At 45.9% G+C, this 424,034-nt stretch overlaps 135 protein-coding genes and 2 non-coding genes across 137 annotated transcripts; 57 read left to right on the top strand and 80 right to left on the bottom strand.

The window, feature by feature from the left end:
* Nucleotides 1-20,871: 20,871 nt before the first annotated feature.
* HO173_004803 (uncharacterized protein) lies at nucleotides 20,872-22,833 on the top strand (the record flags this gene model as incomplete). The annotated part of the gene is made up of 5 exons (XM_037306723.1): nucleotides 20,872-21,832; nucleotides 21,955-22,035; nucleotides 22,182-22,448; nucleotides 22,504-22,688; nucleotides 22,738-22,833. 5 exons carry the CDS (start codon nucleotides 20,872-20,874, stop codon nucleotides 22,831-22,833), a joined length of 1,590 nt encoding a protein of 529 aa, XP_037166661.1.
* A 7,459-nt stretch (nucleotides 22,834-30,292) lies between these two features.
* HO173_004802 (uncharacterized protein) lies at nucleotides 30,293-31,241 on the bottom strand (the record flags this gene model as incomplete). Its single annotated transcript, XM_037306722.1, has 3 exons — nucleotides 30,293-30,459; nucleotides 30,514-30,825; nucleotides 30,884-31,241. 3 exons carry the CDS (start codon nucleotides 31,239-31,241, stop codon nucleotides 30,293-30,295), a joined length of 837 nt encoding a protein of 278 aa, XP_037166660.1.
* Nucleotides 31,242-32,335: 1,094 nt separating this feature from the next.
* Nucleotides 32,336-33,253, bottom strand: HO173_004801 (uncharacterized protein; the record flags this gene model as incomplete). The annotated part of the gene is made up of 2 exons (XM_037306721.1): nucleotides 32,336-33,116; nucleotides 33,171-33,253. The coding sequence occupies 2 exons, from the start codon at nucleotides 33,251-33,253 to the stop codon at nucleotides 32,336-32,338; spliced, it is 864 nt and encodes a 287-aa protein (XP_037166659.1).
* A 349-nt stretch (nucleotides 33,254-33,602) lies between these two features.
* HO173_004800 (uncharacterized protein) lies at nucleotides 33,603-33,863 on the bottom strand (the record flags this gene model as incomplete). Its single annotated transcript, XM_037306720.1, has 1 exon — nucleotides 33,603-33,863. One exon carries the CDS (start codon nucleotides 33,861-33,863, stop codon nucleotides 33,603-33,605), a length of 261 nt encoding a protein of 86 aa, XP_037166658.1.
* A 2,113-nt stretch (nucleotides 33,864-35,976) lies between these two features.
* On the bottom strand, nucleotides 35,977-36,067 carry HO173_004799. The gene has a single exon. It is a non-coding gene; the product is annotated as a tRNA-Pro (tRNA).
* Nucleotides 36,068-36,643: 576 nt separating this feature from the next.
* HO173_004798 (uncharacterized protein) lies at nucleotides 36,644-37,791 on the bottom strand (the record flags this gene model as incomplete). The annotated part of the gene is made up of 5 exons (XM_037306719.1): nucleotides 36,644-36,774; nucleotides 36,827-37,130; nucleotides 37,183-37,324; nucleotides 37,376-37,614; nucleotides 37,672-37,791. The coding sequence occupies 5 exons, from the start codon at nucleotides 37,789-37,791 to the stop codon at nucleotides 36,644-36,646; spliced, it is 936 nt and encodes a 311-aa protein (XP_037166657.1).
* Nucleotides 37,792-39,531: 1,740 nt separating this feature from the next.
* HO173_004797 (uncharacterized protein) lies at nucleotides 39,532-41,361 on the bottom strand (the record flags this gene model as incomplete). Its single annotated transcript, XM_037306718.1, has 3 exons — nucleotides 39,532-41,085; nucleotides 41,135-41,256; nucleotides 41,322-41,361. The coding sequence occupies 3 exons, from the start codon at nucleotides 41,359-41,361 to the stop codon at nucleotides 39,532-39,534; spliced, it is 1,716 nt and encodes a 571-aa protein (XP_037166656.1).
* A 563-nt stretch (nucleotides 41,362-41,924) lies between these two features.
* HO173_004796 (uncharacterized protein) lies at nucleotides 41,925-43,768 on the bottom strand (the record flags this gene model as incomplete). The annotated part of the gene is made up of 4 exons (XM_037306717.1): nucleotides 41,925-42,725; nucleotides 43,172-43,209; nucleotides 43,286-43,585; nucleotides 43,744-43,768. The coding sequence occupies 4 exons, from the start codon at nucleotides 43,766-43,768 to the stop codon at nucleotides 41,925-41,927; spliced, it is 1,164 nt and encodes a 387-aa protein (XP_037166655.1).
* Nucleotides 43,769-43,938: 170 nt separating this feature from the next.
* HO173_004795 (uncharacterized protein) lies at nucleotides 43,939-45,895 on the bottom strand (the record flags this gene model as incomplete). Its single annotated transcript, XM_037306716.1, has 5 exons — nucleotides 43,939-45,031; nucleotides 45,083-45,256; nucleotides 45,308-45,678; nucleotides 45,724-45,823; nucleotides 45,873-45,895. 5 exons carry the CDS (start codon nucleotides 45,893-45,895, stop codon nucleotides 43,939-43,941), a joined length of 1,761 nt encoding a protein of 586 aa, XP_037166654.1.
* Nucleotides 45,896-46,656: 761 nt separating this feature from the next.
* On the top strand, nucleotides 46,657-48,741 carry HO173_004794 (uncharacterized protein; the record flags this gene model as incomplete). The annotated part of the gene is made up of 3 exons (XM_037306715.1): nucleotides 46,657-46,697; nucleotides 46,749-47,388; nucleotides 47,440-48,741. 3 exons carry the CDS (start codon nucleotides 46,657-46,659, stop codon nucleotides 48,739-48,741), a joined length of 1,983 nt encoding a protein of 660 aa, XP_037166653.1.
* A 3,280-nt stretch (nucleotides 48,742-52,021) lies between these two features.
* HO173_004793 (uncharacterized protein) lies at nucleotides 52,022-52,582 on the top strand (the record flags this gene model as incomplete). The annotated part of the gene is made up of 2 exons (XM_037306714.1): nucleotides 52,022-52,287; nucleotides 52,357-52,582. The coding sequence occupies 2 exons, from the start codon at nucleotides 52,022-52,024 to the stop codon at nucleotides 52,580-52,582; spliced, it is 492 nt and encodes a 163-aa protein (XP_037166652.1).
* Nucleotides 52,583-55,815: 3,233 nt separating this feature from the next.
* On the top strand, nucleotides 55,816-57,897 carry HO173_004792 (uncharacterized protein; the record flags this gene model as incomplete). The annotated part of the gene is made up of 7 exons (XM_037306713.1): nucleotides 55,816-56,150; nucleotides 56,202-56,259; nucleotides 56,314-56,449; nucleotides 56,498-56,855; nucleotides 56,908-57,139; nucleotides 57,188-57,381; nucleotides 57,432-57,897. 7 exons carry the CDS (start codon nucleotides 55,816-55,818, stop codon nucleotides 57,895-57,897), a joined length of 1,779 nt encoding a protein of 592 aa, XP_037166651.1.
* A 450-nt stretch (nucleotides 57,898-58,347) lies between these two features.
* HO173_004791 (uncharacterized protein) lies at nucleotides 58,348-60,942 on the top strand (the record flags this gene model as incomplete). Its single annotated transcript, XM_037306712.1, has 6 exons — nucleotides 58,348-58,508; nucleotides 58,564-58,643; nucleotides 58,716-59,615; nucleotides 59,683-60,188; nucleotides 60,242-60,637; nucleotides 60,688-60,942. 6 exons carry the CDS (start codon nucleotides 58,348-58,350, stop codon nucleotides 60,940-60,942), a joined length of 2,298 nt encoding a protein of 765 aa, XP_037166650.1.
* Nucleotides 60,943-61,773: 831 nt separating this feature from the next.
* HO173_004790 (uncharacterized protein) lies at nucleotides 61,774-62,004 on the top strand (the record flags this gene model as incomplete). The annotated part of the gene is made up of 1 exon (XM_037306711.1): nucleotides 61,774-62,004. One exon carries the CDS (start codon nucleotides 61,774-61,776, stop codon nucleotides 62,002-62,004), a length of 231 nt encoding a protein of 76 aa, XP_037166649.1.
* Nucleotides 62,005-63,616: 1,612 nt separating this feature from the next.
* Nucleotides 63,617-65,317, top strand: HO173_004789 (uncharacterized protein; the record flags this gene model as incomplete). Its single annotated transcript, XM_037306710.1, has 1 exon — nucleotides 63,617-65,317. The coding sequence occupies one exon, from the start codon at nucleotides 63,617-63,619 to the stop codon at nucleotides 65,315-65,317; it is 1,701 nt and encodes a 566-aa protein (XP_037166648.1).
* A 199-nt stretch (nucleotides 65,318-65,516) lies between these two features.
* HO173_004788 (uncharacterized protein) lies at nucleotides 65,517-67,132 on the bottom strand (the record flags this gene model as incomplete). The annotated part of the gene is made up of 3 exons (XM_037306709.1): nucleotides 65,517-66,785; nucleotides 66,836-66,955; nucleotides 67,013-67,132. 3 exons carry the CDS (start codon nucleotides 67,130-67,132, stop codon nucleotides 65,517-65,519), a joined length of 1,509 nt encoding a protein of 502 aa, XP_037166647.1.
* A 483-nt stretch (nucleotides 67,133-67,615) lies between these two features.
* Nucleotides 67,616-69,530, bottom strand: HO173_004787 (uncharacterized protein; the record flags this gene model as incomplete). Its single annotated transcript, XM_037306708.1, has 2 exons — nucleotides 67,616-69,085; nucleotides 69,234-69,530. The coding sequence occupies 2 exons, from the start codon at nucleotides 69,528-69,530 to the stop codon at nucleotides 67,616-67,618; spliced, it is 1,767 nt and encodes a 588-aa protein (XP_037166646.1).
* A 1,903-nt stretch (nucleotides 69,531-71,433) lies between these two features.
* On the bottom strand, nucleotides 71,434-72,201 carry HO173_004786 (uncharacterized protein; the record flags this gene model as incomplete). Its single annotated transcript, XM_037306707.1, has 2 exons — nucleotides 71,434-72,128; nucleotides 72,195-72,201. 2 exons carry the CDS (start codon nucleotides 72,199-72,201, stop codon nucleotides 71,434-71,436), a joined length of 702 nt encoding a protein of 233 aa, XP_037166645.1.
* Nucleotides 72,202-75,688: 3,487 nt separating this feature from the next.
* Nucleotides 75,689-77,215, bottom strand: HO173_004785 (uncharacterized protein; the record flags this gene model as incomplete). The annotated part of the gene is made up of 1 exon (XM_037306706.1): nucleotides 75,689-77,215. The coding sequence occupies one exon, from the start codon at nucleotides 77,213-77,215 to the stop codon at nucleotides 75,689-75,691; it is 1,527 nt and encodes a 508-aa protein (XP_037166644.1).
* A 1,460-nt stretch (nucleotides 77,216-78,675) lies between these two features.
* Nucleotides 78,676-79,293, bottom strand: HO173_004784 (uncharacterized protein; the record flags this gene model as incomplete). Its single annotated transcript, XM_037306705.1, has 1 exon — nucleotides 78,676-79,293. One exon carries the CDS (start codon nucleotides 79,291-79,293, stop codon nucleotides 78,676-78,678), a length of 618 nt encoding a protein of 205 aa, XP_037166643.1.
* Nucleotides 79,294-79,894: 601 nt separating this feature from the next.
* Nucleotides 79,895-82,093, bottom strand: HO173_004783 (uncharacterized protein; the record flags this gene model as incomplete). Its single annotated transcript, XM_037306704.1, has 3 exons — nucleotides 79,895-80,397; nucleotides 80,436-80,615; nucleotides 80,767-82,093. 3 exons carry the CDS (start codon nucleotides 82,091-82,093, stop codon nucleotides 79,895-79,897), a joined length of 2,010 nt encoding a protein of 669 aa, XP_037166642.1.
* Nucleotides 82,094-82,211: 118 nt separating this feature from the next.
* On the bottom strand, nucleotides 82,212-83,027 carry HO173_004782 (uncharacterized protein; the record flags this gene model as incomplete). The annotated part of the gene is made up of 1 exon (XM_037306703.1): nucleotides 82,212-83,027. The coding sequence occupies one exon, from the start codon at nucleotides 83,025-83,027 to the stop codon at nucleotides 82,212-82,214; it is 816 nt and encodes a 271-aa protein (XP_037166641.1).
* A 388-nt stretch (nucleotides 83,028-83,415) lies between these two features.
* Nucleotides 83,416-84,814, top strand: HO173_004781 (uncharacterized protein; the record flags this gene model as incomplete). Its single annotated transcript, XM_037306702.1, has 5 exons — nucleotides 83,416-83,441; nucleotides 83,610-83,851; nucleotides 83,954-84,335; nucleotides 84,457-84,623; nucleotides 84,771-84,814. 5 exons carry the CDS (start codon nucleotides 83,416-83,418, stop codon nucleotides 84,812-84,814), a joined length of 861 nt encoding a protein of 286 aa, XP_037166640.1.
* An 86-nt stretch (nucleotides 84,815-84,900) lies between these two features.
* Nucleotides 84,901-85,857, bottom strand: HO173_004780 (uncharacterized protein; the record flags this gene model as incomplete). Its single annotated transcript, XM_037306701.1, has 1 exon — nucleotides 84,901-85,857. The coding sequence occupies one exon, from the start codon at nucleotides 85,855-85,857 to the stop codon at nucleotides 84,901-84,903; it is 957 nt and encodes a 318-aa protein (XP_037166639.1).
* A 30-nt stretch (nucleotides 85,858-85,887) lies between these two features.
* Nucleotides 85,888-86,265, bottom strand: HO173_004779 (uncharacterized protein; the record flags this gene model as incomplete). Its single annotated transcript, XM_037306700.1, has 2 exons — nucleotides 85,888-86,106; nucleotides 86,161-86,265. The coding sequence occupies 2 exons, from the start codon at nucleotides 86,263-86,265 to the stop codon at nucleotides 85,888-85,890; spliced, it is 324 nt and encodes a 107-aa protein (XP_037166638.1).
* A 2,366-nt stretch (nucleotides 86,266-88,631) lies between these two features.
* HO173_004778 (uncharacterized protein) lies at nucleotides 88,632-90,283 on the top strand (the record flags this gene model as incomplete). Its single annotated transcript, XM_037306699.1, has 2 exons — nucleotides 88,632-88,709; nucleotides 89,183-90,283. The coding sequence occupies 2 exons, from the start codon at nucleotides 88,632-88,634 to the stop codon at nucleotides 90,281-90,283; spliced, it is 1,179 nt and encodes a 392-aa protein (XP_037166637.1).
* Nucleotides 90,284-91,123: 840 nt separating this feature from the next.
* On the bottom strand, nucleotides 91,124-92,968 carry HO173_004777 (uncharacterized protein; the record flags this gene model as incomplete). Its single annotated transcript, XM_037306698.1, has 5 exons — nucleotides 91,124-91,837; nucleotides 91,888-92,274; nucleotides 92,325-92,677; nucleotides 92,726-92,786; nucleotides 92,837-92,968. The coding sequence occupies 5 exons, from the start codon at nucleotides 92,966-92,968 to the stop codon at nucleotides 91,124-91,126; spliced, it is 1,647 nt and encodes a 548-aa protein (XP_037166636.1).
* Nucleotides 92,969-93,249: 281 nt separating this feature from the next.
* On the bottom strand, nucleotides 93,250-93,879 carry HO173_004776 (uncharacterized protein; the record flags this gene model as incomplete). Its single annotated transcript, XM_037306697.1, has 2 exons — nucleotides 93,250-93,635; nucleotides 93,702-93,879. 2 exons carry the CDS (start codon nucleotides 93,877-93,879, stop codon nucleotides 93,250-93,252), a joined length of 564 nt encoding a protein of 187 aa, XP_037166635.1.
* A 577-nt stretch (nucleotides 93,880-94,456) lies between these two features.
* On the top strand, nucleotides 94,457-95,113 carry HO173_004775 (uncharacterized protein; the record flags this gene model as incomplete). Its single annotated transcript, XM_037306696.1, has 1 exon — nucleotides 94,457-95,113. One exon carries the CDS (start codon nucleotides 94,457-94,459, stop codon nucleotides 95,111-95,113), a length of 657 nt encoding a protein of 218 aa, XP_037166634.1.
* A 2,221-nt stretch (nucleotides 95,114-97,334) lies between these two features.
* Nucleotides 97,335-98,943, bottom strand: HO173_004774 (uncharacterized protein; the record flags this gene model as incomplete). The annotated part of the gene is made up of 2 exons (XM_037306695.1): nucleotides 97,335-97,917; nucleotides 98,675-98,943. The coding sequence occupies 2 exons, from the start codon at nucleotides 98,941-98,943 to the stop codon at nucleotides 97,335-97,337; spliced, it is 852 nt and encodes a 283-aa protein (XP_037166633.1).
* A 4,208-nt stretch (nucleotides 98,944-103,151) lies between these two features.
* HO173_004773 (uncharacterized protein) lies at nucleotides 103,152-104,362 on the top strand (the record flags this gene model as incomplete). Its single annotated transcript, XM_037306694.1, has 2 exons — nucleotides 103,152-103,493; nucleotides 103,649-104,362. The coding sequence occupies 2 exons, from the start codon at nucleotides 103,152-103,154 to the stop codon at nucleotides 104,360-104,362; spliced, it is 1,056 nt and encodes a 351-aa protein (XP_037166632.1).
* A 1,672-nt stretch (nucleotides 104,363-106,034) lies between these two features.
* On the top strand, nucleotides 106,035-107,255 carry HO173_004772 (uncharacterized protein; the record flags this gene model as incomplete). Its single annotated transcript, XM_037306693.1, has 4 exons — nucleotides 106,035-106,520; nucleotides 106,585-106,633; nucleotides 106,690-107,038; nucleotides 107,114-107,255. 4 exons carry the CDS (start codon nucleotides 106,035-106,037, stop codon nucleotides 107,253-107,255), a joined length of 1,026 nt encoding a protein of 341 aa, XP_037166631.1.
* A 511-nt stretch (nucleotides 107,256-107,766) lies between these two features.
* HO173_004771 (uncharacterized protein) lies at nucleotides 107,767-109,226 on the bottom strand (the record flags this gene model as incomplete). Its single annotated transcript, XM_037306692.1, has 3 exons — nucleotides 107,767-107,945; nucleotides 108,695-108,776; nucleotides 108,852-109,226. The coding sequence occupies 3 exons, from the start codon at nucleotides 109,224-109,226 to the stop codon at nucleotides 107,767-107,769; spliced, it is 636 nt and encodes a 211-aa protein (XP_037166630.1).
* Nucleotides 109,227-110,827: 1,601 nt separating this feature from the next.
* HO173_004770 (uncharacterized protein) lies at nucleotides 110,828-111,119 on the bottom strand (the record flags this gene model as incomplete). The annotated part of the gene is made up of 2 exons (XM_037306691.1): nucleotides 110,828-111,017; nucleotides 111,100-111,119. The coding sequence occupies 2 exons, from the start codon at nucleotides 111,117-111,119 to the stop codon at nucleotides 110,828-110,830; spliced, it is 210 nt and encodes a 69-aa protein (XP_037166629.1).
* Nucleotides 111,120-120,739: 9,620 nt separating this feature from the next.
* On the bottom strand, nucleotides 120,740-121,247 carry HO173_004769 (uncharacterized protein; the record flags this gene model as incomplete). Its single annotated transcript, XM_037306690.1, has 2 exons — nucleotides 120,740-121,011; nucleotides 121,070-121,247. 2 exons carry the CDS (start codon nucleotides 121,245-121,247, stop codon nucleotides 120,740-120,742), a joined length of 450 nt encoding a protein of 149 aa, XP_037166628.1.
* A 38-nt stretch (nucleotides 121,248-121,285) lies between these two features.
* HO173_004768 (uncharacterized protein) lies at nucleotides 121,286-121,620 on the bottom strand (the record flags this gene model as incomplete). Its single annotated transcript, XM_037306689.1, has 2 exons — nucleotides 121,286-121,330; nucleotides 121,390-121,620. The coding sequence occupies 2 exons, from the start codon at nucleotides 121,618-121,620 to the stop codon at nucleotides 121,286-121,288; spliced, it is 276 nt and encodes a 91-aa protein (XP_037166627.1).
* Nucleotides 121,621-122,125: 505 nt separating this feature from the next.
* On the top strand, nucleotides 122,126-123,043 carry HO173_004767 (uncharacterized protein; the record flags this gene model as incomplete). Its single annotated transcript, XM_037306688.1, has 3 exons — nucleotides 122,126-122,232; nucleotides 122,384-122,810; nucleotides 122,915-123,043. 3 exons carry the CDS (start codon nucleotides 122,126-122,128, stop codon nucleotides 123,041-123,043), a joined length of 663 nt encoding a protein of 220 aa, XP_037166626.1.
* A 542-nt stretch (nucleotides 123,044-123,585) lies between these two features.
* HO173_004766 (uncharacterized protein) lies at nucleotides 123,586-124,359 on the bottom strand (the record flags this gene model as incomplete). Its single annotated transcript, XM_037306687.1, has 1 exon — nucleotides 123,586-124,359. The coding sequence occupies one exon, from the start codon at nucleotides 124,357-124,359 to the stop codon at nucleotides 123,586-123,588; it is 774 nt and encodes a 257-aa protein (XP_037166625.1).
* A 612-nt stretch (nucleotides 124,360-124,971) lies between these two features.
* HO173_004765 (uncharacterized protein) lies at nucleotides 124,972-125,232 on the top strand (the record flags this gene model as incomplete). The annotated part of the gene is made up of 1 exon (XM_037306686.1): nucleotides 124,972-125,232. One exon carries the CDS (start codon nucleotides 124,972-124,974, stop codon nucleotides 125,230-125,232), a length of 261 nt encoding a protein of 86 aa, XP_037166624.1.
* Nucleotides 125,233-125,707: 475 nt separating this feature from the next.
* HO173_004764 (uncharacterized protein) lies at nucleotides 125,708-127,133 on the top strand (the record flags this gene model as incomplete). Its single annotated transcript, XM_037306685.1, has 2 exons — nucleotides 125,708-125,744; nucleotides 125,923-127,133. The coding sequence occupies 2 exons, from the start codon at nucleotides 125,708-125,710 to the stop codon at nucleotides 127,131-127,133; spliced, it is 1,248 nt and encodes a 415-aa protein (XP_037166623.1).
* Nucleotides 127,134-128,416: 1,283 nt separating this feature from the next.
* On the top strand, nucleotides 128,417-129,046 carry HO173_004763 (uncharacterized protein; the record flags this gene model as incomplete). The annotated part of the gene is made up of 2 exons (XM_037306684.1): nucleotides 128,417-128,466; nucleotides 128,527-129,046. The coding sequence occupies 2 exons, from the start codon at nucleotides 128,417-128,419 to the stop codon at nucleotides 129,044-129,046; spliced, it is 570 nt and encodes a 189-aa protein (XP_037166622.1).
* Nucleotides 129,047-130,569: 1,523 nt separating this feature from the next.
* HO173_004762 (uncharacterized protein) lies at nucleotides 130,570-133,112 on the top strand (the record flags this gene model as incomplete). Its single annotated transcript, XM_037306683.1, has 8 exons — nucleotides 130,570-130,702; nucleotides 130,751-130,801; nucleotides 130,852-130,918; nucleotides 130,965-131,032; nucleotides 131,082-131,250; nucleotides 131,299-131,359; nucleotides 131,410-131,961; nucleotides 132,015-133,112. The coding sequence occupies 8 exons, from the start codon at nucleotides 130,570-130,572 to the stop codon at nucleotides 133,110-133,112; spliced, it is 2,199 nt and encodes a 732-aa protein (XP_037166621.1).
* Nucleotides 133,113-133,345: 233 nt separating this feature from the next.
* HO173_004761 (uncharacterized protein) lies at nucleotides 133,346-134,318 on the bottom strand (the record flags this gene model as incomplete). Its single annotated transcript, XM_037306682.1, has 4 exons — nucleotides 133,346-133,482; nucleotides 133,601-133,771; nucleotides 133,877-134,007; nucleotides 134,224-134,318. The coding sequence occupies 4 exons, from the start codon at nucleotides 134,316-134,318 to the stop codon at nucleotides 133,346-133,348; spliced, it is 534 nt and encodes a 177-aa protein (XP_037166620.1).
* Nucleotides 134,319-134,852: 534 nt separating this feature from the next.
* HO173_004760 (uncharacterized protein) lies at nucleotides 134,853-137,129 on the bottom strand (the record flags this gene model as incomplete). Its single annotated transcript, XM_037306681.1, has 1 exon — nucleotides 134,853-137,129. The coding sequence occupies one exon, from the start codon at nucleotides 137,127-137,129 to the stop codon at nucleotides 134,853-134,855; it is 2,277 nt and encodes a 758-aa protein (XP_037166619.1).
* Nucleotides 137,130-137,938: 809 nt separating this feature from the next.
* Nucleotides 137,939-140,031, bottom strand: HO173_004759 (uncharacterized protein; the record flags this gene model as incomplete). The annotated part of the gene is made up of 2 exons (XM_037306680.1): nucleotides 137,939-139,215; nucleotides 139,269-140,031. 2 exons carry the CDS (start codon nucleotides 140,029-140,031, stop codon nucleotides 137,939-137,941), a joined length of 2,040 nt encoding a protein of 679 aa, XP_037166618.1.
* A 143-nt stretch (nucleotides 140,032-140,174) lies between these two features.
* HO173_004758 (uncharacterized protein) lies at nucleotides 140,175-140,844 on the bottom strand (the record flags this gene model as incomplete). Its single annotated transcript, XM_037306679.1, has 2 exons — nucleotides 140,175-140,406; nucleotides 140,474-140,844. 2 exons carry the CDS (start codon nucleotides 140,842-140,844, stop codon nucleotides 140,175-140,177), a joined length of 603 nt encoding a protein of 200 aa, XP_037166617.1.
* Nucleotides 140,845-144,874: 4,030 nt separating this feature from the next.
* On the top strand, nucleotides 144,875-147,287 carry HO173_004757 (uncharacterized protein; the record flags this gene model as incomplete). Its single annotated transcript, XM_037306678.1, has 3 exons — nucleotides 144,875-145,032; nucleotides 145,200-146,406; nucleotides 146,460-147,287. 3 exons carry the CDS (start codon nucleotides 144,875-144,877, stop codon nucleotides 147,285-147,287), a joined length of 2,193 nt encoding a protein of 730 aa, XP_037166616.1.
* Nucleotides 147,288-148,232: 945 nt separating this feature from the next.
* HO173_004756 (uncharacterized protein) lies at nucleotides 148,233-150,486 on the bottom strand (the record flags this gene model as incomplete). Its single annotated transcript, XM_037306677.1, has 4 exons — nucleotides 148,233-148,302; nucleotides 148,361-149,169; nucleotides 149,221-150,315; nucleotides 150,373-150,486. 4 exons carry the CDS (start codon nucleotides 150,484-150,486, stop codon nucleotides 148,233-148,235), a joined length of 2,088 nt encoding a protein of 695 aa, XP_037166615.1.
* Nucleotides 150,487-151,632: 1,146 nt separating this feature from the next.
* Nucleotides 151,633-153,240, bottom strand: HO173_004755 (uncharacterized protein; the record flags this gene model as incomplete). The annotated part of the gene is made up of 1 exon (XM_037306676.1): nucleotides 151,633-153,240. One exon carries the CDS (start codon nucleotides 153,238-153,240, stop codon nucleotides 151,633-151,635), a length of 1,608 nt encoding a protein of 535 aa, XP_037166614.1.
* A 1,012-nt stretch (nucleotides 153,241-154,252) lies between these two features.
* Nucleotides 154,253-154,879, top strand: HO173_004754 (uncharacterized protein; the record flags this gene model as incomplete). Its single annotated transcript, XM_037306675.1, has 1 exon — nucleotides 154,253-154,879. One exon carries the CDS (start codon nucleotides 154,253-154,255, stop codon nucleotides 154,877-154,879), a length of 627 nt encoding a protein of 208 aa, XP_037166613.1.
* A 674-nt stretch (nucleotides 154,880-155,553) lies between these two features.
* On the bottom strand, nucleotides 155,554-157,463 carry HO173_004753 (uncharacterized protein; the record flags this gene model as incomplete). Its single annotated transcript, XM_037306674.1, has 3 exons — nucleotides 155,554-156,836; nucleotides 156,909-157,221; nucleotides 157,278-157,463. 3 exons carry the CDS (start codon nucleotides 157,461-157,463, stop codon nucleotides 155,554-155,556), a joined length of 1,782 nt encoding a protein of 593 aa, XP_037166612.1.
* A 979-nt stretch (nucleotides 157,464-158,442) lies between these two features.
* Nucleotides 158,443-161,509, bottom strand: HO173_004752 (uncharacterized protein; the record flags this gene model as incomplete). The annotated part of the gene is made up of 5 exons (XM_037306673.1): nucleotides 158,443-159,225; nucleotides 159,291-159,672; nucleotides 159,725-160,339; nucleotides 160,392-161,169; nucleotides 161,245-161,509. 5 exons carry the CDS (start codon nucleotides 161,507-161,509, stop codon nucleotides 158,443-158,445), a joined length of 2,823 nt encoding a protein of 940 aa, XP_037166611.1.
* A 1,599-nt stretch (nucleotides 161,510-163,108) lies between these two features.
* Nucleotides 163,109-164,494, top strand: HO173_004751 (uncharacterized protein; the record flags this gene model as incomplete). Its single annotated transcript, XM_037306672.1, has 1 exon — nucleotides 163,109-164,494. The coding sequence occupies one exon, from the start codon at nucleotides 163,109-163,111 to the stop codon at nucleotides 164,492-164,494; it is 1,386 nt and encodes a 461-aa protein (XP_037166610.1).
* Nucleotides 164,495-164,978: 484 nt separating this feature from the next.
* On the bottom strand, nucleotides 164,979-166,220 carry HO173_004750 (uncharacterized protein; the record flags this gene model as incomplete). Its single annotated transcript, XM_037306671.1, has 3 exons — nucleotides 164,979-165,056; nucleotides 165,108-166,058; nucleotides 166,110-166,220. 3 exons carry the CDS (start codon nucleotides 166,218-166,220, stop codon nucleotides 164,979-164,981), a joined length of 1,140 nt encoding a protein of 379 aa, XP_037166609.1.
* Nucleotides 166,221-166,563: 343 nt separating this feature from the next.
* Nucleotides 166,564-168,407, bottom strand: HO173_004749 (uncharacterized protein; the record flags this gene model as incomplete). The annotated part of the gene is made up of 2 exons (XM_037306670.1): nucleotides 166,564-167,779; nucleotides 167,851-168,407. 2 exons carry the CDS (start codon nucleotides 168,405-168,407, stop codon nucleotides 166,564-166,566), a joined length of 1,773 nt encoding a protein of 590 aa, XP_037166608.1.
* A 1,159-nt stretch (nucleotides 168,408-169,566) lies between these two features.
* Nucleotides 169,567-172,044, top strand: HO173_004748 (uncharacterized protein; the record flags this gene model as incomplete). The annotated part of the gene is made up of 2 exons (XM_037306669.1): nucleotides 169,567-171,338; nucleotides 171,393-172,044. 2 exons carry the CDS (start codon nucleotides 169,567-169,569, stop codon nucleotides 172,042-172,044), a joined length of 2,424 nt encoding a protein of 807 aa, XP_037166607.1.
* A 526-nt stretch (nucleotides 172,045-172,570) lies between these two features.
* On the bottom strand, nucleotides 172,571-175,045 carry HO173_004747 (uncharacterized protein; the record flags this gene model as incomplete). Its single annotated transcript, XM_037306668.1, has 1 exon — nucleotides 172,571-175,045. One exon carries the CDS (start codon nucleotides 175,043-175,045, stop codon nucleotides 172,571-172,573), a length of 2,475 nt encoding a protein of 824 aa, XP_037166606.1.
* Nucleotides 175,046-175,686: 641 nt separating this feature from the next.
* HO173_004746 (uncharacterized protein) lies at nucleotides 175,687-177,420 on the bottom strand (the record flags this gene model as incomplete). The annotated part of the gene is made up of 1 exon (XM_037306667.1): nucleotides 175,687-177,420. The coding sequence occupies one exon, from the start codon at nucleotides 177,418-177,420 to the stop codon at nucleotides 175,687-175,689; it is 1,734 nt and encodes a 577-aa protein (XP_037166605.1).
* A 1,954-nt stretch (nucleotides 177,421-179,374) lies between these two features.
* Nucleotides 179,375-179,949, bottom strand: HO173_004745 (uncharacterized protein; the record flags this gene model as incomplete). Its single annotated transcript, XM_037306666.1, has 2 exons — nucleotides 179,375-179,849; nucleotides 179,906-179,949. 2 exons carry the CDS (start codon nucleotides 179,947-179,949, stop codon nucleotides 179,375-179,377), a joined length of 519 nt encoding a protein of 172 aa, XP_037166604.1.
* An 88-nt stretch (nucleotides 179,950-180,037) lies between these two features.
* Nucleotides 180,038-188,205, bottom strand: HO173_004744 (uncharacterized protein; the record flags this gene model as incomplete). The annotated part of the gene is made up of 5 exons (XM_037306665.1): nucleotides 180,038-180,265; nucleotides 180,406-181,017; nucleotides 181,070-181,422; nucleotides 186,169-186,726; nucleotides 186,885-188,205. The coding sequence occupies 5 exons, from the start codon at nucleotides 188,203-188,205 to the stop codon at nucleotides 180,038-180,040; spliced, it is 3,072 nt and encodes a 1,023-aa protein (XP_037166603.1).
* Nucleotides 188,206-189,545: 1,340 nt separating this feature from the next.
* On the bottom strand, nucleotides 189,546-190,095 carry HO173_004743 (uncharacterized protein; the record flags this gene model as incomplete). Its single annotated transcript, XM_037306664.1, has 2 exons — nucleotides 189,546-189,987; nucleotides 190,043-190,095. 2 exons carry the CDS (start codon nucleotides 190,093-190,095, stop codon nucleotides 189,546-189,548), a joined length of 495 nt encoding a protein of 164 aa, XP_037166602.1.
* Nucleotides 190,096-193,077: 2,982 nt separating this feature from the next.
* Nucleotides 193,078-194,410, top strand: HO173_004742 (uncharacterized protein; the record flags this gene model as incomplete). Its single annotated transcript, XM_037306663.1, has 6 exons — nucleotides 193,078-193,272; nucleotides 193,362-193,398; nucleotides 193,452-193,513; nucleotides 193,581-193,957; nucleotides 194,007-194,071; nucleotides 194,127-194,410. 6 exons carry the CDS (start codon nucleotides 193,078-193,080, stop codon nucleotides 194,408-194,410), a joined length of 1,020 nt encoding a protein of 339 aa, XP_037166601.1.
* Nucleotides 194,411-195,176: 766 nt separating this feature from the next.
* HO173_004741 (uncharacterized protein) lies at nucleotides 195,177-196,697 on the top strand (the record flags this gene model as incomplete). Its single annotated transcript, XM_037306662.1, has 5 exons — nucleotides 195,177-195,293; nucleotides 195,345-195,423; nucleotides 195,477-195,486; nucleotides 195,547-195,880; nucleotides 196,023-196,697. 5 exons carry the CDS (start codon nucleotides 195,177-195,179, stop codon nucleotides 196,695-196,697), a joined length of 1,215 nt encoding a protein of 404 aa, XP_037166600.1.
* A 363-nt stretch (nucleotides 196,698-197,060) lies between these two features.
* Nucleotides 197,061-198,244, bottom strand: HO173_004740 (uncharacterized protein; the record flags this gene model as incomplete). The annotated part of the gene is made up of 5 exons (XM_037306661.1): nucleotides 197,061-197,222; nucleotides 197,282-197,394; nucleotides 197,444-197,553; nucleotides 197,609-197,795; nucleotides 197,854-198,244. 5 exons carry the CDS (start codon nucleotides 198,242-198,244, stop codon nucleotides 197,061-197,063), a joined length of 963 nt encoding a protein of 320 aa, XP_037166599.1.
* Nucleotides 198,245-198,713: 469 nt separating this feature from the next.
* On the top strand, nucleotides 198,714-200,835 carry HO173_004739 (uncharacterized protein; the record flags this gene model as incomplete). Its single annotated transcript, XM_037306660.1, has 2 exons — nucleotides 198,714-200,431; nucleotides 200,493-200,835. 2 exons carry the CDS (start codon nucleotides 198,714-198,716, stop codon nucleotides 200,833-200,835), a joined length of 2,061 nt encoding a protein of 686 aa, XP_037166598.1.
* A 1,545-nt stretch (nucleotides 200,836-202,380) lies between these two features.
* HO173_004738 (uncharacterized protein) lies at nucleotides 202,381-204,819 on the top strand (the record flags this gene model as incomplete). Its single annotated transcript, XM_037306659.1, has 4 exons — nucleotides 202,381-202,532; nucleotides 202,590-203,049; nucleotides 203,101-203,400; nucleotides 203,452-204,819. The coding sequence occupies 4 exons, from the start codon at nucleotides 202,381-202,383 to the stop codon at nucleotides 204,817-204,819; spliced, it is 2,280 nt and encodes a 759-aa protein (XP_037166597.1).
* Nucleotides 204,820-205,394: 575 nt separating this feature from the next.
* On the top strand, nucleotides 205,395-206,425 carry HO173_004737 (uncharacterized protein; the record flags this gene model as incomplete). Its single annotated transcript, XM_037306658.1, has 4 exons — nucleotides 205,395-205,505; nucleotides 205,562-205,774; nucleotides 205,828-205,958; nucleotides 206,113-206,425. 4 exons carry the CDS (start codon nucleotides 205,395-205,397, stop codon nucleotides 206,423-206,425), a joined length of 768 nt encoding a protein of 255 aa, XP_037166596.1.
* Nucleotides 206,426-207,190: 765 nt separating this feature from the next.
* Nucleotides 207,191-208,410, top strand: HO173_004736 (uncharacterized protein; the record flags this gene model as incomplete). Its single annotated transcript, XM_037306657.1, has 3 exons — nucleotides 207,191-207,292; nucleotides 207,348-207,446; nucleotides 207,514-208,410. 3 exons carry the CDS (start codon nucleotides 207,191-207,193, stop codon nucleotides 208,408-208,410), a joined length of 1,098 nt encoding a protein of 365 aa, XP_037166595.1.
* A 3,840-nt stretch (nucleotides 208,411-212,250) lies between these two features.
* On the bottom strand, nucleotides 212,251-213,184 carry HO173_004735 (uncharacterized protein; the record flags this gene model as incomplete). The annotated part of the gene is made up of 2 exons (XM_037306656.1): nucleotides 212,251-212,854; nucleotides 212,919-213,184. 2 exons carry the CDS (start codon nucleotides 213,182-213,184, stop codon nucleotides 212,251-212,253), a joined length of 870 nt encoding a protein of 289 aa, XP_037166594.1.
* Nucleotides 213,185-213,347: 163 nt separating this feature from the next.
* On the top strand, nucleotides 213,348-213,901 carry HO173_004734 (uncharacterized protein; the record flags this gene model as incomplete). Its single annotated transcript, XM_037306655.1, has 2 exons — nucleotides 213,348-213,455; nucleotides 213,692-213,901. 2 exons carry the CDS (start codon nucleotides 213,348-213,350, stop codon nucleotides 213,899-213,901), a joined length of 318 nt encoding a protein of 105 aa, XP_037166593.1.
* Nucleotides 213,902-215,377: 1,476 nt separating this feature from the next.
* HO173_004733 (uncharacterized protein) lies at nucleotides 215,378-216,155 on the bottom strand (the record flags this gene model as incomplete). Its single annotated transcript, XM_037306654.1, has 2 exons — nucleotides 215,378-215,859; nucleotides 216,128-216,155. 2 exons carry the CDS (start codon nucleotides 216,153-216,155, stop codon nucleotides 215,378-215,380), a joined length of 510 nt encoding a protein of 169 aa, XP_037166592.1.
* A 1,484-nt stretch (nucleotides 216,156-217,639) lies between these two features.
* On the top strand, nucleotides 217,640-218,722 carry HO173_004732 (uncharacterized protein; the record flags this gene model as incomplete). The annotated part of the gene is made up of 1 exon (XM_037306653.1): nucleotides 217,640-218,722. One exon carries the CDS (start codon nucleotides 217,640-217,642, stop codon nucleotides 218,720-218,722), a length of 1,083 nt encoding a protein of 360 aa, XP_037166591.1.
* A 2,690-nt stretch (nucleotides 218,723-221,412) lies between these two features.
* On the bottom strand, nucleotides 221,413-223,116 carry HO173_004731 (uncharacterized protein; the record flags this gene model as incomplete). Its single annotated transcript, XM_037306652.1, has 4 exons — nucleotides 221,413-221,542; nucleotides 221,608-221,977; nucleotides 222,029-222,320; nucleotides 222,370-223,116. The coding sequence occupies 4 exons, from the start codon at nucleotides 223,114-223,116 to the stop codon at nucleotides 221,413-221,415; spliced, it is 1,539 nt and encodes a 512-aa protein (XP_037166590.1).
* A 3,117-nt stretch (nucleotides 223,117-226,233) lies between these two features.
* On the top strand, nucleotides 226,234-227,418 carry HO173_004730 (uncharacterized protein; the record flags this gene model as incomplete). Its single annotated transcript, XM_037306651.1, has 4 exons — nucleotides 226,234-226,304; nucleotides 226,355-226,556; nucleotides 226,611-226,675; nucleotides 226,731-227,418. 4 exons carry the CDS (start codon nucleotides 226,234-226,236, stop codon nucleotides 227,416-227,418), a joined length of 1,026 nt encoding a protein of 341 aa, XP_037166589.1.
* A 232-nt stretch (nucleotides 227,419-227,650) lies between these two features.
* HO173_004729 (uncharacterized protein) lies at nucleotides 227,651-228,518 on the bottom strand (the record flags this gene model as incomplete). Its single annotated transcript, XM_037306650.1, has 3 exons — nucleotides 227,651-227,782; nucleotides 227,935-228,150; nucleotides 228,348-228,518. 3 exons carry the CDS (start codon nucleotides 228,516-228,518, stop codon nucleotides 227,651-227,653), a joined length of 519 nt encoding a protein of 172 aa, XP_037166588.1.
* A 526-nt stretch (nucleotides 228,519-229,044) lies between these two features.
* HO173_004728 (uncharacterized protein) lies at nucleotides 229,045-229,934 on the bottom strand (the record flags this gene model as incomplete). Its single annotated transcript, XM_037306649.1, has 2 exons — nucleotides 229,045-229,469; nucleotides 229,628-229,934. 2 exons carry the CDS (start codon nucleotides 229,932-229,934, stop codon nucleotides 229,045-229,047), a joined length of 732 nt encoding a protein of 243 aa, XP_037166587.1.
* Nucleotides 229,935-232,328: 2,394 nt separating this feature from the next.
* HO173_004727 (uncharacterized protein) lies at nucleotides 232,329-236,057 on the top strand (the record flags this gene model as incomplete). Its single annotated transcript, XM_037306648.1, has 7 exons — nucleotides 232,329-232,375; nucleotides 232,433-232,818; nucleotides 232,877-233,038; nucleotides 233,260-234,630; nucleotides 234,879-235,019; nucleotides 235,070-235,305; nucleotides 235,359-236,057. The coding sequence occupies 7 exons, from the start codon at nucleotides 232,329-232,331 to the stop codon at nucleotides 236,055-236,057; spliced, it is 3,042 nt and encodes a 1,013-aa protein (XP_037166586.1).
* A 941-nt stretch (nucleotides 236,058-236,998) lies between these two features.
* HO173_004726 (uncharacterized protein) lies at nucleotides 236,999-239,293 on the top strand (the record flags this gene model as incomplete). Its single annotated transcript, XM_037306647.1, has 3 exons — nucleotides 236,999-237,262; nucleotides 237,318-238,109; nucleotides 238,172-239,293. The coding sequence occupies 3 exons, from the start codon at nucleotides 236,999-237,001 to the stop codon at nucleotides 239,291-239,293; spliced, it is 2,178 nt and encodes a 725-aa protein (XP_037166585.1).
* Nucleotides 239,294-240,910: 1,617 nt separating this feature from the next.
* Nucleotides 240,911-241,084, bottom strand: HO173_004725 (uncharacterized protein; the record flags this gene model as incomplete). Its single annotated transcript, XM_037306646.1, has 1 exon — nucleotides 240,911-241,084. One exon carries the CDS (start codon nucleotides 241,082-241,084, stop codon nucleotides 240,911-240,913), a length of 174 nt encoding a protein of 57 aa, XP_037166584.1.
* Nucleotides 241,085-241,096: 12 nt separating this feature from the next.
* Nucleotides 241,097-241,942, bottom strand: HO173_004724 (uncharacterized protein; the record flags this gene model as incomplete). The annotated part of the gene is made up of 2 exons (XM_037306645.1): nucleotides 241,097-241,411; nucleotides 241,805-241,942. 2 exons carry the CDS (start codon nucleotides 241,940-241,942, stop codon nucleotides 241,097-241,099), a joined length of 453 nt encoding a protein of 150 aa, XP_037166583.1.
* Nucleotides 241,943-242,369: 427 nt separating this feature from the next.
* On the bottom strand, nucleotides 242,370-242,600 carry HO173_004723 (uncharacterized protein; the record flags this gene model as incomplete). The annotated part of the gene is made up of 1 exon (XM_037306644.1): nucleotides 242,370-242,600. The coding sequence occupies one exon, from the start codon at nucleotides 242,598-242,600 to the stop codon at nucleotides 242,370-242,372; it is 231 nt and encodes a 76-aa protein (XP_037166582.1).
* Nucleotides 242,601-243,809: 1,209 nt separating this feature from the next.
* HO173_004722 lies at nucleotides 243,810-243,914 on the bottom strand. Its single transcript has one exon. It is a non-coding gene; the product is annotated as a tRNA-Ile (tRNA).
* A 1,159-nt stretch (nucleotides 243,915-245,073) lies between these two features.
* On the bottom strand, nucleotides 245,074-246,680 carry HO173_004721 (uncharacterized protein; the record flags this gene model as incomplete). Its single annotated transcript, XM_037306643.1, has 5 exons — nucleotides 245,074-245,345; nucleotides 245,405-245,931; nucleotides 245,983-246,159; nucleotides 246,224-246,357; nucleotides 246,462-246,680. 5 exons carry the CDS (start codon nucleotides 246,678-246,680, stop codon nucleotides 245,074-245,076), a joined length of 1,329 nt encoding a protein of 442 aa, XP_037166581.1.
* A 3,935-nt stretch (nucleotides 246,681-250,615) lies between these two features.
* HO173_004720 (uncharacterized protein) lies at nucleotides 250,616-251,504 on the bottom strand (the record flags this gene model as incomplete). Its single annotated transcript, XM_037306642.1, has 2 exons — nucleotides 250,616-251,133; nucleotides 251,339-251,504. The coding sequence occupies 2 exons, from the start codon at nucleotides 251,502-251,504 to the stop codon at nucleotides 250,616-250,618; spliced, it is 684 nt and encodes a 227-aa protein (XP_037166580.1).
* Nucleotides 251,505-252,810: 1,306 nt separating this feature from the next.
* HO173_004719 (uncharacterized protein) lies at nucleotides 252,811-253,478 on the top strand (the record flags this gene model as incomplete). Its single annotated transcript, XM_037306641.1, has 3 exons — nucleotides 252,811-252,988; nucleotides 253,123-253,382; nucleotides 253,455-253,478. 3 exons carry the CDS (start codon nucleotides 252,811-252,813, stop codon nucleotides 253,476-253,478), a joined length of 462 nt encoding a protein of 153 aa, XP_037166579.1.
* Nucleotides 253,479-254,550: 1,072 nt separating this feature from the next.
* On the bottom strand, nucleotides 254,551-255,331 carry HO173_004718 (uncharacterized protein; the record flags this gene model as incomplete). Its single annotated transcript, XM_037306640.1, has 2 exons — nucleotides 254,551-255,030; nucleotides 255,089-255,331. 2 exons carry the CDS (start codon nucleotides 255,329-255,331, stop codon nucleotides 254,551-254,553), a joined length of 723 nt encoding a protein of 240 aa, XP_037166578.1.
* A 433-nt stretch (nucleotides 255,332-255,764) lies between these two features.
* Nucleotides 255,765-256,314, top strand: HO173_004717 (uncharacterized protein; the record flags this gene model as incomplete). The annotated part of the gene is made up of 2 exons (XM_037306639.1): nucleotides 255,765-255,903; nucleotides 255,953-256,314. 2 exons carry the CDS (start codon nucleotides 255,765-255,767, stop codon nucleotides 256,312-256,314), a joined length of 501 nt encoding a protein of 166 aa, XP_037166577.1.
* A 1,802-nt stretch (nucleotides 256,315-258,116) lies between these two features.
* HO173_004716 (uncharacterized protein) lies at nucleotides 258,117-263,758 on the bottom strand (the record flags this gene model as incomplete). Its single annotated transcript, XM_037306638.1, has 4 exons — nucleotides 258,117-258,343; nucleotides 259,169-261,010; nucleotides 261,056-263,266; nucleotides 263,323-263,758. The coding sequence occupies 4 exons, from the start codon at nucleotides 263,756-263,758 to the stop codon at nucleotides 258,117-258,119; spliced, it is 4,716 nt and encodes a 1,571-aa protein (XP_037166576.1).
* A 2,368-nt stretch (nucleotides 263,759-266,126) lies between these two features.
* HO173_004715 (uncharacterized protein) lies at nucleotides 266,127-267,381 on the top strand (the record flags this gene model as incomplete). The annotated part of the gene is made up of 5 exons (XM_037306637.1): nucleotides 266,127-266,233; nucleotides 266,292-266,339; nucleotides 266,395-266,780; nucleotides 266,850-266,951; nucleotides 267,035-267,381. 5 exons carry the CDS (start codon nucleotides 266,127-266,129, stop codon nucleotides 267,379-267,381), a joined length of 990 nt encoding a protein of 329 aa, XP_037166575.1.
* Nucleotides 267,382-269,742: 2,361 nt separating this feature from the next.
* On the bottom strand, nucleotides 269,743-270,189 carry HO173_004714 (uncharacterized protein; the record flags this gene model as incomplete). Its single annotated transcript, XM_037306636.1, has 1 exon — nucleotides 269,743-270,189. One exon carries the CDS (start codon nucleotides 270,187-270,189, stop codon nucleotides 269,743-269,745), a length of 447 nt encoding a protein of 148 aa, XP_037166574.1.
* Nucleotides 270,190-270,939: 750 nt separating this feature from the next.
* HO173_004713 (uncharacterized protein) lies at nucleotides 270,940-271,929 on the bottom strand (the record flags this gene model as incomplete). The annotated part of the gene is made up of 4 exons (XM_037306635.1): nucleotides 270,940-271,057; nucleotides 271,115-271,295; nucleotides 271,350-271,703; nucleotides 271,776-271,929. The coding sequence occupies 4 exons, from the start codon at nucleotides 271,927-271,929 to the stop codon at nucleotides 270,940-270,942; spliced, it is 807 nt and encodes a 268-aa protein (XP_037166573.1).
* Nucleotides 271,930-273,907: 1,978 nt separating this feature from the next.
* On the top strand, nucleotides 273,908-274,934 carry HO173_004712 (uncharacterized protein; the record flags this gene model as incomplete). Its single annotated transcript, XM_037306634.1, has 2 exons — nucleotides 273,908-274,142; nucleotides 274,678-274,934. The coding sequence occupies 2 exons, from the start codon at nucleotides 273,908-273,910 to the stop codon at nucleotides 274,932-274,934; spliced, it is 492 nt and encodes a 163-aa protein (XP_037166572.1).
* Nucleotides 274,935-275,427: 493 nt separating this feature from the next.
* HO173_004711 (uncharacterized protein) lies at nucleotides 275,428-278,471 on the bottom strand (the record flags this gene model as incomplete). The annotated part of the gene is made up of 7 exons (XM_037306633.1): nucleotides 275,428-276,157; nucleotides 276,211-276,774; nucleotides 276,823-276,998; nucleotides 277,052-277,548; nucleotides 277,597-278,030; nucleotides 278,082-278,209; nucleotides 278,268-278,471. The coding sequence occupies 7 exons, from the start codon at nucleotides 278,469-278,471 to the stop codon at nucleotides 275,428-275,430; spliced, it is 2,733 nt and encodes a 910-aa protein (XP_037166571.1).
* Nucleotides 278,472-278,873: 402 nt separating this feature from the next.
* HO173_004710 (uncharacterized protein) lies at nucleotides 278,874-280,468 on the top strand (the record flags this gene model as incomplete). The annotated part of the gene is made up of 7 exons (XM_037306632.1): nucleotides 278,874-278,881; nucleotides 279,047-279,076; nucleotides 279,146-279,308; nucleotides 279,465-279,740; nucleotides 279,796-279,867; nucleotides 279,913-279,950; nucleotides 280,015-280,468. 7 exons carry the CDS (start codon nucleotides 278,874-278,876, stop codon nucleotides 280,466-280,468), a joined length of 1,041 nt encoding a protein of 346 aa, XP_037166570.1.
* Nucleotides 280,469-280,962: 494 nt separating this feature from the next.
* HO173_004709 (uncharacterized protein) lies at nucleotides 280,963-281,412 on the bottom strand (the record flags this gene model as incomplete). Its single annotated transcript, XM_037306631.1, has 3 exons — nucleotides 280,963-281,110; nucleotides 281,170-281,306; nucleotides 281,362-281,412. 3 exons carry the CDS (start codon nucleotides 281,410-281,412, stop codon nucleotides 280,963-280,965), a joined length of 336 nt encoding a protein of 111 aa, XP_037166569.1.
* Nucleotides 281,413-281,684: 272 nt separating this feature from the next.
* On the top strand, nucleotides 281,685-282,663 carry HO173_004708 (uncharacterized protein; the record flags this gene model as incomplete). Its single annotated transcript, XM_037306630.1, has 6 exons — nucleotides 281,685-281,700; nucleotides 281,772-281,786; nucleotides 281,923-282,024; nucleotides 282,094-282,110; nucleotides 282,162-282,212; nucleotides 282,271-282,663. The coding sequence occupies 6 exons, from the start codon at nucleotides 281,685-281,687 to the stop codon at nucleotides 282,661-282,663; spliced, it is 594 nt and encodes a 197-aa protein (XP_037166568.1).
* An 80-nt stretch (nucleotides 282,664-282,743) lies between these two features.
* On the bottom strand, nucleotides 282,744-283,239 carry HO173_004707 (uncharacterized protein; the record flags this gene model as incomplete). The annotated part of the gene is made up of 2 exons (XM_037306629.1): nucleotides 282,744-283,100; nucleotides 283,150-283,239. The coding sequence occupies 2 exons, from the start codon at nucleotides 283,237-283,239 to the stop codon at nucleotides 282,744-282,746; spliced, it is 447 nt and encodes a 148-aa protein (XP_037166567.1).
* A 508-nt stretch (nucleotides 283,240-283,747) lies between these two features.
* On the top strand, nucleotides 283,748-285,191 carry HO173_004706 (uncharacterized protein; the record flags this gene model as incomplete). The annotated part of the gene is made up of 2 exons (XM_037306628.1): nucleotides 283,748-283,816; nucleotides 283,929-285,191. The coding sequence occupies 2 exons, from the start codon at nucleotides 283,748-283,750 to the stop codon at nucleotides 285,189-285,191; spliced, it is 1,332 nt and encodes a 443-aa protein (XP_037166566.1).
* Nucleotides 285,192-286,846: 1,655 nt separating this feature from the next.
* On the top strand, nucleotides 286,847-288,441 carry HO173_004705 (uncharacterized protein; the record flags this gene model as incomplete). The annotated part of the gene is made up of 3 exons (XM_037306627.1): nucleotides 286,847-286,861; nucleotides 286,920-287,491; nucleotides 287,640-288,441. The coding sequence occupies 3 exons, from the start codon at nucleotides 286,847-286,849 to the stop codon at nucleotides 288,439-288,441; spliced, it is 1,389 nt and encodes a 462-aa protein (XP_037166565.1).
* Nucleotides 288,442-288,572: 131 nt separating this feature from the next.
* Nucleotides 288,573-290,320, top strand: HO173_004704 (uncharacterized protein; the record flags this gene model as incomplete). Its single annotated transcript, XM_037306626.1, has 3 exons — nucleotides 288,573-288,765; nucleotides 289,445-289,586; nucleotides 289,687-290,320. 3 exons carry the CDS (start codon nucleotides 288,573-288,575, stop codon nucleotides 290,318-290,320), a joined length of 969 nt encoding a protein of 322 aa, XP_037166564.1.
* An 85-nt stretch (nucleotides 290,321-290,405) lies between these two features.
* HO173_004703 (uncharacterized protein) lies at nucleotides 290,406-290,847 on the bottom strand (the record flags this gene model as incomplete). The annotated part of the gene is made up of 2 exons (XM_037306625.1): nucleotides 290,406-290,636; nucleotides 290,680-290,847. The coding sequence occupies 2 exons, from the start codon at nucleotides 290,845-290,847 to the stop codon at nucleotides 290,406-290,408; spliced, it is 399 nt and encodes a 132-aa protein (XP_037166563.1).
* Nucleotides 290,848-290,949: 102 nt separating this feature from the next.
* Nucleotides 290,950-291,229, top strand: HO173_004702 (uncharacterized protein; the record flags this gene model as incomplete). The annotated part of the gene is made up of 2 exons (XM_037306624.1): nucleotides 290,950-290,961; nucleotides 291,020-291,229. 2 exons carry the CDS (start codon nucleotides 290,950-290,952, stop codon nucleotides 291,227-291,229), a joined length of 222 nt encoding a protein of 73 aa, XP_037166562.1.
* A 1,406-nt stretch (nucleotides 291,230-292,635) lies between these two features.
* HO173_004701 (uncharacterized protein) lies at nucleotides 292,636-293,118 on the top strand (the record flags this gene model as incomplete). Its single annotated transcript, XM_037306623.1, has 1 exon — nucleotides 292,636-293,118. The coding sequence occupies one exon, from the start codon at nucleotides 292,636-292,638 to the stop codon at nucleotides 293,116-293,118; it is 483 nt and encodes a 160-aa protein (XP_037166561.1).
* Nucleotides 293,119-294,196: 1,078 nt separating this feature from the next.
* HO173_004700 (uncharacterized protein) lies at nucleotides 294,197-296,988 on the bottom strand (the record flags this gene model as incomplete). Its single annotated transcript, XM_037306622.1, has 2 exons — nucleotides 294,197-295,026; nucleotides 295,086-296,988. The coding sequence occupies 2 exons, from the start codon at nucleotides 296,986-296,988 to the stop codon at nucleotides 294,197-294,199; spliced, it is 2,733 nt and encodes a 910-aa protein (XP_037166560.1).
* Nucleotides 296,989-297,559: 571 nt separating this feature from the next.
* Nucleotides 297,560-298,758, bottom strand: HO173_004699 (uncharacterized protein; the record flags this gene model as incomplete). The annotated part of the gene is made up of 3 exons (XM_037306621.1): nucleotides 297,560-298,159; nucleotides 298,211-298,351; nucleotides 298,399-298,758. The coding sequence occupies 3 exons, from the start codon at nucleotides 298,756-298,758 to the stop codon at nucleotides 297,560-297,562; spliced, it is 1,101 nt and encodes a 366-aa protein (XP_037166559.1).
* Nucleotides 298,759-299,048: 290 nt separating this feature from the next.
* Nucleotides 299,049-301,294, top strand: HO173_004698 (uncharacterized protein; the record flags this gene model as incomplete). Its single annotated transcript, XM_037306620.1, has 6 exons — nucleotides 299,049-299,135; nucleotides 299,187-299,387; nucleotides 299,437-299,615; nucleotides 299,685-299,854; nucleotides 299,910-300,232; nucleotides 300,284-301,294. The coding sequence occupies 6 exons, from the start codon at nucleotides 299,049-299,051 to the stop codon at nucleotides 301,292-301,294; spliced, it is 1,971 nt and encodes a 656-aa protein (XP_037166558.1).
* Nucleotides 301,295-306,602: 5,308 nt separating this feature from the next.
* Nucleotides 306,603-307,151, bottom strand: HO173_004697 (uncharacterized protein; the record flags this gene model as incomplete). The annotated part of the gene is made up of 2 exons (XM_037306619.1): nucleotides 306,603-306,882; nucleotides 306,937-307,151. The coding sequence occupies 2 exons, from the start codon at nucleotides 307,149-307,151 to the stop codon at nucleotides 306,603-306,605; spliced, it is 495 nt and encodes a 164-aa protein (XP_037166557.1).
* Nucleotides 307,152-307,853: 702 nt separating this feature from the next.
* On the bottom strand, nucleotides 307,854-309,270 carry HO173_004696 (uncharacterized protein; the record flags this gene model as incomplete). Its single annotated transcript, XM_037306618.1, has 3 exons — nucleotides 307,854-308,126; nucleotides 308,916-309,148; nucleotides 309,210-309,270. 3 exons carry the CDS (start codon nucleotides 309,268-309,270, stop codon nucleotides 307,854-307,856), a joined length of 567 nt encoding a protein of 188 aa, XP_037166556.1.
* A 482-nt stretch (nucleotides 309,271-309,752) lies between these two features.
* HO173_004695 (uncharacterized protein) lies at nucleotides 309,753-311,745 on the bottom strand (the record flags this gene model as incomplete). The annotated part of the gene is made up of 3 exons (XM_037306617.1): nucleotides 309,753-310,946; nucleotides 311,106-311,264; nucleotides 311,422-311,745. The coding sequence occupies 3 exons, from the start codon at nucleotides 311,743-311,745 to the stop codon at nucleotides 309,753-309,755; spliced, it is 1,677 nt and encodes a 558-aa protein (XP_037166555.1).
* A 365-nt stretch (nucleotides 311,746-312,110) lies between these two features.
* Nucleotides 312,111-313,177, top strand: HO173_004694 (uncharacterized protein; the record flags this gene model as incomplete). The annotated part of the gene is made up of 2 exons (XM_037306616.1): nucleotides 312,111-312,399; nucleotides 312,453-313,177. The coding sequence occupies 2 exons, from the start codon at nucleotides 312,111-312,113 to the stop codon at nucleotides 313,175-313,177; spliced, it is 1,014 nt and encodes a 337-aa protein (XP_037166554.1).
* A 294-nt stretch (nucleotides 313,178-313,471) lies between these two features.
* Nucleotides 313,472-313,984, bottom strand: HO173_004693 (uncharacterized protein; the record flags this gene model as incomplete). Its single annotated transcript, XM_037306615.1, has 1 exon — nucleotides 313,472-313,984. One exon carries the CDS (start codon nucleotides 313,982-313,984, stop codon nucleotides 313,472-313,474), a length of 513 nt encoding a protein of 170 aa, XP_037166553.1.
* A 931-nt stretch (nucleotides 313,985-314,915) lies between these two features.
* Nucleotides 314,916-316,640, top strand: HO173_004692 (uncharacterized protein; the record flags this gene model as incomplete). Its single annotated transcript, XM_037306614.1, has 1 exon — nucleotides 314,916-316,640. One exon carries the CDS (start codon nucleotides 314,916-314,918, stop codon nucleotides 316,638-316,640), a length of 1,725 nt encoding a protein of 574 aa, XP_037166552.1.
* Nucleotides 316,641-317,568: 928 nt separating this feature from the next.
* HO173_004691 (uncharacterized protein) lies at nucleotides 317,569-318,939 on the bottom strand (the record flags this gene model as incomplete). The annotated part of the gene is made up of 1 exon (XM_037306613.1): nucleotides 317,569-318,939. The coding sequence occupies one exon, from the start codon at nucleotides 318,937-318,939 to the stop codon at nucleotides 317,569-317,571; it is 1,371 nt and encodes a 456-aa protein (XP_037166551.1).
* Nucleotides 318,940-350,588: 31,649 nt separating this feature from the next.
* HO173_004690 (uncharacterized protein) lies at nucleotides 350,589-353,010 on the top strand (the record flags this gene model as incomplete). The annotated part of the gene is made up of 5 exons (XM_037306612.1): nucleotides 350,589-350,611; nucleotides 350,662-350,779; nucleotides 350,836-350,991; nucleotides 351,075-351,735; nucleotides 351,788-353,010. The coding sequence occupies 5 exons, from the start codon at nucleotides 350,589-350,591 to the stop codon at nucleotides 353,008-353,010; spliced, it is 2,181 nt and encodes a 726-aa protein (XP_037166550.1).
* A 1,413-nt stretch (nucleotides 353,011-354,423) lies between these two features.
* HO173_004689 (uncharacterized protein) lies at nucleotides 354,424-355,662 on the top strand (the record flags this gene model as incomplete). The annotated part of the gene is made up of 1 exon (XM_037306611.1): nucleotides 354,424-355,662. The coding sequence occupies one exon, from the start codon at nucleotides 354,424-354,426 to the stop codon at nucleotides 355,660-355,662; it is 1,239 nt and encodes a 412-aa protein (XP_037166549.1).
* Nucleotides 355,663-356,686: 1,024 nt separating this feature from the next.
* HO173_004688 (uncharacterized protein) lies at nucleotides 356,687-358,522 on the bottom strand (the record flags this gene model as incomplete). Its single annotated transcript, XM_037306610.1, has 2 exons — nucleotides 356,687-357,772; nucleotides 357,836-358,522. The coding sequence occupies 2 exons, from the start codon at nucleotides 358,520-358,522 to the stop codon at nucleotides 356,687-356,689; spliced, it is 1,773 nt and encodes a 590-aa protein (XP_037166548.1).
* A 1,572-nt stretch (nucleotides 358,523-360,094) lies between these two features.
* Nucleotides 360,095-362,845, bottom strand: HO173_004687 (uncharacterized protein; the record flags this gene model as incomplete). Its single annotated transcript, XM_037306609.1, has 2 exons — nucleotides 360,095-362,784; nucleotides 362,836-362,845. 2 exons carry the CDS (start codon nucleotides 362,843-362,845, stop codon nucleotides 360,095-360,097), a joined length of 2,700 nt encoding a protein of 899 aa, XP_037166547.1.
* A 1,009-nt stretch (nucleotides 362,846-363,854) lies between these two features.
* On the top strand, nucleotides 363,855-365,686 carry HO173_004686 (uncharacterized protein; the record flags this gene model as incomplete). The annotated part of the gene is made up of 6 exons (XM_037306608.1): nucleotides 363,855-364,034; nucleotides 364,092-364,467; nucleotides 364,519-364,636; nucleotides 364,692-364,753; nucleotides 364,806-364,836; nucleotides 364,945-365,686. The coding sequence occupies 6 exons, from the start codon at nucleotides 363,855-363,857 to the stop codon at nucleotides 365,684-365,686; spliced, it is 1,509 nt and encodes a 502-aa protein (XP_037166546.1).
* A 1,058-nt stretch (nucleotides 365,687-366,744) lies between these two features.
* HO173_004685 (uncharacterized protein) lies at nucleotides 366,745-370,866 on the bottom strand (the record flags this gene model as incomplete). Its single annotated transcript, XM_037306607.1, has 3 exons — nucleotides 366,745-370,577; nucleotides 370,626-370,748; nucleotides 370,830-370,866. 3 exons carry the CDS (start codon nucleotides 370,864-370,866, stop codon nucleotides 366,745-366,747), a joined length of 3,993 nt encoding a protein of 1,330 aa, XP_037166545.1.
* Nucleotides 370,867-371,393: 527 nt separating this feature from the next.
* On the top strand, nucleotides 371,394-372,677 carry HO173_004684 (uncharacterized protein; the record flags this gene model as incomplete). Its single annotated transcript, XM_037306606.1, has 2 exons — nucleotides 371,394-371,623; nucleotides 371,678-372,677. The coding sequence occupies 2 exons, from the start codon at nucleotides 371,394-371,396 to the stop codon at nucleotides 372,675-372,677; spliced, it is 1,230 nt and encodes a 409-aa protein (XP_037166544.1).
* A 209-nt stretch (nucleotides 372,678-372,886) lies between these two features.
* HO173_004683 (uncharacterized protein) lies at nucleotides 372,887-373,441 on the top strand (the record flags this gene model as incomplete). The annotated part of the gene is made up of 2 exons (XM_037306605.1): nucleotides 372,887-372,984; nucleotides 373,027-373,441. 2 exons carry the CDS (start codon nucleotides 372,887-372,889, stop codon nucleotides 373,439-373,441), a joined length of 513 nt encoding a protein of 170 aa, XP_037166543.1.
* A 2-nt stretch (nucleotides 373,442-373,443) lies between these two features.
* HO173_004682 (uncharacterized protein) lies at nucleotides 373,444-373,927 on the top strand (the record flags this gene model as incomplete). The annotated part of the gene is made up of 2 exons (XM_037306604.1): nucleotides 373,444-373,542; nucleotides 373,694-373,927. The coding sequence occupies 2 exons, from the start codon at nucleotides 373,444-373,446 to the stop codon at nucleotides 373,925-373,927; spliced, it is 333 nt and encodes a 110-aa protein (XP_037166542.1).
* A 546-nt stretch (nucleotides 373,928-374,473) lies between these two features.
* Nucleotides 374,474-376,577, top strand: HO173_004681 (uncharacterized protein; the record flags this gene model as incomplete). Its single annotated transcript, XM_037306603.1, has 8 exons — nucleotides 374,474-374,592; nucleotides 374,649-374,667; nucleotides 374,718-375,315; nucleotides 375,376-375,467; nucleotides 375,522-375,529; nucleotides 375,590-375,703; nucleotides 375,761-375,840; nucleotides 376,564-376,577. The coding sequence occupies 8 exons, from the start codon at nucleotides 374,474-374,476 to the stop codon at nucleotides 376,575-376,577; spliced, it is 1,044 nt and encodes a 347-aa protein (XP_037166541.1).
* A 93-nt stretch (nucleotides 376,578-376,670) lies between these two features.
* Nucleotides 376,671-377,879, top strand: HO173_004680 (uncharacterized protein; the record flags this gene model as incomplete). Its single annotated transcript, XM_037306602.1, has 2 exons — nucleotides 376,671-377,076; nucleotides 377,173-377,879. The coding sequence occupies 2 exons, from the start codon at nucleotides 376,671-376,673 to the stop codon at nucleotides 377,877-377,879; spliced, it is 1,113 nt and encodes a 370-aa protein (XP_037166540.1).
* Nucleotides 377,880-378,976: 1,097 nt separating this feature from the next.
* On the top strand, nucleotides 378,977-382,689 carry HO173_004679 (uncharacterized protein; the record flags this gene model as incomplete). Its single annotated transcript, XM_037306601.1, has 3 exons — nucleotides 378,977-379,004; nucleotides 379,135-382,356; nucleotides 382,415-382,689. The coding sequence occupies 3 exons, from the start codon at nucleotides 378,977-378,979 to the stop codon at nucleotides 382,687-382,689; spliced, it is 3,525 nt and encodes a 1,174-aa protein (XP_037166539.1).
* A 948-nt stretch (nucleotides 382,690-383,637) lies between these two features.
* On the bottom strand, nucleotides 383,638-387,344 carry HO173_004678 (uncharacterized protein; the record flags this gene model as incomplete). Its single annotated transcript, XM_037306600.1, has 2 exons — nucleotides 383,638-386,573; nucleotides 387,299-387,344. 2 exons carry the CDS (start codon nucleotides 387,342-387,344, stop codon nucleotides 383,638-383,640), a joined length of 2,982 nt encoding a protein of 993 aa, XP_037166538.1.
* A 2,607-nt stretch (nucleotides 387,345-389,951) lies between these two features.
* HO173_004677 (uncharacterized protein) lies at nucleotides 389,952-393,146 on the bottom strand (the record flags this gene model as incomplete). The annotated part of the gene is made up of 3 exons (XM_037306599.1): nucleotides 389,952-391,315; nucleotides 391,366-391,458; nucleotides 391,505-393,146. 3 exons carry the CDS (start codon nucleotides 393,144-393,146, stop codon nucleotides 389,952-389,954), a joined length of 3,099 nt encoding a protein of 1,032 aa, XP_037166537.1.
* A 247-nt stretch (nucleotides 393,147-393,393) lies between these two features.
* On the top strand, nucleotides 393,394-394,325 carry HO173_004676 (uncharacterized protein; the record flags this gene model as incomplete). Its single annotated transcript, XM_037306598.1, has 2 exons — nucleotides 393,394-393,796; nucleotides 393,871-394,325. 2 exons carry the CDS (start codon nucleotides 393,394-393,396, stop codon nucleotides 394,323-394,325), a joined length of 858 nt encoding a protein of 285 aa, XP_037166536.1.
* A 464-nt stretch (nucleotides 394,326-394,789) lies between these two features.
* HO173_004675 (uncharacterized protein) lies at nucleotides 394,790-399,615 on the bottom strand (the record flags this gene model as incomplete). Its single annotated transcript, XM_037306597.1, has 2 exons — nucleotides 394,790-395,635; nucleotides 397,036-399,615. The coding sequence occupies 2 exons, from the start codon at nucleotides 399,613-399,615 to the stop codon at nucleotides 394,790-394,792; spliced, it is 3,426 nt and encodes a 1,141-aa protein (XP_037166535.1).
* A 423-nt stretch (nucleotides 399,616-400,038) lies between these two features.
* HO173_004674 (uncharacterized protein) lies at nucleotides 400,039-401,055 on the bottom strand (the record flags this gene model as incomplete). The annotated part of the gene is made up of 1 exon (XM_037306596.1): nucleotides 400,039-401,055. One exon carries the CDS (start codon nucleotides 401,053-401,055, stop codon nucleotides 400,039-400,041), a length of 1,017 nt encoding a protein of 338 aa, XP_037166534.1.
* Nucleotides 401,056-401,812: 757 nt separating this feature from the next.
* On the bottom strand, nucleotides 401,813-402,504 carry HO173_004673 (uncharacterized protein; the record flags this gene model as incomplete). Its single annotated transcript, XM_037306595.1, has 2 exons — nucleotides 401,813-401,995; nucleotides 402,247-402,504. The coding sequence occupies 2 exons, from the start codon at nucleotides 402,502-402,504 to the stop codon at nucleotides 401,813-401,815; spliced, it is 441 nt and encodes a 146-aa protein (XP_037166533.1).
* A 4,143-nt stretch (nucleotides 402,505-406,647) lies between these two features.
* HO173_004672 (uncharacterized protein) lies at nucleotides 406,648-407,145 on the bottom strand (the record flags this gene model as incomplete). Its single annotated transcript, XM_037306594.1, has 2 exons — nucleotides 406,648-406,987; nucleotides 407,039-407,145. 2 exons carry the CDS (start codon nucleotides 407,143-407,145, stop codon nucleotides 406,648-406,650), a joined length of 447 nt encoding a protein of 148 aa, XP_037166532.1.
* Nucleotides 407,146-411,096: 3,951 nt separating this feature from the next.
* On the bottom strand, nucleotides 411,097-411,629 carry HO173_004671 (uncharacterized protein; the record flags this gene model as incomplete). Its single annotated transcript, XM_037306593.1, has 2 exons — nucleotides 411,097-411,403; nucleotides 411,625-411,629. 2 exons carry the CDS (start codon nucleotides 411,627-411,629, stop codon nucleotides 411,097-411,099), a joined length of 312 nt encoding a protein of 103 aa, XP_037166531.1.
* A 31-nt stretch (nucleotides 411,630-411,660) lies between these two features.
* Nucleotides 411,661-412,616, bottom strand: HO173_004670 (uncharacterized protein; the record flags this gene model as incomplete). The annotated part of the gene is made up of 2 exons (XM_037306592.1): nucleotides 411,661-412,519; nucleotides 412,612-412,616. The coding sequence occupies 2 exons, from the start codon at nucleotides 412,614-412,616 to the stop codon at nucleotides 411,661-411,663; spliced, it is 864 nt and encodes a 287-aa protein (XP_037166530.1).
* A 22-nt stretch (nucleotides 412,617-412,638) lies between these two features.
* Nucleotides 412,639-414,159, bottom strand: HO173_004669 (uncharacterized protein; the record flags this gene model as incomplete). The annotated part of the gene is made up of 3 exons (XM_037306591.1): nucleotides 412,639-412,839; nucleotides 412,924-413,116; nucleotides 413,192-414,159. The coding sequence occupies 3 exons, from the start codon at nucleotides 414,157-414,159 to the stop codon at nucleotides 412,639-412,641; spliced, it is 1,362 nt and encodes a 453-aa protein (XP_037166529.1).
* A 43-nt stretch (nucleotides 414,160-414,202) lies between these two features.
* HO173_004668 (uncharacterized protein) lies at nucleotides 414,203-417,288 on the top strand (the record flags this gene model as incomplete). The annotated part of the gene is made up of 2 exons (XM_037306590.1): nucleotides 414,203-416,369; nucleotides 416,498-417,288. The coding sequence occupies 2 exons, from the start codon at nucleotides 414,203-414,205 to the stop codon at nucleotides 417,286-417,288; spliced, it is 2,958 nt and encodes a 985-aa protein (XP_037166528.1).
* Nucleotides 417,289-419,327: 2,039 nt separating this feature from the next.
* Nucleotides 419,328-420,047, bottom strand: HO173_004667 (uncharacterized protein; the record flags this gene model as incomplete). Its single annotated transcript, XM_037306589.1, has 1 exon — nucleotides 419,328-420,047. One exon carries the CDS (start codon nucleotides 420,045-420,047, stop codon nucleotides 419,328-419,330), a length of 720 nt encoding a protein of 239 aa, XP_037166527.1.
* Between the last annotated feature and the right edge of the window lie 3,987 nt (nucleotides 420,048-424,034).

Below are 424,034 nucleotides of genomic sequence, written 5' to 3'. Positions count from 1 at the left end.
AAAATGGCATTCAACACATTCAATTCTTTCCCTACCTACCTACCAAACCTACGAATCGACAAAGACAAAGGATGGAATGGAGGATGGACTTGATGGCAAGAGCATGGGAGACACAGGGCAAATCTACAGTGAAGCTCCCAGGCCAGGCTACCAACAGGTGTTGGAGAATAACACATGCATGCGTTGGATTTTCTTCAGTTCTACCGATGGACTTGATGGCAAGAGCATGGGAGACGCAGGGCAAATCTACAGTGAAGCTCCCAGGCCAGGCTGCCAGTAGGTGTTGAAGGCGAAAAAAGTGGAGGACTATGGCAAGCAGACTGGGCAAGGAGAAGAATTCGGGAATCTTGCTGGCACGCAGGCAAGATATGATCAATATCTCCAGGATCTCTGAAGGACATGGCAGGCATGGCAGGCATGGCAGGCATGGAACAGTCAAGACCAGCATGCGATCCGGCAAAACCTCGGACATGGTGTTTTTGAACGAATTGAAGCCATCCGATGTTTGACTGCTACACCTTAGCAAATCCTCTCCGGTCGAGGTCTGCAGGGACTATGGATGTTTGGAGATATAAGGCAAGCAATGGGCCTGCATCTCCGGTCTACCAGCCATGGGGGCCATGGCTATTTGAGAGGGGGGGTAGTGTTACGAGCGTACCCTTGACACACCACTCAGCCCTATGGCTAGCGGGCCTTGGCGGAGGCATCCCCTACTATATCATGCCTCCTTCCCACATACATAGTTCGGTAGCCTTATTATCCTAGTTCTACCTCACCCATACTGGTATCGCACCTATGCTGGTCCTGATAGTATATAACTTCTTTACGAGATAAGGGATTCTTTAAGCAGAGTAAGTGTACTCGAAAGACTACTATTTAAAGTACTTATAGTCTTCTTAACGCCTTAAATAATTAAGAAATAAGTATATTAAACCCCCGTAAAGAAATAACCTTACCTTAAGCTTTATAGTAAAATTTTTTATTCTCAATATCGAATAATTTCGATACGCCTTAAAGAGGCTTTACTATTCTCTAGTACATCTGGTGTTCCTAACACTTATTCTTTCGGAGTATTTAAACTCCTCTTTACTTTATTTTAAATCTTTCTTTCTTCTTTCTTATAGTAAAGTCTAATATTAAAAGAATAAATTAAATTAAGACTCTACTAGAGTAAATTAAGTTTTAATAAGTATTAGTTCTATTAGATGATGCCTCTAATAAGACGAACTCGATAAATACGTCTTAAGATATCGCTAATAGTCTATAATTACAATATTAAACTAAGTATTAACTCGACGAATTTATAATTATACTAAATGAAATTTATTAGAAGTAAGATAATTCTTGAAAGGTTATTACTCGATATTACGTCGCTATAATAAAAAAGAATTTAATTATAAATAATTTATATTAGACTTATAGAATAATTAAGAAAATAAATTAACTAGCTTAAGACTTCTAGAAGAATATAACTTCTCTATAGCGGAAAGTTAATAGCTTTAATATATAGTTAATAAAAGACTTATAGCTATTATTAATTAAGGAGGAACGTATATCTAGATATTTAAAAGAGAAATTAGTTAAGATTTTAGATTTATCTCTATTTATTAACGATAGTAACTCTATCTAAGATAACTAGTTCTTTAAAATAAAATAGAAATTTAAGATTAATAGCGATTATTATCTTATCGAGAACTTTAAGATAGTTTATATAGTCTTATAACTCGGCGATAAGACTATATAATATATAATATATAGAAGACTTCGAAACTTTATTAACTTATATTAATCTTTTATTAAGATTATAAACGAGTTAATTAATATCTATAAGAATTTAGATCGACGTAGTAATATATTACGTGATATATATATTTTATAATAAGAAATTCGACCTTTTATCGACTTCTATTTAGACTTTATTCGATATATTTTTTTTTTTTTTTTTTTATTTTTTTTTTTTTTAAGTTTTTTTTTTTTTAAAAAAATAAATAAATAAATAAAAGAGTTAAATTATATTTTGGGGAGTTTTTTTTTTTATATAATATTAAAAAAAATTTTTTTTAAAAAAATAATTTTTATTATAAAAAAAGGAAAAAAAAAAAGGGTTAAGAAGACTACTATTAAGCTAATTATCACACGAACTACGATTAATATATATCTTATATCTATTATTAAGACTACGATTGCTATATCTCTAAATAATAAGATTGATTTAAAATTAAGGGAATTAATATACTATAACTGCGATAAGAAAGATTATTATCGAAAGAACTATATAATAACTACTTAAATCGAGGTCGAGAAAAAGGTCGCTTCGAGGAAGTATAACTTTACGCGATAGATATAAATGAAGAATTCGAAATCGATAACGTCGATATCACAGATAGCGACGGTGCTTTATCGGATTCGAGAAATGAATAGCCTCTTTTAAAGTTATGATAAGAGATACTTACGAAGTATATCTAATAGATACTTACTAATAACGCCCTAATACGTTATTCTTTTCGTATATAAGTTACACTTTTTTTATAAGAGAGAATTTTATCTACTTAAGAACTCTTTTTTAAAAAATTAAATATTTTTATATTTATATATTTAAAAATTTTTTTTTTTTTTTTTTTATAAAAAATTTTTTTTTTTAAATTATTTTTTTTTTTATTATTTAAAATATTAAAAAAATTAAAAAAAAAATTTTTAAAAAATTTAAATTTATTTTTTTTTATTTTTAATTAAAAAAAAAAAATTTTAAAAAAAAAATATTTTTAAATTAATTTTTTTATTAAAAAATTTTAAAAAATTTTGGTAAAAAAAAAAAGTTAAAAAATTTAAAATAAAAATTTTTTTATATATTTTTTAAAAAGTAGTACTAAGTAGATAAATCTTCTTCCATATCGTATTCTATTATCTTTCTTATTATATTTAAAGCTTCTATATATCTCGCTTAGCTAATTTCTATTATTTCGAAATACCTCTTATAATAATCGATAGAAGGGGCTTACCTCCGTCTATTCGATTTAGAATTATTTATTTATTACTTCTATATTAAAGATCTAATACTATTATCTAAGACGTTTATTATTATATATAGACGATCTATAATATTTAAGAAAGTCTCTTTATATATAGCTTAGTCTATAAGCTATAGTTTCGCTTTAAAGATACTCCTTATAAGCTTTACTTAATCGCCGAAGACTCTCTTATTAAGTATCTCGAAGATCAACTATGGGCTATATAGAAAGAGATGGTCTAATTTCTTTAAGAGAAGTAAGGTTTATTTATATATCGATTTACGATATTAAGAACTCTTAAGAGAAGACGCTTAAATAAGAAGGCTGGTTAAAGAGTCGAATATCGATAGAATAAGAAGCTTCGCTTATATTAGATTACGAAGCTTCTTTATATAATCGTAGAGTAGCTAATCTTTATAGATAAGACTTTATTTAATAAATCTACGGGCTAACGATATAGAGTCTATACTTTTATTAATTAGGACGATTAATATTATATAGATTTAAGAAGAGAATATTCTTAAAGTATACTTTCGACGTATATAGTAAATAAATATCTATTTTATATTAAATTTAAGAAGAGATAGTTTAATATTAAGGCCTTCTTTCGATAGCTAATTAACGAGTTACTATCTTACTACGATATCTTCTTAGTCTATTATAATATTATTATTATAAATAATATTAATATATATTATAATTCTTATATCGAGAAGATAATCCGTTAGTATAATTACGAGGTTCGATATTTACCTCTCTACTTATTAGATTTTAATTCTATCGAGCTCTCTTTTAGCGTCTTAAAGATATGAATTTGAAGATACTTTTACGAGGTATGGCCTTAATTTTAAGAGAACTTTAATAATTTCTTATGATATATCGTAAGGAGAAGTTAATATAATCGCTTTTCGAGGGAGTATTTTAAGTATAGTACTATAGAAGGCTATATCTTTAAGACGAATATAAGAGAGTTAAATAGAGCTCTTAATAAGTGCGATATTTAGATAGATTTTAAAGACTAAACTATATTTACTACTACTACTATTACCCTAGAGTTATTAAGACCTTTACTTATCGCTATTAAGACTTAAATATCTTTAAGTCTATTTTAAAGCCTCTAGCTAAAGTATTAGAAATCTCTAATTATATAGTAATACGATATATAATAGATATAGAATCCTCTATTACTTTTAGATACTTAATTATTCATATATTTATATTAGCGATATATCTTATCTCTAAGATCTTATTCTTTTATATCGTCTTAGAGGTCTAAGATCTCTTTTATTTAAAGAACTATTCTATAACTAAATAATCTAGATTCGACTTATTTATAGAACTCGAGCTTTAAGTAAAAGTAGAAAGAGAAGTAGAAGTAGACTATTAAGTAGATATCGAGATATACGCTTAAGATAGCTATAATAGCTATAAAGTATACGCTTAAGGTAAATACGCTTAAGATAAATACGCTTAAGATAAATACGCTTAAGAAGAAGACGAAGTATATAATAACTATAACTAAGGCCTCGATGATTAATATTCTTATTAATATATAGACGAATATACTATAGACTGAGGAGGTCTTTACTACTATTAACGTAAGGCTATTTATTTTATAGAATTCATTATAGATTTAGCTAATCGCATTTCTAGCTACTACTTATTAAAAGCCATATATCTCGCTATAAAGTCGGTAGCTTCTTCTCTTTCGCCCTTAGTCTTCTCTCTTTCAGCCTTCTAAAGAGACTTTCGCGAGTCGATATCTATAGCGTCTTAATTACGAACCTAGAAATTATATAGCTTAATAAGAAATCGATAGATTAATATATTCGATTTATTATTTGCTATAACCTTACTTTAAAGAGATTACTAAGTATAATTTATATTATAATACTTATTAGAGTAATTAACGAAGTATTAACTATTCTTATTTCTATAGCGAGTATTATAATACTATTAATAATTAAGTAGCTCTTTATTAAAGTTATTAGTAGTCTAAAGTATATTTACTTTAATTCTTACTCTATTTAGTAGTCTATTTATTTAAATAAGTCTATTAATTAATATAGGTTCTTCTACTAACGTAGACGTAGATTTTTATAAAGACTTATCGACTTTAACTAAGATCTCGATCTTTATAATTAATTTAGGCTTTTAATTATCGACTTTCTAAGTAATAACTTTAATAATCTTATTTTATTTAGTCTTAAAAAGATCGTTAATTAATTATAGAATTTATATAACTCTATTATAAATAGAACGTATATTAATTATATAGCTAACGAGTTTTCAGCTCTTAGAGTAATTATCTCTTTTCTTAATTATCTTAATAAGCGTTTACTTAAATAATAATATACTAAATATATTAAGTCTCTAAACTTCGAGGTTTATAAATTATTCTAAACGCTTATTAACTCGTAGAGTAGCTAATAGATTTAAGAACGAGTTATTAATCTATTTCTTCGCCTTTAATTCCTTTACGTCTAAAGTAATCGACTTATTCTAAATAATTCTCGATTAACGCTCTTTAGTAAGACGACGTCTAGCCTTCTCTTTATCGTATTTAACTATCTTCGCCTTCTATTCTTTCTTCTATCGCCGTTACTAAACTCTAACTCTATCTACTATTATAGCTTATCGAGCTTATATATCTTTTAAAATTATATATTTATAAACGGCTTTAATATAAGAGTCTTTAAGTTTAAAAGCGAGGATAATTACGCTTCGCTAACTATTATTAAGGCTTAACTAGCTATTCTTAGTAATCGCTTAAATATAAAAGAACGTCTTCTTAGACCTCTTAAACTATCTAGTTAAAGAGGAGATTAATAGAGGAAAAAGGCTCTAACTACGTTAATTAGGAGGTATTTCGAAATATTAAGATAAAATATTAAGAATCGACTAAGCGAGATATATAGAAGCTTTTAAATATAATAAGAAAGATAATAGAATACAATATAAGAGAAGATTCATCTACTTAGTACTACTTTTAATAAGATATATATAAGAATCTCAGTGTCAAGTATTTTAACGTTTTCTATATACGCTAATAGTCGGGAAATCTTAAATAAATAAATATGAAATAGTCCTTAATATGTTATAAGATAAGATACTCTTTCTATTCGATCGATATAATTATAATAATAATTAGATATTAATAATAGACGAACTTCTCTTTCTATTAACTCCGGAGCTTCGGCTATCTATATTATCTACTCCCCTATCTATTATATTAAAACGATAAAGCCCTTTCTTATCTATCTACGATAATAAGACTAATTCGAATATCTTATTAAATAAGAATGAGAATAGTAAGAAGTCTAAGTTTATTAATATCGCTGAGATTAATATAGCGATCTACTATTAACTAACTTATAAAAAAGATAATAAACTATTTATATTAACGATAAATAAGATCTATAATAACTCGCTAATATTATATATACCTCCTATTAACTAGATATCTCGCGGTTCCCGTATATCGATTAATAAACTCTATCTCTATAACTTAGAAAAGAAATATAAAAAGTATTATAGTTTTTATTACTCTAATAGCATCGATAAGATTAGTTCTAAAAAGATAAAACGTAAGTTATCTTTAAAGTATTACGACTATCTAAATATTTTTAATAGAATTAAGATAAATATACTTCCCCTATATTATTCTTATAATTATAAGCTGAAATTTAATAATAGCTTCGATAAAACGAAATTTTCGAAAAGTAGAATCTATTTAATATTAGAATATAAATTAAAATAGATAAAGAAGTATCTAAATAAATATCTAAAGAAGGGATTTATAATATTAAGCTATATATTATTCGCCTTACTTATCTTATTCGCGAAAAAGTTAAATAAAGAATTACGTTTTTATATAAATTATCGAAAGCTAAACGCTATTATTAAAAGGAATTAATACTTAATTTCACTAATAGATAAGATTTTAATAAGGATTTAGAAATATAAATATCTTACTTAATTAGATATTATAGCCGCGTTTAATAAACTACGTATATATCTCGATAGCGAGGATTTTATTACTTTTATTATCTTTCTTAAAGTATATAAGTATTAAATCCTCTCCTTTAATCTAATTAACGGCTCGATTATATATTAATAATATATAAATAATATTCTATTTAAATATCTAAACGACTTCTACTAGATCTATCTCGATAATATACTTATTTATAATAAGATAAAAAAGAAATATATTTAATACGTTAGATAAATTCTCTAGAAATTAAGAGACGTCGACTTTTAGATAAATATTTTTAAGTGCGAATTCTACGTTTAGAAAATTAAATTTCTAGGTCTACTAATATCTATAGACGAGTTATAAATAAATCTTATTAAAATCTAAATTGTTATTAAGTAAATCATATCTATTAATCTTAAGAAGATATAAACCTTTATCGAATTTTATAATTTTTACCGATGATTTATTAGAGACTTCTCTAAAATAGTTAAATCTATAGTAAAACTTATAATAAAGAAGACTATATTTAATTAGTCCCTAGTATGTTAAAAGGCCTTCTACTTTCTTAAAGTCGTCGTTATTAAAGCTTTAGTTCTATATTATTTCGATAAAATAAAGAAGATTATTTTAAAGACTAACTCTTTCGACTACGTTAATAAAAATATTTTTTTCTAATATAATAATAAGAAAGTACTCTACCCGATAGTCTTCTATAATAAAAACCTAACCCCTATTAAGTGTAATTATTAGATCTACGATAAGGAACTACTAGCAATTATTCGCTATCTAGAATACTAGCGCCCCAAACTAAAATATATAGACGTTTCTATTAAGATCTTTATCGATTATAAAGAATTAATATATTTTACTAAGAGAAGAAACCTTAATCGACGCTAGGCCCGATATTTAAATATATTATTAGAATTTAATATAAAGATTATTTATCGATCTAAATCTTAGAATATTAAGGTCGATATATTTATATAAATAACTAGATATAAATTAATTAATTTTAGAAATAAACGATTATATTAATAGTATTAAATAATTCTTATCTCTAATCGATTAAAATTAAATAGCGAATATATCGATATATATATAATCGATGATCTTATTTATTATAAAATAGTAGGGGTTAATAAGAAAAACGAATATTATATAAAAATTCGTAAGGCTATCGTCGAAAATAAGAAAAAGTTTCGAGGGATTACTCTTAGTAAATGCTTTATATAAGAAACGGTGCTTTATTATTAAAATCGTTTATAAATATTCGATAATATATATATCGATATTATTCGAGAGGTATATAATTAACTATTCTACGAATATTTCGAGATAGTATATACTTATAAGCTACTTAAAAGAGAATATTATTAATAAGATATAAGAATTATCGTAATTATCTACGTTTAGAATTACTATATCTATTAAAGAACTAAAGCGCCTCGCGATTAAAAGTATAATTTATTATAATCTTTATTAATCTTATAGAAGCGATAATAAGATATATTAATCGACTTCGTTATAGACTTATCTATATTTAATAGCTATAATACTATTTAAATAGCGATTAATTAATTTATTAAGAAACGTTATTATATAATCTATTTCGATATTAATAAAGATATTACCGCTAAAAAGATAATTAACTTATTATTTAAGAAAGTATTTTATCTATATAGCTTATCGACCTTAATAATATTAAATTAAGATTCTTAATTTATAGCTATTATATAAAAGTCTTTTTACGAGAGATTAAGTATTATAGCTAAGCTATTAATAATCTTTTATTCTAAAATTAATAAATAAATCGAATAAGCGAATTAGAATATAAAGCGTTATCTTTAAATATATTATAATTATATATAGAACGACTAAGTAAGATAACTATCTATTATCGAGTTTATCGATAATAATACTATCTTATTAACTATCGATATTTCATCTTTTCTTATAAATAAGAGATTTTATTCTTAAATAACTTTTAGCTTAAATACTACTAACTATTAATATATATAAAAGAATAAGATAGAGCTAAGCTTAGAAATCTTAAATTTATATATATAGTTAATTATTAATTCGAGTTCGCTACGCTCTTTAATTAGATCGGCTAAATCAGCCCGATAATCCTCCCGCGCTTCTCTTATTAAAAATTTATATATAGAAGTTTTACACTTTAAAGTACTCAGCTTGCGATATATATAGTTACTTTATAATTCCTCAAATTATAAAGCTCGCTTTACGCTTTCTAACGCTATAAAAATTATAAAGTTTAATCTATTATTAATAAAGCGAAGTAGTATTTAAATATAGTTATACGAAACGCGTCCGAGATCGAATAATCCTTCCACCTATTTATATAATTATTATTCTTCTACCTCTCTATTAATTCTACTAATTTCATTAAGATAAATATATTTATCCTCGATATTCCTCATCTAAAGGTTACTAAACATCTAAGATATATATACCTCTTTTTCCCGCCTCTTAAAGCCCCTACTAACGCCTTTAGATCGCTTCTCGATAAATTTATTACTATTAATAATCGAGGCTATAAGTAAGTTTAATAGCTATCTACTACTAACTATAAACGCGCTAAAAGACCCTTTAAAAGAGCTCGAATAAATATATTCTCTTCTATAGATTCCTTTCAAGCTAGCGATAGTATCTTTTAATCTAGCGATATTAACTTAACTCTGGATAGTCTCTCTTCGATAGTCCCTCGTTTATACTAATACAGCCTTCCGCGCGCGATCTATATATTAAGCTTTAAGCCCTATCTAATTTAGATAAGAGGCCGCGCTAGCCCTATATATCACATTATAAAAAACTTTAAATTTAAATAAAATTATAAAGAAATTATTATAATTTAACTTATATATATATATAGTATAAAGTTATTAATTATTCTATATGTTTATAGAGTAGATATATACGATATTAAGTTTACGCTTATAATCTTATAAATAGCTCTAAGATATCTTATAATAATTATCTATAAAAAATAGAGAAAATATTATATTCTTATAGTAAGAAGTATATATATATGATTTTTCGAAATACTAGAAAGAAATAAAGATACTAGATTAATTTATAATGTCTCTATCGTAGTAAAATCTTTTAAATAATAAAATGACTGTCGAAATAAGATATTAGGCGGTTTTAATTCGTTTAAATATATATCGTCTAAACTTCGTTCTAAAGAGATCTAATTAGTTATAATAATTTAACTATAATCGTCGTAGTAGATTCTTCTCTTATATCGTTAACTTAATAATATATTATATTAATACGATATTGTCTAGATATATAGAGATAGTAGACTAAATTATAATAGTATTCTCTATTTGCTAATTAATAACTTGACGCGGGATCGTGAAGAGTAGGCCTGCGTTCTTGATGTTGAGAGTCTTACTACCACTTAATTTCTCCGTAGTATTCTCCGCATTCGCCTATTATAGTTACTCCTCCTCTTATTTAACTAAGTGCTCTAGCTGAGTAACTAACTAAGTGGATTGGTGAGCTAGCTAAGTGACGGTCTGCTTGACTTATAAGGCTTTAAGTCTAGCCTATTCTTGACGTATATAGGCCGCTCGGTCTTGAAGGGGGCCATGCAAGGCCCCTAATATGGCTATATGACCCCCGTGGGGGCTGCTGCTAACACGTGGATTTGAACTCACAGCCTTCCTAGAATTGTGGTAAAAGTCATCGCTAGATACCTACATCATAAGGCCTCTCTCACTCGTTAAGATGTAACGTCCTATTTGGATATTTATACCGTAAGGAATGAAAGAAATATCGACAATGCACTCACCAGTCAGATATCCAGGTTAAGGCCTATGCCAAGCCGGGTAACTGCGGGTATAGCCGATAGGCTGCATTAGTATGGACGGGGGACTGTCGGAGGGGGACTGTCCGGAGTCAAGTTGTAGCGATACTACCTTCTAAAACGCGTCTTCCTCCTCTACCCATTCTTTATTATCCTATTTTAAAGCCTCTTAACGCGTGTTAAATTCTGAATATCGTTAAGAAGAAGCTCCTAAACGAGAGGAAGACGCTGTCGAAGATTCTCTATTGCGAGACCTACTAGTAGACTTCTTTAACAACGACTTTTCGACAGCCCACGTCCTTCCAGCCCACCTTCCAGCTCTTATTTAGATCCTACTCAGCCTTTAGCAAGGCTTACCAGCTATATCCGCGCATCACCCATATACCATAAAGCCTACACGACATAATTTAAGTCTTATAAACTAGATTTACGACCGCTACGATACGGCGTTATAAAAAGATAAGATAATTAAGTAATGTTGCGATAGCGGAAAGACTAAAGTTAGTGCACCTAAAATAGACGAGGTAAACGATATAAAATAAGGCTATAAGAGCGTTAAAACGAGTATAAACGATTTAATTAACCTTAGCGAGTATATTATTAATTAAATCCTCCACTCTTTAACGCTAAGAACCTCGAATCTTATTAATAATAGTAAAGAATTTCGCCGCTATAGCGTTTAGTATAATAATATAACCTCTATAGTCTTATAGTAGATTACTATTAATTATTCGATCGTCTTATATATATATAAAATTTAGAGAGTAATTACTACTTATATATCTATCTTAACGTCTTTAGAGAGCGAAAAATCGATATTTAGTTAAATCTATATTATAAATAATACTTAAGATTAGTTTATAATACGATATAACTTTCTCTCGACCGCGTTTTCTATATTAACTTTACTAGATATAACTATTATAATTATATTAATTAAACGCTTTATCGTAAAATAGCTATAAATCTTAGAAGTATTAATCTCTATATTAACGCTCTTAAATCGATATCTAAAAGACTAAAGACTAATTCGAATATACGAGGCTATAAGCTACTTTATAAGAATTTACGATATTATAATCTACGCACCTACAATCGTTCTATTTTAGATAAAATCGCTATCGCCTAAGAGAGTAATATCGATAATCTACTAGGTATATCTAAGGCTAGAAATATATTAATAGAGGCTAAAAGTAATAAGAGGTTTAGTGTGCTATATTAACATCCAGCCTATATACCCCTACGCTATTCTCTTATCTTCTTATTCGATAAATAGTTATAATATAATAATATATTTAATATAGATATTATATTAAATAGGAGCCTTTTTATCTAGCGAAGTAGAAATAATAAAGCCGTTTTATAAGTTAGAGAAACTATTAAACGAGGTAATTCTAAACGAGTAACGCTTACCTTATATTATAGATCTATTTTATTTATTTCTTCTATTCTATCGATTGCTAACTTCTTATAAATATATAATATAGAGTTATTCTAGTAAGTTTAATCGTCTTCTTTACTACGATAGACTACTATAGTATTTCGTCTACGATATCTATATAGCTATTAAAAGTAATAAACTTTATTAACTAAAGGTAAATTAGAAGATTATTTAAATCGATATCTATTAAGTAATCGTCGATATTTATATTAATAAAGTTATTATAGATAATTAGGCTAGTAAATAACGTATTATTCTCTCTTTCTTCTATTAAGAAGATCTATAATTTATAAAATAACTCTATTAGAATATTATTACTCTATTTATTAAGTTCGGCCGATCGGATCTCTTTACGACTTTCATCTACAATTTAAAATAAATCGAGATTATTAAAAATCTTCTACTTAGCGAATACGCCATTAATCGATTTAATCTAATTACTAGAGTATTTAGACTAAAGCTGAAGGCTCTTATAAACGATATTCTAAAGGGGAAGATACTAGATATACTCTTATTCTTCTTACCCCCTATTATAGTATAGTAGCTCTCCTCTATTCTATTTAGTAGGGTAGTTTTTTAAGCGATATATTAGTTAGACGATTAGTGTAGATTATAGTTTCTAAGAGTACTTCTAATATGGTTTAGCTTACTATATACGCCGTAATTTCCTACCGATTAGCCCTACGATATCGTTTAATTTTTTTTCCTCCTCTCATAAGGGCGAAGTACGGTCGGTTAAAATATCGATTAGCTTTAACTCTAACTGACTTTGCGGGTAATAGATCGAGTTCCGGCCTATGTCTACACCATTAAATTTTAAAAACGAGGCCTACCGCATATCTATATCCTTATTATTTTATACTCTAAAGATCGATTCTTTAGCGCCGCTAAGGTTGACGTCGCTATTAATACTAAGATCTCTAATTAAAATCTATTTTCTAATCTCTATACGACCGTTACTAGATATATACTTTATGAAAATTATAGCTAATATACTATTAGTAGAATAGATATTATCTCATCTTATTAGAACTTAGATAAGAACGTATATAGTAAGCGGTTTCCGAAGGACTTTAGCGACTATATCGTCTTTAAATTAGACTTTAAGTATTTTATATACTATCGGCGTAGGCCTACTAAGATATTAGATAATAAATCTAAGTAGAATTACTAGATAATATTTTATAGTCTCTATTTATTAATTAAGTATAACGCTTATATTAATATAGAGATCTACGTTAACGTTAAAGTCTATAAATATATCTTTAAGTATATTTATAAGAGTAGCGATTGGGCTAGTCTTCGAATAGAGTGTAAGAGCGATATAGATTAGAACGATATAGGGCTAGATTAGATAAACGAGATTTAAGAGTATTAAGATATACGGTAAGTAGGCTCTACGAAAGCCTATTAAAGGATTTTTAGCTTTAAATTATATAATTATAATCCTTCTATTAAACGATTATTTATTTATCTTTCGAATTAATAGAGCGTAATATTTAATAATAATAATAATCTATCTTATATAGTCGATATAGAATATAAACGCTAGATTAAGCTAATAGCCTTCTTTTAGCTAAATTAACGGCGTCGATAAAGAAGACGAGTAGAAGATCTCTTCTATATCGATCTATCGATATAATATATCTAAAAAAAGAATAAGCGAGATATATTTAAATAAAGTTTACGTTAGAGGCGTAGGGGTATTATTAAAAGAATATACTATATTAATTCGAACGCTAAGAAGCTCTTCTATCTACGATATCTCCTTCTAAACGTATTAAACCTTATATTCTTCGAAGACTTACGTATAATAAACGATAATATTCTTTCTTTTTACTATAGTATCTATATAGTAAGAGGCTTACTTTACGATAACGTCGAATAAAATTAAGTATTAAATAAAGTAGCGGCCTAGTAAGGAGGACACGCCTTATGGGGTTTCTTCGTAATAATTCTACTATAATATAAGCTCGATAACTCTCTAAATCTATAAAATAATTATAAATTAAGATATATAAGTAATTTCTTCTTTATTAAATAGAAATACTTTAAGCGTAGTATAAATAGCTTATCGCGCTAACGGTGATATTAAAATATTACAACTTTTTTTTAATATAATATTTCTTTTTTTATACACCAAAACTTTTCGCGCTAGGTATATTTTTTCTTAGTAATTTCTTTAATAAGTTAAAGTGCTTTAAGCTATAGAATAAGAAGATTACCGCGCTAACGATAATTTTAAAATATCGCGACTTTTTTTAATATAGTATTCTTTTTTTAGCTACTAAAACTTTTCGCGCTAGACGTATTTTTCCTTTTTTTACCCGCAAATAATTTAATTCTCCTCCCGCACTTTACGTATATTTCTTAACTAACACTTATTATTCTTTATTTAGATTATCTAATAATCTTATTTATATCCTTTAGACTTAGTATTATACTCTCTCTCTATTAAACGATATATAATATAAGTAAATTATCGTCGAAGACTTCTATCTTTATTTAATTTAAATCCGCTTAAAGAAAAATAATATTAGCTCTATAAAGAATATTAGCCTTACTATCAACTTTAATCTATTCGCGATCTAGTAAGACTACGAATAGTATTATATTAATAATCGAAATCGACTTCTACGCGAAGTATATAGCTATCGAACTAATATCTAAGATTAGATATAGACGAGTTTTAATAATAATTAAATTACTATAGCTAACGCTATTTAAAACGCGATCTCTTATTTTAATAATTAACTCTTCTTTCTTAATAGCTATAAAGATATCGATAAGACTATACTTTAGAATATCGTATTACGAAGAGTACGAAATAACTCTAAGATAGCTATTACTATGGCTTTATCTAATATCGCCTTTATTCTTCTTTAAGATAGTATTATCGCTTATTCTCGCTTTAAGATCTCTCTTAATACTATTACTTAGTTTAATTGCGGTATATCGATAGGGTTTGATTTAGCTTAGTTATTAAAGGCGATCGAGCTTATTTTCTAAGACGAGGTCTCTATATAAAATCGCTACGATATCGAGGCCGTCGATTATATGCTTTAAGATATTCGAAAGAATTCTACTTCTTTTAATAGTATAGTTATATACTTCTACGATAACTTTTATTAAATTCTTTTAATTATTAAGAATACTAAGTTAGATTATATCGCTCGAGCTACGTTAAAGACGTTCTATCTTTAAAATTATATTTAAATTCTTAGACTAATAGAAAATATAAGGCTCCAAAATCCCAATCTCACTGATTAAGGCCGGACTAATATAAAGGAATTCGCTTAAAGGCTATTAGATGTGGGTAATAATATCTTAATAAGCTTCGGAGGATGAGAAGCGGTTGATTAGTCTATCGGGTAGCTATTAGACGACTTTATTACTTAGCTAATTAATACTATTTATAATAATCTTAACCTATATTAAATAGCTAATTTCTATATATCTAAGGCGATTCTTTATATTCTTAATAAGAATATCGCTCGATTTAATAGTTAAGTTCTTAATAAGTTTTCTAAGACTAAGATCGTTTATAATAGTAGAAATTAAGTCGTTAATAAGGAAGATAGCTTCCTTCTATTCACTAAAATAATAAATACCTTTAAATTAACCTCGCTTTTATCTTATTATTTAAAGTTAAAATAGAATTATATAATAATACTATTAAGGAATTTAAAGTAGCGTATAGATTTATATAATAAGACACGTCTATAAGTTAAGTATATTAAGTCTAAGATACTCGATTATTATATTCTTAAAGGCGAATATAACGATAAACGATACTATATATTACGTATTCCTCTAACTCCGCCTAATTCGAACGATCTATATACTCTCTTTCGACGTATTTAATTTCTAATTCGATTAGCCTTTAGTATAACGATTAATAAGATTTAAGGCTAATTATTATAGTAGATTGGCCTATATCTATATCTCGAGGTCTTTGTTTATGATTAATTATATATAGCCTTGAGTTGAGTTATTAGTAAGGTCGGCCTGTTAATTATAGTCTTAGGCGATCTATTAAGAAGATAATTTACTCGGCCGACGAGGTATATTAAGAATAAGGTTATTAAGTAGATACTTTTTTTTTAGATAAGAATATAATTAATTAGAGATTTATAGTAATAGAAGTAGACTATTTATCGTATAGAAAGTAAGTAGAGTTCGATTTAACTTAGAGTTAGAGCTTTTATCTTCTTTATTAATTTCGTAGTGGTGGAAGTAGATTAAAAACGTATAATAAGCGATTAGAGTTCGATTTGTACTTAGGGCTAGAGCTAAAATTCCATTTAACTTAGAAAAATCCAACTTCATTTAACTTAGAAAAATGAATTTTTTTTTTTTTTTTTTTTTTTTTTTTTTTTTTTTTTTTTTTTTTTATTTTTTTTTTATTTTTTTTTTTTTTTTTTTTTTTTTTTTTTTTTTTTTTTTTTTTTTAATTTATTTTAATTTATTTTTTTTTTATTTTAATTTTTTTTTTTAATTTTTTTTTTTTTTATTTTTTATTTTTTTTAAATTTTTTTTTTTTTTTTTTTTTTTTTTATTTTTTTTTTTTTTTTTTTTTTTTTTTTTTTTTTTTTTTTTAATTTTTTTTTTTTTTTTTTTTTTTTTTTTTTTTTTTTTTTTTTTTTTTATATTTTATATAATTTTTATATTTTATTTATTTTTTTTTTTTTTTTTTTTTTTTTTTTTTTTTTTTTTTTTTTTTTTTTATTTTTTTATAAAATTTTTAATTTTTTTTTTTTTTTTATTTATTTTTTTTTTTTTTTTTTAATTTATTATTTAATTATTTTTTTATTATTTAATTTTTTTTTTTTTTTTTTTTTAATTTAATAAAAAATTTTTTTTTTTTAATTTAATTAAAATTAATTTAAAGGGTATTTTTTTTAATTTTTAATTTTTTTTTTTTTATTATTTTTAATAAAAATTTAAATTTTTTTTTTTTTTAAATTATTTTTTTTTTAAAAAAAAAAAAAAAAATTTTTTTTTTTTTAATTAAAAAATTACTTTTTTTTTTTTATAATTTTCTTTTTTTTCAAACCCGAGAATCGATCCCTTAGATTTATATTAATCAAGAATTATCTTATATATAATCTTTCGCGTAAGCCCCCCTTACTAATATAATTCTAAAGATCTTTCGAAGTTATATTAATATATATATAGACTACGCTATCGCTATTATAAAATATAATCGATATTAGCTAAATAATATATTATAGAGAAGACTATATTAAAGTTACTTAATATTAAATTAGAGTTTTTAGCGTCTACGACTCGATTCGATTCGAGAGCTCTTAATTAATTACGTCGTATTATTTCACCGATATCTTATTCGCTTAAATACGAATTCGAAAATCGCTATTATTTACCCCTACGTCTATAAATACGATTTTCGCTATACTATATTAATTTCCTTTCGACTAGACTTTCTATATACGCTTATATCTCGACTAGCGACGTTACTATAGCGTAAGTATAAAGAGCTACTATCGTCTCTAATATCTCTTATAAAGAAAGATACGATACTAGAATTCTCGAATATAATTATTTCTTTATTACTTTTACTATTTTTTAGACGTTAAGCGTATATATATACTTATTTTTCTATCTTTTCACTTATTAATTATAAAATATAATTTAACGAAGAAAGGGGATAGTATTATAAGCGTATTCTTAATATACCTCTCAGCCCTATAGCTAGCGAGCCTTAACGAAGATATTCTCTATTATATTATATCTTCTTTTCATCTATATAGTTCGATATCTTAGTTATCTTATTTAATATACCTATATTAATATTACATCTATATCGATTCTAATAATATCTAAGTTTAAAATAGAGATATTTATTATATTAGACCTATAGACGATAACTATAATATCGTAGTATTAGCTATTATAATAGACTATAATAGTAAACTATTTAAAAGAGTAATAGTAGTAGCTATAATAGTAATAGCTATCTATATCGAATTTATCGAATTTAAGAGCGTATAAATAAAGGTAATATATAAATAGAGATAGAAACGAGTATAACTAGCCCTATACTCGTGTCTCGCTTCGGGGGCCAATTATATCGTAAGCTTATTACGATATATCCCTCTCTTAGAGTCTAAGTAGAAAACTCTAAAATCGCTATATTAATCGTTATTTTATATAAAGTACTCGCAATAATTAATTGAAATACGAAATTCGCGACTTTTAACGATTCTTCTACGATTATTATATAATTCTTTAAAGTTAATCGCGAAGGGAATAGATTTATCGAGATCGTTAATTAAGTATTTAAATCTTTTATTAAAATCGAATAGCTTATTATTATTATATAAGTTAATTCGAGATCGCGATCTTCGCTAACGCTTATAATATTTATCTTTAATTAATTAATCTTTATTAAAAAAACTTTAAATAATAGCGTATTATATTTAATATTATTAAAAGATTATATAATAAATCGAATTAAGAAATTATTAAGATAGATTTATTATATTACTCTTAATTAGAAAGTTAAATACTTAAGATATTATCTCTATAGAAATATATATTAACTTAAATACGCTTTACTTAGAAGTTAAAGAGATTATAATATATATATCTTAAATAATATTAACGCGATTAGCGCGCTTAGAACGAGCTCGTATAAGTATAGAATATATTAGAAATATTTAAATATCTAATTTTCTCTATAATAACGACGACGAGATATCTTCGAACTTTAGATATTAATCTCTCTATACTTTATAGTAATATTCTTTCTCTATATAATAGCGAAGTCTAAAAACTTTTAATAGTTTAAATTAAAAGAAATTTAAAAATTTAAATATTTAATTTTTAAATTATTAGATATAAAAGTATAAAGAAGATAATTAAGCGATATTTAATTAGATCGTTTATAACGATAACGTAGACCTTTCTATATTTAAAGACGTCTTTTTCTACGTTCTATATATTTATAAGAGACTTCGACGTTATACGAGATATTCTTATTTATCGATATCGTTATTATTAATATCTAACTTTATATTAAAAGAATAAATTATCTTCGCTTTACTCTCCGCTCTACTCTTCGTAAGTTTAATTACTTATTTATTTATATATATCGTTATAGCGATACTTTACTTACTTACTTACTTACTTACTTACTTACTTACTTACTTAATTACTTACTTACTTACTTACTTATTTACTTATAAGAGTTATCGCGACGATAAATCGTCGCGATAATACTCTACTTACTTACTTACTTACTTACTTATTTATTTATTTATATCTATTATCGCGACGATTTATCGCTATAATAACTCTTATAAGTCTAATTATTTAAAAAATAAGAGAAGACTATAAAAAATAAAGGGAGATTACGATATTTAATTAAAGTAATAAACTAACTAGTAAGGCTACGTATTTTCTCTAATACGCTATATTATCGATTCGACGAATATTATAATAATTATCTCGAGAATTAATATACTATAAAGAAATTCCTATATAGTACTACGCGTTTATTAAGATATATAATATTTTTAAATACTAGTATTACTATTATAACTAAGTTAACTAAGTTTTTTAATAAAATAAAATTAAAAGTTTACTTTTTAATTATTATATTATAGCTTCTAATTTAACGAGAATCTATTTAACTATTTATTCGACTTTTTTTAAGAATTCTAAAAAAGATTATATCACGTAGTTGCGTATTTTTGTTAAGGATCATATGTACGCAGGGTGTGAATATTACATATCGGGCAATACACCAAAAAAATAAGTCTTGGCAGGGTTTCCTGCTCAGACCCACTGCGTGGGGCCACTGAGACTAGTAGAGGGTCGATGTTGGAGCCCGTGACGATAAAGTAGGTTGCGAGGCGCGGAAAGGGGCCGGGGACCAGCCACGAGCGGAATGGCGGCAACTGAGCGCACCTGCCTCTAACAAGCAAGTCGATCGGACCCGAGTCTCGTGAGCCTCCTCTTACCTTCCAAGCGCAGGTCAAGTCATCGTGAAGACGGTCATGATCAGATTCAAAGATTTCTGCACTCCAACATCATCCTTGCCTTCCCCACATGATCGTCCCGCTTCTTACCTGGCGAAGAAGCATGGACATTTATGTTGTAGAGTACCGTTATGGAGAGGTGGTCAGCAGGCAGACGACCGAGCCACTGACCTGCTGAGAGGAAATTCTTTGGCTATTGGACTGCCCGCCATAGTCACGCGGAGACTGCAATGCGCAGCAGTATGAGCTGCAGATGATCCCCCACTTGTCATTTCCTACCACGCAAGAATTCGCGCGCCAATATACTATTGTGTGGGGAAGTATGGGGAAGAAAGCAATCCTCATACCCGCAGCTTAGCAGCTCTCCTTCTCCGCAATTCCAACTGGTAACGTCGGAGCTCCTTCTTCATTTGATCTCGGAGACGTGAGTATTGTTAAAAGCAGGAGTTTCTTTAATGAACCATTATCCACGGTCAGCCTGGCTGGCATTAATATTAAAGTATTCCTTAGGCCACTTCATTCGCTTTGTCGTTCCTCCTACTTCGTCGTACCCCAGATTCTATCTTTCCCTTCCAATTTCCCCTTGCAGTATAACAAGAACGCTTTCCACGATGCGTCTTTCCTCTCTCTTACAACTCTCCACAGCGGCGAGTGTTGTTTATGGACACAGGCTGCCTTTCCCTGGAAACCCGGAATACCAGTCTCTAGCATTGGGAGATCGAGCTCTTAGGGCCCGCCAAAACGGCGGCACTAATTCTACGATGGAGCAGCAGAGAGCGGCTGCCGTCAAGGATGCTTTCACGTTCGCCTGGAACGGCTACTTCACGACTTGCAAAGGCCAAGATGAGCTTGAGCCAGTGACGAATACATGTACCAACCCAAGGAACAATTGGGGGGCTAGCGCGGTCGACGCCTTGAGCACGGCTTTGGTGATGGAAAGCCAACCTATTGTCAACGATATTCTTGATTACATTGCCACTATCGACTATACCACTACTGCTACGGAAGTCAGCCTGTTCGAGACGACCATTAGGTATATGGCCGGTATGCTGTCAGGATATGACCTTCTCAAGGGGCCATTATCCAGTTTGGGTATGAATGCTTCTGCAGTCGACACTCTTCTTACCCAGTCGAAAAGCCTAGCGGATAGTCTGAGTTTCGCATTCAATACGTCTACAGGTATACCTTCGAACAGCTTGAATTTCACCAATCAAACCGATGACGGAAGCACAACAAATGGACTTGCTGACATTGGGACCCTGTGCCTCGAATGGCAACATCTGTCAGACCTCACAGGTGATCCTTCGTACGGAGATCTGGTGCAGAAAGCCGAGACTTACCTTCTGAACCCGCTGCCAGGATTCAATGAGCCCTTCCCCGGGCTCGTGGGTACCAACGTCAATATCTCCAACGGCGTCTTTCTGGACGCTACTGGAGGATGGAACGGCGGCGATGATAGCTTTTACGAGTATCTTATCAAGATGTACGTCTATGATTCGTCGCGCTATAGCAACTATTCGGACCGTTGGGTCATGGCTGCCGACAGTACTATCAAATACCTAACCTCGAATCGTAAGCCAAATTCCTGAATTACCAATTCCGCTTTCATACATTCTTCGAGTCTGAAGACACATTTGCCTTCAGACTTTCAAGTTCCGTCCTAGGAGAGAAGTGTTGACTCTAAAATGGTGTAGCGGCTTCTCGGCCAGATTTGACGTTCTTGGCAAGCTATGTCGATACCACTTTCGTTAACTCGTCCGAGCACTTGACCTGCTGTACGTATTTCGGAGCCCATATTTCCCCTTTTGGAGCAAACCTTGAGTCTTGAATAATGTCTCGGGAGTTTTTACTCTCGAAACGTGTTTCAAGGCTGGATATACCTCCTCAAATAGGCAATACTGACGGCGAAACTGTAATCTAGTCGATGGCGGAAATTTCCTTCTCGGAGGCTCAGTCCTTGGTCGACAGGACTATGTCGACTTTGGGCTTGCGCTTGTCAATGGTTGCCACGACCTGTACAACTCCACCCTCACAGGAATAGGGCCAGAGACTTTTAGCTGGAACACCACAGGGGTGGACTCTACCAACGAAGCCTTTTACAATGCGAATGGCTTCTACATCACTGAGCCCCTGTATGATCTGCGTCCAGAAGTCATCGAAAGTTTCTACTACGCTTACAGAATTACTGGTAAGGCATCCATCGCTATTCTTGGGGTGAGAGCGGCAGGCTGACCGGATTGAAGGCAACACGATGTACCAAGACTGGGCATGGGAAGCCTTCGTAGCTATAAATGCGACGACCAGAGTCGGCCAAGGATTTTCGGAGATCTCGGATGTTAATGCCGCGAATGGAGGATCGTTTGACAATGTGCAAGAGAGCTTCTTGTTTGCGGAGGTCATGAAGTACTCCTATTTGATACATGCGCCGGTGAGTATCCCGAGCGGATGCAAGAACACACTCGCTGATAGGACAGTAGGACAGCGTGTTCCAGGTAGCTGGCAACGGTAGCACGAATCAATTTGTCTTCAATACCGAGGCGCATCCGTTGAAGGTTGTGGGACCTCCAGTATGAGCGGAGAGTCCTGTTCATGCACTAGCTCTGTATCAGACATTTCGCGAATTGATGGGTTCTAGCCCAGCTGTCATACATAGGATCCGATCAAGATAGCAAGTATCCATTTGTTTTTGTTTCAGCAGGAGAAGGCACGGAAAGCCTCGGTCGAACAAATGAGACACGATTCACGAAGCATTGTATGTGTGGATCTGTTGAAAGGGTGAATTGGATTCGATTGAAACTGATGTGAAAAGTGTGGTGCGATCATTTCTGTCACCGAATCATCTAAATGCTGGCGGAAGGCTAAACCCACAGTCACAAATATCCCAACCTGAGCTGAATTACCGAACATTAGACTCATAAGGTACTTTAGGGAGTTTCCCTCGGTACTGGCGCCTGGGGCGTAAATTGTCTTGGCACGCAGGGCTGAAGCCTCCGGATACTCGTTTCCACCCCCATTTGCACGTTACCCCCATTTGCACGCTCTTAAATCCGATAAATCCGACATAGATAGCTACCACTACCATGGCTACCACTACCACTCTTTTAAATGGCCTACTACTATAGTCTATCATAATAGCTAATACTACGGTACTATAGTCACCGTCTATAGGCCTGGCATAATAGGTATCTTAGCCCTGAACTTAGATATGGCCTGTTTTTATTCTGGCGATATATGTATCTAAGTAGTATTCGATATTCCATCTAGGCTATATAGTGCAGTGGGATATCTATTAAAAATACCATAAATTTCCTAACTAGTAACTAGTTATAGGCTACGCTATATCTTATTATAAGTAAGTTTAAATCTATTAAAATTCTTAATAATTTCGAAAATAATAAAATAATAATAACTTAATATTTAATTTCTCGTAATTATAAGAGAGTTACATTATAAGTATATAGTTTATTCTAATTTATAATTAATATCTATATATATATATCTAAAATTTATTAGACCTCTATTAATCTACTTCTAAATAGATTTTTAAACTTCTTTTTTAATACTCTAAAACGCTATATAAGACGGGAATTACGATATATCTTATATAATAGTTTTAATATCTAATACTATAATATTATAGGACTTTAATTTTAAAGAGATTTAATAAAGAAACGAAGAAATAGTAATTATAAACGTATTTTGCTATAAGGTGATTATTTAATATTATATTTTTAAGCGAAGAAGAAATCGTAGAATAATACGCTCTTATTAGTTTAAATACTCTTAAGCCGAATTAAGTCGTAATCTTTAATTCTTAAATTAATATTAAATAAGTTTCTTCTTAAGATATTATATTTACGGAATTGTTATAAAGTATTAGACGATAATAGCGAGATCGAATAATAACGCGATATATCTTTAAAAGATCTTTATAAATAGAGTAATAAGAGTAGCGTACTCGATAAACCTTATATAAAGTAATCGTTAAATAATAAGGGTTTAAGTAATCGATTTTTAAATATAAAAAAATAAGGCCTTAAGGGGCTTTCTAAAGACTTCGAATAAATCTAAATCGTTTAAAAATACGATATTCGATGTTCGAGGATTTATTAATTATCTATTAATATTATAAGTAAGGTATCTTCTATTATTTAAAATAGATATATATAAGCCTTCTATAAGTCTTTCTATAAGCCTTTCTATAAGCCTTTCTATAAGCCTTTTTATAGACCTTTCTATAAACCTTTCTATAAGCCTTTCTATAAGCTTTTCTATAAGCCTTTCTATAAGTCTTTCTATAAGCCTTTCTATAAGTCTTTCTATAAGCTTTCTTAGTCTAAAATAGATATATATATATAAGTCTCGTTATATTAATCGATTATCGAGTAGTTAATTTAGAAGATTAAGAAAAGAACTTATTAATTTATAGTCTTACTATAATAAAAAGTTATATTTCTCTTTCTTTCCCTCTATTAATAGCTTTATTAATAACTTTACTAAAGACTTTAAAGTCTTTTAAAAAGATTTCTAAGAAGAAATATTTAGAGATTATACTTAATAAGTATAATTAAGCTCTTTTAATTTATAAGAATAGCTTAGATTCTTAATAAAAGAAGTCTACTATTAAATTAATTATATTATATTATAAAGTTACTTCTTTTACTCTTAATCGATATATCGCTAATAATCGTTTTTATTAAAAATTAGCTAAAGATTAATAGCGATTAAGTTTTATAGAGAAGAAAGCTTTAAAGATATAGATTTAATAAGTAATAAAGTAAGATTAATCTTTTGAAGTTTCTCTTATTTATTATATAGCTAGTAAAATGCTAGTAGTAAAGAGAAATAAAGAAGAATTAGATATAAATTAAATAGCTAGTTTTATAAATCGTTATTTAGATCTATAGAGTCGATTTAGTTAGCCTTTAGATAAAGAATATATTATAACTTATAATATAGAAAAGCTACTACGATAATTTTAGCTTATTAAATTAATAATTTAGAAATATAATATTTAGAAGAAAAATATATATAATATAAATAAGAAAGGGTTTACTCTTAATACTACTAATAAAGTATAAGTTATATACTTTAAGTATAATATATATATATATATAACTTAGAATAAGAGTAGAGAGTAAGCTACTTTTATCGAATATATATCCGCGGATGGAAGACTTCTTTCTTTATTTATTATCTTTAAAGATAAGATTTAAATAAAAGCTTAATTTAATATCTTAAAGAAAAAGAATTTAGTTATTACGTTAACTGAAAATAATTAAATAAATAATGTATTAGGCTTAAAGTAATTTATTAGATATATTCTATTTAATTCTTTTTATATAATTAGCTTTTAACTTATTCTTTATAGATACTTTAAATTATAGATTCGAAGAATATTAAAAGAAAAATATCGCCTTCTTATTTATAATAAGTATATATTTTATATTAATATTAAAGTTATATAGTTTTATATTAATAACGATATCGTTCTCTTATATCTATTTATCTATATTATATATATTCTTTAATTATTAAACGTCGATTTTTTTTAGTCTTTAGCGATTATATATTATAGATATTTAATAAAGAATATTATACTTAGAGATAATTACTTAATAAATAAATTAGACTTTATTTAATTTATTTAAATAGTAAAAATAAATATTATAAAGAAAATAATTATTAGATATATATAATAAAAGAGTAAACTATTTTTAATTTAACTATAAATTATTCTCGATAAATTAAAATTTAAGATATTAGACTTAAGATCTATTACGTCTTTATCTTTAAAAATAATAGTTATAATATTTAATAATAACTCTCTATCTATATTCTTTATCTTATTAAATATAAATTAAGTTAATTAGCTAGTTTAATAAATTAAGATTAATAATCTTAATTTAATATTATTAGAAAAGCTAAGAAAAGTATATAATTTAGCGCTAGTTATTAGAATTAGTATAGATGCGATACTAGTATAAGTAAGATAGAACTAGAATAATAAGGCTATCGAACTATATATATAAGAAGGAGATATAATATAATAGAGGATATCTTCGTTAAGGCTCGCTAGTTATAGGGCTAAGTAGTATATTAAGAATACGCTTATAATACTATTTTTTTCTCTTAAATAGCCATAGTCTTTATAGCTAATAGATCGAAGATATAAGTTTATTACTTATCTTATATCTCTAAATATCTATAGTCCGTATAGGCCTTAACTGAAGAGGATTGAGATTCTAGAGATATAGCTATATCTTATCTATATACTAGTAAGATTCTCTAAGTCCTTCTCCTATTTAGTCTACTTACTACTCGTCTTCGAAAGAATTAAATAATTTCATCGTATATATATATATTATACTCGCTGAAAATCTATAAAAATAAAGAACTTTTAATATTCGAGATTTTTAATATAATATTCGTTCTTAGCGGCGATAGTAGTAGTAATAGTCTTTATATAAATTCTCTTATTAATCTTATCGATAGCTAGAGATATAGCGAGTATAGAGAGTCTAATTTAAAGAAAATCGAGGGTTAAATAAATTAGTAATAATTATAATTATCTTAATAATTTATAATAACTCTCGAGTTAATATTTCGAATTAATATTTCAGCGTAAAGAATTTTAATAAAATAATACGACGTAATTAGTCGAGGGCTCTCGAACCGAATCGAGCCGTAGACGCTAAAACTCTAAATTAATATCAAATTATTTCGATATGAGTTTCTCTATAAGATATCACATAGTCGATATCGATTAAGAATATTAACGGCGATAGTAAGATTTATAGATAACGTATTATAACTTCGAAAGACTTTTATATATATAATAATAAGGGGAGCCCGCTTAATAAGTCTAATATAAGGTAGTTATTAAGCAATATAGGCCTAAGAAATCGATTTTACGAATATAAAAAATAAGGCTATTATCGAGTCGTATACTAGTCTTAAATTTATAGAAAGCCCTAATAACTAAGCTCGTATACTTCGTTAAAATCTATATCGAATTCGAAGTATTTATTATACTTTTATATATAAGTTTAATTCTTATTTATAAGATCCTCTATCTTAGTAAGACTTAAATTCTATATATTAAAAGTAAGGCGAGTTATAATTAAGTATCCCTTCTTTACGTTAGTCTCGACTTTTACTTTTATATATTACTCCGCGAATCTTTTAATCTTCTTCTCGACGAACTCCTTAATAGATTATTAATATTAAAGCTATATTCTTATAATATATTTCTTTAATTTAGATATAGTTTAATCTCTTATTAATAGATTAATTAAGTTATATAAACGAAGTTTTAATTTCTTTTATATATCGTTTATTAGAAGACTAAGACTATTATTCTTAAAATTATATTTAATATATTTAATAAGATTATTATAAAATTTAAGAAATAATTAACTTTCTTAACTTATTTTATTATAAGTATATTTAAAAATACTCTTAAGAATAAATAAGGATATCTTATATACGTTGCTTAAATAATCTAGAAGATTATCGACTATAGAGTATAAGCGATATCGTCGTCTAATAGATATATACTAACTAGCTTCCCCTTTAAGTCTCGCTATAACGTAGATAATTTTAAAAGTATTAATAGGGAAATAATTATTATTATAAATAAGCTTATCTCGAATTCTTATTTTCTAGTTATTAAATAATATTAAATTAGTATTCATGAAGATAGATAGATCTAATAGTCTTAGACTAAGTAGCTATCTAATTAACTATCTAACTAACTATAGTAATATTAGCCGATATCGATTTACTCTAAGTGCCTCGAAATCTCATAGAGTAGGTGATGGTGAGGATAGAGGTGGAATAGAGATCTCAGGCGAGTTTTAATCTTACGTCTTCTATTATTATTCTAATATCTCCTCTTAATTAATAAATTGCTAATAAAGATTCTTAGTAGATAGAGAGCGCTATATCTATAATATATAGAGTAATAGCGAATTTAGAGATAAGTATCTTCTATATAAATCGTCGTATATAAGATAAGAGTATTTAAGATATATAGGTGATCGGCGATATAAAGAAATATATTTTAGTATTAATATAGATGAATTTGATATAGACTAGAGTAAATTATATTCTCGATCGCGAGGTATCTTAGTTCTCTAATAGATATAGTAATTCTAAATATAGATAACTACTATTATCCTTATTCCTCGCTAGTAGTATTTCCTTTTAAGTAATTTATAGAAATATATTATTTCGAGATAGCCGTAGAATAATTAATCATACACCTCTCGGATAACATCGGTATATATGTTATCGAATATCTATAAACGGTTCTTACGGTAAAGTACCCCGTCTTATATAAAGCACTTATTAAGAATAATCCCTTAAAACTTATTCTTACCTTCGATGATAGTATTATAAATTTTTATATAATATTCGTCTTTCTTATTAGTCTCTACTACTTTATAATAGATAAAGTCGTTATATATAAGCTAATCGACGATATAGAATAAGATATATTAATGATGATATAGATGAATTTAAAGAATTTATAATATTTTAAATGTAGATAAGAATAGAGCGGAGAAGATAGGCGTAAAAATAGCGATTTTGGCTAAGCTTCCTCGTAAAGGTTTATTATAATATCGAATAGTATCTTTATCGAGTGAGATAAAGAGATCTCTGGAACTCTAGTACTATAAAGGCGTACGCGAGTCGAGAAAGATAATAGATCTCTATATTAAGAGTCGAAATTTAACTATAACGCTCGAAATAGTATTATTCCTTTTATTTCTTAACTGATTAAGTCGTCGTTAAGACTATAAGTACTTTAAATAATATCCTTTCGAATAATAGAAAGTTCGTCGAAGGTCTTTTAGCTAATAATAAACTTTATACGGAGAACGAAGTAGAGAAGAATTTCTTATATTCGATATAGGGAACTTATTTTTTAATAAATTAGGCTACTAGTTAATAATATAGGTTATTTAATATAGATTCTTTCGAATAATATAGATATCTAATAATTTAAATATATGATAGAGTTTCTATATAATAGAAATACCCAGCGTTTTCTTTATTAGACTCGATCGCTTACTTCGAGTAGAAAGTAAAAAACCTATTAGTTCTCTTCGCCGAGGGGTATATAAAGAAGTCTTATTATAATGTTAGAACTAGTATAGATACGATACTAGTATAAGTAAGATAGAACTAGAATAATAAGACTATCGAACTATATAGATGAAAAGAAGATATAATATAATAGAGGATATCTTCGTTAAGGTTCGCTAGTTATAGAGCTAAGTAATATATTAAGAATACGCTCGTAATACCGACGCTGACAGCATCCAAAACCTCAAATAGGCTTAGATCCATTATCTACGGCGGGAAATTACGTCAAGACGCTCACAGCGCTCATAGACCTCGATTAGGCTTAGTTTCATCATCTACGCCTGGAAAATACGCCAAGACCATTGTTTACACAGGTGACCGATGGTTTACGCTGGGGATCGATGGGGCCGAGATTCAACGCTGACGGCGTTCTGAACCTCTTCGACTGCCAAATGATCCATGACCAATGGCAGACCGATGATAGACCAGTAGCATCAATGGTAGACCGCTGGAAGACCACTGGGAAACGGATAGCATCGATGCCAGAACGATAGGAAACCAATGGCATCGACCGAGAACCATGCCATGACCGATGGCAAGACTGATGGACGCCCACAAGGTCACCAGAAGAACAATCGACTCGAGCTCGCATTGATAAATCCATGGAGCGAACGGAGCGACTATACACATGTTGATACCCTGACGCCAGCTCCAACCTCTTAGCCTTCGAATGGGACACTGATGCAGGTCTCTGGTCGAAATGCCAACCAAAGGACGCTCTCACGAATTCTACAAAAACAACTTGTTCTCTACACGAACGTGGCAGGTGGTGGGGTGGATAACGATCAACCTTTCCCGCCTGTATCAGAGCCTTGTGATTGGTCAGCGAGTGAGAAACCATCTCCAGCTTCCCAATTCTACAAAACCCAGCAAGGCCCATCAATCCTCCCATTCCATAGCGCATCGAAAGCTATCTTTCTCCTTTTCGGTACTAGCTTCCCTCCCTACGGCATCCACCGCTCCCTGGTCTGCTGGCTCGAAGTCCCGGATCAGCACTCGTCCCGCTTCTCCGGGAGGTTTGAGAGGAAGCAGATCGAAAGATTGATCTGCTCATATGTATTTTAGCATCTGCCAGTCCCCTCCACGTCTTGTCAACTCACCATTAAGTCCCTTCCGTCGTACTTTACTGATCACTCGCAAGATGTCTCCTGATCGGAAATATGGCTTACTCCCCCCCTTAGAGTCTTTGAGAGCGCGAACGAAGCGCGGTCCTGAGGTAAGGACACTAGGTGCAGGTTTCGGCCTGTCCGAGACCCATTCTTCGATGTAATCGAAAGGCTCAGGAACAGGAGCTTCCTCGTCGTCCGAAGTTTCATCAACATTATTTTCCTCAGCTGGTGCCTCCCAACGATCAGGATCGTAGACCTCGAATTTTTCATCGCTGGCCTGGAACCGAGTCTGGCCGGGTATCTCTGCTTCCCTGCTTTTCAGTTCTGAACCCGGTTTGGAATATCTCGAAGACATACTAACCTTGCGTGTTCAATTTTTCGGCTTTCAGTTTCTCCGCATCTATCACGACCTCTACCAGCTCAGAAAGGCCCACAGCACCTTCCGGTACCCCTAATAGTTGTTTGAGATCTTTGAAAGGAACATTATCGCAACAGAGTGCATGGACCAAAGCAATTTGATCTTCGTCCATCGTGCTAGATTCCGCTTTGGCGTTTTCTGAGCCGCCTTTATGCCCTTGGCTTTTCGCCTCACCTTCTTTCAATCTCAGTGCGAGGTCTTTGGTCCAGTGCTCGTTGTCATTAGAGACAGGTTCCGTCTCGCGCTTTCCAGCCCTAGCTTCATTGTCTCCTTCTTTTTCTTTCCCTTTGCCTTTTCTCATGTTGAGGCCGAAGTAACGTTTATGAGACGATGGAAATAGAGTGTCTGCTGAAATCGGGTGGTGAAAAACGAGATGATTTCTGGTTTGACATCAGGAAAATACTTGAAGAAGAGAGATATCGAAACAAGAAATTTGGTAGCGATCCATAATCTCGGGTCTTGGATTTTCGTGAACCTCCCGACGATAAAGAAGCCCCACTTTCGGCTGAATCAGGCTGCCAGTGACTTAGGGGAGCCATGATAGACATCAAGCTGGATGAGTCCGCCCGAATTCTGATCCATGATGAAACCCTGCGCTCACAAGCATCAGAAGGGCTTCTTCGGACAAGTAGAAATCAGAGCCAGAAACACAGAGACCCATATCCAATCCAGAAACGGTGCCGACACGGCCTGTCATGCTGCTCAGGAACACCAACCTCTCAAGCTTTTGGTTTTGACACACCATCTATCCTGGCACTGAAGAGGCAGAGCGTTGCTACTAACACGCAGTAAGCATAGGCCGTAGATTATAATTTTCCACGGCGTTGCCGGCTGCTTCGACATCTGTTTTGCAAAGGTGTCGGTGGGGTTTTCACTTCAGCTGATAGATTAAATTTCTTATGCGAGATGCTTTGGACCCTTGGACAGTATGTTCCTCAAAAGGAGTGTGAATAGCGTACATCATTCGAGCACTATATGGCGGTCTACATCTGGGTTGGACTGATGCTAGTGATAAGGTAGAGGAGGGTTATAGACCGCAATGGTGTGGTGTGACTTATGTCATCTTTTTTGTCCATTGAGGCCTGTAAGAGTAGTTGGGGGGGGGGGTCTCGGCAGTGCAAACGTTGGGTTGTGGACATTGCAAAATACAAGATTTCCATGCCAAGGGGAAAATCGGACTGAGATTCTTGTGATTCAGGTAATATTCATACTTCCCATGACCATTGTCATTTGCTAGCGTGTGCCAGGTATTCAGACGCATTGCCGCTCAAGTCAGATCAGTTCCTCTCAGATCATGTATCATATAATGTCAGATCTGGGCGCTCCAGCGTCTACGAATCCACGGCTGTCTCTCAACGTGTCCCCGGACCGATAATGTCAACCGCTGGCCCCGAATCATTCCTCAAGAATGATGCTGAGACGACGAGCTTCCTCTTCGACTTCCTCAATCGTGGCAAGACGACGGAGGTGCTCCGAGGTATGCGGCAACCTCTCATCTAGTCTCCTCAAGACAGATTGCACGTCATTTGGTCTCATCAAGACCGATTGCACAACATCTAGTCTCCTCAGGGTAGATTGCACATTGACTCTCTTCTTCTTCGGACCCCCCCCCACTCCTTCGACTATCCACTTCTCACGCGGCTCGGTTGGGTTCACAATGATGTTCTCGTGGGTGTCGTACTCGCACGCCTGCCACATTTCAAGCTGCCCTTGATAGACGTCGTTGTGGAGCAGGTCGATGATCCTTTGGCTGGGTATGAGTGTTGGTTTTGGCCTCATTAACCTTGCCCGCGTTATGGTCGTCATGGCTTCTGGCAAGCACAGTTCATGCTTTTTCATGACTGTTGCGGTAGTTCTGTCAATGATATGCCCCGTGGAGCTTGTCCGTGCACATGTGGTACTGTACTTACGATATGCAGCCAGCGCAGCCACACCTCCGCCTACATCCCACACCAATACATCTGCCCCTTCCCAGAGGGTCCTGTCAATGGCGTCGCATACTTTACCAAATGTTGACAGCAGATCTCCTTCGGTGTCGCTTTCTAGGGTGAAGATGATGGAATCGAGATCTGGCGCCTTCCTGAAACCTTCGCGCTGCAAGTCTGCCTGGGGGTCTTTGGAGATGCAGATGACCTCGGTGATATTTCTCCTTCGGGCGTGCTCGTTCTCAGTAATCCTGAGAGGATGTCAACATCGGCCCGTTCGAATTGACAGGAGGGGGATGATCTACGTTCCCAGCCAGACATGATGAACGATCTCGTCCGCCTCCTTCCACTCTGGAGGCGTAGGATTTTTCAGTATGCCTTTTGACATCTTACTCGCACCTGAGCTTCAAGGTTTTTGGCTTCAGCCTTTCTTGTTGAAGATAAGCAGTTGTGATGAGTGGGGAAAGAGCAAGAAGAAACCCATGAGCAATAATATGGGTCAGACGACCCGATGGATACGATAATGCAAACGCAACACTTCCGAACGCGAGAAAAGAGACATCATCCGATAGAGAGCGCAGAGAAAACTCGTCAGAGAGCTGGAAATCGTCAGCTGAGGGCATTTCCTGACAGGGTCTTCATCTGGGGCAAACGGAGCAAACATAGGTACCACTCGCCCACACAAAGGACAAAGCAAATTCAGATGTGCTAATCTTCTTCCTCTATCGCATTTTTGATCATTTGTTCGATTTCTTTCGTACAGATTCCTGGATCTGTTCTGTACGCTGTTCATGGGTTATGACACTGTCTCGGAGTTCCGTATCAATCTCTTGTCGTGTTCGGGACGCTGACCTCTGTCCGTTCATCATACCCAAGAGCCATTCCTCGGTCATGTCGAATACCTGTTGGAGTTGCTTTGCCCATGGCGCGGACTTCAAAGCATGGATCGGTAGTTTCGTTTTGCCGACTGACCAAGCTACGCAAGATGTCGCTGTCATGTTTGGTGGAATAGCCAGCAAGATACCGTCTCCGACACATTGATCTCAGAGTATTGGAAGGACCAAGGATTGGATGAGGTGGTAGATTCCGGTCTGCGTCCAGGAGGAGCTTGGAACACCGTGCTTGGGTTTGGGTATGACTTTGTCGAGGATGGAAATGAGGAAACGCGCGATGTCTTGCGTTGATGGGGCCATGTTCAAATCGGCACCTAGTGTTTCGCTTCTGGATGTCTGAAGTCGACGCATCCATAATGCGTTGGAGTACTGTGCCATAGGTCTCCCCATGGCGAAGGTAATTCCTTTGACCTCCTTATTGGAGGAGGAACCGGTCTTGAACAGCGTTCTCAATCATCTTGTCGATGCTCATCTGTCCTGCATTGGCAAAGCGTTAGGCCGGTCAAGGTGGCATTTCCACATCAGAAGAGTTGATGGTCCCATGGTAAGGCATCACGGAGACGGCGATAATGGGTCGCCGTAATGATAGGTAGCAGCACATGCAGATCTCGCCTGCATCGCAACGCGCATCTGCTGCATTTCAGCAAGTATTGCCGGATTTTGTTGCTGTAGCACTGTCATCTGCTGCTGCTACGCATTCGGCGTCGAAAAAACACTGCGTCTATGAACCCGTATGTTGCATCGTGAACACGGCTCTTAGAAACCCATTGAAGGGCGATGTTTACGCTGATATAGATTGCACATCGGTTGTCGACCATCATGGGTATTACTATTGTTATCGTTGTTCTCACTGCCGTTCCTATGGACGATATCATCGTCCTTGCCGTCGATAATCATAATCATATTCTTATCCTGAGAGATCTGAGATCAATCATTAACAAAAGAAGTGGTGTGGAGACGAAAAGAAAAACGAATGTGCTCCCGACGCGATCATCATCGAGCCTTCAGAAGTTGAGATGACGGTGATGTCTACCGCTTGCAGATTCAAGTCTGTGAGCTATGTGTGCAAACATGGGTGCTTGAATCGCGTGTGAAGCTGTGCCGCGGAGGGAAATGAAAATGACAAGACTTTGCTTTGATGATGATCCTAATCATTTGGCTCACGTTTAATATTTCCCTGGCCAGAGAACAGGTCGCTCATGCGCCTGTTGCTTGGCAATGTCTACTCAACCATGAAGAACAAATTAAAGGGCTCGGGATTGGGGCTGCCCGGTCGGTCCAAGGGATCCTCCTTCTATATGTCAGCTAACAGAAAGTTGAGCAGAACGGGTCTTCTAACTTCTCTTTCCCTGGAGGTCTCTCATCTGCCTTTTTCACCAAGGCCTCGAGATCCACTCTTCAAAGCCTTCCGGCTAGTCCGCTGAGTGCTCAAGGCGGGTTTGCCGAACTAGCTTGTATCTCTCAACTGCTTCAACATTGAAACTGTCCTCGATGCTTTCAGGGATGCTTGGAAGCTCCTCTCACTTCATTTCCATGACTGCGATCATGCGGTGTGGAAAGGAGCAGTGGTGACAGATTGATCCGTGGAGTGTGAGTCTCGGAGACCACAGCTACTTCACATGGGACTCGATACTTATGTATATATTGAGAACTGATTTGCAACCACCAAGCAAGGGGAGCGAGAAAAAAGATGTAATCGTTTGCAGTACGTTTGAGTACCAGTGACCATGAGCACATACTCCGTTCAGGATTCGCCTTGTTTCTCGAACACTTCACTTAGCATTGTAAATGAGAAAAGAAAATTAGACTTGCAGCACCTGCGTGGTTTACATGGGTACCAACCAACAAGAGACAGCTCTTCCCCCGTAGTTCACGCGGCTCCTAGAGGTGAATGAGTCGCCACGAAGTCAGGATAAACGCACCGACACGGAAAACCGATGGGATGAGACTTTTGACCCACGGAGGAGAAGCAATAGAGCAGCGACCAGAGGATAATGTATGTGCTCAGAAAGGGGGACTCAGAGCGTGAATGAAACATTGCCGAGGAACGACAACGCAAATCATCTGCGCATTGGCACCTTCTGCGGCCCCATCGCCATCTCTCTCCACCCCAAAAAAAAGCTCAGAAACACGACCACACCAACCAACCAGCACGTAATCAATCGACAGTGAGTGAGCATTAATTAATTGTACAGTTTCCGGAAGCAAAAACGAAATGGGCTCGGGCCGCGATTCGAACGCGGGGCCTCTCGCAATTTTGTACTCAGAGTAATCCCTAAGCGAGAATCATACCACTAGACCACTCGAGCTCGAAGATCTCAAAATTTCGCCTAAAATACTATATATTTGACATGTGCTGCAGGAGTTACGGACGTGCCCTAGGCTTCCACCTAGTTGGGCCTAATGTAGGCTTGGCGCAGCCTATATCTGTTCTGTAGCCTACGTAGTTGCAATGCAGGCAGTACAACTCCACCATATCCTCGATGTTCGTCGAAGATTCACTCGCGAGCGTTGAGCAATCGGAGTCGAGGTTCTCGAGGTGCTGGTGCAATGCCGGGCAGCTTTTGTGAACAGTGAGACGTCATTGAAGTAATTACGGGTAGGTTTCCGCACATGGTATACAATGATTCAAGCTGAACATGTCAAAAGTACGGTGCTGGAAATGAAGTCAAAGCACCAGTCCAGAGTTTTTAGAGGAGTGACATTGCAATTTGTGAGCTGAATCCACAGCATGTATTATGTAACATTTAGGCTCTGGACGATTGATCCAGGCGCCGTTGCTTGATCGCTAGAAGGGCACACATGAATATTGAGCAGCATCAATTCCCTTGATAAAGACAACAATGATACCAAATCCACCTTCAGTTCTGAGTCGATTCTAGAACTTAGACGTTGGCGCCGGAGCTGGTAGCACCATCGGTGACACCATTGTGACCATTGCGACCGTTGGCGACCTTCTCGAGGTTCTCGGTGCCTTGAGTGTATGATGGTCCCTCATCATAGTCGCGGATGTGGACTGCGGAAAGTCAGCGCAGCCCAAAGGCTGAATGAGAAGGAACAAGACTTACTGCCAAGACGTCCTGGGTCAATACCACGGTGACCCCAGATCAATAGAGCACCGAAGACTGGCTTAGCCATGATGTCCAAGATACCGTAGAACACAGCCTCAGAGTCGGGTGAGATGACATTACCACCCTCGGAAAGTCCCCAGGCAATCGGGTAGAGGAACCAGAGGAAGGTGGTCCAAGTACCGACGATGAGATAGGTTTTCGAGACATCGGAGCCAATGGCAGCTGCGTGCTTGCGACCGGTCCAGACGAGAGTCCACCCAACCCAAAAGAGAGCGAAGCATCCGAAGGTGTAGTACCCCCACTATTCTGACTGTTAGCAGCTTTTCTGTATAAGATTTCGCGGAGTATTGTACCTTGTAGCTAGAAGTGACCAAGGCGCCAACAAGACCGGTGATGATCATGATCTCATCGATCAAGACGGTGTAGAGGATCGTGGGCCATGGCAGACCAGCAGTCAAGAGGATGTCCATGAGCAACAAGGGCGTGGTGATGACCCTTGTATCGTATTAGCCTTATTCAACATTCCGATAATGTCACAGTGCTTACCAGTCAATGTAGCGAACGTAGAAGATCTCACGAAGGGTGCCGGAAACCTTGGGATTGGTACGGATGAACTCAGGGCGAATGCCAGTCTCTCCCAAGTCGGAGCCCATGGTGAAGTAGGCGATGCTGGCGACCATGGTGATAGCAGCGGTGATGTAGTGGAAGAGGCGGTGTGTGCGAGGTTTGGTGAATGACAGGCCTATGAAGACGATGGTAGAGGCGACCATGACAGCACAGACGGCCTATCAAACGTGAATTTGAGGTTCGCGGAAGCTGCAGATGGTGGGGTGCTTGCTTACCCAGTACCAATCAGATCCATGAGTGGTGATGGCAATGTCGGAGGTAGCGCCATTGACCATGTGGTCTCCGTTGGCGTGAATAGCATCGTTGCTACGCTTGAACAAGTGTTGGCTTGCCATGTTGAGAGTCTTTTGCAACTCGAGATACGATGTTGTGGTGGTTGGGGACGGTGATAGTTGTTGAACAGAAGAAGAAATGTGAGGTTGGGGGATGTTTGTATTGGAAAAGTGACATGACGCTAGTGGACGAAATTCATTTTTGCTAGCGATCCGATGACATAGCTCTTTCAATTTGCGTCATTCATCATTCATACACCGACCGCAAAGTGCTCGGGCAAGCTTTCCCATTATTATGCTCGGCTCAATCTCTAGCTTCTTCTACTCGTCAACATCCAATTGATTGCATGGAGTAGTACAGCGGAGGACCGGAGATGCTTCCTGAACCCCTTATGCACAGCATCACGCTTGTTGTCCTCTCTAGGAAAGCCGTTGGCTTCAAGAATGCTTCCATCCCCCACCATTTCTTCCTCTCTCTCGCTGTGAATCAAGTCCGGCTGTGGTGGAAAGCAAACCTTGTTATCTTCCGCACATTCCGACGGACCCCTGGGGACACTTGTCTCGTCGCAAGTGGCACGTTGAAAGCAGCAACATGGTTTTTCCCTCCATGAAATCACCATCAACACTTTCGAGACTAGCGCCTGATAGTGGAAATTGAAACCCTGCTACAGCTGCAGATTGCTAACGCCATGCCCATCCTATAAGGAGAGATCTCCGCCTCTACTCTACCATGACTAATGCAAAAAAAGGGCTTACCGGAGCGATGGCCGATCGAACGCCGCTTTTCTAACGTCTTGGCTCCTATCCTCCGCTAAGAGTATGCCAAATTCACAAATTGCATCGAGCTGAAACTTTCCCATCTGTTAGGTAATGTATTCTGGGGTACGAGATTCCGACGTCAAAGCATCTCAGCCACAACAAGCGACCGTACGGTTATACGGCAATAACTTTGGATCGACCTGGTGGCATGCCTTCTTTTTATCGCCATCACATGCAAATTTTACTCGCATCATGGGACACCTCCCCACTCGCACGTCATGCAGAAAAAAACGATAATGCACAATAGGGGCAGATAGCTTCCTTAGCTGCCGAATTTAGTCGTGATGCAGCATGCTGCTTTTGAAAGGAGCCTTTTCGAAGCTTCGCGACTGTCGAACCGAGCCAACCGGGATCGATACCCTTGCTGCCAGACGCCCTTGATCAAAAAAGTCAAGTTTTGGCGGTTTGACATCTTGGCAGGGAAATGAAGCTGCTTCCCAACGACTTGGACGGCTTTCAAGCCACAAGCCTGAACCGAAAGTCTCAGTGTTCTTTTTCTTTTGTTTCCTGCAAGCGAGCTTGCTGCTTTTCGTGGTTGGATTCCCGCAAGGCATCTGGTGCTGTTGTAGCAGCGCTGCTTCCCTTGCCATTTCCAGCATAGTTGGTTCAACAGGTCAATTTCAAACACACTTTCTCGCCATGCGACAGCCTTGGAAATACGAGTCCGCGACAGTAGGGTTGGAGCGGCGAGCATTTTCTACGCCAGCATGCACCTTGCTCAGCTTGGCTGGGTTTCCAGAGTGCGTTTGAGATCAGGATCGGTTAGGCACGCCTGATGTGTTCAAAGAACAGCAAACACGAAATAGATCACCAAGCAAGCTGGATGAAACTACCGTATGTTCAGTAGGCGAGCTTCTAAATTGCGTCCGGTTGCAGATGTGTGGAGGATACGTTACGTTCTGCCTAATTTCCTTCTACTGTTATGTATATCAATTATATTCAATGAATTGAAGCCACCACCAAGCCCCCATACATACGTAACAATTATCTCCAGACGCCCTCCCCCAACCCCTCCAAAACATCAAACCTAAGGGCCGCCATTACCATTACAAACACCAGCGTTAGCCACGCAATATGGAAGTTCGACAGCATCGGCAAAGCATGCACCTTATCGATCTTCTTAACCTTCGCCTTTTTCTTCACACTCCTACCCCAAGGCTTCTCCATCCCAAACACATCCAGCACCTGGTCACTCGTAATCTTGCTTCCAGCAAGCACGATTGGCACCCCGGTCCCAGGATGCGTTGACGCACCCACAAAATGTAGTCTATCGATCGAGGAATGCTTGGTCGATGGTCTAAAAGATAGCACATTGAAAAAGCTATGGCTCAGGCCTAGAATAGCGCCTTTGTCCAAATTGAAGACGTCTTTCCAGCTCTGCGGCGTATTGACGATTTCCTTGACCAATGCTCCTTGGAGATCTTGAGCACCAGTGCGGGCTTCGATGGTTGAAAAGACGGTCTCGCGCGCCTTGGTCACCATGGCTTCCCAGTCTTGCTTGCTTTCTACTTTGATACCTGAGCCTTCTTTTTCATCGAGCAGATGGCCCACAGGGACTAATACCACGATTCCGTCTTTTCCCTCTGGTGCAGCGGCAGGGTCGATTCTTGAAGGTACGTTGACGTAGAAGGAGGGCTGTGAGGGTATCAGCTGCTTCTTAAAGATGTCGTCGAAGGACTCGCGGTAGTCGTCTGCAAGAAAGATGTTGTGTGTTGTGAGCTCTGGTATAGTACGGTTCATGGCCCAATAGAATGAGATGGAACTGCAGCTTGCGGACCGTTTTTGCAGTGACGCTGCCTTTGAGGATTGGGGGAGCAGGTTGTTGTAGGCGTAGACGAGGTCGGCATTTACGATTACAATATCAGCGGAGATGACCTCACCACTGTCAAGAACAACGCCTGTTGCGCGGCGGGAATTTGGGGAGAGCTGGATGGAGGAAACGGAGGTCGAGAGACGGTATGTGACACCGTAGCGCTCACCGACGCGAACAAGAGCTGCAATGACGCTGTGGAAGCCGCCTTTCGGGTACCATATTCCTTCTGCGAGCTCAGTGTATTGAAGGAGACTGTACGTGCCTGGAGCATCGAATGGAGACATGCCCATGTACATGCTTCCGAATGTGAACACACGGCGGAGCCGTTCTGTCCAAAAGTATTTCGAGGCACGCGAGTATATGCTCTCGAAAGGATGTAGAGCGAGGAGGTGGCGAAGGAAAGACGGCCGGGCCATAGAGAAGAGTGAAGTGTAATTTTTCTTGAGCACATGAGTAACGCTGAGCTCGTAATGCCGATGGGCTTCCTGTAGGAAGCCTAGATACCGCTCGAAGCCATCTTTGCCTTCCCACTTCTCGACCTCATCTTTCATGCGGGAGACATCGGTTGAGAGCTCGAAGGACTCGCCATCACTGAACCAGAGATTGTAGTTGGGCTCACATTTCATGAACTCCACACCTTCGGCTTCGAGGGAGGTATCGAGGTCGTGAAAGGCTTCGTGAAAGAGATGGGGGAGTAGGAGGAGGGACGGGCCTTGGTCGAAGCGCTGACAGTGGTCAGCAGTTAAGAGATTTGAGGGGAACAAAGGGGCTCACATAGCCAGCATGATGTATCAAAGAGCATCGTCCTCCTGTAAACTCATTCTTCTCGAAGACTGTGACTTTAAAGCCAGCCTTTGCGAGGCGGGCTGCTGTTGCAACTCCGCCAACGCCGGCGCCTGATAGAATGATTGGTAAGTCTCCGAACCTTTCGTTAGGACGTCTGCATATCTGATGAGCATACCTACAATTATTGCAGTCTTCTGCCCGGACTTCTCCTTCATTGCCTTCGAATGATTATGGAAGGTTGAGCGCCCCAAAGGCACGAAACCCTAAGCTAGAAACCCTAGGCGTGATAATGATGACATTCGAGGCGGAGATATCTCCGCGCACAAGGTCGAATAAAATGCTGCTCTTTCTGACAAGGATTCGACATAACATCTTTCAACTGTCATTTTTCCTCTTGAAGCGCGCAGATCAATTATTTCACATCAATCGTGGGCACCAAATCCCGCTCCGAGAAAATCTATCTTCAAGGATTGATTTAAGTCAAGGAAGAGAATTGATCTGTCGAAAACCTCCCTCTTTGGTGCCGCTGTTGACGATTTTTCTGGCATTTCACCATCTACGACTACCACTTATTCTTGCACCTTGCCAAGACAACATACGACGATTAGATACTTGCCTCTGAGCTCCAATATCCATGACTGACCTGAGACATATGACATGGGCTCTATTCTCCCTTAGATAGGCTACACACTGTGCGTGAACCAAGTCAGGAGTAAAGTGCTGGTGGCTAGATCTTGTGTTGAATCATGGTACTCATTGGCTTTTCATTTGATTCTTGCTATCTAAGGGACCTTGTCGAAGGGCCGCTACAATTGCTCTCGCTTCTCCCACCATTTTCGGGTAGTTGAAAACTGTTGCAGCGAACTTTGCATTCAGCAAAGACAGTATGCTGTGCACTGTCTCCCAGACCTGTACTCGCCACGTCGTCTTCTAAGGTTCTGTTGATGGCAGCCTGGTTCCCCTGAGCCTTGGCACCTGTGGGAGGTGGTTGCCTGTGTGTGTTCCCTTGCAGCTTATACAATTTTCCGCACCCATTCGAGACCCTTGGCTGAACTTCGCCTTTCACCTTTGTACTTGTTATTCCGTCCTTGCTTGAGCCGATTCGCCACATCGCTTCAACATTGCTACCTTTGTGGGGGGAAATGTCGAACGGAAATGTAATATTGGCACGCCCTTCGGTGAATTCAATGTCGCAAGGGCGATCAATAGATCCATCCAGGGCACAAATCCCAAAAAGGTCAGTCATTTTGCGTTTCTCAAGTATGGCGCCCAATTCACCAAGAAAAGGTTGCAATTGGCTGTCGAGAGATACTCTGGGCGATCCGTGAGTAAACTCGTACGGCGCAACGCCGTCCTTGGTGAAGCCCCAGGAGCTGGGGTGAACATTTTCGAGCTCCTTCAAGCCGCTGTTAGTTTTCCAGGGTACTGCGACAGGTCCGACATTCACCAGCATCTCGTCTTGCGCCAGGAGAAAGTGGTGGTGGAGAAGGACAATTCCCAGCGTGTTCTCCATATGATGTTTCAAGAAAATTCGTCCAATTTCTGCGAAGAGGGTCTTGCTAGCGTCCACCGAGTCAAACTGGGTTTTCGCATCAGCGACATCTGGGAGAGAGTTGTGATACTCTACAGAGTAAGATAGGATCGGTAAAGCCATCGGATTTTATTGACTGGCGAAAGTAGTCAGGCAATGTTGATGTTTGCTTGCCCACTGTTCGGGTTTGTAGGTTGTGTTCTGGGTTGAGGGACTGACCCTGAGGTTTACTCTGGCTATATAGAATTTGCAACATGTGTTTGGGTGCTCAATGTGATGTTCCCTCATCTGATTGCCTAGTTCTCGTTGTCACATTCCGAAGAAATCAAGGGTGACAGTGATCAAAGCTGCATTGACGACCACGACAACCCAAGGAGCAACGTGTAAATGGCTACCAACAGCAGGACCAAATGGGTCACCTGAGAATGTGGGTCCACCGGTCCCAGCTGCTGCCTCGCCGGGTGACAACGATTTGTCAATCACGCAAAGCTCACGGGAACTGGGCTTCCACACTCCGCCCCAGATTCCGGGTCTGGGCATGGATTTCCGTCATCAAATTCATCAGTGCCACCATCGTGCGAGATGTGCGGTTTTCGCGGGAGCTATACATTCCGGCATCTTGATGGAGGGATGGTTGGAGCCGGCGTCCCGTACCGTGGTCATGGACGACGAGCTAGCCTCCCGCGCCGGTTCCAGGTCTGGGAATGTCTCCGCCATATCTTCGAATGGTAGATCATAGTCACAGGCGGCGATACGGCCCTTTACACTTTGGCGGAAGCATGGATGGGTCGAAAATCGGAAGAGGATACGCAATCTGTTATTGCAAGCTTCTGCAGAGACTTCAAATCCACGCTCGCTGTACCAAATAGAGCGCACCGGGATTCCGTTGCGGTCAGGCAAACCAGCGTCTGCGATTGTTGGAAAAAGGTATCTTGCTGAAGCGATGGGATAAAGTCCACCGCAGACTGCACAAGATGGTTGGAAAGTTGAAGCAAGATTGTGTAAGACTGATGGGTAATGGAGACGTAAAAGGCAGGACTGAGGTGACATAAAACCCCTGACTCACGTCTTGACAGGGTCACAACTTCCATTGTCAAGGTTGACAACCCTTTCATATGTAAATTTGTATGTACAGAAACTATTAGCGCTGGTATAGCCTGCATAGCTATGAACAAAGGTGGTATCTCGAAAAGTATATACAAACCCTTACCAGGAGGACATGGGCAGCATGCGAACCCCGTTTTGTACAAGATCAGGGGCTTCAGGTATGGCTCAAAGCATTCCAAGCGACCCTCAGTCTTCTTAGTTTGGGCACTGTCGCTCTTCCAGCCTTGACCTTGTAGCCGGGCTGTCGCAGCACTCTCCCAATCTCGACATAGCTTTCTACAGCTACCCGCATTGGGCCCCGTGCTTCTGCAGGTAATTGCTCAATGGCCCCTTTCGCTTCATCGTAAATCTCGAAAGCACTGTTCAGGAGCCGCTGTCTCAGAATCTCGGCTTTCGAACGGGCAGGGTCTTTGATGATGTCCTCTGGAGTAACCCCTTCCTCCTTGAGCCAGGTTGTTGGAAGGTAGACGCGGCCATTCGAAGCGTCAACTGAGATGTCTCGCGCAATATTGACGTATTGCAATGCGATGCCCATTCGACCACCAGCTTGGACTATCCGCCTTCGCAAACTTTCGGGCGTAGATCCCTTAGTGTGATGGAAGACTAGCTCTAAGCATAACTCGGCCACAGTACCCGCCACCTGGGCTCCGTAGACTTGTAGAGTGGGTTCGTCTTTGATGGGGAAAGGGTTGCTGGAGGAGAAGTGGAGATCGGTTTCAAAGCCTTTTAGGAGGTCGTAAAGTGGCGTGGGAGAAAGATGGGAGGTCGGAAGTAAGCGAAGGCTCGCCTGGGCAGATGGTGGGAACGTTGATATGAGGTCTTGTTTCCGCTCAACTTTGACATAGGATTTCCCATAGGTGATGTCGAGATACTCGTTGAGCTTGGCTATCCAATGCTTGGCCTCTTCGATCGAGCCAGCTTCGTCGACCAGATCATCTGCAACACGGCAAAATGAATACAGTAAGACCAAGTCAACACGAAGTCTCCCTTGGAAGACTCCACTTGCAAGGTAAAAGCTCCGACTTTTGGCTCTGAGGCGCCCGAGTGCTTCTTGAAGCCCTTCTATCCGCTCGTCCTCGTATGAAGTTGTCGGAAGGAGCAGCGCCCGAACTAGGAGGATTGGCGAAGGCAATGTAGGTATAGTAGGAAATAGTGAAGGGAATGTTTGCAGGATGGCGAAGGCGTTGTCGAAGGCGATCAGACCAAAGACGATGAGGACATTTGTGACGAGGAAGAAGACTGCTTCTCTGTAAGGTTGTTAGCCTCCCGCTAGACCATGCATCGAAAAAGTCTCATACTCGATCTCGAGCCCGTCCCATAGATGCCACCCCAGCTTCGTTCCAGACTCAATGACCCACGTCCCCCTTTTTAATGCCAGGGTATCCACAATCCAGAGGTATAGGGTAGGGAGGACGACGGGTATAAAAGTGCTAGAAAGGGGCAATCCGATTATGAATTGATATGCAAGGCTCCTGATGCTCGTTAGCATCTATTAGAAGGTGATGGGGATCTCCTAGTCATACCAAAGCAGCAAAACGAAGGGGCCTGCCCAGACAAGTATTAAGCCCATGTAAAGGCCCTCCCCGCTTTTCATGATCATGCCAATGCCCGCCAAAATACATGCAACAATCACTGATACTCCAGTCCATCTTCTCAGGCCCAGTCGCCTTCCGTCATTGAACAGCTTCTGTCCTCGAAGGTAGACCGGGTGAAACGTAGGCTTGCTGAGGAGGAGATAGAGTAGGGAGGTGTTGTAGGTCTGAATGATAAAGAAAAAGACCTCTTCCGCTGGTATTCTGAAGAGAGTAGGGCCAATGATGGCGTTGGGAGGATATGTCCATATTTGAGAGTGAATGAGGTATGAGTCCCACGGAGTGGTGGAGATGACAGCGATCTGGAGAATAAGCATAATTTAACACCAGGCATGCTGTAGACCTACTGCTATGAGAAATAGTATCTTGTAGACCCCGAGACTGGTCGAGAGTGGATAGTAACACAAAGTCAGGGCTACCGCCGGCGGTATCGTGTATTGCAAGTGACTGCGAGTCTGGTTAGGCTTCCCAGTAGAAAGCGGCATGGATGACTTACACCAAGGCATAGTCATACCCCATGTCTAACGTTGACATTCATCGGTGCGCCACTGTTGCAGAATTCATGACTGTTTGTCGTGGGCAGCGGTTCAAGGAACTTGGAAAAGCGGGGGGAAGGCTATGAGCTAACCAAGAGGCGCGATAGTTGGGATAATTGAGACGAGAAAAAGCATTCTCCTTGACATGAAGCAATTTTTCCAAAATGACGCTCAATTCAATCTCAAGCAAAGGGAGCTTCCCGATGACGGTACTTTAGTATATCCGAAGTTTACGATGTCGTCCTTTATTTCATTTTGCTATGGCGCACCACATCGACAACCGATGACCTATCACAGCGGCGACTAGCTGGCATAAAAGCAGCGAGATTTGATTCCACAGGGGTCCTTCTAGCGGCCGAGAATCCCGCCCTGCAACGAAAATGTGAAAAGGCTCCTGCACCTTGACATCACCGACTGGGGAAAGAATGAACAAGGCTTTACCGTAAAGAAAAAGGATGCAATCATGCAACGGTTTGCTGGATGCCGCATATCCATTACGAAAGTCGTAGCTTTTTACCCCACCGAATCATACCTGACTTGACGGCTTTTGCGGGTCACGCTCCTATTTGCGCCATGGCATTCATAGCGGAGGCTATCTCCGTCGATAAGACATCAGGTAGCTGTTTTTGCCACAGCGAGTCAACGGCCTCTTTTGTGTGAATGGCTTTACGTATCCATGCGGCCGATCACTCCGGCTTGTAGACACAATTGTTAGCTTTGCTGCTACTCTACAATCCTCTGAGAATGAAAAATTTGAACTTTGAGGAGAAACGTCGTGGTCATCCGTAAGCTGTCCATCTCACCAACGGCCGCCGCTTATTGACTCGGCCCTGCAGCTACCTATCTGGAAACTTCGCACCCATCCAGCAAGTGCTTCCTCTCACGCCTTGTTCATACACCGGTACCATACCAGAAGAACTTGCAGGAGGGGAATATGTTCGCAATGGAGGAAATCCGGTGACAAATGATGCTCTCGGGCGAGATGCCCACTGGTTCGATGGCGATGGCATGCTCAGTGGTGTTTCCTTTCGACGAACGGGCGAGGAAGGGGCTATCCAGCCCGAATTCGTCAATCAGTACATTCTGACCGACGTCTACAACTCTTCCAAGACTTCCTCGTCCCTCAGAACGCCAATTCTGCCGAGCATTGCAACCCTCGTCAATCCCATGAGCTCGTTGATCACCATCGTCCTACGAATCTTAAGAACCATTGCACTGGTCATACTGTCTCATTTACCAGGCTCGCAACAAGCGATCAAGAAAATAAGTGTCGCAAATACTTCCATACTATACCATGATGGACGAGCATTGGCAACGTGTGAAAGCGGACCACCTATGCGCATAGCATTACCGGGTCTTGAGACGGTTGGATGGTTCAACGGGAGAGCAAGCGAAGGAGAGGGTGTTCGTGATACACGTCCAGGGTTTGGTGGCAAAGGCCCTTTCAGCTTCATGAGAGAATGGACGACTGCCCACGTACGTTTAGCCATATCCTGTCTGCAATTCATTGATGCTAACTCGCTCCAGCCTCGTGTCGACCATAGGACTAAAGAATTGATTTTATACCACTCTACATTCGTGACACCCTATGTGAACTATTCGATCGTCAGCTCCACCTATGAACCTTCCAGCAAAACCAGCAACCAATCACCAAGCAATTTGATTAACCGACCAGTTCCCGGCATTAACTCTGCCAAGATGATGCATGATTTTGGAGTCTCCAGTACCCACACAATTATCATGGACCTCCCCTTGTCTCTCGATCCGCTCAACCTCGCGAAAAACAGGCCCGTCGTAGCTTATGATCCCACAAGCCGGTCTCGCTTTGGCGTGTTTCCTCGCCACCAGCCAGAAGACGTCCGCTGGTTCGAGACCAATCCTTGCTGTATCTTCCACACCGCTAATTCCTGGAACTCCGCTGATCCCAGCCCCGCGAACGGGTTTCCCGGCCGCCTGGACATGGTAAACATGCTAGCATGCCGCCTGACCTCCGCCTCGCTGGTCTTTAGCGCAGGCGACCTGGCGGCACCAACTCCAACATACGACATACCGGCCGATCAGCAAGAAGAGGAGCAGTGCCGCCTTTACTACTATCAATTTTGTCTGCCGCAGTCATGCGGCAGTTCGAATCATATCTCCGGCAATGACAATCTGATTGTGCACCAGTGGGCCCTCTCCGCGATCCCTTTCGAGTTCCCGTCTCTTCGCGACTCGGTCTCAATGTCTGCCGCAAAGTACATATACGGTTGCTCCGTTTCTGATGCCTCGTTTGGTGCAGCGCTTGGCCGGGCAGTGAAGATTAATTCGCTTGTCAAGGTGGACGTTGAGACTCTAATCGAAAGGGGCATACGTGATCCCCCGAGCCAAATTATTGGGTGCGTCGATACCAGAGACATGTCGGAAGTACTTGCAAGTGAGGATCCTTTGGATGCCATCAAGGTGTTCAAGATGCCCGAGGGATGGTACGCACAAGAATCTCGCTTCGTGCCACGTAGGGACGGGGTTTCTGAGGACGACGGCTGGATTCTCAGCTATGTCTTTGACGAGACCCAATTGTTGGAAGATGACGAGTGTAGGTCAGATGCCAAGAGCGAGCTGTGGATCATTGATGCGAAGAACATGACGGATGTCGTCGCTAGGGTGCATCTACCTCAGAGAGTCCCCTACGGTCTACATGGCAATTGGTTTTCAGAGGAAGATATCCGGGGCCAGAGGCCTGTGGAAAGGCTGAGGACTTTTTCAATAAAGGCAGCAAAGGAGATGGTCGCGTCGCCAGCATGGGAAGCGTGGATGGCAACCCGGAAAGCGATAGAAGGATGGCTGAAATGAATTGATCTGAAGCTCTATCTACCACATCTGCTACCATTTGCTCTGGATCTTGCCCTCAATTTTCAGCATTCCTGCTGGCATCGCCCCCATGGTCTGAGCGCCAGTGCAGACTTATGTTCATTCATCATAGCTCGAGAGAACCGGAAGCCACAGTTGTTGTCTTGTGAAGGGGCTATGCCCTGGAATTTGTGCCACTATAGGTCTTCAGGACTCGAATAGGTGAAGCTGTGGAAGGACTATGCCACATAATTACGCCACACAATCAAATGTCGGAGCCTGTCTATGTGATATCCTGAACGTCATCCCCCCTTAAGGTACACCAGAACCAGGGTCTGAGACCCAAATGAGTCACGAGTCGTGGTTTAGCAGTCCTCTAGATTATGCTCATCACCCCTTTCAAATAGCCAGCCTTGAGCCGAGGGCGTGATATTGAAAGGAGAGCATGCCTTTACATACCGTCACAACAAGGGGTTGGCGCCCAAACTGGCCACAAGTGTAAGCTCAATGGCCCCAAAACTGTTGTTCATCACTGGTCTCATGCTGCGGCTTTGATAGTATCTTGAGGTAGCTTGCCCCTCAAAGGGAGAAGCTTTGGGCTTTCGGATATTACATTGTTTTCAATCTGCAACAGGGTAAAGCCCAAATTTGCCGTCAAGACTATCCCTTCTTCTTGTTGCTTTGATGTGATTGCAGCTTTTGCTCAATTCAAAATGCCAAGCTTCACGGGTTATATCCCCGAATATCATCACACTCTAGGGCGTATGCTCCCTGTGAAATGGTGGGTTTCACTGGTTCCTAACCCAACAATGTTCTCCCTTTACGTAAGTGCAGCTCTTGCTTTGTTTGGTATGACAGATTCTTCCGGTTTCTGACCCATTCATACTGCCATTTTCAGTCGAGTGAAGCTCCTGTCTGGCCTGAATTGACAGGTTTTACGGGTTACTGGCCCCAATCCGTCTGCAAACTATTACCTTTTGGAGCTCTTATTTGATTTGAAATGGCATGTTTTGCGGGTTACTAGCCCGAATATTCTGGTTATTCTGCCAGTCCTGCTCTGTGAACAGGCCAATATTCACCAAAGCAAATCCCCTTATCCGTGGCGTGAAGTGGTGTCTTACAGCGTGATGACTTACACACACTAGTGCCTTCTCTGTTGATCGAAATAAAGCCTTACATAGTGAATCCACTACGATCAACCAAGCTAGTCTCGTATTCGTTTACCAAAGTGACTTGGTACGTGTAGATAAAGAACGAGCTCAGTGAAATGAGTATGCAGCCTCGTGAATGAGCGATGATCATCCAACGCCGATTCACCAAATTCTTAAGATGGATCCCTGGCCCTATACAATCTACCAGCGCTAACCCCTTTTCATCCATCGAAATTCATCTTCCGAATAAACCGCCGAGTGATCGCGATCACTTTCGGTAATGAGCTATACGCTCACTCGGCGATCCGCCGATAACACACCAATTTCACTCGAAAAACGCTTCACCTCACTTCGATTCACGGCGACTAGCGTGGGACTCACTTCGCCCCTAGAGGCACTTGCCGGTATATAAACCCCCTCCCCGACCACCGTCAACCATCCTTCCTGCATACTCGTCCAGCAGAGCTTGGGCTTCCAGCTTCAGCAGGGCTCCGCCTTTGGCGACCCCTATACACCATCATCAGCGAAGCTCTTGGATGTCTTCTTGGGCATTCATGACATACAGATTTCCTTCAGCCTCTGTGCTGCGGTATCTCCTACACGCTGCAGCCGGGTGCACACAGTCGACACTTAAACTAGCACCTTCCAAGCTGGCAGCTATGTCATACCAACTATCTTCTCCAGCTCCGGTATTTTCTTTCACGTACAGAAGCTATTCCAATGTCTGATGATCAACCTTTGCTGGGGCACTTCTGGCGGCAAAATTAGGGGCTTAGCACAGAATCCGACGTTTTGCGACACTGACTATGTGTTGAGACCGTGAGACCGTCGGGCAAAGATGAATCCTCTTTGATTTGCGCGCTTTTTCTTCTTCAGACACACACACTTCTGCAGATTATATTTTTGCCTTTCAGAACAATATAAAAAAATACACTTTTTCTTCGGCCTCCCTCCCCGGCTCCAGAGCGTCCAGTTCTCTTCAGCTAGATGCCCGCAGCCGGTGTCTTCGAAGGTAAAGTCCCTGCAAAGACTCAAGAAAGTACGACCTAAGGCTAACTCCCTCAGTGGACTCCATGTTGCAGCGATCTCCACAGGCTTCAGTGGCTGGCAACACGGGCAACGCCCAAGCCGCAAGCGCCCGGCTGGCTTATGAACACCCTGATGATCCCAAGCGGTGACGAGGGACATCAGACGGGGCCGATGCGCAGAGGACGTGGCCGCTTGAACACGCGACAAGGACCGTACGACCGTCGAAAGCAGCGAAGATATGCCAACGACGGCCGATGGACCCCCATGGGCAACGGCAACTCCAGGAACGGACGTGGCGGCTTTGCCGATGGAGCTGGCAAGTGGGGTGATGCCAAACGGCGACGAGATGCATCAAACCGGGTCAATGCGCAGAGGTGGTGGTCGCTTGAACACGCGACAAGGACCGTACGACCGTTGAAAGCAGCGACGATATGCCAACGACGGCCGATGGACCCCTATGGCCAGCAGCAACCCCATGAGCTGGCGTGGCGACTTTGCCGACGAAGCTCGCAAGTGGACCGAGATGCATCAAACCCGGCCTATGTGTAGAGGCGGTGGCGGATTCGACACCAGACAAGGACCTTACGATCGTCGACAACAGCCCCAACATGTCAATGACGCGAGACTTACACCAATCCTCAATGGCAAGCCAATTGAATCGGCAAAGCGTGTTCGCAGTTTGAATTATTCCCGGGGAGACTGGTGGTGCGCAGAAGGTGGGCCTGAAAGACAATCATGCCTTCATCTTGGCGGGACAGGAGACACATGACACTGATGACACTGATAACATCCTCACACACTGATGACGACAACGACACCATTGTAAGTTTTGCTGGTGATCCTACTTGCAGCTTTCGAGAAGAGAAGACAGCTGGAGAAGAGGAGTGGTAAGAAAATTGATTCCTAAGAACAATGATACGAGGAGCTTTTGCTGACACGCTTTCCAGTCCTTATCACCAAGCTTGGTTGGCATCTTGTGCCAATGATGGGATGCCGACGCCTATGAGTGACGGCAATCCTATATATATACGCGGCATGTTTGCAGGTGGTGATGGAAGATGGGATGACGGGTCATCTTGTCCTCGGAGGAGCCGTGATCCAGCATGTCCTTCAAGGAGGTGTTTCAATTCAGCATGTTCCGTAAGAGGAGCTGCGACGTTCTTCTAGGAGGCTCTGAACTTCGGCAAGAGATAGCTAGGCTGGCAATGCTGCACGCTGGGCTGGCGAACCACTCTGCGATGGAGACCCAGGTTCAACCAGAAGTTTCGGCTCTTGTCCAGATCGAGGCAGCGATCTTGAGCCGTTACACACCCAAAGCAATCGTTCGGCTGCTAGGCGTTCAATGGCTTTCCGGCATCGCTGCAGCGGAGTATGACTCCAAGAACACATAGGATTGGGATCCGAAGAAACGCCTGCAAGCTGACTCCTCATCTGAGAGCTCTGACGATGGTGAATACTACGATTCAGACTATGATGAACGCCCGCAAGTGTTCGGAAGTGTTTTCAGCACTGTGGCGGAGGATGGGTTTCAGCCTGTGGTCAACAAACGCTCCCAATCCAATGCACGTCCTCCTGGCTGGCCGCCAGCTCATCTCAAAGCCTACCCACACGGCATGCAGAAGCTTCGTGACGAACATAAGATGAAAAAATTCAAGAGGAGGTGATGAAAGCCCTGGAAGATGATCGTACCCTTACATTACAACAAATAATTATTGACTCTCAGGTCAGCGTCGAGCACTTTCACGGGTCAGTTCCATCTACAAGAGAGATAATTCAGCCATGGCCGCCTTCGGGAAACTCGGGGTCACCAACACTCCTTCGTTCCCATAGTCCTTCACGTTTCTCGATCATAACTGACCATACCAGCCTGGTGGCATGATTTCCTCGATGTGACGACAAAATCTCACAGCACGATTCGACGAGCTCGAACTCAGTAGCAGATCGCCGCATCCGCACGAAAGCATCCGTTTGTGTTACAGCCAGCTGTCTTGATGTGTAGCCGCGCTCTCACCTGCTCGTGTGAATTTGTGAGACACTTGAGAAAGCAACACGAAGAGCCTGTCCACTTCGAGTCCGCTACCACACAGCGTGGAATTACAACAAATACATAACGAGCCCTGAGCGCCAATGCAAGACAGGCGTCCTGGACAAGCTGTGGGGGCTGTGAACTCAGAATCCCTCAAGAATACAGCGGAGCTCAAATTGCAAACGGGACTCGTAGCCGCCCAACCAGCCATGGCATGGAACATCAAAGAATGGGAATCCCACACCCCAAAAGCATCTTTCTCTTTCATCACGTCAGACTTCAAAGCCCGGATCAATACCGTAGTCTATGCTCGTGCCCTCCCGAGAGCGCCAGATCGACAATGGAGCCGGAGTCCTTATCGCAGGTATGCCGTTTGGTATTTCCATGGGAAGCTGTACCACAGATCATCTCTCAAAGCATTCAGCCATACAACACAGGCAGTCATGATTACAGACTTTATGCTCCACTTTCTTCTCATACCCTCATACCAGACCTTCGACCTATCGATATGTGGGGTACAGATTCATCAGGAGCGTGACATCTCTCATACACTACCATCGACTACCGTGCTATGTTGCACTACTTACCTCATCACCTTACATATAAAAATAACCCACGTTGCTCGACATCGGTGTCTTCACCAGCCGCAAAAGAACTTCTGTTTCTCCTCGGTTCTGTCGCAAAGACGGTCCTATGGTTAGCCAGAAGGCTTGGGGTCTGGGTGGCGATGATCATGCACCAAGCATTTCCGTCCTCGACTGCGCTCTTACCATCGAAGACCAGGAATGCAAGATCGACGTGTAACCATGGCGGATTTGATCGCCCAGGTCTTTGAAAACCTCGGGAAGACAATCGTCGTATGGGAATGGGAATGCCTGTGACCGATAACGAAGGATCACTAATGAGTGAGAGTTTCCATGCCCCGAATACCTGACAACGTTGACAATTGCGAAGACCCTATTCTTGGCACCCACGTGCTCTCCTAGAAAGGCAGGCAATCATTGCCATGATGTCGATGGGTACCGGTTCAAGGGGAAGATTTGCTTGACAGGGATTGGCGAGTGTCCGAATGTATATAGGAAATTCTCCACAAGCCTTCACATTCCACGTACGTCCAATGTTGTCACTGCGTTTTCCGATTCCGTGATGATGAATATGAAAGCTTTTGAGGCAGGGTCTGCTAACAACATAAGCAACGAGCTGACCGGGTTTGCTGACGTTGGTCCTGGTATGACCTTACCAAACGCGTGCTCGGCCATCTCTGCAGTCTCGTACTCCAGTGTCACGTGCGTGTAGCACAACGCTTTTGTTTAATTCTTGACCATCTAACATCTGACATACATAGGGTCATTCGTTCCTACGCACAGCGTACCACCCTTCTCAGCGACATTCGAAGTCAGTCAGGGCTGCCAGTATCCCATCATTTCGAAGCTTCTCCACGAAGAAGCGTGATGGCGGATGATTGTTGACTTGAACTGCAAGGGTGCTGAAGATTGGCTTCCACGGTGGTCATCCGACGAGCAGTAGCATGGATCCGCATCCGGCTCTGTGTCATTGTGGCATACCAAGTCAACCTTCTCCACCCCATGCCTCCACCCGGCCTTTTCCAACATCTTATTCCTCAAACGAGATGGAACTACAGTACTCCATCCATCGCAGCAGCCACGGAGCAGGGCAATGCGAATCTCCTCATCGCTTTGCCAATAAAGCACCCAGGAATCGCTGCGAGGTGGTTGACCACTAGAGCGGCCAGCGGAGATTGTCGACGATACAGCTGACAAGCCTGGGCAAGGCCTAGATTTAGAGAGGCGAAAGCAAGTCTGTGAGCAGCACTGTACGTCGAAGTCTGCTCACTGCATGTTTTGATTTTGTGTCTTTTCTGTTCTCGTACTTTGGGCACCATCCTTATGCAATGCAGGAGATACTGATGCTTTGTTTTCAGAGCTATTTCGATTCTTTTGAATTCTTTTCTTCGTTGGGGGTATTTTCAGATTCCGAGGATAGGGTCTGAGTCTAGCTGGTGACCAGCATCTTGGCGGCAGCTGGAGGAGGCACCGCTTCTTCAAGCCTTGGTACATACTGAGTTTCGCCAATGAGGAAGTAGTATAGGATGGCCAATTTGGTCTATCAGCGTGGCTATTGGAGTGTGAAAACTAGAGTATCTCACAATTGGGTGGCTAATAAGCGGAAATCTGAGGCCGGGTCAAAAGTCCAACTTGTTAGAGTGAATATCACGGGATTCGGAATAGCCGAGTGCAGCGGGCATACTGCTTAAAACCTTTGCTGCTCGAAAACTTCTACTTCTTCTCTACACATCTTTATTCTTCTTTGACGATCAGCCAAACAGGACTTGCACCACGTCAGGACTCTTGTTACCCAGTCAAACAGGATACCAGAGCGTCCGTCACGCTCTTACAAGTAGACCAATAGTCTGCTTGCCACAGTGAAAACCACTAGTCAAGGTATGATACACTCACAGTCCTTTTGCCTCACACCTTCACCAAAAGCTCATCTACTTCATCTCTGCCGTCTCGCATCAATCACACCTCGATCTTCTCCATCAATCTCATCACCTGCAATTACTATTGCTCACCTCACTTCCGCGGTCGAGAAAGCCATTACAGCCAGAGGTCGACGCGTTGAGTTTGCCACCGAAACACCTTTGCCATTCGAGATCAGAGATCAGAATTAAGAGCCCAACACAGGACTGTCAAGTTCTTCCTCCACCTATCATATCCATCTTTCCAGTCTTCGTCCCGCTTCAAGTGCATTCCTTCCCGAATCATTGTTGACTGTTCACTTGTCAATACAACCATTCCAGAAGACTAGCTAACTTTCTGGTGCAGAACTCCATACTTGAATCTCGTCACCATGTCTGCCAACGGTGACGACCACGCTCTTTCCGACGTGACCAACAAGGTTGCCAAGGTCCAGGTCAGTGAGGTGGCACTCGAGCGTGTCAAACAAGCGGATTGGGTCCCCACCCAGGGATTCGACTACGGAAAGTATAATAAGGGACCTCATGATAAGACCGCTCCAGCTTCGGGGCCAGATCAGCCGCAAGGAGACGCTTCAGGTTGGGCTAGTGATGCAGTCAGATACGAATGGGACGAAGACTATGGGGATGTCGGCCCAGAACACAAAGGACTGGAGGACATACTGTTCGGCAATGAAAACAAGATGGTGCGAGGCGAAGAGTTCTCCACGTAAATCACCCTTTGCACGCCAACACTGGTAGGCATAGCTGACCGGGCCAGGCTTACCGAGATCGCTGTCACCTTCGAGAGTCAGACAAAGATCAAGCCAGTTGCCAAGGTACTTGGATAATTGATCTTATCTGCGAGCAATGCTGACTTGCTCTCCACATAGTTTGAAGATGCCGGCCTTCATCCCTTGATGCTCGCAAATGTTAAGCTCTGCGGCTACGAGGTTCCAACTCCAATTCAAGCTTACTGTCTCCCCTCGGTCCTGAAAGGCATCGATATCATTGGCGTTGCTCAGACTGGTATGTGCCTCGTGATATCTGAAGCGATCAATACTGATACTGTCGCAGGATCCGGAAAAACAGCTGCATTCCTGATCCCTACCCTGTCCAAGCTTATGGGTAAGGCCAAGAAGTTGGCTGCTCCACGTCCAAACCTCACGAAACCATGGACTCGTGAAGACGGGGTTCGTGCTGAACCTTTGATTCTTATTGTTGCTCCTACTCGTGAGCTAGCAACTCAGATCTTTGATGAAGCCCGTCGCCTTTGTTACCGATCTATGCTTCGTCCTTGCGTCATCTATGGTGGTGCTCCGACTGGAGAGCAGATGGATGAACTCAGAAAGGGCTGCGATGTGTTAGTTGCTACTCCCGGACGTCTCATGGACTTCATGAGCCGTGGACACCTTCTATCACTCAGCCGCGTCAAGTATATCCATCAGCTCCAAAAATTGTCTATGACGTAGCACTGATCTTGTCAGATATACTATTATCGATGAGGCTGACGAGATGGTGTCTCCTGACTGGGTCGATGAAATGCGGGCTGTGATGGGAGGCGCAGATTCTAATGCCGATGATGATCATGTCTATATGATGTTCTCTGCCACGTTCCCCAAGGAAGCTCGCGCTGTTGCCAAAGAGTACATGTCAAAGGATCACATCCGCATCCGCGTCGGTCGCGCCGGCTCTTCACACATGAACGTCGTCCAGAAGGTGAGAGCGTCCTCTCTGGTTTTGTGGGCATAAACTCACAAGTTTCAGGTCCTTTTCGTCGACGAGCCTAAGAAGCGCGAGTGTCTCTTTGATCTCTTGCTGTCAGTGCCTCCTGCTCGTACTATTGTCTTCGTGAACAACAAAAAGGCAGCGGATTTTCTAGATGACTTCCTCTACAACCGTGGGCTTCCAAGCACATCCATACACTCAGACCGCACCCAGCGTGAGCGCGAAGACGCAATGTAAGCCAATCATAGCACAAGCTGATGCAGCATCTACTTACGATGTACAGTCGTGCTTTCAGATCAGGCAAAGCTCCTCTGCTTGTTGCCACTGGTGTATCTGCTCGCGGACTCGACATCAAGAACGTGATGCATGTCATCAATTACGACTTACCCAATTCTGACTATGGCGGCATTCACGAATATGTCCACCGCATCGGGCGAACTGCTCGTATCGGCAATATCGGCATGGCGACATCTTTCTACAATGACAAGAACGAGGACATAGCCGACGCTTTGACCAAGCTGCTCATTGAAACCCATCAGGTCGTGCCTGACTTCCTTGAGAGCTACAAGCCTGAAAATGAGGAACAGCTGAAATTCGATGACGATACTGATGATGAGGGCGACGACGCGGCTGGTGGTGACGCTTGGGGTGGGGCAGCGCAGACAAATGGCGCGGCCAATGGCGATACCTCTGGTGATGCTTGGGGTAGCGAAGCTCCTGCTACTGACACTAACAGTGGCTGGAATTAGACTACCCATTCGCACGAGCAAGACTACTAGAAACTCCCATCTGTGTCTCTCTCCAACATTTCAAGCAGAGATGTGAGAGCGATCTTCGACCACGAGATAGACTTTGGCGTGCAGACAGCAACCTTCCTTTTCCTTCTCAGAATAGCTAGCTTGCAATCAGATGTGATACCCCATATAGCTATCTGCAACCGTATGCTTAGCAACGTGATGAAGATTCTTTGCAAACGTGACTATAATAGCTTGTGTTGACATCGGCCGGCTTTGCGCTCCAATTCCACCTTATCGATACGCATTAAGATTGCCAGTCCAATACTTCCAAAACATCAGCAATCTCCCTCTTGAACCATCGTGATGAATTGAACACGGCAGTAATTCATTGAGGGGACGCATTGCTTCACTTCTACAACACGAAGCTTAGCGTTCACCTAGTCGTAACAATTTTATTTCAGCATGGAGCCAAACAAAACCCACAACCCTCAGCCCACACGATTACGAACACCAAGCAAGCTATCAATCATGGAGAGCGCGAGTCCGAGCCATGGAATGACAGCGGCTAACAAAGACACTGTTAACAACATCGAGGGCAATGGCAACAAGTTGAACACTCCGCCGTAAGTCGGAGTCAATTCACCCCAACTATTAGAGAGTTCCTAACAGCTTTTCCAGCACGAGCAGCGCTGAAACCTTCAGCCCAGCAAGTTTGAATAAGCGAGGACGATTGAGAGTGGCCAGTCTTGTTGATAGCCGTGAGTGTTCTGAATCGAAGAGTGTTTTCGTAAACCGATTTCACAAACGTCGGTTGACTTGGAGCCGTATAGCGTCAGCTGGTCGAGGCATTGGTAGCCCACCCGCAGGGTTCGGAGCAGGTCTCCACAATGTCCCGTCACCTATCACTACCACCACCACGCAACGCCAGGCTCCGCCAATGGAATCAACCAACGCGGACGACATGCGCGAGCCACTACCAGTGACGCAGCTTCCTGGCATCGCTGAGACTTTGAAGGATCTCGCTCCTAGTCAAACCAACCAACCTCCAGTGGCGCTTCCCGGACGTCCAGCGCAGGTAACAGAGAGTGTATCGGTGTTCCCTCCTGCACAATCAGGCTTACTCAATGGAGACAGCCAAGAAACGAGCCCAAAAAAGAGAAAAGACCCAGCGCCACTTCTCAACATATACGATCGTCGCGCTGACCAGATTGGACCCAGTCATCGCATCCCAGGAGTGGGACATCTAGGGGACTTACTGACCCCTCCGGGCTGGAAGCTAGGCGATGAGCCCATCGATGAAGCCGAGGCGCAGAATCTCTTTGCAGCCTCTCGTCTCAAAGCTAAAAAGATGCTTGACGAGGGCATGCGCGAGACTGGCCATTCCTCCAGCACTGATCACGAGGAATTGTGCGCAGAGAAGAATGCGCAATACCAGACACAGCGCACTCTTGACGAATACTTGCTCGTCGAGCGCGTGAAGCTGTACAACTTCTGGCAAGAGCGCAAGCAGAAGCATTTCCACCAACTGCACTCGCAACCACAACAACATTGTCATTCCGAACCTAAGCCAGAAACCCGCCCTCAACCATTGCAGCCACCTGTCCAGACTTCGATGATAGCATATCAACGACATCAACAATCCCTAGTCCCAGCTTCGCCACATCTCTATGCCCCTAGTCCACCTTTGTCCGGAGGAACTCTGAACGCTCGTATCAATTTTATGCAGCAAGGTATGGTTGACATGTTCCCTAATCATGAGATGCTGGCAGCTGGGAGCTGACGAGGAGCTTCTATCAGGACTCCATATACCGCAAACTCCGATGAGCCCAACCTTCCTAGATCCAGGCCTCGTGCCACAAACGCTAGAAGCTGTGTACAACTGTTACGCTCGTAATCAAGTGATCATCATGAACATGAACAACGAGAATGAAAGATTCTTGACGCAGTGGTCTGCAAGATTTCATGTTCCGAGACCCCAAAATCCGGTAGCGCCTGGTCTCATCCCGTCCCTCACTGGCCAGAGAGCAGCGCCATTCGGCAGCATCCACTATGGTTATATGCCACAGGACCTACGTCCCTGGACGCCATCCCAGGCAAGATTTGAGGGGATGACCGAGCTAGCTGTGCCGACGCTGCAAGCGAGACCATTTCCATCTGTTTGGAACCCATCAAACCTCAGACAGGAATATGGTAGAGCATTGTCTCAAACGGCCAATCGAAATGGTACTTTCCGGCATCCAGATGGCGACACAAATTCTCCAGAGCGCAAAATCCAGACCATTAACACTCCTGAATCAAAAAAGGTGGGCTGTTCTAATCTGGTCAATGGAGTTTCTTTGGGCTGATAACAATCCAGCGTGGTCGTACACCGAAGGCCGATAAGAAAAAGACTTGGTATGCTGATGAGATCGCTGAAGCGAACCTTCCAACCTCGGTCATTAGTCAAGCTGCAATGAAGGCGGGTACGGATTTCATGACCAACGAAGACCGAAAGCAGTCCCCTCCCAAGCCGAAAGGTCGTCGTGGGATGCCTATCATCGATCCGAAGAAAGGGTTTGCAGTGTCTGCAGATGCCGCCAAAGCCCTCATTGCCCGGGGTGCGGCCGACGCAAGACCAAGACAGGGTTCATTAGCGCTCAAGACATCTGCCAATGGGTCCGTAGCCATCGCTGCCTCATCGACCGGCGTCGTGGCAGGCTATCAAGCCGGCTTCTACCCCGGTGCAGGGGCCGAAGTCACGTCTGTTCCAATGGTATGTTGACCTCTGCTCTGAACTAAAAGTACTATTAACACGGTCTCCAGCTTCAGCGGGACGAAGACACGATCAGTGCACCCAACAGCGCAGTCAGCGGACCCAGCAGCGATACACCGGATGATCCGAAAGATACTAACTACGGTCAAAAGGCCCAGCACAAGCCAGCTACACCACGTGCCACCGTTGCACCTCGCAAAGTTGCTTCCACCGCCGATAAAAAGCGCAAGTCCACTGATGCGGCACCGCCAGCCAAGAAGCGCACCCGGCACAATGTCCACGGTACAGCAGACATCGAATCATAAGCGACAGATTTCAGCCGCATGCAGCGCTCCTACTATGCTCTCCCAGTTCCAGAATCCCCCCAGTTCCAGAGTCTCTCAACATTCCAATGCTGCTAGCCCATCATGTTCGAAATCTTGTATCAGTCACTTCCACGAACCGCCGTTCTGCTCAACGTGCAGATTCAACATGTTCTAAAGGCCTCAGACGTGTTCGGGATCATTTCTCTTACATTCTTCACTCAGATGTTCTGAAGCCATTTTCTCCGGACGCTTTGACTTCCAAAAACATACAGACTTGTAATAGTTTAGCATCATCAGTCCCCTTTGTACGACCCTCGATCATTGCATGTTCCACCATAATACTTTTCCACCGGAAAGTCCTCATCATTCTGTACAAGATTAGGCCTGGAGCTTTGTCTTATGGACGGGAGGAGGAGAAAGAAACGGTGGTTGATGTCGTGCAGAATTGCCAGAAGCGCTCAAGTGCGGCGTGGTTTTCTCCGAGCCGCCTTGTATGGAAGGAGCCACAAATCTCGCGCAGCTGGTTGTTCTTCCTTTTTTTTTCCCATAATCACAGCTGTGTACTCTAGTCTAGCATTTTACTCAATTCCTTTCAAATGACTTACTTTTTCAACCTGGTACCAGTACCCCAATGAGCTGGCTCACTAGGTATGAGGTCCTGTGAAGGACTCATGCAGGCATCATCTGGCATGGGTCCTGGGCGAGCTTGTGTGACACGATGACGACGAAGAGTTGTTCCCTCGCCGACCTTCTGGGTCTCTCGGCCTAATAACGAGTATTTACATAGGAGGTGTCTACGACGACAGAGCTAGCAATCTGGGCTCACCCCTCATGAGCCAGCGACCTGGGAGCCACAAGCCACCCAAACTAGACGATGACTATGACCACAGAGCTAGAGACCTCGGCCGCACAGGCTTTCCGCCCCATACAATGACTTCAACCGCTGAATCAGAGGCATCGCCTCAGCATGTACCCTTAGATCTCCTTACCGTCGGTCAGTCAGGCTCCAGCACAGGCCAAACTTGGAAGTCATATCAATGCCCGGCCGTCAAACTAGCGTGAATCGGAATTGGATGACCAAGCACTACCTCCCATCAATGGAAGTGCCCAGGCGTGGAGAATCCTCTTCCAGGTCTTTATGATAGAGGCTTTCCAATGTTGTCAGTACTGTCGACACCCTCTCTATGTTTGTATCCACTAATCTCCCACATAGGCTTCGCCCTTCTCTTCGGTGTCTTCCAAGTGTACTACACCGCGCACGAGCCCTTTCGTGGCAATCAGAACATACCCGTTATCGGTACGCTGACCACCAGCGTCGTCTACCTTGGTGCCCCTCCACATGATCTGGGTAGGCTGGGCTGTATCTATATTGAGCCTCGGGGCGGTCAGCTTTGCAGAAACGAGTAGAGTTCTGATCGCTACGCAAGGTGCGCTCTACAGTGTCCGCTTTACGACCATGTACTTTATCAGTATAAGTATGCTCAATGAGTGATTCGTGGTGAAGAGGGGTTTGGCTTTGGGAATCATGCGGGCGTCTATGGGTGTCAGTGGAACTTCAATGCCTTTCATGTGGGCACCTCTGCTCAATACATATGGCTACGTTCCGACTCTAGGTGCCTTTGCGGTAGCTATGGTGGTACTAACTGGCATGGTGCTGCTGGTGCTTAAAGGCAGGCTACCAGCCTCTAAGTCAAGCGGAAGACGGAGGATTGACATGGCTTTCCCACGAAAGCCGCTCTTCTACTTCTTTGCAGCATCTGTTTTCCTGAAACCCCTTGGCCCCGTCTTTCGAACATCGTATCTGCCTTCCTACGTTGACTTCCTCGGTTACAGCCCTTCGACCAGCACTCTTCTCCTTGCCGTCTATCCCTTGATTCAAGTCTTCGGCCAGATCGCTACCAGCTACCTCAGACAACCGTTGGCCTATCGAAATCTTCGCGTTCATCTTGCACTTTGCCTCTTGTGTCTTCCACCTCCAATCACCCTCTCATTGCTCTTTAGCTTTCTTGGCGGAGTGTACATGGTACTATGAGCGAAAATGGGTCTAGAGCTGATCGATGATCCGACGGTGGCCTTGATGGCATCTGGGACATGCACGTTTTTGAAAGGCGTAGGAAAAGTGATTACTGGGCCGATAAGTGCTCAATTGACTGTGCAGTCTGCGTCTCTGCATGAGTTTGAAACATGGAGGTACAAGTGGATCATCTCGTATTGCGGGATCTGAATGTTCGCGTGCTCGCTCACAATGGTAGAGCTGTTTCTTGAGTAGGTAGTCATTGAAGCCGGAGCGATATAATACCGGTAAGGTAGGTAATATGTTGGAGTGAAATTATCCGCTAGCGCTCGGGTAACGGCCTTAAGGTACCTCGCTCTTGTTTGCCTGTTTGTACCAGCCTTTCAACTTCTACCACCCAACCCAAACGCAGCCTCGTACACTCTACCTTCACGCTTGAAGTCAAGCAATTGCATTGAAAGGCTTGTAAACTTGCCTTGAACTGGCATAAGCCTACGTAGATCGACCATCCAACCCCTCAGAAACTCAGCCATCGACAAATCTCACTTTCTGAACATTAAGTGTGCACCAGAGATTCTCCGCCAGCACTCTACAGTTGAAAAAAGATCTACTAGGGCCTCTACGTCCTAACATATACCAGATTTAAGCCTTCTGTCAGTCATGGACGTCAACGCACCTGCAGCACTAGGAGTGGGACAGGACCCGGCACTTGACACGACCAAACTGCCAGCAGACCACGCTCCAAAATTCTTGGCCGAGGCCAAACGAATCTACGAGAATAGCAAGCCTCCCTTCGTGACTACTCCGGGCAACAGCTCTAAAGGATCTAGGAGGGCCGTCTTCGTTGCCAAAGACGGTCAACGACCTCCTCTAGCAATCCGAACCGATCTGGTCGCCAAACATTGGGGTGCACTCGCCCTCGATGGGATCTATTGGACTCTAGATCTCAATGGTGAGAGATTCATTGTCCAGTCTTTTCCCAACAAGGGGTGCATTAGCGGTGCAAAATGGGTCTACTGTTCTTGGACAGGAGTAGAGGATGAGTTTGAAGATCTGCCGTTGGCGTTCTCATGCATCAATGGGGAATACACGAGTGTTCTAGGTCCAAGAACCGAGTCTCCTGCTGCAGCAAAGCTACCAATGACCCAGTACGATACCTTGACTAGTGCGACAGCCAACAGCCTTGGTCACGATCTCCCAGTGGAATATCTCGAGGAAGCGAAAGCGCTCTACGCGGATTCTAGACCTCCTTTCGTGATCCATAAGACTAAGAAGCCCCGCAGACACGTTCTTCTTGCTACGCAAGACGGTCAGTTCTCGGCCACTTCAACAGAAGCGGAGGTGGTGTACCGGATTTGGAATTCTGTGGATGACTACCCGACTCTGGACTTGGATGGGAAGAGGTTTATTCTAATGGGCAAGCACGTGGGTCATCCACGTCGATACCAATATCGTCTTTGGCTCGGCTCTGGTGAAGGGCGCGTCAAGAGGGTTGTCGCCTACTCTAGTCAGCCCGCCAGCGCGAGGAAGACAGCGTCAAGCTTGACCGAGCATCTGCCCGAAGTCGACGAAGATCCAAGCTTGTCGTCGTCATCGGACGATGAAGAGGATCAGGACCCTCACCCAAGTGCAACAGAAGATCAACAATATTTCTACGACAGGTTCAAAAAGGCCTTTGATCCTACCGCCATTCCTCCTCCAACGCCAATCAAGTTCAGTACGCGTCAACCGGTCGCTTCATCCGAGCCACCAGCGTTGAAAGAACGTCCCCGTAGGACACCTAAGCCTACAAAGAGAGCGAGGAGCCCCTCGCCGCCTGCACACTTGGGCTCCAGGCCAGACAAACCGCCAGCTTCCGTTCCAAAGCGAACCCCTCGCCGAACCCGCTCTCATTCCGACGACTCCTCCGCCCTCTCCTCCCCGCCCTACGGGACTCCGGCCCCTACGCCCGGCATCAACCACCGCCCGGGCCCGACCCCCGAAACCCAAAACCCCCATGCCCCAGCACCCACTTCTCTCCCGACCCTCACTCTCCACAAACAAACCCACACCACCCTTCGCATCACTCGCGATTCAAACATCATTGGTTTCGTCCCACTACGACTGCTCGCCTGCATGACCATGGCCACACTCTTCAGCGGCGTCATCGCTGCCAGCGGGCACAAAGAATACGAACAGCCGGTTAGATGTCTCATGGCTATCTTTGACTGGAAGGACGAAACTGATGTCTACAAGACGATTTATATCGACAGGGGGAGCGAAGGCAGCTTTGAAATATTCTTGGAGATTATCGATGAGGCGCCCTGTTGGAAGGATGAGGGGGGGAAGTGCGGAATTGTTGTTGAGGTCGTCAGGGCTTAGAGGTGGCGGGGGGCTGTGAGATGGAGGGGACGTCGAGAGATAGATAGGAAGGAGCCAGGCTGGCTCCGCAGCTAAAGTGCAACGGCTATGGTAGAGTTATCCGGCATTGATGTATCTACATCCTTATTTGTCTTAGAATAGTCGAGCATTTCAAGAGAACGGTAGCCTAACTTGATACATAAACCATGTACAGCCTCGATCAGACTTCCAACAGACTCCAAACATCGTAATCTTCGTCGCTCGTGATAATCAAACAATGCTCCAGCAACTCTTCCCCCGCAATAACAACGTCGACTGCATCCATACCCACCATAGTAGCTATCTCTTGAACATGCAATCCCACATCTGCCTGCTTGTCTGCCCTCATAGCCCAGTAAACTTTATTTGCGTTGACACTCATATTCGGAATCGAGCGACCGTCACGGGTTGCAGGCCCATCAAATTTATCCATCATTCGCGAGTTTGGAAAGATTGTCACATCAATAGAACAGTGGCCCCTTTGTTCAGCCCAACAGGGGGCAGTTTCCACCTCATCGCAGATACATATTAGGCCAGCCTTGATGGTTTGGCGTTCCAGAATCATAAGTCTGCCGTTATCCTCTTTGGATAGCCATGGGAATGTAATGTGAAGCCGCTTGACAGTGTCGTCTAGCAAGGACCATATTTCGAGGACTTTGGTGAAGAACAGGGAAGGTGCCATGCAGTCTTTCAACAGTAGGGGTTTGTAGCCCTTACTGCCGTGTAGATGTACCTTTAGCTTCGTGTTCTCGAGCTGATACTGTGGCGATTTCTTTGACGTTGCGGTTAGGGTTCCGGGTTGGCCATCACTGATAGCAGTAGCCGTTGTGGTGGTGGTCACTTGTGTCTGACGTTGGGGTAGAATATTGATCGACTGGGGTATTAAAAACTTGGGCACGTCTCTTTGAGTCGGGATCATCTTTGCAAGAGGGGCTGGAGACACTTGGATCTGTTGAGGCGTGGTGGGCTTTGATTTGTTTCGACTGGGGGGAGTAACCGGAGTAACTCTCTGTTTCTTGCCCAACGGTACATCATCAGACGTGCCAGATTCGTATCCAGACCGGGCACCAACGAAGGTAGCGGTACTAGTACGTTCGGCGAGCCGTTTTTCCATGGTCGCAGCTGCCTTCTGCCTTTCGGTGACGATCGTAGAATTGACATGCTTCGTTTGCTGGGGCTCGTGGCCAACTTTGCGAGTCAAAGGCCGGTCGGGGCTGGATTCAGGCTCGGATTGGGACTCGTGGAAAAGGGAGTCGAAGCTAGCTTCAGAATCACTGTCTGCGTCGGTCATCGATTGGTCAGAGCGGCGCCTTCCTGAACTGCGTCGGGCCTCTTGCTGCTCTTGGGTAGGCGGCGAGACGATACAGATGAGATTTTGCTCAGTGCAACGCTCACACTTGGCACCAGAAGTTGGAATGCACTTGCGTCTTCGTCTTCGGCAAATCTCACACTGCAAAGGTGTTAGATTTGAGGGGGTAAACCATCACAGTGCCTACTTACGGCTATCTTGACGGCATCACGGGGTGGCATAAAGCAGGTCAGACCCCGGTTGGTGCAGCGTCTGCATCGGCCGGTTGATGTCACTTCACACTTCGTGCCCCCATCGACGCACGATCTGCACTGTAGGTGGTTGGATAAGTTCAAGTGTTTGACATGAGGGACGGGGGGGAAGCCTACCGCGACTCTAGTCCTCTGGCTCATGGTCGATGCAAACTTGAGACTGAGGTGGAGAACGCCCGTAGAGTGTCGGAGATAAGGGGATCGTAGAGGTTGTTGTGGTTGCGGTAGGTTAGACATAGCGAGAAGCAACCGAATGTTTGGATATGATTCGCGGCAAGCGCGTATGGAGGTCAGGTCATTATTAAGGGAAGGAACCGCTACCAGAACAGATTTTTACTGCTTGTCATTCGAGATGTGTCCAGATTTCATGGGCCCAAGTCCTGCTTTTCAGTAGTACGCCACTCATATGATGTTCCTGTAGCTTGTTGTGATGGTCAATGTCCCCTCATCCCGTTCATCTAGCATGCGAAGTCCAGCCTTTAAGGATACTATCATGGCTTATTCCCAAGTTCAATGTCCCGATTTTCTTTCATCTGACAAGCAATCAAACTCCTTATTTCTTTCATTATACACGCAAACCACCCTGATCCTTCAAATTCGTTGCGAAAGTTTAGCTTTCCGCCGTCGCCAACATCCTGCATGGAAGAAAACCTCATATCCCGTCAATGCCACCTGCTCCCGCTATCTTACATCAAAAAGTTTTGCAACGCACGTGCAAGCTTACTCCTTCAGCACAATCTCAACATCCAAGACACACTTTCCCTTTCCCCCCTCTTCCCAGGCTGGAGCTTCGTCAACCTGCTCAATCATATGCGCAAAGCAGCCTTGAATTTTGCTGTTCATTAACATTGTCCTCATCTTATCCTTCGGGTCCATCCATGTGAAGGTCGCTGTAATCTTTGCCACGCTCTCCCCACGAATACCCCAGGCGCTAATAACTTTAGTGTAAAAGACTAATGGTGTCATGCATTCGCTCAATTTCAGGGGTAAGTATTCGAGGGAAGGCGCCACTCGAACGATCAATGTAGTGCGGTTCTGTTTGTGTTGAGGCAAGATTGTCGAGGGCGACATGTCCAAGTCCAGACCCTGATCAAGCTGGTGGCGGTTACCTTCCAACAGAATCGATGGCGGATCTGGTCCAGTACCTTTGTGGCTCACAGCCTCGGTTCTCTGCAAAGTCCTTTGATCAAGCTGCTGGCGGTCTTTTCTCGACGGAGATGAAGGCGTATCCGTCCTACCGCCGTTGACAGTCGCGGTTTTTGTGGCCTGCAAAGTCGCTTCCAATCCCTTGAAAGAGGGTCCTGTGGGTCGCAAGCCTCCAGCAGGTTGGCGCTTGCCGTCCCTCCCGTTCACGGCTTTGTTCAAGGACCGGGTAATCTTTTGAGGCGAATTGTCTTCCATGAGGGCGATGACCTTCAAGATCATTTGAAGAGTATTTCGACTCACACCTTGGTCTTCACCAGCCCAAGGTGTGAATATTTGATCGAATTTTCGCCCGAGATCCTTCTCGATCCGAGCTATGGCCCTTTGCTTTCTCTTGTCCTCACGATCATTTACCGGTTTCGTCGATGCCGATGTGGTAGGCTGCGCAGGTTCTGGATGACTTCCTCTGAATGGAACCTGGACGTCAGATCGTCGTCGTGCAGGAGGAGAACTCCGATTCAGTCGGTCGATCTCGCGGCTCGAGACCTCAGTTTTCCTCCTTTTTGGAGGGGCGCTCTGGAATGCAGCCGGCTGCTTCAGGGCGTTCGTCTCGCTGGTGCAATGATCGCTGTGATCGGAAGTGTTGTCATCGATCTGCTGCAAGGGGTTTCCGGGTCCTGCATCAACCGCGCGTTGAGCAAGGCCAGGTATACGCGTACTTTTCGCTTCAGATTCGGAGTCGGAAGTATCCGACGAATCTGACGACTCTGACGAATCGAAAGAGTCCGTGGGGATGCTTCGTTTGCGATTGATTGGAGCGAAACTTGAAATGGCGGGTAGGGTGCCATCACTCCTCGTAGAAATTGTAGTACCCGAGTGATAAGGCGATATGAAAGACAGTGCAAGCGGTTTTTGCTCAAAGTCTTTGCCTGGACCAGCCCAGTAGAGATACCGCATGCCCCCTTGTGCTTGTCCGTTGAACGGCTTTACAATGTACCTGGTATGGTTTAGATCAAGGGTCCAGAACATGAACTCTTTATCCCAGGGCTAAAGATGATTCCCGAGTCAGCATGCCCTTACCATGACTCAAAATCGAGTCGTGAGACAAGTTCATGGAGCACGGTGGGGGTAACAAGTCTTCCCCACTCTCAAGAGATATACCGAGTGGGAAGAACCCACACTTAAAAGCACATACCTTGGCTACAATCTTGACTTTGATCGCCTTTTCATCCTTGGGTCTCAATCCATTCTTGGTTGGGATCACGACGCTTTTGATCACCTCAGAACGCTTATTCAACACAAAAGGCGGCGTCCGGCCGCTGCGGTAGAACGCTCGCGCCTCGGGTAAGAGATGGATTGGATGATCGTCAGGCAGTGCGTCAGAATTCACTGCCGGATCACTGCGCTCGGGGTCATCAGACTCAACGAATGATTGATTCTGATCGTGAGATGTCACGGTCGGAGACAGGATAGAAGCCATTGACTTGAACATAACCGAGCGTTTCGCTGGGCAAAAGTTGAATGGAAGGTAGGAGGCGTGTCGCGTGTCGCGTGAGCGAATGGCCTGGGGACGCGACTTATCACGATTCGGGCTCGAGTCTCGGAAAGAAAGACTGTGCCTTCTGTGAATTCAAGCTGGTGTTCGGTGCATTTGTAGGCCAGATTCCAGGTGCTTTGTCGATGGTTAGGATGAACGGGTGCTGAGATACCAACGCTCAAAGTTGGTACGATTCAATGTTCGAAGCCTGCCTTCAGTAGTCCAGTCGGGCCGGACTGAGTCCAGCTTAGTCCTAATGCCTTGGCGCAAAGCCTAGCCTTACCAGTCTCCAGTGTATCCTTCGTCTGAATCCTTTGCGAGGTATGTATCTATTGGCTTGCCTAATAGCTATAGACTCAGTTCTCTACATAGTCACCTGTGACAAAGGTGATGTCGGAGGGGAGATTTGCAATCGCGGGTTTGCGTCAGCCTCAGCCACATGAAATTACGGCAAGCTGTGCATACCAACATGGTGAACGGGTCGAGCCGGTGCTACAAATTCTTCTGACATAGCAACCCTGTACCCTAAAGAATCGGCATGATATCTGTGGAGAGGCAATCTGGATACAAGCTTGCTGTGGCCCTGTACCTTTGATCCTGCAATAGGTTCCCAAAGTAAGGTACCGTAGCTGACGACCGGGGCCAACATAGCCTTGGAATACTCCCAATCGATGCGACAACCTCGTAGTGCAGTGCCGACACTCGGCTGGACCTTGCATTGGATTCTGAACGAGTGACAAAGTATCGAGGCTTCCTTACAGACAATGGTCGACCTTAAGTCGCGTTGTTAGTGTGCTAATGGTGGTTCAAGCTGGTCAAATACGGCCTCGATAGCCACGCAAAATCCCTTGTTGCGTGTCTCCAGACTCTACTCGGACTCACACCCTATATCTAATACAATCTACTGGGATATGCAATCCCCCAAATCTGACCTTTATACTTTATCGTTCTATAACAATATAGTTAAAACCCTGGGGAAAAAAGCCAGAGCGTAGAATACAAATTCTAAAACTTCAAGAATTGTCAATGTCAAAGTCGTGCTGAAAACGCTTTAAAATGATTTACTGTTCTGTTCATCAAATCTCAAGCCTACAGGCACTTGGCAAATCACCCAACACTACCACCATCTAAGACTCGAGCGTCCCTGCGAGGAACCCACCGTCGACACCACCCGTTTCCGTGGCGGCCTGGACCATTTATAGAACGTGCTCGCTTACGAAGGCGACGATGCTCTCGAAGACGTTCTCTATCCTCGATTCTCAAGACTAGGTCACACCATCAGCGAAAAGATACTCGGTCAAAGCACCTTCCACACATGCGAGCCTCGAAATTGCCAAGCGATCTTGGGCACCGCATGGGAGAGCTTTTGAGGTTGGCCCCGAGCGGAAAGGAGACTTTGGGCCTTTCTTCGGGCGCGGTATGCTCTGCACCGATGATGGCGCGGAATGGAAACATGCGAGAGGCTTGATCAAGCCATCGTTTGCAGGGAGCCAGCTGAGTGGTTTTGACATCAGGTCTTAGAGCATATCTTGATGGTGCGTTTCGATCCCGCCTCGTCTATCCTGAAAACCGCAGGATTTCCCATTTTGCTGACAAATCCCGTAGACAGATATCGGAATCGTTATTACAATTCTGTTGTAAGCTGGGAAAAGGAAAAGGAATGAGACCGAGGTAAGAGATGCAGTTTCTGTTCTGGGCTAAATGAAGAGGGCATGGCTACGAAGGTAAGTAGTATATGTATACCCCTCTCTCGTGGCTCATGGCGGTAAAAGCAAATGTTCTGATGCAGGGTGAAAAATACAAAAGAGTCTGATACACATCTTCGACCCACGCCTCGTCTCCGCAAATGACGATTCCACTAACAGCCACAGTAACTAGTCGTGAAATTAACCCCATAAGCCGCAGTGTCGCCTACGAAATTGTACAGCCCGCCCTCGGAGTCCTTATTCGTACTCGCGCATGCCGTTACCAAATCACCCAGAGCGCCTTCACATGCTGCCGGCGTTGCGTTGTCGGCCCCGTCGAATTGCGCCGACCAGTAGATCGACATTTGCTGGCCCTGTTCATTGACCAGGGGTCCCCCAGAGTTGGTAGTGGTCTGATTCCAACTCTGGCCCTGGCTGTAGGCGCTGCTGTTGTAGTTGAAGTGGGCGCAGGCAACGCTGATGTTACTTGCGGTGACGGTGTACCAAGTGCCCTGTCCGTTGCAAGTGATGCCGTTGCCTGTTGCTTGATCCTGGCCGTAACATTTACCATCATCGCCCATCTGGCAATTTCCGCGTAATGAGCCGTAATCACCCCCACTGAAAAGCAATACGTTGGTTGAGCTTGATCCGGTTTTGGAGCCTCCTGAACTTCCTCCTGAACTTCCTCCTGAACTTCCTCCTGAACTGCCACCACCGCTATCATCATCGCTGTGACCTCCACCACCGCCACCTCCGCGCCCAACTTTGCGTGGTTCGAGAGCGTTTGAGTGTAAGGCGGGGGAGGCGTTTATGAGAGAGAAGAGATTGACGAACAGGAAGGCGCAGGCCGAGATGGAGCGTAGAGATGCTGAAAAGACAGAGCAGCGTCAGTAATCTGTTGCCCAATATACAATCTGTCCGCAAGAGGACTTACAACGCATGGCGATTGTGATATAACGGAATGGGAGCTGGGTGATCAAAGTGGTAATGTAAATAATGTCTCTGAGACGTTGTTTCTTTTCTGGGTGTTTTTCTTCTGAGCATGGCGTACGCTCTTTTATCATTGATTTCGGTCATTGCCAAAGAATTCTGATGCGTCCCGTGCGATTGAGACAGTACTGCGGCTAATCGTTTAATATGGTGTTTCGGGTATACGCGACACATGAAACCCATGTTGATACGTTCTTTTTCCGACGGCCGCCATGCCGATGTATCGGATTTGTAGTTGTCCTTACTGTTTTATGAGAGGACTTAGGGAAGCCTGTCCCATTACATGAGAACATCAACGAGGCTATGTCCGTAGATCTGAAGTCCCCACCCATTAAACCCGCCCTTCGAGTGATCCATGCCGTACGCTTCTTTCACTGAGGAAACTACCCTCGAAAGTAGTCGAAGATACCCTCTCTTCGCTCCTGCTCCTGAATACTTTGATGTAAAAGAATCGAATGCGAATGTTACAACTGCGAAGGGGAAAGAGGGATAGATCCAGTTCGCTCGAAAATCTATTACTACCCAGCCAGATGATAATCTCAACTGAACATGAACAAGTTTAAGCTGTATGAAGTGGTAAGGATATCGATGATCCTGATTACCACCGCTCCTATAGAGGGAGATCCATGCTTATCTCCACAGCCAGTCGGACGGAATGAAGTGGGACGTCACTGACAGCAATTCGGGGTCGTTGACTTTGGCGTTGGCATTGGCTTTGACGATGCGAAATAAGACTTCAGTAATTCGACATCAGAGTCGATATGCTGGTGGATGGTCGAGGTGGATTAGATGGGACTGATGTTGGTTTCACTCCGTAGAGCTACTTATCCCCAGCACCATGAAAAGGTGTCAGTCCACGTTCGTGGACCGTACCCACCAGCGCATACCATTGGATAGCGTAGGCAACAAGACGGCTTGTACTTGCGTCCAAATTATTCTTTGGCTAAAAAGCTACTACGTGTTCCGAACGGGATCAGCAATCCTGTGGCGCCTACTCGTACGGCCCGCGTGAAACATCCCAATAATATCTGCGACGGTCTATAACCACCGTCGTCAAGGAATTGTATATTACAACCCTCGAAACCAAGGCATCATCCTCAATTCCGCACTTCAATTTATGCTGCGAGTACCGTACATGTTGGATGATCGCCATGTTTTTGGTAGAGTTGCCGATTGCGCAAACGACATACCGTGCCTACCATAAGTTTATCCGTCTCGCCTCCCTTTAAAATTCTATCTAGTTTCGCGCAAGTTGGATTTTTAGAAGCGTCTCACGATTGTATATAACAGTCTTGACACAATAGTAGATTCCGCGTACACTGTTTCGGAAAAACCTTGAAAACCCAGGGATTTATTGAAACGAACAGACTGCAGGACAACAACTTTCGCTGCGTATAACGAATAATCGCAACACTGAAATTTTTGTTGTGGAAGCAGTCGTTGTTGAACTACACTCACGACTGAAGCGCAGCGATGGTAATTTGATGTTCGGTCGAAACCCCTGAATATACAAGTACCCTCTGCCAGAGGATGCGATACTCTGGCGACAGGCTCGGGGTTTCGAGATAGGTCTATCTTTAAAAGTCAAAGTCGGTAGTTGACACAATAGTTGGATTCGGCTCTAAGATCTTCTCAATGTTGATACAGTCCTTACCCAGCAGTGACATGGTTAAAATGGGCTAATCAATAATTCACACCCCCAAACGTCCTGGACATGCCAAGACTCCTGCGCCAACATCTCGCCAACATCTCGGATAACGCCTCCGCCAGAAGGGTTGCCTAGACAATGCGCTTAGATCTGCCCACCGGATACTTCTGGTTCGCGTGGACGTCTTCTCCGCATACATATATCAAAGAACCCGTGGCAGCATGGCTTCAGATCATCGCGTGTGTTCCTCTCGGAAGCTGACCTGCAGATTATTCTTCTCGCAAGGTCGGGCCTACCGCATCGACGTCCACCTCCTGCACGCCAACTCCGCCATCCCGGCCAACACTATCATCGTCAGACCCTTTATTTGGCGCGGGCTTTCCCATGCTCGCTACTGCAATACATCACAACCCTTGGGGGAGTCTTGCATTCCCTCTTACAACTACGTTCGTCCTGCACTGCTGCTACCGTACTATGTCTACGATCGCATGACTGACAAACAATCATTGGGCAACTGATTTGCCTGGCTTTCCCGCCGTTGCTTTCTTCCCCGTCGCAACCCTCTTTTATAGCTACGGCGAGATGAGGAAATTCTGTCAATGGTCGCGTACAGCTTAAAATCTTAAGTAGACCTCCCTTGAAGGCAGGCAGGAACTAGCAACAACCAGGGTTGCTCACTTCGCTTGCCTTACTTGCTGAGAGGGTCTCGGATACCAAATACATAAACTTTTGTTGACGAATGGATTTCTGCTGAGCCTTGAGAGGCTAGGTCACACATCAGTATCAGATGCCTACCCACTATTCCCGCCACTCTTATGTTGTTGCGCAATACATGGACGACTGCTGCTCTTCGAGCTGTTGCTGGACCTCAGGAACTGGTAGGTTGACTCCACGACAATTGTGTCTTAGGGTGCAAATAAGAGCTCGCGAGCTCCCTACATTTGTGAGCCGTCGGTCACTTCGGTGAGACACGCAACCAACACAGTATATGCCTCAGGACTGCAGGATTGATGGGAAGCTTGGTTATTGCGAACTGCTCCCGCATCCCACATGTATTGTGTGAATATCCGTCAACACCGAGATAGGTTATAGAACTTCAACATTGCTCAACAACTTAACATTGAATGTTGAAGCCCGAGTCGGACCACACGCAGCCAGACCTCGAATAAGAAGAGCAGCGGTTTTCAATGCCGTCCTGCGGACACACAACGTGAACCGTATTCCGCACGTATCGGCCCAAGAGCGCCATTCGGAGACCGCGATCGAGGCGGAACGTGCCACGGGAGGACGAGAGAGGCTTTGGGGTGCTCCAATTCTGTTGCTCCGGGTTGGATTCGACGTTCGTGCTAAGCTCCGTGTTTAGGAGGGGTTCAAATCTGAGGATGAAAAAAGCATGCCACCGACGAAGTTGTTTTCTTTATCAGAGATCCCCCTTCGTTCGATTGGGCAAAAGGAAATGTAGGGTGCGGGTCAGGCCAGGTCAAAGTGCTCAGCCAGCTGCGAAAAGGATCGATGTTGGAGCGTAGCGGAAACGACGCTGCTCGCTGCATCCGCTACGCTGGTTTCAGCTGGAGATGAGGGTGTGGTGCCAGCCCAAAAGCGTGTCGCTGGGTGAGGCTGAGCAGGGAAAGGATGTTTCCATGATAGAAAGCTAACGACAAAATTGTAAATGTACACAGGTATTTGCGCCAAAAGATTCGTAGGATTTGAAACGCCACACCATGCTCGCTCCATGCTCGCTCACATGGTCCAGAACTTGATATAAAACAAAGAATCTATGCGGTTGAAGATCAGATCATATTCATAGCGTCGTACGTCGGATTGTCCTCTTTCCCCGGTACCTCCCTTGCTCTTTCTTTCTCTTTGCCCCTGCCATCCTCATCGCCGGACCAGAAGATAGGAGGCAAAGGCTCAAAGGTCTCGCCAGTTGCTTTCTCCAATTTCCGCCTCTCGATTGCCTCAGCCAGTGCCCATCGTCTGACAAGTCTTTTCTTGCGCTCGGCAAACTCTTGCTGCAGCTGCATTTCCTCCTCTCGAAACTTCGTATCCAATTCTTCATTCTGCTGCTCAAAGTTCGACTCGAGAGTTTCGAGCTCGGCCTCTTGCTTTGCCATTATACGCTCTTGTTGCTTCCCTTGCCTTTCTCGTAAGACGTTAATGCGGGAAGCGTGAAGGTTATCCATGCCGTTGCGTATGTGATATTGTTGTTCTAGCTGACGATAGTCGGATTTCGTAACCACTCGCGAGGGCATCCCTGCTACCGTTGAGCGTGGATTGCAGTACGCCTGCATGTGTTTCAAACGGGTATCGCAAGCTTGACGTTCCAATTGCAGGGTCCTTTGGAGGTCGACTTCCGCGGTCAAATGTCGAGTTTCGAGGGAGGAAAGAGCCTCGGTGTGGTGGGCGTGGGTATCCCTTTCCTGGTCTTGATACCGGGAGAGGGAATCCCGTTTGTGTTGTAGCTGCTTGGTGCGCATGAGGCGGTGTTGCGAGGCCTCGAAGCTGATGAAGCGGAGTTGTTCTTGTAGTTGAGTTGTCCGGAGCTTCTTGAGGGTGGGATTCGATATGCTACGGCGACGGGCATAGAGAGTCTCTATTGTTTCTTCCCCTGGAGAACGGAGAGGCGGCGACAAGGGTGCAGGCGGTGGTAGCGGAGGCGGTGCATTATATGTGGTAGACATGACCCGTTTGCGGGGTATTGAAAGGGTCCGTATTTGGTCTGTCGTTATCGCGTGAGGCTGGGGATTGTAGATTGTAGCGATTTGGTCCGCCGTTATTGCACGAGGCTCCAAGCCAGGTCTTAAGATGTGAAACATAGACGAGGTGCGAAGTGGTATTGCTGGGACGGGTACCGCCATTGTCTTCCGCCTGTGTAGTCTTGATATCCGACGAAAGCCGTTCCTGACCTTGACGTAGTTGGACTTGTTGGATGCTGCCGAGCTAATGGAAGCAGTGGTAACGGATGTGGCGGTAAGTGAGGGTGTCTTTGTATGCTCCATCTGTTCGATGGAACTTTCGGATGCTGTATGTGTGGATTCGGAGGCTCGGGAGGGGGACAGCTGGTGTGGTTCTGGGGAGTCAGAATTGATATTAAGAGTAGCGACATTGCTAGTGATGAGGTCGATGGTCGTCTTGGGTTCTTGTGGAATGTTGATGCCCAGATCAAGTGCCATTTGTAGGAAGTGCTGGTCCACCTCGTCCTCGGTCTTGTCGAATCGAAGGACGGTCATACGATACGTCTCGTCGTCATCTCGCTTGTGAGATGAAGTGTTGGGGTGCTGCATGTCAGAGACGGACCGGTTCTTGAAGTCAGACATTGCAAGTGGACAGGGCAGGCAGGATAGTGCGTTGGCAATATAGGCTAAATGACGAAGTGCATTGTATTCGTGGCAAGCCTGTGGTGGATGTCGGCGGCTAGGTGAGTGAAAATGGGGGTGAAGTCTGGTTGGCGCTGTTAGTTGTGGAAGGTTCAGAAGAGCGACGAATGAAGGAATTCTGTTGAGTGCTGCCAATTGGCAAAAATTCTTATTTAGTAGTAGCAGTATATCACCGTAATCACAAAACATAATCATACAGCAACAGAAAGTAAAGTACTTTAATAAGCTGGCTGACCGTGCCGTAGGGTTCGGTCAAATTGCAAGCCACTTAGAGTAAGGTATTACCTTACCAAGCTCGAATTGGCTAGGCGCGCTAAATTGGCGTTTCCGATACGATATGTAACCGAGAGGAAAACGTGGCAGCCACCAACCTTCTTTCTGGCCTTGTATCTTGTATCTTGTATCTTGTACATATCTTGTCTCCTGTCTCAAAATCCTTCCTTGCCTCCTTCTCTTTTACTATCTTATACTTTCCTTGATGTTTCATACAGTTAGTGGTATTGACTAAATACCTCCTGAGTGCATGTACCATGGCTAGAAAGATGCTGAACATAGCTACTCTCTCGTAATGCACCATCTTTCTAATCCTGCCTAGATGATGGCCGGTATGGATTCAAGGTATAAAGTAGTTAATACTACGTCTTACTTCATATAATCTCCGTCATGTAAACTTGGTCATACCGACTCAGCGTGCAATTCACGCGTGAGATTCGAGTCGTCTCATCGATTCAGCGGTTTTCGCATCCGGATCACGCTCATCACCTGATCTCGCCTCCCCCTCATCATCCAAACTACCATGCCGCTCTTGTTCAACTGGTGAAAAAAGGCTTGTGAAGTTGCTCAGAGGAAACTTCGTCGAACACCGATCCCGTTGTCTGTTAGGCCGCACGGTATCTCGGAAACGGTTCGGAATTAAAATTGTGGAGAAATGGATAGACCCTAGCCGATTACCTTCGATGTCACGTCCTTGATTAAAGTAGACTCGCCCTGTCAAGTCGGACTGTGCCATTATCGAAGCTGGTAATCGCAAGACGGTGTAAAGCTGAGTGACGAGTAGGTATTGGTAACTACAAACAAGTCTAGCAAAGGAATCTTCGAGAGGCTCTAGATCAGATTTCTCATTTGATCTCGCCGAGAAAAGAGAAGGAAAGAAGAGTAAAATCTTCTATTGTGGAACCTTGATGCCTCTTCGCTCGATACACCTGGATGCAAAATGGTCGTTTACTTGTGAAAATGAACAATTCCTTGGAGTGCTCTTCTTCGGTCCAATACCATCGCACGTATTCCATTAACTGATCTGCAAGACACAAAATTTTGCATCGACTAGTATGATTCAGCATTGCAAGTAGTCGCCCCCCCCCCCTCTTTCCCCTCTTAACAAAACCTCACAGTCCATCATCTCACCCATTCCCCGCATCCTCCACCACAGGCCAAAACTCATCACTACACACCTCACTCGCCGCCGGCTCCTGCCGATCCACCTGATGCATCAGCTGCCAACACGGCTGCTTCCCCACCCAGACACACATAGCCACAGCATTCACCCCCTGCCCATCCCGCCACGGTCCCCCGTTCAGCGCCGCCTTCTGCACCACGTCCCCCTCCGCCGGCCCCCCCGCCACGCTCAGCGTGAGATCCGCCAACTTCCCCGCCACGACATCCACCCCCTCATCCGTCGTCCGGACCGCCCACATGCTCCACTGACCGTTCGTGATCCGGAACGCGCGTTTCTCAACCTTGGTGGCCGTTTGTCCGTCCCAGGTGCGGAGGTCGATGGCCGTGGTGTGCATCAGCTCGACTTCGTACTGGCCGTCCGTGGCGGCGCGGAGGGTGACGTCGGCGGTCCCGCGGCTGGGGCAGACGAGGTCCCGGTAGGCGAGGTCGGTGCCGTGGACGATGTGGGTGTGGTGGGTGCGGCGGACGAGGCGGTATTTGCCGGGGAGTTTGTAAATGAGCTGCACGGCGGCGTGGTAGGCGGAGCCCGCGGTGAGGAAAAGGGTAGGATCCAGGGCCGCCATGCTGGATTGTTTTGACGGGGGGTTTTTCTTGAAAAAAAAAAGGATGTCGCTGTGCTGTGTGTGGGGTGTATTAAGTATGTGCGTGATGATGATGTTGAGCGTGTATGTTCATGTGCGGTGGAGGCGCAGCTGGCCGGCAGGTTCTGGAAATAGAAGGTGACGCAGACATTGTGCGGTGCACAAAGGTGTTGTCGTTTCTTCACTTTCCACCCACTCCGTCACTTGAAACTTTGCCGGAGCTACCGTGAATCACGAGACGCAGTACAGGTCCCCCATGTGCAGATCTGATATTCTGTGAGAATTCTAAATTCACACCCCGATCGAAGTGATAATAATAGCGTCATTCATACAACACCGTGACATGGACCGAAAAATCCCCTGTAACAACGAGGCGCAGCACGCAGTGAAGGGAACCCGCATGCTGGGGCCAAGATGGCGTGCACCGGACGGAGATGCAGTGTGGATTCAGACAAAACATCCAGAACAACACAAAGGTTGCAAAAACATGAGACACACATCACGATGAATGCTAGACCTTCTCAGAGGCCCAACTCCCCCAACCAATGCCCTATCCATTCGTCGCTCACGGGCCCTAATTCCCTCATCGTCTCACCCGCCTCCCTCCCATCCGCCGTAGCCTATTTACGTCCCTCCTCCCCCGCCGACAACCCGCCTCGACATCACCGAACCAATCCAGAATCTTCAACGCAGGCTTCCCCGCCACCTCTGCTTTGTCATCCGCATCGACCGCCCTCGATCGTACAATCCATTCCTTCAACGGCACCACTTCTCCTCCAATCATTCTCTGAACGAAAGGGACCAGGGTTTTCCAATCGCGGCTGTGTGGGTTGATGAGATTATACGTCTGAATTCCTTCATGATCCTGATGCGCCAGGTCTCGAATAATCCTCGCCAACACATCTGCAGGGATCCATTCGACTTCCATCAGCTTATCCGGCAGATACCCCAATGCCTTGCTTGTTTGAATCAACCTTGGAAACCATTCGTTCCTATTCCAACACCCCTCATGCGGTGCGATAGGGCCAGCGACCTGTCCGAGACGGAGTATGTCGACTTTGACGCCGGACCTTTCGGCGGCGAGGGCTAGCATACGTTTGGCGACGTGTTTCGATTCGCCGTACCCCATGGGGAGGGCGACGGCGTAGTCGGTTGAGGTGAGTGATTATTCAGGGATAAAAGTGGCGTTAGGGTAGCAGCCGGAATGGTTGGCGATGGAAGAGATGGAAGAGCGAAGGTGATACGAGGGCGCCTGGGGATTGAGTTGTTCAAGTCGATGAAGTTGCGGGCGCCGCGGATGTGATCTATACGGGGTTTTAAGTCGGCGTTGCTTCCTAGAAACAAAGGTGTGGGCCACGAATAGCTTCAGGGAGAGCCAAGAGTCACTTTCGGCCAAAGCATGTTTCGTGATTCAAGTTTTGGCAGCAGTGGGGAGTTTTTTCTCTGAGTACGTACCTTCAAAAGACTCGAGCGATTGATTGGAATTGATTGTCCAAGCATTATGAATAACAACGTCCCCCTCATCCCTCAGCGTGTCATAAGCCTCAGTAGATAGACCGAAACTCACATCCGCAAATTGCGCTTTGTGGAACTCGGCCTTGGAAAGGTCAACCTTCACGGTCCTTTGAGCGAATGCGTCCTGTGTCCGCTGCAGAGCATTGTCCGCACAATTCAGACAGACCACCTTTGAGACTTGAGGGTCAATTATAAGAGGTTGCAGCAGCTGGGTCCCTAGCGAGCCGGTGGAGCCCGTCAAGACGACGCAGAGCATAGGGCTTGTACCATTTATGTGAGCGACACCGTTGGCGCGCGAGATCCCATTCGTATGAGCAGCACCTTTCGTTTGCATAGCACTATTCTTCGCCTTTGGGAGACCTGTGCTATACTTGTCCAGCATGGCGCTCATGCGAGCTGCTCGCTTCATCGCCACGTCACCACCAGTACCAGTCGTCATCCCCAGTAGGCCCTTGATGTACTCTGCAAGACTATCAACAGTTGAAATTGTGTAAATCGCCTTCGCCGCTACCGTGCTCAGATCCGACGGGTTCAGATGCGGATGCAACATAGCGCGCAATCCACTAGCAAGCTCGATAGTCTGGACAGAATCAAGCCCGTGAGCAAAAAGGTCGTCTTTGTCGCCATCCGCGCCTTCTGGCAAATCCGGCAGGATCGAGCGAACGTAAGCACCCAGTGACGCCTTGAGAGCTGCCGTATCTTGCACCTGTTCCGGCGACAGAACTCCGAGCTCCTTATCCCCGACCGAGTCACTAAACAACGCCTCGATCTCATCAGCGTACAAAGCTGTGGACTTGGGCCGGGTGACGCTGCCCTTTCCAGCTCTGATAAATGGCTTATCAGGCGTTGTCAATATGATTTTGCCTCTGAAAATCTTACCGTGGGCTGCGGCTTCCTGGTTGGCTCTTTGCACGATCGGCCAGATCTCTTCAATGAACGCCTCTGCATCCGCTGGATGCACTTTTGGTTCGATAACGAGGGCAGGCTGAAACCGACCAGTCCCTACGACAAGTGCTCCTTCTATACTCGGATGACCTTGGATTATGCTCTCCGTGATGACGGGTTGGAACTTCTCCCTGTTGGACAGCACTAGCACGTCGTCACCTCGGCCTCGGAATGTAAAAAGATTTGAATGTGTCGGGTGGCGTCTGTAATGGTCATTGGTCCGCCATCCTTCGACTTCGGGGAAAGTGTGATAGCACGTATGAATCCACGCGAGCCTCGACGGGTTCGGTACCGTCAATTCATTAGATACCACATGTACCATATCAACTTCGTAGTCCGGATGCCGCTCAAAGTAACTCCAGTTCTCCTTGGTCGGAACCCACGCCGGGATAATACCAGCCTCGGTCGAGCCAATAGCAGAAGTGAGACTGGTTACCTCGCTAATACGGTCGCCCGCGAGAGGGGCTAGAGGTCTCCATGACAAAGTCCGTCTGGAGAATCTGCTTAAGGCCTTCAGGTGTGTCCAGTAGTTCTTCGAGCACTGTTGGGGTTTTGAAAACCCCACGAATCGGCATTTGAGACATGATCTGACCCATTATCTCTCCATTTGCGGGCCTATTCGAAGGCACCATTACGACAAGAGAATCGTACCAGATTGGAAGTGCGGTCATGGCAACAATTCCACCAACATGGAAGCCCGGAAACGTGTTTATGAACCCTTTTCCTTGTAGATCAAACAAGGAATAGTCCATGTTCTTCCGGCCCTCCAGCTTTGAGAGCCTGTGCTGGTTGTCGATAACGTTGAATGCTCCATTAGGAAGTATAATCGGCTTGGGCGCACCTGTGGAACCGGACGTATGGCAGATGAGGACTGGATCTTTAACACCTTCCGCATGTGTTTTGTCGTAGGGGTCGTGTGCTGATGTTCCGGTCAACAGGTCATCGAGCGACACAAGAAAGAAGTTCCGCAAGTCAGGTATGTTCTTCTCCAAGTCGGGAAATTTCTTGGCCATATCCGCCGTAACAAAAACTTTGGTGCAATAGCATGCCCTCAGGAGAGAAACGTTGCCAGATACCGAATTTCTTGCTGAAGGCACCAAGAACTTGTAATCGCACTTGATCGCAGCAAAGAAGAAAGTGCCAAAACGAATGTCCGTAGCACCCATATAAGCCAATGTCTCGAAATCCTCCGAGTGCCCAATCTCACGATCTATCCACCAAGCGAGGCGATTGACAGCGCTGGCTGGCTCCTTCATTGTGATCTTGCGGAACCCTTGGGTTACATCTGCGGAATGAGGTACCAATGCATAGATCCTTTCTGGGTCAATTCTGGCTTAGGCATCGATAACCTGTGGCAATAGCCTCTCGCCGTACGGCCCCCCAGCGGGCGTCTCATCATCGTGCATATTTTCAGCTCACCAGGAATAGGAAAATTGCAAGAGCTGTTACGCAATTGGACCCTCCACTAGGTGTGCCGCGTAAGATGAGAGACAATTTGAATATTTCAGGACGAGTTTCAACGAAGTCGTTTCTCTATAAGTCTTTCTACCTTACTCTCTGTATGTGTTTGCAGTCTTGGTCCGACTCACGCGGATAGTTCGATCGCTGATTACTGGCCTGCACAAAGTCTCTCCGTGATTCGGAATGTTGATGCGAGAATTCCTATTCAGGTAATGCAGATACAAGATGTTTTGAGGATACAAGCACAATGCATGGCATTTTGCATAATCTGCCACGACTGTCTTCATGCCTTTCATGCGTGTCAGACAGAGAGAGAGACATCTTGAGAGTGCGAAGTCACGTGCTTTCGCGTATAGTTCCCTAATTGTCCGAATTAGTCGAAGCAGTCCGGGTAAACTGAGTCAAAGCGATCCAGCCCACTCCACGTCCGCCAAAATTCACAAGCTTCAAGCACTGTTTATGATTCAGTCTTCAGGATCCCCAGAACCCATTGCAACGCACCTTCCCACGAATCCCACTAGCACAATGATTTCGCTCGCCGGCAAAGTCATCTCCGTTACTGGCTCTGCCTCGGGCATGGGCCTTGCAACAGCCAAAGCTCTTTTCGCCCGCGGCGCCAGTCTTTCCCTTGCCGACTACCGGGAAGACGCCTTGACCTAAACTCGAAAGGAAATCGAATCCTCATTCACATCCACCTCCTCCCCAAAGCCTAACATCCTAGCCACCGCCGTTGACATTCGCGAATCGTCGCAGGTGGACTCCTGGATCGAGAAGACGATCTCGCACTTTGGACGCTTAGACGGCGCAGCTAATATCGCTGGGGTGTTGGGCAAGAACTTCGGTGTTCATATTCTTGTACAATTGAGCAATGAGTGGGAGTTTGTCACGAGGACAAATTTCACGGGACTGTTTTATTGTATGAGGGCGCAGTTGAGGGTGCTGAATGACGGAGACGCCGTGGTAAACGCGCCGAGTACGACAGGGTTAGAGGGGCATCCGAAAAATAGCCCGTACTCGGCGACTAAGCATGCAGTCATTGGGTTGAGTCAGAGTGCGGCCGGTGAGGTGGGAGGGAGAGGAATCCGGGTCAACTGTGTTGCGCCGTAGGTCTACTCTCTTTCACGTGGTTGTCAATGCTTGGAATGGCACTTTTCGACCCTCTCGTGGCTCAGCCGAAGCCATTGTTCCGTTTGTTGGACTGTTTCACCAACGATTCCAGACCAGCTGCCACAAGTACAGAGGTATATTCAATACGCCGATGGTGGCAGGCTTGGGTGGAGTGGAATCTGCAAAGTTGGAAATGTTCAATCGGGTGCCGCTCTCCAGGATAGGCCAGCCAGAGGAGGCCGCCAGTGTTCGGGCATTCCTATTGAGTGACGGGGCTAAGTACAGTAGGTCTTCTCCAGACCCGAAATCCAGGCTTGAGCGTCTTCGGGAAATACGAAACATGTATCAGTGACTCTCATACCCCGGGCACATTTTTCAAGACTTCCGTTCCTGTTTAGAATGGATCCCTGCTGACTAGCGAACTTCATCAGTAACCGGCTCCGTATACACCATCGATGGAGGAATGCTGGCGTAAGCCATGAATCTTATACATCCTGCTCGTGAGATGTAAGAGCCAGAACTACAAGATGCGTGCTCATTAAAAACGTCGGTGATCATTCGTCAAGAGCTTCCAATCCCATCTATTCCCCGGGTCCAGTTCTCTCGCTGTTCTTGAATCTTTTTCGTTGGCCACTCAAGCCATTCGTGGTATTCCCGAGGTAAACACTCATGTATCTGTCCCATGGTATGATCCACCCACCCCTGAATCCACCAGTACTGTCGGATTTGCGCCAGTATGACGCACCAATGGGCAACCAGCACCAAGGGTATCGGATGCAACTTTCCCAGTCTTTGAAGAAATTCCGGAGCCAAACGGCAGGCCCAGTGCCAAATGGGTGGGGTCTTCAGCGCGCCGTCCGCAATTGATTCGGCTTTGAGGAAAGACGCTCGGAGGGTACTGGCCGCGGCGGCGTATTGTTCTATGTCTTCAAACTCGTGTGTCTTGTTCAAGTCGGAGTTTGTAGAGCATAGCACAAGGAATCTTTGGAAATAGCGATCGGTGTCGGGATCGTTGAAAGAGTGGTTGCTTTTCATATTGCCGGGATGGAAGGATAGCAGTTGTGCCAAGGGCCCCTCTTCTACCCACTGCTGAATAGGCGGTACGACATATCGAATCCCACGTATTATGCTGATGCATTGAACAGCGCCTGCAAGTGGCTCCTCCGACTCTTGGCTATCTGAGGTTTTGGGTGATGCGAAAGCAAAGTAGATGACTAGCAAAGAGAACGAAAACAACGCATCGGCATTATCTCGACTCGCATTTGCCATAGCCTCCTGTTGTAGCTCCAGTGCTCGATCCTGATGCATAGCCGCTCGTTCCCAGTATGGTCTTCGCTGCTCCGGCCGGAGATGGGCTATATGCAGGGCCGCGACTGCCAAAATGCTGTGCATGAGGAAATCATGGCCAAGGGCGATCTGAGGGATTGTCATCTTCCAAACTTGAAGTGAGATAGTCTCCACCCCAAGAGCCTCGGATGTGACTGCTATGAAATGATGCAGAAGCTCTAGATGGGCCATGTTGAGGGCCAAGGGTGAGGGGGATGGCACTTACAATGAGCCGTCCGCCTGGAGAAGATTGTTCCCATTGGATATGAAATCACCATGGTTGTATGGTACGGGTGCGAAGGTGGAGCTTGGCTCGGGCTTGTTGTATGGCGAAGATACCTGCGCCGCTCGCGCGAGATGATTTAAGCCAATGTTGTTGGTGTATGTACAGGGTGTAGCTCTCCGAGTGCAGCTTCGGCACTTGGGTTTTTCTTCGTCGCACTGTAACACCGAGGGTGAGCAGGCGCCATTTTCCGAAGGGTAAAGGACACCGACCTTGACCTTGCGTGCTTTGCATTGAAGACAGCCGTTTCTAGAATTGTGATGCTCGCGATTGCGTCTTTTGCGTACGGAAGTCTGGTGTGATTCCATACCTCGCATGTGGTTGAGATCCGAGCTCAGATCCGAGGCCGTGAGACGACCATCTATGTCGCAGCGCCAAGATTAAGTACCTGTTACGACACGCTAGAATCGGATCGGTCACAGCCATTTTACGCACCCTCAACCTCCATTTTTGAACTCTATGCCACAAGATTCTTTACTACTTTTAATATTCCGATCCTATCTAAATAAAGTTAGATATTTATACTCTTAGTTTTTAAAAAAACTATCTCTTTTAATATTAATTTTATTAGTTGACTTTTATATTTTATTAACTTTTCTATACAGAGGTCTGCACCGAAAGTCCTGCACCCCCCTGACCCGCCAAGACTCTTGCGCTCAGACTTCGGATAACGCCCCACCTAAAGGGCTACCTGGACAATGCGTCTGGAGTTCTTCGGAATCGCACCTAGCCCTAGCCAGGTTTCGGGGCTTAATGCCTCTATCAAGCCAAAAGAAGTACCTAAAGTCCCATCTATGCGCTGTGAGAAGATATTTCTAGGCTTTCCCTCTATAGGGCCGCTTTCCGAAAGTAGGGTTAGGGCTGCACTAGTGCGGGTACAGGACTTTCGGTGCAGACCTCTGTATAATTTCTATAATTATTCTAAATCTATAAATCTAGCTTTGTTAAATAGATATACTTAAATTACTTTTATCTAAAAGATATTTATCGTACTAAGAAGTTACTTATATTCTAAATTATATATAACGAAGTATAATATACTAGAGGGTCGCCATCTCGCTATCGAGATTTATGGAGGTCGTATAGGGGGGCCGTAGGGTACGTCTAGGGCTCGGGTACCCCGTACTAAGGCCTCTAGGCCCGATGGTCGCGGGGCTTCCGCGGCTTAGAAATCGAAGATATTTTGATATAATACTAACTTCTTTAATCCTAGCTCGATTTTTAGAATTTTAAAAAAAAATTCAAAAATTATTACTAATTTAAATTTTTTTTCTCTAGAATAAAATAATCTCGAATATAGAGTTTAGAAAATTAAAAGAAATCGAGTTAAAGAATTAATCTCATTAGAATTATACTAGACTAAGTCTATAATAATAAATAACGAGAATTTTAATAATAAGAAGATCTATACTATAGATAGTAATAAGAAATAAGAAAAGCTCTATTAAGAAGCGCTAGACTCGAATAGATATATATATTAATATTAGTATATATAATAGAATAAGATAGAGCTAAGCTTAAAAACCTTGAATTTATATATATAGCCAATTATAGATTTAGAGTTATTACGCGTTTTGGCTAGACTAACTAAGTTAGCCCGCTAGCCCTTTCGAGCTTTCTTATCAAAAATTTATATATAGAAGTCTTACACTCTAAAATAACCAGCTTCCTACGGATACTATTTCTTTATAATTTCGTAAATTATAGAGCTCAGTATACGCTTTCTAACGCTGTAAAAATAATGAAGTTTAGCCTACTATTGGTGGATTAAATAAATATTCAAATATGATAGTCATGGTAGTCACATCAGACGCGTCCGGGTTCGGATAACTTAATAATCCTTCCACCTGTTTATGTAACCATTCTTCTTCTACAATTCTACCAATCCACCAATTATGAATAAATTCGCCCTCGATACCCCTCGCCCAAATATTACTAAGTATCTAAGGCACGTATCCCTTCCGCCCGTCTTTTGAACCCCTTACTGACGCCTCTACTACTACCAATCAAGGCCGCAAGCGAGCTCAACAGCTACCTACTACTGCTCATAAACGCGTTGAAAGGCCCTCAAAAAGAGCCCGAACGGATTTACAGCCATCATCCTCCCCTATATACTACTCGACCAGCCGCTTAGTCAACACTACCTACCCTATCAGCTCAGTAATCCACTCAATTAGATCGTCAGTCAGTCACTCAGTCATCCACTCAGTCAGCCACTCAGCTAGCTACTCAGTCTGATACTCTATAAGAGAAGGAGTAAGAGGAGGAACTACAATAGGCAAATGCGGAGAACACTGCGGAGAAACCAAGCGGCAACAAGGCCACCATCATCAAGAACACGGCTCAGCTCTCCAAGATCCCACGTCATATCAGTCATCCACTCAGTCAGCCACTCAGCTAGCCACTCAGTCTGATACTCTACAAGAGAAGGAGTAAGAGGAGGAACTACAACAGGCAAATACGGAGAACACTGCGGAGAAACCAAGCGGCAACAAGGCCCCCAGCACCAAGAACACGGCTCAGCTCTCCAAGATCCCACGTCATATGCTCTCCACGATTCCACATCAAATCATCACTTAGCAAGCGGAGAACACCACTGCAACTTAGCCCGTCATCCCCACTGCATTAAGGAGTAAGAGGAGAAACTATAACAGGCAAATGCGGAGAACACTGCGGACACGTGATGGATGCTCTTGATAAAGCTAATCAGGGTGCCGGCCCTGCTCTGCTTCAATTTGCATTAGGCGTGCCGATGAGCAATGTTCGGCTGCTACTTTATTGCTATCGGAGCACTGATATTATTGAAGTTCAAGTGTTTGATGCGGCGAGGGTGAATGCTCGCTTTTCGTTGTCCCTTGTGGTTCCACATATTTGTATCTTACGTTTTGTCTGTGAGGTACATGCCCATATCATATGATGAATGCAGACGTATTTGTTACTATTAATTCATCATTATCCCGTTTCGCTTTTGTTTGCAATCATGCGTGCCAACAACCAATCTTTGACTGCTGTTTGAGCACGGATGTGGAGGTGCAGATGCTTCATTTGGCGAGGGTGCCTACTTACCACCTTATTTACTTTCTAATGTCCCTCGCGTGTTCAAACCACAACGCGTCTTCAAACTGCTTTCCACCTTCGTATCCACATCACTTCAATCTATGATCTCCTGATATGGGTCTTACGAACCATCGTTCTCAGTCACTTCCTCCGTCTAGGGTTCTTTCTATGGTCAAGGATTCTCGGATCACAAAGCCGGATAGTCCGAGCCAATCTCGCCCTGGCCGATGTAACACCGTTCCTCCCTTCGGCCCTCCAGCAGATCATCATAGCCAACATGGGGAACAGCGATCCTTGACGCAGTTTGAAACGACTTTCGAGGATCCAGCTGCAGCTAGAATTGGCTCCAAGACATCGGGGGACTCGAGTCTTGATCCGGAGAGCCTTTCTTCCCTTGTGCAAGGTGCCCAGTATTTAGAATCAATTATAGGGAATTCACCTACCGCGATAGAGATTGATCAGAATGTTCGGTCTGCGGTCAAGGCTGTGGAAAGTCTTGCTAAAGCTGGCATAGACAATGGCTGGTTTCCCTGTTTACGTTCGGAACGGCCCTGTTCCTGCAAGCATCACTCTCCTTCCGCGACACGTACCAAGCGTGAAGAACGGGCTGCACGCAAAGCTATCCTCGACCAGGCCGCAAGAGATAGCCCTGACAAGGATGGTAAACCGTTACCCGCGCACAGGGTGCTTGCGGGTTATGCTCGCAGAGAGTTTCCACTTAGCGGCCAAATGGCAGTCATCCATGAATTGGAAAGAAAATCTGGATGTAAAGAGTGTCAACGGGCTCGCTTGTGGTGCATCACTGTTGAGCAGGACAAGTTCTGGAACAGGAATCAATGTGTGGAGTGTGTGCAGCGAAAGAGCATGTGTAGTTTGGACACATCGAAAAGTGTTCGTCCTTTCTCTCCTTTTCCAAGTGATCCCCCCCTCTCAGTCGAACCCATAGCCTACCCCGATCGCTCCGTTTCCTATCTCCACATCCAATCCCTCGGTCCCAATGTCATCTCTCCCATACTCGCTCTTGTGGCCCCAGCTCTTTTCGCCGGCACCCATCTACACGATACTCGGCAGCACCATACGTCTCTTAAACGCAGCACGCCACTCCCTCATCAACGTCAACAACCTCACCAAGGTCTTCGTGAATCCAGACGGCATATCATCCGAGTCCCACGCGGCCGGCGCAGGACAGCAAGCCGGGGAGACGGAAAAAGTGACAGCACACGGGCCAGATCCTTCTCTTCCTACACGTCGCCATCTCCAACCTCTTCATCATCGTGACGACAGCGTTCCACACCAGAGTTCTACGCCAGCCGACGCAGCAACCTCGGTCATCTCTGCCGTAGCGGAAACATATGCGCGGTCTAGATGCCGCAAGCGCGCTGATTCTTGTGCGATATCTTGTGAGAGTCGTGCAATACTTCCAGAAATATGAAGGATATATCAACAGCCACGAAGTAATTTCCGTATGTCTTTGACACGGTGCGGATATTTGCAGTAATGCAGTTTTTGCTGCTGATTCACACGCCAACATCGTTCCAGCAGGGCAGGGGGGATGGAACTCCGTGAGAGAGAGAGAGAATGGTAAACGTGCAGACTGATGCATTTGACACTCGTGGCAGGACTGTTGAGCAGCTGCCTGGCACGCTTGGCATTGGGGAGGTGCCAGTGTTAGGATAGATTTTGCTTGTGGTCAGCGTTTTTCAAAAGCATCTTTCAATGCGCAATGGAATGGTTCTTTCTTGTCTTGGGTTTATATCTGTATCTTCGATGTGCTTAGGCGAAGTTGTCCATTTGATTTCTTCACTCATGGCGGCTCTTGGTCCATTCTTGGGTGATACTGTTTCCTTCTCCGGCGCATAAGTAGCCACACCGGGAGGAACCAGTCAGCAGGATACCGAAGCCTGTTGATCAACTATTAGGAGGCACGAATCTTTCGGGCCGTATTCGAGCACAACCGAAGCTTCAGCTCAGACCAGGATTAGCCATTCCTTGCGCTACCGATCATGATTCTGGGCACTTGAGAGAGTATCAACAAGGAATTATTGGTCCTCTATCTTCATTACCATCAGATTGTAGCAATAAAGCCGGATAAGCAAATCACTTTTCCCATGACCTACATCAAGCCATCCTCTCAAACCTCTCCTTCGCCTTATCCTTCGTCCTCTCCAAGAAGTCCCCGTAACCTCCTTTTGTATTCCTCTCTGCCTCCTCAGACGCATCGCCGATTTTCCCCCCTTGAGCCCCCAAACCAACTCCTTGCACATACATATCAGTAGCTATCGGTGCCGTCATCCCTGTCCCCTGAGCTCCAAGACCTTCACCCGCAGACCAACCCATCTTTCCTAGCAAGGAAGCGCCCCTCGATGGCGCTGGAGCCGGCTCGTCTTTTGTCTCTTCGTCTGGTTGAGTTGCTGATTTTTTAAGCGGAAGTGAGATTTTCTTGCCAGCGCCGAAAGCAGCACGTCTTTCCCTAGCTCGATCACGGTACTCTGAAGAGTCTTCAGAAACCGCTGTCAATGGAATGCCTGCTTTGACCATCTTGCTCTGAGCCTTTGCTACCAGGTCTGCGTTCTTGAGTTTACTTTGGTGAAGATCGCTGACACGCTCATGCTGGTTTACCTCAGCTTCGGTCTTAAATTGGCGGGAGCATAGGTAGCAGCATTTCTTGGCCAAGTTGGCGTAGGTTTGCGGAAAAGCGTTTGTTTCCTTCACCTCTTCCTTCACCTCTGACATTTCTTTACTTTCGTGCCCATTCTCCGTGGATATATCCGGTTTCACGCCATGAAGCTCTGCATGGCGGTTACTCCAGAATTGCAGATGCGCAGGTGCAGTCTTAAACATATTAGTCGACGCTGCTTATTAAATTCCGAATTTCGAAGTACCTTTTTCTGTTTGGCTGTAGCGTTGGCCTCTGCTTTCCTCTTCTTCATCCTAGTGTCGGCCTCATTTCCAGGCCTCAAAAGACCTTCGTTCTCAGCCGCTGCCGCTGCTTGGTCGGCAGCAGATCGAAATTGACCTTCACCCGCTGCTGAACCCAATTTAGGCGAGCCGGTGGATACAGCAAGTTCACTGGCCCAAGCGTCTTCATCCCAGTAAGCGAGCTTGGTAGCTGTGTTCCCCAGTGGACTGAATGTAAAGCGCTCTGTCTCTTTGGATGTATTGAAGATAGGAATGAATACACCAGCATGTACATAATCAGCAGTGACAGGCTTCGAGGAAATTGTGAACTTTTCGAACGATTTATAGCGAGTCAGGGCGGCTTGTGCATCCTATCGTAATCTTGTCAGTGGCGATAATTATCCAGAATCTGTACTATCACCTCAATCGTAGCAAACTCAGCAAACCCATAGCGCCAGCTTTCGTTGTTCCGCCTATCCCGGACGAGTAGTATCCTTCTAAGGCTTCCCTCCTTAGCACCGAGATTTGCGTCGCCAGTAGTCGATGCGACTTTGGCATTGTTCTTCTTCGATGCCGTAGCGGCAGGCGGTGATGAGCGTCTGCCTGGCTTGTATAGTTTGGTCACGCCTTTCGCGAGGAGATCTTCCGTCACTGTAGGTTCTAGGTTCCGGATGAGAAGGAATTGCGAGGGTGTGCCATTCGGTGAAGCATCGCTGTCTCCACTGTTCATGTATTGAGGTTTTGCTGCTGCTGCTTGGTTGAACGTAGCCATATCTATATTTATTAACAAAATCTCTAGCTCTCCGGTGTTTTTACACGCACCGATCTGCGGTGTCTGACACCTGTGACATTTCGTACGGCCCGGAAAATTGACAAATGTGCACTAGAGCTCTTAGTGGTGCCATAAGTTTGCCTGGCTTGAGGATGTCTCACAATCTTGCAGATCCATTCTCCTTCCGCCTTCTCGCCGCGGCTCCGATCATCCCGCTCACGGCTGTATGCTATTCGGACTTTGGCTGCTTGATCGTTATTATCTGATGAACCATTACCAAAAAGGTAGATCATTGGGTAGTTGCGCTCCACGAAAGCCTTTGAATCTTCAAGAGCCGGGAACCTTATGAAGCCAAAGCCTCGGGACGCCTCTGAGATCAATTCAGCATGCCTCCCGACACGTATCGTTGAGGGGAAGATCGTACTCGTCTGTCGGTCTCGAATAACTCGTACGTCTTCGAGTCTCTCAACATGGTGGTATTGCTTCAACTCTTTCGAGATCTGTGAGATTTGGAATATGCCACGTCTTAGCCAGAGTCCGAATGCAATTTTCAATCACACTTAGGCTTTGGTGTTCATATTGGTGTATTGAGCGTATGGTGGATGGGGTGGCCAACGTCTTCCTCTACCATATCCAGCAAAAGCCCTTCCAACATCACTTCCCTACTGGGTGGGCCTCCATAGTATGGTGATCGATCCCTGCTCTGGCTGCGGCTGCGGCTTTGATTACGGCTTCGCATCCGACTGCGGCTGCGGTTGTCATAGCTGGGCGATCTGTAGCTTTCGTGGTCCCTGTCTCGATATGGCGCTCTTTCTCTTCCTTGGGGTGATGGAGATCGGCCTCGCTGGTAGTCCTCGTATCCTCTGTTGTCTGGTCGTGGAATCGCTACGTCCCTCTCTCGGCGAGTGGAAGCACCCTTGATTGCGAATTCATCCCCACTATGTGAAGACTTGTTCCGATCTTCCCAAACGTAATATTAGCAGACGCGCAGGTTGAGCGATGTAAGTGTCCTTATTTATGGTTTACCATGCGGAGGAGATGAGTATCGTGCGCGAGGTGATCGACTCCTTCGGTATCGGTCTCTTGATCGTGACCTATAGTACTGGTCTTCATACATTCTGCCATTTCGATCCCCGTGATATTGAGTACCAGAGAGTCTGCGGTCGTTGTAGGCGGGCTCTCTGTCGTAGTGGTGGGCAGACATGGTGGAGATTAGAACAGCGCTGGTTCCGGCCTTAAGGACTCAGCCTCGCACCTCACTAACGAGCCTTGCAGATTAGGTAGCAGTGGATTCACAGAGAAAAGAAACGAGGGTGTAAAATGTGAGGTGTCGGCTCGAGACACATGGCCGCCGGTAAATGTTCGGATTTGCCAATTTAGCGCGCCTTGGCTCTTCTCTACTTGACCACCATTGAAGATCGATTGTACTAGTACTAGTACAAAACTCTGGACAACTTAAAGACTGCCTGCAAAATCACAGTGTCAATTCTTGTTGAGCTAAGTATTGAAGAAGTCTCACTATGTCTGTGAGTCATCTATCAGGCGTTCTTTCCATTTGTGTAAGCTTGGTACCGTCATAGCCACTGGATGACTCAATCCAACTGGGCTCAGCAGAGTCAGATTGCAGCTTATATATGTACCATGGTCTTTCGCTATCATAGACTAGAGTTCAAGTTACTATCAAAGATTATCCAGCAATAAGACTGGCTTTGCCGGATCCACCTGCTTTGTCAATACTTCTCCTTCTTACCAAGCAACACATCTCCACTTCGTGCAAAGCCATGGCTCCTACGAAGACTTCACATGCTTTGGAAGATCCAGATTTTTCCTTATTCAGCATGCACCCACCCTCATCCCTCGAAGCCAGCGAAGACATGATCCCTCTACATCCATCTGCGGCCGAACACGCCTCCGCCAACGACAGTGACTCTCCCTCCTCCGACTCTTCACCATCCCCATCCCGCAAACCCACAACTTCCCGATCACGAGCGAAGAAGGCTCGCAAAGCCGCACATCGCAACCAGAACTCCAAACCCTCGCTGCGACCCGCCAAAGACGTTCTCTCCCGCATCCGGCACGACCCCTCGCTCCACGAGTCCGATTTCGTCGTCGGCTATATTGACCGCCACGCGCCCGAGATGATGGAAATGGACGTCGCGGCGTGGAAAGGGGGAGTGGCCGATGTGACTGACGAGGAGTGGATCCCGCAGCATCGGATCATGTATTTTAGGAAGAAGGGGGACGGGGAGGGAAGGAGGGTTTGGGATCGCGCGACGAGGTTGGATAGGCTTTTTGGGAGTGGTGTGGCGCTTGTGCCCGCTTTGGAGGAGGTGCGGGAGGGTAAGAAGCCCAAAGAAGACGAAGTTGGTGTTGCGACGACGGACGAGTCGGAAGATGGGGGCAATGCTCACGTGATGAGCGAGAATGATTCATCGTGAAGTATGAAGATGATCTGCCAGAACTCCAGTCAATGCTCCCCATAGGTTAATCCAGTGCAAGGGTCCTCTTCTTTCATGTTTCCATAAGCATTGTCGAAACCTCATCATAGATTGAATACATGGGGAGCTTGAACGGCAGCAGTGACCCGCAGGAAATGTTTGCATTGAAACCCAGAAACCCTCCGCCATCATATCTGATCTGATCACAGATCAGACTAATTCGAGTTATTCAGCTCTGCGGCCCGATGAGTCCCGACCTTCTCATCGCCGTAACCGCCTGCATGCTCCACCCCAGTCGCGAACCCTGCTCCCTTGAACTCAGCCATGGCGTCAACTTCGACCAGACCGTGGCCGTCGGCGGTCACGTGAGTCACCACGTTATCGTCAAACAACGCTCCCATTTCCTCACGCGAAAGACCTGTTGTCCCTGGAAGGAAATTCCATGCTTGATCAAACGTTCCGAATTGCTGCTGGTGGAGTTGTACCGAACGGACTGTTGAAAGCACATGGTTTGGCGTCAGATATTGCTTAAAAAGGAATGATTGTCCACGGACTGATTATGGATGGAAACTAGACGTCCACTCTTTTTGCTAGATATGCACACCTCAAACTACTACCCACACAGCCCCAAAACATGCTATCACATAAATGCGGAGCAGCAAATAAAACTATATGCGTCAAATATTATCCTTCACCACCCCAACTATTTCGGCGATCCACTCCGGTTTCTGCATAATTGTTTCTGAACGCTGTTCAAGCAATCGAATCCGCTTTTCGCAGAATTATATGAGTTTCCACACTACGATGGGCCGCCCCAAAGGAATCCCAAGCTCCCTAGACTGTATTTGAGGCTAGCGAACTCATACTAGTAGCGCCACTGTGGACATGTCGTTGGAAAGATTGTGCATGATAAAGAGGGTAGACCCATGTGGTGACCCTGTTCAGATTGTATAGCTGTGGGATGATCCTCGATGCGTGGAGAGTAGGGTGCTTATGACGAGAACATGATGCAGCTGGCGCCTGAGCGGCGTTCTTGTCTGGCTCGTGTCCCCGAGTACTGTCACGAAACCTAAACTCAAAGGTCTAGCCCTAAATACGAGGTGGCAGGTACTTGGACAAGGGAAGGAGACATAGGTCTAGACTTCGTTCGGTTTTTCGCTGTCTGGGCAAACACGCATATTGCTGGACAGTCAATATAGTGTTGGACTGGATTGTCATTTAATTTAGATCATTTGCACTACTCGCACAAGCTCTGAACATCATCCGATAGCTGGAATCGCCACTGCCCCGGACTACTTCCGTTCCTTGCATACGTCGAGCCAACATGTGAAGGCCCAGATCCAGAGAGAGTACAGCGTCGACTGGCGACTGGTATTTCTGTGAATCTCAAACGTCACTTAACGTCACTTAAAGCCAATCATCAGACTCATGCCTAAGTTCAATGACAAAATGATGAATGTTAACATCAGGACGCAAGCCCAGCCTCAGAATGAACCCGGCCGGGAAACGCAGGTTCGCCAGTATATATTGACTCGAGCCCGGTATGATGTAGAAGATGTGCTGCCCATGGGTTACTAGGCCACTAACTCCGAGACTTGGCCCAGACTTTGCAAACAAATGTTGTTTCCTCGGAACTTCAACATGGTCATGTTTTTGGAGTCTCCGTCTCGCCATCTGGATCTTTCGTTGTACATACTTCCACTTGGATTTCACCTTGGCACGGACAATGGCCTTCTAGCTGTGCTACTATAAGGGCAGATACACCATAGGAAAGAGCACCATATGTCACGGTGAGTAGAAAGGAGACCTGATTCTCAGCCCCCTCGTTTTGCCAAATTGGTCGAACGTCGAACTGAGCGTAGCTGTGGTAGCTCTCGAGCTACGACGTAAAATCCAGGTCCAGAACAACCTCTATGATCAACACTGCATTCAAGCGCATTAATATAGGGTTACTGCAAAGTTGAAGACTGGGGCAGTCTAGAAACCAGGGTCTGTCCGATCATGGTAATCCATCGGAACATTTCCGGCACAATTCTAGCACTCCCCTGTTCATCCGCGAGTGTTGAGATTGTGATCCGCGATGCGGTTATTGACCTTTTCTTGAAGAACTAAAGGCCGCGAACGGGCTTGGGCCCGGAAAGCTCGTTCTCTGGTACTCTAGAGTCCAATCTTTCGGGAAAAACCGCGGATTTCGAGATTCCAAGACGCAAGATACCTAAGATCACTCAACTGAATGCCAGTTCAACACATTGGCCAACGAAAAGTCCAGGTTGTCCGCCAATCGACAGTCAAAATTGTCGAGTTGGCCACCTGATATGCCGACGAAAGCACCACTATCGATGGCGCTATCGTCGAACCTGTTCGGCCATTGCAGGGCCGTGTCACCAGCGAAAGACGCCGCTTGATCACGCTGTTGCTGTTGCAATAGCCCGATGAATGGCTGGACTGGTGTTGGCGAATCTTTCATTACCGACATTGAGTGACGAGCATGGCCGTCTCCTCTTGGGTCGTAAGGGTCTGAATCCCGCCGAATCACTAGGTCCTGAGGTATAGTGTATGCAGATTGCGTTCGACGAAGGGGACCTGGCCTCATCCATGGATGCGGTCCGTCTTGCGGCGGGCTACGGAGTCGCTCATCGAGAAGATACATACAGATGGGTAACCGTCTCCAGCGGAATTTGAAATGTATCACATATTTGGGAGTACATTGCCTTTTTGGCACTCTTGGAAAAGACCTCGTCCCCATACACTGGCGTAGTAACCTCTTTGCTATCATCCTCGTCTGCAAGGGTTTGCTGAGCTGACTGGAGAGTATTTTGCAGTCAGCTTAATCTTTCATAACACGAACAAAACAAGGAAAAGAAGCTCATTTCATAGTACAAATTCGAATCGTGAAAAAGGCCAAACGATGAAAACATGTCTCACGGGTCAGGCTGAAGTCAGGGATAGGAAGTAATATCTCTAAAACAACGCACCTCATGAGAACGTTGTATAAGGAAAGAAAGTGCCGGGAGGTTAAGCGGCGTCGAGTCACTGCGGGAAGCAGTGGTGGAGCATGTGCTTCCTGGAGATTGATGATTATTGTGGTCAGACGTGATGGCATGAGTTGCTTCATCCATCCTTTCATTTCGAGATCTGGTTGTGGTTGCCACTGCGCAGATGGTCCGGACAATAGCCCCTGGTCCCATGAACTGTTCCTCTGGTGTTCGGTGGCATTGTCTTGTTGAACATTGTGATAGGCATCATCGTCAATGAGCTGGTCGTTGGCCTCTTCCTTGAAGCGGCGAGGTCTCTTCAGTGGGCGTTGTGAGGAGCCAAGCTTGGGTCCAGGTTTCAATGGTGGGCAAATTACTAACTGATACTCCAAACTGTGGAATCCTTACCGAATCATACCCAAAATTTTGGTGAGGGGTATGATTCGGTAATCTGCCCTTTCAATGGTCCTGGAGAATAGGTACAGGTTTGTGATGACTTGATACATAGGGAACATGAGGGTAGTTCCTTATCGCATCGCACCTTCCTTCGGCGGCACAATTGACAGGACAGTAGCGCAGTCGGTACCTGCGTGTAGGTGCCGTCATCATTGGAGGGGCGCGTTTCTGAGCGCGACATGATGTTACGTGGTGAGGGTCATGCGCTTGCAGTCGTGGCGAACAGCACCAGTTGAGATGCCGAGATGGACGAGTTGAAGGTGAGTTTTGCTGCTTTGCATCCCCTGTAGGAGGACGGAGTATCTGATGATTGACATTCACGAGGCCATGGAGCTGACTGATGAAGTAAAAGGACCACTGGATCTGTGAGGAAAGAGGGCCCTTGCCCAGGAGGTTCATGGTACCCAAGGCGCCCGATAGTCCGGACTACTAGTCCTGACGGCCGGACTAGTCTAAATTGAAGCTATACAAATAGTCTATAATTCGTCTAAAGCCTGAACTAGTCTAGATAATTTAGACTAGTCCCGGACTATTAGTCTACTTATATAAAGACTCTTTTAAAGCTTTTATTATATTATCTTCTTTTAAAGCATCAATAATAGCATATAGATCTACCTTCGTAAAGATATCTAATCAAAATTATAACTTTAAATACTTTAATAGCTTAATAGTCTCTATCTTAAGATATTTCTTTAATCTAATATCGTATACTTAGCTTTAGAAAATATATATTCCAACTTCGAGAATATAGTAGAAATTAAGTAGATATTAATAGCTATCTTTAATAGTAGAGAATATCGAGTACATTACTAAGGTTCCAACTATTAGTCGAGTATTATTATTATATTATCGACGAGTATAAAGAGATCGCGAATATATAGATCGAGTTCGTTATCGACTATAATCCCCTATCTCTTATTTCTATTCTTTTACTATAAGTACTTATTCGTAGTCTCTTTATTAGACTTATTAGAAGAAGTCTTATTAGACTAATAAAGAATCGATATTTAATCTTCTAAAACTCCTTTATTATAGCCTTTATATTTGATTATTACTTAGAGTTCTAATTATTAAAATAGCTTTATTTAATTATAGAATTAAGAATAACGCGCGATATATATCGATAATCTTTTCATCTTATTCTAGTACTTTAATAGCTTAGTAAATCCGATCTAAAGAGATTTATACATAAACTTATAGTTAGCGAATTACTCTACGACGTTCTTAAATATATTAGCTAGAAAGTTTATAATAGAAAGAACTTCTTTTAGAGTAACTCAATAACCTTTCGTTACCTTAATAGCGTTATAAAAATTACATAGAAAATCACGAATATAAATAAGCGTTTTCCACTCTTTAGTAGTTAGTAGATTCTTTTTAAAGATTAGTCTTCTTATTAATAATAGCTATAATAGTAGCCTTAATTCTTTTAATAGCCTAATTAAGTATTAAGTATTAAGAGTTCTATTATATTTTATTATTACGTCGTAATATAAGACTCTTAATTCGATTTTTAAAGGATTATATTCGCTAAGAACTTTCTATAATTTAAATAATAATATTATATAGCTTATCGAGAGATTTTAATTTACGCTACTACTTTAACTAAGTATTAAAAGAAGATATAATCTTATTCTCCAAGTACTTATAATCATTAACTATCTTTCTTAAAGAGAAAGTTTTAAATTGCTAGATTAATTATATAACTATTATATCGAAGACGATATTACTTAGTATTATAGAAGACTTTCTTCTTACTTAACGAAGTAGTAATAGTAATAATAAGAGTATCGTTATTATAAGCGTTATCTATAATAAAGTATCTTAACTTATTACAAATCCTATAGTCGTTAAGTATACTAAGGATAATTATAAGCCTAATTTAAGTCTAAATATTCCCTTTATAGCTCTTAAAGGACGAGAGTAATAGTATATAGCTTCGACTTTTCGCTTATAAAATACGTTATTATAGCTAATAGTTTAAGACGATTTAATAATATTTATATATTATATATAATATAAATATCTAAAAGGGCTATAACTAATATATATCGTAATCGCTTCTTTCCCTCCTCGAAGAGACCTTTCGTATATATCTTAATAATGAAATTAAACTTCGAAAGTATTTGATTAATAACGAGATTAACGTATTTAAGAAACGTTTAAAACTTCGTATTTCTAACTTACTTAAAAGAAAGATCTTAAATTATAGTCTATTAAAGATATAGATACTTTAGAGTATTCTTATCTAGATTAATACCTATTAACTTCGCCCTTCTTTTCTCTTTTAATTATATATTAACTTTCGCCTCTATAAAAGTATAGCTATATTAATATCTACCTCGTCTTATATTCTCTTTTTAGCTATTATACTAGCCGTAGAATCGATAAAGTAATCCTTCTTTAAATATCGAGAGATAGCCTCTAAGCCGTTACTATAATTATAGATCTTTAAGTATCGATTATAGACGAATTTATTACCGCGCACGGTTATATACTTTATAAATTATAGAGATTTTAGCCCTTCGTCTCTTACTAGATACCTCTTAATATCTAAGAGACACTAGATCCGAGCCTAGTATTTATAGTAAATTCGATATAAGATTCTCGAATTCGAAGGATATAAAGGTATCTTCTCCATTATTAGGTCTTTTCGTAGATTTAATAGATACCTTAATAAGTACTAAATAATCGTCTCAAGGCCCGAGAAATAGATCGTTTCTTTAGCTTAATCTTAAGAACCACTAATCTTCAAGAGTCGATATTTATATACGCTTAACAATCTTACTACTAAAGGCTATAGACTCTACAACGATATTAAATAGGTTAATAAAAAGTAGAGGCCTTCGATAGCTCGGAATCGCTATTATTATATACATAATAAATATATATATTAAATAAAGAATGGGGGGTTTTTTTTTTTTTTTTTTTTTTTTTTTTTTTTTTTTTTTTTTTTTTTTTTTTTTTTTTTTTTTTTAATTTTAAGGGGGGGGGGTTGGTTAGGGGGTTTTTGGGGGGGGGGGGAAAAAAAAAACCCAAAAGGCCAAATTCCCCTTCAAAGCAATTCCCCCATTCAATTCTTTCCCTACCTACCAAACCACAATGAAAGCGCGGCGAGTGAGACAAAGTGGATGGAGGAGTTTTGATGGCAAGGCGGAAAGTCAGGAGCTAGGCAGGTAGGTGGGGGACGGTTGGATTTTTTATACCGATGGTGGGAGACAGGAGGGCAATAAGTAGCTAGGCAGGATGAGTAGGTGTGAAGGCAAAAGACTTAAAGGTCAAAACGAAATCTGCGGCACCGGCAAATAATATTAGGATCTGAAGGACATGCAGGCATGGCAATCAACAGATGTCCGAAACTGGACAGGTTTAAATATGATTTGTTTTGGTAGGCACTGGATTGGAGAAAGGGCAGGCAAGGGGTGCATCCGGTCTACAGCCATGGGGATGCTTTAGGGGAGTGTTACGAGCGTACCTTACACACACCAGCCATGGCTAGGGCCGGGGAGCATCTCCTACATATCATGCCTCCTTCCACATACATAGTTCGGTAGCCTTATTATCCAGTTCACACCCATACGGTATGACATGCTGTCCACACCTTGGAGAAAGATCTAATCTTCGATTACTACTAAAAATACGCCCACAGACTTAAAAATGCACGCTTATAAATGATTATTAAACTATCAGACTAATAGTCTAGATTAATCTATCAAATACCGACAATCTAGACTATTAATAAAATCATCGACAGCAACTATTGGTCAGTAGACAGTCAGACTAATAGTCCGATAAATAGTCCAGGACTATCGGGCGCCTATGGTACCCCGCATATCGAACTCTTAATGGCTTGAGATTCTCTTCCTAGCTGCTGTTGCAGTGCGGGTTAGCGAAGCCCGAAGTCCAATGATTGCCTGAAGCTGTCTGAGCGTCGTTGTGATTGGTCAGGTGACCCTGGGAGAACGGGAGATGTTCAAGGATGCTAGGGATAAATTCGTGAGCCTCAGGGTCGTGACTTGTGACTCGTGACTCCTGGGCGGTGGCTGCCCCCCAACTCTAAAGCAAGAGCACCTTTCTCTACACCATCTTCCCTTCTCTTTTTCAACAGCCCATGGAGAACAACATTACCTATCTCCCTTTGCTTTTCAACTGGTTTTCCAAACTGATGTCAAAGCAGCATACTGATCCTGACATTTTGTAAGACAGCGACTGCTAATGATTTCCGCTTGTTTTGGCCCTAGCACCCTCTTTCCAACTCCGGAATCAGTCCTCCCGAGAGAGAATCCTGCCGTTGAGCGTCTGACTAGGAGAATGTGTATAGTCACGGCTTTAATTGTGGCCGGACTCGAAGTATTATCATGTGAGGCTCGCGGTGAGTGTTGATGTCGGCGAGGATTCCGGAATAAGTCGCAGTGCAAGCATGAATCACATAAAGTCATCTCTTGTCTTCGCTCTCTATTGATAAAGAAACCTTGCATAATTGTGTTGAACTGTTTATTCTTGCGCCATTGATCAAGCGCTGTGCTTTCGCCGCAAATTTTCGCACTCATAAAGCCATTGCACGTGCATCTTCGACGTCTACAAGCCTGTGCCCAAAATAATTAAACATGACGGACAAGAAGTATCTGAAGACCCGTTTGGACCATCATCCGTTGGGGACCGCAGTCACTGGTACAGCTGGGTCGACACCTGATGTGCTTGCCATAGTCAGGGATGTGATTGACACAATAAGAAAGGATGGCGACATCGCTGTTCGAAAGTATTTCGAGAAATTTGACAAATGGTCGCCTCGTGCATTCAGGCTCTCGAAAAGTGAGATTGATAAGGCAATTGCTGCATGCCCGAAGCAGACCATCGACGATATCAAAAACGTCCAAAGAAACGTTCGAGCCTTTGCAGAAGCACAGCGGAAATCTATCACAGACTTCGAACTTGAAATTCGTCCCGGTGTCCATATTAGCCAAAAGAAAATTCCCATCAGTGCTGTCGGATGGTAAGTATCTCAAGATCCGCATCGAAGACAGAATTTTACCATAGTAGTCATATTCCTGGCGGAAAATAACCTCTTCTAGCTTCAGCTCACGTGACGATTCTCACTGCCAAGGTTGCCGATGTACAGACTGTAGTGGGATGCACTCCCCCAATCCTGGGCAAGATTCCCAATGCAACAGTGGCTGCTATGTACTATGCCGGAGCCGATGAGATCTGGGTCCTTGGAGGCGTCCAGGCTGTTGCTGCCATGGCGTGCGGTACGGAGACGATGCCAAAGGTTTACTTCATCGCCGGTCCCGGTAATGCCTTTGTAGCAGAAGTAAAGCGCCAGATGTTTGGTGAAGTTGGTATCGATATTTTTGCTGGACAAACCGAAGTTCTAGTCGGGGCCTTGCTCTCTCAGGCTGAGCGCGGACCCGACACTCCTGCAGTGCTTATTACGACGTCAGAAAAGGTTGGCACCGAGTCGATCAAGATGGTTGACAAGATGCTCGAAATGCTACCGACCGCCACTTTGGCCGGCACGTCATGGAAGACTTTTGGCGAGGCTATCGCTGTGCCTACATTGGAGGAGGCGTTCAAGCTTGCCAATGAGTACGCTAGCGAGCATGTCCAGGTTCTTACTCGGCATCCAAGAGAGGCGTTGGAGAAGATGCAGAATTCCGGCGCCCTATTCCTCGGTGAAAAGACTTGCGTCTCGTACGGTGACAAGGCAATCTTCTGCTTGCTTGTCGTGAATAGGCTTACATTGCTAGGTGATCGGCACAAATCACGTCCTGCCCACTCGAAAAGCAGCGAGATATACGGGTGGATTATGGGTCGGTAAGTATCTTCGAACCGTGACTTACCAAGAAGTCACTTCGGAGAGCGCCAGCGGTGAGTTAGGTAGGTTGTGCGGACGATCAGCTCGAGCCGAAAATTTCGAGGGTCATGCAGGGAGTGGAGATCTGAGAGCGCACAAGTATCTTCGAGATGACTTCGAATAGATCAACCAGGGGTCGCAGAGCGCGTTGATATTATAGTCAGATTCATCCATGACCTGGGCGATGCTATTCCTGTCACGGAGATGCTCCAGAAAATGATAGGTACAAAGTCCGTGGGAAAGAAAGACAGCATCGAAATTGGGGGTTAGCATTTTCACATGGGCGAGATAATGTCTAGATGTCAATTACGGCAGTCATCTACCTCTTATGGAGTCAGACTCGGCATTACCAAAAGAACAGCAAAAGAAAAAAAGCGCTCAGAAGTCTATCCATTCATAATTTTTTATCTACCTTGATGACCGTCTCATGGACGCAGAGAGTGAGGGTTCCCGCCATAATGTTTACTGCTCCTCCGCTAACAACCGATCCAATGAGGGCTAATTACTAATTCATACCCCGAAACTATGAATCCTTACCGAATCATACCCCTAATTACTGAATCATACCCCTAGGGGTATGATTCAGTAATTTGCCATTACTTGGGGTATGATTCGGTAATTTGCCATTCATGACAAAAATCGCAAAGGAGAAAATTCGCGACCTGGGCCATCCGACCATAGAAAAGAGGAAATATCTCCGACCGTATTTAATGGGTGACCTACCAGCTTAAATATCAGACGAAAGCCGAGTGGGTGTTAGCAGCAGCTCCCACGGGCGAGGTGGGGGGCCCTAACGGGGGCCCTATTCAGGTCTAAATAGGGGTGTCTGGCTGTCAAGCGCAAGTGGGGGCCCCTTTTGGCGGCCCTACGGGGGCCCTATTTAGGTTTAAATAGGGGTCTGGCTGTCAAGCGCAGACACCCCCGGGACCAGGCTTTTTTTGCGCTTGACAGCCAGACACCCCTATTTAGACCTAAATAGGGCCCCCGTAGGACCGTCGCAGGGCCCCCGTGAGGGCTGCTGCTAACAGTGGGCTAAATTTGGCCCCCCAGCCTGTCTACACCCAGTCTGTGACTCTCACACATAGTCTTCACTCCCAATAGTCTACACAGCAAGTTTGGTAAATTACCGAATCATACCCCAAGCAATTAATCCTTACCGAATCATACCCCAAATTTTGGTGTAGGGGTATGATTCAGTAATTAGGGGTATGATTCGGTAAGGATTCATAGTTTCGGGGTATGATTCGGTAATTAGCCCGATCCAATGATGGCGAACACATCATGCATGTTGGGGAGCAGCCGCGCTATATCCTTCCCGGCTTTCACCTAGAACCTGTCAGAAATACCCCACACCCCATTTCCGTCATCGCACCACCATTATACCGATAATTCCTCCGCTACGGTCCACAAAACTTTACGAACTTCTCCGGACATTGAACTCCGTAGCAGCGCTCGTGGGATCACATGACCACTAGAGCAGTCCGTAACTGCTTTGTAAGTCAGGTATTGCTTCCTCGGGCGAATGCCCGCGACATCGGCTTTCTGGACATGACTAAAAGCCGGTCGGAGAGTAGACGTCTTCCCGGGCTCATGACCCTTTTGCTATCTATTTAAAATTCTCTCGTAAACATTTCGCATGCCGCCTGCTAGTCGGCCTGACATGTCTCCATCCGCCATCACACCGGACGCCTCGCCCGGCGACTCCGAAAAAGTAGTCCTCGTCCGCATCGCCCACGTCTACTACACCCACGCCAACTTCGAGCGCGAGCACCAATTCCTGACCGACTTCGGCCTCACAGAGGTTTCGCGCCTCAACGTGTGGGAACCCAACGAGACCATCTACTACCGCGGATACGGATCCGAACCTTTCTTGTATTGCTCGACAAAGGGCGAGGAAGATGCCTTTGGGGGCACGGCGTTCGTGGTGGAAAGCAGGAAGGATTTGGAGTTGGCGACTAGGGCCATTCCGACCGCGAGTGAAATCTGGGAATTGAAGGATGCGCCGGGCGGGGGGGAGTGTGTGACGGTGAAGGATCCGGTGGATGGGTTTATGGTGCATCTGGTTTATGGGCAGGTGCAGAGGGAGATGAAGGAGCAGCATGAACAGAAGGAGTTCAACTTCGTGAGTGCTTTCTCAGACACCAAACGTTGACGGAGAGGGTGCCTGACCGTGGATCGTTCTGCAGCCCACAGAGAAGCATCGCTCGGCGAACAAATTCCAACGGATGCAAAAAGGTGAGCACCCGCACACCCCATCCCAGATGGAACCCCATCTAACATAACCCCAACAGGCCCGTCCCAGGTCTACAAACTCGGCCACTTTGGCATGGCCGTCACCAATTTCGCCAAATCCTTCAACTTCTGGACCGGCCACTTCAACCTCAAACCCACCGACCTGCTGCACAACGCAGAAGGCCGCGACATCACCACATTCATGCACCTGGACCGCGGCCAAGAGTTCGTCGACCACCACTCCTTCTTTTTCTTCGAGGGGCCCAAACCGCACGTGCACCATTCTTCATTCGAGGTGTTTGATTTCGACACCCAGGTGCTCGGGCACGATTGGTTGATCAAGAAGGGCTACGAGAATTGTTGGGGCGTGGGGAGACATGTATTGGGGAGTCAGATTTTTGATTATTGGTACGTGTGTTGCCGCCTCCAGTGACTGCGGGTGTCTGCCTGGGTCCCGTGGGTTAACAGCTGACCTTTGTGTAGGTTCGACACCTCGAAGTTCATCCTGGAACATTACGTCGATGGCGATCAGGTCAACGGCGAGACGCCTATCACGAGGGATTTGGCTTCGCCGGATAGCTTATATATTTGGGGTCCTGATGTACCCCCCAGATTCATGGACTGAGTGTGTCTGCATGAGGATTGACCAGCAAGCGTATGTAGACCTCTGTGCATTTTTGGTTGTGAATATCAGAAACTGAGTAGGCGTTGTGGGTGATGAAGCGTGGGTTAGGCAGCATCGGATAAGGTAGACAAGATCGTACAGCGAGTCGAGATGTGATGATTTGATGGTTGAACGCTGCTGTCTCTGAGGACAAAGTTTAAAGTAACGGTGAGAAGTGGTCGATGCTATCTATTTATGAGAAACGTTGGATACGCGATACGAGCTCCCGTCCCGATATCCATGCCCATGTTTTGGTGCAGCCCGATGCAGCATCTGCTCACTCATAGTAGATCTCGTTGATCAACATACCTGCCACCGCGTCAGCCTTACCCACCATCCGTGCACCCAAAACCTAACATACCTATCCCCTCGATCTCAACCCTCATATCATCACCATGGTTCAAAACCACCTTCGGGTCTCTCATCGCCCCGATCCCCGGCGGGGTCCCCGTCATAATCAGGGTTCCTCGCTTCAAGGTGGTTCCTCGCTCCAGGAATGCATCATTTCCGACACGCCGAATATCATCTCCTTCCTGCTCGAGTCCTGGACGACGTTTCGGTTGTGGATGGCTCTGATGCGGAGGCTGTGCGGGTCGGAGATTTGCTCCTGCGCGACGAGGACGGGACCGATGGGGGCGGAGGAGTCGAAGCCTGAGAGGCCGTCAAGTACTCCGGCGAAACGGTGCGGAGCTGGTGGATCTTACCTTTTGAGAAGGACCGCTGCGGATTCCGAAACCGCTCCGTCCTCGCGCTGACATCGTTCCCGCACTTATAACCCAACACGTACTCCAACGCCTTTTTTTGGGGGCAATGTCTCTCCCCGTTTTGCCAATGACAACCGTGAGTTCGGCCTCATAGTCGCTCGTTCCGTCCTGACAATGTTTAGGCACGCTGATTTTTCCGCGGATAGGGTCCGCACAAAGCTGCTCGTGGCTTGATGAACAGGACCGGATGGCTCGGGATTGGCATTTTGGCTTCTCTTGCGTGGTCACGGTAGTTGAGGCCGAGGCAGCGAATAATGGGGGTTTCATCCGCAAAGATGGGGGAAAGAGGCTGGGCGACTGTCATTGTCTTCTCGGTACGAGGCCGTCGAATACGGAACCGGTGATAACGTTTGCCTCAATCTTTTTCTTTTCGACGGATGCAACTCCAAGATCAGGGTAGGTCTTGGGATCTACTTGACCCAAGTGGATCGGGCATCTTCTTGGGCAACGAAGCGAATAAGATGGGTTCAATTCGAGGGCATGATGGCAAGTGATGAGTTCGATTTGGCAATATTATGTTTCTCTCTCTCTCTTTTGAAAAGCACAAAACTGGTATTTAAACAAATTTATTAGAAGTAAGAAATGAAGTGGGTCGAATGTCTATATTGTTTACTTTGAAACGTGCACAGAACTCACTGGGAGCCGCATGCTTAGTGGGGCAGTGTGCGTTTCGGCATAATTTCGCGGTGACTGAGGACCTCAAAGGCTCAATGGCTTGCTTTGTCAGCCAAAGACGTCAATTGAAGTCCCGTGGGAAGAAGGCAAAGAAGCAAATGCACGCTGAATAACATACATCATGCGGCAGAATTGGCATGTCGACCGTGATTAAGAAGAGTATGCCCGGGTTCTTCCGGATGCTCCAGTCTAGCAGCACGCGGTACTGGGGCATCAGGAGGGTCGTGTCGACGAAGCCGGGGCACACGGCGCTGACCCGGATGCCCCTTTTGCCGTAGTCGAGCGCGTCCGTCTTGACGAGGCCGAGGACGCCGTGCTTCGAGATGATGTACAGGCCGTCCGCGGGCATGGCCACGAGGCCGAGGATCGAGCACACCTCGAGGATGGACCCGCGGCTCCGTCCCCGGTGGTCACCGTTTCCTCCTCCTCCTCCCCCTCCGGGCCCATCGGACGAGGACGCGGACGCGGCGGGCAGCGGGTCCTGCGCCTCCATGACGCGCAGCACGGCGCACTGGCAGAACCACAGACCGCGCAGGTTGAACGCCCAGCAACGCGGTCGAAATCCTGCGTCAGGCTCGCGCCCGTGGGCCGGAAGGGCGCGGCGATGGCGGCGTTGTTGACGGCGTAGTCGATGCGCCCGAAGCGGGCGACGGTGTCCCGGTCGGCGCGGTCGACGTCGGCTTCGGAGGCTTGGTCGACGGTGAGGAAAAAATAAAAAAAAAAAAAAAAAATAATAAAAAAAAATTATTAATTAATTAATTTTTATTTATATTTTTTTATTTATTTTTTTATAAAAATTTATTTTTATTTTTTTTTTTTTTTTTTTTTTTTTTTTTTTTTTTTTTTTTTTTTTTTTTTTTTATTTTTTTTTTATTATAGTTTTTATTAATTTAAGGGTTTTTGAGAGTTTTATTTATTTGGTTTTTTTTTTAGTTGTTTTTTTTTTTTTTTTTGTTGTTATTTTTTTTTTTGTTTATTTTGTGTTTTTTTTTATAATTTTTTTATATTAATTATTAAAAAAAAATATTATAAATATAATTTATAAAAAAAGATTTATTATAAGATTCAACGTACCTACCCTAAAATCCTCTTGAAGAATCTTTTTATATCAATTATTTTTCAATCTCATGATATCGTGGTTTAAGATTCCTCCCGGGAGTCTTCTAAGAAAGCGAGTCTTCTATAATTATTTCCGTAAATACGAGTGCCAAGACTCGTTTTCGAGATCTGGCTACTGTAAATTACATTCACGCTTTTTAATTTCTGACTTTAGATTTAAGCGATTTAGTCAAAGTTCTCGTGGGGGTAATATTCTCGAGGTCTTACGGGGGTGATAGAGGGTAGTAAAATGTGATAGAATGGGGTGTGATGAGATGAGGTGTGATAGGATAAGGTGTAGGCTATAAAGTAGTATTACGTCAAAGCGTAAAATACGGCTTAGTTATTAGTGGTAGAACTGAGAAGATCCTAAGCGAAAATTCTTCTAATTTTTAAAAATACTCCTAGGATCTCTATAAAATACGATATTATTTTACACTATAGCTACTTATACCCTAAGCCTTGTTAATGCGGGTCGAAATATTCCCCGCCTACAATTTTACTAAGACTCTCCAGGTATGATTAATAAAACCCCTCTGCCGATCTTAAAGTAATTTATGCTGCGCAACGGGGCGGGGTTTGACCCCCGAAGCTTACCCCGCCTCGCCCCGTTGCGCAGCCTCAGCAGCGTAGTGGTATTGTTAGGAATTATTCCTTCGGGGGCTCTACGGGCCCCTACGGGGCCTACGGGACCCGAATAGGGGTGTCTACCGCGTGAAGTGCGGACACCCCCGGGCTCGAAATTTCGCCCACTCGGCTTTCGTCTGATGTTTTTAGACTGATAGAATTCTCATCAAATACGGTCGGAGAAACTCCCTTATTTCTATGATCGAATAAGCCAGATCGCGGATTATCTCCTTCGTACTTTGAGGCCGCTTTAATAACTTACCAAATCATACCCCAAGCAATAGCAAATTATCGAATCATACCCCATATTTGGGTATAATTTGGTCTAGGGGTATGATTCGGTAATTAGGGGTATGATTCGGTAAGGATTTATACTTTTGGGGTATGAATTAGTAATTCGCCCGTGAGGGGGAGGAATACGATGGCCGTGGCGGCGGGGAGGGAGGAGAGGGCGGAGGCGGTGGTGGCGAGGCCGGCGATGCGGGTGCGGCCGTGGTGGGCGAATTGGAGAACGCAGGCGCGGTCGATAGAGCCGCCGGCGCCAGTTATTAGGGCGACGCTGGATGGGGGAGAGACGGTTAGTTAGGTGGGAGGTTCCTAAAAGCGAGGTGGATGGGGAGAGCTAAAGGAGGGTGGTTTACCCTGATAGATCCAATCTCATAGTGACGAAGGAGAGGGGCGAATTACTAATTCATACCCTAAAAGTATAAATCCTTATCGAATCATATCCCTAATTACTAAATCATACCTCTATATTAAATTTCATTTAAATATAAGATATAATTCGATAATTTATTATTATTTAGAGTATAATTTAAAAAATAATAGCTTTCTAATATGAGAGGATTTAATAAAGTTAATAATAGCGATAGGCTTACTAAGCGTCTAGTAGTAGTCGTCGACTTTAATTATTAATAACGATAGTATTTACGCTGCGGGCGGGGTTCGGAGCGAGATTTAACCCCGAAGCTTACCTCACCCCGTTACGCAGCGTAGTAGAAATTATTTCTTCGAGGGCCCTATAGAGCCTATAGGAAAAGTACTTTTTATCTTTCGATTACTCTACTTATACGCTATCATTAATGATTTTAACAGCCTCTATAGCTATTATTTAAATAGTATTAGAGGCTATTAAAGTTACTTCTACTTATGAAATAAGTTACTTATTTACCTCTATAGTCCTATTTCAGTTCTATAATAAATAGAAAAAAAACGACTTCTAAGTTACTTCTCTGAAGGAGCAATAACACTTCATAAGCTACTTATTTCGTATTCTATTACACGCTCTAGAGTAGTCTTTTATATATATAACACGCTATTATAGCTAAGCTTAATTCTATAGACGTTATAATTAGAAAGAAGTCTAAACGCGCTCTAATAGACGCCTACATCAGCTATTATTATAACTTTCACCTCTACTTCTATAAGAGGTCTTCGCTAAAGTGAAGGTGGAAGTTATAATAACTACGCTGAGGTATTATCATAGCAATAGCTTTAGAAGATATTTTATATGATCATAGTGTTAGCAACTCAGCTAAAAAAGCTTAGTCCCGGAGGTGTCTGCGCTTAACGGTTAGACACCTCTATTTAAATCTAAATATCTTCGTAGAGCCCTCGTAGGCCCGTGCTATAGCCCTATAGGCCTTGAGGGCCCTCGTAAGAGCTGCTGCTAACATATAAATCACTGTTAGAAGGCGTTCTCCGGCCGTTTATATCCACTAAGGCCCTATATCGAATATAGTTAACACGGTATTATTACTACGAGACTATTTAAGAAGAAGAAGAAATAGTTATTATTTATAAGTCGAAATTAATGAGGTGCTATCAAAGAACTAGTAGCTTATTACGTTTCTACTTATTATAAGTAGAAGTAACTTTAATAGCTCCTATTTAAAATACTATTATAGTTACTTTCAATTATTTCTACGCGATATATTTATTATACTCATTTTCTTTTTATAGTATATTATATCGAAGAATAATAAGTCGAAATAGCTAAAGGCTCTCGAGAACTATAAGACTCTTCTTATTAATTAATAGCTTCTACTTATAAAGAATATATCTAAGATTATTCTTAAGTATCTTAAGAGTAGTCTTAACGATATTAAACGCGAGTATATATCCTATATAGTCGCCGAAGTCTTACTTTATATAGTATCTTTAGTAATTATAAAAATAATCGATTAATTAAATAATAAAGAATTTCTTAACGCTATACTACGTCTAGAATAGTTTATTAAGCGTATCGAAGGCGATGTAATAACTATAAAGAATTCTATAGAAATAGTTATTATTAAAATTTAAAAATTTATAAAAGCGTAGATGAAAGGCCTTCTAGTCGCCTTCTTATCGCTATTATAAAGTATAATAATATTATATTTTATATAGCTAGCACCACCCCTAGACTTAGAGAATAAGAAAAATTATTAGATTATTATTAAAGTAAAGAATAATAATATCGCTAAAAGATTTTATATTAATACTCTAAAGCAGCTATAGAACTATATCGAAATTTATCTTAAGAAATATTTAATATTTAAAGCTATAGAGATCGAAGTAGTTAAATAACTTAAATCTAGAGATCTTTAACTTCTAATAAAAACTCGGGAGAGCGTTAAAATTCTAAGAAATATTAAGAAAATTAAAAAATAAGTAGCGTATTTCGGGAAAGACGCGTTTATTTTAATTTTTATATTTAATATAATAATCTATAATATCTCTATTAAAATCTATTAATTCTCGAGAGATATCGAGAGTCTCGTTAAAATCATTATCGATATTAATATATATAGAATTCTTAGAGCGGAAATTTAATATCTAGACTGGCTAAATAAAAATAAAATTAGAAATTTATCGATTAAGACCTCGACGATAATCGTTAAATTTATTAATCTATATTACGCGAATATTACTTAAATAAACAACTTAAGCTAAATATTATTAAGAGGAAATAAATATTATAATTATATTAATTATATATAAGAGAGTAGAGTTATTAGATACTTTCGCTATTAGAAATCTAATTATATTATATCTTTATATAAAGTTAAAGAATCTATCTATATATACTATATATAAAATTATAATTCCCGCGTATATATAAAGCTTTAAAAATAGAGTTTTAAACTTAAATACGCTAATTATTAAGATTAATATATAATATTTAACTTTAAATATAAAAGAATAAAAAGTATTATTATAAAAGTGATTGAGAAAAGAATAAAGCTTTAAGTTTAAGCTTTCTATTTCGAGGGTAATATTAATTAATTATAAATTAAAGATATTTAATTATAGAATCTAGATATTAATATAATTATATCTTAGAATATAGAGTTAATTATATTTAAATCTAGAAAGACTAGAAAGTCTTATATTAAGAAATCCACGAAAGAATTAAATATGATAGAATTAATCGCGAAGAAACTCGGCGAGAAGGCTATAATTATAAGTGTCGAAGGTATCTTAATTAAGAAGCTTAAAGGGTCTTTTTAATTAATATTAATATTTTAAATTAACGCTTAAAATATAAGTATTATAGTAATAGCGAATATAGATATTCTTTTATCTACTTTCGCGGCCCTATAAAGCCTTAAAGAATATCTATAAAAGATAGTAGATACGGGGAAAAAGAGGAGAATAGACGCGAGAAACCCTCTCTTATTATTATATAAAAACCGCTATCGTAAGTAAAAGCTAAACGATAGAATATTATTTCGAATATCGTTAATAATCTAAACGAGAGCTCTTAATTAGACGAATATAAGGGGTATTACCCCTTTAAGATTAAGCTTTCTTTATTATAAGAGTTCTATAATCTCTTCGAGAACGTAGATAAAGAGAATTAATTGTTTATTATAATAATAAAGTCTATAAATAAAAAGATCGATAAATTATTAGACTCTCTATTTTATAATAAATAGAAGAATATAAAGAAAACCTCGATATAAAGAGAGACTAAAGAAAACTATATAGTATCTCTTAGAGAATTCGAATTAGAAATTATATAGGGAATATTAAGTAAGCGAACTTTTATCGAATCTAGCGATTATACTACTTAAAGCGTTATTAAATTTATAAATACGTTAGACTCTATAAGTATTATAATTAGCGAAAATTCTTAATAAGTATATACTTAAAGAAATAAATAATAAAGTTATTAAAGATATAATTTAAGATATTATAATATAATATTAATAAGTTACTAGACGTAATAATTCTATTATTTTAGAATATTTCGAAGTTTAAATACGATATCCTCGCTATTTAGAAGCTCTAGAAGTACTCTTAAAAAAATTAAATATATTATTTAGCTTTAGCGAACTTCTATTTATATTATCTAAATCGAAAGAATATAATTAAAGTCTATATCTATATTAGTATTAAGATCTTAATAAATTAATAATACTCTCGAGTTTATAGTAGTAATTTAATTATTATAATATTTAAATTATAAGAATTAAAATAAAGAATCTTATATATTTATAATATATATAACGTATCCCCCTTTTAAAGATAAAAAGCGTATTTTCGAAAATATAAAAATAAGATCGCTAGAGATTACTTAAAGATTATAACTCTTAATACTCTTTAAACCGCGATTATAAGAAATATAATCGATAAACATCTAATAATAAACGATTTTAATCTATATTATTCTCTATAGATAAACTTAGAAAAATATTAATATATAGAAATAAATTAATTAATAGATATAATTGATAAAACGAGACTTTAGCTTCTAACGTTTAAAGATTTATTAATCTTTAAATTGAGAAAGCGAAGTAATATTATTATTATAGATTTAATATTCGCTATAACGACTATAATTAATAATATAATTAAATGCGATATTATAAAGAAATAAAACTTCGATTTAAATTACGAAGTAATTCTTATAGAATTAAATCGAAATATTTACTTTAAGCCTCTAAAAGAAACTTAAAATTAGAAAAAGATTAATATAATAGATTTTTAAATTAAACTTTAAATTAGATTTTTAGTTATAAATAAATTAATTATAATAATTAAGAATCTCGATAAGTAGATATACTAATTTATTATAATTCTTATCGAAATAACGATAAAGACTATCTCGATTAATAGAATTATTATAAAATCTAAGCCCTTTATAAATAAAGAGAGTAAATAAATTATATCGAAGATTAGAAGCCTAAAATAAACGTAATAACTAATCTATAATTACTGGAATTAAAAAATATTAAATTAAGCCCGTAACGCTAAAAAGAGGCTTCTTAAAAATAAGAAAATCGAAAGCTAAAGATAATATATAAAAGAATACAATAGCGATGAGAAGCTATAAAGATTTAATAAATAAATTAAAAGTAAATAAATTAGAATCTCTTCTTTTACTCTCGAACTAGTAAAATTAAATAATACTATTATAATCGAAGTCGAGAAGAAGATAATACTTTTAAAGAATACTTTCTTTTCTCGAATAAGATAAATTAAGCTAAACGACCTCGAAAAATATTATTATTCTATATTAAAGAAATTTCTAATTATTATAATTCGAGAAATTCGATAGACGATACTTATAAGTTATTTAAATAAAACCGCGGGCGAGAATAAACTAATTTTTCGAATTTTATAACTCGCTCTAAAATATATAAAAATATAATTAAGATATATTTATAATATATATATCGATCTAGGATATTACTTAAAATACTTTTATTACTCGAAGATAGTAATATTATAAAAGCTCGATAAGAACGATTATATTTAATCTAAATTATATTAATTAATTACTCTTCTTAATATACTAGAAAAGAGACTTAAAAAGATTATTATTATAAGAATTAGTTATCTAGTAGAGGAATATTAATTTTTCTCTAAGAAATATATAAGCGAGCGAAAGTTATTATTAATTAAGAATATAATTTATATAATATTAGAAGAAATATATAAAGTCTAAAAGTTCGAGAATAATTAAATTATATTATTATTAATATTAAATATTAAAGGCGCTTTTAATAACGTCTTTCACTCTTAGTTAATTTATAACCTACGAAAATAAGATATTAGCGAAAAAGCTATTAAATAAATTAATAGCTTTCTAAGTAATAGATTTATAATTATCACTATACCCGAGAGCGAATTTCTTAGATATAAAATAAAAATAGAAATCTTCTAAGAATTCTCTATCTTCTCTATCCTCTATCTATTCTATAATGTCGATATTACTAATATATATAGAAAGAAAGACTATCTAATATCGACGTATATCGATAATATTAGCGTACTTATAAGGGGTTCTATAGCTTAAATTAACTGTGAAATATTAAAGAAGATTTATATAGATATTTAGTAATAGATATTAATATATATCTTAGAATTTAAGATAGATAAGTATAAATTTATTTACTTCTAGCTAATTATAATAAGAATAATAAAGAAATAATTAAATAATAATCTAAATATGAAATTAGACTTAGATATTTATAAAGTTAAGTTTAATAAAATAATAAAGCTTCTAGACTTTATACTTAATCTTAAACTAACTTAAAAAAATTATATCGAGTTATTAAAAGTAAAAGCTATTATAAAGTTAAACGAATTAGCGAACTACGCGAGATCGGCTTAAGAAATTCTATATAAAGATTTAAGAAAGCTCTATTAAAAAATAATCTTATTTACGCTATTATTTAAATATATTATATAATATATATTACTAGCTATGAAATATAAAGTTAAAGAGAAAAGAATCTTTAAAATACTAAGAGTTATATAAAAAAGGGCGATATATATTATTTTAGAAGAATTTAAAAACGTCGTAAACGATATCTTAAATATCGAATATTATTAGCTCTTAATATACTTAACTCTAAAGAAAGCTATTATAAAGATTATCTTTAAAATTTAGATTTATCTTAACTACGATATTATTAAATTAATTTAAATTATAAACGAACTATAGAAATTAACTAGTAAACGAGTAAAGCTTAAGAGCTCTTTAGAATAGTTAGAGTTTAGAGTTTACGAATAATAGATATAAGGTGATATAAAGAGACGCGTTTTCTATATTACGCCTTTATAATAAAAATTATTAAGTATTAAGATATATAAAAATAGAGAAAAGATTATTAAAGAATATAATAAGATTATAAGTATAGATTATAACTTTTTATATATATATATCGATGATAGCGATATCGATAATAAAATAGGTATATTAATCTACGCTTCTTAAATAAATAAGACTTAAACGCGATATCTCGATAATAGCGAATATTATATTATCTACTTCGAGAAACTTAAAGAAATTAATATAGTCTATGAGATCGCTATAGATATTATATCTTTAACGCTTATTATTTAGATCGATAACTAGGCGATAATATAGTTAATAGCGAATCTATAGAGATAATTAGAATAATATATCTTTAAGAGAATTATAAAAAAGCTAGTTAAGCTAAGAGAGAAAAATATATTAATTACTCTACGCTAAATTATCGCTTATAAAGATATTTTAGATAATAAAATAGTAGATAAACTTGCGAAATAAGTATCGTAATAAGATATTAATAGAAATTAATACTATTTACTCTCGATAATTAAATAATATATTAGAAAATTAATTAACGTAAATTGAGAGGTACTCTAAGAGGTATATATAAGAGATATCGAGCTTAGAAAATATACTTTTAAATTATATTATAATATTATAGACTTTTATATAGAAATAAAAAAGGTTATAAGCTTAGTAGTAATATAGCTACGAATAAAGATAGCTTTTAAGAATTTTCTTTATATATATCGAATAGTTAATACGCTCGAGTACGCTTATAAGAAGAGTAATTAGACTCGAAACTATATTCTTAAGATATATTTTTTATTTAAGAAAGATAGGTTAGCTACTTAAAGTAGCTAGCTAATTAATATTAAAGAGATTTTATCTAAATCGAATCTAATAATAAAAGCGATAAAATTTATAATAAAGATATAAACGCTGAAAGTTTTTAGTAAGATTAAGATCTAATATAAATATACGATATCGTATTAAGATTTTCTATATTAAGATAATTTATAGTTTATATATTAAAGAATATGAAGGTAATAGTATATTTCTAAGAAGTTATAGACTAGAGTTTAATTTATATATTTTAATATTTTTAAGTAGATAATATTTAATTATTTTACTTATAGGCTATTTTATTAGTATTATTAATATTATTTTCTTTTCTTTTTATACTTATCTTCTATTTTTTAATATAATATTAATTAAAAGTATTAAACGCGATATTTTAAGAATTCTAGAAATCTTATAAGAATTAGCCTTTACGAGAAATATCTTTATTCGTTATCGCCCTCTAATAATAATAGAATATTATTATTAGAAGTTATTATTCTTACTATTAGAGATTAAATATAATATTCCCCATAACCCGTTTAAAGATAATTATTATATCTCTTAGCAAGCTAGAGATATATTAATCGTATTAATTAATTTTCTTATATTTAAAAACCCGATACGCGCTATAGCGAAAAGTCTTCTTAATTCGATAGTTAAATACGATAACTTCGTAATCTATAAAATAATAAATATATAAGTTTAGTAGAATAAGTATAATACTAGAAGTAATAGGCGATATAAGAAATAAAACTCTCGAGAATCTTAGAAAGAAAAGTAGATATCTTATAATTTTATTATAGTCTCGAATAATAGAATAAAAGTAATATCTCGATTCTAATTCTATAAAATAAGATATATATTATATAGACTCGGGTATAGACTATAAAGCCTTTTTAATACTAATATTATTATCTCTCTAAGATATTTCTCTTCGCGGGAATAATAACGAGAGAGAGAGCTTCTAAACTCGAAAAGATTAACTAAGTCTTAAACTAATATAAAAGAGTATAATGAATTTAATATCCATCTATAGTAATATAATCTTACTCTCTTAGATAGATAGCTTATAATATACCTATCTATAGAATTAATAGACGAAATCGTATATATAGAATACTCTTATTATAGATAGTTACTAGAGAAATAATTACTCTATTAATAAAATAGTCGATAGTTATAATTTATAATAAGAGATTATATATAGTTTCGAAGCTTTTATCTTTCTTTTAATATAGATTATATTTAATTTCCAGCCTTTAAATCTTTATTTATATTAATAAATCTTAGATATAATCTCTAATCGATTAAGTTAAGTCTTATTATTCTCGGTCTCGCCTATAATATCTTATAATATCTTCTTATTTTTAATAATAATTATCGCGATTAAGATATTTAAAGAGATATAAAAACGCTATATTTTATATATAGTATAGAATATATTAGCGTTATTATATCTAAAGATAATTATCTATAGCTCTAAATATAGTCGAGAAGATAAAATTAAAATCGATTATAATATTATTAAAGATTTATAAAATACTCTTTTAAAGAAGTATAATAGTAATTATATCGCTCTATTAGAGAAGCTAGATAATTTATAGCGAATAACTAAATTTAAATATCTTCGCTTTAAAGCTATAGCCTTTATATAAGATAAGAATCTAAAGAGATAATATATTCTTATAATAGATATAAGCGTAAATTCTCTTACGAATAATTTTATAATAGAGCTAGTCGATCTATCTTCGAGTGAATATATAATTTACTATTTCGAGGCGATATTATAAATAATAATTATCGATATATAGAAAAGAATATATTTAATATTTACTATATAATATAATAGTAATATATTTAGAGAAGCCGACGTAGAAGATATTCTTAGAATAAATTTTTAGAAATCTATTCGTAAGATAGAAATTATTTAAGTATTAGATTAAATATTATAAATAGAGAAGTAGAATAACTCTATTTAGGCGTAGGATTTAAGAGTATAAAAGATATAAATAATTAATTTAGCGATTATAGTAGCTGACGGCCATACTGCGTTGCTGTGATATAGATGGAGCTAAGATTGTCAACTCAGGTACGGCTTCGGTCATGACGAGCGCGTGACTTGCGGGCGGATTTTGTGTGATGGTGGGCAAATGGGATGATGGTGGAGGAGGAGGGGTAAAGTCGCGAACTGCCCGCGAGCCCGCCGAGACACCGACTTTTTGTGGAGACACAGACGGATTATAAATAGTGGACGCTGAAGATCGTGTTGTCAATTTGTTTATTGAGCTTCGTTCTTTTTATGGATCTGATCGATATACAGAAAAGTCCGATCTATCGAAATGCCACCACTGACTGCATCAAATAACCCTCGGCAATCCAAGTGTTTGCCGTCCGTGCCCTCGATCACCGCATTATCCCCACGGTGAACCCTGCATCAACCGCAATATTTTGGCCTCTGATCCACGGCGCTTATTTGTGCACAGGAAGACAACCATGTTCGCGACATCTATCGGCTCGCCTAGTCGAGGCCATGGGGTTCCCTTACGCATCTCCGCAATAATTGCCGGGTCGCGGAAGTTCGTGCTCGCTTGAGCAGTCCTGACGACACCGGGGCGAACGGCGTTGATGTTGATACCAGCAATCATTAGTATTGAGAAACACCTCCAGGGAGGAGAAATCATGCCTGTCTTTTGCGTGACCCAGCGCCACGTTTTTGGTAAGCGTGGTCACGGCCGCCTTACTCGCAGCGTAGGTGGCCTCTCGACGGATAGCGTTGATACCTGCAGCGGATGAGATGTTGACTATCCGCCCTCGTGCTCCGGACTCGGCGATCGGTTGCTTGATCATCTGTCTAATGGCTTCACGCATCGCGGTCGCGCATCCTTTGCCATTGACCGCCATCATAATATCCCATTCCATTGCTCGTCGGTCTCTTCTATGAAGTCGCGAAGTGGCCACTAGACGCCGGCGTTGTTGATCAATATGTCGATCTTTGAAAATTTCTAGGGTGGGTCAGTACGAATGCAATCGATTCTCACAAATCAGGTCAGGGAGGATGTACCTTCACAGTCAACTCGATCAAGGTAAATTTCTCAGCGGTATTGCCCATATCACACTGTTGATATGCAGAAGTTTTCCCATTGTTTGCAATGACGGTGTGTGTTGGAATATGCTTGTCTTCCTCGAAGCCGTGCTGTGCGCATTCCTCTTTTATGTCGGAGCAGACGACGTGAACGCCCTCTCGTGCCAGCGCCAACGCAATTCCCCTGCCCATTCCTGACAACGCACCCATCACAATAGCAATTCACCCATAAAAACAACCTAATCCATCTACTTTCTATTTGAGATCTAACATGGTGTTGATTTTCGTGTTCTCTGTGAGCTTGTGGAGGATCGACTTTGGTGAAGAGAGGGAGTATGCTGTGGGAAAAGTATCCGTGAAGTCACTGGCAGCACAGACATCGAAGAAGTTGAGCAGACGCGCTTCATCGAATCCAGGATTTAGTAAAGTGTCGCGGTGCGCGGTGCGGAGTAAAATATGCGGGGCCGTCTACGGTAGGTATACGGCCTAATCGAGCCCTCGCACTTTTGGCGTTTTGGCGTGTAAAGCTGGAGTCAAAGAAAGTGTGCTGCGAAGTCACCTGACTGCCACCGGACTGCCACCGTAGTATGTGAGAGAAAGCACTTCTTGTAAAAGAAGAGTACAAATGGGTGCTCTGACAAAGACTGCGCCCCAAACGCAGTCCCAGCCTTAATATTGCAAATTGTTAGCACCGCAGAAACGCTGAGATACCGACATGTCTTCTCCACACGTCATACAATTCATCCACGTACCTCATCGACCAGTTCACTCTGACGACGAGATCAACAAGGACCCGGCCCCCGCCCTCAGTATATTGTTCCAGTACGTACCATTGCTGTTTCCCTCCTTGTTGCCTCCCCATTTGTAAAACCGACGAGGCGTGATGGGCTGCTGATTTTCTCGTTTGAGATTGTGCGAAGCGCAGAGTGTGAGCGTCGTCAAGAGGTAACGAGAGCTGATTTTAATCATGTAGAACGCACGGCTTAATCACAGCATGGCAGGGTAGGCGACACGAAGACCGATACACGCAAATCTGGATGCTCATCTGGCAAAACTTGGCATCAAGCCACGCATTCTTCGCCAGTCCAGCGTACAGGCAGTTTCACAATGAAGTCCAACCAGCACTCAATGGCCGTAGCATTCATTGGCAGCAACACGCTATCCTCGGGACTAGTGACCTAGATAGTTTAGATCGACTGGCGGCCGTGGTCAAAGCGCCCGCGATAGAGGTTGCCTTGACGAAGGTCATCGAAGGGAGGGTATCGGGCTATTATGTTGTTTTCCGCTCGACGATAGGTCCAGTTCTAGACGGAAAGGAGGGTTGCGGTGGATGGTGGATTGGTCCGCAGATGGAGAATCCACAACACCAGATACTGTTGGAGAGTTGGAGATCTGTTGACGTAAGCTCTCCAACCAATATTTGTACCCAGCTATCCACGATTCGAACTCCTTTTTTTCTGCTAGAAATCCGTCAGGTCCATGGGGCTAACTGAGAGCTTTCTAGGCACACCATGATGAATTCCAAAAGAGACCAACGTTTCAAAAGTGCATCGTGGCTCTCTCTGACATTTATAGGCAGTATGTGACTCCCACGCACATTGCTGAACTGAAGCCTGTATTTGGGAGTCTCTAAGACAGGGGAAAGACAAGTCTATTGAGATTAGCTCGTGATTAGAATTTATCCAAGATATACTCCACTCCCGAAGCTTCTGTAAGACTGAACCAAGAGTACGTATGAAGTTGAGTAAGCATGTCAAGCAAATGGAGCCTTGTGGCTTCAATGACCTCATACAAGATTAAAAGCATGAGGCAAAGATGGCAGCAGAGAACGGGACTCGTACATCAGAATAGTTTAGTAAAGCATGTAGCCCGATTGTCAGTCAAAGGCTATTGAGGCACGACGTCATCGAAAACACTTTGCACTGTGGCCCCAGCATCTTTGCAATCGCATGTTATATGGAAAAGTCGTGGTTGACTAGAGAGCATGTTCAGGAGGTCTATACGACAACGACAGCTGAAGCCGCTGGGGCTGAATGTCCGTTTTCAGTGAAGAGGACTTTGCTCTCGAAGGTAATCCCCGCTGAAATCAATGTATCTTTCGTGTTTTTTCTGCCCTTATATCAACTTCAGCCTCGAGATGGCCTTGGAAGCTCCTTCTCAAGCCCTAAACCTTGTTCAACTTAGCCTCTCTAACCACTTCTTTGTATTCTTCCATCCTCTCTTGGTCACATGCAGTTGGAGAATGGTCCCGAAGTGGTGAGACACTGCAGCAACGAACAACTCGAGGGATACCAATTCGTTCTCATCTGTCCCAAGCTGCGAATTCAGAACACAGCGACCGATAGAGCTTTGAAAAATCACCCTTTCGAGTCCCACGAAGCGGCGCAGGTTCTGGGGTGTGGAGCGGCTGAACAAGCACAGAATTATATTCCACATCCTCACTGCAAGCTCAAACATAGCCTCGGAGCTCCAAGCATTTGCATCGTAGTTACTGGGTCGTCCGCCCCCACCGCGCCTGGCGGAAACTTCGACAGCGTTCATATCGCCGTAGGTGAGGTCCGCAAGGTGGAAATCAATGCAAGATGTTTTGATCATCTTCTGGTGCTCGGGCTGTAAATTTACGTACCAACCTTCTGTGTTGACAGGACCCGGCGGCCAATGGAAGGTATTCATCGCGAAAAACATGTAGTGACCATCTTTGTATGCTTGTTTGCAAGTTGCCAGGAGCTGAATGCACGGTTGTTGAATAGTGGATTGCCCCTTCAGGTGGGCATCCGTGGTAATGGTGACGAGACGCTGAGATTGGCCTGATAAATGGCGAAAGAGAATTGCCATAGCATCCACAAAGCATTTGGGTCGCGAGGAGAGAGATTCCCAGAATTGTTGAGCATGGCGATTTCTCTTTGCAGGACGAATATAGATGTCACCAGCAATCAAGACGTACTCCATGATTTGATTTCGTATCTCTGCCGGCAATGCAAAGTACCGGAAATGGTTTCGAGAAGTCGCCATCATCGAGTAGTGACGGTTACTTTTCGTTTCACGAGATTTGGCGAGGTTCAATTAGATGATGAGAGAATGATCAAAGCTTGAAAGTCGCCGTAGAATGAATTTTGGTTTTGATGGGTTGACGTTTGTCTTGTGCTACCTCAACGTCTACACAGACGCCAGAATTTACCTGCGTGTGCTCACTTCTGAGTGTAGTGCTAAAGGGTTGAACCTTGTGTGGAAGATAGTTGCCTGACATTGACACACGGTAATTAGAACTCGAAAAGTGTAGGCAGAAGTGCCTAAGGACAGAGATTCAGACACAGGAGCTGGTGGTCTCAATAGAGGATACCCAGATTTGTAGGGCTGTGAGCCAAGGCGCTAGCAATCAGTTCTGGTCGGCTGTCGGGTACAACATTAAAAGGATCCCATCTTATCTGTAAGGCATTTTCACTGAATCAGAATCAAAGCACGGGCTTCATTTTCAGGAAATCTCATGCATATAAGCAGGAGTGTACCCTTGTGTAAGCTGTGTCTTCGGGATTATAGACAAGCTAGGTTTTGACGACAGCTATGGTGGTGGAGCACCTTCGTAGCATTGAACAAGACCCGGGCAACGAGGCACTAAATGGAGTCTGTGTCGCCAAGTCAGTGGTCAATCGTGGCCAGCCTGGGCCAGAACGCATATCTTGTGCTGGCGGTGCGAGAAAACCGGGTATCATCACAACGAGTGCCCAGACGGAAGTCCTGCAGAACAGAGCAGTCCCCGGGCTCGGAAGAGGCAGTCAAGAAGAAGTCCTACAGCGAGAAGGCAGAGCTTCAGGCAGTAGTTAGTGGGAGCAAGAGCTTCGTCTTAGCCTACCCACGGCACTGTCACTTGAGAACAGGAGCCACGACCGTTGCCGATATAATTTTCACATATCGCGAAGAGACATATTGGCTAGCAATTTATGGATGGAGATACAAAATCGTTTCCAATACGATGAAGACATCCCTCAAGATATTAGCGTGTGCACAAAACGTCGGAATTCTTGGCGCTGAGAAAATCGAATAGGACAAATTATATAATAATGGCTCTGTACTGAATGGTAGTACCCTGACAGGAGTGTGCGCTATTGTTACAGCCCTAATTTCAACGTTTCGTGTGCACCGTTGGCGGGCCTCAATACTATCATGATATCGTCACACTTGCTACTTAACCTTTTTCAATTCACAGGCAAATACAACCCTCAGGGGAAAGATACCCGAAACTTCAGGATCAACGAGATCCCGTAGGAGTAAAAGTGTCTCAAGTATAGGAGAGCTTACAATGTTAGTCACAAATACCAACAACCGTGCCCCTCCAGGTAAGCCAAGTTTGATGTCTCTCACTTCTCGCGGGCCCTTTCGTCCCTTGCCTTCCACCTTTTTCCTTGACCAAGTCCACCAACATGACGCACCCCGACTCTCGCTTTGACCGTATATATTGGATCTTCTTGCACGTTCTCGCCTTATCCGGCTTGCTAACAACACTCTTCCATACAGTCAAGTCGAACTCGAAATGGGCTCCCGGGGTCCCAAGCAAAGAGTCGAATACTGCCACTCTTCACCAAACAGCCAAAGCATCTCCTGCCGCTGACAAGCAAGAAACCACTACGACCGAGTGGACCTTCAATGCTACTCGCGACGGCGATAACCTGGCTCTGTCAGAAGAACAGTGCAACATCGCTTTCCCAAAGCAATACACTGATATCCATAACAATGTCGCTAACCTCACCTCTAACCCAATCACCCTGTCCGATCTCGATGAACAAGACCAGCACGATCAGCGCATCCGCGCCATCATCTATGACGGTGAATTGTATATCATCTCCAGACACGGTAATATGTGGGTGCAAAACGGCGTCGCCACCGCTCACGCCCTGCAACGCGCCCTTTCCGCCTTTCCCGATCGCAAATCTCTCCCCAACATCGAGTTTTTCGTATTCACCTTCGACATCGTCGGCGAGAACAAAGCCGTCTGGACCTATACCAAGCCCGCTCACGATACCGAGTTTAAGAATCAATGGCTTATGCCCGATTTCGGTTACTGGGCCTGGCCGCACGCCCACATCCGTAGCTACAATCACATCCGCAACGAGATACGCAGGGTCGAGGACCAAGTCGCCTTCGAGGATAAGACGCCGCAGCTGGTATGGCGCGGCAACAAGAACACAGCGCCCGAACGGCCTCGCTTCTTGGAAGCCACGGATGGCAAGGACTGGGCCAACGTTAGCGCGAGTGGATCCGCTTACCTCACCCTGTGGGATCACTGCCGCTTCAAAATGCTGATGGACATCTCGGGACGCAGTTGGAGTGGAAAGGGCAAATACATACAAAATTGCGAGAGTGTTTACGTGACACATACGCCTAAGTGGTTAAAGACTACCACTTACGCGCTGGAGGCTGAGGGAGCCGAGCAGAATTTCGTGCAGGTCAAGGACGATTGGAGCGATCTCGAGGACAAGGTCAAAGAAGTGTTGGAGACTCCGCGTACGGCGGAGAGGATTGCGAAAAAGGGTGTGGAGGATATGAGAGATCGCTATCTGACTCCAGCTGCTGAGGCTTGTTACTGGCGCGCATTAATCAGAGGGTATGGGAGAGTCAGTTTCGAGCCCCAATTGTATGAAAAAGATGGTTCAACATTAAGAGGGGTGCCGTTTGAGACTGTTGCTATATCTCCGTCGATTGATCTGGAGAAGTGGTGGGACTTCTGAGCGGCTGATTGTTCGACGGAGCTAGACCTGAAGCGGCATTCTATCTTCTTATACCCCAAGTCATAGCTATCTTTGAAGGTGGTTTAAGACTGTGCGAGAAGCCCTAGGGAGTACTCGCCGGTGGATTGCTTCCCCGGCAAACCCTCATCTTTTGGATCAACCGTGCGGAACACTCGCCTATGGAGCACTCGCTGGGGGAGCAGTCACCAGCGAACCTTCATCTTTTGGATGATCAATAGGAATGCTCTTATGGCGAGTGCTCCTCCTGGCACTTGCTGGGGGAGCACTCCCCACGGTAGACCCTCTGAGAATTACTCCCAGGTTGGGAGTACGTTGTAACTCCACGGCAAAAATTGGAGGGTCCCTGAGGGAAGCGGGTGCCTAGGGAGTAGTTATCTGAGTGGGGGTAATCGCTGAGGACAGTCAGGAGACGATGCTAGAAAGTTTGAGAGCTGTAGGCTGGGACAGGGACGAAGGTATTGAAGATAGAGTGCCCGGTGGTTGATGATGGAGGATTGAAAACGGAATGTTGATGCATGAGGGAGTACGAAGATTTATGTACATGAACAGGCGGCTGGTAACACGCGACATGCGACATTATGATACTTCACTTCGCTTCGCTCGTATTGTAAACGAGTAAAAGCCGCTTTTCCAGTAACACATACACCAATTCAAGAATGGTGTGCTCCAGGATCGTGCGAAGGTAATGCTCAAATTACCGGAAGCCCGTTGCGCATTGGCAGAGCCTTCAATAATGTTCAAGTAATCAACCAGGTCCAAAAGGGAAAAGGGGCGTAGTCACCCAGTATCAACCCGTTGAGGCAGCGCTCACCCGAGGCCCAGTCGAGGGTGAGGCCGGGACAGATTTATGTCTTCCTGGCAGCCGAAGAAGATATAAAATAAATACTCACGAGTTCAATTAAAAAAGATAAAGCTCTCCCGGAGTGCCCGGGCTCCCTCTTCGAATTTTTGAAACTTGAAAAGGTAAAGTAGTAGTACAGTAAGAATAAGTCTGAAACAGACGTCGATATGTTTAGCGTCCATTTCACAAAGTATATTTCAATCGCTCGCGCCACGCGTGTCAGATGAGCAATGGGCGTGGTCTACGTAAGTCAGTAAGGTATGCGCGCAGCGAAATGCTGATATCATGGCTTCTGGCGCTAGACCCAATCCAGCAGCCTGCCGCTGAGGCTCTCCGTACATTCTCCCACTGCACTACTCGCGCTCGCGAGAACAAATAGTCTCTACCACTGTCCGAACCTCTTCGTAACCCTCACGCCAAGATGTCAGACCTCTCAATCCTCTACAGCCCCGCCCCCTACCACATCATCAGGTCCGACCCGCCCTCTCCGTCTCCCAGCCCTGTCCCCAACTAACTCGACCACTCTACTAGCTATGGCACCCTCCTCGGCAGCTCCATCTACCAATCCTTCATCAACGGCATAGTCTCCTACCGCGCCCTCTCCCGCCCTCAATTTGCCACCCTGCAAGCCGCCCTCACTCCTGTCTACTTCGCCCTGCAAACCGCCCTCCCGGTCATCATGGCGCTTACATACCCTGGCGTCAAATCCCTCTCTTCCCTTAGTGGCAACACCACTGAATCCTCAAGTTTAAGCGGCGTACTACAAGAGCGAAACAGATGGACGGTCTTAGCGCCCATTGCGACCGTTTTCGCATTGAATGCGGCGAACTTGCTTTGGGCGGGACCGGTTACGACGCGGATTATGAAAGAGAGGAAGCATCAGGAGACGCGGGACGGGAAGAAGTATTATGAGCAGGGACCGCAGTCGAAGGAGATGCAGAGATTGAATAGGGCGTTTAGTCGTATGCATGGGGTTAGTGCATTGACGAATTTGGTGGGCTTGGGAATTACGGTTTGGTATGGGTTCTTGCTGGCGGAGAGGTTGCAGTAGGGGAACTAGGCCGGAAAGAAGTAGGGGGAGGTTTTGGGGGAGAGTGGCGTACTTCTGGAAAAAGAATTGGGTATGGAGCATGTGAGAAGGTCTGGTTCTTTGGCGAGGTTGCATGAATACACCGGGAATACGCTGTGGCTGTGATGACTGGTCATGATAGTATTACCAATGCTCACCGTTTTGAGCCTATCGCTTTGAGCTTTTCGAATCGTAAATAGGCCTAGATCCCCAAGGTGCAGGAGGTCCTTCTCCATATTCAACAACATCGTTCGTCCATTCGATTAAATCAATGTCATCGTACGAGTACAGCCTTCGCTTCTGGCCAGGAATTCTACGAACTCTTCTTGGTGGAGCATTCCCACCCGAAGCAAAGGGACTTCCGCCACCGCGTATTTGAGTGGAATACTTTATAGACTGTCTGGAATGATACTTAGAACTGAAATCCGAGGTAGAGGATAACAGGACGGTGACCGTCGTAGTTCGAGAACATCCGAACTACGTCTGACAAAGTTGGCGACATCTCAAGCGTTTGAGCTATGGAACGAAGAGATCAATGGCGAAAGTGAATTAGGATCTAATCGAGGATTTTGGAGGAGCGGCAGATGTTCAGGTTGATTGCTACTCGAGGGTAGACAGAGCAACGAGTATATTAGGAAGAGGCGCGCTGGTCAGCGTGCGAGATGATCTGTGCTAATCAAGAAGTCTTATCATGAACGGCGAATTGAAGGGAGTACAGCTTCTGGTAGCGATTGCATCGGCGAGATACGCTTTCCCACCAAATGGGTAAAGTTTGGACATGAAGGATCCCCTTAGATGGCTGACTTCCCAATTCTGAGAACGTCTGCGCGGGCTAACAGTGTTGGAAAAGGGCTACCAGCCTTCGTAAGCTTGCAGAAAAGACTGCATGAGTTCCGTCCATAAACATTGCGTCAAGCTCAGCCTATCCAGATGTCATACAACGCAATGTTATTTCACCCCCAATCTGAGGACAAGGACTTAAGTCACGCGTGCAATTTCTAGCTGATCCAGCGTTCCAGGCTGTATGGAAAGGGTGTGCAGTGGACCTGGCTGGGCCTTTGAGTGAGATGAACATCCTTCGATCAAGAGAAGGTCAGACCCTACCGATAAATTTGCCGTATGAAGGAGCAAAGTTCCCTTGACAAGTCATGAGTAGTGCAGTTGATGCTATGACACTACGTCGTCGCGAAGCAGAAATTGTGGTAGTCGTCCATGTTGTAGGTGCTCCAAACCGAAATCCTTTGGCATTGGCTCCATAAAAGCCCATGCGGAGCCTTGCCCCGAAGGAAAGATTCGTCTCTTGCATTAACATCGTCAAGATTCAAAGGCCTTGTACTGCCGAAAGACGTTGGTGCTAAAGACATAGTGGTCACGTGCCTTCGCGTTTAGGAGTTTCCGCGACGGTGTCTGCCTGCTATTCCTTACCCCACATTACCACATATCCACAAACAACCTTCCCTTCTCTCGCGATATACCGCGGGCGCGAGCAACACCGCAATATAATCATGGCAGACAAGGAGGCGACGGTCTACATTGTAGATATGGGGAGACCGATGGGTGAAAAGCGCAACGCAAGGAAGGAATCAGATCTTGACTGGGCGATGACCTACGTCTGGGAAAAGATCACCAGTACAGTAGGTAGGTGGAAACTCTCTCTGCGTAGTTCTGTCTGACAGATCTAGGTAGCGACCGACCGGAAGACTGCACAGCTTGGAGCCATTGGGCTGCGCACCGATCGTACGACCCTTAAAACACTTTGGCGATTGCGGACGTTCATACTCGAATAGGCACGGAGAATGAGCTAGACAGCGAAGACAGCTTCCAAAATATATCTGTGCTGCAAGAGATAAAACAGTGGGTATCTTGCGGCATTGGAAAGAGCTCGGCTCAAATCCTACAGGCTTCTGCTACCGGGCTTGAAGGATCTATGGCAAAAAGTCAAAGTGAGCGACACGGCCGATGGCGACGGTACGCTTGTCTCCCTCACTCTCGAAGGACTACCTACTAATGAAGCCAGCAATATCGGCTATTGTCATTGCCATCCAGATGATCACGAAGCATTGCAAGAAGCTGAAATACAAGCGGAAGATAGTCCTTGTCACAGATGGACGCGGCTCTATGGATGCGGATGACATGTCGCAAATCACGGAGAAGATCAAGTCAGACGATATCGAGCTTGTGGTCATGTATGCACTAAATCGAAGTTCAAAAGGATGAGAATTAACGACTGGCAGTGGAGTTGACTTTGACGATCCAGATTATGGATTCAAGGAAGAGGACAAAGATCCTGAAAAGGTCTTCAATCACAACCAAGATGTCAAACATCTGCTTATGAGATGCTACAGGCAGTCAATGAAGCAACGCTCAGAGCTCTGGTGGAAGACTGCGAAGGCATTTTCGGAACAATGCAACAAGCAATCGAGGAGCTGGGTACGCCAAGGCTCAAGACCACGAGACCTGTACACTCTTATAAAGGCCAGCTCACCCTTGGAGACCCCGAGCAATACGATTCAGCTCTCTGCATCGATGTCGAAAGATATCCTAGGGTTATGGTCCGAAAACCGCTTGCAGCAAGTCAATATGTTCAACGGTCTGATCTATCAAATGGCCACGTCAGCACACAGTCTTCGGCAACAATGATGCCTGATGCGGATGGAGCCGATTCCGGTCCAATTCAATCTGATGGGAACAGCTTGACGTCTGTGAGGAATGCTCGAACCTATCAAGTCCTTGATGAGGAAGCTCCAGGAGGAAAACGAGACGTTAGCAGAGACGATTTGGCTAAAGGCTATGAGTATGGGCGAACAGCTGTGCACATAAGTGAGTCTGACCTTAACGTCACGAAATTGGAGACCCAGCCGGGACTTGAGATCGTTGGGTTCATTCCCTGGTCGACAGTGAGTGCCTAATCTTTGCATGCTTCAGTAACTTTATCTCTGACAGAGTACAGTTCGAACGCTATATGACTTTGTCTGTCTCCTGCGTCGTCATCGCTCAGAAAACGAACAGCAAGGCCATAATGGCCTTGTCATCGCTGATACATGCCCTCTTCGAGCTGGAATCGTATGCAGTTGCCCGCTTGGTCACTAAAGCAGATAGAGAGCCCCTGATCACCTTGCTTGCGCCATCAATCGAGGTTGACTACGAATGTCTCCTTGATGTACAGCTGCCTTTCGCCGAAGATGTCCGTTCTTATAGATTTCCACCGCTGGACAGAGTCATCACAGTGTCTGGAAAGGAAATCCGGGAACACCGAAATCTACCAAATGACACGCTGAGCGCGGCGATGAGCGACTACGTTGACCGAATGGATCTCTCGGACTTGGGGAAAGATGATGAAGGAAACCCGGCAGAGTATATGAACATGACTGACACATTTTCCCCGGTCCTGCATCGCATGGACCAAGCAGTCCGATGGAGAGCGGTGCATCCCACAGAGCCGGTCCCCCCTCCATACGATATACTTACAAGATATTCCAACCCTCCTAAAGAGCTTGTGGCTGGATCCAAAAAGAAGCTCGAGAAGCTGATCGCCGCGGCGGATGTCAAGAAAGTGCCGCCCAAAGTCCAATCCAGAAAACGCAACCGCAACGAAATCAAGCCCCTCTCCGGCCTCGACGTCGGCGCTCTCCTCGGCAACAACAAATCCAAAAAGATCAAGATAACCCGCGAAAACCCCATCCCTGAATTCCGACAAGCTCTCGACACGACCGAGTCTGAAGATGAGGTCCGTGACGCCGTCAAGCAACTTTCCACAATCATCGAAGCGCAAATCAAAGACAGCTTCGGTGACATTGCTTATGGCAAGGCGGTGGAGGAGTTGGACCTGATGAGGAATGAGATGATTGACATGGAGGAGCCGGGGTTGTATAATGAGTTTATCAAGACTCTGAAGGGGAAGTTGTTGGGGGAGGAGCTGGGGGGTGATAGGAGGGAGATGTGGTATGAGATCCGTAAGAACAAGCTTGGATTGATTGAGAAGAAGAGCTCGGACAAGTCGAATGTGGATGAGGATGAAGCAAAGGCGTTTCTGTCGTCAAGATCATAATGCTGGTTTGTAGTCTATGTCTCGTGATATCCACCCCTTCTATTACACCAAGCCGACAATGCTTTGATGAAAATGCAAAGACAGCCCCGGCAAGGTCTTCGATCCACACACCACACGTCCATTCCGAAGCCGGAAGTTTCACAATCTCCCAACATGACACCCCCACCACCGCCTCCTTCTGGGACAATATGTCTGATCCCCTACACACTCTTCTCAGCATGCGCTCACCCTATCTAAGCCGTCGCCCACAGCCCCGACATCTGCAACCCCGACCCCACCACCGACCCCGTAAGCGTGCAGACACCCCGCCACCAGCCGTACACGAAGCCGAAAGGGAAGCTCCTGATGGCGGCGTCTACGGGTATGATATCTATGCCGCCGTCAGCAGTCTGCACCGAGCCGTCCGTCACGATGCCCGAGGCGTCATGAAGAAGGGGGAAAGGGGCCGGGAAGGGGAACGGGGGAACGGAAAAGGGATGGTGTAGTACCCCACTGTCTACTGATATAGTATCTATCGTCCCGTTGACTCCGCACGAGATCGAGCACCGTCATGAACTTGACCCCCCGGATCCGCGCGAAGCCGAAGGGGAGGAGGACGAAGTTCAAATCTTCCTCCAGTTCGATCACCGCGCGGGTGTTGTCGGCGTCGATGGTGACGTCTGGTTTGTCGTTCACGTGCGACCGTCAATGAAGGGTTCTCGGGGGAGAGGGAAAATGGGATACCTGTAGGGGAGGGAGAGAGAGGGGGGGTTTTTTTTACGTACGCGTGAAGTGGATCTCGATCTTTCGCGTCAGGACTTTGTAAACGGCGTAGACTTGCTTGAGGGTGTCGATGCTGTGGGGGGCGGGTTTGACGTCGACGATGGGGTGCGTGAAGGCGGCGTTTTGGGTGAAGCTGGTGGGTGGGGTCAGGATGGGAACGCTGGATCGAAGGAGCGAGAGAGAGAGAGGGAGAAAAGAGAGAAGAATCCATGCTGGGTTTTCTTTTGGGGGTTTTTTTGTTACTACGTTGTCTTGCAATAGTATGAAAGGGTCATCTATTATTCTGAGTACTTTCAAAAAAGAAAGGTGACATGATGTGAGAGCGCGGTCGTGGTTTCGAAGGACATACTATTTTTCTACGGTAGCTTTGTGTACGACTGGGTCATCGCTCTCGGTAAGATTGCGGACAATTTGCTTGATTTGTTCCACCGACGGCTTCTCCATTGTAGTTTTGTTGAAATGGGCGTTGTATATCCGGGCAGATGCTTCGCTGTCAGTATCTAGTATTCGACGAATGTGAAGGTGAGTTGTTTCAAGTTTAGAAAAACCGTTGAGGAAGAATGACATATCCATAGAATATCGGCTAGAGCGGCAAAGTATTAGGCTTACGATCCGATCATGCAGGTACCGTTTATAAGTTCAATAAAAAAGGCGCAAAGGTCGATTCTGTGCTAAACTAGGTACCTAAGTCGTACGGTGGGCAAACTACAACTCCTTAAAAATACTGGCCGACAAGAGTCGTACCAACGAGGAGCCGTTATTACGGTTATTGAACGCTCACCCCCAATGGACTGATGACTGATGAATGGCACGTATTTGAATGTCGATACCCAAAGACGACGTCAAAGATATAGCTGCTCATACGTCCAGCTCTCCGTTCACAGGCATATGTATGGGTATCGTCTAAAATAGTAAAAAACTGAACCAAAAGCCTTCCGTCTACGTTCTCCGTCTCAATCCTTCCATCCACCGCTTTCCTCAACCTCTCGCTCCCTCCTTGACCCACTCCTTAATCCTCTCCGCTACATCATTCACGAACCACTGGTACCTCTCCCCATCCACCAAGAAGAGCCCGCAATGAGCTCCCACCTCATCAACGCCTGGCATAAAGACCCTTACCCAGCAAGGATCAATCTGCCCATTCTCCTTCGACGGTAGCATGCAGAATTTCTTGTCTCGCTTTGCTTTCTGTTCTTTGGGCTCAGTATCAGCATCAGCACCGTCTGCATCGGAATCGGCCATCGATTTTGTCTCGCGCAAAGAAGCATTCCTGAGCTTATCGCTCTCCACCTTAGCTCTTTGCTTTTCGGCCTTCAATCGTTCCTTTTCGCTCTTCATTTGCTCTTCCCTTTCAACTTTTGCTCTCTCCCGCTCTCCTTTCTCCATCCCACGCTGCTCGGCTTTGATCCTGTCCTTTTCTTCTGCTTTCTCAACCTTCTCTCTCTCCTTAGCTGCATTCTTTTCCTTTTTCTCGACGAGCTTCCGTCTATCAGCGATCCCCTTGTCGCGATCTCTGACTGCTTGCTTATAAGCTTTGACTTGGCGAGAATGTTCCTTTTCCGCGAGTTTGCGTGTATCCTTGTCGGGGTAGAGAGTGGGGTCGAAGAGGGCAGGTTCTTCGGGGGCAATGGGAACCGGAGGGAGAGATGGTGCGGCTCTCAAGGGCGGCGGGTTTGTCGATGCGATGTACGGGGCCTTCGAAGGGCTGGGGTGTGAGTTGGCATCGGAATTGCTAGGCTTGAGCGCTGCAAGCTTATCATGGTCGTCGAGTTCTTCTTCCCGCTCATCACTTGTAACAGGAGCCGGGTGCAAGTGGTCCATTGCTTGGCTAACGTCAGACATTGCGCCTTCATCGTCGCTGATGCCTTCGCTAGCAGTGAGGAAGGCTTTGTCATGGTCTTGAGTGTCTTCTTCGGCTATTTCTTCGTCGTTCGGTTTCTCGATGGAAATCCTAGGACTCATGTCTGGCGAATGACCGTCGAGAGTGTCGAGGCTTGTCTCGTGTATCTGCAGTGCCATGCGTGATGATTCTCCATCCAGTTGACCAGTTTGAGTCTGAGATGCAAGAGGCGATGGCTCCTTTGGCTTCTTCGGCCGCCCCGTACTTGCAGTGTAGTAATTTACAAATCTTGTTCTCTGCGGTGGTTTAACATCCTCGAGGTCCCTGATCTTGCCATACCGATTCTTTAAACCATTATAATCCGCCATAGCTCCGCCGAATTCAAGATGAGACTTCACATACGACTGTGTGGCTTTACGCAAATCGTCAGAATGTTTGTTGAGGAAATGCCAGGCATTGCTCCAACCAGTACGCTGCGGTAACCGCACATCATTGACAAAAGGAGGGTCGAAGTTTGGATCTTTGGTCGGCAGATCAGAAGCAGCGGATAGTGGTATTGAGGTATTGGAACCTGACTCCGTTGGTATCAACGTAGATACAGTAGCCTCTGAACCAAAGTAAGAAGACGACGCAGAAGACTGTATGGCTTCATTGGTCGACGTTCGAGTGACGTCCTGGCTTCCAGCACTGGTCTCTGCAGATTTTGGGGCAGGAGAATCTGGCGCTGGTCTGAACAGACTTCCAAGCCCACTAGCTATGACACCCGGATGCATTCCCAGAAACGGAGTATCAAAATTGATCGTCCCTAAGACTCGATGTCCTTCCAGTAAAGCCACCTCCGCAGATAGCAATCCTCCCATACTATGCCCTAGCAGCACGACATCCGTATCCCGCCCCTCATGCGGGCTTAGCCATTCTCCAAACGCATCCCTCGCGTATTCAATCGCCTTCCTACTCTTATACTTTGGATAAATCTTTGTGTGCACCACATGGCTTCCCTCCAGCTTGACCGTAACCAGGTTATGCACGTGAGCCGGAAAACTCTGGAAACTGGTTTCGTTTCCCATGAAACCGTGTATGTACACCAGTAACAGCGTTCTTTTTCCATCTGTCCTATTTCCATCTCCATCGGTGTGAGAATCGTTGTGGGGTACGAGCGATTGGGTAGACGAAGAGCGAGGGTCTTGTGCGGTCCAGGAACTGGTCAACGGTTGGGAGTGATAGATTGGTGCAGTCTCAGTGTAGGGAGGAGGGGCGTCTGCGGGGTGGTCTGGAAGTGAGTCGGGGGTAACGCGGGGTGGTAGAGGAGGGGGTGGGCGGCGCTGGGAGGGAGGTGGTTGCTCCTCTAGATGCTCGTTTACAGATGGAGGCCGGTGAGTCTCTGAGAATAGAGTTTGATCATGTTTGTAACCCATGATCGCTTCGTGCTGTGACAGCACCTGGTTGGGACGAAGGTAAATATCAAGATTGGGGTTGTGCCGGGTAGCGGAGGGAAATTTACGAGGACGGAGTAGAGGGGAAGTCACCCGAAAGAAATTTCAGTATCTTGGAAGGCACATGAAGATGATTGACAGATTGAATTCCTTATAACACTCGCAGCATGGTATCTAGCACTGACAAAAGCTGGCCCTCATGGCCTGTTCCGTCCCACAACACTCCCCCGTTCGGGACAACGCGACATAGGATCTCCTCATTGTTACACATTTCTATCACAAGAACCCACTCCACGCAAATTATCCAGCCCCAATACTGGCAGCGTCCCCTTCTCATCGTAAAAAAGACTTAATTCGACAGTGATGCCCTGCGACTTGCAGGATGAGGCAGGCCTGCTGAAGCGCGGTGAGATCGCACAAGATGGATAGCTCTTGCTGTCCACGATGTATCTGTTCAAGATACTCTCTAGCTGAAGGGTACCGGGTGATGAGGTGACAAGAAGGCTGACGGACGGATCGACCGATTGGTACATTACCCACATTCACCCCCATTCATTATGATCAACCGTATAGGAAAAGACGTGGCGTAAGACTCTCCAGAGCCTCGATAATATTGTTACAGCGGCCGGTGATAGGTCGTTGGTGGTGGCGGAATCGTTGAAAGTTCCTCCGTTGCTAGTCGATTAATTACACAAGAAAGCGCGGTTAGAGGCGATGAACCAAAACCACGACTATCGTTAAATATTGACAGTAGAAGTGAAGTTGATGTTTGAGAAATTGGGGGTCATAACTCAAGGTGGTGTGGTGTCCTCTCTGAATCTAGACCCGCGAGAGCCATCTTGGCTAGGATGACTCCGGCCAAGACCATCTCGAACAGGAACGAGTCCAGCTGGTGGCGGTGTAGCGCGAACAGGCCTTGGAGGTGCACCGCCACGGATTGAGCCAAAGCCGGGCTGGTTTATGACAGGCGTACGAGCAGGACCGGGTCGCATCTGTGCTGCTTCATCCCGACGGCTCGGGCTTCCATGACCTAGTGGGACATTCGAACGACCGGCGGCAGCCCCTAGAGGTGCAAAATACGTTGGTGACGATGAAGATCCAGGAGAGCTGGATGCTTCGGTCTGTTCTTCTGGCACGACACCGCCGTAGAAACCGTGGGAGTCACGGTAAAAGGATGAACCTGATAGTGAATGGGATGGAGAAGGTCGCTGACCAGGCGGGGGATCATCGAAAGGGCTTCGGCCTTTAGCAACGCCTGCAGCCATACCTAGCCCAGCTGCGGCTCCAGTAGGTCCAGCACTAGGACCGGCAGCAGGAGGGTCACCCCAGCCATCACCACCAGACGCCAGTACAGATGGGAGCTTTCTTCCAGAGATCTTCTGGAAGCCTCGTTCGCTAGGAACGGTGTCGGCAGTGGTCGCTGTTTGAGATGAAGCAGGTCTTAGACTTCGAAAGAAGCCAGCGGCGGCTATAGGAGCGGTGCTGGATCGTTGGGTCATATTACCGGATTCCGGCACACCTCCGTGGCCTATGGTCTGAGGGACAGGCGGAGATATAGTTCTCCGATTGCCAAGCCTGCCTCGTCGCCAACGGAACAACAGGAGAAGTATAACGAAGATCATGGCCAGGCCTGCGACGCCACCGACGATACCACCGACGAGGTCCTGTGTAGGTGGTGCACCATTGCCGCCCGCGCCGCCATTTGAGCTTGATGAAGGTGAAGGAGTCGGGGCTGTGTTGCCCGAATTGCCACTTCCTCCAGCACCTGCGGCACTGGCGCTGGACATTACGGATGCTAATGATGCTTGGCTCGAGAGCTGTGACGATGCTGGTGCAGATCCTGATGTAGCGAGTGTAGCAGGTGTGAATGTTGTTTGTTCAGAGCTTGTGCCAGAGGCTTGGGTCTGGAGGGATGCACTAGGATTCGTTGCATCAGAGATGAAAGTCATCATAGTAGAGATGCTTGCTAATGAAGACTGCGATACCGTCGGCAGTGCGGAGAGAGAGGGAGACAAGGTCCCTGACTCTGAACTTAGCCTACTCGGATTTGAGGATGTTGTGGTAGAAGCTAGAAAATCGATCAGTATAAGAGAGAGTGGGATGGATCGAAAAGCGGCTTACCTGACATAGTACCATTATGATTAGTAGCGAATTCATGTTTGTTCGGAGTAAATGTAGGTGATGGAGCGGAAGGGCTTGATGTAAGTTGCGGACTCGGACTAGGTGATGATGCAGGTGAGGCGGAAAAATATGATGCAGAGGACTCTGGTGTTGGCGACGGATTGGATGGCGGAGGCGTTGAAGGTGCCTTGACTATTTGCTGTGACGAAGAGTTGGGGACGTTCATAGCATTTGAGCTGGCGCTGGCTGCTGCATGAGTTGCTGGGGCAGGAGCTGGCGCCTGCGGTATAGCATCCAATTGCTTCACGGCAACAGCCTGAGCTTGAGCCTGCTGTGATTCGAGTGCCTGGTTTCTTGCATCTGCAGCAGCGACACCTGCTGGAGGTACCACTTGACCTGGGTATGGATTTGAGGTTGGATTACCGCTCGGATAAGACATCGCCTCGCTGGTGTTTGGTACTGTGGGCTCGGAGGGTTGCACGATTTGTCGGGCATGAACCCTCGTGGGCTTCGTGTCTGCAGACTCCAGAGGGTAGTGAGGACGGTCAACACCTTGGCTAGAAGCACCCACGGCTTGATCCCCATGCGCAGGATGTCCTGGCGCTCCGTGCGGAGGGAGCACAAGCTTGGGCATTATTGGCTTCTCGTTCTTGCTTGAGCCACCCAAACTGACCGCTCGTTCTCTGCCATTGTTGAGATTGAGACCTTCGACCGGTCCTCCCAGATTCCGCTCGATTCTCCGTCTCTTGGACGGGTGCTCCATTGGACCTTTGGTCCGCGATAGATGTAAAATATAGATGTGCTTGATGAATGAGTGTAGTTATTAGCAACCGGTAGGCTGATTGTGTTGATTAAATGTTCGATTCCAATTCTGCCCCAAAGGCATAGGTGTTCGAGTGTAAAAGGCTATGCTGGAGGAAGAAGCTGGCAAGTGAATGTATGCGAATGGATGGCGTAGTGTTTCTGAATGACTTTGTGTTTAATTGTGTAAAGATGGGACAACGTCTTTGCGCGGACGTTTTTCGCTCGTTGTTGCGGTCGAAGATCAGCTTCGTCGGTGGTGTTATTGATGTAAAGAATTATGGGTCTTGTAATGAATGGCTGCCAGTCATAGACCGACGGATTAAGACTGTTTGAGCTGTTTGGAGTCAGTACTCCATTTGATCCTGCTAGCTGTCCATAGCCACAGTCCGTGAGGCACCCACCTGTCCTCTATATTTGCATTATTATGATATTCTGCTTCTGGTGACAAGAAAAAGTCGCCGAGAATGGAGTATCGAGTATCGAATGTGTAATGAGTGTGATGTTTGCTGTTGCTGTTTGTTGTGCAAGAGAGCTCCACCCCCTTGAACTGCGACCGTGGAATTTCGCGACTTTTGGTTCGAACTCCCCTGGTCCTCTGATTGATCCACACCTCACAGCACTTGCATCCACGACACCGCCGACAACAGCTCGGGCGTGTCTCGGGGGATTCACCTTGTTGCGCAGGCGTGGATAGAAGAGAGGAATCAGAGCAGAAGAAAAGGGTGGTTGTGGGTGGAGATTGGCCCCCCTCGGCCAACAAGGGTTTAATCATTTAGATTCCGACTGCCGCCGCTATAGTGCACGCGCCTTACGCAATACGGCATAACGCGATGTTATAGTCGGCACACGTTCCTGGCTTTAACAGAAACTAGGACAAGTCCAAACGACACTAGATTTCATTTCATTTCCGCTGACAATGATTTCTTTTTATCCTGCGAGTGCTTTTTCACCAATCGCAAGATCAAAATCAAAAGTGGAGGCTTGACTAAAGACCTGAAGATGGTCCAATCAATGATAGGGATTACATGGAAACAATCATCTCAGCTCTGAGTAGTCTCGTTGGAAGACGGAGATTCCATCTCTCGATTACCACAGATACTCTAGCATCTGAAACGTGTCAAGGTCCAGACTCACATCGATGATGACCCTGCATCCAATTGAATTGCGCAAAGGACCATGGTAGCTCTGCCGACCCGCACTCTAAAGTACCTTTGTCGAGTTAGAATTGAGCCTCATACTTCTATGGAAATACTCCGAGTCATGCACGTCAACATCATCTTCGACATATATCATAGTACACAAAGTAGCTTAGCAACCGGTGTGAGGCGCGTTATAATTTGGGATAAAAAGGGTAGTTTCATTAAGCTAGCTAGCTACCTTATCTTTTTGATACGCCGAGAGCCTTGCGTATCGCTAGAAAATATTATGACTGTTGAATTATTGATTCTCAGTCGACATCCTAGCTCTATCCTCATTATCGTACATAGTCCGAGCAGACAGCCCTCATGAGCGGTGTCCGCAAGAAGCGACTTCCCCCAGGGTATGAAGTCTTCTGTGGCCGTAGCCGTCGTAAATCATGCATACAAGAAGTGAAATGCCCTCCACTGAAGTACCTTGCCTTGTCGTGCCTGTAAAGTTCCTGTTGAGATCTACCACACTTGACCGGCTCGGGAGCTTCAGTGCCTCCATGTGATCATTTCTTGCCCAGTATTTTCTTGCAATCAGGGCAGAACCACTTGACCCTTCTTCCAGGAGGTTCCTTCAAACCTACACATTCGAAGTGGAACCACTCGCGTTCGCACTTACAGAAGGTAAGTAAATGCACAAAGAGGTTCGGAAGCCACAAGAGAGATGGACTTACGTTATCGTTCTCACAGGCAACCATTTCCCCATAGCTTACGTCTTCGCAGTAACAGTACCTAGCTTCATCTGCATCGATCTCCTCACCTGCCGCTTCATCCTCTAACTTTACCGCGTTCTCTTTCTCCTTTGCGCTCGCATTTTCGGCCGCTCTTTTTGCATTGGATACAGCCACTCCGCCCTTCTTCTTCGGCGCATGCTGCCTCTTGCCTACACTGACCGCAGCACCACCTTCTTGACTTTCAATCACCGGACCAGGCGCGGGACGCTTACTTCGTCTACCAGCAGCAGTAACAATCGCCGCTGGACTCTGTGGTGGAGCTGGCGTAGTGCTCTTGCGGCGAAGATGGTCGCGGGGGGTGGTAGCAGAAGGAGGGCCAGCAGAGCTGCGGCGGGAGTGTACACGGCTACTAGTGCATGAAGAAGCAAGGACGGGTTCTGGAGGAGGTTCCGCAGGCCCTTTCAGTGTTAAAGAGATGCGGCGAGGCCGTGTAGAGGTTGCAGTTGGTCTGGGAGTTGTAGCGGCTGTTGGCTTTTCAGGGGCTGCCATGACAGGCGTGGCGGGTGTCGCGGGCGTAGACCGTCGTGATGGTTTTGACGGAGAAGGAGCTGGAGCTGCAAGGGGTACTGTTGTTGTTACTGTATTGGTCGTGATCTTCAGAGGCTCCGGTTGGGCTTGTTCAGTCTTACGCTTCTTCGGAGATTTGATAGGTGAAGTCGCAGTCCCTGAAGACGGTTTGACAGGTGAAGTAACAATATCCAACTGCTTGGGAGGAGGCTCTGGTTTGGGGGACTCTTCTCGTTTTCGCTTCTTTGCAGGAGTCTTAGTAACTTCTTTCGGCTTTTCCTCTGAAGCCGTCTTCTTCTTCGGGGCTTCCTTAGCCTTGAGCGTTTTAGTGCTAGGGGTCGGGCCCTCGATCAGTTTCTCGGGAGGTGGAGCAAATATATTCTTGAGGGAATCCAGACGATGACCCAGCTTCTGAGCTTCTGAAGCCAGGATATCAGCTTGTTCGCGGGCCATCTTCTCCCTCTTCTCCTTCTTGGCAATGTTCAGCGCCATTCCCCTGTTACTCAAATTTGTGTCCGCCAGCCCAAGAGAATCGGCACTTATCTCGCCTGGTACTAGTGCCTTCCCTCGTGGAGCGTTCGCAATATTGTCATCATCAATAAAATCTTCGCCCGCAGCATCGCATTTCGATTTCGTACTTTTGTAATTGTCAGGACCTCGACCGGCAAGCGACAGTTCGCGCCTGATCATAGTCTCGCTTGGTGTCCAGATAGCGTTCTTCTTCATTCTCTTCCTCAGCTTCGCCATCTCCCACTCAGTAAGACGCATCCATGGTGCGTGTATGCTCCCAGGCTTGGCATCTGCTGGCGGAGGACTCAGTAATGATAGAGCATTGCTTGTCGAAATCCCAGCAACGGCGCTATGCACATTCGTCCCCATGGCGCCTGGCGGTCTCGGTGGTCGAGGCTGCTTGGGAAGTTTCAGCTTGGGCGCCTTGGGGGCCTTTGGTGGTCTGATTCGCCCTGGTTTACGAGACCCTCCAACACGCGACGTAGGCATTGGTATGGGCGACGGAGGTACGGATTCCCAGTCTGAGTCGGTAAAGTGGAGTGGAGAGTCTGGGTTTGGAGGTGGTAGCACCTCACCAGGTACTGTAACCTTTCGACTTCGAATCCGTTTCTGAGCTTTCTCCGGAGTTCTACCAGCAGCCTTTGCTGCTCTCGCGCCATCGAAACGCAGAGTGATACGAGGAGGGGGAGTCTTGCGGCTGGCTTGGGGAGATCTTGGCACGGGTGTAGGATCTCTTGATGGAGGTTTCGGCAATGCGTGTAATTTGGATATGATACTGGTCAACCGATTATAGTGACGATCCACCATTTCAGACAGACGTGATGCTTCGCCATAGGATGACTCGCGGCAGCTGATTGCGTGGTCCAGATTGTAGGATATGTCCTGTCGAAGATCATGAGAGCTCGGCCGCTTGTTAGGAGGCATGCTTGGTAGTGACCCATACTCTTTCGTAAGCTCATGTACTGTGTCGGCGGCTGTAACGTAGACATCGTCAAGCTTGCGAATGAGAGTCAGTGACCGAGCGAGGTCCGAGGGCAGGTATTCGGTGTAGTCGAGGAAGTCGGTGACTGTAGCTTGAGCGTCAGGATCCGCTGGGGTATCCTCTATCATGAACTCCATCTGGTCACTGTTTGAGATATGGAGTTCGAGCTCTGAAGTTGACTTGTCGCGTAAGTGAGGTTCTGGGCATGAGATCGTACTGCGGAAAGTGCCACAGGTGCCAAGCGATGGAAGGTCTAGCGCGGTATATTGGTAGGGCTGATGGCAATGGACCCTCGGGGGGAGGAGCATAAACCCTTCAATCTTTCTTTTGCCTGTTACTACGAGTATCTACATCAGCGGTTGGCTCAAGGAAAAGTAATAGGAGCCAAAGTGACTGATCTGAGGTGCAGAAACCTCTGTCACTTGCCAAACATGTCGTGCACGATCTCGTAGATGTAAATCAAACCCTTGGCAGAGCTTTCGATATTCACCGTTGAGTGTTGACTGTTACTCTCACTAAATTTCAATCCGTTTCGAGGGCATCTATTTACTTGCATTATCGAGGACGTCGGGCTGTTACTTCCGAAAGGCCTCATGTTATCCGGTCAGCTTCGCATTCTCCGTCATTCTCACTCAAATACACTGTTTCAGGAACTGTGACGACTTCCTTCAATACTCGCTGAAGGGACCTCAGCACGCTCATCTTCTCTATCATCTCGGCCATTGAGACTACAACTTCATCGCTTTAAACTCATCCTCTCTCTCGTCTTACCTTGCGACGTTGACAGCATCGTAGGTTCATTTGGGCATCTACGAAGCTAGAGCTTCTTGGATCCATCGCAGACATTTCATTTTATCTCCTTCCTTATTCGACACAGCTAAGATGCAAGTTGGTCAGCTGGCTGGTCCTCGGGACCGGTTCTGTCCCGTAGGGGCAGTCACAAAGTGGCCATATCGACACTTGTACAACACGGAAGATTCTGAAAAAGTGTCGGTTAGATATTTCGCAGCTGGGCAATTTCGATCCAGGGGATGGACAATGTAAGTCGACGGGATGCTCTTCCAATATTTCTTGTTGGACCTCGACTACCTCATCGTTCGTTGAGCCCATCACTCTTCCGTCAAATTCCACACTCTCTGTGCTTCAAGTGTCACTCTTCTCCAATTTATGTAATTGCTCAACACGATCCAGCTAACATATCACGTAGATACTATATTCAAACACTGCTGGAAAATACCAAACCTCTTCTGCTCATTCCACGAGAGGAAGTGCTGGACCTCTTCAAAGAGATCTACGTTCATTTCAGGATTCCTGCCGACTTCCCCGACGTGACCCGTCATCCAGGCTTCGACATCGGATTTGAAGAAGAAGGGAGTCCACGTCCGCGCTACCTTGGCCGACTGACAGATCAGATGAGTCTTCTAGATCTTGAAGAAATGATGCCTGAGCCAGGCACGGAGCTAGGAGGGCCACAGATTATGGAAGACCGCACCTTTCCAGCGTTCCGGCGCAAAATGGAGGCCGCGATTCTAGCGGGTAAGAATAGGCAGAAGAACGCAAAGTCCAAGAAGAAGCAAGATCGTGTGGTCCAGAAGCGGGGATGGTGCGCGCAACTGAAGCGTGCTCAATGCTATCTCGGTATCAGACCTCGTGGGACCGCTAGAAAGGAGGACTTCCATAACGACCCGAACCACACCTACGAGGAGAGTCAAGCCGCTCAAGCTGCGTATGAAGAGGCTGCTGGTCTAAAGCTACCAACGCTAGTTCCGACTTTGCCTGCCCCGTACCCTTTCGAAAGTAACGTGGTCTTTGTGTGCGTGGATGTTGAATCATACGAGAAAGACCACAAGAAGGTTACAGAGATAGGCATCTCGACGCTTGATACACTTGACCTTGTGAATACTTCACCTGGAGAAGGCGGCCTTGACTGGATGAAGAAGATTCGGGGACGCCATTTCAGGATCGCAGAATACGCTCATCTCAACAACACTGAGTTCATCGCCGGCTGTGCAGATAAATTTGAAGAGAAATTCGGGAAAAGCGAGTGGATCTCAATCAATGAAGCACCACAAGTCATTGCCTCCTGCTTCCGTCACCCCTTCTCTGCACCAGGCCAGTACCCTTCATATCCAGCTGATGCACGCGTGGTCGGAAGGTACGGATCTGGCAGCCAGTACTTACCTCCAGTTAATTACAACGCACCCAAACGCAATATGATTCTACTTGGCCATGAGATTAGTGCCGATATCCAATACCTTCGAAGTATTGGCTACGACGTCAGCAATCTATCAAATCTCCTCGAAGCGATTGATACAGTCGATCTTTTTCGTGCTATGAAGCATGGGCAGAACCCAAGCAGTCTCGGATCCGTCCTCATGGATCTTGGTTTGGTTGGTTGGAACCTCCACAATGCCGTAAGTCACCTAGGAGCAAAGCGTTGTCCACTAACAGCTGACAAACCATCCAGGGTAATGACGCAGGATACACCGTGGAAGCCCTCATTGGTATCTCCTTCAAAGCTCTAAACTATGAGCACCCCAAAGCACCCGACCCGGAAAGACTCTCTGCCGCGGCAGCTGAGGCTCAAGCTCGCGTCATCGAAGAGACGGAGGAATGGGAAATAGCAGACGAAGAAGGCGGCGATGGTGGCTCCGCCGTCAAGCTTCTTCCCGCGGCCGAGATGGCCGAAGCTCGCGCTTTCCAACAAGGACTCAACCGAGCCGTGAAAGCGGAAGAAAAGTTCAATGGAAACTACTCGAGGAGTGACGCGAGGGATATACAGAGAGGAGACCGTCGTAGTGGCAAGGGTACGAACGGATATGACGGGCATTACCCTGCGCTGAAACCTAGCATCGAGAGAAAGGGCGAGATTCAATACCATGCCGCCAACGAAAAGAAAACGAGAGAGAGGACTGCACAGTACTTCGACGAAGATGGGTGGGGCTGGATTGGAGAAGACGATGGCAAGGCTGTTTCACGGAATGACGGGGCCGATGAGGAGAATGGAAACACTCAAAATCCAAATAGCAACACCATGTCTCAGAATGGCAACACTTCACCCCAGAACAGCCATTCCAAGAGAGATCCAAACTATATTCCACCCCACAAGCGAGCTGTGCAGAACCGAACTCCAAAGGAGGCGAAAAAAAATGTCAGAGACGACACGGATGAGGATTTGATCGTTCTAGAAGACAAGCCGAAAGAGACACCTTTGCCGCCGCAGCGTCTAATGGCGAGGATGAAGCTGCTGGACGCGTACGGGGACGATGCTGACGGGGGCGTGCCGCTCACCTGAGGCTTGGCGTTGCATTCATGGAGTAGGCAAGATTAGCTGGACGATGCGTTTCAGCATGAAACAGCAGGTGTGATTATGATGGATCGTTCATATGAGGTTGGCGAACGCTCCCGATGTTTGCTATGTGGCGGTGGAGATTGGCATGCATTGGTCGAATGGCAAGCATGGAAAAGCTTGCATTGTCTGACGAGGATGGCGGATTCACCTCGTCTACTTTGTCCCGGTGGCGACCGAGGATCTGGCTTGGTTCTATCTGCAGACGGCGATGGGGTTCGAATGTCAGCAGATTGCCATGGGCTATGGATCTTGATCGGTCCTACATACTCCAGATAAACAGAGCATACAGATATCTTCTTGAAACTAACAGTGCACCCGCCAGCTTTGCACACGCGAGCTCATGCTGAATGGCTTTTGAGCAACGCAGTAGGCAGTTTAGTTGTACGAACCGCCACTACGAATCTCCGAGCAACGAGTGGACGGTTTTTGTTAAAGCGACTGTCATTGAATCTAGCAACAGCAGACATTGATGATGACCTCCCTCCCCCGGGTTTTAAATTCAGACCCCAACCCGAGTGTATCCTGTCTCATTGTTCGTAACCCTCTCTAATTGCACCTTTGAAGAATTCTAAAATAAAGAAAGTCCACGGCTTCTCGCAGAACAATAGCCGCCAATCTCAAGGAACCATGGCCACCACCGCCCTCAAAGAACGGTAAGCATTTTCGATAGAGAACGGTAACCACCAGCGGGACAGTGGTCGTGAGTGAAACGCAAACAATGAACTCGATCTTACAAGCCAGACGCAGTGAATATGTACAGTGAAATGAAGGTAGGAAAGATCAATTCGTGAGAATGGGCGTAGATGTAGCTGGGTAGACTGGCGTTTGTGTGTTGTCGTAGTAAGCTTTTTGGGTGCTGTTTTCATAGCGTCTTGAAGAACTCATGGTTTAAGATTGGATGCCGTTCGAGGCAACATTGCTGCGTTGCTGATGGTAAGAGCTGATTTTAGTAAAACCCCTGCTTGATCAGTCAGCGTTATGCTGCTACTTCTCTAGAAAATCAAAGGCTATCTCACCTCGTGATATCAATTTCCCCGTCCTCATCATCCTTCATTCCATTTCCTCCATACGCAGTTGGTCCGTAAGGTCCCACAGGCGGCTTCGCCCTCCTCGTCGGGCTCTCGGCCCCATTCGCAACTGGTGGTGGACTACTACTCTGTATCGCTACTGCACCACCAGTTCCGTTCCTCATCGGGCTAATCTCTGGCCATGGTTGAGCAGGCGTGCTACCAAAGTTTTCGAAACGCCAGAATGGTGCAGGACTGCTGTCCGCAAGATGGCTGGTGGGAAGCTTGACCGTATTGGGCTGCGGCATGTTGAGGTTGTGTGGTCTGGGTGCTGGTGTACGCATCATCGGTGCGTCGTGAGCCCAAGCGCCAGATGTGAGTGTTGGAGAAGAGTCAATGGCTGTGAGGTGTCCATTTGGGCGGCGTCTGGGCATTGGTGAAGTCTCGTCAGATAGCACCGGCAGTCCGCCTTGGGTAGGGGCGTAGATTGGCATTTGAGGGCCGCGGGTTGGTGTATATGACTCTTGCTGTGCTGGTGGATACGAGGACAGAGGCGGTGTACTACGATCTGTTGGAGATGTCTTCATGCCATTAGTAAGAGGTGGGAGGAAGCCGCCGGTTTTTGGAGCTCCGGCTGGAGTGCCAGGCGCAGATGAGACCCGACCTCCGCCTTTGCTGACGTTCTTACTTGCTAAGTTGAGTGTCGCCTGGCGGTGTTCGGGTACTAGGCGCCATTTCATGCCTTTTCCCGGCTCGTCAGGACGTCGAGGGACCTTGTCGAATGCAGGATTCAGGGAAAGGTTATGCCTGATCGAGTTCTAATAAATGTCAGCTTCGATGTCTTGCAATGGATTACACGCTTCACATACTTGCCACCCTGAATTGATAAGTCGATAGTATGCGTAATGCGCTTTGATCCAAGTGTAAATACCATTCAGGCTAAGGGCCTGCTCATCTGTGGAAATGATTGCCCAGGTAATCATCGACGCATAGCTGCAGCCAGGCTTCAGATCCTTCGAGGAGTCCAACGAATAGTCGATCTGCTCAGTCGACTCCATCATGATTCCACGTTTATATGAGTTAGGCGATCGCTTCTTCGCTGAGCCCGTCGCTGGCCGTTTTGATGGCGAAGGTTCTGGTGTAACGGGTCGTGCAAGTTCGGATGGCCCAGGAGCAATTGTAGTCTGTTGGCTGAGATTCGGTCTTGTGTATGCGTACTGCTGAGGGTAAGACGGTGGTGGGCCACTTGGAAGCGCCCGTATGGCACGGTCTGGAAGAGGCTGATGGTACCCAGTCCCGAGTTCGGCATCCAACCCTTCATTGTTCTGATGCTCAAGCACTCTATCAAGGAACGAAGGATGAACTTCAGTCTTGCCGCTTGCTGATTGGAAGAGCATCTCAGTCCCTGCGATGGTGATAATAGTGCCACTCTTGATTTTTGTGTTCTGCCCTTTTTTAAGATTGGCCTCATCCACCCTGACGCCATTGCGCCCGTACGCATGAACGTGCCATCCGTCATCCGACTGGCTATATCTCAGCTCGGCGTGCGTCCTCGATACCACTTTGCTTGGCCCCAGATCAATATCGATCGGTGGCTGGTCATCGCCGCTTTCCTGCGCAGCCGTTTCCTCTCGAGCTTGTCGAGCATGAAACCCATCCGGCGCTCGTCCAAAGAAGATATGAGAGGAAAGGACATAGTATGTCCACTCCCTGCCGCATATCTTTGCAAATGCGTTGATGTTTCCTTTGCCATACCTCTCTTCTGTTCTATGGTTTGGATACTCTTCAGTAACGGCGACAGAATCGGAGGCGGTCTTTAGATAAGGTATGATAAGATCGGCGGTATCTTCGGGCTCATCATCCACGGCGGTCTCATCATCCGAGGCCTCGTCTGAGACATCGGTGACTTCATCCTCCGGTGTTCGCTGGCGCCGTGGAGCTCGAGGGGCGGCTTGACCGCTTGCCTGCAGTCAAAGTTAGCAGACTGGACTGGACGGTGTGTATTCCGTATGTGAGCTCACCTTTCGTTTCTTCGAGGCAGGTGGCGCCCTCTGCGTGGGTGAAGAGTCGAGATCAGCAATCCGGGGATTGGGTGCCCGCTTGCGCTCGCTCCGCCGTGTGGCGGGGGTCGACATGATTACCTCAATTCAATTCTAGTAAGAATATCCAGTCAGCATGCTATTGAATGGTGGGTGCTGCAACGCCGAGGAACAGGAGGGCGCACGGAATGCGCAATGCGTTGATGTGTTGACAAAGCCGAATGCACCTCTCGGCGTCTCGCATACGTCAGAATCGATCGGAGGAACGTACCGTAAATAAAACAAATACTACTGCCCAGCGCCTGCGCAGGATGATGTTATTGTTCTAGTTGTTGCTGTCGGTGTAAGGATAGTGTACTTGGTGGAGGAGGGTAAGATGTGCAGATTGGTAATGATACTCGTTGGCGGTGGTTGGGAATTTGGTCCCTTCGTCAAGGGAGTGGAAAAAAGTAAAGAACGCGTGCCGTACGCGAGCTGAGTCACTTTCAATACTGCTGGCCTTGTTCGCTGTCGCAGTAGGTTCGCTGGATAGATGAAAGCCTGTATGCCGTTCGAAAAGATGCTCGCACTTGTTCGTAGACTTCGAAGAACTCTACAGTCATTATATGTTTGGGTCAAGCGTTTCGTGGGTTTGCCGTGAATTTCTGTACTGGCACTAGCCTGATTGGCTCCAATCTTCAATAAACAGTCGCCAAGACCCGAAAAATCAGTACCTATTTCGCATTATGACTCTAATTGAGCAAGTTAACCAAGGGCGTAATGCCTCGGGGACTACTGTTTTTGCCACTTCGGCCGCTCAAAATAAATATTGACCGTTGATGAGTGGGCAGCATCTGACTAGGTAGGGCGAGCCTGACTCTGCAAATGCCGGTGTCCTTTTGCGACTCGCTCGAACATGCTTGAGTAAGTGAATTGCCCGGGGCTTTACTGTCGTGGCACCATTGGAAAATTCTTCACTAGCACGACCCAGGGCCATAGTTTGGTCGAGGGGATTTGCCGTAGGGGCTGTCCATGTCTTCTTGCATCATTCCTAGATGAGGTTGAGTGAAAGCGTAGACCTCGAAAGTCCCAAGATGGAGGGACTCCTGTGTCACTTCGGGAGAGCTGGCTTGACGGAAAACGGCCTCGAAGAGCTTCCCCTGTAAGTACTGGAGCAAAGTATCCGTTCTTTGTTTAAATCGTCGTTGGACAAGAATTAACGTGTAAAGCGCCGTGGTCCTTTCCTATAGTGGATTCTCCCCATCACTCCAGCCTCCGAATCTTCCCCCTCGTCCTATTTCCCTTCACATCCCTTCCCTCCTCGATATCCAACAACGCCACCCTCTTCCTCTCCCCCACATCCTTCAACCCATCCCTCACAACTCTCGTCTCCACATTCACACCCTCCTCTTTCCACTCCTTCATCTTCGCCCCAACCCTGCCTTCAATCGCCAAAAATAGACTCACATCCCTCTGCCCAACCAGCGTAACCGCCTCCCCTTTCTTCCCAGCTCGTGCCGTACGCCCAACCCGGTGAATATAATCGTCCGGGTTGCGTGGGACGTCGTAGTTTATCACAAGGTCGACTTCTGGGATATCGAGACCGCGAGATGCGACGTCTGTCGCCACTAGAATTCGTGCGGCTGAGGCACGGAAGCGGGCGAGATTGTCTGTTCGATCTTTTTGAGGAAGCAGTGAGTGAAGGGATGTAACACGGTGATCTAGCAATCTGAGGAGTCGCTCAAGTAGGTTGGTGGTAGCGGTGCGGTTGCAAAATACCATGACTGACTTCTTCACAGCGTTACCAGCTGTGAGGAGCAAGATGTGCAGGTAGGCTTCGCGGTAGGTGAGGGGGACTTGGAGGTATGTTTGCTTCAGTGTTTCGGGAACTGCAAGATCAGCTGTGTCGGTCTCGCAGACAAAGATTGGTGGGCGGCCATTGGTTCTGGGGAGCGAATTCAGGGCTATGACTTCTGGTGTCAGGGTCGCTGTGAATAGACAGGTTTGTCGCTCGTGCGAGGGTGGAAGTGCGGTCAGGCAGGTCTCAACGTCTGAGAGCATACTACCAGGCCCAGAAGCTAGTAGTCTGTCTGCTTCATCGAGAACAACAACTTTTACACGCCGTAGTCCAATCGTTGTGTCTACGCCAGATGTGAGAATGTGGTCGGCCAATCGTCCTGGAGTAGCAATGACCACATGCGGTCGTCTCGAGAGCGCAAGAGCTTGTGGCCGCATCTCGGTACCGCCTGTAATCAATATCGGCTTGAGCGACTCAGGAGCAGAAATAGCCTTGATCTGCTCGAATATCTGTAACGCAAGTTCCCTCGTTGGCGTGAGTATAACGGCATATATTCCCACTGGATCCTCCGACCATCTTTGTAGTATAGGCACTGCAAAAGCCACAGTCTTCCCACTACCTGTCCTGCTTCCTCCTATAACGTCCCTTCCTTCCAAAATTTTCGGTATACAACCTTTCTGAATGCCCGTGGGCCTCTTGATCTCCATCGCCGCCAAGGATGCAATGAGCCATGGTGCAACATCCAGTGTTGCGAAGCTTGCTCTCGAATCAACGACTTTACCATTGCTGACAGTAGGGTGCTCGATGCCTGCAGGATTATTGAAGGGTGGGGTGGCCTGCTTAGGCTTGATGCGAGACGCTGTTGAAGGTACTGGCGCTGGCGCTTCTTCTGCTGCTGAGCTATCTGACCCCGTGTCTGGCCCTGAAGACAGCCGTCGCCTCTTTCTGGATATGTTATCCCCGATGGCTTCGTATGACGGAGGACTGCTGCCTGAAAAGACTTCTGAGGCTTCGCTGTCTGAGCTTGAAGAAGTGTGCGAGGAAGCGGCTTTCCGCCGGATCAGCGGTGGCATGGCTGCTCGCAGCGATGTTCGATCTCCACAAATCGAGCTGAAAATCAAAGATCTCAGCGAGCGACTCTTTAGAAGCCTTGACAGACGCCAAGGCTTGAAGCGCGGCCATCAAACTATCTAGACAAGACATGAGAAATGTACCCCCACTCAGGTCCCGCGCAAGCGTCGCCGCTTTAGCGAGTGAGCATCGTGAGACTGCTCGCGCACATTACGTGTCACACACCCTACCTACTTCGTAAGGACCGGTATCAATTCTCTTGAAAGCAAAGTTGCTAAATTCCCAATGCACCAGCCGTCGCGAGAGTGTAGCTCTGACTGTGGACAGCGAAAGACTCCAAAAGGTTTCTAGCTCTCTAGATTCTACTGTGATCTCTATCAATCCACGTCTGCTAATGACATGGCAAGACCATGTATGTACCTTTAAGGTTTAAACCCGCTTACACTGACAAAGTAGTGCAGATTCAATGAGGATAAAGTAGGTGAATTACAGAGACATGTGTGGAAATGTAGAGCGGATGCCGCGCACCTGGATACTTCGCCTCCGAGTGACGTTTGATCGCCTCAAAAACTACCGACCTACCACCACTACCATGAACAATTATCAGGAGCGACTACATATTTCCCATTGACAAAGCACACGTGGCGACCAATGATTACCAGTGACTTCCTTTGAGGAACTGTGCCAGATATCATAATCTATCGTGAAATCTACGACAAAACTACCTCACCATCATTAGCATAGCACTCCAATACACCATCTCAGATAACGATCTTCAACTTCTTTAACAATTCCTCGGGCTTAAGCCTCCAGAGTCTCGAGGTCTAGACCAAATCGTCTTCATTGCGATTGATTTGGAGTATCTATCGAATCTCAAACAGGATTCCAATTGAAATTTTAATAGTTAAGTAGGTATTGCCATTCTGGATAGCAAGGGATCTAATCTCGTCGCCACCTCAAACTGCCATACCAACGTATAAGCTTGTCACTGGGTCACCTTGTTGTGGCGCTACCATGACGAAATATCTTTTCGGTGAGACGATTACGATATATCAGCGAGATATCGTTTTCAATCTGGAATCTCTAGTTCCGCGAACTCGGAGTATCGTTCTTGTCGGTCATGAGTTTAGAAATGATCTGAAAGTCTTACAGCTTCTTCGTTTTGACCTACATACGTCGATCGTGGGTCTTCCAGACACAGGAAAGATTGTCTCCACAACATCACCAAACATTCCTATCACACTTAGCAGCATCCTGAGCGAGCTTCAATGTCCTTTTCAAAATCTCCACGTTGCTGGAAATGACGCCGACTTTACTTTACGGATATTACTGCTATTAGCAACAAGAAACTACACAGATGAAGTGGTTGATAGCAAACATCAAGAGATTCTGACCGCGCCAAAGGCAACCACAAATCTTTCTATACCCAAACGGTCGGATCCTCAGGCAAAGAATATCAAGAAGAAGCAGAGGGGATTCCAAAAGAATAAAAAACATCAATCTGAGTCGTGGGACATGGAAACACAGGGCCAAATCCGAGCAGAACGGGCAGCACGGAGAGCAGAGAAAGAGAGTAATGAGGGTAGACTCGAGGGCTTCGTGACGGCGAGAGGCAATTCGGTCCCACACCATACTTGTTGAGTCATATCATACTGTTCCGTGACAAATGGCAGCAACGTCTGGTCATCCATTTTCAGTTATCCAACCCCAATACAGATCTCAACCTTGCGGTGAACTCATCCCCCTACGGTACTCTTGTCCTCCACACGGTACTCCACTCTTTCCCCAGGGGCAGATTCTGGGAGAAGTTCAGCCGTACAATACAATCCAGCCCTGGTGGCCCGTGAGTTATCTACCTGGAAATGCAATCTACCCGGTAATGCAACCTCTTGTATCAAATGCGACATAGGCGCTAGAGGTTTCATACGTAATCGTTTCTGATACCAGGAGGTGTACGAGTAGGATACAGTAGCAGCTTATCTGCGCAGGGACAACCCCGCTCGTTCGGGTTGACAATCACCTAGATCGTGCGACGATAGAGCGGCGGTCACTCTAGACCTGATGAAGGGTGAACTCGGGGTACAGCAGAGTGCACTGGTTGTTCATAAGGAATTGTTTCATTGAATGTACCCTAGTAAAAGTAAAGGCTCTGGCCCTTCAGAGTCTGCTTGCATACACGAAACGAAATGAAAGCGAACCTCTGGTAGAAAATGCAAGCCAGTGGGGATCCGTAATATCTCGCAACGCCTCCTCAACATGGGAATAATGACTGTATCAAGCCGACCATCTTATCCGTCTTTCATGCAATCCATCGCCTATACCCCAGCAAGGACAGGGTATAAGCTGGGTGTTTCCTCCTTCACCGCGGTTTCTTCCTCTTCATTACTAGCATACTCATGATTCTCAAGTCTCATCTTGATCCACGTCCTCAAGGCCTCGATAGTACGAGCATTGCCAACCCACTCCTCGTTATCTTTGATTGCTCCCTCATCCAGTTCGCCGGATGATGGGGATGCCACACCTCCCAGAGCCGGATCAAGGTTAGAAGAGGAGAAGTCGATGTTGCGGCGAGTCACCGGCTTCGAAACCGGGCTCGCCGCGGAGGATGAGCTAGAGAAAGCTCTCTTAGGGCTGTCATCCGAAGTGTCCATCACATCTCCATGCCTGGGGGTACGAGAAGGAGCAGCTTTCTGGAGTCTTCCTCCACCATGTCGGTGTTGATGCTCTGGTTGAGATCGGAGTGTAGATGTTGGCGCCATGCTTGAAGGATGGGACACTGTATCTGAGGTCGATCCTGGCAACGTGGGGTACATGCCAGCACGTGGGGCCCTAGAAATTCCGCTGTTGCTATGAACTGAATGTGGTGAGTGGTCTGAGTCATGTGAACCAGCGCTTGAAGGCGGCGTCAAGGCAGGGGTGGCATCGTGGTTGGAATGCGTTGGTGAAGCACGCATGTTGGGTGCAAAGCTTGCATTGTGTGCAGTTGGTAGTTGCAATCCCGGGGGGGAGTGGCTTTGACGCTGGACGTAATGAGCACCAGGCTGACCGAGCCCAGCTGCAGCAACATTGTTGGCGTTGTCGTAGATAGTTGATTGCATGGCTTGGAAGACATGGTCGGCATTCAAGAGGTCATCCTTAGTCCTCAAATTTGGGACCATCGGCAGGGAATACTGCGCTGTCGGTGCATAGACACTTGCTTCCGGCCCATCCCCAGACTGGATAGATTGGTAATCGCCTATGGATTGGCCTGGAAGGAAAGGTAGCTGACTACCTTGAATAGCTGACAGACGCGCTCCGATCTGGGAGTAAGAGGTCGGATCGAATGAGCCACGTTGAGTATCTACTACCAGATTCTTGATGGACTCGAGACCTTGCTTATGAGTCTCAACAGGGTGGCTGTTTCCTTCATGGTCGACAGCGTAAGAGACGTTGCCATAGGAGTAAGACGCTTGCTGTGTGGGTGCATACGAATACTGTGAGCCATTTTGAACTGGTTGCTGAGGATATCCCATAGGCATATTCGAGTGAAGGGGTTGCTGGTGCTCAGGAAAGAATCCTGCCGCTGTAGAAGCGAGGGTTTGCAAGTCAGTGACCATGTCTAAAGTATGTCAGGTTGAGGGAGTGCTCATGAGAATTCAAGGAGACATGTGGTGTAGTTTGAGCTACATACTCTTGTTCTGAGCCTGTGCATTGTATCCTCCATTTTGCCCATTCTGATGGCCACGATTGGCTCCATTGGTCCCAGCGTTTTGTCCGAGGTTTGAGTCGTCGGCATGAGTCTTAACGTGCTTCTTCAAATCCTGAGGCCTCTTGAAGGCCTTGCCACAAAAGTCGCATCGGTGTGGCTTTAAAGGTACATGAACACGAATGTGTGATGTGATGTGATCGCGTTTTACAACAGTGACGCGACAGGTACCCCAGGCACAAGTCAGATTGAGGTTGTTGGTACTTTTGCGACCGATGTGGCTTTCGCAAACGTGTTCCTATTGAGTCAAGATCTATTCAAGCCTTTCAAGGATTCGGGGATCGTGTTACTCACATAGAGCGTCTCAGCGTTGGGCGCTCTATCAGCGCACCCTACCCACTGACATTGGAACTGGCTGTCAGAGCTCTGCAGGGGTGCTATCGGTGCTGGATGTTGATGTTGGACGGGCTGCTGTCCCTGCTGATGATTTTGATGGCTTTCAGTGTGGAGGCCGCCTTGGCCTTCTTCTTGGCTCGACATTCTTGGCAGTGGAGCGGAGATGAATATTCCCCAAGGATGAGATTTATATTGATGAAAACACCACGTCTTTTGCAACAACTTGGTGGTGGAAGCTTGTTATGAATAAGTGGCCTAGATTGTAAGTCTTGGTCAAGAGGTGGATGAGAGAAGGAGCAAGTGAGCGGGTTACTCGAGTGAGCAGGAAAGCGAAAAAGCCGCTAATTTGCCAAGACGCCAAGAGCGGGGCCTTGGCTTCCTCGGCTGGTGAAGAAGAAAAATTCGAAAGCTGAGCTCAACACTGCCCCAAGATCGTGGTACTAGTGAGCATGTTTCTCTATTGGGACGCACGAATTATGCACAATTCCGTTCTATTCTCGCATGTTGCCTCTATCCGAGTAATGACAAGCGATAGTATAAATACGCCAAGCCGCTAGATATCTTGGCAAAAATCCCGCCCTCTTGCCAAGTTAAAGTACCAAGCATTTCCGCCATGAAGAAAACGAAACCTCCTTGTTTCCTCAGGTCCCCTCGTCGTTATCTAGAAGCCAAGAGAGTTATCTAAAAATGGATCACACCGTGGTGATAGTACTTCTCGGCAATAGCATCCGTGTTACTTCATAGTATCAGGCAAGCGGTCCGCTAATTTGCTCAAATCGAGTTATTGGACAACACTGGTGACACTAGGATCAGCTCGGCATCATATTTGTCCGCACTTTTGTAGCAGATACACTTGGTCTATTAATAAAGAAATATAAGAAGCCATCTGCTCGTATGTTTCTGTATTTGTATTTTCGTTCACCTAAGTGCATCTTGTACAGCTAAGGGTCCTTCGAGCAAATGGTCCCAGCGCCTTGTGCTTCATAGGACGCGTCCCTCCTGGCTAAGCAGATACACCGCATGCCGTGCCAAGTGTCTATGTACAAAGAGGCGTCATTGAAACGTGACCTTATTAGCGATGTGCAAATGAAGATCGGATGCTGAATCTTCCGGACACGACCCATTATGGGTACTGCCTGTATCCTTGATTCATCCATCCGCCCCAGTCCTCGCCGAACAATTGGTCGATATTCACGCCAGGTGTGCCACCCGGTCTTTGCTGCTGCTGCTTTTGTGGCCATCCACCGCCTTCATTTCCTTGCATAGGCATCGTAGTCGGTGTGGAGTCTATGTTACTCATGTCCATTGAAGGGTTCATGCTCTGCATTCCGAAGCCAAGCTGCTGGCTTTGCATCATGTATGGCAGCGAACCGTAGTCTAGGTTGTCATAAGGGGCGCCTGAGGTAGTCGGTGGGCTGAACATGCCGCGGTCTACTGGGTTCTCTTGTTTAATTGACTGCCGATTTTCGAGCGTGGTCATAGGTTGATTGGGGTAAGCGAAAGGGTCGGATGAAGGAAACATCATGGAAGAGAGATCAGGCACATAGTTGTTCTGCATACCAGATGAAGCCGCGCTTGAGGGTATAGAGCTGCTTGGGCTGTTGTTTGAGGCGCTGTAAGGATCCTGCGAACCCCTTCGATAGATTGGATCAAGGTTGGTCATCTGATCGCGCAGTGGCGAAGAGTCCTGTGCGATTGATGAACGTTTCAACGATCCCTGTTGATTGGGGGATATGTTTGACCGACGCGCAGAGTTATTTACGTTCTGGCTTCTCGAATTGATTTCTGGCGCTCGTTGTGGCATTTGTGACACAGGTAGCTGCGAGGGTGCTGACCTCTTCTTCTGTGGTTGTGGGGCAGAATCGAGCGCTCCTTGGAGCTTTCCAGGAAGTTGTTCAAACATATCCTATGATAAACGTAAACGTCAGTATGCGGGAATGCTTTCCTAGTCCGAACGTGAGTTGCTCGTACCGCTAAGACCTTTGAGCACCTATCGGCGGCATGACTTTTTGCTGCCAGTCCAGCAAGAGTATCCTTTCCCTCATATGCATCTTTTAAAATGCTTTCACTCATTTGGCTTCGTGGGTTCTCGAGCACGAAGAATACCAAGGAGATGATGGAGAAGAACGTTGTGTACATGTAGAACCAATACGAGCCGACTAATAGTCCTTGCTTCTTCATCTCAGTCGTCAAGTGAACAATGTTTCGAGAGACACTGACACAGGCTGCAGCGCAGGCATAAGAACGCTTGTCGATGTTCTTGGCCTGGAGAGTTTGAGAAACGTAATGGAGAAAAGGACGATAAAGGAACATCTCGCAGTGTGCATAGGCCATTCGTAGCAGATGCCGTATCCTGACAGAAGAGTCAGTCTAAACATTGACTAATCTCGGAACAATAATCTTGCCTCATGAATTCTGGCGAAGCCCCGTCGCCAGGTTTGAATTCCTCCGGCAGATTGTTCATCCATTTTTGCAGATCTGCTTCAATTTCACGAATTTTTGCATGACTCACCACGTACGAATGACTGCCTTTCCCATGCACATGCGTCGTTCCCTTAATAGGATAAACGTATTTCACGGTTTTGGCTAGGATATTAACCAGTCTGGTATGAGCATTCAATGCCACGTTGACCGACAATCGCCCGGGCGGCATTGGTAGTATTCCTTCCTTAGTAATGTATTCATCGTCTATTTCCTCAGGCATTCCCTGGTCGATGTCATCGTTACTTAACATTTGCGGCAGACCCAGTAGTGCTCCGACATATGTGTCCAACTTCCGGACGATCCACCATATACGTTTCCGAAGCTCCGTTTCGATGGGATTGAAAGTGTTGGAAACAGAGCGATGCAGGCCCATGCGTATTGCCGATCTGAGAACTATGCCTATGTACGAATAGCATGTACTGAGGCGTACAGAAGACTGGAGGAACAAGACGATGAAGAGCATTGTTTGCAATGATGTCAAATCTCGACAGTCAGTCCCGTCGACCATCGACCGGGCTATCCTGAACCAGTTGAAGCTATGTACACGTTAGCATGTTTTGCATACTTGGATGAGTTCCCAGTAGTCACCCTTGCTCAAAAGCATTGTCATAGCCGGACTTTTGTAATTCGCTTTGCTCCGCTCTCGCAAACAAGGTACCCAGAGCGAGTACTGCGTACAATTGTGGCAGGAAATTCTTTTCTTCATCTCCAAATTTTTCCGGTGGTGTATCATATATTCGATGAAGCATAGCGTCAAATGTTGGCCGATGCACAAGTCGCAATATTGCACAGGCGTCATCCAGCGCGTTTGAGGTCAGCATCAAGGCACAGTTCTTGGCGCAAAGATCACGTGTATTTGGTAGATTTGGGTCTTGAGAACGGTCTGCTGAAGATTTTGGAGATTCGAATGGCTGTGAAGTACTTTTGAACCTCAGGAATGGCATTGCATGTTGCCCATCGGTCGTTTGCCCCATCAAGTCGCCGAACTGCTCGCGCATCTTTCTCAAGAAAACACGGCCTGAAGAGTGACCATAGAAGTCCCAATTACCTTGATCGTCCAAGTCCAGGGAGCCAGTATTGGTCACCATCGACTCAAGCACCGAATCTTTCTCTCCCTCATTCCCTTGCTGGGATACCCCCAGAGGTACCCAAGGTCTCGCTTGGCCAGGATGAGGCTGGAGCCCTTGGTTGGGGGCAAGGTGCATGCGTTGAGTGACACCAAGGTCAGCATTAGGGTCGTCGAGATCAACATTGGGAAGGACGTTTCTCAGGAGAGCTTCGGCGCGCTGGAGCCTATTTTCCAGTGCTTCGACATACTGAGGGGCTGGATTGCGTCTTCGATTCGATGGTTGGTCATAGGTGCAATCTGCGTCAAAAAATAGTCAGCCCCGTGCATTGAAAAGGTGCCGGTGCGCCTTTCGAGTAGCGCGATTTTACGGACCGTAACTATACACGGTGCAGTGTGTACATGGTTGCTTGCCATCGCACTTGATTTTCTTCCTTCTGCACTCATCGCAGGCCCTCGTCACGCGCCTACGCTTCTGCATTGGCAATGAGATTTGGGAGGGCTGAGTTGAAGAAGGCACGCTGCTTGTAGTTGCATTCGCGGAGCTTTGCTGTTGCGACTGCCACTGCGCTTCAGGCATGGCCGCGTCATCCTCGTAGTCATCTTCTGAGGAGGCCGAGCGGCTTTGGGAACGGGACATTATGGCTGGATGACAGAGAACATGGTATGAACTATGGGAAGCGCGCCGTTTTGAGGGTCCCTTTTACGCGGAGAATTCGTTGACTTGGGTGAGAAAGGGAACCGAAAATATTAAAGATGGTGAGGCGTATGAGGGCAGGTCGGTATGTGTGTCGGATTTAACGGATGCAGGAATCAAACAAACTGGGTAAATCTTTGCAGAGGATCAGCGTTTGGAGTACTCTTTACTGGCGCTCCGGATAGGATCCTCTCCCGCCCTTTCCTCGACCGTTTTCTTTCTCCTTGATATAGTATCACGTACAGATAGCATCGCAATTCTTACCCACAATTGTATCTTTTCCGCGTGGCACGCTGTTGTTGCTGTGAAGGAAAAATTGATAAATGCCAAGATAGTGATGTCATACCTCAAAACCCAACAGCCGCCGACGCCTTTTTCGCCTTCGGACTTCTTCAACATTCACAAATTTGCAAAAAAAGTTCCCAGTCTCCGCTCGAGTACGCTTCACCGAGGAGATATGCTAGAAGTCATGGCGTACCCAACATGACTCGAGTCATGGAAGTGTGATGGCGATTCGCTACCTCAGCTTGCAGGTTGATTTTCTACAGGGATTCGACGCCATATGGCGACGCCATCATGCAGGGCTTTTGCACCCCAGCGGCGATATCCCGTCCTAAATAACTTTATCTTCCTTACCCGGAGCAGCTTCCGGACGCTTTCGCTGCTTTCTGCTGTTCATCCACATACACAACAATTTTATGCAAAGTCATGTCTTGATGTGGTCCAAGAAAGTCGGATGCGTTCTCGATTCTCCCAGCTGCATCTGGGTCCGGTTGCTGTCGATCACCAGGCGCAAACTTGATGACTCACTTGCTCTATACTGAGAGGAGATATAACGCGGTCTAAGAAAGGCAGGTCGATAAGGATTTCTGCGGTCAGCACATGGCCTCTCTCATCCCAAGGCGCTAAAATCAGGTACCTTCCGACTTATGTACAACGTGCGGCAATACCGACCGACGAGGATGAGTAGTGTCGTACGCCATTCATGCACCCTATTTCAACGGCAGTCCATATGTATGCAACATCTCCATCCAAACCGTATTCTTGCATCGATCGAGGCTAGACCTCTCCTCTCCTCCCACAGTTGATGGAATGCTCCTGCTTCGATCGTCAGTCTTCGGCCAAGGAGAAACAAAGAAGGAGACAAGATGATCGAATTTGCCTTCTGTTATCGCAATGTTGTCCTGACCCGAAGAATATGGAAAGCCTACCTCTTCAAGCGCAGTCGTTGGATTTGATACTGTCGTACGTCGGAGATAGTCTTATGGAATATATTGTTGTGGGATTTGACGCATGCCAAGGGTACGAGTAATGATTGTACCGGGTTCATGGACCCACGATTATTAGACTGATCGAATCCGGACTAAGCCTAGGGTTTCTGTGTTGTGACGTACCAGTACATTTACCTATGTACTCCTCTAGCTCCGAGGCCCTTTCATTGCTCGAACTACTGCGAACTTTTGAAGTTGTAGATCTCACCCTTTCAGTGGCCAGCATTTACTTGTACTCGTATTGCTTACAGATACATCCGCCTCATCCCTAATGGCCATCCTGCCCAGTCTTTCCACCCTGCTTCCCCCACCCCGCTCCGACCTGAAGCCCCTGTCAGGAACAACACCCCTGACACCTCTGCCTGCCCTCGCACCACCGTTGACATACTACCTCGCCCTACTCCTCCTCCCACCATTTCCCAACACCTCCTCAGAGCCCACTGCACGCGTCATCCCATTCCTTCGCAACTCCCTCGCCCTCCTTTCCGGCATTCTCTTTTTCCGCCTACCTCTCAAATACCATGTCCCTTTTTCCGTAGGCTTAACATACCAGCTCGCGCTCGTCGGATTGTACGGTGGCTGCAGGGTATTGGACGCATTCTTCATATCACCCTACCTATTTCAACATATACCACGACGAGTGAAATATCATCATGCTCCTCGCACCCTTGCGCCTAGCACTCCGCTGGGCGCCGATGCAAAGAGCTATTTCAGCTTGCACTTTCTGACCCCGGGCGATGGAGAAGCAGTCACGGAAACGGCAACCACGGATGAAGGATGGCCCCACGGCTGGCGAGACAGAATAAGCTGGGCCTTGGAGCTCGAGCTCTCCATGCGCGGCGCTGGCTTCACGTGGTCGAGTGCTGACGTGAGGCATACAAAATCGACTTGGCGACCGTCCATCGGAGACAGGACCCATTCCATACTCGTTCACGTGTTGCCAATTTTGGTGGTCAGTTGGGCGGTGATTCGCGACATCTACAGTCTCTATCTAGCAAACGGGGCGCCGTTTGACGATCTACCAATTGGGTTGCAGTTGGTTCTGACCGCCGCATTGGGCGCCTTTCTAATGAGTGCATTTTCCTTGGGTCACAGTACATTCGCAATCATGTTGGCGCCGCTGGCACCGCATCCGCTCTCTTACTTCCCACCCCTCTACACCGCGCGTGTCTGGGAGCTCACGAGCGTCCGGGACTTCTGGAGCTACGGCTGGCATCGTCTTTTCTCCCGCCTTTTCCTCGTCTACGGGGTCTGGCCCGGCGAATGGCTCGAGCGGAAACTGACGGGGAAGCCCGACGAGGAGGCGGCGGACATGGGCAAGGTGCTCGGCGGTTTCGTGAGCAGCGCGTTTGTGCACAGCTTCGCGGCGCACACTGTCATGGGCGGATGGGAGGGCGCGTTTGGAGAAGCTTGGTTCTTTGCCGGTAATGGCGTTGCTGTCGTAGTTGAAGAGGGCGTGAGGGTGGCGGTGGTACGTTATAGGAGGTGGCAGAAGCGGCAGAGAGCAGGGGATGGGAAGGATGAGGTTGGTCTGGAGAGATGGTATGATGGGGTTATAGGCCGCGTCTGGTGGGTCTGTGTACTTTTGTATATGGGTAGGAACTTTGCAAGGGGTTGGGTAAGGGCCGGGTTGGTACGGGAGATGGCTGGGTTGTAAGTTAGATATAAATCGATTAGACAGGCACTGGGCCATCGCTAAAATCCTCTCGAGGGATGTCAGACTCCGTCGACGACGGAAATATTGGTATCCCCGCATACTACTCGACAAGCTCAAGGGACAATTTTCCCTCCATGTGATAGTGATTGGCTGCGAAAAGATACATCAACAGTCTCTGGGAATACGTCCGGAGGGGCGAGAGTGCCCTGAAGGTTGTCAAAGTTCACAGCCTGTGTGCCACTAAGATGGTACATGTTGTAGCAAATTTCCGGGGTCGTCAACGTAGATAAAATTGAGTCTTGATTCGCTACCGCTGTCTAAAAACCGCTTCTAGGGGTATCAAGTCATGAAAAGGACAACACGATGCCACGATACCACGTGACAGTATCAACAGAAGCCTGCAGATTGAACTTTAGCAGTTGCAGTGCCGCCAAACTCGACGGGTTCTAATCCACAAGGACTGATAGACCGAATAGGATCGAGCCTAATAGAAACGTTTGCTATCCAGCGCCTTCCCTCGCTGCAAGAACCAGGCAGTACCTAATGGCGCCGGCTTCGCTTGCTGTGTGAAGGATTAGCAGTCATCTAAACCCTTGGTGCAACGATAACAGACCTCCTTCTTCTTCTGCTGTTCAGCAGGCTTCTTTTCCCCTGTCTCCCCAGCAGCAGCACCAGTAACGGGCTTCTTGCCCTCCATTTCCACCGCAGCAGCATTAGAAACAGGCTCCATTCCCTCAATCTCCATCACAGCAGCATCAGTAACAAGCTCATTGCCATCCATCTCCACTGCCGCAGCATCAGTAACAGACTCATTGCCCTCTGTCTCCACCGCAGCAGCATCAGAAATAGGCTCCTTTCCCTCAATCTCCATCACAGCAGCATCAGCAACAAGCTCATTGCCATCCATCTCCATCACAGCAGCATCAGTAACAGGCTCATTGCCATCCATCTCCACTGCCGCAGCATCAGTAACAGACTCATTGCCCTCTGTCTCCACCGCAGCAGCATCAGAAATAGGCTCCTTTCCCTCAATCTCCATCACAGCAGCATCAGCAACAAGCTTTTCCCCCTCAATCTCCACCATAGCAGCACCAGTAACGGGCTCCTTCCCCTCAATCTCCATCACAGCAGCACCAACAGCGGGCCTCTTCCCCTCCTTCTCCAACCCAGCAGGCTCCGTTTCACCTTCATTCTCCTCAGCAGTAGTGGCGTCCTCCTCCTCCTCCTCCTCCAAAACCTTCTCCTCAATCAACTCCTCGAAAGAGGCCAGCTCCTCATCGGTCAACATTCCCGGGGTGTAAGGCACCGACTCGTAAGGCACATCCGCCTTATCCGATACATGACGCTTCACACGAGCCTTTGCGTCGCTCTCCTCCTTCCTCGCCTGCTTCATCACCTTGGACCCATACATTTTCCCCATCGCCTCCACTGCAGCCCCGCGAACGTACGCATTCGGGTTGTAAAGACCGGATTGGAGGGCCGGATTCATGATGTTGGGAGCCGGCAGATCTTGGATTGCAGGCACGACTTCGTTGACCGGGTGCCCGGTCACGGGGGTACGGTCCTAGGGTGGCAGTGAGATAGATGGAAGAATCGCGACAGAGACGTTACTTACCACGACAGAGCAGTGGGTTGGCATTGTGGCTGGGTTGGGGAAGTTCAAGTAGCTGTTCGGGAGGTTGCGAGCATGGATGATGTTATTGATGCGTGTTTTGAAATCGGTCATGTTGAGAAAAGTTGACGTTTGGTCGTGAGATGTAGCAGGCTCGAAGGTATGGTATAGAAGATATGCGATGCAGCAAGGATGTGTAGAAAGGATGCGATAGAAACCACAACAGTGGTGCGAGGTTTGCGGTATCAAATTCGTCGAGTGAAAAGCAGGAAAGGTAAGAGTCAAGGATGGTTGAATCGATCGGTGTTGACTTGAGGTGATAGTCGGTAACAGCAGGTCAGACCACGAAGCATAAAGAAACACATCGTAAAGCAGAAATATTGTGATCGTTTGTCCATCACGGAGCGAGAGTGGAGTGTCGTGTGAGCTATATGATAAGCATGCCTGCGACTGCAACTCACCCCTCAAAGACGCCGTGGTTCAACTCCACCCCGAAGTCCTTGGCAATCTTCTTCATCTGCAGTTCCATGTCATCCTCCATGCCTCCACCTGCGCCAAAGAATTGCTTGACCTTGGCAGCATAAAAATACACGTCGCTGCCGAAGAGAACGAACTTGAAGAGCAGATGATTTCCAAGATTCTTGAACCTCTGGCTCAGGCTAAGATCAGGGCTATCGACCAGACTACGCGATGCCCAATTGCCTGTTATTTTTATACGGTTGACCGGCGAGCCTAGGAACTGATTGTTTCCCTGGACGATGCGAAGGTTTCGACCGATGAAAATAAGTTCCTGTGGCCATTTCTTCTCGTCTGCTAGGATATCTTTGATGCCTTTCCGCATCTTCTGCTGCATTTCATACGCGCGTTCTTGCTGCTCCTTACCAGTCAAGCCTTTCCTGATCTCTGCTGACGTGCTGTTATCGCCGCCAGTATAAGGTCTCATCAATGTCGCGGAAGCAAAGATATCGGCATTGTTGATGCCCCAGCTCTGGACAATTTCGCCCAAAGTCTTATTGTCAAAAGTCATCAAACTTTTCCAGAAGAGACAATACTGATGCCGGAAATCTGGTTTCATGTGCACATACAGCCCATGGTCGATGAGCACGAGCTCTGGTTTCCCGGAAGGCAAGCGTCGGATGAAGATATTTCCGGGATGCGGATCGCAATGTACCCATCCCCAGAGGAACATCTGTGCGGAGAACAGGTCTATCATTGTGGTCATGACATCTTTCAAAGACAGACCGAGTCCACCTTGGCCATCTTTGCCCTTCCACCAATCCCGATCAGGCTTGAGTCTCTCGTCAATGAGGTTACTACGAACAAAATCTGCGACTTCCAGGTGTTTAGGAGGATCAAGAGCGGCTCCATGACACCCAGGACTACCTTGTCTCCATCTGCCTTCCCAGGGTTTTGTCAGGTGTTCTTTGTCCCACAGTCGTACTCCCTCAATCCATTCTGCAGTCATGACACGCGTCGAGCTTAGATCTCGATACACTTTGGGAACGTAGACTTTGTCTCGCAGACGAGGCTCCCCAGCCACGAGCTGCCCCATTCTCTCAGCGTTGTCGGCTTCGTTGACAAAGTCCGTCTCCAGCATCAGTCGCTCTGTTATGAAGGGTACAAGACTGTACAGAGGAAGATCGAACCAATAGGTATATATCTTTGTCACTACCCTAATAGAAAGTATCCCGTTAGCGTCTTACTGCACTCATATTATGTTGAATTGCCGACAAGGGTAGCCTACTTGAAAGACCAAAGATCCCAGCCGACTTGGTGAGCAATCTCCCTTTTCTGTATTTTCACAGCGACTTCTGTTCCATCTTGTAATCTTGCCCAGTGGACTTGAGCAACGCTCGCACTGGCTCTGGCAGTCCTCTCCATTACACCCTTATTTGGATCTCCACTAAAGCTGACGCCGAACACCTCTTCCGGAGACTTCCCAAAGTCCTCCCTTATTACTTGCTCAACGTCTTTCCAGTCGTTTTGCGGGGCGTCATCGAACATCTTGGCAAACATCTTCTGGAATTCTGGGGGTAAAACGGCAGACTGCATGGCAATGGCCTGACCGATTTTGAGGTACAAGCCTCCGTTTGACTGGAGAAGGTCGGCCAGGCGTTCTGCATTGCGAGCATGAAGCGCAGGTATCGAGGTTGCGAGGGGAGGGTTCGGTCGAAAATTGATCTTGTAATCTAGGGCTACGATGAGACCTAAACCGAAAGTGCGAGCACTGCGGGTTATGGATGAGGCATAGAATTGTCTGTCGACGCCGTACAGCACACCTGTGCCCAGAGCGAGATACATGAGACGTCGAACCCATCTTCTCGTTCGACGATAAGTCTTTGCTGGAGTTGGTCTGCCCAAAGAGCTGGGGGAAGGAGGAGCGAATGGTTGGAATTGCTGGGTTTGGAGGGACCTGACAGGCAAGTGAGGGAATAGTCTTTTTTGACTATTTATACTGGAGTGTTTAGAACTTTTTAAGGAATGCGCAGATAGCCCGAAGATAGAGCGAATCATCTCAGGGGGTCAAAAGTCAAGGCCTCAGTATGGTTATATTGGATATATTGATATATGTGCAAGCTATGTCTTCCTAGTGACACCGAGACTTGAATCTAACGCCGGATGAACTTCGGCACTTACGAAGACCCTGAATCTCTTCACGCGTGAATTGGGGTGAAAGCAATCGGACGCGAGAAAATCCAATCTTAGAAAAAAGTTAGTTCTATGGTTCCCTTCTAAAGCATCATTCCATTGTCGTGACATTTGGACGTCTAAATTGCTTCATCATTTCTATAGAGCGTGTCTGTGTTCACCACTCTTAACTCACTCACACGGCTCATTCTGATACTTAAATTATTCTTTTGAAACACTGTAAAGTAACCGTCCAAAGGTTTGGGCCAATTGACTAGGTACCCTTAGAGTACCCGATCGCCCGAGACTAGAGTAAAAACACCCCCAAGTGCTCCAACCTCCACATCAGAGCAGCCCGCCTCTGACAGCGACTTACGCTGGCACACTCGTTTACAAACAAAAGGCATTCCACAATGGAACTTCAATCATCTGTCTCGTACTGTTGAGCTTATATCTAGTGCGCAATCGCCAATGCGCTCGCAAGGGGCTCGTAGGAGCTCTCTAAGCCTCCTCCTACATCCAAACCCCATCTAGGCGCAAAGACACCACCACACTTCCACCGCATCAACTATAAACTCAAGTTAATCATCGCTGTGCTCAGAGAACATTTTTCACAATGCTCCGACCGGCGACACCGTTGACAATTCTTTTCTTCGTGGCCTTCGTTCTACTGCTTCTTTCCACCATATCGACACCTATCGTCAAAGGCATACCTCTTGCATCCTACAATGGAATCACATATGGAGTGTTTGGAACTTGCCAGGCGAGTGGATGCAGCAAAATACAGATCGGATATAGAAGTACGTGAACCCCTGAGTTGGAGTGAGCAGACATGGAAAGTTATGGGGAGACGGCTGTTTCTCCAAGCCATGACTTGTTCTACAACATTGTTCTTGTGAGGCGAGATACTAAGCCTGCCTCCACAGATCCGAGTAACGATAAAACCAATTTCTCCCTCTCCTCTAATACGCGACACGATCTCTCTGCGATCCTCATAGTTCACCCAATCGCTGCTCTCCTCACACTTATATGCTTCATACTAGCTGCTACCTCCCATCTACACTCGCCATCACATTCGCCTCGCTATCTCCTTGGTCTGATCATCCTATCCGTACCAACGCTTTTAATCACTCTACTGGCATTCTTGGTAGACATCTTGCTGTTTATCCCACATCTAGCGTGGGGAGGATGGATTGTGCTGGCAGCTACAATTCTCATCCTGGCAAGTGCTATTGTCACATGCGCAATGCGGAGAACCCTAGTGAGCAGGAAAGCTCGAAAGAAGAGGATAGCTGAGAATGCGGAAATGAATGGAGAGAACTTCTATGCTCGCCAAGCCGCGCCTCCAGTTATGGCCATGGATAGGGCAGAGTCGCCGCCTCCGTTGACAAACCAACCCGCTGTGAGCGGTGGTATGGATGATAACAAATTGCCAGCATTCGCTACTTTTGAGACGAAGAATGGCGGCGACGAGGATAGGATACCTTTGAACACAAGGACACCATCCAACAAAACATTACCAAGCATGCCCAGCAGTGGGGGACAAGCATATTCAGATGATGGATTCAACAGATATGGCGGGCCGCGGAGAGGAGGACCTGATAACATACGAGGGGGGCGTGGTGGACGTTACAATGGACCAAGGGACGAGTATGGGAATCTTTTACCACCGTCAAACGCTTTCGGTCCAATACCGCCCGCCGAACGGAGGAGGGACATGTCCGAGCCGCCGATGAGACGTCAGTACTCCGACGAGACAATGAATTCCCAAAGCTCACGTGGTAGGGGAAGAGGAGGATACGCACCTCGAGGATACGGCAGGGGCGGACCCTACGGCCCTGGGAGAGGTGGACCCTACGGACCCGGCAGAGGCGCCTACGGACCTGGCAACGGAAGGGGAGGAATACCGATGGGTGCGATGGCAGCCGGAGCAGGCGCCGGCATGATGGCAGACGAATACGGGCGAGGGCAACGGCCACCGCCTGGATATGCTAATGGCTATCCTCCAGAAGGTCGTCCTGGGCAATACGACGGCCTAGGTGGGCCTGCTGGATATGGAAGGAGTCCCTCCGCTCCAGGCTATGGAAGACGACCTTCACCAGGACCGCCATCTGCACCTGGAGGATATGGAAGACAATCTCCTGGGCCTCCATCTGCACCTGGAGGGTATAGAAGACAATCTCCCGGGCCTCCATCGGCACCAGGAGGCCACAGAGGACCCTCACCTGGAGGATATGGGAGAGGGCCATCACCACCTCAACAGACAATTCCCGGAGGCTATGGCAGAGGCCCTTCGCCAGGTGGAGATTACCCGTATGCGAGACAAGAAGCTCCGCCAGGCCAACAGCCAATAGATTCTTACAGAAATGAGCCTTCTCCGCCACTGCCGTTCCAGCATCCTGGTAACGGTGAGATAATAGGGCAAGCTATCGAGATGGACGCGAGGACCGGGAGTCCGGGACTCGCGTCTCCTCAGTTTCCCCGAACGCAGCTGCATGACCGCGATGGCGACGTGCAAGGCCTTGTGGGTCTCCAAAACCAAGGAGCGTATAAAGAGCACAGAGATTCGCCTATGAGCCTCACGAGCGTCTATAGCGGTGAACAGTAAGCCAAACCCCCTGTTAACCCGTTTCCTCTCACGTCCTAAATCATCTCCAGACCATACGTCCCACCCCGCTCTGTGTGGGCAGGTGTCACCCGCGGTGTAACCCCACCTCCCAACACTATTGCCCTCGACCCCGTCGAACTTCCCACTTCCAACCAAAACACAATGCGCAGACCCCGCACCTCCTCGTTACCTCAAGCCCACGCTCCGGGCCACGGCCGTAATCAGTCTTCCGCCGATGCCTATTACGAAGACGTCGATCCTCGCTTCGTCACCCCAGAAATCGACACCGCCCGCCAAACGCAAGCGACCCAGTCTTCCGCTGCCGTTCCCTCATCTCTAATGCCCGGCATCTTACAAGCACCGTCGGACCTACCGCAAGCCCAGCATCCGACTATTGAGACAATTGATCCTAGCTCATCATATGAGGAATTGCAGGATGGTCAAATGAGTCCGGCAAGTGATATGACATCGATCAGCCAAAGAGGGGTCAATCCTAATTGGAGGCCGGGAACGGAAGGAGCTGGTGGCCAGAGAAGCGGACAGGCTAACCTAGGCGTGCCCGGGAGAAGAGAACAGAGACATCAGCAGCAGCAAAGGGATATGCTGTTGAGTTCGAACCCCGATTTCGAGTTGCCCGGTGGTAGTGGGCCCCATGGTAGGATACCGGCCGGTGTCAGAGGACAGCAGGGACAGGCTTTCTAAAAGCAACGCTATATCGCCTCCATTGGCATCCATAATTCCACCGTCGCTCTTGGTGATACCACGAGGTGTCGCCTCTTGTTTTCTAGGGCGACCGAGTCCATGTATAGAGCGGTTGTCGCGCGCACTTCCCGGGTACGGATACTTTTACTGTTCGCATGATGTATTTTTCCTTTTCGGCATGGATAGTGTGTATAGTATGGGAAGCGAGGCTCGCATCATGCCTCCGGATTTTTGAGGATATCATTTTGATTGAATAGTGTAGGTAGTGGGCAAGAATTATCAATGAACTATTCACGCTCCATTTCCACACGATCTTTGAGGTGCTGTCACATCGGGATGGAGGCATATTCGTGGAAAAGCTATGAGGTAGAATTATGTGTTGTAGATTATAAGGTATCTATCTATCTGGTTGCATGATTAAATTAATCTCGGCCATCCAGCCAAATAAGTGTCGTGAAACGTAAGCCATCTATAATCGTCATGAATTCAGTCGTGAAAAAAGGCGTCAACCCAAGTTCACCCCTTATCAAGCCAAGTCACCATGTCTCGGGCTGCCGGTTCTTAAATGGTCTATCCTCCCCTTTGCCGTAAATCTCGTGAATCTCTCCAGCCTATCGATACCCAGGTGTTCTTTCGCATCTCTACCCACATACACTTTAAACGCATACCTCGGTGTCTCCTTCTCCCCAGCCGGCGTCCCTAACAGCTTGGTCACCAGATCGGTCTTGCTCGTCGGCTCTGCAAACGCCGTCTCCATGAGAAGCGGGCTCTGATAGACGAAGCTGACGAGCTGTCCGAGCGTGCTGATATCGTGCGGCAAACGGCGTTTCCGCGTGGGCCAGATGACGATGAATGAGACGGCGTAGATGACGACGAAGAGAACAAGAGCGTAGTAGCCTGGCATACTGGCTATGACTCGGATGTCTTGCCTTTCAACGACGAACTGGGCAGTAAATATGCCGCCTGCTAGGACGGGCAAGGTGAGGGAGAGGAGGCTGATGAATGATATGTAGGCAAGTTTGTAGTGGCGATTGAGAAGGGCTTTGATGGTGACTTCGATTGGTAGGCATGCCGTGTAGTCCAGGAGGAGGGATTGTTCAGCTGAAGCACCGTCGCGGTGGGCGAGGGAAGCGAATGGTTGGAGCGCTCGGAAGTAGAGGTCGACGGGCTGCCAGAGGAGAAAGAGAAGCATGCCAATTAAGGAGGGTATGAAGCTGTAGAGGAAGTCGGCCGGAGAGAAGCCCTCAGTCGTCGTTGGAGCCGGGAGGAGAGGAAGAAAGCCCCGTTGGACGGCGTGGTTGACGAAGCTGACCACAATGAAAGCGATCATTAAGACGATGGCGATGACGATCCAGGCGACCACCATGCCGTCTCTGAGAAACCAAGGTGCCCATCTATATCTTAAAGCCAGATCATGGACGTCCTTCAGAGTGTCGAATGTGGAGGCCTTCATGGGCTCCTGGGCTTCCAGATCATGGTCCGTGTTTGGTGCAATTTTGCCCTGTTCTAGTGAGAATCGTGGAACAGGTGCGTTCTCCTCTCCGATGCCGTAGAATGCTTCGTTTGCCTGTTTCGATGTATTCCAGTAGCCGAGCCTGAGATGCTTCGCTGTGTGTTGGCGGATAGAAGAAGTATGCATTTCGGAACGCGCAAAGTCTGAGAGGAAGTTCGATCGATGGAAGAGTGACAGGATGTCTGCTAGGGAGACCGGATCCCACTTGAGTCCGGTTTGGCGAGGTACGAATCGGATGAGTAGAAGTAGAAGTGCGACGAGCAGTAGCAGATAGAGAACAAACAATGTCCACGCTATCGGCTGGACCGCTGTCCACCTCCAAATGTTCTCTGAGTTGTAGTATCGCGTTTGAAATAAGCAGCTCTGCAGTGGTAATGTAAAAATCTCGAGCCAAAAGATTATAGAGCACAGGCCTAGCAGAGGCTCTTGGTAGCTGAAAAAAGACAAATTGGGTATCAGATAGGTAGCAGGAAAAAGCGTCATGTCGTGTAGAACTCCAGAATTGCCGATGCTCCGTCCAGATGATAATATCATAAATGGGGCAACTCGATGCATTGCAGATTGAATGATTTGAAGCCAGATGATAATGAAGCTCGCAAGAAGCGTAGGCAAGTATTCGAAGACGAAGTAACGGCTTGTACCGGTGCCGTCGTATTGCCATAAGCCGAGGTGACTGTAGGGATAGATGGCACAGAAGAGGAGGCCCGCGATCATGAAGAGGCAGCAGAAGATGAGGGCGCCGAGGGATACGAATTGTAGAGAGTGAGGGACAAAGTTGAGCTTGGGGTGTCTGAAAGTTTCAGTCGTAGGTTTTGTAGAGTGTAGTATATTCTCTGTTGCTGTGGTACCTTTAGAAAAGGCTCGTGTAGGTTGAGGATAAATCGACCACAACTTACGAGGTGATTCCGTTCGCGTGTCTTGTGGGCGAAGAGGTTGCCCTTGCTGTCTGGTACCATAGTATCCCAAACCTTCATCGGGTATGATCCTTTCGACAGGATAGGTTGACGAATTACCTGGATGTCGCAAGCCTGCCACTTCCTCATCCCGAGTCAATTGGTCGATTGCGAATTGAATATATGGTGTGTCGTCGACTCCAGGGGTTGGTGGGCTGATAACCTCGCTGACTGGTCTTAGGACGATTGTACCATCTGATGAAGAGGAAGATACAGGCTTTCTGGGAATCCGGTGTTGTTCACTTCTGATCGGTACCTCCGGTTTCTCATCGTCACCTGGGTCCTGGTGCTTTACCGGCCGAACGGTGGGAATGGTTGCTTCTGATTGTAGGGCGTCTCGACTTGGATCAGCGGATCGCATACGCAATGGCGGGGTCTGGTATCGCTGGACGATGTTTCGGTCATCATTGCTCGATCCCTCGGAGGTGAGCGAATAGTAGTCATCAGATGCCGTGATAGATTGTTTGGAGTTTGTATGTACTAGTCGAGGAGTGCTGGTATTGACATAGCGGAGCTTGGAATCACCAAAATTCATGTCTGCCGTAAAGACGTTGGAATGTAGAACACAGTTTGAATGACATCCTGCTGGAGCTGGTAGCGAGGAGTAGATACATATTTGCTGTCGGCGGAGGCTGGCGCGCTGGTGAGGTGGCAGGAAGAGACTGGACGAGGGAGGCTGGAAAACGAGATCATCGTAGGGCTGAGAAAAGCCTTGGCGTCACTTACTCCTCTCAGAAGATATAATCATGTAACTAATGCGATACACAGGTCTGGTGTGGTATTAAAGCTGGAAACACTTTGAGTGACTGAGTTCAACAAGGACATGTTTTCCAAATATATGTATTGGTGTATGTCTGCTCTCCCCCTATAAGTGTCCAAATCTCGAACGATTGGCTTCGGTCCATCAAACAATCTTGTATGTACATCAAACGCGCTTCGCCAAATATGTGGGGTATGAGAGATGCGTCCAAATGCCTACAATCGAATGCGAACTCCATCGCTCATGCTATGCTGATGCTGCGCTCCGCCTGGGCTCAAATTTTTCGAAAAGTAGGTGTTTACCCGTCAGAGATGACATGCAGAAAGAGATCTCCGTAAAAGTGAAGATGGTGTATCGTGGTAGAGTTTGCATTCCAAGCGACCCCTTGCTGTTTATTGGTCAACAACAGGTCCTCTTCATGCCCACCCCATGTTTTCCAAGATTGCCTTCGTCTCGTTGATGGCCATACCACTCACTCCTAATGCTCTGACTTGCGTCCCTCTCCGGAGTCGTTGCAGCCCAACTGCGACCTTCCAACCTTCTTCTTCTTGCAGGATGAATACATATTTTTTGCCTTCCTGATCTCTTATATTTGCTCTGAGGACGTGCAGCCCTTTGAACTCGCCGCTCTGTGATAGAACACTGCCGTCAGATTTCGTTCGTATCGATGAAGAAGAAGCACCTGAAGATCCAGACAGGTAGGGTTTGCAAGCACGCGAAGACGCTTCAACGAAAGACTCAGACTCTTCGGCAGAAGGAGTTTTGGAAGCCCACTTCTTGGAAAAAAATCCAGAAGAACCAGTTGGAGCATTGCGCGTTGCGGGAGTGGAGCCAGAAATTGCTCCCAACGCGTGTAGGTGGGGACACCATACCTCTACCAATTTCAAAGTCCATGCCTTGACATCCCATTCCCGCTGGGGAACGCCTCTCACGTCGTCGTCAATAAAGAGACCTTCGGTTGTAATTCGGAGAATGAGACCATCTGTTACGGCGCCCACTCCAGAGACCAATTTGGAAATTGGAACTTTGGTGAATGTGTTATTGAATGAATACACTGCCTTGAGAACAATCTTATCGGGATCTTTGCAACGATATGGGCCTCGATGAGAAGGTGGTGGTGTTGTCCGACTGGTCGATTGTGAGGGTGCGTATGAGGACTCGGAATATATCGACGAAGCGGTAGCCGTCTTTGTAGATCGTTTCGGCTCGTCGTAAGGCCTGTACGAATAGGCATCATCTTCTGTTGCGGTCTTTGCGGTTGGATGTCGGTGTTCTTTGGTGGGAGATGCTGGTCGTGCTCTCTCCTGTGCTCGCTCCTGTGCTCGTTCCTGTGCTCTTTCCTGTGCTCTTTCCTGTGCTCTTTCCTTTTCTCTCTTCTCTCGTGCCTCGCGGACCTCCCTTTCTCGTGCGTCTTTTTCCCTTTGTTTAATTCGCTCTTTCTCATCATCCTCCCTCTTTTTCCGCAACTCTTCGGCTTTCTTCCGCTCCTCCTCCTTTTTCCTTGTCTCCTCCCTGGCCTTCTCCCACACTGACTTCGCTGTTCCATTTGGTGCAGGATTAGCTCGTTGCCACGTAGGCTTGGGTGGCGGTCGCGGTTCTGGAGGGGGAGTGTATCCTGGAGTGAATCCAGGGCCCGGGGTGAAGCCAGGATTTGGACCGTGAGTGAACCCGGGAGTTGCACCTGGAGTGAATCCAGGAGTGGGACCAGGAGTGAATCCAGGAGTGGGACCAGGAGCAGGACCTCCAGCTGAGTGTCCAGGCATATGCGTCTTGGGCGCCCCACCAGTACCTCCTTGTCCTGGACCTCCAGCTTGTATCTGGGTCTTCCCCCAAGCCCAGCCCGCAACTCCCACTGCTAGTAAGAGTATCATGACGGACATCCCACCACCAGCCACTATGGTTGAGAACCACTCTTTGAACACTGGTAAGACAATGATCCAAAAGGTAACACCCAGCAAAGTGCAGGCAACGCCAGCCAGGAAGCTGTTCAGATGAGGCTGCAGAGATGGTAGGTATATGAAGCCACCGCCGGACGAGTGTGGTGGTATTATGAAGATGTCGTAGTTGCCCTCGGGAAGACCATTTCGATTGCCAGCACTGTGCCCATGAGGCGGTGGGGGTGGAGGGGGAGGAGGAGGGGGAGGGTTCATGGTAGACCTCTCTCGCCGTGGCTCCGATCACTGGGCTGAAACAATGAAGGAGCCCACAAAGGCTTTATCGAATTATTTGGGCTTGCAGTGGCTTCTCCACACGTCGGTACCGCAGGGATGATATTTCGGGTGAGTGCTTCATGTTACCGCAGGTTGTTTGCCGCGGTCCTGGTCGTCCTATTGTGGCCGATATTAGCGGAGGTGCATATAGTCGGAGAATCTTCGATGATGAGGCTATAGGTAAGTAGAGCAGTAATACTGGTCAACGTTCGCTGTGGTGGTTGGTACCGTTGAAGGGTTTTGCTTTGTTTACCGCGTGTTGGCGAGAAATTTCTTTGACAGGCCGGGCTCCGGGGTACGCTGCCGCCCGGCACGCTACCGCAGACCCTGCAAGATAAAGCAAGATGATGGAATCATAATTGTCCTTGAACCTTTTTCAATATAATAATTGCTGATACGGGAGTTAATGGAGGAGCAAAATCCACGTCCTCAGATTGATGCGACTTTTGGTCTGGGGGGAGCACGGACATCCTTACTAAGACTTTTGGTTGTTTTGACTACACCTTGGTACCGCTCGTCCTGCCACCACCCTACACCGGACTTACAGTAGTCATTAATGCTACGTGATCCATCGCAACTTGACCTCATACGTGCAGCTACCGACTATTCAACATAGTGGGGAAGAGACCAATAGCAGACAGCAGATCCTGTGATAACCTGCAGCATCTTGGCTTAGCTCAGCGAATAGGAACCTTTACACCAGTACTGGCGGCTCGGATGGTCACGTAGTTTGAATACTCCGGAACAGCCTAGCTTTGGGTGTGAGCTGGCAGTGCACCTTGCAATTCATCTCAAGTGCTAGAGGCGGTGATGGCTCGCCGGCGCTGCACGTCGCGAGAGTCTTGTAAATAAATACCTAGAGCGCGCAAGACGTCGGAGCTTCCCGAACCACCATACACAATTGGGCATCGCTTGGGGCCCAATGTTTACAAATTTTCGCAAGCAAGGACCGCGAGTGACATGATGCAAGACTGTTCTACTAGGTAGTGACTTATCAAAATCCATGTCGCATGAAAAGCCGTTGTGAAAATTGCAACTCGCCGGACGCGCCTTTATTAGAGTTCTGTCAAAACGGTAGATCCCGCTCGTCAGGGGCAACCGCGCCACCCCGTTGAGCTGGTCAGCTGGCGTGGGCTGGCTGCGATAGAGAAAAGGTGGCAATTGCAGTGGAAGAGTGGAAGGAAGAAATTCGTTGAATCATTAATGTTGAACATATCAGCGCCAAGTCCAAGCTTCATGGTCCGCATATCACTCTGTTCGGACGCTGTAGGCAATTCGATTGCCAAACCTGCTTTGCCAGTTTGTCTGGCAGATTACCTGGCTCCTTTCTTCTTCAACACTTTCGTCCTCAAGGAATTCGTTTGCTTAGGGAGAATCTGCAATCTCTTTCAGCTACCCAACAAGCAAAGGATACTATCACTCTATGTCACACTTTGAGTACTCGATCACTTTTCTACCTTACAAACCTCCTTGTTCCCCATTTGCTCTTCACATGCCTTTTTGAAGTGATACTTGTTCCCATGGTCCATGGTGTCATGGTGAACATAATGTCTCTGGTTTTCCTTGATAGTCTTTCCGGTTTTGCTTAGCCAGCACAGGTTACAGTTGACATCTGTGATGCTACCTCCTCTCTTGATCACCTCTTGCGCTTCATTCTCCGCCTATTCGCACATGACGTCCGCGCCCATGCCAAAGCGGTACTTCCCTCCGTTAGTACTATTATCCGAGTATTTGTCGCTGTGAACCGGGAAATGCCAGCCAAGGTGACAGCAGGCCAGATACGCTTGGACAGGCCAAGTCTTGTCGATCTGAAAGCTCGTCTGGCGTGCTTCGGCAAGCCCTTTTCCCTCGTTCACGGTGATCCAGGACTGGATATTGGCCTCACGGAAAAAGCTCACCGTCTCGTTGCCGATCTCATTGCCACAGATGCATGGAAGTGCTTTGTCTCGATCATGCGTCTGCTTGTAGCTTTGAATAGGCTGAGGAGAATAGCAAACAGGCACACGGCACCTGAAGTAGAGATGGAGGATGTCCCTTCTCGAAGTCGATCGATAGTTGGGAACAGGATATCTGGGTCAAATCGAGACCATTGCCAATGGTTGTAGGAATGGGTGAGAAATTCTTTGGCATTAGTGCCCCAGTGGTTATCATTCTTCATCAGCTTGTCTAAACCGAACATCTCCAGCTGCTTGGTTTGGTCCCAATTTTGCCAGCATTGAGCCTGGCAAATGGTGCCAGGTTCGGGTTCAATGGTGAATTTTCCTGAATCCCTATCTGATCCATCGATGTTGGTCGTACAATGCAAGTAGCACGTTGAGCTTTTCAGTGAGACTGAGATCGCCGCATTTAGGAAATGAGCTGTCATGGCCCTATTGTTACTCGCAGTCAGCCCTGACACAAAATAGCAGTGGGATTAGCTGCTTACATCTCAAGCTTCGATGTTTCTTCTACGAAGGAACTCGCGCTCATACTTCGTCAATCGCACGTAATCTCCTCTGAAAATTGTTTCCGCCATGATACTGGTGAAAGGTTGGACGAATGTGCCTAGAGGAAATGATCAGCATCTCTTTAGCTCTAGGAGCTTTGCACGCCTGCACGTCGTACCGTCATCCCCGAATCCGTCCCCTTTCTTTACTTCCTTCAAGTGACTATCGATGGTCGCCCGGTAGTCCTCTGCGGCAGAGAGGATTTGGTCCGATATTACGTTCGTCCACTTCTCGAGATCCTTCGGACTGGCATTTGGGAATCCTGAACAGAGGCCGTCCTGCATAGCCGGGCCAGCAATCTATAAAGGGTAGTAATGCAATGTTTTAGTCTGATTATCATGATATTGGCTTACCGTAACTGGCAATGCTACCAGCATATTAGCCACGACTCCAGTTTTCCCCCCCCCCCCTCTACTCTATGCCAGCCCCTTTCTTTAACATTGCCATTTTTGTCGTAAGAGCGTTGCCATTCCCACGGCGTCTTGACGCCAGCTACGTTCTTTCCGCCTGTTGCTGTGGGACCAGTGCCTTCATTTGTGCTATCTCCTGTGGACCCAGGCCCGCCATCGCCACTGTTGGTTGGAGACCCAGGTGTGCCTTCTCCGCCTTCATCTCCACTCCCTGGGCTATCACCACCATCCATCCCTGGGACATTTCCGCCCTCACCCGCTTCAGTATCATCCGTCCCTGGGACACTTCCACCCTCACCAGCTTCAGTCCCAACAAGTGAAGCAGCTGCCCCAACCTCTTCCCCAACTTCTACTCCGATCTCGCTAGCTTCAGTCTCAACAATTGAAGCAGCTTCCCTAATTCTGGCCTCCAAAGCAACTGCAACCTCCGCTTCCGCCGCCGCTACGGCTCCAAGGACTGCAGGCGCCGCCAGCGGCGCTGAGGCGAGGGCACCGAGCATGACTGCTGTGATTCCAGCTTTCACCAATTTAGTAAAGATGTCGCACTTCTTCTGAAGGCTCGGATCGAATTGCCAAAAGAACGTTGAGGCAAACTCTCCACACTTGGCATCACCGTCGGCTTGGGCTGCTTTGCTTTGTTCCTGCAGAAACTGTCAGCTTCACCAAAACAACGAAGAGGACGTGGACACCTACGTGTACTTGGGCACTGATCAAGCTCACGTGATGGAATGAATTAAAGACATAGCATATCTGCCGAGCTCTCGTCCTGTTCTCGATTCTCTCGCCGATATCGTCACGCAAGGGTCTCCCATCACAGCCGTTATATGCAGCACCACAGTTGACGTCTTCAGCCGACTCGAGAACACTCTTTGCAAAGAAGTCCAGTTCTGACAACCGCTCTTCCCAAGCGGTCGAGTTCTTGTCGACGCCTTTGATCCAGTCGGCGTATGCCGCGATAAAATTGGAGGCCTTGACGTTTTTGGGAGTCGCTTCAAAGAAGTGGTTGTCACGAGGCACGCCGTGGCCAATGTTGACTCGGTCCAAACCTAGCCCGCTTCCGGACGGATTGGGATCTTGTCATTCATTATATGTCCGTTGGTCGCCGATAGAACGGCAAGAGCAACCAAAAACGGTCTATCGCAAATACAAAAACGTTGGCAAGTTTCATAATAAAGATGGGGTAATCATAATTGGCTTGTCTTAAGAAGACACCTTATGGATATTTATCCACAAACGTCAAACGGCCAAGACCTTTCCCAATGATTGGAATCAAAGTCGAAAGGCATTCAAGCTATCAACACATTCAAGCATCAATCCGAGAGCCGGCCAGGTCATGGCCTAAGAAAATGGCTGATCGAGAAGCGAAAAGGCACACCCACCCCATCAGTATCCTCCAACTCGTCGAGCCCGTAATCAGCAGAGTCCAACTAAAATAGCCAGGAGATAAATAAACAATTTTCATAAGATAAAAAATGTTCAGGCCTATAATGTGAGGCGTTTATTAGATGGGTGGCGAAGTTGGAGCGTTCATTGTCTCGGAATAGGTTTACTATGGTAAAAAATAAAGGAGGCATAACGATAAAAAGCACATTATGCCGTAAAAATCGCAAGAGGTCGGAATAGAGTAATAACCAAACTCAAACCCACAGGCTGGCCATCTTCTCCTTCGAGCCATTGGCATGTCTCGTAGCTGCGGGTCGTTGAGAGGTAGGGCAGACATCGAAACTAGATCTCAGTGGTCTGTTTATTTATCCCATCTGCACACTTGAGATTCCTGTACGTACTTGCCACCAGCGCCGTCGTTCCACCACCACAAAAACCACCAAACCACCCAAGCGAATCCATCAACCCCTCCCGCTACAACCTCCAGCCCCGCGAAGAAAGCCGGCGTCGCGAAACCTCATCCCCCACGCCGGCATCACCAATCACTCACGTCGACACACTTGAGCATGCCAGCGGAGTACGTTATAGAAACGATGTCAAATAAAATACCCAAAACCAGAGAAGATCAAACAGGGATTGAGGAGAAGCTGAGGATTTAAACCTGCAATCGTGGGAGCAATGAGGGGCAGGGGTTTTATGTGATTTGGCTGGTTTCTTGGATTGTCCTGGTGCGGTTAATGGAGTAAGGAGTGCGTGTGGTGGGTGGGGTGGTCATTGCGTAGTAGCCGGCCGGAACTGGATTTGGGTTTAGCCGTTGGTGATTGGATGAACGGGTGGTCTTGTTTTAGGACACCGTGGATGTCGTGTTGTTCGTGAGAATGATAGTATAGAGTTCCATTCAAAGTGGCGGTAGTCACTGTGTGTGTGCAACGGGTATGGATTAAAGCGAGACCACGTTGAGACCATAAACCTTCCAGATCCCTCCATCTAAGCCTTTTTGCACTTTTACCATACACATTCTATGCGGAGGCCAGAGCTTTACTGATATCAATCCTTCGACCCCTGATTTTCAATCTCAGTCTCCGTTTCGATACTAAAGGCTTTACTTGCCGTGGTTAACGCAAAGTGGTATCATAGCTCAAAGAACTCTCACTCTTGAATGTTTGTGTGGACGCTTCAGAGATATGAACCCCTTTCATCGCACCGCAAACTCACCCACTCACTCCATCGGAAACACTACCTTGCCTTAACGCCAGGTTCTTCACAATTTCTCGAAACACAAACATCTCCCATTATCTCAGGAAATTACATTTGGGGGTACATACGTGTGTACCGGAAGCCAATGAATACTTCAACGATAAACATGAACGGTCCGAAAAGGCTTGCTTTTCGTGAACAAACATGGAGATTCCAACACCAAGTATAAAACACCCCCCTCATTCATTAATCAAGATTCTTGCTCTTCAAATCATTTCCTTCCCAGATATCAAGAAGGATAGGTGGAAGGCTCCAAGAGTTACCCTCCGTGAAAACACACCAGAATTTCCCTCCCAAAAGAAGAACCTGAACAAACGACAAGGAATTGACAAAAGAATCCAGGCCTCTACACATCCACCTGACTCCACAACCGAAGAATGTCTTCGCCTCCTTGTAAACATTGCAACTCCTGCGGCCGGGTGACGGAGCGGTGCAGTGCCTGTGATGGCGCAGGCGGCAGCCAGGGCGCCCCCGTCAATTGCAGTCCCTGTGGTGGGAGTGGCCGCGTGGTGTTCGACAACAGTCTGACGTGCCAAGCCTGTGACGGAACGGGTAAAATTCCAACGCGGCAGATCTGTTGGCACTGCCGTGGAGTAGGGACAGTAACTGCGTGGTGCAAGCGCTGCAGGGTGTAGTGATACAAAGGGCCTCTTTGTCGCCGATACCCTGGCCGGGAGAGCAATGACAGGCCTGACGGTCCGCAACCTGAAGCAATGTCGTTAGCCGGTTGTCTGTGCTTGGGAGAAATGGTAGACTGCTTTCTTGACCGCCACTTGAGGGTAGAACTGGTACGTTAGCAGCCGATCTAAATTCAAGCGTGGAAAACCGTTGTGAATTGAACTCGTCTTCAACTGAACAATTGCGGAGCCAACCACATTGCATTGTACGTAGCCCTTCAGACTTTCGTAATCCTAGCCGTGTGTTTAATATCTTATCCAAGTCTGAAACCTCTTCCTCCTCACGTCTTAACCGCGGCGTAGAGAGTGACGAGTTGACAATCTGGCATTTCGTAGAGACTGGTAACTGCAACGGCTATCATGGGAAGGGGGCGCAAATGCCCAGGCAACTTGAGATTCCTGTAGCGGGGATGGCGATCGAGCGAGCTGGGGCACAGTGACTCAGTGTCAAGGCTGCGGTAGTGCGGGTGTCTTCACTGTGCATTTGTAGTTCGTTCCTGGCAAGAAAATAACGTTTTCAGTAAGATCGATTCTAAGATGGATAATTGTAGCTTGCCGGAACTGTACATGACTCGACTGGACCGCAGGGACTGTACAATTGGCACTCAAAAGGGGGTCTGGATCTGATGGAAGAAGGCGCGAAAATCTTTGACCGAAAAATAGCAAACACATCAACGATAAACACGAATGGCTTGAGAAATGGCTTGCTTTGTGTGGACAAACATAGATTTTCCGAATTTAAATACAAAGTTCTCTTCTCTGTCTTGACCTGAGTTCCTGCTCTCCGTTTTAAGAAGAATCAGTGAAGAATTTTTGAGGTCACTTTTTATGAATTCACGATACTTTCCTCCTTCGGATAAAGAAATCTAAACAAACGAAACGATTTTGATAAAAGCAAGTGGGTCTCTATACATTGCTGATTCAGCTAAGTATACATCGGACTACACCAAGAGATGGCTCATTGTAATTACTACAATGACAGCGGCGTCATGCCAATTCCGTGCAGTATCTGTAGTGGCCGACGCGGTGACTATAACAGGGAGACTTGCAACAAACGACGGTGATATTGAGGTGCACGGTAACGGCGACGTAATTCCGTGCTCAGACTGCAGTGAATCGGGCGTCGATCCTGCAAGGTGGGTGATGTATCCGGGTTGCCAAGGAAGATCGTCTTACGGGGCTCATTTGCATGCATTCAGTGGCTGTAACCCTCCCAACAGCCTTTCCAGTTACTTAGTAGGACAACCAATCATCTCATACAACTCCACACAAGCAGCATTGAGCCCATTCAACCGGAGACGCTTGTCTTCAGAAGAAGAATTCGTTAGCTCTTCAACTGCGTCCTTGATCTCCTGATTTTTCTTGCAAGTGTCGCTAGCCGGTTCTTCACTATCCAATATCCCGTTTTTCGTGGGACATTGCAACTCATCGTCTACGGTCAGCGCTTGCGCTTGCACCATATAGATGTCGCCTTGGGTCGGGTAGGTGTTCAGGTCGTTGATGTAGAACTGAAGTCTCAATATCGGCGAGCAGATTGCTGGGTTGGGTCCCAAGTGCTGGTTTGAAGTAAGGTGAGGGGCGGCGAATGTAAAGGTGGTGGTGAGGAGGATGGTAGTGGAGATCTTCATTACGGAGAATGGTGGTTAAATTTGGAGTTGGTCTGGGTTTCTGGCTGTTCGAGGAGATAGTTGTCGATTGATGATGAAGGATAGGTTGAGGATTGTGTCTTTCGATGATGTGATCCGACAGTGAGAGATTTTCGCACCTCTCGATAATCTTTCTTTTGGGTCCAACGGTCTCAAATTGAGCAAGTATTGACTTTCTGGGGAGAACAGGGTCCGGACCAAATTCTTGGCGCACTTTGGCAGCGCAGCACAGATCTTTTGGGCCATAGATAAAGTTGGAGGCCTGTACAAATTGTCAAGAATGAGTAGTAGCTTCGGCCGGAAAGAGAGACTTCGCGTACAAAGATTTGATCTCAATCCCAAGCTCTAGGAGTACTAGTCTCCGATCATCATAGACCACGGATCAACGAGTTCAAAAATGACGTCTAAATGGTGAGCAGGGACCAGTGTAAGCCTGCAAACCTTGAGATCAGGATTCCTGGTTGCCGTAGAAGAACTCTTGGAGCAAGCGAAATCTGTCATCAAAATGGCGTGCAGAGCCCGGTGTCAGCTAGCAAACACTGAGATCAAGATTCCCGTGTGTTTTATGTCGCCCCTGTGACAGTCAAGTCCGAGGCCAGAAGAGCAGAGAGAACGCATGAAACCTGTTAATGCGTCGCGCGAGTTTCTTCGAACGACGTTTAAATGGATTTTCCTTGACGTACCATACGTAGGTTGGAGCCCGTTGAATCATAGAAAAATTAGATGAAAGGCAATATGATCTTCGACTTTACATATACAATGAATTGTTTTCAACTGGATGTCGGTAAGTATTCGCGGTTGCTAGGCCAACATGAAAAAGGGCACTCACCAGAGGCCCCACTCAAATTGTGGAGGGTGCTGATCTCAGAGCTCTTGATAGTCTCCGCAATTCGCTGCCTTCCCAGATCGACTTGTGCTTTGGTATGAATGTCATGTCCAGTAGGATTCTCAGGGATGAGGTGCTTCACCCGCTCGATGAACTTCTGGCGCAGATAGCATTGGCACCACCATGCTAAATACGTCACAACAGCCAAGAAAATGAGAGCTGTGTAGCCAGCTTTTTGCCAATGCAGACTAGCATGTCTATCGGCTTCGGTGTCCGCTGCGAGTTGAACGGTGGAGGTAGGACCCCAAGACCAGTATCCACTCGAAGCGCACAGGCAGTTTTGGTAGATGCCTGTAACTTGCATGAGGGTTCCAGCAAAGGTTGTAAACACTGCGGCTACCCAAGCGGGAAAGAGGAAGATGACCATAACAGAGACGCCGACCCATTTGCGCCTCAAGCGACCAAGCCAACGGTGGTTGTCCCAGTAAGTCTGGTTGTGGGACGCTTTGAAATGGCTCCAAGCTGAGAGGACGGTGAAAGTCAATTGAGTGGAGGCGTAGACTTTGGGGTTGTTTCAGAGTTAGCATTGATTTTTTGTGGCGAATTCCAGATGGTGAGACAGCCTCAGGGGATAAAGCAAAGACTTCCATTCCCACAACATGTCTCGCAAGTCGGAACGTTATGTAGAAAAGATAGGGTCTTCTTAGAGGTGTACGTACCCAAAATGGTTAATGACCGGCAGCCCACGCCTTTCGTTGGCGTCGAATACTCAACCCAAAAGGCGAGTGCACATGGGAATAAGACAAGCCCAAAGGCTACACAAACGAGGAAAATCCAGCCGGGGACGGTCATCTCGACGTGCTCGCGGAACCAAGGTTTTTTCCAGGCAGAAGTTCGTCGAAGCCAGCCAGCCTTGCTTTTGCCTCTCGTCCACATCCAGACAGGCTCATAGCGAGCCTTATAGCTCAGCGGAAGCCGCGACCATGCCTCTAACCGAGCTTGGATCTTGTCTTCCATCTCAGATCGCTGGTTGGCGTAATCTAGCCGTTCCTGTAGTCCGACTTTCTCTCGTCTCCGCTTGACGATCGCCCCTGCTGTATTTGGATTGTTGCTAGCCAACAAGCATCCACTGATGGCTGAGACATGCACAATGTTCATCCACCAAATACCGAAAGCCAGTGCCCTTGATGTTTCCCTGTCTCCATTGGAACTGCGGATCGTGGCAAGCGTATATACAAAAGACCCGATGTAGAGCAGAATGGGAGCTCCTACAGCGGCTCCAAACGGATATTGGCAATCTAGCATTGCCCCCAAACGCAATGCCACTTCTTCGGGGTGCTTATAGATATCCAAGACCGTCCCTAATTCTTTTTGAGGATCAGCTGGGACACCGTCTATCCCAAGGTTCCCGGCCAGAACGGCAGTCAAAAGCTGAACTCTTTGAGCCCTGTCCAGTCCCTCGGGCTGATCTTTGCCTTGACTTGTGTTGCTACTATTCAGATTCCGTATAATCCTATAGTCGAGCACAATTTCCACGAGTCCACTGAAGATGAACGGTGCCGGCGCTACCATGATTATGAAAACCCAGACTGCGGTGTCGAGAGTCACGATTATACCCGCAACGCACAAAGAGAAAAGAGCCTTGACGAGGCCACTCATGTGGTTGACATTGAAGTCGAAGAACCATCTGGGCGGTTCAAGCACCAATCTTCGAGGGATGGTCATACTGAAAATGACCGCTGGTAGAATGTATTGAATCAGGGGTGCCGCCCAAGCATTTGTGTCGCCAGGAGCCGATAATCCATACCCAGAGCATTTCTGGCGACACCACGAGGTGGGAACCAGAAGAGGTGGAGCAGGTGGAAGGGCGGCTTCGTAGACCTGACCACATTTGTAGTCGTCCTGGGGTATACTCTTGTTAAGATAAGCAAATGTCTGTAACGCTATGTTACAGCATTGTATCGAATACCCAGGCCCTGCAGTGGCTAGGCCAGCGACGAAAATGCTCCAGACAAAGGCGTACATTATCATTACAGGCATCTTTGTAAGAAACCGTAGATCCAGGTATTGTGAAGAAGAGTCAAGAACTTTGTCTTCTTGCCAAGAATTCAGCAAGTCAACGGTCAAAAAAAGCGAAATAATGATCATGTATGCCAGAGATACGTCCGTGCGGAGATGCCACAAGCAGATGTCCGATTTCAATCCGGTCCTACCATTCTGGATGAGATGCGACGGCCAACAAGAGCCAGTAATCGTGGTCCTATTTTAGGCAGTGACAACGATGGTGGGCAGAGAGAGCTTGCGGTCTCGCTTCTGCAAGGCTGTGTGCAGCTACATGAGGCTGTGCAATCTTCTTACCCAGTCATGCGATGATCGATTTGTCAGCCTTTTCGATTCTCCAGTTGCTCTCAGCTCGGCATGTAATGCAAGGCACAATGCCCCGTCTGTCTGACCTTGACCATTGCGTGGGGCATAGACATTTCTTGGTCTGTCCAAGATTGACAAGGTGACGCGCGGCCGAGCAAAGCCTGGTGTGTTTGGTAGCATTAGGCCAGACGCCCGTTTTGTAGCCTTCTGCTCTCTTCACGGAAGGCGGTGCTCACACTCCTTCCGGGTCAAAAGAGTGGTATTTGATGTCGAGAAAGAGGGAATTCGGGAGGCATCATCACTCAGCCTTGTTTCGCGCTCCACCCATCGTCCTTACCAGGCTGACCTTCATCTTTCCATGCTTTTCGTCACAAGGGCGCAGCTCGAGCTGCATCTTTATTATCGTCTGAAGCCTCACGGATTAATCGCAGCTAGAAAGCGACCGAAGAACGGTCCTTTGTGGCTTCATCGATCTGTGATATGGACGTTCTAGGCCAAGCGACCCTCCATGACAGAAGCGCTATATGGTCGATGACACATGGCTTGCAGTTCCGAAATCCTCGAACCAGAGGATGGAAATAATTTTCCGATACATTTCCCCTTATCAGTCCCGCCTATTCGTCCTGTGGAGTCCCTAGCGTGTACCAAACCGGTGACAAAAAGAGGGAGGGGTGTATGCGGAGCCGTGCCCAGTTTGAATGGGAATTCACTTTTGGAAAAGGTTGCGAACTTGAGAAAGTCGGCTACCATGCTGCATAAGGTAGCCTCATATGCATGCCTGCAGCCTTGCAGAATAATGACAGCCTTATCTTCTGGCCACCATCTCGATCATCAACTACCTTTGGTGGTCGCCTATAATTGAGTATGGTGTGGTCGATCAGCTATGAAAGAGTTGCCTGAATGTGTGACGCTGTCGGTTTTGCTTATGTTATTACTACGAAAGACTTCCCGTTCAAAGTGTAGAGAAACCTAGAAAAAGTTTCATAGCATTCGTGGCTTAGCTATTTGATCGCTTACTCAGACCGAACCTCCCACCCTTTTTGAACATTGATCCTAGAATACGGCTGTGTCTCACCCCTTGAGTCCGTGCTATATTCAATACCGAAAGAATTCGCTCTACCATCGGAGCTAGTGGCTTTGTTCTCAGTTGTTCTACCCGTCTCCAAGTCCGCAAGAGGGTACGAGTCATCAAGCCTGGGGAAACCCGGGGATGGATCCATGCCGTTCGAGCGAAGCCGGGTTGTACTGCTAGAGCGCACCTTTAGGGAGTCATGCTCGCTCTCACTGCCCAGCAACTTCTTGAGAGCCGGCGGGAACATGGGTAGGGAGGCCACTATTATGCCAAGTGTAGGCTCAATTACTGTGGTTATTGAGATTTTTATGTAATCATAGGTGAGGTCGTTGGCATCGAATTGAGCTGCGAACGCGATTCGAAGGATGGTAATCACACAGACACTGCAGGTGACACACGTTAGTTGATCATAAGGATAATACGAGTGCGAGCACATACATGGAGCCTAGACTGAAGATTATGGTAAGATTGATTTTCCTCTGTCGAGTCATCTGGAGGCCCCTTACGAATGCTTCCCTAGAATCGTCTTTCAGCAGCACAGCCTGATCACAAAAACTGCTTTGCTTGCCGCAACAGTCCGTCACGGGCTTCCTATCTTCCAGGAGCATTTAATTAAGCTTTCGACAAGGCCATGTTTTGGTCGATGCAATGCGTAAGCTCCTACTCATCTTCTTGTCAATATGTTGTCTCAGTTCGGTTAATTCTGCTCAACTACGACCCTGTTACTCCCTTCAGAGAAAAGGGTTATTGTTTCTATGGAGTTTGTGTGACTACTCTGGGACGAGTTACCCAGAACAATTGCCTCCTTTTTTTAACCCCCCTTAAACCCCTAAACCCCCCTCGTGTAGGGAAATCGGGAATAGTGCTCTGGACGTAAGAGGGTGTGCTACCGTAGTAGGGCTTCCGAGATAACTTGCTGTAGGGTATATCGAGTGACTGGTTCGACTTCGAAATGTACGGGCTTCGGCACTGGCTCGGGCACGGGCACCTTTGGCTCTGGCACTGGCACTGACACTGGCACTAACATCTTCTAAACTGTCGAGTCCTTCCCTAACGCCTTATCTGGTTCCTCCCCTGTATCCGACCCTTAAGCCCCTCAATCTCACCTTTAACAGTGTTGTGGTCGATATCGTATCGTAGGATATGCGTAGAGGTGTGGAAATGCGCTGAGAAGCCGTAGAGGTGTGAGTAGCAACTTGGTTAACGCAGCGGACGTCGACCGGGACCCTATGGCTGAATGTACGACGTAAGAATACCTTTAGTAATCCCTTACGAAGGAAGCCGTCGTGGTGACGATTTTCATCAAACCGGGCCATAACCTGTTGAAATTGATGACGGCTTATTGTTTTTCTATGGAGTTTGTGTGCTACTTATAGTTGTTGCCAAGTACAATAGGGCTGAGATGCTGAATTCCAACACCTTCAGACTGTGCAGATTCCCGACATTGTTCCTTGCGACCCCTCCGCCAACTTCAGTGTATGTGCAGCCCGGCATCTAGATGCAAGACAAAACCTTTACTGCTCAGGAGACAATGGTTTGAGTTGGATGGGAGTCTGTTCAGACAAAAGCTGGCGAAGTCCTGATTGTCCTTTCTTTATTTCCTTTTATCAAAACTAAAAAAAAACCTCATCAACTTCATCATTAATCTACTAGCCAATCCGTAATCTCTTTCTCGTGTTTCTTGTCGACAGCTAAGATCCGCATGATTAATGATGTGACACTGCAGTCCCTATCGTGGACAATGATTTCGAATATAGTTTGAATAGCACCACTTACGGCAATTGAACATTTTGCCCGTACCCAGATAATCAGACCTGCTGTTCTGATAGCAAAAGGGTCAAGGAGATCACTTTCCGTAATACGGCGCTCATGCCGACCGCGGAAACAGTTTTGAATGCGAATTACAACGAGGCGGATTACTCGATACCAACCTCAACAGTGGGCTTCTTGACAAGCACACCTATTCTAAAGACAGTTTTAATTTCTCTCTGTAGACTCGTAAGCTCTACCTCTGTCGCAGTCCAAGCTGAGGCACCTGCTTCGAGGATATCCAAGACTCTTAGTCCCGCCATCGAGTCTGGAATTGCAGTTACTGAAGACCTAACTTCTTTAGTGATGGTATCGAATTGGACGGTAGCAAGATGAACGACTAACAGGGGCCGAGCAGAAGGCGTTGAAGGCAATAGTGAATAAGGCACCGGAAATGATGGGTGATGATTTCCATATGGAGGTGGGTGCTACCGCTGGGTCAGAATGAACTGACTACCGCACATATTCACGACACTTCAAGTCTTCTTTGACCGTTGTTTCCGATACCTCTAACTAGGCTGACCTGTTTTCTCTTTTTTGTCCAGGAACACCTTTTTGAAAATACGTCGTGCAGTAACGCTTTGGATATCACGAACAATTATCAAGACTACGACGGGGTACTCGGATTCGGATCCGCCACGAAGCTCATACTTCTCCAGATCTGAAACTCATCTTCCGCGTCCTGCACCTACGGATATGCGGAGAATGGTAGTGCAGAGTCCGCGTTCAAGGCTAGCTACCTTATATGACTAGTGGGATTTCTTTATGCGCTTCTCGCGCTCCAATCAACGTCCAGATCAACCTGCTGCGTAATTATCTCATCTGAATTTTCCATGGCAGCAAGTGAGGCCAGAAAACGGTTCTGAAAGCTTCATCAGCTTGTGACAGTGAAGAGGGGGCCGAGTGTTTGTGAAGGATGGAGACAGGTGTTCGGAGAAGGAAAGCCGAGACTGCAATGCTCTCTCGGTACCTCGAAACTCATCCTATTCCTGACGGCTCCTTCCTTCAGACCGGCTCCCTCCACCAAGGGGCGATCTCGTCTCATATGCAGAGCGAGCTGCATGGCGCACGGATGTTGATGCGAGCCTCAAGGGTCTGTTTCCCCAGATCGGAGAATGTTCCTCGAGCTCCTATTCATCGGATCGGAACTTTTGATCCCGTCAAAACTCAAAGTTCATGAAAGAAGAAGGTTTCCACCCTGACAAATTGACACCATCTGTGTTTGTGGGGACTGACCTCGCGCTCCAATCAAACCTCGCAGATCAGCGCCCTTAGATATGCAACAGTGTGGTACGATGATGCTCGCGTGGCTGCTTTAGGGAACTCCCGCTCTGATTAAGGGGATCCGACCAATCGTAACCGAGGCTGTGCATCTTACTGTTTGTAAACACCCTGACCTGCGTTCCTGGAAACACCACTAGGATCATGGTGCAGATGTTCAACATCGCTTGGACCTTTCGATGCTTTCGTGCTTGCACCCGGGCAGAAACGAGGAGATTTAATCCAAGTTCCCGGACATGTTAGTAATGTTAAAGTCAAGGTCAGGCCTCTCATTCTAATGTTTGTCCCATGCGCTTGTTACGTGCCTAAAGTAATACACTGTACAAATTGCTTACCACAGCCCATTTCACTGTCGAGCGTTGACCACCCAGTCTCCCAAAAATATGGCTTCTATGCCCTCCCCAGCAGAGATCCTGTATCAGGAAAAACACATCTCTGATAACAAAGTCCCCAATATCATTGCAACGAATGCCATTTGCTTTCCCATTGCTTGTGCTGCTGTTCTCTTAAGATTCCTCTCTCGTCGGTCGAGCAAGATCAGATATGAAGCAGATGATTGGCTAATTGTTGCTGGGCTGGTAAGACCATACCCATTTCGTCGAGCTCTCGATCTTGCCTTAACGGCTACCTGTATCCAAAGCCGTTCACTGATGGTGTCAATCTGCAGCTCTTTACACTCGGCATTCTCATATGTGATTGCGTTGGTGGGCAATCCCCTGTACTACTTCTATAGACATGTGTTGAATCTCTGGATTAGGTTTACATTTCGGGTCTGGGAAACATCTGATCCTTCTCAAAAATCCCGCAGGCTTCGCTCAGGTATGCCATCAAAATCTCGTACTGAGTATCAGAATTGGGCAAATGTCGGATGTTGATATCTTCAAAGGTGCTTATTTCCGCCGAAGTCATCTATAACTTTGCTATGTTCACCATCAAAGCTTCAATCTTGTACTTATACAAGAGAGTTTTCTTCGTCAGCCGCAACTTCGTCATCATTCTATGGGTAGTCGGCATCTTCGTTGCTTGCTACAGTATCACGCAGGTCTTTGCAGCCATCTTCCAGTGTATGCCGATTGACTCCAACTGGAACCCTTTGGTCAAACACTATTGCATCAATACTGATATCGGAGCGACCATCATCGCGGCCTTCAACGTCCTGACTGACTTTGCAATCTTGATTTTGCCAATGCCCTTACTGTATGCGCTGCAAAAGCCCACGAAGCAGAAGATCCAAATCATGGGCATGTTCCTTCTTGGTGGTTTGTAAGTACCGATTTAATGCCTTTTACAAAAGCAGGCTAATGGCGCACAGCGTCTGTTTTGCCAGCATCTATAGGTGCATTGTCATCCACGAGCTCTCTCATGCAGACCCCAGCTGTAAGCTCTGCCTTTCTCGATCTCAATGTGCAATCTACTCTGACAAATTCCTAAGGGTCCGATGTCCCTGTCAATATCTGGACAATGGTCGAACTATGCATTGCCATTGTCAGCGCCTGCTTGCCTACGACGCGTCCCTTGTTTAGTCGCGCCACTGGCAAATTCGGCTCCGGGTCAGGAGAAAGCGGAATGAAGACCAGTCCGGGTTCTGATCCAAGCTTGAACCTACAGCAGACCCCCTCTGACCCAAGTCAGTCGAGGAAATTTGCGCACATTGGTGTACTTGGGGATCTTGAGCATGGTCAGACTCGGGAAGTCTCGCCCTCGGAGAAGATTTGATTGCTTTCATACGGCAGAGAAGCAAGAAGCTTTGGCGTTTACATGGTTTTGCGTGTTGCCTGATTTCTTTCCCCATACTCATAGGTTCCGGGCTGGTATCGCAGTGGCTCGATATCTTCCTCGTCGTTCTCATTCATGTCGTCCCTGTGATGTAACTGTAAACATTTGTATCAATGAAGCTTTCTTTAGGATACGTCAACTACACTTCCAGTCGTCGAAATCCGAGCTCAGACAACTCTAGATTGCCGATCTTGTAGAACACAAAGTACAACAATCGCGCTGTTAATGAGTCTCATTTGGCAAGAAGTCTCATCGGGCAGCCCAATGATAACCAGAACGGGCTCTCGAAATCATATGCTCGATTTCAAGACTTAGCGTTGCATGTTACAGATGCGTAGCCTTAAGCTTAGTGACTGTCACTTTAGTGCGAATTGGATCAGAAGTCTTCGTCTCGTGTTTTGAGCTCGAAGGTATGTAGCTGAGTGGATACAAGCAGATGCTCTTATGAAGTACTAGGCCCCCAACTTATTATAACTTTGATTGTTGCTAAAATGAGCACATATGCGTTTCATGTTCACTCGTACCTTAGTCGCCAACAGATAGCCACTAGCTAGGATACAATTTGAGTTTAGCTCCCGTGTGGAGCCGAAGGAAGCTGCTGCTGCAGGGATCTGGTCCCGAGCCCATGCATCCTTCGATGCTTCACTTCCATCCCTTCCATCCTTCATGTCGATCCAGGCACACATATGGTTCTTCCTCGCGACATATGGCTCAACACTTAGATCAAGACCTGCCACAATCACCAACCGAACCAGATTATGTCCACTACACAGTCTTCGTTCGCCTTCCATTCCCTCGAGGCGACTTTGTTGATCCACCAAGCGTGAGCTTCCCAGTCTCGCGATATGGCACAAACAGGGTTAATGCATAGCAGGTGGAGTGGAATGGGAAGAAAGATCGAGAGCTCTCTGATCTGCTATCGAAAGCTACAGCCAAGGGGCGAGACATAGACTGTGAGATTTGTGGATATGCAAATGCGTTGGGCGGGTGCTGACTGGTAATGAAGGGCACGCAACGTGTGTCAACCTAAGCCTCAAGACACCATCGAAAGGGCCAGTACTGATTTGTTGTTTTAGCGCCGAGCGATTCAATGTATCCCTTACCTTCCTATCGCAACAGGCAGCACTGCTCTACGAAAGACAGCTGTCCCAGGTCAGAGCTGGTTTGCAAAAAGCCAATAGGCTCTCGTCGGGTGCGTCACCAACACCCGGCTCTGTATCGGGTAGCGGTACGGTAGGAGGATACGCCATGACCAGAGGAGGCAGTGGAGGTATGGAACGTTCGACTTCCAGCTTCACTCTTGCTGATCCCGCACAGGATCGCGAGTACCGACTTCACTATCACATAGAGCGAAAGAGCGAACAACCTCTCATGGTGAAGCAAGTACAGTATTTCCACGAGCAGCACGACGTATGTTTCCTTGTTCTTCCCATCACTACCGTTGCTCATTAGGTTCCTAGTCCCAATGTCTCGAACAGCCTCAACCCATACTGTCACTCAAATCCCTGCTTCGCCACGAACGCCTACTGAAAGACATTCTTCTTTTGCCCAGCGAGCCCGGAGTCGCGAAAATTCTGGCAGATCTATTGAAGCATCTCCAAAACAACAGCAGCGTCCGATTGGCAGGGAAGCTAGCCCTTCGGCCATAGCCAGCGACTCGTCTTCCTCTTCTTCATCCGATGATGCTCCCCACCCGTTGTCTCGCAGCCGAGCCTTTGCCCGTCGACCACGGTACTCCTCCTCCAAAGCTCCCCTCAACCCTCTGTCCGATGCAGATGAGGAAGACGAGGACTCTCCACCCTTTCTTCCCTTCTCAGACGCTCGTCCCTTCACACCACCAATGCCTACAGACCCCAGCTCCACCCTCAAAATATCTCCAAAGCGACCAACCTCACGCAGGTCGCCGCCCGCAACCCTTACAAAACCCAAAGCCTCAAACCTACCACAGACTGCCCACTCATCCTCATCGTCTGTGCAATCACAGTCCCAATCGCAGAACCGACCGCCACAGCATAACGCTCTCTCAACGCTCTCGCCTAGGCAGAGACGTATGGCGAAGGAAGGGAGTGAAGGGACGCCAAGTATGGGAAGCAGTTTTAGCGAGTTAGATGAGGCGAGCGTGACACAGAGTGCGTTGGAGGAACATTTGGCGAATGAGATGACGCATGGAAGTGTGGCGAGTAGGATGAGTACGATTAGTCAGGCTCTGAGATCGAGGTATCTATAAATTTATTGGGGCGTCAGTGAGTAATGCCAGTCACGATGTTGTCTTGAACATCTTCAACATATTAAGGAATCACCATTTATTCACTAGTCGTGTGACATTTCCCTTCCACTGATGAACAGCTAAGCTCTGTCGCCTGTCTGACACGCAATTGACTGGTTATGCCACCGATATGCCGATCCATTTGTCAAACTCTGCTGCCCATCTAGATGCTATGGATTGGGTATCTCACGCTCGCCGCGATCGTTCGCTGAGCTCTGCTACCCATCTACACGCCTTGGATTGGGTATGCCATCGACGCCCAACGACGTAATGCGAAGTTCACGTTGTATCATATCATATGGATGCAACTCTCTCGAACGCGATCTAGTCGTCAGTAAGATCGACATGCTCAATCTTGACGGTAGTCCGACGTCTTTGACGGGACCCTTCGTTGCCTTCTTCCTCGCGTTCCCTTTTGACTCCCGTGGCAGCACTCGACGATTCGGACTTGACGTTGAGGCCACGTTCTAAGAGAGCAAGCCGAGCCTGTACGAGGGTAGCCGTATCAGTTCCCGTTCGATTCGAAGCTCAGACATTGGACTCACGCGGAGGTCTCGCACTTCTCGGAGTGCATGTTCGGGAGCGGTGGCATCATCATCGGGGGATTGGGATTCTGGGGAAGGGCTTCGTGGAATGCATCCCATCATCTGCAAGGCACCTTTGAAGATCAGGATTGGGCATCTTACAACCCAAGAGATGGTACCTACGTCTTGATCTGTAGTATATGTTGAATACCACAGGCTTTCCCGCTTCCCCACTGATGCTTTTAGAAATGTGAGAATGAATGGAAGCGGAAGTAGGACGGGTATTTGCCAATCTAAATTAGGTCTTCTCAGTGTCAACACCATAGAGGTTTCCCTGGCCCGCCTTACCTGACGGTAGTCTCAATGGACCGTCCTTTCAATGCTTTCTCCGGGACCTCGTTTATCGTTTCAATAGGTATCGTACTCGGGACGTACGCCACTTGGCGCTCTTCCACCTTGATGCGTTCGACAGTAATTTGTATTTTGCCGAGGTCCTCAGCTTGTTTGACGGAAAAACCAGGATCTGGGGTCTCTTCTAGGGGTCGCGTCAGACTAATTGTGATATTTAATTGAGACTGAAAGACATAGTATACTTAGGACGAGATTGCCAAAGGAATAGTCACTCTGCATCCATTGTCCAGTCTCTTTGCAGAAGTGCTTGGGACCCGTGAAAGTATGACTGCGGAGATACACCCGTGAGAAACTCTCCCGAAGAAGTTTCTTGGTATATTTAATTGCCCGCCCGCCGCGATTGTTACCATCAGGTACGACCGAGATTTTGACAGCATCCTCAGCCTTCATTCCGCAGGAGTTGAACCGGTGTGTCAGGTTCACTTTCACCTGAAAAGTGGACCCAGCTACCGCTTCAACGTAGTGGTGGCGCGCACGACTCTCTGGAATTTCAGGTGCGTCAGGATCATCGTAAAAGTCCAGGACCTGTCCGTTCGAAATGATCTGAGCAGTGATGCCTTGAAAGTGATCCATGGTTCATCCCTTGATAGCGTAAGAGAGTTGATATAGGTATAGCTGTGAGAGTGATTGACTTGGAGACCTGAAGTAGCGGGTAACTCCTAGCGTGAAGTTGGTTACGGGTAAAGATTGCAGTCACTATTCTGGAGTCACTTTGCGTTGGCAAGTAGCACTTGGATTGCAACTGGGCGTCGTAATCACAGTTTGGCAGGGTCTGTAGACCTCGAACATGTGTAGATCATTCAGGCTGATGTATATGTACAAGCTGGAGACCATATGAGATATGAGGTTCTTACTTACATGTAACCATTCTCGATAGGGTAAGCGCGTTCAGTTTCTTGGCATCGCGAAGTCATGTGATGAAGGAAAAAGAATCGTGTCCACAACGACTATCCGCCATTAACCTTGTCTGTGACGGCATGCTATGACTAAGACACGAGTCTTTTCGAGCTGGCTCGAAAAGGTTATCTCTCTGGCTACGTGAATGCCTACTCTATCAGGCGATACTCTTCTCTACAACATCCTACAACCGGAGGTGCAGGAACAGGAACTTACTACTTTACCATTTAACCAGTCGCACAATAGCATAGAACTAGAGCTGCTCAGACCATCTTTCCGAGAGCCAGATCTCACTGAACCAAGCCGCCAGATCTCACAGGTCAATAGTGAAGAGCAGGGAACAGACACACGCACAGGATCGAGCTCCCGAAGACTTCCGCAACCTATCTCAACAGCCAATCTTGACGGCGAAGAAGCTCGAGCATTGACTTCCCCATCGAACTTCGACTTAGACTCAGACGACTCTCAAATGGGACGCAAATCTCAGAAGCCTTCTCTCCAAGAGCCAGACCAGCCCTCGTCGACGTCGTCGGGTGGCCAGAACGGCCACACCAACGGGAATATGGATTCTCACCTCGAGATGCGGCGGAAGCACCCGTCCCTCGAGTCCCCAACCGCAGCCTCGCAAACCGCCCATCTTATGAGCAGGGAGAGCTTCACCCTCGACAACGAGCCACCACAGACACCCTTAACGCCGAATCCGAATTCGAGTTTCTTTGACCTGCCGCGACAAGATAGACGGAATTTCCTACTCTTAGTGCTTCTATACTTTCTACAAGGGATACCCATGGGATTGGCTTCTGGATCTGTGCCTTTTCTTCTAAAACAACATCTTTCGTACGGACAAATAGGGGTCTTCACATTGGCGTCGTACCCATATTCATTGAAGCTACTATGGAGTCCAATTGTGGATGCAGTATGGAGTCCGAGGCTGGGAAGGAGAAAAAGTTGGATCATGCCTATTCAGGTGTGCTCAGGTATAGGGATGATATATCTTGGGGGGAGGGTCAAAGAAATGATGGTTGCTGCCGGTGCAAGCGATGGCTCAGGCGTGTGGTCATTTACATGGTGGTGGTTCTTCCTGGTCTTCCTGTGCGCGACACAAGATATTGCCGTCGATGGGTGGGCTCTCACACTGCTATCCCCCCAAAACCTCTCCTACGCTTCCACCGCGCAAACTGTCGGTCTTACTGCTGGCCACTTCCTCTCCTACACCGTCTTCCTTGCCTTCAACTCCCCTCACTTCGCCAATCGCTGGTTCCGCTCTACGCCCAGCACTGAAGGCGTCATGACCTTAGGCGGCTACCTCACCTTCTGGGGCTGGGGCTACCTGCTCGTAACCCTCGGTCTCGCCATCCTGAAAAAAGAAGACAAAACCAAAGAAAGGGACGGCATCCTCGAAGTCTATAAAAGCATGCTCGGCGTCCTTAAACTCAGGAATATACAAAGCATCATCATAATCCATCTCATCGCCAAAATTGGCTTCCAAGCCAACGATGCCGTCACAAACCTCAAGCTCATCGACAAGGGGTTCAGTCAAGAAGACATGGCTCTCACAGTCCTTATTGACTTCCCTTTCGAAATCAGTCTAGGCTACTACGCTGGCCGCTGGTCCACCTCCAATCCCCCAATCCACGTCTGGTGCTGGGCCTTCATTGGCCGCCTTGTCGCAGCTTGCCTAGCCCAACTGGTCGTCATGATTTTCCCCGCCGACGGCGTACAGCCTTGGTATTTGCTCACGGTAATCGCCTCACACATCTTCTCCACTTTCACGAGCACAGTCATGTTCGTCGCCATCTCAGCTTTCCATGCAAAGATCGCCGATCCAGCCATTGGCGGCACCTATATGACCCTGCTCGCAACGTACGTTCCCACCCTCTCCTTATGCCATCTTTTCAGAACCACCTTCTAACATTCATGTCAGTGTCTCGAACCTGGGCGGTACATTCCCCCGCTTCTTCATCCTCAAATTCGTCGACTATTTCACCGTCGCAACTTGCCACCCACCCACCTCTCCTCCCCTAGAAAAAGATCTCAAGGGCGGCCTCATTACATCCTCCTTCAACTGCGTCGCCGAAGTCGAGAAGCACCGCTGTCTCGACGGTGGCGGCACATGCGATATCTCGCGAGATGGATACTACATCACCAATGTTGTTTGCGTGATCGTTGGTGCGATTACATTTGCGTTATATATCAGGCCTGCCGCGTTGAAATTGCAGGCGCTGCCTCTGAGAGCTTGGAGGCTTGGGAGTGGGGATAGAAACTAAATCATGGTGGGGTGTACATCCTTTTTTTTTCCCCCGGGGGGGTTTTTTCCAAAAAAAAAAAAGGGGGGTTTTTTTCCTCCGGGGGTTTAAGGGGGGGGGGGGGGGGGGGGGGGGGGGGGGGGGTTTTGGGGGGGGCCTTTTTTTTATGGGGAAAGGGGGTGTTCCCATACGAATAGACGGGATGTTTGAATTGGTCCGAAAGGATGGTACTTTTGCCACAGCAACAATTTTGAGCCGAATCAATGGCCAGCCTATTCGAGCATATGAGTAGATACGCAGTACCGTAGTGTAAATATAGGCCTGCGTAAGGGGGCATGAAAGCGACGATGCTATCAGCGTCTCAAGCGACCAGTTACAAGGCTCTGTGAGCTAAAAATAGGGATCGGCATATTCCAAGCGGTTGATTGGTTGATTACGGGAGGTCCTTCCCAGCATCACTTACTTTGATCTCTTCTCCTGCAACCTTGGGAGCCCAGGTACCTCAGCACGCTGATTCGTTCATGCACTGCTGCAGGACGTCATACGCTGTAGATCATTTGTGGAGAACCCTGCTCCGAATGATGGAGATGCATGCAGGGCATTCTCGTTCCTGAGGCACTCAAGCCTGATGTGAAGCGCACGATACAGCATGCGATGCCGTCCCCAAAACCAGCGCAAAAGGAGGCCGGCATGGAGCGTTGAATCATAACGGTCACTCTAACGTACGTAATTGAAACCTTTGGACAGACAGGCTGTTGACCTGAAGGAGCAATTCCCAAGTCTCGCTACGAAGCTAGGTATTTCAGTCGCGCGGCAGCAGATGCCGTTAGATGCGACATGCCTGTGCATTCGAGAGGAGCGCGAACACGCATCTATAGGCTAAACGATGATTCAAGTAAACGCCTATTGGACGTTGATATCTGCACCCCCTCGTATTTGCCACGGCGGGCTTTTCTCGAGTGCATGCAGCCGCGCCAAAAAACAGGGAAGCGGTGAGCACAAAATAGCCACTGAATCAATGTGTGGGAGCATGTGTTGCCCATGGCAATCTCTGTCCAGTCGAGCCAGTAATGAAGATGCACTTAATGATACTTTAGGAGGTTGAGCTATTCTTTTTACTTATGTAGGTATGATCCGTTCCTTTTCCTCACTTTTGACATCTTTGGTCACCATCCGCTCTTTGCAAGAAATTGAGACCTAGGCGGTACTATATCATCTGAGAAGCCGACACTCGTTTGATTGAGATTCTACCTGCTGCATCGAAAGGGGATCTTGATTTGCTCTTTGGAAGGGAACGAGGTAGTATCTAATTCACATCCGTTCCAAATCCGGATCTTACCCGGCCACGAGGGACTATAAAGTAATAATTACCTCGAGGACGAGCGACCAGATCTGATACCACATTGCCGATACTTGGCCAAAATCCGGAGTAAAGTAGACCGAGGTCTTTCGTTCCGACCTTATAATTCATGTTCACTTCCAATTGACAATCATTCTACATCTTCACCTTCACCTTGATAATCTGCCATCAAACCGCACATCCAAAAGAACAAAAGGTCATTCACTATGAAGACGTCACTTGCCCTCTCGATCGGCCTCTGCCTCCGGCGAGTCATGGCCAATATCCCCGTCAATTACAAAGTTGACTTATCCTGTGACGCTTCTCTTCCTGGCTCGGTTGCATGTTTGAGCGGCATGTCCTGCGCCGATGATATGACGTGAGCTATCTACCAACAGTCGCATGGCATGCCAGCCTTGGTACTGACTTGTTCCAGCTGCCTCAAAGCGCCTCTCCATTCGTCTCCAGATTTCTTCAGACACGATGCTCATAAGCTAATGCAGCACTACAAACCTCGTTCCCTTCAAGACCTCGTTCCTCGAGCTTACTCTACTGACGGCAGCTGTGGACCATCGCACGGTGGCCTCCTTTGCGATCCTGACGCCGCCAACTATCACGGAACTTGCTGCTCCCAGTACGGATGGTGTGGTAACACCACTGTTTATTGTGGGGATGGCTGCCAAAGTGGATGTGATGGCGCTGCCGGTGGTACTGGGGGCGACACTGGAACGTCCACTACGGCTGCAGCGGCGTCGGGTACCCAAGAGCCTGTGCTGGGCTCGCCTTCGAGTGCGCCTGCAAATGGCGGTGATACTACTGATGGTACTTGTGGCGCTGGAAATGGGAACACCGTTTGTGGTGACTGGCCAAACGGTCCTTGTTGTTCTCTTTACGGGGTAACTGCTCAAGTCTGCCGTTCTCATGGCTCTATCGCTAACATTTTCTAGTTCTGTGGGAACACAACTGCTCATTGCGGCAGTGGATGTCAAAGCGGGCCGTGCTCAGGTCCTCCCGAAGTCCCTGCACCAGGCCCATCTCCTGCTCCCGCGTCTCCGAATGCAGGTTTCTTCAATATTGTTGGTGAATCCGGCGTGCCAGCTATGCATGCAGGTCTGATGCCGAACGGGCGAGTGATTTTCCTTGACAAGGTGGAAAATTACACTCAGCTTAAGCTTCCTGACGGCCAATATGCCTACTCCGCAGAATATGACCCTGAAACGAATAAAGCTGTAGGACTTCAGTACTACGTGGGTACAATCACCCTTGATCAACATTATGGTGGCTAACCCAACATTCAGACCAATGCTTTCTGCTCCGGCGGCGCTTTCCTAGCCGATGGACGTTGGGTGTCCCTCGGTGGCAATGCACCTCTCAGTTTCATTGATCCCACCGTTGGAGATGGGTTCACAGCCATTCGATATCTCACGCGCTCTGCGACTGATGCAAGTTTGAATGGAGCAAATTGGGCCGAGCCTGGCAACAAGTTGTCGAGTGCGAGATGGTATGCCACAGCACAGACCATGCCCGATAGCAGTATATTCGTGGCTTCTGGAAGCCTCAATGGACTTGACCCTACAGTTCCTGCCAACAATAACCCGACTTACGAGATTTTGAATGCCGACGGCTTTTCGAGCGGTGAAAGCATTCCGTTGGCTATCTTAGAGAAGAATCAGCCTTACTACATGTATCCGTTCGTCCACCTCTTGAACAATGGCAACCTGTTCATCTTCGTCTCTAAGTCTGCTGAGATCTTTAACGTGGCCGGTAACCAGACTGTCACTACCCTCCCAGATCTGGAAGGAGAGTTCCGCACGTATCCAAACACAGGTGGCAGTGTGCTTCTCCCATTATCAAGCTCGAATGGATGGGCACCTGAGATCGTGGTCTGCGGTGGAGGAGCTTATCAAGATATTACAAGTCCAACAGACCCCAGCTGCGGTGTCATTCAGCCCCTGTCAACCAATCCTACGTGGGAGATGGAGTCAATGCCCGAAGGCCGAGGTATGGTAGAAGGCACTCTGCTTCCCGACGGAACTGTCGTCTGGGTCAATGGTTGCGGTCAAGGAGCCCAAGGATTCGGTCTGGCCACTGACCCAACCCTCGAAGCTCTAATCTATGATCCTTCCAAGCCCGTGGGTTCACGCTTTTCGACCGGTGCCAAGTCCACAATTGCACGTCTGTATCACTCCGTGGCTCTTCTCCTGCTCGACGGTACACTCATGGTTGCCGGCTCGAACCCAGTCCAACAGCCGGTTCTAACCCCAGTCCCCAACCAAACCCCGTCGGAAGACTACGTGACAGAGTTCCGTGTGGAGATCTACACGCCTCCCTACTTGCAAAACAATCCCACCCGCCCAACAGATATCGTCCTGTCCTCCACCACCCTTACAGCAGACGGCAGTGAATTCGCAGTCTCATTTACAGCGCCTGGCGGGAACACGGCTTGTGCGGTCGTGCTGTATCATGGGGGTTATGTGACGCATAGCTTGCACATGAATCACCGCATGCTGTTCCTTGACACCACTGGTTACGTGGCTGGTGCGACGGGCCAAAAACTGACCGCTACGATGCCACCAAATCGAAATCTTGCACAGCCAGGGCCGTATGTGATCTATGTGACTTGTGGGGGCGTGCCGGGTTATGGACAATTTGTCATGGTTTCCTGAGGAACGAAATCATGATGCAGGGAGAAAAGTTGGAGATGCGAATCTTGTTCAAATATTTGCTTCTTATCGCCACAGGGCTGCATATGGCGGACGGGGTGGAGGCTAGTTCAGACGTTGCATTTATATCTCTGCTAGATCTTTGCTTGTGGGGCTTGCATGTTGCTGATATCAAGGATGGTGGCATCTCGATTGGGTCAATACCTGGGTAACAGTAGGCCTACGGTAGGCTTCGATCTAGCATCATGGGCTTCGCGTTCTGCATCGTGGCTTGACCATAGCAGATTGGTAGTTAGTAAGGAAATATGGTCGTCGAATATTAATTATAACCACACAGATTCACGTGATAAATGTGCAAACAGCCAATCTTCTGGAGTTTTATGGAACCATGAGGATGTGAATGTTGGCCTCGACGCCACCAAAATGTTTGCTTCACTCTTCCCACGGGAGGGAGCACGTCACGTATCTCCTCGGCCGTGCAGCTTTGCTCCACCAAACATCCTTAACCTTTCTTCGCAATATAAACTGCCATCAATTGCAAACGGTTGAACGGCATGACGTCCTCGGCGCTACCGTCAATGTTTTCGCTCGAGGGACAGACCGCCCTGGTCACGGGCGGCACCCGAGGGATCGGACAAGCCATGGCGCTAGCTCTGGCTGAAGCGGGCGCAGATATTCTCCTGGTCCAAGTGCATAGTCACCGTAAGCCGAGTCCGCATCGAACTTCCTTCTTAACCTTTTACAGCGCAATACCACCCACACGGAGACCAAGACTGCTATTGAGAAGCTGGATCGGAAAGCCGGCATCTACGAGGCTGATCTCTCTTCAGAAGAAAGCGTCGCGGCCCTTGTTCCTGCTATTTTACATGACGGCCATAGGATTGACATCCTGTTGAACTGTGCTGGCGTCCAGAGAAGACATCCGAGTCATGAATTTCCCAGCCGGGAGTGGAACGAGGTGGATAAGTACGCTTTGACCTCATTTCCCTAAAGGCTGAACCACATCTACAGATCCTTCAAGTCAATCTGACTACAGTATTTACCCTCTGCCGCGATGTCGGTGCCCACATGCTTGGGCAGGAACTCAATGTTGCAGGCCGTCGAGGAAGCATAATCAACGTCGCCTCCCTCCTATCTTTTCAGTGGGTCTTTCTCCAGCCTATTATCTCCTGAATCGAACACAGATGAGAGCCCCGGGATTCCGTCCCCAACCTTGGGGTTCCCAACAATCCGTCTGACTTCTACGCCCTTGAACGAACTCCAAGAGGAAATGCTGACTACAAGGAAATATGGCAGAGGAGGGATGACAGTCCCAGCCTACGCAGCCTCCAAAGGAGGTGTATCACAGCTCACCAAAGCTCTATCAAACGAATGGGCAGGGAAAGGCATTTCAGTCAATGCAATTGCCCCTGGGTACGTGGCTACGGAGATGAATACGGCGTTGATATCGGACGAACAGCGGGCGGCGAGCATCCTGGGTAGGATCCCGGCGGGAAGATGGGGGACACCTGAGGATTTTAAGGGACCTGTCCTGTTCCTGGCAAGTGCAGCTTCTCAATACGTGTCGGGCGAGTGCTTAGTGGTGGATGGAGGGTGGATGGGACGGTGAGGTTCAGGAAGATAGTGGATGGGCTGCGGCTGAAGGCGTCAGAAAGTTTGGGGGGGTCCAGACCCAGGCATGGCCATCAACGCCATCAGCGCCCACTTGTTGGGTCCAGGGTCTGACAGACGTCAAGTTTTAGTTCATGCATTTCTGGGAATTTTTTTCTTTTCTTTACAGCGGAGGGGAAGCGGATGAGCCGTCGCAAAGTTGTATGATCCCATCATGATGGGTCAGTCAATAGTCATATTGGCACGAGTATTGCCGAATCTTACTTAGCACTCCTTAGGGCCGCCGTGCCGCCGATCTTCAAAGTCAGAGTTCCCCGGACAAGCGCCCCACTTTAGGGTCCGGATGGTCAGTCAGCTCCTCTTGCCCACCATCAACTCCCCCCAATCAGTCTACGAAGCCCCATCCACTACAGCCCACTTTGGACGCGGCATGAACACTTGGGCGTCCTTGGTTAACGGCTTCACCCCCACGGTTCGATGCGTTGCCAGCAATTGCCGGGAGAGCATCAGCGAATGACTGCCCTTTCAGGTCTCTCCGTTGTCGCTGGGCTTCGATCCTGATTGTTGGAAACCAGTCACAACACTAACCTCTCTATCGGGGCCAGACTGGGCTTCTGGGTTCGGGTATTTAACATGCACAGGCAGCGCAACATGAACAGGCGATTCATCACGCGCCCTTCTTCTCCTGCGCAATCGGAAGGGGCAAACCCAACACTCCTTTTCCTCTTATGTGGTCGACCACCTTTTCGCTGCTGCATTCAAGATGCTGCTGTGGGAGGGTAAGAAGCCCATTGTTCTGCTTCTGGGCGAGGTGATTCTCGCCCAGGCGGAGTGGAATGACTTGGGAGCGCTTGCGGAACTACGTGTAAGGCGAATTTGGGAGACACAATTGGCAGAGCGCTGACAAGGGGCTGGTGCAGCAAGTCAATGAGGGTACCAGGGATCGATTCCTCATCGATTGTAAAGCGGGTGTCTATGATGGGGTAGTAGCAATCTCCCGAACGTATGATTCAACTCAGGCGAGTCCCCAGTCATGAGGCCAGAGACCAATTCTCCTACCGAAGCTGACGACACATTGCTCCCCAGATGACTGGCCGCTTCGACCAAGAACTCATCGACGTCCTCCCCTCCAGCCTAAGATTCGTCTCCCACAATGGCGCCGGCTACGACTCAATTGACGCCTCCGCCTGCGCAACCCGTGGCATTTCCGTCTCAAACACCCCCGGTGCCGTCGACGCATCCACAGCTGACACGACCCTCTTCCTCATAATCGGTGCGCTTCGCAGAATCCACATACCCACCACCGCCCTACGAGCAGGCAAATGGCGCGGAGGCATGTGCTTGACGCACGAGCCCGAGGGGAAAACATTGGGTATACTGGGAATGGGTGGCATTGGGACAGCAGTCGCCCGGCGCGCGGTACCATTTGGCATGCGCATTCAATACCACAATCGGTCCCGTGTGCCTGGATCGCAGAATCCCGTGGGAGCAAAATACGTGAGCTTCGAAGAGTTGCTCAGAACAAGCGACATCATCAGCGTTCATCTTCCCCTCAACGCCAGCACACGTGGGATGATCTCACGAGATCAATTTGCCACGATGAAAGACGGCGTCGTTCTCATCAACACTGCCCGAGGTCCCATTGTCAACGAAGATGCGCTCGTTGAGGCTTTGGAAAGTGGGAAAGTGTGGGGTGCGGGTTTGGACGTGCACGAGCATGAGCCGAAGATCCATCCCGAGCTGATTGAAAATGAGAACTGCGTTCTCTTGCCGCATGTGGGCACGGGGACATTGGAGACGCAGCGGAAGATGGAGGTGCTGGTTTGCGAGAATATCAAGAGCGCATTGGAACAGGGACATTTGAAGACACCTGTTATGGAGACGAGGAAGATGCCGACGGCGAAGGGTGTGCGCTACAATGATAAGATGGGGCTACGCAATGGGGTGGGCCGCCACGACGGGCATTTACAGGGCGGGATGTGAGTTGGAGACACGGGTATCGGGCATCGATTGGCGTAAACAAGGCAATGAGGCCATGGTACCCTTGCCTGCAACATGCGTACGACGATGCCAGATGTTCGCTCCTAGGTGCCCGTGCTACAGTTCCCTACTGGTGTATACCGAGGTTGAGATATGGATGGAGTACATAAAGGAAAGTAGCAAATAATACGTGCTTCGCTGCTGACTTGCGTATGAACCCCGTCCAGTTTCTGATACTTTCCAAACATCTTTTTCGTCTTTCCTCGTCTATTCTAATTGCGCCTGCACTCTCTCTCTCGCTCTCTGTTTTCCCTGCCATCTTTACGATGTGCTATTACACCTACACCTACACCTCCACGCGATCTTTCATCCCCCTTCCCTTCCCTCTCCTCTCCAATCACGTTGACGGATCCTGACGAGATTGCCCCAATTCCTCCGCTGCACCCAGGGCTCGATGTTCAAGGTGGGTCTTCTTCCCATTCGCTTACTTTATCCTCAGTCGAACATCGTATCTCCTTCAGCCCTGCCAGCGTCATCGATAACAGCCCGGCAACACGATATCAAACCCACACGAGCCGCCCTCGAAGCCAGCATTCGATCGTCACCGAAGCCGCTCACGGAAATAGAAGGACTCACCTTCACAGCAGATGCGGTCAATGTATCCGCAGGCGCCACTATGGGCTAGCAATGTGATTTAGATGGTCTGTCACATAGCAGCAGGCAGCTAAGGTGGAGAAGCAGAGGCGGCCCGCCGTCGCGACGAACCTTCACCCCGCCTCCCCCCCCCCCTTCTTGGCCAACTTCTGGCACGAGATAGGTACATCACGACACCCTTTTGGCCTTTTGTGGAAGATTACGACAAAGTGAGATGCTCATGGTCGCAGCTCGGGCTCGTACCAAGCGACGAACGGAGGGCCGATTACCAACGACTCCAAAACGGAATCCCCCAGGGTTTCGAAAGAGCAGAACGGCTCAACCGGGGGGAATACAGGACAGTAGGCTTCTCAGGAGTAGTTCATGGCCACTTTGTCGCTTTGCGGTACACGTACCTACTCCAGAGGACCAGGCCGCTCTGCTAAGATGGATATGGGACGTTTGGGGTGGGGGGGGAAAGGACAAGGCAAGACGGACAGCCTCTGGTGGCCCCGAAAAACCTTACGGTCACTCCATCACCATCGCACCGATTGGACCTCCTAGGAGACCGGTGTTGCCAATCAAACCCACCATGGCAGAAGGTCCGAGTTTTCGGAGGGGATCGGGGGAATCGGTGGGGGGGCCAGGTAAAGGGCAGACCGGTGTCGGTCTCTTGACTCTCTTCTCTCTCGCCTCCTGACAAGTTTCGTGTTGTCTTTCGGAGCCGACGGTCAGACTGCAGCGGCTTGCTCAGGTGGGCTGGTTCGCCTCGGGCAAAAGTATAGAGGGGATTCGACGGGGGGGGTGGGCGCTACGATGGTGGTTTCGGGCCTGCAGAACTCAGATGGCGAGAGGAGGACTAAGGGAGCTACGGCGGGCGTGCAGCCACAGGGGACGCCAAAGCGGTGGTGATCATGGTGGGGATTGACTTCGTTCCTGACATGCGGGCGGACAAAGCTTAATTCTTGACAGACCCGGACCCCTGGTTTGATTTCTTTTCTTTTCCTTTCTTTTCTTTTCTTTTCTTTCCTTCTTTTTCTTTTCCTTTCTTTTCTTTTTCTTTTCATTTTCATTTTCTCTTCTTTTCTTTTCTTTTTCTGCTCGTCATTCAACTCGGAAGGCGCAGGAAGCAGTGTAAAGCGAAGGCAGGTTGAGACTCGGGATTTAAGCCTAACGAGGTTAGTCAGTCTCGGTAGCGGCTCCCTCTTCACTTGCGAGGCCGACATGACCCGAGTACTTTAGTAAGAGTACGAGTGTTTTTTAGCTTTTTCACGTTTTAACTTTTTCTCACACAGATATTCGAAATTGCCGGACGGAGTCAGGACACGAGTCGAAGAGTCTCCAAAGTCAAAGTGTCATCCACAAGTCAGTAAAGGTAATTCAAAAGTCAATTACCGACCCTGCACTTTGTCATAAGTACCTACGGTAAAGGTACTTTTTAGTCATATGTTAGATTCCATCAAAAGTACCTTAGGCTTAAGGTAGCTGCTAGCTTTACTCCATTTTTTACGTTACTTACCTTTAGCTACTTTAGTTTTCGACTCGACAACTGTAATCCAAGGCCGCCAGATCTACCGAAACGCTCAGGGCGCCATAGGCGACAACTTCCATCTGTGAAGAAAAAAATGCCTCATGAGAGAGACTAACCTTTCCTCTGTCCCGCCCTACCAATCAGCATGGAGATGGACCTTTGCTCCCTGAGAACCATCATCTCCGACAATCTACCTGTGCGTGCAACGAGATTGCGGGCAACCGGTGGGGGAAAATGGGACTTGCTGAAGCCGAGACGAGGCAAAGCATCGAGAATGGGCTAACATCAGATAAGTCCTCGAGACGGCGGGGAAGAAAGATGAGATCGACAATTTAGTCCAGAGCTTGAAGAGCTACCGGGAGGAGATGGACACTCACATCCTTGTCTCTCCAACTTTAGGCCATACACTCTTCTCCACACCCTCCATCACCCATGACACACTCCAAATCCGTCAGCTGAGCACTCATAGTCCGGAACAATATTCTATTTAGGGCACGCTCTACCCCTCAATCCAACAAGCTCCATCGCATCGCTGGGGCAAATCCTAGAGACACTGATGAACCATGCTATAATATTGGATGAACGCTTTGACCAACCAAGACTGCTGTTGCTAGAGCGCTTTCTAAAATAATGACGGCGCCAATTCAAAGACCCCATCACACTGCGCTGCCAGCATTAACCACGTTCCCATTATCTGGCTCCTGTTATCCCAAGGGGCCGACGGGTCAAACGACGAGGATGACGGTGGGCTTGCTGTGGGATGTACGACGGATCATTTATTGCCTGAATGCTAACACACGGTGTTGATGTGGAAAGGCTTGATCCGATATCCCAGGAGACAGTCTTGATCCGGCTTCTCCAGATTGGGATATGTAACTACGGTATGCCTTCGGTTGGACTACGGTGCGAAGATGGAGGCATTGAATATTCACAAATATACCGCTTCAATGCAGGCAAGTGCCAATGACAGTGCCAGAGTTGTCGATCAGTTTTCGTTGTATGGGGGCAATATCCCGAAGCTCATGACGAAAATGGTCACACCTCGTTAATTAAAACTGCATCTCAAGGCAAGCTGGCGATCGTTGAGATATTGATAAAGTACAAACCAAATACATCGGCAAAGGACATTACCAAAGTTCAAACTACTTTGTTGAAAGCATTATGCAATGATCATTTCGGTGTTGCAGACGTTACGTTGAGGCTGGTGCATCGGCCGATGCTATTGGCAAAGGTAGAAACGCGACTCTCAATCACGCTGCAGCGGATGGAAGAATCAACAAGGCTTCCCGGCCTCTCAACGCGAAAGTAAAGATATGCTCAGGCTCAGGATGGTGATGAGGGCCGGACTGCTCTTGAAGCTAGGCCAGTAGCGGAGTTCACGACGTGACTGTTCGCTTCCCCCTGGACCAAGGAGCCGTCACGGAGGTGCGGGACCGTGATGGGGACACAGCTCTACTTCCGGCAGTCAGAAACGGCCACCGTGAGACGGCTCGGGTTCTCTTAGAAGCCAAAGCGAACGCCCATACCCTCAACAGGGACGGAAGCCGGCCGTTGGCGGAAGTATGTGCTCGCGGTTGGACTTATATCGCAAACATGTTATCATGGCAAAAACTTAACCCCGTACTAGTACACATTGCGACGAGAGATCATCTTAACTACAGGCTTTTGTGCCGCGCGGCTCAGAACGGCAGTGTGGAGTCAATTTCGCAGCGCAGAGTATGACTGACTGGCATGACCATGGTTGGACGCCGCTCACAGACGCATGCCCTCACGCAAATCTGGGTGCGGTGAAGATGTTGCTGAACCGCGGCGCTGACACGGAAAGAGCCGGTTCTGGAACCCTTGGCGATTCGGGCCGGACGGCGATGATGCGAGCAGCGATCCGTGGCCATTACGATGTTGTTGGGATCATGGCTGAGGGCCGAGCGAACGTCACCGTCAAGGGTAATGACGGATGTTCCGTTTGGAGACGAGCGAAGAAGGATGGGCGCTTCGACGTGTGTGAAGCTTCCGCAACGGAACGGCGCAAACCAAGTCCCCCCGGCGTGGTGATGAATGCCATCGAACGGTTCCAATTTCGACGGCGGGATACCAAGGAGGAAAACTCGAAGCATCGATGATGGAATCGTAGATATCGTCCGGAAATCTCTAGAGGAAAGGGGTAAAGGAGCATTCTCCCGTCGGGTCACCTTGTCGTCCCGTTTGATGATATGAAATGCGACACCTTGATTAGCAGGGCTTGGTGCCAATCGGGTATCAGCATTCTTTGATGTGGCCACCGATCTGAAGCCGGACAGCGCATCAGTGGATCGATAGGTCTCCCTTCTCCAACTGTCGTCATCCTGACCTGGTTTCTGGCAGCTCCATGCCTAGAAAGTCCAGTTCGCAGGGAACAGCTGGATCTCTGACGGCTCGGGATGTGGATTTCGCTCCTCGAGGGAGAATGGGCCAACGCATTTGCACGTGGAGGGAGAGTTCCCGGATGGCTCTCGTATCCGCCTGATGAAAAACCGTGCCGAAGATGGGATCGAATCCCGATGTCGAGTTTTCAATGTTTGCTTCGAATCCATCCCTTGGCTCCGTCTCAATCCGCCACGTGTCTTCCCCCACCATCCATGAGAATGTTTCCCCCCGTGTTTCGAGGGATACAAAAAGGCCCCCCCGACGCCTTCTTTTTTCGCCTTTGCCGTCGTTGTCGTTTGTTCACATCTCACAGACCAACAACGTCTCTTCTTACATTTCCTCGGCGAAAAAAATCCCCCCCCCGTTGGCGACCATGTCTTTGAAAAAGTTGAACAAGGTCACCTTCCTCGAGCCGGAAAGGCAAACGACGGAGGCACACCAGGGCCCGTCCAAGAGCCTCCAAGAGACGCTCGAGGTCGTCGTAAGTCATCACCACCCGCCCCCGCCCCCGATTTTCTCTTTCCCTTTCTCTCTTTCCCTTTCTCTCTTTCCCTTTCCCTTTCCCTTTCCCCTTTCCCTTTCCCTTTCCCTTTCCCTTTCCTTTCTTTCTTTCTTTCCTTCTTCTTTCCCTTCTTTCCCTTCTTTCCCTTCTTTCCCTCCCTCCCCCCTCCTTCCCTCACCCACACACACACACACGTTGACCGGGACCGTCTCCAGAAAAGCATCAAAACCGCCCTCCGGGACGTGGAGCACCACGTCGACCAGACCGCGGCGTCGGAAGCCGGCGTCAAGCGCCAGCTCGAGGAGCAGGTCATGAAGACGAAGCAGGAAGTCGTCCGGTTGGAGCGCATGCTCGCGGAGGAACTCGAGGCCGCACCGGACGTCTTCGAGGCGGAGGAGGAGGAGGAGGAGGAGGAGGGGGGTTAGTGCAGGCGGATTGCGTTCGAGTGGGCGTGGTCGTGGCGGTGCTCTTCTTTTTTTGTTGCACCTCGAGTTGGCCGTGATGGAGATGGAGATGGAGGGATAGCCTGTGCGTGCGGTGAAGCATTCAGTATCATGTGTTGATGGGCCCGTTGTTGCTGCTGGGTCGACTCTCGTTATCAGGCAGGTGGCGCCGCTTCTCTACGAATGAATGAGATTCGGTGCGATTGTTATCATTTTCTTTTTCTCTAATCCTTCTGAACGGCTCGCCGATCTCTGTCCTCGCACGAGGAAAACACAACCCTCGTCACGGGATCCAATGAATCAATAAATCAATCAATAAATCATCAAACAACCTCGTGCGTGCGTGCGTGCGTGCGTATCGGCAGACTCGCTTGCGGCAAAGTGAATCCGCCGGAAAAGGGGGGGAATCGGGATCGGGAACGAGAACAGGAACAGGAACGAGCAAGGACAACGAACAACGACAACGATGACGGAAAAGTGGCAGTATACGTACTATGCGTATCAGGAAATTGCCCCTTGTCCCCACATCCCCCTTCCGGAACGGAGTCCTCGCCGCGACCATGCGCCGCGGACGTTGCAGGTCTGGATCCGTTCCCTTTGCCGGACGTGTCGTTCGTTCGTTGTCTGTGCTTTGCTGTCTGTCTGGAACACTGTCTGTCTGTCTGTCTGTCTGTCTGTCTGTCTGTCTGTCTGTCTGTCTGTCTGTCTGTCTGATTGACTGGGTTTTAGCTACCGAACGGCCTCGTGGTCGTGACGTGATGGTTGATGAGGCAGACGGACGGACAGACGGACCTTCCTTCCTTTCCTTCTTCCTTTGCACTTACGTCTACAGCTTTGGGGCATCCGACAGCCGCTACCGCAGTGCCACGTGCGTGCTTCGTTGACGCCGGGGGGGGAGGGTCTCGTTGCTTCTTGTTGATGTGTACTGAGGACAGTGGCGCGGCGTCAGGGCGGGAGCGGGGTGGGGCATTGTCTGGGTTTGGGGTCACTACGGTCGTCGGGGATTGGTGGAGGTCGCAGCAGAATGGATGGCGGGAATGCAATGCAATGCGATGCGATGCGTAGCAGAGGAGAAGAGGAAGATGTAAGAAAAGGCAACTTCGGAAATCACACGGTCGGACGTGCGGTGGGGTGGAGAGGAAAGCGCAAAGTTTCAGAGAACGGGTAGGTAGGCTCGTGTGTGGAAAGGGAAATACATGGGAGAGCGAGCTGGGAAGGTGGTGTGGCTTGATTCTCGAGCTCGGGGTGGATCGGAATCAGGGCGGCTTCCTTAGGATCTGCCAATTTGACAGCTAGCTAGTAATAAGTAGGCACGGTAGCGTCCCTCCCGCCCACTCGGGGTTTTCTCATAGCAAGGGAGAGATCCGTATTGGTAAGGTTCCGGACGGAGCAAGCGCTTGTTATATGCGCCGTCTAGTTGTGAGAAGATAAAGATGTGGGCTGGATTTGCCTTGCGGATCAGGTAGTATTAACGCTACCCTGCGACAACGACTCTGCAGGCAGCCTCGCAGTGCCGCGCGAAGTGGTGTCGACCGCCACCGTGGTCTCAAGCGGCTTTATCTCCCCGAAAGCCAGATTCAGCTCCATGCCCGTCGTCACGTTCTTCCTATACAGCACATAGTTACAATACCGATGATTCAACAGTATCCAGAGGTACTCGTACAGCCAGGAGGTCAATACTTCGAACTCTCCCCACTCGAGGCCCGGATGCCGGGGGTTCAAAACCCGGCCCGGTTCGATGAAGTATTCGAGCCCTGCGTGGGTTGTTTGCGTGAGCTCTGGGTTCGCTTTGCGATGGGGGACGCGAGTCGTGGGACCGAAGAGGACGGCGCGGTCGCGGACTTGCTCCTTGGCTAGGATGAGGAGTTCATAGAGGGATTGAGGGGGGCAAGGGTCTCCGAGGGAGATGTAGATGGTGAGATTGGAGCCGATGTCGTGGTCTGTTCCCCATGTAAGCCGACCAGTTTGGTTTTTTTGAGGTTGGATTAGATTGGCTGGTGGGAGGATTTGTGGTGTGCCTTGATTAATGGGGTTGGATCTTGGTATGTTGGTGTTGGCTAGTACGAGCGAGGCAGATTGCATTGCGTATAGGAGAAGCAAACACGCTGCATTGAATTGGTGCATATTGATGGATCAAGGTGTCAAAGTAAAAATGAGGGATGGGCCTAAAGGCTCTGCAGAAATTGTAGAGGGAAAAGAACTCATTACCTTCAGTTGAAGGTCGCGTCGCCTCCATGGCGGCTGCTTTTGGTGTTGGATGTATGCGACTCGCGACGCAAAGGCGACTCCAGTCGTAGCGGGGAGTCTCAGGAGCACGCTGCCAACCAAAGACGATTGAGAAAAGGGTACAGGAATCCCGTGCGAAAAAGGATACGGTATGGGAGAAAATTCACGATCGATCAGCAACAGCCATGGCACAGAGAAGACGAATTGAATTGTTTCAAAACAAAAGAGGAGCTGCTCTGGTGCCAACACTGTTTTCCCTTCTGTAATCTCAAGGCGACGAGCAATACGAAGTGTTTTCGGTGCGTTGTAGAAGGATGGAAGGAACGGATGAAAGGAAATGAGGCTGGCTAGCTGTGATGGAAGTGGCAGTGGGCCAATGGACAAACTCGCATCCCAACGGCATGATGACTTTGGGGGCATCCTGCGTGATAGAGGCTCAGCCTTCTCGAAGCACGTCCAGCAAATTACTTTGTTGTAGCACGTTATCTGCCATAAGGTAATGTAGACAGCGAACACAGCTGCTTACTTATGAAGTACGAGTAAGGTAAGGTTTACTTTTTACAGTGATTTGCTGATTGGTGGAGACCGCCCAGAAGCCCGCCCAGAAGGAGGCCGAGCATCCCGTCCCCCGTTCCCCACCCCACCCCCCCATCAGGCTCGCTTAGGCTTAGTCACCCAGGGATGCCGCCCCTAACGGACTTAGGCCTTAGAGACATGGTTTCACTGCCGGAACACCAACATCGAACCTCGAACACAGCCTTCATCATCTCACCTTCTTCTAATTATTGCACAGCCCCTCATGCCACGAGAATCCTATACACCAACAAATGATTATGATTGATCACATAGGTGAAGACTGCAGCTCGCAGCGGTTATCCCTGGTGAGAGTAAATTACATTGAAAGTGCGAGAAGTGTGCGTAAGTGATAGAGCAAGCACACAAACATAAAATCTAAGATGACATGAGCCGAGATCTATCCTTTGGTTGGAAGTGAGATATGCTGAGATTGATCAGCCGAAGGAAGGGAGTAATAATATAGAAGATCCATACCGTCATACATTATTACTACATTCATTATCAGTATGTTGATCATCTACAATCCTTATCACTGGACCACACCATTCAAATTGCCTTGGCCTTTACGTATCATTAAGTGTCCCTGTACCCTGACCAAGTCTGCATCTTCTCTGCGGCCGAGAGGCGCAATACATGCCAAAGCATGATGAAATAGCTTACTGATTATCTGCAAAAAGAACTCCGCCCCTTTGGGCGGGTACCTGGCGCCGAGCGCTCCACCAGATCCCACACCCACTTTATGAGGCCGGTAGATTGTATTACTCTAACTCAGGATTCGCATTCCCTCTTTTGGGGTTGCTTGCGCCCTTAATCCTTCCATCTATATTTGAGATATGTCTCCAACCTTGCCGTCGCTGCCGTTGCTGCCCTTACTTACATAACAATTGCCATTGGCCTTTACACTCGGCAAGTATCAACATGGCTGGCACCGAAGAATTGGTCGATCTGTCACTCTTCGCAACTTCACCAACCTTTGACCGCCATTTCGCGGTACCAGATGCACCCGGGCAACAGCATGATATTCAACCAGATGCACATGCTCTGAGGAATTTCAGTCGACCTCTGCCGAGAGACTACTCATCAAAACCCCTCCCACCTCTTCCTCGACGACGAATGTGCCCGACACCAAGATGTCCGACACCAAAGCGTTGCGACATCGAGTCTCATTGTATAATTAACAAGATCAAGAGGGCCAGAAGCAATGACCGGCCTCCTACCCAGAACACAGACTTACTTCGACGACGCAATCTGACCTCGCCAACTCCCCAGGTCGGCTTTTCAGCTTACCAAGAGAATACCATATCGCAACGGCGAAACCCAACTTCGCCAGCTCCCCAACTCACCCTGTCAGCTCCACAGTCGAACTCTCGAAGCCTCAATACGGCTTCTGCAATGGTCTGGATGCCAGAGGAACAGATGTGGCTTATCGCTGGTGAGATGCAGCGAGATGTCATCTCGAGTCATGAACCGCACCCAGCGCCGCCAGCTTACACACCAACTTACATACCGAGGAATTGCACCCGCTCTGAACCGTCTCCTACCATTCGGTCTCATCATGACCTCACACCGCCTATGACTCCCGTCCAGGTCCAGCTTGAACGTCTCCTCGAGCAACAACGACGAGAGCCACTTCCCCAGCCGCCATCAATCCTACGAGACGAGGAGAGATTTTCGCCATTGTTCCAGGAAGCCATGAACTCCGTCCCGATGCTGGATCCGGCGGAGCTCGCTCCTCCGTCTTTATTCTCGAATCCAGCAGGGAAAGATAGACCACGTACTGCGGGCACTCCAGCTTTGCGGTCGCAGAACTCGACCGCGATAGACCTGAGATCAAGATCTCTGTCTGTGGATAGCCAAGCTGCTCATTCGAGGAATATTTCATCGAGCACCAACAGCTTTCATAGCGCTGTGGAGGACTTATATGGAGACGCCAATTCTGCTCCACGGTCGTGGATTGGTTTAGCTAGGAAGATTGCGAGACCGGCGTCTGCGACACGTTGAATGCTCGCTTTGTCATCAAGACTCCATCATCATGAGCACCCAGGGACTCGATGAGATGATTATACATTGCATAAGGTGATAAGATGGAAGAAGAGCCTGCTCATCGGAGCAACCGCCAACCTCCGTCCTGTCTCTCTCAATCACACAGCCAGATACTAGGACTCGATCATCAAGATGTCTCCACTACCAGTCTGGTCTCTGCAAGTGAGCATCCGGGGATTACGAAGCGAATGCAACGTCTTGGCATTCAACGTGCCAGCGCTCCCAATTGCGTCATTGGTCTAACACCGGACGAAGCAACTCCCAGAACACGTGCGCACCTTTGTTGTGGCTTTTCGGCGCTTCGCTTCACACTGCTTGCTCCCATGGCTATCACCCAGAAGCAACAAGAAAAGACCACAAGTATGCTATGTCGTACGAGCATGGCCTTTCAAGAGCACATCGACAAAAACGAGACACCACCCTCGTTAATATATATACCATACAGGGAACATTGGTTGGTCCATTATGTTGCAAGAGGCAAACGCAGTGTAGCCATCAACATCGGCTGAGGCTTTGGAGGCAAAGGGCTCGCCAAATACACAGTGTGATCATGGAGATTGAGGGCGTGATGTCGGCCATCAACGATAGCATTGGATATCATAATCAGGGAGTACTGGGTGTTTGGATCCTCTTCTTAACATGATAATGCGAGGCTTTGGACTTGTGCACTGTCTACTAAGTTTACACGACTTTCTCATGACATTGTATTACATTTTTGCATGACACTGTATTAGTAGCTCTTTGAAACAATGTGTTACTACTTCTCAACCTATTTCCGACCTACCATCAATGTCCCTCAGAGGGCCAGCATGTACAACAAGCGCTGGGAAACAAAATCGCAGTGCGGAAAGCAAATCCTCGCTCAGACGTATCTTGCGTCCGTCTCACACACAATTGGGCGCTCATGACACGTGATCTGAAACTAAACCCCCGTGCAGGGGGCTGTGAAAGGGAAAAGTGCGTCAGAAGCGTCGAAGCGATACGCCCCGTTTCGCCGAGGTGTTACAAGGACCTTCTGCGACAGCATAATGGCTGATGGAGGGGACAACGGCGGGGAGCTAGGTAGCGGCGCAAAAGTGCGGCCCATTCGGTCTTGTCAAGTCATACTATATCTATCTTCGGTTCTGTGCCAGATTTGCAGATACCTTTGTATCTGATCTCTTTCTTATCTTGATACTGTATGAGGAATGCCGGGAACCGAGGAAAGAAAAGAGCCGAAGCCAGGTTTTGGGACGTTGATGGAGGAAGGGCATCATCGTCGATCTCGTTGTGTTCGGCCGGCTTCATGTTGTCGGAGGTGGACACTTGTTGCCCCGGGATATATACCTGCTTGGATACCGTCAATAGCACTGATAATACCACTGACCCACCGGAAGACATACGATAGTATCCTACTCCACACACCACTTGATCCCCTTCCCTCCCTCCATCCTTCCTTCCTTCCTTCCTTCCTCCACCCTCAATAACTCCAAAAACAACACTGCACGCATGCATGCATGCACGCACGCATCCAATCACGGAACCCCACCCGCTCGCTAACCGCCCCCTTTTCGACCAATCAACTCACTAATTAATTAATTAATCAATCAATCAATCAATTAATACAATCATCAAACCCGAGCAGGGCTGTGCGCAGCAGAACATCACTCACCTCGCTGCAGAGTCTCAGTCACAAACCCGGGGCGGGCACCCGCGAGTCCGGAATGCCCACGAATACAGCGACGAACTCGGCGGGACCGACAAGTTTGGATGGGTCATCGCGGAGGGCCCGTGACGACATGCAAAGTCGTCGACGAAAACACCAGCATCTCGCTTGTATCTTAAGATGTTTTGTTTATGTGGGTTTTCCTGGATACTTGGTAGCTGTTTTTGTGTTTGAAAAGGCGAGGTTGGCTGTGCTGCGTGTGCGAAACCTACCTACTCTACCTACTTATCCTACCTACGTACGTACGTACGTACGCTCCAAGACGGATCGAAGAGGTCGAGGACGATGGTTGATGGTGACGGTATGGTTTAGGTAGATCGTCTGATAGAGATGCCGTGGCTGTCTTTGGTAGGTGGGCGTTTTCTTACCTTGTATTTTAGTTCAGCATAGCGCAGCACAGCATGGTTGTGGTCGGGGCCGATGGATATTGGTTGTGCAGGAGGAGGCTGGGAGGTAGGGGAGGACTTTTTGGGACTGGGAAGTGTGGTTGACTTGAAGTGTGTCTAGCACCTCTGGTACCGGGTTGGTAATGGAGTATATACTATCGCTTAGATGCGGGGTGGTTTGGAAGGGGGGGGTGTTTTTTTTTCCAGGTGAGCAGTGGTTTCTTGACCAGGTCAGCAGAGGTTTTGATCGTCAGAAATCCAGCGGTGGAGAATATGGACGCTCGTTTCGTCGTGCAGAGAGCCAGGTGCCAGAATCATACTCTTCGGGACAACTGGTGAACTGTTATACCTACATAGTAATGCAAATAAACACTGACCGGATGCTTGGTAAAGATTCACGCTTATTCCACATCATCCAACGCCAGGCCCGCTCATCGCCCGCTTGTTGTTCACCTGCTTATTTATGCCTGCAACATTTCCATGACGCATTATTAAAGTCGTTTCAAACTGGAAACCTTTTGAGCCAAGATCAATTGAGAGACATTTAGCTCCTATCCTTAATCCTTCCAGTCCCAAACTTGTCGCAAGAAATGCTCCATATTGACTTTCTTGCCGCGCATCTCAACCATCCAGGGATGTTCGAGCATGCGCCATGGAGTTGCTCTTCGTGATGGTTCCTTTTCCAAACTGCGCCACCATTAATATCCGCTTCATATCAATTCATCTGAAAGCTGCGCAAGTTGGGTACGTACCAGCACTCAATGAAATATTTAAAGTTCTCGCTCCACTTGATCCCATTCTCCTCCTCATCCTTCAACTTCGGGATCGACTGCCTTACTATATAAGTAAGCAGATCAATCAACCCCGCCTTCGGTTGCATTTCCGTGCCATCGGCGGGGAATGGAAAGCGGTGTTGGGCCACTTCCAGAAGAGTGACACCGAGGGACCAGACGTCGGAGGTGATCGTGTAGGATTTACCAGTGATGCGCTCAGGGGCCATGTAGTAGGAGGTGCCAATGAAGGTATTGGCGTCTCCTTTGGTGCCGAATTCGCCACTAACGCCAAAGTCGCAAAGGCGGACTTGACCGGAACGAGTCAGGAGGATGTTGGAAGGTTTAATATCTAAGGATATGTCAGTAAGCGTTGAGAAGAACGCAACAGGATCGCAGGTACCTCTGTGAATAATCTTGCGGCCATGTAGATATGTTAAGCCGTTCAGGACGCCTTCGGCTACTTTCCCGAGTACCTTCTCGCCGGTCCTGCCTCCAAGTTTCTTGACCTCCCGGTAGACGCCGTAGAGACTTCCTCCTTCACAGTACTCCATAGCAATTGATATTGTACCGCTAGAATCGTCCATGAATGCTCCGTAGTACTGACAAATGTGTTCCGAGGAGCAATCCTTGTTGAAGGCTAGCTCTCGTACTATCTGTTTCTTGACATCTGGATTGGGATCTGTGGTTATTATCTGCAGATTTGTAAACAACTTATCATCGAAAATCCAATGATGACTTCACCTTCAGTGCGAACTCAGTCTTCCCACCGACGAGCTTGCACCGCGTAACGGCACCCCCAGCTCCTTCTCCCAAGCTTCCAATCTCGATGATCTTCTTCTGCTCACTCGCTGCCCTCCAACCATCATCGTCCAGATCCTCCACATCGAAGTTCCTCCCCTTCTCCAAGCTCAATTTCTCCAGATCCGGTAGTATATGGTTGCTTCCTTCTCTTTCCATAGCTGCACCTCCTGCTTCCGAGTAGGCTGAGCTGATTGCAGAAGCTGGATCTGGGGTCCCGCTTGGGTGTCGATGTGTGCTTGTGGGGTATGATAGAGCCGAGAAGCCGGATGACGAAGCCGATGTAGGATTGCTATTCTTGCCATCTACTATGGCAAAGCTATCCGATCTTGAGTGCCCACTACCATCGCTTACCCCACTGACTGGATGCGGTTGCGGCGGCGGCCGGGCATTCGCCATGGAGTGCCCTTCTTGTGGTGTGGTATTGCTTCCCATTGGTGTGGCTAGTCTCAGTTGAGGAGGCGCGGGTCGGGCGGAGGGTCGCTGGATGGAGGCGAGTGGAGGCAGATTAGGTACAGTGTCATTGTTGGACACAGGCTTCTGACTTGGAGAAGGGGGTATAGCAAGCCCGAGGCGGGGAGTCCGTGGCCCTCCATTGCTTCTGTTGCCTGGGATGGGTGGTCTCAGTAGAGGAGGTGCTGGTGAAGATGAGATATCCCCAGAGTTTCTCTTTCCATATTCCTCGTTCATTTCGCCCGAATTGACTTTGAAACTGCTAGGGAAAGTTGTAGGCTTGCCCGAGCGAGTCCGGGATCGTGGGCGTACCCTGTGACATAGGTGTGCCACTCAAATGGCCTGCTGCATGTGCTTCCGGGCTCGAGGGATGTGCTCCGCTGTAGACTTAGTCGTTGAAAGACGTCCAGCGAGGTCCCGCAAAGGCAACTTTTGAATGGAGTCGAGCGGGGTGCGATGTCATCAGCTTGTAGTGTCACTGTTCGAGCGGTTCGATCTGCAAAATCCGGCAGTCGAAGGAGGAACGAGCGTTAGGAAAATGGCAGTAAGTACGTAAAGGAGGTGTGGAATGGAAGGGGAACGAGCGTAGTGAAGATGGCATCAGCGTGAATGCTCCTCCAACTGTCCACGAATCTGGTACAAGCCGCTCGGCAAAACATTGATCCGTGCCAAGCTTGTTTCAAAAGTATCTATTTCACACATGTTTCGGTAGCCGCCTGAATCGGATCACAGCAATATTCAATCGTCCAATCAAATCATATTTACGGCAACAGATTGATTGCTTTGGGCACCATCAACCAGTGCCATACCTCTCTTTTATCCCAGAAGACTATAGCTCTGTTGGACATCAGACCGCTGATGTCAAGAACTGGGGAAACGTTCGAAAATTTCCCACAAAAGAATTACAGCGTTAGGATGGCCATTGGTCGACGAAAGCGTTGTGGCAGTGCTGAGAGCATTTTCAGAGTCGCGCCCCTCAAAGGGTAGATGTTCTGGTAAGCCATCGGTCAAGTGGGAGTTGTAGTTGTCGAGACTCTCAGAACGTTGAAATACAACAGCAACGCCGACTGCTTTGATGGTCCCTTTAACAGGGAAAATTTGCCAGCCGATCGGATACCTCCATGTGTGCACCAATAGATACCAGTGAACGAGATCGCCAGTTCGTTCGATAGTCCACATGCCGTGTGCTAACCCAAGCTTAGCCTTTTTCATACGAAGATTCTCCGATCAAAATGTTACCCCCGATGGAACAGGGTCGATTGCGACTCCTTTTCCTTCACCGCTGGCTGGGGCACACCGCACATACAAATTTCCCCGGCTTCATACCGAACGCTGCACTGTCGGCTTGTATTGCCTCTTTCTGATTAGTCAGGACTAGTATCATTACAAAGTCATCCAGTCCTTTTATCAACACGCTCTCATTCTGTTGAGTAGACCTTCACTCATATCGTCATGGACTGCTGTTCCCACTGTCGATCGTCCAATCGAGGTGAGTATATTCAGGTACATTGTCCTCCTGATAAAGGCTCTCGGGTGGGCCCAGAGCCCGCATGTTCCTGGCTATCCAAAATTGGCAGGTCGACACCGCCACTACGCAAACGATCCTCCAGCTGCTCGGCTACCGGCAGTGAGGTGCATGTTCTTGTTCTTAAAAGGGGTTCGTTCGTTCTGGTAAAAATTTCGAACGAAGAGGTATCATGTTCCAAGGACCGAATCCATACTAATGTGTGCAATGCACGGTAATCCTCTAGGATTAGAAATCCTTGCGGAGCTTCCGTCTTCCGAATTCGCAGACGCAAGCGGCCGTTATGGACGTGTGAACAGTCACATACGGCTGTGGCTCAGGCTAGCATACAATAGAGATGTGTGTGGCTGACTCACGCTTTAATTCTACTCATTCATACTTCTTTGGACGACATTTGAGGACAAAAGCAACTACCAACGTAAGCGAAACCCGTTCTTCTAGCGTGAGAGAGCCCTAATCACCGTCTCTGCACCCAAGCTTACAGGCCATATCAATATCATCAGGATCGCGAATACGCAATTCAGCCCTCTTTCGAGGCCTCCTGATTTGTCGCCATGCTTAGTTCTCTCGGGAAAGCCGTAACGAGATCCGTCCCGTATTAATTCAAGTATGAGGGAAGATATGCTCGGCAAGCTTCTTTTAATCTTCCGACTTGCATGAGGATCTAGAGCAATCAAATGCACATATGGTCACCGGAGCAGTGGTCTTCATTCGAACAGTGTGACCCAAAATTCTCCCGACTCAATGAATTGAAAAACAAGAATTATTAAGGGATCCTGCGTGATGGAACAAAGCGATGATGACGAGATGATCAACGATGCTTCATAGCAAGCAACAATACTCAAGATGTCTCTGTTGAGGTTCAAGATTGACTCTCGCGTCGACTTTCGGCGACTTCCAAGCCAGTATGCAGCTATCTACCTCGCCCACCTACCTGAGTGCCGTGCAATGAACGCTAGGCTCTGTCACTGCCTTAGTGTCAATCCCCGACGATCTCCCGTGCCCTCGGGTCCCCACACTTCCTGTTTACGCTGCATCATTGCATGTACCCTTAATATTCCCCCCAACTTCAATAATAGGGGGTTTCCAACTTTGTACAGCTTCGCAAGTCGGTCTCGCCCATTCGACCGCCTGTATTGTTGACGTGCTTATCCGAATGCTCCGCTGTTTCGAGCGCTGCCGTTGGTCAGACCATCAGGACGGCATGTTAGCCCGCAGACTGCCGGGCTTTGCGATGCTGCAACCCCCCACCGGCTCCGTATCATTCGCTGATGAACCAAGCAGCGCGGCCAGTATATGTAGATTTTATTTACTTATCATCATTATGCAGGTAAGTCACGGTAGGCACTGCTTATACATGATCTCGTGCATCACGATGACACATCAGTCATTTAATCGTGCTTCTTGATTGAGATTAGTATCCCATGTCTCCCGCATGTAGATCATTCTCTCCTCAAGGACTGGTTACCTCCAAGGTACCCTTTCGATTATCGAAAGAATTGGTACTGCGATACCTCTGCTGCTGTTACCCCTCCCTAGCCGTACCGCCAGGACTCTCATTGCGCTGCTATATATGCTGTGTCCTTTGTCAACAGGAACATTGAACGCTCTTCGAGACCCTCAGTGCACGCCGACCGAATATGGCAACGTTGACGGCAGACGAATCGCATGCGCTCGAGACCACAGAGCGAGTTGCTTCTTGCTTCTCGCTCATCGGTACAATCTTCATTTTCGTCACCTTTGTGTCCTCCCCCAACTTCCGAAAACCTATCAACCGGCTGGTTTTCTACGCTTCATGGGGGAACACTCTTTGCAACATCGGGACCCTGATGTCAGAGTCACCCATTCGCGCCGGTGCCGATTCACATCTGTGTCAATTCCAAGGCTTCCTCATTCAGATGTAAAGCTGTGTCCAGGCCGTAGTGCAACGCATCAGCTAACGTACTGCAGGTTTGTTCCCGCCGATGCCCTTTGGAATCTGGCCATGGCAATTAATGTTTACTTGACATTGTTCAAGAAGTACAATGCCCAGCAACTCAAAGCATTGGAGTGGAAATACCACTTGATGGCCTATGGAGCCCCATTTGTCATCGCCTTCATTTTCATCTTCGTTGAAAATGAGGAAAGAGGCAAGATCTATGGCCCAGCAGTGGTAAGAGAACCAGCTCAAGGCAAGGCACGATTGCAAGCTGACAGTGAACGTTAGCTATGGTGTTGGCTATCCCATGACTGGGATTTCTTGCGTATCGCTGTGTGCTATGGTCCAGCATGGTACGCAAATGAAAGAAACCTGTCGGATCCTGTACACTTACTGATATTATCATAGGGTCTGCATCATCGCTTCTTTTGCAATCTACATCATGGCCGGCCGCGAGATCTTCAAGAAACGTCACCAACTAAGAGCATTCGGCAATCCCTCAGATGACCACAATTATGCCTACAAAACCACAGATTATCAAGTGACTAGCGACTTTGAGAGCCTCCCCCTCAAAAACATCTCCGAAGCCTTCATTTCCCCTGCCGACCGCAAGAGCCGCAACCCTAGCGACCCGTCTCACATCAGCTACCCAAAATATAATGTCAAAATCTCGGCTGCGCCTCGACCCTCGATACTGCACCATACCAGTATCGAATACAAGCAACAAAAGAAGAACAGGGCAGCTCTGGAAGCCAACAGAGCGGCTTTCGGTTACACGAAAGTGGCTTCTCTATTCTTCGTCTCCCTGCTCGTCACCTGGGTGCCCTCCTCCATCAACCGCGTCTACTCTCTCATCTACCCCGAGTCCATCTCCGTTCCCTACGCGTACGCAGCTGGCATTGTACTTTCCCTTATGGGCTTCTGGAACTCAGTCATCTACGTCACAACCTCGCGCGCCGCTTGCAGGACACTCCTCTTAAATCTCTTCCGAAAATTCGGTGGAAGTCGCAGTGCTAGGTTGTCCATCGATGGCGACGGCCCATTAATGGGGACGGCGTATGAGAGTCCACCACGAGAAGGAGCAGCAGCAGGGTGAGGGATAAAAAGTCGCGGGGGAACAGCGTACCAGACGCAGTGAAGTCTAAGTCGTTGCCACCGAAATCGGCATGGGCAGTGCCGAATCAAATACACGTCATTAAAGGAGCGAGGAGCACTAGAGTATGATTGATGATATGCTGATGAACCTTCACGCGTGGGAAATTAGATATACCCCATTAGTTCTCGATCTCCTTCATCCACTATGTCCAAACCCTCCATCGCAGACCCCGCTACAACAGCTCCTTCAAATCCTCCCTCCTCCTCATCTCTTCCACCAGATCCCCAAATTCCCCATCCCCAGCCTCCGCCCTCTGCTCAAAATTCCCCACATTCTCCCTCAACCACTTCCTATCCTCGCCCGCCTACACCAAACACACATATCCCAATCAGCAAGCCTTCTCCGCCAACAAACATACTTGACGATGGAAAAATCATCTTCCTCTCTATCTACCACCACAACAACAACAACAACAACAACAACAACAAGAGGATCAGTACGAGCGGGCGGACTTACAGCCGGCAGCGCGAACCCAGCCTCGCTTCCCGCAACGATAGTCCCGAGGATGAAAACGGCGCGCAGCTCTCGATCTCGACCTCGGTCGCCCTTGGCGTCGCGGCCGAGGATGATAAGGTCCCACGATTCCGTGATCCGAGCGCAGAGGGTGTTGAAATCGTCGACGGAGCGGCCGCCGCCCGGGCGGACGTGCGCGAGGATGCGGTTGGCGGATTTCTGTCGAGGTGTGTAAGTGGCTCTGGGATCAGGGTGGGGGCTTTTCAACGCGTGGCTGGTTGAGTGAGTTGCTTGGTAGAGGATTCATCTTCCCATTTATCTCATGTCATTTCATTCCATGCCGATGGGAGACGGGATGGGCTTTTTCGGCGGGTAAAGAAATCGTTCCGTCCTGTGCGGCCGTCATTGTAGCTTACCTTCTTACCGCCAACGTACACATCATGGCTTGCCGTGTCTGTGAAGCGGACGTTGACGAACAGAGAGGGGGTGGTGAAGAGGTGGGAGTGGATTTGGGTGATGGAGCGGGCTAGGGCATCTTTTTGGGAGGAGGAGAGCGGGGTTATGTGCTCGATTTCGTAGAGGGGCATTGTGGAAGGAAGATGTTGAGCAGTGGCAGCGGCGGTCAGGGGTTGGAGTGGAGGTGATGGCTGATAGTGTTTGTATACCCAGGATTGACATGTCAGTTACGTCAGTGGCCGAAGATCTCCGCGGGGAAAGCATCGATGCTGTCAATGGGAGCCCAAATGCTTGAAAAGCTATGAGTGTGATGTTTTTGTTTGTAATGTGTATATCTCTAGAACACACTCGCACGCTAAAGAGCTATGGTGCTTCGCTGATCAGTCTCGCCAAAGGAGTTTTGTCCTCGCTGGTGCTTCGGAAAAGGCTGATAAGCATGGCCATAGTTCTTAGGGAGCAGTGAGTGCAAGAGCTTTGCAATGAGCAGATCCATTTAATCAGCTTTGACTGCAAGGTTGTGCTTCGCCCCGTTAGCAGAGCTAGGTGTGATACGGTCCTTAGCCGAAGAGAGGCTGCTTACATCAAGCTCGGAAACTCCAGCTTTTCAGCTCATGTCAAGCCTTGTGCAATCGTAGGATCCCCGGTTGAAGCCGGAACTCATCGATCCTCATCCCCGTGCAGGGCCTCCTCCCTATCATCTCCACCTCCTGGTTTTCCATTCTCCTTTCCCCCACTACTCTCCCTTAATCGCATCTCTTCCAACATCTCACTAACACTCTTCTTCTTGATCTCTTTCAACGGCTCCATAGGACTGATCCCCTGCTCTTCTTCCTCCACTTTGCTCAGATCTACAACCGCCCACTTCATGTTCAAGCTCTTGTTCCACGCTTCCTCGGACCTCTCGTTCTTGGGCCCCGTAAACTTGCTCTCCAGCATCTTGACCAGTAGAGGACTGCGAGGCATGAGGTATTGGATACGCGTAATGGTATGCGCGCCTGCGTAGAGGAATCTCTGCTCATGATGATATTGGTTCTCCGAGGTGCGGAGGTTGGAGATTTCGGTGAAGACCGTGATTGGAGTACCTACCCCGACGTCAGCATCTCTTGCCCGGCGAACAGACTCGAGTACTGAGCCGGATATTGGGGTGCCAAGAAACAGTTGGCTCCTAAAACACGGTCTTGCAGTCTCGTGGCCCGTGTTGGGGCATGTTTAAGGGTGATCATTCTTGAAATGTACGTACTTGGAAGGGTCTCCGTCTTCGGCAACAAGAACAGATACGTCTTGCAGAAGATCTTAGGCGGCCATTCTGGGTGCTGGTCCTTGAACACAATGACTAAGCCAAGATTAGGTGTCTCCTCTTCTTCGACAGATATTGAAGCGCGGTTCAGAGTCCCCAGCTTCTTTTTGTGATCGAAGGAGAATTGGTTGGCTATTTCCTCGAGGGTATAGCCATCTTCAGGCTTACGCTCGGCCTTCACCATGGGCTTTTCGGCTGAGGAAGAGCCGGTTGACCCACGCATGTGAGGGGGAATGTACCGTCCGGCCATGGTGGTTAGATGCTGTGGAGCCCAAGCAGTCAGTCTCTGGAGGGTAGCTGACTAAAAGGGCGCCTTACCTGGTGGATAGTGAGTTGCGAGCAGCTTGTGGTCGAAGGTTGGAAGGCGGGTAATCGTTGCGCGTGTTGGGCTGACTCTCTATTTAGATCATATGGGCGGAAGAGTGTTTCCCTGCTTCACTGACAAGCCTGCGACAAGCGTGTACACCGTCCTTGCGATGGCTGAGACACAGCTCCTCGGGCCCTTCAAAATCGCCAATGTTTGCACATTAGAAGATCCCAGTCGTTGAGGATCGGAAGCTGTTTAGTATGAGCTCAAGTCCAGCGCGTTTCAAGTCTGGGCACTACGCTCTCCCGAGGCTGCCGCTTTTAGGGACCGCCAAATCTTATATTATTTACTAAGACTATCTTATGGATACTCTAGAGGATCGCACCCCCACAAATAGGAATAGAAACTACACATACACACATTGAACCGACGTTGCTAACAGAGCTACACGACGTCCGATAAATTATTTTTTCCTTCCCACAACAACCTGGTTATTTTTTTGATTTTTTACTTTTTACGATATCCTGTGGGAGTGTATTATTAAAAAAACAAAAATAAAGGGGGGGGGTTGTTTTTTTTTTTTTTTTTTTTTTTTTTTTTTTCCTTTTTCCCCCAGGCATTCCTTGGCCAGCCTAATACAATCAACATATACCCAGATGAATAAATAAGTGATTGGAGATGTTGGGGAACTCATTAGACTGCTAGTCGCATGCCACCCCGTCTGATCCCAGGTATTGGCGAGACGTTTGATAAGGCTGCTATCGCGAAGCAGTTTGGGAGTAAACGCGGATTCATCTATGAGAGCGTGACACACCTGTAGATCGCTCATAGACCGAGGCCGTGGCTGCATGCTCGTTGTCAAGTAGGGGTGGGCTCTATTCTTACTGGTCATGTACAAGATATGGAGAAAACCAAGACAAGCTTTGCTACCACTCAAAAGCCCGTCTACCATCGCAGCCCTGACAATGTTACATTCGGAAATTGCGGTGCAGAAGAAAAGAAGGTCAGGTTTTCAAATCTCTATAACGTGCCCCTTCTGCTGCTTTCGTTTCTCACGGAGTATATCATCTCTTAGGCTGCTTTGGCTGGAACGGAGAATCCCGAGGCTGCCAGGATGGCTAGGAGATCCTATCTGTTAATGCCAACCCCGCATACTAATCAATCGACTGCCCTACGTCTCACAACGACAATCGTCGCCCTTCAAGTCTCTGGACCATTGCCTGGCAGCACTTCCTAAGTCCTTACTTGCGGTCTGTTTTAGCCCCCAAGGTCCTGCCAAGCGAAAGCAGACCTATGTTGGTGAGTGCATACGAATTGTCAAGGCTGAATTCCCACTAATATTTTCAGGACTGGCCGGGCCTCCCCGGACTATCTAGCAATTGCAGGGATCTCACGGATCAAATTTCTTTCGGTTCCATTCCGACTTCCTTTGCCTATAGTTCTCTACAGAATAGGGCGTTAAAGACCAAGGGCTTGCGTGACGACCCTGCACGATCCGCACAGATACCAGCGATGGACAACACATTGCTCGGCTACTTCACTAGCCGGTTGCCTTCTTTCCAGTCCTTGTTGGTCTCCTATGGATCGCGTCAGATCTGTTTGAAAAGATAAGGCAACAATGGGATCAGGAGATGACCATGGGCAGCATGAGGTTGCTTGTGCCTGGCCAAGCTGGGCCGCCGGTCCGGTGAGATACAGGAGAGACCGAGAATTGAGGACTGGTACTGGTGCCATAGGTCGGTCTGGAGAGGCCGACTGCACCTAACAACAATGACACACTCGAAGGTCGCTTTGAGCCATACACGGGGTCATGTTAATGCGGGCTCGCAGGCCCTTGTTCGGCCACCCGGTCGGAGGCTTGCATGATCATGGAACAATTCCCTCGTGGGACACTCTTTCCGGAAACGTCGATTCAACATACGCTCTTCACTGGCTCGGTACGTGAGTCTTTGCTTCATCGCGAGCTATTGCATCACGAGATCGGTCGTTTGTTACCTACTTTCTCCAGTCCTCAATCTACTTTCTACCCCTCCAAAGTTTTCAGCTAATATATTCAGCAAATGCAACACGGCAGGCGTTCCATGCGCGCAAGTCCTCGCAACAAATTTGATTCCCTTTCCTCTGCGCCAATGAATGGGCGTCCCAGATGATGGCACGCAGTCTTTAGTGTAATCGCAACATCCAGTGCTCCAAGTTCTAAATCATGTCACCTCATCCTCAATTTTCCCTAATGAGCTTGGGCCTAAAAACTCCCACTTTCCCCAACGAACCCTCGATCTATGCCCATCCGCCGCTTACTGCGAAAAGTACCAGACGGCATTGGATTCGCCAATCAGGATGTGTGGGACAACGAATCCAATCGATGTTCGCGGAGTGCCTTGCGCGTGAGTTTCCAGCAACCACTTTCCCCTGACATGCCCATGCTGACGCTTACCCGTCAGACTGAAACCTCATCTCAACGAAGGTGTCGGCAGGAAGGTCCTTGGTTCCCTCTCTCAACATGGATGCCAGCGGAGCTTTCTTGACTGGGTCAAAAATTTTCGACGTGACGATCCAGTCATAGAGAAAGAAGAGCTTTTGATGTGTCCAATGCTATGGTGTCGCAACAGTTTCAAAGATGTTGATGCGACTGTGTGTCACGTTTTTACGTGCCCTCGCCTTTCCAATGGATGGTACTGGTGCCCGTACTGCAAGCGTCCCGAACGATTTTTGGAGTGCGACAAGGGATGCGATATCATACTTAGACCCAGGCTGCAAAAGAGGGGAGCAAAGCTGGCCGTTACATTCTTCAGGTGGCTGGGTCGCAGACGCTCTCTAAAAAAGACAGGTGCGTGGTCTATATCCTACTGATGCCGAATCTCCACAGACTCACGCATTGTTCTCAGTAGATACTGCTAGAAAAGTCGAATTAGAGGATACTGCTCGAGATGAACGCATTCGACGGGGCAGCTACAAGGGAGAGCTTGGCAAAGGCCGTCAGACCTTAGCACTTGACACAGAGAAGCCTGGCCTCTGTCTATCAAATCTCAGCCAAGGTTCCTCGCATGGTATGTACCTTTCAGCGCCATAAGACCTTGATCTAAGTCTTGGTGTATGTTTTGTGAGCGACAGAAGGTCATTTCCCTACTTTGTTCTACCAGCACTCGTCTCACATTGTGGCTTCAAGTCTTCGAAAGCATTTCTTGCCCCTTTTGTGCTCTCTATGGCTGATTCATGAATTGGCATTTGTCTCTTGAGAATGGAGTGCTAATGTCGAATTCCTCGTTAGCGCACGATTTGAACACCAGAGCTGACGCTGTCTATGCTGGATGGGTGAATGAGAAAGCCAAATACCCTGGAGATCGGTCAGGCGCGGCTGAGATCACTGGTGGCGATGTGTCTAGATCAGAGCTCCCATCACGACAACGAGTCAATGTGCGGTCGCTGCACGAGATGTTCGGCTCAACTCCGTTTGATACGTTGGAAGCAGGCAGTGACAGCACCGACGATAGAAAGCTAGGTCTGCAAGCGTTGGTGTCACCGCCGTTGATTGATATGTTTGATGCTTCTGTTCCAACTGACCTAGAATTGCCAACCGTCGATCCGGTCTATTGGACGGCAGAGTTACGAGATCGCGCTAGCTTCAACATCGCTGATGCTCACACCGTGACCTCATTTTCGACTTCGCAGGATCTGCAAGCTGACAGCGTTTACGGCCAAAACCACCCAAGTGCTGACACTCTTGGAGAAAGCTTTACCAAATTTTCACATTTCTTGGACGCGGACGCGGATGGTGCCAGTAGTCCATTCCACAACCTCCATGAAGGAATTGCAAACATTTGTCCAAATATGCCCTCTCTAGGACTTGATTTTCCAGGGCCACAAACTGCCTCTCCAAGCACACCGAGTCCAAGTCTGATCTCCCAGCTGTCCAGCGCAGTGTCACTAAGTAGTCGAACCTCGACACTTATATCTCCCACGTCAAACCTTGGCTCTCAAGATTCACGGATCCGACAAGTCCCAGCCGTCAGTGCGGTAGCAAATTTGGAAGATGGCATCAACGCTTGGAGGTCACAAAGCTCAACGCTTCCACCGCCAAATTTTGAGGAAACGCAGTCACAAGCCCGTCTTGCTAAGCTAAGAGCCAACACCATACCAGCCAGCGACTCGACTGGGTACCATCGGTACTCAAGCAGTGAGCGCCAGCAAATCCCCATTCAGACACAAAGACTTGGCACAGAGGCCGACTACGACCATGGACCCCATCTAGGGGCCAACCCGGCACAAATTCGAACCCAAGTCGAAGAGCTTCTAGGACTGGTACGTATTGTCAACAATGAGTGGATGCAGAGGTTGCTCCCAAGCCCTGAGCTACACATACGATGCTCATCACTGTCCGCTCGTACATTGCTCGCAAAGGGCATTTACACTTTGAAGAATTGGCTTTGTGGAAAACTTGAAAGTAATTTCGAAGAAGTATTTTCGTTCATGCACGTAGCCTTTGCCGCTGCCTTTATCTTGCACCATAAGGATGAGTCGCACTGTTGGGATGCTTTCTTCCAAGATGCACTTCAGCTGCAGCACGCAATGGTTGACAGAGAGGGTAAGTTTATGTTTGTGACGGCTATGGATCGTTGGTGGTGGCTACCTGGTCAACAGAGTACGAGCATTTCAATCTTACTTTCTCTTGACTGCTAACAGACTTGAATTTCGAGCCATATTCTGGCAGCAAAGAGATCGTTCCAATGGCCATGGTTTGACAGTGCGGTGCTTTTAAAAGATTGGCAACGCTCTTTTGCTTCTAGTTCTACTGGTCATGGTTGGGCAACAGAAGACTGTAGCTGCTTTCCGGATTTATCATGTTACTCGGGTTCTTGCTTTGCAAAACTGACTCCAAATCCTCCATAGTACCAAATTCCAACGCCAATCCTCATTCGCCAGTTATCTGGAATCCGTCTCAGGAACTCTCGATTGGAGGCGATCAGGCAGCATTGCTTCAGGAACTGAGGAATAGCAAAGTTTTCAGGGTCTGCACCGGCTTTCTCGATGGCAAGTGTATCGCTGAAGCAGTCACAAGGCCTCTCTAACTGTAATCTTAGGGTTTGAGGAGGCCACTATCATGGAGAAAAACAGGTCATTCCCTGGCGCTGCAGTGGCTGCAAGAACCGACCTTCCTAGGATTGGCGAACTGGTTAAGAAGATCATCAGACCTCTTGAACAGAGAAAAGGTATTGAGGCTTTTCAAGCCAATCTAGCGAATGCTAGCTTCGGTATATGTGGCGGAACTCTACGTGAGATCCGTGAAGTAGAGGTCGTGTTGGTCTCCAGTGCCCGAGTGAGTTACAAACCACCGTCTGTACTCTCAAATCCTGTACTTACCGGTTTTAGTTTAGCTCCCAAGCTCTCGAAGTCTTTGAAAGATTTCAAAATGACGTGATGACTCAGTGCAACACAGCTATGGGCTCATCAAATCGAATGTGGCGTAATCAGTACTATATCGCGGATCTGAAGGACATCATGGATATATTGGGAGAACCGGAGAGGCACCAGGGCTTCGATTTTGCTTCAAGATATCCGCTGAATACTAGTGTCCTTGCAGTCAACTGCACTCATGAGATATCCGTCGGATCCCCTACCTCGCTGTCTTCGAGGAGTACTGGAGGTCTTACTGTCGGCTCCTCACCGAACAGTCTCGCAACTCGGACATCTATGGATTTGTCCAAAATGGACGATGTCAGCACTCAGACGACCTCGCCAAGCGCGGCGTCTCAGGCTTCCACTCCACCTACGTCGTCAAGTTGCAGTATCTCGACATCAAATGTGGAAATATGTCATCTCTGCGGAGAAAGGTTCACAGGTGCACCAGCAAACGCAAGATCGAACTTGACTCGCCACTTGCGGACATCGCCAAAACACAACAAAGATGCAGGTCTCAAGTGTCCCGAACTGGATTGCCACGCGAAGCCCAAGAGATCGGATAACCTGGGGGGCCATCTTAAGAGGAAACATGGACTCACTTCACCATCCGAATTAGAGCAGGCTATGAAGAAGAGCAGGGAGCTGAGTACTGTGCCAGAGAACGCTTGAGCTACTTTACCGCTGTACTCTACCATCGGGATCGGGGTTCGGTTCTCACTTGTTCTCCTTTTAACAGTAGCTGGCTGCTCTCAGCCGCCTAGCCGCGCTTCCTTGGCACGTAATTGGTCTCCCTTCTCCACGCTGGTATGGGATGAATACCTAGTTCGCAGTAACGATATTGATATGATCAGATGCCACCTCAGAACAGGAACAACAGCAATAAACAGAACATATTGCTCATGGTTATTTTGTTTAGACGCTTACTAGATTTTGCTTGAGGACTTCATGATCGTGATGACATGTATTCCGCAAATTCCCAATGGTAGGAAAAGCGGAAGCAAAAGGAGACTCATGAGGAGGTTGAATGTTGAAGAAGAATTGAGAGTAGTGGGGTCCAGGGGAAGTAGATCGACAAGGGGAAGAGAACGCTGTTGGGGAAGGCGTACAAGTGTCTGGGACATTGTCTGGGGTCCTAGACGCGGACCATATCCCACAATAGCTTTCTCGGCTTCATACCATCCCCGCTAAGCCTTAGCGCGTAATGAAGGTAGAAAACTAGCACTCCCGACAGGTAATCAGCAGTCCGTCCGTGTGAGGACAGTAACTTTCTTCCTTCCATTTACCTACCCTATAAACGAGTATATTACCTGGGTTACTTCTTCAGCGGGCCTAATCGGCACTTGGGTCCAGTTGCGATAAGGTGCATAATGCATGTAAGAATGAGGCTTGAGGGGCAGGCTAGAAGCACGAGGTCTCAGCCTCGGCCCCCACGCAACCATAAAAGCAGAGAGTGTTGCTTCTTTAGAAGTGAGCCCTCTATAATCATTACAGAATGTCTCAGGTACCCTCTCCTCCCGCTAGAGCAGGAGCAACTAGCAGCAATGCTTCGCGGTCTGCGCTGAGCAAACGGATCCGCACCAAGTTCGAATCTTGCGGCAAAGGCATTGGGAATGTCTCGCGAAGGCTACGTGATGCCACAGGGGAATTCTTTAAGCACTTGTGGCGTGGAGATGTGGACGAAGAGAAGAAGATTGTTCTTGAAAGAGGCCTCAAGCGTGCTCTGTTCCGATGCTCGGTTCATCTCTTGGCAGTGTCTGCGACCAGCATATTTCAACCTCGCCGGTTATTTTATTGGGTCAGAGTTGCAAGGCTTGACAGGTGGAGTATACCAGGCTCTTGATACACTATGCCTGCAGGTGACAGCAAAGCTCCTGGTAATTGTATCCTCCTTTTTGATTTCCTGCTAGCTCACGTATTTGTTTGTGAAAGGAACTGCTGATCGTCGCCTCTCTGGGAACGATTCTCATGGACGCTATGCGCCACCAACTGCTATTCTCACGCGAAGGCCTACCTTTGGGGATCTTGGCCTCCAAACAACAATTCACCGAGATGGAGTATCTCATATCTCCCGAGTTTCGATTTGGTCTTGCAGGCTTCGCCCGCCGCCGTAAGCGACTGCTGTTCGGCCTACTCATTCTCGCATCGAGCCTTATTTCACTCTTTGCTGGCCCTTCTGCCGCCTTGTTATTGATTCCGACTCAGCGGTCAAACTGGCCAGCAGGAGGTGCTTCTTTTTGGCTTGCAGGTGGTGACGAGATTCTCTGGCCCTCTAAGCTGACAGCCTCGTCTATAGGAGAATCTGATTGCGAATCCCCTACTATGCAAGAACTGAGCACTGAGACCTTGAACTCCTCAGGGTGTATCTGGGCTGGCTATTCCTCGCTTGCCGAAGCTTTCAAACAAAGACACTTTAGTAATGGGATTGACCTAGTCCTTGATGACGGCGTACTCAAACGTGATTTTGTTATACGACCAAGAGGTGAAGTGGCAGAGACATGGGTCCTTGCAATTCATATGGCCGTTGGGGTTCTTTCCAGAAATCTCGCTGGAGCTTGGTACCAGGCGCTAACAGAAATCTCTACGTCAAGCTGGCACCATACGCTTCGGTATCGAACTCACAACGCGACCCTAGGTTCCGTTCAGAGCTGGGTTCCAGCAGTACGAGCAGATTGTGGTATAACCAACTCGCTCTTCTATAATATCTCGGGCTTAGAGTTGGGGGTATGTTCTTCTTACCTTGGCCCACTGTTTATTTTAAGACAATGGCGCTGATTTCAATCAAGTACCCTGATCTCCCAGAATACGGTGTCCGCCTCGATCTCAATTACTGGATCGAAACCAGTTTCTCCATTTCGTCTAACATAAGTGCACAATGGATAGCAGTCCCGGAGACCGCTCAATTGAGCGACAACTCATACACGACCGATGTGCCCAGCGCGTTCTTGATTGTGCAGATACCTTATAGCGAATCCAACAACACGGGAACAACTTTTACCTGCTCCGTCGACGCCAGATGGGCCATGGGGACCTACTCTGGCGGGCCCGTGGGAGATCTGGACGCAGACTATGTCCAAACAGCTACAATCCAGAACACGAGACCCTTTGACCCTGATCTCCCAGGCTACCAATACAACTTCCTTCCTATCGATGACGGCTCCTGGCGACGAGTCCAGATAGACGTAGACTGGCTCAACACCCTGACTCCTTCCCCCGGGCGCAGCACGTCCGGCTGGACCAGCCTCGCCGCCCTTCTTACAGACATGGGCATGGACAACAGTACGGGCATCATCATCAACTGGGATGACGTGCCTCCAGTGCTAGAAACCATCATCGCAACCCTCGTCGCAGACGGCATGTCGCGTCAGGGGTACGCCGCCAACGGGGGCTCCTCGACGCACATCTCCGACGCGTCGAACATGCTGCCGTGGGATAATTCGGTATCGAGCCAGCAGAGCATTCTGGCGGGCACGTACGCGTTCCCACCTTCCGTAGGCACAGCTACCCCGCTGCATTGGTCCGTCGTTGTCAGCGGCTACGCCTACCGCGCTGACAGCCTCGCATACTACCTTGCGCTGACGGTGCTGTTCGTGCACGCAGCGCTCGCACTTGGCCACGTGGCATACGTGCTTTGGACCCGCGTCTGCTGCGACGCATGGGACTCGTTTGTTGACCTTGTAGTCCTGACCGCCAAGTCGGGTATGCCGGGGGCTTCCGGGGCCGTCGATGTGTTCAAGAATGCATCCGCGGGCATCGAGCGATACCGGACGATGAGCACGCAGGTGCGTGTGATGTCTCTGCCTACATCGGGTGCTACTGCGAGCCAGGAGGACGTCAAGATTCTCTTCGGTGACAAAACACCTACGGCTGGGTATCAGGCGTTGGAGATTGACAAGCCTTATGGGTAATGCTGCGGATAAATATCTCTGGTGATTTTTCCTTCAGGTGGGAGTTAGATAGTAGATGTAAATTCGAAAACAAAGATGTTCAATCGTTTAATCACCTTTTTCAAACCAACTTCGATTAAGGGTAAGGAAGAGAAGAAATGAGGACGTCTATAACGCGATCGAGCCCTAACGCTTTGCAGAAGACGTCCCTCCTCTGGATTTTGTCATCATGCAAGGATTTCCCTTTACCTTCACGGGCTGCCATCAGTCGAGGAAGCATTGAATCACCGTCGGTCCGATGAACACTTCTGCGCAGCTGTTGCTTTGCCGGAACTGCTCGAACCGTTGACAGCCTTGTTAGCGACCAGGAAGACGAGTGTGCTGTATACGTATCTTACGATGGAAGTGGGTTTTTCGAATTCCGTTAGGACATCGTCAGAGCTGAATCAAGAAACGTCAAAAGTGAACGAGGGATCATTTTGGCTGAAGAAGGCCTGGTTGTGAGATAAGATAAGAAAGGGAAGCAGGTCTTTGACGCGGCATGAGTGGGTATCCAAGGAGCGAGATACTCCAGCTGAAAAGGTTGAGATGACGCTGTTGCGGCTGTCTGTGCTTTCCGGTATACGCACCCTTTCGGTCGACCGTTGGAGCCGGCCACAGTTGAATGAGTGTTGGCTATGTTGATGTGATTGCTTGCGCATACTCTCTATGATCTCTGTCGATGCTCGCTTGGGCGATTCTTCCGATAGACATGGAGATGTGCTTGATACCCTCTCTGTACATTTCGTACAAGCCTTCTCCGAGAGCTTTACTATAGTAGATTTGCCGTGAAGCTTGCCCTTTCTCTTTCTTTCTTTCTTTCTTTCTTTCTTTCTTTCTTTCTTTCTTTCTTTCATTGGCTCTGTATCTTTCCGCCTCTCGATATATGTGACGTTTGAAGAGCCCCCGTCTTGTCTTCGCGACAGCAGAGAAATGGCCTTCGGTGCTCGGGCGCATAAATGAGCGTTTGGAATTCGTTGTTTGATGATCGACGGGCCGTCAGGGTTTCGTCGGTCTGGGTGCAAGAAGCTGCATGGTTTTTGAATCCCGGGCCGCTGGACTTGGGCCTGGGTGTAGATGGGAAAAGGAATAGTTCATTGGGGAACGGTTGGAAGGATGCTATTTTTGGAATCGGCTTGCTATCGCGGAAGTAGTTATGTAGTTGGTAAAGTAGGGTTAGGCTTACTAAAGCGAACTTGCATACTACCGCCGATCGGAGCACCATGAGAGAGATCGATTACCTCGTTCTAGTCCTCGTCCTTGTCCTGCTATTGGGCAAAGGATGAGAGGATGATAGGGGCCGGTGTCATACATAGCCTGCGGCAGAATTGAGAACAGGTCTTGGAGATGGGGACATTTCAAATGGAGTTTCCAGCATTGCGGATTATAGTACAGACTAATCCCAAAGTCTGCATCTGCTTTTACGATAGCGAAGTATCTGTCTTTTTCCCTCTGCAATCAGGATCCTCTCATCGCCGACGTTTAATATCGTCCGGGATCTTTTCCGCCAGCACATAAACCGTACTTTGCGGCAGACCCGGGGGCAGACAGGGAAAAGCACTCGCATCCACGACTCTCAATCCGCGGACGCCAAATTCGCTAGCCCGCGAATCCACCACCGCGTTCGCATCCCCCGCTTTGCCCATGGCACAGGTCGCTGACGCATGATACAGCTGGGAACTGCTCTCTCTGCTGGGTGAAAGCGAGAACATCCTCGTCCGTCTGCACGGCGGGCCCAGGGAGCTTCTCGGGGCCGATGGCGATGTCGCCCATACTTTGAAAAATTTAACGAGCGCGCTTGAAGCCTGCGACTGCGACTTCCGCGTCTGCGGGGTGCGAGAGCCAGTTGGGATTGATGATGGGCAGGTCGGATGTGTCGCTGGATTTGATGGTGACGTTGCCGCGGGATAAAGGGGCGACGAGGGCGGTGAATATGGTTCCGTAGTTGAAGCTGTCGTTGAGCATGGAGGTCGATGGCTTGGAGGGGTAGCCTGTGTAGGTTTCTACCGGGAGGTAGCCTAATTCGGGCCAGTCCGAGGGAAAAAAGGCAAGGGAAGCGTTGGTTGAGGCTCGGAAGGTGGATCGATAGGGGAGCTTTCCCTACGCTGCATAGCCGGCTGCATAAGTGAGCGGTCCGCTTTGGTTGTTGATATACTGGGCTGCTATTTGAGCGGCATACTGGGGAATTTGCGAAATTTGTGAGTCTGTGACTACATTGACTCGGTATGATGGCCCAAAGATGAGACTATCCCACATGTTTTGGCCGATACCTGGTAGATTTCCGATGAGAGAGATGTTGTATTGCTTCAAAGTATCCGAGGGCCCGATGCCAGACACCATCAGTAGCTGGGGAGACTGGAAGGCGCCTGCAGATAGGATAACCTCTTTCCGCGCACTGGGTGTATACGCAAAGCTGTTGCTTGTGACTACGACACCAGTTGTTGTTTCGTTTCTGTTGAACAAAATCCTTTTCGCCAACGTTCATGTATATACCTGTAATGAGGAACCCTGTATCTCCTGGCTTAAAAAGGCGCTTTGTGATGACGAACGAATTCCGCCTGCCGGATTGATAGTTGCTGTGTACCACATGGATCCGAAAAGACTACCATCAATGGAACCGTCATTGGGCATGACACCGATGGCTAACAGGCCTTTTTGACACCAAGAGGCAAATGGAGAAGCCCAATTAGAATACGAGACCTGCCTGGAGCGGCCCTTGCGAAGCATCATCAAAATATAAGGGGTTGTAATTGAGGGTGGTGTTGGTGTAGCGCTTTGAGTAGTTTGGAGATGTTAATGTCGCACTTTTCTTATAGTATGGCAAAACACTATCAAATGTGTAGGTATCATTCCCAACAGTATCAGCTCACTTCTGAAAAGATTCCCTGGTACCCCTGCACTTATTCCGGTCAGCTGCGTAAAGATAGGTATTGATGAGATATAGCATCCCTTTGATAACCAAGGTAGTTTCTTGATTTTCCCCCAAGGCCGGAGGGGTTGTCACAAAACCCCAAAAAAGCGGAGGCTGTGTTAATTCCCGCAAAGGCCTCGCCTGGAATCACACTTGCTTCACCACTATCAACCTCGTAGAAGCCGCCTGCTTCAATGATCGCAACCTTATCCGATGTGCCCTCAGCGAGACGCGCAGCGACCGTGGGCCTACTGTGCCACCACCGATTACAATGTAGTCAAAGGTTGCATTACGATTCGCAACACCAATTGAATAGCCTGGGACTTCGCCTGCGACAAGTGTAATGGCGGCTAAGACAACCACCAAGAAGACATCCATATCGGCAATGAGAGGGGTTTACTTTTCCGGCTCGTTTGGGGTGCGGAAAAGCTTTAGAAGCGAAGAGTGGAATGTAAATGGAAACCAAAACAGGAACCGTGTTCCACAATACTCCATTACAATGAGTAGACACACCAAAGTCGAACGTTCTGGGCCGAGACTAAACAACAGCTTAAACAAAACATGCTATTCGAGACGAATGTGAATGCAACTTTAATTTCCCAAAATCCAGCAATAGCACCTGCAAGACCCAACCATTTGCCAAATACTCAGGATTCCCCTGATGGCGCAAAAGATGTCATGGAGATAGATTGTATGCTGTATGCTATGGCTTCATGGCCACCAGTCTCTGAAAGAAGGGTTGAGAAAACCAAGTCAAGTCAAGGAGTTTCACTTCCTCCATCGCTTTGGTTCGGACATGAATTAAAGCATCGTCTTTCACCGCACTCGTCGTCTCAGATATGAGATCGCGAAGCAGTACGGTACACACTGGGTTTCAAAACGCGCAGCGAACTTCTGCGGGACCCGGATATGTAAATCCAGGGAGATGTCTGCAACGGGTTCAGGGTTCGTCCAGATCATGCTGAGAGATATTCATTGGTGGGTTTATTGTTACCAAAGCCAGTGTTGCTATATATAACACTGTATTTGCTCGGCCGACGAAACAGATGGCTGCGGGGTGCTGTGATAGGGCAGCTCTGACTGCTGACCTCTGAGCCAGTAACGCACCTGAAGAGATTGCGCGGAGCTCAATTTCGATCATTGGTGATGAATAATCGGGCCCGGCTAGAACCCTTAAGTGATTGGGAAAATCAGGATCGGCAGACCTTCAGGGTGCGCTGGTGTTGCAGATGCTCATGCATACAATGATGCATGCGTTGATGAGCCGGTTCTGTCTGTCCCTGCATAGAGGATTAGAGCAGCTTGTTGCTGTATGCAGTCTCTTTCGGCTTTGGGCCTGCACCAACGAATTTGAAAGGACGTGCGCGAAGATGCTGTATTGATTGACTATCATTGAGACTCATGATACCTACTTGTGCAGCCGAAAATTTGTCTTCTTGGCACGGAAGTACCCACCCCAAACGATACCTTTTCATGGTTCCACACCGCAAACCCAAAAAAAAAATCCAAACCCCCAAAAACCAAACAAACAAATAAATCAGTTAGTTAGTTAGTTAGTTAGTAGTTAGCAAAACCAAAAAAAACACATACTCCCGGTGGGGGTCGAACCCACGACATTCGCATTGCAAATGATGCCATATTGGTGCAACGACCACATATAAGAACGACGCGCTACCACTGCGCCACGGGAGTCGCAACTCAACCAAAATTTTACTATTTCGCTAAATATTCCACAGCCATCCATGGTGCAGGGATATCCTTGGAATTCTCGTAAGCAGCGCCCAGGGATTTAGAATATTGACTCTTGTTTTTTCTTGTTTTCTTTTTTGAAGCGTCGCAATCAACTTTTACTGACCAGGTTTATAATACTACGAATCCACAGACCTGTCTAAGAAAGAGACATTCTAATATTAGGAAATTTGTTTACTATAGATCGCTTCATTGTCGACTGGTCCATGTTGAAAGCAATGGGTTTCATATATTCGGTCGGCAGCCCCCTTGGATCCTACTACCTGCCAGGACATAGTATCCTCGCGCCCGACTTGCCAAGAAGATAGACTTCTCGGCCGCACGCGTAGTGCTTCTGGATGTGGCCGTTAAGGAAAAAGCAGCTGCGGTCTTGCTCGCTCGGAGAACGGGCCCGACTGGCCTATGTGCTTCTCTGGTACGAGGAAAATTCCGGTATACGGATGGCTTGACATGAGGCGGAGGCGTAAGGTGTAGATTCGACAAGGTAGGATTATCAGAAGAGCCGGATATCGATGTGTCCAGTGAAAGGGGGCGCAGACGTTATTGGAAGCTCTGGGTAGATGTCAAACACACGGAGCCGAATCATTGGCACCACTGTTCAGGACCAGCGGCCTGCTATTTCTTAATGGTGTTGCACAAATAAAGCTAGCTGAAAGTCACGACACGGGATACCTACATCTATAAGACAGTCGCTAATCTAGAAATCCAGGCGGACGCCTACGACCGGAAAGAGGGACCTCCTTCCAAGCCAGTGATTATAGGTAAGGCGGACTTAACGTTTGTACTTAGTGCCGGCAATGTATGCTGATACCTTCATCTCTAGCATTGATGATTCATGGCGATAGTTTTATGACCTTCTACAACCCAAAAAAAATCCATTTGAACATGGCAGATCCCGCTACTCGTACAAGTTCCCGTCAGCCTTAGACCATCATTCATGGCCCGAGATCACCCTTGCTAAAGACACCATGGCCAACATCCACGATAGTATCGCATGGGCCCGTATGTTTGCTTCGCCACCTGTCCTACTCAATCCAAAACTTGCCAAACCCTGTTTTGCTCGGGCATATCATGAGCCATCCTTACCTTGTCACTCTTCAACTCACATCCAAATATGGTGCTGACCTAGGGCAATGACGTCGTTATCGTGAAGCCCAAGGCTTGCTGGTGGAACATCCGTTTCGAGAATAGGTTGTGACTCAGTAGCCCCTGAGGTCTTGGATTGGAGAGCAGTCTTCATGTAATGATTTTCTTCCTTGGAGACCGTCTCGCCGTCTTCAATCATGACCACTTCTTCGTCGTCTGTCTCCTCTTCTTCAAAGATTCCAAGGCAACAAGACTCACTATCGCTATCGCTATCGATTATTGAGCAATCTGGCTTTGTGTCTTGTTAGTCCTGATCGTGTTCTAGGTTTTTATAGTCAAGGAGGTACTGAAGTGAGATAATGTCCGCCAATGCTTCTTTGGAGTCACATTGTCGGTCAAGAAGATATCATCGTCGAGAGAGTAATTGCGCAATGCCGAGGTACGAGTTTTCAACCCTGGCAGTCGTCCATTGTCGCCGTCGGAATTTTCGAGGCTTTGACGATTGCGAAATGCCAAAGCGTCATGGCCAAAAGCGACCCATCGTCCAAACTCGTCTAGCAAGAACTTCACTGCTTCTTCGGAACCTTTCGCAGGAACCGCTGAATGGAGCTGGGAAACCGCAGAACAAAGGCTTGACCTCATTAGCACCAACGAGAGCGTTAGCGAGTCAAGGCGGGGATGCTGTGCCAAGGCGGACTCCGAATGGTTAATATGGGGCTCCATCGGTAATGATGAAAGTTGTGACAGCGTCGATTCCAACTGATTGATGCCCTGATTAAATCTACGTTGGTGCTGACTGCTCTGCCGCTGAGCTCTGCGTGTGAGGAGACTGACGACCTGGACCTCGTTTCGTATTGTTCTCAGTCCGCCGGAGCTTCTGCTTTCAGTCTATTGAACTTCCCAACGGAGATGGTCATGACCCAACCGCGAGCTCGTTTGTATCTCATCTTGGCCCAGAGTCACCTTGGAAGCAAATTGCTCGATGCCATTTCGAACGATACTCAGCTCGGTAGAGACCAGGCCCCTGATCTCCGTGAGGGAGGCTTGGAGAACGTCCCGTGCGCCTGTTACTTGGGTTTGTAAGACCCTCTGTTCCTCCCTGCTATTATATGGTGTTGGCTGTAAGGAGTCAGTATAGACCGTATCATCCTCATGGATGTCCGTACCGTCCGACTACTGAGATTGCGACAACAATGCGCTGCCCCATTCCATCGACAGCCTGACAGTGTGTATCGATTTCTTGCAGTTCCATAACGCGCTTAATACGTTTTGCAGCATCTTTCAGTGTACTTGATTCTTTCTGGAATGGAGCGGTAATTTTCTCGACTTCAGCACTGTTGCGATAAACAGTCCATTCTCCCCAACGAGTAGGGAATTGTTTCAACGCTTCACAAGGCTATGAACTTCCTGGAGTAGACTGTGAAGCTGTTCGAGTTCCTCCGAAAGACTCTTGATGCTCCGGGGTGCCTCCTTGAACGCCTGAGAAGAGTTATAGACCAAGCCTGCGAGACGACAGCTGACGTCCGCAAGGCCAGCAATGGATGCAGCACTAGCATTGGCGGAGGGCGGGTCAGCCATACCGTGAAGATACTGAGATGTATTGTAGACCCTTGATAAAATCATCGCCGTGGCGCAATCATACTTCGAAGATTGTGATCTATGGCAACCTTTGATAGCTGGGCCAACGATGGTAGTGGGTGTCCACGACTTTGGCGGGACCACTTCAAAGTAAGGCTGAGGCACTGTGTGTGAAAGGCTGAGAGCCCGCTGAGACCCTGCATAAGTACCAGCTAATAGAGAGGTTCTCCACCCCACCTTTCCCCTTCCAGTCTCGCTGGAACGCAGTAAGCTCAGGCGTACTCTCCAACCATAGTGAGAATCTTAAGACGGTCAGAGGCTGTCAAATTACAATGAGGATAACAGACGCAAGCTGACCTCGGACAAACGTGTTCTTAGTCTCAGGTATTCCAACGAAACAAAGCGTCTTACTTTTGAGAGTATATAACGGTTAAATTGTGAAATAGAACAGTTTCACAGGTTGCCTTACACGGGTTCTGTACGATCTCGGTTGTGAGGCTCACAGCGTACGTATCTTACCTTCCTTTTCGAGGCAGTGCGGCAGCCGCTGTGTAGCCTTTGCACCGTTTCCTGTTGGGGCAGATTTCCGTCTTCTTGGCATTTCCAACGTCACTGCCAATCCTTCGGCTTCTCCCTCCGCGCTTCTCCTAATCAACTTCTGAGTGCAGACTTTGTGTCAACGTTAATGGAGCGAAGATTTTGGGGCGAGTTGTTGATTGTGCTTAGAAAGGGGCATCTCTTTCAACTTACTTTATCGGCCAGGAAAGAATTGCTAAAAAAAGGAGATGGAAGTGATATCGGGGTCTAAGTTTCTGACCGACGTTTTAAGCGGACGTTGATGGAATTTGCATGAGTGTTTGACTTGCGAACATGGTGTTGGTATTTGTTGTGAAGATTTTCTCCTGGTAGCCTATCTTCGATGGACGATTGCTAATTGAGGAAGCTTCACAGTAACGTCCCATCTACCCATTATCTTCGAGGTCTCTCTCACGTCGCTCGGTACTGGAGTGAATACTACGTTCAAGCTGTAGGAAGGGACCGATGGGTACTTACCTTTGATAAATTCGCGCGATTTAGTAGAAAAGTAGAAGGGAATTTGCTGAAAACTGATGTTAGCCAGACACGTTTAGATTGCGTGAGCTTCTTGTTCTCGTTAACGTTAGTGAGAACAAATTCTAAAGCCTCAAAGATGTCAATACAGTCTCGGGTACTATTCACGGCTTTGATATTTCCGCTACTTGCGACGAAAGCAGTTTTTGATCATGCACGGAAAAGGCGGTGGTCAATCACAACGTCTCTACGGACTCATTTCGCGCTGTTTTTTAATTTGATGGTTCCGGCATCGCTGGGGGTTCAGCTGTGGCGATGCAAAGGTAGTTCGAATATGTCTAATGGAGGGGTACATGTTCATAAAGATCTAGGACCCTTGTTAGCAATTTCCTTCGACATCGGATGTCTACTGCACGATTTGGGGTCTTGATCTGGCATGCTCGAAGCCAACACGCGTGCACGCAAAGCAAGCAAGATGCAAATTTAGAAAACTCTATTCGCTTGTAGAAAGTGAGTCTAAGCAAAAGCTTATGCCATGTTGAACGTATAAAGTTTCGATTCAGGAGGCTGACGAGTGACTTACCCAAGCGACGCAGAACAGCATAATCTTTTTTTACGGGATGTCCACGCAAGTACGCAAACAATGGTCAGGCTATCAATATCTCTAATCAAATCCTTTTCTTGATCGCTGAGGTACGGCTGCGCTAGAATTCTCTCGAGAGAGGCTATAGCGAAGGACTTGAACACCTCCTGGAAGACCATGACTTGATGAGCTTCTGTGCATCTCGTCGAGGATATGAGACTGATGACCGACAAAGAAGTTCAGTCCCAGCCCTAGAATCAATTCTGTAATGATTGTGTTGAAATTATGCTTCTGAGAATCGTGATATTGCCCTTCTGTTCAAAGATCCTGATCGTTACAAGGATGAAAGCGCAGGAAATCGCTGTCACGAGCCACCAAAACCCTTGCCGGGTGAGGGGCGTACGAATCTTCTCGGACTCGCTCTGTCCAGCTCCTGGAGATGCGCATTGCTGTGAGAAGGTTCTTGACCTTCGTGGATGTGATAACGATCAGCCATTTGCTTGTGATTCTGCTTGATCCCTAGATGTGAAGAATGAAATGGACGCTAGAAACGTCTGTGCTTTTTAACAAACAAGCTCAGCTGGGGCAAATGCAGCCAGCCCTTTTTCTTCCAGCCACGATAGGCGTTGCATTTAGGGTGTAGGGCAACAGAATTTGATAGGCTTCTGCTCTCAGAAACCATACTTGGCATACGTCTTCCATTGAGATATGCTACCAATCAATGGGAGCCGACTTCCACGGTCACCGATCCCTCGGATTCATTGTCCACGCTTCAGAAGCGTGCAGAAGAAGAACAACAGCCTGGCGCAACGTGCGCTCCCCTCAGAGCTACCTTGCCCCGCTCATACCTACCTCGGCAGCTGTAAGGATGCAGTCGACCGTCTAGCACTGCCTTGTCGCCGCGTGAGTTTCGACAACGACAATATAGCGTGGAAGAGGGCGATTCTGAATGGCGTACTAATCTCACCCGGGCGCTTCTCTTGCTCGTTGCCTAGAAGCCGGAAATCTGCCCCGAACTGACCGCCGATCGGGCCACATAATTAGCCCCGCGATCGCTAAGCGGAGCTCTCCCGGGGCGGCCACGCACTGTATTTAGCGTATTCAACCCGGTTGCATCAGAGATTCCTATGCGGATCCGATTATGAAATCTATTACCATAATTCGAATTTGGTATTTCTAGCGGAGTTGGAGTCGTAAGAGTATTAACTAGAATTCTCAATAGAAAACATTTAGGTTCAGATTACTGGTATAGTAGTATCTAGAGACTAAAAGAAAAAAGAATTCTCGATTGACCTCGCTCGCAATTCTAATATATTTATAATTCTACAGGTTAATTATTTTCTTGTAGATTTGATTTATTGTAACAGCGCTGAAGTCGCAGCGATAAGTGTTTTACTCTATACATAAAAATTTTACGATCCAAATTATAGTTGTGAAATTAATCATGTTCATCGTGCGCAGGAATTTTTGATGCCAATCTTTCAATCATGGTACTAAACCTGCAAATGCCGTATGGTAAAACTTCGATAGGATGCGTCAAGAGCAATCGAACCGGACTTCTCTGTCTTGGCGATCCAACGGCTTTTCCCACCTATGATACTTCGTCAACAGCTGCGCCAGGGAAGGTCTACAAGTAAGCGGGCGAGGTGAATGGCTGTCTCGGATTGCATACAGGTACATACAGGCAGGCAGTTTTGAAACACCCAGAGCTAGCATGAAGATGCAAAGAGATGGGCCTTGCCGAGTGTGATGCCATTGTGAAATATCAATCATTCGCGACCGAACGTTCGGTGTAATCTCAAACTGAAATGTTGACTTCTGCGGTCTTTCGAAAACCAGTGCCAAAGTGCTTGAGAATTTCGTTCTCGGGGCCTTGACGAGGAACAGTAGACTTGTGCTTGTGTGCTAGGTAGAGTTTCTGCATTACATAAGAGATTGTGCGATTTGCGCCTTACCACAATATCGAGGTCGAATAGCATGAACTGGAGGCTTGGACTCATTCAGAATAGAGTCAAAGTCTGCTTATCGAACCTTGCCACCACATCGGGCCAGCCAATGTCATCGTATCTGGTTTTCCTTTCCCCGGGAAATAAGCAGCCAACTCGCTTGTAGATGATGTTGACGGAATCCACAGTTTTGAGTACTAGACTTCGACTTCCCTCCCCATCAATTAATACTATCCAAATTGGCAAAACGAAAGTCCCTGCTCGGCATTTAATTATCTCAAAATGGAAAGCTGGGTACCAGTAGCCACCGTGCCTGAAAACCGGCAAATCGAGGATACAATCAAAATTTGGGGAAAGGCTAGATTGTTTTTCTCTGATACGGACTGCAATCAAAGTGCTGCTCAAGCGGGTGAAACCGACTTTGACTTGTCCAGTGACATCAGTGCAACAGATATAACACCCGAAGCCAAGATGGTGACAATTTTAATGGAGAGGTGTTCTTCATCGTCCCAGGGAATCATGAGGTCGTCATAGAATATGAACCCTTCTATACTTGCCCAGCTCCAGGTGGGCGCTTGAGAGGAAGCGTGTTCTTCTATGAGATCCTCCCACTGAGCTCTCCACAAAAGTCCATATAGCAGAGCCTTCTTCCATAGACCGGCTAAGTACTCATCGCCTGAGAACGATTGCACTCGCTTTGCAAGGCCCGATATCGCCACCAACTTGTCCTTGGCTCTGGTCAACTTGCAGCCACTGTAAGCATCCACAATCTTGTGCCAGTATCTCAGAGCGTACTTTTTATTACTTGAGACTTCCAACTTGTCCTCCTCGGCTCTGGTCAAATTGCGGCCACTACAAGCTGCCACAACATTGCGCCGGGATCCCAGAGCGCGCTTTTTATCACTTGAGACTTCTGTGTCTAAATCGAAGCTCTTCAGTCGTAGGATTGACGTGGGTCGCGGAAAGCAATCTGGGTAGGTTTCGCACGCATCGAGATGGAGACACTCCCAAAATAACTGCTCTTGATTGTAATGTATAATACGAGAAGCTAAAATACGCTCTTGGGACAACCCATGCTCTTCAATTCAACGGGGACTTTTCAAGATGAAGTTTCCAAAAAGTACTAGGGTGCACATGGTAGGATCCGTTATGTGCGAAGTTGTTCCACCGCGTTTCAACCGTTATTGGAGGTATGAGTGAAAGATCACGATAGAAGAAGCAACCTTGCTCGCTGTAAGAAGCATCCGCTGCTGCAATATTACAGTGCGTATTTTGATAAACGTCCATCATCGTAGCGGATTCGTAACGACAGTCCTCCGTCGAGTCGAAGAATGCATAGAGCATCCATCCATCAATAGCGAATGTTAAGCTCCCTTGTAACTTGGATAGCCTTCCGAAAACTTCTAGGAAGCTCTCTGAGTTTGAAGCCCGCCTTAAGGTATTCGATGTCGTACTAGTCAGCTTGAAGAACCTGGCAGTGCCCCAGCAATGACTAAGGGTCATGTAAGGTGTCTCTGGTGGATTTTGATGGGTTATGCACAGGCAAAGTTCGACGTCAGTATGTTGTGGCTGCAGGTCAAGTAGTCGTGTCGGATAAAAGTTGTATAGTGCTCGGTGATCAGATCGTCCACATTGTTGATGATATCTAAGACAATTTGACATCCAGCTTCTAACTTGAATGAAACAATCAGTAGATGCAGTATTGTCCGATACAGCTACCTCTCGTTCTTGCGGAATTGGATGTAAGCCTGACGACGAAGGACCTAGGAGAACTACACGTTTATCAGCCCAGTTTCAGTGTCATTCAAAAACGGAGCAGGACACTTTAATGAATAAAGAGGTACCACACACATATATGTAGCAATGGGTCTCCGTCGTCGACACGATTTTTCCGTGCCCAGAAAAAACTGCAAAATTGAACGATATCCCGAAATCTATATTGCGTGAAGCTCGAGCCTCTCTGCGGAGCTCTCGCCTCACTATCTAACAGTGCGCGCCAGATCAACGTGCAGATCTGACAATGCTCCCTAGCTGCTTGGCGCAAACCGTGCTCTGTTGTGTGACGGATTCTCTGACGTGGGTATTCGTTCTCTGGAAGATCTACATCTATCTGCAGCCAAAGATCTCCTTGGAACATCTTTAGGCAGGTCTCACAGATCATGGTCGCCAGGCGTTTGTCGGACATCTTCTCCTCCAAGCGCTGAATTGTAGCTTCGAGCTCTTGCTCTGTCCTGGAACAGCTACATAAGGGTCGGTACTTCCCGAGTCAGCAAATCCAAAACCCGCTCCCCCAGTTCGAGGCGGAAAATTATTGTACGCGAATCAAAAGTGGCGCGGATCCTACGCTCTATGGTATTGGTTTATACCATTGTACGCGAATCAAAAGCGCGCAGACCCTAAATCAGGTAAGGCCGGGTACATTTCCGATGGCTTGGCACCTCAAACGTCACTCCCGGACCTTCGGCTTCTCCCTCCGCGATTCTCCTCAAGTATCTCATTAGAATGGCTTCTGGTCTTAAATTTTCGACCCTCCTAACATTTATCCTCCCTTTATCACCCCCAGTCTTAAGCAGCTACCCAAGCAGAGCAAAGCACAATGGACCAATATAAATCCTCCTATCCCTCCACTCCCGAAGTCCCTTCTTCGCTCCACCAATTCTTTAAAACCTTTTACAAGATATCCGACACGCCTGAGGCACATGAGAAGTACGTAGATTGCTTTACGAAAGATGCCGTGTTAGTAATGGCAAGTACCAAGGTGGAAGGGTCTGATGGTAAGGAGGTCTCTTCGCTTATTCCGAATTGCTCTACTTGCATTCAATATAGAAAAAGGGCCTGCTCCAAGGGCTTGAAACCCGCTTTTGTATTGTGTTGTATACTCTGCTTGCTTTTGACGCGTGCAAAACAGCAGGAATCCTCTCCCTCCGCCAGAACATGTGGTCAGCAGTCTCGTCCCGTTCCCACCACCCGACAAAGATTTTTCCCTTTGCTCCGGTGTCAGAGTCTGAAGCGGAGGTCATGCTCTACGGTACTGTAGAGTACGGGTTTAAAGAAGGCGGTAGTGATGGCAAAGACTGGGCTGCTAGAGCGCTCCTGGTGAATAGTGGCTCAGAGGGCGGAGTGGGCGGCTTGGGAGGCTGGAGGATGAAGTTCTATCAGGTGTATTTGGTAAGTGGCATTTTTCTTGTCGAATGATAGATCGGTCAAGAGCGAGATGAGCTGATTTGGAGAGTGGGGTAGGATACAGCTGCAAAAAAAGCATAGGTTTTCGCGTTTCTGCGCCTTTCCACTTTTTTGAAAAAGAAAAAATAGCACTTCAATCTAAGTTGTCACGTGTGTAGTAGGCAATCATCTTGCTGCATTCGAGAACGCTGCGGGCCAAATCCGTGCCAAATGCGAACCAAATCACATATTGGGCAACACTTTGAGCCGCAATGTTCTGTTAATCTTTCGAGATTCAGATCTGACCCGAGGCTGTTCGGCACAGAATGCCGACTAGGATAGTGCACCCCGAGCATCATCTGTGTGCGGCTCAAACTATCTGCAGCTCTGATAACAGAGTACTAAGGGCGTTCAATACTTCGTGAACATCTCGTGTGCTGCGTTCACTCCGTCATTCCCCTGCCGATCTGTGTTTTACGTGTCGCGCTCAGACAGTCCCAATCATACTTTGACGGCTGTGAATAGCATTATTACATATTGGGTGGGCCTTTCGAACTCTGGTCTACTCATCCGCCATAGGGGGTTTCTGAGGTGTTTGACACCGGTGCTTGTAAGCAAATGGGAGAAGAGGGTTGGAGGGGCGCGAAGGGCAAATCACGTTTACCATAAGTGTTCTGATGAATGCAGAGTCTACGGACGTAGGTGAGAAAACAAAAATTGTATCTTTTCTAAGCGAGCTACCGTGATTGCCCTGCTTTTAGTTTCAACCCATTCTCACTTCCTGCTGAACCTATCTCTTCGAGTCGAGGATTACAACCTTGTTGACAAGCGGAACCATCCCCGTCTCAAATGTGCGAATCATCGAGCCTGCTTCTAAAGTTTCATCGGCTATAAGCGTAGAACGACTCACTATAGCCGCATATAAAAGGCAGCAAGTCTATCAACAGGGACTTTAGGAAGGGACTGAACTATGCACTGCTAAATCTAGAGGTTGTTCACAGGGTGTGCAAAGACTTAAGGGTACTTTCCGCCCATTTTTGTCCTCTACTGCTGTGTGTAAGGAGTTTCAGACAGAAGGTCCCTTATCTCACTCAGACCATTGCCTGTTGAGTCAGGTATGAATACGACTCCAACACTGCGATCCCCAGGTACCAAGCGCTGTGCTCTTGAGTTATCACCGACCGTCTTCCATCTTATGTTTCAGTTGAATGGCTTCCCATCCCTTTCTCACCACGTCCGCAGAGATGCCCCTCCCCAACTTCTCAATAGCTTCTTCTACAGGCATCAGGTAACTCTCGTACAACGCCTCCTCGGCATCCACCCCTGTGTTTTCGTGTCTGACTGGCTCATAGCCCTCTCGTTCCACTTCCATCCTTTCCCTGAGAGTCATTTCGGGATTGAATTTGGGCGGATACTGGTAAGCCATGCCTTGCTCCTTCTCCTGCGCTGACAGTGAGACTTCAAGATCTGGGGGCACCGTCTCGGCTATGTACCAGAAGAGGATATACTGCGCTGTCCTTGTGACGGGAACCAATTGAGTCCAGACAGGCTCAGTCACAAAGGGCGTAGTTGCTGCGCTGGATGGAGAGGGATTGTGGGCTTTGGGTTGGCGAGTGGGTATTGGAAGAGGGAGAAGACGGTTGCGGTAGCCTGACTTTTGCACAAGTCAACACACAGTCGTAGCGCAGGTCCCAGTTGAGCAAGGCACCCACTTCTTCAAATCCTTCTCTTTCGGCACCGGAACCCGTATCCTCGCTAGCATCTCGGCGGCCTTTGGGCAAAAAGTAGTAATTGTTCGTGCTGTGGTAGCAGAGAACCACACGAGAAGAGGCAAGGTGGAAGATAGCCACGCCCGCGCCAATGGTGGTGTTAGCACTATCCCAGTTGCCGACGATAGGTAGATCTGCTTTGGGGATATTAGTATGCTCTTGGTACAATCCAGCCTTTTGAGACATTGTTGTAGATACTGCTGTCGAGCTTGGTCGATGGGGCTTTGGACGGTGGAAGAGAGACTTCATTTGGGAAACTGACAATTCGTCTCACCAAGGAGGTGCTGCCTGCTTCGTAGCGTGGTGAATCCATCTTATCATGACTGCACTCACTTTGCACTCTCTAGTCTTGAGAGGAGTCTCAGGTCGAATGCCCTAATCTAATCTACACTAGCGCGCTTTCCAGCATCTTGCAGTGACGAATTTCACTTATCTCGGGTGACTTTTTGCTACAGGCTGCTCATATCACACCAACAATGCAGCCAGACACAAGTTGGAGCTGCGAGCTCCAGGCTACACCGATGGGCAGTTGGGATTGGTAGGCGAGGTGGGAAGTTGGTTTCGCAAGTGAGAGGCTCCGAAGACTGCGACCTTTCAGAACGCCAGCTTTGCTCCGAAGATGTCGGACAGTCCGAACGCAGGCCACCGTCAGGAAGAGGAATGCACATCTGTGGCCCTGACTCACGACATCCTCAATCCCCTCTCTATCATGGCTGAGGTCAAGAGCCCCAAAGCTGGCGCAATTGTGCTCTTCGCTGGTAGGCTTTCAAACCATCCTCAGCCCCACATCCATCTAAAAGCTACCAGGTACTACACGGGACAACTTCGACGGCAAGCCCGTCACGCACCTAGAGTATACTTCCTACCCGCCACGAGCTCTCCAAACTATGCTTTCGATTGCGCGCAGCGTGAAAGAAAAGCACTCCTTGACGGCCATCAGCATGATTCATCGGCTAGGAGTTGTTCCAATCGGTGAGGAAAGTATACTGATTGCTGTGTCTGCTCCTCATCGACAAGATGCGTGGAGGGGAGGTGAAGAGGCGTTGGAAGAATGTAAAGAGAAGGTTGAGGTGTGGAAGTTGGAAGAATTTGATGGAGATGAGGGCGGTGTGTGGAGAGCTAATAGGGATGGGGCTACAGGTGTGCGCGTTGCCGACCACAAGGAGTGATGGGGGAAAATAGGGATGAATGAGAAGTATGATCCCGACGTTGAGGGCATTGTGCCCTGAAGTGTTGGCACATTTGGATTAGAGGAACCAAGTTGTGGAGAAAACCAATCGGCTTGAACTCTTTGCTGTGACACTGGTGGTCGGGCTGTAACCCGGTGCTGTTGTAAGGCTGGCTGAGAAGAAGCCAAAGATTGCTGGGATCAACGACCGGATCCCGTGCTTTGGCTCACTGGAGGAGGAGCAGCCCGCTGTGTCTGAAATTTGACACAAAGAAGAAAGATCGAGTTCTCGGGAAGTTAAATGGGACGGTGTAAACATTTGCTTAGTTGGCAGGAGCGGAAACCATTTGAGGGGCAGATGTGTTCTGGGAAATCATTGGAGGCACTTTCAGGGGTAGAATCTCATGAAAGAAGGTGGTCTAAAGCTTCTCACTGCCAAGCTCTTTTCTGTCTGGTCTTAACCAAATTCCCGAGTCAGAACCATATTCGAGTCTTTGTTCCCCCACACTTTTGCATTTTTCAAGGCTCTTCCATTCGCCTATTTCGCATATCTTGAACTCACTGGACACAGTGCGGCAATCGATTTCATCACTCTAACCGACAAACAGGCTGTTAGACATTCAGAATTCAACTATCGCCAACATGAAAGACTCTTCAGCTTCAAGCCAAATGATCTAAGACAACAATCTCATGCCATCTTTCGAGAGTACCATGACATCAAATGTTCAAACCCAACTCACAGTCAATAAGCGCTAGACCACCGTGGTCAAGGACGACGCGATGAAATAATTCACAGAAAATATGGGACACCTCAACACGGTCGACTTTGCTCAGGATATTTGGTACACCACTTACATAATAGACCTACGTACTCCGGTCACTATAACTCATAAGAAAATAGAAGGAAGAGCAAACATGGCGTCATCGTCAAAAAGGGTGGAACTTGAGTAGCGCAGACCAAGATGTTGGAGACTGACCTGACTCACCGACCACGATCGCGAGCCGTACAGAAAATAGACTCCAGGAGATTTGCAACTATTGTCGGGCTGTGAGCGACTTGCCCTTCGTCTGATTTGTTACAGATCGCAAGGAACAGGTATCGGAATGTTGAAATGAAGGGATGAGCCGAATCACAAAAGCTCGGGGACCGGGAAAGGCTATAGGAATGGGTGACAGAGCGTGGCATTGCATCGATATTTGAAACATGGAACGAGAGGAAGACTGACAGCTTGATTCGCTCATGCTGTTCAAAATGATAGCGATCGGGGATTTGATAGAAATGGGGCTAGAGAGGCGTGGTGAGATATCCAAAGAACGCGGGCGGAGGATGAGGTTCATGACGGTGGACGACGTAACGGATTTGAAGGCATACGTACGCAGTTAGATATCAGCACCGAAGCACCATCACACCTCTTGAGGACGTTCTTCCCTTTCGAGATGCGGTCTCGAAGATTCTAAGGATCCCCCCGAAGAGCGCACCTTGGCCAACTCCTAGCCAAAAATCCAACACTCAACGCGCCGAGCTCCAAAGGATCCCCCCGAAGAGCTCACCTCGGCTAACCCCCAGCCAAAAACCCACCACCCACCGCACCAATCTCTCCATCCCAGACGCGATCGACCCCCCTAAACTTTCCCAACCCAACAGACCAAAACCTCCCTCTCCCCTTCCAACCCTCGTCAGCAGACCCCCAGAACCCCAACAAACACAACACAACCAATCCGCATCAAACCCGCCACCGTCTCCCAAAGCCCCAGACTGACACAATCAGCCGAATATACCCAACCACCCACCGTCCACAAACCCTAGCGCCTCGATCCGAAAACAGCACAGAGACCAAGACCACGGTCACAGCGAACAACAACCTCATCGCGAACGAACGGGTGCGACAGGAATAGACGATCCCATGCCACACGATCTAAACCCTCAGCGCAAGAGAACCCCCAATGAATAGTAGAGAGAGACACAACCTCCGTCGTCTTCCGCCCGCCAAACATGCCCGTCCGGTCGCGCTCTGATTGGATTCCGGCACCTGGACGTCGTCAGACGAACGACGGGATAGATCGGGATAGTATGCACCCACGTGCGCTCAGTTCATAAGCGATGACTTTCATGATTGCGACACCGGATTTTTTTCTACTTGCGGTGGGATGGGCGGGGGGGGGGGGGCTGGGTGGTATGTGTGCCAGGAGTGGAAAGGCGGGAGACGGTGGAGAGAGAGGTGGCTTTTTGGCGATTGATGATCGGGGGATGGGTTTGATGAGGGGTGGGTGTGATAAGGGGTGGGTGTGGGTGTGGGTGTGGGGGCGATGGTGAGGGAGGGGTGGTGGGGTTTTGGACGGGTGGGGGGGTGTGGGAGGAGGGTGCGGGAGTGGGGAGTTGGTGGTTGGGGGTGGAGGAGGGATGGGAGGAGGAGACGGACGGGGGTATTTGGGTGGGTGGGAGGGAGCAGTGGTAGGCTGGGTGAGGGGGTGTGGAGGAGGGTGGGCGGGAGTGGTGCGAAGAGTGGGGAGTTGGTGGTTGGGGGTGGAGGAGGGGTGATGGGATGGGATGGGATGGGAGGAGGAGACGGAGGGGCGTGTTTTGGGGGGGGGAGGGGGGAGCAGTCGTAGGCTGGGTGAGTGGTTGGTTTGATTGGTGTAGGCGGGCATGGGATACAAACATAGACTCTATTTAGTATGAAGGGAGATCTCAACGATGGACGGAATGTGATACTTTGCTCTGACGCCGTGAGCGCAGGAGCATCATATATGATAATCGAGGTGAAAATCAATGGCGCTACTCAAGGGTATTTCCAATCACACTATATACATCCACCACCCTCGCCCCCCCCTACCAAGTACCATCAACTACTAACAATCGTTAACCTTCGCAAATTCCCCACTACACCCGTCATACGCCTCCCACCCCCAAATCACACAATCAGCGTACATGATCCCCCCATGCTTATCCTCGCCCGACCCCGCATCGCAGCTGTTCGTAATCGCGTCGAAATACACCTGACACCAATAATCCGGGCCCGTGGGCACCGCATCGCGTATCTCCGGCGCCGGGATGTTCGCGCACTCGGGCCGGGGATCCCACTGCATTTCGAACTGATACAGCATGAGTCCCGGGGCGTCGAAACGCATGGTGTGGAAGGCTGGTTTTCCTTTGACGAGAGTGAGGGTGTCGCCGACGCCGTTGTCGGATGGGGTGCAGAAATCGCCGATGTTGGAGAGGATCTGGTTCGTTTGCGCGCGCGGGATCGAGGTGTAGATTGCGCCGGAGTCGGTGGAGAATTTGGCGCCGCAGGATAGGGTCGTGCTGGCCATGTCGAATGAGCTGGTTGTGGGGGTTGGGGTAGGCTTTGGGGCAACGGCGGCTTTTGATGCGGAGACTGAGGCGGAGAGTAGGGCGAGTGTGTTTATGGGGCAGTCATTTACGGTGGGTTGGAGCGTGTAATCGCAGTTTCGGGACACCGTGCCGGAGACAGTGGCGGACAGGAAACCGACGTAGACTTCATTGCAGTTGCAGTAGTCGACCCCGGGGCAACCTTGTTCGTCGCCTGCGTCGACGGCGTTACAGCCGTCGAGGCCATTGACGCCGGGGATGTTTGTGGGGCCAGGTTTGACGGAGATGGGGTTGATGGTTTTGGATGGGAGGGCAGTGAGGTCGCAGTTGGCGGAGGCGCCGCTTGAGGAGGGGAGGGCTGCGTAAGTGGCTTGGTCTTCGCCGCATTGGCACCATACGGTTGGTGAGAACCAGGAGACGGTTAGTGCACTGCAGTCGGGTTGGGGGGTACTGGTCGGAGCGGAGGTGATAGAGCGGGGTGTGGTAGTCGGGGTGGCAGTTTTGGTCGGGGTGGCGGTCAGGGTTGGGTTGGTTACTAGGGTCGGGGTGGCAACTAGGGTCGGGGTGGCAGTTAGGGTAGGGGCGTCGTCGGTATCGAGGGTTGCAATGTCGGTGAAGGGTGTCAGGGTGTATACGGTTAATAAACATGAGGATGCGTCAGTGGTGGTTTGGGTTATTGGTGCTGTCGCATTTGCAGAGGCTGTTGCGGTATCTGTTGAATCATCCGTCACAAGCGTCGCGAGATCCGTGAAGGATGTCAGGGAGTAAACAGTTAATACACATGAGGATGCATTTGTTGTTGTTCCGGAGGAGGTCATGCTGCCGAATGTGGTGATTCCGCCTGTGTCTAGAGTGGCGAGGTCCGTAAATGGAGTGAGTGAATAGATACTTAATACACATGAGGATGCGCTGGTGGCGTTTCCTGACGAAGTCATGCTCCCGAATGTGGTGATTCCGCCCGTGTCTAGAGTGGCGAGGTCCGTAAATGGAGTGAGTGAATAGATACTTAATACACATGAGGATGCGCTGGTGGCGTTTCCTGACGAAGTCATGCTCCCGAATGTGGTGATTCCGCCCGTGTCTAGAGTGGCGAGGTCCGTAAAGGGGGTAAGTGAATAGATACTTAATACACATGAGGATCCACTTGTAATAGAACTTGAAGGCGTAGTACTCGACGGCATAGTACTCAGAGGCGTTGTACTTAATGGAGTAGTACTCTTGCTTGGCTTTGTCTGGGTTTGCTTTTCCTCGCTTTGCTGCTCTTGCGTTTTCTTCTCCTCATCCGGCTCTTCCTCGTCGGGGTTTCCATCTGGATCATTGGGATTTGGCTTGTTCGGATCGCTGCCCGGAGTTGAGTCATCAATATCTAGTCCAGATTAGCATCGTACTGCAAAAGTAGGGCACTACCTACCAGTTTCCGGCGTGTTTCCTGGCGAACTGCAGCTCTTTATGAAGGGAATCGGAATACACGGGAGTGAGAACGATGGCAGGTTGAACTTTGGGAATGAGAAAGAAATATCCGGAATCGGGGGCAGATCCCATAATATGATACCTGCGCCTATGGGCCCACATACTTTGCATCCAACGAGGACGGGCACGATTGTTGTATGCCCACTTTTATCGGTAGTTGTGAGCCACGTATTGGAATGCCAATCAGCATTACTGCTGGCTTGCGCGTAGAAACCGGCGGGTATGGCGGTATTGGTGGCAGTGACCGCGAAAGTATACTGGTTAATGGCAGGCTGTGAGCTGGCTGAAGATCCTTGGCTCATCGTGGAGGGTACTGAGTCTCCCGCTGAAGATCTCGAACTTGCCATCAAGGCCCCTGAGCTCCTGGTCCCAGTCGCACCTAGGGAGGGTAGAGTAGTCAGAGTTCCGTCTACGCTGATCGCACCTCCCGTAGCCAAAGCAGGAATTTGGAAAGTATGGCTCGAGATTGTCATGGCAGAGCCTCCAACGGTCAGAGTCCAATTCGCAGTAGCAAGACTCGTTGGATTGCCTGTGAGTGTAACACCATCAATGGTGTAGATAGAAGACGGTCCGGTTGTCATGGGAGCAGAACTGGCACTCTTAGTAGATCCTGGAGAGGCTCTACTGGTTGCCGTTGGGGTCGAAAGATGAGTCACGGTTCCGTCAACGTTGATTGCATTGCCGGTGGCTGCAGCGGGGATTGAGAATGTATGACTTGAAACAATAGCTGGTGGGCCGCCTGGTGTGATTGTGCTGCCTGCAATGGTGAGAGCGGAGCTCGGATTTCCCGTAAGCGCAATCCCGTCGATAGTATAGACTGGGGAAGGGGGAGGCGTGAAAGTCGGTCCAAGACTGGCGCTAGACTTTGAGATGGAGCTGGTGGCAAAGGCCTGAGATGGCGTTAAAGGCGACAGTGTACCATCGACAGCGATTGTGCTTCCCGCTGGTCCTAGAGAGAAAGTATGGCTCGAAATAGTGACAGCTGGTCCACCAGGCTGTACGGTGGCAGTTCCAGCGACAAGGCCAGATGTACCACTGGTGAAGACTATCCCATCGAAGGTATAGACACTCAGTTTAGCACTGTGACTTGACATAGAGACAGAGCCTGCGGTACTAGGCACTTGAGGTGGTGTTAGAGCTGATAATGTTCCGTCAACAGCGATTGTGCTTCCCGCTGGACCTAGAGAGAAAGTATGGCTCGAAATAGTGACGGCTGGTCCACCAGGCTGTACGGTGGCAGTTCCAGCGATAAGGCCAGACGTACCACTGGTGAAGACTATCCCATCGAAGGTATAGACACTCAGTTTAGCACTGTGACTTGACATAGAGACAGAGCCTGCGGTACTAGGCACTTGAGGTGGTGTTAGAGCTGATAATGTTCCGTCAACAGCGATTGTGCTCCCTAAAGACCCGAGTGAGAAAGTGTGGCTAGATACCGTGACGGCGGGTCCACCTGGCTTCACAGTGGCAGTCCCAGCAATTAGTCCCGACGCCCCACTGGTAAAGACGACTCCATCGAAAGTATAGACACTGGGATCAGGTTGCGTTGCCGCTGATGACGTAGGAGACGATACTGATGTGCTTGCTAATGTACTTGGGTGACCATTTAGCATTGTCGTGATTCCCAGAGTCAGAGGGCTGATCGTTCCGTCGACCGCCATCGAGCTTCCTGAGGGGCCGAGGGAAAATGTATGACTAGATATTGTCACGGCATTTCCTCCAGGCTGGACCGTGGCTGTCCCAGCGACAAGGCCAGAGGGTCCACTTGTGAAAGTAACTCCATCGAAGACATAGACACTTGAGCCTGGCACAGAACTCAAACTACCTGCTGAAGGAGCGGAGCTGGCCGGATTTTCTGAAGAACCGAAATGGGCAGTAGTTGCAAGAGAAGCGGTGCTCGCTGTCACACCGGTACCCCAAGATGACTTTGAGGGGAAAAGCCCTAAGTTCGAGCTCGAGCTCGACAGTCCACTTGCCATACCAGAAGCACGAACACTACTCGCTGAGCCCGGGATACCTGCGCCATTTGTTGGGGAGGCAGAGCTGACTGAAGATGCTGAAGACGCAGAGTTCGGAGTGGCGCTTGAGCCCATGGTACTGCCTGATATACTGCTCGCTGCACTAGACATTGGGCTTGGCGGTGTATAGTTAACTTTTTAGGGCATATCAGTATTCATGAAACTTCGAGTATAATCCTCTCTCACGTACTTGAGTAATTCATTCCATTGGAAACGATCCATCCTCCCCAATAGTCTTGACTCACCACGCATGATGAGAGGATAGCATTGAAGTTAGTTGCACATTCTTGGGAAGGTGGACGGTTAGTGACACCCGCTGCAAGGGAGATATTGAAGAAATAGGCGCTGTCAAGGGCATAGTATGTTTGTGTGGTGCCGCTACCACTGACCCATTGTTGAATCGAAGGATCGCAGGCCTTGCTGATTGTAGCGTCGCTGGCAAGTGAGGACTGTATTGCCGCTGCAGACGAGGCTGTGGGAGCTCTTGACTGGATACAGGATGGCGGAATTGCTGACGAGGATGCAGCTGTCGTTGCAGCAGACGCTGTACTCTGAGCGCTGCTTTGGCTAGACTCCAGCAATAGTAGAAGTAGCAATGGGCAAGAGAGTGTCCTAAAGTAATACATACTGGATGCACAAAGGAAAGAAGCTGCGCCGGTCCAAAAGATGTACCCAGGAGAGGCTCAAATGCAGGTAGAGATAAGAAAAACTTCATTCTTACAGACAGGAGCATCATGGCAATGGATAAGCTCTACTTTACTCTTCCAACAAGAGATCAACTCTTGAAACAAGGATGGAAATGAGCACGCTTCATCTCACCAACGTGGGTCTATTTTCGAGGTTGCTATGTGCGGCGGCGTTACCTGAGCCGGGTTGGGGTCTAGACAACATGGACAAAGGAGAAGTTGAATTCCTTAGCAAATTTAGATTCCATCACGAGAAAATGACTCTGCTCGTGAGTGTTGTAGCTCAGATAGCATGAGGTTGATGTGGAGCACAGACGGGAGGCTTAGAAAATGCATGTGCCAACACGCAGCGGTCGGTTGTTGAGACAGAAGTGGATGTTGGGTAAGAAGAAGGATAAAGTAGTTTTAGTCTCGGGCAAAGCTCGCCGATTGGGTAAGATAAATTGACCAGTGGATCTGAATCGTGTCGCAGCTAATGTGCCTGAGGGATTACAGTATGACAATACTATTATTAAAGCAGCATAGCTAAGGTACTCTCATGCTTTCATCGGCCTATGGGAAATGAAGGTTAAGGGTGAAGGTTGGCAAGCGTGGGGGGACCTTAGAATATGCTTCGCCGCCCGGGCCGCCTGCTAGCTTGCTTTCTGCTGTAACCTCTAGGTAGACCTAGTCTCACCTCAGCCTCACCTCAGCACCTATCATTCCTCCTTTCACACCACCATCTCCGCCGACCGTCCCAGTCGCAGTGCCAGATGATGCAGCCACGGGAGTTGAATACGATGTCAAAACAATAAAGTAGACAACCGATTCCAAGTCCATCATAGGTACTTACTCTACCTGACTCTTCAGCGTCTGGCTAAGGCGTAAGGGCCGGATATTAATTGTCAAATCGAGGGTGTGGGTCCAAGTCGATGACGCGTCAGATACTGTAATATGTGTTTCTCATATGTAACTCATAATGTCAACCCTTCTTTTGTGGCTTTGTTGCAAATCATAAACGACTTTGGTTCAAGAGAGCACAAAGAAGTGAAGTCTTTGACTTTGCATCTTACTCACTGCTCAGCGACGGAATTCCGCGGACGATCGCAGGGTTTGCGAACCTGTAAGGCTAACATTCAGCTGCGACCTCCGCTGTTAGTCAGATCAGCACTGTGATACCAATACGCGCATTGAAATCAGGCGTCCAGTAATTCCACCAACGCTCAAGTTGAGACAATCATTCTGACACCCTCCATCGGCCCTTTTGCAACCGTGTGTGGCGTGCATGTCCGAGGTACGAATTAATCACTATGTATAGTAGAAACACGTATCAGCTCTTTAGCTCCACAATGCCATCAAAGGATCTGCTAGTGTGGCGTTCACCTGGAGCTAGTGCCATGAGGCTATGTCGACAGGACCTGTGCCATTGACGCAGCTTCATGCCCCCAATGCCTATCCACACCTGTATAATTGTTTGACCTAGGCAAATTCGCTAGCCAGCACAGGGTTTGATGAGTCTTTCGAGAGCCCAATACTATACTCCTTTAAATCTCACTATTTGGACAGAGTCAACCTCTGGACCTTTTGTTTCTCTTACGGGATGCAGCTACGCCGCCTTACTTGCTCCTCGATTGCGGATTTCAGAACCCCAACATCTTGTTGGTGCTCTCCTTCCTTAATTTGTGATTTTCTTCAGCCTGCGAGTACGTGCGTGAAGAGGCTCAGTATCGACGGCCTCTTCCATCACAACGGCCTCACTCCATGTTGGCCCCGTACCTGCTAGTCCCATTGTGTTGCTCTGAAGGTGGCTCATAACCAACACTTGATCAGAATGCCTCTAATCTCGCTGTCTTTTCGTGCCACATACGACATCGTGAGGCTTGCGAGGAAGTATGATCATCTCAAACCTGCGGCTGGGGTCGTCGTTTCATGCATTGATCTGCCGAACACACGCTTTAGACTTTGGTTTGCTCTATAACTGTTTCTCACTACTGGATAGCAGTCTGTTGGCCCGCACGCCTTGGCCTTGTCCGTTGTCCCAACAGCTTCAAACAGCCGTGTGCCAAGCTCTGGCCGCAGTCGTGTCATTGGATTTCTATCCAACAACGTACTCCGAGTCTCTTGTGTTGGTACAGCTTGTGGAAATGAAAGGACCAAGTACACTAGAGGCGAATCAAATATATCGAGAGGATGCGGCCTTTAGAGGCTCTTGGTGCCCTCCCTGACTTTCGTTCGGCTCAAAAACTAGTACCTGCCCTCATTGAGTGTCGCATATCCTTGGAAAAGAAGTTGTCAAGAGAAAGCCAGCATTGTCTGTCCTCAACACAATATGCGGTTCCACACTCATCAAGTCTTCGGAGCCCTGCTCGGGGTCTGTGTATGGGTTGCAGTTGCTCGTTCTGTCCTCGACTCCAAGAGATTTACACCTGAAGAGAGGTATCGATCTGAAGCCTCCTCGTTGATGTGAAAGGATCTAAGCTGAAAACAACGACAGGGAGCTATCAGCCAACTCTGACGACGAATATGCGGATATCGAGGCAAGGTATACCCCCTACACCAGCCTTTCGTCCAAAGTCTCATGACTAATGCAACAAAAGAAATGCGTCGCTACTCTTCGCCCGCGACACGGACGGTCCTATGGCTGATGACACACCTCCGGGCTTCGGTTGCCGCTCGATGTGTGGCATAGCTACGCCGAGCACTTCAAGCAAGCGACAACTGGAGGATCGTTCCTGGCTGCAAAAGCGGGTATTCGAGCCGTTTCCCCCTACACCAAACACCCAGAAGGCTCGTGACCAGTACATGATCACCCACGTTGACGCACTCCAAACGGGTCAAGAGATTGTTCCATACGTGGATAACGCGGACGACTACGCAACAGCTGTCACGGGTGCACTCGGCACCACAACTGTCACGTTTGGCATGCGGGGGATTTGCGGATGCACCTGGCTCGCTGTCATAAGTCAGAAACGGGTCTATCTCGGTAAGATCTGTATCACCGTGTCCGCGTCAGTTCCATCCACAGCGCTGACCTTTGCCGGGAACCTCTCAGGACACTACTGGGAAAGCTTATCATTTGGGAAACCGGAAGGAGCAACCTACCGACTGCAATTCGCAACCCAGGTGACCAACTTCCTCACCTCAGGCTACAAAGGTACATTCAACCCATCTTCCCCCACCCCTTCCCTCCAAACCACCCACCTCGAACAATCATCCTAAACCCCTTCCCCCCCCCAGGCCAACCATCCCTCGCCTCCGTCGCCGCCGACTTCAAAGGCGATCCGGGCCTGCAAGCCTACATCTACACGCCGGAATCCGAAGCGAAGCCCGGCACCCAAGAGTACCCGGACAAGATTGCGAAAATGGTCAGCGCGATCAACGGCCTCGTCGGCGTCGCACCCACGGTCCGGACGTACGACGCGCAGGACGCCAAGACGCCCAGCGGGCAGACCACCCTGGAGAACACGGGCGCGGGGCACATGCTGTTCGATTACGACCCGACGGGTGGGAGCCGGGCGAAGCCGAATGCGTGGCGGATGTTGTGGGAGAGTCAGGTCGTGGCGGTCGGGCAGTGGAAGGCGTGAGGGGCGTGCGAGGGTTAGAGGGAGCGCGTATGTATGTATGTATGTATATATATATATATATATACACCTAGCACTAATCCATCTCCAAAAACCACCCCGACAAACACAACCCGCCGCGCATCGAATCAATCGACGAACGAATCGAAGAAACAAATCCGCCGTCGTCGTGAAACCTCCGAATCAACCTCGCCCTAAGATTAACCCACCTATCCTCAAACGACCCGATCCGTCCCTTAGCGACCCTTTTCCAAAAAGCTTCGAGTGAGGCAGATTTCACGCTCGCGGGGCCTAGGGAAACCTACTCGTGGATTCCAGAAGTGAGTTACTTGATAGAGCGAGGACACCAATAGATAAGATTATTTCCACTCAGCGGCATGTCGCTTGATCTATTGGTGTCCTCGCTCTATCAAAGGTAACTCGTCTCTGGAATCCACGAGTAGAAGACCCCTCATCCGTAGACGGAGCATATGTACCTACATACATACTCACGAAACCACCCGTCTCGCCGGAATGGGAAAATTTTCCCCCTGTAGGAGCGAGGTAGGTAGGGAGGTTGGTAGGTAGGTAGGTAGGTAGGTTGGTAGGTGGTAGTCTCAGTGGCCCCACGCAGTGGTCCGAGCAGGAAACCCTGCCAAGACTTATTTTTTGGTGTATTGCCCGATATGTAATATTCACACCCTGCGTACATATGATCCTTAACAAAAATGCGCAACTACGATATGGCCTTTTTGGAATTCTTGAAAAAAGTCGAATAAATAGTCAAATAGGCCCTCGTCAAATTAGGAGCTGTGGTGCAGTGGTTAAAAAGTAGGCTTCCAATTCCATTCCACCAAAAAACTCAGTTAACTCAGCCATAGCAGCGGCACCAGTACTCAAGAACGCCGTACGTCTCAACAGACGCGCAGACACCATGCAGGAATTCCCTACAAATCCTCGGGGTAACCGCCATGGTACTCGCCGGACCGACGGCGCGGCGTGTTGGGGAAAATGCGTGGCCTCGCCAGTCAGTTCATTACTTCGGTCAGACGCCGCAGTCTCCCCCTATTTTTTGGACGGCCCAGCTTACGAGAGTCGCCGCGGCGATGCGTGTAAACAAGCAAGCATGCATGCAAGCAATTGTATAGCTACCGAACTTGCGGAGAGCAGAGCGGAGAGCGAAGCGGAGATAATTCATCCTTTTGGTGTGAAGTCAGATATTGGTGGCGGCGACATCGATGAATGAGAATATCTCGCACGACGTCGGAGTCTCTTATGGGTATATGGAACGTAGAAAAAGACGTCTTTGAATGTAGGAAGGTCTGCGTCGTCGTCATGAACGAGCTGATCGAATGTCGCTTGGTGGTGTTCTCCTCCCTACTGCCCGGGAACCAAATATATGACTTTTTGAATTTCTTTCGATCCGAACCATCAAAAGTTTTCAGACTTCGCCATCATGTAGAGGAAGGATGTTACTATAAGGCATAGAGAGGTTAGTATCTGAAGTTCGAAGATACCTCGCCGTCGCCGCCATGGAGAAAGTTGGGTACCTGAGTGTCCCCAATGTATTCCACACCCACACGAGCTCGTTCTGGGCGTGCCAACCGCGTCAATATCATTTAAGGTATGTGTGCTATGATCCCTCCAACTCCTAAGCGAAGCGTATTCGAGTTGATGTATATTTCTATAGGGGGCGTATCTCGAGTACTCGACTTTCTGATTAAGGGTAATATAATAAATCTGCCCTGGCAATTCCTTAACCCGGTTCGTTATATGATCTTTCAATGGTGCTGAATACGATGCGCTATCGTCTGAGGTTTTCCTGGTAAAGGTTGATCGGTTGAAGGTGGGTGCTGTGAGCGTCAGCGGAGATCGCGGTCCCGGATCAGCTTGTGCGACAACAATAAGCCATCCGATCCTAATAAAAGGCTTAAATACTTAATCAGCGACCTCGATAGGCCTATTCGCCCCGCGATTGACTTCAAAGGAGTATGTGGTAGTCGTGGAAAAATCGTTGAAAGTCGCGAATTTCGCATTTCGGTCAATTATTGCGGGTGTCTCATACAAAATAACGGTCAATGTAAGCGATTCCATGGTTTCCTACTCAGACTCTAAGGGGGTATGCCGTAATGAGCTTGCGATATGATTGGCCCCCGAAGCGAGGAACGAGTGTAGGGCTGGCCATAGGGTACCCCGCTAAGCGAGTCTGAATTACTGAGACTAGGTAGGTGGTAGATTAGATATCCGTCGCAGCCGACACGCCTTCTTCCGTTTGGTTTTCTGTCGCACTGGCGCAATATTCTGATGTTTCATTGCACACCTGCGCACCGCTACCTGCGTGGGGGGATGTAGAGTGTATATACCAAAGCCAATGCACCCATCCACTCACCCACCCACCCATCCATCCACCCGTCCATCGACCAAGAGCGAACCCCGTGCCGGCGATGCCAATGGATTATTCTTCTCGTTGTTCGTTCGTTCGTTCGTTCGTTCTTTCTCTTCCTCTCTCCCTCTCTTCCTCTCTTCCTCTCTTCCTCTCTTCCTCTCTTCCTCTCTTCCTCTCTTCCTCTCTTCCTCTCTTCCTCTCTTCCTCTCTTCCTCTCTTCCTCTCTTCCTCTCTTCCTCTCTTCCTCTCTTTCTCTTCCTCTCTTCCTCTCTTCCTCTCTTCCTCTCTTCCTCTCTTCCTCTTCCTCTCTCTCTTCCTCTCTTCCTCTCTCTCTCTTCCTCTCTTCCTCTCTTCCTCTCTTCCTCTCTTCCTCTCTTCCTCTCTTCCTTCCTTCCTTCCTCTTCCTCTCTTCCTCTCTTCCTCTCGTCCTCTTCCCGATCAAACATGACAACAAGATCTCCGAAGTCGGAGACAAACGTCGCAGCCGGGGCCAAAGCGATGAGCCGAGCACGTACCTGAGAACATCCTCATCATCATCGTCGTTCGCTTCCGTGCCTTCTTGACCGTGACCCTGACCGCCGAGGATTTAACCACCTATCTACCTATTGTTGAATGAACGAACAAGAGGCAGGCAGGCAGGTAGGTCGCGGCGAAGGTGCGAGGGAAATCGGGCGGGCATCGGAAGGAATCAAGCAAGACGTGGTGGGATTCTCGCGTCTTCTTCCGTTCCTGATTGGGTAACTGCCAGCGCGCGATTTGCGCCGGTATGTATGTACGTGCGATGTGGGTTCAGGAGCTGGGATTGGGGGAAGAGGAGGGGATGGGACGTATGTGATGAGACAAAGGACAGAAGGGGGATGCGCGGAATTCGGGCGGTCACGACTGAGTTCGTATGTATATACAGAGCTCGCACGCATCAGTCAGGGTGACACACGGTAGAATTTTCTGTTTCTTTCCCCAAGTCTCTCATTTTCCATTGTCAAAAGCACCACCATTAATGATTACACCACTAGCTAAATGCGACAAGCATGCTTTCGAGCCAGCCGGTGGTCTCTCCCGCACCCGAAACTAGACTCCTCCGTCTGTAGAAAGCAACGACCTCGTCATCTGCGATGCGCGCATGTCCACTTCTCTCTCCATCATGGGTATCGATAGGTCGAAAGGCATCACGAACATGCTTTTTATGTATGACGGATTTATGCGAGGAAGATGGCAGCGAAGGCGGCGAGACCGGCGACGGCGATTGAGCTGCCGACGGTGCTGGCGGCGCCCTTGAAGGCGATGGGGGAGCCGGTCGCGGATGGTGGCTTGACACTAGAGTGCTTGTTAGATGGAGAAGTCTTGTGGGTAGGGAGTTTGGAGATGACTTACGCTCCGGTCGAGGCAGCAGCGGTTCCAGAGGGGGCAGCGGCACCAGCAGCTCCACCAGCGGGAACGCTGACAGGGGAGCCTGGGCTCGGGGGAAGCTTGCCGGATGGCGAGGCGGATCCAGATGCACCAGACTCGCCGTTGGATGGGGAGCCAGAGCCGGAGCTTGCAGAGCCGGAGGAACCTGACTCGCCGCTGGATGGAGAGCCAGAGCCAGAGCTTGCAGAGCCGGAGGAACCTGACTCGCCGCTGGATGGAGAGCCGGAGCCAGAGCTTGAAGAGCCAGTTGAGCCAGTTGCTGCGGGGGTTGGGGTAGCGGTGACGGTGGAGTAGATGGTGACTGGGGTGCAAGATGGGCAGGTTGGGCATGCGGATGCGCCAACCTCGGCTGCGACAGCTGGAGAGCTTGAAACAGCTGGGACTGGGACGACTGGAGCAGGGGCCTTAGGAGAGCCGGTCGCGCCAGCCTGTCCTGGGACAGGGACAACTGGGCTGGATGGCGACGGGGTCGCAATAACGGGAGGGCTGACCAAGGAGGTAGAAGATGCACCAGCCTCGATGGGACTTGGGGTTGGGCTTGAGACGAAGGGCACTGGGACAACAGACGGGGTCTTGTGAGCCGGGCAGTTCTTGACGGTGGGTGCACAGCTGGTGAGGATCTCACCGATGGTGCTGAAGGCGGTGGCCTCAGCAGCCGGAGTCGGTGCTGATGATGCGGAGACCTGCTCTTGGACCTGGCCGTCCGAGAGTTCGTTGGCCATACCAGCCATGACGGCGGAGGCAGCGCTCAAGGCAGCGAGAGCGAATGAGTAACGCATTTTGAGTGATATTTAAATGTGTTGAGGTTTTTTGGGGGGAAAGAAGGGGTAATTGAGAGAGTGAGAAAGTGGTAAGTTATTAGAGAGCGTGTAGTATTTTAGTCTTTGGTTAAAGAGAGTGGATGACCGAAGTCTGAAAGCTGGCAAAGAGCAGATAATTTGTTTGAAGAGACAGAAGTTGGATAAAAGAAGAAAGAAAGAAAATTCAAGGCTGTGCGGCGGTAAGAGTGATCCTTATAGGAAGAGTGAAATTGCAGGTGATGATCGGTAATAGGGGATCCAGGAACAAAGTTAGGCACGGCGCAAATTGCATGCACGTCGGCTCCACCATTGCGAGATTTGATTAGCAGGGAACGAAGATCCATGCTTAGTACCGTCATTTCCTGCAGGTACGCGGTCATTGGCTGATTGGCTGATTGGCTGAATCGGACTCATTTGAGAGGGAAAAAGTTTCAACCATCTCGCGTCTGGTCGAGTAAGAAACATGTTGACTCTTGGCCTTGCAACAACAGCTTACGATATTTATTGTTACTGTCACAATCATACTGCTTCGCCGTGTAAGAGCGGTGAAACATGACGGATTGCAGCAGCTGCATGTCTGCATCTGCATATGTACAATAAGAAGCAGGGTCCCCTGGGTCCCCTGTCTTTGTTGGAACGGATGCCAAATTTGTCGGAGAAAAGTGCAGCGTGAAGTCGAAGTCCTAGCCTTGACTAGCCTGAATTAGCTAAGGCCAACATGACGATTACCCCTGAACTAATGCAAGCGCTCAAACAATAGCGCAGGAATCAAACAGCCTATCAGAACGCCATTCCAACTATTCTTTTCGACTACAAAGAGTATGGTACAACAGCTTTGCAATTTGAGCCTCGAAAGCCATTGATAATAAAAGGTATTGTCCGTCGACAACGTCGCGTCGCGTGCATTGTCCTCGCGGTGTTCAAGGCTCACGAGATGGTCTTGTCAGGTCTAGGCCCGGTAGGAGAAGACTGGTATTAAACGTACAATGATGAGCAAGGCACCATGGAAATGGCTCCGGTCATGTCAACGTGACATGGATTTCATTTCTACATTCCTCGAACAGCCTTTTATCACGCTTTGTAGAGTACCATGCTACGAAACTGCATCACAATAACCAGCTGTGTTAAAGAGAGTGCCAGCAGCTTTGTCAAGGTTACCTGCGGTCAGCATCTTGTAAAAAAAAACTGGTCCGTGACATCCAATCCCTACAACTGCCACGGGGCAAGCCTATTGAATGTGTCGACTTTCCGGCATAGATCATGCCAGGTGAGTCGCCGCCTTGTACAACGGAGCCATTCTTAACACTTCATCCATCTCCCACTGTCGAGCTGGTGGAGCAACACTCTCTCGCACCACTCTCCGAACCCATACTCCAAGCAAATGTTCTTGCTCTTATTGTTTCTCTCGCTGTGGCCTGTTCACCCATTAGCTTGAAAATTCCCCGCTAATCCTTCAGAAACCCTCATTACGATGAAGACTCTTGACAAACCTCCTCCCTCTTCTACTCACTCTACGCGGGATCCCTCTTCGCATCGCACCTCGTCAACAGATCCTCGAACACACTCTTTCATTGAAGCTTCTTGACAAAGCTTCCCTCTCTTCCCCATTCTATGCCCCAGAACTATCTCTACTTTCCTTTCCCCTTTCATAATTCCGCCAGAGATCCGGCTCCACCTCTATTGCCTACTCCTTGCTGGGCCCTCCTGGCTTCGCAAAGACTGGGAAGTCTCCTTTACTTGACATCATCCAGAGCTTGCGGTCGCAAGCTGCAGATATCTCCCTCCCCTGGATATTGCCACCCTGCATACGACAAAAGTCGTGAATACGGAGGTCAGGGAAGTTTTTTACTCTGCGAATACCTTCAATCTACAGGTCCCTCCGAGCTCATCACAGTCGATCAAACCAAGTATTCTCCTTTTCTCAGCTCCCTCCCACTTTATTAATTTCGACCAAAGAATGAAGGAATGGAAATTCACGCCGCTCTCCGGAAAGGCACTGGACCTCACCAGAGACAGGAACTTCGAAGAAACCAAAAATTCAACCCCACAGGAAGCTCTTAACCTGATCAAAGAAGTCAAAGATCCCAGGGAATGGACCATCACGCCAGAGACATTTGACCTCATCAAAGACATCAACATCTCCTCCTCTGTCGTCGGCTTCCCGGAAGCCGAAGGCTATGATTACAGTAAAGGTTCGCTCAGCAAAAAAAAAAAACCATCGTCAAGAAGCTACAGTCCACCAAAGCCAGAAACAGCCCTGTCGACCCCGACCATCCCTTGTCGAAACTCTCTCTCTTCCAAGATTCCAACCGCCTCGACAGAGTTCAACCCCACAACCATCAGGTTGCCCCCCCAACCCCCCCCCCTAAAAAAAAAAACATCGTCCGCCATCTCTTCCCCCCGCAATCGCAACGACAATCAACGATCGCCGCCCACACTACCACTGCGCCCTTGCAGCCCGCTGCCATCAACCAAGCAAGGACCTGCGACCCACACCTCGGTCCCGCGACCTCAACGCACGGAAAGGTACTCTACCCCGGTGCCCAAGTCGTTCAATCCCAGCCTCGAGAACAAGGTCCCCAGATGACGGGCGCCGAGAACGCATCCGGCTTTGGGATTCGAAGAGGACCGGTCGCACGGAACGATTCAGCATCGCCGACGTCGGCACGGGCTGAGTGCGAGCATTCATTCATTCATTCATCCATTGTAGTGACGGATCCCGGCCAGGTATTCATCCCATCATCTGCGTCGAGACCATACGTATCCCACTCAATAGCGGCGGCGTCACGCTCGAAGCCGTAGCTCCATCACCCAATCAACCAACCAAGCAACCAACCAAAATACAGCTAGCTTCCCCCCTCTCCTCTCTTCTTTCTCGGTCATACGACGCTGCAATGCCCGTCGTCTCCTCTCCCGGCTACGGGACGGGGATGCCGTACCTGGGACAGAAATCCAAACGGTGGATCCGTGCGCACGATACGTAAAAAGGCACGCACGATGACGCATCTCGAACCCGGCTCGAACCGGCTCGGTGAGGTGAGGTGCCTTGATAACATTCCGTCGGCTGGATGATCTGAGAGCCCGGGCGAGAATCTTGAGTCAGTGACCTATGTACATCAATGGGGAAATCATGTGGGGCGATGGAAGTGGCCCCGGGGCACGGGTTCTTGGAAGCCGAATTTGACGGAAGAGGGAGGGTTCTGGGTTGGATACGAGGGAAGAGGTGATCAAGGGAGTGAATGGCTTTCGGAGTATGAGAGGTAGGGGTGATCCGTCGCTGTATTAAAGTATGTTCAACGGTCGAATCATACATACAATGCAAGGCGCTCTATATCCTCAGACTTAGGTACAGTTGAGCCATATGAACACGAATTATGTAAGTCGGAGGAATGAAGCTTTGGCACCCTATAGTGCCTGAAGCTGGTGTCCTCCATTACTATTATGAGATGCATTAACCTCCGCAGTCCTTTACATGGGTCACTGGCCACTCATGCCATGCATTTCGTCCGGGTGCTGCCCCTGGTCAGGGTCAAAAGTCGCAAATCCGTTCATCTCGCCCAGCTGCGCCATGTCCCACTCGAGCGTCATCGGCATCTGCCACAAATCCTGCGGCACGAAGGGCTGCTGAAACGAGCCCATATTGAATGGATCACCAGTATACTGCTGCCCATCCATATTGATGTCTTGGTACCCATTCATGCCGTTCGAGGGCGACGTTATATTAGGGAAGTCAGCGCCTGAGAAATCGACGGGAAGATTCATGTCTGAGAAGCTAGGGGAGAAGCCCTGCGGATTAGGGTTCAAGGATTGGCTATTTAGATCGCCGTTGAAGCCAGGGGTGAAGACGCTCTGGGGTGTAGGCGCGTTATTTGATTGCGGTGTTTGTGGCGCGTTGCGTTTCTGTGGAATTTGTTGAGTGTTTTGTGCTGGGTCATCGTCATTGATCTTGCTGCTTCTTCGTTTTCGGCGAGAGTGAGATTCCTTGTCGCTTCTCTCAAGGACAACACGGGCAATACGCTCAAACTCGGCACATACGCCTAGCATACGTTTGACTCCGCCTTGTTCTTCGGTAACGGCAAGGAGGGAGAGAAAGTTCACGACTTGGTTCATTAATTTGACATCAGAGCGGGTGCGGGCGTCTTGAGGATTTTGGAGAATATTTGCGAAGAGAGTGACCAGTGCTGAGACGGGAAAGTAAAGTATTAACCTGGAAGAATATCAGCAAGCTGGACGAACTTTGACTTGGTGTTCGAGACTCACCAGACGCAAGAGTAGTCACCCTTGGGAATGTATCGTATGAGGTGGATGGAAGCCCTTGCAGCTTGTACGCACAAGGCTGCTGACGAAAATACTCTCGGATTTAGTGGCCTAGCATTCAAGCCTTGAATTGCGTAATTCGATAGCCGGCTCGTCCAATATCCGTGGTGGACGGACATGCGATGGATGGTCGTCAAGCAATTGTAGTAGGCGAAGTGGAGGACAACAACGTGGAGGATCAACGGAGTGTGAGATGCTTTGATCTCGTGCTCTGGTCGGAAATCAAGGGGTATGCTGTCTTTCCACTCTTCGAGTTCTTTGTCGAGTTCGCCAATAGTGTTCAGTAGAGCACCGTCAGACTGTTTTGAAGCTTTCGTAGAGTACAATTGCTTGTAAACCTTGCTCTCAATGACGGCAAAGGTGCACATGAACCTGAAAAGATTAGCTTTTCCCTTGCCGTCCGCCAAAGGTATGTTTCCAATATTGTCAGCGGGGTCGACTGTCGGCAAATCAACATTCATGTCATCGTCATCTTGCGCTGGCGGTCGACCCGATCTCAAGCAGATACTGGTTCACGTTAGTCATGAGAGATCAATTACACTCTGCTAAGCTTACTCCTTATCGAGGAGGTAGGCAATCCAGAATACCCGTTTCCGTTGCTCGATCTCGACTGAATTCAGATTGAAGCCTGAGCCGCGCTTGTGCAGGCCTATGCTATTCGCTAGCCGAATTGCGGCGGCGACCAGGAAAAAAGAAGGTTGAGGATTCGGAGTGCCCATTAGGAAGAGAGCCTGCGTACTTCGGGTCAGCGACGTAAATTTGTAATGTCTACGATGAATTGTACCATGCCAAGGAGAGCTTGCACACTGAGAAGATCTGTATTCCGCATTGTAAGCTCGGTGAGTTGTCCCATTGCGTTCTTCAGATAGCCCCACGCCTTCTGATCGTCCTCTTGTGGCACCATGTTGCTCATTATTCGTAGTCGATGCCCGATAGCCAGAGCAACGTTAAGACTAGCCCACCACCCTGATCCTTCGTAAGGATTTCGTGAATAGTGTTTTCTTACCAAGTGCATGAATGTTGGTTCGTGGAAAAGCGGAAACATGCAATTGAAGTTCCCGAAAAAATCTTTGAGCAAGGACAGTGCCTCGTGTTCTGGCGGCAGTGGAACGAACGCCCTTTTCTCGAATAAATCATTGAAGACCTCAGGCTTCCAAAAATTCCATTTGACCTCGTTCACATCCGCCGAGGCTATCATGTCTTGAAAGGAGCTATCCCCAGTCTTTTCGTTGACCCATTGTATGCCTTTAGGGGAGAAAATGGAGAAGCCAGAGGAAGATCCTGTGACATGTAAGTGGCAATCTATGGCTGGCGAAACCAAGGTCCTACCGATATATCTTGTTTCACCACAGTTATTTGTGACTAGCGAGCACATCATATCTGATAACTCCTCAACCGGCTCCCCATTTTCTTTTGGTGGTTCTGCAGAAGAGGCTACAGATTCTCGTGATGTTGGCAATCTGTCCGTTTGGGGGGTGTGGCGTGGGGAATCGAAGGTTCGCGGCTGACTCCCAGATTTGGAGGATACATCCGGGGTCCTTGTCGGTGTATCACCACTGCTTTGGCTGAAAGTCTTGTGTGCCAACCTTTTCTCTAGCGTACCTGGATCAGGCCCATCATCCATTGCCTTATTTGCTAAGAACCTTTCCTTCATTTTCTCTAGATCAGGCACATCTTCACTCTCTTCGTTGAGTATCCCGGAGAGCTTCAGTAGAGACTCCATCCGACCAAGACGGTTCTCTAATCCTTCGATGTACTTTGCGCTGCACTTTGATCAGCGTCCAGGAAGCCAGCAATTAAAGTGGACCACGTACCCTTTGGGGGGATTGCGCTTCTTCTCCACCTGAGTGAAGATACACTCTGTTTTGTAGTTGAGACAGTGTGAGCATGCCGGCATCTTCCCATCACACTTTATTTTCTTCTTTCGGCACATATCACACGCCTGACACCATTGTCAATGCCCTCGGTCGACAGATTGGTAGTAGGGGCCAAGTACACACTCGAGCTATCCTCCTTCTCTTCGCGTCGTTACTCTCGTCATGACCTCCATCGTGATCCTGCCCATCACCGTCTGCGAAGTCGAAACTGGGCACCGTTGGCGAGTCGTTGCTCTCGTTCCCACCGAAGTATTGAGGGGGGGGGTTTGTGAGAGGAGGGAGATCAAAGGAGTCGCGCTGATGGTGGGGCTGTTGGTACTGATCCATAATGGTATTGTGAGGCTATGAAGAGTCGAGATAGGATAGGAGTGGAGAATAGGAGTTGCGGTTAAGGCGAGGACATTTTCTCTCTGCTGACTGCCAAGCAGGTCAGTGCGGAGCTGTCGTGGGTGATAGATTACAAAGCGAGAACGGTGAGACTGAAGGGTTCGTCACTCTATCATGATTGGTTGGAGCGTTGTTGATATGGGACAGAAAATAAGTACAACATGCGAGGATGTCACTCATGTAAAGTAGGCTGCAATGATGCGTCGTGCACAATAGAGTATGATCAGTAAGCGCGCCCAAAGGATGATCGACAATCGCGGCTCGCTTTGAACCCTGAGCCTCGCTTAAATTCCTCTCTTCGCATTTAACTATCACCACGGAACCTGCGCTGAAGCTTCCATAATGAATAGGTATAGTTGAGTAGCTTAGAGTCTCTTCTTCTATCTTTCCATAAGCCATACTCTATCTGGGCGGCGATAAGTCGGTCACAAGAAGGTCGCATCTCGGGGTTCAAAATTCTGACGAGTGCTGCCGACATAGGAAACAGAATGAGTAGTACTAGTACACAGTGTCAGATCCTCTAGACCACCACCTGATAAGACAATGTAAGTCATAAATGCATTATGCAAAGGAGGACGCCGGTAATTGGACGGGGAGGAATTGACATTCGGAAGGCCACCTCTCAGCGCAGCCGAGCTCGTGAAGCATCCTGAATTCCAACATGTGACATGGGCTCTAGAGCCAGCGAAAAAGGGGAAAATTGCCGTTGCAGAGGGTCGCGGTGGGCCTATACAGATATCCTATCAGATTCATGGCAATGGTCCGACGAAGCTTGTGGTGGGTACTACGTCTTCTCATCACTTCTCCATCAAAGCAGAAAGAGCCCTGCGCTCTTCTGCGTCGAAGGGTGTTGGTACCAACGTAGAGATTGCATTGTCGAGTGGCAGACGATTTGAATAGAATTTTTTCCTCGGAGATTGATACAATTGCTAGTGGATTATGGGTCTAGCAAACTTCAAGACGACATGGCAACGGCAAACCAAAGACTTTGGCCATGGTCAAAACACGAATCGAGATCAGAGCACGAAGTATTCCTGTTTGATCTTTGACAACAGAGGCGTTGGAGAATCTGGCAAACCGCTAGTGCGTTACTCTACTTCTGAAATGGCAAAAGATACTTTGGAGCTCATCGATCATGTTGGATGGACATCTCAACGTCAATTGCATGTTATTGGAACTAGCTTGGGTGGTATGATTGGTCAGGAGCTTGTAATGTTTTCATTCCAGTTTAATAAGGAAAGCTCCTTGCTGAGCCCAGATGTAGGCTTTGATGGTGCCTGAGAGGATAGCATCGTTAATTCTGATATCGACTGCACCAAGACTATTTAGTACAGTGGTCAGTAACCCCTCTCCCAGGCCTCAACAACGCTGAAACTTCTAGGGCTGGTTACAAAACCTCAGAGATAGAGTAACTATGTTGTTCGCCACCCTTTCCTTTTAGTCCGTTGTAGCAGATGCCTAATCACTCAAACTTGCCATTTAGTTTACCAAAAGCCATAGACGTTCAACTCGACTCCATAAAAGCACGCACATTCAGTCAGCCCTGGCTCAACGAAACAGACGCAGAAGGCCATTTTCCCACGAACGGCGACCGCTGGGCTGCCCAAGAACTGGCAAAACGACAAAATGTCGAGGGTTTCACGAAAAGGGGCTTCATTCTTCAAGCAATAGCCGTCAATTGGCATCACAAGAGCGCAGCGCAGCTGAAACAATTAGGGGATCAAGTGGGGAGAAACAGAATTCTGGTAATCCATGGGACAGAAGATCGAATGATCACGCAGCCGCACGGCGATTTGTTGGTGAAGGAGCTTGGTGGAGAGGAGAACGGTGTGACGCGGTGTGTGGCGGAGGGAAGGGGCCATGGATTACCAATGGAATGGAGAAGGGAACTTACAAAAGTGATTGCGATATTTGTGGAGAAGACGGGGAAATTGTAATGACGTGTGAGTCTGCACAGGACAGAGAAGCCCCGATGCTCCAGTGATTTCGACTGATCACCAAAAGGGGTCAAGAGAAGTAGCCACAAAGGTCGATTGTGGACTGTTGACACCTCGCATCCTTGTTGAGCCGTCAAGGTCGGCTAGAGTCATCGTTTCCCGCGCCATTCCTTCACCAGCTCCACTGCCACTGCTATTGCGGTTTCAAGCAATTTGGTGGAACACAGGGAAATGGTGAGAAGGAAGCGAACGCGAAACGTGATTTTGGTTTTAGGAGGGGAGACATTTTGAACTCTAATCCCCGGGATATATCCATAGATGCTCTCCAAGTCGCCTCCCGTAAGCCCCAGCAACTCCATTAATGAGATCCCTGATCAGATATAATCGGTCGAAGCCGCCTTGTCGTCGTGCTCAAAGCCGCCAACAAAGTGTCACTGGCAAAATCAACTCCACGCTATGCAGCAACTCATATGTTACGACCCAAATCGCGTATCTCATAAATGTCCCGAACTCTTCTCCAGCAACTCTTTCGCCTCATTCACTTTCGTAGCCAAATACGGACTTCCCCCTCTATCTGGATGGTTCAGCAGCATAAGTTGTCGATGATTTTTCCGTATTTTCTCTTTTGTAAGCATGCGCTCACTGTTCACCAAAAAGTCAGCTATCCATCAGTGTATGTCTTGCTATGCAAAGCATCGTACTTGAGCTGTAATATCAACGACGCCTCCCTTCTATTCATCCTAGGCTCAAAGCCGCCTTTGTAGTAAGCCTTGCCCAAAGCGCGCGCGCCTGCTGCTCCACCGCGATATTTTCTGAACGCTACTAGGCCCGCTCGCCCCTGCGCATTCTTGTCACTAGATAGCTCGCTACCGCAAGAGGTGGATGAGGCTTACTAAGAACGCAGCAGCAGCAACTCCTACTCCCACTCCTATCACCGTCGCCATGCTTGAGCGGGGCTTTTCTTCGGAAGCCACTAGTTTTAATGTGGTTTTAAGATCGGAGAGGTCACTGCATCACCAAGCTCGACATCCAGAACAGTAGTGGAAAGGACCTGGTTCAAGAGAGCGGCGATGTCGGATTTGCCCGCAAATGATAGACTAGCTTCAAAGAAGCTAGCGTCGGGCTTCAATATCTTCCGCTCCCGGTCTTGAAGATATTCGCACGAACTTTCCAGTATCTGCCTCCATATTTCTCATAAATCCACAGCGACGCAAAGATGAGGGTCGAAATCTGTCAGTGCTCCTCCTATATGAGAGTTATAGAGATGGTACTAATACGTACGTTAGGTTACTTCTGTTCGCAGCCTATCTATCCCTCGGTACGCAAAGTTCTGACATGAACGTCCCTGTTTGGAGTCATAATATATGCTTCGAGGACCTTCTTACTCGCGAAATCTGTCTTGCAACTTCACTCCTAGCCTCAAGGAATCAATGCTAACTCCTGTATCTGCGTAGAAGGGTACATCTGCCGTCTTCTTCTCTGGATTCCTTCGGAGCTGACAGGGGCAGGTATAACCTTCGTGCGCAATGACGCCAAGCAATTCAAATTCTGCAGATGTACAGTCTCATTGATCCTCTCCTTGTGTGAAGCATGACGAAGTCGAGCCCAGCTGACACACTTGATAGCAAAATGCCACAAGAACGTATATTAGCCCATCAGCACGAATCTGCTTACCTGCTAAGTACCCCCACAGTTCAAGATGAAGCGCAACCCAAGGAAGCTGAAGTGGACCAAGGCGTTTCGTGTAACCTTGATTCCTGTCCCAATTCATTTACATGAAAAGCAGCTGACCTTACCGCCAGAAATCTGTTGGCAAGGAAATGACCGTCGACACCACCCTTCAATTTGCTGCTCGCCGCAACATCCCTGTTCGCTACGATCGCAACCTTGTGTCTGCAACGCTCAAGGCTATGCAACGAGTCTCGGAGATCCGGGCAAGGAGGGAGAGAGTCTTCTTCAAGAACCGCATGGCTGGTAATAAAGAGAGGGTGAGGGCTAGGAACAGGAAGTTGGTGGCTGAGAACGAACATCTATTGCCACGGCAAAGAGCAAGCGAGACAATGGCTGCAGAGATGGAAGAGCCGTTGGAAGTCGAGGCGATGGAGGTTCCGGTGCAAAAGGTGAAAGAGAAGAAGAAGGTGAAGCAGAGGATGAAGGTTGGGGGTGGCATGGAGGACAATATGGATGTAGACTGAAGTGCTGGTGCTTGATCCTCTACGATACTAATTTCAAAGCGTGGCGTTCGGAGAACGATAGAAATGTTCTGTCTAGGATGCTAATTGTGGGCATCACAATCGAACCCTCCTTTCCCTAGATGTGCTTTTTCAGGCTCCGTCAATCCAATCTCTACATCCTTCTCCCGAGCCTCCGATGTATCTTTTTCTCCTCTTCTTTTCTCAGGTTCTGGAGTTCTGTAATTACCAGCCCCTCCTCGACCATAGTGTCCTAGCTCTGGAGGCTTGTTTTCCTGCATCGATGGAGTGACATCAATATTCGCAGTAGTGCCTGCTGCTAGCATATCTCTCGTCGTAAAATTTCCAGCACCACCACGACCAGATGTTGAGAATCTGCGACCCTGACTCTCTAGATCTTCGATTCCTCCACTGGCAGCATTGCGCTGGGCTTCGACGTCCTGGAAAGTCGTCAACGCGGCGTGGTGAAACGGCGACGAGTTTTCTCACCTTACTAGTCTCTTTGGAAGCCTTCTCCACGTCTTGTGGAGTGTAAAAGTTGCCAGCTCCTCCTCTTCCGACCTTTTGATATTCCATCATGCATTGGAAGAATTTCTAGGGTCCGGATATGGTATAAACGTCACCTTGCGCTGCAGCGCGTGGGGAACGTTGCCAAGGCCGTTTACCGATAGGACAGTCGCGGCAGAAAATATCCGTCGTTGGTCGCCACTACATCCTCGCATCTCTCTTTCGCATTGGTAGAGTGTTTCCCGAGAATCTCCATATTTGTACATATTAACCCAGTCAACTGACCCAGATCTCTGGATTGCCAAAGGGCGGAAGACTCCGAGAACCAAAGAGAGCCGTTACCACTGTTCTCCGCTTGCTCGTTTTGCCAACCACCTTCTTCATTGGTATATTACTTTTCCGAGTTCATGCAAGATTCGATGACTCTAATATCTGATCTCATTCACTGGTCAAAGACGTAGCAGACTCAGGACCTTACTCCCTCACCTCCTGAAATCTCCCCATCCTTTTAGAATATCTGGTTTGACTACCTTTGTTATTCCCCATCAAGTCTCAGCGAAAGAGTTTCACATTCTCAAGCATGGTTTCACGAAAGAGCCATCCTAAAAGCCGCAATGGTTGTGCTAATTGCAAGAAGAGGCGAATTAAGGTAAAAGCAATCCCATTGCCCCAATCTTCCCGGCTCTCTTATGTTTGATCGTACCTTGCAAAAGTGTCTACGATTGTCGTTACTAACACTTTATAATCTTTGCTGCTGTCAGTGTGACGAAATAAGACCTCGATGCTCCAACTGCGAGAAACACTCGATAACCTGCGACTTCTCCTCACACGCGCCTAAGAGCTCTTCAACATCTTCGCCGCAAGAACTTCGACACCGTAATTCGGATGCCAAATCAGTACCGTCGGTGCAAGGCAGCTCGACCGACCAATCTCCTGCACTGCTTCAGGCTCAGCAGTCTCTATTCGATGGTCCAAGATCCCATTTGCCGCCCCTACAGATGGCGGAACTCGAGCTTTTACATCACTTTACCACCGAAACCTGCTACACCCTTTCGGACCGGCCTGAATCCCACGAACTATGGAGGGTCACTGTTCCCCAGGTAGCTTTTCAACACGACTTCCTGATGCGAGGTATACTGGCCATATCTGCACTTCACCTTGGCTGTCTGAGACCGGACAGACAGACTGATTGGGGTCATGTAGCCGCCAAGCAGCAAGACGCTGCGCTAAGTTCTTTCCGGAAGATCATGACAAACATGGACGAATCGAACTGCGATGCTTTCCTTGCACTCTCTTCACTGATAGTGGTTTACGGCTTCGAGTCTCCCAAGGCTTCTCACAGCCTCGGCATGTTCAGCTATAAGGGTCAAGATTCTGATGAATGGCTTCCACTTATCCGTGGCGTCAACTCGATTATCATGTCCGTTTGGCCCTGGATCAAGAACGGTCGGCTAAGTGGCCTTCTTCATGACCACATCCAGGAGCCGCCTCAGACCGAGCTACCGAGTGTTCTGAGTGAGCAACTCACACACCTTGCGGACATGTGCGATCGCGCTTCCGGTGGACCCGAGGCGGTCAACGCCTACAAAGCCGCTCTTGAAACGCTCAGAGTCTCGTTTGTAAGGATGAACAACAGGCCCCCTTACGAATGTGAAGTTTCTATAGCGTTCTTATGGCCGGTCATGATACCGCAGGAGTATATAATGATGTTAAACGAGAAGAGGCCAGAGGCACTCGTCATACTGGCTCACTACTGTGTCATTCTCCACCATCTTGATGACTACTGGTGGATGAGAGGATGGGCAATGCATATCATCGATAACATCCACCGCGAACTCGACGAGAATTGGCTCTACTTCGTCCAATGGCCCACCAATGTCATCTCCGTCGACCAGAAGGTCCTCACGAACGGGACTTTGCAGAATCCGATTTCCGGAAATCGTGTCAGCAACAACTTCAATACAGCGATAGATTCGTCACTGAATATTCCGAATGAAGAGGCCAAAGCCGGAAATGACCGATGAAGGCCGCGGACTCAATACGTCCTCCAATATACTATAAATCACGAAGCAACTCGGCCGAGATTGCGTCCGCTATCTATTTGAGCAACGTCTAATGGGTCTCTCGGGTCGTCGTTCATTTGCTTCGATCTTGCTGTCTAACGGATACTACTGCATATATGTTCGACTGCCACACTCACCACCACACAGCGCGCACCATAATTTCCACACAGCCTTGAGCTTTGCTGAAGGGTGGTATCATGATTCCCAGTGTGGAATCTACGGGAAGGAGGGAACGTGATCTAGGGCTAAAACGGCGAGACGCTTCGGAGGCTGCGATTGGATCTCCACTCGATAGCGCGATGGCTTGCGATGGCGTGCATCGTGACCGAGGAATCGCGGAGAGCACCCACCCTTAAAATCGATTTTGTTGGTCAACACGTTTTGACTTGTGGGCCGTGCTCCCTAGCATTCTTCGTGGAGAGCGTTGAATCGAGACATATATTGGGAGATTTTACGGAGAAAAATAATGCTGATGAAGCGAAACGTGCAACAAGCAGGAGGATGGCACGACTACGATGAGATGGATTTCATTGGAGTTCCCCGTTTGAGCTTCGGGTTGCCCGCATTAGACAGGACACTTGTGAGGACGGAGGAGTGATCAGCGTGGGGCGCTCTGGCTAAGTCGGGCTAGGCAGATCATGTTCTAGCCTCAGGTACCGTATTTAGGTATGGGGATTTGGCATCAGGACCCGAGGTGAAATGGTTTGTGCTTCGGACGAACATGACATGGTGGTGGAAGAGAAGTAACATGACACAAGGACTGGAACAACGTACGTACAAGTATAATGATAAATGATGATTATGATTAGGTATGATTCGAATCGTGAGCAAGTATCGTGACCATTCAAAGCGTTGGGAAGGAGGGATGTCCCGCATTGGAGGAATTGAAGATTGCCATGGTTCTTGCGCAATTGATAGGAGTAGCAGCGCGTGATTGGGCTCGGAGCATCTGCTGACCCTACCTAAGTAACCACCAGTTAGCGGCTCAGGTAGCGTAAGGATCGCCCCCAAAGTCTAGGCAGGTCCCCCCCCTCTTTAGCCTGCCCTCTCTTCCCAGTTCCTACCTTACCTTACGTGCACCACCCCCGCAGCTGGCTGCCACTAAGGTAGTGCACCTGTGAAAGCCTTTCATTATTATGATTATGATTATTTTATTTCTTTCCCAGAATAATCCTTCTTCTCTCTTTAATTGTCCCTGTGCTACCATCTCATTCATCAGCCTCTCATTCCTTCCCTTCATCACTCTGAGCAGAATTGCATTGCCGAGAGCAGATTCCCTGGTCTCAGGCTGCGCCTCGGTCTCCATCAGGAATCAACAGGGCTACCACCAGCGGGTTTTTGACAGCTACCCTTCTCTGATGAGAAACCGTGCTCACTCATTGCCACTAACAATACAATCTACTGCATCATAGAGCACAATACTCCACACCTGCTCCGACTCTGTTTGCTTCGAAACACGAGCAATCCTCAGACGTGTGTCACCTGCAATCTCGAAAACAGCCCCGAGATCACGAATGTTGCCTATTACCTAAATCCGGTCAACTTCTACATCTGTGGCTCTCTAGGTCTGGCTTGTTGATCAGAGCCATCGACCAAGAGAGCCAATATACTCCACAATGGCCAGCTACAAGGTATTCCCCCCTTCACCTCAAAGACAAACAGCCCTCCGACTAATGATTATTCGAGCAGGAACCGCAGGTCAACCGCCCTCAGAGCTCCCACAGACTCTCGGTGACCTCTACGCCCTCCTCCAATACGCCAATTCGTCATGCTACATCGAGATACCACTCTCACTCGGTCTCTCTCGGGGCTGTCAATCCGTCCCACCGAATTACCAGACGCAAGAGCATGAATGCAAGTACATTCAACAACGTCGCGGTCATTGCAGCTGCACTCAATGATATGGACGACAAGGGTTCCGCTCCCTCGAAACGCGGAAGCTTGAACTTGAAGACCGCTGCAAGTAGCCGAGGCGTCGAGTCTAGCAGATATGGTGGTTCTAGCGGTGACAGATATCCTCTGGGTGGGCTCGCAAGCAACAACGAGAATGCCAATGAAGAAGCAATGGACGACGAAGGATCCGTTATCGAGGATGACTTTCTACCAAGTGAGAATGTGAGCACCGGATCGAAAGCAAGAGCCAGGCGTGCAAGCGAAGGCTCATACCTCACAAAGGGCGAGGGTAAAAGATCAAGTGGTGAACTTAGATGCGAGAAATGTGGAAAGGGTTACAAGCATAGCAGCTGTTTGACGAAGCACCTGTCAGTATTTCCTGGTCTTCCCGTCATCCAGCTGTTTGCTTTTACCGTTCTTCCCTTTGTGTCCAGGTCTCTCCGAGTGTGAATACTCTTTGGTATCCGGTCCGCTCCGACGTCCAAGAGCTCTTTTGTTGACATTTGCTGTTTGCAGGTGGGAGCACACTCCTGAGTGGATATTAACATCAAAGCTTCTTATATCCAAGCATCAGCAAGTCCAATTGCTTCAAGCTGCCTCGGTACTGGTTGGAATGAACCAAGAGACAACAGCAGCCGAAGACACGACGAAGCCATCAGAGAGCGACCACTCATCTGCTTCTCCTGCCGCATCGGGATCCTCGGACGTAAGAGAAGAAGAATACTATATTAGCTCAGCTGAGACCACGCCTCCTCCCATGAACGAGCATTACGCCATGGTAGAGGATGCAGACAGCAGTCGAAGCAAACGACATAGCGGCAACAGCTCATCATTCTCGAGGTCTTACCAATCTGCTCCGTCATTCTCGCTGCCCGCTGGTAGCAATTTAAGCCAATACCACCAGCAACGAAGACCATCTTCATCTGGCGTTGCATCTGCAGAGGTAGATGAGGAAGAGGCGGGCTTGGTGGCTGCTGTTGAATCCTTGTGCAGCTTTGGTACCTCAAGGAATGGCTTTGTCCCATTTCCTGATGATGTCCCGCCGGTGCCCCCTGTGCCCGCTAAGTACCGCGAATATAACGTCAACAGGCTATCGGGCAATTTGGGACAACTCCCCGAATTAGCCTTGTCAGCCCCATCCTATCAATCGCTCTCCAATGAACAAGATATGAAGAAGGGGAACAGCCACATTGTCCACGTTCACGAGGACTACGATTACGATGACCACTCCATCTCTCACGGGCGAAGTGATGAAGAGGACGATGGGATTTTCGGGGCAATGGAGGGTGTAACTCACGAACGCCTTCCCCGTGCCTGACCCAAAACGGCCACGCAAACCAAGAAAGTCTTGACCTTCCCAGAAAATCCGTGACTACAAAATAACTCAAGACAAGAGTTTTCACGACACTCCCGTTTGTCCTCTTTGTCTTTGGATATTACCATGAAACAATGCATTATACGCCCCAAGCATGGTGCATCCTGTCTCCGCAGACCAACCTCCAGCACCGAAGAGTGGACCTTCTTGTAAAGTCCACGAGGTTAAAGTGGAGATTGGTTTTCAGCGTCGAGCAGACACCCCCTCGTATCTTCGTTTTCAGGGCTTGTGTTGGGTATACATTCTGTCCAAATGATAGCAATACATGTCAAATTTACATAAGTTCTTGCCTCACTCATGTGAAGACTTTCTGGTAGACTAGTTCTTACTCACAATTTGGTTACTTTCGAGTCTTGCACTTATTCTTTGCTTTTCCCCACTCGCTACTGAAGTCTACACCCCTCAGAAGTATTCACCACTCACGTTGATTTTTTCCATTCCTTCCGTTCTGCCTTTCACAAATTTATGATTCTCTATTTCTCACTCATTTCCACCAATTCACATCCTTCAGAAACATTCACCATACCGCATCCTCTACCATTTAAACCCCCCAAATCTCCAAAACTTCTTTCCCTTTCCGACTCATGTACAACCCAAAGCCACCAACACCATGTACCCTCTACTCTCCTTGTCTCCGATCAGTGGCATCGATTTCCTATACCCTAATTCAATATGTGTATTTCAGATACGATACCTTCGGCAGCAGACTTGTCTACCTGATACATCTTCGAGAACGCGTCGTTGAGAGAAGGGCCCGCAAGCCAGTAGTTTTTCCTCAGTGCAAGGCGGCGGTCGACGGCCGGAAGCAGGGATTCGGTCACCAGTACCAGCCCCTCCCCGCCCATGGTCCCTATATGAAAAAAGACAGCAAAGTCCACATCCCCCGGTCCCTTTCGCTTCAGCCTCCACAGCTCCATCCATCCCCGCCACCGATGGATCTTGCAAGGCGGCGCTCGACGGCCGGAAGCAGGGATTCGGTCCTGGTTACGGGCGACGGACACACCGCCCACCGTAGATACCCCCATCGAGCTCATTGATGTCTCAAGCGAGGGCAAGACGGACCTGCGAGGCGACGTTGGCTCGATGGCGTGAGGGTCGCTTCGGGGGGGTAATGGGAAGGAAAGAGGTTGCGATACCGGGAGTTGAATGTTGCGGGTCTGAACGAGGGGCGCGGGGTCCTCGCTGAAGATATCTCCCCATCGTTACCTCGAGTCGAGGCCCAACCGGAGGAGACGCCGAAAACCCAAAGCGAAAAAGGAAGCGGCGGACGCCTAAGGCCCCTCACACTGTCAAAAGTGGAAGGATGCCTGAGGCTAAACCATCCAAGGCCACCGACGCTCTGGACGAATTGGCTAGAGTGACAAGGTCGACTTCAAGAGAAAGGCTCGTGTTGATTGATCGTAGTGGGAGGACGCTGTTTCGTTTGGACTACGAGCCTGGGAACGTGGATGCGAAGAAGGCGGCGGACCTCCACCAGGAGTCCCTCGGCGAAGTGAAAGCCGACCTCCCCGAGGCTGTTGCCCATCAGGCCTTCGACCCTCCTTGGGCCGGAGAGGAGCCGCAGCGCCTTCCCTGGAGCCACCGCGCCGAAAATTTTCCGGTCCCCGTTCACGCTCACGGCCAGCTCGGGCAAAGACAAACGACCTTCCTGTCAACGGCGAGAGCTGCAGATGGGAAAAAGGGGGGGTGTCGAAGCTACCAGGAGGAATCGGAGAGCATCTTGACGAGGGAGAAACTCACCGGCGAGGCAATACCTTTTCGGGCCAGGGTGTGGCGTTCAACGAGCAGGCTGGCGCGTACGACACCGCTGCCCAGAACTTGACTATGGGGTCTGTGGCTGTGACGGTCGAGTGCAGCACCCCACTCCGTACAGTACAACCTCCCGTCAGAAATGAAAAGGCGTCTTTTCAGTATTTCACCCTCGGCTGCTGCATCTTGACAAGAGCAGATAGAAATCTTACGGTCCATTTGTCGGCTATGACATGAATCTGATCGCCATGCGAGGGTTCATGCTCCCCGCCATAGGGTTCCGCTTTTTGGGTTATGTGCCAGGTGGAAATGCTATGCTCGATCTCATCCATATCCGCATCGAGGCGTCGCTCCACAAGCTGGAGATTATGTACGCGGATATGTAGCTTCTGTGGGGTGAATCTGCCGGACGCAACTGTCCAAGGGATTTACCGGTTCTTCACCTGTGCTTGTGAGAGAGCCGATGAGGTCCTGACCCTTAACGCTCATACACCCGAGGTATCTAACATCGCATCGGACGCCAGCGGCGGCCGTCGAGACTGAGGTATTGAACGCTCGCACTATATATCCCCTCGACCTGAACGATGAGAGACTCTTCATACAGCCTGGGAAAGCGCAGACACTGCCTTCTCGTTCGTTCGTTGGTGCTGAGACGTTCGGCGCACCACAGATATACAGCAAGGAGTGGTTGACTCACCCACTATGACATGGGGCGTTGGTACAATCTCCACGGGGATGGTGTTTCTGGGAATCCTGACTGAGTACTGTGTAGCTTCCAAAGCTCGGCCCTCGTACCCATATGGGCGAAGACCGTCTGGAGCAGTACGATGGCTGCTGCAACATGCGCCGAGCTGTCAGTCATAAACTGTCGGGGAGCCGATGGCAGGACAAGTTCCAGCTAGCTGGCGGTATCGGGGCACAGGCCGAGGGCTCCGCTCACCCATATTTCAGACCGAATTGGACATCGGGCCCATGGAGCTAGACGCAGCCTATCTTGCTAAAGAGCGAGGAAATCTTTCCTGCTATCCATGTGGTTCTCCTGATAGTCGACTGACTCATTGATTGCAGCTGGGAATGGCCGGTATGGGCAGCAGGTACATGGACGAGGGGGTGTGCGTTTGTGGTGTCTACCTGCGTATTTCTGGTAGCGACTATGTGTGGATAATGCCTTGCTGCTTCCGACGCATCCACTCCCGCTGTCTTCAAAAATGGTCGACCGAGATGGAAAAAGTGCACGGGGGTATGCGCCCCGGGCGCGTCGATCTCACTCGCACGGAGGCGGAGTTTCAGGTTTATTACGAGTGTGAGTGTGGAAGCCGCTTGCCATTGTCATTCAAGGGTGACACTATAACGACGGTCTCTTTTGTAAGGAGGAAAATTGTTTTCGAGACGATCGAGCACATTCCTGTATTCGACAGAGCGGTGGAGGTTGGAGCTCAAGCTGATAATAGGTTTAGATTGAGAGGATCGGAAATGGACGATTAAGTTGGACATCGAGGTACCACGACCAGACCAGCAACGAACACGACATGGAGGTCACTTGAGGGAACAAATTCCGGCTTATGCAAGCGCTGAACCATACCCGCCGAGAGAACATTTGCTTGGCCGGTCGCCTTCCTTACTTACTCCACGGGCACTCGTACCCAGATCGGGGTCTCGTGGACAATGGCCGCTGTGGATCCTTTTGGCCTGACAACTTATCCGTGAGTCCTCCATGCCGCTGTGGATGGAAGTCGCCAAGGTACTGTCGGAGGATACATCGCTGAAGCCAACGGGCCCACCCCCATCTATCTGAGAAGGGCATCACGTTTGAATAGGATAGCTAGATTAAGATGAGATCGTCTACCGCTCTAGAGGATCATCTGAACGGATATGTTGCCGAGCAGGAAATGAGTCCTCCTACGATCAAGCAGCCATGTCACGAAGACCCGTGATCCTACTGGAGCGATGTGAGAGATATTTTGAGATGACAACTGCTGCGCGAAGATTTGAGGCTCGGATTCGTTATCATCCGTCTTAGACTTGCTGATTCAGATGGCCGTGAATGAAACGATGACCGTGTTCGCGTCGCTCGAAAAGGCAGCTGACGTGGGCGTGACTCCGATCGCAGCGATATTGAGAGCGCCATTGGCTCCGCCCGGAGCGCAGAGACGGCGCTGGCTCTCAGGGTAGCTCAGACGATGGCAAGATGTCTGGGAAGAAAGAAGTGCACGGGCCGAGAAAGCCGAGACATTCGCAGAATCGACATAATCCACATCAGTATGGGCGTGCATTATAAACATAGAGGGTGCGAATCAGGAACCTTACATCTTGGAGAAAGGCCACAATACCACACCTGACGAAGCCTTTCGGCTCTGCTTGAAAGAAGAGAGAGAAAACATTGGACGGATGGCTTGGCCGAATACAGCGGAAAAGCGGGAGATGAAAGATTCAGCGTTAGAAGAACGAGCGAATGAGCACGTTCCTTTCCCAGGCAAGAAAGCCGTCAGAAAGCGCAAAATGGCTGCAGGATCGCCTAATGCGGAGCCCGAAGCTGGCCACGCGGCGCGAAAAACACCCTACCTTGTTCCATGCGTCAAATTACTATGTGGCAATCACGGTGTGATGGTGGACGAATTCATAAGCTTGTATATCGGTGAAGAGGGTATCTCGGAGATCATTGAACCGGTCTTCGAGGTCACGGATCCGGTGTTCCGGGAATTGCTGGCACTTGGCCAATCCGAAAGAGCAGAGGCAGCCAAGAGGATATTACAGCCACTGGACGTCTTTTCAAGCGATATGATGGCGTCCATGCGAGTGTTGAATGTTCCCGCAGGAGCTGCATTCTGGGAAGAATTTCCGTCGTACGTTTCCCAAAGATACAGTCGATGAATCTACTGACCACCTCATGATATATAACGGGTCTGGCCGCGCGCGGGTGAAAAGGATGCTATCAAGAACCGAGCAGCAACGCAGCATAAAAGGCGAGGTCTATCGAAAAGGCCACTCGACCTGTTTCTGTGCAGCAGCGTGGGAGCCGGAAAGTACTCGGGAAATGGCGTCGCGTCGGCGTCGCGAAAGACGGAGAATGCAGGGAGTACTCATGCACATCGTTAAACCGGTCGGTATTGATACCATCCATATATATATATTCTTTGGGGATATATACCTCTTTGTCAAAAAGGGGTTCGGAACGGTCGGGGAAGACCCGGAGGCTGTTGGATGTGATCGAACCGGAGCGACGAAAGATTTCATTCACGACGGTCAATCTGTCTCATCGTCAGCGATTCAACGAGTGATGCACCGAAAGGTTTTAGAAAGGTAGGGAAGGCCCGCTTCAGACCTGGGTACGCTGTGCTCCCGACTGCCGTAAAGAAGTGGTTCTCTGAGGAAAGCTTTCGGCAAAAGGACCAAAACTCCCTTGCTCTTTCTGGTCGGTGAACGAGACGTCTCCCTTGCAACTGCGGTTGATACCGAAACGTCGGGAATCGGTGGCAACAATGCCTTCCTTCCATCAACTGGCTCAAAAATCCGGCAATCGGATCCAAACCGCAAGCAGCACCGAGCTCGGAACGATGGGATTGGAAGGACATCCTGTGGCCCGCTGGTGAAAGACCGGGGTTTCTGGACGCAATGAGTGCGGGAGCGTTGTGCTGGTGGTTGAGCATGTGAATGTGTACCCGATTGGACGTGGTGGTGCTTCGTTGGGTCAAGGATCTGGCCACGCTTGCGGAAGTCTTCTGGGCCGGGAGAGAATTCTGGCCTGTTCTTACCAGTGCTAATACTGGAATGTGAACTACATGATCAGGTTGGTGTATAGACGACAGAGCAAAGATCCAAGCCCTTAGAAAACAAGCACTGTAGAGTAGACGAGTGATGATTTTCCCAGATCTACCTATGTGCTCCCAGCTATGAACAAAACACACCATCAAACTCCTAGCTGTGATCAGGAAGTTAAAGCAGAAATGATTCAAGAAGACAAATCTCCCCTCCTGTCCCATATCCTCTGAATGGCCACCCCGGGGGTAGGTACATTCGGCCCGCCCCCCACAGGCGGAGGATCAATCAGCTCTTGCGGTGGCGGCGGCGGCGCGCTCTTGCCTCCAGTCCCATCAAAGTATTTGGAGAACTCCTTGTTCTCATCAAACGGTCTCTTCCCCAGTATTCTTACCAGATCATCCCGCCCAATCACCTCCTTGCTAAGCAACTCCTCTGCAACCAGACCAATTTCCTTCTTTTTCTCGGTGAGCAGATCTCGGCACTGCTTGTACGCATCGTCGATAATACGCCGGACTTCGCTGTCGATGTTTTGGGCAGTGGCTTCGGAGAAAGGCTTATGCAACTGCTGCTGCTGATCGTCCTCGTAGAAGAGGTAGCCAATCTTAGAGGACATACCCCATTTCGTCACCATAGCCGTTGCCATTCGTGTGACTTTGTTAAAATCGTCACTTGCTCCCGAGGTTACGGTGTCGAAATGCAACTCTTCACTGACACGGCCAGCGAGTGTCATAGCCATACGGTCCATGAGCTGGTTGACATTCATCAAGTAGGCGTCTCCCTGGGGGAGATACTGCGCGTAGCCGAGAGTACCTCGGCCGCGGGGAATGATGGAGACTTTGAGGAGAGGATCGGCGTATTTGAAGAACCAGCCGCAGATAGCGTGGCCGGCCTCGTGGTAGGCGACTGTGCGTTTCTCCTCAGGATTCAGAACTAGGGATTTCTTTTCAAGACCACCAATGACGCGCTCGATGGCTTGCTCGAAGTGGGTCATTGTTACCTTGTCGGCGCTTGTGCGGGCAGCTAAAGAAGCCAGGATTAGCCCGGAATCTCCTGTGAAAGGAAAAAGGCAAAAGGCTTACCGATGAGAGCGGCTTCGTTGACGCAATTGGCAATGTCGGCGCCAGAAAAGCCTGGAGTGAGTGCTGCTAGCCTGCCAGTCAAGTGATCCATGTCCTCGCTCGTCACTATCTTTCCAAGATGCACCAGGAATACTTGCTTTCGACCTTCCGTAGTTGGGCGGTCGATGGCGATATGTCTGTCAAAGCGACCAGGACGTAGAAGAGCCTGGTCCAAAACGTCTGGTCTGTTGGTACCTGCCAGCACGACGACCTGTTCGGTAGTGTTGAAGCCGTCCATTTCCGTCAGAATTTGGTTCAATGTCCCCTCTCTTTCGTCGTTGCCTCCTGAAAATCCACCCTTGCCTCTCGCTTTACCCACGGCGTCAATCTCGTCAATGAAGATAATGCAAGGCGCGTTTTTGCGAGCGTTCTGGAAGAGATCCCTGACACGCGAGGCTCCAACACCAACGAAGATCTCCACGAATTCGGAACCGCTTATGCTGAAGAAAGGTACTTGTGATTCTCCCGCCGTAGCCTTCGCCAATAGTGTCTTACCGGTACCTGGCGGACCAGACAGAAGCGCACCTCGAGGGATCTTAGCTCCTAACCTTTGGTATTGGTCCGGCGTTTTCAAGAAGCTGACAAATTCCATGATCTCTTGTTTGGCCTCGTCCATACCAGCTACGTCCTTGAAGCGGACCTGGACCTCCGTTTCATGGTTGAACTTCTTAGCTTTGCTTTTACCGATCCCAAATATCCCACTTGAACCACTAGCCCCGCCCCCACCAGCACGCCTCGAAAACCAGTAGATTGAGAGGACAAACAAGATCGTTGGGGCAAGAGGCATCAAGACGTTGATCCAACCTGTCTCATTCACATAGGATACTGGTATGCGCTCCGAGCTGGGGATGCCTAGCGAGTTCTGCACATCCTCCAATTGTCTCTCGAATGCCTCCACAGATCCAATGCTGAAGTAATAACGGAAATTGCCGTGCTGTGCTGGGCTTTCGGGGTACATTCTACCAGTAGCCTCCCGGTGGAGGTCAACGCGGACTCTGTGGCGATTGATCACTGTAAGCTTGTCCACCAGGCCCTTGTCGAAGAATGTGGTCTTGAATTCTTGGAACGTTATATCCTTCGAGTTCTCGCTTGGCATGACGGTACGGTATAGCAGGTAGGCTACGAAAGCAGTGGCCAAGAATGTTCCTGTGTCCAGTTTCGCTGTGAATTCTTTGAAATTCATCTCCCCAGGCTTCTTCTTATCATCTCCCTTGGACTTTTCCTTCTTTCCCTGCTTTTCCTCTCCTGACTTTGGGCCGACGAAGCCTTTACTCTCCTCTGCAATGCGTTTTGAAGCTTGTTCACGTGCCAATCTTCCAGTCCAAGAAACTAGCTTCGCAGCACTTGCAATGTCCAGAGGCCGATTTTTCAGATTTTCCATGACCTCTCGAACCTCAGAGGGTATGCCTTTGCGTTTGAACTCCTCAAAAGACTTTTCAACCGCGTTCGCGTCTGAAGCAGGCAGCCCCTTCCTGATTGTACTCAGCAGGCTGTCCAACGCCTCTTGTTCCTCCTTGGTGAGCATAGACATTTGAGGAGAGTCTGTCTGTTGTTTGGCATCTGAGGCGCCTCGATGAGACAAAGGACCTGCATCGCTGTAGAGGCTCTCGAAGCCCCGTGCGGGCTTTCCTGGCCTGCTCCCATCTCTCGTCACCTGCTTTCCACCTGTATTGGCGTTCAGATTTTTGCCGTCTTTCGGATCCCCAGGCTTGACAGTGGAGTATGTGCGTATCGTCGACGCCGGGTGGTACGCTGTTCGTGCGATGGATCTGCGGAGAGAGCGGGACAGTGGGCAGACATTCGTGTCGATATGCGTCGTCGCTAATCTGGCGAGGCTGCTCGATCGCCGGAAGAGCGTGGTCATGATAGGATGGAAGAGAGCAGGGAAGGAGCTGTATGCTTGTAGACCGTCAGAGTAGAGCCTACTACGGCAATTGAGGGTTGTTCCTGGTCCTTCTAGCAATGTGAATGAAGTAAAGACTGATTCGAAGATCAGGTGGCGGGTCCACAGTGATGGGGCTTTCCATACTCAGTGACGAGCCTTTTGCCTCAATCCTCGGACATGCCAAGATCGCTTAACCCCTTCGAGTTAGTTCGGGGTTCTGCTTATACAATCGCGTTAGTGCGTTCTGTGACCTCGGTTATTCGTTCACGCCAAGATACCTCTTTCATCTGCAACGGCAGGGAATGTGGGAGTAATGCTACATAATGAGTTTGTAGTATATAGACAGGCGCAACAACGAATCAATGCTGCCTTGCAGACTAATCTTTGGACCAAAATTTCAAGCCAAATTAGTCCCATTTTTGCCATAGAGTGGTATTCGTGATGCTTCGCTATCCTCGTTCAATGCTTTCAATGAATTGGTCATCCCTATGTCGCAAAATCTCCAGGTCAATTGGTCCATTGTTCGGATTCTCCATTCGTTTTCTCTTCATCATTTCACGACTTGCTTCGAGACCCGCTGATCGCTGAAATTTCCCGGCGGACCTCCGGGCAGCTTCGGTAGGAATTTCCCAACCCTCTTTTGATACTCCTTGTACTCTGGGTACTTCCTCGCCGATATGAGCTCCGTGAACCACGTCGATGCCTGAAACAGAATTAGGTATGCCACTGCTCCAATAATTGACCAGTTGTAGTATGTCTGCGTGACCCAGCAAGACCATCCGTAGAGCAGAACCCAGACAGACTGCTCTGCTGCGAAGTTGGGGTGACGGCTATATGCCCACAATCCGGTGGTATTGAAGCCGCGGTCAAGGGTTTCTTGGTCGAAGCATTTGGGGACTTTGGCTGTCTCTTGGTACTCCTTCTTCGCCGAATGGTAGGCTAAAATCCTTGCCGTTAGTGATGTGATGGTCCAGAAACCGACTGAGAGGTAGCATGACTCACTCCATTGCTGCCCATCGGCGTAGAATGCCAAAAATACGAGGAATCCCCATGCTCTCGAGAACACCACATCTGCAGTTGTCCAAGCAGGTGTGCTTTTCGTCGAGAGTAAAAGGACGTAGGTTGGTGTCGCCACAAGGAAAAGGAGGATCTGTGCTGTCGTTCAGCGAGGTTCCTGAAGAAATGTACAAATTTTCCTCACACTTTGAGCCAAGGAGATGAAGACGACGTTGAAGATGAAGAACAACGGCGGGCTGATATATTCCTTCAGGACATCCCATCGATAATCTTCGGAGCCAATGCTGTAGCCTCCTTTGCGCCAGTAATTGTATGTCAATCGCGCCTAATCCAGTCAGTAAAAGCCTGTTACGATTGCAGGTGGAGACTCACGCTCCAGAAGGTACTAAAAAGCAGCAGCATATCCAGCCGTCGAGTTGACAAGCCTGTAGCATGTGCATAGGCTGTGAAGTGGGCATTATATAGTGTAGGTAAGACGCTCCAACACCGATCAACTTGCGAGTAGTTCCTGTTGATTTCCGAGACGACCAGGAATATGGGAAAGAGGAATAATGAGAAGGCGAAGGCGGATATTAACGGGTTGGTGGAGACATAGAGGACTTTGAGAGCTTGAAGATTTGTGATGTTCTCGAATATTTGCTGCGGTAGGTCGTACAGCTGGGCAATATAAGGCAGGACCGTCTTGCTGTAGTCAGTACATTCAGCAATGGATCTGATCACCGGTAAAGCCATGGCGCTGCGTTGACGACAGAATGCGAAAGGTATATAGAGTAAACAACGACAGGAAGTCAAATGTTGCCGTCATCAAAAGTCACAAACTCTTTGTCGATCCTTGCTGCAGGGTCCATTTCTTTCGGCACGAGCCGAAGGCGTCATTCTGTGCGCTTCAAGGAAAGCTCAATCGTTCCTTCCACGTACTCGTATCCCCCAATCTGTATTGCTTCAAGAAGCGAGGAACAAAATTCGAAACATGGGAGTGACTCAGTCTATGTGTTATGCAAGAGTTCGAATGAGAAGACGGCATGGCACGCAAGATCCTCTGCGTTGCTGAGAAGCCAGCCATTGCCAAATCTGTAGCTCAGCATCTGAGCGGAGGACAAGTGACCACGGTAGGTGGATTTTTTATTGTTTGTAGTGGTTTGTAGCTCACAAATTTGAAGCGAAGCATTACCGGCAATCCATACGTAAAGAATTACGACTTCGATTTCAACTTTGGTCCACCATGGGGCAACTGCTCCGTGACAATGACAAGCGTCCTCGGGCATCTCACTGAGCTCAAATTCCCAGCTCAGTACAATCAATGGCATTCGCCGCCCCCGTGGTCTTTGTTCGACGCTCCTGTTGAGGATGTGGTAAACCAGGTATGGTTTCCGCTGGTCTGCCTGACATCACAATCTCAAACGAGTTTAGGACAAGAAAGCTATTGCAGATAATATCGCGCAACAAGCCCGATACTCTAGAGCTCTTTTCGTTTGGACTGACTGCGATCGAGAGGGCGAGCACATCGGTTCAGAGGTGCGACGAGCGGCTTTTCAGGGCAACAGGTCGCTTGAAGTAAAAAGAGCGCAGTTCAATAACACCGAGAGAGCGTATGTCAAAATATGCGTAATCACTATCGAGTCGGTCTCTTTTGGCTAATTTGATCCTCAACGTTGTAGACATGTGGTTAGAGCTGCTCAAAATGCGATCAACCTGGACGAGCGACAAGTCAATGCCGTCGCAGCACGAATAGAGTTGGATCTACGCATCGGGTACGCTTTTACGCGGTTTAACACGCTGACTTTGCAGGTGATGGGTGGAGATCTCAGTGAAAGAGTCATCAGCTATGGTGCGCCTTCAGGCCTGATCCTATTTCGTGGAAAATCATCTCTAACATCGGGTAGGATCCTGCCAATTTCCTACACTGGGCTTCGTCGTAGACAGGTATTTCAGAGTCAAAAATTTCGTGCCCGAAAAATTCTGGAGCATCAAAGTCATGCATCTTCGTGACGATATGGAAGTGACATTTTCATGGCGACGACATCGTTTATTCGACCGGGTATCTGTTGTGATCCTTTTCGAAAGGTGTCTCACAGCACGAATGGCAAAGGTCACTAAATTACAGAAGAAGCCAACCAGTAAATGGAGACCTTTGCCACTGACGACGGTGGAGCTGCAGAAACTTGGAAGCATGTACCTTCGTATGGACAGTCAGAGGGTGATGAAGGTACTCTTCTCCGTCCTCCGCGCTCTACGATTTCACTGATATCTTCGATAGATCGCCGAGGACCTGTATAACAAAGGCTGGATCAGTTACCCACGTACCGAAACCGATTCATTCGACAAAGGCATTGATCTAAGGATTCTTATTGAGAAGCAAGTCCAGGACAATGCATGGGGCCCCTACGCGCAAGGACTCCTGGCTGGAGGTTTCAAGTGGCCACGCAGCGGCCGTAACAATGACCAGGCCCATCCGCCTATCCATCCAGTTAACTATGTTTCCCTTGCTGCTCTCTCGGGTGACGATCGCCGAGTGTACGAATTTGTGGTCCGAAGGTTCCTCGCTTGCTGCTCGGAAGATGCGAAAGGGGAGTCGACAATTGTCGAGATCGAGTATGGTGATGAGACGTTCTTCACCAATGGGTTGATCGTGTTGGAGCGCAACTACTTGGACGTCTATCCATATGAGAAGTGGACAAGCAGCCAGCCTTTACCCAGGTTCAACATGCACGAGACCTTCGAGCCAACAGAAGCAAACATAACAGAAGGCGAGACCACTGCACCAGGGTATTTGACCGAGCCTGAGCTTATCAGCCTAATGGACGCCAATGGTATAGGCACTGATGCAACAATGGCCGAGCATATCGCGAAAATCAAGGATCGAGAGTATGTCATGACCCAAGCCCGAGCAGGCGGCACTGCCCAAGCCAACAGCACTAACGGCAGAGGAGGTCGCGGTGGCCGAGGTGGTAGAGGGGGCGCTCAAGGTGGTAGTAACGCAGGCAACGGAGGAGGTGGAGGCTCTGTGCAGCAGTTCATCCCAACTACTCTTGGTGTTGCTCTGATCGAAGGGTATGATGGTATAGGATTGGAGACGAGTCTGGGCAAGCCGTTCCTGCGTAAGGAGATGGAGATCAAGATGAAAGAAATTTGCGCTGGGACGAAGAGTCGGCATGACTTTGTTCAGGAGACATTGGAACAGTATAGGGAGGTGTTTGTGAGGACACAGCAGCAGGTTGGGGTGCTGAGAGCCGCTTGCAGGAAGTATGTCTTTGGTGACCAGCCGTGATATGCAGGCTTCTGAAGGCGTTGTATCCCGTCTCTTTGACCCATGCATGCATGCATGCATGTATGTATGTATGTATTGAGCAGCGGATTTATGAAACGAAGGGCCTCGTACCCGAGTTTGGACTGGCTCAGCAGCTTCAGCGTTCAGCAATGTCGCAATTTCGAACGCAATTTCAAACGGCCAGATACCCCTGGTGTCCCCTCTGTCACTGGCCCCAAGCCTCTCATCATACTATCGCATTCTGTACCCAGGGCCACCATCAGAGCCAACAGGGGGTCCTTCTCCGCTTAAACTGATATTTGCAGACTCGGCATCCGTCAACCGCGTCGAGCTTATGGGAGAAGGCCTCCGGGTATGTGTTACGCTCAAAATTGCCCAGCTTTTCGTCCATTGTTTTTGTACCTCTTGAGCGAAATTTTGGGCAGGAGACGGGAACATGCCCCTAAGCAGGCAGCCCTTATACATCTTTAGCGCTCAAGAAAGGCGTAGCGTACAGGTGACACATACCCTTCCTTCTTGGAACTCTCTTCTGGTGCCCCGTCGAGCCCGTGAAAACGAGAGGACCAGCCCTTGCATATGAGTCGCTGCGCGCTCAGGCGTTCTTGCTGGGAGCGTTGCTGATTGGTAGGTAGTCTTGGAGAGCACAGTCAGTGATCGAACTTCGAAAGGTCAAAGACATTGAGGAATCGTGAGCGAAGGATCTTGGTGGAGAGCCTGGCGGATTCCTTCACGCATCGCGCCTGCCGCATCGATGCAGATGGTGCCGTGTATTACGATCACTGATAGCTGTGTATCAACAATGCTTTAGACAAGAACTGCTCTTCGTGCTACCTACACATCTGGCAAACAGACCATATGTAGTAGACACCACTGCCCCTTTTTTCGCCACACCATCCTACAAGCTTTCTGTCAAAGCCGCTGAGCACATTGTCAACGGCGTCGCCGTATCTTGCCATTTACGTTGAGCCGATGGGAGCAGAAAGCTTGAGTAGACTACCTTCTATTGACTTTTGTGTAGCTATGTAGGGGAACAGTGCTCGCTCGTTCTTCTTCACCAACCCGTTGTAGCAGAGATACAGAATTCCACCAAATTGGTTGCATCCCCGTTCGTCCATGATTGTAGTGCTTCCATTTACCAGTATCCCATCTTTGTAAATGGAAGCAAGAGTCTGAGGAGCGCAGGGGAGGTCAGGGTTCGGTGTCACGGTCGCAGGTCCGCTGCCAGTATGCCTCGCCACTTCCTAAGCTCTTTCCACGAACACGTTCCTGCAACTTCAGCGTCTAGGGAGATTATTTCGAGATCATCATCGAGGCATCGGTATCACCCTCCGACTGTTTCCCTCCCCTGGAAACCTGCAGATACGTAGAAGCTGCCTTCGCTCCTGCGCGTCGTCCCTCTGCGTGCAGGCCTCAATATCCACACACATTGCCTACCTGATTCGGCTGCTCTCCAGTTCGTAGGTGAGATATCACTAGTGTGCCCCGCAGGAAAAGAATAAGTCACCTAACAAGCTCGCTAAGCCTTTAAATCATGGCCAAGAATAGGGAGAATATTGCAATATAATTTACAGCAAGAGCACCGCACCTTCTCTGATCGGATGCTTCGGCCAAAACTTGGGACTATTCTTGCTCTCTCTCCTCCCGTTTTCTGGAGTCCAAACAAAAATCTGGCGATGGTGCAATAAATTGAAGAAGAGAAAGGACGAAAAGCGTTCGCTTACCTGTTTTTTTCCTAGAGTTGCCACCTAGAACGTTTGAAGCATTTGTTTCAGCGAAAGCAATCCACCCTTTCAGCCTCTGAAACTTGGTCCAAAAATCAGACGATTTTTGCTCCATCTTTCCCCGTTCTGATGGAATTTTTCGATGCTGTGGTCGTGATGCAATAAATCGAGACAGCATTTCGGCAGGCTTTTGGGATTTTGGTCCTTGGCAATGCCCAGAGAGTTGATCTGGGTGATCTGGTGATTGCGCTAACGGAGGCCCCTCAGGTATAAGTATCTGGGTTTTCTCCCAATATTTCTTCTTCTTTCAACATCACCTTCCACAGGACTGGGGACTCACCGGTTGAGGCCCCCCAAGCACCCTCTCTTCACTTCGCTAAGTCTCCCTTCCTTTACCTCCTAACATTTCCTATTCCTTCCTCACACTCACTTGGGTCAGTGACCTCGCTGACGCTGTCGCAGACTACCTTCACCCCGACCCTACCCCCTTCCCTCTGGGCAAAGTCCCAGCGTGCCGGATGATGTTAGGAGCCATATAATTGCCACTTAGGGGGACTCCTGAGCTGGGCCTTCTCGTGGCGAGTCCTGTTAATTCCCTTCGGGGTAACTGACGCAGCTCTTCTCCTTTCTTTCCTTTATCTTACCTCTTCTTCCTTCTCACTCTCCTCTCTCTCTCTCTCTCTCTCTCTCTCTCTCTCTCTCTCTCTCTCTCTCTCTCTCTCTCCCTCTCTCTCTCTCTCACTCCCTTCTCATCCTTCCCTTGCCTTCCCTCCCTTCCCTTCCCTTCCCTCCCTTCCGTCCCATGTCTTCTTCTCTTCCTTCCCTCTCTTCCTTATCGGCCATATACCTGAATTTATCTTGCTATATTTTCCGATCTAGTACCTCAGCACGGTCTTGGGCTTTGTCGCAGCGCTGGGGCTCAACCTTGCGGGGTTGCTAACCAAGACCATCTTCTTACTCTCTTCTCCTGTCTTCTTCCTCTTCTCATCTTTCTTCTTCTCCTTCCCCTTCTACTCCTGCCACTGACCTCGCTGCCTCTGACCTCGCTGCCTCTGACCTCGCTGCCTCTGACCTCGCTGCCTCTGACCTCGCTGCCTCTGACTTCGTCGCCTCGAACTCACGGCTTTCAACTTTGTCGCCCATCCCCTCGCCGCCTCTTACCACGCTGCCCTTCGCTCTATCCTATACTATTCCAGCCTGATCTCACCTCACCTCACCTCACCTCACCTCACCTCACCTCACCCACCTCACCTCACCTCACCTCACCTCACCTCACCTCACCTCACCTACCTTCTTCTCCATACCATCCCAACCTATCCCATGCCGCCTTCTCCCACGCCACCCTCTCATACCAACCTCTCCTACGCTATCCTCTTCCATCCCAGCACCATCCCAACCTTCCCTCATCTTACTTACCCCTCCCTCCCTACCTATCTGCCTCCATCCATTCCATCCCTCCCATCCCATCCCATCCCATCCCATCCCATCCCATCCCATCCCATCCCATCCCATCCCATCCCATCCCATCCCATCCCATCCCATCCCATCCCATCCCATCCCATCCCATCCCATCCCATCCCATCCCATCCCCATCCCCATCCCATCCCATCCCATCCCATCCCATCCCATCCCATCCCATCCCATCCCATCCCATCCCATCCCATCCCATCCCATCCGCCCATCCCATCCCTCAAGCCCGTGTCTCTTCTCCATGCGAACATCTATCTGAATGTATGGTTATATCTTCCGATGTACTGCGGGAAGAATCTTGGCCTTGACGCGGCCCCGCAGCTCAACCTTCGGGTTGCTAACAAGATTCATCTCCTTTGTCTCTCTTTGGTGCTGGTCTCTCTTCTCTCTTCTCACTTCTCTCCATCTTCCTCCTTCATCTTCTGCCTACCCTTCCTCTCTTTTTCTCGCCTCTATCCTATGCCTTCCATCGAATCCCATGCCTTGCATCCCCATCCCTTCCATCCCCATCCCTTCAAGTCCCATTCCCACCATACCAGCCCAGCTCAGCCCACGTCTCTTCCATCGTCGATCATCTATCTGAATATATCATTGTATATGTCTCGATGTACCCTAGTATGGGTTTGGCCATGACGTGGCACTAGGGTTCAATGGATCTCCATTGCCAACAAGACCAATCTCCTACCCTTCTAATTCTCTTCGCGACCTTGTACATAGATAACTAGGAAGAACAACCAATCAAGATAACATCCATACAAAATACTATCAAGTACTTGCCACAAACTGTATGCACTCTGAACCATCTTGATCGTTATCGCTTAATGAAAAATTAATCTTTGCGCAATGAGCTGTACTCCATCGACCACAGATTGCGCAGTGATGAGGCAGATCTGCTCGTTCTTGCATATGAATTAAGTAGAAATAGATTGATTGCTACGGAGAGTTGACCGCAAGCGCTGCAGAGTATGACCCGAAATGCACAACAAAAAAACAAACAAAGTCCAAAATAGCACCGCGAAAAGAAGATGAAGAATTGCGTACAAGTTATACATCCTCAACTAGTACGCATGAATCTTTAGTAGGAAGGATGGTGGTCGCTGTCGAGATCTACACTCAACCTAATCTTGATGAAGCCTCAAGACCGAGCGACTCAAGAGATGCCGCAAATGCCTAACAGGAACACTTATCGCACGTGCCGAAGACGTAGCAGGCGTTTGAAAGCTCTCGGGATATGTCGTTGGGAGAAGTTTAGTGGCGAGAGACAGCCGTGTGGCAGGTGAATACTAAATATCGGTAGGGCATGGGATACGTGGCATTACTGGCACCCTAGAGCTCAGCGTGTTATTTGGGGCAGAGGACGGTAGTGTGATGTTGAAGTCCATCTTCATGACTTAGGGACGAGAGTTGATGTATTGTTTCGAGTTGTTGCAGATGATTGGAGGGAGGGGGAGGAGACGTGAAGAGTGGAAGGGTTGACTCGGCTTGCGTCTGTGCGTAGGGCTGACTGACTATGGGTACTTTAATGAGGTCCACATTTGGAAATTAGAGCAGTCTCGGCATACATGAATTTACGGCTGGAAATCCTTGGACTTGTGCACATCTTGGGGTCGTCAACGTCTACACGAGTCCTTAGAATTCTTCAGACACTCTAGTTACTACGGCGTGGATATCGACACTCTGCGAGAAATGGGTATGGGTAGCTAAGGTTAATGACCTTACCTTAAGCTCTTCGGTACGTCAACCTTCACCCTCTCTATTAGCCTCTACCAATGTGCTCCAGTACCGGCAGTCTCAGGCGTCAGATTCTTGTAAATGGTCGCCGTATACTCAATCCAATATGCTTGCACATTCTTCCGATGCTTATACCTCTGCCGTGCTACCTCCTCCAAACCTCCCCCAGTGACTTCCACCGCTTTCATTGACACTTGCCATGAAGGTTTCCCATCGAGGCGAGCTACCAGCTCTGTGACTCCCCGCATTGACAGTAAACGCAAGCGATTCACCCTCCTGCAATAGAGCAATGGCTCTATCGACGGCCTCGAGCGGCAAGTCACCATCTCCGGGACCCAAAGCGGCACAAACGACCACTACATCCCGATTCCCGTGGTTGAGTCAAATCAGCGGCCACAAAATCGTCGTAGACGTTTGGTCGATCCCTTAATGCAGCTGACGAGGCTCATTTCTAGAAGATTGGTATCGATGAGACTTCGGATTCCAGGCTTGCCTGTGAGCTGCTTCCGGAGCTCCGCGCCGACGATACCCTTGCCGGCTGCTACGTCCAGAATGCCTGAAGGACCGACGAGGTTCTCGGAAACAGCAGAAGATGCGAGGTGCTGGTTCAGAAATTGCACCAGGATTCGCGGAGACTCGCATGCTAGCAGTTCGTGGACGTTGTACCTGTGAAGGATTCTAGCCTGGCATAGTGAAAGTGCCTGGACAACCTTGACTTACTCATAGAGACCTGGCTGAGCATACATGGTATTGTAATCGTGAATGCGAATTTTCTGCTTCCGAGCCATTGCTTTGAGCGTGATATAACCCGCCACTACCGGAATCTCTTCACTTACACTGTTGTTTGCAACGTTCTCATTCTGCCATCTGCTGGTTTTCAGTTTGTACGCTATCGAGATAGTACTGTCGGAGGCGTCTTTCGGTACGATGAGCATTTTGTAGTGGTTGGGGTAGTTTAAGTTGAGATCCGGGCCAAGCTTCTAATCCGCCGGTCCTTTTCGCCGTGGTTGATCATGACTGGATGGGGAAGACGAGTTGATACAAGATGGTGATGACCGCTTGGGACCACTACTTCTGACGTCGACGGCTGGTACGTTGTAACCCGTTATCTTCCCAAGCATGACTTCATCAGTGCTGGTCACGGACGTAAGAGCGCTAGTGGGATGAGGCAACCGCAAAGGACGCAAAGCGTAAACATGGTCGGAACTGTCTGGTCGGAGAGTAACATCCTTTTTGAGTCCCTCCCTGGGTTGATCGCGCGAGGCCAGCTCGCGTCTGAGGCCGTCGACCTTCACTGCCATCTAAACTTCGCAGGACGGCATGTTGGTGATGGAATTGGACTTACAATGAGTCTTGAACAAATTCGGTATCCAAACAATGGTCTTTGAAAAGTAAGAGCAAGTGACAAGGGATTAGAATTCGATGAACAAATGAGGAGGCGCAATTTGAGCAGCGTACTTTCCTGGAGCTTTGTCGCTTTGTTCTTTTTTGTATATGGAAATTGAGAATATGGTAACTAGGCAAGGATAACGAATCAACCCACGCTGAGTATCACTCATGAAAAAGCGACCCGTCAGATAGTCTATTGGGTTGGCTGGTTCTTTCAAGGTGGGAGCAACAATCTTGCATTCTTTCGTTCAATGAATTCCCAACGTGACTTTATCCTCATCGTCGTGCCCAGTATTTACCCCACGCTCAAGATCTCTGGCAGTCGGTTGGTGCACATTAGAGGAGTACCCTGGTATCTCTTTCTCTGGGATGTGTAGGTTCGCCGGATGAGGCGATGCGTCTGACAACTCATTCGAATCATAGACTTCTTTCAATGCCCTAGTTAATGGACGCTGTGATTCAAGGAGTTGTGGTAGATAGATGGCAAGCAGGGGACGAGTGGCCGAAATCGAGACACACAACTGAGATCTGTTAGCGATCTCTTGCCCAAAGAATAACACATAATGGTACGCACAATCCCCAAATCCACCTCGATAGCACTTGTAATCCAAAGTGGCCACCCAACCCACGTCTCATCATAGCTCTTTACAAGCGCCTCATTCACATATACTGCCTGCACAATGCCCGCTATACACACGATGAAGCCTATCGCGAAAAGCGTAAGGACGGCTATGCGCTGTTTCAGAGATAGTTGAAGGGTCCAGACAATGGGGATAGGCATCAGAAGGAGTAAGAAATCTGAAAAGAGGGTAATGATGCTGAAGGACAGCATATAAACGCCTTCGTTGATGCAAGTGTGGGAGTACGTTGCTCAAGGAATCCAGAAGGCTGATAATGGCCTAAAACTTGTGTCAATAAACTCGACAAGTAGCTTTGCAGCTGGCCACATTTCCGAGATTGACTTACTTGCATGCACTGACAGCCACAATAAAGTAAGCGAGAAGCATTGCTGTATGGAAAGCCAAACCCAGTACTATACACCATCTATACCACAAAGGGGTGACAGGCCTGTGAGCCGCTTGTAAAAGGCCAGAAGAGACATTTTGTTCAACGTTGCCGCCCAGAAGAACAGTATCTGCGCTGCCAAACAGAGCTTATATCCAGGGGGGCCTTTTGATGAATGTAAATCCCAAAGTGTCGATTCCAGCCGAAATTGTTATCAGCGACTAGGACAACGCATGTTAAGGCGAACGTGGGCACCTAGTGGAGCACGTTAAAAGGGAAATGGCATCAAAATCTCGGCTGTTTACCAGAGAAATGCCAATTACCCAGTCTTCGAGACCAAAGCTTCTTGTGATCCGCAGGCGCGTGTAGTATCTCAATCCCACAACGACGAATACAAGTATTATGAAAATAATGTTCACGACTGTGAGCCCGGGGCCTCTTGTCACGGGATCGACGAAGTTGGGTGCTGGCCAGCTTTCCATGATCTCTTTGGTCGGATGCACCATGGCAGACAGCCATTCTGAGACACGGACAATGTCTGCTCACAAGAAAGAATCAATTGATCGGAATGCTCAGGTAGCGGATGGTGAGAAGCGCACAAATTGGAGGGCCTCCAGAAGACCTTAGCACACCCTTGAAAGACCCACAATCTTGTGTCATCTTGTGCGAGAGACCTCGGTTAGGAAATGAAGCATCTTAGTTTTCGAAAGTCGTAGGTAGATTTCTCCTGGAAACGACCAGGCGGGACGACCGGTTTGGCAACAGCCATGAAACGAATCCAGCCTTCGCGAAAATAAGATCTTTATTATGGATTGTCTAACTTGTCATTGTTGCTGAGTGGTGAGAAATGGTCGTCACCGTCAGAAGGCCTCGGCATTTTGGGTCGCTGGCATGAGTTACTTTGTATACGAGCAAAGAACCGCACCTGGACAATTGGCCACTTTTTTGGAACGGTGAGCCCTGTGAAGAGCTTCGATTGCAGATGTTCCTTCTCTTGCCGTTAACCTTCAGCAATTTCGGGGTCTGAATCGTTGCAAGTGTCATTTACGTTGAATAGCCTGCCTGGTGCCTTAGTCTCCGGCTATTTCTTTCGGGATTATTTGGGGTGTCATTTCCGGTAAGTGGGATCATTCCTTTGACTCTCATGCTGGCGGAATCTCCACAGTAATACCCTCTCCTCGATCTGATCTTCCACTGATCTTGTATTGCCCTGCGATCAAGTCCTTGGCTACAAGCTCTCGTGTCCTTCCTAAGCTCTCAATAGCAGAGATCCGGTCGAGCGTAGCTTGCAAATGTTCCCCAAATCCAGGCTCGCTGCAGATCTGACGAAAAGCCCTCTGCATAGGAACAGAGTCAGCTCGGACCATGGCTTGCGCATCGATGGTGAATATGTTGATATGGTCGTAGCTCCGGATGAAATCTGCTCTTGTCATGATCTCCCTGGCTTTGTGCAGCGGTAATTGCGGTAGCAGTTGGCCCTGACCTGGATGGTTGGTCCCTTTGCCGAGTATCTCTTTCTCCTGGTCGACAAGAGCTTTGGCCAACAACATAGCTGCTGCCGCGTATTTTTGTTGATCCATTACATCGTCATCCATGTCTTCGCCTAAGATCCAACACTTGTTCAGGAACCAGGTCTTCTCTGTTCCACAAATGTGATCACAAGTCTCGAGCATGTCCACCGATTTCGCAACACGGTTAAGGAAAGTCAGCCGCCCACCAACTCGGTTGAAGATCTCCTCAAGAACCTGCGTCGAGGGTTCTTCCTTGAAATTTCTCACACGATACTGTCTCAAGGCGGACACAGCTTGGTCTTTTGGCAAATCAAGCACAGGAAGGACATCCATTCGCGTGGAGTATTGCTTAAGGCGCTCGTAAACCCAGTAGTCATCGCTGTTGAAGACCACGGTGACCAGGTTGCTGGCGGCCCACTGCTCGGCACGTTGCTGGATAAGCTCCAGAAGATCACGACCATCCTCGTCATCCCGTAACAAGTGAGTACTGTTGATGATGAGCACTAAAGGTTTTCCAACAATTTCACGACGCCTCAAAGCAACTTTTTCCAGCTTATTGAAAGCTCGTTCGATGTCGAGCAAAGCTGTATTTCCCTCTCGGGGGCCTTTGATGCTAAAAAGGCTGCCAATGTAATCCTCGTGAAATTCGTAGTCAAGGGCTTTACCGAGTCGTATACGAAAGATTTCAAGGTCTGCATGCGCTTCAAACATAGAGATGCCCTCCCCACCCACTTTCTGCATGGCATCTAGTAGCATCGATGACTTCCCTGTGCCTTTCTCGCCAATGATGAGATGATAATGTCCGCGGTGTGTACCACTGACAATCTACAGTAAATTTTAGGAGTCAGTATTACACCTTCAAGGTAAAGGTCCGAGCCGTTGCACGAGCCTCAAGACCAAGAGGGAAACTTATGCTCCCGGAACATGGCTTACGAGCCAGACAATGGTACGCATTACGAAGATGTTACTCCCGAACATACATACCTGGTCTATTTTGAGTTGCTCGACCTTTCGTATCCACGGCTGGTCGTCTTCTTCCAGCACTGTACTAGGAACTCCCCTTCCTAGAGCGGCTAGTTCGAGAACTGGATCGCCCGGTTCAAATGCTTTCGTCATCTTTTTTAGAACCAGGTATTTATAGTACTGCGAACATTTCGGGGTCAGCATCCCCTCTCGAAGTCAAAGACCCAAATGATGGGACAGCTCGAATAGGCATCAACAGGCTTTTGCTCGAGAATCATGGTTTGCAGGTCGAAAAGTAGTCCGACATGGAAACGTTTAGCTTCAAGGATTTACATACCCGATGATAGCCATACCCTGCCAGCCCCAGTACGAGGATTGAGGCTAATGTTGTGGCTGCGCTTTCAAACATCTTGAAAAGCGTTGGGCTCCAGGTGAGTCGGGTCTTCCTTCGCTCAGTCTGCGTACTTTCGTTGGCATCTTCCCCCTGCAGCTGGATCTGCCCGGGCGTGGGTCCGCCAATCCCGCCAGCATAACGCTTTGAACGCAGACAGAAGGAGATCTTTGTGGGCGAACGTGTCCCATTGAGCCCAAGGAATGAATAGAATATTGTGTTTTGTTGGCTGTAGCGATTAAGAATGTCTGAACGAAAGCAAGAAGACATGGCATATGCCATCTCGCAGAGATCTAGATTCTGCCAAAGTGAAAGGAATGCAGCCAAGAAGTAAAGATCACATCGGCCAAGTCATACCTGGGGTCAAATCCTCCAACTACGTACAATGTCAATCGAGTGAGTCATTGAATGTATTTACCCATCGAAGCCATTAGTGAGCTTGGTCATGGTGGCTCGGGTGGTAGTGACTTTTAGAAAGTTGGCCGGAAACGTTCTCTTGGCACATTTGAGCCAATCAGCTTCTCGCTTCACGTCATAACAAAAGACGCGAAATCTCCTTTCGCATGATCGTTATTTCTGTTTCATTTCAATCTTCACCCCTTCACCTTCTCCCAAGTTCACCAGCATCTAGAAGCATGGCAAGGACAGTACAAAGCGATCGCCGGAGACGCCCTTCAAAACCACCAGCTACCATACCAGCTGCATCCCCTGCGGCAACTTCCAAGCTCCCTCCTCGAGTTCGCTTTCCTCTTCTCCTGGTCCTCAGCCTGACAATCTCCTCCCTACTCTATTCTCTCGTCTCGCCCTTCACCAGCGGCGATCTCGCCACTGTCAGCAGGAGCCGCGACAACTGGTGGGAAATAGCTGGATTACTCGGTTGGAAGGCTACTGAGCTGGCTGTTGGGTGGTACGGAGGCTTCGATAGTATGGATCCGGCATTCTATGATGGCGACCCAAATTTAATTGTGGCCCTATAGGTACTGACTTCGCTGCTCTGACTTTCCTCACGCACGTGCCATATCACTATTTCCTCTCGACCTTCTACCTGATCAGGCCGACGACCTCAGCTTACTGCATCGCCATTGATACCTTGGCAGCCTACGTCCCGTTTTACAGTCTCAAAGTCTCCTCCAGCATTCACAGCATCAAGACTCCCAAAGGTGTCGCCGCGAACCGTTCAGTGATTAACGACACCGGGGTTCAGGTATACACGAGCCTTCTCGCAGCAGGCATTTACACCGTGGTCGTCTTTGGCAGCTATGGCACCTGGCTGCCGGTGTATCTCGTGACCCATTTTGACGGCATGCGCGACATTTCTGCAGCGTACAGCCCGAACTTTCCATGGCTCATCCTATCGTTCCTGCCGACTGGCTTTGCAGCAAAGGTGTTCCTCTTCACGCCGGCTACAGCTGCGAAAGCTGACAAATACGACAAAGAAACAGCGGCGTTCAATCCAGAGACTGCTACACTTGGAGATACCATTGTGTACAATCTCTGGGGGTATTCACATAGGGCGAGAACGCTAATCAAGAGGACTGCCACACTGGTTACCGTCGGCGGAGTGCACACCATGCTCCAAACATACGGGTCTCTGGAAGGTGCAGAACTCTTGGGTGCTGCAGGGTGGTCGAGTGTCTGGGGTCTAGCAGCGACCCTGACCGGCGCAGCATTCCTATGGGTGGGAGACGTTGATGGTGTGTAAGGCTGCGAGACTCTCAGTGGAAAAGCGCCTGGTTTGGGGAGAGATTCGGTGGTGGAGGGTGGAAGAAGTCTGACTTGAAGCCGATTTGAGGAGCTGGCGTTCGGCAGGATATACCACAAGAGCAGTATCTTCTTTGAAGTGTGGCCTTCAGATCTAAACTTTCGGCGCCACCAGTACCATATCTTCCACAGTTTTAGCCTTCCGAAGCTTCTTCAAATCCCAACATGTCTTACATGCGGAGCAAAACCATGTACTGTCAGGAGCTTTCTTCATCTGTTCTTGCTTCATGAGGTATCAATTCTGTCTAGGTTTCACAATCCCATCATGCACGATATAGTACACAACAGTGCTGTCATCACCCAACGTAGCCAACAGTACTCTCTTCCCACCCCTCCTCTTTCCCTTCGCCTCTTCGGTTATCTGCCCTCCATGATCCTCAGACGGTTCCTCCCCAACCGCATCAACAACCTCCGCAAACCTCCTCAGTGACCACTTCTCCTGCAGGTGCGTCGGCAGCACCCACTCCCTCTCTACCTCGACCTCGTCATCCTTCACTCCAGCCTTCAGCTCTTCCAGCTGCTGATCGGGATGTACATATATCCTCTTCGGAGGCATTCCCGATATCAGCGGCCGTGGGAGCGACACATTGGTGAGATGCGAGTGCGTATGGATACGGAGGGACGTCCACGAATGCTGATATTGGAGGTTGTGGAGGATTTGGAGGGCGAGGTTGTAGTGGTGAGGGGAGTGAGGGGATGGAGGGGAGTGGGAGGAGATGAAGGAGGTGAGGGCGGAAGGTGGAGGCATGACCGCCGTCATGGAGATTCAATGTAGCCCCAGCATGTTTGTGTGGAGCAGAAATACTTTGTTAAGCTCGCAGCTGAATTATTAAACGGGACCAATTGATTTGTCGAGTCAAGCGGGAGAAGATAAAAAGCACCGCAACACCATTGTACCAGCGCCATTAGAAATCGAACCTAATACGAACTAAATACCTTACTCCCAACAACAGCGGGGTCATTGTTGAGATAGCACCCGTCCTCGTAAATAACCCGTATTTTGAAAAAATTCAAATAAAGGTAGTATATTTTAGAAATATTTAAAATAGAAAAATGAGCTTGGAAAAGCAAACCTAAATAAAATAAATATACATAAGGTATAGTACAGTAAAATTAAAGAACAAAGGAAGAAAAGGAATTAAACGGGATAAATAATATATAAAGTAAGAAGAGTATATATGAATATAATTATGTCGAAAATATAATAGTTATACAAAAGGTTCAAATATATATTTAATATAATAAAATTATTCATATTTAAAGTTTATTAAAAGATTTAATGGTACAACGGCTAAACCTTGGTGAAGACCTGTAGCCAATCAGGGCTGAGCCTCAATGCAGGGTCCAGGCTAATTTGCGAAATGTTATAGGGATCCACTTCTGTTGACTCTGAGAAGTTCTACAATTCACACGTCTTTGTCCATTGCTCTTCAATACTGCATTTATTCCATCAAAACCACTGTTTGGAGTTGAGACTCTGTGAGACAAAGTGACTGAGCGTCGCAAATTAAGCTTTTAATTCTGCTACCGCCGAGACCCGGATCCCATCTCAACAATGTCCCTCGTCTAACAACTCCAGATCTACAGAACACCACCAGCTGCAGTCAATACCAGAAGGGTATCCCTAGGGCCGCTGCGATCGCACTACAGTGATGGCGAGCTCTGATCTCACTTCAACGATGGCGAGAGATTATGGGGCAAATTCGCCTACGCCTCAAACTCCCTTGTCCGCCCTCGAAGGCATGGACGATTCAACGACAAGGAATAGATCCTCGACTGCTAGCTCAGGCAGAGTAAGAAGCGCTTCGCTCAGGTTCCTAGAGTCAAGCCCACCGGTTGGTATGTGGCAAGCCACCGGTAATGCTCTCGCACAAGCACCAACGCCAGGAGAGATTCGAAGTGGAAGTTTTTCCCATGATGGATGGGATCGAGAAATGCAACGGAGGAATAGTACAGTCAGTGAAGAAAGTATAAGGCGGTTGTCCAGATCGAATTCAGCGCAGACGCCTGGGAGTTTGCAAAAACAGCAGACAAATACAAACCCATTGGACGCACATACGGAGGCGGCAGACGAGGGTAGTCCGATCTCTCCCACTGTCCATGAAGGGACAGCATCTAGCCACGGTACCACTACACAAAAAATGAAGGGTCCTCAGAGACCCACCGCCACAGACGATGATGATGATGATGATCCATTTTCGAAGTTCATTGGGCGAGGCAAAATCGATAACCAATCCTACGTCCCGAAATCAAAGACGACCATTTCCGGAAAGGCTGCTCAATCGAAGAGTTCTGCTGATCCGTACGCTATTCCCGACGACGACGATGAAGATGTTGACCCACTTGATGAACGAGACAGTACCAAACGCCTGCCGAAGAAGTTTCAAGATCCCGCGGGTGAACCGGTGTCCGTGACCGGCGAGAAAGGCGAGAAGCTGACCACAATCACCACTGGCACTGCTTGTCCCTCATCCTCCTCATCAACTTCCAAAGAGCCAGGGCCCAACGCCGACGGCGTCTATCCTAATGGCTACAAATTCCCCCCCAAACACACCTGGGGTGAAGCCACAAAAATCGGCCTCAAAGCCTTCTGGAAATTCACTATCACACCACTCGGTTTCCTCATCGTCCTATACGGCCTAAATGTTGTAGCCTGGGGTGGTATGCTATTCTTACTGCTGATTGGCGGGGGTCAAGAATTCATGTGCTACCCACCTGGATCACATGGCAAGAAAGAGTGCAACAACATCAACAGCCCCCGCCGTATCTGGATCGAAATCGACTCTCAAATCCTCAATGCTCTTTTCTGCGTCACAGGCTTCGGTCTCATTCCCTGGCGCTTCCGCGACTTCTACTATCTAATGAAATTTCGTCTCCGCCACGACCAATCTGCGCTGCGTAGACTGGCCGGCATCAACAGAGGCTGGTTCCGTCTTGCAGGGAGCGAGAACCTCCCCATTGATCCTGACGCCCCCGTCGACGATCCAGCGAACAACCCCGCGGTCCCACTACCACCTTCCAAAATCCCCGACGTCCCTCTGACCGGCATCCGTGCACCTGCCACCCGCATGTGGAAACTCGACTATGTGATCTGGGCATTCGTGCTCAACACTTTCCTCCAAGGCGTGCTTTCCGGCTTTATGTGGGGGTTCAACAGGTACAAGCGACCGAGTTGGAGCACGGGAACGTTCGTGGCATTAGCGTGTATCGTTGCCGGACTGGGAGGATTGATGTCTTTTCAGGAGGGCAAGAGGGTGAAGAATTTCGAAGGTATACCCGTAAAGGAAAACGAGACTCTGGGGGATGTGGAGAGGGATGTTGTCGGCGGAGAGAAGAAGAGCAAGAGGAAGGGTAAGCCGGTGGCAGGGGAGAAGGATTCAGCACCCGAGGTCGGTGTCCAGTGAGGGTCTCCTTGTGTAAGGCATCGGATTGGGTATTCATTTGTTTCAAAGGTATATACAATCTACTATGACGAGAGTATACCTAGACTGCGGCAGAGCCTACCTACTCCTTGGTTGGGCGTTGTTTAATGATGATCGAGTTGAAGTGTGGATTCACGCACTGCACCAAGGCTTGTTGCCTGTTTATAGTTAGAATATCACATTCAATACCTTGCAGCTTTGCACAGATCCGGCGTGACGTCCCTTGGAACACCACAGGGATCGGAGGGATAGATCTGCCACATCGACGATGACTTCTTGAGGCAGACATGAGGACAGTGTGCACAGTTGCAGGGCTTCAGGTCTGGGAAAAGGATTGATTCGGAGAGTACAACATAACTTCTTCTCCGCAGGAGCCTCTTTTATGGAGCATTTATAGTCTTTCCGGAATTGAGAGTAGAAAGGCTAACCTGGCCTTGTGAGTAAGGTAGACTTGAGCTCATTCAGCACTAGCAATCCCCTTTCTCTCCTTTCCATCATCCACATCTCCTTGCATAGATCTAATATTCGAAATACCTTTCACTATACGTTCCCCTAAGTTCCTCGGCGAGGCCGGTCTCCGACTTTGGGCTTATGCAAGCTCATTTGCGATCAATTTCTCACATGCCTTGCTGGAAGACTGAGAGTCGAATTCTTTGATCCATCCGCAGGCCGGCACGTGAATCGAACTGATAGACAAGGTATACACCATTTGCCGTGTTTGATGGAATTTTTATTCGAGGGTCGCCCAAATGATGAAATCACTCACATTTGCAACCCGTCCATGTCTGAGCATGGAAATTCGTCCAATATTTCGCTTGTGGTGGTGATTACCGAGGATTAGATTGCTGTAGCAACTGGGAGGACTGATGCTCGCCCGCATGACAGTGGTGGTAGCGAAGATACGGTCAAGTCAACGCTGTTGTAGAAAAGCCTTGTGGTTCTCCCAAAAGGCGACACAGTCAAAATGGCCCCAATGCTCTACCCACCACTCTCCGAAACTATCCTCCACATCAAAATCTACCTTTACTACTCTCTCGTCTCTCTTGATGCCACACAGGAAGCAACATTTGGGCGCAGTCACTATCCCCTCGCTAGGTTTCCCTTGTCGGATAAGCATGTTGTCCGCGATCTCAGGGATCTTGAAGCGCTCAATCTCCGACATTTGGCCGTTCGCGGTGGCAATCATAGACCTCAACGGCCCAGCCTGCTGCTTCCAAACCTGCAGCGCTTCGGCAGCTTCTTGATCTTCGCGCCGGCTTTCAGCCTTGTCCACACCGGCGAGCTTCATGCCGCCTGCTTTGCCAGAGTGGGCCGGTCCAATCTTCATGCTTTGGGAAAGCAGATTATCACGTTTCCAGCGGAGCTTGCGACCGGCGAGGATGCGAGCTGCTGCTCGCATAGTGGATAACAAGGCGCGGAGCTGTGAGAGTGTGCTAGGCTGATCTAAAGGCTGATATGATGTGGATTTTTTCAGATCTGTGGCCAGAGACCCAAAAATTGTTGCGATGACGGAGAGAAGAATGGACGGTGGTGGGATGTTTGAGGGTGGAGGCCCAAGGTTCGAGGCTTCTGTTGCTCCGAAACTACGCGAAATTGGACCATTTGAGGGTTTCGGCCCAGACTTTGCTGCTTCCGCTGCTTCGAAGTCAACCCATGGTTCGTCATCAATGGTCGGATGTTCAAGATTTGTTGCTTTTGTTGTTTCGACTCGGCGCTTGGAATCATCTGTCGAGGACTGGTGTCGAGCTTTCCCAGACCCCTGTGACCGTTGGCTAACATTCGCCCCGGTTATAGCGGGGATCGGAGATGGAGGAGTAAATGCTTTTGTACTAGTCTTTGGATGAAGCTGGATATTCGTAGGCGCCTCAAGTCGTCTACGTTGATCGACAAACGTCCGGTCTGTCTCTTTCTTTTGCCTTGTAGCTTCCACATCGGCATCAAACATGACTGACTGCTGAGAAAAGTCTCCCCAGTCATCGTGGTTGCTCGGGACTTCTCGAACCTCCGTTGTGGATGAATGAATAAACGATTGCAAATATTCTTGGTCCATTGATAACCGTTGCGTTCCACTCCATTCTGAACCCACGGGATAGCTGACAGTATGGTACGGCGGTGAAGAATTTCGAGGTGTATGTGTGACATTCTCCTCATTCTCTGGGTCTTCAAAATCCCCAAAATCATCTTCATCCGCAGAGGCCTTATTTGCGGGGCTTTGACTTGCAGCTCCGCGCCATGGATTCACCTCAGGGTATCCAAATTCTTTCTGTAGATCCGACGACATGTCGCGGTGTCCATCACCGGGCACAGAAAGGTGCTGCCACACCTAGCAGTCCCTGGCTTCAAGCCAACATGGCTGGGGTATCATTGGTGATATTCCTCAAGCAGTATCTTAACCAATTATGATTTTGATGTTAGCATATCTAGTAATTAGACAATGAGCCTCATTCTCTGCGATCTGCTGGCGCCGTTTTCTTCACGGGAACATGATAGGAGGTTCTGCAGTGCCCGTCGGCGAACTTAGCGTATTCAAAATGGATGCAAATGCTTGGCATCAGGACGATTCTAATATATTTTACAAATCTGTAAGTTAATTATTTTTTCATAAATTTTTTGGTTTTAACAGAAAGGATTTTATGTATAGAGAACTTTTACAATGCAAATTGTAGTTGTTCAGTTGATAATTCACATCTTTGAATTCCTGGTGCCAAGCATTTGCCACGGTATTGAATACGCTAAACCTTCGGGCCGCCCTCTGTTTGGAAATGACAGTTGAAACGCTGGGGCTTACAGCTCGGCAGGGGTGCAGGGGTGAAAAAAGTTCGGCAGGGGTGAGTAGATGCTAAGTATATGCACCTGGTCCGGGGTGAAAGGGATACACTTAGCATATGCCAGCACCTTCATCGGAGGGTGAAGAAAATTAAATTTAGTCTAGCAATATTGGCTCGCGCGAGGTAATATAATGAAAGCATATACTTAGTATATGCTTCGCTTTTATCTTCTATCGTATAATGCTGATTTCTTAAATCCTTATTTACGACCTCCCGGCCTTAATAGTTTCGGAATCTATTACGCGCTTTACTTCCAGTACAGTTTTATTATATAATTAGTAGATCACGGAGGTCTTCGCGGCGGGGGACGTGCAGGATAGGCGGTTGAGGTATATATCTAGTATATGCCTTTACCCCCCTCTAAAGTACCGTTATTATTTTAAACTCGGCCCGAGTTTATCTCGGGTGAAACGCATACGTTTAGTATATGCTATGAGTTTATTTGAGGTGAAGTAAGTATATGCCGAAGCTTCACCCCTGCCGAACTTTTTTTCACCCCTGCCGAGCTGTAACCCGGAAACGCTGTTGCTCTCCTACAACAAGGATCGTAAAGGAGACTTTCGCACAACGCTTATGCTATATTATTGAGCTATAGAAAGTAGATATATATATTCAAAGCACTCAGTAAGGCTAGTATCTCTTTAATTGGCTTTAGGGAATATCTATATCTCTATAATTATGTCGAATAAGACTAGTTAATCTTAATGAAATTATAATAGCTATAATTTTAAGAAGTACGCATTTATATTAAAGTTGTTAATAAATATTATATTAAAAATAATAGACGAAGATTAGAAATTATTAATAGATAAAATAGTTATTATTCTTAGAGCGGCGGTAGTATTTATAGAAAAGATGAATAATAAACTTAAAATCTAAATAGTTTTAGACGAAGTATATAAACTAGTTATTAACTTAAGTAATCGAGATAGTAATATAAAGAAAAAGATTATATATATTAAGTATTAGATAATTAGTCTAGAAAGTAATATATTAATAATTAGCTACGCTAGCGTACTAGATCGATTCTTAATATTCTTCTCTATTATCGAAGAAATCTTTATTATATTATTAGTAATATCGAAATAAGATTAAGTATTATATAATAAGTTAAATAAGATTATTATAAAGCTATAAGATAAGATAGTAAGTAAAATATTAGAGAGAAAGATATTAAGCGAGATAATTACGATAGTTAATAAATATATAAAGAGTATAAATATTATAAGAAAATCTATTAGAATAGCTAGAAGGCTAGCGAGTAACGATATATATATTATAACTATAAATAAGAAGAAGGCGAATAAACTAAGAAAAAGTAAGAATTAAACTTTAAAGATAAGTAATAATATAAGAGTAATTATTAAAATATATAATCTTCTACTTTATAGAGTAAGAATTAATATATTTAATATTAAAGACATAGCTACGGCAATTAAAAGGGTTTAGAATAAAAATATTAATACGCTAAGTCTCGATATAGTATAACTAGACTAATTCGATATAAATAAAGAGAGTTATAATAAGAGTTTATTAATTATCGAATTAATATCTCTAGAGAAAGAAAATAAAGTACTAGAAGAAGATCTAGTTATCGATTTAAAACTATGTAATTATTACGTCTATAATAAGTAGTATAGATTGAAGTAATACTTCGTATACTAGAAATATAATTATCTATCGACTATATACTCTAAAAAGAATTACTTAATATATAGGAAATACTTAGAGAAGTATTATTATAAAGATTATACGGTCGATACTTATAAATATCTAATTTATAAGAGACTATATAAGGTTTAGAATAAGGTATATATAGTAAAGAAGAGAAAGATAGCGAGAATAAGAATAGCGAGATAATAAACTTTTTTACGATTTATAATAATAAAGAAGGTATTAACTAGCTATTAAATAAGCGATTAATTAAGTAATTACTTTTAGAATATATTTAATTATAGGTGAAATGAGGAATTTTTTTTAAGGCTAATATCTACGCGTGATAGACTAGTAGATAGAGATAGAATAATTAGTAGAGAAGGAATCAGAGTACCGAACCTTAAAAGAACTACTATATCGAATCTTTAGTCGAGTAAAAGAAGATATACTTTTATATTATTAATAAGAGCCTCGTCTAGAAATAAATCGCTCTTTAAAGTAATAGATAAAGTTAAATAATATAAGAATAATATAGCGATAAAGAAAATTAATAATCTCGAGAATAATAGATAACCTTTAAATTAAAAGAGTAATAATAAGAGAATTGCGGTTCTCGTTAATAGGAATAAAAAGAGATATATTCGATTTATCGATAATTAAGAAAAGAAGAATACTTAGAAAAAGAATATAAACTCTATAGATTAGGCGGAGCGAGTAAGCAATATTAATAATAATATCGAGAAATAATAGTATACTTTAATTAGCTATTAATACTATAATATAATATAAGAAAATCTAAAATAATTATAGTAGAACTCTTTAATAATAAAAAGATCTATAATATCGATATAGTAGTAATTTAGAAGCTCTAGAGAAATACTAATATAAATATATCATATTATTCTCTAAAGAATAGATTTAACTTAATCTACTTCTATTATAATAATATATAAATATACTTTTATATTAATAAGAGAATATTATTAAAGTAATAATATTTATTATATTATTTACTAAACCTCTATACTCTTAATATTAAATTCGAAAATAATAGAATTATATATATATATAATATCTATAATCTCGATAATTAATAAATAAACGAACTTAACGAATTATATAAGACGCTTACGAAGTCTAAAGATAACGAATAAATTATATTAGATAACTTTAATCTTCACTATACGATATAGAGAGGATTAAATACTCGTATCGATAAGAGAGTAGAAGAACTAATACTTATAGTAAAAGAATTCGCTATAAAATAAGCATTATTAATAGAAATGATAATATATAAAGAAAACTATTAAATAATAATAGATCTACTATTCGCTACTTTAGTACTAATAGCAAATATTATTAACTATAATATTAAAAATAATTTCGAAAGCGAATTTAATTATCTCTTAATTTTTATAAAGTTTAAGCTAGTCGTAATAAAGTTAGTATTAATAATACGTCGAAACTTTAATAAACTAGATATCGAGGTTCTAAGAGAGATACTCGTTTAAGTTATAATATCGAAAGAGTATCTAATTAATCTCTAAGAAAATAATGAAAATCTTATTAATAATAATATCGATTATTAAGTAGTAATTATTATTAACTCTATTTAAGCGGCTATAGAGAAATCTACTTCGATTATTAGATTATCGCTATAGTCTAGATCGAAATTTATATTAGAATATAAGAAAGTATAAAGATATTATAAATTGCTAAAAAGAAGCTAAAGAATAACGCTCTTAAAGAAAGTATAGAATAAGTATAAAGTCGTTAAAAACTTCAAAAATAATCTAATTAAGAGAATTATTAGAAAGACGTTTAGAGAGTTTATAGTAGAGGCGTATGAATCGTTATAAATAATATAGAAAAGATTAAGTAAGTTAGAAAATAACTTATAATATAGATATATCTTTCTCCGCTATTTAATAAAGATAAATAAAAATATAACGAATTAGACTCGAAGGCAGATCTTCTTATAAGAATATTCTTTTTACTATCGATATAGGCGGAGTTAGATAATATTAGCATTAATATAGCGTATTTATAAGTTTATCTAATAGATATAATTATTATAAATAAGATAAGAAAGATTATAATGTAGACATCGTTGAAGAGAGTACTAAGAGAAGACGCGATTCTTAATCTAATTCTTAAAGAAATTCTAAAGTCGTTACTCTCTTATCTATATAGAATATTTAATATATATATAACGAATAGCTATTATTTAGAGCACTTTAGAATATTAATAATAATTATTCTTTCGAAGTTAAGTAAGAATTACTCGATTTCTAAAGAATATCGATTAATAGCTTTACTTAATACTATAGAAAAGATAATAAAATTTATTCTTACTAGAAGAATAGCGTATCTTATAAAGATATATAGACTTCTATCGATTATATATATAGAAGACCATAGATTACGATTATATAAATACGATATTTATTATCTTCTAAAAAGAATATATTAGATTTGAAACTCTAATAAAGTAGCTATAATATTACTATTAGACGTTTTAGATATATATAATAAAGTCTCTTATTCTCGACTACTCTATAATCTCTAAAAGTAAAAAATTAATATAAGAGTAGTTAACTAGATAGAATCGTTCTTATCTAATAGAATAACGATACTAAAAATAAGCGAATATTTTATATTAAAGACTCTTATAGTAACCGAAATTCCTTAAGAATTACCGCTATCGTTTATACTTTATCTCTTCTATAACTTAGATCTTATTAATAAATATAATAGTTATATTAACTTAGAAATAATAGCTATCGACTTTATAAACGATATAGGCCTTCTAATAGTAGGAGACTTTATCGAGAAAAACTATAATATACTTTATAAAATTTACGACGAAGTTTATATAAAGTAGACGTTACGATATAAATTAAAGTTTAATTTTAATAAATATTAACTACTACACCTTAGTAGAAAATAGAGATTTAGCTTAGATTATTCTCTATAACTTAATAAGAGATAATATATTAAGGTGAGACGCTTTATCTACTATCTAGAAGTTAAAATCGACTTTAAACTTCTATAGAGTTGTGAGGGCGTAGTCCACTAACGGTCAGCTAGCGGGCATAGGCTATAAAAGACGTAGTATCGTTATGGGGTTTAATAGTATATTTGATAGTAGAACTAATCTCTAAAAAACACTAAAACTCCGAGGTATATGAAGTAGATCTATATTCGCTAAGCCTCTAAGTATATGAGGTATATTATTAAAACTGAATTCTAAAAGGAACTCTAATGTAGAATATATGATATCGGCGTCTTAACGTAAGTAGCGCTAAGGTTTATAATGTATTAAATCTAATAATTACCTCTTCTTCTAGGCTCTAGTTTCTAAGCGCCTAAGTAAAGATAGAACGCTTATTAAAAAACCTTTAAATTCTAATAGAGAAATAAGAGAAAAGAGTCGATTCGTTAAGATTATGATATCGTTTCGATAACGCGATAGAACTAATTCTTACGCGCCGTAGGCGCGTTATTAATATATTATATAATAATATTAATACTATCTTTAAGAATAATATCGCTTTTATAATATTAATTAATAGTAATCTATAGTAAGTCGATACGCTTAGTATCGACGTTTTTATAGCGCTAGTTAATAGCCTCTATAGCGAATAATATTAGATTTAAAAACTTATAATAAATTCTTAAAAATTTAGTAAGTAAAAGAAGGGGGAAGAGTTTCCCTATAGGCAACGTTATTTCTATAATATATTATGTTTATAGCGAAGTAATATAGTAATAATCTTTATTGTGGGGATTCGAAGGGAGTAATTGGTGGAGCGACGCGTCCGCGATAACGCTTTCGATTGTTAATTAATAATAATAGTAGAAATAATAATAGTAGCTAGGCGACGCGGCTCTATAGGTAATAACGAAATATTACCGCGTTGCTGCTGTCTACGTTACTGAGTACTACTCGCTAATAATAGCGCTGCGGTAGAGGATATAAAAATCTCTTTTAAATTATTTATTTTTATTCTTCGTAACTTCTAACGCCTCTCTTATAAGTGCTTACTCTAGCGCTATAACGTCGATATTAATATTAATATAAGTATAGTATATCTTATTATATTAGTAGTCTACTTCTCTTTATCGTAAGTATTTTATTATTATTGATCGCGTTGATACGTAGACTAATAATTTTATAGTATTCTTTTTTAATAATAATAATAACTTTAATAATAAGTGTATAATCGCTTTATAGGCGCGACTACTAACTCTTAACTATTTCTATTATTATCGCTTTATATATATAATTATTAATAAGTTCTAATATCTAGTTTATTATATAGAACTTACTTTTATTAAGACGACGATTTATATATTTAAGATAAGTCTTTTCTCTATAATAATTATAAGATTAGAAAGCGCGGTATTAACCGCTATATTAAAATCCCTCTATATCTTTAAACGTAAATAAGAAAATTAATATAGCGCTATCGCCGCGCTAAATAGTTTTAAAAGCTATCTCGCTAATAGACTAAACTCGATAAGGAGATTATCTAATAGTATAAGTTATAGAGATATATAATAACGACGACTTCGGCCGCTTTTATTATAATTATAGATTTCTAAAATTAGCTTATAGCGGTATATAAGTGTATAGAGGAATTAAAGAGAATAAATGAGTTATTAAAGAAGGAGCTTAAGAGCCTTTGTTAATATATGGCGAACGTCGATAAGTATTAATACGAAGACTATACTTTAATTATCTTCTTATTAGAGAATTAAGTTAATAAACTTAATTTGATCTTTAATATTAAAATAGTGGAGGATATTTAAATAGCGATATTTTTTTAATAGTAGCGCTGGCGTAAGGTCTCTAGATAGTTCTTTAATAGCTACTCTAGATAAAAATATATTTATATTAATAGTATATACTCTAATATAATAAACTCTCTTTATAGTAGAGTTTAGTAGATAGCTAAATAATATAATTATTTTATTAATTTATATCTTAATAGTAATAAGTATAGAGGAGTATACGCGTAGTATAAGTATTATCTAGAAATATATCTAATCTAGTTAATAATTATATCTTATTTTATCGCCTTCGCTTACTCGCTATTAATTTATATAATTAATTAAGCTCTTTAATAATAAGAGACTTATTATTTATTACTTAGTACTTTCGCTTATTATTCGCCTACTTATAGACTTAAATTAGCTCGCTAGTATTAATAAGTTTATTATCTAATAATTATTAGTTATACTCTTCGCCTTAATTAGTTTATTTAACTTTATATTAAACGCCTTTCTTATACTTAATCTTATTAATAATTTCTTCGATCTTCTAAAGCTTATCGTTATTAATAAGATCGAGGGTCTATATAAAGGCTTTCGCTATATTATTATAATCGCGAAGATAATAAGACTTAAATAACGATATATAAAAGATATTATAAATTTTATATATCGAGGGTAGAAGTAGGTAATATATCTACGCCTCTATCTTATCTATAATCTAAAATAATTCTATAAATTTATAAGATAACTTCTTACTTAGACGTTTTTACTTTAGATTCTTAGTCGCTAGTATTATTAAATTATCTATCTTATAGCTTTAAGACTAATACGTTTTATTATAATACTTAAACTAAATCGTAATAACGCTATAAAGGCGCTCTACTATCTTATCTCTTAATACTTATAACTTCTTTACCCTATTATTTATAACAAATACCTCTTTCTCGACAAAGTCGTTTTTAATCTCTTAATAGATTTTAGAATAATATTCATATATTAGAAAGAACGATATCGTTTTAATAAAGGAATATTAACTATTTATATAAGCGAACTCTATTATTAATAGTTATTTCGCCTAAACGTTTTACTTATCGTTAGCGAATACGCGTAAGAAGTATTTTAATATCTAATTTTACCGCTTAGTCTATTCGTTAGTTTATAGGTAAAAGACGATACTTAGACGCCGCTTAATTTTAAAATAAAAGTAAATAACGAACTAGAAGCTATTAGTAAATATAGAGCCTCTATTACTAATAATATCGTTTAGCATATTATAGCGATATACTATTTTAAAATAAAATACTTTCGCTAGCTAAGCGGCATCGATAGTAATAGATATAGAAATATATCTTATTATTTTTATAAATCGATTTACTATAACTAGGATAGTATCGTAGATAATATTCTTATACTTACTCGCTAATAAGCCGATAATAAAGTTTATAGAAATTTTCTTTTATAACTTAATAGCGATAGGAAATGAGCTTAATTCGCTATATAAGCGATATCGCGGAGCTTTAGTTCGCTAATAAACGTTATATATCTTAATATAGTCGATAACTTACTTTAGACTTTCATCTTAATAATATTTACGAATAAGTAGTTTATACGTCTTCGTAGTGTTAAAGTATTTTAATAACGAATTATTATAATATTTATTAATAAGCTCTTTTCTTAAGGCCTTATCTCTAGAGATATAAAGATAATTATTATATCTTAATAATCCCTCGAAGTCTAAGATCTATACTTAACTGCGTGTGCGACGCTTAATCGCTAGCTTATTAATATTAGTTCGAAAAAGCTTACTTAATTATTATAGGCTTATAGGTCTCGAATTAATATTTTTATTAATCTTTAAAGTACGTTATAAGTAGTCTCTTATACGATCTTAGGCTCTCTTTTAGGAATAATTATCTAAATGCTAATAATACGGAATATAGACGCTATCGCCGCTATAACCTTCTTATTTCTTTATAATTACTCGCCGCTAATTTAAAGTATAAGCTTATTCTATAGTATTAATAAAAGTTTAATATTTAATAGCGAAATTCTTTTATAATTAAAGCGCCGCGATAGCGAGTTAATAGAATTTAGTTTATTTATTTAATGAAAAATCTTAAAGTTATAAGTAGCTAACTTTAGCGTCTAACGGGCTTATCTAAAGTTTAATTTCTTCTACTTTATAAAGTTCTTAAGATTATTATAGTTTATTAAAATCTTAATATAAAATGTATTATCTTTTAAATAATAACGCTATTACTTTATAGACGCTATAATAGCGAGTAGCTCTTAATTATAAGTCTTATAGTTTTACTTTATAGAAATTATTTTCCTAGATTAGAATACTACTAGTCGCTAGTAATTATTCTTATTTAATTATAAAAGTATAATCTCTATATCGAAGTTAAAAGCGTTAATCTTAAGATATAACTTTAAATTTAGATCGTAGTAGCGTAGAAATAACGTAATTACGAAAGTACTTCGGAGCTATTGAAAACGCTAGCTTAGCGCTATCTATTCACTCTAACGATCTAGGTTTCTTATTATCCTTACTTCCTTTAAGCAAGTTAATAAGTAACGCTATTATGCTAGAATAGCCATAGATAAATTACTAATAGAAATTAGTAAAGTCTAAAAAAGACTTATATATTCCGATAACTTTTTAATTTTAGCTACTTCTTAATAATAGCGATATATTTCTAATTTATCGCGATATCTTCGATAAATATAATAAACTCTAGAAACTTAACTCGCTCGATATAGAATTAATACTTCTTTAGACTAGCGTATAGTTAAAATTAGCGTAAACGCTTAAGTACTTACTTAATATATCGCTAATACTTCGCTAAATTAGTACTATAAATTAGAATATTATTTAAATATATTATATACGTTATATTTACTAGACTCGTAAGAGCTTTATTAATATACGCTTAAAAAATTATCGGCGTATTAACGAGTTTAAAAGATATAATTAAATATTCGAAGTGGCCGTAGCGACTGCGGAACGCTGTTTTTCACTTATTATCTTCTTTAATTTAAATTTAATAATAGATATCCTTAAGATCTAGCTTTATAAAGACTTTAGCGTCGTATAAGCGATTTAGAGTCTTAATAATTAGAAATAGCGAGTGTCGATTTTTAATAGTTATCGCGTTTAGACTCTGATAATCAACGTAAAGATGAAGCCCCCTATTTTTTTTGGAAATAAAAAGAATTAATACTTCGATTAAGGAAGTCGAGTGGCGAATTTAATTTTTCTAAAGGGAATTCTCTAGATAGCGTTATAGCTTCGCTAACTTCGTTTAAGATAGATTATATAAGAGATTATATAGCGATTTCTTACCGCTCTCGATCTTAATAATATAATCTCTCTACTTAAGCGTAGGTAAGATTTCTACTTTTTTATTAAAAAAAATGTTATTAAACTCTAGTAACTTCTAAGAAAGCTCTAGATTACGTCTATTTTTCGATTTACTTTACATCATTATAGCGTATACGATTATAAATATATTTAGCTTTTATTCGATAGTTCGAGTAAATTTAATTAATTCTTTAATCTATAATTTATTAGCGTTAATCTTAAATCGTTATTACTCCGCCGCTGAATTTAGTAATACTTATAATTAACTTAGTTTAAATATATCTAATACGATATTAAGGCCTTTTTAGTTAACGATATAGAAGAGTATACTATACTTTTTATCTTAATCTCAGCTATTCACTAATTAATAATTTAGCTAATACGCGTTATAGTAATATATACTTTAGCCGCTTAGCGCTTTTAATTACGATAAGATAGCGTTATAAGATTTTAAATTCTATTAAATTACGAACTTTTATGAAATTAAATTAATATACGCTTTAGTATCGAGTAGAGTAACGAGTTATCTCTATTTACTTTAAAGCTTTATTTATCTCTTCGTAAAAATAGAAGAAATTACCTCTATTAATTATTATTCTTATCTCGCTTCTAAGGCGGTTATAAGACTGAATCTTTTTTTATTAATACTACGCCGATATATATTATAGGCGATTTATTAAGATCTAGATACTTAGATATCTAATAATCTTATTTTTTATAATAAAAATAATTATTCTTCTTATAGTTAGAATTAAAGAATTCGACTTTATACTTTACGTTATCGTCTTAAGTACGCGCTATATAAGCGCCACTATTTAAAGTCAATTTAGATTTCAAAATTCTTTTTTTTTTTTTTTTTTTTTTTTTTTTTTTTTTTTTTTTTTTTTTTTTTTTTTTTTTTTTTTTTTTTTTTTTTTTTTTTTTTTTTTTTTTTTTTTTTTTTTTTTTTTTTTTTTTTTTTTTTTTTTTTTTTTTTTTTTTTTTTATTTTTTTTTTTTTTATTTTTTTTTTTTTTTTTTTTTTTTTTTTTTTTTTTTTTTTTTTTTTTTTTTTTTTTTTTTTTATTTTTTTTTTTTTTTTTTTTTTTTTTTTTTTTTTTTTTTTTTTTTTTTTTTTTTTTTTTTTTTTTTTTTTTTTTTTTTTTTTTTTTTTTTAATTTTAATTTTTTTTTTTTTTTTTTTTTTTTTTTTTTTTTTTTTTTAAAAAAAATTTTTTTTTTTTTTTTTTTTTTTTTTTTTTTTTTTTTTTTTTTTTTTTATTAAATTTTTTTTTTTTTTTTTTTTTAATTTTTTTTTTTTTTTTTTTTTTTTTTTTTTTTTTTTAATAATTTTTAAATTTTTTTATAATAATTATTTTATAAATAATATTTTTTTTTTATTAAAATTTTTATAAAATTTTAAATTACCGTTAAAAATTATAAAATTCGTCAAATTAGTAAATCTAATTAAAATTCGATCTAAATTCCGCCTAATTAGTAACTATAATCTACTTTTTACACGCTATTCACCAGATTTAGCAATTACTATTTATTATTAAAATACTATTCGTCGATTTAGTAATTACTATATACTATTCGAATAATATTCGCTAATTTAGTAATTACTATATACTATTCGAATAATATTCGCTAGTTTAATAATTACTATATACTATTCGAATAATTTTTTTAGAAATAATAATCGTCTTATACTAATATTTTATTATTTCTATAGTTCGCGATATTAACTTAACTCTATAAGTCGAGTTTAATTTAACTTAGTTATATTATAAGTTTAATTTAACTCGACTTAATAATACTATCGCTAGATATTAGATTTATATATATAAATTTATATTACTATATTAAGTAATCTATCTTCTCTATTAAAGATAAGAATATTATTATTTATAATATATCTCGTAAGCGCTAATTATCTAAGAAGGAAAATCGTTATTAATACGCTTTCTTATTACTATAATCGCGTTAAAGTTAATATAATATATATAAAGATCGATAATATATATTTATATTCTTATTACTCGATCTTAACTCTATTAACCTCTTCTCTTAATATCTAAATTCCTTTAAAATTTATATATATTAATACTCGTTAAAGTATTAAGTATCTTTCTTATAAAATCGAAATCGACTTTCTTAAATTAAAAGTTTCAATTTTTAAATAATTATATATATAAAAATATAGCGAGTAGTAATATATATAAATCTCTCTCTATAGTATCTTACGTTAAGACTTTCTTCTAGTTTATTATATTTTTAAAATAATATATCTCGATTTTAATTTATCGTATAGACTATTAATAACTCTCGTCGTCTTATACCCTCTATAATAGCTTACGTTAAGACTTTCTTCTAATTTATTATATTTTTAAAATAATATATCTTAATTCTAATATTATTATATAGATTATTAATAATTCTCGTCGTCTTATACCCTCTATAATAGCTTATATTAAAGCTTTCTTTTAATTTATTATATTTTTAAAATAATATATCTCGATTCTAATATTATCGTATAGACTATTAACGATTTAAGAGAATTTTAAATAATAGCCTTCGTTATAGATAATAACGTTCTTTAAATTATAAGAAATTACGAATTAATTTAATAATAATCTTCGACGCCGAAATACTTAGCTAGATACTTTCTAAAGCGTATTAATATCTTTCTAATTAGAGAAGAGCTCGCTCTCTCTTCTCTTTCTAATTATAATATTTACGTATATATTCTATAATTATAAAATCTCTCTTCGCTTAACGAACTCTAAAGATAATTTAAAAGTTATTTAAGTTAAGAAGAATATTTAAATTAAAAAAAGTATTCGAGTTAAGAAAGATATTCGAGTCGAGAAGAGTAATTAAAATCGATTTTACTTGTTATATATTTAATTTTATTTCTAATATTCTAAGATTTAAATTTTTAATATCTCTATTATCTTATAGTATAGCGTATATTAATCTCCTTTACTACTCTATAGCTCTTATTTAAAAAGTTTAAATTATAGATATTATTATATTAATTAAAATCGATAAAGCTATTAATATAATAAAATTTCTTATCTTTTATCGACGCGGGTATAATATATATACTTCTCTCGATACTTACGAGGCTATAGAATCGTTATTTTTTAAGAATTTTTAAATTCCGCGCTATTAATAATTACGCTCTTTCTACTTTTATTATATTATAATATTTCTAAACTTATTTATTATATTAATACTTAAATATCTTTATAAAAATACTCTATAGATAAGTCGATCTTTATCTAAAATCTCTACGAGCTAGGTTTATTACTTTTACTACGACTAATACTTCTTTCTATTAATTTTCTCGAAAAGAATCTTATTAGTATCGAAGGTTTATTAGTTATATTCGTAGATCTAAGTGTAATTTCTATACTATCTTTTTCGAAAGAGTTAATCGATAGATTTATAGATAACGACGTCTTTAAATAGACGAGCTATATTTAGAGAATCTTCTTTAAGAGCCTTTTAATATCGAATATTAAAATAAATGCGAATCGAATATCGATATACTTATTTATAATTCGCTTTACGTATATTAATATTATTATCTCTCTTAAATAAATAATATTTTCTTAATTTTATTTAATTTATTCGAATAAAGGCGGCTAAAGCTTCGAGAAAAGTATCTAACTTTAATTATTTAATAACGACTTTTATTAATTATTAATAACGACTATTATAATAATAGATCTATCTTATAATATTACGCTTTTTATTATTCGCCTATTAATTCTAAATATAAAGATCTAAAGAAGTTCTTATCTTAATCTTCTTCTCTTTCTTCTATAATCTCTTAATTATAAATAATAATACTTCTATATCTTAGTACTTAACGAGATTATATATCGTAATTATCTTCTAATATACGATATCGTAATATATAATCTATTTAATATAGTTATTATACTTATTCGTTAATTTATAATACTTTTTAAAGAATTTAATATACGCCTTTTTTTCTATTTAAGTAATTAATTTATTAAATAAATTGAATAATTATATTATTTCGAGTAAGTAATTAATACTATAAAACTTTAAGAAGTTAAAGTAATCTTTACTTATCGTTTTATTTAAAGATCTATATACTTAAAAAATCTCTTTTAATAGATTAATTCGGGCTAGAGTCGCGAGTAGATATCGAATAATATTATTATTATAAGAATAATATCTCGCTAATATAATAAGATTAAGAATAGCGCGATCTATATATAGCGTATTCGAATTTAATTTAATTAAGATCGATATAAAGATAACTATTATCGTCCTCTATAGAGTTTAATTATTCTCTTCTATCTACTATATCTTCTTACTTAAAGACTTAATATATCTTAGATTAATATAATTAGAGATCGCTTAAAAGCGAGTATTAAGAAGCTTATTTATCTTATTCTCTATCTTTATAACTCTAATATATTTAATCTATTATTTAAATAAATAATCTATAAATTTCTTAATTATTAAGAAGTATAGAATATCGAAGTATTATAGTTAATATATATTAATAGCGAAGTAATTATCGATAAAAGAACGGCGATCGTAGAATATTATATCTTATAAGTATTTCGATATCTTTTTAATATACCTCTTTTATAATCTTAGCTACTCGATTATACGCTTAAGTATTCGCTTAGAATATAAAATTAAAAGATATAATCGCTCTCTTTCTATAAGATAAAATCGTATATATAGAATAGTATCTATCGCTTAAGATTAAAGTAATTATTATTTATTTCTTATAATCTAATATTATAATAATTAATATTAAATAATATCTTCGAGTTAAATTATTCGCGTATTATATATTAATATTATATTCGAAGTATTTTTTAATTATTAAATATACTTCGTTAGTAGATAGTATATCGCGAGAGTATAAGAAGTTATCTTTAATTATTAAATTTAAGATATAGTAATAGACCTAGACCTTAACTTCTTTTTTTAAATAATCGATATTATTTTTAGAATCGCTATACCCGATTTACTATACGCGCGTCGCGTATTTTATTAAAGATTTCTAATCGTAATATAGATCGACTAAGTATATTATTTTTCGTATATTTAAGAGAGATAAGTTTTATTTAATATTAAAATAATAAGAATAACGATAGAGTTATTAGATAGCTTATTCTACGTTTTCTACTATTAATTTACGATATATATCTCGCTATAGACTCTCGCTTTATTAGTATTTCTTTAGCGTATAAATCGATAATATAAACTTATATTAAAAGGTTTATATACTAGAAACGCTTTAATAATATTTATAATATCGAAGTAAATAATATAATATATCTTCGATCTTAATTCGAGTTTAAAAGTTATAAATTTTAAAAGACTAGCTAGTTTAACCGCCGTCGATACTATTACTATATATATTCTATATCTTATATCTTAATAATTTCACGCTATTAAAGCTATAGCTATCTCGAAATCGCTATAAATAAATATCGCGAAAGAACTTATTAATATTATCGTTAAAGAGTTTTAACTTAAGAAATTATAGCGTTAGCGTATAATCTTCTCGAGATTTAAATAGATTCTAAAAACTATTTATATCGAATATTAACTCGATATTCGACTTAGTTTAATAATTAAATATCGATTTTATTTAATTAAGAGGCTTCGATTTGAATTATAGTTTTATCGATCTCTTAATATCTTACTCTTTTAAATACGATTCTATAGAGTTAACTATTAAAGACGAAATTATAGTATTATAACTTAAGCTTATTATAGAGATAAGAGATACTATTATCTTATTATTTAGATTTATTATTTATATCGTATTTATCTCTTCTTTCTCTATCTTCTACTCATCTAATTACTACTATAATATCGAATTCGTAATTATATTATCTTCGAGTAAATATATATCTTCTTTTTTTACGATAATTAAAGTTATTAAATTATTAATATTATTAATTATATCGCGGTTTATAATATTAAAAAACGCGTATAAAAGAATCGATTTTCGCTTTTTATAACCTTATAGGTGTCTAATAAGTTTACTACTATTTTTATATTATTTTTTATAGAAGCGATATATTTAATATATATTCTCTTATCTATTATTAATTAATTATAAAATATATATTCTTTAATAATCGATAACGTATTAACGCCTTAGCGAATATATATTATTACTCTAGTCTTACTTATCGCGAAGCTTAATTTTAACTTTATATTCTTTATAATTATATAAAAGATATTTATAAATCTATATATAAAAAATATCTTATATTAATAGATATTTATAAAAAGAAAGAGTCTATAACGAGCTATCTAGAGAAGAAATACTTTTATTACTTTTAAACGTTTCTCTATATTTAATATATATATAATTAAAGCGCTTTTATATATATAAAATTATATTTATATATTTACTTTAAAATAGTAAAGCCGCCTATAAAGTATATAATTTAGAAATATATATTTTATATAAAAGAAATTAATTTTACTTTAATTTAAACCGTTTAATTTAAATAGTAATATCTCTAAAAATAGTTTTAAGTATTATAAAAGAAATATACTAGATTTATTTATCGTTATTTATAATATATAGTTATTTTATTATATTTAGCTAGCTAATATATCTTTATATTAAAATAAAAGTCTTTTAGATATAAATAATCGAAGCTAAACGAACTATTAAGAGTTATATATATCTAAAGAGAAAATAATTTAATTAATTAATTTTTATAGATATAAAGAAGAAAGAAGATTAATATATCTATTAAAAAAGAAATTTAACTATCTATTAATTAGTTAAAGAGTAAATAAAAATTATATAGATATAGTATTTATTAGCCGCTATATTTTATTATTATCTTTTATATTAAAAAGTTAAAATAAATATTAATTTTCGAAATATTAATTATCGAAGTAATTATTATCGCTTAAACTCTATCGAAGATTATTAATCTCGAAATTATTAATAGAGAATAGATCTTAGAAAATCTATATTATTATTAAATAAATTTATATCTCTAATAAATATAATAGCGAAATTTATATTTTTATTATTAATATACGCGTTATTAATTTTAACGCTAATTAAAGCTTTTATCGAAGTTTTTATTAATAATTAATTAAAGTTAATCGAAGATATAATATACTAATATTTAATTAAGACTATTAAGATAATTATTAATAAAGTTAATATTAATCGAAGTCTATTTATAATTAGTTAAAGTTAATTAAAGATATAATATATATTTCGAAAAATAATATCGAATATTTAACTCGAACTCTATAATCTTATTTAAATTTCTTTTATCTTATATCTTACTTAATCTAATACGCGTTTTCTTATTATCATATTATATATATTATTATATCGATATTTATATTTTCTTTAAACGATATATTTATAATAATAGCGCTTATCGAAATTAATTTTTATATTAAATTCGATATCGCGAAGTTAGACGTTCTCGCGAACCGAGATAATATTCGTAAAGAACTTCGCTTTTTAAAGCTTATATTTAAAGTAGTAAAAGAGAAGTTCTCGCGTTAATTAAGATATAAAGATCTTTAAAAAAAGTTTATAAAATTATATAAGAGAAAGATTAATATTATCGTAAGCGAGATTATCTAATTATTATCTATTTTTAATTATATAACCGCGTAAGACCTTAGCTTTCTTTTTAAATTCTTATATAAATTAATTTTATTAATTAATAAGACGTTTACGAAGTAAGAGAAATAATTACTTAAAAGGGAATTAATAAAAATATAAAAAGATAAATATACGAAGACTTAGAAGCTTTTAACGATTAAGAGATTAATAAATTTCTATTAATTTAATAAATTATTAATCGAAAATCTCTCTAGTATTAATTCTCTTTAACTTATTATTATCAATAATCTAAATAAATATAAGCTTATCTCTATTTAGAAGTTAATAAATAATTTAATAATAATCTCTTAATTCTAAAAGTAACTTAATCTTAAAACTTTTATTATTTATCTTTAATCGAAACGATTTTAAAGCGATATCGATAAAAATTTTATAATATTATCTTATTTAATCTATAGAGTAGATAATACGAGCTTAATTATAAATAATAATAATAATTTATAAAAGATATATAAGTATTAAAAGCGAGTATATATATTCGAATAACGAATATTCTTATAGCGCGTAATTAAAGATTTATTAATTTTACTTTCTTACGTTAATAATAAATACTAATATTAATTCTAGTTTTAATTAAGATATTAGATATTAAAACTAATATCTTTAAAACTTCGTAAAACTTATTAATATACTTATATTCTTAATCTTAATAACTCTCTAAAATACTTAAGCGTTTAGCTTTTTCTTCTATTAAATTAAAGTAAATCTTAAAATTTTTAATCTCTCTTAATCTTTATAATACTCTATCTTAATTTAATTCTATCGAAATTTCGCTTTCTCTTTATTCTATTATTACTTAATCTTTAATCTTATTATTTAATTTACTTAATATCTATAAAGAAAATAAGATAAATTCTTAACTTATTAATATTAGCTCGAATAAGAATAATCTTTAATTATAAATTTATCGCTATTTTTTATAAAAGAAGTTTATTAATAATTTAATAGATAACGTTATTATACTTAAAACTTATAAGAATAATAACGCGCTTTTATTATAAAAGAAAAAGTATTTAATAATAAAAGATATTATATTAATAGAGCTCTTAATTAAATAAGATTACGCTCTTTAATTAGTTAACTCTTATAATATTAAAATTAATAAGATTATAAATTAAAGAAAGATATAGAATAATATAAAGGTCGATGATAGAGATCTAATATTAGAGTATATATTCAAATATTATTAATTATCTATTCTTTATACTAATTAATATAGTAGAAAAATAAAGTTTAATAAAAAAAGAAGGTTTTAGTAATTTAATATAACTTAATATATTATAAAGTAAGTCTTATAGCTTAATCGTAATAATATAAGTATTAATAATATCTAAATATTTAGAGACTTAGATTATATCTTAAGTTCGCGAGAAATATTAATCTCTATTATTTTAAAGGTCTATTAACTCTACGATTTAATATAACGATATTTTTAAGTAAATATCTATAAAGAAGCTATTAATACGAATAAGCTTAACTTTAATAAAATAAATATATCTAATTCTTTTATTTAACTCGCTAATATAAATATTTTTTTAAACTTTAATACTATTAATAAGTTGAATATTTAAATAATAACTTACTCTACGATTTAATATTCTTAAAGAATACTAAGATATTATTATTATTAAAGTCTTTAAGAAGTCTCCCTTCGCGAATAAATATCTTATATTATAATTTATTTAAAAAGATCGATAATTCTAATATTCTTCGATTAAGATATTTAATATTATTTATCTATATAAAGATAAAGTAAACTATATAACTTAAATAATATTTAAAGCGAGATTCTTCTTTATTATTATTTTAGTAAAGACTTTAGCGAACTAGCTTATAGAAATTATTAAGTTTATAAATCTTAATAATTACGACGTTATATAACTTCGCGTATTTTATATATATAAATTAACTCGATATTATAAAGTTGGCGCTAAGCTCTTAATTTCTATAAATATTAAATTACTTAAATATATAATCGACGATTAAGCTTAATCTAAATAAGAGAGATTTTTAATTCTAATAACTTTCGAGTTATATAAGAATTATATAAAAGTTATAATTAAAGATAAAAGAAAATTTAAATATAACTTCGCTATCGATTAGATCTATATTAATAAATTTTATAATATAAAATTAAATACCGCCTCGATTTTTATATTAATTAACGTTTATAAGATAGAGTAATCTAGAATCATAATCGATAATCTTATAAGTACGCGAAAACTATATAAGAAGAAGTAAGTATATCGTAATAGACTAGCGAAGGAATATAAGTATTATCTATTATTTATATATAAATACTTAGCTATATTATAAATTAAATTCTTTATAAATATAATAGCGATAATTCTCTTAATAAAGTAATTATAATAGAAGATAAATCTCGTTATATTAATAATAATAGAAAAAGTATATCGTAAAATTAAAAAGCGAATAGAGAATATAAAAGCCTACTTATATAGTCTATTAAATAAGAAATTAAAGAGAAATATTAATAAAATATAGATAGTTTTAGATAAGCTAATAATTAAATAAATAGCGAAGATAAGAATTATTAATGACGGTGCTTTACTTATTAAACTTTTACTATATAAAATAAAAAAGATTATTTATATATTAAGCGAGAATTAGAGAAAGATATTATAAAATATTAATTAAATTATCTAAGATTAGATTAAAGCGAAGTATCTTATATAATATAAAAAAATTATAATCTAAAATTATATTATCTCTAACTCTATCTACGACTTATATTTTAATAGAGTTTATAAGCTTTAAATAATAATAATAATTTTAAATATTCTCGATTTCTTTAAATAATATCGACTAAAGCTAATTAATTCTAAATATCGAAATAATAAGAACTATTATAAAACGAGGTAATAATAATTAAACTTTATAAAGCTAGATAATAAAAAAGATAATTAACTTTAATACTTAGAATATAGTATTTATAACTATTATCTAGACGAGCTAATATAAGATACTCTTAAGCTTATTATCTTAAAATAGTTAATTAATACTCTTAAAGAGAATATATATAAATATACTAAAAAATTAGTTATTTTTATAAATTCCTTTATTATTAATCTTATTATTAATTTAATATATTTTTCTTTTTTATCTAATTAATCTCGAATAATATTAATAAACTCGTAATAACTTAAATAAGAGTATCTAAATTACGGAATTCTCTAATACTTCTTAATAATTTTCTTTAAGAATCGTAATAATATAGTAGTATGGCCTTTCGAGAATAATAATAAATCTCGCTTTCTAGTCTCTATTAAACGCTTTATAAATATAAATATAATCTTAATAAAATTCTTTCGCTCTATAAATCTAGATATTAATTAAAAGAAATAATAAAATATTTAAATAGATAATAGAATAGTACGATTATTATAAAAAAATAAAAAAATTTATAACTACTATTTAGTATTAAATAATTCGAATAGCCTCAATAATAAGATATTAAATCGAAATATATAAAGAGAGATAATTCGATTTTAAATATATAATAATATTAGAGATAAGAATAATAGTATTAAGAATATAAATAACGCGAATATATAGATAGCTTAGATATCGCTTATTCGATTTCGATACTACTACTATATTTAGTATTCGAATTAAATAAATAATATATTTAAGTTAATTAATAGTAATAATAGATTTAATATTTAACTTCTACTAAATATCTATAATTCTTTTAATTATAACTCTTAATTATTAATATAACTTCTAATTTAGCTTCTAGATAGTATAAATTATAATTAAATATTTAAATCGAATAAGCGATTCGAATAGTCGATAAATTATCGAATTAGAGTTAAATAATCGATTATCGCGCTAGTTATTAACGTCTATAATATTATATTCTACTATTTTCCCTTTATAATTTACTATTTAATATTTACTTTATAAACTCTATATTATAAATAATATTTAATAAAATCTTTATCGAAGTTACTTTTAATTTTAATATCGAGTTCTATCTAATATAAATCTTTTATCTTAGCTTTTAAGACTAGCTTTCGATTTAAATAAATTATTAATAATATATTATATTCTTCTTTTAAACTCTATTTACTACTAAAGTAAACTATTAAATAAATCTCTATCTACGAAGAAAGTTAAGTTATCTATTAAAGTACTCTAACTCTAATTCTAATTCTTAATATTCTTCTTTTTTATATCTTTCTTTCACTATACTTTATATAAGACAATTCTTAAAAAGTTTTAAAGTTTTTAATCTCTCTTAAATTTATTAATATCTCGCCTTAATCTAAATCTATTAAAACTTCGCTTTCTCTTTATTCTACTATTACTCCGCCTTTAATCTTATTATTTAATTTATTTAATACTTATAAAGGAAATAAAATAAATTTCCAACTTATTAGTATTAGCTTAGATAAGAATAACTCTTAATTATAAATTCGTCGCTATTCTTTATAAAAGAAGTTCGTTAATAATCTAATAGATAACGTTATTATACTTAAAACTTATAAGAATAATAACGCGCTTTCGCTATAAGAGGAGAGATATTTAATAATAAAAGATATTATATTAATAAAGCTCTTAATTAAATAAGATTACGCTCTTCGATTAGCTAACTCTTACGATATTAAGATTAATAAGATTATAAGTTAAAGAAAGATATAGAATAATATAAAGGCCGATAATAAAGATCTAGTATTAGAATATATATTCGAGTATTATTAATTATTTACTCTTTATATTAATTAATCTAATAGAAAGATTAAGTTTAATAAAAAAGAGAGATTATAGTAATTAAATTAGACTTAAAAAATTATAAAGTAAGTCTTATAACTTAATTATAATAATAGAAATATCGAAAATATTTATATCTTTAGAGATTTAAGATATATCTTAAGTTCGTAAGAAACTCTAATATCTATTATCTTAAAAATCTATTAGCTATATAATTTAATATAAAGATATCTTTAAATAAACTTTTATAGTAAAGTAATTAATATAAATAAGTCTAACTTCGATAAGATAAATATATTTAATTCTTTTATTCGACTCGCTAATATAAATATTTCTTTAGACTCTAATATTATTATTAAGTTAGATATTTATATAATAACTTATTTTATAATTTAATATCCTTAAAAAATACTAGAATATTATTATTATTAAAATCTTTAAAAAGTCTTTCTTCGCGGGTAAATATCTTATATTAAGATTTATTTAAAAGAATTAGTAGTCTTAATATTCTTCGATAAATATATTTAATATTATATATCTATATAAAGATAAAGTTAACTATATAACTCGAATAATATTTAAATTAAGATTCTTCTTAATAATCGTTTTAGTTAAAATTTTCGCGAATTAATTTATCGAAATTATTAAGCTAATAGATCTCGAAGATTATAATATAATATAACTTCGCGTCTTTTATATATATAAATTAATTCGATATTATAATATTAGCTTAAAGTCTTTAATCTCTATAAATATTAAATTATTTAAATATATAGTTAATAATAAAGCTTAATCTAGATAAGAGAGGTTCTTAATCTTAATAATATCTAAGTTTTATAAGAATTATATTTAAGCTAAGATAAAGGGCTTATTTATATATAACTTCGCTATTAAGTAAATTTATATTGACGAGTATTATAATATAAAATTAAATATCTTTTTAACGTCTATATTAATTATCGTCTATAAGATAGAGTAATCTAAAATTATTATTAAAGATCTCGCTTATATATAAAACTCGAGTAAGAAGAAATAAGTATATTGTAATAGAATAGCGAAGAAATTTAAATATTATCTATTATTTATTTATAAATATTTAATTATATTATAAATTATATTCTTTATTAATATAATAGCGATAATTCTATTAATTAAGTAATTATAGTAAAAAATAGATATCGTTTTATCTAAGATAATAGAAAAGAAATATTATAATATTAAGAAGTATATAGAGAATATAAAGTCTCGTCTACGCGCTTTATTAAATAAAGAATTAAAGAGAAATATTAATAAAATATAAATAATCTTAGATAAGTTAATAATTAAATAAATAGTAAAATCGAGAATTATTAATAATAACGCTTTACTTATAAAGCTTTTATCTTATAAAATAAGAAAGATTATCTACTTATTAAATGATAATTAAAGAAAAATTCTTTAAGATACTAATTAGATTATTTAAGATTAGATTAAAGTCGAGTATCTCGTATAATATAATAAGATCTAGAGTTAAGGGTATAATTTATCTAAATTTATATATGAATTATACTTTAATAAGATCTATAAACTACGCGTTATAACTGTTATTTCTAATATTCTTAAATTCTCTAAGGCGTATTAACTAAAGCTAATCGATATTAAGTATTATAATAATAAGAATTATTATAGATCTAAATAATAGCGATTAATTTTTTAAGCTAAATAATATAAAGAAGAATTAATTATAGTATTTATAAGATAGTATATATAATTACTATCTATACGACTTAATAAAAAATATTCTTAAGCTTATTATATTAAAATAGCTAATTAATACTCTTAATAAAGATATCTATAAACGTTCTAAAAAGCTAATAATATTTATAAGTTCTCTTATAATTAATCTAATTATCGCTCTAATATAATCTTCTCCTCTATTTTATTAATCTCGAATAATATTAATAAATTTATAATAGTTTAAATAAGAGTATTTAAATAATAAAACTCTCTAATACTCTTTAATTATTTAATTTAAAAATCGCGATAATCTAATAATATAACCTTTTAAGAATAACGATAAATCCCGCTTTCTTATCTTAATTAAGCGTTTTATAAATATAAATATAACGCTAATAAAAGCCTTTCGCTTTATTAATCTAGATACTAATTAAGAGAAGTAATAGAATATTTAAATAGATAAGAGAGTAGTATAATTATTGTAGGAAAATAAAAAAATATATAATTACTACTTAATATTAAATAATTTAAAAAGTCTTAATAATAAGATTTTAAATAGAAATATATAAAGAGAGATAATTTATTCTTAAATATATAATAATACTATATTATCTTTTTAGATACGCTATTTATAAATATACTCGATTATTTTAAAGCTTCTATATTATTTTAATATATAATTATAATTTAATATTAAATAACTTATAAAATTTAAATAAGAAGATTTTAAATAAGAAGATTAAATAGAAGATACTTAACTCGAGAGTTAATATCTATAATAGATATAAGAATAACGATATAAGTAAAGAAGTAAAAGATAAAGTAATTTAGATATATAATAGATAGAGGAGTTAAGAGAAATATATATTATTCTTAAATAGATATTTTAAATATCTAAATAATATATAGTATAATTCGACTCCGTATTATATTATTCAACTTCGACTATTTAATTTAACTATTAATTAATCTTCTAAATAGATAGAATAAATAATATAATAGAATTTATTAGATAAAGGTCGGCCTATAAGACTTATTTCTAAATTAAGATCTCTATTAATTCTATAATATTCTTTCTAATATATTCTCCTCTAGAATTATTCTACTTCTTTTAGAATTCTATAATTTAATTAATTTTAGATATAAAATATAAGTCTTTATAAGTTAGCGTCGCGTTATCTTTATCTATTCTATTTAAATTATTCTATATTAATATTAATTTAAGAATCTAAATAATATTAATTATTTTATATGGCTTAATAATAGAAAAGTCTAGCTATAAAAAGATTCGCTTCTTTTTAAAGTAAGAGATAAAAAAGAGATATCTAATTAAAAGCGCGCTTAACGTTTTTTATAATTAAATAAAGCTCGGCGAGGCCTTTAAATAATTAAAGAATATCTTTTTAAGAGTCTTTATATTTAATATTTTAAGAAAATAGTTAAGTAATTATAAATTAGATATAGTTATAAAAATTAATTATATATATATATAGACTTATAAATATAAGCGGTTAAATAAATAACCTATCTCTATTAATAACGTCGATCTTATATTATAATTATATATCTTTAATTAAGCTAGTTTCTATATATATTTAAAAAAAACTATAATCGATATATTAATATCGCTCTTTAATATTATTAAGATCTAGATATTAATTTATATTATAATAAATAATATTAATTTCGATATATTTATAAATATATTAAAAGAAGATAAAGTATATAATATTATAATAGATTAAATTATATATTATATCGATAATAAAGATATTAAGATTAATTATTCTCGAAAGTTTAAGATAACTATACTATTAATATACGAGCGAGATTAGAATTCTATATTTTTTATAATTAAAGAATATTAGATAGATAAATATTTATTTTTTATATATATCTACTATTATTAATACGCGAAGAGATTATTTATCTTAAGAAAGAAAAAGATAGCGAAGATATTAAGAGAAATATATAAAGCGATATAATAGTTTAAGTCGATTATTCTCGTTGCTAGCGAAAGGATTTAAAGCTGTAATATATATATATATAAGAAATAGTTAGATATTTATACTATAATTATTATATTCTTTAAAGCTTAATTAGTTTTAAGAAATTCTATAATATAAAAAGTTTATCTTATTAAAATAATTTATAATCTTTACTTTCTCTAAATATCTTTTTACGCTTTATATAATATAAAACCTTCGTCTCTAATATAGTTAGTATTTTATATTATTTAATAATATTAAATTTAAATAACTTCTAGAAAATTCGCTAATATAAGTTTTCTTTATAGATTATATTTTAATAAGCTTCGATTAAGAAAAATATACGATCTTTATTAAATAGAGAGAGATAATATAAAAAGCGCTAAAGCTAATATTTAACCTCTATATTTTATCGATAGAAATTGTAAAAAGACGATATTAATTATAGTAGAAATATACTATTACGTATAAAATAACTTTAAATTATTAAAAAGAATTATACGTTATTTTTAATAGTTATAAAGTTTATAATAATATCGTTATCGATAATTACGTAAATTATAACTTTATATATAATACTATTTAGAGAATAAAATATATTATCGATATATCGAAGTAATTATTATTAATAAGTATTTATACTAGAAGATTTATAATTATATATACTAAAATAGATATTATTTATAAAAAAATACTCGAGAATAAAGAAGTAAATAAAAAAATATAATTAGAGTAATAATATTTAATAATAAATAATAGTTAACTTAGCGTTAATTATTAATAGAAAATTTATTTAATTCGAATAGAAATTATTAGCGAAAATGTTATTTAATTTAAATAGAATATTTAAGTTAAATAGATAGTCGAATTTAAATAGAAATTCGACGCGCTTTAATTTAAATAAATTAAAAACGCGCTAATTAATAACCCCTCTTTTTAAATTAATAACTTCTCTTTACTCTTTTATTTTTCTATCTATTTAAATATATTTATTTTTATATTTTATCTATTATTATCTTTAACGTTTAATATTAATTTTATTCTAACTTTTAATAACGATAGAAGACTTATAATACTTTATATTCTATTAAATAAGCTTACTATATTCGAATTATAGAGATTATAGAAATTTTAAAATAGAACGCGAAAAAGAGAATAGCGATAAAGAGAGTTAAAAACGCTAGAAGAGAGAAGAAAGTTAAAAAGATAGAAAATATAAATCGTAGTTTATTTATTTATGAAGATATTATTAATTATATATTAGTAGAAAGCGAGTAAAATAAAGAAAACTAATAAGAGAAAAAGATATATTAAAGAATATAGATAGATAGATTTTAAATTGCCTAAACGTTATAGAATATATAAATCTAAAAAGAATATATATATAGTATCTAATTACGACGGTAATAAATTCTTAAATAACTTTATTAGTTTATAGAAGATGAAGAAATTATTAATAATTATAATTATTATATATAACGAAGCTTTCTTTAATATTAATAATACTCTCTTAGTTTTATATACTATTATAAATATTAGAAAAGATTTCTCTTTTAAAGTTAAAGGTGAAGGCGAAGGTCGTAAACTCGATATATTCTTATTTGATTTATATCTTCTATCGAGCTAATACCTTAATAGAAAATAATAGAAAAACTCTTATTTAAACCTCGATTAAATATTAAGATTATTAAATCTAGAATAAAGAATAGTAATATTAATTATTAGTTAGTTAGTTTTAAAATCGAGTAATATTAATATAAACTAGCTAATGTAAATTATAGAATTTAGAATAGTTCTTATTAGCGACGAAGAATTAGAATTAATAGGGCGAAGTAAGAATATATTATACGATTAAATATCTAAATTAATAAATATATATTAAATCGAGATAGAAAATAATTTATCGAGAAAAACCGCCTTTATAATAACGAAGTTAGAGTACTTCGTATAGGGCTTCGATATAAGAATAAGTATATATTCTAAATATAGTAGAATAATAACTAAATTGTTATAAATAATTTAATACTAAAAAGTATTACACTAAATAGAGTCGTTAGATATTATTATATTAAAGTTATATTACTAGTATATAGCTCGTTTAAGCCTCTTATTAATATATCTATTAAATAAGATAAGAGAATTTAAAGCTTCGTTAATATTTTTAATAATATTAAATTATATATTATTAATAGATTAGAATAAAGAAAGATATATAGATTATATTTTATAAGATAACTCGAATAAAGATAATTATTAAATTGCGCTTTAAGATAATTTAATACGGCGAGAAAGGCGCGATTATAATATTAAAAAAGAGTATCTTAATATATTTAAAATAATAAGAGTTATCTTACTTATAATAATTATAATTAGCGAAAGCTTTAAATATCTAGATCTTTAAGAGTTAAGTCTTTAGTCGAAATATTATATTAACGCGCTTAATTAAGTAATAATTAAAATATAAAAAGATTAGAGATAATAACTTTATAAGAATACTCGATTTATGCGAAGTATCGATAATTAATTTATAAATTTTAAGGCGAGAAAGATATTAATATCTTTAATTAATTATTATTATTAATACTTCGAGCTCTTTTTAATAAGAATATAGCTTTTCAACTATATAGACGATTTTTATTCAACTCTAATAAAGAAAATCTAAGATATTATTTAATCTTATCTTAAGATCTATATAACGTCGTCATCTAAAAATTTAAAAACGATAATTAGCGATTTATTAATTAATCTTTAATTTACGCGTCGAGATTTATAAAATAGATAAAATATAATATATTTTATAGAATTTAGATTAATTAATTTTTTTAGCTAATAGTCTCTAGAATAAAGAATACTTCTTATCTTAATTAATAATTATATTATTATATAAAATTTTCTTCTATAATAAGAGAGTATTTCTCGAATTTAGATAAAGAAGTAAGTATTTTTAATTACTCTTATTCGATAATACTATAATTCTTATAATAACCGCTCTTTATTATAATCTAAAGAATTATAATTCTAGATATTTTTATATTAAAAAATAAGATAGTAAGAAAGTCGAAGATAAGCTCTTTATTATTATTTTACTACTTATATAATTATAATACTTCTTAGAAATATATAAATATATTAAAAAGTTTTAAAGAGATATAGAATAATAGAAAAGATTTATTATATATTATATATTACGATAGCGTATTTTAGAAATATATTTTAGATTAGTAAGAAAGATATAGAAATCTTCTAAATTAAATAATCTATATAAGAATTCGCTAGATAATATTATCGAGAAATTAAACTTTATAAGCGCTTTAAGAGAAGTTATATTAAGGTTTATTAATACTAAATTACTCGAGAGGTTAGATTTAAGCTTACTCGAAGATAATAAGAAAATCTCGCGAGCTATTAAGAAATAATTAATACGTAAAATAATTAAATAGAAAGAAACCGGTTTAATAAATAATAACTAGAACTTAAATCTCTCTAAGCCTAAAGTATAAATACTTCGCGTCTCGATAAGTAGAGAGGATAGATAAAAAAGGCTAAACTTTAATATATCGTCTATAGCTCTATTATAGCGAATAAGAAAAGAGATAATCTATAAAGAGAATAAGTATTTATAAATTAATAAAGTTATATTAAATAAAAAGGAAAAATATAAAGAATATATAATGTAGTAAATAGAATAGAAAAGATTAATCTCTTTATCTACTAAGCGAATTAAATAAGAATTAATAAAGGATTAAGCATCGCTATAGCGCTTAGAATTCTAATTATTTAAAAATCTATATCTTAGAGATTATAAATATTATTAATATTACGATAAGATATCGCGGTAAATTTTAAATCGATGATTTTTATTAGATATCTAGAGGTGTTAAATTCGATCTAAATTGAATACTCTAGAGACGTCGTTATAATCGACGATATTATCTAATTTAAATACGCTATAAATACTAATATTACTAGCGAGATTAATTAACCTAGAATTTTTATAGATATTATTATAATTAATAATACTATTTAGCTCGAATAATCTCGAAAATCTTTCTAATATATATTTAATTAGTTAAACTAAATTTTTAATAAATATTATTATTACTAGCAATATTATTTATCTTAAATAATCTAGAAAACCTATTTTACGTATAGTCTCTTAAATTTTTAAATATATACTATTAAATTAATAGCTTATAATTGCTTTAAAATCTAGCTAACCTAGATAAATACTATCTTAACTTATTAAACGCGAAGTTTATTATATTTAATTATTAAACTAGTAGAAAGAATTAAATATAGATAAAGTCTACTTAATAGACTAAATCGTATTAAATCGTATTTATAATATAGACCCGGCGGAAATTATATAAAAAGAAACTTTTCAGATTTATAGATATACTACTTAGTATAATATTAGTTTAAAAATACTATCGACTATAATAAAATTTATCTCTTATCGCTATAAAGGATTTAATCTTAGATAGAGAGAAAGATAACTAAAGTATTTAAGGTTATATTTATTTCAGTACTCGATATAGAAGTATATCTTCTATTAGTTAAATAATAGCTAAATAAGATTATCTTAAAAGCTATCTTATAAATCGCTACTAGTTTAGTATATAGTAAGAGTATTAAACTATATTTCGAGTAATAAAAATTTAAAAGAAAATCTAAAAAGAATAGGAAATTAAGTTTACTAAAGCGATATATTAATAGATTTAAAGAACGATATAACGACATTAATAAGATTAAAAAATTACGCTCTTTTAGCGTCGCTCTTAACTAAGAGTCTTTCAAAACGATAATTTATAAGATTAAGAAAGCCGTTAAAGAACTAGTTAAAAGATCGATTAATAAGAATTATATAATAATATATATAGATAATAGCGAAATTAATAAAAAGATAAGAGCTTTAACTATATTATTAGATATTAATTCTACTTTTAATATCTATTTAAGCTTAAGTAACTAATATATAATATATTTAACGAAGCTATATAATATTCTTTAAGCTCTAACTATAGTAGTCGTATATTAAATAAAACTATAACTTAATAGAGTTATAGTAAATATAAATAATTAAATATCGATTTAAGCTATCGAAGACTCGTTAAAACACAACAAGTCCAACATGTGATCGCTGCTGCCTATGTGCCGGTCTCTTCGAGCAGTCCTCGCTGAAGACTTGGTAACATGTAGGAATGCGGCCCATCCCAGAGACAAAGTAGGTAGTTGAGCTCCAACAGTGGGAACAGACAGCTGAGATAGCACAAGGACTCGATGGGAAGCCACTCTCGCCAACAATGCCAGCTTATCAGACCTCAGGACTGCGATAAAAGATGGGGGCTCGAGTAGCCCTTGCGCCATTGGGCTACGTTCAATATGCTGGAAGGCAAGAGATTCTAGACCTTCAAGACAAGGGTATTATTAACAATACGATGAATACAGGCGTTCCTTCTGTTCAAGAGTCTCGAAAAGTCAGCATGGGCCAAACCTCTCTCCGACTCCAGAAGTGCATATATATCTCTGAGAGAACATTTCCTTACAAATATCGAGAACCCCGATGATCTATCAGCCGAAGACCCTTTGACAGATACCGAGACGGTAAGCCATACTGTCCTTCAGCTCTGCGGTTGATAGCAACGACACCAACCAAGTCGTCTGACCTCTCACTAAGACCTTGAAAGTCTCCTTGGAATACTCTACGCCTGGATGAGGAACTTCGAGCCGAGATTTTTCAAGATGTGGAGCGATGTATGCCGGAAAACCTGTACTTTCGGGAGCCGAACACTCAAAAAATGCTACTTGATATTCTATTCATATACTGCAAGCTCAATCGAGATATTGGCTACCGACAAGGCATGCATGAGGTCCTAGCGCCTATTCTCTGGGTCGTCTCACGTGATGCTATCGATTCCCAAAGCCTAGGGCCGGACCACGCCGACCTTGATGGTCTGACGTTGGCATCTCTAGACAACAGATACGTCGAACATGATGCTTTCACGCTTTTTGCGGCCATCATGCAGACCGTCAAGACGTTCTACGAGATGGGTAGCAACAACGAGCCGGCAACAGCAGGCTTACTCAACAATTCGCCCATAGTGGAGCGAAGTAAACGTATACACGAGAACTATTTACACCACGCGGACCCTGAGCTTGCGGAACATTTGACAGCCATTGAGATTCTCCCGCAGATATTTCTGATCAGATGGGTTCGACTCTTGTTTGGGAGAGAATTCCCCTTTGAAGACGTTCTTGCTCTTTGGGACATTTTGTTTGCCGAAGACCCAGCACTGGATTTGGTAGACATGATCTCCGTAAGCATGCTTCTGCGTATACGATGGCAGCGTAGGTTCTACCTGATGCAGACTATGAAGATCAATGTTGCTGACTATTCTAGTCCTTGAAGCAGACTATTCTGCAGCGTTGACACTGCTACTACGGTATCCTGTTCCCACAGCTCCCTGCGGACCATCTACTTTCGTTGGAGACGCTTTGTATCTGCGCGAGAACCTCCTGCTTGACGGAGGCGACTACATTATTTCTAAGTACTCTAGGAGGGCACCTGAGACTACAGTGACACGCAAGCTTCCGAAGAAAGTTAGACGCGCAAGGACTGCGGAGCAGACAGCGGCTCAAAAGACGCTGCCTTCCCAGAAGGCTTTAAGTCCGCGACTATCGCCTGCTAGAATTCTGCAACATCAGGGTGGAATCGAAGGCATGATTCACGAAGCGGCTAAAGGTGTTTATAATCAAGGTGAGAGATGGGGAGTGGCTAAAGCGTTACGTGGCGCTGTGCAAGGCCTCCAGTCCGGCAACAACTCGCCTAGGCGACTACCGGAGAAGTCTCGGTGGTCCCTCGACAGCGGCAAAATTATTTCTGACAGTCCAAAAGACTTGATTACAAAGATTCAATATCTTGAAGGTCGCAACAAATCATTAGCAAAGTTGCTGGAGAAGGCCATGGAGGAACTTTGGACTCAGCAGAGGGAAATGAACCAGGAGCCAAATGAGACGACGGCAGATGTCTTGAGCTTAGCCATAGCGAAAGTGCAGTTTGTGCAAGTCTACCTTGAGAATCCGACAATGCCACTGCCTTCCGAGAACCTTTCGCGCGAAGAGACAAAAGACGACGCCGCCGTTGAAACGGACGCGGGATTGACTTCATCAACTCCTGGATCGCCATCATGTCAGATCCAGAGCGACGGAGCGACTGATGAAAAGAGTGGCAGCGAAGGTATCCACACAGCTGAAACAGTGGATTCCTCTGTCCAGCGGTCGGCACCCGCTCCGGTTAAACCCCTTCCATCTACGCCCAATGTCGCCAGTCCGTCCAAAACCTCTGGTCTATCACCATTCTCGCAGCCTCGCCCAGCGCTTGCCCAGTCGTCTTTCTCCTGGATGCTAGGTGAAGATCAGCAAAAGTCCGGCTTCGTCTCTGCGTCGCCATTTTCATCGGAGAGATCAGACAGGCGACGGAAAGGGGTCCAGCTATTTGGAGATGAGAAGCGGGAAGGCAGCAGGAACCGGAGAGGCTCAAGACCGAATGGTCACGGCGATAATAGCGATGATGATGGGGATGTATTTACTATGGGAACCCTCAAGGGAGGAAAGCTGAGGTGAAACCACCTCGTTCCCTTTCTTCCTGGCCGGTTGTTTCGGCTACTTGCCTGTTCATAGTTGGTAGAATTGGGAGAAGGTCTGCTCTCATCATAATTAGACATTGTCTATAGATACCATGCCCAAATAGTCATGTGGAAAGATGTCTCCATGGCGGGAATGACTTTTTGGACACTGGTTTGCACCATATTTAATATCTCCCGCCAATCTCATAAGCCAGCGGAGCCCGTGTGGCTTACGCTTCTGACTGGACCCTTTCCCGTTGATTTTCATATGGCAACGGGAGGTTGTTGGAATGCTGGCGGTCCCGACATGATCAGCAAGCTGGTAAAAGACCTTAGCATGGCACCAGTTCATGCAGACAATCCAGTGATCCAGTGTCTTGCATAATCTCCGCTCGATCAGGGGCTAAAATTGCAGAATAGCCGTGTAGAACAGTTTGAGCAGAGCGAGATTGGAAAAAAATATGTTAGAGCAAGCGAGAAGCGCCGATAAGCACTAAGGTACTGAGGATCTAAGCCAAGCATTGGTCGATAAAGGTACCACCGAGATGTTCCTATCATGGGGGACCTTACCGACGGATGACAGCGGTCTTTTTACGCATGGGGAATAAGGGTGTTTTTTTGGCCGGGGGGGGGGGGGGTGTAGAGACAAAGAGATGAGACCTGAGATTGAAGCCTGCATACGGAGTACTCTACAGCAAATGAATGATTTTCGATGCGCAAGGATAGAAAGTTGATCACTTGCAGACATGAGAAACAAGACTTTAAAGAATGATTGATTATCATCATTATTATTATTATTGTTGTTATTTATTTTGTATCATTTGTTGCACAAGGGGTGTAAAACGCAGAGGAGTGAGAAGAGGGTAGGAGCTGATCCCGGACGGTTTAGGGCTTTTCTCGGCTCCACGTTGCAGCTGCCTCCCAAATCATTCGCGACCGACGGGACTTCGCCATCTTCTCAACTAACTACCTAATCACAGGTTCCACAACAAGCAGTCGAACCTGCAGCAGGTACGTCCACCAACACTTCCCCCCCATCCCCACCTTCAAAAAAGTGTCATCTTTCTCTTCTAACAACATCATCTTCAATACAGCTTCCAAACACATCCAGCTTCAACAAACAATCCATTCGCCTCCAGAGCTCCAATTCGCCTTCGCGGATCATCAGCCGAGCTACCCCAAACAATTACCACACCACACCACACCACACTACAATAAGCAAGTCTTATTGTCACCGGACCTTCTTTGTACCTCGTGAGTAATTCCACTCAATCCGATATCGCTCTCCACTCCAACGCGATTCATCATTCACCATTCTCAATCACATCATCCGCCCAGTTCCATCAACACCGAAGCTGACTCACACGCCGTCATCTAGCAGAGATAAAACCATCCCAAACCTATCAACGACATGGCTCCTACCAGTACCAACACCAACTCTAGCATCGCTTTGGCCTTGGCTGGAATGACGGAGTCCGTCGACATCCTCAAGCCGCGCGACAACTTCTGGGCCGGCAAAGACAGCTTCGCTACCGTGGCCGCAAGATCTCTGCCGGTCAAGAAGAACACCGCCGGTCTTCCCACTCCTCCCAACTCCATCTCTCCTTCCCTTCCTCCCCAGGCCTACAAGGGCCGCGCTTCTACTGGGCCTCTCACTCCTCCCGCTCCCACCCATGTGGACTCCGATATCGATCTTGAAGATGCTGTCGAGCACGCCAAGGCTCAAGACACCCCCCGGCGTGGTCTCACAGCTCGCGGTCTCAGTAAACTGGATGACTTGGATGCGGTTGGAGCCATCACTCCTGGCCTGCTTGCCAAGCACCACCTTCCCGCCATCCTCCTCGAAAACGGTCCCCTCGCCATCCGTCACGTCATGGGCTACTTGACCACCTCCGTCCCAGGCTTCTCTGGTATTCCTCCTGCGAAAGCAAGAAGACTGGTAGTGGGAGCTCTAGAAGGCCGCGGCAGCGACGGCCAGCAGGGTGGTATCGATGGGAACGTGATGTTTGAAAAAGTCGGCTGGGGCAGATGGGATGCTCGGAGACGAGGACAACCCTCCCGAGAAGCCCGAGAAGCCCGCCAACACCAAGCGCCATACCCCCAAGGCAGTCTCCGCATACCAATCACCAGCACGCGGCAAGACCGAACGCGAGAACAGACTTTTGCTGCCTCATATGATGCCGAGAAGGAGTATGACACCCCAATGGAAGACGTCAGCGTGCTTGAACACGAAGCGGACAAGATGTCCCTTGATGGCTTGGATGACTCCTGTTCTTCTTCTTCTCCTCCGAACACGAGGCAAATCCCAGACCACGACCTTGGCGACGTCACCGACGAAGAAGACTGGGCCTCGATCGGCGCCGCTGCATTACGGCAAGGCTCATACCCATTAAGCGGCGGCCTGATCCCTACGAATCACCAACGATACGCTCAACGCTTTAATCCGAAGAGCAGAGGCAGAGGAGCAGCGGGTCGGCCACCGGTTACAATGGCGAAGAGTATGCCGACTACAAACAGATTAATGTATAATAATAAACAGCAGCAGCAGCAAGCTGCTCATGCCTTGATGGGATTCTCGCCTATGCTGGAAAGCAGCGACGCCCAGGATAGGGAGGCCGTGGAGGCGTTACTGAAGCTCAGCAGTGTGTGATCAAATCGGGATCGGGCGTTCTGGACCTGGAATGGGACCTGGAGGGGGAATGACGGATGGGAGTGACGCGGACTTTGAGCACGCACGACTGTTGAAAACACATACGTCGGTTGTCGTTTCAGCTCGGTCGGTCATGGGGTTCTCTGGTTTCGGGCCTTTGATATATCTTATAATGCCCCTACATTCGGGGCTGGTTTATGCGTCTTTCAATTCTGTTATCACACGAAATACCCCACGACTACACAACTTTATATCTCTACTCCCACTGAATAGTTACTATTACATTCGATAAAGCCAGCGAGGTCGCGGCGATTGTATATAGTTCATGAAAGAAGCATTTGAGACGAGGGCAGAGATGCTTGGATCTATCACAATACTTTGTACAGTACCATCACTTGCTTTCCGTGTGAGTGGTTACTCTTACAGCGTGGGAGAAGTAGCAACAGCGCGGCGACTTTCCAACGCCGCCTACAACATACTCTCCGCAGCTCCACGCCCGGCTTCGGAGGGCGCGGAGACTGGAACGCACGAGAAGAAGAAGGGGACAATGCAAGGTGGCCGCTGCTAAGAATCAGGGTCTTCCGTGTTTCGCCGCTGCTAAGAATCAGGGTCTTCCGTGTTTCGCCGATAGGGTGCTTGCTACATACATAGGTTGGAAAGGCAAAGAAGCTTGCTACATAGGGTGGAAAGGGCAAAGAAGCTTGCTACATAGGTTGGAAAGGCAAAGAATTTAGGGCGGCGGATGGAGAAGATTAAGGTGTCGGGGTTGAGATGTCGCCGCGGTTGAAAGTGGGAGAATACTTGTAGAATACGGAAAGATGGGATTGGGATGAAATCGAACACCCCTCCGGCCGAGACGGAAGGAACCCCAAGTTTGTGCGCCTAAAGAGGGCTTGTTTTGAGTTGTAAATGGTGGGTAGATAGATGGGATGGGATAGGATGGGATGGGATGGGATGGGATGGGATAGGATAGACGGATTATATATTGAAAGAAAAAGAAAAAGAAAGAAAAAAAGCACCCCCATCACCACCCGAACCCTTCCTCCACAAAATCCACATTCCTACCCCCCTGCCTCCGCCTCACCGCGGCCCTGACGTCGTCCCCCAGCCCGCCGGGCCCGCACACGCAGACCGCCATGGCGCCGACCTGGGCCCTCGCCTCCATGCCCAGCAAGGCGTCCACGTCGGGCTTGCCGGGGAACATCTGGACCGTGGAGCTGGGGCTGTGGATCTCGGCGGTGCAGCGCGGGCGCGTGACGAAGAGCTGGATGCGCAGGACGTCGCGCCGGCCCGGCATGCCGAGCACGGCCGCCATCCAGGGCCGGATCCACTCGAGGTGGTCGGGCGCGCGGACGACCCAGACGAGGAGGACGCGCCGGGCGGCGACGGTGCCGGCGGCGTGGCCCGCGACGAGGTCCCGCGCCAGGGGCACCTGGTGCGTGATGCCGACGCCGGCGGCGAAGAGCACGACGGTGCCGTAGGAGTGGAGGGCGTGCGTGCCGCCGTAGGGGCCTTCGACGAGGGCGGGGAGGGAGACGCGCTGGTTGGGGCCGTCGAGGGCTTTGCGGTGGAGGCGGTCGGTGAAGCCGGCGCGGCGGCGGATGATGAGGGAGACGGAGGTTGGGGGTCGGGCGAGGGTGTCGGTGGTGTGGGCGGTGGGTTGGGAGGTGCGGATCCCTTTTTCGAGGTCGCCGGGGCGGAGGGGTTGGGGCGGGGCGTCGGACCAGGCGACGGAGAAGGGGTGGGAGGTCCAGAGGCCGACGGAGGGGATGGTGAGGAAGACGTGTTGGCCTGGTTTGAAGGTCCAGGGGCGGGCGAGTCGCAGGGTGATGCGCATGGCGTCGCCGGGGAGGATTTCGACGTCGGCGTTGGTGCCGCCGCGGCCGACGTTGCGGTAGATGAGGGAGGAGAGGCGGATGAGACGTTCGATGACCCAGATTGAGATGACGGCTTTCAGGTAGGTCATCTGCTGGAGACCATCCAGATGGATCCATAGAGCGGCCATGACTAGAGAGACGAGAGCAATGTGGATGTGCAAGAAGGTCTCGTAGAAAGCATGGCGGAAAGCCGTCCAGCTCGTCAGGATTATGGTGCAGATTGAAACAAGCGCCTAATCCACCTATCAGCAAACATGGGAAGATTAGGTGAAAAGTGAATGCTGGTCGTGACTCACAACCAATCCGAAGGTGATGAACCTAACCTCCTTCAGGGTCTCCGAGAACGACTCCCATCCAGGGGTATGGGTCTTCTGGCCTCTGATAACAATCGATGTTATTTCCACTACGCCGTGAGAAACTGCAAGGGAGGCGACGATGCGACCAAACCAGCGGTGCATCAGGTTGAACGTATTGTACGAGATATTAAGCCAGCCGATTAGAGGGTTATTCCGTCCGCTCATGATTACCAACGGAATCATGTTGACGACTGCAAGAGTTCCGGAGCGATTACGGAGGTGCTCCAGCTTGGTGATTATGGGGCCATTCCACTCAATACCGTAGGCCCAGAGGATGACGTTCATGGTGATGATTGACACAAGTAGCAAACTCTGGAATCGGGTCGGCAGGATACCAGTTTCCACGGGTCCGATTCGCATCTGCTTTTGATGACGACGGCGAAATAACGGCGCATAGAGGAGATGTTGTTTGATCCAGCCGAATTGCCTATTCGGCATCTTGAAATATCGTTGACTGTCGTTATTGAGGCATGTCAGAGTTCGAATATACTGCACAGAATGAATGGCGATTCGATATATGATCATGCTGATTACGATTCCTCCAAGGACGATTAAAATGTAATATGAAAACAGCATATTGTTGACCACGATGGCCGCAGCCACAGCTGGCGGATCAATTCCACCCATCCTCGCTTCCCGAGGAGAAATTGCGCGGAAAAGGACTTTGGATGATGATTTCTTTCGAGAGGCACGGGCCTGGGGTGTTACGAGGTTCAAGGGACAGTGACCTCTTGTGATGGATTTCAGGTCAAGACGAGACTACACAGTGTGAACGGCTAAGATCCCTTCCTGATTGTAGATTCTTGCATATGAGACTTTTCAATGGCAAACGCCCTTGCGCAGAGGTGATTTTCGACGAGGATAGACCAGTATTGGCTTTCCGTGAAGGACCTTGCGCCGTGGCAACTTCCTGATCTAATGTTGAGGTAGCTTTCTCGGGTAAAGACTATATGAATAACGGCTTCTGGCAAGAGACTCCTCCTTTCAATTAAAACTCTCTGAGGACGACCATGAGCGCATTGCTGGCTACGGGGGGGCGATCACCGTCTGTATAGGTCGTTTGTGAAACAGTGAGGCCTTGGATGTCTCCTCTGTCTGGGGGCCAACGTAGGTCAACGGCCGCAAGTACCAGCCGCAAGCGTGCGAAAGGATCAATTGTCGAACAGAATATTACGTAGGCGACGATGCTTCCTCCTCAGTGACGGCTTTAAAATTCCACTTCGACAAAGGACCAGCTCTATTTCTCGAAAACAAACACGCCGAGAAAAGAGGTCGACCCGCGGCCGCAGGTCGGTCTTATGAATATAAGGAGCGTTGCTTCAAGGAAGCTTCTAGTCCTGTTCATGTAATGTTAGTGGGCACGTATTAGGCGCTTAACAAGAGTGGAGGCAAGGGAGCTCGGAAGAAAGTACTCTTGAGGCAAGAAGTGCGATGGCTAGTCCAATTGGAACGAAAAAAACAGGTCTGTGGACTGGACTATTTACCCTTTATCAGAGGAGTAAAAGAACAGAAAGACGTGTAAGACACTATGTTGCTAAGGAGAGCGCCTCGCGTGTTAGGAATAGAGGCAGGAGGGCCGGCTCACGCACTGCTTGCGTCGTTGGACGCAAGGAGTTGGACGAGCGAGGAAGACGAAGGTGTAAGAGAAGTGTCTTGGAAAAGAGACCAAAAGATATCTGCAGGCTTGAGCCCACGGTGACTGGCAATCTGTCGTACTCGTCGGTCCATATTGCCCCACCGGACCACCATGGTCCACAATCAGGGATTTGATGTCCCAGGAGATGAAGATAGGGTAGATGATACTCCTAGACGCCCCCCGTACAGGCCCTAGCGCCCGGGCGGACCCTCCCTTCCTGCAGGTCAATACTGGCTGAAACCTTAGTGAAGCTTGAACCCAGATCTTGAATTGCGATTGGCCCAATTACACCGTAAACCGTCTCTTGAGCCCTGTAGAAATCCAAGCCTCTGACTTCTCACCGTCCATACATGGACAAGGTTGCGACATTAATCTTTCAAGAACGTCGACGCGTATCAAAAAGTCACGACTTTGATATCTATCCACAGCCTCTTCGAAGCATCGAAAGGACTCCTAATACATGGCCTGATTGTAGTCGCACCGGTCTCACCATTGATGAACATCATCACACATATCGCACAGACCCATAAACGCCACAGTGCCATAATCAGACATTGCGAGTTTCATGGGAAGCCCAATTCATCGTCCATACATTGGGAGAAAGTCTCCGTATCCAGTCGATGCCTTTTCGTCCGTAGCATATCTAAACTATAGCTTTCAATGACTTTGTTATTATGCTTTCGGTCTGGAATTTCCTTCTTACCACCAGATGGTAGATTTGGTATCTCTCGCAGCGCAATAGGCTTTTCTTGTGATGATTCTGGCGTGGAAAGCTCATCAAGGTCATTTGCGGCGTGCACTTTCGAGAGAATTTGCGTGCGAGGGACCTTCTGGGGACGTGGGGATTCCCTGATGAAAAATAGCTTCTCCGTTGAATTGGAATTGCCGTAGCTTCCTTCTACGTTCCCAATTTCACAGGAGTCACAGGAAGCCCCTCGCCCTAAATGTCTACGTTTTGGCCGAGGGAGCCGCCGGTCTGTGACGCAAGGTGATTGTGATAATCCGGAGAGAAGAGGCAATGCTTGCACTAGCGTCAACTTCGGTGCCTCCCCGTAGGTGCTGTCACGATCGACATCTTCCACGGCGATAGGCCGTTGCAGTGCTAAAGCTGGAGTCTTTGCAATCCATTCGCATATGCCCTCCTCCCATTTGTATTCACTTTTGTTCCGCATGACATCTCGAGTTGGGGTTTTGTCTACGACAATACTGGGTGAGGCGTCGACCGTGCGTGTGATTGTACCCTCCACGTCTAAAGCCCATTCAAGATGTTTGGGCTGACCCGTATCTTCCGAGAATGCGAATGCTGCAGCATGAGCGATACCGCAACAGAATCTTCGAGTTGGCTTATCGTAGATATTTGAAGTGGCGACAGAGATTAGATCTTGGACCATGACCTGTACGAAGCGGAAGCCATCGCCTGATCCTGGTTCATCGCAACATCGTGCAACTTCGCCGAGAAATGAGCCCGCATTGCTCAACGACTCTTTGCTGGACGGCAGGCTGGCCAGTGCAGCCAGGTCAAGCACGTCATTCGGAGCGATCCCTGTGCCAGGTTTTCTCGATGTAACCGAGACCAGTCCCGCTGAGAGTAGAGGCAGACGTAACAATTTTGCTGGCACAGACCAGCTGCGATTGGCACACGAGGTGGCGTTAGATAATTCAAGGACTTGACGTATCTCTAAAGCCACATCTCGCAGTATCCCCACGCTCAAAAGGTTGGGATGACGTGAGTCCATTCCCGACTTGGCCGATCGAAGAATGTTGATAGCTGAAAGCACTGTCAGAACATTGGAGAAAGTAGACTGTAAAGCGTTGTCTACGTCGTCCGGTCGCGCCCCGGCTTCTCCTGATTCAGTGGGCTGACTTTCCGCGACCGTCTCCACTGCTCGGCTTGACTTGTACGATCTGAGAGTGGGACGGACAGCAAAGGGTTCGCAGGCGCGGAGCCTCAGATCGTGAACTTGAGGGCTAGCTTTCGCATTCGAGACCCCTCGCCTGTATGATTTTGAGATGGCAATTTGAAGAAGCAAGGCGGCAGATCGAGCATGATCGTCTTGCTGTGTAATCGAACGGATCGCGCCATTCCAACATTTGATCATGGCCTTACTCGATATCCAGCCTACTGGGAGTATGCCATCTTCTAGCATCACTGCCGTTTGGCGATACATAAAGCCATGCCTGCCAGTTTTTGAGGCACAATACTTCAATGCACCCGCAACCCGAGAAGCCTCATCTGTCAGGAGAGTGGTTTGGAGTCGGTGCGATGTGGCCGACTTGTTAATAGGGTGAGAGAGTCCCGCGCAAAATACTGTACTCTTCTCCGGTGAAAGAGACCGATATTTTAGTAGAGTGATCATGCATTCAATTACGCATTCGGCTTCGTCGTAGGCGGCGAGCCCAAGACATAAAGAAACGATGTGGCAGGAGAGAGAAATCTCAATCAGACCCTCCTGGATTGCTTCTCCGACTAGGCTGACCCCGTGGGCTCTTACCACTTCTCGGAGAGACTCCCAACCACCGTCTGGCACTGAACCAAAAGCTTCGAGGTCGGTGTAGACTTCTGATGCGACGTCAATGTGATTTTCGAGATCCTCATCATTGGTCAGGCGTTGATCCTCGGCGATGTAACTAGGAACCTGCCTTAAGCAGATAGAGTAAAGTGAGCGACCTCCACGATGGTCACTGGTCTTTTCGCAAGTAGTAGCCCTTAGTAATGCTTCGAGTGCCTTGCATATCCCCTCTATGAGTCTTCGATTGCCCAGTCCAGTCGAACCATCAGAGCCCAGAACTTGAGAATTGTGGAAGACTTGCACGTTCTTCGATGTACCGCGAGGGTCTCTAGGCAGTGCTCTTTGACCTTGTATATCATGTTGACCGTCTTTGGCGGCCAAGTCCTCATCATTGCCTCTGACTTGGCCTGCCGTCAAACAAAGAGGCAATCGTATTGCAGCATCCGTTGCTTCTGCAAATGCCCGGTCTTTATCGATGTCCACGAATTCTCGAAACGACCGAACCTTCGTTTTTGATGAATATGTACGCCTAATCTTCTTCCAAGGTCTTGGACTATTCTCCCATTCAACGTCAACTTTCGTCGCAGTAGCTGAATTCTGGGAGGATGATGATGGGGCGATCCCAGAGTTCCGTTCATCATGCCTGAGTTCAGAAAGTGTAGCCTTGCGCAAGAGAGCAATCTTGGAGGAGAGAGGGCGAAGAAGCCGATTGCATCGAGCAGAAGTCCATGGAGCTTTTGCACCTGTAAGACATCAGTACACAGAAGGTCAGTAGGCTATCTATCCAAGCTCACTTTCGTTCATGCTCTGCTGTTCCCGAGTTTCAACCAAGATATAGTTTCTCTAGGATCGCAAAGGTATTCCAGCACCAAGCTGTCCGTAGCAACTGTAGCGAGGTCTGCAGCTAAAGTAATACAATTAGAACTGTGTAGTCACATCAAAGGAAAAAGCTAAAGCAATGCTGTTATGGAGCTGACAAGTATGTTGAAGGAGTCTACCGTTCTAACTTCTGTGTTTGGGTGTCGGGTAAACAATGCGGGGTAAAGTTCTTCCGCCCGGTGGTAATGCCAAGCCCGCTAGCCCGCCATTTTTGCAGCAGAACGAGATGGGCCTCCTCCCTTAGCGATACTTCTAAATCCTTTGGTCAGCGAGTGTTCATAAGTCTTACACCCGATCCTTTGATAGCTTCTTGCCTGATTACCCAGACCCAAATGTGATTCTGTGGAAGGAAACATTCCAGAGGTAAACAAATGTGGTGGCGATGTGGAGCATTGGAAGCTTGTATGAAGAGACAAGAACCGACTCTCCATCCTCCATCATCCAGACTTGGCCTGTGGCGCCTTCGCTTACCCTGAATTCAAGCAGATCCTGCTATGATGGTACATGTATATTTGTGTATCTCATGGCCCGTGCCTCTCCTGACGCCGTCTCGAGTTCGTCATTGAATGTCTCCCTTTCTGCTGCTCGTCCTTTTATCATCCTCTGATTTCCCATGTAGAAGCAAGATATTGAGTAATGCCTTCATCATCAAAGATAGTTGCTTAAGCATGTTGTGAAAAGCTTGAGGGTGGTTGGAACCATGGTTACAAAGATTAGCTTTCCTACAAGAGGCAAATATACCAGCTTGTGACGCCTTCAGCACATCATGCCTTCTGGAAAATGCCATGAAAGCTGCGCCTCTGTTTTCTATTCAAGTGCCGAAGGGGTTTTGTCTACATGGACCCATGACTATTCATTGCTATGACCCTCAGTGTTTCTCTTCCTCCTATATCACCGCTCTTCATTCTCTTCTAGACAAACATAACGCACCGCAATGTCTCCTACATCAACCCCAGGGCCGTTCCCGCCGGATATCAGTCGTGCATCTGAGCTTCTCGTTGTCAGATGGCTGACTCTGTCCATTGCGGTATTGCTCGTGTCTCTGCGTTTCTATATTCGAGGCATCATTCGCAAGAACCTAGGCTGGGATGACTTCACAATTTTGCTAGCCATTGTTAGCTACCTTCAGTTTGGAGTATACCAGTAACCTTTCACTGACAGCTGCGCTTAGGCATGTGCCATTGCTCACAGCATATTCTCTTGCCTCCAGGTTCAGAGCGGGTTCGGTCGAAACATCCACTATCTCACTCCAGTCCAGATACAACACTTCGGACTATACACCGACATATGTATCATGCTTCTCATTATCGGCACAGGGTTGGTCAGGATTTCAGTGTGTCTGTTCGTCCTCCGTCTCCTGCCTGCCACCAAGATGGCCTATCGGAGGTGGAATTGGGGACTGTTGGCATTCTGCGCCATCGTCACACTTGCGGATTTCCTTGCCCAATGTTTTCAATGCGTACCGCTTCCAGGATTGTGGAACAAAAGCGTGAAAGCACGATGCTTCGCGCCAGTTCATATGACCCAGATCACCAAGTTTCAGGGCGGTGTGTAACTTCGAGCCGGTTCCACGGTCTCATGGACTCACACAAACGTAGGTTCGGCTGTCATAACGGACATCCTGTGCGTACTGTTGCCCATGTTGGTCCTCCGAAATCTACAGGTCAGTCAACGGGAAAAAATAGCTATCTTCGTTGTCATAGGATTTGGATTCTTGTAAGCCGAAAAGAGTTGCTCGTGAGCCTCTTCCGTCAGACTGATCTTTGACTAGTACCGCCGTAACCGCCATTGCTAGAACTTCACTCGTTGATTTTACAAGCAAGAACCCTACTTGTAAGCAATCGATCCCGCAAATCTTTAACGCAGGTATCTAAGTACAGCTTAGGGGATCTCATTCCCGTTGCCATTTGGTCTTGGTAAATTCTCCCGTCCTCTATTGGACACCCACCCCTTCACCCTTTAATACTCTTTACCTCTTGCGTTTCTTTTCTCATTCCTTCCAACACCACTAATCACCCCAAAAGCCTCGAACAAAACATCGGCGTAAGCGTCGCCTCCTTGCCAGCCCTTCCCCAACTCCTCAACATCCGCAAACAGCCATATCCATCCCGTTCGTCCGGAGCCCTCTGCAACCGCCACAACAACAACACCCGCCCCCCTCTCAATTCCTTCGCCAAGATCTCAGACAGCGATCGTATCCGCCTCCCCAACGATGTTTCCTCCACTGAAACCAGCAGCCGCGAGGAATTGTCAACTCTAACGCCAAAGATGAGCGATATCGAAAGCTACCGCGACACAAGAGCGAGCCTGATCAGTCTCAGCATGGTCTCCCCGCCCCTCTGGACCGAACGCAAAATCTCCTCGGCCGAAACGGTAGAGATGAGCCGCATGTCTCCAACCCCGACCTTCGTGGAACGCAAACCCTCATCGACGGAAAGATTAAGACTGAGCATGGTGGCCCCGTCCTGGGGCCATAAGAAAACATCATCCGCGGACAAGGCATACAGCCCGAACAACAAAAGGCTGAGCATGGTCTCCCCCTTATCCCTGGATCGGCCGCCCTCTCCCTTTTCCGCCGCAAGGGTGCAGCAGCTCGGGAAGTTCGAGGAGACCGGCTTGCGGCACTCACGAGTCGCGACGCCGGAGGAAATGGTGTCGTTGGGGAATCCGGCGGCATGTGGGTACGCGTGCACGATTGAGGGGGGCACGCCGAAGGGGACGCCGAAGACGTCTCCGAAGCAGTCACCGAAACTTGCGCCTAAGTGAAGGAAGGTGGTCAAATGCAGTGGGGTCACACGGCGGTTCCTTTCAACTCAAAAACATGTAATCTCAGCCGCTAGCAAGAACGCGCTTTTGTTCAAATCGCGGGTCTTGTAGCGACGCACCATTTCAGAGTAACATTGTGACGTCGACTTGGAGATCTAAAGAGGCTCTAGAGTTTCACAGGTCATCATTCTCCACACATATACAAAGGCTCTCGTTGCAGAAAGATTTGAATATAGTAAAGCCGGATACGTGTCAGTATCAACTAGTACTAGTACCTCGTTGAACGTCAGAAGTACAGCCACTCGTATGCGACGTAGCTAGCTATAGCCAAACAGCACAGACGCATGAACCTTCCACAATAACTTGCATCAGCTTCTACATCGCCGAGTACATGAATCATTACCGTCGAAGCCCCTGCTGATTTCAACAACTTGAGGTAACGAGATTGTATAGATGGAACACTGCCACTAGCGTAAGTCTTAGCGAGCTGGAAACCATTAAATTTCTGGGCATTTGTTTACCCGATGTTCAAAGGAAACAAGGAGAGAAACCTCGAGTGGGTATAGCGCTTCGTTGCGTCGTGGTGACGCCGTCACGAAGGTCAATTGCCGGCGAGTTTCCCGGCAGGCAAGTGCGAACACCTTCCGTGGAACCCAGTGAGAATTCACTCAAACTGGTAGTCAGAGTCACACCTTCCCTAGTCCAATGAACCAATTGTGGGTGATATTATGAGTGGTATTTGCGCGGGAGAAAATGCTATGTATGTGCTCCCGGCTATGGTACATGCCTCCGAATCTTGATGCGAGAAAGCGTTTCTATGGAAATCCAACCCATAAAGCTCGATTGGGGAAGACCTTGTGCATATACAATATCCTTGAAAAGCGATAACGGCTCTGTACACAAAGGGGCTGATCCTGTACAGAAAGATGGGACGCTATTTCGTAGAGTACATAAAGAAAAGCAAAACTATCACGCTGTGCAAACTTTTCACATCCTCCAAGGACGACTGTTGTGCATGTGAAGCTCCTATGCCCGAGGGATACTGTCAACGTGAACTCTCAGGCCTGAGCTGCTCCGCCACGGCGCTTCGGATTGCTGCGAGTCGTCCGCTTCTTTCCTGTTGATGATTTGGAAATTTCACCACCACCCTCAACGATCTTCACCAGCTCGTCGATGCTTCGAGAATCAAAGCTGTTGCTACTCCTTGAACTGATATCACGACCGCTAGCCAAATCCGAATTAGACTGGCCGACTGGAGGCTGCGGGCGGGCTCCCATGGTGGTCACGCGCGGGTTGAAAACCACTCTTCGCATTCGTCGAGCTTGCACGTCCTTTGCATGCTTGGCCATAGACACGGCGTTTTGGGTGAGCTGTTCGAGCCATTTCTCCGATTCTTTGGTATTCGGATCATTGGGGCCGAGTTTGACAAGGAATATGCTGTAAGCTTCGCGCATACGGTGGACAGCGCCTTTGTGGTCTTGGTCTAGGACCAAGGCTTGCGCTAGTTGGAAGAGGAGCGTGGCAGTATTGACCGATTGTTTTCCTGACACTTCCTCGCTTATGGCAAGCGATGTTTCAAACCATTGGCGTGAATCTGGGTAGAATTGCAATTGCTGAAGCATGACAGCTGCATTATTGAGTGTGGTGATGGAGTCAGGGTGTTTGGAGCCGTAGATGATTTTCCAAAGCTCTAAAGCGTGTCTTACGCATGCTAATGCAACGGTTGTATTGCGGTTACCGTGTTCGAAAAGAGCGAGGTTGAGGTAGCTCAGGATCGTCTCATTTGAATCTATGCCAAGGGTACGTTCTGATATGATCACCGCTTTGTGGGCCAACTCGATAGCAGCGCTCTTTTCGTCAAGCTGGTAGTAGAGCATCGCCAATTGATGGTATACTCGAGCCACTTCCGGGTGCAAAATGCCATATATCTGTTCATGCAAAGTTAGCGACTCGAGAAGTAGCTCCTGACCAATTTCTTTTTGATTCTGCATCATTGAAATTTTGCCGGCTTCTAAAGCTTCTTCGGCAAGGATGCTCTTTGGGCAGGCATCTTTGATGATCGGTACCATGTTTGCTATGTCTCCCGGGCTGAACGTCGATTCTTGGCTTGGGGTGTCCGAGCCGTTTGTTACTGGAGAGGTGCGACCACCGGTTTTCTTCTTTTTCTTCCCGTTGGCGTTGCCATGAGCATGACCGTTCATTCCAGAATGATTCGCGGTCCCATCCACAACTCCATTGGCCTGTGGCTTCGACTGCTCGGTGTTCGTTTGGGTCTCTGGAGTGAAATGGTATTCCCGGGCGGTCAGCTGCAGTCCGAGCTTGAGCGCTATGCTTCGCAAAAGTTGAATGTGTCTTAATTCGTGTGTCCAGGCATCATCTAACACGTACTGATACCGAATCTGGACCTGAGTCTTCACTTCTCCTTTCAAGCTGTGAGGTGTGACTTTTGCAAATGAATAATCAGCGTCCCTGTAGAATTCTCGGAGATCGTCATCAATCTGTGCTTTCGGTATCTCGTTGAGACCTGTGCCCAAAAAGCAGTTGAGAAGGTGGCATAGGCAATTCGTAGCGAAGGCCATTGGTAGATGGGTCAGGTATCGATTGGCAACGTGCTTGAAAGCCCTTGCGAGCATCTCTTGTACAGTCAGTGCCTTAAGAGCTCGTAGTCGTGCATCCTCATTCTCAGTGAGAGTAGCGAGTTTACCCAGGTAGCGCAAGTTGATCCCCCGCCTATGCATCAATCGACTCAAAGATTGGCCGTCCATTGGAAATCCGACCTCTCCCTCCTTGAGGTCTTGTATCATTTCGGGGATGACTTTCTCGTGAAGGTGTGCGCAAACAGCCCTTACTTCGCGCTCATCCTTCGCCCACTCATCCTTCTCTGCGTCTGTCTGTGGAACCTGTCCGCAGAAGACGTCAGGATTGAGAGTTAGAGAGAAAGCCGAAATGTCTACACGATCTTCTTCAGGACTCTGTTCCGTGGTGTTGTCTTTCGGTTCGGACGACTTGTCCGTTTCAGTCTGGTGTTCGCCGTTCATGCCCTCCACACGGTTCACTTGGCTTTCCTTTGTACCGCTTGTTATTGCAGCTGGCCCATCCGCTTTAGCACTGGTCTTACGACTCTCCACTTGTTCTTGGACATATTCACTCATTTTAAGTCTCCAGTACGCCTCCACAAGCTCTGGTCGGAGAGTGGTCATACGGTGAGGATAATTCTGCGATTGAGACTCAGTAGTAGGTACCTTGCCATCTTTGCAATGTTCCTCGAGCCAAGTAACATCCAGCGGCGTAAGTCTATACAGGTCGAGGATGTACTTGCGGCCGTCTGTACCAAGCAATCCTTTCGTTTCAACGCTGCCCTCGAGCACGTGCTTTTTGCCTTCTTTGTCCCAAACAGCATGCTTCTTCACTTTCAAAGCTTTGGAAACTTGAGAGAATGTTGGTACAAATGCCTCGTTCTCAGCGACGACGTCTCGACCTTCCACTCCACCATAGTCAACTTGATGTTCCTCGGGTTCTCGCTGCTTGAAGATACCAGGAACAATGCTCTGCGCGACCAACCGCTTGCCCAGGTAGTCTACAATGATGGTGCCAGGGGTTGCCAAGCCTGCTATATCCAGCTGATTGACGGCTTTCACACCACAGACATCCTTTCCTACAGCTACTCGAGCAGCCTCATCACCGCCTTCTGAGGTAAAAGTACCAACGCCGTCGGCTCCGAATGAATAGAATACATTGTTGTATACAAAGATCTGTGCGTCTTTGCTTTCCGTAGGATTCAGGGGCGCAACTTCCCCACGTGCGACCATCATTGCACCACGAGCAGCCGCCTCATTGAATTCGGCGAATATCTTAAATATCAACCGCTCTCTGAAGACTCGATCCTGGACCGTCTCTCTGGGTAGCTCTCGAGTGGACTGTATTTCCTCATTCCAGTCTCGCAATGTCTCTGTATTCTCAACTCCAGACAGCAGAAAAGTTTCTTGAGTCCTCGTAAGATCTGGTTGATGAGACGAGAGGGATGTTGCTGTAGGAGCCACAAGCCAGGGACTGGAAGGTATGGCATTGGTAAGTTGAAAATTCGCCAATGGATCCCGCTTGTTGTTCGCATCCAATAATGTGTCAAAGGACTTGCTGAACGACTGTGACAAGACGGAGATCAGAGAGAAGAGTGAGTGTGCGGCTGCATTCTTTGGTGGTGGTCTTGGGAAGGGATCGAATCTGCTGTTGGAAGATTTGTTCACGAAGAACCCTGAGATATGGGAAGTGATCTGGTATTGCTCGCCTTCATTTGTGGTGAGCTGTAGATAGAGGAGATGGCCTTGTTGACGGAGAAACGGTGGTGGAGGATTCCAAGCCGAAACACCAAGAGATTTGATTGTTTTCGGGGATTGCTCCTGGTCTGTAGGAATGATTGTACGCATTGAGGGAGGACCGTCGAGGGTGTAGTCTGCAAGAGCATGTGAAGCTCCGGATGGGCTTGCATCCGCTGGTTTGTCCGTGGGAGCAGAGGGTGCGGCAGGATCTTTCCATGGTGATACTGTGTCGTGAAGTGACAGACCAGCTGAAATGCCGTGCAGCGTGTCGACCCGATTCCCGGCGGCCCCAATAAGATCCCGAATCCGTATCAAGTGCATCCGAGCCTCTTTCTCTGTATATGGGTCTTCCACCAGCTTCAATTCTGAGTCGGCAGTAAACCCTTTGACCTCTGAAAGCTCAAGATAGTCATTGATCCGTTCGCCTTTATGTTCCAGGTGAAAACATGAGTACTGAAAAGTGCCTGGGGTTTCAACTATGGATTGTCGAAGGTCTTGGACCTGCTCTTGTGTGGAGACCATGATCTGGATCTGGTAGGGTTGATGAGGTAGTTTGATGGTGACTTGGAAGACATCTTTTGCAGACGTTAGCTCTTTCCATCAAACGCCATTCTGGGACGTACTGTCAGCGGCCGGCTCCTCCTTCGCTTCGTCTTGCTTCGAAACAGTGGTTTCTCCATTTGCAAGTGGCGTGGAGGAATCTTCATGGCCGTTTGTTTCTTTACTATTAGTTAAATTGGGATTTTCTAGGTACATAATATCAGTGTAAGACCTGAGACCGGATGGAAGGAGGCGAAGACCCCGATAGCCCACTATCTTTCACGTACCAGATTTTGCATTTGCGTCAGTACCATTCTCGGACATACTAGGATTTTTTTTGGAGTTTGGTATATGTACAGGCGCGTATGAAGGTACTTTCGGTGTTGCTATTGAAAAGGAATGTTCAATGGATACAATTAAGGAGAGTTTAGAGGGCAAAGACTCTTAGTGTCATAGACAAAGATCAGATAACCTATTAGTAATGTAAGGAAAGAAAAAAAGCAAGAGGGAAATGAGAGACTTTTTCCACCGCTCGAAGGAGAGCTCCGTCACCAGCATAAACACCGGGAGCTACGGAGAGCTTTGAGCGTTTGCGCGCAGATCCGGTTCTACCCGGATCCCTGCAAGCATCTTTTTGGGCAGCTCCTGGCTGCCGATATGGACACATCGCAATCTCACTTGCTACTGCCGACGACGACATCGAACTTCGAGAGTCACTTTGCCTTTCCTTGCTTTCCTTTCTTTCCTGTCTTCTCTATTTCACAGCCTCTTATGCATTAAGACAAGGTGCCATTTTTATGCACATCTGATCTCTAAGTACATCTCTTACCTGCGTGGTTCCGCTCCTCAGCATGGCGCGAACCAAAGCATCTCCCTTACGACGAGAGCCTTCAGACTTCGAACAAGGACCTCCAGACACCCCAAATCACGGCTGGAAGCATATGAATACCAAGGCGAATGGCAATGCCTCCCCTGCCGCCGTGAGCAATGGCAAACCTAAGGGGCCCTCTCGTCCCGCGATCCAAGAGCAAGCCGGACTTGCTCAACTCGTCATATGCGTTGCTGGCATCTACGCTTCATTGTAAGAGAGAATGACTTATCTGCCACCATTTCAAACCCATCTGACTATTTTTAGTCTTTCTTGGGCGGTCCTTCAAGAACGCATAACAGCGACCAGCTATGGCCCTTTAACATCCCCCGAACGATTCACCTATTCAGTCTTTCTGAACACCATTCAGTCCACATTTGCAGCACTAGTTGGCTACTTTTACCTCCTTTACTCCGCTCCCAAGTCCGGTTCAATCCCTGCTGTCTTCCCTACTCGCTCAATCCTTTTCCCCCTCATCCTGGTGGCAGTAACTTCTTCACTGGCCTCCCCTTTCGGATACGCTTCGCTTGCTCACATCGATTATATAACTTTTATCCTTGCCAAATCTTGCAAGCTCCTTCCTGTCATGTTCCTCCACCTCACAATATTCCGGAAATCATACCCCCTCTACAAATATTTTGTCGTGGCCCTGGTGACCGCGGGCGTGGCCGTCTTCACAGTCTACCATCCCTCCTCATCGAGCAAGAAGTCATCTCCACAGAATAACAATTCAGCTTGGGGACTGATGCTGCTAAGCGTCAATCTTCTCTTAGACGGCCTTACAAACAGCACTCAAGACCATATCTTTACCTCGTACCGCCCTTATTCTGGCCCCCAGATGATGGTAGCTCAGAATGTCCTTTCCACCCTCCTCACGACACTTTACTTATGCATTTCGCCTCTAATTCCCCCAACACCCCTTTCACCTAAAACGGGCAGCTCTTCCGAATTCTCAGCTGCTCTAGCCTTCATACAACGCAACCCGGCAATCCTATCTGCTATACTCTCCTTCGCTGCTTGCGGCGCTATTGGCCAGATATTCATCTACTACACTCTTAGCCATTTCAGCAGCCTTTTGCTAGTCACGGTGACAGTAACGAGGAAGATGTTGACAATGATGCTGAGTGTGCTTTGGTTTGGACATCGGTTAAGTGGGATGCAGTGGGTGGGCGTGGGGTTAGTGTTTGGGGGTGTGGGGGCAGAAGGCGTGATGCAAAGGAGGGAGAAAGTGGCGAAGGAGAGAGAAAAGCGGGAGAAAGGGCTCTGATTCACGAGCTTTCACGCCATTGTGCCGGTTATGAGTGTGTCTTGCATGTACAGATAGGTACAAGTTGAAATATAGATCAAATAGACGCATTGGCAATATTCATACCCCTTATTTGTGAGAGGTCGAAAACAGGTGCGCCAGAAATTCTATCACTGCGACCTCTTCCTCGCGTCAAGCACCAAAGTAGAAAGAAAGGAGTTGCAGCTGATATGTTTCCTGTCTCAACGGAGATGCTTGAGCTGGAGACATCGAAACTTATGCAGGATTTAGTGCACCTGCGTAAATTGTTGCATAAAATCCCCTCCAGGTACCTATTTGCTCTTCTGCATCAACCAGCTGACACTCTCAGACCGACCTTACACGGGTCACTAAACATCATCGGCCCAGCAAACCACTCTGTCAACTATCTGAGCCAGCAAAACATCGAAGAAGCGCACCGTCCTACCAGTTTATACTCCAAAGAGCCTGATTGCCGAGCCAAACGCATCCTTGAATCACCGAACGTCTCTCAGGCACGTCTTGCCCCGAATCCCAAACACGATACAAAACAGCAAGTCGAGTGCTCAGTGCCAGACCCGTACGTTCAGGAGAGCACCAACGTTTCCGCCTTCCAACCCTGCCATCACTTCTCGGGCCTCAATCGATCACCACACCACCTTACAGCCTCAGCATCTTGCCCAAGCCTAACGAAAACCCTTGGATTACCTACGCCGGTCGAGTCGAGCAACCTTGCGCTCTCCGGCCACAGGCCACCAGGGCGGTGAGCATGGGCCTCGTCTACAACACCTACCTCAACTCCGACAAAATCTTTGGCTGCAAAAACTGCAAGACGCATCTCGCAAGCCACGATGCTATTATTTCACGCGTACGTTTTTCTGGCCCACATTACCTTCCATTTTCTACGCATACTCTCTTTCTCCGCTTCAACCATACCCGGGCCCTCCACCCTGTGCTCCATAACCGCAGTTCGCATCCTAGTAAGCTAGACATGCTGATATTTCTATCTTGATCAACAGAATTTCCGTGGCCAACACGGCAAAGCCTACCTCTTCAACGCCGTTGTAAATATCTCTCAATCAGAAGCCACGGAACGGAATATGACCACCGGCCGTCATATTGTACGGGATATAATGTGCCGACAGTGCAAGGAGACGGTGGGGTGGAAGTACGACAAGGCGTACGAGCCGAGTGAGAAGTATAAGGAAGGGAAGTTCATACTGGAGGCAGAGTTGCTGTGTACGGTGTACTAGGCTGTGGGGCATACACAAGAGAAGCGGAGAGTGGAGAGCGAGATTGGATTGCGAGAGCTGAGAAAGCATGCATTGGGGGCCAGCGAATCAGGCGTTCAATCACGAGCTTACGTTGAGCATGGTGTTTGGAAAGTTCGTGGGGATCATTTCGCATTCGGGTAATCCATCTCGAACAAAGTATCGAGACATGAACCCAAACATGCAGATTATCGAATGGCTACCAATGTGTTCAGCAACGGACGACAGAATATTCTTGAATGTTATAGCAGGACCTCATGAAGTAGCAGAGCTTCAGACTGTTTCCTTCTCTGCGGACATACACGCAAGCTCCTCGGCCCAGACCTAGATTGCGGGGTAGAAGAGCTCGGAAAGGCACCAGGTGTGGGGTAGAACGGCTGTCGAAGAAGCCATTACTTCATACTTTAGCAGTGAACTGCCACGCAAAGATGGCGAGCCTCAGATTCAAATATTGCAGTTTTACGTTTTCTGATCCTAGAAATCCCAAGAATCGAGGGAGGAACCGGAAAAGCAATGGCCAAAGACACAATGAAAGCCGTCATCTTCAAGGAACCCCGCGTCGTAGCCATAGAAGATCGACCTATTCCTAAGATCAAAGAATCGACAGATGTTATTGTGAGAGTGATATATACAGCTTTGTGCGGCAGGTAAGTAGAGGAAGTATTTTGACCTGTACAAGACGGATCTAACGTCAACGCTTCAGTGAGCTCCATGTCTTCAGAGTCTGTACCGCCCTGTTGTCCTGCTCCAACGAGGAAACTTATAGTAACAGGGCCATCAAACCAGCCCAACGGGCTTTATCATGGGCCATGAGTTCACTGGTACTGTTGAGGAGACCGGATCCGACGTGAAGAATTTTAAGAAGGGCGATCAGATAGTCTCGCCTTTCACCGTCTCCTGCGGGGAATGCTTTTATTGCAAGCAAGGACACTCTTCAAGATGTGCCAAGGGTGCCCTCTTCGGTACAGCCGGTCTTGATGGAGCTCAAGCCGAATATGTGAGAGTGCCGCTAGCGGACAGTACTGCTATGAAGGCTCCAGAAGGCATTGCAGATAATGCGTTGGTTCTAATGGCAGACATATTTCCCACCGGATTCTTTGCAGCCCACAATGCCTTCAAAGACTTGACGAAGGAGCAAATTTCTGAGGCAACTGTAGTGCTGGTTGGCTGCGGACCTGTCGGCCTCTGTGCTCTCATCAACGCCGAGAATTACAAGCCAAAGCACCTGCTTGCAGTGGACTCGATACAGTCGAGATTGGATTTGGCCGAGTCTTTGGGTGCGGAGCCGTGGAATTTCCAGACTGATCGAGAAGGACTCGACAAACGAGTAAAGGACTTGACAGACGGTCGAGGTGCCGATGTAGTCATGGGTATATCTCTTGCCTTGATTTGAGCGTGGAGCCGGGCTAGGAGCTGATTTGTTTGAACAGAGGTCGTTGGCATGAGTCCTGCTTTGAAGATGGGATTTGAGTTGCTAAGACCCTGGGGCATTATTTCCAGCGTTGGCGTGCATAATGCGGAGGTAAGCCCGAAGGATCATTTGCCTCCACCCATGCATTGTACTGACGCGTTGCAGATCCCCTGGTACTAAGACAACCTGCTTGCTTACCTCGATGATAGGAGTCAGCGCTGACGATTTGACAGGTCTGGCAACCAAGCATATGGCAAGAATCTGCGTATTCAAATGGGCCGATGCCCCGTGCGATCGATATTCCCTCAAGCTCTGGATATGCTAAAGCAGAAGCAACATCTTTTGGGGTCAGATACTATTATTGAAGCTCAACGACCGAGTAGCGCCCACTGACCATGATCCAGGTTTATGTCTGACAAGATCATGCCCATGTCCGAGGCTGTAGAAGGTTACGATCTTTTTGACAAGATGAAAGTACAGAAAGGTATGTCGCCCATAATCAAAGTCACGATCTCTGACTGGGCTTACAAGACCTAGTGGTTTTCGAAGCACAGAAGTAACACGAGCTCCATCGTTGCACGAGAGACGGAAGTTTTTGTAGAAGCATGACTTCGATGTATTTGTAACGAAGTGAACATCGAGTACTACCCAATAAGACTGACTCGAAATAGTCTCTCTTCATCGAGTGGCTCTTTTCATGTGCATGCAAGCCTCATATCATAAGATGGTTGAATAATTTCATGCCTGCCCAGTGAAGTGTGTCGAGCAAGTCCCATCCTATTTGCTTGAGGCATGTTAAAGGTCAAATCATCAACGTAGCGACGCATTGCAGAGCAAATGCCCTTGAAGAACGGTAAGACTCGAATGCAGCTGCCAAAAAATGTGACTGGCGACAGGGATTGTGCATGAAAAATAATGGTTGTTTGGCGGGGGAAAAATAGCGTCCTTGCCCAAAAAATTTCTGAACGTACGAACATCTTTCCCACGACAGCTTCATGTTTCCTCAGACTGTTGTCATATCCTCTTTCCTTAGCTGCCCGGTCTAATTATTCTCGAGTCCGCAGTCTGATACCCACCTCGTCCTACGGAACCCTCTTCCATCTCTCTCTGTAGGTATTTCATCATCAACGATTGTTTGCTTCCCTGCAACAGCTGGCGATAAAGACCCTAACAGCACAAGTACGGTTGCTGACCTATATGCACGCAGTCCACCCGTTGTGACTGCTCACTCAAGATCACTTCAATTTCAGTCACCCTCGAGCTCGAGCGAAAGCACCGAACTCAATACCCTTCCTCTGTCCATCCACCTTCAAAATGGCAACCGAAACCCGCACCGAGACAGATATCGCCGACTCCATGGGCCGTGTCGGCATCAGCCCTGAGAATGGGGACGAAAACCGTCTCGGATCGGATGGAGAGCCAGCACCAAGAACTGATGAAGAGTATGCCCAGTCTCAACTCACTCTCCGTGCCATTGTGTCCTCGAAAGAAGCCGGGGTCATCATAGGTAAAGCAGGAAAAAATGTGGCGGACCTTCGAGATGAGACTGGTGTCAAAGCCGGCGTTAGCAAGGTGGTGCAGGGTGTGCATGATCGTGTGCTCACGGTCACTGGCGGATTAGATTCCATCTCGAAGGCATACGCTATTGTTGCCAAGGGTTTGCTGGAAGGTGCTCCACAGATGGGGATGGGTGGAGTCATTTCTTCGAACGGAACACATCGTAAGGCTCCCCCATATCGATACTATACCGCCACTGTCACCTCGTACACTGGCTGTTCTATATCTCTACCATGATAGCTAATGATCGTTTCTACAGCCATTCGTCTGCTCATCTCTCACCATCAAATGGGTACAATCATTGGTCGACAAGGGCTCAAGATCAAGCAAATCCAAGATGCCTCCGGTGTCCGAATGGTTGCCCAGAAAGAGATGCTACCACAGTCAACCGAGCGAATTGTTGAGGTTCAAGGCACGCCAGATGGCATTCAAAAGGCTACTTGGGAGATTGGAAAATGCTTGGTCGATGACTGGCAACGCGGGACAGGGACTGTTCTCTACAACCCTGTCGTGAGAGCAGAGGCCGGTCGTGGAGGTCCTTTGGCCGGTGCTCCCGTCGGTGCACCGCCACCCTACAATGGCAATCGCTCGTTCAATCGCACTGGTAACGGTGCCGACTTTAGCGATAACAACGCTGGAGGCTCATACAACCGCCGTTCAAACTCTGATGCGGCAAATCGTGGACCTCCTACTACGACAGAAGACGGCGAAGAGATTCAGACGCAAAACATCAGCATTCCTTCCGACATGGTCGGTTGCATAATTGGACGCGCTGGAAGCAAGATTAGCGAAATCAGAAAGAGTTCTGGTGCCCGCATATCCATTGCCAAAGCCCCCCACGACGAGACCGGAGAGCGCATGTTCACGATCATGGGCAGCGCCGCAGCCAATGAAAAAGCTCTATATCTGCTTTATGAGAACCTTGAGGCCGAGAAGATGCGTAGAAGCCAACAGCCTCAGGACTAGATCCAGTACTGGAGCTGTCATCTCCACCGTGAACATCAAGGTTGCTCTGGTTTGCATATAGCCAGGTGCACGTCCGCCACGCTCCGACCCTCGCATCCCACGTCTCCGACTCGACAGTTCCTTTCCATTACACTTCTATCCATCCCTACCAAAAGTTGACTCGCTTCACTCTCTGCCATGGACACGTCCTTTCACGACACACTATTACGACCTCATGATCCTTTACTACCTTCACGAATCATCATGGCTTTCACGGCGTGCTTTGACGACTGATGAACTCGCTTGCTCAACACCAATCTTTCCGACTCTACGTCCTTTCAATGCGATGATACCAATCTCATCTATGCTCCTCCACTCCTTTCACACACCCAAGCTCCACAAGCAGCCTCTATGAGACCTCCTCGACAGCCATGCTTTGATACAGCCAGGGTTGTCTTCCTCACCTGCTTGACTAGCCTGTACCTTTTCCTCTATCGACCTCGTCCGGTGGCAAGGGAGCTGGCTAGAAAGCTGCAAAGCTGGCAATTAGATAGGCATTAAATCCTACTTTTCACGTGGCAATCGACCCAATTGCTACCAGAGGGAATGCTACCCAACATCATGACTGCACTTCTCTATGTAAAAGAAAATAACAAGGCGTAAAAGTGCTGCATAACCGGGGTTCTCAGTTCTCACAAGGACATTGCCTTTTGAATCGTCATGCTGTAGAGCAAACAACGCCAAGCCATGGAACCGCTGACGTATATCGGAGACCCTCCGCCCAACGATTTATGGTTTTCAATATTTTTGTCGATATACAATCGCCCAATACTCAAACATATAGATAATTTGCGAAATAAATAGATACCTTGTACGCTTGTTTCTATGCACCAGCTGGTGTATGCTTCAGCTGGTGTATGCTTAACGCCTCACAAGCCCCACTTTCCATTGACGCGAGCTTAAGAGCTGTCTCTTCCTGCATACACGCGCCTGCCCGTCTGGGATTCATGCAACCTTAAAAAATCTGCATCTCTCTGGCCAAGGTAGCGGACGCTGTATGCAAGCAGCGCTCGCGTACCATCTGAGCCAGAGGGGACGCACTTTTTATCTTTTGAAGCATGACCGAGCTGGACTTGCACCTTGATGGTACGTCTCTCAGCTTACATATGCTAGATGAGAAGGAGCAACAAATCGGCACATTCAACTACCTTCTCAGTTTGCTTACGAAGCTTACCACCTTCGTTCGTTCTGTTCACTAACGCTTTGTCTTTTCTAGCGGACTCGGGCATACGACACGTCGTCTTACAGGAGGAAAGAACAGAACAAGCACTGGATGTACTGAAGCTTCCAAAAAACAGAAGTACTGGGGACCTGCTCACAGGTGCAAGACGACCAACAGAAGATGGGAAACTACGGGTCTCCTTTGATGCCGGATCTGCCATTGGTGACCCAACGGCCAGATCCCCCATCATGTCAGATCACGAGCGTGGACTTGGGATATCAGGACTGCGGCGAATACGCCAGCAGCCTGCTTCTCGAGCACCATCGCACCCTTCATCACCATCCACTTCTTATACACTCCCTCCAAGGTCTTCCTCCATGACAGTGGATTCGTCCACCTCTCGAGGATTCACAGGGGGTGCACCTTCTTCACCCACGCTGAATTTCGGAGAAGACCTGTCACGGTTTCCTTCCGAATCTCTGCATTCATTCTCCTTCACCCACCAGTCCGAAGGTGCGCTCCACAATCGTCAGAGTGTGTTGAAAAGAGCTATAGATTTTATGCGTGATCGACTAGGCTTTGGTGTAAACCATCCGGGTGTCATGACCGCGCAGGCCAAAGTCAGTGGTGATGTGGAAATTCAGAGCATGGTGGATCTCTTGGTGCGGGCGAACATTCTCGGTTCTGACTCACAAAACAATCAGAATGCTCGGCAACTCCATGGCCCAATGACCGGACCAGCTGATGTTGAAAAGAATGTGTTCGAAAACGCCTTTCTCGCGCGGTCTACGAGTCCAGAAGCACTTAGAATACGGTCATCTGTAGATAAGAGCTCACAGCAAACGGGAGACAATGAAATCTTAAGACCTGGATCAAGCCAACCAGAGCCTTCACTAGCTAGTGCAGCCTCAGCTGCTGATCCAGTGGAACCTGAATCACCATCTAGTGCTTCACCCATTCTAGAAACATCTCAGGTTTCAACAACCGGCATGAAGCGTACATACACAGACCTGTCACTCTTGAACCTACAAACGAGGCTTGTGGAGACGCTTGCAAAGCCGTATAAGGCGAGCGACAGTGCTCATGAAAGCCTTGTATCTCCAACGCCATTGGCAGGCTTCGTCAACGCTCTTAACACTGGCATGAACACCCCTTCCTTGGTGCACGGGCATAACAACCGATGGGTACCCGCTGCGCAGGCTGTGTTCACTACAGAGACTTCCTCCCCCTGGACGATTCTCCTCGCAAACGACCTTGCATGCCTAGTCTTTGGAGTGACGAAAGTTGAGTTTAAAAAATTGAGCATGCTCGAGGTCGTGAGGGAAGATCGAAGGGCGTGGCTGGAAGAGAAACTCAAGTCTCCGGGCGCAGAGGCGACGGCAAAGGCGCGTCAAGCCGGTAGCAAAAGCGCAAGGACAAGTCCGAAATCAACAACCTCCGTCAAGATGGGTAGGGGTGTAACTGCACAACTTCTCAGCAAGCCTCCATGGCGGCAGCAAAGGGCTCAGACTGACGAATGGAAGACGAAGACGTCAAGAGGTGCACCATATCATCCTGCGAATAAATCCCGGGGTGTTCTATTGTGTGGGGATATTGTGCCGATACGAAAGCGCAACGGAGCCACGGGAGCTGCAAGCCTGTGGGTCAAAGAGAAGCGAGGCGGTCTCATATGGGTGCTGGAGGAAATTGCGGAAGATATTGCCACCCTGAAGCTTGATGCGGATTTGCGTGTGACGGGATCCAAAGGAGCTACAAACGTGATTTGGGGAAAGTCAGACGTTTCTGCTGGAACAGAACTACAGCATCTGATCCCACACATGCCTACAAAAAGCAGCTCAAGCGGCTCATCAATCACGAGTAGAACAGGCTTTGCGAGTAATACAACCGTTCAGTATTTTGCGGCTAGAAGTGATGACAGCATAAACATCCCTATTTCGGTCACCATGGAGCCTGACCACGAAACACTGCGGGTCTCGAGCTTCCCACACATCGCCGGTATCGTGGTCGTCTCTGCTTCGAACCTAACGGTCATGAGCTCCAACTCAGTCTTCGCAGCGGCCCTCTTCGGCGAAGCCGAACCCAGTGGTCAAAAGATCAGCGAGCTGATACCGCAATTTGAGAAAATCCTTGAAATATTGATCGAGGAGGACAACGTGAACTTGGTTGATGGTATTGTCGTACCAGAGCACAGCTTCCGAAGAGCGCGAGCCCTGGTGGCTCTACGTGAAGGCAACGAAGATGCTGCAGCCATATTTCTACGGCCACAAGGACTGATAGCTCGTCATCGAGATGGGTCAGAGATTAACGTTGACGTGCAAATGCGTGTTGTACGAAGCGAGAGATCCACGGTCAATGATGCTGTTATCGAGGAAAAGAGCGAAGACAGCGATTCGGCGAGCGAGGAATTTGATCCTTCGGAGATTGTATATGCTCTATGGATTACCTATTCGCGGCAGCTTCACTCCGCACTTCTTCCTGGTGGCTCAGCTACACCAAACCTCTCGCGACCTGGTACGCCACACCAACCCTCTCCTGGTCAAAATAGCCGGTCGATTACTCCAGAGCAGATTGACCGAGAAGACATCAAGCCAGAAACTTTCCCCACAACGTCACTCACACAACAAATCAAAGAAGCGGCATCCCAGCCTATCTCCGAGAGTCCGTCCAAGCATGTCGTGATAGAGCCAGTACCTCGTGTCTCCACTCCCAAGGCGAAGGATCTGCCCAAGAAGAAGAAGAAGATATCAGATTTTGTCGTTCTCGAAGATATGGGCCAAGGCGCGTATGGCCAGGTCAAACTGGCCCGCTACGCCAAAGCCAATGGCAAGAAAGTCGTCCTCAAATACGTGACCAAGCGCCGCATCCTCGTCGATACATGGACCCGAGACCGCCGCCTTGGAACAGTTCCACTGGAAATCCACGTCCTCGACTACCTGCGAAGAGACGAGTTACGACACCCCAACATTGTCGAAATGACAGACTTTTTCGAAGATGATGTCAACTACTATATCGAAATGGTACCGCACGGTTTGCCAGGCATGGATCTCTTTGATTACATTGAGATGCGATCAACAATGGATGAGGCTGAATGCCGAAATATTTTCTTGCAGGTGGTGGACGCATTGCATCATTTACACACCAAAGCACTCGTTGTACACCGCGATATTAAAGACGAGAACATTGTTCTGGATGGCGAAGGAAAAGTCAAGCTCATCGATTTCGGTAGCGCGGCATACATCAAGAACGGACCCTTTGATGTCTTTGTTGGGACAATTGGTAAGTTCTTTCTCCCTTTCGACCTGCTCCTATCCCACATGGCTAACGGTGGCTTTAGATTATGCCGCGCCCGAAGTCCTCCAAGGTAAATCCTACCGCGGCAAAGAACAAGACATCTGGGCCCTCGGCATCCTCCTCTATACACTCGTCTACAAAGAAAACCCCTTCTACAGCATTGACGAAATACTGGATCACGAATTACGCATACCGTGGATCATGTCGGCCGCGAATATTGAATTAATAAAACAGATGTTGGATAGAGATGTCGACAGGAGGCTGACTATTAGTCAAGTTAGGGATGCCGGATGGTGTAGGGAGGTTGGTGACCTGTAATGGTTCAGGAGAATGGTGACGGGACGTGTGGGTTTTTGGCATAGGCGATAGATGGATTGGGAAGAGGGCGAACGTGATTGCATGGCCGGTGATACGAACGTTCTGCTGCTTTGCACCCGGTGCAGAGAATCTTTGGCATTTTCATTTCCTCTGAAGCGACAGCGAATTTGGGCCTCTCGGGATATTATAGGGCTTCGGCATTGGCATATTAGACGTTTACATCGATACCCACGGCACAAGATAAAACAAAAGATGATTGGTCAATTCTCTGGTGGACGATTTAAACAAGATTGGAATGTTACATCAGTCACCATCATATGCGCTTGCTGCACCTTTTGATGCTGCTTTGAAAAACAAATGGCATTGAACTATGCAAACATATGTAGAACGCTGTATGCATTCGAGGGTCATGATGATGTCCCGACCATGGGCAGGTATCGTCAATGCGCTTCATGTTTGAATCGGGCCAACACACTGTCACCTTGTTGCGGGACATCCTCATCCCACCTCCATCCCCCCACGTCTGCTCGCCGGCCTCTCATCTCTCAGCGGAAATGTCCACGGAACAGCTAGGGGGATGATAGAGGGTGGGTTTAGCCGCTCGTATGCACTTCATCCCGGGGATTTCCGCAACATTGTGGTGCTAGGGCTGGCCATGCTGGCTAATTGATGCCGGTTGAATCTATATAGCGGAGACAAGATGCATCTGATCGCAGGGAAGACGGCCCTCGAGCTGGGCTGGAGTGTGCCGAATGATGACCCCTCTGGATCGTGAAAGCTGCGGTGACAGTCTTTGGAGCTGTCGATAGCTGGCTTCGTAGTCATGGTATCCCGGTAGTAGAGCATCATGTCTCATGCGTGATCTTTCATGGGCACATTGTGTAGCGTGCCCCCAGCCGCCTATGGTGGTGGTGGTGGAGAAAAATGTTGATGCAACCTGAGCGATCTTCATATCATATCGAAGATACTCCTCGTAATCGGGGCCTCGCCAATCTGATGCGGACTCCTAGGATCCTCCTCCTTTAGCCCCGGGCTCATGAGACCTTGTTCGAAAACCGACGAGCCCGCTAGATCGCCAGCAGAAGTGCGGTGAAAGGGACTAGCTGTGAACTCTGCAGCTCGGGGAGAGAGGAGTGAGGGAGTCTGGGGGACGTCGGGATCGATTGCTCGCGGTGATGGCTGGGCAGTGGTCAATTGTGGTGGAGATTGGCCCTGGCGAAGAGGTAACTGGCGCAGTCCGAGAGGGCCTTGGCGTCGGCTTAAGAGGCTGCTGAAGCCTGCTGGGAGGGTGGGGGAGGGTGCTGATACAGTGGCTGTTGGCAGGACGGGTGAGAGCGTCATTCCTGTCTCCTTGATTGCGAGACTAGTGGGTGATTGGAAGCGCAAATTTTCGGTAACCAATTCCAAGAACCTTGGCGGAGAAATTGGAGCAGATTCTTCTTTGTTGTCCGGAGTCTTGTCCGAATCGCTTGCTTCATGCTGTAGTTCCTGTTTCATCCCTGCCACAGGTACTGCCTCTTTCTCACCGAATGATTCATCGAATGACGGCAGTGACATTGTAATCTCAGGACCAAAGTTCATCTTCGGCAGGGACATGTCAGTGGGATTGCGTTCATTGTTGGCTAGATCCTTGGCAACTTCCTGCAGGTCATTGGCCACCCCTCCCACAGGCGCTGGTGCTTCTTTCTCTTCGATGCCTTCGCGTTCCATTGTTGAAGGCGAAAGTACCATTTCGGTATCTGAATCCGAGATGTTTGGGGGGGATGCCGAGGTAGGGAGAGGTTGAGCATAAGAGGAAACGGCGTCACTTTCAAGCGCAGGCGACCTCTGGCCTGGAGACCATTGCATATCTGGCGGCGCTGATGACGGACCTGGTGTGATGTCGCCTGAAGAGGTTGGCATAAGCTGAGCTGAGCTGGGTGGACTGAATGAGCTGGACCGTGTATCACGTCCTATCTGGGATGGTGCACTCAATGACTTTTGTGGCGGACTTCGAAGTCCAGAGGAGGACGGTAGGCCAGAGTCTGAGTTAGGATTCACAGTGGCGTTTGGGTTTGAGCGCCCAGATCCCAGAGCTCGCCATGAATGCCAAGCTGCTGTTCCCATGGGATGCGTCCTGATCAATTTGGACTTGAACTCCGATAATTGATATATTAGATTCATATTTGGCCCGATCCATCTACTTCGGAATTTGACTGCATCATAGGCCTCTTGCACAGTGAGCTGCGGATTCTTGTATAGTCCGTATGCAACAACAAGACTTGCTGATCGGCTAACTCCGCACTGGCAATGCACTAATACTCTCTTATTTTGCCGTACTCGATTGTCGATGAGCTCACATAACCTGAGCAAATCATCCACTACATTGGTGTTGTGGTCCCAAGGAACATGGATGTATTCAGGCTCCGGCCTGAATGCCTTTGGTGTGCCCGGCGCCGTCATTGAAGCATCTTCTATTTGCGCCTCAAGTGCAGAGGCGAAGGATTTCTCCGAGACCGCAGTCTGCGGTTCTGGAACGCTATCTCGGCCAGCGAGGTAGGCGTTGTCTGCATTCGGAGCTCCTTGTATCTCTGCTCCTTCCTTTCGAGGTTGTGCGTCCTTTTCTACCGCTGCCAAAAAAGGGTTCAATACTTCTCGCGCAACGTTCAGAATGACGTCGAATTCTCGCGCTTCGACATGGCTGGGTTCGAGATAAAGGTACACGTGCGGATCATAGATGCACACGGGCCCTTGTGGATATGCGGGCGACTTGACTTCTTGAGAGAGCGGAGGCTCATAGTCTGTCTCTTCTTGCACATGATCGAGTGTCTGCCTTGTGATTGGAGAAGATGTTGGGTTATCGAACGAAGACAGAGGCGAAACACTGAGCGGCGGTCGTACTTTGCCTATCCGGCCACCGGTAGTAGAGGGGCGGCTAGACGTCGCCGGAGCGGCGAACGGCGGTAATCGCATGCCGCCCTCAGGGGCGACGGTTGGAGAGAATAGCGCGCCATTTGACGAGGTTCGTAGCAACCGCAATGTCCGAATCTGTGGATCTGATGGGCTTTGAAGGGCTGCGCTCGGCCGATCCTGGCCAGAAGTGCTTGAATCGGGGGTAGTGATCATGAGTGGGAGAGTGCTTGGCTTTTTTCTAGGCAATTTGGGCGGAACAATGAATGCTGGTGTAGGTGGAGCGGAGAATGCATTGGTGGATGCTTGTGGCGGGTTCGAGAGTCCTAATTTTGGAAGCTGGAGCCCTGTGCGATTTGACGCAGATGTATTCACCGACAAGTTCTTCATGTTGCGCATTTTCTTGTTTGGTGAATCTGCGCGCTCCACTCCGGGTAAGGTTGGAAATGAGCTCGAGAAAGGGTCTCTGCACTCCATTTCTGCTTGATTATTCGGTACCGAGTTCGTTCTCAGGTTTTTGAATGATGTAAGAGGTGAGGAGGAGTCTGGTGTCTCGGGAGGCGAACGAGGCGAAGGCTCTGTGAGAGAAGACCCCACTGTCGATATCGTAGTTGTAGGAGAGGACTCTGTGGATTCAAAGGTCGAGGTGGAGTCTCGACGAATCGTAGGAGGAGCAGGTTGGGCGATGTTTAGGGGCCTTTTTGAAGTCCTGCCCTGTGAAGTGGTCGCCGCGGCGTCACCTTCATTTGTTTCTAACCTGTCCGGGCCGTTTCCAAACACAGACATAAACGAAGGTAAGGATGCCAGAAGCGACTGTGAGCTCGTTGCCACCGGCATACTTGAGCCTGGTGAGTTTGTTGGTGAGCACCTCTTTGCTGACGGATAGTGTTGGCGAGACCCATATGCTACCTCAAGACCAAGGGCTCCCTTGGAGGGAAAGACATTACTATTACGGCTCGTTTGAAAGTCGGGAAGCGAAGTATGAAGGCCGTCGACTACAGACATAACGTCAGTACAGATCACAGAGGCCATCATGGTGATGGGGCCATGCCAGACGAGCGAAATCGCAAGCAAGCCTGGGAAAGTGGATGAAGATGTGAATTTTAGAAATGGGAGGTTTGCCGCTGATCTAGAATGGTGTGTCTTGCATGAAGAACAGTCCAGTGTAGGCAAGCCAATCAGAGGTCCACAGGCATGAGATGAAAGACTAACCCTAGACTATCAGCGAAGCGCTGGCTTCCCCTCTCTCCCTGGATGTGTGATTGGCGACTTGAGTTGTGTCTGCCTTTGGGCTCCCACCCTTGATCTGCTCTTCACCCTCCTACGCTGGGAGTCTTGTGAGGTTCGTTCTGAGGCGGAGTGGTGATGATGCCTAAGCGCCTGGGATCGATGGCGATGAGTTCTTGGTGTACCAATCGTCAATGGGCGCACCAGCTAGTGGAGAGTGAATTTATGAGGATGGAGAGGCTCGGTGGAAGTGAGAGGGCGAGGGTGAGGTTCTTGTCGCCGTGTGGTTTCCAGCTGGCCAATGAGGATTGAAGGTCTGTTGGTGGGGAAGTCAGCGCTTTCGTCCTTTTCGGCTTTAACCAATCACTGCGCCTTGTCCCTTTAGCCGCCCAGACAAGATGCACCCTATCACTTTTCGACATTACATACCTTACTATGAAAGACAGTCGGGCGGAAAGGCTTTGGAGGGTGGGAGAAGCGATCTGTTACCTACTTGAGAAGGTGGTGGTCTGGAGAAGGGGGTGAGCAGTGACGTCCATGTCCAACGGTCGAGTCCGAGGGCAGGATTGAAAGAAATTTAAGAGGGGGAAGATGAGTGGCGAGCCTGGTCACGGCGCCGATATCTCAAACAATATTCACTTATTACCGTATAATTATATTATATTATTAGTAACTAATGGCAAATGGCAAATGGCAACCGAGTGGGATTATGGGATAATGGGATACAATAGGGGGTTTCGTAAAGTAGTGAATCATGTCCAAGGATGCTGATGTTTGAGATATTCGTCTCGAGTCTGATATTCGTCTCGAGTCTCCGACTATTCATGCCAGTCATTTCAATTCTCTCCCATCATGTCCCAAGCCATCATGCTTTCTGGCGACGGCAGAACAATATGATAATCCTCAAAAGTCGGTGGCATCATTGTCTGCTTTGGAGCTGCCGTGTTAAATGACTGTCCAAAGATGCAAAAGATGCAAAAGATGCAGGCGTCCAGCTGATTGTACCTGCCCTGCAGCGAACAGAACAAAGAATCCCCCAAAAGTGAAATGCCGGAGCTAGATCGCACGGGTACTAGGATCAGTTTCAGGTTTATTTATAGTTGAGCCGCCCTTTCTAGCGCCACTCGACATCCCGCTTTGTCTATTCTGATCCCTACTACCTTTAAAGTAAGCCACGGCCACGCATGCATATTACTTTAGTCCACAATCGAGTGCCTCTCGTTTTATTTCATTTCACAGTAAGCTAACTACCTATATTCTATAATGAAGATAAAACTCCTGGAACAAGACGTCGGCAGCATCGTCTATTCAGTGCCTTGCCAGTGGCCCAGTAATTGACATGCCTTGGGCTAAATCCGTTTGAATAGCAGACTGTCGCTTGCTATCAGGTACCGAGAAGAAAGATTCGTCACCCTCGGAGTTGCTCGGTTCAAGGGGATCGCACGGAAATCACTCTTTTCTCCTGATAATCCATTGGCTCTGCAGTAAATCGTTCCTGCCACCAGACTGCAATTTCCTGCACAGTCCCGCATACAATATGCCTGAATCTATCCTCGTTATCCTCTGCGGCAAGTCGCCGGTCGTTGCTACAGCCGTCAAAGCAAGTCTCCTACCCGAGTATCAAGGTGAACTACCTACTTCATCTCAATGTACTCTTCCCTCCCTGAACAATTACTGTAACCCATGTCATCATGTCTCCCGAAGCCGGAGCCTCTGAAGTCCCTTCCATCCCTCAAGGCAAGACCCCACCGGCTAGCGACACGGAAAATTCTGGATCAGAAATTATTCCAAATCGGCTGGAGCTGTGATTACGGGCAGTGCGTGTGACAATAAGGCGATATTGGAGTTACGCGATACTCACAAAAGCAATGCGCCTGTCTCATTTCGCAAGCGGTCTGACCTTCTCTTCCGAGAGTGGCCTGAAAGGTTTCTTGGAGGAAGCAAAATACCGGAGACCAGGATGAGAGCAGCGGCGATGCGAGTACTCCAAAAGCCCCATCGCCAAATCGTGTTTTAGGCAATGAAACCTCCAGCAATCGGTCCAACAGCGGGTCCAAGTAGTGGGGCGAGGCTATACATACCAACTGCTTTTCCTCGCCGATCTGGATGCCAGCAATCCCTGGTCAGTATTGGTTACAGGAGCAAGGCATTACCATCATAGATTTCCCACCCCAAGACACCACCGCCGATAGCCAAGGGCATGCTTCTGCCTATTCCGCTGAGAAATCGAAAGACGGTCTGGGCAAATCTGCATCCCAATTTTCATGCGAGCTATTCTACCACATATTACTCAGCTGTAGGGCATAAAACCGGCCAAAAATTCAAGTGAATCATAGCGTAGGCTAGGACGAAGATAGAGAAGGTTATTCGTGCCTCAACTTCGAAGGTTATGCCGAGGACTTTGTCCATCTTGCCAAGCGCTGGCGCTATCATTGAGAACAATACCCGCGAGATGAAGGTGAAGGAACATACGACAAGCATCGTATTCCTTAGGGTTCTCAGGGCGCCGCCCAACCAAATCATCTCAATATTGGCTAGTCAGCCTCATTACTTACGCTCTGTCAGCGCAGGACCATGCACACCAGGCTTGTCTCTCTCAGGGACTCTTCGTTTTCCTTCTTCTGCATCTTTTCTCTCTTCTCTAGGTTGTGGCTTCTGCTTTGCTAAATCCTTGTTCATGTCATTACGAGTGGCTTTGCAGCTCCTGATTTGGAAGGTCGCCAGTTAATATCTGCCGGTGATAGATAGTGCACATCAATTGCTGAACTATCGCTGTAATGCAGAGATGGTCGGCCGATGGGTTCAAGCTTCTCCAGAGCTTGGACTTTTGGTCGTTTTCTGTCACTAGCACAGAGGTAAGTGGATGGCATGAACCAATCTTCACACAGCTGCCAGAACTCATGGGTGGCATGGGCTCCATTTCATATAGGATGGATTCACGATCTCTTGCCATCACCATGATGATCGTTATGAATTTACCAAGCGCTCTTTCTTATGGCCGCTTTAACGCCAACTTGGCGCCCAGAGTATCATTGTTCAGGGAGGTCTCAGATTTCAGCCACGCTGTAGTAGTCATATGAAAGGCATTTGACAGACTGGGGAATAATGCGTAAAGGCGCCTAGAGACTCGTATTCGTTCGGTTCCCCTACGACCAATTCTCCGAGATGTTCAGGTCGATCATGTTCCTTTTTCTGCCTGGTGCGACTCCAACATCAATCGCCTTGCACGTACAATCGCAGCCTGGCACTGGACACTTATCATGGCCTCCAATCCATTCTTGCGTCCTCTCATTGAATCGCCCCTCAAACCACTCCCGAGAATGCGCACCGTGAGACATATGCCAGCACCGTCTGCAAACCGTCAAAAACTTTTCCAATGGATCTCTCTCTGCAATCCCATCTTTCTTTGATTCTGCATTCTTCTTGATCTCTTCGACAGCGCCGCGGGAGTGCGGGTCTGGCATGCCGAGCCATTGCATACATATTACGCAGCTAGGCATATGACGCCCACATTTCGGGCAGACGGTGCCAGATTTGGAGTCGCCGAAGATGGAGCCTTGGTGGGTACCGAAGCTGTCAAAGGAGCCTGGTGGGAGGACACGACTGGACTTGCGGTGCAGTGCTTGGTCGCAGTTGTTGCAACGAATGCTGACCTGGCGTGATGGTGGCCGTATCTCTGGTTTGCCACCTAGCGATATGGAGAGCCTGGTAGATTGAACATCAAGATGGACGCGCTGAATGAACATGCCCCAACTGTTGAGTTGGGAGCGATAAGTCTGCCGCCAGAGGTCGACGCGAGGATCTGTAAAGTAGCTCGGGCAGGTAAAGGACATGGCTAGGATTGCGGTTTGAAGGTCGGAGAATTTGCGGATGTAATTTTCAAAGAGGGGAACTGCTTGCTCCGTAAGACCTGTTAGGACGACGCCCTCGATGTCGCCTTCTTGGATGCACTCTGCTGCGTTATCAGTGATGTAGTGTGTAAGCTCATCGTCATCCAAGTACATTAAAGCAATTCCAACTCTGTCCCGGAGTGGAAGTGAAGTTTCTGCTAGGACGTCATGCCAGTCGCCATAGCTGACCAGTGCAAGGATGGCACGGGCGTAAGGATCATCAAGATCACTCTTGATGTCACGGACAGTCTCTTCCCATGTGTCATCGATTACTCCTTTATTGTATCCAGCCAGTGCAAGAGAGAGTTCTCTTTGCGCCGGAGAAGCGTTACCACTTCTCAATGCTTGAAAAGCTAGCTTGGCTTGGTCGTGGATGATTGCGACAGCAGCTGCTTTGGTATTTTGTCCTTGACGCACGAAGTCTTTAACTGTAGCTTCGAGCTTTTGGTATGGAAGCCCCAGGCCGCAAGTATACAGACACAACCGGCGGTGGTTAGGAGCGGCGGACTGTACCATGCGGAATTCGGGCAGATCGAGCTTATCGCACAGTGTTTCGACAGCATCAGCGACGTCTTTGGGGTATGTTGGCTTGCTAAGCTTATTAGGACCTCTTTGGGAATCTTGATCGAAAGTTAGAAAGGCCACTATCATTAGCCGTCAATTAGCTTACCCAGATCGTTGTTCCAGATGCTGGCAACACCAAAGAAGCTGAGGTCCAGCGCCTCTGTGCTCATGCCGTTGTCTTTAGCACTGCTCTTCGCTCCTACTTCAAATCAGCGACAACTCGGTTCTACGAATAGCTCACCTACGGTCAATCCAAACCCAGAGTCTCTGAAGCCAGCGGTCATCCCGCAAGATTTCGATGTTCTTTTTGCAATCGAACAGGTAGCCCTCGACGCCGCGGCGACGAGCAATAGTGAAGAGAGCCAAGGCTTCCTCTATCCTGAGCTTTGTGTCGGCTGTATGAGTTTCAAGAAGCTGCTCATGGGACTCGCGGCTTGACTGAGGTTTCCTAGCAACGGCGGCTCGACCGTTCGTGTCTGCAGTATCCGTCGCTTCTCCAGCCTTGGAACTGCCGTGTTTGCCTCGGGTTGAAAACAAGGAATTGGACATTGTATCCTCATTTAGAGGCTCTAGTCTGCGTATTGTATTTTTCAAGAAACGAGCCTCAGGAGTCGATTCGCTAGTGGAACTTGAGGAGTTGTCTTTACTGACAACAACGTTGCCAAACGGCGAGACCGCGAGAGCTGAGGCAGCGCCGTTGAGCTCAACAATACCAACACTATGATCGCCACGAAGGACAACTGCACAAGGCGTACCCTTGAAGCCAGCCAAATTGGTGAAGTCAAAGGCGACAATTCTCTCCTTCTCCGGACAGCCTTTTCGCTTATTATCCCATGCAAGCTCGACATGGTGAATGCGCTTGGTCAGGATGGATCGGTCATTCTTATTTGGTACGTCATAGTCTGGGTGCGGTCGTGACTCATAGTGGTTCATCGACAAAGAATATTCGTGTTTGGTTTCGAAGACTTTGAACTCTCCATTGCTTGCAAGAGCGCCGAGGCAGCCGGTCTTACCTTTGCAATATCGCAGACTCCAAATACTTGATAACATTACACCTGTGGGATCGACTGGCACTTTAGTTGATGCGTTCGCGGTACTGAACACCTCCTTGTATTCAAGCACTGGGCCTTCCGCTGGTGTACTGAGATCTGAACCTGATCCTAGAGATGCTGCAGTATACGGCGAGCCATGACGAAGGTCCCATATCTGAATGGTCGTGTCTTTCGGGACCCCAGCACAAGCGAAGTAATTTTCATCCAGAGGATCAATAGCAATATTGAAGACACATGAAGTCTGAAAAAGCAGCGAAGGGCTCCCGGTATTCTCCCGTAAGTCATAGATTCGAATGCCTCTTCCTTTGATCCCAGCAACTAAGACCTCAGGCTGTGAAGAGTAAAATTTGATGCTTGAAATTGCTTCCGAGCTCGCAAATTTACGATAAGGTTCGACAAATCCTTTTGAATTCCTGCTTCCTGGAGACATGACTGCTGGGAGACGTTGATTGACGTCCCATATGTTGAGACTGAAATCGTTCCTCACCCTTTCTAAGCCAGCAGCCAGAAGCCCCGTCCTACCAAAAGCGACAGCATTGCAAAGACGTTGATGCTTTGCAGGTAGAGGAATGTTGGCCACCGCATCATCAATCCGCAAGATTGTGACTTCTCCAGACCATTGTCCCACAGCCGCAAGTCTCTCATCGTGTGGCGCCCAATCAAAAGCACGAAAGGGAGGGACCTTGCTATACGTAGAGAGTACCTGATGCTGAAGTTTTGTGCGATCATAATTATCGATTTTACAACGTTTGAAAGAGCGACCGTTAACATCTGCAATGAGGAAACGCTGCTCTGACAAGGTCGAGCTTTCAGACCATCTTATCGCAGTCTCCATCTCGGCATACGCTGCTTGTCAACTCTGCATCTGTACCTAGACACTATTCGCCGGATCCTAGAAGGTGGTCGGTCTGGCAAAGCCGTGAGGCTAACATGATGCATTGGTTAGGCCATTATCTAGAAACATTAGTTCTGTAGACTCGTGTTATCATTGGTAGCATCAATCGGACGACGCAGCCGCATGATGTGTTAGGGCTTGTTGACCGTCAAAAAAAAGTGCTCGTATTTTTGTTTTAGCGTCAAGTATGTTACGGCAAGCCCCACCAAAAACTCCGATCTCCTGCAGCAAATTTCCATTCACCTGGACTCAGACTATCATAACAAGTACGGACATGGGAATCAAGCGCCCTCATCACGATGGCTCTATGCCATCAGAGTCAGCGTCTCCACGCACCCCCAATCACCCTTCCAAGCGTCGAAAATCCAACGACTTCGCAATCCCCGCCATCAAATCCGCCTCTGTCAACCAGCTCAAGTCGAAGATACGAAACCTGACCCGTGCACTCGAGCATTCCGACCACCTGCCCGCTGGCGTTCGAATAGAGAAGGAGCGGGCGTTGGCTGGTTACAAGCAAGATGTAGAGAAGATTCACGAAGACAAGCGGAAGAACGAGCTCATCAAGAAATACCACATGGTGCGGTTCTTTGGTGGGTCACTCCTAGCTCTGAGCAAGCCGCGTCCGCTTGGCGAAGTAGTTTGCTGATCACGCCGATGTTTCAAGAGCGCCAGAAAGCCACCAGGGCCCACAAAAGGCTCACGAAACGTCTTGATGCCTCCTCGCCCGATGCGGCCGAACACAAGCAGCTCGAAAGGGAGGTGCATGATGCGGAGATCGATGTCAATTATACAATCTACTACCCTCTGACCGAGAAATATCAGAGCCTGTTTCCACGCCGAGAGGATGCCGGTGGTGTGGAAACAGCAGCGAAAAAATTGGTGACAGAGAAACCAGCTATCTGGAAGGTGGTCGAACGATGTACGGCAGACGGAACACTAGAGGCGTTACGAGACGGGAAATTGGCGACCGGTGTACCCGTAGGCAATACCAAACTTGCCCTGGAGAAACCCAGGCCGGAACGCGAAGGCAAGAAAGGTCGCGCCGAATCTAAATCGTCCAAGAGCGCACCGCTGCAGGAGCAGGACGAGGAGAGTGACGGTGGATTCTTTGAAGAATGATCGTACTGAAAGCCTGGAACGAACCCAGTAGCCATATCATTCGAATCGTCATTCGAGAGCCGGAGACTGCCGAAGCGGAAAGAATGACCCCTATTCTCCAACCTCCGTGAAGGCCAAAGGATGATCTTATCTACCATCCGAATGATGTTGCTCTAATCACGCAGATCAAGAGAACCGTAGCCATGCCAGTGTGCCAATGCCTTGATCACAAGCCCTGAAAGGGGGACCTCTTTCCTGACTTCTTCCAGACTTGCGACAGCCAGGATTACATGGTACAATAAGGCGATCTTGATTTACGTATTCGCTGACTTCGCCGTTTTTAGCAGATTCATCCTTAGGTATACTATTCAACCGAAAAGAAAGATGTCCTGAAGAAACATGGTCCGTAGCTGTATCCATTCATAGAATGGGGGTAAAGGTACAAAAAGCCAGGAATGTAAACCAATATCACAATACCACTGATCTCAATCATCCCATTTATCCTTCAACGGGGCAGCCGGCTCAAGCTTCTCATTCCCATTGGCTTCCTTTTCTCGGAGCACCTCCCCATTCAATTCTCCTTGAGGCGCCTTCGCCCCATCCACCTTGTCTCGAGACGCCTCTCCCCCATCCCCCAACCCAACACCCAACCTATCCATTCTCTCCTCCACCTCCCCCACCTCCTCACTCTCCACCTTTTCCCCGTACAAAATCTTCCCCTCCCCTCTCACCTCCACCCACTTGACCCATTCAAACCCCAACATCTTCGGCTCCCCCACACCTTCAGTCAATACAACGCCATTCTCACTTCTCCACCACTTCACCCCGCCCTCCAAAGACTTCTTCACATCGGCCCAAATCACAATCGTACTCGTATTCCTAATACCAGAAACAACCCTATCCACCGGCTCCTTATTCGGTTTACTCCGGGACTGAAAATCCCGATTGAGCGGCGGCATCTTATCGGGCAACTTGGTTGCGAAGTGGATATGCTTCCTTCCCATCGGCTTTAACCCGCCGCTGCGTTCAATATCCTTCCAGGGCCGATTATCCGTTCCGTGCACGACGAATTCCGGACAGTCCGGATCGGTCAGCAGGATGGGCTTGAAAATATGCTCACTGGAGACGGTCGCTATGGAATGACCTTGGGTGGCGCGGATCCGCCAGTTTGACAAGTCGGAGATGGAAGTGGTGCTGGTTGTGGCGGAGGGTGCGCGGAGGGGACCGGCGGGGTCGGGTTCGATTTGGTAGCGCTTTTTGTCATTGGTGGCGACGACGGATTGCAGTTCGGCGAGGTCGACTTTTAAGGAGGCAATGCGGCGCCAGAGGAGCTGGACGGGTTGGTCAGTTGGGATGCATGGAGATAGATAGGGCTTCGGAAAATTGTAGGAACGAGTACTAGTATTTCTGAGGCATCTGTGAAGATGGTAGAGGTTCTCGAGTATGAGGGGAGACAGATAGCACACATGAGGAGAAATCCCAAGATGCTATTGACAGCCTTTCGTTTCTTTCGTAATAGACAAAAGGGAACAATCGTAACGGACAACATGATTCAGTGGTTCGAGCGAAAAAGATGCAGATACATAGATGAGATACGAGAAGGACCTTTCAACAGAAACCATATAATTTGCACGAAAAAAAAAAGAAGACCATCAAACACGCACCACATCAGCTACATTAGCCCACCCCGCCTCATCCAGCTGAATGCCCTCGGACTTCGCCCCATGCCTAAGCAGATAACTAAGACTCTTCGAAATATCAACCTCCCGTGAGGCGCCTTTGCCTTTTCGGCTGTTGGACATGTCGCGGAAAGTGCCCGCTTTGGTTGAATGGAAACGACCAGCAGACGATGAGGTTCTGGATTGAAGGAGCCTCTTTGGGTATGGGGAAGAAGAGGAACTGAATGGAGAGAAGGAATTGTAAAGAGAAAAGGCTGGTATGTTAAATATTTGCGTGGTGGTGTCAAGGTGGGGAAAGAGCGACACCTTGCAGCCTTGTGTTGTTTTTTGACAGGTTCTTGGAATGAAAGAAGAGAGGGTGAAGATTGGGTGTGGGTGTTGCATATGAAGTTCTGGTAACATTCTGGTAATGGAAAATGAGAATGTGACTGTAGGCGGTGAAGAGTAGAGTACGAGTCAAAATCTGATGTAGCCCTAGCCATATTTTCGGTAACCCAACGAGTCCTGTGACAGGACTCCTTTCCGATTCTTCACAAGTCACAACACATTTGCTGGCGCATGAGTAGTCTATGATGCCGGACTTTTATGCAGGCACTTGCGAAACATCGAAACTACTGCAGGGGCTACATGTCCTGGGTTCAGATAACCAAGCTTGCAGATACCGGGATAAGCGCATGAGCATTGAGTAGGACTGCATGATCATTGATCATCGAAAATCAAAGGCTGCGACTAGAAGGTGTTATTGTAGCTCTATATTGTATCAGATATCTCAATAATCTGTTCGGTGAGATCAAAAGCAAATCCGCCAAGGCTTCACGACCTGATACCGATATATCGCTTTCCTGCCTTCCAGGCAACCCCGTTCTTGCATTTGGCCCCGCCAGCCTTAGCTTCCTCTCTAGACGCCAATACCATAATGATTCGTATTCCCGACACCTGGACACCGCGCTCGCATTCCGTTTCCTCTGAACCCCCTACTCCAATTGCTACGAGCAAGAAGAGGAGGCTACCCGTCCAAACCGAGAGTCGTACCCTTAACATTACTGCTCTACCTTCGGCTGCCGCAACCTTCCGGAGGCAATGCCTATCCTCGATTGACTTGCAGACGTATGCTGGCCAAGCGAGGCGATCCTCCGTTGCCTCGCTTCTGCCAAACGGCTGCTATCTGCCGAGGACGGCGGTGTTGAACGATCAAGGTATGTTCTGTTTCCCGGCTGCACGTGAGGCGTGAGTGGAGACTGTGAGCTCGGAGGAAAGTAGCTTTTCCGTGTAGGTAGAGATGATTGGACGGAAGGAGATCGTTGCGCGTGGCTGGGCATTGGATGCTGGGATGTGTATTCCCGAGATGTTCTTGTCTGCGGCGAATGTCTTATCTGCCTGATTTCCGTCGTGGCTCGAGACAGCGGCCTCCTGCTGCTTAGAGTATCCCCTTGATCATCAGTAGCGAGACCGCTGTGGATCACCGAAGACATCCTATCCAATCTGGTTGATGCAGGCGGCACTGCTTGAGTGGGCGTAGGAGCTTCCTGTGGAGACTCCATGCGACCAAGGGGACTGGAGCCAAGCGCAAGGCTCGTACGTCGAGCTTCCAGTCGGCTCATGACCCTGGAGCTTGATCTGAATTCTGGTTCATCGCTGGTGGCACGAAAAGACCTCAGGTCCTGCACAGCGGGTTCATTACGTTGTGCTGCCGTGTTGGCGTCCTTACTTCCCGATCGAATTTTGCTGACGGCAATTTCAGCCTCTGGGGTCTCTTCTGCCAATGCAATGCATAGTTCGGTAAGACTTCGACACATGTTGTCTGCCTTTCTGCGCAATTGCCGGTCGATTCCACTGGAGATGCCAGCAATCGATGCTCCGCTAGGAGAGACACCTTGTGTGCTTGCACTTCCTGCCATGGCCGCCAATGCTAGCGCGTCTGATGCTGTAGCCTCCAGAGCTTGGTAGAGGTTCGCATTGATTGCGTGTTCAGTCTTTGCCAAAGCGGCATGCAGGAGTGGATGTACGTTCGCAACTTCGGGTACTTTGACCGTAGAGGCTTCTGGGGAGACATTTTTCCCGTGGCGACGTTTTGGTGACAAGGAATTGGTAGTCATGGTTGTTGTTGCAGTCGGCGGACGTTCGCGAAAAGCGTTGGATATCGCTGCATTTGATGAGGCAGGTAATTTCCCAGTGATCTCAAGCTTGCGTATTCTGGACTTCATGTCTTCCAGCTCATCCCAGACAGTTGAGGGTGCTGTTGTGGACACTGTAGACTCGGTGCCTTCTGCATGGGGCGTTTGAGGGTCTTCATCTGCTTCTCCGCTCAGGTCTTGAAGCCTTGAAAAGTATGAAGACTCGTAATCGCCATCGTCATTGGGTGTATAGGACAAATTAGATTTTTTGTAGTCCTGGCCCACCAGTCCAGAGGATGGTTCACGTATAGATTGTCGTCTTCCATATCCTAGTGGCAGCTCCGGCGATCGGTCTTGCGCCAGGCCGTCTCGTGTTAAACCTCCGAATGATGTCCTGGTATTACTGGTGCGGTGCGGTTGGTCGAGGGGGTGTGCAGATACCGCATAAGATCGGCTTTTGGCTGAGGAATCTCTGAAAGAGGAGGGCGAGTCCTTCTGGGGTGAACGGTGGAATGAGGAGTTGAAGGAGGACTCGTAGTGGTCATGTTGCATCCGTGAGACCTGTTGGCCAAGGCCCCCAACGCTGGTACTCGGCCTGTGTGAAGATGATGGTCGAGATTCGCGCGGCTGTTGCAAACTTGAAACTCGAATTCGAGAACGTCTTCTTTCGCTCCTGTTGGACGGCTCTGGCCCATCGTCAACTACCGAGTCTGCTCGTGCCAGGTTCAAAAAGAGGTCTTCTTGTGAAGATTGATATTGCTGTTGACCGCTTTCCTTCCTAGTATGCCTTCCGCTTTTTGCCTCATGACCATTGATACGCAGTGTTGAATCTCGATCTTCTTCACTTCCGGACTGGACTTCATAGCGTCCGTCCATTGCTATTGTTCCACCCTCCACTATCGAGGACTTCCCTGGTCGTGCTGAGCGCGCATTCTCCAAGGTATTAGGTTCGATACGTTCATTTGCAGTATGGTGTGTTTGTCTGACAATCGAATCAATGCTCGCGCTGTGTACCATAGGTGGGTGTATGGCTCGTGAGTCGCTTGGAGGACTCCGCCACGGAAATTCGGCGTTGTAGGATCGCCGAGTGATCAAAGCTGGCGGAGGACCTGAGGACGTCTCTATGCCATGGCTAGATCGTGAAGCAGGTGGCCTTCTATTTTGTGGGGATCGAGCTTCGGTGCCCGAAGCACCAGGCTGCTGGGCGAAGTAAGATCCAAGCGGTGGGGCAAATGGGGGAGGCGCTGTCGAGGAGGATGGCGAATGTGCTTGTAACCCAGCTAAAGAGTCGGAGATGTTGGTTGTAGCCTCAGGCGAAGTAAGTGATGTGAAGTTGGCGGGCGCGATTGCTGAGTGACGTGGTGGTGAAGGTAGCGCTACTGCGGCCGATTGGCCAATGGGAGAGTCTTTGTTAGAGCAACTCGACGTGTTTTCTGATGCTGCTGATACGAACGACCTCTCACTATCAGATGGCGGGGATTTTTCACGCGTGTGGTGCTGGACAACGCGTGAAGGCATTGGTGTCTTCAGGCCAGCGTGACGTTGTAGGGGTTGCTGTCACAGGTGCTGCGCCTGGCCGTTCCTGCCTTCTCTTGCCTCAGGATGAGGCTTGAACAGAGCGACACATGCGCTTTCTTCCCATGGGCCCAGGAAGAACCAATCGCTGTTCAAAGATTGTGAATAATGGAGGCGTGTACGTTCTTTAAGGTAGTCTACTAAAAAGCCACGACTCGGCGGCGGGGCCAAGCCTCATTGGTCCATTCCCTACAATACATGGAATAGTGAACATCCTCTACAATGTGGGTATCACAACAGATAGTCTTGACGACTTCGAGCATCAGGATTACCGTAAGCGGGACTTATTTTTATTAAGATGTAGAGTTTTGGCTAACCTCTATTGTCTGCGCATTCCGTCAAGGACATTGGCTGAGCAAATGAAGCTCAGGAGAGACTGAGACTCTCTATTGCTGTACTCACACCGCTGCCGTCTCCAACCTCACCATCCATAGAGCGATCATAACCCAAGCTAGCATCATCGTTGGTTCTCCTTTCTGGCAACTCCGGAAGTATGTCCACCTCGACACGGTACTTCTCATTCCCTACCCAGTACGCATAGTAAGTCTTGTTCCGGAGTGGATCTTTCACACTATTTTCAAGAAACGTATCAAACCACGACACCTCCCAAGTAGACGAAACCATCACGGACCAACGGGTTGGAGACGCAAATACAATTTCTCTGTTCTTGAAACCGGGTACCTGCGTACACAGCTTGATGTATTCCAGAGCTTGAGAAGGTCTCATATCCAGATACAGCTTCCGGAGGTTGCCGTGCTTGTTGAGCAGCTGCACTGCTTTCTCGGCGTCCGGGTGCATCTGAATCCTGCCTAAGGAGGCGCGCTGGGCGGGAGTGTGTTCGGGCAAACCGTGCTGAGATCGAAGATCATCCAGGCAAGTTTGAGACCATCGTAGCACCGGCACAAGCATGTCTCCGAGGTGCAAACATCTAAGTTTTCCGCAACGCTCTGTTCTGAGATGGCACAGGAATGAGAGCATGTCTTGAGGTTTGGCGAGATGGATCGTGTTGAGAGTGTAGAATAGGAGCGAAGTTTCGTGGTATATTTGCCTGCATGTCTGTAGGAGGGCAAGACATGATGCTGGCCCCGCTGGGCATCCTGGGAGCTGGGGTTGTGGGCTGTGTTGGGGCTTGATCATTGGAACCGATATGCGGTCCTTCAGCGGTGATAGAGACCCGACTGTAAGCACGTCTTTGAAGATGTTGGCACGAATTTCTGGCGGTAATTTGCCGAAAGCCGTCTCAAGGAACGGCCTTCGGACTGGATAGCACTTGAGGCATTGCTCGTTCGCTGGAAGGCGTACCCATATCTTGGATTCGTGATGTTGGTGACTTTTCTTTCGGTTGGTTGTGCGAGCCGTCGAAGGCGGTTGTTGGTGGAACATGGCCGACTGATTTGATACTAAGGTTGGTACTCGAAAGGGGGGAAGGGTGTAAGCACTCTTGAGTACGCTTCAAGTGAATTTTCTTGTGTGTCGATGCCACAGTCGAGAGCGTATGTGTTGACTTCTTGAGCGTGTTGTGAGGGGAAGAGTATTCGGTGTTTAGGCTTCGGTGTCAAGTCGAGACATTGAATTTCATCAACGCCAGGATTGAATGAATATGTTGACATTCCAGGCCGCTACGACTCAGATCTAGCTCTAAATTACCGTAAGCTTATTGTCCGTCACTCCGGATAATGGTTGAAAAGGCTTTGGTTCGGAAAGGAGAGCCGGCATAAACGAGAAAATTTTGATTCCACTCAACACCTGCTGCGAGTATATAAGGGCTTTCAGTTCAGCACAGCATCTCTCTATCGCCGGCGGGTATTGGGATGTGAGTAGTGCAGTACATCACCAAGAGGATACAATCATGTTTATCTCATCAACACGCTTGAACATTCTCCTACGGTTCTTCAACTTATTCATATGTCCAACAGCACATCAAATGCCTTTGATTCCCTCTTCTATACCACACTCTTCTCAGAAGTGGATTCTGTTTGTGCCTCTACAATACTCGCCTTCTACCCCCTTCCGTCTACCCCTTCTCGAGTCAACGCCTTACGCCATTTCTCCACTCTTCTTCCAGCCTTCTCACCTCTCATGCATCCTACCCCTCTCTCCTCACTCTTCCTCCACCATTACAAAACCTCAGATTCCAAATTCACTCAAGAAACTTGTTCAACACATCCTTGCATGTACTGTTGGTGAACGTAATCACCTGCGGATACTCGGCCGCCAGCTCCGGCGCCTCCTTGGCCAGAAAGTCTTCGACAAGGTCGTCCAGCGTATCGCATAGGAACTCGGCCAATCCCGTGCCGAGAACTTCGTAGGAGATTCCGAGCGTCTGTGGATAGATGGTGATGAGTGTTAGCCAATCTGCCTTCTTCATCTCCTTGTTTTTCTTTCGTTCCTCATGTTCTTGTTCTCTCCCTTGTTCTCTCTGTTTTCCTTTCTTTCCCCTTTCTCACTGTGTTATGTTTGGGGAGATATTGTATTCATGGGTGGCTGTTGAAGGGAGAGGGAAGGCGGGAGGCAGGAGACAGGAAGTAGGAAGTAGGACAAAAGGTGGGGATCAGGAGAGAGTCAGAAATTCACCAACCAATCCGGGACATTATCATCCTGCGCAACCTCAAGCTGCACATAACCAGGCATAGTACAATAAGTCATCGCGATTGGCTCGCACGGCGGTCCCCCCTGCCACACCGGCCTGCCGCCCGAACCCGATCCGCCGCCAGGCTCGATGCTCTTCATTTTCAGCGGCTGGCAGTCGTCAGTGATATGCAAGGCCGAGTGCGTCTGACAGAGATCCTCCGCCGCCAACCCTTTCTTGAATGTCGCCATAAAAGCGAACATGGGGTTATGAGCCTTGGTGCTCGTGAAGCCGATGCTGGCGATAGAGAAGGAGAGGAGAGCCTGCCGCTGGACGAAACTCCATACGCGCAAGTGGCGTCACGTTTTTGATTCTGACTCCCCGGGCTGACATAGCCGCAAACGGCTTGGTAAGGCGGCAACAGTAGGCAGCCTGTCAAATAAGCTGTACCCACCAAGTCGACATAAATCTTCAAGGAGAACCGTGAGAAGTGGAGAGAACGAAACGCAACGACGAAGCATCTACGTCTGGATTGAAGTTGACACGCATTCCCTCCGTCATTTTTACTTCAAGAAAATCGACATCGGACAGCCCGGAATCAACGCCCACGACAAAGATCTCGGACTCATCAAGGCCAATGCTTAAGAGTTGGCTGAAGGTTTCGTTATTACCATTGACGTCCTGTGGAATGACAGTCCAGATATCGTAAGTGGTGCGTTCCTATACTGCATATGCATCAGATTTCATGTTTGTGGAGTTTGCAACCATTGAGGAGTTGCCATGAAATATCAACAAGGACGACTCTTAAACGTTCACTTTCGTTTAATTTGCAAGCAAGGAGGATACGCCAGCGGCGAGAGAGGAAACCGCAGTAGCATTCGCTTGAGTCGATGTGCTCTGGCTGGCGGCGAGGTAAATGCTAACGAGGAAACCGTTTGCAGTATGGAATACTAAACAAAGGAGCCCAACAGCGGGACAAAAGAGCATTGCATTCTAAAGAAGTGAAAACCGCGAAACGAGGGGAGACAGACACTTAGAAAGCAAGGAGAATACTCTGAGGTGGATAACGTACGCTCTACCTTCCACCAAGAAATATAAATGCGTTATTGAAAATCGACAATCGTGACTGAGCGGTGGACTTGTTTGGAACATCGCATTGGGCCAAAGCAATTTCTTCGTGCCACTTCCGTTATTCTTCATACCCTTACAATTGCATTCTGAGATGAGGATGACTGGAGAACACGAGAAAAAACATGGTGCCGTCCACTGTTCATGAGGAGCAGGTTGATGATCCAGGGAAGTCTTGAGCAATGCTATTGCCGTTGGGACTGTGGAATAATCGAAACGACGCACAATCTTCGCGCGATGTGCTCTTTCAAACAATATTGAATATCTCTCGGCTGCGTAGGTACCCAGAGGCTACAAATAGTGTAATTGTCGTGTAATGATTGCCACCAGCTGCGAATTTTGCTCTACTGTCCAATCAGAAGGACCTTCTTTAAGCTTAATTCGTTTGTCGTTGCTGCTTATTTACGTCGCACGCGTCAGCTTAGTGCCGAGTGCTACTTCCCCCTAGAAACTCTCGTGCAAAACTGCAATGAGGCATAGCAGGGCCCGGGGGATCAAAGAGCAGTCTGCCTTTTCTTTGACGCCTTGGTGTTTGCCAGAGCTCTGCGTTGAATTTCACAGTCAATTGTTCCAAGTCGTGGAAGAGTGTGGCATGGTTTTCTATTGAACTGTACTTCGAATACATGGACGGAATATCCCCGATATCACTCGAGGTCCATTTATGATTCAATACGAGGAAAATCAGACGACATCACGTACCAGATCTGGATCTCTCGATGTCTGACTCAGTATTTGACATATCGTTCCATTTACCCGTACTCGCCACTCGTAAAGGTCTTCGACATGTTAAGAAAGTGGCTATTTTTCCATCTCTCCTATTTCTATACAATTCTATCTATACTCTCGTCGATAGCTGTGCTTTTAACCGCCATCATCCCTTCCAGTTAGGCAAACGCTGCCCCTTTCTTCAACCCGACTCGGCTCAGGTCACGCTTATCAGCGCAATTTATTCTAAAGATCGTACCGCCACCGTCCACGGGAGATACATGTCTACCAAGGATTAGCTTCCTTTGTCGGTAGCACACAGACATTCCTGGTGCGGGTGACATCTTGTGGGAATGAAAGCCGATCTTCTTCGTCGGTCGCGTTCTCCTGTAATGAACTGGAGCTGTAATGCACTGGAGGAGAGGCGCAAGCGAGCCTAGATTACAATTTCGCAGTCAGTGTTGCCCATTCGAGGAGGTATATCGAGCCTTGGGACATGTATCGAGAGCATAGACTCCCGGGATGTCTCAAGACTCAAGGTTTGCTCCCAAAGGAAAAAATCTGGGTTCCGAAAATACGTACTGGAGAGCCGAGGGGGCATACTAGATCGCTTTGCCGTCGGTATTGCGTATCTGAAAGGGAAGAGCCCATCGAGACTTCGAAAAATTATTCGAGAGTAGAAACCACAAATACTCTCGGTTGGTCGAAGGCGTCAATATTTTTTTTTTTAAAAAAAAAAGGAAAATTTTTTTTTTTTTTTTTTTTTTTTTTTTTTTTTTTTTTTTTTTTTAAATTTTTTTTTCAATTTTTTTAACATTTTTTCCTTTTGTGGGATAATATTTTCCCCGAAAAATTATTCGAGAGTAGAAACCACAAATACTCTCGGTTGGTCGAAGGCGTCCAAAGCGTACTTCATTCTGGAAGGAACAGTAGGAACGGTTGCATTCTGTCTTCAGCATGTCATAATTGAACTTCATACTAAAAATCAGTCTACATGATCTCAGGACCTATGCCTCGACTGTGGCATACGATTCGACCCAGTTTACTCGTTGACAGCTAAAAATTGATGGTCTTTGACACGAACACCAAACATTTTCTCTTCACAAGCCTTAGATCTAATGCTTCTCGTACTCTCGCACCCAATTCGCGTGCAGAGGTACCCCTGTAGGGCTCAAACACGGCCATGACAGTATCAAATTCGTCGCTGATAGTAGCGTTCAGTCTGACGGCGACATGATACCAATCATCAGACCCGGATGAGGGCTCTCTGTTATATCTCATTCTATAGCCCGCAATGGCCGCTTCCAATGACTTGGATTGACTCTCGACCATGTGGGTATACTTTCGCCTGGCATCCTCACCCAGAAACTCAATTGGGTATTTTCGGCCGCTCGTCGAGCCTGGAGAACCGAGAATGAGAGAGCCGACATCCCCGCCTGCCATTGGCCCCAGAGTTGTTGAGGGTAGGCCATGAAGATGGGAGAAAGATAGGAAAGCTATGACGCAGAAGAAAATGAACAGCTTCCCAGCGTGCGTGTGAAGCTGCTGGAATAGAGTCATCGCTGCTAGACGGTTTTGGAGTTTTCAGGGAAAGAAAAGGCAGGCTTGGTGCGCAAAGAGAAGAAATAGAAGGAATTGTCAAAGTTCATCAATTATCCAAGATATCATGGCCTGGACCTAGTCCCACTGGAAGAAAACCGAATCGAAGACAACGAGCCAAACCAACAGCGATATCGACCCACACATTCTCACGCCCCTGCATCTGACCCTCTCCAAGCCCCAATGCATACAGACATCCAAGAGTTACCACGGCGCCCCACGTGTATAGCATCCAGTGACAGAGGATCAGACATGGTTCGGAAAAGGGTTGTATCCTGTGTGCAAACTTGTCCTCCGGGATCTGTATATCTTCATCGCTTTTGCACAGTTCCGGAGTCAGCGCCTCCATTATTGAATCGTTTGTGGTATTGGAGATCTCAGAGTCGAGCATGGACTGGACAGGCGTTGGATCCCCGGATGAGGAGCTTTCGTATTGGGAATAGCTGCTGGAGGGATCCGAAAAAGGCATGATGGTTCGTTGGATGGTGAGAATTTGGAGTTGCGGTTTGTGCGTGAGAGTGTCTGGGGATGATTGTGTGGACGTGGAGGCGAGTGGTTCTGTGTGAAAATCTTCTCTAAATTGGATTATTAAAGCACACAACATAATATTGCAATTAAATTTCTGCAACCAATAAGTCAACTCTTGGCAATGTTCTGCACTCATGCCTCATTGTTAGGTTTATTCGAGTCAGGTGGTTCATGTATGCGCGTTGATGGGGGAAAAATCATTTCATTATTGTCTCTCCAAGTACATGAGCATTGCACGCCATCAAAATACTCTAAAATGGACGATTGTTGCCAATCAGCTTCAGAGCCGCGGCACTGCCATGTCTGAACCCCATCAATTCATATACTCCAACATACAAACAGCGACAGCAAGAATAAGCGGGTTGTCACGAATGCCTCGGGGTCTTCTGCCGTTGCTTCCCTCCTCGAGAGACTCCATGGTAAAGCTAGTGGCGAGAGAAGGTGTGTCAGTAGTACCGGAGAGGTCCGAGGATACCGAATTCGTGGTCGTTGTGGTGGTCGTCTCCGATACTGGACGCTCCTGGCGTTGCGGTGGATGGTAGTCCATGTCGAAAAAGCCGGGAAACTGTGCCTTGAGATCGACAGAAGCATCCTGGAGTTGCCTCTTTTTTTTTGTGGCCGAGAACGCCGGCTTTCGAGAGCAGATCTCCGTTGTTGACTCGCCTGTGATGGCTTCGAAAGCCGAAGTCGGCGAATTTGGCGATGAAGTCGCGGGTATTTGTTTCCGATTCATGTTTATCGTAGGCGAAATCCCGGATTTTGGGAGGGTAGTCTTGGGGTGGGGCTCTTGTGTCTGTCAGGAGAAGGAGTTCAATGGTGGTTAGTAACAGGACTTACCGCTGCGGTCTGTGTTCTTTGTCTTTGGGGAGGCTGGTGTACATCGCGGCAACGTTGGGATGCTCCTTGTACCTCTTGGAGGCTTGGTCGAGGTGTTTGTGGAACATACCTGTAGAGGTGGTTGTAATATTTTGGAAATTTGGTAGGAGATACGTGGAATTGACTGTGTGTGTCTGTGTAGATTCAGAGCGTGTGCGTTGTTAAAGGAATGGAATTTCTCGGAAGAGGGGAGGGCTTTTGTCCTCGACATTCCGAGATAATGGAATAAATTGGAAAACTAAGATCCGATTGTGATTCCAAGTATTGCATATAGAGCACAAGAGTCACAATGAAAAGTGAGCCTTGGCATACATCATTCTGCGCATATTTGCACCAATTTTTTCTGTCTCTTCAACACCCATGTTTTGCTCGAGACATCTTAATCGAAGCAAATCATGTGAGGTTGCCGGGCAATTATTCTTTATTGGGAGAGGTGAGTGACGAGGAAGATAGACCTTGGGTCGAAGCAGCACAGCCATTAAGAAAGCCTTACACTCTTTCCTCAAACCCTTTCTACCTCTTACAATTACAAGTCTGAAGAAATCATTTTTGTACGGTCTTGAATAGTGCTACATTGGTGTGGCGACGGTGCCGCTGGGGTCCATAAGTGATGGCTTATTCATGGGAAGATACATGCAACTGGTGGATAGACATCTAAGGCACCGGATCACCATTCCGCGTACACTACCGGAGTGTCAGTACCTAGATCGCATATCCCTGCAGTTGCTCTGGGGACACTGCATGACGCCCCCAAAAGAGGGCAGTTCAGCTTCCCGACTACTTGGTAATTGCCATTGTACGAGCAGCCTTGAAGACAGTGGGGGTTGAAGGGGCCGATGTTGATCGGATAGTTGCTCTTGACGCCACGATTCTACTGTGGGTACCGGTGCTGGTATCTTGGGGCTTGGTAACTGGCTTTGCCCTCGCATGTCTCTACGGACTGGCCGGGCATGATGTCGTATTCGAAGGCCGTGCTTGAGCGTTCGGACGCACCGTGATCTGAAACACAGACGTCGCGACGGTAGATGATCATCGCCTGTGACAGGGTCGCGGCGGGCACTGAGCTCGTAGCGATTGCTGATGTAGTGGTAGTGACAATGGCTTCACTGCTCGTTCTTGGGGTTGAAGATGACGTGTATTCTGTATATGTCTCTGGAAAAGCCTCGGTGACGAGTTTGCCATCATATCTCGTAAGAATATTTTTGGGCTTTATGCAGATTGTATATGATCTAACCGTCCAGCTACGCAGACTTCGAGGTCAGCATGGCTTCTTGGGGGCATTGACTTGAACTCCAAGACAATTTTAGAAGACTTAAGAGCTTATGGGCCTCGGAAAGTATGCACGCACTCCAAACCATTTCAATTGTGAATATATTATATCACTGAATTGTATGAGTTCACACACACAAGAGAGGGTGGCGAAACACAAGATTATCCAAACCCACTGCGGCAAGTGGGCACCGGAAGCTTTGCGTATGCAAGTATCGTGAATGACGCGTATGACTATGCCGAGACGGTAACGTTCATGGGACTCCTGAGCAAGCTAGTACAGTTGGGCTTCAGGGTTAATGGTGGCGGTAATCTGTACCAGATTTAGGTGCCAGGAGTGAGCAATGCCGCTATGCCAGGGAAGCGGTCTCATGTCGGCAGGTTTCACTTCGATAAAGACGGTTGACCAAGCTTGAACCTACCACCATCTCTTCAAGAAGACGGAGGATCATTGAATATACAAACTGAGACTTAAATTAGAGATGCAAGGATATGGAGGAAGCAAACTTGAACGGTACCTTCGTATATGTCTCACACCATTAGTGCACGTCGGAAAGGCCGGCAGAGGCGTGGAGGGGGGGGTACTTCAGAGAGAACCTGAGCGCTTCAAGAGCTAATAATTTCTCATCTCCAATGGATTCATACAGAGATGCATACTCTTTCCTAGGACATCGGCCTACCAGAAGCTAAAGTCCGGCTCTCTAAGGTAGAGGGGCATGGGAGTTGTATACATCTTACTTTCTTCCTATCGAGCTTAACTCAAACTAAGTGTTTATTTCTAATGTTTAGACGCAATGGCTACAATAACCTCCGGAGAGGTCTTGTCCATAAAGTCTTTTTGCGCACCGTTATACCTCCGTACGAGTACGTGTAGGACAATTTAGAGAAAAAAATTATGGACTAATCTCAACACAGCTAGATTGGATATCTCCTGCCACTTCCATCACAATACCCAACGCATCGCAATCTTTTTACCATGGTTCGCGTTCACACCTTTCTACCAATAGTGAAAGTATGTTAATTTGACCAGAAGATTCTTCACGCTGAGAAACTAAGAAGTCGTCAGCTGAGTCATTCGACCGGTTCTGGTCCCTTGATACACGCCACATCTTCCTAATTACGAGCTTTTGCCTTCTACTTCCAAGGGTTCTTGCGATTCCCGACGGGTCTCACAGGATGTCCGCACAGGGAAAATGGTATCAAGGAAAGTTTCAAAGGTTTCCGCGGTGTCGGACCTTCGCGCCCCGAAGCGTCCCCCCAACGAGATCGTTCTAGTGGTCACCATCTCAGTGACGCCCAGATTGTGGCGCTTATCGTTGCTCTGTCGTACTTGTTGATTTAGACGACGAAATTGCTGTGGATAGACAGGGGTATTCTAAAAACAACTGTAAGTGTTGTTCTCACTTCTTCGGAAAGCCTCGGTGAGAATCTCTGCATGACCTGCGTAAGGGACATGGAGTTAGGAGACGAAACTAATGCGCCTGTAAAACACTGCTTGTATCTGCGTCTCTCGTCTCCGCTGACAAAGACGAGGGGTTGAACGTCGGTGTCAAACATGTGTGTCTAAACATCGTCTCGAGCCTGTCCACTGTTTCCTTCCTAGTGTCCATCATATTGAGTGAGCTTCACAATAGACTTTTGGTGAGTTCTCAGCTTCTAGACTTCGGCCATTTGAGGCGGTTATAAAGTTTGATGTGGCTTCTTCCTTTTCGAGTGGCGTTCGTCTCTGGTAGACATTGATGTTTCTCTTCTCAGTGACACAGATCCTTGACAGGAAAGCTTCGAATCTATCCATGGTATCTCAGTGTCGGCGTTCTAACCGCACCGTTCTCTATCATTTATGATGATGTTGGGGTGTTTTGGCCACTTCCGTGATAGCCGTCCGCCTTTCTTAAGAGTAACGCGCTCTTCAAGCGTGGGTCATCTTCTCAGGCTACGACTGTACCGTAAGAGATTACTGAAGACCCTCGGTTTTGATATTGGGTGCGACTCGATATGAAGCTCAGCTTTCTTCTTGCCCTCGCCGCCGTGGCCCTGCCTGTACTTTCGGCAACAACAGCATCGAGCACAACCGTTTCAAGTATTACTACTTCGAGCACATCATCATCCGGCACGGCCTCCTCCAGCGGTCTTGTATGTCCAGCAGCGGCCGGTACAACCTATGACAGTTACTTGATCTATTGTGGTGATGCCAGTGTTGAAGATGATGGCAGTGCTTACCACATACAAATCAGCGAGGCAAGTGCAACGGCCTGCGCATCTCTTTGTGATGGTTATACTTTCACCGATGGAACTACGTGTACAGCATGGGCCTGGGCTACTGAAAATGATCTTTGCAACTTGAAGAACTCAACCGCGAAGATTTCCAGCAACAATTATAATGATCGTGTCTTGGGTGTCCGGCAAGGTTCTTTTACCAACACCTCCTGTTCGACAACGGGTTCTTCTACTGTTTGCTCTGTCACTACAACGGCTAGCAGCTCTTCTTCAACCACCTCGTCCATTAGTCCCTTATCAACAACCGCATCTTCCACCACCAGCACTCTTTCAAGCACGTTATCTAGCGGCTCTTCAACCACCTCGTCCATTAGTCCCTTATCAACAACCGCATCTTCCACCACCAGCACTCTTTCAAGCACGTTATCTAGCGGCTCGTCGTCTTCAACAAAATCATCTATTATCAGCTCATCATCAAGTGGACTTGCAAGTTCTTCTAGCACGTCGGCAATTCCTATCAAGTTGGCGGCAAATTATGCTACGTCGGTAAGTTCTAGCACGCCGACAAGTTCTGGCACGTCAAGTTCCACCATAGCGACGCCTTCGTCTACACTATCACTCAGCTCATCATCAAGTGGACTTGCAAGTTCTTCTAGCACGCCGACAAGTTCTGGCACGTCAAGTTCTGGCACGTCAAGTTCCACCATAGCGACGCCTTCGTCTTCGACTTCAACGCCTTCATCATCACTATCGACTCTATCGTCAGGTTCCTCAAGCTTGTCGTCATCACCGTCTAGCGTTTCATCTAGTGTATTCACCGTTATCTCCTCAAGCACCTCTCTAACTACGTCCTCAAGCACGGTAGTAAGTACCTATTTGGGGACTTCCTTTAGCACTTCTTCGAGCACACCTCCAAGTACATCAAGTTCATATTCAGTTGCCGCATCAATTCTCTCCTCGAGTACGTCTTCCAGCAACCCGCCGAATTCATCGCCAATCTCATCGCAAAATCTCCGTCATGTATCAGGCTCTTCAATAAGCTCTTCAATAAGCTCCAGTACTCCATCCCCAACAATTTCTTTATCTTCGACGAATAGTCAGTCCTCCAGCATATTATCAAACGCCATAAGCAGCAGCTCTTCCTCAGCAATCTCTTCGTCATCAAGCAGTAGCAGCATAAGCGTTTTATCGTCAAGCAGCGTACCGTCAAGCAGCGTACTATCGAGCAGCGTACCATCAACCAGCGTACCATCAACCAGCGTACCATCAACCAGCGTACCATCAACCAGCGTACCATCAACCAGCGTACCATCAACCAGCGTACCATCAACCAGCGTACCATCAACCAGCGTACCATCAACCAGCGTACCATCAACCAGCGTACCATCAACCAGCGTACCATCAACCAGCGTACCATCAACCAGCGTACCATCAACCAGCGTACCATCAACCAGCGTACCATCAACCAGCGTACCATCAACCAGCGTACCATCAACCAGCGTACCATCAACCAGCGTACCATCAACCAGCGTACTATCAAGTAGCGTACTGTCAAGCAGCGTACTATCGAGCAGCGTACTATCGAGCAGCCTTCCGTCCAACAGCCTTTCATCAAGCAGCGTACTATCAAGCAGCGTACTATCAAGTAGCGTACTATCGAGCAGCGTACTATCGAGCAGCCTTCCGTCCAACAGCCTTCCGTCAAGCACCACCGTACTATCAAGCACCACCGTACTATCAAGTAGCTTTTTATCAAGCAGCGTTCCGTCAAGCAGCCTTCCGTCAAGCAGCGTTCCGTCAAGCAGCGTTCCGTCAAGCAGCGTTCCGTCAAGCAGCGTTCCGTCAAGCAGCCTTCCATCAAGCAGCCTTCCATCAAGCAGCCTTCCATCAAGCAGCCTTCCATCAAGCAGCCTTCCATCAAGCAGCCTTCCATCAAGCAGCCTTCCATCAAGCAGCCTTCCATCAAGCGGCGGTATTTTGTCAACCAGCAGTCAGCTTTCAAGCAGTAGCAGTAGCAGCGCTAGCTTTTCTTCAACAACTTCTCCTACAACATCGGGGTCTGTGACTAGCAGTGGTTATTCGTCTTTTGTGTCGAGTAGTAGCCTTTCTTCAGTTGGCAGCTCTCCGTTGATGACCTCTTCGTTATCAATATCAGGTACATCTTCCCACATTGATCTTGGAATAACAGCTTTCTCGAGTTTTTCTTCCACCTCGTCGTCCAGTTTTCCGACCGCTTTGTCCAATTCATCATCTTGTACAAGCCCAGGATCTACCACCTTTTTGAGCAGTTCTTCCAGTTCTCAACCAAGCTCATCGTCTACTACGAACCCTGGATTGAGCGCTAGTTCTGCCGCTGTTACCCAGACTGTCAATGGTCTTTTCTTCAGCGCTGCTCCAAGCACTACTCCCAGCACCACCTCCAACGCGGATCCGGAATCGAAAACTTCCTCGGGCACCTCTTCGGTTACTTCTCCAAGTACTAGTTCCAACGCTCCTTCTAGTGCTACCCCCAGTAGTTCTTCGAGCACGGGTCCCGGATCTAGCGCTGCATCACTTATTAGCTCCAGTTTCAGCATCTATGGCAGCCATTCGTCCAACACTTCCTCCAGCACTATTTCGAGCACGGACCCCGGGTCTAGCGCCGCTACAAGTTCCAGTAGCTCTACTTCCAATGTGAACCTAGGATCTAGCTCCACGGCACTTTCCATAACTTCTTCTAGTTCGGTTCCTGCATCGAGTGCTTCTTCTAGCACGGGTTCTTCGAATTCCAGCTCCTCAGTTTCGGATCTAGGATCAAGCGTTAGTAGCTCTACTTCCAATGTGAACCTAGGATCTAGCTCCACGGCACTTTCCATAACTTCTTCTAGTTCGGTTCCTGCATCGAGTGCTTCTTCTGGCACGGGTTCTTCGAATTCCAGCTCCTCAGTTTCGGATCTAGGATCAAGCGTTAGATCGACGTCCAGCAGTGCTTCGGCGAGCCTCTGCAAACGTGATGACCCTTGGTGTATTAGCTCGTCGGTAGCCCCCTCGAGCCTAAACATTGGATCAAGCACATCAGCTTCCAGCGCAACTGTCGCGTTCAACAGCACTTCTGGCGCATATCCTATATCGACTACTCTATCACCTTCGAGTACTATCGCAAGTACTAATACTGGATCAGGTCCATCGAGTTCCAGCGCAAGTCTAGCATCAAGTAGTGCTTCTAGCATGAATTTTATATCGAGTTCTTCCGGCTCTTTCGCGAGTACAAAAAATGGGTTAAGCTCATCAAGCTCGAGCACAGGTCTCAGTTCAAGCACCGCTTCTACTACGGGCGATACACCGAGTACTTTATTATTATCTAGTACCCTGGCGAATGCAGGTCCCGGAGTAAACATAACATCAGTTTCCGGCACCTTTTCTCCCTCCACTCCTAGTATGAGTGTTGGCATGAGTAAGTCATCGATGAGTGCAGACCCTAATTTGAGCAAAGCGATAGCTCCTAGCACAAATAATTCCTCCACTCCGGATCCTGGCTCGACCACATCGGCCTCTAGCAGTATGAACCCTGTTTCGGGCGTTTCTTCCTCTACCAGCACGGATCTCGGCCAGAGCATCTCGTCTTCTTCCAATACAGATTCCGGATCGAGTTATACTACAATGCCCATGAGCATCTCTTCTAGTACCGCTCTCGAAACCACTGCTTTTTCTAGCATTGGTTCGACATCGAGCATTATTCCTATGTCCGGCCCAACCTTGAAGAACAGCACCTCTAGCATGGACTCGGGAACCCTTTCTAGCAGTTCTTCAAGCACCTCCGATGCTGACCAGGGAATTACGTCATTGAGTACCGGCTTGGGGAGCATTGCTTCTAGCTCAGGCCTTGGATTGAGCACTTCTTCTACAACAGACCCAGGAAGCACCTCTTCTAGCACAAAATTCGTTCCCATTACGTCGTCGACCCTGAGTATCCTTTCTTCAAATGGGTCCTCCTCAATTACCAGTACTGGATCTAGTTCGACCTCGGATCTAGCAGGCTCTAGTCCGCTCTCAAGCACAATTTCTAGCAGCTCAACATCAAGTGCAGATGCTGCTATGGCGGTTGGACTTGCCCTTGCCTTTGCTTTTAGCTCGACCGCGAGTACAGATTCTATCAGCTCCACTCTGAGTGTTGACCCCGGCACCACAACTTCGACTACGGACACCAACAGCTCAACATTAAGCACAAGCCTCGGCTCGACTTCGAGTAACAATGCTTTTAGCTCCACATCAAACACAGACGCTGGCACGTCAGCACCAAGCCCCTCTTCTAGCTCCACGTCAAACACAATTGCTAGCAGTTCAACATCAAGTTCAGACTCTAGTTCAACTTCGAATACAGGCTCTAACAGCCTAACGTTAAGTGCAAACTCTAGTCTGACTTTTAGCACAGGCCTAAGCAGCCTGTCATCCAAGGTAAATTCTAGCTCGACTTCGAGCACAGATTTCAGCAGCCTGGTATCAAAATCAGAGCTCAGCCTGTCGTCAAGCACAAATCTCGTCATATCGGTTTCGAGTACAGACTTTGCAACCTTGACGTCAAGTTTCAGCTCGAGCAGCTCAGTCTCAAGTACATATCTTAGCTCAACATATAACACGTCAACATTCAGCACGTCTCGGATTCCTGAGGTCGTTGTCCTCGCATACAGCGACCCCAACGCCATCTCATCCTCCGATGTATCCACGGACCCTCCGGCCGACGCCCCTACATCTGGTGGTTCCTCTGCAATTTCTTCTCCCGAGACTTCTTCGGCTTCTGCAACCTTCACACTTACGACCACTATCTTACTGGATAACGACTTTTCTCCTAGCGCATCTTCTGGCTCTACTACGTTCCCGGATAGTACTGTTCCTTCGGACACGTCTTCTGCCGCCACATCTAATTCCACCCTATCAGCAGGCAACGCAGCTCCGTTCAGCGCGTCTCTTGGTTCTACAACATCTACACCCTATCCAAGTGATTTGAGTACGTCCTCATCCTCTGCCGTCTCTCCCGTTTCCAGTGCGCCTATATCCACTCTCTCATTAGGAAATACCATTTTGTCTGGTACATCTCCCAGCTTGACACCAAATTATAGTGATTCGAGCACATTCATCCCCATATCGAGCTCGTCTTCACAAATTGGGTATTCTGCGACTACCAGCACGTCTGCGAACTTTTCAGTCTCTACGTCGTCGACATCAAAGGTGTCTTCAAGCTCTCAATATCGCAACATAAATGTAGAGATCGCGGTGCCGCAAACCTCCGCGTCTGCCAGTTCGTCCTCAACACCTGGAAGTTCTACGCCTGCCAGCACCTCATCAGCTGCTGCTACCTTCACTTTCTCTTCCAGCGCTGGTCCGAGTCCTGCGACTTCAACACCAACGTCAAGCACGTATTCCGCTGCTGCAGGCTCCACGCCTTCATCCATCATAGTTTCAACTCCTTTGAGCTCTACGTCTATTCTCAGCACATCTTCAACTCCTGCAACATCGATGCCGATATCTGGCACGTCCTTGGCTTCTGCAAGCTCGACATCAACTGCAAGCTTTTTGACTCCGTCCAGCACGTTTCCGAGCAGCACAATTTCACCTCTATCGACTAGTTCTTCAGCTATCCCGGCGTCTATGTCATCATCAAGCGCATCTCGAAGCGCTGCAGCATCCATCACATCGTCTACTATTTCCTCCAGCGCGCCTTCGTCCAACGATATACCGACCTCTAGCTCATCCTCGGTCTCTGGAAATTCCTCCTCCTTTCCAAGCGGAACCTCAAGTTCCACGGAATCGGGTTTAAGCTCCAGTACAAGTACGTACTCACGAAAAGTTCAACCCTACGTGGAACCATCTATACCCTCTTCGAGCCCAACTCCAAGCTCCACGAACACCGAGTCGAGTTCGAGTTCGAGTTCGAGTATCTACTCACGAAGAGTTCAGCTTTATGCGGCAACAACCTCTGCGCAGTCTTCGAGCTCATCTTCAATTTCGAGCACGAGCACATACTCACGAAGAGTACAACTTCTGGTGGTAACCCCCACGCCTACTTCAACAGCGTCTTCGGTCCCGGGATCGACTTCCAGTACGAGTATATACTCAAGAAAGGTTCAACCGCTCGTGGTCTCCTCTACGCCCTCTTCCAGCGCCGCCCTTTCAAGCTCCACAGTCCTCGGGTCAAGTTCCAGTACAAAGCCGACAACAACAGCAACAGCACCACCCTCTTCAAGCTCCACAGTCCCCAGTTCGAGTTCCAGTACAAAGCCAACAACAACAGCAACAGCACCACCCTCTTCAAGCTCCACAGTCCCCAGTTCGAGTTCCAGTACAAAGCCAACAACAACAGCAACAACAACAGCACCACCCTCTTCAAGCTCCACAGTCCCCAGTTCGAGTTCCAGTACAAGCATATACTCACGGAGAGTCCAACCCCTAGTGGTATCGTCAAGCACGACTACCGTTTCCACGGTGCCCGTGTCGAGCACTGTCACTTCACTGAAAGTCCAAACAGTACTGGTGACTCTGAGCACAGTCCCAAGTCCCACGGTCTCTGTGTCGACGACCACCATCACATCACGAAGAGTCCAACCTCTGGTGTTCTCGTCAAGTACTTCCTCGAGTTCGACGGTCCACACCTCGAGCTCCGTTACCGCGCGGAGAGTTCGGCGGAACGCGGCGGTGGCGGTAGGCGCGGAGACTCCTACGCGGGCCAAATCTTCGTCCGCATCTGCTAAACCGCCTACTACCCTATCCACCCTGACCAGGGCGGTCGCTCGCGTGGAGGGCTAGACACTGGTTTCTAATGCCCATGTGTAATGTGAGATTTCGAGACAGAGTCAATTCGTGTGTATGGTGGGTGTAATCTGTGTACAAGAGGAAGAAGTACTGGCTACAGTAGTAGAAGTCTAATGCAATGTCCAGCGGATTTTCGTAATAGTGCCCACAAAACGAGAAAAAAGGCAGTGTCGTCGCTGCACAGGCCATTGGAGATGCGGGAGATGCGGGAGATTTGCCGTATATAATAGCCTTGATTCTCTAGTTCCTTCTTCATAATTTGCAGGCCATTTACCTAACACTATGCTTCGTCACTTGGTGTCATCGTGATCGTAGTCGTCATCATAATCACAGTCATCCCTTTCCTTCACCTTGGGAGGCATCTAGCGCCCTCGTAGTAGCCATGGGGGACGGGAGTATCGTAATTAGCGAACGTGGTCCGCTCTTATGGATCTAGGAGCGCCTTGGGCTGTGGAGTCTTTTGAGACGTAGCGGAGTTACAAGGCGGGCATAGATGCTGCTGGGGGCTGGACTGGGGAGCTCTCCGCTCACAAGACTGGCGATTTAGTGTGATATCGCTGGGATAAGGGTCTCTTCTCCTCCCTAAGTACTGGGATGCCTCGAATCATGCACGCTTCTTAGCCTTCAATTGCTTAATGAATTTCTGTATACCATCCACTGGCGCCTTGCGTGTAAAATATCTTGGCAGAACATCAAAAATGCTATACCTTTGCCACGCATCAACTTTTTAATAATAAGCTTTACAGTAAAATATTCTGCTGTGAAGCTCGATATCTGCTTGAGTAGAACAATTGCGAAACTATAAATTTTTTCGTGGGTGTCCTCGTTGTTGAGTTGCGATAGGTTGTAAGAAGGGACTTTTTGGTGTTCGGGCAGAACCCCTGAATTTTACACGCTGCCAACCCGTGAGGCGCATTGAGATTCATACGAAGATGTGATTGGAAATGTCTGTATGTAATTGTGGTTCGCTCAGCCTCGGGTCTGTCGTCGTGACTTGTAAGTTGTAGAATTTCGTGCAGGAATGCTAAGAGGTCTCGCTTACCATCTGCATCGGAACGTTTGTAGTGAGGGTATATCAGTTGCTGAAGCATGAGGGCTGGTGATGGCCTGTAGCGCTGAACCATGTCGTCAAATCAAGTTTGTATGCTTGGTGCCTCACAAAGGGTAGCCTTATCGCTGTAATTAAGCTCTACTTCGTATCAAGCCTTCGCTGCACTTCTGAATGACAGGCTTTGATTTATTTGAGCTATCCGTGACCAAATAGTCCGGCGACTTGATTGATCCGGTCCGCAAATATGTAGATATCCTCCCGTGGTATGTGTGGCTCCGGTGCGTGCAAAGTCAGTAGCACGTACTGAACCCTCGTATCTTAGGTCTGGTCTACCACAGTGGTCTCCCCACCGTCCCTCCCAGCGTTTCCCCAATTCACCCCCCCTCCCCTTCCCCAAGAGAACCCTGGTTGTCTGAAGGCCATTGGTGTTTCTATTTTTCTGGCCCAAAGCCCGAGGATTTTGGGCGCCTTACCCCCCCACCGCCCCCACCCGCCGCAGGCGCTGCCCACGCAGCGAGCGAGCCCCCCATCTCCACCCCCAACAAAAACCTGGTTGCTCGAAGTTTGGGCCGATACCTAGGGTTGTGAGGGCCTCACCCTTCAATGGTCCCACCCGCGGCAAACGCAGCCCACGCTGCGGCCGCAGCAAAGGGGTGGGCCTTTTTTCACTTTCGCCAAAAACATTTCTATAGTTCTTTCTCCGTCTTTATTCACTCTCCTTCTCTTCACAGTTCAATCGTGAGGTCAAGAAGATCAATGTTGAAATGACAGGTAATAATGCAAGACTGATCTACAAGATTGCTAAACAACACTATGCTCCTATCCAAACCTGATACAATACAAACGACCCACATACTCCCGCCCTACCCCTCAAATTACCCACACAATTTCGTCCTATCGCACAGAATGATGAACACTCGGAAACCCTTACATACCAGACCACTGATGACCCATGAGCCTGTTGGCAACGGACTGAACATAGGTAGCCGTAGCACCAACGGGGTCGTTGAGATCGTTCTGGTCCACAGACCCAGAGTTGTAGCCGCGGAAAGCCTCGTAGTAGTTGTTGTACCTCGCATACAACTGCTTCAAGCCATCTCCGGACGCGGTACCTTCGGTACCGTCGCGAACCATCTGGAGAATGCTGCCTTGGGGGTCGCTAGCGTTGAAAGCGACACCAGCGTGGGACTGCATGATACCAGGGTTTCCGACACCGTTGTTGGTGGTACCGACACGGACGTTGCCGCCGGATTCTTGCATAATGACGCAAAGGATAGCGCGGGCATCGATACCGGACTCGGGGGCGACTTGGTCGATGGCAGCCTTGATGAAGCCGACTTCGCTGGGGCTGTCGTTAAGGGCCATCAGGGTGGAGTTCTGGGACCAGAGGGTGTCGTAGCTGGCCCAGGTGCTTGGGTCAGGGAAGTTGGAAGCGGGGCCGCTGTACGCAACATAGCCACCACCGACACTGGAACCGCCGCCGTTGCTGGGTGCCGAGCTTCCACCGCCAGGGAGGTTGATAACTTGGCCGACTTGAAGGGAGCTGGGGTTTACTCCAGGGTTTGCGGCCTCGATGGCAGCGACGGTGGTACCGTGGGCTTGAGCGATGGACCAGAAGCTGTCGCCTGATACGATGGTGTAAGACATTTTGTGGTGTTGGGGTTTGGCTTTCGGTTTTGGGCGTTTGGGTTCTGGGCTGTGCTGGTTCTGCTTGCTTTGGTTCTGAAAGCTTTGATTGAAGGTGTCTTGGTTCTCGTGAATACTCGATATCTTCCTTTATGTATATGCTTTTCTATGAGAAAGACCAGAGGAAATCTACAGATACTTATATTTTCACCTTGAATCCTCACCAGGCAGAAATAGAAACATGAAACATTCGAGGTCGTTTCCGAGGCTGGTGAAGGATCTCAAAGGATGGTTCCATCACTTCGCCATTTCTGCATTGCGGTCCAGAGTAAGCAAGTAGTGTACGCAAGAGCGTCGACTTCCTACGTTCACTGTCCGTGACCCAAGATCGAAGCTGACAAGTGGCCTTGCGATCTGTCTTCAAAGCACTGTTTAAGCAGCAAGCATTAGATGACGCCGCCCTCCACCCTAACTATATTTCCCCGTCAATGGTTTTTGAACATCAAATCAGTGACGACAGTGAGGGAACATAGCTGCAGGGATTCATAATGTTTGACGCATAGTAGACTCCTTTGCATAGATCCGCTTCTATGACAACCAAAATACGAGAGTCGGATGTCTGCTATAATTACACACATCAATGTTTTATCCTACATGAACGGCGGAAATGCCTTGGTTCCTGAGGTTCCTGAGATGTCTGGTGACTAGATCCGGAAGTAATGAGACTGATCTTGATCCGTGGGAATACCTGTAACAAAGGCCAGATTCTTTTAGACGTAACACAGTCAGAATATTGCATTCATCGAGGTGGGATGATGCGGACTATCCTTCACGAACGTGCATCGGGGCTGTGGTTTCCATTTTAACAGTATGGAGGAAGAGATGGAGCGGGATGGGAGGCGGAGTTGCGACTGAAAACTGTTAAGACCACGGGAGTGTTGTTTTAGTGCTACGAGAAGTGCCCTTAGCGATCGACGACGGCGACAGATTTGAAGAAGAGGAGTTCTGGTGGGTAGGAGGTGTTGATTATTCTATGAAGCAGGAAGGCTGCTGCAGACATATACTCCCACCAGGCCAAGCCGCTATTCTACATGTAGCTAGCTGCAAATGCCTGCAAGGAAGTCACGCCTGATAACTGCGACACGATTCGCTCGAGCCACTTTATGATGAAACGCAAGGCGAAGCATCGCAGGCCTCGGCGAAAAGGCCATCGTGATACTGTGTTCTCTGTTATATTCCGCAGTGCCCTGATCGACTGCTCCGTCGAATCCCACACTTGTGGGCCGAGCCACAATTTACCGCAGCGTCCGAGGAGAAGGCCAACGTGTCTTCTATCTCCTACAGATCATACTACCCGTCTTCTGCCTAAGTCATTGGAGGAATAGCCCCCCGGAAGTGCCATGGTGTTCTAGAGATCAATGAGGCGTTGCGGAAAGATGCTGCTGTTCTCGGTGAAAGCACCGGTCTTTTGGAAGAGATGTGGGATAATATTCCAATGAGATGCCACAGTCAATTGGGCAAGAATATGTGGAAAATGACACACTCTTAGGGGTTTCTAACTTCGAAAGCTGCTGTCTTGGGTCCTGTCAGCCACTGAAACACGCTATGCTGAGGCGCCTTCGAACTTGAAGAAGCTCTTCGATCATTGCATGAAGCTTGACATTTTCAAGACGTGCGCCGATCTCACCACCCTTGAGCAAGCTGTGGATGTTGACCTTGGACCTTTGACTCGATAGATACCGCACAAAGATCTCCGAGATGCACCTCAATCTCTTGCATCGTCCCCAGAACCACTGGGTCTGAGGATGGGAACGGAGAAGGAATTGACGAGGAGGAGGAAGATGCAGATAAGCACTTTTCCGGAAACAATGGTGGAAAGGTTACCGATGCTGCAGACGGACGAACTGTGATCTACAAACACGGAGAACTAGAAGAAAGAAGGGCCAAGACTACAGCAAGTCTCCCCAGCGTCCCCAGCGGTCCTGAGGCAAGCAGGGGCTTCGGGGGAGAAGAGACCAGGAGAGGGTGATACGGAAACTAGGATATCAAAGAAGACAAAGGAAGGATAGCGGATGATCTCTCAGACCAAAAGGTGGTGATACGGAAATTGGGATATCAAAAATATAAAGGAGGGAAATTGGATGGTTTTGGAGCAGATTTTGCTGACGAAGTTACTCGGAGTATCATAATCGTCTTGAGTGGATATGGAAAAAGACATGGAAGTGATGCCATTGTCACCAATCGTACGCTCCGTTCAGAAAACGGCCATGTCAGGAGTCGATGGCGACCTGAATGAGTGTCTTCCCTTCTCGCGTGCTGCTGGCATCAACACTTGGCAGAGCATCTGCCCTCTCTTCATTGCCATTTAATGAGTTTGCCAAAAAACCCCTCTCAATTTGTGTACCCCACGCGAGTGACATACCGAGCCTCTTCCGAGAATCCTCCATTTTGCACCCTTGCTGTCGCCGCATCCAATGACTGTTCGCTACTGAGAGAAAGCCAAGTCGAATGCATCTATGAGTCGCGGCCAGTCCAATAAAGGCCTGTGGGCCTGTGAGAAGCTGCAGTCGTGGATTGGCTGTGTACAAATGTTATCTTGAACGGTTGCAGAGAAGGAGTTGTGAGGCTCTGGGACAGTAATATCGGTACGAAGAGTAGAGAGTCCAGCATGCAGCATCCCATCGCTGTCAGCCACGTGGGAGAGTATCAACGCAAACTTTCATCGTGGTGGCTGGCCTACAGAATCAGCTTTGGCTTGCGCCACTCTAGGCGAGCTAGCCCTGACTATACTGCAGGGAATATTGGGCTGGAGATTGCTGTTGCCGAGGGAGGGGAAGGAAGGAGCTGTACATGTACCGGACCATGTGCATTCTCGGTCTCCTGTCCAGATCCCCGAGGGCGGCATTCTTCCAACCGCAATAACTTCATGCCCTGACAGCAGAGAGGCGGCCTTCAGAAAAGAATATCAAGACTGGTTGAGGTTTGACGATGTGAAGTCTTGGCTCGACATGTATCAGGGCCCAGCCCAGGATCTCAAGTATAGGACAGTGACGAAACAACGATCCCTGCAAGGAGGCTTTCCAGTGGCAAGTCAACAACGGTGTCGCTTCCCATCAAGCAGTCCAAAGCAGGCGTCTTCCCTCTATCACTACGATTCCCTAGGCCATCCGGTCCTGAACTACCACTGGGCCGTGTACATTTGGGACGAAGAGACATTGTCAAGGACCATAGCTACTGCGACACCGGGAGGTTTTTTCTCGTTCTTGCCGCTCGATTGGCTTTCTCTGGCCCGGTGGTAGGATTTGTCCCTGGAATCGTAAGCTTGAATAAACCCTGCAATACTGAATGTCACAAGAGTCTTCGAGGACCTGATGACATGTATCTCATCCCCAGGATATCAATCATAGCCTTTGGCGCAATCAGATTTTAAGAGGAGCACGATGTGAATAGCGCGAAGCCCGCTCTCTTATGGCTACCATCAACTAGAGTCAAAAGGAGAGCAATTTCAAGCCGTATTGGGACTTGAAGTACGGTCCATTCATCAAGATTTTCCCGCGCTAGCGTATAGTAGTACTTGCCTCGAGGTCCAATTGGGAAAACCGACAAACCCAAGCAAAAAGTCGTCCAAGTTTCAGATAGCTCAAGTTCAATCACCGCACAATCAAGGTCAACACGAATTTCCACAAGCCACCCACACATTTTCCTGCTATCAAAGAAATAGCAAAGCAAGTCCATGAGAAAGGCGCTGTTGCTGTTGTTGAGTAAGATCTCGCCGCTTCCGACAGTGTTGTTTTTGGAGGAGGAGAAGGAGCTGCTAGGGTTTCCACTGAAAACCACGACTTCGACCTGATGTCTTGCTGCTGTCAACGGCATCGTGACCGCTTCCAAATATCCTACGGCGAAGATCCGGGTTAAGGAGATTGAGAGAGATTAAGAAGCAGATACACTCACGTTCTGTCTGCGCCAGGAGTGTTGCTACAACTCCAGCTTGTGGCAGGCAGACGAAAC

The sequence above is a fragment of the Letharia columbiana genome (assembly GCF_014066305.1).
Source record: "Letharia columbiana isolate WasteWater2 chromosome Unknown Sc0000012_s0, whole genome shotgun sequence".
NCBI lineage: Eukaryota > Fungi > Ascomycota > Lecanoromycetes > Lecanorales > Parmeliaceae > Letharia > Letharia columbiana.
The sequence above is the reverse complement of the archived record's forward strand: the minus strand, read 5'-3'. Positions and strand labels throughout refer to the sequence as shown.